At 42.3% G+C, this 487,587-nt stretch overlaps 6 protein-coding genes and 1 long non-coding RNA gene across 18 annotated transcripts; 4 read left to right on the top strand and 3 right to left on the bottom strand.

The window, feature by feature from the left end:
* Positions 1-2,073: 2,073 nt before the first annotated feature.
* LOC104644183 (synaptotagmin-like protein 2) lies at positions 2,074-40,506 on the top strand. 3 transcript variants are annotated; one of them, XM_075763594.1, is made up of 18 exons: positions 2,074-2,129; positions 8,363-8,501; positions 15,087-15,665; positions 18,030-18,181; positions 23,065-23,158; positions 24,681-24,774; positions 24,949-25,042; positions 25,686-26,807; positions 28,143-28,241; positions 30,217-30,308; positions 30,774-30,875; positions 32,801-32,970; positions 33,787-33,889; positions 34,536-34,697; positions 35,439-35,517; positions 36,111-36,210; positions 37,184-37,389; positions 39,088-40,506. In XM_075763594.1, the coding sequence occupies exons 3-18, from the start codon at positions 15,565-15,567 to the stop codon at positions 39,231-39,233; spliced, it is 2,916 nt and encodes a 971-aa protein (XP_075619709.1). In that variant the 5' UTR covers positions 2,074-2,129; positions 8,363-8,501; positions 15,087-15,564; the 3' UTR covers positions 39,234-40,506. The 3 variants fall into 3 exon arrangements, with proteins under 3 accessions (XP_075619709.1, XP_075619711.1, XP_075619710.1); XM_075763596.1 differs by lacking the exon at positions 8,363-8,501; XM_075763595.1 differs by lacking the exons at positions 2,074-2,129; positions 8,363-8,501 and adding an exon at positions 10,289-10,475.
* A 9,306-nt stretch (positions 40,507-49,812) lies between these two features.
* Positions 49,813-58,760, top strand: RAB39B (RAB39B, member RAS oncogene family). Its single transcript, XM_075763610.1, has 2 exons — positions 49,813-50,691; positions 55,096-58,760. Exons 1-2 carry the CDS (start codon positions 50,477-50,479, stop codon positions 55,520-55,522), a joined length of 642 nt encoding a protein of 213 aa, XP_075619725.1. The 5' UTR covers positions 49,813-50,476; the 3' UTR covers positions 55,523-58,760.
* Positions 58,761-60,055: 1,295 nt separating this feature from the next.
* Positions 60,056-70,472, bottom strand: VBP1 (VHL binding protein 1). Its single transcript, XM_075763611.1, has 6 exons — positions 70,372-70,472; positions 65,800-65,924; positions 64,649-64,715; positions 64,087-64,185; positions 62,193-62,331; positions 60,056-61,262 (listed from the first exon to the last, which is right to left on the bottom strand). The coding sequence occupies exons 1-6, from the start codon at positions 70,462-70,464 to the stop codon at positions 61,192-61,194; spliced, it is 594 nt and encodes a 197-aa protein (XP_075619726.1). The 5' UTR covers positions 70,465-70,472; the 3' UTR covers positions 60,056-61,191.
* Positions 70,473-70,942: 470 nt separating this feature from the next.
* On the bottom strand, positions 70,943-103,848 carry LOC104630190 (phosphatidylinositol-binding clathrin assembly protein). Of its 4 annotated transcripts, XM_075763598.1 has the most exons (22): positions 103,318-103,848; positions 95,285-95,427; positions 92,400-92,475; positions 92,198-92,300; positions 91,921-92,014; positions 91,705-91,816; positions 90,589-90,695; positions 89,937-89,978; positions 85,495-85,580; positions 84,274-84,397; positions 82,445-82,581; positions 82,043-82,146; positions 80,991-81,137; positions 80,483-80,542; positions 80,274-80,384; positions 79,299-79,415; positions 79,155-79,185; positions 78,539-78,659; positions 76,384-76,440; positions 75,947-76,054; positions 75,308-75,362; positions 70,943-72,374 (listed from the first exon to the last, which is right to left on the bottom strand). In XM_075763598.1, exons 1-21 carry the CDS (start codon positions 103,445-103,447, stop codon positions 75,348-75,350), a joined length of 2,025 nt encoding a protein of 674 aa, XP_075619713.1. In that variant the 5' UTR covers positions 103,448-103,848; the 3' UTR covers positions 70,943-72,374; positions 75,308-75,347. The 4 variants fall into 4 exon arrangements, with proteins under 4 accessions (XP_075619713.1, XP_075619712.1, XP_075619714.1 ...); XM_075763597.1 differs by having other exon boundaries at positions 70,943-75,362; XM_075763599.1 differs by lacking the exon at positions 80,483-80,542 and having other exon boundaries at positions 70,943-75,362.
* A 22,986-nt stretch (positions 103,849-126,834) lies between these two features.
* On the bottom strand, positions 126,835-209,448 carry GAB3 (GRB2 associated binding protein 3). 7 transcript variants are annotated; one of them, XR_012837302.1, is made up of 11 exons: positions 193,866-194,307; positions 148,848-149,151; positions 141,505-141,721; positions 140,574-141,052; positions 137,982-138,037; positions 136,586-136,841; positions 135,341-135,422; positions 133,809-133,911; positions 132,451-132,564; positions 130,062-131,440; positions 126,835-128,422 (listed from the first exon to the last, which is right to left on the bottom strand). XR_012837302.1 is itself a non-coding variant. In XM_075763604.1 (11 exons), the coding sequence occupies exons 3-11, from the start codon at positions 149,110-149,112 to the stop codon at positions 131,324-131,326; spliced, it is 1,689 nt and encodes a 562-aa protein (XP_075619719.1). In that variant the 5' UTR covers positions 149,113-149,151; positions 206,943-207,007; positions 208,842-209,448; the 3' UTR covers positions 126,835-131,323. The 7 variants fall into 7 exon arrangements, 6 of the variants coding, with proteins under 6 accessions (XP_075619719.1, XP_010301088.2, XP_075619716.1 ...); XM_075763604.1 differs by lacking the exon at positions 193,866-194,307 and adding exons at positions 206,943-207,007; positions 208,842-209,448 and having other exon boundaries at positions 126,835-131,440; XM_010302786.2 differs by having other exon boundaries at positions 126,835-131,440.
* LOC142603384 (uncharacterized) lies at positions 162,002-168,831 on the top strand. Its single transcript, XR_012837306.1, has 3 exons — positions 162,002-162,349; positions 162,754-168,256; positions 168,392-168,831. It is a non-coding gene; the product is annotated as an uncharacterized LOC142603384 (long non-coding RNA).
* Positions 209,449-209,550: 102 nt separating the features above from the next.
* Positions 209,551-243,985, top strand: SMARCA1 (SNF2 related chromatin remodeling ATPase 1). Its single transcript, XM_075763592.1, has 24 exons — positions 209,551-209,720; positions 214,092-214,178; positions 216,766-216,932; positions 217,858-217,958; positions 218,074-218,174; positions 218,463-218,642; positions 219,091-219,246; positions 219,497-219,628; positions 220,385-220,453; positions 221,218-221,327; positions 222,017-222,243; positions 222,810-222,931; positions 223,343-223,495; positions 224,862-224,994; positions 225,963-226,111; positions 226,730-226,849; positions 228,038-228,148; positions 228,345-228,458; positions 230,567-230,689; positions 232,267-232,399; positions 233,371-233,489; positions 233,676-233,888; positions 239,067-239,177; positions 239,852-243,985. Exons 1-24 carry the CDS (start codon positions 209,625-209,627, stop codon positions 239,921-239,923), a joined length of 3,099 nt encoding a protein of 1,032 aa, XP_075619707.1. The 5' UTR covers positions 209,551-209,624; the 3' UTR covers positions 239,924-243,985.
* Positions 243,986-487,587: the final 243,602 nt, after the last annotated feature.

The following is a 487,587-nucleotide window of genomic DNA, read 5'->3' as shown; positions in this document are numbered from 1 at the left end:
GCAGTAATAAAATGCATTTCTTCACTGATTTTACAGGCTGATGTAAAGTTGTCCCCATGTGACTGTATTTACTTACTTCCATGTCACATTTTTCTCTATCACTGACCAGGACTTGCCAGAAATAAAACTTTTACTAAGCTGCTGTTCCTTCTTCCACTTGATGCAGAAGCATTGAATCTCCAGCACCCGGAACAGAGATGTTTGCACACTTTGTATGTCTATCACTTCTGAAGTTTACTGCATGCTGTAGGGTTGTTATTTTTACATCTGTTATTAGGCATAGGCTATAATGGCTTGAGTTTAAAGTACCTGGATAAAAACATGAAAGCACAGGCTGTAAATCCAAGCAATATTGTACCTATTGAATCCTCATATCAAAATTCTTCCTGCAGTTGCAGAATCCAGTTTGCACTGATTAATTTGATGCTGAAGCCCTAAAATGGATTCTGAGCATCCAAGCCAAGTTACAGTAATAAGTTCTCTTACTGATCTCAGTGGGCTTTAGTGTTATTGCCATTGGCTGGAGCAGAGATGCAGAAGAGTAAAGTAATTTCTGCGGCATTACGTGAAGTTAATGGGAGGGTCAGGAGTAAGACTCTGGCTATTTGCCTTCAAAGCCAGTGCTCCATTTTATAGCCTAAAGGCACCATTGAAAAGAATAAGCGAAGGAGCTGAAGGCCGCCGGCAGAGCTCTCTGTTTCCGCAGTTGTTGGTTTACCGGAGCTGGAGGAAATGCACCGCTGCCACGAGACTTCCCTCACCTAACTGAGATCGTTAGGGTGACTCTGGTTTGCTGCAGCTGGAAATCAGCATTTACAGTAGGAAAGCGAATACTCCAATGCAAATATTCCCATGTCCTGAACTCTTAATATCTCTCTTTTCAAAAACGATACGTTAATCCCATTGCATAGAGGCTCCGGCTTGCAGAGGCATTTGAGGATTGCCCAGGAACAGCGTGTCGTTGGGCAGCCCAACGGGTTTTGGCTCAAGGCCGGAACTTGGGAACAAGTTTGTGGTGCTGTTGGGGACAAACTGGACTTTGGGGCAAGGTGCTTCACTTTGGGTCCTTCATCCCTCCACCTGTACAATCGGGACAGTCACCTCATAGAGTTTGCACGTAGCAGGCAAACACTTTGCCGAAACTGAGTGCACGTGTCAAAGCGTGACTGGTCTGGCTTCAGCCCGATCTGTTGCAGCAGATGAAAACGGGACAGCACGTACTGCGAAGGGTTGTGTGCGGCTCTCCGTGCCCTTGTCTCACCTGGGCGTTAAATCTTTTCGGGGCTGCACTGGGTTTTTTCCCAACGTGGCACTGGTGCATTGTAGACCACCATGGCCCAAATTAGCAAGGTAGGCACGTTCCCCAGGCCTGCCGGAGCCTCTTGACTTCTCCTGCCCGCCTAAGATGCACTACTGCACCTTGTGTCTCTCTTCCTGGTGGCCCTGCGAGACCGGGGGGGCACTGAGGGGGATGGAGGGCAGTGACCCAGGCAATCCTGGGTCTCGATTTCGTTGTAAACAGCAGGGATGTAGGAATCCAAATAAATGAGAGTTGCTGGGAATTTACTTTCAAATCCTAACTCGGAGTTTAATTTTTGCTGGCTCCGGTTTGAACAGGGGCTTGGGGGGGGGGGTGTTCGCTCTTCGTTATCTGCCCGGGTTGCAGCCTGGAAGAGCCCTTGGCCCCCGGCATCCCCCCGGTACCCCTCAGGCACCCACCGAGGGGAGGAGGACGGGTTCTGTTCCAGAAGCAGGCAGCTCTGCCATGCCGAGAGGGGATGCCAGGCAGCCATGAGCAGCCCGGCGGCTCCCCGGGCGCTGCTCTGCGGGGCCGCTCCGCGCCACAGGGCTGCCTAACGCAACTGGGAAAACTGAAAGGATCCCCAATCTCCCTCCCAAACCCAAACTGTCCCCCGCCCCACCTGCCCCCCGCTAACCTGCCTGAACCCCACCCGCCCCGGCTCCTCCTCTCGCTGCTCCCAACTCCGGACCGGGTTTTCCGCGCTGCTGCCGCCCGGGACTGGCACGGCCCCGCCCTGCCGTGGCTCCGCCCCCAAAGGGGCAGATAACCCCGCCCCAGCCCGGCCCCGGCCCCGCCCCGGCCGGCCGCCCCACGCCGCCGAGGGCAGGTAAGGGTCCCCGGGGGCTCCCTCGGTCCCGGGTCCCGGCTCGGGGTCTGCGGGGGGCGGGAGTGCAGCCCCCGGGCCAGGCCTGGCAGCGGTCGGCGGGTGCGAGCGCCCCGGGTCCAGGCGCTCGGCGTGTCCCGGGCTCGGCAGCGGGACGGGCCCCCCCCCCCCCCGGCACCTCTCGGTGGGGCGGCCCCGGGTACCGGTGCCTGCCGGCGGTGCCGGCCAGACCTCTCCCGCCGTCCGGGCGGGGAGAGCGTCCGCAGCGGCAGGCGAGAAAATCCCGGCTGAGGTACCGCTCTCCTCGCTGCCTCCTGCCGCGGCGGCCGCGCTCCGGGGCGTTGGGAGCCGCAGGGCTGGTAGCGAAGGGAGCAGCCGCCGGAGCCAGCTGTGCCCCGGGTGCCCACGGTTCCCTGGACTGGTCCGGGGCCTCCCCAGAGGCCTGTCCTCGGTGGGACCAGCTCGGCCTCACGCCGGGCTCGCGTGGTCCCGCAGCAGTGTCGGCGGCGTGTTGGGAGTGTGAGGTTTAACCGCCGGTGTCAGAGCCGCGTGCAGCCACCCGGCCCGGCACACGGCGCAGGCCTCGACGCCTCGACGCTCGTTGCGGGGAACGGACGTGCTGGTAGGGAGCATCGCTGCAGGTGCAAGCATGCTGTAGCAGTAGCTGTCCGCGTGAGGAAAGCGTCTCGCACAGCGGCTGTGCGACGTCAGCCCCGACCGACGGCACCGCAGCGAGCAGGGGGTGTCTGTGCTGTTCGGTGCCCTTCGGGTCGGGGCTCGGGACCGGCTCCGTGGCCCCGTGCTGCACCAGGCGTGGGGCACCACGCTCGTGAGCCTGGTCAGGACTTCAAGCTGTTACCTAAATAAAAGCCTGTTTTATCTTGCATTGATGAATTGTGTTATGGAGGCCTTTTGCAATTAGTCATAGAGTGGTTTTGTGGCCTCTATTAAAGATAAGTTTGTGAGGCGGCTGCTGGTTTTCAGAGGAGAGGTGTCAGACCAAAGATGCAGATATGTTGTAGAAAAAATCTGACTTGGTAAACTTTTGAAAAAAGAGGAAAATCCTCCAAAATAAGGGGTACTTTTGATGCTTTGTAGTGTACTTTTTGTTATTACTTCCCCACTCTGTATTGTACTCGTGTAAGTCTGGAACGTGAAGTGTCACTTCCCGATGATTTCTCCTGCTGTTTCATCAGTATTTCCATAGCCCCCCCCTTCCATCCTGGTTTTATTTATTTCCTTATTCATGCTTCATTGTTGTAAATAGTTGGCATGGCAACAAGAGCAGCATTTAGTAATTTCTGTTCCCTTTACAGCCAGCTTTCTGGTGTGATTGATGCTGTTGTATAAGCTATGGTAACCTGTGGCCACTGCTATTTGGTTTATTATGTCGTTCTTGGATTTCTTTGGCGGTGAATAATTTTTAAATAAAATAGTTTGCAATGGCGCTTATCCTCCCCAGCACAGTTACAGACCATTCTGTACCCTCTGCATCTCAACCCTCAGGGAACACCACAGGGTATGGTCAGGACACGGGGAAGATCTACTGTCCGACCACTGTGAAACTTCCGTGAGGGTGTCAGCAGGCGAGCACCAGTTGGTTATGAGGGCTGAACCCATCTCCTTTACCCCCCGCCCTGCCCCTTTCCCTCCCTGTTCCACCTTTGGCAGAATATCTGAGAAGCTCCACGTGGGGATTCAAGTTTCTGCTCTCCTGCACAATGCTGTAATTGAAGCACAAACTTGTTTTTTCCTCCTGAACTCATAAATCATGTCCCTTTAATGGGCCTCCATTGCTGGGAAAGAGGCAGCCCTTGCCACAGTATGGCACAACATGGACAAAGTGTTCATTGTACGGCAGGCTCGCTTTGATTGCATTTGAATCAATATTGTTATCTACACTTCAGAGATGTAGGGGGGCAGAAAGAACAATAATAAATGTTTGCAACAAAGTTGAAAGGAGTACAGAGCTGTTTTGGGGGGCTCAACAGGCAGCAAAGCTGCACTGAGAAATAAGCGCCTATTAGTGACTCTTGAATCAAACTCAAGTTACCTTTTGCAAGTTAAACCTAATGGTATGGTTCATCTTGGAGGGGGGAAAAGAGGTGGGCCAGCAGTTCAGCAAAGCTCACCCACAGAGGATGTTGCGTGCTGCCGGCGAGTGCTCGGGGTGTCTGCTGGACTAAGCTTGCCTCGCTTCGGCAGGTTCAGCCCAGGCTGTTGCCTTCTCGCAGTCATGCAGCTCGCCGGGCTGAATGTAGCACTCCGGAGCAGGGCAGTCAGTAGCATGGAGTGTCACTGGGCAGGTGCCTTAACCCTCTGCAGTGTAACGTGCATTTAACACGACAGCGTCGTCGTACAGTTGTGTCTGGGCAGAAATGTAGTTGTCACTGCTCATATAAAAGCTCCAAATCTTATTCGGCTTGAGCACCTAGAAATGAAACTACGTTGTTCAACAGTACAGGTGATCTTGCTATTCTTACCCAAAAAGTCTGTCTTCCCCACCACCCTGCAAGATTTGCTAAGTGTTCGTGGAGCTGCACAGATGGAAGAAACACCTTGTTTGCACAAGAAAATGGTACCAGATGATCATCTGAAACTGATTTTATTTTTAGTGATTTAATTAAATTGGTGCAATCTGTTTGGATTTCTCACTTGAGTTTAGGTAAACTTTATTTTGAGCTAAACTAAGTGACAGTCCATGTCCACATGCAGATTTGTGCTAGTTTAAGCACTTCTGTTTATAGCCCTGCCTGTAGTTAATTAACCTACTGTAACTTTCTCCTGTAGAGAAAACCTGATTTGAGAACTGTGATGAAATTAGTGTGGCACTGATTTATTTAAATAATTAATTTCCTTTTGAATTCAGACTGCCCATCTCTGGTAGCATTAGCCTCCTCGTGTCTGTGGGTGTTGTACATCACCCTTTATTGGGAAAACTTAAATACAAGAGCTCTCACCTAACTCTGAGCACTGCAGAGAGTGGAAGCGGGTGGGTTTTTTTCCTTATTGTAGGCAACAAGTGCTGCCGGAGATACCTTCTGTCCTACTCAAGTCATCCAGCTCCTAGAGCACATACGTGGCTCCAATAAGTGAATTCATGACCGAGTCTGTGTTTGCATTGGAAAACTGTGTTATTCCTGAAAAAAATGGTCAGTTGATTAAAAAAAAATTCCCATATATGAATTTGTTTGCTCATGGAACAGTGACAGAAGGTGAAGTTGCAGCTTCAGTAATGGGAATATTTTCCCTTGAGTTCCCTTTCACTGTATCTCAGGGTGACAGAGTAAAACAGATTTAAAATTGTAGCGTAGTGCACTTCTGCACTCAAACCAGGTGCAGGACAGACCAGTCCAGGCCTCAGTGCATGCTTGGAAATTGGAAGAGAAGAAGTTGGAGATCCCAAATCAGGCAGGGACTTGAGCTTCATTTTTCTCCCCTTTCATAATGTGGGGGCTGACTCCGGACTGTGAACGTAGCCCCCTTTGGCATCACAAACCCGAAACTGCAGGTCAGGAGATGATTACTTCTTAGAACATTGTTTCCAAAACTTTCCTTTTCCCAGATGCTGGAGGGAATTCGACCTTCCAAATGTACCTCATTTTAAGCAATGATGAGATGCACCCCACTGTTTTGCAGTTACCTGCATTCTATTTTTGAGTTATTTCAGAATCATCCAGGCGTGACTGAGGCTTAAAAACAATTGTTGACCCAGAAGGAAGGATCCCTCAGTACGCAAAGTTTCCTAAACAAACAGCACTGGATTCCCGTGAGTTTTAGCACCGTGCTCTGCCTCATGCCATCGAGCTCAGCAGACAAAGGAGTACAAAGGAATTGGGCCGCACATATTTTTGACTTCTGAGCTCCCACTGTGTTACAAAACCAGTTTTTTGTTGTATTTTTGTTGTTTGTTTTTTTTTTCAACAAAATGGCTTCTGATTCTAAGGGCTCCTAACCCGCTCCAGACAGCCAGACAGGTGTTGCAAGCTCAGTGTTACTGGGGCATAACAAGCAGGGTCAGGAAAACAATTTATAACATGTCACCACTGGAGGCAAACATGGAGAAATTACATTTGGAAGGAAGCAAAGTTGAGGTCAGCAAATATTTTTCAAGATCAAAAATAAAAGCCAGAAGTTCTCATGGGTGGTTATTTTTTTCTTCATCTGTCAGTCCTGCAGTTTCTTTGTTTGAACTCGGCCAAACCTTATCTTCCATCTCCCCTTTTCACGTTGAAAATATCCAGGTTCTGAGGATGAGTGAGTGACAAGTGGGGACAGGGAGATGATTAGTCTAAATACATAACGTTCACCTGCAGTGGTCTAGCTGTACGCTGCTAACTTCTCACTTATAGCTGCCATATATTTATTTGTTGCTGCTTTTCCAAGCATGACAGCTGAGAAGATGCTTTTAGGAGTAACCTTCATACACGTGGCATCGAAAAAGACAGCTAGCAGGACAGCTGGGTTCTTTAAAGCTGATATAATGTGACTTGTCTCCCTTGGCTGAGAAGGATGCCTGGACACCAGGATAGTTCACCTCCACCAAAACTCCCTGCGCACGTTGGGGCTGGACGGAGGCAGAGTGGGGCTAGCTGGGTGACAGGCGTAGCAAGGTCTCTGAAATACTGGCACCTTCTCTTGCAGCTAGGACACAGCCATCCTTGTTCCATGGGATGTTAGAGGATTTCTCCGTGTCCCGGGCGGCTCTGCTTGTTTATTTGTGTTCTGGCAATCTTCAGAATTACAATGAACTACATCCTGCAAGATCTGCAAATAGTTCCCGCCTATGAAATAAACAGAAGTCTCAAATATTTAAACTAAAGCGTTGGATTATCAGTTTATTACCAGTAAAAGGCCTTATCGACCTTAAGGAGACTGAGTCACACTTCTCCTCTGATGGGTTTTTTTTTTTTTTTGGTGATGTAGGCTCTAGGAAATAATGGTTAGGACTGTGAAGCCTAGTCTTTTGTTTGCCCTAGGTGGTAACCATAGGATAGTTCATTTAATTAAAAATGGATAAAAGGAAGTAAATTGTATGTAATGCAAATTCCACCCATGCACTTCTTTACTAGAATGAGATGGATAGAGTTCGGTGTAGATAATTACTCATGTGACAGTTACATTGCATTGGGTAGAAGTGCATAAGGGAGAAAAATCCTTATCCATCATTTTTTACAAAAAGAAACTGAGCCTTAACAAAATCTTCTGTAATATTGTGGGTCTCATACCTTCTTTGGAAGCAGTGGTATTTCTGAGGCTGAGTGCAAATAAGCAGAGTTCACCTGCTTCTAATGTGGTCAGTGGAGCATTTCTTCAATTATGCATTCCCCACCTGCACTGAATAGGGGAGTTTACTCATTTTTTTGGCTTAGCATTGTATTGTTGTTCTAAAATATCTTCTACTGGCTGCTCTCAAGGGGCTGGGCTAGAGACCTTATTGCTCTGATAAATTCCTGCAATTCCTGTGTGCCTAAGAGCATCTCAGGGCCGTTCTTGATCAATGGATGTCCTTCACTAAAGCTGCCCAGAGGGAGGAGGAGGAAAAAGATTTTAATAAAACAGCTGAGATTCTCCATCGTGCTGGACGTTATTGGAAAGTGTAATGTGAGACAAGGACTGAAACTGAGAGAAACCATACAAAGCTGGGCTCACAATGAACTGAGCAGTATTTTGTGTTCTGGGATGCACGTTGGAGTGAAAAGCCATCGCTGGAGTCAGAGCTGCTGTCTTCCAGCCTGCCCCTCGAGGCCTGCCAAAGCTGCCCTCGGTGGTGGTTGTCATCGTGTCTGAGGTGGGAATGGCACATCGTGTCATGTACAGCCCTCGCTGAACAGAGAAAAATCTGTGGAAAGTCTGTAATCAGTTAGGCTCGAGTAATTTTAGCATTTGGAGATGGGTGAGACTAAACCAGCCTGGTATTGCCAGAATTTGGCTTTGACATTCCCTATGTAGTGGTAACGGATTTATTTATTTATACGTGGCCTGCTCTGGGAGACCACAAGTGCCCGCTTTGTTTGAAGTTATTCTTTATCTTATCAGCTGTCTCTCCTCCGAAGGCCATTTCTATGTGACGTTTTTGCTTAGGAGTGTTTTGGGTAGGACCAGTAGACCTCTATTCTCTCCTTTCACTGGGACAAGTCAGACAAAATATCATTGCAGAAAGTGCAGCCACAGCATTTTTTGTAGAATAACTTTTCAGAAAACAATTATATTAAATATATTCTCTGTTCTCCTAGCTCACAGCTGCTCTTGGTCTGCGAAGGACTAGGCGGTTCATAGCTACAAGTGACATATTGCAAATTAAGAGAAAATGGTGCACCTTGGAAGAGCTCTCATGATGCTGTGGAGCTTCGCTTTGCAATGGCTAACCAAAAGGCAGGTATTTCATATATTTATTTCATGACAGTTAGAGGGGAGATGTGAGCACAGAGAGGGAGAAAGAGAGTTAGTGGTGTGACTGTGATCACAGGCAGAATACACCTGGGTGGGGAGGTCTGCTGTTCAGCCATGCGCCGTTTCTTTTGGTGTCTGCAACTGGTGCGGGCTGCAACCGACGGCAAGCTCCTGTGCTGAGTAGAAACTGGGATTGTACCGCTCCCTCTCTGGCTACAGCTGCAGCGCTGGACTCAGGGCAGGGAGACACAGTCCAGCCCCCATGGACAGGAGGTTTTATGCTGATTTTCAACCCATCCCTCCCAAAAAGAAAGACCATCCTACAGTTTGCTTTTTATTTCTTCTCTGCCTGTAAAGGAGGTCAATCAAATGTTATAATATGATGCCTATGAGCATTATAATGGCTGTCAGTGTTTTGCCTGTAAAATAGCGATGACAATACCTCTGCATATTTCATGATAGTGACAGCAGAAGAAATAAGATGGGAGGAAGAGTGGGCCTGGATCCTCCAGCATGAGACAGGGAGAGGCACAAGGCTGACTACGGGCTCTGTACAGGTCTGGCAGTTTTGGCACTAAGTCTTTCTGGTACTGTTAACTACAGGATATATTGGGAACTGCAGTATGATTGTGAGTGCCAGGACCACATCCATCATTCTCAATACAATGCTATTCTTGGCTTTGACCTGCCCTACAAGAGCTGTCTTGACTAATAAGAGTATTGGGAAGTGTCCACACATTGTAAAGCAAGAGGAGGTTATTTCCTTACATTGTGACAGGATACGTGATAAAGAGGTATGGACAGAGGCAAGCAGCCTTTCCAGCTTGCTACTATTTTCATCTGGCTATGAATAGCCTGGTGGAACAGATAATACTGATCTCGAGTTTTGTTATGTTTTGGGTAGAGATGTTTTCGTATCTTTATTACATGAACCTATGTGCAGCTCCAGGTCTCAAAGGGTGAGGTGAGTCTGGATGGTCCTACACTGATGTGTGTGATGAAATTGGGGTGTTAAATACTGTCATCATTCATTGATCCTCACTATCACATTGGCAGGTTAAAGTTCCTAAATTTATCCTCTTACTCTGCATGCAGAGCAGCATCTAGTCAATTAAATCTGCTTGGCCTGTGGTGTATATTATTAATCTGTGCACATCCCGGCGCTGAGGAAGACGTGTAGCATTGGGAAGGAGAGGTGCACACTGAGAAATCAGAACTGAGACTGGAGTGTCCCGCAGATGGTCTATAGATAATTCTTGTCTGTAGGCAGATGACAGCAAGAGCACTGAGCAGTCTGTGCTCGGGTTAGTTATGAAGAGCATTAACATAGTTCTGTTTTGAGCTGGAGCTGAGTTAAGCCTCCCAGAAATAAAATGAAAATTCAGCACAAAGGCAGCGGCAGCCCCTTCAGCATCTGCCTTTCCAAAAGGGACTGTTTCATGCCTGCCAGGCTAAGCAAGCATTTAATTTTCACGTGATAAAACTATTTGAAGGAGGGTTACTTAAAAAACCCAAACAACTCCCTGAACAACACCCTTCTCCACTGTAATAAAAAGAAAAAACTTGAAGAGAGAATATATTAATTCAGGCGAGAGGTCTGTAACATACCTCCTTTCATAAATAGCTCTTACTGCTGCAGGAATCCTGCATGGGATTAGTCAAACTATTTATTTTGGAAAGCACTCCAGAACTACACCTTCTTGAGCTTTTCCTTGAGGGCGCAGCTGCATGCCCATGACCTGTGCGGCCAGCAGGCTCCGAGTGAGAGGAGGCAGGACCGTCGGCACAGGTAATTCAGTTGGTTTTGATTGTGTGCGTGGGAACATGCTGCAAAGCGCCAAGGAACGAGGAAATGAGCATTGTCCAGGCTGCAGGCTGTCTGAACGCGCTTTCACTCGGTGTGCCCCGATGCAGGTATGGTCCCTGCAAGAGGATGTTGCGCTCTGCTGAGGAAAGGTTGGTGTTGATTTGCCCCTTCACTTTTAGGGGTTGGGTATTGGGTTGGTGCTAGGGGAATGTGTGTCGTACTGCCACATGATGTTTTGCTGAAGGGAAAGGGACACTTTTGGACAGGTCAGAAATTTCCACGTGTTGGCTGGTGTAAATGGGAGTCTTCCCGGACCCGTGCTCGGCACCTGGCCTTTCTCTGGCTGTCAGCTCCAAAACGTGGGACTACTGTTCTCCCTGAGCGGCACTGCTCTTTGCTTGTGCACAGTCCAAGCAGCTGACAAAGGGAAGGTTTATTCCTTTTGTTAGTATCCCTCTTAGCTTTTCTGCAGGTGACCAGATCTCTCCTCTCTCCAAGGGGTTGGCAGAGCTGTTAGCTGTGCCCCACGTGAAGGCTGGCATTGCCCATCTCCCTCCTGGCTGCAGAGCTGCAGCCGGGCACAGCTTACACCACCCGTCCTGGCACTGCAAAACCAGTCTCGCAGGCGAAGATCCCAGGGCTTGCAGCTGTTGGGAAAAGCCTTTATGCACCTAGACAATGTTCAGCAGTTCTGTAGTAAGCTAGATAGGAGGCAGAGAAGGGTGCGAGGAATGATCGAAGTTCCCTGAGTAACACCTGGAATGAGCAAACAACAAACTTCCTTCCTCTGGAAGAGAAAGTGGCTGTGACACAGGTCTGCAAAATGAGCAACGTGGAGTAGGTGACTGCAGGGTAATCCTTAGTGGGTGTTCTAGTAAAATGCTTGGGGATATGAAATGAAGCATGCAAGTGGCAGGTCAAGACAAAGCAATAGCAGATACTTTTTCATTTAAAGTATAGCGAGGCTGTGGGACCATGGGGATTTGAGGATATTGCAAATGCTTAAAATTAATGTTAGTTCACAAAGTCATTAGAAAAATCTGTGAAATGCAGAGACATTGCTCATGCTTCGGGGGGTCCCTGCCCTGTACCTCACAGGAAGCTGAAGCGCAGGATGGCTCGCTGTACGCTCTCTAGCCCTGGGCTGTTAGCCCTTGGTGAAGATAAACTGGTGCATTACAGGGACCTTCAGTCTAGCCATGTATGGCCTGTCCTGTATTTTTAAAGTGGACACTGGAAATATGTTGGGAGACAAGATGCACAGATCCCAGTAAGCTGTTTTAACAGAACAGGCCTCGCTTCTCTGCTGGTGCTTGGGCTCTGGCTTTGACAAGCTGCACAGCGGCGTAACACACTCATAGATCTTCTCCAGTGACCAGAGCATTTGCTGCTTCTTGGGGTGGCAGCCACAAGACATCAAAAGCTATCACAGTAAGAGATGCAGCCAGGTATGCCATATGACAGGTCATGCTTCTGCTTGTCTCCACACCCCCTCCACACCCAGCATTTGTCAACACGGCTGGGCGTGCGAGTCGATCTCTGTGATCTTCTTGTCGCCAGAAAAGCAGTTAGAGGGAAGAAAGTCCTTTAAATGTCCAGTGTGCTCCTCTGCTCAGATTTCTGGTCTTTCCTGTATCCATGATAATCCATTTTGCCCACCCGCTTTGTCGTGACAAGTGGCAGGATCCGGCGGGGCTGCTCTTCCTGCACTGGGGCATCATGGTGCTGCAGCACCTGAGAGCAACTTGAGTTTGCTCTGCACGGTGTGCATCGGTCTCTAAGCAGATGCTGCTAATCTGGACAGAAACAATTTGCTCTTTCACAATTCCATTTTACTCCTGCTGCCAGAGAGCAATCCAGCCTAGAAGGGGTCTCCATCTGGCAAGGGGGAAGGAGAGCGCAACTTTCTTTCTTGCTTGTCACAGTTTGTCCAAAACCGATTTACATCAGCGGGTTAATAAAGGCTCTTGCACTTAAGAGGTCTCAGTCTAGGGTAAAATCTGCCCCAGCGCTGCCTGATGACTCGCATCGTTGCCCTACAAACTTGCAAGGCCTTTGTGTTTCCCTTCCCTGCTGTCTGCAGAGCTGGGAGGCGAGGGCTGGGCAGGACACGCACAAAGTGGCCCCGTCTGTGTGAGACCCACGGGGGTCTTGGCTTTCTTGCGGATCGGCCGATTTAGGTGTTTGTACTGCATCATCCCTCTGGTCTCCGACCTGTTTATTAAAAAGGCTTTGAGAAGGGAGAGGATTATGTGCAATCTAACAAAGCAAATCAGAGCTGTGTGGTGCTGCTTAAGGAGTGTAAGCGTGAACTCTAGGATTAAGGAATCTGGGGGAGCGGATGATGGTTGGGTACAGTGCAGTGTGCCTGCCTGATAACATACTGTACATATCAGTTGATTTTTATCCTTAATCTATTGCTCTTGCAGACCCAAGTAAACAAATAACACGCTCTCCCTTATCGCTGTGTACCTGAGCGCTTAATGGTGGGGTTCTCCTGTTTCAAGCCTCTGCAGCATCCAAGAAATGGCAGCACGGTGCAGAAGCTGCAAAAGCTCGGGTCACAGCAGGGACAGCCCCGTGGCCATGGCATGGCTGGAGATCGTTTCCCAGCCTTGTTTATTCCTGCGGGTCTGGGTCAACAGTTTTGCAGCTCCTGAGACTGCCAGCAAAACCTCCAGGTGGAGCGGTCTTCTGGACCAGCTCGCTTTCCCACAGCGAGTGCATTAAGTGGTTTGATTTTTAACTATTTAAAACAAAAGGAGGAGTTGGCTGTTTGGTTTCTGTTAACCTTAACCTTTTCCTTCTAATGTAACTATTCCAGTAAGATAAAACATTCTTGGGGGGGGGGGGGGGGGGGGGGGGAAGGCTATTTACAAAGAAGTAGCCTTTATTCTTTTTCTAATTGACTGCCATACTGATGAATAAATATGAGTCTTTGCTGAAAATGTTTTCTGAAGTACTTTCAGCCCACATGTCATGGGTTTGTTAAAAATAAATAAAATTTCTAGAGAAGCAAATACTGTGAAAACTGTGTCCCTAGATACTTTTTTTAAAAATAAAATCTGTCCCAGAAATTTCTGTAAATGTCTTTGTGGAAGTAGGATTGTGCCTGAGAGCCAGAGAGGTTATATGGTTGGAACCAAGTGTGGAAGAGCTGTGCCAAGCTGAGTGAAATGTGGGTTTGAACAGTAGAGATTCATCAGGGCTGTTTCTTTTTTAACTGTTTAGAGTGGTATTGATAGTTTCTCAGATGATAAAGGCTACAATTGTAGTGTGACAAGCACAACGATACTTGCCTCAAAGAAAGGTGAAATGTTAAGTTTCCTTCCTTCCAGAAATTATTTTCAAATAATTACAGAGTTTTAATGACAATGCCCATTCCTTTTACGAGCCTTTTTATGCGGTGTTCTGTGGTATTTCTCTGTAAGCGTTAAGGTGAGATACCTATTCTTTCTTCTGACATGTTACACTATCATGAAAAAGGCAAACATTTGGGAATGTATCACCCGCAAAATAATGTAAATCTGTGAAATGATGTCAAATAAGCAAAGTTCAGCTGAAATACTTGCGCTCGACTTTGGATATGCCAGTTGAAGGGAGAGGTGCACCGTGTGGAGACAGTCCAAAGAAGAGTGACAAGATGATGAAGACCCCAGCTCTGAGGAACCTGAAGGAGCTGGGGTTGGTTAATGTGAAGGTTGAAATGTAAAATCGTGGGAGGACAGCTGCAAAGGGAGCATCCCCATGGCGGGTCGGATGGGCTGACATCTGTCAGGGACTTCTGGGGTAGGCAATAGGAAGAAGTTGTTTGCTGCCAGCTAGCTAAGCACTGACATAGGTGGCCCGGGATGGTTGCAGCACCATCCTCAGAGGGGTGGATTAGACGGACAGAGACTAGGGGTGATACAGGCCTTGGGGTTAGGGAGTGGGCCTGATGACCTTCACATCATGTTTGCCATGAGAGCGGGGATTTACTCATTTTAGTGACCTGACTCCCAAGGCCATGGCTTTGGGAGAAAAAGCCAAGTATGATGAAACCCACAGTCACCTGACAGGCTTGGAAACGGTGGAAAAATCCCATCTGGTGAGGTAGCAGCTGCCTACACAGACACGAGCAGAACTTGTGCTCCCTCGGCGACGTGCCTTATTGCCCTCAAGTTGGCCAGGAGAGAGGAAAAGGAATAAGTAGCAAAGCAACACATGATTTACTCTTCTTCCACTCCCTGCAGGCTCTGGCCATTTTCAGTGTCTGTTGAAACACTAAGTGAGCTGCGCTCGTACTGTTTGAATAGCAAATATCAGTGCAGCATAAAGCAAAGTGCACACATATTAGAAAATGAGCAGCCTCTGGTATTTTTATTGCATAACATGGAGCAATAATACTCGCAGGTTGCTGTTCTGTCATTCTCCAATTGCTTTACAAAGGTTAGCTGCTTTCCTCGGTCTCATTTCAGGCAGAAAGAAGTGAGGAAAAGAAGAATGGAGGTAAAAAGCAAGCAAGCAATTTGGTAATTTATATGCATATTTTGCTTGTAGCATGCTGAGTCAACTGTTTACCTGTTAGTAGGAAAGCGGCTAAAATAAAACATTGTCTTGGTTAGGTTAATACAGCGTGAGAAGCTGTAGGACAGGGAGGAAAATAGGGCAGCTTGTTTTGGAACTTGTGCTGAAGAACAAATAAAAACCCCCAATGTACACATTCGGTTACCATATGTCGCGCTTATCATAAAAGGGATCTCGGTGTTATTTCTTTGCAGGGATGCTTGAGCTTCACGGAGGCAGACTTCCCCATTGAAGAAAGCGCATGCCAGAGGTGCTGGGGTTGCTGGTGGTGAGACGAGCTTTCGTGCCTGTTGAGGCAGCTAAGGCGGGCGGCGAGCTCGCTCCTTCCCGTGCTTGCCTGTTTGATTGACGTTGGCTTCCCAGTCGCTGTGACTGTGCCTGAAGAAAAGCGAAGGAGCATAATTTTGCTGAGAGAATTTTCCTGGCAGGGGAAGGCATGCAGTGCAGAGAAACGTGCCAACAAAGAGCCTGGAAGTGCAAGTCCAGGTGCTAACGCAACTTCCACCCAAGCCATGCTGTTGTGAAGTCCTTTTTCTCCAGCCGCGTCTTGCCGAGCGCACCAGGGCGGGCTGCACAGGGGCTGCCCATGGCATTGCGGCAGTCTGGGCTGGATTAGTTCCTGGTGTGTCATTGCTTCGGCTGTCTGAAGAACTGAAGTAGATTGCAGGCAAGATGTTGGACTTGAGCTTCCTGACCGAGGAGGAGTATGAGAAGCTGATGAAGGTTCTGCAGAGAGATGCAGAGCTGAAGAAGAAGGATGGGGATCGCATCAGGTGAGAGAGCTGCAATAACAGCAGGACGTGAGCTTCCCCTGGGGGGATTTTTTTACTGCTTTTGGAAAGGAGAGAGAGAGTGTGTGTGTATGTCTGTGTGTGTACACAACAAGGAGAGATGCAGGCTGCAGCAGTGCTGTCCCTTCTTGTTCAGATCCTGACGGATCTTTTCATTGCACCTCTTGCTTTCTCAGCTATCATGCTGTCGCTGCTGTCCTCTCTGCAGGATTGCAGGGCTGGACTCTTGAGTTAATCAGCAGCCCCCAGAGATGCCAGGGGAAATCATCCCTTTCCTGCTCTGGGGAGGAAGATGCTGATTTCTTGGTGTCAGAGGTCTGAGCAGGGGAGTAGCTGCTACCTTGTTTTCCTCACTCAGTAGCACAGAAATTCCACAGAATATTTTAAAATGAGACTTTACATCCCCATCTCTGCTTTGTGTCCCTCCGGTGTTCTTTGAGGTGGGTGTGTGCACAGCATCCATCGTGCAGGCAGAGAGGGGCAGTGAGAAGCTATGCGATCTACCAAGGATTTGTGAGGAGCTGTTTCAGAGCCAGGAATCACTCTCAGTTCAGCTCACTTGCCACTGGCTGTCCTGGAACTCGGGTCTGGCTGATCGAGATTGCTTGTTGCTGCTGTCACTTTTTAAATGCCAGCCATTAGACCATCTGGGTTGACAGTATGCACCAAGCTCAGGAAGCTGGCACCAAACTCTCCATGGCAAGAAATGAGTAGCTCAGTGAGTGTGGGTGGCGCTGTGCCAGTTTATCCCATTAAGGATGTGAGTTTTTGACTTGCTGTTGAGCCAAAAACCAGTAAGCCCCATGTAGGAGGGATGCTCAAGGCTTGAAGGGGGAGTGGGTAGCTCTGCAGCAGGCTCTGGGGAGCCTACGTGCCCTAACCTCTGCTCGTGGGTGAGAGCTGGGGAAATTTGGTGGCACACAAGCAGATTGGGCTTGAGATGTATTTGTCTGCATGCTCTTGTATTTCCCCTGAACTGAAACAAGGTTTCAGAAAGGTTTTCTCTTTTTTTTTCTTCTTTTTTTTTCCTTCTTTTTTCTTTTTCTGAAATGCAGTAGAATTTCTGCTGTGCAGTGGAGATTTGGAGAAAGGAGTGTTTGGATTATTTCAGTTTTGTTTCACTTGTCTTTGGAAGCTGTTGCACAGAAGGCTTTCGTTTGGGAGCAGAGTCAGTTAGATCCTGAGCGGGGTGGTGCCGAGTGCCCCTTGTGTCAGTATGGCTGTACGCCGTAAGACCTTTGGTGCAAGTGTGGACATGTTTGGCTCCAACACAACCTGCCTGCTGGTTGAAATGAAGTCAATGGAATTACACTGATCTGGCATCAACAAGATTAAAATATATTCCTACATCTCCTCCGGCCCAGCACCTTGAGACCCTCCTGGGGGCAGACGCAGCCCTGATCTAGATGGGAGCTGTGCAATTCCCTGGCTGTCAGTCCTGCTGGGCCCCCCAGCACTGCCTGCGAGGCTTGAGCCTGGTTATCCCGTACCTGCTCCCTTCTGGCCTTTAGGCAGCCAAACGTGACCCTTCAAGGCTCCACGGGTATCTGGGGTTTTGCCCCTTCTTCGTGCGAAGAATTGGACTGAGGTGGGAGATTCCTCTGGCCCCTCAGGTCCCACAGGGCCCCTGAATTGCCGTGAGCTGTGGGAGGCAGTGCCAGCTGAAAGGCAGCTAATTCAGCAAGCCATGGTGTAAAAACAAAATAACCGGAGGAGGATTAAAAGTACAGGCTAGCAAACGGAGCACTGACGGGTTTAGGTGCCAAAAACCAGCCCTGGGTGTGCCCGAGCTAGTTACAGTAGGAGAAGCTGTGCTCAGGAAGCAGAGCTAACTGTTTGAGTGCCAAAATGGGCATGGCAGGAGGAGCAGGGAGAGGAGCAGTGTCTGGGGAGAATGCTGCAGGGACAGGTTGCACCCCTAAATAACATGATTTATTTCCATGGTTTGGATCAGATTTGATCCAAAAAGTTTTGCCGCTCATAAAGAGATTAATAGACGAATGAAACGGAGAAGTACGAGACCTGCAAACAGCCCCGTCCCTTCCCAAACCCTCAGGGTGGCAAAGCATACGGACACATCTCCTTGCCAGGTGACTCTGATTTGGATCTGTAACGTTTGGAAGAGGTGAAAGCCTGTGTTTACAAGGTGCTGTTCCCATTTCAGATAACGAATAAGTCAGCTTTTTTTTTAATGCTGGTTTGGCCCTTGTGCTTGCAGAGAATAATCTCTGGATCCTTTGTAGTATATCAGACAGGTGAACCATACGGACAATTGCTATGAAGGTAGCTCGGGAAGTCGAAACCTTGGAGATCTTTTTGATGTGTGATGTTCTCATTGATTTTCAGGCGAATACAAGGCTCCATCAAGGATGAAAAGAAGAAGAAGTTTGTGACAGGTGAATGGTTTTCAGAAGTGAAGGCAAAACGGTTTCAGGAGGACTTAGAGGGGCCAGATCTACTTCGGGCATCGATTAGAAGAAAAAAGGGCAAACTAGAAAGTAAGTATGTTAGTGTGCATCTTAAGAAAACAAATTGATGGACCAGAAAAAAGTGGTCAAGTGTGGGGGTCTCCCTGTACTGGGAGGCTGTCGGGACCAGCCTTTGTGTTCTGATAAGGGCATTCTCAGCTAAGCTTTCAGTACTAAAAAAAAATACCTGATTATTAAAATCAGGGCCCAAAGAAAAAAATAGTGTGACAGAGGACCACGGCAAAATCTATTTACCAGCTACGTGCAGTAAATGCCTTTTCCCCACTTAAGCTTCTTTCTTCCAAAATGTCTGTCAGAGGACACTGGTATCATTTCTTGCCATAGGAGCGAAAAGGGAAGGAGATGATGTAGGGAAATTTCTGGCATCAAACTGATATGTGTGGGTCAAACACACACACCCTCCCCAGTTCCCAGAGTGGTCTGACAAAACCAGACAGCCAGCTGCTCTCGCGGGCCTCGGGGTGGTGGGGTCAGTCACATCTTTGCAAAGGGAGGGGGCGCCTCTTTTCCTGGCAAATATTTGCCCACTTGAGGGGGTCCTTACCTAGCTTTTTACATGGGAGTAATTTCAAGGCACAATGTAGTTTTCAAAGTAAAAAGGGCTTTGGGGTCAACCGAAGGTGTGTCTGGGACCACGTGCGAATTTGAAGATATATTGTGTGTTGCTTGACATGCAGATGAACCTTATGTAAAACAGATCGAATGAGCTTTATCGGCTCAGGGCAGAGAAGAGATCAGCCCCATGTGAAACGAGGAGGACTGTGCTTTGAGTCCAAATGTAACCAGCCTGGAGCTGGCGCTTCGTGCTGAACATTTGTGCAAAGCAGTACTGGGGATGATCCACATCCAGTCCTCAACATGACGACAGGCCAACTGACTCCGCAGTGGGGCTGTGGGACCGCAGCCCAGTCTCACACAACCTCCTTGATTATTTGTCAAGGTGGGGAATCACAGATACTCAGACATGGCTGGTGAGTTACTGGCTGCTGCTGCTGCTCTGGGGAAGCCGTGGCCCTGATAGACAAGTCTACCACAGTCCCTAATACAAGGACCCTATAAACTGGGCTCTGTTCTTTTGCAATAAAGGCTATTCATAGATAAAGAGTTGTCTCCCATCTGTCCAAAATTCAAATGTCATCTCCAACAGTTCAGTTCAGCCCCCTTTCCTGGGCCCAGCTGCCCATTGCTGCTGCGGAATAGGAGCAAGATAGATCACTCCTTCGTTTGGTGGGCGTCATTGGCCAGGGTATCTCTGTAACATTAATTGCCTGGGTTTAGTATGCCCCTCTGAGCTCCACACTACTTAGACACATTCTCAAAGCTGAACACTGGTTGGGGGCTTCACTGAGAGCCTCATTTTCTTTTTGCTTTTTACTTATCCCTGACAGCTCTCGTAACTTAGCATAGATTCATTGGAGCCTCTGATGCAGAACTGGCCCGTCATATTTCATATGAAGTTGCTTTTATCCTTGGTATTAAGGATTCATGATGTCATCAAAGTTACTATTTTATCACCTTTTCCAGCTTGACAGAGTTGCCTGGCCATTTCTGCAGAGCTCGCTCTCTGCTTTTTGAGGATGTGCATTTGTGCTTGTACCCTCTTTGCATGAAGAGACAGACGCTTCAGCAGCCCCTCTGCTGGGGCCCAGGTCAGACAAGTGCTGTGTCACCTGCGGCCCAGCTAGTAGCCAGCCATAAATTGGATTCAACTGCCTGTTGCCTTGCCAGAGGCATCAGCACTCATAGCTTGCAGCCCATTTCAGGAAAGCAAAATTTGAAGTACTGTTGGTTTTAGATTTAACTTTTACTGCTGATGTGCACATATGAGATGTAGTCGCAGGTTATCATCTAAAATAATGTCCTTATTAATATAGCAGTAATATGCAAGTTATGTCTTTGCATGTGCATCACTTGTCTAATGCTGTTTTAAGAACGAAGATGCAAATGTTACTAAATTACTATAGTAATTCTGTTTAGATTTAGCTCTCTTTCAACTTTTTTTCTTCCCTTTCTTTCTCTTTTTCTATTCTCAGACTTCTTTTAGTAAAGCACGGGTATAACACGACTTTATTCCTTCCTCTTACTTTTCCCACTGCCATTTTACAGCACTGGTTGAGGATCAAGATTCTGCAGCTAATATTTTCACCTTGCTGTTGCCTGTTGCGTGCTCAGCTCCTGCTGTGGTTACTGTATAGATTGCCTCCCTTCACACGTGAGGGCAAGCTCTGCTCTCACTGACTTGTCAGCAAGAGTATTGCACTGGTGAGAGCATCGCTTGGCTCATCAGGGAACAAGGATGAGGCCCCTTTACAAATGGTTTGGCCGTACAGCTCATGTTCAATCTGCAGTAGATGAGATAAAGGCCTTTGCTTGCCATCTTGACACCATTTTTTTCTTCTCCTGGAAAGATCATTCACCTTCTGTCAGCTTTCAAGGTGATGAAGGGGTGTGTGTTCATTTAGCCAAATCAATGTAACATGTTCATGACTCCAGGGCTGCTAATCCTGATTTAAGTCTTTGATGACTGTGTTAGGGAGTGAAATGAGAAAATTCCTCCATGGAAAAGCCCCGCTGAGATAATTGCTGGCATTCCCTTTGCATGGTAAACAGGCTGAGGAGGGGTGGAAATTCGTGCCTGCAGAGGAAAATGCCCAGTGACCTGTTCTGGAGGAGGGCTTCAACCTTCAGAAGGGAGGGTTGCGTGGATCCCTAAGAGTCTTCACAGTTGGTATTGATTATAATAGAAAACACTAGTAATTGGCAGTAATATAAATCTATAAAATAGATACCCTATATTTAAACTACAGCCTTCAGAGCAGCACAAATGGATGAATTTGGTGGTAACTTCTTGAGCTTGTGTGTGATGGACAAGAGCTAAAAACCATCTAGGAGAGAGACCATTTTATCCACCTGCCGAGGCAAGGCAGCCCTGATGGCACGGTTAGCCGTGCTTTCCCCAAGCCTTGAGTGTCTTTGTTTTAGAATGGTAGGAAATGAGTAAAGCAGCTAAAGTGTTAGAGCAGGAGTGGCTGTATACATATATATGTAAATATATGTATGGACAAGTTAAACTGGTCAGGCCACTGCTAATTTCTGTTGGAATTTGCTTCTTATTCTGTCTCATCCTAAAGTTAGCAAGGGCATTTTGCTTGTCTTGATGGATTATAATGTACAAATAACCTGTTTGTGGTTATAGAAGCCAGGTATAGCTGTGTCAGTGGCTGAGACGTTTTGAAGGGCAGTGATTTGGATGGAGGAAGCAAACACCTCCCGCTGCCTCTGCCAGCCAGGAGGAGGGAGCTCTGTCTGAGGGGGAAGTGTCAGTGGAAAGCAAATATGATGCAGTGCCTTTGGAAGTGGAAGTGAGGTGGGAAATGAATGCAGTCGTTGTTTGTCAAGGTCTTTCCAACCATGACAGGCAGAGGGAAAACGTGGGAGCTCTGCGTTTGGTTCCTCTACTTCCAGAGCAGCAATCTGCTGGCATCTCCCTCCCTTGGGTCTGGGGCAGAAGAGGAAGATGAGGCTCACTATATAAATAAACACCCTCAGTGTGCCTTCACATGCCTGCACGTGACGTGGCCTGCGCATGCCACCAGCGATGCCACAGCTTATCTCTTCCAAAATGATGTTCAGTGATGCTTTTTACACATCAACATTTCCATAGACAAAACACAGTCTTTCTCTCAGAAACGTGCTCTCTAAAGCTGTCTCGTTCTTACACACCCAGACTCCTGTCCTCCAGCAGGAGCGACTCCCCAGCTTCCCACTGCTGCGGAAACCACGGGGCCACCCAGCTGCCGTCGTGTCCAGCAGACACGTGGTCCTAACACAGATGGCCCTGAGCAACGCCTGCCGTGGTCCCCTGTGCTGGGTGAGGAGGAAGAGTTGGGACTGCAGTGTTTTCCTCCATGGGGATGCACAGGCAAGAGGGAACCAAGCTCCATCTTGGGATATCCCTGCTACCTGCAGGCTGACTGTGCTGATGTTGGATGTCACCACACGGGCAGCACCGGCGTGACGTTGGTATCACAGCCCATCCATAGAACTGGTCTGCTCTTGGGCTTAGTGCAGTTTTCTAACCAGATAACAAGCAAGGCTATATTATTTAATGTCACGTATGAATCCTTTGAGCCTCTGATTTTGTTGTGTTGTGTAATGAAATATATCCTAAAGAGATTTGGCAGTTTTTGTAACAGATAGATTTACTCTTTGAAATAGACCTAGCTGCATGTGAATAAATATGTGAAGATCTTGTTGACCAGACTAGTTTTTCATTGCTGTTTGAGAGTTTAATCCTTTTGGTTTTGCAGTAGCAAAGAAAGCCTGTTTGCCAGCAAAATGTCTAATGCAACTTTATACCCTGGCAGGCTGCTCTAAAGGTTACCGTCTTCTATTGTTTTTTCTTTAGGGTCTTTGAGAGCTTAGAAGACATAGCTGAGCCTTGTGCCAGTGAAAATAGCAGGGATCTCCTCCTTAACTGTATTGGCCTGCTTTGTTTGCCAAGATCGGATGACTTTGAGTCAAAACAGGAAATGGCTGAATTTAAATCCTGGAACGGATTAACTTATTGACAGCCACCGCAGCGTCCTGCGAAGGTTTCCAACGATGCGACAGGTCCTGGCGCGAGTCAGGCCTTGGGCAGCTCCCTTTGGCCTCTCGTACCTGTGGGTCTGGAGGTGCCTTTGCCACGTAGGGAGCGCAGGCGATGCTGCCCCGGGGCTTCCCCCATCGGGAGAGCAGGCAGAGCCCCCCGTCAGCCATCTCCTGTTAAATCCCCAGGGTTTGTGCTGGTGGGAATCATTTAACAAGCCTTTGCTTTCCACAAATAAAACACACCGACTGTTACAAGTTTACATAAATGTCATTTCTCAATTGTCTCTGTTGTATTACAGATGAGGCCAACGAGCACATCTGGACGGGTCTGGAAAGCAAAGCTGCCCCGAGTTCTCCCTTCCCCGAGCACGCTGCTGGCGCAGGAAAGGAGAGGTAACCGCCGCTGCTCGTGCAGTGCTTTGGCGGCTGCTCTTACTTCTAATGAAAATTGAATGCTACTCATTAAATCCTGGTCTTTAACTGAGTTTCCGAGACTGTATAAGTAATAGGTTATATAGGATATTTTTTAAATTCTTTTTCCAGGAATTGTCAGAATATCAATCCTCCCCTAATAACTAAGTGCTAATGTGCTTATCCCAGAAAGGTCTTTTCCTGCATGATTTGATAAGGGGTCAGTAAAATGGAAGCTGTCTCTAATGTCAGGATATTCTGGTTAGTTTTCAAAGTAATTATGGTTTTATTTGTTTAATTTTTGCCATGGAGCAACACTAACAAAATGAACTGTTTGAGGAAACTGCTCATTTCCTGCTGGTGCCAACCTCTGTGTCCAGTGCTCAGCACTCTCCATCAAGGCTTGGTAGGATTTCACGTTGTGCTGACTGAGCAAAAACACCCACTAAAAGCACTTCAATGAGCAAATCGGTGGCCTCACTCAATATTCATGGACTATGGAGTAGCCATTAAAATATTCACATATGCATTTATTGTTGCTCCCATCTCATATGCACTTTTTTGTCAGCAGAATGAGGAATCGTTCTTCACAGGTGGCGATTGCTCCAGTTAAATATTAAATATGGGCCTTGACAACACTTCCAGACCTTCTGCAGCTGATCATTGGGTATTGCTTAATGAAGGTTCCAGAGTCAACAAGCCTGAGATGCTCCTGTTTTACCAGCACAGCAATGGTCCTAATGTTTTTTATGGGGGATTGATTAAATCCTGAAAAGTTTGCTTTCTTTTTCTCGTTCAGGCCTAAGCGCAAAGCATTCCTATCTGAAATCTCACCAGCTTGAGTGCTGTTATCCATCTGGAGAGCAGCCACCACTAGACACTCCCAAAGATGGTAGAAACTGTCAAGTAATTTGTTTCTTCTACTTATTTACCAGGCAGTTAGTAATTAACTTATATTCCAAGTATGAAGATTTATATCCTGTACTATAGTTTCGCCCTAACTATTATTGTCATAATCATTTGTGTAATTTCTAAGTTCCCCCTCAATCTGGTTATGCCTTTGGCCTGAACTGGGAGATGTGGCCTTTTTCTTCCTGGGCCATAGCATGGAAAGGCATCTCCCTCCTGCATGGCTTTTGGGCTCTTCAGCACTGCGGCTTCCTGTGTTTTTCCCTATGGTTTTCTCCCAGAAGGGGAAAGTCTAGATAAACCCAGAAGTTGACATCATTGTTTTTATTGAGCAAGTTCTGTACCAACTGCAGTGGGAGACTCATCCTTACTCCAAGTTCAGGCCGTTTAACAAGTTCCCCAGTCCTTCCAAGCATTAACAGAGAAAATAAACGAAGGCACCAGCTCTGGGCAGCCTTTTATTGGGCTGGGTCAGTAGATAAAAGTGGCAAAGTCACTGAGCAGAACTGAGATGATGTTGAAGATTGCCTGATCGCCCCACCAGACACATCACTACCACTGGTCTCCTTGCTCAGACGTTTCCCCTCTCCCACAGATCCAGCACACCAGCTCTTGATACTGCAGAGGACCGTAAGATCTTGCCAAAACCGAAGCCGAGACTTCTTGTCCCGCTATCTGCATCGCACAAGGTAGTATAGGCACAGCCTCTGTGCTTTGTTTCGTTACTCCTTGGACCTTCACACAGTCTGTACCTACTGGCAGGGGCTCCGCAGACTGCTAGCCCTGGTGTCTGTGCTCAAATAAAATACATTTTTCCAGTCTTGCCAGTTTATATACACTGATAGGGTTTGTTTTCCATTCAGAGATCCAGTATACGTGATGTCTCTTCCTCAGAAAGTGACACTGGAACAAGTCCATTTGTGGCTGCAACAAACAGCTTGCATTTGTCTAGAAAAGGTAAGTTTTTGTTCAGTGAGCCATTGGTGTTTCTGTTATTCAACATCAAACACCAAGAGACAAGATGCTTTTTTGTGTGTGTGTGTGTGTGTGTGTGTGTACAAATGAATAACAAAGCGTATTTCTTACCTTGGCATGTAAGAACGGACTGCCAACATTTCTGTGAATTATGCCCAAGGCAGCAGGGACCAAGAAAAAAATAATCCAATGACTAAAACTTCTCCTGGCTCTCAGTACGTTTTAAACCGAGTGCTTGGCTCACAACTCCTTAATCCACAGATTCAAGTTACCTTCTTTTTCTTGCCTTGAATGTATAGTATATTTTTGGTACATAGCAAATAGCCAGTAGGAAAGCTGTCAAACTAAAAGCAAAGCTGCAAACAAATCCCCAACTCACAGCAACAATTTAGACCTCAGTGGATTTTTTCCGCGTCCTGTTGCAGGGAAAAGGGCTGGGGTTTTCAGGGCTTTCTTCAGATGGAAGGAGGCTTCCTGGAGTCTCAAAATGGGGAAGAATTAGGAACGTATTGGTAGGTTCTGGAAACTCCCTCTGGCTTCCCTTTGAGAAGCTGCAGCTTGGGCCTTCCAGGGAAATACGATGTGACGTGGTGGGACAGACTGTGAGCATTTGTTGTCGTTGTAGGTCATGGAGCATCTCCATTGCCCACCAAGCTTTCGGAGGATGCTGTGCCTCAGCCCAGCAGTGCAGCTGGAGGAGAAGCTGTTGATGGGGCCACTGGCGCCACGGCGGGGGCAAAAACTCCACCCGAAGAAACTTACGCTCCCAGCAAGATACCAGTTAAGAGGAAACCAAGCAGAACTTTCCCCAGGTCCGAGCAGTTTGTCAGTCACGTGGGGCCAGCAGAGAACAGCCTCACAAACAGAAAGCTGCTGGCAAGCCCCAAACCACTGACCGCAGAGGGGGAAAGCAGCCAGGCTGTGAAGCAAGGCGTGAACTATACAATCTCATCGATGAGTAACAAAGAGGAGGATATCGGCCTCGATCGTGAACACTTCAAGAACTTGAAGAACTTCTGGGAGAAGGGAGCAGACTCTGTGACAGTGGGGAACATGTCGGGGGACCCGAGCTGGGTGGAGGCGGACGGTAGGCAGTTCAAGCTGTGCCGCTCACTCTCTGTGCAGTCTGGGCAAGGCCAGAACAGCGAAGAAAAACCTGGTGTCTTCACCAAAACAAGAACCCCCTACAAAAGGACAATAACCTTGTCTTCTAGCGAGGAAGAACCGAGCTATGTAGCTCCTGCAAGGAAGGGCTCGGTTTCCGTCATTCCTAGATCCACGTACGCCAAGAGCAAAGGCGGCCTGGTTACAAGAAATAACTCGCTGAGTGAAAGCAATGGGAAGCTGCCAGTGCCAGAGGAAGAGAAGGCGGCACAGTGCTGCTCCAAGAAATCCAGATTGCCTGTGCGAGCGCCTTCCATCAAAATCGAGTCGCCTACCAAAGAAGTGTCTGGCAGCACGTTTGAGCCAGAGACGCCTACAGATGAGTTTATCGTGGCAGCAGAGCGCAAGCACGCAGCGAATTCCCTGGCGAGCAAGGTGCAGATACTGATTGAGCCTGTGCTTACAGATGGTGAAACTGATGATGAGAAAAAGGAACGATCTGATTTGGGCACTCATGACAACATGGAAATAAATGGAGAGCTACCTGAGGAAAAAATGTGTGAGTCTTCAGACAAGCCAACACCCGGTGAACCAGCCGGAGAGAGAGAGGCCATTCAGGGAACAGACTCAGCTGTTTACTCAGGTACTAAGGGCTGTAACTGCACCCTGTGAAATCCCAACAGGGAGTCATCCCTAAGCCTGTTTTCTTCCCTAGCCCTTCTGCATTTTGCACATTTTTTTTCATTTGTCCATTTATCCTATATTGCAATTTGTGCAGAGTTAGCATGCGTGGAACGTGTTTAGCAAACAGCTCTGGAAGCAAATCTTGTGTAGCGTCACGCGAATGTAAAAGGGGGCAGTGCCCTGTTCCCTTGCCTTCCTCCCCGCTGCCAGCCCTCATGCCTTACCTGCAAGCACCTCAGCTCGGGACAACCCTCCCATTTCGTTAGCGCTACCTACAACAGGTCACGGGAACTTATTTCACTCACTGGGAAGACTGTATTTTCTTCAGATGTGGGGCTGGAGGAATTCTTTGTGGTGGTAGAGATAAGTCTGACACAAATAGCAGAAATAAAACGTGAAGCAAAATGTTTAATCAATACATGGGCTGTTAGGCTACCTTGATTTAGCAGCTGGCTGTCAGTGTTTAAATGACATTTTGGGTCTTTTGGGAATCCACAAGTGAATTGGGATATTAAACTGCAACCAAAGTGGACTGAACAAGGAGTCTGATCTTTCTGGGTTCCGATAACCATGTTCTCAACCATGATGGTGTCAATAGTATCACCACTTTATCGGCCTCTTCCTCCAGTTTGATGGGCTTTTGTAGTGGCTGTTACTATGAGCAGAAGTTATTGTTAATTGCAATTCATTTTACACATGAGCTCTGCCCACAGCTCTCCTCTCTGTCGAGCAAAGACTTAGGAAGAGAGCACGCCTTATCTCCTTTTTCCAAATTTCCTGTCCTCATGTACCTGGGTAAGAACTGTTTGAGAGGATTTCCATAGACTCATCTGATTTTGATTTTTAACTGTGTAATTTCTTGGCTTATTCCCTACCTTGTGTAACATTTCTATGAAAATCCTGAGTTGCACTTCAGATAAACACAAACATTTCCTTTATATACCAGATCATTCTTATTTTTCTCAGGTTTTTTGCCTTATTATTACATTCATTTCAGGATGATATTAGCAGATATCTGTTTTGCACTGGAAGCTCTTTGCAAGTGCTGGTCTGTTTTAGGGACTGGGTTAATCCAGTGTTTACATTTCCCATCACAGTGTGAAGAATTTTTCTCAGGGAGAGACATTAAAGTGCATTGATGATTTAAAAGCAGCCCTGTGTAATGTAACTGCAGTGTGCTCTAAGGAGAGGGAACAAGCCAGGAGAGGCACGCACGCACACGTGTGCTTGTTGACACACTGCCCATTTGTGTTTATTTATTTACCGTGCTGATTTGGCTTTTCATGTATTCCAGAGGAAGATGGGGATCATTCTCCCGCCGCTCAGGCATTGGCCCGGGCAAATAGCATTAATCTTGCAAAGAGCATGGTGAACATTTACACAACCACAGAGAGTGAGTAACATCTTTCTTTCTCCTTTTTGGTTTACGTTCCCTGAAGGTAATATATTATATTATGCCTGAGCTCTGCATCCCTGGTGCTTTTCTGTTCATGTACCGGGCAAGGAAAATGACATATTGTTTCATCATCAAATTAGAGAGTTTACAGTGCCTAAAATTTAATTCAGAGCCAGGAAATTGCAGCTAGATTGATGGTATGTTACTCAGTGTCTTCAGCAAAAAACACAAGAGCTTCAAAGGGTTGGCAAGAAGCTTGTGCCCATCCCTCCTCTTCCCCCATGGAGTACTGTGGGAGCTGCACGGCAGCCTGCGCGGTGTAATCAGAGATGCCAGAGCTTGTGTGCAGCCTGCGAGTCGTGCTGCAGACTCCTGTCACACCCTCACTGGGCTTGCACTGCCCAGCCTGGGCCTCTCGTCTCACCCAGAGCAGACCCCGTTTGCTGGGCTGATCTCCCCAGCTACCAGGCGGGCCATCCTTTATGGATGAGAAGCTAAGGAGAAGGCAACCAAGAAAGCAGCAGCAAACCTGAAGAAGCTTGTCTGTGCCACCAAGAAGCCCAAGAAAGCAGCAGCCAAGGAAGGGGGCCCGAAGGAAGGCAGCAGCAGCCTCTGCAGCCAAGAAAGTCAATGAAAGTTGCCAAAAGATGAACACTGGCAGCTAAGAGCTTGTGTAAACGCAAAGCATTAAGGCCAAGGCTGCCAGGACTGAGGTGAGAAGGCTGGGAAGGCGATGCCTGAGGAAGGGGAAAGCCGCTGAGAGGTTGTTTAAGTAAGCCCACCCCCTGGTTGGGAGAGGGAGAAGGCAGCCTGCGGGTGGGACGCGCTGCATCGCCCCGCGACTGTGCCCACCCCGTCCGGCAGCCTGGTGCCAAGTGCATGCGCTGTCGTATGGTGCAGCAACATATCTCACACAGCACGGTGGCTCCAATCTTCAGGTCCCACGCGCATTGCTGTTCAGTGACGTGGTCTTCACGCAGATGGCCAAGACTTTAGCCTCCCTTCATTAAAGCTTACGTAGAGCCACAAACTCCATGCTCAGAAACCCTCCTCTACAGTTACACTTACTTGTTTGCATATAACAAGTAGTCGTAGTCTGTGGAGAGGGCTAGACTTTATGCTTGGCTCATGTTTGGAAATAAAAATAGTAAATATCAAATGAATGGTAAATCATATAAAAGGTAAATCACATAAAAGGAAAATACCAAAGAAGCTCTTGGGCATTTTGAGCACTGAAGAATGTATCATCATGGCTAACTTGCTAAACAAGTGTGTATATGCATGTGCATATTTATGCACATATATCTTCTAAAAACAAGTTCTTCTGGGATGAAGATAGTCATCTTCAAGGAGGTTGTTGAGAAAAGATAAAGATAGAACAAATAGGTTTTATTTAGACATTTAAGCAGTCCATTAACCATCTTTCTAAATTGATATGAAGCTTCCTGACTTTTTTCTTTTAGGTATCAGGCTATTGTCCACCTCTTTGTCTAGCAGAGTATTTGAGAGGTATATGCAATGGTGAAATTGTAGGTATAAATATTTTACAGCTCTTCTGCACAGAGCAATATACTATGAGATGAAAATGTGAGCGTGTTTGGTTTTTTTGACAAGGAGGCAGATCTGTATGGTTTTAGTCTAAATTAAATCTACACAGAGAAAGTGGTGCGAACAAAATACACATCGTTAGGCTAATGAGTGAATTAAATTAGCCACTAGAGGGAGTTTGTACACTCCCACACATTGAACGAAAACACACTGAAAACAGCTTTAAGATGTTAGCTAGCAGTTTTTGACCTGGGGAGGGCCAGCTTCAATGACAGATGACAGAGGTGGGGGCAAGTGGGTGGTACTCCAGTGCCTCCCACAAGCTTGTCCTCCTTCCTTGTGCCCTTAAGCAAGAATGTGGCTTTCTTGTATTTTCCTGACTCTGACAAGATATCTTGATGCCTTTTTTTGTTTGTACCTACAGCATACAATAAACCTCATTTGATACCCCATCAGTTTCTTGAGCCTGAAAGAGTCAAAGAGCTGAGCAGATCCTCTCCTCTCCTGTTGTCTGAGGTAGGCTAGGTGCCAGAAATGGCTGGAATAAGGTTCACAGCATCCCCTGAATGGCAGTCGGTTTCATGAGAATGTTCCTCCTGCACACTGACGGTACTTGCTTTAGAGCATGCCTTAGTTATGTCATAAATAAGTGAGAAAAGCCTTAAGAAAAAAGCCCCCTATAACCTAGACCAACCCTTCTATCCTGGAGGAGTTTTAGTGCTTCCCCCTGTCTCAAACCACACTATTCTGTGCCCTTCCCAAGAACCCAGGCGGTTGCATGCAGCTCTGTTTGGAGGCAGTTAATGATGACGTTCACTGCCGGTCGGAGGGAATGCCTCTGGGGAGACTCCCGGCACTCTCCTCCGCTCTCCTAACCTGATCGCCGCTTAATGGGACTCTGCTGAGCTATTGGTTTTTCCCTGTAGTGTTGCAAAGTGCTCATACAGCAGAGCTTAAAGATGCTTGTTATTTTCTGAGCAGACTGAATCAGACACAGCTTCGGAAATCAGCTTCCAGTTTAACAAGCACAAAAAGACGCCTAGCATTGGCAGCCACTCGTCCGACATGGCATCTGTCTCCTCGGTAGGTATTTAACGCGTACATCTTGCTAGAGTTTCTCACTCGGATGCAGTGACACTGCATTTAGGCTGATACTGGTGATGTGGCCTCCGGAGTATCCTGTTGGTTTCTGCGTGGTACATTATTAAAAGAATGGTGATGGTTAATTACTTACTTGCGTTAAAGGAGTGTCTCCAGGTACAATTTCAAATTAGAGACCCACTGGGTCGTTGTTAGACAAATTCACAGTAAGCGATAGCCCCCACTCTGAAGTGCGGATGCTCTGAAGCCTGGCAGCGTGCAGGAGAGGTGGGGGGAGCTTTTTCTAGGTGGGGAAATGAGGCACAGAGCTATTAAGTGACATGTTTGTGGTCCAGCTCCAAGAGACCTGGGACTGCAGACAGGTGCCCTCTGCAAGCTCATCCTTCACTTTATCGGCAAATTCGAGGGAAATCAGAGTTGGACAGCAAAAGCATGATTTAGAGCTTCAACTTATAAGGAAAGCTGAAAAGAGCTGAGTGTGTTTAGTGGAGTATTTTTAAAAGATTCCTTAGAGATAATGTTTTTGGGGGGGGGCCTGCTTAAAAGTGCTTGAATTTGCTGCATTACTGTTATAGGTATCTCCAAGGTATATATGTGAGATGTAAAGAATATATGTGAAGCAAAGCTGGTAGGGACAGGTCATGAATGTAGATAAATAGGTTAAAAAAAACATTGAACTTTGGGGCACATGAGTCTTTCTCCTAGTCTGGAGAGCCTGGGAGCCATAAATGAGCCTTTTGTCTCCAAGTCACACAGGTGTTCTTGAAAATCTCACTCAGGATTCTCTGCTGGGGTGAGTATCCTGATGGGATGGTAAATGCAGCTCCAAAGACTGAGAGGAGATGTTCAGCAGGTTCGTGGAGGTTATAATAGAATGACATTCAGAACCAAAGGAAGTAGGGGAAGACAGAGAAGAATTGAGTTAATTACTAGGGAAGTTTTATGATAAATGTTCATGACTGTACCACAGAAAAGTGCCAAGAGGGTTAATTATTTGCTTTGTCAACGGCATTAGCTTTTATGTTATCCCATCAGGAATCATGAGTGATTGGTGCAATAGAAAATTTGCTCATCTTTCTGGAGCTGTGTTTTGCTTCTGCTTCATCACTTTCTACAAGTGAAAGACAAAGCCTTGAAAAAAGAACCCCAAGGACTATGGGCAAATGCAGTTTGTTCTGGGAAAGTGACTCTTGGGTGCCTAGCTCCCGATTTATACCTGTAGAAACATCATTTTGCTGTGCCTTTGTAGCAAGTAGATGCACACAGGCTGTCTCTGGTGGGACAGTAGCTCTTTAGGAAAGGGGTTATATCTGTTTCTGTTTTGTACAGCTCCATGCACATTGTGAGCAAGCAACAAGATAGTAATAGTTTTTCCCATATTTCTAGTCTGATATGGTTCTTACTAGCCTATTTTAAAAATTGATTGACGATTGTGTAACTATATCTACCAGAAATAATAAGTTTGTATACAGATGGTTGAAGTTCTCTCAATATATTTCTTAGTCATGAGACTGGTCAGGATAGCAGATGTTTGCACTGTAAGCATAAGGGAAGGGAAGAGACTTGTGTGCCCCCCCCCCAGTAATATTTGGCTGCATTTCCTAAAGTTTTGGGATGTAGGGGTGAAGAATTTTCTGCATTTACTGAGCATTCAGGAGAATAGTGCTTCTAAGTCCTGGTCTAGGGTAGCACATCCTTGTGAGACCCTCATTCAGGTTCCCCAGCCCTTGTTTGAGCTCAGCTGCAGATGTGTACTATTTCTGTGTCAAGGACACAATGCTACATAAGGACAGAAATTGCAGATTATTTCTCTGGGAATGCACTTTTCAGACAATCGTCTTTGTCCAGAAACCAAGTCAGGAGGGTGCCTGTTTCATTGGCACTGACCTTGCTCTTCCACCTGGCAGGTGAGTGGCAGTGTGCTCAGTGTCTACAGTGGTGATTTTGGGAGCGTGGATGCCCAAGGTACCGTGGAGTTTGCTCTAGACTATGACGAGAAGAACCGGGAGTTCCAGGTTCATGTGTCCCAGTGCAAGGACTTGGCTGTCGTGGATGAGAAGAAAGGCAGATCTGACCCGTGAGTGACACTTTGGTGCCTTGTGACTTTTACATTGCTGAATTTTGTGTTCTGGAGGGTTTTTTTCCTTGTTTTCTTTTTTAAAATGTCATGGTTTCTTCCTTTTTTCCTTCTGACTTCTGGTGCATGCCTACTGCTGGGACTTTCCTAGCTGATGGTTCTGGAGCCATTGGCATCAGTAAATATGTTGCCACAGACTTAAATTTGAACAGATTGAGAAAGCTTTGATCACTATGAAGACAGTTCCTGTTATCACTGGAATACGTTCTCTCTGCATCCATGTGAACCTCTGCCTCCCCATGGTGAATACACTTTGGTAATAATTCCGGTGATGCAGACACGTATCTATATGAAAAGTCTGTAAAGAAGTGCTGCCAGAGGCACAGTGGTAGTTGTACAGAGGTTAGTGATCTCAGGTTTGAAAGGTGATGAAAAGCAGCTTGGATTTGAACCCTGAGAGAGAGACTTAAAGACATTCCACCTCTTTCCTCCTCTCTAGTTTCACCCTGATTTTGAATGCACAGAGATGCTATAGTTACGGGCATTTCAGAAAATGGATGTATGGCCTTGCTGGCTTCCCATATTGCCTAGACAGCTGCCTGTTCTGAATGTTGGTGGCACCCACCCATCTCCAGTGAGATTTATAACTTCACGTGCAAGCCAAGTTAAAATCTTGGCAGATCTCTTAATTAGTTTTGCCTTCAAAGAGTCAACTCTAGGTCTGTTGTTTCTATGTCACCGTTCACAAGTGTTACCCTCTTGTTAGAGCTTAGGAATACAGAACAATATCCAGCTGGAGTTTGTTTTCTTGTATAGGTATGTCAAAACTTACCTGCTCCCAGACAAAGCTAGAATGGGTAAGAGGAAAACTTCAGTGAAGAAGAGGACAGTGAATCCCATTTACAACGAGGTGTTACGGGTAAGAACAAATACATGCTCTGCAAACCTGTGTTGCAGCAGGCACTCGTACCAGGTCAGATCTGGAAGGATCCTGCCTTCTTGGCCAGGCGTCTTTGCCTGCCTCCCACCAACGCTGCACTGCTCTTCCCTTGGGTTTGTAAAGGTTTCTCTGCACCCATCTTTGTGGCACCCAAGTGGTTCTCTGTCAAACCATGTACTGATCTTTGGATGAGATAAGGACCTGCAGCCTGTGCCGTCTTCAGCCAGAGCAAGGGGTGTTCTTCTTCCCTTCCCTGGCACACAGTCACGAGGCGTGGGACTAGTAAGAAAGGTTTTCGTTATGTGATCTTACTCATCAAAGCCTAGAGGTTTATTTAACAATGCCTGGGCCTGTGTTAATAATTCTTGAAAGAATATTGGTTTTGCCCTGTGACAAACGGAGCGCTAGATTCGCCTGTGCTCGGCAGAAAAGCTTTGTCAGGGTAGTAGTATTGCTGCAGGACAAAAAAAGAGATGTTCAGAGTGGGGCCGGTCTGGTAGTGCATGTGTGGAGTGGGTCTGATCGTCTCAGCCAGAGCTTATTCAAGCTTTTGAGTAGTTTATTTCCAGTTGTGAAAGAAACAGAAGAAAATTTTGAACAACCTGACTTCTCTTTCTTCCTCTAGTATAAAATAGAGAAAATGGTATTGCTGATCCAAAAATTAAATCTCTCTGTTTGGCACAATGATCCACTGGGACGTAACAGTTTCTTGGGAGAGATTGAAGTAGACTTGGCCAGCTGGGACTGGAGCAACAGGAAACTCAACTGGTACCCGCTGAAGCCCCGAGTAAGTGCATCTCAGCTGCAATCCCGCTTCCTAGCCCAACCCTTTAGAGCCTTTAGGGATGGTAGAAGTCCTTCCTGACTCCTCTGAGGTGTGTGAGTGGTGTGGTGGAGCAGGACAACCTGAATGGTACCTAGGGAAGCTAGTAAAACACCCACAAGCCCTGGACACGTTAGTGCAGTATTCAGTGCTCTGAACACAGGCCTTCTCACGTCTTACTCGGCGACTGATCTGTAGGGACACCTTCATAAATGTGATCTGACACTAATCAACAGAAACTTTGACGTGACTTTGCCTCTCTCTCTCCTCACGTAAAGACCATCCCTTAAAAACAGACAGCAGAGTACTGGGTGATGCAGTTGAACGTACCTTCAGAGATAAATATTCAGGTGCCACTTTTTGTAAAGCCCGTACAGCTTCCTGAATGCTTCTGGGTTCAGAGGTCTGATTTGAGGTCTTTTTTCAGAAAGTAAAGGACATTTGTCTTTCAGAACTAAGATGCTTAATTATGTCCAGCTGGACAAGTCCGGAAGGGTGGCCTTGTTCTGAATCCTCAGGCTTTTGGTTCTGAGGGACTGAGTTCGAGAACAAGGCACAAAGAAAGGAGCTGCCCTGCGAACAGGCTGCCCCAGCCATGCAAAATCAGTTTGTCCATTTGTGCCCCTCCATTGAACTCAAAAGCTGTTTGCCTTGCTATGTTTATACAATGCTTCATTTAGTCAATCATAACTCTTTCTGTTTCAGAGCCTTTCTGCTGTTAATGGTGTGGATCATCGAGGAGTGATGAACCTGTCTATTAAGTATGTCCCCCCAGGAAGCCTAGGTAAAATGTGTTTCATGCATTAAGCTGTATTGCCTGTATGTAGACATGCAACTTGAAATGCCTCATCTGTTTAAGGGCTGGTTAAAGACTAATCTCATTAGAGCAAGATCTTAGAGATCAGCACAAAGGCACAACCAGCAGTGCTTAATAGCACTGTCTGCAGTCTACATCTGATTTTCACATCTGGATTTATTGGGAAAGTGTTGGGGAGAGAGGAAGGGCTCAACAGCCTCAAACTCACCAGCTGTTAGGAGCGCTGTGAGCACCGTAGGGTGCTGTGATGTGGTAGCAGCAACACACAGCCCCTCTTACTGTGGGACAGGCACAAGGTTGGGTTTGCCCAGCAGTTCCTTCTCCTTTCCTGTTTCAAAGCAGCACAAGCACATTGTGCCAGGAGTCCTTTGCAGCTGCAAGCATGACAGGGCTGGTAGTAGTGCTGTGGCACCCAGGCAGAGGGGTGCAGAGTTCACGAGGGAGTGAGTACACAGAGAAGTCATGTTGCTGCTCCCCCAGGTCCCTGGAGAGGAAGCCTGTCATTTTGCTAGCTATCGTAAGGACTGGCGTGACAGCTTTTCTCTTCTTCTAAATGACAGGTCCCAGGAATCCTCCCTCTGGTGAAGTTCACATTTGGGTCAAAGACGTCAAGGACCTGCTGCAGTTGCGTCCTTCTGGAGTTGACTCCTTTGTGAAATGGTAAGTGCATGAGTACAGTAGTGGCTTTGATCCTGGGTCTCTGCCTCCACAAAGGGGTATGTTTTCTTCTCTTCTCAGGTTCACCTAGCTGTCCTGTAAAGCCTTTGTGTTGCATTGGGCTCTGCAGGAGAGAATTGCCCTTGTTACTCACTTGTGGACAAATTAGGAAAATCCTCGCTGTGATAAAGCTCTTGGTCAATCACTGTCTGTGACTCACTCAGTGATTTGCCTCAATAACATCTGAGTGAGAAGAATACATGGGCCCTGCACATCGCCCCAGTGTGTTCACATGAAGTTGTGAATTTTGCCTTGGTACGGGCTCGCATGCAAAGTTTGGGAATTTGTTAGGGACTTGCCAGAACTGACATACGGATGGTTGGATCCTGCTTTGGTCTTCTCCAGAATTTTGTGTGTGCATGTTTTCTGCAGCCTGCAACATCAGTTCTTCCTGTTATATGGGAGAAGGTGCGGCAGATATTCCAGAAAATTAAAAAAATTTTAAGGGGATTTTAAGATTTTTTCAGCGCTTTGAAGTGCTCACCATGTTTTTTGTATATATTTTAAATCCTTACAGAGTTCTCCTGCAGAAAGGTTTGCTGCTCAAGAAGCCTGAGCATTTTGAGATGCTCTCTTAGGCATCTAAGGGATGCAAAGTTATGAAAATAGAAATATGGGAAAGTAATATCCATTTTTTAATGTAAAATGTCAGTTTGCAATAAAAAAATGCCAAAAGCAGGAAATTTTTAGCAAGTACTCTCCTTTCTGAAAAGTCTGCTTTTAAAATGGATTTTCTTAGGAAAAAAAAAAAGTTTCATCCAGGAATTTTGAACATTTCCTATTAAATCTAAAGAGATTTCTTATGTTGAAACCCAATTCCTCCTTTCTTCTTGTTTAGACCAAGGAACTTTGTAGGAACATTCCAAATCTCAGGTGATACTCAATACTACATGATGTATTTTTTCTCCTCTCATAGCTATGTGCTTCCAGACACCAGTAAGAAGAGTTACCAAAAGACCCGAGTCATAAAAAGAGACACAAACCCTGTTTTCAATCACACTATTGTCTATGATGGCTTTCATACAGAGGATCTAAAGGATGCTTGTGTTGAACTGACTGTATGGGATCATGAAAAACTTACCAACCATTTCCTTGGAGGAATCAGATTGGGCCTCGGGACAGGTGGGTGATTTCCTTTACATTAAACAAATACGGTTACCGTATTGCTGAACAACAAGATATAATGGAAAGTTGCAGAGCGTTTTCCTGGTGGGGAGAAACCAGGGATGGGGAGTCTCAGTAACCGGTGAGAGTCTTGGTACTTGCACTGTGTCTTGGATGGAGGAGGCCCTGGAACCATGATAGCAACCCTCTATTCCCACATTTTCAGCCAACATCAGCTCTGAGGTCTGGCAAACCTCAAGAATCTTTTTGGGTCCATCAGAGGGTTTTCCTGCAGTTACAGGAAATCGGGCTGCATTACAAATCAACGTTATATTGCTGCTCCTCCCAGGGAAGAGTGCTCAGAGATGAACATGAATGTCATGTGGGACAGCACCACCTGGTGACCCTGTCCACATCACCTCCTCCCTTGAAAAGGAATAACTAATATTTGAAAAACAGGGCGAGCTACACTAGTTGCTCTGGTAGGTAATCAGTACTTAGAGTACATCAGCTGGAAATAAATCACAAGTTGTCTGGGTGTAGACTAAGGTGTTATTGTTGGGGTTTTGGTTTTGTTCCATTTTTATTTAGATGACATCATAGTGCTGAAAGACCTCAGGAGAGGTGCCATTTGCTCCACTGGGAGATAGTCATTGTCTCCGGGAGTTGATGGCATGAGGTTCCACTTCAGAGAAGGGCTTAGACGTGCGCTTAGCTGGAAGTGTTTTACTTCATTGGGGTTACTCATCCTTGAAGTTAGGAAAATTCCAATATTTTTAAGCCACAGTTGTAAAGAGCGGATGGGACCATCTTCTGTTGTCCAGGTGTCCATCATGGAGGTTCATCCCTCTCTAAACATCCTATCCTAGCTTTCAGTGTATCCCATACCTAGGCTTTAACAGGTAGCGTGTTCATCTTTGCATTTTTGTAAGTGGGATATCTAAGGTTTTCTAAACTATTTATTGTTAAGCAAGAGGGCGCTCTGAGAGATGAAAGGCAAACAGAAGATTCCAGAATGTTGCAATAAAGGATAACTGTTCCTTGAGGGTATCGGGAAGAGGCTCATAGTAGCTGGAAGGTCTGTCTTGCAGGTGCACCGATGTTTATTGGATTTGCTTGTGTGTTTTCTGTTTTCAGTCTCTAACACGTCACCAGGAGGGTTGTGAACTATCCAGTGGAAAGGGGCAGCAAGAATAAGCTCATAAGCAAGATACAAAAAATATCAATCCCAAGATAAGCTGTGATCCAAATTTAGACTTTATCTCATTGACAAGTAGCTGGCATGTGAAAATTTGGTTGAATAATCGACTTGGAATTAATGTACACACTTTTCCGCTATCATATGTTTGATTCCTGTACAAATGAAGTGTAGAGCAAGAGAATTTTAACAAACACCACACCCCCACAAGGGGAAATTCAAGTCTTTTAGACCTTCTTTACTATTCCAAAAGAGGCAGAAAGGGCTGCTTATTTTCTCTGTCAGGTTACATTTATGGTTTTTGTGGCTTTTACATTGACTTCATTCTGAACTCTAGTGTAAAATGTGGGTCATTAGCAGAAGAACAGGAGGTGCTTAGGGTGCAGCTTGCTGAGGGGAAGTCAGCACCTTTTATATTAAGACACTGCCTGCAACAGTTACGTCCCATTGGGTATTTTTTCATGGAATAGAAACTCTTTGTGTAGCTCCCAATGTTGTGGTTTTCTTGTTCTTTTCAGGCTTGAGCTATGGCATCTCTGTGGACTGGATGGACTCCACGCAAGAGGAGGTGGCCTTCTGGCAGGAGATGATGTCGGCTGCTAATGAATGGATTGAGGGATTGCTGCCACTGCGCTCACTGGCAGGGAGGAAAAAACTGAAATAACCTACCATTCGTGCCATAAAAAGGCTGAATGAGTTCATTAGGATTAGGAAACTTCCTGCACCGAGGTGATAGAAACCATCCGTGGCACTGGCAAGTGCCAGGTTAATGAGGCAATTGATGGACAGCACTTTGGAGATGTTAAATGTTAAGTACCAATTCCCTGACAGAGGACATGGAAGATGCCAAACTGATGCTATACTTGATTTTGACCAAGAAGAAACTTAATTTGCCTTTTTATTTAATCATTTGTATTCAGTATCTTTGAATTCCATTAAGCTCTGGGAACATTGGCAGAAGGAAAAGGCAATATAGATATTTTTATTTTTTTACTGTTTCTTGTGCCTTTTTTTTTTTTTTTCTGTGCAGAGATGTAGTTGTACTAAAGCAGCAGCATGGTATTATTCATATTCCCCTGCAAGTGGTACACTTTGTACTTGATGTAGAATTGCTCCAAGTCACCAGCAGCACAGTCTGAGAATGGGAGCTTTGCATTTGTCGCTGGTGAAAACACGTCTGTAACGTCAGGAAAATTGAGATCCAAGGTGAATCTAAAGAAAGGAGAGGACTATTTGAAGCAGAAAATGAAGCAACCCGAGGAGGATTACAATGAGGAATTCAATATATTAATTTCTTTCTGGTTTAATATGAAAGAGAGAAGTGATGGTCCTGCAGCTAGTGGGATTTTGCACCCAGGGGCTGTTTTCCTAGCGTTCCCACAGGCTTCCTCAGTGACCTCACACAAGTTTCTCTATGAAAGGACAGTTTCAGTGCAATATAAACTAAAGTGCTTGCCCAAGTGTAAAATATGGTTACATTGCTGATGGGCCTAATTGCACCTTTTGAAATGCTTTGTGTGCAAAATATTTCAATATGAAATACTGATGTAGGAAACAGTCTCGTGTTAGCCTGGCACGACGGGTCAGGAAAGAAAGGTCAGAAACCACACTGGAACGCAGGAGATGTGGGGAGCCGGTGGGAGAGGTAAGTAGGGAGTGAATGAATGCAAAGGGTAGCTGCAGAGCTGCTGTTGCCTGGGGCGGTCTCCTGCCTCTGCATACCCTGCTGCCCTTCCAGTTCTCCTTTCTCCTGATGCCTGTCGGCAAGTTGTCCGTGGCTGCAATTTTCTTTTTGCCAGCAGCTTGCAAGAGCTTTGCATCTGGCACATTGACTGTGGCAGAGTGGCGTTGTGAATGCATTTTGAAATGCAGCTTTGTAATTTCTATTTTGGATGTACATATTGTGATTAAATAGATTGTTTTTCTTTAGTCATCAACTGGTCTCCTTGTACCTATTTTTAGCATGGATTGAGTAATGAAAAAGCAAGCGAAAGAGGTGTTAAATTTTGCCATGTCGAAATGAACTGTTTCTGCCCAAGGGCAAGTGAAATGTCATGGAGAAATATTTTTTGAAGCTATCCTGCCCTAGATTTTGGCTCTGTGAATATTTTTATTATTCTTCTTTAACATGTTGATTTTATTTAACTCAAGCTCAGCCTAAATTTTCAACTTAGAAAAGATGGTTGTAAATAAATGAATGGAAAAATGTACACTGAAAATAACAAGAGTTTTTCATGAAATGAAGACATTTAGGACATAATCAGAAGCTTTCATGGGAAAAAAAAATAAAGACGATGGGTTTGCAATTGGAAAAAGATAATACTTGGAAATGTACCAGTCATAGTACTGAAAGCACTAAGAGAGAACCTGTAGAGCAGCAGAATTAAATAATGGCTGTCTAACGAAGGACCTGACATATATAGAGAGCATGTTAGCCCAAAGAGACTTTGTATGGGCTCCAGCCTGGCATGCGTTGTTCACCAAGGCTGCCCATTTGTGGGATAAAATAGCAATATTGGGCCTAAGATGAGACTTTTTAAAATTATTATCTTTACGTGTTTAGGTGCTGAACGTGGGAATATTTATGCATACATATAACTTACCTACTACAAGGAGCCCTGCTCATCGGAGCGATGGCTTGTTGCAGTGAAGTTACCCACAGGACTGCTGCTCTCACCTCGAGCGCATCCTTATCCCGCAGTGTGCTCCCGGGGGCGGGAATTTCTGCTGTGCCTGCCAACGCCGTTGGTAACGCTGCGAGCTTCAGCTCAGGCAGGTCGGGGTCTCTCCCTGGAGGGTTCAACTGACTTCTCTCCATCGCAAAAATGGAGTCATCCTGCCGCCTCCTCCGCTTCCTCCTCCTCCTCACGTGCCGTATTAGCACATGCGGTTGTGACGATGTTGCCAAAACTGCTGTTTGCGTCAATGGCGCTGGAAATGTGGGTGCTACAGAAAATTAACATCTTTTTCATGGTGCCAATAAGAGGAGGAAAAGGGGGTGAGTGGGCCAGTTTCATCCCAGCGCAGTTACTTTTATGAACTTGGGCCAGGACTTTGTGAATAGCCTATTTTTGCATTCAGATTCCATTGAGGATTTTTGTTAATCTTTTGGTGGCTTGTTTATTTAAATTAAGTCCTGATTAACTTAAGAAGCTTTCTTTGGCATTTAATAGTTTATCAGAGTAGAATATTGCACTGCCAAACCACACTCAGGTTTGTAACACAGCTGGATCTGAGGTAGTAAAATTTGCCATGCCCTATCTGTTTCATTCCTGCACAGAAAGCATTTTATCAGAAAAAAACCACTTTTATTGTCAGTGTTGTATGGAGGAGTGGAGGAGCTTGTGGGTATACGGTTAACGGCCTGTTTGCATGTGGCTTACGGTGTCGACATTCGTTGTCTGTGAATGCTACACGTAAAAGAGACTTGGGCCCATAGGCATGTGACGATGATGACATGAGTCGGGGAGTAACTGGCAAGAAAAAAAGAAAAAAACAGGTGGAAAGTTTTCTGACTGTATTTGCTAGTTCATTGTAGAATGGGTTAAGCAAAGTTCCCTAAGGAGGTAAGACATCGCACGTATAGTAAATGTGGTTTATGTGTCTCATGTCCCTGAGTAGGAGCATGCAGGTGGCAGTGACACAGCGGGAGCTGGCTGCTGTCACTGAGCTCTTGCCGGGTACAGGAGTGACCCCAGGGACCGAGCAGACCTAAGAAATGGCAAGGGGGAAAAAACGGAAAGAAAGCAAGCGTCTAGAAAGTATTTCTGCCCCATCAGGCAAATAGAATCTGTGGCCTATGTCCATTCAAAACTGTTCATACTGCAGGTATCAGAAACTATTGAAAATTATATAGAAGCTAACTAAAGAAGAGAAGGAAAGGTTGAACAACATTCAGTGAATGACTGTCTCAGAGGAGACGGAAAACAAGTGGTTGAATTAATTATCCATTACTAAATATTTGCTCAGCTTTATCCTTCACTGAGGGAAAAAAAAACCTGAAGTACTATGGAGATTCGGGGAGAAAATTACGCTGGCTAAATAAACCCATGTAATAACGTGATTGACTGTAATAAGAAATGCTGTATTTTTGCAGACTTGTTAATTTAAGTCAAGAAATGTATCGAATAGACCAGTGTATCAAAAACTGAATAAATAAACACACTTCAGTTCTTGATAACTAAGAGTGAGCATATTCAGCACTGGGTTTGGATGTTTGTTTTGTTTGGCTGTTTTGTACTTTAATCTTTCATGGCTTAATCCTTTTTCTTTTCCACCTGCCTACTTTCCACCCCTCAGGTGTCCTGGTCGTCTGCTGTTACTGTTAAAACGGATGCCTGGGAGGAGATGTCCCTCTGAGCGCTGTCGCAAAGGTTGTTGGAAGACATCGGGAAGCTCACTGTAAAGCACCACGCAAAGGCATGTTTGCAAAGACGCTGCAAGGTATGTGTTACTGGAGCTCTGCTGCTCTCAGCAGCATCGTTACTGCACAAAATCCCACTGACCTGTGGAAAGCTCTTGAAATAGAAATCCCTTCCTATGGGGTCAGCCAGGAGCAGCCACTTTTTCCCCAGGAGCTGCACTTTTTGGGAGGCTCCTTGTACTGATGGCTGTGCCAGGAGGAGCAGCTCTCCCAGTGAGGGTCAGGATGAAGTTCGTGGGGCTACAGGAGGACTCCGAGCGTGTTTTGGTGTTTTGCAGAACCAGCTCCTGGCCCGTCGTGAGCAGGAGATGGCTCATTTGTAGCAATGAGGTTTGAGCAAGAGCAGGCAACTCTGGGGTGGCTGTTCCCACTTTTGGGGTGTTTGCCAGCTTCTCCCACCCTTCTGAACACCTTGGTTGGTTGGAGGGTGCTGAGTCAGCTCACAGCAGCACAAAAACTGAGCATCGGCCTCCAGGAGGCCCATGGAGAAATTACTACTAATGGCTTGTGTGACATCCCTCTCTCTCTTCTGAGAGGGATGGGTGTGGTGGAAAGCTGGAAATGTCTCCTCCAGGGGTCCTGCAGGAGTTCAGCAGCCCTAGACCAAGCTCCTTTTGGCTTTGCATTAATTTCCCATTCACTCAGCTGAAATGCCTCACGTCGGACAGTAAAATCTGAATGAAGTTGGGTGAAGATGTCGGCAGGCAGCGGCATCCTAGGAGGAGTGGGAAAACACAAACAGGAGCAGGGTCTGAGCTTGCCAGGTTTGCTGGTCACACCAGGTTCACACCGGAGGGCTCCAGTTAGCATTCCTGCTGGAGAGGGGCCGGTGGTGGTACAGTCATTTCCCTGCAAGCGACCTGAAATAGGTGCTCGCTTAGGCAGGCCGATACTTGCTTTTCAAAATGCTGTAAAATCATGTTATGGCTGCGCTGGTCTCTGGGTTGTGGCAATCCAGCCTCTGTTGTAGTCCTGAACTAGCTAAACCAGCCCTGCTTTAATAGATCGTTTTAGGAGGAAAGGAAGGAGTCCTGAGCATGAAGGCAGTTCTCCTCATCCGGTTTCCTTTTTTTCCCAGGACTGCAGTGGCGGTTTAGCAAATTACTTGGCATTCTGTATTTTACAAAATGGAAAATACACAACCGTGCGGAGCCACAGTCCTAACCCCTGCAGCACTTTAATGACCCCCACAATTAGTCCTCAACAGGCGTTGCAGCTTCTGATAAAAAGGCATGTGTTTGGCGGTGTTGAACAGAGCAAATGCAAGTACATTTTGCCTTTTCTCACTCTACAGACCTACCTGTGCTGCTGCTAAACTTGAGACGCTACCAGTAGGAACAGAAATCAGATTTCATGCATCTAACAACCCGTAATGCCATCCTGCTAGTTATTAACAATCCAAAGTAGCTCTTGAGCTGTAAGCAAGCAGTCTGAGCTTTGGCTCAGGGAGGAAGCCAGGGAGCTGTTTTCTGGCAATGTAAGTAGCTCAGACACCCGCTCTGTAGGAAGAAAAATCACAATAACCTCTTTTCCTCTCCTCCTCTCTCTCCCACCCACCATTACTAATTTATCCTGAGTGTAATGGCTTCTATTTGTTCTAAGCAGATCCTGTTCCCTTCCTGGGAAGACTTGAACAGCTACAAGGACATAATATTCCCAGAGGAGGATCTGTTCTTGGGTTCAGGCAGACTCAGGCAGATACAATGATCTCTTGATGGGAGCTCCCCCTTTTTTGACCAGCCATCCCATGACCATTTTAATGTGATCATAATCTGAAATAAGACACTGGGACCTGCATCTGGAGCAAGCTATCCCATGGTAATGAGCTGACATTTAATTTATTTTCACAGGGAAACCTTTCACAAATGTTTTATGTCTCTTCAAAAACCCAGCTGACTTGCTCACGTGCACAAGCCATTGGGGCTGGAGGCTACATCATGTGGGTGCTGTGTGGCACCCGAGGGTGGCTCTGCCACTTGCAGGGATGCAGGAACAAGCTTATCCTCTGTGCATCTCCACCCGTGTGGATCACACTTCCCTGTCCGTTCAGGTTGCAAAGCAAATCCCCACACTGCCCTGGAGCACTGCTATTGACTCAAGAGGCTTCTCTGGTTATTTCTGAAATTCCTCTGAGTTTGTGTCTCTCCCACACTCTCCCACTGGCACGGATCCTGGCTGGCTTTGTGGCCCCGTCTCTGTGGCATTGTTAAGCTCCTTGGGAGGAGGCAGAGCCTCCTGCTCAGGGGATGGGGCAATTCAAGCTGTCTGAGGTCAGGCAGCTGCTCTGTGCTAGGCCCCTTGTTCCTCTACGGCCAAGGGAGAGAGCAGTGGTGGTGGAGAACGATTCAACCCATCAAGCTGAGTGGGCTAAATAGCTCTCAAGATGTTCCTGCCTGTCTCTATTGGCTACAGAAGGAGCCTGTACACCTGGTGTAGGAGAGACATTTAGGTAATTTATCAAGCCTGTATCTGCCCTACTGCTTTTGATTTGATCCAGTGTGACACTGGGGGACTGGTGGTACCTCTGCAGCATGCCACCCCTGGAACCCCAACCAGGATGCTTGGAGCTGCCTTGGTGTGCAGTACTCCGTTGCTCACTAGAAGCATTTTGCTGACAGGTTGGCATTTGGGGAGGGAAGCTAGACCTGGGGACGGAGGCTGCCAGTCTGCCACAGAAATCCACCACTACAAAAGGCACCTGAGCCCAGCCAAAAGCCAAGGTGGGACAGAAGCTTCACCGTGTGCCTCCTGGCATTCAGCCTTGCCTGTGCTTCCCTGCTGCTACTGCTGTTGGAGGCTCCAAGGCTGTCACCTCCTCACAAAGTCCTAAATTACGCTCCCAGTGCCTGCTGTCAGCTGGGCTGTCAGTTCCTGAGCACCGTGTGGTGCCCTTGGCTTTACGCTTGTCTGCACCACCCTGACTAACTGTGGGCATCATATAAATAATAAACATTAATTTGCTTAGTACCTTCCCTCTCTCCTGGGTTTTACAGTGGCATGCACCAGCTAGCGGGTCACGGGTGCAATCATGTCCTTGTCAATGGTGTAATCTGTCTCCATGTCACATCTCCTGGACAGGCCTAATTTAACAGGGATGTTTTTTGGAACTAGCTAATAAATTGTTTGCTGCGTGCAGTTAGCCAGCCCCGTTCTCAGCACTCCCATCACCCTGGTGCGTGGCCCATAACTTTTTTCAGTAAAAAACTGGTCTCTGGCCAGTTTGGTAGCATACACTTGCAGGGCTCCACTTGGGTGCGGTTTATCTCTGCAGTGATGAGCAGCTCCATTGCGAGTGGGGCTGGGATATAAAACCTGCGAGGGCCGGGGACGTCAGCTTGTGCGTTCGGGCGCTCCGGTTCACCAGTGTGTTGGGATTGCCGCACCTTCCCAGGCTGGGGCACAGGCAGCTCCCGTGCAGCCAGCCCTGCAGCGAGGGATTGTGTCTGATTGATTGTTTTTTGTATCCTTGGAAACTGAAAGGGCATTAAAATTGCATGGTGCGTGCAGTGCTGATGCACTCTCCTCCTCGTAGTGCTGCCACGGGCTTGGAGATGGCTTCTGCCTCCAGCTGCCAGCTACGGGGTGCAGAGGACACTAGCTGGTTTTTCTACAGAGAACCAGTCAGAACTACAACTGAACGGCAAACTATTTGGAGGGAAGGACCTCTGTGAATCACAGTGCTGATGTCCAGGGGGGTATATCTGACTCCTAGCCATCCCGGACCGTGGCTCAGTACCTTCGCCGTTTGTGGCCCAGCCACAGCGAGCCTGGGCCTCACGGCACAGGGCTCCTGCCCCAAAGGAGCTGCCTGCCTTGAAACCATCCCGCCCCAGCCACGGGGACTGCTACGGCTGGCACTGGGCTCCTAACATGGGCTGCATGGCAGCGATTCCTGCCTTTTGGAGCACACGTGGCAGTCACCACCCACCAGCCTGAAATGGTTGGAACTGGGCTCCCAAAAACCCCTCCTACGTATCTGCTGAGGGCTTCACCGTCTAACACTAAAAGGAAGTTGATATAATCGCTCTGGGACAGAGACTACAGGCAGCACAGGGTAATGAGGCAGTCGTTCTCCAGCCCTCGTCCTCTTCTGTCCTGGCTTTCCTGCCTTAAAACAGGTTTACTAAACAAGAAATACCCACTCCAGCGGCTGATGCGTGGATGTTTTTCACCTTGTGCCGGAGCCGTGCACAGAAGTGTGCATAGGTGGCCCTCGGGAAGGGCTTTAACCCACGTTTGGCTGTACGCAATGCGGGGCTGTATGGCGGTGCTGCCTGCACGGCAGCTGCCCTCGGCCTCTTCAGGCAGCGCCAGCAGCTGGGTAGGACCCTGCTTGTGGCGTCCCATGGGTGCTGCCAGCAGATGAAAGAGCTCGACCCCTGTGTGCCAGCATGGGGTCAGCCGTGCCCTCATCTGTGCTGAGGTTGGTTCAGGCAGCTCTCCCGGCACTAGCAGTTGCGAGGAGAAAGGGGCTCCTTTGGAATCGTCCCAGATCTCACGGAAAGGAGCGCTGAAGGGTTGCCCGTAGTCTGGGGCTGCCGACAGCCCACAGAGGCAGCTCCGAGCACTGCCATCAGTATGCATGCTCCTGTGGCTTCTCACCAGCACCCGCTGTCCTGTCCCCAGCCAACAAGCCTGCTTTGGCATCAAATCTGGGTTAGTCTCTGTCTCTCTGTTTCAGACACCAGATTTTCCATTTTCTAAAATGGTACCAGAACAAAGGCTCTCCCAGGATCTCATTTTCTCCTACCTTCTCGGTTGCTGCTAATTAATATCGTGGCTGCCTAGTCACGCAGCATGTGTTCATCTATATGCATGTGTTCAGAGAAGATGAAAATAATATCTGCATCACAGGATCCTGCGGGTTTATTTGCCAGGGAAAACAGGTCCCTGATGCTCCAGGAATTCCTCTAGCTACAACAGCATCTGTGGAGCACCTTGGTGCTCTCCTTGGCTCCTCGCAGCCCTGCAAGTCAGGGTGCTCCGGCTGCTCCCTGTCATAGCTCACGCTGCTGCCGTGAAACATCCACCAGCACCTTGAGATTCCTCCTGGACACGCCGCTGATGGTTGACTTGCAGAGCGTGTTACCGAGCGCCTTGTGCATGCTTGAGTGCAGTCGAACTCATGGAAGAAGGAATGGGTCATGGCCAGGAGAGAAAACCAGTTAAGAGAAACCACAATTTGTTGCAGGCTTGAACTAATGGGCATCGAGTACTCGGAAATCATACAGTAAAGTGCAACGGATCCCCACAAAGCGTCGCCGGCAATGAGTCACTGGTTAATGTACTGCTAACTCAGATTTATAGGTTTAATATTTTTCTGCTGCACCGCTTCTGTTGCTGTGCAGATTGGTTCATCAGTTTTCTTTCCTGTCCTGAGGTATGTTAAAATAAGATCTTTTGGGGTTGTTATTTCTTTAATAAATATATCTCAAAGGATATTGAATAAATTCCTTGCCATTCATTCGTCAAGACTTGAAATGGTCTCTCTAATGCCCTAGTCCAATTTGCATCTGGCTAACTCTTTCATGACTATATAAATGCCCTGGTTTTGAGGCTCTAATGACTATAATAGCCACTGTGACTGTGTTTTTTTCAATAGTAGTCATGCAGGAGCAGTGCTTAATGAAACCATCTTTATTTAAAAAAAAAACACCGATGCTTTAATAAATTTAAAAAAAAATGTCAATAGTCTTTTTTTTTTTAATAGGATTGACTTGATGATACACACATTTTAATCACTGTTTTTAATAATATACATGCTCATTTTCCCTTCCAGAGATCAAAACGCTGCTCTGGCAAGTGCTGAACAAGCAGGTGCTGGAGCTGAGCCGTATCCCACAGAGCCACGCGAGTGCGGCCGGGTGCTGCTATGGTGGTGCTGACCCGTTTGGGACTTACAATCCGAGGTATCGATATGTTTGCTGCCGCTCGGGTTCCTGAGCACCGTGCTTCACCCTGTGGTGGCAAGAACCCGCTTGAGCAGAGCGAGGGAAAAAACAGGTTACGTGAGAGTTGTGGTATTTAAGTTGCTGGGTATGTAATGTCTGTAAGGATTCATTTTTGAGACTGTACACACATCATATATATATATACACACATACATATGTGTGCGTGTGGGTATGCTGGGTTGCATGCATCTGTCAGTAGACACCGCACTGTTGCATTGTCCCTTTCCAGACACAGTGCAGGTGACCCGGGGCAGCGGTGCAGGGACCCTCCGGGCGGGGCGATGTGGATGAGCGGAGCTGGGACTCCCAGCCAGAGGCCAGCACCCTTCTCAGAAGTGCAGGAGCACCGGGGCTCCCCCCGTTAGGTTTCAGTGGGAACGCAGCCCCTGATGCAGCTGTGAGGAGCTTGAATCTCTCCAGAAACGACACTCGGGTTGAAAACACGGAAAGGTGTCCCACGCCCTGCTCGATCCCCTTCATCCTGGGGCAGAGCTGAGAGAGGTGAGCCTTGGCCTGTGCCCCCTTAGCTTGGGGGTCTGCCTGGCCCCCCAGCTCCCCCTTGGGCCTGCGCTCAGTGGGGCTCCCCTCAGCCCCATGCTCCCCTCAGCCCCGGGCTCCCCTCAGTTCTGTGTGCCCCTCAGCTCCGGGGCTCCCCTCAGCCCCATGTTCCCCTCAGCCCCGGGCTCCCCTCAGCTCCGGGGCTCCCCTCAGCCCCATGTTCCCCTCAGCCCCGGGCTCCCCTCAGCTCCGGGGCTCCCCTCAGCCCCATGTTCCCCTCAGCTCCGGGGCTCCCCTTAGCCCCGTGTCCCCCTCAGCCCCGGGCTCCCCCCGGCCACCCCCGCCGCCCCGCACGGTCCCGCCCCGCCCCGCCCCCGCACGGCTCCCGCAGCGGCCGCGTTTCGGGGGTGGCGGCTCCTCCCGGCAGTGCGGTAGAGCGCGGCCGCCATTGCATCACGGCGCGCCCCGCGCTCGGCCGTGCCTCCATCCCGCAACCCGGCACCGGTACCGGCTCCAGCACCGGCTCCGACTCCGGCACCGGCGGGGGGCGGGGGCGCTGCAGCCGCAGGGAACGGCCGCCGCGGCGCTGCGGGGAGAGCGGGCACCGCGGCAGCGGGGGAACGACCCTCGGCCGGGCCCCGCGCCGACAGGGCTGAGGCGGCGGCCGGCGCCCGCCCGGCCCCGCAGTCCGCGCAGCACTTCAGCGGCGGGGCCGGGGCTCGGCGGGATGCGCCGGCGGTGACGGGGCAGCGGGGTGCCGGGCGAGGGGCCTGCGCCGGCCGCCATGGGGCCCGCCTGAGCGGCGCGGCCGCGGCGCAGACAGCGGAGCCGGTCTGCCCGCGCCCCGGCGGCGGGGGCCAGGCCCGGGCCTCCGCCGGTCCCCGGAGCGCCGCGGTCCCGGCCTAGCGGCGCGGCGCCTCCCGGCCGGCGCGCCTCCTGCTGGCGAGCGGAGCGGCGGCGCAGGCCGCCCCCGGGCCCGCGGGCCGGGCATGGGCGGCGCGGTGGCGGGCGGGCGCTGAGGCGGGCGGCGGCAGCATGGAGGCCATCTGGCTCTACCAGTTCCGCCTGATCGTCATCGGCGACTCCACCGTGGGCAAGTCCTGCCTCATCCGCCGCTTCACCGAGGGGCGCTTCGCCCAGATCTCCGACCCCACGGTGGGCGTGGATTTCTTCTCCAGGCTGGTGGAGATCGAGCCGGGCAAGAGGATCAAGCTGCAGATCTGGGACACGGCCGGGCAGGAGCGGTTCCGGTGAGACCGGCGGCGGCGGGGGCCGGGAGCGGCGGGGCTGGGGCCGGCGGGGGCCGGGCTGCGGCTTGTGCGGGGGGTCCCGCACGGCGGGGCGAGACGTTTGGCGGATGAGACAAAGAACAGTCAAACTGCACCCTTTGCGCTTTTCTTTCTTTCTTTTTTTTTTTTATTTTTTTGCTCACCGCGCTGCCCCCAAACGCACCGGGGAAGCGTACGGCTTTGTGTACCCGGGATATGTGCCCACCCCCAAATGGCCGCGTGTAGGATGTGTGGGATGTGTAGGATGTGTGGGATGTGTAGGATGTGTGGGACGTGTAGGATACGTAGGAAGTGTAGGAGGTGTGGGATGTGCCGCTGGGGAGGGGGCCGGAGCCCGAAGGCAGCGCTGGGGTTTGGGGATGTTTACCAGCCGTGAGCGAGGAGTTGTGCACCGGAGGATGCAGCTCGGCAGGGAAAGCACCTGCTCCCCGTTGGTGCAAAGAGGCAGTAACCAGGGTGTTTCATAGCTGAACTCAATTGCGTTTAGGTTCGCTAAATGCGATGGAATATGTGGGTTAGAATCTCTGCAGTGACAGCGGGGATCAGCTGTCCGTAGGACAGAGAAAGGCCGGGACAAACCCTTGGTTGTGGCTGCGCAGGGATGGCAGGTGCTTTCTGGAGAGTACCACGCTGAGCGCTGCGTGGGCACAAACAATCTGAGAGGTTAAGCAATAGTAACGAAGACTGGATGAGGAAAAATAAAGGTGGCATGTTGGGTCGGTGCCAAGAGTTTCCCACAGAACTGTTTGGTAAAAACAGCAGTCGCGGTTGGAGCAGGCTCGGCCCTGGCTAAACAGGGGTCTGATGTTGTCATGGGACGCGTGCTGCTCGGACAGTGCTCATTTGGAAGGGATGCAAGTGTACCCTCAGCTCCCTGCCTCCTGTTTACTTATGTTTTTTATGCATCTTCAACCCTCATCCGCTCTTTCATCCTGCTCCCTCTGGGAGTACTTTCCTTGCTCCACATCTCTGCGCAGCTTCACATAGCTTCTACTTCTGTGCTGTAACAACTTGCCTGAGGAGTGTTTTGGTTTCATTCAATAGATGAGATCTCACCTACCCTCACCCCTCTCACCGCCTTCCTTCGCATCTGTGGCACTGGCGCCTGGCCCAGGATGTGCAGTAGTCGGTCCTTATCCACTGACAGGTTTTTCTTCTGCTCCCTTGCAGCCCTTCGGGGCGAGGAGCCGGTGCTTTATTCTGCTGAGAGAGGAGGTGCTTTAGCTTGCAGTTGCATCAGCTTCCAGCTTTGGATCTCTGGCTGAGCTCTGTAGAAGACACGCCTGGGTGCCAGCCCCTGCGTCTGCCTTTGCTGTGAAGAGCAAAAGCTGTTGGATGGCTTCAATTTCCTTTCTTTTACACGTTAGGAAGTTCGGGGCCCTGGAGGCTGCTTACCCTCAGTGCTGGTGGTTGACCTGGCCCCGCGCTCGGGTTGTAAGCATGATGAGCAGGTGACCTTCAGCGCAAGGGCAGGCAGCGCTGCCGCGATGGGCAGCAGCATTCAAAGGCAGGAAGAGTGTAAGGGGCAGGAACAGTGAGCAACATTAAAAAAAACACATTGTGCAACTTTGAAATGCTCTTGCTGAAGCACAGACATATTCCTGATGTGAAAAGCTAGAGGGACGTGAGCAAACCCAGGTGCCTTTATGGTGAAGTGTGAAAAAAATCAGGAAAAAAAATCTGTTTTGTGTTTATCCCTTTCAAATCACCATTAGCCTTGTGACAAATTGTGCCCCATAAAGACAGCAGCTCTTGGGCTCCTCCTGCAAGGGATTTTTCTTGGCAAAAGGCACGATGTAGCTATTACTGGAATAAGCTGAAGCCTCTGAGACTTGTGGGCACAGACAAGCAGCAGAATGGTGCAGGTGCTCTCCAGAACCCGTAAAGTTTTTTGTCATAGCACAGGGAATTTCTTAAGGAAATTTGTAAGAATGAGCTCCGCTTTTTGACAGAGTGCTCTGGTTTGAGCATTTCCAGTCTGCTTCGCGTCATTTAGGAAGAAGGAAGAAACCACTGTAGTTATTTTGCAGACACCTTGTTGGCATTCCCCTCGTCTGCAGCTGTGCTGCATTTCTGCTTTTCCAGACCCCCGTTGTGAGCTCTTTCGCTCTCTATAAATTAGAAGCAATTTCCGTGCAGTCAAGGCTTAAATTACAGTTAAGCATGTGCCGTTCTATTTTGCCAGATCAAGCCCCAAAACATGCTGCTTGGGGGAGCATCGAGGCACTGTACTACTACTTTGGCACTGTAAAAGAGCAGGGTCCAATTCTTCCTGGATCCAGCAAGTTTTGCCCATCTCTGGTTGCTCAAACACTGTGATTTCCTTCTCTGAAACGCTATATTGTGTAATGCTAACAAAAGCAAACGCATGTGCAGCCCTCACTCCCTGGAACCATGTACCACCACCTACAGAAGAGCTGTTTCCTTCCAGCCGGCAGCTCTCCCTCGAGAAAGACTCAAACAAACAGCCGCGGACCCCAAGTACAAGAGCCCCCCACCACGGGTACAGAACAGGGGAGAGTTCCCAGACAGAGGCAATACCTTTATGTTAAAACTTGGCCAAAATAGATGCGAATCCCCACGCTGCTCTGCATGAGCATGGTGGGAGGAGGGAAGGTAGGAGTCTTGGAAGGGAATTGGGGAGGGACGTGCGGCGTGAAGGCAATATAGTTTGCATCCTACGGCTCAGTAAGGAAAACAGTCTGTGGAAAAGGCTTTAAGAAAAGGCACTGAGACCTTCACCTAGTTTTACCTCAAAGCGGCGTTCAGCTTAGATCGTGTCATGTCTTTCAGAAGTACCTGAGGCATCGTTGATGTTGGCAGGAGGAGCCAGGGCGGATGCACTGAATGCAAGGGAGAAGCAGAAATGCCTGTGACAGTGTGGGGGTGAACTCAAAGCGCCAATATCTGTTTGCAGATGGCTAGATAGCAAAAGGCAGATCTAATTCCCTCAGAGCCAAATGTGCAGAGCTACTGTTGTCCGGTATACTATTGCCAGATAACTGGGAGAGGAGAAATTATCCAAACACATCCAACTATCTTTTTTTTTGCCCCTCTTCTGGCTTTCTTCAGTTCTGGCTGTGGATTTTCACCCATCACTGCATGTCTGTTGATAAAGCAGTCCTTGAAAACTCCAGTGTGTCCTTTCTCGGGGCAGTATTGTTAGATACGCACACTACAGGACCAAATAACTCCTAACGACAGTCTTGTATGTCCAAACCAGGACTTGGCCCAAGGTAAAAATGCAGCAGTGCTTACCTTTTCTGGGCAAGGAAAGTTCAGGCCCGAGTGTGAATTCCTCCGGGGACTGAAATCGATCATTGCTTCTGGATTTAGAACGAATCCATGACTTTGCAGAAACACCACAGTTTTACGGTGGCTTGGTTTCCCCATGTGTAGTAGTCATTGAACTGTAGCTCTGCTCAGCCTCATGGTCTCCGCTTTGCTCCGTAGTCCTGTGCTAGCTGATTTCTTCTGGCTGCGTTGAAGTCTGCCCTTGCTTGTGGAAGACGCGCTCCGTTTCTCCGCTCGGGGGTCTTTTTGGTACTGTTTAATGTTGTCAGTATTTGGCAGGAGCGAGACCAATAGTAATGCAGACTCCCCTAGGAAGCTGTCGTATCATTTTGCTGTTACTCAGGAGGTCAGACCGGCTGCTCCTGTTAGTGCATTAGCTGTAGCTGTGCGTGCCGTCATTCTGACCAGTGGTGTAGTGGGAGGAAGTGTAGGGGTTGGTGGATGTCCCTGCGCCAAGAGACAGTCCTCCTGGGTGTGTGGAGAGGAGCTACAACCCCATGGTCTGCCTTCCATATCTGTAGCCTCCTTTTACGTGTCTGTCAGGGAGTGGGTGTTTGGTTTCAAATAAATCCTTTAATTTCTTACAGTGCTTTTAAACCAGGGGATTAGACAAGGTATTCAGAGACCTTCAATGGCAGGGGGTGGGACTCTTGAGGCTAACAGCAAAGGGCATACAGAAATCCATGAAAGGAAATAGAGACCAAAAAATGGTGGTGAGGATTTTGAACAGAGATGTGGTAAATTGGTGGGGCAGTTAGTTACCCAAGGATGAAGTCTTTAAGCCAAGATCAGTTGTCTTTTTGAATGACAAGCTCTACAGAGCACATTAAAAGCAGTAAGACATTGCCTGAATGGCCTTCTCTGCCTAGCTTTCTGCAGGGTAGACAGGGTGGTGGCAATGCTGCTTTCTTAAACAAAGCCGTATGTTCAGAAGGGCTACGTTTGGCTTAAGAAAAAAAAAAATCAGAGGAAACAAGCAAACAAACAAAGAAAAACCCACATGAAACTTGCTCTGCCCTTCTTCCCAAACAGCTGTAACTTACACTTTTGTTGTGGCTCGTTCATTTGCAGGTCCATCACCAGAGCCTACTACAGGAACTCGGTTGGCGGACTCCTCCTCTTTGACATTACAAACCGCAGATCCTTCCAGAATGTCCACGAGTGGCTAGAAGAGACCAAGGTGCACGTCCAGCCATACCAGATCGTCTTTGTTTTGGTAGGTCACAAGTGTGACCTTGACACACAGCGGCAAGTCACCAGGCACGAGGCTGAGAAACTGGCTGCTGCGTATGGTATGAAGTACATTGAGACCTCAGCTCGGGATGCCATTAACGTGGAGAAGGCCTTCACTGATCTGACTCGAGATATATATGAGCTTGTTAAAAGGGGGGAAATTTCAATCCAGGAGGGATGGGAAGGGGTAAAGAGCGGGTTTGTCCCAAACGTAGTGCACTCTTCAGAAGAAGTGGTGAAGTCAGATAGGCGATGCTTGTGCTGAGCTCTTCTAGTGAGGCAAGTGGTGATGAACTCTACTAACCAAACATACTTTTACTAAGTGAACTCAGTGTGACAGAAGGGAGAGCAACACTCCTGTTGTGAACAGCCTCCCACGTTGTTTTGGACACCAGAACAGAGCCCGGAAAGAAATGTTCTGTTCCAAATAACCTTTCAGAACTGGGGGCTACAAACCTAAAGGAGAGTGAGTGAGGGTGCATGTAGATGTTGTAAGGAGACAGCAGAAATGAGGGGCTGCACGAGACAGGGGAGAGCAGAGAGCTGAATGGGTGGGCACGTGCCAGGGTACCGTACATGTCCTCTTTTAAGTAAATCTGTAGCTCCATGCTGGGTACTGATGCCGCAGTATGGCTGCTTTAGCAGTGTGACAAATGGGCAGACAGAGAGGAAGGAAGAGGACATCTTCATTTGCGGCAGCGGTTTAGTACCAGGGAGGTATAAAGGCACCACAGGTACCCTTTCCTCATAAGGCCAACTCCACAGGAAGAGTTTATTGACGTGGTGTGCACACTTCTGAATTTTCTTATGTTCTTGAACCTAGTTCGATAGCAAAGAATATTCTGTGGGATTTAAAGAGGAAAACAGTAGTTATTTGATTGGTATTTAAAATTTAAATTATTTCCCCCCTCCAATAGTGCTTTTTTTTGCTGTGCTGAACTGGGATTCTAAGTGGCAACTCCTGCTCCAGTAGTAATTCTTCAATGCATTTTTACGCATTTACTGCCTAGGTGAGTACCTTGAAAGTACCCTGAGTTCAGGGCTTTCCAATAGAATTAATGCTCAAGAGCGTAAAGAGAGAACTATGTCCTCGTATCTTAAGGCTGGGGTGTTGCAGCCAGGTGGGACACACCAACATTTCTGTGCTGACATTTGGGGTGTCTTACCAGCCAGGTCACAAGGAGGAATGGAAAGGAGGGGAAAAAAACCCCACCCAACAAAATAATAAAAAAAACCCCAAACCCCAACAACAAACCAACCTTGAAAATCTTAACTCAGGTGCATCAGACATCCTAAAAGGTGAGATTTGTTTTTAAAGAAGTTAAATAGCACGGAAAGCAATGGCTTCCATCAGTGCTTGCTGCTGTTAAAGTGTCATTTTCTTTCTTGGCCTCTGTGGAAGAAGAGAACTAGCACTGGGAAGGAGGAGCACACAACAGAAGTGTCTGAGCAGGGGGAAGGAAAGCCACAAGACAAGCTCAAGAGTAACATTTATTTTCTTCCATGTTATAATTTGACAAAAGAGGATCCATCTCAGGTTGGTCACGATGGGATAGTAGCTGTGCTACAGAAGCTGTATGTAGGTGGATGTTTTCTGGGAATGCCATTCACCACTTAGAAGCTTTGCTTCTGCTGAGTTTTAACTTAAGCTTTTGAAGTGCAGCAGGGTAACAGTGTTCCTGCAGCAGACTAGGGAAGTTCAGCCTATTAAAAGCAAACAAACGAAACTGTAGTGACTTTTTTAAAAAAAAAAAAAACAAAAACCAAACTCGCATTTGCAAGCTTTAGTCACCAAACTGCTAATGGGCAGGAGGGAGGGATTAGGTAAAAACCACAGGAAGCATCTAGTGGTTGATTTTAGGCCTCTAAGTAGAGAAGAATAAAAGATTTGTTGCAGCTTTTTAAGTTGTCCCAGCTATAAAAGTCTGGGTCTTGATTGCTGTTGAGTTCAGACTATTTCTCCCCTTGAACCTGTCCTCACAGTTTGTAGACCATGGACAGGTCTGTGTGAAGAAGAAAAAAAAACAAAAAAAAACCCCAAACAAAACCCAAAACCACCCTGTGGTTTCCATATTAAAACCAAACACAACAAACCCAACCCAACAACGACAACCCTGAAAACAAATATTATTTTTATTTTCAGTGTTCTGGGAACAATCTCGGTTCCTGGGCTCCGCAGGGGACCAGCAGTGTTGCACCTGCTGGGAGGGGCGGCAACGGTCTAGCACCTTTCCGTAAGCCTGTCACTGCTAACCCCTCACTGCTCGAGGCTGTAAACCTATGGAAAAAAACTTGTGCTAAAGCCTGGTGAATGCCAGGCAGAGTCAGTTGTGGTTGCGTTGAGTGCCCTGAAGATTGAAAGCAATCAATCAATCCCTTTAAAAAATTTCTTTCTAGGTAAGCAAAGCTGGAGAAGATTGATGCAGCGAGCGCCACAGGAGCTTGGCTGCCATGGGCTCTCAGGGGCTGCCACCAGTGGAGAGTACACGGTTTGCTCGGAGCAGGTCTGTTAGTCATATTGTCACACAGGCAAAGGCGAGCAAGTGCAAAAGGGGCCATTTCTTCAGCCTTAGGCTGGAGATCCGCCAAGCAACTGCTTGGTCCTTCAGGGCCCGGCTGGTCACCGGGTGTCTTGGGTTGCCTGGCTGAGGGGAGCAGCTCTCTGCAGGCAGAGCTGGAGTGCTACAGGAACAGCAGTTAGAAATTGGCTGAAACAGCATTTTAGCAATAGTAAAATTCTATAATTCTCTGTGCAGGAACCTGGCCAGCAGGTGGGGGAGGGCGGGCTCATTTTTCATGAGACAACCAAATATTTTATGTAATGGGTTTTGGACAGTCCCCTTTACTGCTCCCAGAGAGAAATTCCAGAAAGCCTAAATAAGTAATTACATTCAGGCCTTCAGAGTAACTCTTCAATTCAAAAATACAAGTGTCATAATTCTGAAGAAAATGTACGCAGTCTTAAATACTTAGAGGTAATAAATGGTTATATTAAATGATAGAGAAATCATTATATACATCTTTTTCTAATGCCTTGCATTTTCTAGACAGCTTATTAAAATATAGGAAATGTAGATTCATCTGTACAAAATTTGGAATGTTTTTTCTAAGATGAACTTATAGGATATGCTAAGAATTCTTTTCTAACAACTGGTTTTAATGCTTTGACTTCTAGTGCAAGAGGGATTTAGAGACATCAGAAGGTGATACCTTTCACAGGATAAAGGTCAGGAGCTCTTTTACTCTAGGAAAAAAAAGGAAAAAAAAAAAGCTAACTTTCTGTGGTCTCTACCACGTTAAAAACAATCTGCATGTTAGATTGAAATTGCTCAGAACCTCCAGAATAAAAGCATACTATATACTTTCCTCGCTTTCTGTTATGCACTGTAACAAAATGTGAAAATAATGCTGTATTTAGCTGTCTGTATGTGACTGAAAAATATGCTTGTATTTAGCAAAATGGTTACTATGTGATAATGTGAAATTCAAAACTTGTAAAGAAACTTCGGTGGTTTATTTTTCTTTCCCCCTCCCCATTCTTAACCAGTCAGCCATCTACTACCCGTCCTGCTCCTAAACCGCAGCCATAACTGAAAGTCAAACCTGGGCTGGCCCAGCAAGGAACAGGCACTCTGTGCAGCCGTATCTGCTCTGTTTTTCTCCGAAGGCCCACTGCTTGGTACCTTGCTGGAAAAAACGGTGCAACTACAGAAGCACTGACCCTTCTAAACCAAAACTAAACCCCCAACCCAAAAGCCCCGCTCTCTGCAGCAGTAGCCAGAACCAGCCGTAGCCCCCGCTCTGGGCGGCCTTTCCCAGCAGCAGGTAAAACCGCTCCGGCAGGCTGACCACCTGTTCTTGCTCAAAGTAGCAAAGATTCAACAGCGAAGGACAGAGCAAGGATCAGTCATAGGGAAGCTCGAGTTCTTCTCTATTTTTTCTGTTTTCTTATATATTTCCTATCAACCAACCAACCACCCAAAACAAGAGTTCTGGTGGCCACAGCCCTCTCCCATCTACACCCCCCCCTCCAAGCCAGACACCTTTTGAACCTGCTGAGCGATTCCAGCTCTGATGCTGCCCCCGACTCCCCTCCCCGCCCCCGATGCTCAGCAGCAGGTCCCTGGCAGTTGCCCACAGTATGTGTTTTGCTCGTGCAGAAACGCTTAACTCGGCATTTCATTGTGCACAACAAAAAGGCAACTGCTGCCTTTGGACCAGCCAGAGGGAGGGGTGGGGAGCACGCTTCAGCCTGTTGGGATCTCATTAATCCAAATTGTAGGGAAAATTGCAGGAGGAATCGGGACGTGTTTGCGGCTGCCCTTCCCAAAGTGCTGATGCTCTTAGCGAAGAAAGGGAGAAGCAGCCTGCGGTGGGAGCAGCATTCAACCCCGCACTCAACCTCACCTCACAGTGGGCCGCTACCTCTCAGCTACATCAGATCTAAACATTTCTCTGCAACAGCCAGAGAAGTGGAACAAACTGCATCGCCCCGCAGGAACCACGGTACGTAGTGTGACTGGTGGTCAGGGGTTGCCTGTTCCCTGCCCATCCCTGCGGCTCGTACACTTTTACAGCCACAGTGCTGTCAAATCAGTTGCCTGTACTCACAAATTCCGACGTGCTGACTCACGCTGCCCACCTCACTCAGCCAGTATTCAGCAGCTACACTGCTCACCGCTGCTGCTTCAACTGCATTTTTTCAGTCCCCTTCCCCCAATTTAGGAGAGAAAGGTTATAAAAGATCACACATCAAGTTCCTGACTCTCCCATAAAGAAAGATGCATAAAAACAGGTGTTTGCCACAACTGTTTAGTTTTACTATTTTTAATATCATGAAATAAAAGTACAAAAAATTTACAGGTATATTGTTTCTTACATGAAGATCAAACAGTTAACATTTGCATTTATTTTTGCAGCAAAACCTGTATTCTCAGTCACAGAATGTGAATATTAGCCACTGACATCACCACTGAGCATTTCATTTTTGAAAGAAACTGCAGAGGTAAAAGGCAACAATCTTGCAAGGCTTCATTAGAACCAAAAAACCATTCCAACACCAGAAGTCATGCTTCAGTGAGCCATCCTTCTCATACAGGTTTCACCACCTGGGAGGCTGAGGGTGTTAAGACATTTAACTGGACATCTTGTCTAAGGGATGGTAAATAGGGGGTTTCTCGTTTACAGGCTATCAGCGTTTTGGTGTCCTTGTTCAATGCATTTGCAAAAAATAAGCAATGTCTGCACACGTAGGAAAAAGAAGGGGGTGAGATCACCTGCAGCCTTGACAAAGCTTGTGCTGTTTACTCCATTTACCGCTCTTCTCTGAAGACAAGTCACAGGTTGTATGTAAAGTGCTGAGAGTTCAGTAACGGGCAGTTAACTAACCAGTAACTATGAAAAACTTTATCCAAAGCGGATATCCGGGAATGCTCGCAGGTTGATGCTGCCAATTAACTGACTGAAACAAAATCCGAGACTTTGCTGTATTTTTTCCTGTTTCCTAGATCATTACAGCTGCGTGTCTTCCCAGCCCAGGTTGACTTTAACTTCATCAGCTGTACACAGAGACAAAAAAGTAAACCCCTGTGCTCGTTACCGTAACCCGCTAAAACGTCAGACTCCATGTCATATGTGCCCCTCAACTTTTCAGACAAGCTTTCAGGTGGAAATTTATTTATGACAGACTGGTCTGATCAAAATACTATGTCCTTTGCTGGACTGGGTGGTGCCTTTTCAAATAATTCATTTCATGAAGCATGCATGAAACCAAATTTTGAGTTTACAAATAAATAAAATGGTGCTCACCATTAGTTTTTATATATTTTACCATTTACCGAAATGCTTAAAGTAACTCAGTCCCTTAAGAATGAACTTGGGGGTGTTTAAATAAAAAATATTTGGAAATTGAAACCACATTTAAAATTGGCAAAACTATGCTTTGTTTTTGGAAGGGTCTTGCTTGTTTCTTCTCTTTACATCCCAATTATAAACTCTAGCCATATCTGAGGGTGTGGAATTAAGGAAATAGCTCATGGATTCAGAAAAGAAAAAAAAAAAAGGGGGAAAAACAGGTTAGAGAGTTGGCCACACTTCACTTACTTGTGGCAGTCAATATAGAAACCATTTAATGAAAGAGCTGACTTGGTGCAAAGCCTTAACATACAGGAATACCGATAACTGTTAATAACTGTGGCATTCATACCATTTACTTAAAAACCTCCAAAAAGATATTACAGAAAAACACACCTTTAGTCTTACAGCTGCTCCTCCCTGATGTCAGCTAGCCTGCCTGTATCAGCTGCATTTGCCTATTTCAGGTATTCGTAGCTTCCTGCAGCACTAAGGTATCTTAACTATCAACTTGAAAAAACAAGTAGTTGTGCCTTCACTTGCTAAATCTAATGCCTCAGTTGATGGCTACCCTCATCATTAAAACAGTTTTTAAGTAGAAAGTATAAAAAAAAACCAAACCAACAAACCCACACCCCTGGAGGTGGTTCACGGTAGTGTAAAGAAATAAAAAAAGGTGAAGCAATGCCTAAGCCAGCACCAAGCTTGCAGCAGCAGGGTTTGCGTTCCTTGGAGGACATTGCAATGGCAGCAGAACGATATTCATACGCTCTAGCGACAAAGGAAGAGTCACTTTGCTTTGAAACGGCCACCGGGCCGGCAATCCACAGCACCCATCCACGCTGCCAACTCACTCCAACCACCGCAGGAGGTTTCACAGGGACCCAAGCACAAACACAAGCTTTGCTACCGCTGAGGCACCAACCTTCAGCTCAGCGCTGGAAACACAACATCCCGTTTCGCTGCTACAGAATTTTAAGGGCAGCTGGTCTAAGATCAAACCACATCAGGAGACTGGTAATTACCTGTATGTTAGCTTTGACACACACCTCTTCCCCTGCAAATAAATAAATAAAGGATACTGACTTCTGTAGTGGTGAACTGATCTCTAAGAAAATCCAGGTCTTCCTCTAGAAGATCAAGGTTTCTTGTGGCTGTTGACAAATTCTTCTCTAACAGAGCCTGAGCTTCATCAATATCATATTCAAGCATCACATTGGCCTAAAAAAAAAAAAAAAAAAAGATAAAAAGATTGATAGAAGCTTTTACTCCTGAGGTAATAAGCCATAGCAGGCTTGTTTCAGGCTGTTGCTTATAACTTATCACATTAACAAAAGGGCAAGGCAACAAGATTGAGGTTGAGCAATGCCAGAATCCACTTGAGGCCTCCACCACTTCAGTAACTGAGTAATAATCCCTCTAGTGACTTAATAAAGTTCTTCCTCTAGCTAAGCAACAAGGGATTTCTCTCCCTGTGATTACATTCAGCTTTTCAGTACCAGCATCTCATCTTCACCATATCTGAAAAGAGAGAGACCTCACATTTCCTAGCAGCACCTTTCAAGTGCCACACAACTCTAGAAATGATTTTTGCTGCATTCAAGATTAACCTTAGGATCTCTCTGTGCGGACCACCAACAAACAGCCTAATGGCATTGGTTATTAGAAGAACTACTACAGGTACTTAAGATACAACAGGTGTAAAAGTTCTATCCTGTACCAAGGTGGGTTTTAATCTACAAATCTTTATTTCAGTAAGGAGCTATCGCATGAAGAGATAAAAGAGCAGTATCGAGTGAAGATGCACCAACGAAGCTTTGGACCACTCAAGAACTGTGTGCTGAGCAGAGCCACGTACTACTACCTAGACACGATCCCAGGGAGCGTGCGCAGAGCTGCAAGAGCGAGATAAGCCATTCTTCTTTTGAAATAACCAGAAGACACAATTTCCCCAATAACAGTAATACGCACAGCCCAGCATGCTGACTGTGAGCAACAAGAAGGATAAAGGCAGAAGGCCAAGAACGCCGAAACGTAACAAATTGCTTGTGGCATTTCATTACAGCTTTTCTGTATGAACCATCAACAGGATGAACTTTCTCTGAGATTCTGTTACAAAATAAACCTGGGATGCTCCATGAAAGTCAATGTTTGTGAATTCTGAAAATAGTCTCCTGAAAGCAACAGGTATCAGAAAGATCTTCTCTTTTTATGATAGAAAAGAAATGGGAGAGGTTGGGAGTAACGGCCCAATCGGTCCGGACGCTGCACATGTCAACAACGTTTCTGTCCTACCCAAGTGGTTTTGTTTGGCAGCCAACACAGGGATTTGGGAACATCCGGGATTTACAAGTCTCGAAATAAACATTAGCAGGTTATCTCCACACAGAGGGAAGCCTCTGAATACAAAATATTCCAACCTGATAGCGCTTAAATACTTAAAAATCTGTGTTTTGAGCTCTGATCCCACCAGTCTTTAGCACAAATTCTACTCTAAGTGCTGGCAGGTACCTGCGAGTAACAGAAATCCCATCTTTCCCTAAACACATGCATGAAAAAGGGGAAGAAAGGTGCTAAATACAAGTAACGCAGAAAAGATGGGAAGCTCATTGCCAAACTAAGTTATTTTGCTGGGCACATTCCAATCCCAGGCAATGTTGGAGGGTAATTTCAACCACAAAGTGATAGAAGCGCTAAGGAAACATTCGTGAACATGCTTTTTGGAAAGAACAATCCAACAAAATTACAATTCTCTGAAGTCTCACTGTTCAGGCACCAATTAAAATCGAACACGAAACCTTCACTAACGTGTTGAAATTGTCTTGTTGGGTTTGCCCTGCTGACAGGACACAGCTCCACTGTGCACACATGAACAGAATTATGCCCATAGCCCCCAGGAGTACAGAGGAGACAGCAAGGAAAACTGTCTTTTATAGGTTATTTAAACAGTTTCAGAGAAAGTTCCATTTTACTTACCCCCAACCACAAACAAACTTTATCTGTAGGAGGAACTGAAGCTTTGCAGTAGAGATTATCTGCCAATAAAAATCTGGTTTCCATTGGATTTGTGGAATCCTTAAGACAAATGATAAAACTTAAAATTGCTATTTTCACTGGAAACTTAAGTCAAAGGCATAAAACTTACAGTAAAGAGCACACTTTTCTGCTTTTTGTCATTGATACAGTATTAACTTTGGTGGAACTCTATGTAATTTTACTTCAACATTAAAGTTAGAGCTCCAAGACTAAAGCACTTTAAAAAGATATATTTAAAAACAATACAGAAATCTCTATAAAGAATAGAGATTAAGTCAAAGCTTAGCTGCGATCTATACATCATTAAAAGTGAAGTTTGCATTACAAACATTAACTTTTTTTGAACTAGCTTTCAAAAAGTACTACATACCTTTAAAAACAATTCTGTTATTTATAAAGGCATATTAAGTGTGCTCTCCAAAACAATTCTTGCAATGTGTTCTGTTAGGGTGGAAAGGCAGTTAGCTTTTCTCATACTCATTAGATATTCAAAATAGTTTACCTTTTTCTTCTGCATGTGTTTTAAAATTTCTAATGTCTGTTTAATTTCAGGAATCTGACTTTTTAGCCTGTGAATTAACAACAGTCATAATTTATTATTTTACAGAGACACAAAGTTTCCTAAACAAGTGATCAGTTTTATTATACAATCCAACCTCCATTTTAAAAATTGAAACTCTTAGCAGCTTTCCAGGCTTACAAATGCAGATTTGAAAGATACGGCATGTAACGACATCTCTGCTACAGCTTCACCTGCCTCTTACCGCACTGAGGCTCGCTGGTTTTCTGAAGCAGAGCAATACACACAGCTTTCAAACTGCAACAAACACGTAGTAACAGTAACAGATACCTATTTGCTACACCGGCATATTTTTGCCTACTTCTGATCTCTTCAGAGGAGAGGGAAACCTCAGCAAAAATACAGATAAAAACCACTGTAGGTAAAACAAACCAAGCATGTTTCTCCTGAGGTCCCCAAACTATTCTAACAAACACTTTAGCGCTACAAGACTCGGCCGTGTGGAAACGGAAGCTCTCTCCGGAGTTCCAGGCGTCCCCCCTCTCCTTGGAGCAGCGCAGCAGAGATGCTGGGATCCCCGCTGGCTTCAGGCTGGCCCCTCTGCAACCAGCAGGCTGGGACAGCAGTGACTGCCAAAGCAGGCCGCCGGGTGGAAATCAGGAGGGATATTTGCCCATGAAAGAAGTTTAATCTAAATAAAATATTACTTGAAGCTTTGATTTTAGCTTTTAAAAATTTTCTTCTTGCCCAGCCTCAGATGATGACTGAAGCTACTGAAGAGAGACGAGATTACTAAACCAAAAGTTACAAGCTTGATACAGTAGTCACTTAACAAAACCATATTCTTATTTAGACTAGGCTGACAAAATTAAGAGACTATTACAGTACTTTTTGGCCTTAAAGACTAAGGACCAATTCAGCAGTACTGTAAATTCTTTTGCATTAATTCTCAGGAAGAAGAAAGAAAAAAAGCTGGACTTTCCTGAAAGTACTGCAAATATTAGCTCTCCTAACATCAACTTTTTACTTCTTGGGATATTTTTAAAAACTAGACTTATTTAAAAAAAAACAAAAACAAAACAACAAAAAACCTGTGCTAAACATTTCCCAATTCTGCAAAAATTATGACTTACCTCCTTTTCTTTTGAGCAAGATTAAGTTCCAAAAATTTATACTTCTGATACTGCTCATCCAACTTCTTAAGAACTACATCTGCTGTCTCATTTCCAGGCTGTTTCATAAAAGAATCTACATCTTCCTTTAGGGGAGAAAGAAACCCTCAGTGTTAGAAGAGTTTTACAGAAATCCTAGATACAGTCATGCTATCATCTTGCTGCAGATAAGTCTAGAGGGGTTTTTATAGGTAAACACACTTCTTTTTTTTCTGAAGTACAAAATCATTTGTTTCCTTTCTTAGTTATCTTTTCACTTCCCCCTCCCTGCTTTTTTTTTTTTGTTTGTTTTTTGGTAGGGAACTACAGAATAGGTGCAAGGATTATTTCATAACCATATTTACTAGTACCTCATTAATGGTGCTTTCAGTCCTGGCTGATGTCAAATGACACCTAATGGGGATGGATATCCTCACACCACGGATGAACTTTGGTTTCCTATCTGTAAAGTGGGGATAATGCTTCTCTGTGGCTGATCAGATTATGAACTATTTAGGATAAGACTGATGAAGGCAAAGAATCACAGCCCGATCAAGCACACTGCAGCAGAGAAAGAGGCAAAGGGGGGGGCAACTGTGGTATGTGCTCAGGCAGGCTTTAGGGTAGTAAATAGCTTGTCTTCAAAAGCTCCTTCTACAGTCAGCAGGAAGCCACGGAAACCTCTAGAGAACAATTCCAGCCAGTCCTACCATTGCCTGGAAAAGCAGCCAGAGAAGACAGGCCTGAGCAGGCAAGGATGCTGACCTCTGCAAGCGCCTCCTTCAGATTCCCGGGAAGCAGTTCATCTGCCTGCAGGCAACGCTCTCACCTCATGAAAGGCACGTCAGGCCAGAGATCAACCGCACGTTTCTGACCTTGACATTTACCTGTGTATAACTCAAGATGACCACACTCGTCCACTGCGGTAATTCTGCCCGTATTTGTCTATAATAGCTCTGTAAAATCTGATGGAGCCTACCACAGGCCTCTTCAGCTTCTCCTTTTTAACTAGGTGTTTCCATTCCAGTAGTTTCACATAAAAACCCCCCTGTAATACACTACTAAAGTAATATCGGACATACAGCTGGTTCCCCTCATTGTGACTCCTAAGCTCTCTTGGCTAAAGAAACTTACTATGAAATTACTGAACAGGGTAAGAAATCACCCACTTTCCTTATCATTGGGGAAATCTGCAGCAGAAATAGGAACTCTCCACAACAGACTTCAGCAGGCAGCATGATCTGGGTGGTACAACAGAACTCAAGGGACTAACTGCCTGAGGAACACCTTGAGCTATCTCACTGACACTAGAAAAAGCAGCATTCCTGCCTCCCGATGAAGCCTGTAGAGAAGCTTTAACCAAAAAACCCCTAAGGATTATATTCAGGCAAGTGTTGTAGAAGTGAAGCCTGAGGATGTTCTGAAATGAAACTCCCTCTTGTGGAAACTATTCTGCTCATGTAAATCACTCAAGACAGAAAGAAAAAGCAGGTGGGCAACAGCTCACCCAGCATACTGCCCGGCACTCCACCTCTCCCTCAGGTAACGTCGGTTTGGACAGACAGACAAGACGGGCTCAGATTTACCACCCAGGTTTTCCAACTGCAACTCCCAAGTCCTGCTGGTTGGGGCTTTGGCCCATCTTCCCCAACTGCAAGGCTGAGACACGGTCACTTCTTTGAGCTTGAACAGAACAGCTTTGCGGCAGAGCTGAGCGTCAATGCTATCCGGATCCCTGCTTCGTGACGTGTCATGCAGCATCTCAACTGCAGAATTACCTTACGGATTCTGCAAGGACCTGTCAAAACTCATCTCTATCTTTTTAAGAAGAAAGTTAATTGGCAAAACACCATTGTTGTATACCATAAAGGTAACATAGTCTTTGCAAACTTCAAGCCAAGCCACACAGACACTCTATAAAAGCCCTGAAACAGAGCAGGACTGCCCATTCCCATATAGGCTCATGTTTATCTTTTGAGTGATGACCCAAATAAAGAGCTACAGGCACTCGCTCTGCTTCTGTGGAAAGCTATCATTGCCTATGGGCATACACAGAGAACATGACAAAAGAAGGGCGTTTTCAGCTCTGCATCCCCTGTCCTCCCACTCACACGCACGCTAAGGAAGGCAGAATAAGGAAGGCATTTTATTTGGAAACATCTGGACAGCAGCTCAAAAGAAAACAGAGTTGAAAGTTCTGTTTGGAGTGTTTTTTAAACTCCAGTGAATCCTTGAGTTAGTGTTTAATGTCACGTGAAATCTGGAAAGGCACAAGAATACCCAGAGCAATGCCTAAGAAAAGACATCCACCGTAAACTGAAGAGCCTCTGCTGAATCAAGATGCACTTAAAGAAAACATCTTTGAAGACAAGATTCACAGTAAGACTGCCCATGTAGCATGTGGGGGGGAACGTCAAGCAAGTGATCAGCAGGTCTTTATCATCATGATAGTGTACACTCTTTTTGAAACAGAAACCTATTTTCTGAAGAAAAAACCTGTAATAAAACCCACCCTCAAGACACAAACATTTTCACTTTGTGTAGCAGAATACAATTTAAAACTTCTTAGCATATGCTTATTTTGAATAAAAGAAAGTCTATCTGAACACCTACATCGAAGTACCCTAAGATCATCACTGAGGATCTCTTCTGCAGAGACATCTGTATTTGATTAGAGCACCTCTCAAAACTGAGAATTAGGAAACTTCAACGGGTTTTAGACCCAGACACAAGGTTATGAACACCTGAACAGGAGCACAGAACTAAGCCACAATCCCCAGAACTCTCCCAGGTGGCCTGGTTCAGCACGTGAAATTCTTCAGACACAAGTATCAAAAGGGAACAACACGGAACCGAACAGGAACCGCATTGACAGCTACCAGCACGAAAATGAGTGTTTGCTGAGGCTGGTTATCTCCTGTTCCCTGCCAGGGTGGCCACCCCCACTGTAGAGTCAGCACAGACCACAAGTTCTTCTCTGTCGCGATGACTGAGGTCTCTAGGGCAGCTGAAGTCATGGCCCTTTCCTTTCGCTTGCGTCCGCCTTAGTCTCCCATAAGGGGGCGGAAGGAAGTTAGCTGCAGGCAGCAATGGTTTCACACCCCAGAAAGATTTGCCAGACCCCAATAATTGTTAAAGAACCTTAAAGGAACAGTAGGATCTGGATGCACTGGAAACAAGCATACTGCACCCCTTTGTTCAGGACCTACGCCCTAGCAAGGCACATAGGTAATACAAGCGCTACACCTAGAAACACCAAAACACAAGTCAAATCCATTTATTTCTGTAAGAGCGGTCACACCTGGTCAGTCCGAACAACTCTGGTAAAGATATCAAGACAGATCTGAGAAATACAGATTTTCAAAGTCCAAGAAAATCTCAGTAATAAAGCAGCACAATAAACAAAGACATCCAGCGTTTCAAGATGACACCAAGGCCACCAGGTACAGCCAGTCTGATCAATACTTATTGATCAAATGAAATAAAGTAGCAATCAAGACAGCGCACCAAGAGCTAGCTTATAGCAGAAAGCGAACAACAGATGATTTTGACTTTATGCCACTCCGTAAGTCGATGAATTCTTCTTTTCAACCAGCCAAAAGAATTATTAAATGCTTGCTAAATCACTTTCTAAAAGTCAGATAAACAAGTCTGGCCTGTTTTCAAAAAGACACACATTTCTTGGTTTTTGAGAACTCAGGAAACCTAGCCGGACACCGCAGTCGCTTCTGAAGAGTGATTCTGCTCAAAAGCCAAGAACTAGATTATGAGAGGAAGATGCAGGGAGAGGTGCTAGGAGTGCGGTATGACATTAACTGACACGAAAGAGAAGCAATAACACCGTGCTCCGTGCAGGAGGAACCACTCTAAGGAACCGTGGCTTAGTATGTACGACAGGGGGGTTCACTCATAACATGGTCTCCGTTGGCATATGAGTTGGCCAGTGAAATAACACGATAATGCTTAAAACGGGGACCTGAGCTTGCTGTGAAGTGTATTAATAACGCCAAGGCAGAAGCCAAACAAAGCAAATCACTCCGTGAAAACCCTCAGGGCTAAGGCACCCCCCGCCCCCCCCCCCCCGGGGCACAGGACCCTGCCCGCTTTGGAGGGAAGAGAAGCGCTCCGGTACGGGGCTGTCTCAGGCCGAGACCGCAGGACGGCCGCCGGCAGGGCAGGGCAGGGCAGGGCAGGGCCGGGCCGGGCCGGGCAGGGCCGGGCCCGCCGGACAAACCCGCGGCGCTGGGCGCGGGCGGCCCCGGGGAGGGGACGGGACGGGACGGGAGGGCACCGCAGCTCCCCCACCTCAGCGGGGCCGGGCCGGCAGGTCCCGCTCAGCCCCCCAGCCCAGCGGGGCGGGCCGTGAGGGGCAGCCCCGCCGCCTTCCCCGCCGCCCGCGCTCCCTCAGGCACCGCCCGCCCGCCAGGCCGCGGCCCCGCCGCAGGTGCCGCCTCACAGGGGACGGGCCCGGCTGCCGGAGCGCAGCCCCCTCCCTTCCCCCCCCAAGCCCCCGCCGGGGCGCGGGGCGGCCCAGCCGGCGGAGCCGCCGCTCACCACGAAGACCGCCTCGGGGATGCCGAGGGGGCCGCGCTTCTCGCCCGCTGCCGCCTCGCCGCACCCCGTCTCGCTGCTGGTGGCCGCCGCCATCTTGAGGAACGACGGTGCGTGCGCGGCCTTCGCCGGGACGCCGCAGATGTGCGTCATCACGTTAGCGCCGAGAGCGACCCATCCATTGGCTGTCATGCTTAGAGTGACACGATGACGGAGGGGAGCGGGGTAGGCGGGGCGGTGGCCGCCCTAAAGCGTCGCCCATTGGCGGACTGGGGCAGGGGGCGGGGCCCCACAATTCAACGTTATTCCCACGCGGGTGCGGCGAGAGCCCTGAGAGGAGAGCGTGAGGTGAGGTCACCGCTGTGTGACACTTCCCCTCGCTGCCCCCCACCGAGCCCGGGGACCCTGCTCCCCGGAGGAAAAGGTTCATTCGAGTGAGGCGTCAGCCCACACGGACCAGAAAGGCAGAAGAGCAATAAACTACTGCAGCGCCCCAACGCAGCTGCTGCTCTCAGTGTCACAGGAAGCCTTCAGCCTGAGCACGCAATGAAGAGTGATGACGTACACGCACACCTTGCATGTGCCAAAGTTTATTTTTTTCCAAAACTTGTTTCATCAAATAATTGGATATGAGCAGTTTTTAAAAAACAAACAGTTTGTGTATTAACAAATTGTGAAGTTCCACAATTAAAATATCAACACAGCCAGTCTTGTGCTTAGGCTTCTTTTTAAAAAATTATTAATTCATAGAACATAAACCCTCAAAATTTTTTTCCAGTTTGTGGCTAGTATATTCTCCACACATTCTGTGTTCTTATAAAATGAAGGAACTTATGTAAAGGAACAGCTGTACAAGAATACATCTGGAAAAAAAAAAAGCCTGAACAACCTAAATTATAGTAGCTCCTTTTAAATAAATATCCAATAAAAGGCACAAACCTGTTATGGGGAAAAACATAACATACAAAACAAGACCTATTAAATAAATAATGCAAAGTGTGGGGTTGGGGTGAGGGAAATCTGTTCCAGCACCTATTGTGTCATTGCTCCAAGATGAAATTCCAGCCAAACATTTGGTAAGAGGATTAAACGTAATCACAAGAATACACATTTGAGATGTAACATCAAAAGATTTGATGTTACAATTCCTGCGGTAACTGCACCAGTTACTACAATCTCTTTAAATAAATGATCATGAAAATCTGCGTAAAGTAGCAATGTATATATCAATGACAAGTCAAATACATCTTCAGAGTAATAGCGACACATTTTCTCTATTCCTAGCTATCAGCAATGTATAAACGATAACATGTACAGTTTCCATTGCTCAAAAATATAATCTTTTACATGGAAATAAATGACTGATACACAGTGCCTTTAAATGTTGTCCTTACAATACAAACTACCCAAAACAAAGTTTTCCTTTTTATGTACAAATTAAGCACCGATCCACAGTGCGTACTATTCTACTTGTAACCCCGCCCTCCCTCCACACATCAAAAAACCCAGATGGGGATACACCCTGTATTCTATCTTGTAGTCAGGAGGTTTTTTGTTGGTGGTTTTTAGGTGTGTGGGTTTTTTTAAACTAAAGTCCATTTGTTATTTTTACCTACAAGTATTCCACCACTATGCACACAGAACTGAGAATCCTCTAGTACATGTGTCCAAAATTAAAAAAAAAAAAATCAATTCAGTAACTTCTTGGAGACAAAGTCAAACTATATCTTGAGAACATTAGAAACCCCCAGTTATTTAAAAAGAGGTACGCTTTCAAGTCCAACAGGCCTACCACAACCAACCCTTCCAAATTCCCCCAGAAGTTCTCTTATGGTACGTCCATGACGGACAGCCTCCCTGTAGCAGCACAGTCCCGACAGTTAGGCTTGAATGACCCACTGAAGTACAACAATGCATAGCACACAGCATACTTCGAGTCTTCCTCCTTGGTCAGACAAACATGGAGTGACATCTTATCTGCTTTCTGAAGCATTCAGAACAGGATTCTGATCAAACGCGTTGGAAGGAAACAAAAGGGAAAGTCACATTTATATACATCTCTCTTCAGTGTTTTACTCGTCACAACTACTATTCGCAGCCCTCGCGGGCTGTTAGTTACCCTCAAGAACAACCTTTGTCTTCAAAGTGGGGTTTTTTGGAGAACAAGTTCTGAGCCATAAAAGCCTTGACAGCATCCTGAGTCCTTGGGTTTTACTTCTAATGTATAAACCATGTTATTTAAACACAATACTCCGCCATTTTATGCGTTCCAATATGCGCATAAGGGAGAGGCTGGCAAAAAGCAGTCCTGTGCGCTGTTGTGCAGAGAAGTGTGTAAAGCAATCTTTTCTTCGTAAGGATAAATCTGAAAGTCGTGTTTTAATGTATCAAACATTCCAAATGAGACTAAAAAGAAGGTAGCTTATAAAGTTTTTAGAGTGTACTTTGTGGCTGTTTCTCCTTTTTTAATACTAAATAGACTGGTATCAGACAGCTTTGCTACAAGAAAGCATACCAAAGAATCATTAAAAAAAATCCAGAGCAAATCAGAAGTAGTGCAAACTATACCTAGTACTAGATCAATTTCTGAGTGAAGTACATTCCAGATAATCAGAATGCTCTGCAATGAAGTTATAACAAATATATACTGCTTGCCAGGCATTTATTTGCATATTTTATTAAAATAACTGATTGTTACTTATACAACTCAGTATGAGAAAGAGACCTAACAGCTTACAGTGCTAGAAACTGCCTGCTTGTAGCGCTCTTAGCTCGGTCATTAATGCCCAGCCATTTGTGTACTGGTCTAATTTGAACTGAAGACTTTTCAATGCTGAATAAAAATATCAATGGAATTCACCATTTCTTAAATAAACAGTCCCCTCAACACAATGACGCATTCTAAATGGCATCTATTCCCTCGTCACGTGAAGGGTAACTATAGGCACTGAAGAACTCATTGGCTTAAAATTGTACAATTGTTCAACCCAATAAAAGTGGATTAAAGCTTGAAGCCCTTTGTAATTCAAACTTGAACATTAAATTGCTATATACCAGTCCAAATTCTTTTAAAATCAGTACATATTGAGAAACCTCGAGTTTTACATTTCTGCAAGGTTGCATTTCCCAGGAAGTTAGTGGTTAGAGAGTCCAAGGGTCAGGGAGCGGGGTTTTTTTATTTTCCTGCTTTTGTGTTGTTTCACTTGGCAAATATATTCCCATAGAGTTAAGAAATACTATTTTTGCACTCTTTGGACAGAATTAAACATTTCGAAAAAGAGAAGGCTTGTTCTAACTATGAGGAAAGTGCTGTATTTTAGAAGTTCTCTACAGGACAGTTTGACAAGATTCTCAGGCCTATTGGGATTTATAGTGAGAGTCAGAGGCATTTCTGCAATTATAGACTCCCCAAAAGATAACAGACATGCTACTATGGAGGTCTATTTATCCTAACAGTAGAAAACTATTCATTTTTTGAAAACCCAGCTTTAATATTAATCATTAGCAGTCATTTTACAGGAGAGATTTCCATTGTATTCTGCCACAAAACTTCTGAAAGAAAGGTTGCTCCCAATTCCATTTACTTGTTATTAACAACTTTTTTTTTAATAATGCTATCAATTTTTATCAGTCATTGAAAAATACAAGATAAGGCATTTTCATAGCCAATTTCAGTTTTGGAGAAAGATTAAGTACAAAAGACGTGCCAGAAGTCTGTACGCATCTGACCTATCATGATTAGCATACTTCATAAATTAATTGATTTAAAAGATTCTCCTCTTAAAAAGAGTTTAAACACAGCATTTTTACCTTGAAATTACTACAGAAGAAAAAGATTACTGCAGCATTAAAGAAAAGATTATCTAAAAATTTGCACATATTTACACATTTAAAAATAATTACTTTTATATGGTTTACAACTAGGTTCTTATTTCAGAAAAGCAGCACAAGCTATTCTCTACAGCTGGATAATTTCAATATAGTTGCCAGTTCACAAGTGTCAGCACTATTGCAAGGTTTGCTTCTTTTGACCTAATGGACTTTTTAAAAAAACAAAACTGGCTCTCTTGCCTCGTCTGCAGTTAGCAACAAGATTTTAAATTGCTCCCATTTGCTGCTATCGGGGATACCTACATTCACTGGCTCCCAAAGCTACTCCGCCTTGAGCTATGAAAAACGCTATCTGCAGAGAAGATACTCGATGGAAGCGCAGCTGCTCTCACCTGTTGGAGACTGCACATGCTCCTCTGTAACACACTTGTTTCCCCTACTCCATCACAGACTTTCAGAGCCTGGCTCTTTCAACTTGCCACATAACACTGACATACCAATGGAGCAATTTATTATTTTTACTATATATATATATATATATAATGTAATATGTATATATCTTGTTGATTCACAGCATTTCAAACTCACATTATAAAGTTTGCAAATTACTATAAGCTATTCTAATGTGAAAAAGCTGTCTGATTTCACACAATATTGGCCTTATGATAATGCAAGCATTGCTCTATCAGAGTATTTATTAGAGCACATAAAAATTTTATTGCTCAACTTCATTTGTGTTGTGTCTTGGTTACAACAGCCACAGAATTTATGGAGAAAATAAATAGCTCTGAAATCTTCAGTTAACTTCCTAAGGTAATCCATTGATGAATAAGGTTGTAGAGCCATCATGTAATCCCTCTTCTCAGCTTTCAAGATGATAATCCAGCTGGCACCTTCCAAGTCAACCACAATAAAATAGAGTTTTCTGCTGAGCAGTTTAAAAATCAGTGATCAAACATGACTTCACACTGCAGTGACTGTTATAAACAAGAATCTCTAAAGCACTGCGATTCAAAATAATATCATATTATACAGGGAAGAAATGGTTGCCCTGTTCAGGAATACATCATGGAAAGATTGAAATTCAGTCTTTTTTTTTTTTTTTTACCAGTATTTGGTTGCTCTCACATCTTGCTGCTTTGGCGGCTCTACATAAACTGTATCTGTGAAGTAGAGATTACATATTAATGCACTTATTAATACATGGTTTCTCAGCGTTTTAAAATTAGGAATCTATTCGACTGCCTCATTACTTGCAAGTTAGGACTACAGGTTTTGGCACTTTAAAAATCCCCAAAGAACATTAAGACCAACATATTTGGATGACAGGAGTACACAGTTTCTCCAGCTCCAATGATCTCTTGCCTGTGCCTTTTCTACTTCCCCACCACCTGATCCTCCAGAAAGCTTTCACCACTGCTCTAGTCAGCCTGACTAAACCAAGTAGCCAGCTAATGTCATAGGACGTCTAAAGTCTACATATCTTCACCACTCCCATTTTCTTAATATTGGCACAGGAAGGAGTTAGCCACTAATCTGTAATTTTTTACCTTCTTCCTTGCCTCCTACGTTTACACTGTCTCACCATCTGAATTTGCTTCCTCGCCAGCCAAAGCTGTTGCCCTTGACTGAGGAACCCTTCGCCTTCAAATTCAGAAACACAGAAGTAGCCCTTCATGAAACATTTGGTTGATTTTACCAAGACTAAAGTTTCAATGTGATCTCAAGATGAAAGATAACAGTTCACCTGAGTTTCAGAAACAGGTGCAAAAGGATTTGTCGGCCTTAGACCAGGCTGCGTATACATCATTGACTGGGGTGCCATCAAAGGAGCAGCTCCAATCTGAGGAGGTACCTGTTATTAAAACAAAAACCCCACAAAACAGGTATGTAAGATTCAAACTTATTCTAGAAGATACATCTTTTCACATTGTAAGTATAGTAGAAAATAAGCATGTAGACATACACGTAGTAAAGTCAGAACTTTTAAAAAACTTGCTGTATAAAACTTAGAGTAATCTTTTCCAATGCACAGTGTGAAAGAGCTATCGGACTTCACACACAAATGACCTTACGAAACAATATATATAAGTTGCAGGATTATTTGAGCATAACAACGCCCGCCATGAAACTCACTGGAGGAAATTGGGTTTTTCAGGAACACAAGGCAATCACATTTCTTACCATTCCAAATACAGGCACTTGAGGTGTGGTCACTGGGTACGTGATAGGAGCAGGTACCTTCAAGAAAATTTTAATATGTTTTAGATAAGCTCATGCATACTAGCAATATATAAAAAAAACTGTGAAAAATACATATTTTTCATCACTTAAAATAACCAATGTATTTACAAGAAATTGACTTACATATCCAGGATAGTGTACTCCATTCTGGCACAGCAAAAGGAGTAAGGACAGAAAATTATTTAAGAGGTATTTGAACTGGCAATTCTAACCAAGGGATGGATTCAAGCCCAGTACCATAACTGTCTGAACTATGCTCTACTCATTAAAACAATTAAAGCAGGAGGAAAACGGTGCAAGGACAGTAACTATCCTTGTTCACTTGAATAGGCTCCCTGCCTAGAAACCTATCACTAGGAAGACTTAGAGCAAAACCAGAAATATTACTAAATCTAGTCAGATTTGAGTATATTGCTTGCACAAACATTTGTGTGAGAAGCTTTCAGAGGGTATGGCATGCAATATTCCTTCTTCCTTCCATTATGTGTGAGAAGGGCATAGAAAAAAACAAACAAGGAAGCCAGTGACCATTCAGCTTAAGAAACAAATAGCAAGAGATGTTTAATCAGGTAAATGTTGCTCACATACTCATTTCTGATGTCTGCAACATATCACAATATGAAAAAATAAAAAAGAGCAGCATCTTAAGCTGGTAATACCTTACATCGGGTTATGTTCACAGGCACAGTGATGCATGCACTTCATATTGCCATGCATTGTTAAGTACTGCTAATTATATTAAAAATCTAATGTTAGTTAAAACACTTCCCTATGAAAGGGTATGCAGACTATACATGAATTGGAGGGTTAGTACTCTGAATGCCACAGACGAAGCCAGGACAGTTAGACCTTTCCAATACTGGGGCACTGATTTTAAAGATGCTCATAGCCGAGCTAGTTCTTTGCATCATTAATTGTCAGAATTCCAAGCAAATGAGTGAGCAGACACCAGGCATAATGCACTCAAATGCTTAGACCAGAAAGTATTAAACATGAAGACATGAAATAAAACCCACACAAAACCCAAATCCACAGTGATCAGTGTGTGCTAAGGTGCCCTCTATCTTTCAAAAATAAGAATGCATCAGCACTCTAACAACCCATTCTAGAGCACCAGAGGGGATAAAAAGATTTTTATGGTCTTAGAAGTCTCACATAAAGTGCTATACAACTGAGACATCCTCTCATCTGAATTTTTGAGTTTAATTTTTGAGTCCAACAGTGGATTTAATATTCTATTCAACTTTGATAATTTTGAATGAGAACACTTACGCAAGATGAGGAAAATGAGCATTACAGGCAAAGCTATTCTTATTGGAAAATAAAGCCAGACAGCAGTCCAAAATTCATAGCAAATGTGGCAACTACTTTAGTTGTACATATAACCAAGAGGAATATTCTGTTTCCCTCTAAGGCAGCTATATTTCACAAGTGATTTGTATAATATATATGAATAGAAAACACTTGAAAAAGTTGCCTACAAATATCCCTCCAAGACATGAAAATTCTTCAATAACTAAAACTTCTACTTCGTATTTTGTGCTGTGTTAAAAATATGAAGTTGCTGTTGAGCATTATCAAAAGTCCAAAGCACTGGTTGACCTGATAATTAAGGTGCCTTCCAGGGGTTGCAGCAGTGTTTCATGTGATAAAACCGGAAAAGGAGCGAAAACTGGAAGGAACAGCAATTTTGTCCTTGAAACACATTCTTAGGATTCTTTAAGGGGCGGGGGGTGAGAGAGAGAGGAGAGAGAAAGAAAGGAGCAGGGGGGGCTGTGTGGGAGCATCTCAAACATGCACATCAGAAATTTTCTGGTTTGGGGTCATTTGTTTCAATTAAAAATAACTTTATGAACTGAGATATATCTCAAGTGAAAGGTTCATTATTTATGTTTTTAATGGACAAGTTTTACAGTGAGAGGAAATAAAGCATACTAAAGTCTCTGCCTCATTCTGTTTGAGAAACATTCCTACAACCACTCTCCCCTGCCCCCAGTCTTGTCCCAAACAGCCTTTGCTATTCTTTTTGACTTAATTCAAGCAGGGAAGTAGCATTTGCTAGAATGAAGCATGAATTCAATAGTACAAAAATTACCATATGTGGAATAGCGGGTAAGGGAGTAGGGTTCCATGTGGTCGATGTGCTTGTTTTTGCTTGCCAGTTTGTTCCACCAGTAAGTTTTTTCTCTGTAGGCTGGGTCCACTGCATATCTGACCTAAAAGGAAACTGTGCTATTAGTTTTCACAGAGGGTCAACAGCTAGAGTAACAACATCATGATGGAAAACCAAAACATGCCTTAATACATGCATACAGCTGAAATCTATGGGTGGAAGAAACACTCAGGATTTCAGTAACTACTTATGTATTTCTGTTCAAGTAAGTATGAAGTCTGGGGGTTCTGTTTTGTGTTAACACTGTACAGCATAATGATTAACTGGAGTTTTATGTAACTGCAAGAACTTTTATGGTGCTTCATAAAAATTGTTAAATAAAAATACAGAAATTGCAAAACTAACTAAAAATGAATTACTTCCAATGTTAACACTGACCGTGTTATGGTGACTGATCACAAACTCACGGTTTCAGTGCTGCTCTTGGTACCAGACCACTTTCAAGAGTTGAAAGTCATGCCATGTTAGTGCTGATAAACTGTGCCAGAGAGTAACAAACAGTCATGTGAGAATATTACAAGTACATATATGCACTTACTTTTTGGATGGAGTTCCTCCAAAGCCAAGATCTGGAGGGGGGGGAGAAACAGACAAATCCCTAAGTATTTTTCAATTTTGAGGGGAAAAAAAAAGCTTGTTTTATTTTCAGTGGGAAAGTTAAATTTAAAAGCTTCACACTTACTTCCCACTAGATTAGCAAGTGAAGAATCAAGGTCATTTGCCAAAATTTTTCCGCTCTGCTGGTTGGCTAAAGTGGCTCTTTGACTTTGTGGTGGTACTGTGGGTTGCAATACATCATCTAGAAAGTTAAAAGCTAAAGAAAAAAACAAACATAAAAGCAACTGTTAACAAAACAGTTACATTGCATTTAATAAAAGACATTCATAAGCCAGGCAGGTATATTCTTTATGGAACACTAAGCTTATATGTGGAGGTTAAACATATACATTGGAAGTGTTTAAGGCTTAAGATGGCAGCACAGTTTAACCTCCTATTTTTTTATGGAATACTATATTGTAGCTACTAATCTAGTAGTAACTGACACTATTTTTAAATTAAGAGAATCTCCCCTAAAACTGAAGAAGAAAGAAGGTTCTTAAAGACAGTTTCAAAGTGTTTTTATAACACAATATAGCAATAATTTCATCATACTGCTAGTATCCTGCATGTACCCAAGAGTTCCTTTGCTATATGTTCATAAGGACTTTGAATATAGAGCAAAATAGCACCAACCAAGAGAAAGATCGTAACTCGGCTATTCTTCAAGCAACACATACAGTTGTTTTGCATTTCTCTAAGTACACCACCTCTCAATGAAGTTAGGGGGAGCTCATTATCATGTATCAAGAGAAAACATCAAAGTCATAAGCAGTGAAAACAGATTAAACATGAGCTTACCCGTTAAGAGATATCCAGTGGGCCACGCGCAAAGTTCATTCCCCAGAAAGAGAGGAAACCGTTATTACACAATATATGAGATTAGTCAAAGCTAATTTTAAAGTAAATAACTACAATTGAACTGGCTGTTATCTTATCAGCCCTATAATCAGCTTGCAAGTGTATTAAGCTATAAATTTTGAACGACAATAGCAATTACGCTAAATTGTTAAGTAACCGTTGCCTGTAGGGTGTAAATTACTCATAAACTAGTTTTTACCACTTGTAGTCCTGTACTCTGGTGCTGTAGATTTTCCTCCAAAAACAGCATCGAAGTCCACATTAATTGTTGAAGATGTGGTACTTGGAGGAGCTGAATGAAGAGGAAAACCTATGAAAAAAAAAAGTTTAATCAAATACACCCATGGAGCAATGCCACTCATTACAGTGAAACCAGAAAGTTAAAAAAAAAAAGAAAAATCAAATTACCATCAACAGTCAGAGGATGATACACAGAAGCATATGTAGGTTTATGACCACTAAAGTCATCTTCATAAAAAGAGAAGAAAATAAGATCAGTTTAAAAGAGGTAAGGAGGAGGGGACCCAAAAAATTAAGTCTGCAGTTTAAAATCAGGAATTTTTTGTACTTAGAAAGGATATTTTTATTTAACAAGTTTGAAAAGCTCAAGTAACTCCTGCATTCTCTAAAAGAGAAAGGAGGTTGCAGATTGAAAGAAATCAGCAAAAATTCCAACAACATTGTGAGTCTTAGGATGCCTAGGTTGGGCTAGCTGAATAATGAGTTATTTCAACTGTAGAAATAAAACTTTAAGGAAACATAATTTACTACATCTGGAATTAATGCACCATTTCGATTTGTTAATAAAAAGTGAAGATTGGTCCAAACCACAAAAAGATTACATGGCCCAGTTTATTAGCATGATTAGCTCCAGTTGCAAAGAAATTACATGGGGTTTGTTTGTTTGGGTTTTTACCACTAAACAGTTCCACCGTTTGTTTGGAGGAAAAAGTAGAATTGATGAAAGGGGTGGTAGATTTTACAGCTTCTTCAACTGGCTTCATGTCAAAGATGTCCAGATGAGGTGGAGAACCAACACAACCATTTGAGGACGAGAAAGGACCTTTCAGATGCAGAAGTGAAGGAAAGAATAGAGTACAAATAATGGAAAAGAAAAACAGACTGAAATGATTGACTATGAGAATCTCTAGACAAAGTCAAACTGTAAATATTCCACCTAGTGATCAGTCCATTAAAGATACAAATTCTTAGTTTCAGATAAAAATCCTAGCAGCTCTCTATTTAGGGAAAATAATTCTAGTATTGCCATTGGTGGGGGCGGGGGGGAAGGGGAGAATGACAGAACATTTACCAATCAAAAAAGTTAGATACTACATTTTGGCCTTCAAGAATCTACCTTTCAAACAGCACATAAGGGTATCAATTTCATCTATTAAAACACCAACACTTACACTGGTGTTAACACTGCCTTATTTCAGCATTTAAGACATTTCTTTAATATCTATTCTGATTATTCTTTGGAGGGATGAGTGAGGACAGAGAGAATGCTGTGCCTGAGAAACTGGGAACGACAGCTTTGTTTTAAGAACTTTGAAGTCACCAACACCTTTTAAATGAAAAGTATATTAAATATCACTTAATGGAATGGAAATACTAGTCCAGCATCTTTTCAGTACTATCTGCTTAGTTTATATTTCCCAGCATTTTATAACTTTGATTTTTAGTTACATTTCTTCTACCTGTGCCCTTTATTGAATAGCTCCTTCATTTATCTACTACACATTGATACTACTGCCAAGTTTAAAAAAAAAAAAAAAGTAGTAACTTTTCTGTAACAGTTTGCCAGAGTTTTCAGATGACTTCGTATTCTATCAAGGATAGAAATGTTTGGATGCAAAGTAGCTAAGGTTTAAGATGTAGATTCAATTAAGTCTAAATCTGTATTTTATTCTGGTATTCCAAGAATTCACTGGTCATTTAGACAATCAAACCATCGTATCAGCTCACCTCCCCAAGCACTGCTTGCTGATGTTGATATAGCTGGAGTACTCTGCACAGTTGGAACAAATGCAGGCTGAAGATCAAAAAGATCACTAGAAAGGTTGGGCATGCTGAATAAGAAAAGAGAGAGAGAAATACGAAGACATGTAATAGGCATGGTATTCTTGTGTCATACGAGCACTCATACCAATCTCACTGTTTGTACAAAACAAAACTAGTAATTAAGCACTGCTTACTGACTGATACTAAAACTCCTGTGAATACACCAGGAAAACATCAGCAAAAAGCATCAACTTTATTCTTGGAAAGTACTGAGAAGTAACTAGGATCAGTGCTTTGCAGTTGATTGTGGAGCTACAAGCCAATGCAGTAATTTCTGCTTGCTTCAGAAAGCAAAGTATTTCTCACCTATTTGTTGTGGGTGCTGGTACTGCAAAAAGATCAACAGCTACAGTGGTATTCACACTTTTTCCTGATAAGGTGCTTGGGGATGCTGATGTGGAAGTGGAATTTGACACTACAGAAATTTCTCGTAATCGCTGCTCCTGAAAGATGAGATATACAGTTTGCATTTTAGTTCTATTAGTTTATTAACCCTTCAGTCCTGAAGAGCTTTTCCAAGAAGAAATTTTAATTATGGTCTTAATAAATAAAAGAGTTATTCGTCTGTAAAGTCTTGAAAACAGAAAGATGATTGCAGTTAGAGATAAGAGTACAGGTCAGTGGACCTTTGTTCAGGAAGACGCATCTCCCTCTACCGTTAGGATCTCTTCACAGCTCAATTTAGACGTTCAGAAGTCAGACTGACAATGTGCATCCTAGTAATATCCATGTGGTGTTTATCTTAAACTAGCAAAATAAAAATCTAGTTTACATTGTCAATTTTAGGTTTACATCCCTCATTACTTCTAGATCTGTCCTCTCCATTCATACAGCACAGGTCAAAACACAGGCGTATGTTTCATACTGCTCACATTCCTCAAGTAAAATGTTGAGTGAGCTTGCTAGCTTCCCAGCCCCCTAAATAAAAATTTCTGTCAACCTATTTAAATACTCAGTTACAGCAGCTACAAGTCCTATTACAATAGAAATGGGACGGTGAAGAGAGGAGACATCTGATGCAACTCCTGAAAATAAACAAAACAACCCCACCACAACACTTTGAGATTCAAGTGAAGCTGTTCAGCAGCAGGCAAAGCACACTGAAACTGTAGTCTAATAGCAAAAAAAACTTGCTTCACACTGATTTGAAAAATATGCCTTACACCAAGTGTAAGGAAAGTGGAGAATCTCCACTAGACCTCTCTAACTCCAGAGATGAAACTCAACTCTGCATTACCAAAGTTTACTTTCACACTCCAAATAGTTTTAAGGCTCTCATAAGGTGGCCTCCAGGTGACAGGAGCAGAGTTGCTTCATCGTTTAGGTGTGTCTAGAGATGTTAAAGCAACACAAGAAAAATTCCCAACTGTCCCAGGCACATGCAAGTGGGGCACGACATATCTAGCTTTCAGCAAGAGAACCATCTTGCCTTGTTTGAGATTTTATACTGTGTACGTTCTCAGGAAACAATGTTATAAAAATGTTAAAAGGACCTGAGGGACCAGGATTGAGGCCTTAAGACAGGGATGTTACTAACAGGACTACTCAACAAGTACCAATTGGCAAAAAAGCATGTTAAGGAACCAAGAGAGAACATATTGATTTTCTTTCAAATGTATTATTACTGAAAGTCCATAAATTATACCTAAATACATATGATTGCAAACAGTTGTCCAAACAAGAGCAGTTAAACATGGACAGAACTATAGCATATATTCTTATTATGAGCAACATGACTGAAGAATCACGCTAAAACCATATTCCATATATCACGGGAAAAAATAATTCCCTCCTACCAATAATCATTCTTACAATAGCAATGCAGTATATTCAGCTGCCGAGTGTAACCTAGAACTGCTGTATACTCATTTTACAAATCTTTGAGGTAAATAACAATCTCTTGTAAGGAAGAATACAAATAATTTATATCAGGTGTCCGCTATTCAAATCCTGGTAGAAGGGTCACCATGTATTAGGCAGCCATCACACCTGCATCCTACAGAATTATGCCTTGGCCTCTCCTAAGAGGAGAGCTCCCCTATCATACACTATTTTAAACCAACTCTGATTTTCACCTGTATCCAGTTAAAAAAAATAAATAATCTCAGAATACAAATTTATAAAAACTATAGTACCTTAAGTGCCTGCAGTCTAGCTTGTTCCTCCTCCAATGCCTGCTGCTTTTCTTTCTCATCCATCCTGCTAAATGACATGCCTGTATTGGCAAGTGTGGAAACAGCACTGGATAGGGCACTAGCTCTAAAACCAAAAATAATTAAACAAAGTTTTATTAAGAAAAAACAGTCAGATATACATCACTTACAGTTTAATCATCACGTGCATCTAGCTGAGTGTCATTCCCCCTCCACTCCAGTCTTTTTCCCCTTACTGTCTGGTACAGAAAAGCAGACACCCCATTAATGAGGGAGTTTGGTGAAAAAGCAGCATGAGTACACAGGATTACTCCCTCACATTTCAGTGGGCAGGAACTGCAAAGTACAGAACATACCAGTTTTTTTTCTTTAAGGTCATATAGACTGGACTGGAAATCTATTCCATTCAAGTGGCAGAGGCACAGAAAGCTTGTTTGTACATGTTATACATGTTATACATGTAACAGTAAACAAAGCACAGAAGTTATTCCCTATATAGTATACTGTTTAGCAGAACACTGTCATGATTCCTCAGATACTTGCAAAAAAACCCCCAAAAATCTGAGGAGCAAAACAGCAACTCAGGAACGTAACTTACACCGATACATTTATCAAAATTTACCAAGTTTCTGTGGGAGAATGCCTATGCCAAGAGATCTCTCTCTCTTCAGTCAGAAATACCGTTCATACATATTGCTACTGTACTTGACAGAAAGAACAACGCAATTCGTGTCAGCACAAAGCATCTAAGCTAATTTGGCTGTTCTGAGAAGGGACCAAAGAATTTTTAAGTAGGTGAAGACAAATTCATGGTCTGAGAGGTACATAATTGACAATAAAGATAAATATTGTTCAAGCTTGGGTAAAAAGAGCCTCAAACCCCAAATACCTTAGAAGGCTTATAAGCCAAAGGACTTCAAACAAGTAAAAGCTAAAAAGAATAATATACAAGGTCTCAGCTCAGTGGTTTATTACAGCATAATAAGAAGTCCAGCAGAGACACAGGCAGACATACCTAGATTTCAAATGTGACTAAGCTATCAGACTACTACTCACTAGATGCTTCTTTTATACTCCTAGGAAAATATATTTGGAAGTGAGTAAAATTCAAGAAGAACCCCAAATGACTGAATCCTGAAAATTCTTAGTATGAAGATGACAAATCCCAAGTATATGCATCACTGCAATTCATTGGGTGCTCACCTGCTGGCAGCAGAGACTTCTTTTGTTTTCTTTCCCTCCACAGAAGCCAAATGCTGTTCCAGTGCTTCAAGCAAACTGCTAGGTGCCTAAAGTTAAAGTACTTATAAAACACCACTTCTAGACAACACAGCATTGTTTACTACACAGATTAGTTTTCTCATCCACTGAAAACAAACAAAGCCCCACACATCAACAAATAATCATGCCTTTGGGTTTTGCTGCCATTCTGCACACCTGAATGCTCTCTACCCAGTTGTGGTTCTTGAAAAGGAGTGGCACCACAGAGACACGAAGCAAGGATTCCCCTAGAGTAAGTCTGCTTCTGTGTACGCAAGTTGCATTCTTGGTTTTGGCCACAGTATTAGCTATGTTACGATTAATCTAGTAATCACAGCTGATTAAACAGTGCTCCCTTAAACTTGCAGAAGTACCAAAATGAAGCCTTGGCATTTTTGATCCTCATTCCCCCATAACAACAAAAAAAACAATCACTTTCCATTCAAATATTTACAAAGGCTTGCATTAGAAACACTTGACCACAGCAGAACATCAGGTTTGATAAAACAAGCTATCAAATTCAACATGATGCCAACAATACTATTGCAGACCAAGTAGGTATTCAACATATGACTACACAATAAACTAACTCAATTACTCCAAAGCCTTTGGTAGCCTAAAACATTAGAAACTAGCAACATCGCTTCAAATAAAGTTGGATTTTGGTGGATCCCACTCCCCAGGAAAAGTGTTACCCATGAGAAGTTTTTAAACACGAAGCTGTTTTTTGAACCAATGAAGATTAAAAAAAAAAAAAAGTGGCTTCTCGCCACTTAAATCCAGCAGGAAGACAGGCACTAGACACCTCAGCTAAGACTTCAGACACCTAAATGAGGTTTAGGTGACCAATACTCCTAAGTTTACCAAGATGTTTGAGAGCACAGCCATGACATTAATCAGTACTCGAGACAAAGATTTTAACTGATACGTAAAAGAAAAGAGCAAGTTTAAAAGATACAGACTAAGGCATGAGCTGCTTTGGTTCCTACAGAAAACAAGAACAAAGTGCCAATCATAACCTGCCTTCTTTCTGTCATGCACTTGTATCCACTACAGAAACACTTCTTTATACCAAAGGAAACAGCTTCAAAACTCAGAATAAATTTAAACTCATCTTGATTACACAGTCTTAGTAGGAAGCAAGATTTCTCCAAATCACTCTATAAAACCACCTCCAGCAAGCAAAATTATTAGGCTGGCACTTCTGGAAGAGTTCATTGCCTTGCTATTCTAGTCACTTTGCTCTCTTGGCTTTTAACTACATGGTCCATACTCCATGAAACAAATGAAATAAATCCTACTGCAGATTCTGATGAAGGGAATAGACCTCTAAAGTTTTAATCTACTTGCCAGCTCAGTCGTCCTCATCTAGCAGGGTTTCAGAGACATTAAGCCTCTCTTACTACTTGCCAACTTTCCATAGGTAGAACAGATATGATAGGCATTGTTTGGAAGAAAAAACAAGCTTGCCCTAGCTAGCCCTTCTGTACCAAAAGCTAGACCAAAGTATTTCCTGGAAAGAGGAAAAATACTAAATCACACAAGGCTTTGGCAAGTTCCTATCTGAAATACTGAGCACAATTCTAAATTCCCACATTCAATGAAGGCCAATTCAAGCTACAAGAGGTGCAAAGAAAAGCAATTAGAATAATCCTATAAAACTGCTTGGCTTAAAGTTAAGGCCCAAGTTGATATTTCTTTCTATAAATAGAGCTAGCTAAGCTAGGACAGTGTAGTTACCTCAACAACTGGTCATGAATAAATTCGGCATTCAAAATAGACAGCTAAACTCCATAGCTTGAAATACCTTTTGGGAAGGTATCAGCAACAAAAAACCCCGCCAAACCCTCATACTTTTACCTTTCAGGAGGGACAATAGTTTGCAAAAGGCATTGCATGACACAGACAGATAGATAACCTTGATAACAGAGGACTAAACTCCAGAGAGTTCTTTCTAGGTCTTCATGTTTTTTCCCAAGGCCACTCTAAAACTTATCTACATGGAAAAGCATATCCTATACTTAAGTTTCTAAAACTCTCTAAAAAAAAAAAAAACAGCCCTCAATCATAAAACCTAAAACCAACAAACTAGTAACTTCTCTGAACTTTACTATTGCTGCAGACATACAACAAAACATCAGAGATGAAATTTTGAGTGAACAGATCTCAGTTTTACATCAGAATAGGTGCCTGGGCTAATACGGACACGATGACTTGAAAAAGGCTGTATTTTATGACTCAGCCTCCCTCCCCCCACCCAAAGACATCTGACAGACTAACATCCACAGAGAGAAAAGTGACCCAGTTGCATTCATGAAATATTGTAACAGCTATAAACAGAAAGCAAGCAACATGATTGTGAAACGAGGCACCTAAAGAGGAAAATATTTTCTTTAGAGGAACTGCCCAAAGTGGCAGTAGCGTAAACATTAGAATCAAGGAAGAAAAACGCTTATAGAGCAACAGTAATACTAAACCTCTAAAGAGATAAAACCATTGTTGTCAGGAACAGCTTAAGGAAACTCTGAAATACGCATATCCCAGAACAGAACATACACCAGAAACGTGAACAAAGTATTTGGCAAAAAAATTAAATATGGTAGACCAGAATAGAAACAAAAAGACATGATCCTGTCAGAACTTATTTCAGAAACACAAGCACACTGAAAATTATAATTTTTGTGAAAGCCTAGTATTAAGAAGTTTTTTTTAATTAATTCTTTTAATGTGGCACTAAATTGATGTACAATTATTCAACTCTTATTAAATGCCATGAAATCGACTACAGAAGTGGAATGCTTAACAGTGGCACTGAAAGTGCTAAAATACACAGGATGCTGACATCCATACAGTTCAGACTCGCCTTTCACATCTAAGTGCACTTCAGACAAAATAGCTGAGCTACTAGAAAAAATACCATGAGAACAGTAAATAAAAAGGGGTTTGCTCACTGAAAGTTTCAGATATAAAAAGCAGCAAAATGAAGTTAAATCCTCTATTCTCAGTAAATAAAACAACCCCACTTTGAAGAGCCTTATAATGACCCAATTAACTGGACAAGTGCACACAAACTCAGTGAAGAATAACTTCAGACTTGAGTATAATTTGATTAGCATAATACAGCCCAGCTGAATACTGCAGTACTAATCAAAAGACAGAGTAAGATGCTAAGATCAAAGAGCAATAGAAAACATCAAACTCCTGTTTTCACTCATTACCTGCTGGTTACAGTCATATTTCTTTCCTATCACAAAGGCCTAAAAGTTCTTAAAGGGACTAATATTAATTGCTAGGAGCAAGTAGCAGATATTTGTACTTTGAAACATACATGATTTCAGATGGAAATCATACTGTAGGCAGTAATGAACAACACTGACAATGGAACTTTGTGGTTTAGATTCAATTTTCATATTAAGACATCGATGTTTAGGCAAGTTTTTCACAGTAGATATATTTTTTACATGATTAACTCATCAAATTTAATTTCATGAAGGCAGTGTAGGATCAGATGTGACTGTTCAAAGTTTACGCATTAGATTTTAACTGTTTCACACTGACTCCACGTAAACAGCTTGAGTACTCTAGACGTCTACTAAGACACCCCAGTTTATTGCCCAAGTCTCCTGACAGATTGCCATTTATTTTACCCATCTGGTTACTCTGCGCTACAGAAAGAACATCAAATACTTCTGTCCCATTGGGTTGGTCCTAAGTTAGAAATACAACATGCCTATGAACCGAATGAACTTGCAAAGAGTAACTTTGTGCACTTCTCTGGACTATCAGTGTTTTCTGTTCATCAGGTAAAATCAGCTTTCTCACCTTTCTGCCCCTCAATTTATCATCACTAGAAGGTGTTCCCATGCATTCCAGTTTTTAGACTAATGTTCCAGCGCAAAACCTGTATTGCACATGTCCCTCCTACTACTCTGTAATATCAAAGCCAGCAGTAAGTGCTTATATAGAAACATCAAATCTCTTCAGACCCCGGGGGAAAGAAAAAAATTCTTGACTGAACTAGCTAACTGTAATGTTTAAGTGTGTCGGAAGACATTAAATTACAGTGAAATAGAAGGTTTTCCTCAAGGCATGGCAAGATGCTTGTGGTTTACATGCCAGTGAATCCTCTGTGATAAACACCAGAAGTTCTTGAAAAATATTTTCTGTGAGTTTTATTACTTCAAACAATTAAAAAAAATCATCTTATAAAAGCTGCAAATTGCAAGTACTGAGTACATTTAATCCATGGAAAAAGTCACCATACGTATCTCCCATATATAAATATATAGAAGAGAATACATCCTTGAGACAAATGATTACTGTGATACACACCAACCTTTCAAAATGCAAAGAATAATTAGGGTAATCAATATACGTACACTGACCTGAGTAAGATCTGGAATGTCACCCTGATCAATTCCAACTTGCTGGGTTTACAAAAAAAAAAGAGAAAGAAAAAAGTACATTACTGCATGCAGTGGCAATGAAAATAAAACAGTGACGACTGAATGTTACATAGAAACTAACATATTAAAATGGCATACTCATAATTTTCTGACCTGGTACCAGTTTCACTAGGAACACACCTTAGAAATCATAAGTGCATTGAACTGCACCTCAAAGCAAACCAAACTTTTCACCTAGCCTGACTTTTTCATGCAGAAAAGCTTACGGGGAGCATTAGAAACAGCCACATTGCTTACTGGAACAACTACTCCATTTTGAGCAGTTACAGTAAAGGAGAGCACTGTAAATAGGCTGCAACATTCAGTTCATACACTTTGGACCATTCATGAAATTTACAACACCACTTCAGAAAGTTTACTATGTTGTCTGACTAATAAAAAGGATACCCAAGAACCTCACTTCATGTTAATGTGCATATAGAATCTTTAAAATACCTAATCTATAGACTACTTCCTTGTATAGCGAAATTAAGCAAGCATTAATCTGTTTGTGAAGCTGTTATGAATGTAGACTACTATACCACCACAGACAGCTAAATGATGTCCTTTCCATAGATGTACATTTATTTACCTCTGCTACCTTGAGGAATTCTGACAATTTGGTCATTCTGGCTAGAAATTTTTTGTAAATATCCAAGCCTTCTTTGCACTGGTTCTTCTTCATATCAAAATATCTTTCTGAGGATGCAAAGAAAACTCTTGTAAGATAACACACTCCCCAGCAGAAATCTGACATAGCATTATAAAAGTTAATTTGAGACAAGCTTCAGGGAGAGGACACAAGTAACTCAAAGCTATTCAGATTTTAAAGTTTACATGAATACCTGACATCCTTTCTAATGTCACTCAATAGAAAAACATTGATTTTTCTATTACAGTACATTAGAATACAATGCAAATCTTTATTAAGCATGGATATGAATCACGCTAATTGTTAAATTAGGTATTTAGGGGAATATTTTCAAGAAGTCAGTTTATTATCTGGCAATGAGGCAAATTATTTTATCATGTGAAAAAATTCCTGGGATATATTTACATTTTTAGACCCCGTATCAATAAGTTTTGATGTTTGTAAATATGGCCAATATCCAAAGGCATCAGAATGGCTACTGAAGTGATACATATACTGACCTACTAAGAAGAGTATCAACCACATCCTTCACTTTTTACAGTTTTGCCCTATATACTTACAGATATTTCATTGAGTAAAAACTAATGGATCAACAGAACAAACCAGATGTTTTCATTCAGAAATGTGCTTGAATAGTCATTATAAGGCTTTGCTAAGAGCTTATAACTCTTGCACAAAACACCCCTACGTGTCATCTACTAGTCTCACATAGATTCAGGTACCAGGTAAAGATGAATAGTCAAGCTATAAAGAAAGTATGGGAAACCAGAAGTCAGTCATACTGTGACTATACTAAATACTTTTACAGTCCAATTGCAAAGGTTATCCACTGCACCGTTAAGATATCTTTGTTTTAGTCTCACCAGTCACCCTCTCATCTCGATTTTCTGTTTCAAGATTTATTATTCTTGCCACGGAAACTAAGACAGGCTTAATTTAATGGTAATGAAGCAGAGACAATTTATTAGGAAATTACAATCAGAAATTGTCTATATTCTTTAGTTCTCTCAGTATCTTTCACAAAAGTTCAAAAGCTAAAAAAAAATTCTCACATACCTAAAAGATTAATAATCCCTTCATTGTATGCCGCAAAAAGTCTAATGGAATCTTTAAAGAGAAGCATAAAAGCAGCATTTATAACACCATTTGTTAGTTCATTTGGATTTGCCTGTGTAAAAAGCAACAAGAAAGTAAATTAGTATTTAATAAAACAATGAAACTCTCACTTCAAAATGAGAGAGCATTACCTAACATCGAGCTTAAAGTACTTACATCAAAATCAAGGAGTGCATCAAGCTGATTCTGTATGATTGGAAGGGTTTTCAGAAGCTTTTCAGCGTTCATAGTTCTCATCACTCCATCTATCCTACACAGTAGAAGACACATGTTTACCAGTTAACAAGAGACCTCAGCATATTATGTGGTTTCAACAAAACTATGTTGCTTTAAAGGGCCAAAAGGAACACCAATCTATGATAAGTTTAAGAACAACTGCTATTTCACCCCCCCAACATGAAAGACCAAACAAAAGCAGCAGTAACAGTCTTACCCTCTCTTCATTTTGGTGAAGTCAACTGCTACAAGTCTATATGAAAGTGCTTTTTCATTCAAGTATCTGCTATATCGTCTAATGAAGGTAGACATATCGTAGCCTAAAAGTTAAGCATTTATAAGTTAGACATTTTGAAGGGGTACGCAAACACTGTCACGGAACAAAAAAGCAATAATCTCCTTTAGTGAAAGATCCTTACCCTGCATGGCACTTTTGTCCAGGTAGTTATTTAAATTGAACAAGGTGTTTCGGGATGCAAGATACTGGATAAAGCGCTGTTGGTGAAGAAAGAGTTGAGAATATCATTGTTGAGAGTCAAAATATTTAAGCACATTACAAGAAAACTACACTTACCTTGAAACTGTTTCTAGTAACCTCTATCAACAATAGAAATTACTTAAAAGGGAAAAATTTAAAGGAAAACTTGGAAATTATTGATTAGCAAAGCCTCTGAAATCCAAAACTATTTGGCAAAAATACGAGTTTAAACTAAATAAAAAGACGTCACTGCCTGTGAATAAAAGACTAATAATCCTAGAGGAAGCTGCTAAGTTAACTTTGTAGCTTAGAACAGACAAGCTGGAAATCACAAAACAAAAATACCACTCGCATTCTCCAAGCTCCCACTATTTGCATAGCTCTACTGCTGCTGTAGAAGTGGGGGATAGCCTTAGTTACAAAGTTTAGAAGTAATTAGTAACAACAGTGCTTCTGGAACTGTGGTGAGCAGCAGCACTGGGGTTATAATTATCTATATATATTATACAGACATTTATATATATTTATATAAACTATAATGCAGTGATGTGACTAAACAACATTTTTGATAAATAATAACTACCTCCAGAAATAACTCAAAAGAGACAAAACACATCCAGATAGCAAGGTAGTTTTAAAGGTTTCTCTGCCACCGTTCCACACAGATCTATGATTGTGACTCCTTGACTTCCATGCTTCTTTGTATGCATTTTAGTCCGTAAGAGAGGATTATGATCAGTATGGCTTAAGAGACTTGTTACATCTTTGATCTGCTGCCACAGAACGTTTGCTCCTTCACCCTTCCTGGTGGAAATCCACCTGCCTGTCAGGTTTGGACTATTGCACTCTGCAAAACTTGCATTTTTTCCCAGTCAGGCTCAGTATAGCACCTGGTCTTTGGGAATTGTAACAAAGGCTTAGCACAGCAACAAGAAAACTCACTTCACATGTACTATTTAAACTGAAAGTAGTACTTTCACCTTCTATGGGGCCCAAACGATTCCCCAACTTGTCACGTACCACCTCAGCGGTAACTCCGTATGTGTTCTCAGCCTATAGCTACAGAGTTCACACAAGTCTACCACAAGCAGCTTGCCTACCAACAGTTCTAGCACTGTTTCAACTTCTTATTCTGTTTTCCAGTCTGTTTATCTGGTCTTTGTACATCTTAGTACTGCATTTAAAGAGACACAGAAGAAAAACAGTTGTAGCATGATCAGGAACAGAACAGTGATATTCAAAAGGTGTCTATACACATTTCAAAATTAACTACTATTCTGCATCTTATTTTAAAAGGGCCATGGCTAACTCTCACTCTCCAGTTGTCAGGGCTCTTGCATTGCACAGCACACAGGTGAGGGGACTTTTAACCTGTTTCACCCAAAATTTAATCACAAGAAACAGGTAGTCACATTGAACAAGAAACTGCAAGACAGTGATTGCTCAAACAACATTTTGACCTTCTGCTCTATTTTAAGTACAAGTAAATATAAGTCAAACAGATAAAAATTATCAGATGTTGAAGAAAAAGGCCTCTTAATGTATTAGAAGAGTGAGGAATACATTCATGTCCCACCTGAAATTACAGAACTAGTGTTCCAGCCACATTATCTCAGCAGGTATAAAGGAACTCTTTTGCAAGTTTCAAATGCACCCATTCAAAGCTGAGGAGTTTTGGTACAGACATAAAAATTCAACTCTTCTGCTGCTACAAAATGCTGTACAGGAAGCAGACACTGACTTGTAGCCCACAACTCTTAAGTTTTGATATTTTTTTTCCTATGGTTCAGTTGTCTGCTTTTTGTTTGTTTCAAGTTTCACTGTGTAGATATGAACTACACTGGAAGAAGAAAGGAAAAAAAATATACAAATTGATTTACAGCATTCAGTTTAGCTTTGTATTTGGAATAAGTAGCGAGTTCCAAGCAATGAATTTTACTTCATATTATCCTCTAATTTCAGCCTACTATCTGTTGAAACAACAACTTAAGCACATAAATAACTTGGAGGTAACAGAGTACACTATGTTTTGCAGGTCATTTCAATTAAGTTCACAGAGCTTTGGAGAGACGGCAACACTAGGTTTTCAGAGCACTTTAATGGCTGGAAGCAGTACATTTAAGAATCACCATTTCAATATTACCAGTTGTCAACAGTCATTTATTAGGAGAATGACTACACACAAGTTCAGGACTAAACTGTCACCTGACCAAGACAAAGGTTAGTTTTTAATGGGAGGACTGTGTAAGAGAAGCTACATTTCTAATGTCATGTTATTGTCTGGGAAGCTCTTCATAAATAGTGTTGAAACAATTTAAATGAACTAAATGCGATAGAAACCTGTTTCAGAGAAATGTTAATGGCAACAACATACGAAGATTTAGTCCATTAGATAATGATTTGCAAGATTGAATATTCTAGTCATTATATTCCTCCTCCCTTTAGTAAGTATTCTTATTTGTTAATAGGTTGGCTGCACATTTATGGAGTGCTAACAAGACGCTTTTGCCGTGTTCTTACTGATAAGCACTAGCCTAATGAAGTAAAGCTCATCAGAAGTTTTTCAAGTCTTACTCTAGAATAAAATCACTCATTATTCCCTCACAGCCCAACCCAGATACCTGCAGGTCAATCACAAACACTGATATATTTCAGTATTGAAATAATGAAGGAATATTTTCTTCTCTGGAGAAGTACTTTATAGCCATCAGCAGAGCAAAAACAGAGACCTTTGAAAAATTGAAGTACATATCTAATGCTTTATAGATTGAGACAATTTTTTAGAACACTGTCAAGGAGGCTTTAACAGAACTAATCATGTCTTACCTCGTTTCCATACATCATGAGGTGGTGTGTTGTAATTAGAGCTTTGAACACTACAACCCAGCTACTATTTGCAGTTCTCTCAAAGAGTGTGTCTGCCAACTGTGGAATATTCACATTCATTTCATTTGTGCACTGTATTAGATCTAAATTAAAGAAAAAAAAAATCAAAGCATTACAATAAGTTATATGCTCAAAGAGGATCATCATATTATTTTGTGTTTGTACACTGACAATTCATACTGGAAGCATTAACTTCAGTTCTTTGTTTAAAGAGTCCCTGTATCTCATCAATAAATAACCTGCTCCAGTAGAAACTCCTCACCCAAATTATCATCCAAAAGTCAGTGTAGATCTTCTGGATGCTCAATGCCTGAAGCCACTCAATCTAACCAAAACAACGAAAGTCAGAAAAGCAAGGAAGAGCTGAGACTTCTATACTTCATGAGATCAACAGGCAGCAAGTACCCTGCAACTCCACCCTAAGCCTGAGTATCAACACACATGACAGCAAATGAGATGCTACAAACCTGTAATAAGCCTCTCTTCTCTAAGAATTAAGAGCAAGAATTTGCATCCCCACACCTTTCTACTTAGCTAAAATAACCTAACCACCCACCTACTGAGTATTTTGTGGTGGATCATGGCAAGTCTCAGGCTTTTGTATAAAAAGAGTTCTTTGTGTCCAAGACTGACTACAAACTCAACAGTGGAACATTAACTTAGGAGGTCAGAGACAGAGAACTTCAAGGCTCGGCCCGAGTATTGATACAAAACCAGAACAGGCTCCAGCAGGTACATGGGAAAAAAGCCTGCCTGAGAATGCTAGTGAAGGCATTAGCTGAGAATAGGGCAAAGAATTGAATCCAGAACTATTATAAACCCCTCAAGACAGGCACATTAGACATTTACTCTCTGAGCTAAATTTGGCCCAGGTGTGATCAAAGTACACCTTAAGGACTGGGCAAGGCCAGTAAAACAAACATTTAGTTTGAAAAGCTTCCTTTGTGGCCTCTTATTTAAGCCAAGTCTGTGAGCAGCCTGTTGGTTGCAGAGCAGCATTGCTGTTTACGTGGTTTGTCTGTGTAAGTACTTGAAGAAGGGTAGGTGTTTGGGATGTTGGGCAACAACTGAATACTGAGGTATCGGCACCACTGAAATGGCCAACTTATTTGTCTTACTAGCAGTATGTAGAGGACAGACTACGTTATCATAAGCAATTTAAACATGAACTTAGAGATCACACATTGATAGTTTAGGACGAAATACTTCATAGAAATATTGCACTTAAAATTTATATCTGTCCTAGTCACAGAATATATTACAGATGTATCTTAATTAAAGATCTGTTTATTAAGAACATAAAGTCCTTTGATTTAGGATCACTGTTTAGAATAATTTAATAACTAGAGTAATTTTAACAGAGTAAAGAGCTTTAGATAGTACATTGTTGAGGTAGAAAGCTGTAAAATGCAAATTCTAGTGAGTTACTAATTTCATTCTGATGTCAAAGGTTTCCAAACATGCAAGTTGGGATGAAAATTGTCATTTTATTATGTAACACACAAAAACACTGAAATAACTGCACAAAGAACCCTGAAAATAAGTTTTAAGCAAGTTATACGTCAAAACCTTCTTGTTGAATAGTATTAAAATATTTCCATATTTACTAACGTGAAGATTCTCAAAAAACGAGTCATTTGATAGATGCTGCTCACCACTCATGGCTGTATCCTTGTCAGATGCTGTGTCAAATTAAGAAGTACATAAAAATTTCTAGAAGTCCAAACAGTCCATAGACAATTATTGCCTATATAAAGCAACTCCCAATTCCAAAATTTATACATAGAGAAAACCTGACTTTGAATTCAACAGCCTCATCTACCGAATGAGAACTTTGTTATGACATCTCTAAATAATTCTCCCAAAACACATGAAGGCAAACAAGTCTTCCTAAATCCAATCAGTTTCTAAGCAAGCATTATAAAAACACTGCTGTTAGATCTTGCTCAGTATTTTTCATGTAACTGAAGTGTCTATAACCAGTACAGAACTGTTATAAGTCCTATTCTCAGTTTATTAAAAAAACCCCAAACAATCAAATAAAAAACCCAAACACACCAACAAACCCCCCACAAACTCTATACAGAGCAATATCTACAACATTACTATTAGGCAACAGCTAAAGAAATTTCATTGATCTGCTGAGGTCAAAGACCACATAGCCTATCGAAAATATTCTTTCTGCACCAAGTCCTTTTCCTTCACGTGACCACTAAGCAAGTAAAATTTTTCACTGAGGATTTTCAATATTAAGAGTGCTTATTAAATAATAGATGAAACTAGGAGGGAAGATCCAAGTTAAAAAAGCTTGCTGCTCTCATGTCAAATTAGCCAAGCTAATTTTGTTCATATTTTCCCAGCACTCTCCAGAGAGATCTCAATCTTGTCACCTTCCCTAAGCTAAGTTCTACCAGCAGATGTTCCAGTGGACCCTAAGATGATGCTGAACACCTGGGGGATCCCTTGCATATACTTAGTGTCTAAGACTGATACCAAACATGTTCTTGTAGTGCTGCTTGGGCATAATACAACAGAAACCCTACTGTTAGCAATGATATCAAATGCTGTAACTGATCACCTCTCCTTAAGCCACATATCCATAAAAAAAGCTTTGGCTTATGCCACCATAAATGTCTACTACCACAAAAAGCCATCCAGATGTCTTACCTTCAGAAGGGAGCAACTGCCTTCTGCTTTGGTACACAAGACTAAAAGCAGTCTTCTGTCAAGCAACAGTAACAGAGCGAAGCTGATAAACCTCTGGTGCATTTGAGAGGTTCCTATGTTATTGTTCCATTCCACAAGCGTGGTTCCACGTGATTGAAAACTGCAGTTCCAGCAATTCTGCAAAAGTGCTTGTAAGGTCTTCCAGCATGTGCTATTTGCTTCTGTAAGGTGTGAGCCTGACCATTTTAAAAGGCAACCAGGAGGAGATATTTCACATATGCAGGGCTACTCAGAGTCTAACTCAAGCTATGCTTGAGGTTAGAGGACCTGAGTGAGCTGCAAGTCGCATGCATAGACACATGCTGAAGATGACACATACTGGCTCCCCTGAAGACAATTTTTTTGGTTTTTTTTTTAATCGAGGGCACATAGCACAACTGCAATCTTTGGTTTCGAAATCTCCTTGAACGCACGAACACATAAACCACAGTTGCCAATACCAAAGAACACATGCTTAAGCAAACAACACATCTCTAAAAATACTAAACTAAGAATGAACAGTAGAAAAAATCTCAGTGCATTTGATAGGCCAAAACTGGACTTTGCCAAGAGCATATTGCACAAATATAAATTTTAAAAGACTCTTTAATAAGGCTACCTAGGGCAATTTTTTAATTATTATTTTACAAGTAGTAATAATAAAACTAGCATGACATTTGAATTCTAACAATTGAGATACAGAACAAAAAAGCAAGTGTCATTTCTCTAACATGAATTCTTCTAAGTCTGCAATAGGAATATCTAACAGAAACAACTGTATGGATCTATTACAGCTGGCAACAAAGGAGGGAAAGGCTATTAACACCATATATCTGGAAGTATAAAGGAACACATGCACCTGAGACTGACAGCTGGGCAACTGTAATATGGATGTTGCCAGTAAAAAACTGGAATAAAACGTGCAGGGCAAGTGATGCTCATTTTCTTATCACACTACTTACCTAACACTTTACAACTCAAAGCATTTTGCCAATTACCCAGAGGAATCATTTCAACTGCAAGTGAAACTGTGGTGTTATTTCTAGAATGGAATTTAGAAACATGTTAACATCACACAGGAGAAAAAAAAAAGAAAAGGAAAAAAAAAAATCAAACAGCTTTAAACCAGAAGAGTACCATAGGGGTGTTCAAGCAGCCTGTAAGAGCTGTGGAAATCTTGCTGCCTAGAAAAGTACTGAGTATTTCTTTTCCACAGTTCATCTGAAATACTGGCACATCATCTATGAAACCATACAGCTCTTCAGAGAGCAGCATGCATAAATCCAGATAAAAAAAAAATATACATGTACTGGGTTTTTGGAAAATTCTCAGCCAGGCACTGACAAAAACTGACACTTTTCAACTTTCAAGTAACATAATAATTTTCTTGATTCAGGAATATTTTCCTCAAGAGCTTGTAAATACATAAGTTAAAAGACAACTGTAATGGTTTAATATTCCCATATTTCTTCCATTTTGTCACAGGACTGAAGCTGCTCTAAGACAGATGTAAGAATTAAGACCACTTTCTTTAACTCCAGCAGTTTTGAAAAAGATAATTACATTTTCTTTTTGGAAGTCGTGCCGTAAACTATAGATCACAAAAACATAAAACAGAAGAGCCACTTCAGCAAACTTTCTCAATGTAGCCTAAGGAATGCAACAATTCTTGCTGGAAGACTTAATGAAAAGATAACACCTGATTGATACAAATATTTTTATGCCCATGTGCTCTTATAGCGCAGATTTGATAGCAACCTTTAAATTTCTTTTATATAATAGCTAAATCTGAACTCAGAGTTACTTTATCAGAAGGAAAGCAATCCAGCTATTCTGTCCCACTCCCCCACTAAACAAGGACATATGAAGGCCCATAAAGTGTTTTTTAAAAACTTTAAGCAATTTAACTAAAAACCACATTTATAGATTACAAAAACATTAACTATTTTTTGTTCAAGCCAAACTTCATCAATCACTGTATTAAAAAGCTTCAGGGATTACTAAAGAGCTTCAAATTAAAGACAGCCACCTTACTGCCTGCGATACTCGAACTCTTCCACAACTTACGCATCTCCGCAAGAACCACCACACTGTATCAGCATTCACCGGACAGTCAAAAGTAAGAGAGGGCAGATACAAAAACAACTGGAAACTGTGATAGTCACAATGTGACTTTACTGGCAAAACCTAAAGTTTGCAATGATTTGGTGGAGACCTGAACCTTCTCCTAAAGAGGCTTAAGAGCCTAATTGTGTTACATAATACAATTTTACAGCACCTGAATTATCACTTCTTACAAGCTTTGGAAATCTTGTATATGTATAGGAGTTTTAAGTTTTGATGAGTAACATTAAGAAGCACAAGGGAGGAGAAAGTAGTTAAGTGGGCTGTATAGAAGTTAAACAGGAGTTGCCTTCTCCTTTATTACTGTATTAATTTAAAAGTTTAAGATGCAATTAATTTAGGGATTTGCATTTTTCTAAATTTTGGTCTATACACAAGTCTACTCTGCCAGTTACCAACTTGGCTACAGCTTTAGCATTTGTTTGTTTGTTTTTTTAATGGCTTTTCAATAGCTAGCCAAGAAGAGATATCACCAAAAGTATAACCTAGCCCCACTCCACTGCAACCCAAACTCAGGAGGCTGAGGGAAAGCGAGAGAAACCACAGTGGGGGAGAAGAGACAAGACCTTCAGGTGCTCCACTAAGAGAAAAGATCAGCCTCTGTATAACATGTTATGTTATCCTGAAATATTACAAAATACTACAGAAATAGATCTGCTGACTTATTTAGGACACAATGACCTACTTTAAAAGGAAAAAACCCCAAGTATTCCCATTGACATTGCTTAGGTTTTGGGGGGTTTTGTGTGTGTATTATTCTCTCTTCAAGAAAAATATGAGTATACTACTCAGCAGTTAGTAGCCAGACAAAACCCAAGACTCTTAAATACTAATCCACACACTGCACGTGTAAAATCTTACTGTAAATACCCATATTGTAATATTATATTTTTTCTTGCTGTGGAAACATAGCAATAAGGGGAGTTGAAGAATTAATCTGAATAGAGTGCACAAACCAATATTGCTCCACGATCCCTGATACAACTGCAGCAACTCTCAAAAACATGTTCTTGGTGAAGCTTTTTCTTGAGCAGCAATTACAAGTAATACCAGATGGTGTAGCATTTTGAATGACATACACATGTAGCAACCAAGGTGCAACTAGCAGTGTTTCGCATTAAATCCAAGCTATGTTTTCCTTCATCATTTACTTAAATTGGAAAGTACTTGCACTGCATCTTGGAAAACACATGGTGTGATTTCCCCCCACCCCCCCCCACCCCCCCCCCCCAGAGATTACAATATTTCAACTAGTATCTTACCTGCTTACATTTAATACAGGTAATTTTTGTGTACAAGTGAAAAAGTAATAAGTGCCACTCAAACGCTTACAGATGTTTGAAAAGCAGCACCTGGGTATACTCAATGAAGACTGGAGAGTGTTCACAGGGATACGGAGATTTTTGTGGTACCACATTTCACATCTTTTTCTTCCCACCTCACCAAAGTGTTCCTCTATTTCAGATGCCAAGTCAGAACAACAAGCTTTTTATTTGTCTTTGACCAAAGTCTGAGAAGGTGAATAACACCAAAACAGAAGGGGACCTTCAGGAGACTGACAGCTCTAAACAGGTTTGTATCAAAGGATACTCAATAGAATTTGATAGTCAAAAGACAATCTCGCTTCATGCTATTCTCAAGTTAAAGATTTTTTCCAGGTTTCCATTTTCTTATTTTGTGAGGGTAACTTATAGTAGATGACATTATTTTAAGGATATTTTCAAACAATACGCTACATCTTTTAAACTTCAGAAGCTTTCAAACTATTGAGCAAACTGTTACCACTTTCTGGCTTCCTGTTATGTTGCCATTTCTGGACTCAAGGGTTACTTCATTAAGTTGTTCTACCACTGGCAGAACACAAGCGAAGATAAAATAAGGTAACTTTAAAAAAAAAAAAAGAAATTCTCAGTTACACACTTTTAAGGCTTTTAATTTCAACACAGTAGTTGCAATATTCACTACTGTAGCTGGATTCCACTCATTCCGATCAGTAACAAATGATATATTTGGTTGTTTTTAACTATTTAATCCACATCAAAAGCTCTCACACAAGAAGTCTGTTATTAACACGAGTGTCATAGCATCAGAGCACCAAACTATCCTCAAACAATATAACTGAATAAGCTTCTTCCGAAAGCTTCAACAGCAGACCCTCCTTAGTACCACCAACTTGAACATGTCCTGCAAAACTACCAGCCTTAACTTTGAAGAGACCAGCATAAAGCCTCATGTCTTCTTTCCTCTCTAATGAAAACACACACGCTTACTTCACTTTTAATAGGTGGTGAACAGGTATACTGCGCAATGTACAAGGTTTGAAGTGGTCAGTGCTGTTCTGAGAAGTCAAATGGTAACTCCAATTGCTATCCGGTTACTAAAACCTGAAGCAAAGTAACACCACTGATACTTTTGTGGATATCAAGGGTAGCTTTCTGCATCTTTTAGTATACAGAAAGGAGTTTTAACATATTAAGTTCAAATATATCAGTGGCAACATACTCTCATTCTGGAGAGATGTATTGGTCCACCTTCACCCTTGCCTTTACCTCACTTCAAGTCTTTTTGCTTTGTTTCAAAAGCTGCAAGACAGAAAGCTATGGTATTTCAGGAAATGTTAGAACTATTTAAATGGCTGCACTCCACCAGATGCACAGAAGAACAGAAGAGCGCTTAAAAATTTAACTTCTCACTCACAACAGTAAAACCACACCACTTAACCCACCTTTTCCCCAGCTGCCAGATTAATAAGCACTACTGTATCCAGAGCACACAAGCTAAGAAGCTCTGACCGGGAAGAGTTCACAAGGTTGGAATATTTTTGTTCCCCGGTCGCGACAGGGCGTTACAAAGCTCACTCTCTCCGCGGGTAAAATAAGTTTCGACGAGCAAACCAGTCAGGTTCACCCAGCTTTACGCGACACCCCCACCCTCCCAGGTACAAGCTGCCGCGCTCGGTTCTCACCTTTCCTCTGCCCCCCACCGCCCGCAGCAGGAGGGGACAGGCCACACCGGCTGCCCCGGGGCTCAAAGCCGCTGCCCGGCGGGCGAACCGCGGGCCTGCCCCGGCCACCCCCACGCCCCCCCCCCCCCCCCAACCCCGGGGAGCAGGCCGCAGGCGGCCACCGCGGAGTCCTACTCACAGTCTAGGTGCTTCTTCTTGGGGCCCATCACCTCGTGGGTCGTCGCCTTGCAGACGGCTTTGGCGACGGCCGAGCCGGTGACACTGTGCTGCGCCGCCGTGATGCGGTCGGTGATCGACTGCCCCGACATCGTCGGCGCGGCCCTGGCGGCGGCTCCCCACCACCGCGGACCCGCCGCGGCGGGCAGCAAGGCCGGGGCACCGGCTCCTCCGCGGGCGGGGGCGGGGGCGAGCGCAGCCTCCCCGGAGGAAGGGCGCCGGCAGACTCCCTCCGACGCGGCGAGGGCGACCGGGGAGTCCTCGCCGGGCTCCGCCTCGCCGGCTCCTCTCGACCGCCGCGGCGACGGAGGCTCTTCGCGCTGCTCTGCGGTGAGGCGGCGACCCCTCGCCTCCCGGCCCCGCCGGCTCGGCTGGCCGCGCCCGGCGCCGCTCCGCTCTGCCTCCTCCCGCGGGCTGCGCTCCGGCTTTCCCTTTCACATTTACACTCCCAGACAAAATGGCGGCGGCCGCGGCGGCGGCGGCGTCAGGTGACCGCGCGCCTCGCGCCCGCCCCGCTCCGGAGGGTCGGGCGGTGCCGTGCGGCGCGCGCTGTGTCCCCCTCCCTCCCCGGGGCGGGCGCGCGCAGCCTGTGGCGGGAACTCGCGTTCGCTGCGACCGCGTGCCCCGTGGGGCTCCTCCGTCACAGGCGACGTCAGCGAGCGTTTGGCAGGTTGGGAGCGGGCGCCCTCCCTCCCCCCCCGCCAGCAGCGCAGGGGGCTCTCAGCCAAAGGGCGCGAGCCTCCTCCTCCACCGGCTCCTTGTTCTTTGGGTGGATTTAAAAGAAAAAAATAAAAACTTGTCAGTCGTCATGGCGTTTCCTGTGGTAAGAGAAGTACCGCCGGGGGGTACCGGGGCACCAGCGCGGCCGTGCGCTGCCGGAGCGGTGCAGGAAATGATCTAAGGACCTGCCATCAGTTTTGCCACGGAGCCTCGTGCAGCGACATCGGCGTCTGCAGGGTTGCGGAGGTGTGCAATGACGTCATAGCGTTGCTGCGCGCTGTAGGGAAACTCTCTCTTGCAGGTAGCCGAGAAAGAATACGATTTCCCTGGAAGACTTGTCTCTTGCAGACTTCATCTGCAGAAGCAACGTCGATGGAAAGAGAGCGCCCGACCTCCTTTGCTGAGCCCGTCGCGCGTTCTGCGTACCTAACCCAGCCCTGGGGCGCGCGCCTGCTCCGCTGCAGGGCTGCTGAAGGAGCTGCTCCGGAGGGGAGCGGATTGCGTCGGGGGGTGTGAAAACCTGTTAAACTGCGGCGGCTGCCTGGCGCTCACCTGGCGCTGAGGAGATGGGTCTTGTGTGTTTAAAATTACACCGAAGAACCGGGCAGGACAGGAACCGGGTGATGGGTCCAGCCAAAAATGAGGGGAGGAATGGGGGTTCAGTGCACGTGTGCGTTCACTTGTTTGCCGTTTTCCAGGGAGCGCGCAGGAGGGCAGGCGCAGCTTTTGTCAGGTGTGACAGCGGTTTCTGTCATACGGACACCGGCCCGTTGCAGCTGGACCGTTACTGGGGAAACATTTCAAACCACCGTCAATCACACGTTAACGGTACCGCGCGAGCCGGGTTGAACGAACAGCCTGGAAATGATGGGCTCTGCAACGCCCCCGCTCCTCCTAGCCCGGCTGTCATCGTGCCAGCTTATGACATAGCTAAAAATACAGAAGAGGTTTTGTAGTGGGTTAACCTTGGCCGGACCACCAGGTGCCCACCGAGCTGCTCTATCCCTGCCCTCCTCAGCAGGACGCGGAGGGAGAAAATAAGAGGGAAAAGAACTCGTGGGTCAAGAAAAAAGGCAGTTAAATAAAGCAAAAGCAAAGGCCACGTGTGGAAGCAAAGGAAAAGAAAAGATTTATTCTCTGCTTCCCATCAGCAGGTGATGTCCGGCCGCTTCCCGGGAAGCAGGACTTCAGTACGTGTAGCGGTTGCTCCGGAAGACAAACATCATAATGACGAATGTCCCCACTTCCTCCTCCTTTCTCTCAGCTTTTTATTGCTCAGCAGACGTCACATGGCATGGAACATCCCTTTGGTCAGTTTGGGTCAGCTGTCCTGGCCGTGTCCCCTCCCAAGATCTCGCCCACCCCCAGCCTGCTGGCCCTTGGGGTCGAGGGGGGCTGCTGGGGAGACAGCCTTGATGCTGCGGAGCGCTGCTCAGCGGTCACCAGAACACCCGTGTGTTACCAGCACCTTGCTGCTCCCAAGACACAGCGCGGCACCGTGAGGGCTGCTCTGCGGAAAATTAACATCATCCCAGCCATACCCGGTACAGGGAGGAAAAAAATACAGTGTCGCTCCTACTCAATCAGAACACTCCGTTTTCCCGTACCATTTCATGGAGAGTATTTTTTTCACTTCTGCATTTGAAGTACATTAATATAAGTGTGAACGCTCATGGAAATAGAAGATCTGCGAATACGGCAATAGTTATTTTAGGTTACAACTTCGAAGTAAACCCTCAAAAAGTAAGGAGAGTAATAAGGAGGCAGTTGAATACGAGTGTTATAAACAAAAATCTAGCGGCTTCTGACAGTCAACTCGTGTTTCAGGGTGCTGATTAAAGCTTTATTGCTTACATTATCCCTCAAGTGAGATGCTCCATAAATACGTGCGCTAGACTGCGAAACACCCAACCGTCTGTTATTGCGTTACACATATTTAAAGCAATAAAGCAGGAAACATTTGCATCCGCGGTACTGTACATTTCACTAATAGATAAAAATTTTGCATCTTTTCATAATAGTTGTAGAACACAGAGGGCATTTATTAAGTGCTTCAGCACATTCCTTACGGGCAACTGGGTGACCACAGGGAATGAGGACTACTGATATGTCTTCTTACCAACACTTACAACTTATACTACATGCTTAAGCCATCTTTATACCCAACATACAGATTTATATATTCTCATTAATGACTATTCCAACCTTTAATAGAGATTATTCTCCCATTCTGTGAGTTTCCTCCACTCCTCCAAATGTTCATAAGAACAGGCTATGACTTGGGCCCCATCTGTCAAGATGCGTGCTCAGGAGAAGCAGCATGTTCAATTGTTGGGCACTGACGCCGGTTTGGTTTGGGTCATCATTGCATTCACCCGGTTCCTTGCGAAACTCACTCTTTGTCAGTTCTGGTTGTTCCTGTTACATCATTTCCTACCACATACAACTCACGTCACAGATTATTTTTCCCCCAAGGTTAAATCTTGAGGCACACACTGGGTCTCCCCATCCTTCTGCATTGCCACCAAGTATACCCAGGTCCTTGAGCAAAGACAATCCCCCGAGTGGGTTTGCCTTTTCCCATGGTAGGAGCAACCCACACCGCCTTCCCCAGCCGCTTCCCCTTGTGCACTATGGGGACCTTATCTCCTCCAACAGTATGTAGGGGCTTTGTCTGGGCAGGACCAGGACAGTTGGCAGATGCTCTGGTGTTAACCAGCCAAGTGGCTTCTGCTGAATTTGTATCCCATTGCTTCCATGCCCCATTGACCAATGCTCTCAACGTAGTCTTTAGCAGTCCTTTCTGTCTCTCAGTCTTTCCAGAGGCTTGTGGGTGGCAGGGGATGCGATACACCCACTTAATGCCATGTTTCTTAGCCCAAGAGTTTATGAGGTTATTTCGGAAATGAGTCCCATGGTCTGATTCAATTCTTTCTGGGGTATCATGTTGCCACAAAATTTGCCTTTCAAGACCTAGGATGGTGTTTCAGGCAGTGGCATGCTTTACAGGGTATGTTTCTAGCCAACCAGTAGTTGCTTCCACCATGGTGAGTATGTAGCGCTTGCTTTCGCGTGTTCATGGCAGTGGCCCAATATAGTTAATCTGCCAGGCCTCACCATATTGAAAATCCAGCCACCGCCCTCTGTTCCAGGGAGACTTTACTCATGTGGCTCGCTTGATTGTGGCACATGTTTCACATTCAAGAGAGACCTGTATGATGGCCTCCACGGTCAGGCCCACCCCTCAATCACAAGGCCATCGGTATGTTCCATCTCTCCCTAGATGTCCCGATGTTTCATGGGCCCATCAAGCAACAAATAGCTCACCTTTACGCTCCCAGTCCAGGTCCACCTGAGCTACTTCAATTTTGACCACCTTGTCTACCTGTTCATGGTTTCCATGCTCTTCAGTGGCATGGCTTTTGGGCACGTGAGCATATACATGGCGTACCTTTCGAGTGATATTTTCTACCCTGCCACAATGCAGCAGCCCAGATGGGTTTACCCCTGCGCTGCCAATTGATCTTCCACTGCTGTAGCCACCTCTGTAGGGCATTAGCCACCATCCAGGAGTCAGTACAGAGATAGAGTATGGGCCACTTTTCCCATTCAGCAATCTCTAGGGCTAGTTGGATGGCTTTCAATTCTGCAAACTGACTTGACTCACCTTCTCCTTCAGTGGCTTTGATGACTTGTCCTGTAGGACTCCACACTGCAGGTTTTCACTTCCGATGGTTTCCTACAATACGGCAGGATCCATCAGTAAACAAAGCATAACGCCTTTCATCTTCTGATAACTCATTATATGGTGGTGCCTCTTCGCCACGAGCCACCTCTTCAGGCAATGCTCTGAAATCTCTGCCTTCTGGTCTCTTGCAGGATTCCTGGGCTGTTGGGTTCCCCTAGTCGAGCTCATTCCCAAGCTCAGCAAAATAAAGAGATAAGCAGTGCAGCCACCAAACTCCGTGACCCGCACAGAAGCTTGCCACTTCACAACTGCTGTAACTATAGCACGCTTAATACAAAACTGCGGTTGTCTCGTGCCCCACATTGGGCGCCAGAAAGGACTGTGGTGGGTTGACCTTGGCTGGACACCAGGTGCCCACCAAGCCTCTCTATCACTCCCCTCCTCTCCTCAGCAGGACGCAGGGGGAGAAAATAAGATGGAAAAGAAATTTTGGGTTAAGATAAAGGCAGTTTAGTAAAACTGAGGGCTGAGGGGGGCTGCTGGGGAGACAGCCTTGATGCTGCGGAGCGCTGCTCAGCGGTTACCAGAACACCCGTGTGTTACCAGCACCTTGCTACTCCCAAGACACAGCGCGGCACCGTGAGGGCTACTCTGCGGGAAATTAACTCCATCCCGCCAGACCCGGTACAGGTTTAAACAGAACAGCAAAGGCGAGCAGGGACGGCTCCCAAGTGGAGCTGTCTGTTTTTTGATATTGTTGAAAAGCACGATGGCACTGTACCAATATGAGCAGTCCTACGATCCGGGGTGGGTAATGTTGTGAACAAAGGATTTCTATAACCCTAACAGCATAAATGCATTAAAACACGGTCACTGCTATTAAAATACTGAACGTATCCTGCGCTGGAAAAAGTTACAAACTCTTTAGTCCAACTGGCAGCGGGCAATTTCTAGCTGCCTTATTTTTGCCTTAAGACTTGTAGTTTTTAGGAAAAAAAAAGATCTTAAATCTTCAAAGCCTGAGGAAACATCAAAACAGTAAGAAAAGAAGAGATGGAAAGATTAAATACACATTATAAATGTCTACATCTCTTAGGGCCTGTCTAAACAGGGAAGCTATTTCGCAATAAGTGCGGGTGTGAGCTGAAGCACAGCAGTTATTCCATGCTACCTCCACCCCCAGCAGGGACTCTCTCATTTTATTCTGTTTCAGAAAGCCTAAATTTCCAATAAAAGTGCCTGAGTTGAGTGTTTCCCATTGCTATGGCTCTGTCTTTACTCAACGTGCTAGTCAGGCCCAAATACGAGTTCAAACATCCCTCTTCCGTCAGCGCGTTGACTTGCTCCAGGTTGAAGCCGTCCTGTGCGCAGCCTGGATGGCTGCAGATCGTGCTCTTCATCGCCGACGTCTGCCCAGGCGAAGGCAGCAAACCGAGCACAGTCTATACAGCCTGAACGCCAACGGGTAGGAAACGCACGTCAGTTTTTGCTTGGCGCTCAGGCCATCTCAGTGGAGTGCTCTGTACATGTGCCTTTTCCGGTTTAATTCATTAATTAGAGAGGGACTGCGTAATTCCTGTTCCAGACAACAAATTATGCGGGGATGGGACATTCAAAAGAATTATTCCAAATCCTAAAACGTACCATAGGGGCATTTGCCATGGTCATAGAAGCATAGGAAAATGTATTTTGGGGAAGGACCGCTGGAGGCCACGTGGTACAGCTGGACCTCGAAGCAGGGCTGGCCTCAGCCGTGAATCGGGTTGCCCAGGTCCCCGTTCAGAACAGCACCAGAGACCTCCAAGGAAGGAGATTCCCCAACCTCTCTGGGCAACCCCTATGTTGATACCCATTGTCAGTGTGGTGGTGGTCACGTTTTTCAAGACTCATGCAGAAACGAGACTATTGAGACCTCTGGTGTCTTACGAATCTGTTAGTGAAGGAAAAGGAATTCTTGTCAGTGCAGAGAGGAGGAAATCAGTGAGAAGCCAGTCTGGGCCATCATCTATCCACCTTGAGAGACACGTCTGCATTTCTGATGCAATGCAGAACTTAATTTTGTTAGCAAAAGAGTGTGTCTGGGTGAAATTCTGCACTTTTGGAAGCAGATAAGGACAAAGAAGTACAAGCTACCACCCCCTAGGGTGGAGCGGCAAGGTGCGTTCATCATCCTAAATTAAAGCTGTATTTACAGAGGGTTGTGCCACGACACCACGAAAGATGCACAATTAGCTACGCAAATTGTTGCATAGAAATTTAATTGAGAGGTATGTAAACAGCTTCTAGGGAGTGATGGAGCGATACCTTACCCACCTCTCCCTCAGCTCCCCGCTGCCAAACGCGTCGTTGGTCCCAAGGAGACAAGGAAGCGTCGACGTTTTTGGGGCTGGCGTTTCTCCCTGCAGCACGGCCGAGCGAGCCGAGGGTTGGCGTGTTTCTGCAGGAGCTATCCGAGCCCGTCTGCTGGGCGCTGCCTCTGTGGTGCAGACTACAGCCAGAAGGACAGCACATCTTACGCGAGGTAGCTGGCAGGTCTTGCGTTCACACCGCATCGGTACCTCTTTGTAATACTCCTTACAGTCTCCCTCTCCTTCATCCCTTTCACGTGAAAGCAGCACGTTATACAACGCAGCTCAGGTCGCTCCATTAGCGAGTCTTGCTCTAAGCCACCCTCCTGCACCTCTGGACTTTAGTTTGTGTTTGTAAGGATGAAAAACTGGACACGATACGTACAATTTACGCTTCATTCGTCTTGCTGCCCTGTGTTTACTGCAGGGTGAGGTGATGAGGGCTTCAGAAAGGAGACGGGAAACATATCCCAGGCACGGACGCGTATAAATAGTGCTGGGGAGGTGGTGGCGGAGGGACGTTTCTGGGCTTCTGCCATGACTGACACAGATGGTTTTCCAGGGAAATGAGTATTTTAGTAATGAGTAGCGAGCAGGCTGGCTGCACCTACGGCCCCGGGAATGCAAACAGTTTAGCAGCAGGTTTGTCAATAAATACCATCTGCTCAACAGCGCCGAATCCAAAATATTGCCGAACCTACCTTACCGGTGGCTGTTGTTTTGCTAGTTAGAGGTGAGATAAAAATCACTACTAATTTTTTTTTTTTTTCTAAATACTGTGATTGTTATATAAAAGTTATAAACCTCCAAATTTAATCAGACTTATTCAATCCCAGTTTAAACCTGGGAGAGTTAAACTGTAGTCGTTAGCTTTTTTCCCTGGTGGACGGTCAGGTGTCTCTACGGAGGGGTGAGCTGTAAGCGAAGCTGCTTCTCACGCAGGCCAGGACACTGAGGTGTCTGAGAAACACGTCGCTTCCGCGGCTGCCCGCAAGGGAAGGAAACGCAGCTCTGCGAGCGGCGGCGGCGGAGCCAGGTTTCCCGGGTGCTGCGACGGGGGGGCTGGGGGCTGATTTCCTGCACCCCAGTCCCCGAGAAGAGGTGAACCCCAGCCCCAGGCTTTCTCCCTGCAGGGACACCGAGAGCCCTTTCTGCCTGGCTCCCCGTTTTCCATCCCTTTTGCCAAAGCAGAGTGTCTTGGGGAGCTTTGCTGCTCTCAGATGTGGCTCAAATTGGCTACTGGATGCGAAGGTTTTTGGGAGAGAAATGAGACATGAGCATCATCTAAAAAGCCTAAAACTGGAACGATTTTCAGTGCTAATTCTTACCTCAGCAGAGCTAAGCCCAATTTTTAACTCAGCAGAGACATGAGAGAAACCCCCCACACTGTTGTGCAACTTGGATTTACGGGTACCGTGTTCTGCCAGGCTCTTCTAAAGATCTGTACGTCTCCAAGTTGTCTGAGCTGTAAAATGTGGATAAGAAATATAGCTCCAGAACTGGGACTCTCTACAGCTAAATTCATCCAAACCTTAGATAACCGCAAAATACAGAAAAATCAGATCATGAGTCTGGCATTGGAGACTGCTGGGCTGAAACTCGGACTCGGCGTAAGGTCTGAGTTGGGTTTTTAGGGCAGGATCAGAGAGAATTCCAGGGAGACACAGGCCTGAATAAGCAGCTCTTTAAAAGAATAAGAGAAAACTAGTGTAAAAATAATGAAACAAGGAAAAAAAGTGAAGATGCAAAGGAAGATGAGTACCGAGGAGTGGAGTTCACGGCTCACGTTCTGTTGGAAGGACAGAAGAGACATACAGAGAAGAATCACGAAAGAGATGGGGGAAGAAGAAAAGTTTGCTGGGAGAATAAACTATAAAGGATCCTTTTTTAAATGGAGCTTGCTTATTTTTGTGTGAATCTGGAACAGATTCTTACCTTTATGGTTCATTGACATCAGTAAAGTTTCTGAAATGTAGAGAGTGACAAATCTGGCCTGAAAAGGGCAAGAGAGAAAGCGGTCGGAGGAAATTTAGAAAAAATCACATCTGCAGCTGCCTGCCTGTGTATTGTGCTTAACACAAAAATTGTGCCTAACACAAAAATTGTGCCATTTGTTGTTCCGAGAAGTTTTATGACTGATATTATGCATCATAAGGAACAAGTAAGAAATAAAAAAACCCGCTGTAAAAATATTTAATGAACTTTATCAGCACTTTCTTATTACATTTTCTCCGTGTAGTCTAGTGTCTGGTGTGGTCTGTGGGATAAAGGAGGGGGGATTTCTGCTTCCAGAAATCAGGCCGATGCTCAGAAAGCCGAGACTTCGCTCCATGGAAAAGCTTGGCACCAGAAGACACTGCACGGCCGGAGAGGCAATGCCGAGAGGACCTTGCAGCTCTTCCAGAACGGTCTCTGTGCCACCCCAGCCCGCTCCCGCACCCAGGAACGACATTCAGCTCCGCGCGGGGGTGCAGCGCGAGGGGCTGCGAACGCCGTAAGCCCGGCTAGACTCATCCTCTATTGCTCCCAGATAAAGCCCTTTCCTCCAGGACGATCAAGAGACCCCGAGCTGCGATCAGGTTTGCTTCGGGGCTGGGTTTGGAGCTCACGAGATGCACAAAATCAGACACAATCCCCCGGGGCTTTTAAGCCGCTTTTCCAAGTGCCCTGCAGACATGAAATCTCTATATTTGTATGTCTGACGCGCAAGGGTATGACCGGTGAAAGTGGGGAGCCCTCTGCCTCCCAGCCGTCTCCAGCTTCTGCCTCTCAAACCGCTGGCGAAGGGTGAACTTTTAAAATGCTGACTCTATAGAGAAGGGAGAAAAGAAAGAGGAAAAGAAAGAAGGGGAAGGAAGAAACAATCTGGAGTTATGCCACAGCTGCAAAAGGGCCGGGAGGCAGAAAGGCAGGAGCCCCGCAGATCCCGCGGCGAGCAGCTGGCTGCCGTTCCTGCCCTTAGACCGACCGTATTCCCTGCAGGTGTACTGCTGTCAGTGATGACATATTTGAGAATATTTCTGTATTATTTCTGAAGTACTTCCTTGTGAAAGAGTTTCGGTCTGATTCTTACTGCTGAGCATTTAACCAGGGTTCATGAAAGTCCCCTTTCTTTGACTTCTCCGCTTGACGGTACATTTCAGTATTTTTTTGAAGGAGAAAACAAAATAAATACTACAATATGATGTAATTGGTGTAATATAATTACCTTAACCTGTCTCAGTTTGGTCTGTTACTTTATGAGTTTAAGAAGGGTTTTGAAAAGCAGGAGCTGGCTGAGGAATCTCATACGAGTTCAGGATCTGAAGTTTAGGCTTGGAAAATTAGTCTTGGTTTAAGGAGGGCGGGGGGGGGCAGAGCTCTGTTTCGGCTTTGGGACTATCCCAGGACGAGTCTCGTTTATTTGCCAGAACCCTGTACGTGCGCGTGCGTGTCTGTACATACACGTGAGCGGTTTCGATACGGACAGTCACTGCCGGCGTTAGCAGACACTTAACGAAGCGTAGTTGTCATCTGAGAAAAGGACACGGCCAGGCCTGCCCCAAACCGTTCAGAGGGTTTGCGCGGACAGCTGACCAATGTCTTAACCCGTTCTGTTTCCATCACCTCGGCACTCATTTCAGGGTGCCTCTGTGCAAGGGGCTTTTTGGGGTGCTAAGACAAGGGTGTCGTGCAGGTGCTGCAGCCTGGGACTCATTTGGCTGTGCTGGCCATCACCAGGGATGTTCTGGAAACCTCTCCGAGCAGGAGAGCAGAGCCTGGAGCGTGTCCAGAGAAGGACAACGAAGCTGGTGAAGGGTCTGGAGCACAAGTCTGATGAGGAGCGGCTGAGGGAACTGGGGGTGTTTAGCCTGGAGAAGAGGAGGCTGAGGGGAGACCTGATCGCTCTCTACAGCTACCTGAAAGGAGGTTGTGGTGAGATGGGTGTTGGTCTCTTCTCCCAAGTAACTAGCGAAAGGACAAGAGGAAATGGCCTCAATTTGTGTCAGGGGAGATTTAGATTGGATATTAGGAAAAATTTCTTCGCCAAAGGAGTGGTCAGGCATTGGAACAGGCTGCCCAGGGAAGTGGTGGAGTCACCATCCCTGGAGGTGTTCAGAAAACATGTAGACGTGGCACTTTGGGACATGGTTTAGTACACGTGGTGGTGGTGGGTTGACGGTTGGACTTGATGATCTTGGAGGTCTTTTCCAACCTTAAAGATTCTATGATTCTATGGTTCTATGGTTTGTCTGCGAACCACGCTTGGCCACCCGGTTTGAAAAAGTCCAGTTTTCAGAGCAGAGCAATCCACGTTGCCCCTCAGAGCAGGAGAGAAAGGGGCAGAAATGCAATTTGTGCTTTAAAGCAATCTGTAGATGGAGGATTTTTATTTTGGCCAGTGATGGCAGCATTTTGGGTGCCTGTTTGCTTTCTGGCTGTGCTTAGAGGTTGGATTTGAAGCTTGGAGGACCCTCGGTCAGGACCAGGAGAGCCGTTCCCTGCTCTAACGCTGATCATTTTAATCACGGACTCAATAACCCTGGAGAACCAAGAAAGCTAAAATCATCAGCCTAATCAAATTATACAAATTGTGGACTGAAGAGGATCCGTGATGTTTCCGCCCCCGCCAAGGAAGAGGAGCTTACCTGGTTTTTGGAAGAAGGATTTGGGGTGGGGGCTGCGCCGTGGCAGTGGGGAAGGAGCCAGCACCGCAGCCTCCACAAACGTATAACTATCTCATATTAAAATTGGCTTTCAAGCAGTCCTGGAAATTACAGCCCAGGGGGCATTAGTTTCATACCCAGTAAATGAATGGGAACAAAAAGTGACAATAAACACGAGACATTTGGCTAAGCATGAATTAATAAAGCCGCAGAAGTCTATAAAGGAAAATCTTCTGTCTCAAAACATATAAAATTCCTTGAGTGCATCAGTGAAACAGAAGAGAAGGGCAAACCAGCACATACCTTTTATCTAGACTTGCAAAATAAAATTAAAAAAAACCTAAAAGATGTAGACAAACGAGCTAAGGCACTTGTGAAATGCCCTCGAGGCATCTCACGGTGTTACTAGGTGCTCACAAACCTCTGAAAAGCTGATCCTGAAAGGAGAAATGGAAGTAGATGTAAATGGTAAAGAGTTACATATGTTTTGAAACTGAAATGCTTATTTGAATTCCCTGTTGTTGCTGCTGGAACAAGCACTAAATCAATGCCATTGAAACACAGTGGAGTCAAAACCATCCAGGAGATGGAATTTTTTATACAAGATTAATTTTTTAATACAGGCTGAAATGAACCCAATCAAGATACAGGCAATAGTAAGAATTTAACCAATACTGGGGTGTTCACAGAGGTAGCTGAGAACATCTAGAGACAGATGAGGGGCTGGTCATGGCGTGGGAAGGAGCCCAAGGTGGTGCCGCATGGGTGCTGTGGGATGGGATGGCATGGGATGGCACAGGATGGGATGGCATGGCATGGCATGGCATGGCATGGGATGGGATGGGATGGCATGGCGTGGCATGGGATGGCACAGGATGGGATGGGATGGGATGGGATGGCATGGGATGGGATGGGATGGCATGGCGTGGGATGGCATGGTGTGGCATGGGATGGCATGGCATGGCACGGGAGGGCTCCTGCCATTACACAGCCTGCCTTTCGCTCTTGTCCTTTTGTCTGTTTTTACAGGAAAATGCTGGATCTGACAAGCAGCTCCATGTGTCACAGAACTAAGACAAACTAGTAAATAACTTTCTGTGGTTTGTGCCTGGGGACTGACAGACCGAGTTCTCCAAGGCTGCAGCACAACTCTGTTGCTTATAAGACATCAGAGAAGCCACACATTGTGACTGTCCTAACCACAGGAAAAGCTTTAATGCGAGTTCACGCGTCATTAAACACCAGCAAATCCACATGAGAGAGAAACCTTAGCTAAAGAGTGGATTTTCTGCTGTCTAATAAGGCGCGGACTCCCATTAAGGTTTTTCCCAGGGTTTAATTCATTCTGTTGCCTCTCTCTTTTCTCAGCCTCATTACCTGTTCTCACAAAATTTGCAAGACCTTAATATTTTCCAGACATTCACTCCTTTGAGAGTAAGGTAGGCAGCGGGTTCAAGAATTACTGAGGAGGGGTCAGACGGAGCGTGACCTTACAGGAGAACAAGTTGAAAAATCAGATCCCATCAGCCCGGCAGGGACGGGAGACGCTGCCATGCCTACCGTGCAGATGACAGAGCCGTGCACGGTATTTTTAGAAAGTCGGCCAAGCAGACAGTGCCACATTCCTTTCTGGGCTCTTGCCTTCTTTTTGTTGTCATCCCGGAGGTCAGAATGGGCGTACAAAACATCAGCAGTAAAATAGCTGGTTTCGCTAACTAGCATCGCTATGGAGGTGATGCTTTGCTTTGCCTGGGAGGAAAAAAATATTGGCAAATAACCTGCACGAACCCCTCTGGGGGTTTTTTGTGGGTCCTTGTTGTAGGGGCGGGGGGAGCGGAGGCTGCCTGGGGTGCGTGGCCGTGCAGAACAGAGGGGTACTGCCACTCGTCTGCGTGCTGGAGACGAGATGAGGTCACTGGAGAGCGCGTGCTGTCAGCCTCGGGAGCGTCACCCGGCCGGGCGATAACGGCGTCAGGCGGGCCGGGGCTCAGGAAGCCGGGTCCTGCTTTTGATTGCGCTGGAGAAAAGCCAAGGAGAGCAACAACAAATTAATTAGACAGCTGACGATGGCAAGGCCTCGGGGCCGGCGCAGGGGAGAGAGGAGCTGTTTGCTCCTCTGTGAGGTGGTTTTAGGGGATTACAGAGCGACGCTTCTTCCACCACATCTGTTCTTTTCTACCGGATGGGAGCGTTTTGGGGGGGTTAGCCCAGCGCCCCGTGCTCCCTAGGCAGCCGGCACACGGTTGCTCTGGCTGCTGAAGGCCCCGCGGTTGATTTTTACACGCACTTCCAAAGTGTGAAACATGTGCATGTTAACAGCACGAGCCCACGCGCACGTCTCGCTCTCAGCAAGCCTGGGTTTATTTTACCTTTCGCTGTGATAAGTTAAAACTAAAGCTTTCATTCGCTGTTCACAATGCTACTACTTTACCTCTTAACTACGGCCAGTTACGCCTCAGCTTTTGCAGTACAATCAGGTGCTTTGGCTCCGGTTTTATTTTGACATATTAAAATTGTGCAGGCTAAAGGAGTGTGCAGGCAATGACAGAGATTGGTGTGCTGAAAAGCCGCTTGCTGTTTTCTCCAGCTACAGCATCGTGCCTGTTAAACACCGTCACGTCTTACTATACATCTCAGCACCCCTATGCCGTTAAACGTCACACCGCAGTTGCAGTCCTGTTTTTGCAAGAGTTCCCCTTCTGTCTATAAAATTAATCAGCGCGAATGGAAATGGAACGGTAATGCATCCCCACTTCTGACAGCATTTTTATCCGCTGAACGCATGTATGTGATTTTATACGCAAGCACACCCAGTTGCGAACTGCTGGATGAAGTCCCTGCTCCTCACACGGCGGTGGGGTCGGTGTGACAGGGCGACGCTCTCGTAGGTGCTGCAGGGAACTGGGCTCCGCGGTGCTGTGCAAAGGGGGGATGCTCATCTGCAGGCGTCCCTGCGGCCGGCAGAACATGCGCCAGAGGAGGTGATGGAAAACTCCGGCTGGTTGAGTCTCGTGGTCCCTAAGGCCCCTCTTTCACTCCCAGGAAAGCCGCGGTGTCCCCGCGTTGCGGGGAGCAGCAAAACCCCGCTCGAGAGCAGCCGGCACGGGCACAGCCGCAGCAGGGTCGCCTGTGGGTTGAAGCTCCCGAGCTCACAAAGCAAACAGCATGGCTTTCTGCCCCGCGTGGCGGCTGAGAAGGCCGTGGGGCTGCAGGAGGACTGCAGAGGCTGCCGGGCAGCCGTGGGTGGGTGCTTATCGCAGGCACCGTCGGTCGAGCCGTCCTTCACGGCGGTGACGCTCGCCGCTGGACCGGGGCAGGTCGAGGGCCGGCTCCAACAGGCAGCGGGTCACGGGCCGGGAGTCGGGGGCAACGGACCAACCTCGGCCTGCGACGAGATTAGCTGCAACGGGCGCTGCGTTCCCGGGGTGATGGGTATCGCTGTGTCTGGCGCCCGGGAACACCACCCTCCCGGGTGACTGGGGAACCCGCCAACGACCACAGAAGTCCACGCGGCACAGGGTGACAACAGCTGCATTAACATGGACGGCTGTCTGCCCGCTGCAGAAGGTACAAAGAGGTAAAAATAACAAGAATAGGGAGTGCAAAGCCTCTTGCGTGCAAAAGTGATAGTGCTGGGAAGCAGAGCCCAGGAGCAGACGGCCGCGGCGTGGCCCAGAGCCCCTCTGCCCTATAGCTGCTGGGTGTCGGCGGGGTCGCACCGTGCGGTTCCTGCACCCACGAGCAGAGCAGCCCTGCGCCTGGGCACAGCCAGATACCGCGGGCTGCGTTATCTCCCGGGGACAAGAGTCTGGGGCACCGGAGGGGAGGTACTCGTAGCGAGGCCAACCTGTGTTTCCAGCTCATCCGGCGCTCGCACCTCCGTGCCACCACACGCCCGAGCGCTGGGATGGCGGCACCCGCGCTGCCCGCGGTAAGGAGCCGCAGGGTCAGTGCCGTCGCTCCCATCCCAGCGCAGCAGCGACCGGTACATTGGGACCCACTTCTGGCAAACCAGAACTGACGACCAATATTGCAGTAAATCCCACGGGCAACGTGTGAGCGGGTATGAGTGAAGTCTGGCCGCTGTCATCTACTGACCCGGTTAGGGAACAGAAGTAAAATTGTTATGGGTGGCACGACTGCCGACGTCTGTAACCCATAGCTCACCTTAATCTGCCAAAGAAGTGATATGGGTCTACATAAAGGGTCTGCAGAGAGCGGGGCCGATTCTGCCCTTGGGGACCCACCTGTGGCACCGGGGATTTCGGCAGGGCTGTAGTGACGCGGCTGGAGGCCGCACTGCCAGCTTTGAACCGGCTGTTGAACCCCAACGCCCGGAGTCGCAACACGGGCTCAGACCTGCAAGACACTGAGAGCGCGCGAGGCCACGTTCCCAATAGCAAAACCCTCAAAATATCAAAATAGAAAGTTGTTTTTTGTCCCTCCCTGTGCAGCTGAAAACAGAAGTCACCACGGCCGGGGGTGTTTTGCAGCATCCCCGTCACAGCCCACGCTGCCGGTGGAGGTCACATCTGCCACCGAGCAGCCCTGCCTGGGCTGTCACCCTGGAGGTGACAGGGAAAACAAGCCTTTTCCTCTCCCCTTCCCCAGCCCGCCCGTGCTGTCAGCACGGAGCCGCTGCTGTGCGCAGCCTCCCGGGTTCGGGCGCACACAGACGCAGCGGAACAGGCACCGGCCGGCGAGGCGGAAACCAAAATAGAAACTCCCGTCTCCCTGCAGGAACGGGGCAGCTCCAGGCCGGCCCCCGCACACCTCTGAGTCCCAGTGCGAGAGACAGCTGCCTTGTGCTTCTCAAGAACATATACATATATAGGTCCTCAAGCTATATATACACACACACTGTATAGATATAAATAGTTTTTATACAGATATAGGTGTGTTTTTTTCTTAATTCCAGTACATCCTATTTCACTGGCAGCCCCTCGGGGTTGGAAGTTTTTTTCTGATGGGTTGTGAAGTGAAGAACAAGCACGTGGGGAAGGCGCCCGGCAGCACGAGGCACGGGGCAGCGTCCCGGGGAGGAGGAGGAGGGCCCTGCCCAGCGGCCGGCCTTGAGCTCTCTCCTACGTGTCCAACTTGGTGTTAGAGAAGAACCACCCACATCAGAAATCCCCAGTTACTTTGGTAAATCCAAGAGCCGGGTTATTCGGTGTTGGCAGAAGCGGGCCGGACCTCGTGGACCTCGGCAGAGGACACTGCCGGGGCTGGGAATGGGCAACTACGGGCAGCGACTTCTTGTCAATTTAGCATCAGCCAAAACAGCACTTGGACTGGTTTCATTAGCCATGAGTTGATGAAAAATGCCCTTTTGCGAAAAGAAATCCAAGTGAATTGCTTTGACGTGAGGGTCTGAGCCCTGGCTTTCCCCCCTGCTTTGCGCTAGGCTGCGGGAGTTACTGCTGGGCTCGGGTCCCTCTGCCGCAGGCGGGTGCAAAAGTGAGCAAAAGGGAGTGGGAGGAATCCAGCTGAACTTCATCCACTTTCTGTACCATCCTCGACAAAATGGGGTCTGTGGCAACAGCATCTTGTTTACGTTTCTAAAAAATGTCCTCTTCAGCACTAAGGCGTAGCAGCTATTTGGAGATTTCCATGAAAATGACTCCAAACAACATCTCGAGATCAACCACTTCCCCTTGAAAGGTTTCACAAGTCGAGGTGGAAGATCAGCCTTTAAGGAGGCAGCGATGGTGGTTCCTCCTCTCTCCTCTCCTCTCCTCTCCTCTCCTCTCCTCTCCTCTCCTCTCCTCTCCTCTCCTCTCCTCTCCTCTCCTCTCCTCTCCTCTCCTCTCCTCTCCTCTCCTCTCCTCTCCTCTCCTCTCCTCTCCTCTCCTCTCCTCTCCTCTCCTCTCCTCTCCTCTCCTCTCCTCTCGTTACCTGTGGCCCCCAGATCTTGGCTCTCCCCTCTGGCTTTGCCTTGTGATATTTCCTGAGGCTGGTTAGTAAAAAAAAAGAAAAAAGCAATCACGGCACAAAGTAGATCCCATGACAACTGAAAGTCTTTATGGGGGCTGTTCGCCAGTGCTGAGCGCCTTCTTTCACCAAAGTAGTTTCCCTTTTTTCCTCCTTCCTGTTTGGGGCCGTGGGGCCACGCTCGATGTGACCAGCAGATCAGAAGAGGTTCTGGACCTTTTGAAGGACAGCTATTTGCATGCTTTCCAAGCCAAAATAAAAGGTCATGTTTTGGGATGTGGCAGCTGTATTCCCCTGAGCTCCCACCTACTCAGCTACACACATCTTTGGGTGCCTCGTGCACGTCCCAGAGCTTCTGCCGACCTCCTGCAAAAGTGTGCTTCAACGTGCTGGAGGCTCCCGGGCTGTGATTTCCCTGTGGAAGCAGCAGCTGGGTGTTGGGCACAGCAGGGTAGGGCTTGCTTTTGCCCAACACCGTCTCCCCCTGTGCCTAGTGGCTTTTCTCGCTGGGTTTCTCCCCGCCTCGCCCTGACTTTGGCCCTTTGTACCGTGATGGCTGGGGCGGAGGGGAAGCAAGCACCAACCGGGAAGTAGTTAGAGATCGTGGTTTGGCAAACAGGTTGCTCAACCCTGGGTTGGAGTTACTGATCCCATCTCACGCTGACCGCTGCTCCGCAGCACCGGGAAGCCTTTGCGTCAATGTTTTCCAGGCAGAGGACTCCGCTTGGCTGCGGTACAAGCGTCAGAGTTATCAGGGAAATCCGACTTTTACGTCTTTTCTGACCGTTCCTAATTGCATGGAGGATATTGAGAAAGCACGCCCCGACTGCTGCTAAGATACACTATTTGTAGGCAAAACTTCCAGCTGAGCGTGATTTTTTCTGCCTCCTCCTGAGGCTGCAGGTTTCCCTCCCCCAGGTATGAGGCTGAGACTCTCCCCTGGGTACTTAGGAAAGGAGAAGGTGCAAGCAGCTGGGTGTGTTTTCCTCTTGATCCATGCAGCAAAAGGAGCTTGCACAGGGCTTTTGAGCTACGGTGATAGCTTACAAACAAAGCCAATGCTCCGTACCGAGAGCTGGTGGGCACACAGAGCTGTCCCAACAGCCGGGCACGGGCTCCGTGCTGCCGCACGGTTGGATCTGCTGAGCCTTTCCCCAGCAGAAGGACCTCGAGGGTTTCCTGGTGCCACGGAGCCCCTTGGACCTGCTGCTTCCCTGGGAAGTGGGATCAAAGGCACCCGTAGGAAAAATAACCCCGATAAACATGAGACACGATTCGGAGCCGTTTCCTCTGTGTGCTCGTAGACCCTTTGGGTACGGTATCTGCAGGGCTGGGACGCATCTGCTTTTCTGCCCGTGAAGGTTATTCTCCTTATCTGGCTTGCAGCGGTTTGGGGACGTGCGGGCGCGGGTCGGGCTCTGCTCGCTGGGACGCTGAAGAGGGTGAGCCTGACTGCGTCTGCCTCCTCCGCAGAAGCACAGGCCGGAGAGCTGACGAGCGATGTGGAGAGCTAAGGAAGGGCGCTTTGCCTTACCCGGCGTGTTTTCCTCACTGCTATAGAAGGATGCAACAGAGATATACTGTTCTGAGCAGGAACAGCTCTTTCTAGAAAAGATGTGGACTTTGTACTTGCCTCTAAAACTGAATTTCGGGTTGTTCACCGTATCCTTTTCTATGCAGTGCCTCATCTGCAGGATTGAAACAAACCTCACGGATACAGCTGCTCTTTTTGCTCCAAACTCCCGCACGTGTCTCTCTCTCGCCTCCTCCCAGTACAGACCAGCCATTCTGGCTCCTCCCTCTACTTTTTCAAGGAACAACTGTGGTGAGCAGAGTTAGCAAGAGTTCATTAGGAGGATTAACATTACACTGCCAACAGAAAAAAAAAAAAAGGTGCTTTCCCTTAGTTGTCTCCATTTTTGCAGCCACAAGTGTATAGGTCACCATACCTGATGGAGTCACACCAAACCATCCCTTTCCCCCAACTCGATCCAGAGAGGCTGGAGGGAAATAACGGCATTCAAACGCTTTTTGAGCCAGCCCAGCTGCAGGTTGCGGAGGGAGTACCGGTGTGGTCACTGGTGAGGGGAGCAGGGGGGAACGGGCAAGCCTGCAATAGAAATAAAGCTATTTGATGAGCCTCGTGCATCACTTAACAGTCAGAGCTGTTCAGAGAAAAGCAAAGTCTGAAGAGGTGAACGGCTGGTAAAAGATGCCTTTGTGGTGTATATAAACATGGAAAAACCGTTACTGACATTTCTGGAGTTATTTCAAATTTTCATTTTGTGCAGAAGTCAGATTCTGGATGTGCTGATTGTGCAAATCCGTCTTTATTTTGTCTCCCTGTCATTTTTACTTTACATGTCACGGAAGTTTGCTCCCGAGCTCTCTCTGCTGCGCCGCTCGGCTCTGGCTGGGGGGGAGCCAGGCCCCCCCGTCGTTCTCCTCTGCGTGCACACATTCCTTGTGCTGACCAGGCAGAACAGGACGGATTTCCTTCGGTGGCATTTCCTGATGATTTCTGACTAGCTGTGGAGGAAGTCAAACCCTAAGAAATGATGAATCTTCCATTTTTTATTTCCAAAAACCCTTTAAAAATGACATCTTTTCCTTCGGTGGCATTTCCTGATGATTTCTGACTAGCTGTGGAGGAAGTCAAACCCTAAGAAATGATGAATCTTCCATTTTTTATTTCCAAAAACCCTTTAAAAATGACATCTTTTATTTTTGAACAGTAAACAGCCTGCCTACTGTCCTGCTGACCACCTCGTCTTCATGGATAAAATATACACCAAAGGCCAGATACATTTTCCGCTGGGAAGCCCTTACCCTTTGCAGGGAGCTTCATTTGCCAGTGTCAGTACATCGGGCTTGCTCAGTGCTTTGAAATAAATAGTTCATGGTCTGAAAGAACAGACCCCAAGATGTGAATGACGGAGGGCTGCCTGCTCCCGTGACCAAGGACAAATCTCTCGGCCTCTGCCAGCCCGGATTTTTGGGGCCCCAAGGGGCCTGGGCGCAGCGCTGTGGGGTTTGGTGGGATGTCAGGCTGCTTGGCAGGAGAAGCAGCAGTGGAAGAAGGTGGAGGGGGCTGGTCCATCCCTGCAGCCCTCCCGGGGCTGCCCGCACCAGGGCGCAGCGCGGTGGGATAACGTAGCCCTGGTCGGGCACGTCCTAAGGCACTTCAGTGGTGAAGGGGAGCAGCTCAGCGTCTCTGAAACCCCGGCTGGTGAAGGGGATCTCATCTCTTTGAACACCCCAAACCCCACTTGGACTCCCGTTTGAAACCTTGGCTCCCTTTGCCTGGCAGGCCTGGCTGCTTCCCAAAAGCTGCGTTAATACTAAACGGGGAGACCAAAGAGTTACCGAGACCTCAGAGATTTTATGAGTCTTTATTGCTCAATCCTCCACTTCTCTCTGTAGAGAAATTGTCTCTCTCGGGCTGTACAAAAGGTCGCAGTGAAAGCTCGTCCTGAACTTTGATCTGGAGACCTAAAGGCGAAAGCTATGTTTGCCTTTTGACATCTCCTCCAGCGCTGGCAGAAACCCGCCGGCGCTGCCTTCATTTGATGTTTTGCCTTTTCCGTCATCCCGTAACGCTACAAACCCCTCTGTGCCTTCCCAGGGAACGCCGAGGCGCTCGCAGAGCGGCATCTTCCCGGGGTGGGTGGCAGAACTGCTGCTTTCATGTGAGGGATCGGTGGGTTTTTTCCTTGTGGGGAGAAATAGAGTAGGTCTTCAACATTGCTCTGTGCTGTTCATGTGGGCAAAGAAGCTAAGAAATAACAGCAGCAGTAGCAAAACCCAGCGTCTCTAGATAGCGGCATAAGTCAGAGGCACTTCCAAGTAGCTGAGCTCCCGGACAAAGCACGGAACATTTCTGAATGAAGAAGCAAACCAAACTGCAACAAGAACCACCCGCAAATTGCGTTAAGCTTTAACGCCCTCGGTGGGAGCCCACCAGCAGAGCAAGAGCTTTTCAGGCTCTTACAGTGATGGATTTGCCAAGGCTGAGATCCCCGAGCTGCCAGAGCAGGGCATGTTGGGGCTGGATAACAACGAGCTTATGCTAAAATCGGATGTGAAAGGAAAATCAAATATCAAAGTAGAACAAAACAGGACAATGAATGAAAGGTTGGGTTGCTGCCTGCTCGCTCCTGCATGACAACAGGGCTCGGGATCAGGTCCCCAGGTGGGAAGGGGCTGAGGCTCCTCCAAGACGCATCCTTTGTGTTTAAGCGCTGGACGTGGTGCTGCTGACACCCAGCGTGCTCCTATAAATATGTATAACCGGTAGAGCAAAGTCCCTCTGCACTCTCTGCCCTGAACAACTGGAAGAGGAACTTTAGATGCTGTTTGATGGGGAAACGCAGATCTTAAGACCTGTCAAAACGCAGCGGGCAGCCTGCATTAGTTGCTGGCGAAAGGGCAGGACTAAGACTCCGCAGACCGAGGTGTCGTCTCTGCTGCTGCCACCGGCCCCGGGGGAGTCACAGTCCCTCAAAACGCACATGAAAAATCAGAAATAAAGTACAGGTCCCTTCGCCAAAGCTCTTGGAGATCTGTTGGAGAGAAATGAGATATGACCACAGTGGCCCACGACCTGTATCCTCACGTTGATACAGTCCCCAGCGCGGACACGGTTCCACAGGAACGCCTGCTTTTAAGGTAGTGCTCTGTTGAGCTACTCAGGCCAAAAAAGACCAAAGCAATTGCGCTCTTAACCAAACGAGTCAGAGAGGCAAAAAGCGCTGGGGCGATAGGGAATTTCTGCCTTTTTGGAGGGGTTTGTGTTCGATGCCCTGTGAAGATGACCTGGGTTTGGTAACTTGCTGGCTGCTCTGCAGCTTTTTGCTTCTGGGAAGCGTTTTACGTGGTTTGAAACTGCGGATGTGATTAGAGGGGCTAACCTCTACCAAGTGCTTACACAGTCATACTTTTTGCTATCAGGTTTTTTCCCCTTATTATTATCTAATCACTAAAGTACTTTGCACAGAGGCGCGAGAAGCTTCCTGACTATTGCGCAGCCACGTACTGCTCCCTGTCAGCACAGTTTACTCGCAGAGCCCAATTTCTTGATCGCAAGCTCCGAGGGTGCTGGCTCCCACGAGCCGGGCTGTCCCTGCCTGCGGGGATGCTCTGGGTGCCGGGACCCTCCGTCACAACCACCTCTGCTGCTTTCTTCCCTCCGAGGGTCTGGGAGCTGGTGCAGGAGAGGGAGGTCACTTTGCCGAAAGGGCCGTTCCCATCTCTGCTCGCCAGAGGAGATGGAAGCAGCCTGTGAACCGGCAGCCAGACTTTATCTGACCTTTTATTTATCTGACCTGCCCTCCCTATAAGACTGAACACAAAATGTCACACAGCTCCCTTGTATCAAGCCCCCAGGCGTAGGCTTATCGAAATTACACGTGTCTGTGCTGCTTGAGTCGCGCAGCCAAGTTTCCATCAATGGCTCTCTAAGCGCTACAAGTCCCTCGATTCACGCGGCGGGTAGCCAGCCAGGATTACAAAGCATGCAGATCCAAAAGTGACACTTGCCCGAAGCAATAAATAAACTATTTCCCAAACTACCTTGCTTGTTAGCAGCCAGGCTTGCTCAGCTCTGCTCCCATGGACTGCCTCGTTTCATCTTCGAAACCCCGAGACGCGCGTATTGAAAGGATCCCACGTCCCCAGCTCGCCGCGTGTGGAAATTACATTAACAGCAACCACGCTCCTCAGCGCAGAGCAATTAAAGGATGAGGTTAAATAACAATTAGTCTTTGTATCCAAGCCCGGAGCATATGCTGAACAAATTTGGGCTCGTGGACAACGTCTTCGGTCAGTAAGCGCGGCCCCTTCCTGCCCCTTGGTTACAGCTCGGGGGGGGCTGCGACTTGCCCAGGCCCCCGGAGGATGCAGGCACGAGCCCAGGTCGCAACGTCATCGTTCTTTGTTTCTCAAGTCACCTGCAAGTAATTTTCCTGATACAAAAGCGTATGAAATTTGCTTGCAAATTTGTTTGAATTTGCATCCAAATAATCTATATGAACAAGTCACAGCCTAATAGGAGATTAAAAACTGGAAAAAGCATGAAAGGAAAAATGTGGACGTTTTCCCCATGAGCACTTCCGCTTATCAAAATAATTAAACATCACAGCTACATTTTATATTAATTTATTAAAAAAAAGATACACAGTCTAATGTGCAAATATATACAACAAACATTACAATGAAACATCAGGAAGGCAAGCCCCTTCCCTCTATCAGTGACTTACTCCTTCGTAACAGAGATGACTGTTTAATGCTTCCCCATAGATTTACAAATACAAAAAAAGGTATAATGCTTCATTTGCACAAGACCAAAGTTTCTTTTTATTTGAACAAAACAACATTCTGGCTTTGACATGGCAAAAGTCTGCTATTTTGGTGGCTTTTTTTTTTTTTTTTTTTTTTTTTTAAAACCTGAGCAATTTTTGCAGAACAGGGGAACAAAGGAAAGGCATTGCCCTGTGCTTCGTTCTCATCACAGCATCTGATGGTCTTTGATTACTAAACCACTGACTCACTTCAAGGAATGCAACTCCAAAATTAACACCTATGATGTAATTAGTGACATGGAAGAGAACGGGTGCTATCGTTGGCGAAAGTTAACTGGTCGAAAACACTGGGCTCGAGTGAAACGGCTGTTGACATTTCTCAGGTAAAGTGTTCCTATCTGCCAGTAAGGAATTTAATGCTGCCTCCTGTAATAAAGGAATTATAAATGGAAAATACAGTTTAGACCAAAAAGCAAACAAGTCTTGGATCCTGCTACACCTTGCTCAAATGCGTGCTCAGTGAAAGTCTGCAGAATGAGGCCAAACTGAGTACAGACCTTGGGAATGCGTGTAACTCCCAGCGAGTACTGAAATCCCGCTCGCTCCAGGAAAGAACTTCAGGTCAGACTGATTTCTTTACGATCCTTTAGGATGTATTTCAAGCAGGCATTTGACGCAGGCTATTTGTGCATTCAGTGGCCACAGACAATTTCAGTAAGAGACCCCGATGAGCTCCCTCCCGTCTGGGGGGAATCCAGCTGACAGCCCTAACAATAACCACAGGACCGAAACCATTTAGCTTGTTCGTTTTCCACATCGTCCTGCAACCGAGCGTCATCTGGCTACTCCACATAGCGACATTTCCAATTAAGCAAAAACTCTTCTGCTCATTTAGCATTCCTCTCCATTTTAACCAAGAAAGCCCAGCAGCGCTAGAGAAGGCACTACGAGTCCTGAGCCGGGCAATGCCAGCTCCCCCAGGAGACGAGAGTTTCCTAAGGGACCGCTGGCCACCCCGTGCTCATTTAGGTGCAGAGCCTCTCCCTCTGCATCAGCTCTCATGATACTTTTTTAAAGAAATCCATATGAATAACAACATAACAGACCCGCAGCAAAAAGATGCCGCCACCGGGAGCGTGCCTGGCTGACCTCGCAGCCAGCACTCACCAAGGGCTCTTTGCCCGGGCTGCATTTTCAGACGTGACGTTGTCAAAAGCTGACACAGTTTTCAGGTGCTTTCGCAGGTTTTCTTTCCTCTTTGGCCAAGCGATCAGTATTTAAGAACAGACTTAATTAAAGAGTGACTCACAGGGGCTGCTGTGGTTCCGTTCACACCAAAATCCTGAAGGATGGGGTGGCCACAGCAAATTCGGCCTTTGCTGTCCTCCCACCATCCTCCTCCTCATTACCCTCTTTGGAGTATTGTGGAATTTGACTAAAACAAACAAAAAGCCTTGGGGGAGGACTGCTCTGCTTTTAAAACTTTTTTTGTTTGTTTTTTAATTGCTCCTGTTTCGTGTGTTGTGCTTCCACAAGAATGCACGGCACGGACCCTGGAGCAGCGGGTAAAAACAGACCTTAAATGAAAAATTTGAGTAAACCCTCAAAGTAGCTCTTAGTTAAAAAGTGAAAGTTAGAAACCAGTGAGCAGCATTTGATCAAGATAAGAGAGCAGTGGGGACAAGCAGGGGACACGTGGAAGTTGAAAGGGGGCCCTTCTCACCCAAGGACAGCCCCTGCCAACCTGTACGTTTATGTCCTTTTAGGGGGAAAAAAAATACCAACAGAGCTCTTTCTTTTCTAAACTTCTAAATGATCCATTAGCCAGGATTGTCAAAGTTGAAATATTTTTTACAATAAACTAGAACAACAAGCAAGCCAGTTGTCTCCAATAATGTGGTGCTTTTCAGAAGAGTCTGACAGCGTGAAAAGAAACACTCCAGCCCGACATGAGCTGATTTGTATGCTATCGCAATCTGCATCGGAGGCTGCCATGCCGTCGCTCTGCAATTTGGGATCTGCAGCAGCATAGCATAATTTTACCTGCCCCATGTTTTCTGTCCCCTATTGTAATACATGTCTTAGCTGGGCTTTTCACTCTTTCAGCACTGCAGCACACACCAAAAGCTTTCAGTGCCATGTATTATTTGTACACCTTGAAAGAAAGGCAATTCTTTTGATCAGAAAAGGCAAATGTCTCTGTAACTGTGGCCCTTTCTTGCTTACCTCTCTCTAACGCCTCTGTGGAGGCGCAGATCTGCACCGCCTCTCCCCAAACCCACTTCCCCTGCAGCAACACCACACCCAGGGCACAGTTGCTCAGAGCGCTCCTACATCAGTTTTAGGACAAAACAGTTGGGTTTTCAACAAACCAAATTTCACACCAGACAGACAAGATTTATACGGAAAAGTCTGAATTCTTTTCAAAACTTTTTTGAACATTAACTTTCATTTTAGAGCTTGTGGGGAGGAACAGAGTAGGAGGAAACAGCAGGTCAGCTATCTGCAGTATAAATCCCGCTTTTCCAAGCAGCTCTAGTCCAGGACACTTTAAGCCCGAAGGGCTGGGTGCCCAGTTTGCCCCAGAGTCAATAAAGGCGCTGGTGAACCTCGTTGTTCTCGCAGGGTAAGCCACTAAGAGCCCGGTCGCCACGGATTCCCCAGCTTTGTATTTGCTCTAAAGAAGCAGCGAGATTTGCAAGCGCTTCGGCTCTCTTGAGGTAGGAGAAAAACGGTGTTTCTGTTAGCTGCGCTGCCTCTTCCAGCAGGACGCGCGACTCGGCCGCGTCTCTCAGCCTCCCAGAGTGCCCAAATGGCTGAAGCAGAATGCGTGCACGGGGAACAGTAAGTAGGAGCCTTGAAACGCCAGTGGTTCTGCAATAACATTTCTACGACCTCTGTTTGGTAAATCAGCATTTTTGGGATGTCAGATTACAGTAATACAACATGGTAGCAACAGGCACGTGAAGGGAGGCCACTGACTTGGCACTGTCAAAGAGGAAATGTTCCGTTAAGTGTCCTGGCTGGCTGTCCTCGCGGGCAGGATCAGACCTCTTACGGCTAGTGGGACTTACCTGCACGAGCAGAGCCGGCAAGATCAAATCCAGTGTGGGTCACTCAGCGGTACTATGTACTTCCACGATTCAAGTGGCTGTATGCCACCTTAAGATAAAGATTGCAGCCAAGCTTTTAAAGTTAAATATGTTATAAACTATACACATATGTGATCCTGAGATAGTGCCTGTAACAAGTCCCAAGGTAGATAAGCTTCCTGAACCCAGAGGTCCTCACGCCGCGTAAGCGTATTGTTGTTTTATTTTGGCAGGCCTGCTAGCCTCTCTCAGAGCACGCTGCACTTCCTAATTCGCTTTTTTTTTGGGGGTGGGTCTAGTGAAACAATCAGTTTGAGGACTGCTACCAGCAATTCCAATGGTATTTCTTCTGCAGTTCAGATGAAAGCATTCTTGATCCTTTGCCAGTTCTCCCAAGACTTGCAGAAACAGGCTCACAGCTTCCCTTTCTATTTTTTGGCCAGCCAAGAGCTGCGTGCCTGCAGCCTCCTGCTAGAGGAGCAGCTGTGCTGCGCCGAAGACACTCCTCAAGACAGGAGAGAAAACATCAGTAGGAATCAGACAGAAAGGCGACAAGTATAAGCCACAACGGAGAGAAGAAGCTTAATACGATGACCGTCGTCCACAGGGTCAGACCACGCGTTCCAGTCCCATTGGTACACAGTCTTGCTTTGAGTTTCTGACAGCAATAGCTCAGTCAGACCTTTTAAACCCAGGGGAAAAATATTTTCCAAAATTCTCTTTGCTTAAGCACTATATATTCAAAAAGTTCTTTTTATTGTTTCAGTATTTTAGCCCTTAGTTGATTAGTCACCAATACCTGTCAGATGCCCGTTGCCATGAAAGCACTCTGAGCACCTGCAGTATTTGAAAGAATATCAAAAAGTAGCTTTAGCAACTAGGAATTATGCAACAGAGGAAGAAGGCAGGACTAACTAGATTAATGCAACATGTAGTGGATTTGTTAACATTAAGTGTATGACTCGTTGCAGAATCATGCCAGAAAATGGTACCATGTAGCTTACTGGTAAGGGCAGTAAAAAGGGTAATGCATTACTTTTAATCATCAGTGAACCACTCACTCATTCAACATACTATTTCCAGCCGAAATCAAAGGTTTCCATTAAAATGCCATTCCTCTACAGACCGTAAGCATCTTACAACTCTCTCTCTGCCTTTGAACTCTACTGTGATAGCTGCTTCATTAACATTGTGGTTCCAGTGCAAAACCAAAAAAAATCCTCCGGATCTCAAGTCTTCTTCCTTTAGACTTTCGATTGCCTCTCATCTGTCCATTCCTGCTTAGTGTTCTGTAAAGCCTGAGTCTTCTGTTCATCTACCTGGACATAGTCCACTCTCTGCTCCTCAGAGAGAAAAGGTTTCTGTGGGAGAGAGAGGAAAAAACCAACGCATTAATTTTAGGGTTGAAAAGGGATGCTAGTGAATCTCGGCTTGATTTTCTGTTTTCCCTTTCCCTTGTTCCTTGATTGCTTCGCTTCACCTTGAAGCTCACAGTGACATCCGCTGACAAAAGCATTGCTTTACAGCCTGCTTTAGCTATAATTATCCATCTGTCACCCTGTCACTCAGCCCAGCACAGCGAGCGAGGGAAACGTGCTGTTCTGGCTATTTCCATGCAGATAATCATTCTCTTCTCATCCGAGTGATCCTGCTGCAGGGATAACCTAACTGCATTGTAACTACAGGGAGGTTTTAAATAAGAAATCTTAGGAAATTTGAGTCTTTTGCATCCAGAAGTATTAGCTGATGGGGAAAGATAATACACAAGACATAAACCGGCCCAAATCGACAACAATTCATTGCTTTGCAGTGGTACCTACCCACACCTGGGCAGGTTATAAGCTCTTTGGAACAAGGACTGTATTTTCTCAGCATCGCTAAGGAAATGGAAATGCTTTTGGTGATGCAAGAATAAAGATGCACATTTTGCCACGTTACAAGAGATGGTACAGCTTTACCCCGTGAATTTATCACGGGCTGTAAACTTGTTACTGGAAAGAGATTTGGGGAAAAACTAGCAGGAAAGGGTTTGTGGAGACTTGAGGAAAGTGAAAGAGCATGCAGAGATCCTGCAAGCACCAACAAGCTTGCCCACAAGTCCTCATGGCTGCACATCCCAGCGCAGTCTTGTGCCCTCTGCCGAGCTCGTGTTAATGGCATCCCTATAGGTCACGCTAAGGACACCTTGTCAGCACCCTAACAGCGCTTTTATTATATTAATCTTGAGCCTGCCACAAGCGCAGTCTGCTGGAAACACGACTGGCTTCATCACGATACTTGGGGCAGCTAGCAGAGTGGTAACTCTCGGTCTTGGTTTCCTCCCAGCAGACAAAAAGAGAGGAGGCTGTGGGGTTTTTCAAATGACTCATACCTTCTGTACAGGGGATGGGGAAGCAGAATTAAAATCCAATGCTAAGTAATCAAGGTTAGATTTCCTTGTCCATGGAAAAGCACCACTGTATGGAGATGTTGCCTGTCTGTGTTCCTGTCGGGAAAGAAGAGAAACTTTTAATGCTCTTAAAACATGATCCTAAAAGGAAGCAGGACTACAACTGTGAGGTGGGAGACATCTGGCAGAATGCGAGTGAGGAGGGTCAGCACCCACGTAATTTTCTCTGCCAAGGGTGTTTGGTGACTAACCATAGTATAACACTGATTAATTGCGGGATGACATAAAGAAACTGTGAGAACCTTTTTCTCCTGGTAATTATGGCAAAAGAAGCAAACCAGGCTGATTTTCATTCAACGTTATCAGGAAGGACTTGTGTCCAGCTTCTCATCCCAGGCCCTTGGAAGGCTCGGATCTGCAGGGGTGCCCTCTTAACCATCATCGTTCTATGAATTTTAAGAAATGGCAATAATTGTTCAAATCTAGCAACTGAAAATTAATCTCAGGAAAATCACAGATGACCACAAATGTAGGGAAGGTTTTATTTGACTAGAAAAATCAGCTGGGGAGTAGTTACAAATGGAACCGCCCTCCTGAGCAGATTTTGATCTAGTAGAGGTGTGGGTTAAAATTCAAGACTATGGCTCATGGAGATTGTGGTCAGTTTTGCAATATATTTCTATAGCCATTGCTGTTGGGCTTTGGCTATCGAGCCAAATCTGTAGACATTGGTGCAGATCAAGGGATTTGCGATCCATTTCCACCTAAAATTCAGAGGAAACTGAGATTCTGGTCTTTTGCAAGATATGGCTAAAGAGTGAATGAAGAAAAGGAAGCCACAAAGCCAGATGTTCTTCTTTCATGGGATGGGAAGTGGGGTTAGTGCCACCAGCCAAAGCAGAAGCAATAAGAGACTTTAATGGGAGTTCTGTTTCTGCACAATATTTGGTGTGTTTCTTTAGGAAGTGCACTAACGGCTTTCTGTCATTTCCTAGGAGATTTTGCAGGGCACACTTTTAAAAGGTGAAAAGATTTAATTTTCCTTTGCGTTAATGAGTTCTCATGTAAATATGGCTGATCCCTGTGATCTCTTGGAACTGCTCAGCAACATTCGTGGGCGAACAGCTGAGTTCTGCAGAGCAGAAGAAGGGCTTCCCTTATCTCTCTGTAAATTGGTCCCAGTGTCTTTGGTTTAAAACCGTTTCATCATTTTTTTAAAAAACAGAAGGCAAAGGACAAACCTCCTCAACATTTTTTCTTAGAAAACAAACTTCTGCATTCTCCATCAATGTGACAGAGCAGAATAAAGCAAAGGATGGCTGTGTGAAAATGAAGATTACCATATGAATGTAACTTTCTTCCTCTTCTCCGGAAACTGAATTGGCAAATATTCTTGCTGAATTAATACCGTCTCTTTCTGGTGAGATAAAGCTCATTCGATTGCTATGAAGAAAAACACAGGAGAGGTTAAGGAAGCATCTTACAGATGCTCTGAAATGAAGCCAAAGCCTGACACAGTCCATATGGTGAATAAACTCACACTAACGCTGCAGCCTTTATGGAGAGGATGTCAAAAACCACTCCTTAGTTCTAGAAAAAGTGTGCTATATTGCTATGAGTGGTTTTGTTGATTTTTTTTCCCCCTGAAATTTATGAAAGTTTACCATCTCTGGTATGACAGAAAGCATAAAACATTGGAGCAATTCTCCAACAAGGGGCACAGAGACAGATATCATTCATCCGGGTAATACGTGCTGATGGGGCAGTTACTTAGTTGTGCGGGTATCCTCATTTTGGAGATTGATGTGAATTAATTGGCTACTGGATGTGCATGCAGAGGAACTTGTCTGGCTTTGAACGCAGGGTAAACACATGCTATCTGTGCTGCGGAGATGGCTGCGGCTCAGCCCTCGTACAAGGAAATCTCTTCCACTAACATAACTGTCAGAGGTAAATCGTGAGTAAATTATTGCAGGCTAGCACAATGGGGTTAGTTATTAGGAAATTAGATGGCCACTTTGTGTGGCATGAACAGTATAACTCCTTTTGCTTTATTAGTTCTGGTCATACTTCTTTTTTAGTTTTGTTAATGTAAAACATGCAAACTCCCTCTGAGCTCGTTATCCTTCAGGACTCTGCACTGTGTCAGCACTAATTAACCACAGCACTCTGGCAGGGATGCTTGGGAGGCAGGCTACTGGGTTTCCCTAACAGGCAGCACTGAAGGGCTTAACCAGCTTTGGAGTGTACAGCTGAGGGAGGGGTCTGCCATTGAGAAACTGCCCATTTCATGTCCCTTTTGCCCTCCAAATTACCTGAGGCAGGGGAGTGGAACTACTACCTGGGCTTTGGGACCGAAAGCATTTGTTTTACCCCACAACTAATTTCCAGGGACAAAAGGTCACACCAGCAGATCAAGTCTGAATTGCTGTGTGGCAGCCCAGAAGTCTACACCCAGGCTACAACTCAGGCAGATCTTTATCTTATCTGGTTCTCCTTTGCTATACTAATTTTCAGGAACAAAAATAGCTCTATCACTTTAAAAAAAATAATTAAGGCATGCGAAGCTTTTAGCCTTCGCAGCAGCTGCACCAGAGTGCAGAGCAGCATCAGGCTTTTCAAAAGGAACCTTCAGAACAGACCAAGCATCACTGCATGATGCTGAACGCACTGGAGCTGCCCATCGTGAAAGGGAGCCTTGCTTTTTAGAGACAGCAAAGGCCTGGGGGATGCTGGAAGGAGCCCTGGGGAATTTTTGTTTGTGGACTTTGCCAGGAAACTGTTTCTTGTGGGATGTGATAAGATATTTTTAACTCCATTCCACAATGTTAATGTTTAAAAGATTGGAACGGCAGGTTTCTTGTTGACTTACTAAGGCACAGTCCACATCCTGGTCACAGCAGCATGCTCCCGGATTGTGGAGAGGTTCCTCAAGTCCAGAGGAGGTGGCCGTGCTGCAAGTAGATACAAAAGGAACTACATTTCCAATAGCAGAGCTAATGAAAAGTACAGACTGTTTAGAAAAATGCGGTTTTGTATTAACAGCAAGAAACTAACAGAGTATTTCACAGAACATAACTGATATAACCAAGACATAAATCAGTAACAAATGATCACTTCAGTCAGCACTGGAAAGTTAAGTCCCTCATTTACCCTAGAATAACAGAATAAATACAATGGGCATAAGGAGAGCAAATGCCCCACCAGGTCCACGTGCTTGCCTCAAATCTGCTCTGCGTATGCTGCCTTCAAGAGGAGAGGCCAGTTCAGCCTACAGGTCTAAACAGGTTTTGGGCTGTCTTCTAAACAAAAAGGTCCTACAAGTGGAGATCAAGATCATTCCACTCACCAGTCAATGTACATTTTCCACTCTGTTCTCAAAACCCTCAAAGAAAGGGCCTGAGCTTGCTTTGCTTCCTGGCAATGGTCTAAATTCCTGTCCGCACGTCACAGTAGCATTTCCTGAACCAATTTCTGAGTAGCCCTGTGCTCTGCAGCCCAAAGAGCTTTAATGTAGGCTCGGTTTAGGCAATTTTTCCACTGCAAAGCTGAATTTTGTCCCCAGTATATCCTCTGGAAGTGCAACCCAGATTTTGGAGATGCCATGGAAAGGAGGAGTGGAAAATTACCATCAGTAAAAGCATCTGCAGGAAATTCCTAATTAAACCAAGACAGCTGCATCTACCCAACAAAGGTTTAACCAACAGCCCACACATCAAGTTTGAGTGTTTGAATGTCCTGTTCCTGGAAGGTCAGGGAGCTGGTGAGACAGCAGTACACGTACTTCAGAGCTGCAGGACTTAGTGTGCTGTCTCTCCAAGGCTACGTCCATTTGGTCATTTGCAGTCAGAGTGGATCTGAAGCCACGCACCATGCTAATGCAGCCACCTGGTCTTCGACTGCAAAAGTACGGACGGAAGCTCTTTCTCTGCTCACAAATGACCCTGCAAATGCATCCTATGTTACAGTACTATAAGCCATTTACACAACAATTCAATCCCTCTTCTAGAGCAGAAAGTGCTTTAAAATGTGCCAAGGACACTATCAAAGCAGGTCACCCGTGTCCCCCCCCATCAGGACCCCCTGACTGCCCACTGCACTTCAGGTCTGGGCTTACATTTCCTACGAGGCTTGAGGTCTCGGTTCACCGGAGGGGGCTCCAGGTCTGAGGGAAGTTCAGGTAATGGGCTGGTGAGTTTTTCAGTGCTGACGACAGGGAAGGTAAATGTGGCTGAGCCGGGGCTCATGGGGATGTAGCCATCGGGTGAACAGTCGGAGCCGGGCGCAGAGGGAGAGGTGCTGGGGCGCATGGGTACGTAGCTGTCCTCTGTGCTGTCCGAAGCAGTTGAGTAGAGCGGGGAGAACCGGCAGGGCTTCAAAAGCAAAGGAAGAAAAGAAAGAGAAACAGGTCGATAAATGAACAGTTAACCCCCTGCAAGCTGGGAGGTGCTGTGAGCTGGCAACAGATCTGAGCCGAGTCCCAGGCCCAGAGAGTCCTGACATGACCTGAGATGCGCAAGTTGGAAAGACACGAGACAAAGGCATGGGTTCAGATGCACGTTCCAGCTTTGGGGAAGTCCACTTCTGAGCTTCGCAAGTCACTGCTGGAAACTAGGACCAAACTTATGGGTGACTTAAGTGGGTTAAATCCTCCAACTTCAGTGAGGCTGCACTTGCCTCTCCCAGCAGTAATTCTGACCTATAAAACGAAAGAGGCTCCTTCCTACAAAACAACATCTGAAAGGAGAACATCTAATGAACTAGATTTTTCCAAATGTGGAAGCTGAGAGAACAGACACACAGACCTACAAGTTGCTCCTGATAGCTGAGAATAAACATTGGAAATTCATTTCATGTAGGTTAGTGCTGGCTAAGTGGTAAGAGGGACTGATTACAAACCTTGCAAGCTTTCAAAGGGGAGAAAAATGTAAGTTGCCCACCACCAGAACTTACATGCAAGCAGCAAAGGGTCTCCCACACAGAAGGCAGTATCCAGCACCAGGCAAAAGACCAGCTATGTGATGTGTGATGGTGCTACATCTAACCCTGTCTGTCAACTGCAGAGCCAGGAAGCTTTGGAGTGACAGAGCCCTGAATCACAGGCGCTTTGAGAGCAAAGACTTTCCTATGTCCTAAAGAGGAGATATCCCTCAGGATCATGAATCGATAGGCTTCTCTAGACCCTTTTTTCAAGAGATAAGCGGTTTTCTCAGGTGCTCTTGGCCAACAGTTTAATTCTTGAGGCTACTGGTATCCCTTTTCACAACAGACCTGGCTTCATCTGCTTTAAAAACTGGTCAGTGTTGTGACCTCCTCCTCCCTCCTCTCTCAAAGGCTTCCTGCAGCTGCGAAGAAGCGGCACAGAAGTTGCCCAAAGCCAACTGCTTCTTCTATTTTTTAATTCTTCTGCTGAACACAGGAGAGGAATGATTCAATATCAGGATGTGAAATGATTTACTTTCTGAAGTTTGTCATGTGCCAGTGTTTTAAATTTATGCAAGCTGAGTACTTACCAAATTCAAGCTAAGCCTCTTATCCCGACTTCTTAAGGAACTGCCTTCCATGTCTGCTGCAAGGAAAAAAAAGTGATTAAAAATGTGATAAGGCACTGCAACCTTACGGACATAATTCTGGAGTAAAGCATACGGCTCTATAATAATTAGAACTTTATAAAGATTCCATAACTCCTAGTATTTATCCTAAAAGAGGAAATCCCATGATGATTAAGACCAGAACCAACTGAGTAGCATTTCAAGAGTGATTACATCTATTTTAAGTACGATGAAACCAAGGAACATGTTCATGTATAATCCAGCTGTAACTTATGCTTCCTGTAACACAAGTAGTTGGGAGAAAGACTGGTATGGTGAGCAAGCAACCAAGCAAAAATTTAAACCCAGCTCCCGCTCTAGTCCCAACTCTGTTTTCCCATCTGTCAAAGTGGGGAAATTATATGAAAAGGGACTCCAGGGAATATAAATTCATACGGTTTGGAAAGTTATTTAGAAGCCTCATATGTAAGGTGCCAGGGAAACACATGTTATTGTACAGGGCGGGGTACACGGGGGAACTTAATGGTAGGAGAGAAATTCTTCTCTTTGTCACCCAGAAATGCTGATGGGGAGCAAACAGCCAGAGAAAAGGTCACCAGTCACAGTGTCCCCTCATGCAGGCTGGCCTTTGTCTTGGTGTAGGTTAATTTTAATTTTGAAGCAAAAGGCAAAAAACCTGAAACCCAGCATTCAGTGCGCAGATCAGCAGTGGGAGATGCTTACAACTACGATCCTTTTCTGGACAATGGCTTTTCTGTGGGAACGCCTTAAAACCCTGCAACCGCGTTAATCCAGTCCCTGCTCTAATGGTGGAGGTATCAATGCTGCACTGCAACTAGGGGGTCTTTGTGGTGGTATCAGCATACAAGGCAAAAGTGCTAAACAAGAGCAAAGCAATACCGTTAGTGCGGATATATATTCAGACAGACACAGTCACTGTCCTGGTACAGCTACATTTATTTATTATTTTGGCAAAAAGACATTCAGGCACAACGCTCTGGCAGATGCCAGGATACAGGTGCCTTACACGTGCACAGCTCATTCCCCTTCACGGCACTGCAACCAGCACACGCTGCCTTTGCACTGGGTTAATTACATCTCTTCAGCTTTTACAGGTTGCCAAGGGCAAAAAAAATGAAGTAAATAACTCGAGTGGGCTCACTCTGGGAGCTGGTGAGGAACAGCTGCTTTCTCCCTGTTTCTTTTTCTGATCTTTCTTGTTAAACACATTTTAATTCTGACTTTAACCTTTCAAATAGTTTCAGCTGCACTTAGGGTAAGAAAAAATAGCAGCACTTATTAATTCATTGCTGCCCCCTGTCAGGCAGAGATAACCTTGCAGCACAGTAGCAGAACATGACATTTGGCCACTTAATCCTCTTAAAAACATTTTGGCATAAACTGGGTTGGAGGAACATTAACTGTCTCAGGCACATTGGCGGTGTTAGAGCTGCACACGTGCAGAAGCAAGAACAGCACCTTTCAGGGGGCAACCAAATGTAACTGATAATTAAGAATTATCAATTCTACTGATGGGTGTTTCTCCACAAACCTTCCAAGAATTCTTTGTACACTGATAAACAGGCTGGACAGAGGTCTCCTTGCTTTAGCTTCTGAGCTTTAAGAGCAAGATCTAACAGACCTAAACACTGGTTGGCCATTCAAACTACAGGAGTCTGAAGGACGCTCATCCTTAAAAACCTACATTTTCTTCCTCATCAAAAATGACACATCGCTGCAAAATACTTGATGATTTCCAGCCGCCTCCCTCTGTTCTGTGGCTCCACAAAATAAAACCTTCTCATACTGGATACACTGTTTTTTGACACCTTGATGTTCTGGGTTTCTGACTGTTATTTGTGTTTGTGATGATGATGTTTCAAAAACAACTGGAAAAATCACCCCAGCTCACAGCAGAACTTGTTCTGCAGCAGAGCCTTGCTGTGTGGCGGGTTTTCAGGCTACCCCGACTGAAGTGCAAGGACAGAGTGGGATTTGCTCAAGGACACACAAAGTCCCTGGTTCAGCTGGGATTACATCCCATCCCCAGCGTCTCCCTGGCTTCCCGTTCTTTAAGCTGCGAAAAGACGTGCTGCTGCTATGGAAAGGTCTGGCTCTAGCGAAGCAGCACAGCTACAAAGACAATTCCTATGTGCAAGCCCACATCCTCACCTGCATAAATAGAGAGTTTGGCATTGCCTGATTCAGTGAGCTAGCTTTTAATTTTTGTTTTTCTACTGCTTTCTTTTTTTGAGAGGGAGGGGGCATAGAAAACTTGCAAGTCATGAGGCACCCTGAAGAGATCACAGCCAAATTGCTGCCCACGTGTACACACTGAGGGCCTTTTACAGAGCAGGAGCTGAATGTGAGGGACAAGTCTGAATCCTGCTCATAATTAATTTGAAACAAGCATTTCAGGTTGCTTTGGATGGTGAAGATTTCGCAGGGGGGGAGGACAGAGAGGCACAGCTGGAGGTGAGCACCCGCTCTGCTTGTGCACAGTTCTATCCCTCACACCGGTCCTGCTTCACTGGCTCTCTGAAATGCACTCACCTTTCCAGTTCCTCACATTGTCTAAGCTGGACAAGGAGATCCTCCTGGGCACCAGAGCAACCTGAGCCCGGCTGATCCCTGCATGCCCGTTCTGGAGGGTGCCACTGCCCACTTCATCCCCTCTCCTGTCTGAGAAGTGGGTTGGCTTGGGTGGCCGCGGCGGGGGCGTGTTGGACAGGATGTCCAGCTGGGTTACACCATAGGGCAGCGCGTTTTGGCTCTTGTCAATCTGAAAGGTTGGTGTCAGTGGCGTCCCCAGCAGTGGAGAAGAGGAGGAAAAGTCACTGGGTGACCCACTAATGTCTATGTTCCTGGACACGGTGCTGGGATTTGCCAATGGAGCCCCGTCCTGGTGCACAGTGCCAGCACTGGACAGCTGCACAAGGTACAAGGAGGGCTGGGACTGCAAGGAGTCGACAAAAACATCATCTGATGAGGTTTGCTCCAGAGATCTGTCCGAATTTGACCAGCTGTCACACCTGCACAGAGACAGAGGTTAAGACCTGTGCTTTCTTTTTCATCTGGTTGCAACTGAGCAAGAGCAGAGTAAAAAAAACCCAAACCACCCCACGGTTGGGACAAACATCTATCCCTTCCCTGTGGCTGTGGAAGGTCCCCTTAGAGCTGGACAGGGGCACTTTGTGGAGCACCTTGGGCAGCAGTAGGCAGAAAGGGTGCCTGGACAGATGCCGTATGTGAGATCCCCAGCCACCCTCCCTGGAAAGGGACAGGACCAACATGATGCTTGACCACTAATCTGTGCAATGAAAAGCCTCGTGTAAATTGGATTAGGCTGATGGTCCCCCGTTGTGCTTGGGAGCCTACCCTGAGTTGCAGGGCTCAAGGACCAGTTTGCCCCAGTTTCCCAGGGCACCACTGGGCAGGCAGAGTGTGGCTCCAGCCTGATGCATCTGGCAGACCCCAGACCTACCTGTTATGGCTGAGCTTGCCCGACTCGCAGTTGGAGAGGAAGAGGTAATCAGGGAGGAAGACTGACTCCGACTCGCTGGGGGTCTCCTCTGCGGCAGACGCGTCAGCAGCAGTGTGGTCGACCGAGAAGGAGGGATCGGCGATGCGGGAGGCGTGGGTGGAGGCGGCTGGTGATGGCTGCGGGGACGAGGTCGTGTGAGAAAGGCTCTCCACCGAACCTGCAATGGGAATGGATGGCCCCAGCTGAGGGACAGCTCTGACTCAGCCTGGTCCACCGCGCTCCTGGCCATCACCACTTTTTGCACCAGGGATGCTTTATGCCAGAGCAGCAGCGGGTCAAGGCAAAAACTGATTCTGGGGACAGGGAAGCCTGATTTTGCAGCTGCTACCCTTGCCCAGGCTGGGCAAGCCAGCTGCCAAATCAAGGGGCTGCAGGAGGCACAGACCTCCCTTGCTCTGGGGTCCCCCACTCCTGCAGGGCTGTAGCATCCCTCCTGCAGACACCCTCTGCTGAGGAGAGTGCTGAGGCAGAGCAGTTTGTTTTATCAAATATTTTTTAGGACCTAGCACAAATAATTATTAACCTCCAACACTTCGAATTAATGGTGACAAGGAAAGGGATTGATTTCTTCCCACCTTCTAGAGCTCATTGGACAAAATTGAACTTTGCGGCTCATGGAGTAGCCGGATTTGTTGCACATCTGAACTTGTCTGCAAACTCCTTAGGCCTCTCTAGGCTGGACATCGAAGCCATGAGAGCTGTGGTGTAGCTGTTACTGCCCATCTGGAGGCTTGTTGGCTCTGCTGAGGAAAGCAACACTACTTTTCTGGAGGATACAAGACACAGGGGAATCCTGTGCTCAGAGACACCTTCCCTGGGCATAACACTCCCATCCCCCTGACACAGAGAGGGGGGGTGGTGGGGAGAGGAACAGGTTTGGGCTGCAGGCAGTAGGGCTCGCCCAGGCTGCACAGAGCTGGCCACCTCCTCAGCTCCGGGTTCACCTCCAGCCACCAAGGCCACCCTTCACTGGCAGCACTTGGCCAAGGCATTCGTACAAATCCGGCCCGAGCATTGCCAGGCAGCAGAGACAAGTCTGGTTCTGCTGCTCTCCCAGCCGCTGTCCCTGCTAGAGAGCTGGAGACACTGCGCAGGAGAGATGGAGTGATGGCTGAGCCACACAGAGGTAAGGCTAAGCACAGTCTCTGGCCCAGCTTTTCAGGCATTTTGACTCAAAGATAGAGTCCCCAGTGCAAGCTGGATTTCTCACCATGGGTAGCAGTGGAGTGGGAATGGCCTGGGGTGTCTTTGCAGAGCAGCTCCCCAAAGGCATCTACTCCTGGCAGCAAGCTCAGACAGCGGCACCAGGAGCACAAGCCCTCAATTGGAGAATATGATTTTTCTAATGAAGATTCAGTTTGCTGCGTGGCAGTTTCCTCACCAGGGCTGCATGGGGACCAGGCAGTGCTCACTGGGCACCCCAGCTGTCCCCGACATCTGCAGGGCTCAGCAGTGGGTACCCATCTCTCTGGCTGAAGCTCGGACACTGCCTGAGTCAAAGCTGCAAAATCCTTCTTCAAAATGAAAAACTCCACAGCAAAAACACACACAAGAAACCAGCTACTGCTGATAAAACCAAACCAAGCATAAACACGCCTTCAAAGTGTAGTAAGGTGGCAGACTTTAACACTGATATCCAGAATTTGCTGGAAATGCTGCAGGCCAGATCCTGCACTATGCAGTGAGGTCCTGAGATCCTCTAGCAGGTTCTAGCTAGTCCTCAGCTCAACACAGCAACAAGCCTTGGCGCTGTACTGGGTTGTTGTAGTCACTTCTCAACCCTGGGAGGTGCTAGGTATATGTGCAAGCAGGTCAGGAGGGACAGAGAGAGCTGCCAAGACTTGGGTGGTTAGACAGCGACATTGCTAAACACAAACCCCTCCAGTGACCCAGACTTCCACACCAGCTGCAGCGGGCTTCACCCCGTCATCTTTCTGATCTCAGTCAGAAGATTAAAACAGCTGATCTTTTCTCCCTGCACTACCCCACACCTCATCCCTTTAAACTGGGGAAGGAGCCACCTCTACTAGTACTGACTTCTAGTTGCTTCTGACTTCTAGTTGCTTCCTCCTGTTAGCTTTGGAGGTCTGGTACAGTGGTGGACCCCAGGTCAGCAAAGCACATAAGCATGTGCTTAAATTCCAGCTTAAGCAAAGCATTTGCTTAATTTTGAGCAGGTGCTTATAGCAGCAGGATTTCAGCAGTGAGCATCTGGAAGGAATGGCTTTTACGGGGTTTCACATTTGCAAAGCAGAGCTGAGGGCTGCGGCCTTCCCATCTGAAAAATACCTTTTCTCTTGTTCATTGTGCTGGCTCAGATGGTAACTCTGCTTTCAAACCTTGGACTCTGAGAGCTGTCTTGCAAGCTGAGGATGATCAAATATGCACGGGGCTAACTCCATAGGGATCTCAGAAAAGCATGTTCACATCACCATCTGACCACTTTTTTTTTCTTAAAACCCCAACAACTAAAACCCACCACAATGCATAAGAAAAAGGAATGACATTCTGGATTATTAACACAGAGAACGAACAGGCCTGAACTCCATCTGGTACTCACAGGGTTTAGCCATGGATTATCCCATCAGGAAAGGCTGCAAGCTGCAGACCACATGGCAACCGTTGCAAGCAGGAGGGAGGGATGGGGACAGTGCAGACCTGCCCTTTTCTAACCTTCAGGGGCTCAGGGACCTGTAGCCAGCTCCTAACAGACTGGCCCTGGCCCTGCCAGCTCTGCTGGTAACCGAATCAGCATGCATTAAAGTTGTACTGCGGCAGCAGCTGGGTAGAATAAATTATGCATGGCCATTTTCAACAGCAAGAAGGCAGGGAATAGGTTTGGTGCCTGCCCTCCCCTTTGCCAGAGAGACAGTGGGCAGCTTCGGCTGCCAAAATAACTGCTTCAGTCAGTACTAACCCAAAAAGTCTCTGCCCTGCATTGATGGGGAAAGTGACCAAGGAAAATGTGGAGCATCCTCTGCTGTGACTTTTCCCACCAATGCAGGGTCATTGCTTGGAGAAACAGAGGGCTTCTCCCTCCTGCTACAGAATTCCCCAAAAAATCCCCAAGAATTGTTATGCTGCCACAGCAGTGCAGGGACACAGTGGAATAATGGGATCCTGCTCACAGCAACCCCCCACCAGGCTGTGTGGCCATACCAAGGAGGTAGAAATGCCACCCACCCCTCCTGGCCAGGGACCAGAGCCTGACAGAGCAGCTTTGAGTACATGCAGCCAAGAAGGGATTTCGTCCCACTGAGAAGGGAGCATGGAGAGAGTAGCCCCAGTGCCTGTCCTCCAGCATAAGCTGAGAGAAGCCCTCACCCCTGCCCTGACCTGTGCAAGGGCCAGGTGCTGCCGTGAGCAAGCCTGCCGGGATGCTGCCTGCCCCACTTTATGTGGGAACAGAGAGGGAAAACAAAGATGCTCAGGAGAAAGCATCTCTGCAAGGAGAGCACAGTCCCTCCTGGTAGCCCCTCCGTTCAATGCTTCTGGTTTTCCTTGCCCCAGCACACTGCCCTGGCTGGGGGAGATGCTCCCCAGGGTGGTGGCCGCAAGGTCCTGGAGAATCAAACCATTCCCATGCCATGGCAGGGTCTGTGCACATTGGCAAAAGAAAAAAAAAGAGAAACATTTAAGGAGGCAAAGAAACCATCAGAAGAGCAGACAGAAAGGGAGAAGGTCCCAGGCATGGGGTGAGCATGGGTGTGAAAAGAGTAACCAGAGGCAAGGGAGAGGTAGAGGAGCAGAAATGCTCTAATCCAATCTTGCTGACAACCAAGAGGGACCCGAGGGTCACCTGTCACATAGGGTGACCCTGCCAATGTCCTGGTCCATGCACTGTGCAGGGAGGGCACCAGCAAGGGGGCCTCCTCGGGGACATCAGGCTCCACTGTGGCCCTGGCTGCTGTGGGGGACAGTAGAGCAACAGGGGAGCAAATGGAGATCAGCAGGGACCTTCGAATAAGGGCTGCATCCGGAAGGAGCAAGGCGTTCACATGGGATGTTGAACAATACCTGGAGCCTGTGGAAGAAGCGAAGAGGGAACCAAAGATGAAAGGTGCTTCTTGGGCTGAGGAGCTGCCTGCCAAGGCACGGCCTGGGGGAGCATTCAGTGCACAGCTACAGCCTTTAAAAGTAAGGCTTCCTAATGAAAAAGGCTAAACAACTTTCACAGCAGTTCCTCCAATGAAAAGCTGCTATATTGCATTGTGTCAATTAATCATAGTTTCAGCTTACACATGGATGAAACGTGCCCATGATGTCACACAGCCACCTCATTTCATCCTCTCCCCTGCCCAGCCACTTGGGCCCATGCTTCCTCTCAGTCCCCTGTGTGGCCACATGTCCCATGGGATTGGGGAATGTCTGCTCCACTGGGAGACTTCACCAGAGGTGGAAGGAAGATTTTACATAGGAATGGTAGGAAAATAGGGAGGGAGGCCTGTTCTCTCCTCCAGCTGACTCCCTTGAAGGTACCAGCTCCCCCATCATTTTCAGCACAGCCAGCAGCACAGTTTCTTGTGGCAGTCGAGTGTCACAGCACAATGGTTGCTGTTGGCAAGTCCTTCCCAACAGCCATCCTCCCAGGTGCTTCCTGACATCTGTCTGGAGCTTGCACTTCGCCTCCATCTCTCAGCCATCCCCTCTTGTTGACTAAAAAACTGTCCTCGCAGGGTCACACGTGGTTTTGCTAACTTCGGCCTGTGTCTGGCTGATTACATGTCAGACCAGAGGCCGCTGGCGACTAGGACCTGGCTGTTCATCCAACATCTTTGCTACTGGAAGGGACTAACTGGGAACAATGGGACAGTGTTTACAGCTGAGTCACCGTGTAAATCTGTGGCTGTACTTTCTGTGCATTAAGCAGAGAGAAGCAGATTTGGTTTTGGCCTCAAAGTCACAGCAAATTTTCAGACATGCAAGGATTAAGAATGATTGATTTCACAATATAATATTGGTTTTGAGATTCATTTTAATACACAGAGCAGCTTATTAAAGTTTCCTGCAATTGATGTGTCTTTCTTTTGATGATTCATTTCAGGGACTATTTTTTTTTTTTTAAGAGTAGCATTCAAGTTAAAAAAGCATATGGCATTTAATAGAGCTTTTCTCTTCTTATGTTAATTTTTAAGGGTAATTTGTTTAAACCTACAGGCTCTTGGGGGATTTACGTGCTTCCAAAAAGCTGAAGCAATTAGCAACTGTTTGAAATGTGATGTGCAACCTGTGAAACCATGCAGATTTAAATCAGAGGATCTGAATGTGCCCTGCAGCCTGACCTGAATGCAGTCTAGACCTGACCAGCATGAACTGCAGGATAAATGGAAGATCTTAGGAGCTATTTGCCATTAGAGATACAATAAGTGCATGTCTGGAAGCTTAGCTTACACTGTCTGTAATGAGAGCTGTAAGTTCAGGTGCCAGACTTCATACTGAACCAAGGCAAATGCTCTGCACTGTTGAATTTCTTGGGGGATAATATCCACTTTGAATGGAGCGGAAAGCTGGGATGTCAGCTTTCCCAACTGCCGCACCAAGAGCTGTCAGTTCTCGTCCATCAGTGTCTACACTGGCAATCTTTGCTGGGAGAGAAATACCACTGTGTAATACTCTGAGCATTGCCCATGTGTAAGTCTTACAAGCAATGCAGCGCTGTACCAGCATAACAGAACAGACATTTCCCAGTATAAATGCATTTATCCTGGGGACAGCCGCTGCATTAGCTCCTCTGCCATGGATCACATCTCCCTGTGCACATACTCAGCACAGTGTCAGCAGAAGTCTGCATACACATTTGAGACAAAAAATATTTTTCTCTTTTCTGTTTTGCATGGAAAGACTTACCCTCATTTCAGAGTAATTGGTAAAATTCTATCTAAAATAATACTGCACCAGAAGTAGCAGTGCAAGAGCAACATCTCAGTGTCAACAAGGGCAGATCAGTAGGTGGGGGGTTACTAAATATCCCTAATTACATCCTAGCTCCAAAGGGCTATTGTCTCCAATCCCTCAAAGCTACCAGCTCTAGTTCGCGAGTTGCATTCATGGGAAGTTTGTACTGGCACATAAAAACATGCCAGCACATTTTCCTGGTGGTCTCTAAAATGAATGGAAAGAGGGCAGACATCACATTTCTAACAGGACCACTGCAGTACTCCTTCCACTCCTATTTCCCCTCAGAAGAAACTACTGAAGAGAAGATTAAAGAAGGCGAGGAACCACAATAGATTAAAATAAGACACCTCACCATAGCCTTTTGTTTCAAGGTACAAGGTAACGGTGTGGCTATGGGGCAGTTGCAGACACCAGTAGCAGTCTGAGTGCAGCAGCACAGGGACCACAGCAGGATAATCTGCCTTGCCACATGATGATACCCCCAAACATGTAACTGTCCTTGGGGTCCAGTCCCTCCATCACCACCCTTTTCTGCTCTTGCACTGCCTTTTATCACAGCAAAGGACTTCGTTCTGACTCACTTCCTATGAAGCTCTCAAATTGCTGCTGTATCTGCCCCTTGGAAATGTCAAGGGAAAGACAGATTGCTGTTATCTGATCCCGATTGTCTCATTTGAAAGGTAAGTTAATGATGATACAGGTCCCGACTTTAATTACTGGCTACATCCATCCTGGAGTGGTTACTTCTTGGAAGCTTTCCAAGAAATTCACCCTACTGAGTATATGCAGGTGTAGGTCCTGGCAAAACAGGCTGACTTTATGCTTCACTGGCAGGACCATCTCTTAAGTCTAGACACACACTTCTAACACTCTCCTATCCTCTGCCTTTTCTTTATTTTTCTTCTCATTAATAGACTAAGACAGCTCAGTATTTTTGTCATTGATTTATGTATGTGCATATACACCCAAGTCTGTGCACATTCCATATCCAGCAAAGCCTGAGAAAATGCGAGTTTTGCAGGACACTTTCCTGGAACAGGTGTCTTACATTAAGCCAAACTAAATAAATATGGGACATGTAATGAAATAAACGGCCCCAAAAGATAACAGTCAGTCAGCTTTTCACATAAACAGTACCTTTTCTTATTAAGGATTTGCTGTTTATTCTAGCAGGAATCGCTTCATCGAAGTGAGACCAAGCAGCCAGCTATTATTTCTACCCTGATAACTTTCAAATCAGGGTCTAACAGTGTTTCAGAAACAAATTCCCATACCACCTGCCCAGACCAGCCAGCAAGGTCCATGCTCCCTCTCACCCCGGGTGTTGCTGTGGAGGACCCCAGACGCAGACCCAATCCCCAAGATGAGCATAAGCAGGATCCTACCTGTGCCATCTTCTAGATGTCCAAAGTTACAGATCTGGCTAATGTTGTGCACCCAGATCTGCATCTCCTCCTCGGTTTTGGCTACCAGGTAGAAGGTGCGGTAGGTGGTTCTCACAATGAAGACAAAGTTGTTCTGAAATTCTTTCTTGATGAAGTTGGGCCCCGAGTGCTTCAGCACTTCGCATTCGTTGAGGTCGATGATCCGAATGGGCTTTTTGGAGTGGTTGTTCCTGTAGTACTCCAGCACGTCCGGGTTCCCGCTCATACGGCCTCTGCGCAGCACGAACCAGCGCTTCCGCCATGCCTGCAAATGGCACAAACAGTGCCAACCACATAATATATCAATCAGCCCACACATGCTTATTTTCTTTTAGGTTTTATAGTTGTTTTGATAAGCTGGCCAAATTGGGACTTTGATTTGAAGTGCTCTCTATCAGGTTGCATTTGTGATAGGAAAAAAGGCTGAGGGTGGTCCCTTTGGAAGTCAAGAGGAACAAGATTTCTCCCCTCATCTTGCTCTCAGCCTGCCAGCACAGTGTAATTGAAATGATCTGATACTTCACTTCATCTATGAAGAGATTATGACACGTTTTTCTTTGTGAAATGAAAACACCTAGGACTGCACCCTGTGTACATGAGCTAATATCTGGCAACAAGCACCTTTTGCCCAGCAAAACCAAGGGCTCCAGATGACCCGGGCAGCTTCCCTCCAATGGTTTTCAGTGCTAATAAAAAGCTGTTAATGAGCTGCCACTTTTGAAAGCCCAGAACAAACCTTGTGGGAGTTGTAGTCCTAAAAAGTTAAACAGGAAACTTCCAAACCTTACAGAGGACATCTGTTTGCATGGACACTGCTTCAAGTGACCACCAACCCAAACCAAACCTGGTAAGCACTGATGTCTTTTAGACCCTTGTGACTGAAGATATGGGTCCCATTCATGCTTCAATGAAGCCCTGGCAGGACTAAGATGCATCATCACTTTATAAAGCTATATGCAAGTTTCTAGGAACAAAAGAACATATTTTCCCTTTTTTTTCCAGCAGCTGCTTTTGTTCATCAACAGCCTCTGTGTTGATTACAGCTGTCACCAACGCACTTACTCTGAGGGCCAGAAGAAATCCACCTTGAGCTGAAATAAGACATTAGGAGATTCCCACTTACTAAACTCCATAAAAACAGTGTTGGATAAAGTCATGCCCAAACCAGCAAGGCCTGGGCAGCTGCCGGGGAGCAGCCAAAACTAAGGCTGCAGCTGCCCCAGTGCTGATAGCAGCCTGAGAAAGGTGCAGGGGCTCAGCACTGCCCAGGTACCTCCAACAGCAATACAGCCACTGGCTATTTTAATTGCCTTTATAAGAGTTAAAAGTTCATTAACGAAACATCTGAACAACCACCCCCCTACCTGAAGCTTATTCAAATGCTCTTTGCAAAATGATCTATCACAACAATGTAAACCTGGGGACAGCTTATGCCCAAGTTAAAAATCATACTCATTTTGCACAGAGCAGACCTATCTGTCAGTTTAAAGACAGCCAACCATTTAGCCTTAAGGCAAAATAACAGATCAGGATGTTTTCACGAAGATGTAAGAGTCCTTACTGGCAGGGTTTAGGATCAATACAAGCACTACGGATTTCGCTGACACTGAGTTCCCATGGGCATGGTGATAGTTAAAGTGATCAACAAAAAAATAGCAACAATCATTTGTCAAGAAAAAGCATTTTTTTCCTACTCAAGAGATACTTCCTTGTAGTACATCAAGGTTTTCACAGTATGTTGATATTAATCCAAAAATTTATCTAGAACTAAGTCTGTTCAGCCTGTCAGTACCTTAATCTATTCTGAAAGCAAAAGATTCTTCAGAAACAACATACTGGGACCAGAGAATGAAATATCATAGAGGGAGCTCTTGCAAGGCTGAACAAGCACGTATCAGCCTGTGTAAAGGAAGGGTTTACATCAGGAATAAGCAGGAAGTAGAGATGAGGTACAAATTGTATCACATAAAGAAAATTAAGTCTTGAACCTGTTGAGGTTCAAAAATGATTTGGTCTCTACTGAAAGTAGCTAGAGGTAACAGATTACTAAGATCTCAGACAAGTCCAATTTTGTGACAATCAAGAAGAGACACACCCCCCCAAACATAAAATAGAAACACAGGAAAATTGTTTAATGGAGAAAAACACTTTCTCAACTAGCAAGCTTCAGCTGTGGAAAACAGCCCAGCAGGTATCTCAGATGTATAGTCCCCAAAAGAATCCACACCTCTGCCACTGCAATCCAAGTGCTGCACAGGGTTAATGCACACCCCACAGATGCATCAGGACAGAAGGATCACCCCCTAAAGCACTCTCAGCCCTACACCACAAATAAGAAAGGCTTCAGAAGGTCTAAGCCAAACAGGACCTGCTCCTTTGCCTCCAAGAGGAGCAGGGCACTAAAGCAGAGAAGGGAAGAGACCACCAAACTGAAAAACTACACCTCACTCCTCCTCCCAAGGCTGCCAGCCCTGCAGCTTAAATACACTTGGCTCCTTCTGATGGAAATTGGGTGGAAATCACCCGCATGTGAGCAAGCCGAGGGGATGGGATGGGGAGCAGCTGGGGACACTAGCTAGTACCCACGCAGCTGTGGGGAGGTGGGAGCTCAGCCCCGAGACCAGGGCAGGATTACCTAGTACCTGTCACCATTTCTTTAGCATTTTAATTTTCATGAGTCTAAAGGGGTCCATAGTTTCAGCACAACCTGGGCAGCCAGTGAGAGGAAAGAGAAAACTGCAGCTGTGCTTTGTGGAAAAGCTGATGGTCCCTCTGTTTGGAGATATGAACGCTGGCTTTGGCATGGCATGAGCGGCTGTGGCTCTGCTGGCTTTGGTTTTGTCCTAGCCGAGAAACTGCCTGATAACCTGTTTCCCTGCAGATACGCAATCGCATCAGGCTTATCGTCTGGCTGACGCTGTGAGACTGGAGATGGAGAGGTGCCCTGTCAGTGCTGCTCATGATGGGAGAGGAGAGCAGGGCCGAGGCTGTGTCAGAAAACACTGGCTATCATAGCTGGGCAGCCATGAAAACAGGGCTGAGGGGAAATAATGCCAGATAGCTGCCCAAATCCGCACTGCCCTTGGGAAGGGTGGGCCTCTCCTCTCCACCTCATGCATAGCTGCCCTCACTGCCTTCCCCAGGCTCAAGGGGGGGGGGGGGGGCGGTGCAGCCAGCCAGCCCCCCTGTCCAGCTGAAAACAGTCGGGTTTTTTTGTGGGGGTAACACATGAGCTGTAGGAAACATGCAGGAAGGTGAGGGGCAGAAAGGGCCAGAGGAACTGCAAGCTCGGACAAGCTCACAGCCCTTGGCTGCTGCCGTTCATTGCCCCAAATATTCATGTGCTCTGAAACCGATGGTGGTATCTCGCTGTGAGCTGCAGGAACAAGAGCAAATGCCCTGCCCATGCCACTGACGCGCCACTGGACGGCAGCCTTTAAATAGGCACAGCCTGAGTCAGCAGCGCAGGTGAATCAGGCCTTGCCGGTTCAGACATTTAAGCACCCAACCCCCCTTGAAACCAGTGCGGGTGCCACAGCAGGGTGGCAGCGGCGCAGGGCCATGGATGGTGCAGCTTGGCCAATGGGGAGATTGCCGGTACCTCCCAGTGGGCTTACCCGCTGCCCCGTGCCAGGGCTGCTCCTTGCTTGCCACCAAAGGGAGCAAAACTAGTGAAAACACCTCATTCCACACTGGGAAATGGGGAGCACTGACAGCGTGGTACCCCAGCGCTCAGCCTTGCCCGGGCACAGGCAGGCCAGCACCAGGAAAGGGGTAGGAGAGTGGGAGAGGACGGGACCAGCTCTTCTCTGGGTGCTCGCTGTTAACATCAACTTCATTGTACCATCAAACTGCATCCACACACACAATGCACTTGCACGTTGCCTCCCTGGGCTCCATTTTTTTTCCCCTCCGCTCTCCAGGAGGAAAGTGGCATCGGCTACTGACATAGCTACCTGCGTGGGTAGGGCTGAAAGACCATCTTCTGCACCTCTTCTCCCATTTGACACATCCAGTCCCATCACTGTCTCCACTCAATGGCTGATTCCCATTCTGAAATCTTCACTGATACGCCTTTACTTGCAAAATGTTGTACTCCAAAACATTTTTGCTTATCCTACAACGCGCCGAGTTTCTGAGACACCCGCAGCTCGCCTGCAAATGGACACTCGCAGGTTTGTCATTGCCAACACGCAGGACTCACCCCGCTCCGTGGCATAGGCAAAGCAGGGGGTTTGACACACCTTTCAGCATGAGGCTTTTATCTCTGAAAATCAAATATCCTCTCCTCATTTTCCTGGCATTTGCTTGCAATGAGCTACCTGCCTCCTTTCCCCAGGGGACGGGGATGCAGCACACTGGAGTCACTGGGAGCCCAGCCGTGGCAGGCCTTGGCCAGACAAGACAGCGGCAGCAGCTTTTAGCTCGCAGGGACCCAGGCAGCTCGTGTACTACCCAGTCCACTCTCTGGAGCAGAAGCTGGAGCTCCTCAGCCCCGGGCCAGAGATGCAGAGGGTCCCTGGCACCTCCCAGCCCCTGTCAAGTTCAAGGTGAAAAATTACGCTCCCATGGTTGAGATGAAGTAAGCTATATCCTTAAATAGGAACCAATTCCTGGGATTCAGCCTAGGCTCCTCACTTACACTGTGGAAAGGATCTATGCATCCAGAAGAATTATTACAGTTATTTGGGGACCTCTTGAATTTAGTTCTTTCTTGAAGGAATGATGCGATGATGATGCGTTTACATGTCCTCCAAAGCTTTGCTGGCATCAGAGAGAAGGCTTTATCAGAAAAGCACAACTACAATCAGAGCCAACATAAATCGAGAACAATTTTCATCTGCCCTTCGTAAGTGGAATAGCTTGGTGCCAAAATGAAGAAAGAATTTGCAGCAGCGTTGGTCGGACGCCAGCACGTTGCTTTGTGCAACACAAGCTATCAGTGTTTTCATCTTGCTGCTGAATTTTTCACTTTGGGAATTCCAGAGCCACTTGTGAAGGGAAGAGGAATAGCTCTGTTTCCATTTCAGTAGGGTTTCTAAGAAAGCGATCGCTACTTCCACAATCTGACCTCTCTGCTTCTGCTGAATAAGTGGTGCGAGGTTTAAAAAGGGCTGCTATTACATGCAAACGTTTGCTCTGCCGTGGCAATGTCAGCTAAAACAGGCCACGAGCAAACCTATTATGTGCTGAAAAAACAGCTAGCTGTTAAACAAGGTCAGAATGAGTGCTGAGCGCCTGCCTTGAAAGGTTTAGCCAAGGACCTTTATCGCTCACCTTCTGTCTGAGGACCATGTTTTCATTTGTATGTACAAAATATCCAGTATCTGTAATCTAAATAATTAATGAGAGCACATACAAGCTAAATGAGGTAAATTGGCCTGAAATATAATTTGTCCTGTGGGGTTTGAATTTTTTCTGGTTTTAATAACAAAACACAGAAGAGCCAACAAACTCGAAATTCTTTACCAGCTAATTTAATGCTCACAACTCCCCCATGAGGGTAATCTTCATTTTACAGAATGCAGCAAAGGGGATGGCAAGGAGAAGCAGAATGTACAGTGGATATCTACAGATTCCTGTGCTTCTGGGCAAAGGACATGTCCTTGTCCTCATCCCCAGGCCTGCCCTGGGGAGGTCTGACACTGAAAGAAGAGTTTAAGAGCTCAGTGATGGGGAAGACTGGGAAAGGTTGGAACATTTTGGGGTTGCTCTCATCCTGCAAACTCCCCTGGAAAGAGAAAACAGGAAATCCCACAAGAGAAGGGTCTGGCATGCCTTCCCTCCTGCAGCTGGCTGAGGGCTGGCAGCGCCTGTGTGCACAGTGCTTCTCCCGCTACTCACTGCAGTTCTGCCACCTTGAGCTGCAAGGCATCCCTGGGGCCACAAAACTAGCAGAGCTGCAGGATAACAGTCCCACAGGAGTGCCAGCACTTGACACACAAGTTTTCAAAGCTTTTTTTAAAGAATAATTTTAAAATATTTTTTTTGGGGGAAAAAAAATTAGGCGGAACTTTATAACATTTCCTATAAATGACCTAAAAGAGGAAGTTAAAATTCATATGTAGACAGGTTTGTAAGCAGCTGATGTTCAAGCCCATTAAGACCATCTAAGTTAAGAGAGTCTCCCCGGCCTGCACAGAGCAGGAGGTGTTGGGACTGCAGACTACGGTTCCTGCAAGAGGGACCTATGTGTTGGGAAGGAGTCCAGGACCAGCTCCCAGCAAGCATCCTTGTGTTCAAAGAGCTGAGGACGTTGTTGGGAGCTCTTTACGCCACTCTATCGAGAGAAAAGGGCCAGCCCTGTGCAGCTGGTGCTCCTTGGACTGTAAGACCCTCGCAGAAGGGCTCATGCCTTCTGCTCTGCAGCCTGCATTGCTCGGTAATAGCGCTCAATAACTCACTCGCAGAAATCTGAGATGAAAAAGACCTCTTAAACCACCCAGCCTGCCTCCCAGCTGGAGTTATGGTTTTGCTATTTCAGTTGTGGCTGTTGGTTTGCAGCTCCCATCAGCTCAGCATAATAAACCTCTCCCTAATAAGGCTGCCTGCTTGTCCCTTCCAGTGTGTCCCCATGCAGGGCTCTGGGAGCAGCTGAGCTCATTGCCCATCACACACTGGTTTAATGCTTCTCTTGGATTTTTTTCTCCCTTGCTGTCTGATTTCCCTTATTTTCTACTCAGATATCACAAACTTCTTTGCTGGTGAGAGGCTGAAACTCATGGTTTATGGTCGGGAAAGAAAAATCAATAAATATTCAATTTCAAAGAGGAATACTTCTCCCTTAGGGCCTTCCTCTGCCTCCACAGCCATGCAATTCTATTTAACCTAGAGAATAGAAGGAGAAATTTTCTGCAGCAGTTTTTCTCCCTTTGCTTGGGTGCCTGGAAGCTGAGGTGCATTCTTCTGGGTGCTGGAAAGGCATCAGCTCTCCCTTCCCCTGCCTGTTCATGCCCACTACAGCTTTGTTTTCTTAAGGTTAGGGCTCAGCTATAGTGGGAAAAAGCTCTGAGCCAACCAGTGTTCCCATACAAAACAACTTTCAACACAGACCAGCACAAATGGTCGGGCTCATCCTGTGCAAAGGACCATCACACAACAGTTCAGGACAGACTACAGTGTAACACTGTATTTCCATCTGCTAAGTCGTGAGTCATTTATTGAGTCACTTGTCTTTCTGACTGTGGTAGTTTCAGTATGACTCTAAATGAATCTTGTTTCAAGAAAGTCAGCACGAGTCTTCCTTGGAGGAGATGCAACGGGTACATGGTGGAAGGGGAAATACCTTCTTCCTTTCAAGGTGATACAGATACATTAATTGACTAAAAATACTAACCAAAAAATTTCCTGCGCTATAAGTACAATGCAAGCTTTGTAATAAAGCATCTAGGATGACGTGCTGTAGAAGGAGAGAGGTTTCCTTTGTTTCTGTTTCTCACAAAAAGAAGCTTGTGGTTTGTGAAGAAAAAATTACACACACTGAAAAAAGGAGAAAAGGTCCCAGAGCTGTGTGTTGCCTGCTAACCTACACACATTCCCATTGCCTGGTCTACTCCTAATCCATAATATTTATGGTGCTTTACATATACAAACATCTGCAACAGAATGAGTCATTACTATTTCATAAACACGCAGATTCTTTGTAAACCTAATGGGTTCGTTTGGGCATGAAGGGTCAAAGTCATAGTGACCCAAAAACTTGGGAGTTCTAAATTCTTAAAAACCTTGTGGAAGATAAGAAAACAAATTCTGGAAGTAAAATTAATAACACCACTACTGCATTTTGCGGAGGGCGGAAGGAGGCAGATGCTTGGATAAAGAAATGCCATTTCGCTCATGTCCCCCAACCTTTAGTAAGAGCAGCAAAGAAACGAGAACTGTGCTTCTCACAAACATTTTGATTAGAGGTTTCCCCTGAGGACACTGGCAAGTTGACAGAGCATCTCCTTGCTGCTCATGCAAGTAGGAATTGCTTGACAAGATGCTGCTGGCTGGAGCGGAGCAGCACTGCTGTCCTCTTGTCGCTTTCTCCGTGGCTCCTGGCAGGTGGGTGTCAAGGGGCTCTTCCACAGGAAAGAAATGCCAGTGCTGCAGTCATGCCCGCTGGATGGGTCCCTGAGCTTTGCAGGGAAAGATGCTGATGGGGCATCTCATCCCACAAGATCTTGCTGTGGGGAAGAATTCCCTGGCTTTGCAACAAACCCTGCCACACCAGAAAAACACCATGGCTCCATGTTGCCTGGGGTGGGACTGAAATGCGTCAAATGGCTTCACGGCGCTGCCTGCCTGCCCTGCCCTGGGGCACGGGGTGCAGGCAGGACCGGACTGTCCCTGCCAACGCTTCACAGAGCTCTCTGCTTCCTAGTGTCCTGCAGCTACAGAAATGCCTCTGGGCCGATAAAGCTTTACCTTGAAATCCATAGCAACAAAACACAGAAGAAGAGACAGCAGGATAGCAGTCCTAGTTCAGTGGATTCATCTAACAGTGAAATCCTGACACAGGCATGAAGTAAATAAGCTACCCTCCCCACTGTCAGCCCAGGGCACGACTTCTCTATTCTTCCTCCTATTTTGACAGCAGTGGTGCTGAAAGCTTGGAGCTTTTCTTGTTAACAGCTGCCCTGCAAGTATGTGCAGGTCCCTTTGAGTTCATTTATAGAAAGCATAAGGATCAGCCATTCTGAAATTACAGCTAACTGCCACCACAGGGCAGACACCGAGCCGTGTCCTGGAGGGCTGCACCTCCCAGGGAGAGACTTGTGCCCAAGTGGGGTTTGTCAGGAGCACCAAGCGACCAGGGCCAGCCAGCAATCTCGACAGATCTGCAGGGCGCCAGTAAAGAGACACTAGTTGATATTAATAAATAAATATAAATAAATAAATAAATAAACTCCCCCACTGCGCTTGGCTGTGTTTCATTGGGACTACCAAGACGGTAAAGACAGTCTCACGTGCTTTCAGGAAGCAACCGAAATATTTGTGACTCGGCATCATTATAAAGCAGTGCCCAAAGAGATCTGGAGAACCGATGAAAAATCAAGCTAAAGGAAAAGAAAGCCAGCTGCGGTGCGAGATCCACACGAGCTCGGGAAGCCTCCAGGTGGGGCAGAGCCTGGGCAGCCACAATGCCCTTAGCACGGCCGCAGTCCCGGGCTGGCCACCTGCAACCGGGCTGCCAGCGCTTCCACCGGGCCACCACCTCTCTCAAAATAATCCTGCGATGGGTGAGCAAAAGCCTCGGGTGGAGGGAGGCTGATTTTGGCCTTGCCCCTGCCCGGGGCAGGCAGGCGGACCCCGTCCCACCTGGATCCCTGCATGCTGCAGCCCGAGCAGCCGTGACGCCGGGTGGGGGGTATCAAACTGCTGGGGCGGCCAGGGGTGGACATTGCCTCACATCGTGAGCATCCTCGTACTCTCTGTTTCATTTTGTCTTTTTCATTTTTAACAGGGATGTAAAGTATGTGGCAGCTCAGAGTAGAGGTCCCAGCAAAGGCAGCATTGAAATGATCTCCTCCCACCAAGAGCCCTCCTCTCCTCTGGCACATGTTTTCCTTCCTGAGGGCAGGCACAGTGAAACATTAATTCCTTTAAACTGACCCCCAAATTACACCTTCTGACTGCTGCTACATTTTTTCAGGCATTTAAGCTCCCTGACAGTGAAGACTTACAGGCAGGACTCTTTACATGAGGATGTTTACAGCCTCGCCAGCTAGCCAAGAGTTTTAGTTCCATATTCCCTCAAAGCAAGTTTATGTGTAATATCTAAAATGACATTATTATTATCATCCTGAACGCAGCTTAAATTTCTGGAGTGGTTTTTTTCATCTTTAAATTCTAAAGCACTTGACAACTGTTACCTGCTCATTACATGCCACATATGTTGTGATTCATTCACCTGCCACAGGGATACACCTGCCTCTGAAGTAACGCTGCGTTCCTGATAATCAGGATGCTTATCCGTACGCCCACAGGTATGCAGTCACATCCGTGCGTTTGGCTTCGACCAAGCTGTGGTGCAACTTCTCCATCTGAAATCCTTATTTACCTGTTTAACGTGGCAGAGGTCGATGGACAGAAAAACCGCTGGTCTGGCTTAGTGCCACTCCTCTGGTCAGTCAGAAAATAAAATTCTGATTTCTCAGGATGCAGGATTGGGCTCTTCACAGAAACGAGTTGAGAACAGGGAGAAAGGAGAAACACATGTCTTCCTGGATTTAACAACAAAACTTTGTTTTCTGTTAGTGGGAAAGGTGCCACTGAAACCAACCTCATGCCGCAGGATAGGGATTCCTACTGTTACATGAAAACTACTTGTGTAAAATGGCCTGGAAACCCAGGGCGGGCAGCGCTGTGAAGCCATTTGACACATTTCAATCCCCCCCAGGTTGTTTAAGGAACAACAGTTCTGACATGCAAATGCTGGGTATAATCATCTGCTAGATGACTGAAGCTATTTAAGTCTCAGGCGTTTTCAGTAATTTCTGGAAGCAAGTGTAGGAAAATGTATATACCAAAGGGACTTAAGTTTGGACAAATTTTGAGCAAATTTGCTAAACTAATAGCTTTTATGGAAGGACTCCAAACCTGCTTTGCTAAGGAAAGAAACAGAGTCAGGGCTAATCCCCTTTCTTCTAACTCGCATGCACGATGTAAATACAGATGTGCAAAGCAGTTAAAGACCAGAAAGAACTGCCTGGCGATTGCGCCCTGCCTTGGGCTATCGGGAGTCCCTCTCCCCCTGTTTTACTCGGAACTGGCAGTTTTCTCAGTATTCTTTACACAAACAGAACAAATTTTGCTGTTTCACCTTGTTAACTGAACATGTGGTGTGAGGTCAGCAACAGTCACGCAGCCTATCTATAACTGTCTGTGCTCACATGATGCGACGGCTCTGAAGAGAAGGAACATAAACAGGAAATTGGGCAAAGTGACTCTTTTAGTAGGGGACCACAACACCATTTTTCTTAATTTTATTTTTTTTTAAACTAAAGCCTTCAACAACACCCTGTCAGATCCCATGAAGAAAACCAGAGTAGCCCACAGGATCAGAATAAAAGCCGCAAATGTTTACGCTGTAACACTTTTGCCTGATCATAACAATGTGGTTCAATGTAGGGAAATAAACCCGCGTTCAGGGTTTTGCTCAGCAGCTCAGCTGATCTCTCAGCTCGGTGCACGCAGGAATAAAAAGATGTATGCTCCACATCCATTTCTTTCCAGATCTGGATTGTTCTTTGTTACATCCTTGTTGAATTGACAGCTACACGCTGCAAAGGCTTTGACCTTTGCACTTCATTTCACTCCTAAAATTGCCTGGAGAAAGGAAGTGTGCAGGAGGCACGGAGAAAAACAGGGAGGAGGCGCACATGTGTGGGAGGACTTGTCTTAGAGAACAGGTCACAGTTGTTGAAGAAGCAACCTTTGTGGACATACGTACAAAGACAGAAAGAAAAATAGAAATAGGTCCAATATCCTAACAGCAATTATCTAGTATGCAGATGAGCTCTGGACTTAAGCATGTGGAGGGAGGCACTGATTTCACTGCATGCTCCTAGCTATAAAGACTCTGAAGATCTCTGCTGGGATCTGCACGTACTGGCTTGAAATCAGTCCCACGGGAACCACCCGGACTCTGCGGTGACATTTAAACTCCACTGATGCAAATGGCAAAGCTCCCATTTGCTCTGAGGGGGCCAGGTCCTCCTCTTGATAGGAAGCTCTGAGAAATGCAGAGATTCCCAAAAATGGAAACACGATATGAAGAAATTATCTGAATAAAGAATATCTGCCTCTGGACTGACGAGGAGCCTTTCTATCAACCACATCAGAAGATGAACTCTCCCTTCATGGTTCTAGCCTGGTTTTTGTGGGTTACACATAGGCTGCCCTCAACACCGCATTTTCTCCAGCCAGAGAGCAAGCATCTCCTGGTGGCTTCAGGCATGGTAAAAGACCCTGTTTGGGGGGAAGGCAGGCTCCCCCCATAGCTGTCAACCTGGCTGGGCCTGGACAGGGCAGGTGGCATGCAGCACAAACACCGACCGGCTCTTACAGCAGAGCCAGTGGGGCATTTCGGCTGCCAGCAGCGCCGCTGGCTTCAGAGGACTGGACCGTACCCCCCGAGGCTGGGCACCGTGGGCAGGCTGCCCGGTCTCCGGCGGGAGCAGAGAGTGTCTGGCACATTGCGAGGGCTGTCAGAATATGACCAGTAAATGAATTATGATGAAATAAGCTGGAATTTGGAAAGGTCTGTAATCATCACAGAAATGCAATTCAAGAAATTGGGTCTCTCCAGTCTGAAACTGGAAACAGTCCTGGGTGATTCAGATGCTCAGCTGAAGCCAGTCATCACCGGCCAGATTCCCTCACTGAATATTTACAGAAAACAAACCAGATTATAAACTATGAGTTATTTGTCAGGCCTATTTTGTAAATATTATAATTGCATTAAAGAGTACACTAAGAGTGTGGGTAAGACACAAACCAAAACACATGGTGAAATGCATTGGATGAAGTCTGTCCCTATATTGCATATATGTAAGCCTGAATGCATCTTACTGGTAGGTATATTAGGTGGCCCACGCTAGCTCTAGAGGGGTTGAGCTGAACCTCAGCAACACTGAAGGAGGCTAGAAGTGCTCAATATCTCGTTTTACACCCATTTGCTCATTTCAAAGTACAATATTAGAAAACCAGCTACGCTAAGGAATTAAAACAATCTATTTTGATTGCAGTTCTGCTGTTTTCAGCTGTCTTCTCATCAACTAAATTGTGTTGGTTTACCCTTAAGTATTCTGCTAGGCAGTGTTACATTTCCAGAACTGGGTTTTCTTCTTTAAAAGCTGTCTTAAATTAATCTCTGCTTTACACTTAACAGGAGGCTGAGCTGGCTTTTAAACATTTTTAGAATTATTTTTTCATTTGCCTTAGTTTGTGGAAAAGTGGTCATCACTCATATGGCTCGTAATATACAGCATCCACTGCCTGTCATTTTTTATTTTAAAATACATAAATGTTAGGAAAAATATAAACAATGCTCCCTGTGCCAGGTTTTCTTTTGTTTGTTTAAGAATTCTCTCTGACTTGTCAGAATTCTTTTTTTTTTTTGTTGCCGTTGTGCCTTCAGTCTTGTCCGAGAAAACAGGGTTTTCAGAGCTAAGGATTTGAAGAAATAACACCCTGTGAGCGCCGCTTTCCTTCACATCTTAGGTGCATTTCACAAAGTCAGCTGGTTAAAGTCAGCTCGAGTATCCAAACATTCATCATGTAAACTTCCCATGCTTAGGAGATAACTGCGCATTTCTCCGCTCCGCTGTGGGAAGGCGATGCTGCCTGTGAAATTCTGCAGATCTGCGCTTTTTTTCTCAGTGTATCGTTTCATGCTCTGCCTACCTCACACCGACCTGTGGAGCACAATGCTCAGACCTTTTTCTTTTCACCTTCTGGGACTGATCTTTCCAATCGTGAGTCACATATACGTTAAGTTTTTTCAGTTCCCTGTTACTGCTACAACTTTTGTCGCAACGTAAAGACATCTATGTGCCCTGGGCTGGCATACCCTGTATAGCGCTGCTATAGAAAAAACTCAGCCTGGCAAATAACGTACTAACAGCATATTTAATGTTTATCTTAATTTGCATGACTTCTCAAACTTCCCTTGCTGAACCAAACGATGAAATCACAACATGTTCAGAAATATTAAATCATTTCCTCAACATCTGAATATAACGGGCTGCAAAAGGAAAACAATTACATTTGGCACATTGCACGCTTTATCCTTAACACTCCGAATCCTGGTATCCCTTCGTATTTACGGGCTGATCACAGCGGCATTAAAAACAACTATGTGCCATGATTTATTTCTTAGGAAATCCCCTGGACTTGCCAAACACCAGCTTTGCCTGGACAGCCTGGGTTTCAGGTGGCCACAGCAGTGCACAACCCAGACAGCAAGAAAAGAAGTGCTCATTTCTGCAGAACCCCAAGGATTTCACATCCAGAGCGGTTCATTGCTGTGAGGTGACCGATGGCACGATGACATGTCTGTGATATCAATGTCGTGACAGACTAGAGTCCCGGAGCAGCCCAGGCTGGAGGGAGCTGGCAAGCCTGCCCTTGCATGCTGTCTGGCTCCTCAGCCACGGCCAAAATGTCCAGGTTCCTCTGTGAAGCTGCAGCTTGCAAAAGGATGGGCAGGCTTTCCTGAGCAGGTGCCTTCTCTTTGGGGTTACGTTCGGCCAGTTGTCAGTATTTTGTAATGCAGATTTTTTTTGCGAGTACAGCAGGAGTAAAACTCTCTGCCAAACTCCACAAATAGTGGAACAATTTGGGAGTAAAAACAGATTTCAGAAATAAAAGTTCAGCTTGATCTATTGGGAACAATGTGCAATTAATGTGCTCAGCAATATCTTAAATATGAGCAATGTGGGAGAAGGGTAATAGCTCCCTTTCTATCATTTTTCAACCTGTCAGCACACTAATCTATGAAACAGCAAAAGCCAGATTCTTAGTAAATGTAAACTGGTAAATGCGGTTGAAGGCAGTGGTGTTGTGCAGCTTATCCGGATCTTATTCTTTTTTAAACCATAAAACTATCAGAAGAGTATGTGCTTGTGGGATGGTGAAATAGGATCAATGTTACTGTTACAAAAGTGAGGATAATGAGCCAGCTGGGTTTTTCCACAGTCATTTTCAAAACTACAGAGTTTATTTCTGCTTTTCTGCAACTTCTTCTCTATCTCTTCTCCTCCCTTCCCTATCCCCTTTTTTGTGTTTTTTTTTTTTTGTACTCTGAGCTACACCCAGAAAATGAGGTCACCAAGGAGCAGTAAGGATGTGGATGCAGCGTGTGACTGCATCATTTTCTGCGTGTGTGCTGCCGGCTGCCTCCCCGCTGCACGCCCCGGTCAGGGCGGGAGCACCAGGGCTCTAGGGAGGTGGCGAGGGAAAGGACCGGGGAGGAGGAGAAGGCATCCAGACTGGACTGCTGCTGCGTGGGGATGTCCACTGCCTCTGCTGCTGGCGCTGAATGAACTGGCATTGGAGAAACACATGGCATCGGTGCTCCCCAGAGGTGAACGGGGTGCTGCTGCAGGGAGGGGTGCCTCCCAGTGCCCTCCGGGTGTCTGCAGCTAAAGAAATGAGGGATCCTTCGGACCCAGGCTGCTATGCCTTCACAGCCCCCTGCGCCTTGGGCAGCCCCTCATAGCCAGTCACGGCAGGTCAGTGCCACCAGCTCTGTGCAACGGCCACCTACGTGTCTTCTGCCCTGGTCTACATATCTGTACGTTTGCTCCCCCTGTGCCCTGAAATGGTGGGAGCATCTGAAGTACATCTGGGCCACCTGAAGCACATCTGGCTCTAGCCCTGGTGAGGCTGCAGGGACGACGCAATCCCAACCAGCTGGAGAGGCCACGCGCTGCGTCGGGGTGAAGGGCCCCCTCTTGACCTTGGTAATGACCACAAAGTCTGCATTCTGCTTTCCTCTGATGGGAAGGGTTTGTTAATTGGTCTTAAAACCATACCTCGCCCAGCCCAAACTTCATAAATCTTCAAAATTGAAAGTTTACAGTCCTCTGCATAGTCTGCAGTGCTTGCATATGCTTCAGAAGGAAGCGAATGTGCTAACATGACGCTGTCAACTTCAACTGCAAAACAGGAGCTGAAGTGAAATTCAGGCAGGCTTGGAGTTCCTCTGCTGATTTTTGAAATCATGTAACCTCATTTTCAGTTTTTAAGTGGGTTTTATTGCTTCTAATCCCATAGGAGAGATCCATGAGGACAGAAAAACTAACAGCAGAAATGCCAGGGCAGCCTTTTACACTGCAATCTACTCAAACCACAAAGTAGACACATCATAAAAACTCCAAATTCTCCATAGATAGAAACATTTCCTGATCAGCTGAATGTGCAAGAGAGTTAATCCACAGGGCTCTCCTGCCTGTGTGGAGGGCACTGTGCTCCCCAGCCAAGGACAAATTTTCCTCCTCCTCCCACCAGTGATGCTGCCGCCGCAGAATAGTTAAGTAACTGAAGGTTTGTGCCTAAAAACTTGCTTTCAGCTTGCATGAAAGAGTGCAGATCCTTGACAGTTGATACCGTCACATGGCAAAGAAACCACTGCTCAGAGCATTTGTCTTTGAGGGTGTGGAGACAGATTTACACCAAAGAAACTGTATGAAACATCCTCGGCTCTGGGCCGAACCCACAGTGTTCAGTCTATCAGAGAAAAACAAGTAAGACTTTCCCTGTTGCTGCCCTCACTTGAAACGTGGTGTTCGGGAGCTGTGCAGATCAGCTCAGCACTTTTCATAAAGAATGCAGTATCCTGGAGGAGAGTAAGCTGTCTGGCATTGGTGGGGAGTAGAGCTTCGAGGTTTTTCAGCAAGTGATTAAAACACATTTCCAGTCCAAGCGAGGTACCTGGGTGCCAGCAGGTGACAGTGTGCCACACCAGCGAGGACAGCACAGCTCACGGCTGTGTTGGCACCAAGGCAGACCTTAGCCACCATTGGTTTTAAGTGCTGTTCTCTATGGCTCTGCACACGCGCACAGGAGCTGTAGGTCACTGCAGGTCTCTTTTTTTAACAGGTCTCAAATCCACTTCTATTTTGGCAGGCAATGTTTTACCCCCTGGTTCTGCTATTTAAGACTCCTGCCTGGTTAATTTAGGAGCGACAGCATGTGGGTATCACAGGCCTGTTAGCGCTTGTAGGTAGTGATGGGAGAAAGGATGAGGGCTGTGTTTAAACAGCGGTCGTTTCAAGAGTGTTTATGTCCTAGGAGCAAAGCAAAAGTAGAGCAATAATAAGTGCTTTCAAAGGGAGAGTTAAAGTGAGAGCTACAAAGGGAGAGTAGGGGAGCCCCAAATGGGCAAGAAAATTGGAAGGACAGGAATGGGAGGAGCAGGAAAACTGAAGGAAGAAGGACAAATAAAAAACGAACTGCAGGGATCATACAGAGAAAGGACTGGGCTCTTCAGCTCAGTGGGAAGAACCTTGGTAAGGAGCAGCTCGGTCCCCAGTGGGTCACACAACCACAACCTGCAGAGTGCTGATAGCAAACCCCTGCCCCAGGGATGAGGGAGGTACAGCCGGCACTGGCACAGCAATCCTCCCAGCTCCTCAGGCAAGGGTTTCTTAAAATCACACCCAAGTTTTTACTATGGGTGGAGTAGCCCCATCATGCTCTGAATCATCAGGCCATGGGCTGGCCATTGTATGCATTGTTATGAGGTATCTTCTTTGCTAAAGCCAAGCAGAAGAGCCAGGGAAGCAACAGGAGGGAAGAGGCCGTTACTGAAATCCTATGAGAACAGTGAGGAATGATGAAAGGCTATGCCTCATGTCCCTGCTTTGATTGCAGGAGCAGCCACTGCAACAGCAAAGTGGCCAAGTGCTGTGTGGTGGGAATGGCCAGGCCAGGGCAGCTCAGAGAGCTGGCTCTGGAGCACCTGGCTGCTGCTGAAGAATTGCAGAGAGCCCTAGAAACCTCCTGTTTTGCCAGTACACTGCAAGCAGAGGGCAAGAGCTAATCAGAACTTGTGCTAATTAATTATTGCTGGGAGAGGATGGGGATGTGGCTGGACGCCAACAGTAATATGGTAGGCGGGATCAGAGGACTCTGCTGACTCCCAGACAAAGTCTGCTTTGGTAACCTGCTAGTTATGCTTTCCTTCTTCCTTCTCCTGGGGTTTCTTGCGGACTGACACAGCCTGTGAAGCCCTTTCGGAGCCCCAGGCACCTCCACCTCCTCCTGGAGACGTGTGGGCAGGAGCCACCAGGCCTGCCAGGAGGGCAGAGCCCTGGTGGGACGCAGCCGCTGGGCTGTCGCTCCCCTCCGCTCAGCCCCGCCGAGGCGCTGCAATGGCTAGGGCTGCTATTGCTGGCAGAGCTACAGCCTGGTGTTTTTTGACCTTTTACTCTTCCAGAGATAGAAATGGGATTTGTCTGAGGCTTGGAATAACTTCCTGCGATTGTGCTGGAGAGGGCTAGTCTGGCTTGCTAGATAGCTGTGTCTGTCGGCCTGGCTTAGGAACGGAGAAAGCCTCTGTGCTGTGACTAAGCCGAAGACAGATTTAAAGATGCCAAAGACACCACATGTGCCTTAGAGAAAAATAAGCTGATAGCACCCTACATTGTCTCCAGTAGCACAACTGGGCCTGGGCTGCTTCTGAGTTTCGGCATTAGCCATTACTGGAGAACCGCTAACAACCCCTAAAGCAAATGGTGTCTGTATATTGATAGTTATTCCTCAGATGCTAACTTATAAATCCTCTCCAGATCAGTGGAGTATGTGTGTCTGCATGTGTGGGAAAGTAGGTAATGGTCTGGAAATTGATCCTTTGGGATGATGAGAGCAAGTAATAGTTGTGCAAGCTTCCCCCTCCTCCTCCTCCGGTTTTCCTCTGCTTCTGGAGCCAGCACAGTCAGTAATGCTGGGCAGATGCCGAGGCTGAGGTGAGGGAGGACTGCTCTGCTTTCCCTGCATCTTTAACAGTCTCCTGCATCTTTTTTGTTACATCTTTAACTGACTTTTAACAGCCTTTGAAAGTGACATTGCCAGGTCAGATGTTTTCAGCACAACTGTTTGGCTGAAGAGGAAGAGGAGCCTCATAACCTTTGCTAGGCTGGTGGGGGGACACCTGGAGAAAGGCACTAGACCGCTCTCTTGCCAACCATGAAAGAAGTTATTACCTACAGTCTGACAAACCCCTGCATCCCTGGGAATCCAAAACCGGGCTAGATGCAGGTATGGTATTGTAATACTTGTTGATGGCCTTCGTCCATGACCCTGTTGCACTAGACAAAAATACTAAAACAAAAAAAAGATGGGTTTTGATCCAAGGAGTTTACAGTCACTACTAGTGCACTGGAATTTGTAATGGTGCTTGCAAGAGCTCCAGTTGCTCCCAGGTAAGTAAAAGCCATCCTGTGCAACCAGGACACGCTCCATCTTAAGCCCTAGATAAAGCTTTTACCTAACTGTTTGGCACTTTAGCTGTCATTACTGTTCTTCCACACACCAGCTCTGACACATGGTGCTACTGCTGGTAAAGGCAAGGAAGGACCTAACCTAGATGGTCTCTTGTCCTTCAGCAAATCCGTTGGGAGCTCCCAAAGAATTAAGGAAATGTGTTCGCAAACAAAGGCTTTTCAAAACAAGCTTTTAGTTGTTTCTTGTATTTTACTCATCAGTAGGCAAAATCACTACGTACAAGTCGTGTGTGCTACTGTTTTCCTGTGTGACTCTCCCGCAGAGTGGCTGCTTTCTTAAAATTTGGAGTAGGAATGATCTTGGCCTTGTACTGATATTCATTTGAACAACTGAACATATATCACCTGGTCGGCAGGATCCTTGGCTGAAAAAAGGTAATTTTGTACTCTTCTGTCCAACAAACTCCAGGCAGTGCCAGCTGGGGATCCCCTGGCACTGGGGAATGCTCAGGCCATAGCCAGGCCAGCCCAGCTATAAGCTCCGTCTCCTCCCCGGTCGTCTCTCTGCAGGTATTTGCTGCTGGCATCAGCCCTCCCTGCTTGGCACTGCTTGGACAGGACTGCAACAACAGCTCTCCCCACCTCGGCAGTTGGTGGTTGTATCTGTGCTGTTTCTGATCATGAGCGTGTTTCATGGTGGGTAAGAAATTAAAGGTTTGGCTCTTCCTGCCCAGCAAAAGTAGAGCTGTCCCAAAGCCAAGTCATGCTCCTGTTGCAAATAAGCACTAACACACAGGTTCAACGTACTTAACACTTCTATCCACGGTCACTATTCACAGGTTTTCAGCTTCAAGGGAATTCAGGTCTGTTATTGATATGTAACAACATATGTGATTTATAATATAATTGCATAATATGGTAAGAAGGGTAACATCATGCCTTTGAGCTTCAGTGCACAGCAGTTCTCTTAAATAGCAGAAGGAAGCGGTACTGGACTGTGCAGTTTATCAGTTTGCATTAAAGTTCTCACTCCTACACGTGTTTCACTTACTGCTTTCTAAATTGATAGTGTTGAAGAAACTGGAATTTTGTATTTGAAAATGTTTTTACAAAAAAAAAAAACCAGCAATCAAAACAGGGTGAAAAATTTAACACAGAAAAAACCCCATCTAGCTTATTTATAGGCAATTTCACATAATTAATTTTAAATACTTTTTTAAAGTTTTTAAATGCTTTTGTGCATTTTTACTGAATTCCCATTCCATTCAAATGCAGCTTGTTTCAAATCACGTAAAATAATCCCTGCTGGGGGAAAGAAAGCTTTCCACAATGGTACCTCCTTAATATCAAAAATATAACATAAAGAACATGAGTAATTGTATATTAAGCTACACAAATGCCTAGATATCTATGGATGGATATAGAGTATTCCTGTTAGCAAAAATAAGTGCCACGTTTATTCTACAAACTCCATTTAGCGGTAAATCATTACACAGCAACTAATGAAAGTGTATTTCAAGGAAATAAATGAAAAAGTATCTGTGGAGAAAACTGAGATTAAGAAATTATCATTTAATTCAAAGATTTCTACCTTCCCATTTAAATTATTATACAAATCAGTGATATCACTGTTCTACATGAATTAATGCTCTATATTGGAGAACTTTCTCAAGGTGATTGAACTAGTTTAGGGAAGTATCATGAAGGGAGCTGTTGAAATTAAAAATAAAACTACTACTATTGCCAGACTGAAAAAACCTTGTAGCCTGTGCTCAATGGTGTTGCACACCATGCTCTTTTTGCATCCTCAATCATGTACATCAAAACTGCAGTGACGGACCGTCACAGCATGGGGCATCTATTCGCCCACACTTTAAAAGGTATCTGAGGGCTGAGTAATTAGTCTTTCTCACCACACCTTAATTCCAACGATTCGACCCAATAATTTTGCTTGCTCTACAGTAAGAAGCCACCATACATCTTCACAAGGACCGTGAGAATAATGCAGGGTAACAGATTCTTTTGAGCTTCTCATATGCGTGGGTTTTGCCCTCTGCTCTCAATCTTAGCAGACTCTGAGCTGGTGACTACAGTTACAATTCAGACACATCTAGAATTTTATTTAAGAACAAATATGCAAATATGCCTGACATAACTTTATCATTAAAAAAAACAGGTCATAGTATATATGTAAGAGTTCACACTTTGGTGAGCAAGAGTAAACTAGGCCAGTGATAAGGGTGTCTATCTAGGCATAACATAATTCAGTGTGTAGGTGTGAGAGCAGTCTTACCAAAACCAACAACAAATCCCCAAAATAAACAACACCAAAAAAAGGATGTAAAACACTGCAGCTCAGCTCTCTGTAGGCTTTGGCTGTTTCTCTACTGTACCAGAAAAACAAAGCCCCAGAAGAGAGAGCCTGTTACTCAGACTTGCTTCAGACTTTACCTCTTTTTCTGCATGGTTTTGCTGCTCATCACGAAGCATCCCAGGCTTGTTTATTTTTCCATCCAGAGCTCTTCGTCCTCTGACACAAATGCAGATATGCACGCTACACTGCAATAGAAACCCAGATAGGCATCCCACACCATGGCACTGTGCAGTCCTTCCACATCAAGATGCTCTCTCATGGTAACAGACAAATTTCATGTCAGCAAAGATGTTAGATTATTCTGTATTTCTATGTGTATTCTCATGAAGTTCCTGGAATTCTTTGCAAAAAATGGTCTGCAGGTTGGCTACAGAGCTGAGAGCCCCCTGTCCCATTCCTGCAGATACACATCTTCTAATACTTCAACAATTATTTGCTTTTGTTGTTTGACCTAGTTCTAGGCTTGCCCACAGAGCAGGAAGCCATGCCACTGTAATGCCACTCTATCTTCACGTTGACGACAAACTCAACACGATCTGCTCTGTCTTCAGAGCAATCATCGTGGCAGGAGCTGTAAGCAGAAGCGTGAAATTCACAGTCGCTGGTTTTGCTAACTGAATCCCACAAAAAGTGATGTGAGATAAGGGCTGTTTGAGTACAGAGCAAACCAACAAACACCCTAGAGTGCTTTGATCCTGAGACTTCAGCACAATTAGAAAAGACTCTATCTCTCAAAAAGGATAAGTGCAGTAATTAACCTCCGAAATTCAACCTGACAGAAACTCTTCTGTTGCAGGCTGTTTCCTGAGGGTACCAAAAAAAAAGCCAAATCATTTATAACCAAATCATTTGCCCTCCAAGTTTAGATCCCAGTTCCAGAAGGTACTTAAGCACACGACTCGCAGCAAGCTCAGGAATAGTCTTTGACCTCATTTAAACTAAAATACTTTAAGGAATTGAACCCACGTTTTTGGGGGGCTATAGTCCGAGTTTTCCCTGGCATTTTCACTGCCCAAAGTCTGAGCAGTGCCTGGGAAGATAAAGTGAGAATCTTAACTCCAACTAATTGACGTGCTCCTATTTAACCATCTTCTCACTTCAAAGACAGTGAAGGTTTTCTTTCTGAAAAATGCTATTTCACAGTATGTATTTGAAACATACACATTGTGTATGGTACGAAACTGAGAGGACACTTCCTCTTCTAATGCAAAAGCCATGCACCACAGAGAGGCAAGTAAGCACCATACATCAATGTGTGCACGAGAGGTACATGGGAATCTTGGGTGTTGAACGTTGGATGCACGCTAATTTTGATTTGCAAGTGGGCCATGCAAAACCAGCAGGCATGATTAACCTCTCCCTGTCTGGGAGCTGTCTGGGACGAAGTGTCCCCGCGGTTCAGCAGCGAACACGAGGCAGGGTTTGCTGCTGCAAGTATTTCTTTGGAAGTGGTTGAGTCACCATCCCTGGAGGTATTTAAAAGACGTGTAGGTGTGGAGCTCAGGGACATGGGTTAGTGGTGGACTTGGCAGTAATGATTGGACTCGGTGGTCTTAAAGGTCTTTTCCAACCTAAACGATTCTATGATTCTATGATACAGGGATCTTGGAGTATGGGAGCTTGGACTGTATAAATAGAAGAGCTGTTTGTGCTCTGAGTAAGGAAGTTTAAATTTGACCTGCAACGAGCGTGTAAGGCTGAACAGAGGAAGGGCTTTCTCCACTGCTGTACTCAGAGCAATCTCTCTTTTGTCTCAAAGGCCACTGTGGCTATGACTCACACACAGCCATCAGACTATTAACACTTTTATTCCAACTAGTTATTTCTGGCTTTCGGCAGTCAAAATACCTAAATGCCCAGAGTGCTTCCAGTGTAACTATAGAAATTACAACAACAAACAACAGCAGCTCGACCCATGGGTCAGCTGAAGCCAAACTCTGAATCACACACTTATTTTTTACCTATAGTTATAAAAAGGAATTTAAGTCTGGACAACAAGGCAGTACATTTCCCAGGTAGCCAGAAGATGCTCAGCCAGACGAGCTCAGCGCAGATGCTGTTAAATGCTCACCCCTTGTACAGGAGATGCTGGCTGAGGGGTGGGCTCTGCACAGCTCCCTTGAATAACAGGCAGCCCCCAACCAGAATATCATCAGCCACGCTTTGTAAATCCACTTGAGGCTAATGGACTGTATGAATGTTGTGAACTGATCTTTCTTCTTCTATGTTTTCATAATCCATATGTTTCAGATAACTCTTTATAAGGTTTCTCACTATTCTTTTCTTAAGTTAGGAGAAAGATTTTGTTCAAGCTCTAGACGTCCTTTACACTTTCAGTCTTTCTATGCCTGTAGCAGCAGTCAGTTCATTATTAGCAGTGTCAGCAATTAGAAATTTCAAGTTGGAAGGGGTAGGCTCTTCTAGAAGAAGCCAGAATGCAGTCAAATTAATCACCTTGTGTCTTAAAAAGTTGACATTTTATTTTTAACCAAGATACATTTCCTTACGCAAGACTGCGTTGTGCGGCTGCTTCAGCACAATGGGTTTCTTCAACTGTTCTCCTCCTCTAAAAATAGTTAAAATTTACCACATATTTTGGTTTTTTATGGTATTATAAAGAAAGGCAGCTCACTAACCAAACACTTGCCAAGTACATAAACCAAAGGCTGTAGTGCAATGTGAGAAACCAGATCAATCACAAATGAAGAACAAATTGGTTTGAACTTTAGAATGCTTAACTCTTAATTATATAAATGTCTGACCCAATCTCTGGAGACCTGTAAAAGTGCAAAGAATGCCTAACAACTCTGAACATATATATTTTAAACAAAGAGAACCGTCATTGATCTTTCAGTTGTGTTCCTGTTTTATTTATTCTCTATAAAAACAATTTTGCTAAACTAGAGAGCCATGAAATATGTGTCAACAGTAAATAAAATAGATCAGAATACAGTGGAGCAAGACCTTTATGATTCACTAATAAACCATGAGAGAAAAACACCAGTCTGGAAGCATCAAACCTTCCAGCAGAGCAAGGACCAAGAAAATGTCTAACAAACAGGAGCAGCAAAGCTAACTTGGTGAGAGCTCGCAGTTCGCTAAAGCCATGTGCCTCATCTTAACTGAAAACTATCTAAGCTAAATTAAATCCAAAAGCTCAAAGTTGATCAAAAAATACACTAAACAGGAAAAGTTTTTGTTTTCTTCTGGCTTTCATTAAAACATACCAATGAAAGTGCTGTCTACAGACTTGAAGCCAGAGTTGCACAAAGGGAGAAATTCTGTCCTGCAAAGGTTGAGATAATTCTTGCACATGATACCCAAGAGAGTGGCCCTGAATCAGAAGAAAGATTTTCTTTTAAGGTGTTGCCCTTGTTGTCTGGGTGTTGCACACAGCAACAGTGCAGAGAGCAGCGCGTAGGAAGGACGTCTGTAAAACAACGGACGTTGTCAGGGGAATTCAGGGATGGGCACTGCGTTTGAAACCTTTACCGCTTTCTTCTATGGAATAACTGACATTTTGAATAACAAATCTTCCGTGTTCTGTAGGGAACGACAGGGTTCATCCTTGTGCCATTCCCCAGGTCCTTGCTGGTTTCCAGGGGAGGGATACTGCAGGACTTGCCTTCAAGGAGAAAACCAAACTAGTAAAATCCCTTCCTCTGATCCCTCCTACCCCAACCACACAGAATATTTTTGAGTAAAAATGGAGCCATAGTGACAGGCATTCAGAGGTACAAAAGAGACATCTGAAAGCAGTGGTTGTACACAGAAAGCAGTAACTGCTTTCCTCTTTTAGGCTTCATGGCTTATTTGTTTAAACCACAAAGAGACATTTGCATGCTACCCATTTCTGGTCAGATATGAAAAAATAAAGTAGAAATAAATGCAGAGCAAGTAACACCTCCTGCTAACTTTCAAGGCTAATTTTAACTCATGAAACACTTTAGCAAAGGTCCATCACTTGAATTTACATTTTTAAAGGGGTAAAGGGTATGATCAAAAATGACTTTCCAAAGAGGTGGAAAGAAACAACAGAACCCCAACTATTATCTTTTCTTATTTTAAACTTCATCCCACACTTGATACAAATTTAGATCTGAATGTGGAATTACTCCTACTCTTCTCCTTCGCTTATGACTCTTTCTTACCATGCTTTTCAGAGAAGCAGTTTGTAAATGTGACTGGTTAGGATGCAGTGTAAAAAGTAACACGTATGCTGCAGCCAGTAGCCCAGCCAGGTTGTGTGTTGCTGATGTTGTTACTAAAATGTTAAATCTAACTGCTAGATTCAAATGAAGCCAACTGGGAGGTAAAATACCCCACTGGTCAGGATAAAGATTTGTGTTACAAAAGCACTCGTTGCTAAATCAGCCAGAACTAAGTGGATTCTAAAATACAAGTTTATGGATGTTTTTCAGCCAAAGAGTAAGTGTGGCTGTAGCATAGATGCGGGTCATTCAGAGGACATTGGCATGGTGCTGATGGTTTTTGGAGGCTTTTAAAAGACAGGCTGAGAGAGATGGGAAAAGACAAGCAAACATGTGAACTTATGAGAAAGTTTAATGATTGATCTAATCCTTCTGCAGATAGAAAAGCCTTTCCTAAGTAGGAAAAAAAATAATTAATAGTTTACAAAGCCCAGGAAGAATCATATGGTGATGCTGTCTTGATGTTTGTGTTAGAAGTCATTGAAAATTACTTTGGGCAACCTGGCCTAGTGGAGGGTGTCCCTGCCCATGGCAGGGGGGTTGGCACTAGATGATCTTTGAGGTGTCTTCCAACCCAAACCAGTCTACGATTCTATGAAAATACCAGGGAGCCGTTTCCCAGGTGTATGCCAAGGCAAGCGCCTCTTCTGTTCCCGAAGACTCTCATTTAGGTGGGAGACTGTAGAGGGAGAAGACAGTGTCCCACTGGAAGATGATGAATGGCATCCTGGGCTTAGTGAAACAAGGGGAAAAATTCCTCTTCTGATTCCAGCAGGTTGCAAGAATAATCAGTCACATACAAAACCCACAGGTACTGTGCATAATAAAAATAAGCGATACAATGTAATGTCTCAAACTATGGAAGTATGCTGAAAACTAGTCTTTCCAGAGAACTGATAGATTGACTGTTAAGATGTGGAGGAAAACTGAAAAAGCTTCCAAAGAAGGCAAGGGAGATTTTTACAACATGACTCCTTGCCCAGCAAACTGTATTTTGTTGGGGAAATTTCAAAGATTGCAACAGACTGAAAAGCCTCAGCCACTTTCTGGTTTTGCACTCAACGCTGCCTGAAATTTGTGGTTTCTGATGGTCTTGGTCTATACCAGGTACAACTCACAGAATTTTGCTTTGACTTTGATCCTTCCTGTGGCACTGCCATAGCTATTTTTGTGTGTAATCAGAGCAGAAATGGGACAGATGAGGACCTGAGGTGGAACATGAAGCATAACTATTGCCAGCAGGCAGATCCAAAAGTTACAGTATTTGCTCAGCTGGGTTCCAGGAGATTTTATGGAAAAAGTAACCTTACTGATTCTTACGGCATCCCAATGTGCTTCTTGTTTTAGATGAAACAGTCCTAGTGCCATTATTTAATGTTCATATCAACAAAAGAAAATCGAGTGCTGCCGATTTTCATTCACCCTGTCAGCATGGATTCTCAGTCTATATTTGATATACCGATTTACTTTTTATTGTGGGATTAAAACAACACCAAAGAGCTAACATAGGAAACAAAATGGATTTAGATGCTTAACTAACTTATACAGTCTTACAAATCTTAGAATCCGGGGCCTGGGAGCAAAGGGATATTTGTACCTTTATTACTCAAAAGGGCATCTCTAAACCAATAATGCAGCAAACTAATGATGCCATGCTCTTCTGCGTATTTCTACCCTGCTTTGCAAAAATAAGAATTTGGATTACTTTTTTTAACTTCTGAAAAAAAGAGCTTGAAATGTATCTTCCAATAATTTATTCATGCAGCGTAATCTAGCACAGAATCTGACCCATCTTAGCAGAGGCATGATTTCCAGCTCTGTGGTTTTCACCTCTGAGAGTATTTACTATTTGCTTGCCAGTAATTACCACAACCATCTCCTGCTTTGAATTCTACTACAGAGAAAGGTTTCCAGTTTGTTTCTTTAAACTTGAAGGAGACTTCACTTTAAAACTCAGGTGAATGGAGAACTTCCGTGAATTAGGTGATAAAACCGTTTGCAAGGATTTTCTTCTTGCTTGTTCACCAAGTTAGGCGTTATTGGCTTCTGTCTAAAATGCCCTGGCCAACAATTCTTTTCTGTCCATGAAGTATTTTTTGTTGTTGTTGTTTAATACACCCTGTGCCCAAAGGGACAAATGCTTGGAAGTGTTTACATTTTTCACTCGTTTCTTGGAAATCATGACCCGTAGATAAAAAGAATACTTCTGCAACAATAATTTGGCACTTACAGAGCTTCTGGTCTTACTGATTGTTTGAATTCATTTTTTTACACCCATCACATATGTTCATGTTTTATTCTGTGCCTTTCTTATTACTTAATGAAAGTTGAGAATTACAGTGCTTACTAATATTATTGCGTTGCTACTGTCATGAAGTTACAATATACATAATTTACACAATGATTATTTAAAAAAATGAAGACAGATTTTTAAGCCTATCTAGGAATTTGGGGATGTTTGGGTACTCATCTTTCAATAAATCCAGTAGAAGACTATCCTGCTGGTATTTTAAATATGCCATAGGACATCTATGCTAATTTTGCTCCTGTAACCTGAATCTCCTGTCCATTATAGTTTATTTCAATTCTTACTAAAATCAAGCAGAATGACCCAATTGTCTTGAAAGAGAGCTGGATTAGGACTTTGTATTTGTTTAAACCAAGAGTCCTTCTCCATGGCTGAGTCTGTGTTCATTCCTATTTGACAGCTAAAAGGGGAACTCAGGATTTTCTTATGTGCAAAATCAGACCCATGACCTACAACTGAAGTTGAAGATGAATGAAGCACTAAAATAATCCCATGCCCCTTCCCCATACCATTTCTTACATCCAATGCGAAATCTTTCTTTTTCCAGAGCCAGAGATACAGTACTCTTTGTTTTATTGTTTTTCAGGATATTTTCACTTTCATTCTTTTGCTGTAAAGACTCAACGTCTTTAGAACTGGACTGTTGCTATACATACTTTCTAATCCACATTTAAATCAAAACCCATGACATGTACGTATGATTAAGGTCACTTTGCAAATTGCTTCAGCTCTGTGTTAGAAACACTGTTTTGTCATGGCGTTATGTGATAGATGTCATGTGCTCTGTGTTAGAAACACCTTCCAATAAAAGCAGCTCTGCTCGTCTAGAGCTCCAGGACCACAGCCCTACTCGCGGCAAAATGACCCCGCTCCACAATCCAGTTTGCAACATATGATTAAAGAAGCTGCAGTTCAAGGGAGAGAACCAGCAACGAGACAGCTTTCTGATGTTTGTAATTTCCTAAGCTTGTGGCTACTTTGCTTTTCTGTGGGCTAGCGGGGGTCATAGCCACCCAAGGAGGCCAGGGAAGCACTTCTATGGATGCTGAGGGTTAGCCATGAAAACCACCAGAAGGAAGAAAGCGGGCGAGGTGGGGCTGGCTGGCTGTAGTCAAAAGCAGCAAAGCCAAAAGCTTCTAAGGAGACCTTCAAGTCTTGGGCAGCACTGAGCATAAGAATTTGTGTGTATGTGCATGTGTATGTCTTGCATTCCCTCACCACAAACCTGCTCCAGAGTTTCATGTGTCAGACACAGCTGAGCGCAGATCCGTGACTCATTTGGTGGCTGTGCCTCATCTTTGTGCAGGAAAAACACAGCAGCACTGCATTTGCAGCCAGAGGAATGTGTAACTGGAAGGCAAGTTCCCCAGTCATGGCCAGGCACCATTTCCACAGAGGTTTACTGTCAGTGACTTTCAATACCTAAGAATCTTCTCCACAGTGCTCTGCTTTTGGTTTGGTCCTTGATTCATTAATGGCTTGACAGTGTGAAACTAAGACATTTCCCACCAGCATCATATTCAGGAAAGAGCAATTACAAGCTAAGGATTGAAACCACTAAATGCACTACGCATACACAGTTGGACTCTCTCTTACTCTACTGAAATAAATTAGTAATCAATGACATTTTCACCAAAAAGCTGAGCAAATCCAGGAATAATAGTAAGCCAAATATATAACATAGTCAGACATGGATTTCAAAATGGGGTCAAAGCTGCCAAGGCCTTGTGTAGTTAGATAACTATCTGGATAGCTCAGCTCTTCTTTCCACCCAGCTGAGATGTCCCCAGCCGTATTACAGTTATACCCCTGACCTTAGGAGCAGAGCGTTAGAAGAGTCCCCTTCTGACAGAACAGGTTTTGGTTAGAAGTTCATCAAGTCAACATTTATTTTTAATAACTGGATTATCAACAGGCGTTGGATGTGTCTCCCCCTCCCCATTCCCTGTTGGTGACTCCCTGCCCTGGGGCTCTGGTATTTGCTGACTAAGGAGAGCGGCTTAGCCCATTCCCAGAACAGACCTCGTCTGCGGCTCAGCGTTTTTACTGGGAAGAGAAGAGGCAACACCCTGCACTAGCAGAGTGATAACTGGCTGTTTCAGCCACAGTTTTTAAAAGAAGTTGCTGTGCTACAATTAATAAGTGCTACAGGCATACAGGGTATCTGCAATGGCAGAGCACCTTTCAGAAGTGGTCAGTACATCCTACGAGATCTTCCTACAAAAGGTTAAGGTTTTTTCCAGCACTTGGGCATTTCTCTTTGCTGCTCTGGAGGCTCCTGCAGTGCCTTTACTAGAAACGCGCCAGGCCTGTTGCCACCACTCCTATGCGAGGACAGTCCCTGGACAAGTCAGGTGGCTGCGGGGTCGGTCCATGAGCAGCGTTAGCACCCCGGTGCTGACTGACACCATGTCCAAGGAGGAATGGTGGCAAACAAGATTTTATGTCACCTTACCCAAACACATAAAACTAATTTTAGTTTCCTTGGAGGTGACTTCCTCGCTCAAGCCAATTCACTGAATATAGGCAGTGTGCAGTTTTCCAGATGGCCACTAATGTTCAAGCATGGAAAAAACATAGTTTGCTTATTGCATTCTGACTGCTCTATTGCACAAGTATGTTATGAAAGAAAAAGTTATGTAAAAATCATACTGGATTTCACTATTTCCTATTTAACTGTTTTACTGTAAGCATGTACAATGCCCAAAAATTCATTTATGTAGAAAAAAATGTGAGCCAGCCTAAGATAGTTTTTAACATCCTTCTGCTTCTTTACAATAAGATGATGATGCTTAATTTTTCCTTTACTAACATAAAACCTTCCACTTTGACTCAAAATCCTTACGCTGAGAGACACTTCAGAGAGTTTTATTTTACAAACAATGCCTGTAGACCTGGATTTCTTTGTTATTGTTTGGCTGCTGTACATACAAAATTTAATTATGGAAGTTCAAAACATTCTCCTTGCTAAACACACTTTGAAGGTCCAATAGTGAAATATCCTCAACCATGTCTCCTAATCCACCACCTGGTCCAAACAACCTCCATTGGGGGCTCACAGAATTGCTCTTGTCCCAACGACTGGCCAACCCACGATGGAAATGATGGTCTACCCTTGGATGAGCTCAGTGCTCGTGGTAGGCTTCGTGCTGGCTCCAGGGGACCATAACAAAAATAGGAGGGATTAAATAATCTCTTTGTTTGCAATTCAAGTAAATATACCAAGGGCAAAGGAGACAAAAAACCTGAACTATGCTCTTAAGACTGCAAAATGATAAAAGGAATCAGACAGGATAGCGTGTGGGAAAGCAGGGATTACCACTGCTTGTGTCGTTGCAGCTTGAATCTAAGGGTTTGTCTGCAGTTTTACCAGCACAGCCGAGCTGCCGTGGATCTGCTGGCATAAGTATGCCATGGGAACACGCTGATACTGGAAAAGAAGAACATTTCCCCAGTTTAGTTTATATTGCTTCAGAAGCAGTTTAAGATAAAGAAAAAAGATGTCACTCATCCCAAGAACATCTGAGAAGATGTTTATCAGCATAATTATAGTGATTTTAATTCATGCATCATTATACATCTATGTCATTCTCCTGTAGATTGCATTGGAAATGGAGCTTCTTGAAAAAACTTAGTCATAGTCGTTTCATCAATGTTGCATGTAAACTGGTTAGTGAGACAGATTTACTTTGGATTACTGGAATTTCCAATATGAATATATTGCCCTGGATTGACAGACATTGGTTAGAAAACCACTGGAAAAAGCAAAGCTCCTAACTCCATTACACTGAGCGGCAGTGCAATGTGGCCATGAGGTGGCAATGGCTACTCTAAGCTGTTAGTGGCAAAGATGCTTTTTCCAGGATCTAACTCTAAGTGCATACGTGATTTGCAAATGGAGCCCAAAAGTCTTACAAACAGTAAGCAACAAAACAGATCCCCTGGAGAAAATCAGATGCAAACTGGTCAGTTCTTAAACAAAGATTGGATTTTAGAGATTTTCTGAAGGTTTTCCCTAAAATTCGCAAAGAGTTGCAGTTATCAGGGAAGGTAACAATCACATAGGATGCATGTGAAACCTCTCTGGCCACTGGACTTCACTGCTGGAGGAATTGGAATCATAGGAAATAAACCCAAAACATCTCAGTGAGGCTGTTCTACGGCCTGAAGCAGGAGGTCTTCCAGGCCGAGAGACATCCCAGCTCAGCCTGAGAGCTGCAGCCTAAGGTAGAGGAGGAGTTAGTGATGTACCATCGGCGTTGGTGTGACTGGCAAGGACCTACGCTGCTAGGGATGGCTCGTGCGTTGTTTGGAGAGGGAAGGCAAAGCACAGGGCAGGAAATTGCTGTAACGCAGAACAGCAATATGAAATAATGTTGTGGAAAGCTCAGTGTGCAAGCCAACAAAGCACCCCGATGGGGGACGGAGGGCCCAGCTGGCGTAAGAAACACGCCATCTGATGTTACCCCATACCATGCACAGGGCAGGGCTACGTTTCTGCACGGAGACTCGCCATTACTCTCATGTTCTCACACGTACCGTGGTGCATAGCAACTCATCTGCTGGGCCATCTGCTGAGCTGCCTGCGTACTCGAATTAGGACTGCGACTCTTCATTCCTACGTGCAGACTTTCAAATTTTACACCCTCCCATTTGAAAACTTTCTCCTCCTGCTTGATCCATTACATCACCCATCCTCACCAGCTGGGACTGACTGCTACAATAAATAGTAGGTGTTTAGCAGCCTTCACGCTGTCTCTCACCCTTCAGATTAATAACCTCACCTAGGGGAGAAACATCATATGCACTTGCCTCTTACTCCGTGCATTGCCCCATCAAACAGGATCATCATTTCAAAGATGGTACGGGAATTCCCCAGCCAGTGGCCAGCAGCCAGTGTCTGCTTTTGTATTATGTATTTCTAGGTCCTCAGCATGCTGCTGGCTGTGAGTCATGCAAATCTTATGCCAGGCAAAGCAAAAATGGCTGCACCATGCGTAGATTTTATCTCTCAAACAGAAAGTGAGATTTTTCAGTGACAGTTTACTCTTTTTAAGAAGTTACCAATTTCTCTGCAACTCTGCTTTTATTTTTCACCATAATTCTATATGGCTGTAATCTCTTTGAGCGGAAAGTTTTGTGTGAAAGATGTTACACAAAATAAAGTGAAATTGTGCATTTTATCTTATCCATTCATTGTTTTTCCAATTACAAGCTGGTAAACACTGCAGTTCCCATACTACGTACCACCTCTCAGAGTTACACCGGAGCTACCAGGAGCTCTGATAATGGCAGATCAGCAGGAGTTTCCACCAGGAGACAAAATCCTCCTATCTGCTTTTTTCTTCCCATTCCCTTGTTGCTGAGGACGATGGCTCTATGCTTGATCTCTGTCCAGTCAATTGATACAAAAGCTAAAGAGAAAAGCCTAAAGCTTGACTCTGATATGCAAATTAAGTGTTTAATGAATACAAGAGATCACCAGTCATAAAGTACTATTGTTAGTAGTAAGGAATATGTAGGGGAAACAGCTCAGATTATTTAAATGTTCCCCATAAATATGGACATAATGAGTTAGAATTTGAGACTGCTTTTTTTTTTTTTTTTTTTGGCTTCTGGTTTCTCCTTAAGTTCCTATATTGCTAGAGAACATGAGGTACCATTTCTATTTCAGGATATTTTTTTCTGATGAGTCTAAATACTTTATATCTGAAATCTTTTCAGAGAGGACAAAGCAGATTTGTGCAAACTGATAAATGCAAATGAAAGCTTCAGATCTAACCTTCCAGCTTGGCTGCACACCTGCCCAATTCCAGCAGCTTATTAAAGCCAATGTTTACTTGGCCTTTCTGTCCATTATGGGTGCATTTTACTTTGGAAGGGAAAAGTTTCGTGCTTGATGGTATAGACTCAGCTGTGCTACATCACCATACTTGCTGCTGTTGCTGTGTAGGGTCATATGTCTTTTCTTGTCAGTCCTAGTAAGGAACCATGAAGATTGTGCTCTAAACTGGCACCATTAACTAGATCTGGAGTGATTCTGCATGACTATGTTTCCACTCAGAGCAGGTACCTTGACCACAGCAACCCTAGGTGCAAGCCAGAAGTGACCAGCTGCCCTGCAACAAAATGACCCTAGGCCTTACGAACATTAATAGGACAAGGTCTTATATCTGAGTGCTTTCCTCTGCTCCTTATCTTTTATTCCTATGCATAGATGGCACATAAAACAGTTGCTTTCTTAAAAAAACCTCCAGTCTCTGAACTAAAATCTACCATGATATGCTCATTTAGAGATCCCAGTTCAATTTCCAAATCCAGTAAACCCGAGGAACGAGTCAAACTGAAACCTGCCTGTGGGTGCAAAGTTCTGAGCATATGAGAATTAGGGTCACTGCTGCTGAAATCTTCACACAGCTCAGGTTGCTAAACTACATGCAAATCATTTTCTTGTTCCTGAGACATATCACTCAGTGCATCTCCATGACTATCCCTCTCCATCACTGTATTCTGGAAAGGACTGCACAGCTACCACTTTGCGCAAGCTTGCTCTGGCTCTTCACCTCCCAAACTTGTGTCGCCCGCTCTCGAATGAAAGCATCTCTGAACTCAGGTAAGTGCTACAGTGAGGGGAGTCCTTAGGAATTTAAAGCAGCAGCGTAAAGATACTTAATCTTCACCTAGCTAACTATAGCTTCTCTGAAACCTGGCCGTGTCTGCCATCTTCTGCCTCAACAAAATTTCATTCAGTTTTAACAATCAAGCTGTTCGCCCCAACAAAGAGCACAGGCAAACGTCATTACAGCCCACTGTGAATACTCTAATGGGTAAATAGCTTTAATTTACCAGCCAGCAAACCAAGTTTACTTGTAAAGTTTAGAAGATCATTTCAAGCATAAAGGACCTGGAAATACAATGAAAGACAAATAGGTCCTTTAGGAGGATAACATAACAGAACTGCAGAGGGTATAATTCATCCTCCTTTCCATTTAGCAACGCTGCTGCTGCTGGTTAAATCTGGGCAATTTGCTGAGCATGGGCAACAAAGCCCTGGAAAGGACAGGCTGTAGGTTGCACTTCTCCCGGCTGGAGATTTCTGTGTAGAAAATGCCTGGTAAAATCTTATTCACTCCGAAGACAGATAAATCATAATAATTGCTCTTTAGGGTCTGAGATAAATGCAGTCTCTGGCAAGAGTAAAGGGTTTGACAGAGCCCAACCAAGGGTTTGAACTCCACAGGGGACAAGAAAGCCTCTAACACCCTCTCCTTCAGTCTGAGACTGAATACTGGTTGTGCTAGAAAACAAGAAATGTCTTCAATTGCAGCAACAGCAAACTCCTAATGGAAGTAAATAAACCACCCTAAAGTACTCGTTTGTTTTCTGACACAGAACCTCAGACATTCTGCGGACATGTCTCAAGGTCTAAGGCACTAGGGGCTTGTGGCTGAAAATTAGGAAAGTTTCTTATTAAACCAGCTATGCACATCCATTGTGTTAGGAAATACTACTAGCCATTCAAATTCCAGCCCCCCATTCAAGGACTGTTAACAAATAAAAAGAAAATTTTAAACCCCCTGCAATTTAGGAAGGAGAATAACTGTATTTAGCATCATCGGCTCTTGTATCCTCTAATTTAATCCTCCTCTATAAGTTTTATGGTAAATGTGGGATTTTCTGGAATGCCTCAGATCCAAAGGTCTCTTGGGCATGGGGTACATTTACATTGTTTCTGTGTAAGAAAGTAACATTTGTGGAACTAGAAAAATACCACAAAGAAATCTCTAATGGGATTGAATGCACTGAACTGGTTTAGGTTATGGCTATGGGCTTCTTCCCTAATTCACAAGAAAATTAGATGCCTCATATTGTGTCACATTAATAATTTGTTTATAACTAAACATATATATTTAAAGAGAAGATCTTCTGGATGAATTACAAATCTGCTAAATTAACTTACACATGAGCGAGCTTGGTCGGCGTTCCTGTGTCCCACGTCCTGCTAGCAGGAAGGTCTGACAGCTCACAGCTGCTTTGCTCTGCGCCCAGGGCTGCCAGTGCTCACGCGAGAGCAGTGGGGCCAAGGGCAAGGCAGGACCGGAGCATCGGGATGCCCTGCCCGCCCGCAGCGATGCCCACAAGGGGCTGGGAGGGGGCTGAGGAGCTTTGTGGCTAGGGGAACACAGACCAGAGCATCCAGCATCTGCGATAACATTTTGGAAATAAAGTCAAAGGCTGCTGTCTACCAGTAACAAGGCTGCAGTGCTCATTCCTAGGATAAGGGCTGCTTCTACTCCAGCTGACACGAATGGAGAGAGGACTGGGCTCTAGTTTTCACATTAGTGGCTTGCAGTTCCCACCATTTACTGAATCAGCTGCTGGAGCTTAAGTGAGAGCTCCTCGTTGTGCTAAGGTCTTTACATGAGCAGCATATGCAGGCAGCAGAGGAGGGATAAAAATGACCCTGCTGTGCAAACGAGGCACTCATGCACATTCACAAGCCAGGTTTGCAAAGATGTTTAGGCAGCTGAAGGTGCAAGCAGGTACGTAGGGCTACTCGCACAAGAGCCTAAGCACGTTTTTATATATCTGGTCCTTGGTAACCTGCCAGACTATCCCAAAAAGGACAATGGACTCAAATTTCCTGTTTCTGGCTTCACAGGAGCACATTTTCTCAAAGCTTGTTCACTCTGCCAGATTTTCCCTTCTGAGCACACCTTTGCAGAGTGAATTTTCAACAGTTCCCCATGCCCTTTAATACCTCGAAGCAGCTATTCAATTCACAAGTGAGTGAGGTGCCACAGTTTCACCAGTTTCCCTTGCAAATTTGATCTTGCAAAAAACAAAGCCAAAAGACTTAGCAGAACTCCAGAGGTGTCAATTTTTAGTACTCTCACAGGTCCAGAAATTCTGTTGTAATTTCCTTCTAAGTAGTCTGGGGTTAATGAGACTGAAGAGAATGATAGGAAGGAAAGAAATAATTATATATTCTTTTTTTTTTCTCAACATGTCCCAAATGTCACCTCTGACCTGGCTTTCTATTTCTGGCATGGACTAAACTCCCTCTATTTATTTAGCAGCCTACACACCATTACAGTAACATAGCAACAGTACTTTCAGTTGTGAATTTGAAAAAAAGAAAAGAAAAAAAGAGAACATATTTTTCATAAGAAAACTGTTAAAGCATTGCAGTCTAGTAACACTTCAATAAATGCTTCTATTTTTCTTTTTAGAAGCCAGTATTATTAGGTTTCCAGTCTGCAAACCCAATGCAGAGGGATGCACAGGGGAACCAAAGCAGTGTCACCATCACGAAGCCTGTTCTTCCTATGCTGATCAGACTGTCCCCTAACCTTTTTGTTTGTTTGTCTTAATGATGTTTCAGCTTGAATATTTCTTAGGCTCAGCACAGACAAAAGCAGGAGTTTGGGGAGGACACTGAAATAATGATGGCATTTATCTGGTGGTTTTCCCTCACTTTTCAAAACCTTTAGTTTATAATCCATAGCTCAAGGGTGATGCGATGCTCAGAGTTATCTGTCAAAAAGGAACACTTTAAAAAGCACAAAGTGAAGTTGGGGTAAAACAGTCCCATTTGCAGTTGACTGTCCAAATCCCAGTTTTACAGGGAAAGTCAGCCAGTGAGGACCTGTAAAAACAGCCCTGGAGTCAGAGGAGTACCCAGTGAAAACCTTTTGCAAATCCTATTGCAGTGGGAGCAGTGCGCCCAAGTATCTCAAAAAAGCAATTCCCTGAGATACTTAAGTGCTTCTTATTTTTAAACCTAAGGCCTCACTGAGAACTCAATAATTTTCTTAGGATGGGTTCAAAATGTTGAACTTATTAAAAATAAAACTTCTTAAGCTTGCAAAGCTTCCACTATAAATATTAGTAAACAATACAGATGTAGTAGCTGGAATAGCAGTGAGCACTTCATGAAGCAGTGTATGACTTCTGAAACTGTTTCTTCATCACTACTGTAAACTCAGCTGGCATCTCTTCAGATGCTTTTTGTCATCTCACAGCGATTTGATCAGCACACAGTCACCTCTCAATGCCCATGGCTTTTCTGTGGAATCAGCAACAGATCTTGGAAGCGCAGCTTTACAGCAGGCATACACGTTCAGCTTTCCAGCGTTTATAAACGCAGGACTTCTGTAAACTTAGTGGCTTTACTGCACAGTTTGTAAAGTCTGCAAGTAAAACATAGTTCACGCTTGTTCTGAACTATTGGCTTCGCCTTGGCACGACCAGTTCATGTCAGCTTGAAAAAAATGGCTTCACAACTGTAAAATCCTTGAACTTCTACAAACAGTTTCCAAGTCTGGTATGTAAAAACAGATTGTTCACAAACTATGCAGTCTGCTGAGATCACAACAGTTGCTAATTTAGAAAGAGTCCTGTTATGGCCATTATTCTGTCCAAAAGAAATATGGATACGTAACCCACGGTCCCTGAGACTTGGGAGTCACAGGATTAATAATATTTGTCACTAACATCATAGAAACTATTGTCTTTTAAAAAGCGTTGTCAAAAATGAGCCAGAAACTTTCAGATGACAATCTAAGTGCCATTTAAATTAACACCTTCACTTAAGTAATTTTAATTTCATACTAAAAATGACATTTTACCGCTTTTCTGCAAAACGAACTATATGGAAGGATATTGAATAACTGAAATGCACTGTTCGAGGCTTTTGTGGGAAGCTACAAAGCAGTTTTGACTGCAGGGGTCAGGTGGGGTTTCTGGCATCGGAAGGGAAGGGAATAACAAAATCTCTAAGAACAGTTGTCTCATTCTAACAATTACAAAGCTACTAATGAGTTAGCCTCAAAAAGGGAGTATTTTTCTGCTGCAAAGACTAGACATCAGTTTTGGTTTATTTCTAACAAATACCCAGTTGCAGCAGATGTTAAAACTGAGTTTTGCATGGCTATATGTTGGTTGGTTGGTTGGTTGTTTTTTTCTGATGCAACACAAACTGAAACAAGTCAAGGACATTTTAAAGCAGAAAAAATTAAAAGTTGAAGTATTGCATTTTATTCAACAATTAAATGAAAGAGAGGAAAATGTATTTTATCTGGCTGGATGTAATGTTTTGACATGCAAATTTCATTTCAAGGATGGCATTTTTTCCTTGTCTTATCACATTACTAATTCATTTCCAACTCAAATGAAAAGGATAAGAAAGCAAATAAAACGACCGTTTCTCTACTGAGTAACATTCTAGGAGTAAACTTGTTCCTTTCTCTAAAAACCTATCAAAATGGCATAATACAGATTCATAGCATTTTAATGCATTATTGGTAGAAGAAATGTGTTTATCCATATTATAGTTTTCATGCTACAACAAAGAGTTCACCAAAGTACTACTTCTAATGCTTTTTCCTCTAATACACGTTTGATTGCATCACTAGTTTAATTACCCCTCAAGTTAACATTTCCTTCTCTATTTCAAACTAGCATGGTTTTTTTTTAAGTCTTTATTTTTGAATGCAAAGACCTGATAACTTGCGGGTTTCTGTTTTGAATAGAAACCAATAGCTGGACATTCCTGTGCACTGAAAACATGCAGTCTAAGATTACACTGGGACTTCAGAGCTATTGCAGCTCCACCCAAACAAATAGTCCAAGGGAAATTATTCTGCTTAACATTCTGATACACAGGTTGCCAAGAACAGCAGTGTTTTTTAGAAATTATTTTTGTTCTTAGAAGTCAGCCTATCTCATTAAACATTGCATTTAAACTACCAAAACATGGTTAAAATGGAAGAAAATGGTCTAGAATAAACATTGCACTTAACCTACCAAAACAAGGTTGTGGTAGAAGATGGTCTGATTTGCACTTAGCTAATTACAAATCTTTAACACCAGTGATGGAAACTCCTCCCTAAAATAAATTTTCTGCTGTTATTTTACCAGTGAGATCAATTTGTTCACGATTTCACATAGAAGGGAACATGTAGTCTGCAGCACAGAAGCTTCTATATGAAAGTCTTCATTTTCTCAGAATTGAGTTCTTCCTTAATGTACAAACCAGATAGAATATGTGCTGGATTTGAAAATGAAGTAACAGCAGGAAAAACATAGGTACAACTAGAACCAGCTAAAAGGCTCTGTCAACTTTCTCCATCATGTGGGTCTCCTATTCCCAGTTACAAAACCTGCACAAATTGGTTGAATAAACTCAGTTATTTCAATGAGAGCTCGGGATGTTGATTCCAGCAGGGTATGAAAGGTGGCCCTAACTCTCTATTCAGAAGGGATGGAGCTCAGGAGGTGAGGCTTTGTAGGAAGCGTTTGGAAATAAAAAGGCTTACGGACAAAAATTAAGTTCAGATTTCTCTTTGATAGTTATTTTTTTGGAAACTTCCCCCAAATCCCAAACCAGCAGAAGTATTTGACCTCACTTGGGGATTTCTTTTAGGTGAGGGTGGCAGTGTCCTCTGCTGACACCAGCCCAATGCTAGATCAGAGAGCAGCCACTCTGCATTCCACCCACCCTTAGCAGCGCTGTGGGACTCTTACTTGAACTTGTGGTTCCTATTACTTGAGCAAACTCTTCCATAATTCTACTTTACTTTTTCTTCTTAGCAGCCAGTAACTTCCCATTTGTTCTCCTGATAAATACCAGAACTTCAGCTAAAAATGGAGAAGTCGTCTAGATTCTCTTATCTTGTAAAACCCTGGCAATGGGGTGCTGTGGTCAAGTTCTGGTAGATCCCCCAACAGCCAGAGACGTCCGTCTGCAGGAACTCACTGCTGTGCCTTTCTGGGGGTGCTTACTGCCCCTTGCACAGAGACGGCAGGAACGGACACTGCTTTAGTATCTTTTTGCAGTCTGGTACATTAATTTACACCTGTAATTGTCTTCCCAGGCCAGACACTTCAAGGAGCATGGTAAAAAGTGCACGGCTAAATTTTCTAACGCAGGGTCCATTTTGGACTCTTGATCTAGAGATGCTGACAAGGTATTTTGATTTTCAATAATGTTTGAAGGATCCAGTCACTCAAGTAAAGTGGGAAACTTGCCTTTTTTTTTGAGCAAGTGGTCTTCCCTCATCAATTTGTATAGTACTGAAGATTAAAAATAGCTCTTCAGCTGGGGTACAGCTGTGCAGCATTGACTTAAAAGGAGCTGCACTGACTCAGAACAAGCAAGCATCTGTACATAGTCCTTTACTATTGCAAACCACGCAAATTAACACGAACAGTAAGTAAATACTGGCGTGGCATTCACCGGAGCCGGTGGGCAGGCTGGCTAACTACCGCTGCTGCTCCTCAAAGGTGTGACAAACTACAGGTCAGTGATTTGAGGACAGGTTGAAATTAGTTGCCTGTTAAAAATCCCATCTTCTTCTCAGTACATGAACAACGTGTCTTCTCAGTGGCACTAGTCTCTTATTTCATTAGACATCCTCTGTACCTTCTTCCAGGTCTTTTTTCCCCTCATAGTGACTTTTTCAACTGGCTGCAGTAATTCCTTTGTTTTCTAGGCCATTAAACCATTCTTCCCCCTCTCCAATAAACAAAAAACAAATATTACCAATCAGTGAGCAGATATATTTCCATATGAAAAGTATCAAAAGCCAGCTGCTCCAGGCTGATATTACAGAATTGGGATACGTGAACAACACCATCCTGAGCCTTCTGATTTAAAAAAAAAAAATTAACAAACATAAACTCTTTTTTCCCTTGTGGCTCTGAATGCCTAATCTAAATCCCTGGTTGGATGTGTTCAGCACTAATATCAGGCACTGTGAAACCCATCAAACCTGAAGCAGATTCTCCCATGACATTTAATTTCCTACAGAGGCTGGTACTCATGATCCACTAATATCAATACCAAAAATCTCCAGTGGGACCATGTTTTCCTCCCATGGGACTGAATGTCAAGCTGTGCTTGAAATTTAACATTTTTGGTCTAGAGCATGATGGACTTCACCTCCACCAGAACCACTTCCTAGTTTTTGGTAGCAGCTTCTTCCTCTCTCGTGCCTGCCCCATAGTCAGCTCCCCCAGAGCTCCTGGGGTTCCCCGGCACCCCTCAGACCCACACAGCCCCGATTGGTGAGAAAAGCTGGAACCAAGTGGGGAAATGAGAGCAGCACAGCTTTCGGGTCACGCTTACGGGACAAAGAACTGCAACACACACCAAATGCTCTCCCCGGAGACTCCTTGCACAACTGCGTCTTTAGATAGGCTGACGTGGTGGACTCAGGGTTCAAGTATCAGACAGAGAGGGAAAAGCACTGTACATACTATTAAACCACTATTAGAGTATTTGCCTGCTGAAGTGAAGCTCCCTGTGCTTTCTAATGAATTCTCTGCATTTAGCATTAAGCTCTCTGTTTTTACAGCAAGTTACACTTGGGTAATTAATCTCATGTTCGTTTCCTGCACGTGTAAGAGAGCAGCCTTTGTTAGGGAATGATAAGACACTTCTAAGAATAGTGCTACTAAGAGCATCAGCTTTGTAAGACATTACAGGAAAAATATAGACTCTTAACACCTGCTTTTTGCTTTTCAAAGTTTTGAAAATAACGTTCTGCTTACCTAGAGCCAAATTCTGGGTTGTTTATGTGTAGAAAAACCCAACTGCTTTCATCAGAGCAGTTGCAGTAATGAGCATAAATGAAGGTATACTTTGGTCTTTAGGGTCCAATCTTGCAAAGATGTATTTCTTTAATTTTATAAACACTGTAAATATTCTCAGTGGCTTCAGTGGGACTATCTGCAGTTCCCAGTCTCGCAACCTGAATTCATCACTTTGGTCTCTTAACTACAGATTCCACTGAAATTAATTGGATCTTCTTAGCGATTGTAATAAATTGAGGATTAAGAATTTATCTGTGTGTAAAACAAGAGACCCTCAAGCCGGACCTTACAAAGGCGGGATGCTGAACTCAGGAAAATGTAAAATGGGGGACAAACCAGTGAGAACAACCGAGTCTCTCTGGTATAAGAGGTCCCAATGCGCAGCAGACCAAGCCGGTGTTTGAAGCTCCCTGGAAGCTTCAGCTCAGACCCTGGGTTTTGCCAGCTGAACACAAAGGGTGGCGTAAAGCTTGGGGATTTGTGTATGTTGTCAGTTCAGAACCAGAGCCAACACCATTCTCCCGAAAGCGGTTGACACTTGACACCTACTGAAGTCAGTTTAAACAGTCATTGTTTTAAAGCTTGGCTTGTTTTTAAGCAGTCACTGGTTCAGCCTGAGCTATCTACCACCCCAATGCAAGATGCACAAGCCACTATGCTGGTGAAACTATGTAAAAAGTGGGGGAAAAAATTAGTTTACAGCAAGTAAAGGACAATTTCCATTTGGTTTGTAGCATCCAGCGTGTAACCAGTCATATGAGAAAGGACATTAATCTTTGCTGTACATGCAGCAGATTTCTTTCTGCTTTATTATGGACAAAGGAGTAGTTTATCCTCCTAACCCGAAAACAAAGCCTAATCTGCAGAGATCTGGCTAATCTAGTGGTTGATGTCTGAAGAATAACATAGACCCAATTTCCCTCGGTTTTGTAGTGCAAAATCTGAGCAGACCAGACTGCAACTAGTCTTGTGAGCTGATCAGAACCCCTGTTGTGACTATTATCTTGACTGTATAAAGGGGGCTTTCAAATCCCAGCTTTATCACATTCTGTTTTCTCTACTTTGCCCTTTTATGAATATTGAGTCATCAAAAATAGCTTCACTGACAGAGTTACTAATGATACCAGCTGGGTGAATCAGTGGCTCTTACATTGTCTAGTGTCTGCTATACAGTGCTATTAGTACATGCATTACAAAATAAAACAAAAATTAGATATCCATATTTTATTTGCAGCTCCCTTGAGACACATCATAGTGGTTTTTTTAGAATTGGAAAATGCTAACTGAACAAAGCAAATATTCAGCCATTTAAATGCAATACTTTGATCTAAAAGAAGAAACTCTGGCTTAGAGTAAGTGAAAAGTAAATTCTAACATCAGTAAATTATCCTTCCTCCTAGTTTTTAGTGCAAAGAAAAAATACACTACCAAATGATATATCTACCGCATTCTTCACAAGACAGTTATTCCTCATATTACTAGAAAAAGCTAACATCAGCAGTCCAGAAAAAATGCTGATAAACAGAAGCGAATACGACAAATGATGTAAGCTATGTATATGGCTTGAGTGCGATAGACACATATGGTGGCATCCTTGTAGTACAGTGCAGTGCTCTGGGGTAAGTTAGGTTAGAAGTGCGTGACTCAAACGAGTATTACCGATTCCAAAAGTGTAAAAACAGTCACAACATGCCTGATGAAGAACCATCACAAATGAGTATGCAAAATGGCCCACGATGGGCTTACATTTTGAATGCTGTCCCAAGCAATTTTTAAGGGTCATTTACTTCTACCCGGAATGCCTTCCTCACAGCCCCGCAATGATACAGTTTCCTATGTTTGTAACACACACCCTTTTTTTTTTTTTTTTTTTTTTTTTTTTTCTTTCAGAAAAACAGGCAGGCAGATACAGAACGAAACAAGGGGCCCCTTTACACATAATGCAGTTGCGGCTCTCCATGCAGGCAGTGCTCGCTTCTTCTCACCAGCTCCCTTCACCTTTCAGCTATCAGGAACTTTACAGCGTGGCATCTCCTAGCACCTCTTTATCGCAGACAAGAAGTAAAGCTTTCTGCTTGCAACTGCATCTGGGATACTAAATTGGTAAATATAACTATTGCAGATGTCGTCTTTAGCAAGTGTCATAGAAATTACAGAGCATCTTAACAAAGCAGAGCCTCAGAATTTGAAGTATTAGTTTTTTTCGGGAGGTTCTTGCCCTTCCCTGGAAAAGTGACATCTGAAATTCTGTTACAACAATTCTGTTAGTTACGGCAACATTAACTGAAACCGAAATGCGGTTTTTAAACTAAGATATGTTGCATAACAACTGAAGTACTATAATCTTACGAGCCGGGAAAGGTTAATTCCAAAGGGCATAAGAATATCGGTGAAAACTAAAACGCTCCATAAGCGCACGGACTTGGAAATCTTTTTGTTTTGGTCCAAGGCGAAGCCGAAAGAGGCGAGACGTTTCAAAGGAAGAGTAAGACACCGAGCACATGCCGAAATCCCTGTAGCGAGAAAAAACATCGGCAGAACCTCTGCACTTACGTATCTCTTGAGTTTCTTCTCGGGGGGTGATTTAATGAGCCATCCAGTGCAAACGACGTCCCCTGAGCTCATCTTCCCCCCCGGCGCGGAGCGGCGACGCGGGAGCCAGGGTGCGGGCTGCGTGTGCGTGTGTGTGCGTGTGCGTGTGTGTGTGTGTGTGTATTGTTCCCAGCCAATTTGAAACCAGCAGTAATCAGCTTCCTTCAGCTGTGCTCTGATACTGCTCCAGCCCGAGGAGGAAGTCATGACATTGATCACTGACACGGCCAGCCCTCCCTCCGCCGCAAACACAATGCAACACACCGAGCACGTGATGGGCGCCGGGGCTCGCCTCCACGCAGCCGGCGGCTGCGACACCCACCGCCACCGCCACCGCCACCGCCACCGCCGGCGGGCGGCTCCCGCGCACGGCCCCGCCGGCCGCCGCAGCACCCCGGGGAGCTCCGCTCCGCGTCCCGGTTTGGGGCGGGGGGGGGTGTGTGTGTGTGGGGGAGAAGCCCGGAGCCCCGGGGATGCTGACAGCCCCCCTCCCCGGTGGGGGGGGGGGGGGGGGGGGGAGCGAGCACCGCGGCGGAGCTCTGGGAGCTCCGGGAGGAGCGGTGGCTGCGCCGGCCCCGATGAAGTACTGTGTCGGCGCGGTGCCCCGGGCGGCGGGAGAAGGGCTTTGGCCTGGCGGTGGAGGCGCGGGCAGCGCCGGCGGAGCGGCTGCGGGGCCGGCCCGCACATCTGCTGCGCTCTGTCTGCACCGCAACGTCCACTTCAGCTGCCACCATCTGCCCGGTCCACTACTTCCAAACTTCAGTTTGTGGATTTAAAGGTTTGTTTTTTTTTTTTTTTTTTCAGTGGTATTTGGTCCCCTGTATGAATTTACTACAAATAAACTTGATTTTTCTGGTCACATCATTGTAGATTTTTTAGAAACAGACTTTTTCAGAAGTGACTTCAGGGACACAGGTTGCCATTCCACTGTCACAACTACAAAATATGACCACAGAGTACATAACATTGCTGATATCCTTGGAGTTAGTGCCCCTCTCCAGGATGGGAAACTCCTGGCTTTTCAAGGACAGGGCAGCTTGTGTTCATTTTTAAGAAGTCGCTTATAACTTTGACTTAGATTTAAAGTGGATGCAGTGATTCTTCACTGGGTTTTATGAGTCTGTAATTTCTGAGAAGTCTCATATGCCTCTGCCTTGGCACAGGACACGTGGTGGAGGTTCCTCTGCAAGGTGTGGTTACTGGTATCTGGCCTGGCTGAGAGTTTCACAGTTTCACAGAATTTTTCAGAGCTGCCCTGGAGCTCTTCAGCAGGGCAGGCTGACAACAGCTTGCAGTGTCACTGCTGGAATCTGACAAACTGGAAACCATGCTTGTTTTTTTTTTTCCCAAGATTTTAAGCAAAAATGTTGTGGCAATATGTATTTATTGTATTTAATATCATATGTGCTATAAATGGCATATAATATATAAACATGTGCTCTATGTATCTTTACGTAACCATAAAAATAAATCTTTGTAAACTCATAGCATCCCTGTTGCTAGCACTTTACATTATCACTGGTATGAAAAGAATCTTACCATGAATGAAAACTGTCATGAATAAACTATAAACAATCTATTTCAAATGTGCTCTGACTAGATAGGTTTTTGTTTGAGTGTGAGTTTCATGCAGCCTTGCCACATTATTTCATTCCCAACCTGACATTCTAGTACCACCTTCACCCAGCTCCATGTATCCTTTAGCCACAGTGATGTTTTAACAACTTCACATGTTTAATAGCAGGTTTGTGAACTAGGCTGTCCCGGTTTCAGCTGAGAGGATTGATTTTTCTTCATAGTAGCTAGTGTAAAACCACGACATAGGCTTTGTAACACTTCTGCTTGGAGAGATGCATCCAGCCATGGAACTTATTTAGGGGAGGAAAGTCACACTTTCCTTCCACATGTGACTCGACTATGTCACTCTGTCAGATTTGATAGCCTTAAACCTGAAGACATTAAAACATTAGTCTACCAAAATAAAATGAATTGTGATATACTCCATGTATTATCCCTGCAGTATCATAACAATACCCATTTTTTACTGGATCGTTCTTCAGGCAGATGGGTTCCCCTGTGCAGCTGCATAACCACTTGCAACAAGGCAGCAGAGGAGATAGGGAGGGGGCAGGACAGGGTGCCAAGGAACCAGGACTGCCAAATGGATCTAAACACTGAATCCCAAACCACAGCCTTAAAGAGAGCTCCGGCTCCATCTTTGCTTGCGCTCAGTGATAACGCTGCTTAAATCACCACTAGTCTCCATCTCTTAAGTCACTTGTCCCTGCCCTTCTGCCATGTCCTCCGTTACACAGGATATTTGTGTGGCTACAGGAGGAATTGAATCAGAAAACTGACTGTTTGGAAAAGAATGAGTCAAAAAAAAGAGATTATTTTCCAGCTGGATCAGGACTAGTTCCTGATCTGATAAATGCTGTGGCCTACTACACACTCGTACCTGACCAACGGAGGGCGAGATGCAGGGGCAGTAGTAAGAAATCAGCAGTTGCTTAAATTGGCGCTTCTACCCAAAAAATGCCTGCTGAGTGGTAGCCATGGTGATGGGGAGGGGTACACTGATTTTGTTCCCTGCTAGATACGTTGCTCCTCTGTCAGACGGCTCCTGTCCTCACTGCTGGAACAGCTCAGTTGGTTGTGAAGCACCTGCCGAACTACTTGCATGTAGCAGCTCAGCATAGTCAGAATAAATAAAACCTGTGCCAGTTTACTTATGGTGCCAGTAGCCCCAGGGAAAATACAGGAAGCCAGAAATCATCATTAAGCAGAGCATGTGGGGGTTAACATGTTTGTTATGAAAGCTGCCATGCCTTCTTGGTATTAGTGCTCCAAACATTAAAAGAGCAAATAAAGTTATTTTCTTACCCTAATGATTTTCATTGTGCCGATAATGTGTCACTCACGTATGCGTTTGACAATAGCAGGCTTAAAAATGAATGGTATCTAGCTCTGATGGAAGAAGTGGGATCTCACTTTTGTCCTGCTCCATGCAGAAATTTTTCAACCACTTTTACATTATAAAATTCTTTACTTAAATCCTTCATCATGATGGTGAATGACATGGTCTTTGTTTCAAAAATCTTACAGTTGAAGACGTATGTAGAGAGTGAGCTGAGGTTGGAAACAGAATGGAAAGTGAAGGGAAAGAAGAGCAAAGAAAGATTGATTTTGGCTGAACATTTCCGCGAAACCCTTGGGGTGTTCTATTTTAGTTCCAGCTTTTGCATTTATCCATTAGCATTTAGTTTCGGACTTCAAGTATGACTTTAATATATATGCTGAAATCACTGGCAAAACAAAAATTATTTGCTTAATATTATTGCAATGCTGAAAGGTTTGAAAGTGTAGAATTACCTATGTTTGCTTAGGTTTATTTGTCTCGCTTTTTAAGCTTTTACTGTATACATATTGCAGTTACCTTGAAAGAGATCAGGTTTTGTTTGGTAACAATAACATCAGCCAGTGGTGCCAGCCTCTCCAAATCTGCTGTAGGGAGAGTGACTGGAATGTTCTCAAGAATGACCGACCGCTGAAAATACCCAAACCAAAATGACTCGCAGTTAGGATAAAATTTTCTTTCTTTCTATATGAGATCAGAGCCAGTCTTAGCAAACCTTCAAAGTCTGACAAGAGATATTCTTTTCTTGATGTGATGCTTCCTAGAATAAAGTAATAAGCTGAGAATCCTTCGTGGATATGAACTGTAGACATGATTACAGAGAAAGTAAAAGTAAATAAAACGTAAAACATAAAATTGAAAACTCAGAAGGTAAAATCATTCTCTATTCTACACAAATTGTACAGGTCACTCATGTTCTGATATGTCTCAATCAGATTTCAAGAATCTGTCTTTATTTGGATCATGCCAGAGAGTTTGTCCTCACCAGACTAATCTCATATGTGCCACTGGCAAAGATGAGAGTAAGCACGATTGGTTTGACCCTGACTGTGTGTGCAATTCACGTCAGCCAGGTACCTAAGAGGAATTCTCTGCTCGTCATGAAAGTACAGGTCTACTCCTCTCCTTTCCTAACTTAGGAATGTTTCAGAGAAAAACAACACTTGACTACTAATAAAACAGAAGAGAACACATTGGCTAATTGCATTTGATGAGAAATTCCTTCATCACCCTACAAGCAACTGATTTAAAGAAGTAAGTGCGCTATTTAAGCTTGCCCATTTCCATGTTGCAGAGCAGCTGGTGTTGTTGTTATTAATACTGAGAGCAGTGAAAGTCGTCTTCTGTGGACAGAAGAATAATCAGGATGGAGAGGATGGGAAGAATCAGGAGGATTTATTTTGTTCACAAATTTATAGGTATCAAAGCAGGAAGAGACACCAGAGTTATCTAGACTGACATTCCCACAAGCATATATTTTCCCCAGAATCTAGCCCAACAGTTAATTTGCAAAACCCTGCAGGGGTTATGAAGGTTGGGGTGCATGCAAGAGACAGCCACAGCCCTGGGAGAACAGCCCTTTTCCCTCATCTACTGACTGATCCCTGTTTACATATGGAGCTCGCACCACACTTACTCAGCAAAATGCTAACGTGCCTCTGCAGCATTCCCACAGCAAGCAGAAAAGCCCAGTACCACAAAAAGACATGACACAGTATATATGTTCCAGCTGTTCCTGACAGTTACCACTCTGCTCCCCCCTGCAGACAAATATTTCACTCTCTTTCCATTCACAAGGACAAATTCAGCAAAGTCACAGGGGATAATTCAGCCCCTTCTCTTCCTTTCAGTAGCCTGTCCTCACCATACAAATCAGGTCTAATAGAGGAACGCACACATCATCAGAGCAACATGATCTGTTGTTGTTTAAACAATTAACTACAAAAATTGGAGCCTGACCACTGGCGTAGAACGATGCCGACCCTGTCTGCACTACGCTGCTTAACTGACGAGTATATTCTGCCTGAACCGTGCTGTGTACTCAGTCACCCACAAGCTCTCAGCGGCAGTGGGACCCAACGGCCAGATACCTGCTTTCGAAGCAGGAGCCATTGTGAAAATAAAAAAAGAAAACAGACAGTTGAACGTTGCTGTGGTTTTGCTCCAGGAAGTATATGAACTATGTAAGCTGCATGTGGGTATGGCCTTTATTGTTATGGACAGGGCAGAATCTAATTTTACCAAAAGCTCTCATGACACATAGGGAGAACTCAATTCGTTTCAGAAAACAGACCAACGCCCTCTGGCACTAATCTCCTCTGGGAAACAGCAGCAGACATGCAGCATCTCATAGGAAAGTCTCCCATTCAGACTCACTGGTGGCGTTCTGCTGAATAGCGTGTTTATTTGCAAATGTACAACTGCTTTTTTCTGAAGTGGAGGTGGTAACAGACAGAGGCTCACTTTGGTACAAACCTCTGGCCTGGCGCTTTTGCCAGAAGAAAGGTTTCTCTCTTCTCTGTCATCCACGGAAGCACACATTAAAAATTGTGCTTTTGCTACTTTTTGGCTTCTGTTTGCAGACTAGAAAACAATCTTATGATGTCTCCATAGCTCGTCAAGCAAGTTGTGGCTCTTACTGTCTACATATGCACTGGTATCGACCCTTTTCTGAGGATTTCCTTGTGGAGTCATTTTATCAATGGCCCCTCAAGGTCAGCAAATAATCTGTGGCTGATGGAGGAGATACAGAAGCAGAGAAAATGGCTTTTTTTAAAGAGCCAAAATTTCTTTTTTAATTGTTTTAATTACTTTTAGAAACTAAGAAAAATCTACATCCTTTTTCATTTATAGCAATGATGAATACTACTCACCCCACATGTGAGAGGGTCTACTGATTATAGGGCAATTTGGAGGAATTTACCTGTGCACAGCTGATGGATTCTGGCGATATGACACAGTCAAATCTGTAAGAGCCAGAAATCCAAAATAATCTATTTGACATTAAGATTATGATATGCCTCTTCCAGATCAGAAATACCAAATTATTATTAAATTTTGTTTTTAATCTCCTGAAAGTGAGGATTTGCTGAAACCAGTTACTCCAAACTATCCAGAGCAGCCTGAAATTTGGACGTGAAGCTTAAAGAAAGGTCTCAGGAAGGCCTGCAGAAACAGATGGAAAAAGAAGTCTGTAGTTTTATGTTTAAGTGAAAAAAATCTACCTAGCTATTTTCAGACTCACAAATGTAGAAGACTTGTCATGAAGTGCAGGATGGGTCTCGGCTTCCCTAAAATATCCTTACTGAAACCAGAGAACACTCCAGAGTGATGAGAAAATGAACACAGGAAAATTAACAGGGGACACTGTCTGCCTCTGTTCTCTATGTTGCCCAAAAACTCATTACTGAGAGTTATAGAAACCCTACCTCTTCTATTGTGATTTGTGAGAAATTTTCATGCAGATGGCAAAACAGTGGGTGAAACGGATACCCTCCCCTTCTAGGTAATTGAAGGAAAAATTAAATACTACTTTATTTAATTATGATTGAGTTGAGGGTATTACAGCAAACAGATTTCTGAACTACATGTGTAAAAGGTTGCCCTGTGTGAAGACTGTAAATGCAGGAAAGGAAGAATTGTTTCGATGGCAGCTGTGTGTTTGAGACTGTTACAAAAAAGGAAGAATCATTACAGGATGAGGAAGAAAGAAGGCCCAGGCAGTCAGGGAAGCAAAATAGCAAAAAAAAAATGGGGGAACGAGGAGAAAGGCAGAAACAGATTCTATGTGGACTAGGATAAACTAAAACCAGCTACTCTAGTTTAACAGATCCTTCAGCAGAAATGGATAATACTCTGGAAAATATAACAGGCTCGGTCTAGTTTTCCACAGTGAGTGGATATTGGCAAGTAAAAATGGATAAAAAGGACAGGATTGAAAGTATTTTCACAGCAGGATAAAGCCTGTGGCAGCTGAAGTGATGGGTTTTGGCTTATGCAATGCATCTGCCATGTTTGCAAAGCTAATGGAGGCAGTACTTTACAGCATCCTTCTGCGCATTTCCTGTATTTAAAAGTGCATGCTAAAACCTTTGAACAAGAACTGTTACATTTACAAATAGTCTGTGATCAGTTTAGGAATATCAGTGCAAAATCAAACCCACAGAAAAAGGCTTTTGCTTAAGAAAGAGGTAATTTATTTTGGGCAGAGAATTTGTGAAGAAAGAATTTAAACCATCATTAAAGAGAGTTAAAGGCTATAGTGCCCTGGTCTGCTTGCTGGATACTCATGAATATTCCAATTTTTCTAAGATTCTTTTATCTCTTTTATGGGCAGGTTATTTACAGGTTTTCAGTACTGCAAAACCACTGCATAGGTTAGGGGAAAAAAGGATGCCATTGTAGTGAGCAGCAAAGTATGCTTCAGATTATTTCAGTTGGAAAAACCTTTTTTGACAGCTTTTGCTTTGGTTTAAAATCACTTTTAAAATACCTTTCGTTTTCAACAAAACTAGTCTCTTCTGGCCAAGGGCTCTCTTGACACAGCGCTGCAGGTTTTGGCAAAGTTGCAGTTTATTACATCAGGAATTATTGTACAATCTCCAAAGGAACCCCTGATCATTGTTAAATCCGCATGACATCATTATTTGTAGGTGGGCAAAATTTGGAGTTTACGACAGAATACACAGTTGTAACGTTGTTTATTAAAGTCTGGTTTATGGTAGCTTAAACCGCTACAAATTAGTGTGGCTGCAATCCCACCCTCCATCCTGCCATGGATCTGTTTTGCTGCTGTATTGGCACTGGCCCTTGTGTGTGTGGGCAGTCGAGTTGTTTTGCTGTGCTGATCTGAGAAAAAAACTAGTAACTCTCTTTGTTGGGCTTATTGTTTTGCTTTTGACAACCTTGAGCTAACCCCCTGCTCCTGTGCAGAAACACCAGTAACAGTGCAAATGGTCAGGAACACAGAAACATGGTGTGGGGGGAAGGAGCCACTATGTTTAACTTCAAAGTTGCAAAGGCCTAAAGGTATCCATGTAGGCAATTATGGTATCTGCAATAAGTTCCTGATAAGGCTCAGTAAATTAACAGATGCTAATGTGATCACATAAACCTGGCTCATCACGTCCATGAAGAGATGACAGTCTTCTCACTTTCATAATTTACCAAACTGTGAGAGTTCCTGGCTCTCCCACTGAGAAAACGAACACACGGCCAAAAAAAAGTGGATACCAAGTGAAAAAATGTTTAGCAATACACTTGTGTGGTTGGGAAATACAGCCATAGTAGAAGCCTTTGCAGTGTCACAATGAAGCCTTGGTTGCTAAAACCTGGAATTAAAAATGCAATATTGCATATAAGATGGGAAAAACCAATGAGTATTTGTACAGCTATTGGCTCTTTGAACAGATACAAAGGATACATTAGCTATTTTGTTATAGTTTTCAATGCTGAATGAGGTCTTGTATTTGCAAACCCTACGGGCAACTCCAGAGATTGACTGTTGGGTAAAATGAACGCTTGGTACAGAAAACTGCTGCATGAACATGAAGCCTGCACCAAAAAAGAAAAAAAAATTCCTTTCTACAATACTTAATGTCAAGCCTATTAGAGTACATTGCTTGGATGTGCTTGTGCCTGTACCGGAGGCAGAATCAGGTAATCACTTGTTTGTAGCCATGAACTACATCATGCAGGAGCTGGACTGCTCTTATCTGCTCAACTGCTGCTCTGCAGCAATGGACATCCTCGGAAAAGACATCTTCAGCAAAACCTGGGTTACAAATGAGGGATGCATAAACCAAGAGCTCAATTTAGGAGTAGTTTCTATATTGTGAGCTCTAGAGGTGGAGGCCTAGGTTTCTTTCTAATCCTATGAGGAAGGAAAAAATCTAGGACCCTAAAGTGGATAAATTTTGGAAGGGAACCTATAAAATAAGGATCTGAATGAAACAGGGCTGCACAAGTAAGCACAAGAATGCATAGAACTGTGCTGCTGGACATAACGAAAGTTACTTGTAAGGACGTAACCACTGACGTACAAACGGAGGCGGCATTTCTGAATTCTCAGCAACAGAAGATGTAATAATGGAATCTGGCAGAGATGGTTTCTCTGCCAAACAAGCCACTCCAGCCAAACAGCAGACTTCACAGAAACAACAGTCATTTTTTCACTGAAGGAAGTCCTTCCTAGGAGATTTGGAAAACAGTTTCTCCATACAATGTTCTTAGCTTAGGCCAAATGAGGGAGCAGGTAAATGGTTAAAACAACTTAAACAATAGGAGGTGCATATTAAACCACAGGCCATAAATAAAACTGCGCAAGAGATGTGTGGTAGAAGGCTTTCACCCTGTGAGTTGACTTGAAAACCAAGAGACAGAGATAGTGGTGGTAGATGGAGTTTGATAACGTGCCAGGGTGTGAACTTAGTCCAGGTTTACTCACACCCAGCAGCCAGCTGCTGCTGGAAGGGAGGCCTTGCTCTCCTTCCTGTCCGTAGCTGTGAACTCCTCCCACCGCTTTCCTTGTATCACTTCTGGCATTTTTATGACTATATAACAAGTCTGTTTGGAGCATTAAACCAGTAGGAAAATGTGGTGGGTTGACCCTGGCTGAGGGCCAGGTGCCCACCAGAGCCGCTCTATCACTCCCCTCTTTCATTAGACAGGGGAGAAAAGGTACAATGAAAAAAAAAACTTACGGGTCGAGATAAGGACAGGGAGAGATCATTCTCTAATTATCATCACGAGCAAAACAGACCGAACTTAGAGAGGGAATTCATCTTATTTATTACTAAGCAAAAACAGAGCAGAGGAATGAGAAATAAAACCAAAATCTTAAAACACCTCCCCCCACCCCTCCCATATTCCCGGGCTCAACTTCACTCCCGGCTTCAACCTCCGCCCCCCTCAGCGGCACAGGGGGACGGGGAGTGGGGGTTACGGTCAGTTCCTCACGCGGTGTTTCTGCCGCTTCTTCATCCTCAGGGGGAGGACTCATTGTTCCCCCGCTCCAGCGTGGGGTCCCTCTCACGGGAGACAGTCCTTCACGGCCTTCTCCAACGTGAGTCTCCTCCACGGGGTGCAGACCTTCGGGAGCAAACTGCTCCAGCGTGGGTCCCCCACGGGGTCACAAGTCCTGCCAGCAAACCTGCTCTGGCGTGGGCTCCTCTCTCCACGGATCCACAGGTCCTGCCAGGAGCTTGCTCCAGCGCGGGCTTCCCACGGGGCCACAGCCTCCTTCAGGTGTCTCCACCTGCTCCGGCGTGGGGTCCTCCACGGGCTGCAGGTGGAATCGCTACACCCCCTCATCCTCCCTCCATGGGCTGCAGGGGGACAGCCTGCTTCACCATGGTCTTCACCACGGGCTGCAGGGGAATCTTGCTCCGGCGCCTGGAGCACCTCCTCCCCCTCCTTCTTCACTGACCTTGGTGTCTGCAGATGTTCTTACATCTTCTCACTCCTCTCTCTGGCTGCAAAAGTGCTCTCTAACTGTTTTTCTCTTTCTTAAATATGTTATCACACAGGCGCTGATTGGCTTGGCCTTGGCCAGCGGCGGGTCCGTCTTGGAGCCGGCTGGCATTGGCTCTATCAGACACAGGGGAAGCTTCTAGCAGCTTCTCACAGAAGCCACCCCTGTAGCCCCCCCGCTACCAAAACCTTGCCACGCAAAACCAACACAGAAAATTATAAAAGATGGGAAATAGTTTTCTGCTGGGTCAGCCTTGCTGATGTTGCTCACCTTATGTTGAGATAAATAGCATAAGACAGGACGGAGTGAGATCCCACCTGGAGCAGGGTAGTGAGACCACCGTTTTCAGACTGCTGTTAGAGTGGTTGTGTTGTAAACTACATTTTGGAAGAGATGTAAGAGGCAGAAACACCATGTAACAAGACAAAGAAGAGACAATGAAACCCCTGACATTCACAGGAGCCCGCAGGAACACCAGAAAAAGCCTAGGGAGAGCTGTTTGAGAACAGTACTGTCTGGAAGATGGTTGCAATACAGACAAGGAAAATATTCCCTACTTTCTGCTGTTAAGAGACCTATGATTTTGTTAGCAGCCTGAGTGCACTAATAGGCCTTTATAATCCCAGCCAGCCTTCCCTGGGGCCTTCGCTCACACTCCCTGCCCATAGGCCCAGGACCCCCATTTGGGCTCAGCCCTGGACCTTCAGTCCCTGCCCGAGTTGTGCTGTAGAGGGACTGATCTCCAGCTCAGCTTGATCTTGGACCTGCCTGCTGATTGCTGTGGCTGAGCCTGGTTGCCCTTACCACCTGTGGAGTGGCTTGACCTTGGATCTGCTTTGTTACCACAAATTCATCTGGACTGTCGCTGGAGCCTGGCTATCATTTCCAGACCTGCCCTCCTTGCTCAGGTGCTGTGGGTCAGGACACTAGCTGGTGAGGCCCCTGCCTTGTTGGCCATGCTACTGTACTTGGCTCCTCATCCTTCAGCGAGCAGTTGACCTTCGCTGTACCCTGAGACTTAGCTCAGACGGGCCCTGAAGGGCAAGGTCTGTGCTTAAAGGGAGCTCCTGGCCCCCGTGGGCAGGAAGGGTGGCCAAGGTCTAATGCCCCTGGGCCTTGAACACTTGGTTCCTCAGCCCCGTCACCCATGACCTTATAACCAAGGCAACCATGAAACTCTGAAACAGTTAATATCTGAGGTGAAAAGAGAAATATTTAATATAATATTTAAATAGCAACACTTGACATAAGCATTTTAAGCAGGATCGTAACACTGCGGTCAGGGTAACGCGTGGTTAGTGCACTGTGGTTGCTGATACGTGGGCTAGGCTAATGTAGGTATAGAGATAAAGGCGGCAACTATGGAAGTCAACTCGCAAACACCACAGAGATAGTACTTTTGTTACTCCCAGGTGCTGTTTCAAAGCTATAAAGCTGTTTATTGCTTACCGCTAACATGTTTTACACATTTGTGGTTTAAGTTCATGGCTAGTACATTTAAGCTAGAAATGACTAGCATAGTAGATGTGAATTTTGGACTATGGCACTTAATGGAAAGCCTCCTGAATATGCACAAAGGAGTTAAGAGATCCCAAAGTCAGAGGATACTACCCAGCCAAGGCCTTCCTTAACAAGATACTTTAGCTGTTTTGAGGGAAGGTACTGAATGTACGATACAGTTCCAGAAATAATTAAACAACAGCAGGTATGAGATGGTTTACAAATCTAATGTATATATTTTTTTCCCTATTCTTAATCAAATCAGCTTTACGACTGAGCAGCATTCATATTAAATAGTACGTAGGCTGCCCGATCACCTTGAAGTCCGGACTCCCGCAGTACAGCTCGGTGTGGCCACCTAGAGGCATCTGACAGCGGTACTGTCCCTTGTAAATTGGATTTTCATGTAGGGAAGATACAAATCGCAAACGATATTTAAGACACCTTTTATTAGTTAAGCTGTTCTTACCCATAGATTCAAGTTTTTACTGCCAACAGCAGATAACTATCCACTCAGTGCATTCACGTGGTTCAATTACACATACACATGCTAAGTCACTTGGTTTGTGCAACAGCTGGGAGGCCAACCCATCTGCTTACTAAAGTGCTCAGAAAGTCTTTGAAAGGCTCCTCTTTTTTTCAGCAGGCATATATATATAGTCCTATCGGCTTCATTTGTATTTAGCAGCCATAGCCACCACTTTCTGTGACACAGAGTGACACAACCTGTTGATGCTTGTGTGCGCTGGTGGCCTTGTACGGGTTTGGCAAACTCTCGGTATACTGAGTTTAACTGTTCTTGTGAATTCGACAGGTCTGCTGGTCTCTAAAGCTTATCAGTTCTTGGGGGATTTTCACACGCTATCTCTCAGCATGTACTATTTCTTTTTCAGTCTGCTTTTGGTAACATTCATCCATCCACACCCATAGGTAGGTACCTATACGACTCATCCACACAAACTCACATAAAAGGGGCTTTTATAGTAACCTAGCCTATGAAGTAATTCCACAAAATATTAAGATTTATTTTAAAAAGTTACCCAAACCCAATATATCTGTGCTAGAGAAATTAAGATCACTACAATCAGTCCCCTGTTTGGGAAACGTTGAGCAGTCACAGTCCAAGAATTAAAAAATCTTATGGTCTTACCTAGATAGTAACGAAAATGTCCCTGGATCCATATCTCATCAACTCTTTACATATTTCAGCAGTGTCTGAAACATAAAAGTTGTTAACAGCGAGTCTAAGTATATGCAATTTCTCTTTTTGTGTCTGACAAGAAAACGTAATTCTCACACAATATGTCAAGTGCCATCTTTCTGAGTTGGACAGAGGCGGCCTTCTTAATTGCTGTGAAACCTTAATGTGGAGATTATACATTCAGCCCTGGTGATTGTATCTGGCAGAGTGTAAAATAAGGACTAATAAACCTGGGAAAACAAAGAGCTAATACCTAAATCTACAACTTTAACATGACAATCAGCCCCCTGCCTCCGAACTACAGAAAGATAAACCAAACAATTGGAGAAATTCTGTGGAATTTTGAAAGAAAATATATGAGTACAAAAAAATAGTACATAAAGTAAGTACAAAAAAGCACTTCACTACTTTTTTATAATTAATTAGATTATTACATGATAATACTGTTGTATGACAAAGTTTCTTTTTTCTGTCTGTAGATTCACAGGAGTACACAAAACAGTCTAAAAGAAGCAACTAAGAACATCTATGCAAAATGCCAAATGCAAATGTTAAGCACACAAGCAAAAAATATCCAAAGGGGATCTTTCATGAAAGCAGCAACTCGATTGTTTTGTACAGCATGTAATGTTCCTGTGAATTTCAAGCAAAAAGCAAGCTGTGACAAACACTTGAGAGTGTTTTGCATAAAGAGAAGCTACAGGCATTTGAAACTGAAGTAGGAAAGTCAAATATTAAAACTGGTTAGCAAGCTATTTTCTGTAAAGGCTAAGAACAAACACACTGTAGACTGGAATTTTCCCACCTTAGAGACTTTTTGCATAGCTAACGGTGAGCTTCATTTTCTAGATCGCCCTGCTTGGAAAAGCTATTTGGAGTACTCTTTCAAAACCAGTTATGTCACTCTGCTCAATTGTGCTATGAAAAATGTACTTCCCAAAGCTTTTAAAAATAAATCATGTGGAAGGGCTACTGCAGACACTGTGGGCTTTGCTTTGTTGCAAACTATGCAACAGACGCAGAAAGCAATAGGGTGCTAAATAATTTGGAACAGGACTGTTATTGTTTTGCAGCTGTTTCACAACACGGAAAAGGGGAGTTTAGAGCTTAAATCTTATATATTGGACCGTAATTTAGATACTGAATTTCAGAGTAATCAAGCAGTCATGGAAACAGTTTAGACGTACAGTTACTCTTCACAAAATGGCACCTTATTGGAGTCAATATATGGATGGAGGTCAGAGGTCTTTCTAAATGCGGTGTACGTGAGCTGCAGCTTAGTTGTTGAGTTGTGCAAAAAAAATCCTGATAACGGCTACTGAGTTTTTTATTGGGACGAAAAAGCTTTGGTTGCTCATTCTGCCTACAAAGCTAGGGTTTCATCTATTTCTCTGGACAAAATGCTCAATATTGCCTTTGTAAGTAATTACCAGGTAAAATGGCTGATTTGGAGCTTTCAGCTTTTTAAGCCTGCCATCTCAAGGATTGTTTTGGAATCCTTTAGCAGTATAAGCAAAGCTACCGCTCAGCAGCTGAGAATCAGAACATCTTGCATGGACAGTCAGAAACGCGTGCATTGACAGTAACTGAATTGAGCGGCTTCGTTAGTGCAATTTTCAATATGAAATACATAAACACTGCTGAATTTGAGATGGCTTAAGGAAAAAAAAAAATCCCATAAACTGCTCGTGCTGTGGAAGCTCCACTGGTACCTCTTAGCCCTGCAGATGTTGAGATGATTTTCTCTCTCAAATACAGGCTGGGGCATTTAGGAAAACACTTGCTATTTGCAACAGGGTTTGGAACCAAGGAAAATGAACTGCAAGTAGAAAGTTTTCTGACCCATACCATTCTGGTTGTTTTAGTATCTGGCTCCTGCAACACCTCATGCTTTTGTCAGCTCTCCATGTCAGCACCCATGCTTCCTTCTTCCAGAACAGGTGCTCTGCGTGGCTGCCAGGGACTCTTGTCTGGGAAGACACGGGAAGGAGAGCGCATCTTGCCCCTTGATTACAGAGGCGGCAGGTGGGACATGGAAGGGACCTCAGCAATGGTTGCACCAATTCAGGCCCCTCGAGTCCAGCGTTGTCTCTGAAATACAGTGGATGCCCGGGAGGCCCTAAGACAGCACAGTACATCGTAACACTGCCCCTGGGCATCTCCAGAGCTGTCGCTTATGTATGTAGCGTCCCTGACCGCTTTCTCTTCCGTGAGCTGTGGGGTCACTCTAGAGGACAGGAGGCAGCGAGGCCACTGACGGCTGCAGGCAGCCCTTTGTGCAGCACCCGGTGGGGAATGGCCAGGAATCGGTCCCGGGAGCCTTCCCAGTGGCTCCGCTGACTCCGCAAGGGGAGGCCTTACTTCCTTCCCCCGCCTGTGGCGCAGCCGGCGCCCCGCCATCGCGTCCCGCCATTAGACCCCGGGCCGCCTCAGGCAGCACGCGCCCCACCACCGCTCGACGGGCACGGCGCGGCGCCGACCACCTCTCGCAGAAATATCGCGAGATGCGCGCGGGACCGGGCGGGCCAGCGGGAGGGGCGGGGCCGCGCGGTGTTTGGGGCGGAGGGGCCGCCCCCGGCCGCCCCCTGCCCCCCCCCCACCCCCGTGGCTCCGGTACCCGCCGCGCACAAAATGGACACCGGGCCGGGCGGCGCCGTTCGTGCGGATGGTGAGGTGCCTTCCACCTCCGCCGCGGCGGCCTCTGCGCAGGAGTCCGGCGCTGAGGAGGTACTGCTCCGGGGTCGGGGGGGGGGGGGGGGAGAAGTCCTGCGGGCGGCGGAGCCTCCTAGGACGAGCGCGTCTGGCCCCGCTGCCCCCCTCCTACAGCCGCCGCTCGGCCCGCGCCGCCCCGGCCCTGAGGCGGCGGCTGGCAGCGCACCGGCCCCTCTACCGCAGTCCGTGAGGGCCTGGCCAGGCCGGGCCGGAGCCGCGGCCCTGCAGGCCGGCCCCCGCCCGGACACACCCCCCCCGGCCCCGCCGTGCAGGCCGGCTCCCCGGTCTGTCCTTCAGCATCCCTGTGGCAGCTGCCGCCATCCGTTCGGTTCTGGTGCCCCCTTCCCAGCCGCGTAGCCCGGGCACGCCGGCACTGGCCGTTTAGGCTGTCCTGCCGTGCCGTGAGCCCGCTGTGCCCCGTATCGCCCCGCAGCCTGTGCCCTGCTGCAGGGCCCGCTCCTGTATTGCTCCCCGCCCTGTTGTTTCCCTCCCGCTGTCCCGGAGCGGGATGGCGGCCCTGGGCCGGGGGTGTCGCGGCGGCGGCCCGGAGAGTTCGGGGCTGAACCGGTCCGTCCCAGCCCTCAGGGCTTCAGCCTTCCGTCTGCCCGGCTAAAATGCAGCCGGGATGCAGAGTAAACCCTTCGGAAGAGGAGGTATGGCTGCCAGCCTCCTCCCTTTAGCTTTTTTTTGGGAAAAACAGATTACAGGCCAAGACCCAAGGAATGTAAAAAGTGACGTGTTTAGGTATCCTTGGAAACAGAACAAGATTTTGCCTGAAGAACAAATATTATAAGAACTTAGTGATAATGATGACTGTGTGTTGTATTTTTATGATACTTGAGAAAACGGCGGAAATATTGATATCAGTGCAATCAGAATTTTAATTCCAATCGATGAAAGTGCATTCTTGCTTGAAAAGAATGCTTGATTCTTTATTTCATTACTTATGTATAGAAACAGCTATGAGATATGGTACAGTGTAATTCTGAACATTACCTGATTGTTAAGGAGAAAAAGTTTAAGGGCTATTGCTGTATTGGCTGCAATTTACTCTGCAAAATTTTATGTATGTCAAGTGATAAAAAAGTCGATACTAAATGTTTAGACAATGCCTGTCTAGAGAAATTGTATGAAAGCAGTGAATGATTTCAAATATTATCAGCATTGTGTTACTGTGCCATACTAGTCAATATGTTTCTTAAAAAGAAAAAAAGCTTTCGCTCTTGAGTTTTTATTCAGACTGGAATTTCACTTCACGTTGGGCCACAGGTCTGTTATGTAGGTACACAGTTAGTTACACCATTGGCATAGTAATGGCATATAATACAACCTGTTGTACTCTGTTCCCCTCTCACTGTTTTACTTCACTATAAAGTCTTTCTTGTAGTAGTAGTACCAAAACAGGGTCTTAGTGGCTGTTTGGAATGTATTTCCACTTTGTATATGTGAATTAAACACAAAAGGGATCCTTCTAATTCTTAATGCATCTGTTTAAGGTTCTCAGTAGCACAGTTTATAAGAGTAAAGTCAGCTAAAGCAGCAGCAGTTCTTATTCCCAGTCATTTATTTAGGTGTTCGGATGACCTACCCACTGTAGGACTAACTATTGCACTTGCCAGATAGCAATCTTTCTCTCAGCCTGAACTTAGTAGCTCTCTTTAGTTAGTAGAGATTTCAAGGAGAAGTATTTTGAATCTTTGGAACACTCAAGGTCTGTTGTTTTTGAAACTGGTCCTGTTTCTTGTAAGGTGTTTAAATGACACCAGTTTTCAGGGGACTCTCTTATCTAGGGTTTGCTCTTGAATGGAAAACTTTTCTCTAGGGTAGAGGCAGATTGTTACCAGCTAGCTCCCTGAGTTGAAAACAAGTACTTTTTTGCTGGTTAATTAATCGTTTGTAGTGAGGCTTCTGCTGATCCTCCTGGTTCCTGTTAAATCAGCCCTCTAGATGCATTGTGTAAAGTTTCTAGGGTAAAACTTGATGAAATATTTTGTGGTTCTGTGTTGTATTAGGTACGTGATCCAGCTGATAGTAAGAGAGAAGTATTATTATTCAAATCAAAATTTAATAATTGATAAGATCTAGGTTTTTAGAACTCAGAACATTATGCATAAGTAAGTTTGGATATGATTTGTCCTTACTACCCATCTATCTCTACCAGCACAGAATAGTATTGTAGTGAACCTACAGCGTATTCTTTTTCCTTGTAAGTTGTGAGGAAGAGAAAGGGTGTTGGGATGCATGTGTCTTAAGTTGTTTGTCTCCTTCATCAGCTTTTGACAGTCTCCTGTTTGTTACTTCTAATATTTGGGGGCCATCAATGTTCATTATGCAGAAACACTACAATGAGGAGTGGGGGGACAGGGAAACTGTATTTTGCCTTGAAAGGTAAGGTGTAAGATGTAAAGTTACTGCAGTCACAGCACTATAAAAATCACATGTCACGCTCTGTTTACTTCTTTAACTCAGTGTGTTATTCACAAATACTTCGTTCTGAATAAATTTGATTTTTATGTGATGTAAGTTATCTTCTGGGGAAATCTGAGTAACAACAGAACTGGCATTAGAGCTGTCTGCCTTGGGGCTTAGGAAGATAATATTGCATTACATTTTACTTGGAAAACTTGCAGTTAAAAGGCATTCTCATAATACTGAGGAGTTCTGCTTTGTCCAGGAGAAACTTTAGACAGACAGCTTCTTACCAGTAGCATGTATCTATGTAATTTATTTCTAGGGGAAGTGACGGAGACATCTGAAATGGCCTACTGTCAATTCTGTTTTCCTCTAAGGAGTATTTTGTCACTTGAATAACAAGGATTGGGCCTGGTATTAGCACTGGCAGTCTCTCTTCTTGGGATGTATGTTATATAGTATAATGTAATGGCGGTGTTAATATACAAATGTACCTGACCTGCTCTTTGGCATGTTGGTGTAACAGCCTGCTCCTAACGCTGCGTTCTGAGATGGGCTGATTGTTAATGTGATTGAAGAAGCTGTAAGTTAATAGAACATTTCTAATGCTACCTATTTGCAACATAATCACTTGGCCTTGCCAAGCTGAATCATGCACTTAAAATCATTAAATTGTCCAACAACTTCATTATGTACTTAGTAGTGTACACCTTTGCAGATAATTATGCCTTCGGGCCAAAACTTGAAAAGGTGATCTTTGACTGCAGAAAACATGCCTTCCATTTGCATGATTGTGCTTAAAGTTAGAGTAGGTTGGCATATATATTCGTCAGTAACAGTTCTGAAATTTTAAGTGTAATGTTGCTTGATGGACTTTTACATATTTAGTCCGAGTTTGGTCTGGTTTTGCTACTTGACCCTGAATAGTTTAGAGTAATTATTTCATTTTAATGTATTTACAGTAGGCTGATACTTACAGTGCTTGTCAGATTAAGACTATATACTCTGTTACATTTTATACAAACATGCACTTTGGCAGTTCCTTTCAGATTATTCAGTGCTTTTCAAAAACTTTTTTATAACTTAATGCATCTCAAAAATTATTTAATACTACTTTTACTTGCAGGAGGTATGTAAAAAGGCATACTTCAAAGGCTGAATTAGGGGAAAAAATCCACTAAATATTTCTCCCATAGTTCTTTTCTTAAAAAAGATATTTTGTCAATATCATGGCTTTTGCCAGTTCTTTTTTCTTTTTTTTTTTTAACATAGCAATGTAGTGGTTGAAGTTGTGGAAACCAGCTTTGAGCTTCCCAACAGAACACAGAAATGAATCTCTTAAGCTACAGAAGTCAGCCATTTTTGTTACAGTTTCTTAAATTTTTCATTTATAGTAAACAAGGTCGTTCTTTTTTAACTAAGAGCATACCATGCAGTTGTTGCATGGTTGTTTGATTTGGTTGTTTAATTTGTGTTAATTTTGTAGTTACACCTATATTTCCAAATGAACTCTGACTATTCATCTAGAAGTGGAAACAAACAAAACCCAACCAAGATGCAAGTGCCAGAAATTTGCAGTTAGGAATTTTACATTTAGAAATCACATCTAATTTTTTAAAATATCTTTTCAAGATATTAAATTCAATTATGCATTTAAAGCAAGATCTCTGTGAAAGATTAAATTTCATCCTCTTTCAGTAGTTTCAATGCTTTCAACTTGGATCCTATTTGTAGAGATAAACATGAGGATGAGACAGATCTTCAGCTTACATTTTATCTGGTCATACCTCCTCTTTAGTTTCATCATGGATATCAGGTTCTGCTTTGGGTGAAATAATATGATTAATGCAGTCACTTCATTTTGAAATAAATATTTTTAAAAAGTAGTGTGCTTATCTTGTTCAGTTTGATGTCTTTTTGCTTTAGTAAATAAAGAAGCTGATATTTATAAAGTATTTAAAATTTGAATTCCAGAAAAATGATCCCCCGTTTCAACTCAAACTTCCTCCAAAGGCAGCTAGACCTGAAAAAGAAGTTGACCCAGAATATGAAGAGAAGATGGTAAGTGTTTTCATGACAAAACATACTGTATGTTTGTTGGTTTGTTTACTTGAACTAGAACAACAGTTACAAGGAATTATTGCAGACCGGATGTGTCAGAAAAGAAAAGATTCATTTAAATGTCTAGTACGGTGTGGTGTTTTCCACAATGGCTAACAGTAGGTATTTAATGAAGAATATGAGAGCAGAGGAAGCAGATGGTGATAGTTCTGTTAAATACTGTTCCACTCTTCCAAGTATTTTTGTCTGCTTGATTTCTGGAGTTGGAGGCTGTGGTTTTTAAACTCAGTAGTTGTCAGTGGGTTTTTTAGTGTTTTTTTCTTCCTATGAATTTGTTTGCTTGTGTGTTTTGTGTGTTTTTTTTTTTTTCCTCTCATGTACGTTTAGTTACCCACACTCCAGTGGTAAGGAGTTTCTATTCAATTTAATATTTAGAACTTTCCCCATTTGGTTTTGAATCCATCTCTGCTAGTTTTATTTCATGACCCCTTGAATCATGTCAGAGGCATCCTTAAGGTACTTCTTAAATGAGAGAAATATTGAAGCTGCTGGTTTCTCATCATATAAAAACGTAAAGGTTTTAAATGTTGATATGCCCCATAATATACATGCCATAACAATGTGAAAGGGGATCTGTGACACAAATGAAGGAAGCTTGTAGTGCTGGAGAGGAGAGAGAACAGGGTAACTCCTGTACTACAGAGAAGAAGCAGAAACAAGGAGGATATTGTAAGACTTGTTCTTGAATCACACATGTAGTAAGTTCTTGGTTGAAGCTGGTATCTCTATCTTGCTGCTTTTTTCTTAAAAGCTTTAACATTAAATAGATGCCTAAAAATTACAGTAGAGTCTGAAAATAATTGGATACCATAGAAGCCAGGGAAGAGTATCACTGTTAGACATAGATAAATTGATACCTACTTGTAGGAATATTTAATTTTTAGCCAGTGAGAAGACACACAAGTAAATCTGTTAATTGAGAATGAGTTGAGTAAATAACTAAACTTGATTTCACAGTAATACATGGTGAATTTGCATCTTTCCTAAATCAGAGTGTTAATTCAGTTATTCTAAGAGGCAAAGGGACTAGGTTTCAAAAATATCTACCTTTCATCAATTGTGCAGTTGTGAGCTAAACCTTTAGTATTTATCAAAGCCTGCTGCTTACACCCAGCCAGTAATATTGCAGGCAAAAATGTATATCATGAAATTCAATATAGAACCTTACCAGTTATGGCTAGCTTGCCAAAACCATCGTGCATTATTAGTTTAATATAAATCCTCTGAATGAATTTGTTCTTATCTTGTATGTGCATTTACTCCTATTTTGGATTTTTTTCCTAAAAGTTTTACTTGATAATTACAGTTTATATGGTTTTCCAGTTATTTACACAAATGATCCAATAATGAATGCAAGGGAAAAATAGTAGTAATATTTTTCCAGGATGTTAGATGTTTATTTGCTGGTAAGTGGTGTGCTATTAAAAGAAATGCATTGCCCTCATGTGGCAAGATCATGCATTGCATGTCAGGTTTTTTATTGCCCTTTTCTTTGGTTTGTGTTATTGCTGTTAGAGCACTTTTTTTGCATATAAGTTACCTGCAAAAAAGCTTTCTGTTTTGCATATTTCTTAGAAAGGTTATGGTACAGAAATGCAATTTTACTTCTGTAGTTTATATTGGGATATATAAATGAGGTCCCATGAAAATTGCTTTAAGTGGTACAGTGTTATGTGATGCTTAGAAATGGCATAGAGAAACATCTAACAGCTGCAATGTCAGATAGTGTTTGCATTTTATTGTATTTTTCTTAAATCTGTAACGTGTTGTCTTTTAAATGTAGAGGACATGTTTTACTGTGTTTGTATAGTGAAGTGCATATGCCTCATTGATACAGCAAATCCGAAATGATTGAAATTTGAAATCTCACAGCAAAATTCACAAACTTCAGTGAAAGCAGTATTGAGCTGGTGCATCCACTACTTTAGTCGTACTAAAGTCATAAAAGCAGAGCTACCACATTGTTTTCTTGGATCAAATCCAGATAGCCTTGAAGCTGATGGAAGTTTTGCCTGACTTGACCAAGGTTAGGATTTCATTCCTAACTATAAGTCAGAACCTTAGTTTTTTCTTCATCTTTTGTAGACAGTTCTTTAAGGCATTCCTTCAGTTGCCTGTGTGCTGTGCAGACTTAAGCAATCTATACAACTAAACTGGTTTTAGGTTGTTTTACTAATCTTTGGGTTTTGAATGGGGATGAGTTACTGCAATGAGGTTATCAAGTCCTGCTGTGTCTCCCAGATTGCTGTGGTGTTCATGAAGGATCGTTTGAACTACCATGCGTTACAATTGGGTGCTCTAAAGCAATCCATGCTTAGCTGTAAGCTGAAGCAGCTCAAGAGCTATTTCATGATGCTTGTAGCCCTCTGAGTTGGCTAACAGTAGGCAGACGGTCTTGTCAATCTTTCCTCATGTAAGTTGTTCTCACGAGTGTCTGAATTCTGTTTCTTAACTTTTCATCATAAAAAATGTATTTTTATTATTGATTTTTCTTTTTTTTTTTAATTCTCCCCACTTTGGAAACTAGAAAGCAGATCGAGCAAAAAGGTTTGAATTCCTCCTGAAGCAGACAGAACTTTTTGCACATTTTATTCAGCCTGCAGCACAAAAATCACCGACATCTCCATTGAAAGTCAAGCTGGGACGGCCACGGATGAAGAAAGATGAAAAACAGTGTTTGATTTCAGCTGGGGAGTATGTTTTATTTTTATTTCTGACTTTTTACACTTTTAAACGAATTAATATATTTTAACATATTTAGTTAGTTGCATAGAGATTGTGCTTTCAGTAGGTCCAGAACTTCTCCTATTTATGATGTATCATAATTTCTTTAAAAGCTGGTTGGTGTATGCGTGCTTATCTATCAACTTTAGTATGACCTTGGATCACGAATACATTTTTAAAGTAAATTGCCTGATTCTTGCCACTTATCATGCTTTGGTCCATATTGTGGAGTGATTTTTGGAGCACATGAATTTCTTTTGCATGACACTGAACTAGATTATGCACTCCAGAAATGCACCTAATGTGCTCCAGCTGCTAGTGGATGTGCCAGTGGGACCAGAGTGGAGCTAGACCAAGTTGAAACAAGACAACGTGCTTGTAGCGGTGGATCTTGGATACTCTGCACCCGTTGTCTTGCTCCAGCAGTCTGTCTGTATTAGTCGGTAATGCAGGCATAGCCTGCATCTACTGTTTCTCAGGGGTCTTGTAATAGCAAGCAACTGTTTTTTGGAACACTTACAAAATGGCATTTTCTATTTTATAAGTCTTTTTTTTAATTGAACGTGTGATTCTTCTGAATGGTTTAGTTATCAAGTAGTTGATTCTAAGGCCGCCGCTGATATGTGTCTTGTATTTCTGTGTTGCTCATTAAAAAGTACCTTAGAGAACTTATGATACTTGTCAGAGTATAGTTACGGCTCTGGAGGACAGGGCTTCATATCAGCTTTTCTAATTAAAGGAATAACTTATCAGCAGGATATGATTTTGGTCAGGGTACCAAAACGCACACGTTGTAGATTAATGATTGTTTCTGTTATAATTTGTCTCTTTTGATTTTATGGTCAGTGTTTTGAAATTATTTCACATAAACATAAATCTTGAATTCCTTCTTTAGTTACCGTCACAGGCGCACAGAACAGGAAGAAGATGAAGAGCTGTTGTCAGAGAGTCGAAAAACGTCTAATGTGTGTATTCGATTTGAGGAGTCTCCTTCATGTAAGTATTGTATTGACAGTTTTCTGATTGCTGTGATGTAATTAAAATCTGAGCAGATTGCAATTAAAGTTTTCTACTCAGTATTTTTCTACTTCGAGGAATCTTACATTTACAGATGTGAAAGGAGGAACACTAAGAGATTATCAGGTTAGAGGTTTGAATTGGATGATCTCGTTGTATGAAAACGGTGTTAATGGCATTCTGGCAGATGAAATGGTAAGCAGTAATCTTTTGTAATTTTTGTGGTAATTATTGAGCAAAATTCGACATTAAAGTGCCTTATAGTATTTAATGTATATGCAGCAGTGTGCATCATTCTACAACAGATTTTTCGCAACTGGAATTGTAATGTAATGAAAGAAATTGTATTGCAAGCATTTGCTGTGCAGTTTGCTTTAAACAACTTAAGTGGCAGAATTATATAGTAAGAAAATTGTTTGAAACTACTTCAGCATGGTATTTCATTTCAGCAGGTTTCTTTCCCCCTCCTCTTTGTCAATGCAGGGTCTTGGTAAGACTCTACAAACAATAGCATTATTAGGCTATCTGAAGCATTACCGAAACATTCCTGGGCCACACATGGTCCTGGTTCCAAAATCAACTTTGCATAATTGGATGAATGAATTCAAACGCTGGGTTCCATCGTTACGTGCTGTTTGCCTTATTGGAGATAAAGACGCCAGAGTAAGTGCTGTACATTTCAAAGATGTGTGTGTTATTTGTCAAAGCTAGCATTTGGGAATGTGGAATTCTCGCTAAGCTACTTCCTTAATTACAGTGGGTCTTAAGTAATTACAGTGGGGTTTTTTTACACATGGTGTAGTGGGGGACTTGGCAGTTCTAGGTTAACGATTGGACTGGTTGATCTTAAAGGTCTCTTCCAACTTAAATGATTCTATGATTCTATATTTAATTTTGAATAGGAGAAAATTTTTGTTTTGCTTAACTCCAGCTGGTGATCTGTCTGTGCCTAAAGTACAAAGGATTGAAGGGTTTTGTTACAGTAAACATGTTTCAGTCCTTTGTGTGCTAACTTAGTGCATCAGTAATGTTGGTGGAAGTAGGTTTCACGGAATTCCATATGAACTGTTCATATTTATAAACATTTACAAATTCAATTGTTCTGCTTCAGGCTGCTTTTATCCGTGATGTAATGATGCCTGGTGAATGGGATGTTTGTGTTACATCATATGAAATGGTAATTAAAGAAAAATCAGTCTTCAAAAAGTTTAACTGGAGATACCTGGTAATTGATGAAGCCCACAGAATAAAGAATGAGAAGTCTAAGGTAAACTCAAAATTATTTGATACTTTGAAGATAGTTTGACAAAAAAGATTGCATCTGATTTTAGCAAATTTAAAGTATTAGGTGTGGTGTGGGTTTTTTTTAAATATAAGCCATAAGCTATTTAGTGGTAAATATGAATTTCATAGGTAGCTCACTGTCTTTAAATCTAGTTGACACTGTTTCAGAAACTGATCAAAATTCATTATGCTTAAGTGTATATGATGACGATAACTATTGGTTGTATTTCTAGCTGTCAGAGATTGTACGTGAGTTCAAGACGACAAATCGCTTGCTGCTTACAGGAACTCCTTTACAGAATAACCTCCATGAGTTGTGGGCATTACTCAACTTTCTTTTACCTGATGTCTTCAATTCTGCAGATGTAAGTTGGGGTTTGGAAGTACAGTCTTGTTCCTGTTATTTTGATTCCCAGACTGCTATCTGCAGAAGACAGGAATGACCAGCCTAATAAGAGATATATGATGTGGAAGACCTGGATGCAGTAGAAGCTCTGTGGCTTACCTAACTGTAGACTACTTTTTTTTTGCTCTACCTAGTTAAAAGAGTGCATTCTGTTAGTACAGATAAGGCCTCAGGCCAGTAATAGCAAATGTAATACTTAAATAGTTCAAGAATTATGCAAAGTGGAACAAAATTTGAGAAGGCAATGAAGAATATGAAGCATCCAAATAGGCATAAGTCTTTTTTTCACTTAGAATTTGAGTCATCTTCTCTTTTAGTGTTAGTATTTCCTTGTACTTCTATTTCTTGCTTCCATTGTTTTTGCTCTGTTGTCCATCTCATCTGCTTAAGGATTCTGGCTTCTTTTTCTTACCTTCTCGCTCCATTATTACACAAGCACTAAGGGGAAGAACTCTGACACTGCAGTGACGAGCATGGAAAACCATTGTAAGTTAAGCAGAGTAGTCGTAGTTTGTGGAGTTACTCAGTTGACTTGAATATTATAACATACTGGAGAGCTTGCACAGAATTGTAGACTAATTTTTCTTTTGCTCATAGAAGTAATTTGTCTCAAGATTTATGCCACTCCCAACTGGAGTGGAAGAAAGTCAATATGTGTTTGTTAAAACTACAGATGATGAACTGTTCATACCAATTGTGCTGTTTCTCACCACAGGATTTCGACTCATGGTTCGACACTAAAAATTGTCTTGGTGATCAGAAACTTGTAGAAAGACTTCATGCTGTAAGTAATTAAAGCTGTAATCGCATGTCATTGTTAGCATACACAGTGTAAAAAAGAAAAACAGATTATTTTTCCCCTTCATCTCGAAGGTGAGGAGATGACCGTGATGGTATTTGGCTGCAGAATTGCCCAGCAGAATTTTCATGAATTAAATATTGGAACTGACTATTATAAATACTGCTTTTTGTAACATTACTGTTTGAAGGCAGACAAAATCTATACATAAAATATGTAAATGATGGATTTTGAGATCTTTTTTGAAACCATTTATTATTGTGAACAGTATACTCATACACATCATGCTAGCCTGAATAAAGGCATGCCTTTGCCTTTGTTTTACTGTGCATGAGATAAAAGACGCTTTTCATCATACAGTAACAAAACAAATTAGAAGGAAGTACAACATACATTGCTTATCTTTTGAAATGTTGGTGTATTTTGTATATGCTGCTAGTGGAAATGGAACAGCTTATGTTAAAAGGTAATAAATAGATTTTTATGAGCTTATGGGTTTGGCCCTTGCTTAGGATAACTGGGATGAATACGGTAATCTTTATGTAGTGTTACATATTTATGTGTGAACCGAGCTTGTTAGTGGACAGCTTCGTTTGGCAGACTAGCAGAATTTTTCTGAAGGAATCACTGTGTCAGCAATAGATATTGATTAGTTCTGAATAAATATCAGATAATTGAATCTGTTAATTTTGTATTTGAGGCAATCAATTTCATAAATATGTCTGTGGACAAACTCTTAATTTGTGTAGGTTTTGAAGCCATTTTTATTACGTCGCATAAAAGCTGAAGTAGAAAAGAGTTTGCCTCCAAAGAAGGAAGTAAAAATTTATCTTGGGCTCAGCAAAATGCAGAGGGAATGGTGAGTTATTTCCATCAAAGTAAGATATTTTTTTTCCTGATAGACACTACAGCTCTTCACACTGATTTTTTTTTTCCCCCTTGTAGTTGCATGTTAAGACAGTCAGATGGAGCAGCCTATTTATAGCTCTCTGTGGGGCTTTTTTAAAAGATTCACAAGTCACAAAGAGCTCAGGAAGGGTAATGAAAAGAGTTGGGAGGAAGAAAGCAGAAACTTCTTTACTTTCCTTCCTTAATTTTTCTTGAACGTAGGCCTACTAAGTTTCCTCCTTTTGATCCAAGTGTATATGCACAGGTAAAAGTCTGAGCTGAAATTAAAATAAAACCTTGAGGAGCCACATACCCAGAAGAGATGTGAGAAAAGGAGCCAGGTCAGTGTAGCAGCTTCAGTCAAATAAATGATAATTTAATCTGCTTTGTAGTGCTAAAATGGAAGTATAAGATAACCCAGTAAATGACAGATCATTGTCACTCACAGACAAATTGCCTTTCGTGTTTTGGTATGGATTTATAAATCCTTATTGTAAGTCAGATGTTTTTGTCAAGTATCATAATAATATAGCTCATTATTTTATAAACAAAGCAAGCTCCCACATCCAGAAATAAGTAATTGGGATATTGCAGGGTTTCATTCATGTTTTAAATATCAAATAAAAACTGAGTTGTTCAAAACTGCCTGTAAAACTTCAGGTATACAAGGATCCTGATGAAAGATATTGATATCCTGAATTCAGCTGGGAAAATGGATAAGATGCGTCTGCTGAATATTCTGATGCAGCTGCGGAAATGCTGTAACCATCCTTACCTATTTGATGGTGCTGAGCCAGGCCCTCCTTACACCACTGACACACATCTCATCACTAACAGTGGTAAAATGTTAGTTCTGGATAAACTGCTAGCAAAACTCAGAGAGCAAGGTGGGTACCGTTTATGAACAGGAGTGATCTGAATGCTTGTTCTAAGTAAAACTACTTTCAATAAATTGCATAGATTCATTCTTGTCTTTCCTCCAGTGAAGGTGTTCATTACTTCCAGTGAAGTTTTTGTTGAAAATAACTTTTCTGTAGATCTTAACACATAGAGGGAAGGAAGTCTTACAGGAATGATGAGGAAGACTAATAATATGGAGAAGTAGAAAGAAAGGAAGAGCAGAGCCTCCCTTCTGGTGTCTTTAAGAAAATTTCTGATGAGAGGATTAGTTTGTCTGTTAATGTCAGTTGTCATCTAATTATCCTACCATGGTTTTAAGTGTGTTGTTGCTTCAGCTGTGTATTTCTTCTGTATAAATTATCAAATAATCTGTCTTTAGAAGTTAAATCAATACCAAAAAAGTAACTTCAGAAGAAAGGCGTATTTGAGTAAGTTAGGCATAATACAGAATATTTCGCACGAATTCTTACTCGTGCTCTATAGTAGGCTCTGTGATAAGATTAATGTGAAAACATAAAACCAACAACAAAAACCTTCTGTGTTACTCTGTCAGGTTCCAGAGTTCTACTTTTTAGTCAGATGACTCGCTTACTGGATATTTTGGAAGACTATTGCATGTGGCGTGGTTATGAGTACTGCCGGCTTGATGGACAGACACCACACGAAGAGAGAGAGGTGAGAAAGTTGTATATAAGCAAGAAATGTCTTTTTTTTTTTTTTTAAATATATATGTAAGTAATAACTTGTAATCTAATATCTAAAAGTAGCTACATCATTGCTTAAAGTAAAGCAAAAATGCTACAGTTTAAAAAGTCTGCTAAGAGTATACACTTTTCCTAACCAAAGTCCACAGTAAAGTAGGTTTCATTTGTTCTTCAACTAAAGGAAAAATGTCCTATTTTGTGGACTCAGAATGGATTTTTTTCTACCTATGCAAATCTACAGTTTCTTAATGTCTATAAAAAAAAATTGATTTTGATATGAAAATTCCGTAAATTTCAAAGAAATTTCATTGAAAGGCCACCAGCATGTTGGAAGCTTGTTTGAAAACTCTGATACTTTAACTACTCTTTTTTTGTCTTTTAGGAAGCAATAGACACATTTAATGCTCCCAACAGCAGTAAATTCATTTTCATGCTGAGTACCAGGGCTGGAGGTCTTGGAATTAATTTGGCAACTGCTGATGTGGTCATTCTCTATGATTCAGATTGGAACCCTCAAGTAGATCTGCAAGCCATGGTGAGTTAACTCCCTAATACACATTCATTTAAAGTTGTCATTGTTATATTTTGTATAAGTGTTTCTAGAACTTGCATTCTTCTTTATTTTTTTTTTACTTTTTCTGTTTAATACTAAGAAACTAACGAATTGAATAAGAAGGACATGAACAGAATTGTGGAAGAAACTGTAGATTTTTCTCTGTAAATATTGGTCTTAATTATTTTTATAATAAGATTACTTCTGTCAAAATACTGTATCAATACTGTTTATCCATAGAATTATCCTTAATTCTGTCTTTCTGCAAGACATCAGTAAACAAATAACAGAGGGCGGTTTCCAAAATAATAGCAAAGAATTAAAAGCATGCAGCTTTAGATTCTTCCCTTTTGGGAAGCTTATGCTTTTGCAACCCACCTTGTTTCTGCATGAGTGTAAAATCATTTCGTGGTGACACCAGGGAAAAACCCCTTATCTTTGGGTTAAACATACTAAAATCCTCTGAGTGCTGAATATCAAAAAATCAAGTCTAGTTTTTCATGTGGAATAAAAATCACGTGATTGTTCTTGCATGATTGGGGAGATGGAGAATTTGTTCTGTGGTTTGTGGGGTTTTTTATTTGCTTTTTTAAATGAACTTAAACACATCAAATGGTTACTGTAAATAACTCATCCTTTCAATGTGCATGCTGGCCCAATAATAGACCGACTTTCTGGAAAGTGCTGAGTGTGATTTGTGAGCTTTAGTAGGATTTTCAGGAAAAAATGAATATTATGCAAGAGAGTAAAAGCTTTAACAACTCATGTTTAAAGGCTAGTCAGAAAATCCTGGTACTGACAGCTTAAAGGCCAGTTGTTTAACTTTTTTATTTAAGAGGACAAAATATTAATTTTTATTCATGTTTTCCAGAGAGAATAAACACAAGTTTTGTTACAAATAAGTATAGTATGTTAGTCATATAACCTCATTTTCTGTGTATTGTACCTGTAGTACGTGAGCTGCATATGGAATTAATATATTCAAGCCAGGGATGCCAAAGCTTCAATACTTAACTCAAATGAGAGAATTAGTTTGAAAGCAGTGCAGATGTGCATACGTATATACTGCTGTATCTCCACTTCCCTATTGCAGTCTGGACAGACATTCAGTTACCTTAATTTACAGTGAGGTAGATGCATTTATTTCTATAGAATGACCCAACCTTAAAAGGTATAATAGCTAGATATAAGTAAATATTACTATACTGGTTTTACAGTTTTGTATACTCTTGATTAAGCAAGGAACCAAGAAATATATGCTAGTTTCAGTCTGCTGTTTCTGCAAGCTAACTGTCTCTATTGCTTGTGAGTTTTTGTTGCTGAACACTCATTGATTTGTGTTTGTTAGGATCGTGCGCATCGTATTGGTCAAAAGAAACCAGTACGGGTGTTTCGACTAATCACTGATAATACTGTTGAAGAGAGGATTGTAGAAAGAGCTGAAATAAAACTGAGACTGGACTCTATAGTTATACAACAAGGTATCAACTGCTATATATGTTTGTCTGCAACAGAACTGTTCAGTCCCTTAAAGTATGGGTTAAATAACTGTACAAATGTACAGTATGAGAGAAAGCAGGCCTTGTGTATAATAGCAGTACACTATATCAACCTAAGAAACCATAATGTATAAGTTATTCACTTGTTCAGCTGAAACTTTTGAAAAAAAATTTGTTTTCCTAAATAACGTGGGCATAGATCAATACTAAGACTCTAAATGAGGAAAGCAAACTAGACCTGAATAGATGTTACTTGTTTTTTGTGATATGTTAAAAAGGAAAAAAAGAAAGATGTGTTACATGACAGATAAAAATATAATTATATAGATATGCTTCTTACCACATATGAATCTACCGAACATGAAAACTGCTTTGTGTCTTTGTTTAGAAGCTCTTGGAAGAATAATTTGTCAAAAACTAAGGTTTTTCAGGCTAAATTTTGAAGGTTGTTTGTATTTCCAAAAGGGTGGGCTACTGAAAGGATGATGGTCTGTGAAGAGATGAGATGGGATAAGTGAAATTTTGGGACAGAAATTAGAATTTTGGGGAAAATATTCAGAGATTTGAGTTGAAATCAGTGAAATGAGTGTTAAAAAATTAAGTACTTAATAGTCATTACAGGATATTTTGTCATTTTTCATCTTGAAATAGGATTTTGGTCTTAAGAGTTCAGCTAACTTTTGTAAGAATAAAATCTTAAATACAAAATTTGGATTATCTGAATATAAAGTATTCTTTGTTACGGCTTGATCCAAAGCTGTTATTTTTTTATTTTCCCTGAAGTTCCTGATTTCTGTTTGTCTTCAGCTCAAGTGAAATGCAGTTTTTTCTGTACGGTTCTTCGGTTTTTCTTTTCTTGTTCTGCCAGTGAACTGAAAAAAATCCACTGTTTGCATGGTCTTACTAGAACTTTTGTATGATAACTTTCAATGTGTTTCTTCTAATTTTAGGAAGGCTCATAGACCAACAGTCTAACAAACTGGCAAAAGATGAAATGCTGCAGATGATCCGGCATGGAGCCACACATGTTTTTGCTTCCAAAGATAGTGAGCTGACAGAAGAAGATATAACCACTATTTTAGAAAGAGGTGAAAAGAAGGTTAGAGAACAGTTCTGTACAGATTTCGAAATGTGTCAAACATTAAATATATATGCACAAAATATAAATTAAATCTGATTATGTAAATCTATTTTTATGCCCAACTACTACTTTACTCTTCGTAAATATTTTAAAGCTTGTGAAAGTTTTGAGGAGTTATTTTCAAAGTTCAGACTGTGTACGTTGTATCTTAGGCACTGTTTATTTTGTGAGCTTTGAGAGATGTAAATTTTGTGCCAACAGTTCTAATAAACACAAAACCTTTATGGAATTGTGTTAGGGAATGAGTAGCTCTGGAAAAATGACCTATCATTTCAGCTCCAAAGAGTTGGGCATAAATTTCATTTAATTTTTAAAGTTAAATCATACAGTTGTAGGGCTACATTCCAGCATAATAAATTCAGTTTAATGGAAAGTCTTGGAGTCAGATTGTTCAAAAGTGAAAAGTACTGTGGGTGTCTCTCCTTACAAGAAAAATTGAAATAGAAGTCTAACACACACACAAAAAAACCATAGAGAATGTTTTAATAATGATCAAAGTTGTTTTTTGGTTTTGGTTTTTTTTTTTTCAAAAAAGGTAAACCAGCTTGAGCCTAAAAGTATCTTCCTGTATTTTAGACAGCTGAAATGAATGAACGATTGCAGAAGATGGGGGAGAGCTCCTTACGAAACTTCACTATGGACACAGAGATGAGCTTATACAACTTTGAAGGTGAAGATTATAGAGAAAAACAGAAGGTAATTTTTCTTAAAGTCTTTAAGACTTTAGGTTAGAGGTGCAGGCATAAAGGCCATACAAGAAATGTTGTGGCTGTAAAGGTTATGCTAGAGAAGTAAGAAGCCACTGAAAAATTGACTTAGCTCTGCAGAAGAATCAATATTCTGAATCTTTGCTAAATTAGCTTTCTGTTTTTCTTCATGGTAAAATCTGATAATATCACTCAAGTTTTATCCTTTCTGCAGCAAAAATACTGTGGGGCGTCCTACTATACTGCTGCAGTCAGTATTATTTTGCTGCTACATAACTGAGAGGAGAAAACAGGCCTGATGATGATTTTATATGTAGAACTTGGACTTATGTCTTTTTTTCAGTGAAGGTTTTAGTCACAAGCATTAATGTGAACTGTTTGTACAATGATTTACCTAATTACAGAAGGATCATCCAAGCAAAGAGGTATTACTCTGGGTCCCACAACATTACCTCTGTCTGTTTTGTACAGGACGTATAGTCAAGATATCCTTAAGGTCTTATCTGGAATCAGATATGTGAATGCTTGTTAATTACAGAATGCCCTTTTAACCCAGGTTTCTTATGAATTTTGAAGAAACATGTAGAAAAATAAAATATGTAATGAGAATAGAATGGAGTCTATATATATACATAAGATTCTTTTTTCATATTGATAATTATATTAGAAGAAGTTAGCTAAATAAAGCATAGTCTTGAAATATACTTTATTAAGTTTAATTTAGTTAAGATTAATTTGCTGCTAATGGCTTCTTTTGCCAATGTTGTAGCCTCTGTAGAGGTTATTCATTTTTATATTTAGAAGCAATTAATTCATTTCACAAGACATTATAGAATTCAGACCCCAAGTCCCCGGTCCTTCCATTGTGTTTTGGTAGATGGAATCATAACCTTAGTCAGGTGTATGAAGTGAGTAGAATACTGTAAGGGGATTTATCCATGCCACTGTACTCCCTTACTTGTGTATTATCTTTTATGTGTTCAAATACATGCTATAATCAGCTATAATTTCTAGCTTATTTTTAAGCTCTTTTGTAGTATCTAAATTGTTAAGGGCAACCATTAGATTTGCTGTGCAAAAATACGTTCCTGTGTTGCAGTGCCACATTAGTCATTATTTTTGCATCTTCAGGAAAGCATAGTTACTTTACTATCTTTTTATTCTATTCTGCATGTAGCTGAGCATGATGGAGTGGATAGAGCCTCCAAAACGAGAACGCAAAGCTAATTATGCAGTTGATGCTTATTTCAGAGAAGCTCTTCGTGTTAGCGAACCAAAAGTCCCAAAGGTAAGAAGCTGGCGAGTACGAAGGATTCTTTATGTTGCTCTCTTCTTCTTCTCTCCCATGTTGCATCCCCTGATCCTACCCTATACTGATAATAAAATGAATGTATTTACAAAGTGATACGTTGCCACTGTTACGGCAGTTTAATTGCACAGAAGTCAAGCTTATATAATGATAATGTATCTGTGTATTTTTGAAGGCTCCACGACCTCCAAAACAACCAAATATTCAGGATTTCCAGTTCTTTCCCCCACGGTTATTTGAACTTCTGGAAAAAGAAATTCTGTATTATCGTAAGACTATCGGATATAAGGTAATGCTTTTTTCCTTTTCAAATTAGTGAAACGTATGTGTATTCCTCTCTGCAGATGTAATGCAACCTTGACGATGGCTCAATGAAGTAAATGAGACAGCAACTAAAAATATATCATTCTGGTCTTATTTTTTGCAAAGTGCTTCTCATTGTGAAGGAAAATGGCTTAAATCCTCTATTCCCCTGTTACTGTTCTACTGCAGAACATGTAATTCCTTCCTTCATTAAAAATTTTGTATCTGTAGCTTTGTGTTTTGTAGTGGGTTCATAAAAATAAAATAGAGTAGAAAAAAGAAAGACAGTTCTTGTGCTTCATGTACTTCTCAAAAACAAAAGTGTGATATGTGGTCTAAGGTAAGAAAATAATTCTGGGCTAATACAAGATCACCTTCCCAGGGTATGATTATTTTTCATTATAGCTCTTGTATATCTTGTGCAGAAAGTAACTTCAGGTGATATTGAAGTTCATTTTGTGTTGATATGATGGTAAGCAAAATGACATCAATTTTCCTTGCATTTTGCTGGGATATAAAATGTTTTAAAGGTGTGGAGAAGTCTGAATGTATTACTACTACAAAAAAGAAAACCAGTCAGCAGACTTACCTTTTTTTTTTCCCCTACTATGCCTTAGCTGAATTCTCCTTCTTCCCTGCTGACATGACTGGAGAAGCAGTGAACTCGGATTCTATTTTGATGTTGATTTTCATTACTTGTGCCAGTGTTGGCTGAGTAAATCAAATGGATCCCCTACTTCCAGACATGTAACTTATTTTAAAAAGCCCCATGTTTCATGGCAAGTTGCAGCAAGAAGAAATCACATATAAAATGTGTTGGAGAATATAAACTTGTCATACAAAGTAACGGATAGGAAATTGGTTTTGCAAAAGACCAAGATTTAATCTTAGCAAAATATATTTTTTTAAGAAAAAGCAGAAAGTGTCTTAGAATCTAGTTTGAAGCAAAAAGAATTTTATGTGGATGGCAGGATAGAATTAAGAATTAAAGGAAGTATAACTAGTTTAGGAAAGAAATTACTCAATGCACCAACAAATAAGGATGAGAGAATTGCTAATGTCAACAATATGCACGTAAAAAAAATTGTCAGACTGGACAGGTCAAACATGAATAGTTGTTATGTTAAAAACAGTATGACAGTTTACTGATGGTGAAAGTGATAATTATGATTAAGTTTGTTCTGCTTTGAAATGGAAGCATAACTTTCCCTGTAAAGAGAGTTCACTATTAAAACTGAAGACTACCATAGTCAGTATCAGAAGGTATCACATAGGTAGAGACTGAGCTTTGTGTCAATCTTAAGCTGCCAAAGCCAAGAAGATTTCTTAGCCAGATGTTAAAAAACAGCTGTTAAGTTCCTTTGCCTTTTGATGCAGAAATATGTGAGGTCTACAGAATCTTTACTGGATACTGGTTTCTGACTTGTTTGCTGCTGTGTGGTGTGGAATTGCAATACACAGTTTAAAGGTCACAAATATTAAATTGGTGTCAAGGTGGAGAGGGGTAGATAAAATATTGCTAGGCCTTGTCTACATAATGTTCTCTGTCTGGTGTTTACTTTGGCAGTAAGGTAAAACATATTTGGTAGCTGTTGTACAGATCAATGCTTTAATAGCTGGAAAAAATGTAGAATATAAGTAAATGGTAAAATACAGTGTTTTCCCCTGGAATTTCTTAAAGAAAAAATGAATAGGATGCTCTTGTTACTTGTAGGTGAGGATAAACTTTACATTAAGAGCTTGTGAGACAAGAAGGAACAAGCATAGATACGTGACAGTATTTGATAAATCACCTTGCCTTGGAGGATAATATTTTCAGTTTTGCAGATACTGATGAATATATTTGGTACTTATTTTTAACATATTTTAATTGTAGTTTGGTTTCTTCAGGGTAGCCAAGGTGTGGGGTGGTGGGTGTTTTTGTTTTGGTTTTTTTGTTGTTCTGTGACAAGAAATGCTTAGTGACTGTGGACTGTATCAGTCCTGTGAGATCTAACATGTGCTTATAAATTGTAAAGCAAGGTTGGTAGAGAAGTGTACAGTCTGTTTAATAACACTGCTGCACCAGGGCTTATTGAAACACCTGATTTTTAGGTCCCCAGGAATCCTGACCTCCCAAATGCAGCTCAGGTACAAAAAGAGGAACAAAAGAAGATAGATGAGTCTATGCCTCTGAATACTGAAGAAACTGAAGAGAAAGAAAAGCTTCTAACACAGGTAAAATAAAAGCAGCTGAACCATTTCATCATATATTTTTTACTAGTATGGAATATAAAAACTGATAATGATAAATATGCACAAGAAAGCTACATTGTTTACAGAAAGAAGGAAGCGCACAACATGTAATGATTTTGGTTTTGCTTTGAGGAACCTTTCCTGGCCTTGAAAAAGTTTGTCTTAGTCACCTATTATTTCCTTGAACGTCTGCAATGTTTCTGAGGCAAGGACTTGTCTAGTAGGTGCACTACCCAGCAATACATGCAGAAACCCAGTCAGTGGGTTTTTCGTATATGCGCCTACCTTGAGTGCTTTTTATCAAAAAAGGTTTGAATCGCAGGACAAGCCTCTATCAACATATATGGTATTTACACAGATGTGTAAGACATCATGTCGCATTCATTAATTTTGTTCCAGCTGGGTGGTTAGGTCTGTTCCTTTTATACTGGGACTGTATCCCTGTCACTGGCTAGGTTTTGACTTTTTGGATTGATAACCTGCTGAGTAAGACTATTAAAAGCTAATTGTTAAGGAGAAGGGGGTGTCTCAAAAAGTAACAGGATTTTTTGATACAGAAAATTTTCTGTAAAAGAATTGGGGGTAGTGTACCTTGACAGGAAATTTGCAAGGTCACAGTTTGACTATTAATTTGACCTGTTTATAACAGAGGAAATACTTAAGCTGGTGCTAATATGCATGTCAGTACTACTGTTAATGATTAAGAAAGAAATATTTGTGTTGTTTATATTAGACTTCTTGTAAAGATGCTATCTAGTTGTGCAGTGAGCTCACTCAGCTGTAGAACTGACAGAGTTGCTTGTAAATGTATTTCTGTGATGAAAGAAACTCAATGCAGTACAAATTGCTGTTCAGGCATGTGATTTTCTTGTTTGTTCGTTCTTGAGGTTTTCTCCTTTCCCTGTCTTTAAATTGTAATGTCTCATTCTTGGATGATGTTTTTGTGCATTGCACCTCACTTAACTGTACAGTTTTGGATTCATTTCTTTGGTACATAACAAATTTTCTGTTTGACAGTGCTATAGAGTTTCCATTTGATTGCATCTTGTTGGACTAGAGATTATTTCTTGACATATTTACGCTTTCATCCAGCTGTTTGGTTCAAGGTTTGTAAATGTCTGAAGTAGGAGCCCTTGCTTTAGATAATTACACTACTGTAAGATCGCGTAGTGATGCTTGCACTTGATCACCCTATACTCCTAATACATTTGTTGCTTAATTTCTGCTGATGGGTGATGTAAATAAAATTACAGTAACTTGTCATTGAGATTATTTTCTTTTTAAACTTTTTGCATAGTATTTCTCCAAAGAAACAGAGTAAAAAGCTCTTATTAATGCATGTGGATTCATGCACAAAAATAACTCTTTAGACTTGTAATGATTCAGTAATAAACCCTGGATAATACAAGTTTATGGAAATCCTGAAAGACCATTAACCACTGTAATTACATGACATTGCAGAGGCATTGCCAACTGGAGCAAATGATATATAAGACAAAATTTTGCAAAATGCTTCACTTCTACCTAGTAATGCCTTCTTGGTCTCTTGCTGCTTACAGGGTTTTACAAACTGGAATAAAAGAGATTTTAACCAATTTATTAAAGCTAATGAGAAATATGGTCGTGATGATATAGACAATATTGCCCGTGAGGTGGAGGGAAAGTCACCTGAGGAGGTCATTGAGTATTCAGGTTTGTGATATTTTGAAATTTATTTCTTAATCACGTGGTATCACCATCACTTTTGCTACATATTGTTTTAAAGTTACAAGGTGTAGAATTTAGATGTCTTAAGGATATTTTTTTAAAACGTGCATGATGGTTCTTTTCAGAACTCTTAATTCTGTTAAAAAGCTTGAATTTGCAGCATATAAAGATGCCTTCAGCTGCCTTTATCCCTCCTTAGTCAAAATTTATTGGCATAGTTAATTTACATTGACAACATGGTCTTGTGGAATCATGAAGCTGCCTTATAGTGGCAACATGATTCTTTATGCTGTGAGTACATATGCTATTTTAGCTAGTACGTTGTATCTTTGTCTTTTGTATTTACATAGTATTTTTTAGTTTGTACAGAATTTTTCCCTTTTCATCATTGGATTTAATTTTACTAAACATCTTCATAAAATTTAACTTTGCAATGTCCTTGCTATAGCTTAAGGAAGAGCTCCACAAGAGTTCCCTTCAAAGTGTTGAATTTATCTTGGTTTTGCTAAAAGGTGTCACTGGAGAAGACTCATATCACTGGGTTTTACAACAGCTAGACTAAGTAGTCTCTAAGGTTAGAGATAGCTACTGAAAACTGAAATACGAATGTTTCACTGCTAGACTAGCAGCTCTAACCTGTTTCACCATTGTTATGAAAAGCTATCCTTAAAATTTTTTTCAGTTTTACATGACTATAGTTAATTGACTGTAAACTTTGTTACAGTTGTTTCTAAACCTTTGCTCATAGTTAACTTTTAAAGACATTGAATAAAGAGTCTGTGCAACTTTATATCTTGGATAGCATAGTAAAAGGGAGAGTATTAGCAATCTTGAAGATTTAACGAAACCACAAACTGTGTTCCTTTTTTTTTTTTTTGCTGGAGTGCCTCAACTGAGTAAAGTAGTAAGAGTAGAGGAAAAGATTTTATTTTATAAATTACATTTTGCATTTTTAGCTGTCTTCTGGGAACGTTGTAATGAACTACAGGACATTGAGAGGATTATGGCTCAGATTGAACGAGGAGAGGCAAGAATTCAACGGAGGATCAGTATCAAGAAAGCCCTCGATGCCAAAGTAATCATTGCAGGTTTTTTGTTTTCTGTAACTGATTTCTTCCAAATTCCTTCAGAAAAGGAGTCGTTGGGGATGGAAGTTCTGTCTTTTTATATAGCACATATGATGTACCACATATCAGTAATGTACACTAGTATGTAATAAATCCTGTATGTTTAATAGTCCTTATTTTTGTTTTGAATTCAGATTGCAAGGTACAAAGCACCTTTTCATCAGTTGCGTATTCAGTATGGAACAAACAAAGGGAAAAATTACACAGAAGAAGAAGACAGATTTTTGATATGCATGTTACACAAGATGGGCTTTGACAAAGAAAATGTGTACGAGGAACTAAGGCAGTGTGTGCGCAATGCTCCTCAGTTCAGATTTGACTGGTTTATCAAATCTAGAACTGCAATGGTAGGTACTGGTTACATGGACCAAGGGACTATATGAAACATCTTGTCCCTTTTTTAAGCACCATCACATACAGTTTGGATTTGTGCCAGAATATTGGAGTCTAGGAAATGAAGTGCTGAAAAAAATAACTTATTTCTAGTTTTTAATAAAATAACCTTTTCCCATAGTATAGCAAACACAATACAGGTGAAACAGATTAGAAAACCTGCCAGGCTCAAGTCCCATGTTACCCAAAGGGATTAATGCAGAGGTAGACTATCCTTGCAAATATCCTTGTTATTTTTGTTGCAAACCACAAGTTTTACTAAACACTGTCACTTAAAATATGCCTGCTTTTCAGAATTGTTGGACAATGTCAAAGACTGAAAACTTCTGAATTATATACTGGGAGGAAAGAACAGCTATTCTGATATTGGTACTTAATCTCTAAAACCATGAGGGAATTTAGTGATTCATATAAGAATTAATCATTGAAGCAATTGGTTTGAAATGCACTTTGTCATTGTGAATAAGGATTTTCACATGCGAGTGCTTAAATTTTTTTGGTTATACTGTTCTGAAGATTTTGTTCATACTTAGAGAACATAATAGAAGTTTGATAGCAAGTAGATTAGTAAGCTGAATTTTAGCTGTATTTTGTTTTCCTTTCTCTGTCTGAAGAGCAGAGCTGTCCTTTTTTAATTCAGTTATTAAGTGGTAAGTGATAACACTAACAGAAACTACTGTGGTTGCAAATAATAAGCTATGTAGGTACCAACCTCAGAATATGGGACTCTTAGTGACAAAAAGCTGTTAGCTCTGCCCTGGAATTTTTGCTCAGATTTTCCCTGATTCAGTTTTTTTCTTAGAAGAAAAAATTGTAAGTCTGTGCACCTTACATAAGAAACACACACGTGTGTTTTCATGTGAATGTATTATGTGGGGGAAAAATGTACTTCCAGATTTTTTTTATAGTACCGGAAATAACTTTGTCTTACTCACTTGTGATGAGTGAGAGCTGGAACATGTTTTTTGTCTGCTTGAGTTACAAAACTGTATTGGTCATGGCTGATACAAAAGAGCACACTGTCCCTTATACAGCTCTCATAGATTGTCCCCATTGTCTTGTAAGCAAATTTCTAATTAAATGCTGTGCTGCAGTGATGTAATTTTGTATACAAATCTGGATATTTTATTTTAGCAGTGTAGTCTAGCAATTGTAGAACCACTGTGCACTATTGTTCACTCTTAATTTCCTGGCCTCAGGATTTGTTTATAAAAATGTTCTTTCAGACTTCTGGGTACTGTACTATAAGAATAAATAAAACATAAGATAAAATATTTAAAATGTGTATTTGAACAGGTGGGAATATTTGCTTTTCCCACTGCTACTTATAATTATGCAATACAATTTCTACTTGGTATTTCAGCAATTAAAGTGTTTCTGGATAGTGTAGCAGTTATCCCTTAATTAAAAAGAATTAACAAGCTTTACTTGCTAAAATGTCTGTCTGAAGAAATACTGGATTTTAAAATTATGTCTATAAAGAGAAAAGAAAGGTCCAGTATTTAGTCCGTTATGAAGTTTCCTTTAAGTTGTCTATGGAGGAATACATTTGAGTAAATCACAGAAACGGGTACTAGAAATTAAAAATGTAGCTCAACATTTAATATTAGTTGACATATAGTGAAATCAGGTAGAGTTAAATATTCAATTTAAATCTTGTAGATCTTTGTCTTCAGTATAATTTTGTTTTTAAAGGGGAGGGGAATCATTTGCTAAAGTGTAGAAATATGTTCTATGGTGTCTAAAGCTGAAATTGAGGCAGTGGGAATATAGTGAATCTTTTGGCTTATGTTTTCTCTTAAAATGCTATCCATTAATATTTTTAGGTTTTCTGCTGTTAGACAATTGAAAATAGTATGAAAATGCAAAGATAAAGTAATCTTTCAGTGTGCATTTAATTTTCTTAAATGTTTTAACTGTCATATGTATGGTTTAGTAGTTTATAACTGCCAATCACTGATATATTTTATGTATTCAAATATCCTGACATTAGTGGAAGTTAATTTCTGTGGGTCTATTTTGCACTAGCTTGGTAACTTTTATGAAGAAATGTGCTGGAAAGTCACTTGATACCAAGAAAAACGAACCAAGTATAAACACCTTTATAAACCAAGTATAAACCAAGTATAAACACCTTTATAAAGGGCTAAATAGTAAGTTTGGTCAAAGTGGATAAAACTTCTTAAAATACTGAAATTCACATGTGATCTCAAAATTACCCTTTATTACATTCAAACTAATATGAAACAAGATAGAAAGGGCAGTGTAATTCTGAAAAGGACTTACCAGGCTCTCTGAGAAAACTTTGTTTTCTACTAACCACTAGATGTCTCTTGAATTCCACGTAAATAGCTAATTTATCTTCCATCTTATTTCTGCTACTTCTACTTCTGAAGATTTCTCTTTGGAAAACAAAAATTCTGCTTCATTTATTTATTCCAAAACTAGATGGTTTACTCAAAATGTAAGTTTTCAGAGATTGGGAGTGCCTAAAATTGTATATTTTTTTTTTAACTGGGCACAGAGGCTTAAAAAATTAAGTTTAGTTGTTGTTCTTTTATTTCTGTCCATGCTGGAAGAATGTAAAATATCATGGCAGTAGTGACTCATGTATCTGTTTTCTGAAGTCATAAATCGTGCGTATTCTTTTACCTTTCTGCAAACCCTACTCAGTGTAAGAGAAATGACTCCTTTGTAAAAACAGGAACATACGGGCCTGTTGACAGAGTGTAGGACTACTTTCACTCCCAAGTCAGCATCTCTGCCTTCAGTCATGCAGAAGGTGATGGTTCAGTGCTCCCATCTTATTTATTGCAATACTAGTCTTTATAGCTATGAAGGGGAGAGCAAAGTACATCTTATCTCTTTCCATCCTAAAGAGAAAAGTATCAGGCCACACTGAATAAAATCTCTAAAGGTGCAAGGCATTTAAAACCCTTTAACTATATTTTTATAGTAATAAAATGGAATGGATCAGTCCACCTTGAAATTTCAGTAGCTCAGTGGAGGATTTAGGTATAAAGAAACCTGTGTGCATGCCGCATCTTACTGTCAACTGCTTGTGTGATTCTCCAGAGAAGATTGGTTTTGAGTCCATCCTCTGTCCACAGCATGTTGTTCTGGAGAACTTCATCAAGAAGTCTAACCATAAGGCTGTACACTTAAATACATACATTAATAACTGTATGTATTTTTCCCCAGGAAAGAGGAGGATTTTTCTTTGTACCTTAAGGAAATAGATCAAGGTTATTTCTTAGTCCATTCTGATTAATTCCTTGTCTTGAATCTAACACAAACCAGTTTCTCATATACTAGAAAAGATCTGGCTGATAGTTATTATGGAGCAGCTTGTAATTGGTCTTTACCCACAGCTCCGAAGTCTTTGAGTGCAATGTACACAAATTTAAATGACGTAAAATGCTTCTGACATACTGACAATCATCTTTCTGCTTCTGTCTTTTCCTTTTTAATTATCTCTGTTCATCTATAGAGTGTAGGTTTTTGGGACAGAGGCTCTCTTTTGTTCTATGTTTGGGGATGCAATGTATGTTGGAATGGCTTGCACTTAAATTTTCTCAGGCTTGTTGCCTTTTTATCTAAAAACTGTTCCATGGGTGGAATTTGAGGGTTTTTATTGGTTAAAGTGAGAGTATTGTAGTTCCAGCAGGACTGTCACATCCCAGGGCACAAGCATGGGGCCCTAATTTATGGTTGAACCTGTACTGGGGAGTGTGGGATTACTTTTACATGGACATGGTAGAAATGACTTGTTATAATACTCTGTTTGCAAAACTACATGTATGAGACTGGAACATTTCCAGTAGGGACTTGTAAAGAAAAATGTCCTGAATTTTTTTGCGGTAAAAAAAATAAATCACGTGGCAGCAGGATGCTGCGTGCCCATTCTGAATTACATAGCTTTAACCTGAGGCCATGGAGCCCCCTTTTGTAGAGGAGTCTGTAGAAACTATAGAACTTAAGGAACGTGGTTAAGCTCAAGGGTATAAATGTCTCAAAGATGAGTCATATGCTTGACTGTTTCAGAATGTTCAGGATCAAGAAAGCGTGCAGGCTGCATCGTTTTCCATCATGTAACATGATGGCTGAGGCAATATACAGATTATAGATGCTGAGAAAATAGAGACTAATTCCTGGGCAAAAAGGTCACCTGTTCACTTCATTGCAGATAGACCAGGTGCAGGTTAAGATTTATGCTAGTAGGTAATTCTAGGGTAGCTTGTGGTTCAAAAATTGCTTCATTGAATTTAAGAGATAAGACACATTTTTCTGGCTTTTTTTTTCCTCAAAAGAAAGCTTTCTGCTTTGAGTTGGCAAGAAAAGCCCATGGAATCACAGTTCTCAATATACATAGAACATACTGAAAAATTATAATTAAAATGAATACTATTATGTATTTGGTATGAAAGAGATGTATTTTTTGAGATGGGATACAAGAAACTGCCCAAGTCAAATGAGTTGTATTAACCAAGCCAGCTGTTATTAATTGCAATGCAGATACTTCTAGAGTTGGAAATATTTTTAATGTAGAAATGATGTTATGGCATTTAATCTTGATCACTTTCAGATGGCTTGGAAGCCTTGATGCTAAAAGCCTTTAGGGCCTGCTACCTACAACAGTGAGTTCGCAATTTAAGACTGGATAAGTTTTTGGCAGTTTGGAGCTCTACAGTGTCTTATCACAAAAAACCTAGTCCGTGTGCCACAGAAAAGTATTTCTTAAGATAGCTTTGATTCCTTTTCTCTCTGCTCTAAAGATATATTTGAAGGCCTCTTTTCCTAAAATCTGGCATAGTATGCTGGCAGGCTGTAATTTACATCAGCTAAAAGAGATGAAAGATCAAATCAGTCTTTTGGGGTGTCAGTTTGGAAGATACAGACAATCCTGAGAACTCCTTGTCAGGCAGTTGACTATTTCAGTAAATCTGTCTATAAAGAAAATTACATTAAGGTAAAGGCAGGTGAACAATAACTAAGCTCATCGTTAGTACATGAATATTGAATGTTTTTAGAAAACCTAGGAATTTTGGAATTCAAGAATTTTGAACATATTTATGTAAATGAGAGACTTTGTATTATTAATTTAGATAATTTGATGTTTTCTGTTTCCTTAGGAGTTTCAGAGACGCTGCAATACTCTCATATCATTAATAGAAAAAGAAAATATGGAAATTGAGGAAAAAGAGCGAGCTGAAAAGAAGAAAAGAGGAGCAAAAGTTACAGCAGTATGTTTAGCAGCACTTACTTTACTTCTACTGTGGCAAAATTCAATTATATTTTGTTAGAAAATGAAAAAGATAATTATAGCCACTGATTCTTTAACCCATTAGTTGAGCAATTAAACTGTAATATCTGTCTCTTCACAGCTCTCCTAGATTTTACATAGGCATTCCCAATTCATAGTATTTTGGGGCTTTTTTGAGAAGAATCTTTTTTGTTTAAGTAGCAGAAGACAACTCTTTTTCAAGAAAATGTAGCACTGCCCTCTTTTTTAGATACATATTAACATCATATGTTTGCTTTAATCTCAGATTGTTATTCTTCCCTTACATAGTAGTTCCTGGAAGAAGAAATAAGTGCTTCTTTTATTTCGAAGAGTTGTCATCTTTAGAAAAGAGCTGTGTATAAGTCAAGGTCCTGAGCTTTTCATCCAATTCATGGTCTGTGTGGTACCTGTACCATTGAGACCATGTAATGTTTTCAAGAAGATGAAAAGGGTAGCAGAATTCAGTGTCTAAATCTGGGATTCTTGTTGGCACTTCCATGATATCCTACAAAGCCGAATTGAAATATATAATACATTAGGGTCACTTATCTTCTTTTTTGAATAGTTAGTCACATACTTTTTTTTATAATGCCACCATTTAATTGAATTTATAAAATTTTTTTTCCTTTTTAGTCACAGAAGAGAAAAGCAGATTTGGCTACTGACAACTCTGGAAAAAAAGATGCTAAGAAAGTGAAGTCGTGAACCTGAAAACTGAATGCTAAATTTAAAGAGGCCACTTTCTTCTCTCCACTTACAAGTATTAATTGCCAACTTCTTTGTATTCATGGTACTCTCCCCCAAATCCCGTGGTTTAATTTTGCAAATTTTGTACACTTTACAATGTCTTTCTTTACCTAAAATGTGTAGCTTTATATCTTATGCATTCCAGTATTTTTGTGTACTGTATTTTGTGAGTTTCATGTCTCTGGCAAAATTCACTCAGTCCTTGTTTTTTTTGAAGCTTGTGCTGAGGTTTTAGCTTTTATATGTTTTATAAGCTGCTGCTTTGAAAGAAAACCTAGATTCTATAGCTGTATTATTGTTGTTTCATATTTTAAATTTATATGGCTGTTGGAAAATAAACTGACTTAATTATTTGAAGAGAAATATACTTCACCTTTGTTTTCCCTACCCTCTCACCCTTTTTTGCATAGCTACATTTAGAGTAAATGTTAAGGTTTGTATAATTGTGCCTTCATCGATCAGATTTTTTTTTTTCAGAGGAGTACTTAGATAGGATCAGGAGCATGACAGAACAAAAAAAATCTAATTAGACTGACATCCTTGTTTGCTGTCAGCATTAAATTGACATTTTTCACTGAAATGTTTGGAAGGAAAGCCAGCAAATACTTAAACTTTTTTTTGTTGTCTTCATCACTGATTTCTGCTGGGCTTCTTACATGCTTTAAACACAGTGTGATATGTTTTTCAGAATGACCTCTAGATTAAAACTTTTCTATACCTAATAAACTGAAGAGTCAACTAAGAGCTTCTTTTTTTAAGAGGCAAACAAAAGAATTCATCTGCTGGTTGGTAGGCTGCTCAGCTATGCTACCTTGTGCTAAAGATCTTTGTTGCTCTAATTATCTCTGCTAACTTTCTGCTTTTACCTTTGGTTCAATGTGTCAGTCAGAAGCAATGGGGATATGTTATGGAGTGCTCCTTTTTAGTATTTCTATTTTAATGAAGGGATGAAAGTGTTGGATGTATGATTTTTTTGACTTTGCAAGAATGGCCTTTATTAAGGAGGTTCATAGTTTCTCCTCGCCTTGGAGTCTCTGCCTTTCCCGGATCAGTAGAACAGTGACTGTGACATCTAGTGTTTTACTTTAATCCTCTGTCTCTGATCTGGTGTTTAGTATGGACCTTGCTACAGTGAGACATGCCCTCATAATGTCAAGTCTAGATTAATGCAGTGTGCTTTACATGGTACTTCCCCTTGAAGACTACTTGTAAATTTTTTTTTCTAGTGCAGTTCGTTTCCTTCTGTGGTTTGAGGTGTTTTGAGATGAAAAAAACTCTAAACTCTTTGTATTTCATGCTTCGGGTTGGCTACCTTCTGTATTTGTAAAATTTGGGACTTTTTATAAAGTTCTTGAGTCTTAGGACAGAGTTCTGCTCATATTCTTTTATGTCATTTAAAATATATTGGAATGTCTTTGAAGTTTTCTGGGATTAATCTCTGTAAGCTTGATGAATCACTTCCAGCCTTTCTTGATAGTCTGTGTTTAAGATTTGGGGCAAAATGGATGTGATGACTTGATTGAGCATTTTGAAAGATTAATATTTTAATTTCATATTTTGGAATGGAGCTTTTGTTTGGGGACCAAGTTACTAATTATTTAACTGGGCTTCTATTTGTAAGACTTGTGTAAAAAAGGGTATTCATCTGTTGGGATTCATCTGATGAGTTGAGAGCTACATCTAATAATGATGGGGCACAACTTTCAGACAGAAGGTTAGTGACGGGTGTCAGTGCATGCTTTTAAATGAGTATGCAATCCAGATGGGATAGGTCTCTTCAGGAAGGAAGGATGTCTTTTTCAAATAATATTTTTGGCATTGGAGTAGTTGACATCCTGCTTTACCCTTGGGAGAAGGACATCCCATGTAATTATGGGCTGGAAAAAGGCTGTGCAGCTACATACATACATAATCAAAAATCCCTGGAGCATTGCTATTAATAGAGGAAGATGCCTTATTTACATTTGCTTTTCGGGTCCTGTGTCACTCAGTAAGTTTATGGTCTGCAATTGTAAAGAAAACAAGTAAAAAGAGGAGGGAAATAAAGGCTGGAAGAGCCAGTTGAATTTTTATTGAATTATGTGACTAGATCTTATTCCATTGCTTCTATTTAGCATTGGGTGAATATTTTAATGTTTTTAAGTCTTGAAATAAGTGTATTCTGGTTTTGTTTATTGTAAATTAGCTTTGTTTGACTTGCATGTTTTGTGTATCCAGTTTCTCTGTGTTGCAAAGTGTGTGGAAAGTCTTTAAATGGTAATATCTCAACTTATTCTTTTATGCAGATTTCTTGGTTTGAGTTAACACTTGAGTTAACACTTTCTCTTCCTTCAATGACATACTAGCTATATAGCAAAAGATCATGCAATTGTTCTTCTGGATATTATCCTCTTGATCGGACAGCTTCTCTGAAGAAGGATAGATGCTCCCAGAACTACCTGTTATCTCTTACTGTCTGTAGTTCTTGGTTAAACTGAATGTGCTGTTGAACAACAGTTCTTGAGAGCACTTGTACACTACATACTGGTTCCTCAGCATATTGAGTCTTCCCATCCATCATGTCCCACAGTGATAACTAAAGAAAATTGCTAACAGCTGCTGGTCAGGATTAAAGTAAAATGCATCTTTCTTTTCCTTTTTCGTTCTTCTGGTTGCAGATACACGCACAGTATGTGCCTAGCAGTATCTAAACGATATGCTGCTGTGACTCAAAATTAGATGGACTGAAATAAAGGAATCCTCCTACTCTTAACTACTATTTTCTTAGGTGAGGAATACTCTTTGTAAGAAATTTGTAAGCATTGAGTGTAATGTGATACAAAACTTCTGTAAAGTCTGGGCCTTTCAGCAGTTTGATAGTTGCCAAAAAAATTACATGATATAAAATTTAAAAAATTTGTTTCCTTTTGAGTAGGCAACTAAAATTAGCATTAGGCTTGAAGAAGGAAAAAGTACTCATCTAGCACCCCTCACACATCAAGCAGGACACGTAACAGCCTGGGAGAGGTCACAACAGTTGTGTTCTTTTTCTTTTCACGTATTCATTGCTTTCAAATTATCAGGCCTTTTATTTTTGAGTTCTGTTAGTGATGGCAATAGAAACAGTCACACAGCTGACCATCTTCATTATAATGAATTTCAGTTTAGTGTAATGACACAGAAAAGAATGAAGCTTTCTTCCTGCTGGTAATATTAGACCATCTTCAGATACTGTTTGCACAAGTAGCATTACTATACTAAAATATCCAGTAAGATTTTTTTTTTGTAGATTAACATTGCATGTTTCATTTAGTGTGAATGCTGGTTATGGTTTAAAAACCCCCAGCTTTCATTCTGAGATCACAATCAAGGGGTACAGCATACAGAAATTAATCAGAGTCTTTCTAAATGCCTGGCGGAAGTAACTTCCATTATGCAGCTCCTGCCACACACTGCTACGATGCAGGTGCTCTCTGTGCATGCCGCTTCCCCAGGTTCAGTGGAGGGATTAAGTACTTTCAGTTATCACAAATTAATGCCAAAGCTAAAAAATGTGGGCCTTAACAGGTTGAAAAAGCATATGGGATTTTGCAGTCAGCAGCGGTTTATGTGAATGTAAAACGGCGTGGTTGGTGCAGACATTAGCACTGGTGGTGTTGGAAGGGATTGATCACTGACTGTAGTTCTGATCTGGTTAAGATAGCTTGACAGTTGTTACGTTTTACTTAAGTTTATTTAGCCTGTGTACTTAGCTTCAAGCATGTTATGTAAATGCTTTGGTGGGTCACAGTTACAATGTTTATGTTCTTTTTCTGAAAGAGTTAAAGTTGAACTTTGTTTGCATATTTTGAACTGTAATGTACTCTTTAATTGCATTTGCATGATAGCCATCCTTTCATAAGAGCCTTAATAGGAGTAACATTTGTTGCCTCAAAGGTATGTCTACATTGTGCTGTTGAAAGACAACTTCTGAACTTTTTCAAATTGAGATTCGTTTCTTAAGTTGTACATATATGAAAATAAAAATTAATATGAACCTGATGTCTTCTGGTAATCATACTTCTGGTACAGATGGACCCATGCACTTGGAGTCTGTTCAAAATACCTTGATTTGTTTTCGTTGCTCTTGTACCACTCATAACCTTCAGGCTGTGGTAGCTGAATGTAAGGGTGGTGTGTGTGTGTGTGTGTGGCTGTTCTGCATCTGCTTTCAAGCTTTCTTATTTCCTGTAAGCTGAAATAAAATAACTAGTAGTGCCTGTATTTTTGTGACAGCCTTGCCTGTGGTGTCTCTTAGTACCCTATGATACAATGTATGTTGATCCTGTATTAAAGTTAATATATTACTGTTCTTCTGTTACTCCATACCTCTGGTGTGTTACTAAAAGAAAATACTTGGGAGCTTAGGTCATAAAGACTTAAGACATAAAATGGTAGGGATCAGGAATTTTGTCATTGCAGCTGTTGATCACTAGTAGACGTGCTAGATATTTTGCTTGGAGAGGTGCACGCTCTAACTGAATGCTCAGTTTTCCACTTTTTTCTCAGAAAAAAAGGAGAGACCGTAAGGAGCTCCGGAAGACCAGTTTATCCTGGTACTGGCTGGTAGGTGGAAGCAGTCTGCTTCACAGTGACTGTTGATAGACCTCACTCTTTTTCAGGTGAGGTATTTCAAATTATTAAAATAATCCTAAGGATGACAGTCCATAAACTCATCAAATTGTCGTTGAGGTTTTGTGAAGATAGTGCAAACTGTGTTGCACACTGGTGGTTTATGAATTTCATGGAACCTTTTACAAAATTCCAAGGATATTTCCATGCTTTTAGCGGTCAGTCCTCACTTGTAATAAATATAATAGTAGTAGGAATGAGTTACAGTTTAGGTTCTTGACTGTTGCAAATTTTTAATCATTCACCTTGAGGAACTGGCTATAAAATATTATCATCTTACAGTAAAGTCAGCAATACAGTAAATAGTCATATTAGTAAACCATAAACTTTATTTTCATATTTATCTGTGTCAATAATTGCTTCCTTTATGTACCTATGGATAAAGTGTTGACAGCTTTGCTAATTACTCTTATTTTTTCTGCCCAAAATATATTTTCATTGACTAATGTTTTGTTAAATGAACTCATATTCCATGGTAGTATACACGATAACAGCATAGAAAAAAAGTTCGTATCAGTGAAGGGCTGAAAATTGAGTCTTAGCTTTTATTTAGTCAAAATATCTGACTAGGTAGCGTGAATGAAGTGCTCTTTTCATCTTCTGAAATAACAGCTGCTCACTATAGATTTAGACACCTTTTGTAGACACACACTTTCCTAGTTGAGTGCTTCAGTATCAACTAACTGGAGGCCTAACACAATGCATTGGTAAATACTAGTATCTTTGACGCCGCAGTATCAAACTAGAGCACTGGTTACCTGATTCAGGTGATTCCACTGAACAGTTACATATTTCCAGCTATGTTTTCTGGGTGTTTGACTTGGAAGGCTGTTTCAGCTGGGTGTGGTGTAACCTGGGCAGACGTGTGGGATGATGTCTGCTTCAACAGCCCTGACGCTGCAGGGACCTTTTAGCCTGGCTGTTGATTCCCTTGCCTACTCTGCACCATCTCCTCTCTCTTTCAGTCACCACTTCTCAAAAAAACCCCTGATATGGCTTGTGCCTGCCTAGTTCCTGCTCTGGGTGGCAGGAGAAGCCCTCTGGGCTGGTGGCTGCCCCTTGGTCTTGAGGTGACTCTTGTTTTTGGTCATGAAGCTGAAGAAGGCCATTCATGGGCTTGGAAACCTTGAGTGTCCTGTAGGATTTCAATTATGTGTATTAGTATTTTCATTCAGTACTTTGTACCCTGGCACAAAGGAGGCTGTGGCTTGTCTGGTCTCTTGCCCTGCAGCCTGTGTGAGGCCACCATTGGTTGTGCATGTCTCTGGCTGGAGGTTACAAACCCTCCTCAGTGGCACTTGCCACTCCTGTGTGGAGTCTGCTGTGCCACTGCATGCTGAACTGTGCTTGCGAGCCTGGGAAACGGAGAAGAGACAAGTTGCAAGTTATTACTGTAACCTGCTTTAAATATTGGTTGGTATTTGGACAGGAGGGTGGTCAGGTCCCTGAGGTACGTAGTGGAAAGGTGCCCAGGTATGTGTCATGCGCTTAATAAAAACACAGCTCTTGGTTGAGAGGAAGCCTTTGCTTCCAGGCCTTACTTCAAATCCTGCTGGGTCAGTTGACATGGATGTTTTCATGAGGAGGCTCCTTGGAAACCTGTCCAAATTAACAGATTGGGTGTCCTGGCACGATTCCCAGTTATTGTGCAAATGCTGCTCTCGTAGCAGGCTCCTCTTCTGACATTTGAAACTCAGAGGGAAAAGGTTGAATCTTGGAAACAATTGCCCATGCCAAGCTGGGGTGAGAGCTGGGCTGGGAAACTGTAATTAGCTGGAGATTGATGGCTAAATCTATCTATTTTTATTGGTAGTAAACCGAAATTTAAAATAAAGCCACTGTAATTTCCTGCCGAGTGAGTGGCGTTAACACCGAAGGCACTGGAGCTGTGCGTGTGCCTCAGGATGGAGCGTAGCTTGTGGAGGCGGTGTTAGGCTTTCCTCCTCTCTTGCTCTCCCTGTTGCAGCTGCTTGTGCTTTGTCCTGTTCAGAGCCCAGGTGTCGGTGGATCCAAAAGGAGGAAATGTGAGGATGGAGCTGCTCCTTCGCCTGTGGGTGAGGCCGGTGGCGTGGCAATGCTGAGGTGCTTTCTGCAATTGCTTAGACTTTTGTCTCCACAGGGCTATAGTCCTGCTGTCTCCTCAGAGTTTGCCAGTCCTTACCAAACTACCTGCAGAGCGCTTAGCTGACTGGTTACCACACAAGAGGTGATTTGAGTAGGTCTTCCTGTCCAAAAATTGCATTATGTTCAACTTAAGGCCTCTATGAATGTTTAAACTAAGTTATTAGCTGATTGTGGCACTCAATGCAATACTCAGAGCTGGCCCGGAAGAACTGTGCTGACTCCACATTCCCCTACATTCGATTGCTGCTTGAAAGCAGGTACCTCTGCACCACAAAAAGCAACATCACTTTGTGCTACAGGATTTTGCTTCAGTGACTTACTAACAAAATTATGTTGCTGGAATTTAAAATAAATACTACCCTTTCAAAACAAAATGTTTCAGCATTAATTTATAGCTTCTGTAGGTACATATCTCTGAAATTATTTTACTTATTTACATTACAAAGTGATTTCAGTATATGCTGAAATTCACCTTTCTGTGATTCACATGGCTTGAATGTATGTGTGGAAGAGGTACAAGAAATGTCTTTTGCTTAAACATCAGCACTGGAGATGTAATATTTTCCTTCCATATTCAAAAATAAATTTAATTTTAGCTTTTCGTGATACTCATTGATAATTAACTGCTCTGTGCACTGCATTTTATTATTTTACGGGCCTGAAGACTTTCTGTTGGAAATAAAAGGAAAATCAATTTCAACAAATTCAGTTGTTGCTGCCTTATTAGGTTACGGTACTCAGTGTAAATTAATGTTTTGAATTTATGTCATTGATCAATAGGTGCAATTATTGATTTGGGATGTATGAGGTAAAAAGTAAATAAATAAGTTTTTGTCTTTGTTTTTATAACATGAAAACATGTCACAGTTTTTATTGAGCTGCAAGTTACTTTGTAGTGAACCTGAGGCGGAATCAGAAACACAAGAATAATGTTAGTCTATTTATTTCTCGGATGCTAATAGGATTTTCTTAAAATGCTGACTGACAGGCATCCCATTTTAGAATTTATTTAGAAACCTGGGCTGTAGGGGTTTGCTGTCTGATGACAGGTCCTGATGCCCATCCGATCTTCTCTGGGACTGGTTGAAAAGTGGGAAGTTCTCTTCTGTACAATCCTTTTAACTGTGGTTTTGTGCCTTTTGTGTAAATTTGCTTAGTTACAGGTGCTGGTAGAGCCATGACCATGCTGTGCTGATTCAGTAGTTCAGGGCTGATTTCAGGCTCTTGCTCACCTTGTGGACAATGATATCTCGACTTGATATTGGCTGAAGGAGATAACTATTTTCACAATACCTTAAATTGCTGTAGCTGTGAGACCGGGAAAGTCAAGTAGCAGTGAAGACTGTTTAAGGTAAGCTGTTGACCTCACTCTGAGGTGCAGATACCTTTCTGCTGATAGTGTTGGAGAGCAACTGACTGCCCATCAGAAGTATGAGGGTATCCTTACCATCACCTGGGGCTCCTACCAGGTGGAGGGAATGTCCCAACAGGTGAGCATGGCTATTTTTTTCCATGGATCCTTGCAAATAGTGGTTTGATGGTTGAGTAAGAAATCAGCTAAACCCAACTGAAAAACAGAACACGGTTGCATAATCATTTTTTCTGATACTAAAAGCACCATGTCCTGTACACTGTGCAGAGCTTGTTCTCTTCTGATGCTCAGTCTTTCATTTAAATAATAGAGCTGATCTGAATTGGCAAGACAGGTATAATGGTTCTATATGGAGACTGAATCTCTGGCAGGAGGTAGAACGTGAACATCAGCTTGATTGCTGTAAGGTGGCTTATGGTATTCTGTGTGCTGGTAATTTTTTAATTTTCCTGCTGTAGAGCTACCTCCAACCCTAATGGTCTTTCTGTATTGACCAATTGCCACAGTTGCTTTATGTTTAAAACTAACAATGTTGATTCTACTTCTCTGATAATGTGTACTAAATGTGTCTACTAATGACTCTCTAGAGTCAGATATTACCTAAAGCAGGGTGCTGTCTCCATTTTTGTACCGATTCCCGTAGTTCTGCATCAGATGCTTTGCTCCATGTTGCCCACCATTTCATTTTTACCTTTTGCAGAGCCCCATGAGCATTTGTGTGCTTTGTATACAAAATGAGGCTTACCTTAATCTTAGGTGCAAAGGCAGACAACAGGCATTATGGGCAATAATTCACTGTAAACAGGAGCACAATGCTACCGAGTTGTAGTAGATGGAAAAATAAATTAATAGCATCTTCTGCATGGTTATTTTCTGAGTTACGTGATTTTTCCAAAGAGTTTTGTATGGTGATACTCAAGTGGCCTAAAGTTCACCCAATCTACTTAAATATTTACCTTTAGGTCACTCAATGTATCTGGCTTTTGAATATTGTACATAGGCTGACTGCATCACTTTTCAGAAATCAGCATCTTTTCTGCACAAAGGGCTCCATGAAGTGTTGGATATAGGCTATCTTAAAATGATCAGAAAGCCTTCATCAGTGGAGGAAACTAAAATTAATACGGAGCTAATAACACCTATTAACATACCACATAGAAATTAGTCCTATCTTTTTCCTGGATTGGAATTAAACCATTTCACTCTTAAGTTATTCTAAGAGTTTTGAGTGGATGTGGTATTCCTTGCTCAAAACCAGATGTTCATGGTCTGGACTAGATGAAGCAATGTGAGTCACCTGTCATTCAGAGCCTGCCTGTGTGAGCCAAGGCGCAGGAGAGCTGAGCAGAGAGTCTGCTTTGTAATTAGTGCAGCAGGATGAGTTTGTGTTAAAGTACAGCTTTGCTAAGACTGTGTTAGTGGATTACATACCTGGTTCTTCTGTGTTGTTTTTGTATGAAGGAAGGTGCCTACAACCTGCGATCAGCAGCCTTGCCAGCTTGTCTACGTACATAATTATTTTGGATTTAAAGAGCTTTGAGACCTTCATTTGAGAGTTGCTATAGAAATTATTGTTCTCAATGGGAATTAGCTATAGTAATAAGTTGAGAAAATACAATATTTTTACTGCTTTCATGGATTTGGGCAACTGCTTGTAAAAAATAGAGGGGGAAAAAAACCCCAACCCCAAAACCTGAGGAGAAGGGTTGATTGAGGACATAGTACCCTTGATCAAATGGAGGAGCAGAGCCCAGCTTGCAGGAAACCTGTTAAAATGAAAGACAAAATAAGATAGTCAGTTTTGTCAGATGAGGACCACTTTCCTGTTGGGGATCAGAGGATTCACATCAATTGCAGCAGCAGTAACTGCAGGTTGTACGTGGTAGGGCCTGTGCAAAGACTGTAGTTTGTGTGTCTACTTCTATAGATAGAAATAAATACAGATATCCTGTCAACGAGTCAGTGGTATAAGAAGAAAAAAGTGTATGTGAACTGATCTATAAAAGCTTGGTAGATGTTTTACCTGTTGAAGCAAAGTTGAGGAGGTATCTCTAAGGTTTGCTATATCTTCCAAATGAAAAATAAAGACAATGTCCTCTTCCAGTTTACTAGTCACCTAATAATCATCAAAAGAAAAAGACTACGCTTAACTTTTCTTGTATGGGGTTTTTTCCCCTGCAGTTTCACTGCAACAAAACTGACATCTGTTCACTCAGAGCCATTTGTTCTTTCTGAAGGGACTGTTGGCCTTCTCTAGAAGGCTTGCAGTACTGCTTGACCTCCGTCTCCTTCATTGTACAGTTTTGTGGCTGGGACTGTCTTTTGTTCCTTCTGGGCAGTGTCTACTGCCCTTGACCAGGATCTGGACTGGTTCCTTCATCGTATTTCAGAACGCCCCCAAAACTGAACAATTCTTCTGTATTGCAAGTGCTGCTCCTTTAATGGAGGTGTTCTGTCTGTCATTTGTATTTGCTGGACTCAGAATTTTGTACTCTGGGTACCACTGTACCTCAATGGGTTTTTTTGCTGTCAAAAGCAGGAAAAGTTGATAAAATTAAGTGGAGTTTGTCAAGGGGCTTCACAGGTGTTCCTAGGATGCCCTTGTTTTGCATATTCATATAACTCCAATTATGCAAAGAAGCTAATGTTTGTGCTTGTGTAGCTCTTTGATCTGTGTGTTTTGCAGAATCTCCTCTGCCAACCCTCAGAAATTGAATTATTGTAGCCTGCGGCACAAAGCTGTGGCTTTCTAATCTCAAACAATAGGGGCCTATGTTCCTAGTTATGGGGCAGTCAGATTTCTGGTTGGATTCTGTGCTGCACAAAAAGCAGGTATCGCCTCTGCTCCTCAGTATTAATGGCTGGCAATCATTTCTTGTTGATTTCATCAGAATGAAATAAAAATCAATGTTTTGCAATTAAGTGATTCTTAAAACCCAAGAGCCCCCCTGGGGAAGTCCTAGGCCGCTGTGGCAGGTCTTTGTTATCCTACCACTGCCAGCGGTGGTTGCGTGCAGTCTCCTGCCACTGGAACTACTCTTAACTAACTCAAGAGTATCGAGCAGAACTCAACAGTGAACCCAAGAGTTAATTTTACTTTTAAATACAATGACACAATCCAGCCTACTTTGCCTGTGCTCACTGCTGATGGACTTGTACCTAGATTCTGTAAAAGTGTGGATACAGATAGACACCAACAGTGGATTGGATTTTCTGTTCTTTTTAATAGTGTCTTTGATCAAATATAGCAGAATTTCTCTGGTGATGCCTGTAGACAATCAAGCTTGTGTCTAGATATTATTTCAAGACTGATGTAGAACTGATAGCTCCTTCCAAGTGTGAGGTCTCACGTACACCTGAGTTGGATAAAACCACACCGAAACAGCAGATTTGTATGGTCTTTGTGCCCAGGCAGGGCTGGAGAGTGGTGTGGACCTTAGGACTGGGATGCTGCCGTGCATTCCTAGCTCTCCTCTGTGATGGCAACAAGGTCCTTCCTCTGCAGACTCTGCTCTGTCTCTCCCCTGCTAGGGTCTGTTTATGCCGTGTATTCCCTTTAGGGTTAGGCTGGCTCTTCAGCTCCGTGTTACAGTAGCGCTGAGCGAAGTGGGCTACGATCTTGGCTAGGGTCTCTTGGTGCTGCTGTAATATTAATAAGAGCCTTGTAATAAGATTCAGTGTTTGCAGTTCTTCCCAATTCGTGTCTGTTCTGAGCAGTTCACAGTATCAGGGCCTTAGCTACATATAAAAATAAGTAATTGATTTGTTTCCTATTGAATAAATGACATGCCGGTGGAATGATTAATGAATAAGAAATCAGGAGCGTCACTGGCACACAAATGGGAATCATCATTCCCTTAACAAATTTTTTTCTAGTTGGGTTTAGCTTTCCATTGGGAATTACAGTTTTGCTAATTTAACAAAACTGCCCCATAAATAACTCATCATTTTTTATAAATGTCGGTTAAAGAAATCTGTATTGAAGTACTGGGAAATGACACTTGTAGAAGAAACACTGCTGCAAATAATGGGAAAATTGCAGATGTATTTTATACCTCTTCTGAAAAATCAAAAGGTCTCGTAAATATAGTCTGTAAAAATGTCTGTGGAAGAGTTAACATAACTGTACAAGCAATAAGCCTGACCTTTCAGTGTAATTTATTTTAGATTTGCTCAATCCTTTTTTATTAAAACTAGCACATCTGAAGCAGAATTAAATCCTATTATACCAGCTCTGTGATTGTATCAATTTTTCTCTGCCATGGCACACTTTATTAAAAGTTACTTTGTTTCATATTGGCTAATGCAATCAGGGGAGTAAATGAGGTTTTGTGGTCTTTGGTAAAGAAAGAAGCATGTGGCTTCTATCCTTGATAGCAGCATAAAATTACCAAGAGGCACTGCTGAGTTTCAGCCCTATGACAATCAGTTCGGGTATTTCCCTTTTGCTGGGAGGTGGCAAGACGCAGGTCCCCATCCTGTCCCAGTGTCTGCACCGGTCCACAGCTGGGTTACTCAGGGGCAGCTGTATTACATGTTTGTGCCTTCCTGTTAGCAAAAATCTTCCTATGAACTCGATAACAATTCCTTAGAGAACCTATTTATATCAGATGGGAAGCCTTGAAATGAAAAATTTACTCCAGTTCCATGTGGCAGATACAACGTACATCTCAATCTCAGAAAAGCAAAGGCATGCTTAAGTCAGGGTAAAACAGCACTGAGACTATTATATCTTGGTTAGTCGGCTTGAGGCTGTTCTCATGGGCTGGAACTTAAAATCCAAGTAAACTAACTTTTCACTAGTTACGCAGGAGTTAAAAGTAGTGATGGGGCTTTGTGCGGCTGTTAAGACTGTTTGGAGGTCCATCAGCTCCCAGAAATACGGAGCTGGCAGTCTGGTGTCCTTTTTAGCGCTGCGGATACATGCAGGAGGGATCAGCTGCGCTGTTTATGTTCATAGCAGGTTTGCAGTTCTGTTTTGCACCTATCCTGAGCTCAACACCTCTCAGATGTGAGCGTTGTTCGTACTCCTTTCGATAGCCAAAGAAATCGAGGTTTTATGGGTTTATATCCATTCAAATGTGAAATGGGTGGTGGGAGAAGAGTTATGTAGTGCTGCTTTGAGCCTCCTTCTGGCAGCCCAGAAGCTCTTCAAATGCTCCTGCTCTCTTTCTGGCTCTTTACTCAGGATCATCTGTTGATGTTTCTGTGTATGTTGGACTTTCTTCCTCTTTTCCCGTTATCTTGCTGGCTTGTCTTCATTTCTGCCTCCTATATCGTCAGGTGTTCCAATGCAAAGTCACCGGTTACCACCAGTGGAGCCTTCTGTTTGATGTTTCTACTCCCTGAACGGACTTGGATACACCTTTGTTCTGAATAAGGATGTGTGCTCATAGGTATCCTCTGCCTGCGTTTCATCCCTCTCTTGTCTTTTAGTGGAGCCTGTTTTTCATGCTGACTGTTGATGTTTGCTCTAGAAGCCGGTAGTTATTGAAGTGCTAGTGTATTTGCTGCCCTTGTGTGGATTTTACCTGGTTGTTTTTCCCCTCTTTTTTTTTTTTTTTTTTTTTGCAATACAGAGTCAGGTTGGATTGCAAGAAGAGGATTTAGATGGAGCCAAGTAATTTTTCTTCAGTTTTAAAGCCTGTACAGTGCTTTTTAACTGACCGAGATCTACAGCACTCTAGACTATTTACTGCTTCTATTTAATGGGCTGTTTACAATTTCAGTACCAGCCTCAGTGGCCTTGCTGGGCATATTTCCATGCTTATGGCATGTTTACAGTGAATAATAAGAACTGACACATTTTGCGTGTACAGGTTAATGTCCCCAAATCAGGTGCTATAAATTGTTTTGGGTGGGTAGCTGGGGCAAGAACCTTTTCCCCATTTGTTTTATAGAGCATTAATAGAAGATCTGGCAAATATGTGAGTTCATTTTTTGCTTTCTCCTCTTATTGTTGGCAAAGGTGCCTTTCTCTTCCCCTCTCCCATGTAGTGTGCATAGATTGGGGGAAGAGGTATGGCTGGAGCTACCCTGAAAGGATGCACTTTGGAGAAGATAAGAACAGTCTTAGAGCAGCTCTTGGTTCTTGGAGGATCATGTTGGTATCTGCTGCTTGGGTTTAGACTCCCAAAGCTGGGAGCATGCAGCAACCCCTCTGCCTTCCCTCTCCAGTGTCTTCCCTTCCCCGCAGAGCACTGTGTTCAGCACAGCTGTTCTCAGCGTCTGGCTGCAATGCTTTTATTGGTGCTGTGATTTTGCCAAGGTCCTCAGAGCAGCCTTCATGAGAGCGGTAGTCTTCTCCCTAAGACAAAGTGTCTCAAGTTCTGGCCTTAAAAAACAGTTTTCCAATTTGGAAAATCTCAAGTAGCCTTCTGCCTTTAAAATACAGTAAGTGTGTTACCTCGCAGGAGTAAAAGTAGCTTAATATGCATATCAGGTACAGAATGAGGCCTCTGGGCAGTGTTATTGGTGGTGAGAGACTACATAAAGGAAAAATGGCTTATTGCTTATTTCCATCTGCCCACAGCTGACCTTTCCAGGTGCAATGTGTTTCGTCTGGTACATCTGGAAATGCTCCAAAACTGCAGTCTCCTAGGCTTTGGGACTGTATATATTTCTTTAGAGAAATGCAAATATCTGCAAAGAGGAAGAAAGGAGAAACTTTTAGAGGGGAATAGCCTATTCACCACCAAATCAGATCTTGGTTTTTAACAGGTGCCGTTGGGTTATAAATGCTTCCTTGAACATTCACTTAAAACAAATTTAATTCTGTGATGAGTAATGAGCTGATAAGCCCTGATGCCATGAAATCCTCTGTCTTGTTACTGAAAACTATTTTACAGCCAGCTCAAGAGCAGAATTTCCATTATCGAAAGGAAATTCTCAGCAAGTGTGAGGGTTTGCTGCTCACTACACTTGCCCAGCCCTTGGCCTCACTGCTAAGACACTCAGTGGTGTTACTTGGAGTGAAGGCACAACCACAAAACTCATTCCACATGGACCATTGAACAACCATTAGATATTAAATATTTTCAGTCCCTACCCCCAGACAGAATTTGAACCAGTGACCTGGAGGTGAAATGCACTGCTGGATACTCTGGAGCCTGCAGAGTGTTTGTGTTCATCCCGCAGAGCACTTTTTCTGTATCAAAAAGCAAATTAATCTGTCACTGAGACTAATCCTGCTTGTCTCAGAAGTAAACACAATTTTCAAATGTAGAGGGGCTATTTGAGACTTTTTTACATTCAGAGTTTCAAATGTCAGAAAATATTTTTGTATCTATTTGGTTTTGCTTTTCTGTATGGGAAGTCAAGCGGGTACTTCTGACCTAGATGACTTACGTGAGTAAAAAGGTGAACAACAGTAATTCCCTCTAATGTAGGAGTTTTTCCCTTCCAACAAGTAACTTTTTCTAATTTAGAGGTGGAGCAGACAGAAGACAATTAGGCCCATAAATGCCACACACCCCTTGACATTTTTGAAGTTACTGATAGTTATGGCAGCAGGTGGACCCAGCTGACATCCTCATCACTATGGGCTTTGCTTCTCTTTGAGAATCTTGTGTCTCCTTTCAGGCCAGGGAATACTTGGAGAGGCAGACAATTAGAGAAGCAGCTGCAAAACTGCAAAAGTCTTTTTTTATTATGCCAAAAATCCTGACAGTTTCCAGCTTTTTTGAACTGTTAGAATTCCAGTAAGGGAAAAGTAGACACATTGGTTTATTACATTAGTAGATTTGGTCTTATACTGGTACAGACTCCACAAATGATTCGCTTGCACACCTTGTCTGGTACAGGGTCTGTGGCTGAGGAACCTGATCTTGTGAGCACAGCCCAGTTTCAATGCACATTTCTGAGTGGAATAGTGACTCGCTGCTAAGGGAGTCCATCTTCTGCTGTCTCTGGGCGATATAGGATAGAGAAGTTGTGTATTCCTGTAGTTTATATCAAATGCCAGTGATGAAAAGTTCATAAAAATAATTAGTTAAATAAATACTCAGGTGCTGATGCTCTGGCAGGAGACAGCCAAGGGAATTATCTGTATGTAAAAGGACAATTCAAGTGGAGAGCATCTACAGGGATAATCAATGCCAAATCTACCATTATGATTGATTCAGGCATAATTAGTTTGGATGCAGACAAAAGACAGACATCAAAAATAATAAATTGAAGCATAGCAGCTAATTCAACAGGCAGAAACCTCCATCAAAGATATTTGAGGAAGGTGCTTTGATCCTCCTGCACTGATTATGTGACTTGATGCATTGGCTCTGGCTGGTTTGCACTGCAGCTGGGTACAGACACTGTGCTATCAAAAGCCTTGGGGAAACCCAGATAGACAATGTCCACCACTCACCCCACAACAACGGAGCAGGTTACTTTGTCATAGAAGGCAAAGACCGTGATTTTGTCTAGACAGAGCTTCTGCCAAGGAAGGTTGGACCAGATGATCCTTGAGGTCCCTTCCAACCTGATATTCTATGGTTCTTCCAGGACAGCATTAACCAGCTTGTTTGTTGTGTAATATTTGGAGAGCTCTGTGTTGAAACAACCTTTCTGACCTGTTACTATGTTGAGGATTTCATGTGTTTCCTTTACAACTTGCTTTAAGATTGGCTTTGATTTTTGGATCTGCTACTACTTTTTCAAGTCTCATATAGCCACTCCTTGTTCTGAGCTTTTGTTACTCGCTCAGAACTAACCTCAATTTCTTGCTATTGCCCTTGCCTTGGTACATAGTTTGAAACTTCTTCCCGTTACCCAATGGACCAGGTTTTCTTTGAACTCTGTTCCCCACTTGCCCTGCAGCTTGCTTGTCATCTGTGAAGCCCCATGTAGTCATGTGGTCCCCTAATTCCCTGGAGAATGTGTGGGGCAGGTCCAGGTTCACAGATGATGCTTGTTATATACTCAGCTACAGTGAAATTCCAGACTTTATTCTTTTTCATGCTATAGCAGCTTATTATGTTTAGTAACAGAGATCTCTAGTTCATAACTTCTGCATTAGCTGCAGTGCTGGTTATCCCGCTAGTGTTTTGCTTGTCTGTTGAGCATCCAGTGTAGGTACCACATGGTAGCTGGCTCTGTAGGATACTAAGTAACCTTACAGCTGGTAAATCAGCACCTAGTCTCTTATTTCGCAGGGCGCTCGTTTTGGCCGGTTCAGGGGACAGGCCAACTACCTGCAGGTTGGCTGACTTGGGAGGTTCAGGAGCCCCCACCTAGGGGCAGATCCAGCATTCGAGCAGCAACAGGGCAATGGGATGCACAGTGTGGGTGATCTGCACTTTCACCACCAGCCTACAAATGTGTTAGGTGAGTAACAGCATATTGAAAAAGTGTCCTTGAATACAGTGGCAGGATGACTTTCTGCTAGAGTCCTCTGGGGACAGCACAGTGGACACTGTGGAAAATGGTAAATGGGGGTGGAAATTGGCCAGAGGTGTGAGAGCACAGTCCAACTGGACAGCCTTGGCTCCCCAGGCAACCCAGCTCTGTGCATGAACGGAAGGAAGCAAGTAGTTTCTGCACTTTCTACTGAGGTTATTTCTTCACATAATAGAAGGTCACCAATCGATTTCTGGCTGATCAGCAGAACTGCTTCCAGGCCGCATAAATTTAATGCGGCCTTTTATTCGTTTGTGTGGCTCCTTCTTCCAAGGGACACCTCTTTATTGCTGGAGAATACCATGGGGACACCACTGCTCCAAGCAAAGGGGAGGAGGAGTACATGCACAGATAATCTGCCTGGGATTTAGATAGCAAGAGAGCAGAGAAGGTTGTTTAGAGTCTGGCATATTAAATGAATTTAATCTCTATAAACTCTTGATGAGGAGCTGGTTCCTCAGACACCAAGAGTCAATGTAATTTGCTGGTACCAGGATGGATTTATGCTGATAGAGGAACTGGCTCATATATATTTCCTTTTTTAATTTCCATTTTGCTTTCTTCCATTTCTGGGAAATGAATTAAGCAGAACTAAGGCCACTTAGGGAAAGTGTCTGTATGAGGCTGGAGGAAAATCTAGCTGGACAAATCTGCTAGTTCAAATTCATAGATGTACTGAATTGGGTCTTTCAAATGTCTTTGTTTAAACAAGCTGTGGGGGTAGCAGGGCAGAGGGAACTGGGTTGTGTCCTATCTGCTGGCATCTCTCTTTGTACTGTGCACGTGGCCACAACCAGGCACTGGGTGGTAGTGCTGGATTTACTGGGAAATCATCCATCCCTGAGCGAAAAGGAAAGAAGGGGTTAATGCTGTCCTTGCACGTGGGTCAAGGTTTTCTAAATCGGTATTAAAAGAAGACCAGTCATAGCTGTGAGAGGAAAAGAAAACATGTGAGTGTGAATTTGCTTCCCAGGGCCTGGGAAACATTTTGATTCAGTCTGAGGAAGGCTGTGTATGGTGCTATTGCTCTGCCTTTCCTTATGTATTGCAGCTGGGACCATATTCCCATAAAGCCATTACTTCTGAGGGGAGCAAAGAGTTAAAGATTTAAAAAGCAAAGATTCTAGGAAGTGCAAACAATGTGGTTTATAATAAGCAAGTATAAATTAACTAAGGAGAAGAAAATAGCATGTTGAAAACAGATTAGTAAGGAGCGTGCCTGTGGATGCCTGGATAGCTTTACCAACTAGTCAATTAGAGCCAATTATCATCCTTAAACTCCTAGCACTGTGTTTAGTATGCTTGCAGTGTGTCCAATTTAGCTTGCACTGTTTCATAGGTTTACAATTTTCTCTCTGTGTCTGAAATTATCTAGCTGGAGACACCAGGAAAGTGCCAAGCATTAAGTATATAACAATTGTAATTCTTTTGACTGAAACCTGATTTGATTCAGTTGAAAATGACTTTAGTGTATTGGATTTACGGTTCATTTAACAAGTGCTGTAGATGTCAATACATTAGTGTAAACCTGATGCAGGTAGTAATTTGGTTTCTAATGAGGTTCCCCAGTAGTATCCAACTATGAAAAATGGGACATTCTTCAGTGGAGCACAAAGTGCACCTGCCTGATGGCAGATGTTGTCTGGGGCCCTGCCACTTAACTTCCTGGGAATGGTGTGGCATCACCTCTTGCAATGGGCTTTAAAAATGCCTCGAACTGATAAAAAGTTAGAAGCACAGATTGGGAAGAATAAAAGATTGCTCTTTAGAAGTTTTGTTGTAATTATAGATTTAAATTACAACTTTATCTCCTGTAGTCTTAATTGTGCAGTTGTTACAGATGCAAAATTTCACCCAGATTTAATGGAACTGCAGCAGCTCAGATCAAAACCTTTTATTTTTATGGGTCCACGTGATCAGACCTTCTCCCTAACTCCCCACTGTCTTCAAAATGTTTTACTGAATGATCCTTCTGCTGCAGGATCAGTTTTGTATACTCATGGGCTATGATGGAAACAGGAGCAGTGCAGATAGGCCGGGAGAGAGAAGACAGTGATGTCCCCCTTGTCCCTTGACCCACCTCTTCCTTTTCTGGCCATGTTCTAGAAAAGCAGCTGTGGAAGATGTAAGCGAGTGGAAGATGGGATACTGAGTGGAGAACAATATGGTATAGAGGACACAGTACTTGTACGGGTATTTGTTTCACCTGAGAAGCAGCATGTGGTTTTGCAGAGGCGCTTGCCCATGGCATGTTTGTTTTCTTAGGCTTTAGCTCTGGCGCTGGGGTGGCTGTGGGGTCCCTCCTCAGGTACCAATGCTTGGCTTTGCTGCCATGCCCAGGGAGTTTCCAGAGATGCGGGGCTCCACGGAGGTGCCCTTCCAGGTCATTGTCATCTTCTAAGGCAATGCGTGTGGCCAAAAGTGTGTCAGGTCCCTTGGTAGCTCTCGGTGGCCTTTTCCCTGTGGGAAAGGCCCTTCTAGGCAGCTCACAGGGCCACTGCCCTTCAATGCAGCTTTTGTGCTCACGAAATATTTTTAAATTTTTATATGCTGCAGCCCAGCAGGTAGCTTTTGTTTCAGCGTTAAGCTGATTTCCATGGGTTGAGATGTTACTGATCAATATGAGGGTAGAGGAGAGCCTGACCCCAGCAGAGTGTGTTGGTGTGATTAAGGGTACAGAAGATATGTTCAATCCTACGTAAAGCAGCCTTGCGCTGTCTCTCGATTCACTTCACGTCTCAGCTGGAAATACAACTCCTTTCTCTCCTCTATACTTCTTAATTTCCTTCCTTTGCTGTTATTTAGCTGCGAAGTGCTACGTGCTGCAGTAGGTAATGGAAGAAGCTGTTCAGAATGAAATGGCGTGGCATTTTATGCCCTTTTGTAAACTATATAAAATAAAGATGAACTTCTCTGCTTGTTCCAGACAAGGCACACCTTACTGTTGCGTGTTGGCTCTTGCATTTTCGACTGGATCAGTGGAACTGATCTGGACTCCAGACAGCAGCGAGTTAGGAGCACTGTTCATAGCCTGTACGAAGAGATCAGCATCTGTGGGGCTGCTTGCCCACAGTCACCCTTAAAAGTGTCTTTTTGGAGTTTACTATCTCCAGAGGAAGGAAAAAACATAGTACACTGAATTCACTTGCTGCACAGAGGTGACTCTGGGGTAATGGGAGAGCTCAGTACTGCAGTCTCTGTAAAGACACTGCAGCCTGCAAATGCTGCTCTAGTTGGGAGCCCTTAAGAAAATTATTCCAAAGTAGCTTTTAAACCAAATGATCAAATTCTGGGTATGCTTGTTTCTTCAGAATTTAAGTGACTAAAATTTTGGTAAACTTAGTTTTCCCTTGAACTAAGGGTGCTTTAATTCTGAGTGAGAGTGTCCATACAAGGACAACGCAGTTTAACCAAGCCTTTCAATTGGTGGTTTTAGATCTGATTAGCTTCCTTAAGAGTGCCCTGGTCAAGGCAAGTCCCCAGTTTTGTGTTCCTCTGTTTCAGAAGAGACCTGGAGGGTGGCAGAAAATAGCTGCACCATACTTTCTGCAATAGGAGCTCAACCTTTAGGTTTGCCAGGGAGAGTAAGATGCTGGACAACATGTTTTAAGCAACTGTTCAGTCTTAAATGTAGAATACACAAAAGCACAGAACTGCTTTCACGGTGTATTAAATATTAACATATCAGAACTGCTTAATACACTTAGATACTACGAAATAGCGTACATATTTATTGATTGCCCAAGTCAGCCCAACCCAACAGTCTGTTTTCACTCTGGTGTCTCAGTTGAACAATTGCACTATCTACATCTATTTCCAAGCAAATCAATTAAAAGCTCCTGCAAAAGTCACTGGGAGACCATCATCGTTATAGGGAGAGGGATGCACCGTATAATAATTCCTATGCAAATTTCTGTTCCTGTGCCTAGTGCCATTAACAGCTAGTGACATTTAATGCCAGAACGTGATTCATTTCATTTAAGCAAGAAGCTCTGTCTATGCCCACATTCATTTGGGATTTATTGTTCTAGTTGGTGGAAACCACTGTAAGCTGCTAGAAGGGACTTCTCACTGTTGTCTTTGTCTTGAGCCAGGAGAAGGTACAGACTAGGTCCTGACTTGCAGTGTGCTTGTGTGGATGGAGGTCATCTGTTGGTCATGTTACTGCAGAAGACTAAAATGCAGCTGTTGGCAGGCAGGACTTTGGTAGTGAATTTTACAAATTCTTTGGTTTCACTTTGGAATAACTTGGTCAAATTCTTCCCAGAATTTACAGGCAGGTCGAGTATGTTAGTTTTTATTAAGGAATCTAGATGTAGTTAATAGTATGGGAATACCCAACTGCTAAACTAAAATAAGAAAAACTTACCTGTTGGAGGTTTAAAAGGTAGAGTTAACATCTTAGCACCTTTCTCAGCTCACCACTCCTGCCTGGGATGGAACGAGCCACAACCCTGCAACAGAAGACTACTCTGCCTAAGTAATGGTTTCCTTCAGGATTTGCACCAAACAGCACCTTCGATCACTCTGTGGCCACCAGATAACAGTAACACCTGCACAATGTCTTGTAGCAGCCAGGACCCCTCTGCCTGTGGTGATTTTGTGCCCTCATCCCTTTTTTCTAGATCTGAGCTTGCAGTACTGCGAAGATATGACAGAGCAGAAGTATGAGCACAGTCATCTCCTAATGGTCCGAAATCAACAGGGAGGTCAAAACAGCCACAGAATTACAGTATATAAATTCAGGTGAAGTTATTTTTCTTGTCTTCATCTTTTTATTTTTGTAATTCCTGTTTTCTAGGCTTTTAGGAAGCTACAAATGAATTGAATGTTTTGGTCCGTCTGCTTTAATGACAGTGTGGGTCTGACACAACCTCAGGTTTCCAAGCACTGGAAATTTGGAATAAAGAGCCTTGTTCATATCTGAGAGCTGGCAATACTGCTTCTTTCCCCCGGTCCCTTTTATTATGCAGCTTGACAGAAATATTTTGTTTGTTATTTAAAAAAATGTGTTTGTTAAAAGTTAGTATTTTTTTCTTGTAAAGTCTTATCCATCCTGGTATTACATTAGCAATTCTACTTTGTTCTTCTGTGAAGCAAGTTTCAGTTTACAGGTACATCTGCTTTCCATCCCATGGCTTAAAGAAAGTCGTCATGAAAATCTTAAAACCTACTTAATGAAGCCTTTTAAATGCTCATCCTGCACTTTTGAGTGAAGTGCAATTTATATTTCATAGAAGTAGAAGCTGAGCTGCAAGCTGTAAGTAATTATCATATAATTAAATGTCTACTATGAAAGAAATGAAAACTCAGGCTTCTTGCAAGGCTTCCGTGACTGGTTTATGCAATCACAAATTAAATTACATTTCTTTACCTTATGAATGTTCTGGAGGTACGTTAACCTAGTTTGGAGATGCACCTCTGAGACTGCTAAGCTGCTTTGAAAGGGGAAGGAAGCTGATCAAACCACTGAATTCCATGGGCCAAGAACAACACGTAAATATCTGTGATGGGTTCTGCAAATGTGACTGTGCTGCTCTTGTCTGGAAACATTTGCAGCTAATAACAAAGAAATCAACCCCTATGTGAGCAGTAGCTTAAGCAAACTGCCGTGGCATTAGATTACTGACTGATGGATGGGTTCCAGTGGACATAGTCTTTCCCTGCAGAAGAGAAAAATATTGTCAGTTTGTTGGGAGTGGGATGGGGGATGTTGGATATCTGGAAATCTGGACAGAGATCCAGATTTTCAACTCCTTGTGTATTTTGACTTCCTGCATGCTTAGCTAGGAATCTCCTTCCACTACCCAAGGACGTCAGGGAATTCATGGTCAGCATATCTGCTGGAGCATGCTCAGCTCTGGATCTGAACACTTCCTTTTGTTTCACAGGGGACTAACTCTACTTCTGTCAATAATTATTTGTATGATGGCATTCAATGAAGAAAATTTCATGGCAAAACCAGAGATGAAGTAGTAGCATATCAATGTGTGCACTTTGTATTCTTGCTACTGGTGTTGTTGGCATTTCAGTTTTATCTGAATGTGCGAAAAGATGAATTATTTAAAGACAGGAAGCCCTGAGTTGGAGCTGTTCTAACTTAAGGAGCTGCTGCAATAACAGTCTATTATGGCTTTATGCAAATGATGAATGAAATATTTTCATGTGCTGATGGAATTAAACAGCAGGTTCTTTATGACTTACCTTGAAGAACAGGAAGAGTGAACGTTTCATCGTATTTGTGCCCAAGTGTATTGGGCTTGCATGAAACTCTTTACTACAAAAAGGAGAGTTTTAGTCCTGGCTCTGAGAAGCTCTGGTACTGTGGTGCTAAAGGGGCTTCTCTGAAGTCAAGTGTTTCTAGACCACAAGAGCATCATTTTTATCTCCTCAAATGCAGATAAAACTCCTGGTGCCTCCAGTGTACAGTGTAGTGATAGTTAAAAATATCAGTTCACGACTGCATACAGTGAGGTGATGACAATGTAATGGTATCCTTTATGGCACATCAAGGGGACATATAATTGGTGTTGGCTTTTCTTTTCCCCCTCACTTTTTTCCTAAGGTTAACTACTTAACCTTGACTTCGGGCTGTATTTTTTTCTCATTACATTTCTCCATTATACATTATTTGGTTTGGTTACAGTCACTAGACTTTAACTGCTCTGACATATTAATTTTTAAGGGCAGAAATGACTTCATTAAAATAATGTCCTTCAGATAAGTGCACTTGGCACTGTGATTGGAAGTGGACAAAAAGAAATACAAAGCATCGGCTCCTCTACATTAATAATATATTATGAGAACCAAAACCAGTACGATATGTATTTAAAAAGCTTCATATTTAACTTTTAGAAATTCAGTCTGTAGCCTACATCCTTGAATCGGTTATGTTCAATCATTTGTACAACTGTCAGGATTTTCTTTTGTAATGTGCTTTTAGTCAAAGCTTTGTTTTATGTTTGGAGTCTTCCTTCATTTAAATGCAACATTGGTTTCTTAGTATCCGTGCTTATTCTGTGTTATTTCTTTGCAATAAATACCTGCTTGTTACGAGTCTGAAACAAAGAGGAGCACTGTCTGTTGGATCCTGATATGAAATGTTTATTGCAAGTATATTAGAGTAGGTGATTGGGAACCCCAGCTGCTCTCCTGTTCCCACTTCTGGACTCCTTTCTTCTCTGTTGCTAGCACAGAGCAAGCCATGTTAAATATATTCTGTTCAAAGGCGGACGTGGTCTCTGTTGGTGCATTGTGCTAAGAGGAGTGGGGACGGCAGGTAGCTACTCCAAATCAAGCATTATTCTTTCTGTAATGGTCCTGCTGTACCCCTTGCCAAGAAGTGTATTGTAAATACTAATGCATCTTACAGCAAACTTTGGAGTAGGATAATGGGCTGAGATGTGCAGTACAGTAGTTAGTGACTTAAAACTTCAGTCCTAGTTCTCTTAACTTTTCCTTTCTGGTTTCCCTTCTCTTCCCTCCCCCCCGCCCCCGCTGTCTGTGAGTGCTCCCAGAGCCCTGATGCCATCTCACCTGCAGCTGGAGGGGGATCACGTAAAGCTGCTGTGTGGACTCCTTGCTCACCTGAGACTCCTGTGGCATCTCATCAGCTTGTTTTGAGGTGACCCAAATTGAACAAGTTATTTCAGATGTGTACTAGTGCAACTGAAAGCTTTTAACTGAGTGATGATTTCTCCTTACCCTTCTCCAGGGATGTCCTTAGTTCTTGGATGGGCTTTTAGCTTTCTTCATTCATCAGCAAGTTCATATAAGTAAAATCCTTTGAGATAGTAACTGGTCCAATGGGCCTATGGACATGCATGTGCTAGAGAGCATGTCCTAAAATCCAGCATTACCGAGCAGTATTTGTGCCTCATGCTGGAGGCTGAGGAGTGCTTGAGCTGAAATTACCACCTATTTGCCCTGTCTCCCCTAGAGCCTCACAGCATGTTCGATGAACGTGGCCGGCTGCTCTGCGGTGATGGGGCCTCGGCCACTTCCTTCATTCCTTCAAGAGCAGCACTGTAAAATGAGGTATATGAACGCTGGGCTGCTGCAGATTAAAAACATTTCCTAAAAAATAAAGTTAAAATTGAAGCTGACCCAAGTTAAAAAGCAATTTTCTGAGAATGTAAAGGCATAAAGGAAAGCGCCTGAACATGATTTTAAGTGGGCCTGTGAATGCGGAAGATAGGCAGCAGGAATAAAAGGACGCACGCGTCAATGGGGTGCTGCAGATGGAGAGAGCCCTAGAGTCACATGCTAGGAGCAAATTTCAATTAAATGAGCATACTTCATGTAACTATTGAATTCTGTCTGGATAAATGGATTTTAGAAGAATATATGTATTTTTTGAAACCATGAAGTCACTTGATAAGGTAGTAATAAATCTGTCAGAATTTCTACTTTGACCAAAGCCGAGCTGTAATACGGGATTCATTTCAATACCTAAAGCCATTTTGGGGTAGGAAGAGACTTTCCCAGCTTTGGAATTAGATTTCTCTGCAATGGGTATTATGTTCTTGACCCCATATCATTGCCTTTGAGGAGCAGCAGTATTTAAAATCCACTGTAATGCGATAAGCCTGAGCTCCAGCTAAGTGTGTGCTGTGCTGTTATAATGCAGCACTGATGGTGGCTGTTGTTAAGGCATTCAACACATGTGAGGTAAACATAGGGCTTTCTTCAGGAGTAATTAATAATTTAATCTCTGTGAAGTAGAGGTTGCACTTCATTTATCCCAACTATTCTTTGATTTTTTTTTTTTCTCTTCAGCCCATTTTAGCTGGCGTCTCTCCCTTTCTCCCCTCCTCACCCACAGAGGTTGCCTTTGTAATAAGCTCTTTTGGCAAAGACCAGCTTTATTTCTTTCAGATTGCACTAAGCTTTTATTTCCTGTAAAAAAATAATTGTGACTTACAGCAAAAGACATTCTCTGATTGAACAGACCACCTTTAAGAAAATGGCATGATGAAGAGCTGCAGTCCCTGCTGTGGCTGGTAGGAAGCGATACCCGCTTTGCTATAACCATCGTTCCCAGGCCAGGCTGTAGAGACTTGGGCTAATGCGTCAGTACGTCTGTGTATGTGTGCGAAGCTGCAGAGAATCACAGTAAATTAATTTGCTGTTTGCTTCTGCTCCCTGCTTTCAAGTCTGTCACAAAGCCTTGGACCTGGCTGACACTAGGAGACACTCGCCCGTACCCCCCTGTGTGCTGACCTATTGCAATTCACCAATCTAATGTCTTTATGCTGGACAAAGTCTCTCTGGTGGCATAGCTTGTCTAGACCTGCCCCAAACCAAGATAAACCAAATCAGCAAAGCACTTGGGCATTTCTTAACTGAGTCTAAAATGGGGCTTTCACTACTATAACCAATATTTTCCATAAACAGCAGTATTCACGAAGCCTTGTTTTCTGTAAATTTGTATTTTGTGCTTGAATTTCCCCTGTATATAGGTAAACTTGAAGATCTTTTCTCCTGCAGTTTGGATATCTCTAATGTCTCTCCCTTGTGTGGATTTTCTGGTGTCTGAAAGGCAAAGTCCATGGTACCCTTGAAGCTATCAGAGTCTCTCTCTTCACAGCCACTTGGGTTCAAACCCTTTGTGTTATTTGAGTAAAACTGGACAATGGGGCTCAAAACTGTTAGTGGAGGATAAACAGGAAGACACACAGAATGATTAAATAGGACTAATTGTTCAGAATAATCATGACTATAAAATAACCATGAAGAAATCTCATTCCAAAGTACTGGAAAAGTGTATCTAGAAAGAATGTTGCTTCCTTCCTTCTGCATGCGTTCTTTAATAGGAGCAATCATAGACAATGAATCACTGGTTTTAGGTAATCCTTTCACTGGATTTTCACTGCTTCTTGTTTTGTCAGCGGAAGATGTGGTTTATGAAAATCTCCTTTTTACAAGTACAACTTTTTTTTTTTACCCTTTCAACTTATTGCAGTTGGGTGCAATGGCTGATGGGCAATGGCTCAAAAATTGCATCCATGGCCTTTGGATCTCTGCTGTTCCAGGTGTGAATAAGCAGAGAATAACATGGAGTGTACTGCCTGGCAGTCTACTGCTGCCCTTTCTGATGTCAGCAACTGGTCAAATATGGAGTTGTGTGGGTTGTTTCCATTAGTAGAATTTGATGAAAGGACTCATTTATTTTTGATGCACTTTTTTATTTAAAAAGAATGCATAAGGTTCCATTTTATTAATCATGGCAGGAGCTGAACAGTGGGAGACAGACATTTTCTCTCTCACTTGTGCATTTTTTAAAGTCCCTTTTAGCAAAACCAAAAAAGCCTCTAAGTAGGTGTTGGTGTTCATCCAGGAAGGATTCAGGTTTCCTTGTGCTTTGTCCCCACTGTCCTGGTCTCTGCTGTCTCCCCTTCTTGGGCACACAAGTCATTATAAAGCAGTAGCTAACAGAAATCTCTCCAACAATGGGCTTTGTGTATGATACCTGATTTCTCTCTAGAGTGTTACTGTTGTTTCTGATGCCTAAATCCATACATAATAATTTCTAAAGAATGACCCAGTACCTCAGAGCTAATAAACATTCCTTGTCTCAGAATGAACTCTCTAATATACGCCCCAAACATGTTTTAATATATTTATTTTAAAACTAACATAATGCTAAAGGTTATTTAACTTTTTTTAGCATTTTCTGTAATGTTTACTCATTAGTAACAAAGAAATCTATATTCAATGCTAAGCGTTGCTGACATTTAAAAGGGCTTGAGTGTTGTTTTGCTGATGGCTTGTTGCATGTTGTTGTGGTTTAACCTCAGCTGGCAATCGAGCACCGCTCAGCTGCTTGTTCGCTCCCCCCGGCAGGATGGAGGAGAGAATCAGCAGAGTAAAAGTGAGAAAACTCGTGGGTTGAGATCAAGGCACTTTAAGAGGTAAAGCAAAAGCTGTGCACGCAAGCAAAGCAGAACAAGGAATTCATTCATTGCTTCCCATGGGCAGGCAGGTGTTCAGCCATCTCCAGGAAAGCAGGGCTCCATCATGTGTAATGGTGACTTGGGAAGACAAACACCATCACTCTGAAGGTCTCCCTCCTTCCCCCAGCTTTATATGCTGAGCATGACATTGTATGGTATGGAATATCCCTTTGGTCAGCTGGGGTCAGCTGTCCCCGCTGTGTCGTCTCCCAGCTCCTTGTGCACCCCCAGCTACTCACTGGTGGAGATTTGCCCGAGCACAGTGTGAGGGGTACCTGTGATGGTTGGAGAGATGGAATGCAAGGAGACGTTGGGTTTTTGTCATCTTTACTGATTGTTAATTCATCCACAGGGATGACCATCGGCAGGAGCTGCTGGCTGTGCCGCTGCCAAGAGCGAGCGGAGGTCTGTGCCAGATACCCCTTGTCCTGCCTGGAGCACAGCTGGAGATCATGCCAGATGCTTCCACCTGGATTTTGTGCACCCAGGTGTTCGAGGTACACGCAGCCCTGTGAGTGCAGCCTGCACCGAGTGGATATCACTGGAATTGAATTTTGAGGCAAATTGTGACAGTAATTCAGCATAACACTGGGGAGTCCAGGTAGGGAAATATGTCTCTAGTTGACTTTTATCCTTCAACACGCAAACAATTTAACAGTTCTAGCAGATTCTGATTTCAGAGTGACTGACAAATATTTTCAATATATATTTTCAGAGTATTTTCTTCCCCAAATTTAATTTTAGCTAACAATTCTTTAAGTGATCCAAACTAAATTGGTTGTGGCACTGTCAGGTTGACTTTAAGTATTGCCTTTCCCACTCCTGGTAGCTGGAACAGTTGTGCTTTTGTTTTACAATTAATATTTTGATGAAAACTTGTAAGGTACTGCAGGCATAAATATTTAATATCTTCCCTCCATGTTACTTTATTGCTGAACTTGGTGATAAGTTAGTAATTCAGACTGAAATGCAGATAAAACAGTAATGTGAACAGTTTAAATCTGCATTTTTCCAAAGCTCCTGTGGTCAAGATGACTGCGTTTTAGAAAGACTATTGCTATTTAAAAGTGTTTACCTCTACACTTCAGCTGAATGCTGCTGTACATGATAAATGAGGTAAATAAAGGTGCCTTTCGGGTCCCAATAACTGCACAAGAAACCTAATCATTCTCACTAACATAAAATAATTTAACAAATGGAACAGTGCTGTAGCAGCCTAATAAGAAATTTCGGAATAGTGCACCACATATGGCCAAAGCCTTTTCAGGAATAACTCAACCTTTTTTTTTTTTTTCTTCCCCATTTGTAGTAGGTTTGTTTCTTCTTTAATGTGGGATAAAACTTTCCATGCAGCATTCCACATTTTGCTTTTTCAGCGTTTAATTTTTGATCTGGTCGTGAAACATTATTATATACCTTTTTCCTATGATAACTGGTACTACTTCACCTTATGGATAGAAAATGTTGGAATTCATGGCACTGTTCCTTAGGAAAAGGCAAGCTTGAGCCTTTAGGCTCAGATTTTCTCCTTTTTAGAGGCACAACTATGTCACTTAAGTCAAATAGAACAAGGCAAATGTTAAAGCATCCGTCCCACTTTATCTTCCTCCTCCTCCTTCTCCTCCTTTTTTCCCTTCCTCCTCTGGCTCCCCCCAGAAGAAAGTAATTTCTGAGCAGATGGAGATATTGCTATTTAATAAGAGTAATCTTTGCACAACACTGGGCTTTTGCTAGCCAAGACAGTGTCTTTTGACTTTGTCTTTTTAAATGCTGTTATTCTGAACAGCATTACCATTTGAGGAAAAAGAAGTTAATCCAAGGCTTTGTTAGTGTAATCTGGGTTATCTCATGTGGAAATGCGCTTGGGAGACTTTGGTCTGAGAGAATTTGTCTGGAATTTAACTGCCTCTACTGCTTGCTTAAGCTGGATAAAAATCTTGGGTCTCTGTCTAGAGTACACACTGGCAGAGTGCACCAAACAGATTTAATAAAATTTCAATTTTCTCTCCAAAGCACAGTTTAGTTTCAGGTTTTGTATGTTTATCTGAAGAGTCAACTTGTGCCCTAATCCTACACTTTGATCCACTTTGTAAGCCTTTCTGTCTTGTCTTGCAGATGCCAAGGTACCTCATGTAGCAATGCAAATAAAAAGAGAGCTGAGGGGAAATGCAACTTTATTAGAGCCTTGGGATCCCGAAGAAATGTTTATCTCAGTCTGCTGGTTAAAACAAACATAAGAACCATCTGTGAGAGTGCGTCTCAATTCCAGCTGTTTGAATCCAGCCATTACTTGAAATCTATGGATACTAAAATCTCCTTGGCCTCACTACGTCCCATTTGTAAAAGAGACTGGATGTTGCTGGTGGGTTTTGCACAACCTTCTCCAGAAAGCTCCTGGCAGCTGTGCAGATGAGCTGTCCTGGGCGGAAGGGTGGCAGTCGGATACACCGTCACCTCGCAATACTCCAGCTTCCCGTGAGTGTACGTACAGTTGCAGCTGCAACTGCTGGGTTCAGCTTCCTGGATACAAGTGTGTTGAAAATCACTTTTGTGCCTTAAAAAAACCCAAGAGCTGTGTTTCATTAACACATCATGGTGGAAACACAGATGGTGCATTTTAAAAACAAACTAGGAAACACTTTAAAGTAAATGAGGAGCTGTTATTCTCTCCTTTGGTGCCTGTTATAACCAAATGTTAATGGGGTTGGGCAGAGGCTGTGTACAGGCTAGATATTTCTGTCTTTGGTGTGATGGGACCAAATGAAGACAAAGTGGGAAGTAATCTAACTATCTCTATCCATCCCAAGCACAAATACTTCCATCTATGCAGAAGGGGTCTGAGCTTTCCTGATGAGCAGCTCTGCTAGGAGGGCAGAGTGGGGCAGCGGCTGTAAATCCTGACTGTGAGCAACACTGATGAACTGACCATGAAAAAGGATGTCTGGGAATCCCTGGGGAGTTAGGCACCACGGAAATGTTTGGAGAATTAGAAATATCCTGTCATTAAGGGGTCCCACAGTTCAGAATGGAGCTGATGGGTATGTTTTATGCTGACACTTTTCTGTCAAAGCCTGTCTGTTTATGGGAAAATTGTTAGTTTCAGTGAATTTCCCATTTTGAAAAGGTGTTTTGAAATGTATTTTCAGTTCAAAGTGCATTTACAATTTCACACTTAAGTTATAATACAAAACAAACCTCCAGATTTAACTGAAAATAAAAAGCCCCTCTAAGGTAGTTTTAAAACGATTGAAGCAAATTTTTTCAATAAGACCATTTCTTTTTTTTTCCTTAGATTTTTTTTTTTCATTCAGTAGCAATTTTTTAGACTTTGGACTTCTTGTCTAATTGCGTATTAATTTTTATTTCCTTTTTAATTATCAAAATTTATTTTAGAACAGCAGAGCAGTTGCTTTGAGTGCAGCTGCCCTTGTCCCGGTAGGGTCCAAACGTCAGTATGCTCCAGCCGGCTGGCACCGTTGGGTCCCTCGCTTCGAGTGGCGCGTGCAGGACACTGCTGCTGGTATGAATTCTGGATTGTGACACCATGCAGGATGGGGACAGCTCTGAAATCTTGCCTGGTCACTCTTCTCTTAAAAATAGCTTCAGGATAGGCACACTTCCTCTGCAGAGTGATCACAGGTAAGCTTTCCTAAACTGAAAAACCCCATCCATTTGTTGAGATCCTATTGCAAGTACCTCACAGAACGCCTGTTGTTGTTTAGCTGGGCAGTTTATAGCAAAATTAACAAGCATCTCTGTCTGAAGTTTTGGGGTTGTATTTTTTTTGCAATTCCCAGATAAAATGCTGTTTGGAAGTCACACAGGCCTGAGTCTGGCTCCGTGTGCAGTTGTAATCATGTGGCTCCAAATGGGATTGCTGTTGATTTCTCTCTGTGTGAGTAAGTGTGGGTCAAGGCTGGTTTGCCTAATGGCTCACTCTGCAAATGCAGCCTGGTGAGTGGATGTCCAGGATGAACTTTGTGCCCTTCAAGAGACTCAAGGAACAAGTCTGAGCTCCCAGTTGAGGTGTCAGTGGAAGGGAGGAGGTGGGGAGCTTGGTTTGGGTAGTGGTCCAAGTGCTGTTAGCACTAATTGTACGAAAACATGCCTTTCTCATTAGAGTCAACATCCGAGTATCCTAAAAAATGTGGGAGCATGCCTGTTAACAAGAAATCATTTTCTGATGGCTAATTTTGTTGCTGTACTGTTTTTCCTGCCCTTCTAGCAGGTTGTTGCCGTAAAGTTATTTGCTTTTCATATGGATCTCTTGCTGTTTGTCAGTGCATTGTCATCCTGCCCTCTGTGTGCTCCTTTCCCCATGAAGTCCCATATAACCTGGTAAAGTTAAACTGCTGGGATTTCCCTCGACTGTAAACAGTTTCTTTCACTCGTATTAGTTTGTTTGGAAAGTTGAAAAGCTGGAGTAATAAAAAATAATAATTTGTGTCAAAACAATTATGAATTATTAAAAGGAGCACAGCAATGGGAGCTACAGATAATTCCTCATTCTGAAAATGAGCACGTCTTATATTATTGCTGCAGTAATTACCTAAAAATACTTAATACTTAATTACTTCCAAGGTGTCAATCTTCATAACAGTTTATTAGAAAATTCTAATGGATGGAGCAGCTGCTTCCAGAAGCAAATCTATTTGTGACTGAACCTGACATTCTGCTCTAAATATTATTCCACCTTGATCAACATTATTTCTCCACATATATCTTGTTACAGCTGCAACAGATTGGGAAGGGAAGGTTTATCCAGCTGCAGTGGGAATTGCTCTGCTCACTCATGACTTCCAACTTTGTGTTGCTAAAGCAAGAAGAAATGTTTGCAACCAATTTCTAATGAGGAAGAATGATTGGTTCATGACCCTGGTCTCAGCTTCTTGGCATTTCAGCTGTACAAATGCCCGGTTGAGAATTTGAATTCCCAATTTTGGGAATTGTCAACTGTATGAGACTGGTGTGAGGGGACAATACTCACCTGTCTCTGCAGAGAGAGAGAGCGAGCCTTAGGGAAAGGGGTACGGACAGGGCTGCTCTGAGTTGTGGTGGTACTGGAGGCAGGGCTGTTCCCTGGGGGTTAGAAGTACATAATGTCTTTAGTTACAAATGCAGAGTCCCTGTTTGTGCGTTATTATTGGTGTTGATTGCCAAAAGCACGCTTGGCATTTTGAACAGACAGCTTCAGGAGTGCTCACAAGTTTAGCCTACGTGCAGCTCAGTGGAAATAGTGAGTAAAGTAGGACAGAGTATAGTTCAAAAGTCTAAAATCAATCTCTTGTTTTGTACAGAAAATGTTTTAGAAGCCCCAAATTAATAAATACACCAACAGAAGCAACCTGAAAGTAATAGTCTCTAATAGCAAGCCCTACCTTAACTTGATTAATATTGAATTCTATAAAGCCATGACTTCAAACCCTGTTGTGTTTCTGCATTGCTGTTTTCTGTGCTTTTCTATCTTTTGAAAAAATTGTTGGATCAGATATTACTAAGAACTCCAGGAGGGTCCCTTCTTCATTTCAGCAGTAGGAGTTTCATTTCATGCCTTTGAAGCACAAGGGGTTGACTTTTATCCTCCTCCTTCTGCAATTTCTTTGGAGACCAAGACCGTGTTACAATTTACTTCTTTAGACCTCGCACTGTCTTACTTAGCGTCACATCAGTGACTGAGCCACTTAATGTCCTTTATCCTCTTCTGAGCTGTCCTTCAAACATCCCTACACCTTGGGCAAGTTCAGGTTGGATCCAGGTTTTGCTGCACTGCCTGGCTTTCTCCCACTGTCTGAATTTGGGACAGCAACAGTCTTAGCACAGCCAGTGGTCTGCTTTGCCAAAGGTGCTAAAGAGAGTAAGAAATAAGAACAGGCATTCTCATTAGGTTGGTTTTTATTTCTGGTAGTTTTCCATTAATTCTGAGAGTAAATAACAGGTGTGTTGAGACATAAGGTTTGTATTTTGAAAACCGGTATTTTTCATTTAACACTATGGATGCTTCTCTGTGTAGTCTTACTAAACCTTCAGAGCTGCTACACTGTATTATGCATGTGTTGCATTGTAGTTAGCAGATACTAATTTAACCAAGTGTTCTAAAAAATGCATTGCAAATCTTGTTATAGCAGGTGCCTTGCTATACAAAATTGGAGTGGTGTCAGCAAACTGACTTTGTGCAAGTTTTTCTGGTAGCTAACCCTTGTATTTGCAGAATATAACTAAACCAGCACAGTAGTATCTCGTCGGAGGGAAGCTGAGGGTTGTGAATTTTTTTTTTTTCCCCAAATATGTATATAAAATTCAAACTGGCTCACCCTGAGAAAAAGGCTGATATCAAATGATGGTAAACAGTCAGCTTAATTCAGCCGTAGCAGGTGAGCATAAGTAGTCCCACTGACCTTCATGAGTTGTTTCAGCCATATATGCAAATACTCAGGGTATGGACAGATGCGTAAGGAATGAGGTTTCAGGCATTAATATACATCTTTTTAAGATAAACCACGTATTTCAGTGGACTACCTATGATACTTGTTGGGAAGACAAGTAGAAGCAAAGCTTATGTATGACTGTAAAGTGAACACAAGCCACAGACTGGTATCAGCCCATGCCCTTGGCATGGCTATGTGAAAAGTAACATTTTGTGATGGATTCTGTCATGAAGGACCAAGACCTTTGGGCTTTTATCCTGACTGAAAACTGTGACTAGCAACTACTCATAGGAATGGCTGCTTACTAATAAGCAATCGTTGTGGCTCCTTGGTGAGCAGTGGAAGCGTAGGGAGCACGGAAGTTGATGGCAGCTGTCCTAACCCCTCGAGCCAGGTCGTGCAGCTTTGCCTCAAGGGATGCTGTGGGACTGAGCACCCCTCGGGACCCAGCCGTGACTGCCGCCTCAGCAAAACCTGGCTATTTGCCACCTTGCCGAGGGGTCACTTGCTTGTCCACCTCCCAAAAATGAGATCTGGATTGCCCATTTTGATAGCTCCTTGTGGATAGTTGCTAATACTTATCTTCTGGCGGTTTCCTCCTCACACCTCATCGTGGTTCTGACACCAGCAACCGCCTCGGCAACTAAGGTGGCCGTGCTCTCAGTGCTGCCCCGTACCACCCTGCTTCCCTTCACCTGTTTTATTTGCTTGTGCCTCCAGTACTGCACTCAGATGCTAAATTCTTGGTCCTTTGTAAGTTTTCTGAATTCCTATTGCTATGGTACAAATAAAAATAGGAATAGCCATTAACATTGATGTCCATGAAATCAGTAACTTGAAGGCAGGGGTGCAGCTAAAGTTCTCTCTGGCTATTGACCACTTAAGTAGTGGAGTTTTTTCTCCCTTGAATGGCTTTGGCTGAATTAGGCTTTAAGATTGGTGTCAGAATTACATTTGTGACCTTCTCGTGGATTTTTTTTTTCGGCAGTTCAGATGTTACATAGGCTGTGACTGCTCTTCAGAACAGTCCAGGCAGGAGGAAAAATCTCACCAGAAAATGTTCTCTCTTGGTCTGTAACAAATGATTAAAAATGGAGATATGCCTTTTTAAATTGGTTCCTGTTCTAAAGGATAAATCTGCAACTGAATTACCTCCTCGTATCCTGATCTGCATGAAAAAGGTTTGGCTATTTTTTTAAAACTTGGAAAATATTAACATAAGGAAGAAGCTGAATTCCAAGCAAAGAGATATAAACAGAGAAGCTTACAGCTTAGTTACAGCTTCCTAAAAGTTAAATAAAGAAAATATATTGTGGTGGTTCATTGGCTTGTATCTTATCTTGCAAAGGGTAGCTACCACGAGCAGGGCAGTACATTTTGCAGAAGATCCAGTTTATTCTCTCTGTTACTGTGGATAATGAATATTCTTCAGAAGAGAATGCAAATGTTTTTTCTTATTTCCTGTCTCTAAAATTGGGACAGAGAGTTTGTTTAAAAGGTAACAAAAGGATTAAAATGGGATGGAAAGCTTGCAATTATCTGTGATAAACAATGCATTATGTTTTGGTTTGCGGGCTGTGAGTCTGTCACTGAAATGTTCCTCATCTCGTGTAATATTTTGTGCTACTGCATTGCTTTTCAATTATACAGCTCAAAGGAAAGTTTCCACTGACAAAAGCAGTGAAAGCACATTGCTTTTAGTATTGGTTTTGGGGTTTTTTTCTTTCTTTTATAGGTCTCAAGTGTCTCTTCAAATATAAGTCCAAATGACAGGAGTCCAGGAGTTTGAAAGTTATTAGAGAGATATGGATATATGCAGCTAATGAAATATGCTCGCTTACGGTATATCAAGACATGCAGAACACTGAGGAAAACTCAGCAATTTCAATATTTAATATAAGCTGGAGTTAAAGTATTATTTTTTTTGCAAATGCAGCATATGTTAATCTATTGCTGAGCATTCGTCTAGCAGATTCAATTTCCACTCATAATTTTTCATTTATTAGTTTCTCTTTCACATAAACACAGCTGTGTATTCTGGTCTACGCTGTTGAGATCTGATGCTGTGCAGTTTATGGGGAACCCAAGTGAGTTATTGTGGAGACCTGGGGAGTAGATTGAGGGGACTGCAGAACAATCTCAGAATAAATATTGGTTCTGATTTAAATTCATCTTTGCAAAGTTTTTACCCCAGTTTTTCCACCGGTTGCTTGTATTGAAGGTGCACCCATAAATGATGGATAGAGGGACAGTTTGAGCTGTGTTGCAGCTCAGGAACAGCTAGCAGTTTCTGCTGTATTTGGCCCCAAATATCCATGGTATGCAAATTCATTTGCAGTGCTGATATATTGATGAAGATCATATGATGCTGATAACAATCCAGCTGCTGCTTTTTCTCTGGCTGGCAGCAATGTACCTCTTAATTTGAGGTTTTCTGAGACTGGGGGTTTGTAATCGTGAACCTTTATAATTTCGAAGGTGCAATGAGAAGCAAATAATTGTTTTATTTAAAATGTAATACTGGGTCTCCCATTTGACATGTGGCAGCTTGTTTTGGAGTGGTGGTTCTTGTAAAATATTTTTAAAAACAAAACAAAACCCCAAACAACAAAACAAGGCTCTCCATCATTTCCAGTGGTTTCCTTGCTGTAATGTATGCCTGGAAATCAATATGTATTTTATTTAAAATTTCACACTAGGCTACCTTCTTCAGGTACAACAGCTGATTTGCTATTGCACAGCTGAGTAGGAAGGGCTTTTGGAGTTTAAGCCAAAACCTGTCTGAAGTTATTGAATAAGTTATTTTTCTTTGACTTGAGTGTGCTGCGGTTCGACCCCCTGCGAATGGCTGTGTGTGTGTGCTATCAGGGATGTGCTGCACAGAATAAAAGTATCTCTTGTAGGTGTGAGGGAAATGAGTTCAGCCTTATCCCCTTGGGTTTTTACCCATCTCCGTACCACGTACCTGTGCTCAATTCTCATCTCGCCAATGATTCCACCTACTGTCTTCACTCCGCCGTTTCCACTCTATTGTCTGAAACATGGTAAGACACACAGACTCATTTAATAGATTGCACTTTGACTTGACCCCTCCTTGTCCCGCCAAGGGAATATTTTTCCCATTGCTGTTAAAAGCACTTTCATTCCTGGGTCTTGCTTGACACGTGAGCCCCATCCTTTCTCTGGCTGCTGCGAGGCAGAGAGCAGGGGCGGTGGCTTTCCAGGAGGCACTTAGCCGACCTGGTCCCTGCTGTTGTCGCTCCGTGCACCTCTCAGTGAAGGAAAGTCTCTGGGGAGAGATGATACAGTTTAATAGAAGAGCTGATAGAACTGGGAAGACGACTTGTGTCCTGATAAGCTTGTCTTTATTTTTAATCTCTGTTGGTTGGTTTAATGAAATCCAATGCTTATCTACAAGTCTTCTCTTGATTGCATCCTTTGGCTATCATGGCGAAATGCTGCAGTGACAGTATTTTTTAAAGCTATGGAAAATCACTAGAGTATGGTATATTTATTACCTGGCTGTTGTGAAAGCTGTCTCAGTTGTGAGCTCTTTTTTTCCAGCAAACTACCACACTCAGCACTTGGCTAATGGGGTGTTCCAGCCCTGTGCTGTTTTGAGTTCCTGCAGTGATGCTGAGGGAAGGATTGTATCTCAAATAAGCACAGAAATAGCGCTACATGCAGTACTTGCCTGTATCCTCTGAGATTTGGCCTTTGAGGCTCAGGCAGTGATGCTCTGCAGAGCAAAAGGAGAATTTGTGGGTGCTGCTGGGTGACAGCTGCTCAGCTACACAGCCGTGGCAGGACTGCACTAAGCCCTCGGGTACCTTTCCACTGGAGTCACGGCTTATGCAGATTCCAAGGCCTGTTCTGGTGAGAGATCCACTTGGGTTACTGAATGTCTGGAGGGTGTATCTGGCTCGGGAAATTCCTGAGCTTGAGTCGTTGGAGGCTGGAAAGAGTATTCAGGGAAAGCATTGCTTGATGCCTGCCTTGCTCGATGCCTGCCTTGCTCTTGAGTACGTATTTCTAGGCATTTGCTGCTGACAGTTGTTGGAAATGGGACAGTGGGTTAGCTAAATCTTTGGGCTGATCCAGCACATCACTTGTGTGTTCATAAATAATTGGCATGCTAAAAACTACTGTTAATTGCACTGGAACTTGCAATGATTAATTCTAATTACTATTCATTATTTCTGTAGCGTGTCAAATGTACTAGAAACAATATCTGGTAGGTACTAAGCATTAAGATAGGGTTACAGTAAGAGATAACTACTGATTTTTGTCTATTCTGTGCAGTGGTGGGTATTTTAGCCTACGTGTGTTGGGATGTTTGCCTGTGCCACATGATGCAACATTTGCTGGGTGCTGAGGCTGGGTCCTCAACTACTTGTAAATCACTATATTTTCTGTCTGGTGGAGCTTCGACTGGTTTAATCTCAATTTAAATGTGATCTCTGGGTTTTGGATGGCTGCTCATAGCACTGTTATTACCAGGTTTGGTGACAAGTCACCTTCGCTTTGGCGCGGCAGGCTAAGAGGTAAGGATTCCCCCTCCTCAGAGAGATGGCTGGTAGCAGGAGGTTCTACCAGTTGCCTCAGTAGATCAGAGATGTGTGTTTGGATAAACAGACAGGCCATGCTTCATTCTTTTTCCCTTCTCATGCAATCATTTTCTTGGGAAACACAGGTGCCCGCCTCAAAATAGGAATTCCACATTGAGATGCTTGGTAAATTTTACCTATTACAGTTACATTTAGTTCACCTTTTTTATAACTGAGAGTGCTGGAAAGATGAGGTGTGGGGTTTTGAACCAGCAATGGCAGGGAAGGCATGGCTGTATCCGCTGCATTACGGTAAACGTGGGGTAAATTACCGCTTCAGTGCTTTAAATTACTTTCAGTTTACTCCAGGATTAGCATATGCATGACAGCTCCTGCAGAGAAGCTGATGTGCTGGAAGTATGTGCTTTGTGGTAGCTAACAATAACTTACTTGTGTACCTATTCTTGATTATTTTCATTTCTAAAGATCATTTTTAATGAGTCTCTGATGGCCTATGTAAGGGCTTCTGACTTACTCCCAAGATGAGTATGAGTCAGAGCTGGAAGTTTCCTGGGGCATTGCGGGTGGTTTCTGGGGCCGCACCGGTATTTAGCCGCACACTGATACGCTGAGCATGGTGCTTTGCAGCAGAAGAAATGGGGGAGAGAGTTGATTAGGCTGATACAGCTTTCAGGCAGCTTATTTCAGCTGATAATTTTAAGGCCCTTAACAGGCAATCCATAAGCAAAATTTTAGTCCTCATGGAGATGTTTTATTTCTCTTTATATTTCCTCTAGCAATCTTGTCTGAATTAATATATAGCTGAATAGCTACTGACCGTGGCCACATAGACATTGCTTACAACATAATACTTGGCCTTTAGGTAGACCTGCAGCAATTTTTAAACATTAGCTTGGCGATGGGGTAGTGATACACATATTACAACTCTTCACTTAAAGGGAACATCTGATTTAAGCAGAATTAAAAGGGTGGATGGGGTAAGGAATGTTTTCCAATTCAGTCTTGCTGAACAGACAATTAGCAAGATCATTAAACTGCGTCATTATTACCATGATAATTACAGGATTAACACACTTCAATATCTCTAATTTGTTTTGTAATATAAGCAAGATGGGGAGATGATTCTGCTGTACTTGAGACTTCTGGACAGCCAGCATCAGAAATGAGGGCTTCTTGGTAGTTAAAGAACAACAGATCCAGATGGCTGGAGGAGGGGGCAGTGTGGGGCAGCCAGAGCTGCCAACCCCCGAGGAACGCCATAGGTAGTCCTTAGGTTTCGGATTAAATCTAGTTAGTGTGCTTGGTGCTGTTCTGGGTCAGGGAGGAGATTTCAGATGAGTTCCCTGTGGGCAAATCACTGCATCAACGGGAAAGAAAAATCACCCTGTGTAGCATGTTTTGATAGCTCCAGTGACAAAGTTGAGGAAATGCATGGTCTGGAGTAACTTAGTGAAACTCTAAGTCAGGTCACTGAATGCACCAGGAAATCAGTAACTACAGCTCTTCCAGTGCCTGTGGGAACAGGCACCTTCTCCTGCGACCCACGGGCTGGAGCTGTCGGCTGCAGGGCAGTGGGAGTGCCTGGAAAGGTGTATTGCAGACACTTGAGCTGCGGATGATGCCCCGGTGGGACGGGGGCTGCAGGTTCTAGGGCTGACACCTTTTGAGTCTGCTGGATGTGCTCATTAAATAAACAAGGCCAATTTCTACCTTTCCTTACATCTGCAGCAAAAATAATGGGAGATTGGCAACAAAACTTCTCTTTTCTATTCTGCACAACAGCTGAAGCCTGAAGGTGAAGTGCAGTGGGATGCACGGCAGCATGTCAGGATGAGTTCAGGTGTCCTAGTGAGGAAGAAGGCTGTTATACCCGGGGCTAGTGGCACCTGCTAGAAATGCTAACGCTGGTGTCTCGGTATTTTCATTGAAGAACTCACTTCTCGTGTTCAGTCAAAAGCGTGCTGCCAACCGGTGCAGGCATGTTCCCAGCCAGCTGTTCAGCCAAGCATTTGCAGCTGGCGTGGTACGTGCTTCAGGTCACCACACTGTTGCATTCAGTTGTTACGACAGAGATTGTGGGGCCAGACGGGCATAATTTCAAACCACAAGGAAGATAATGTGGCTTACAGGGAGCCTGGGATAAAAACCTCAAAAGTAGGAGGCATGCCCTTACCAGTGAGGTAGCAAATGTTTCAGGAGCCCGGTGCTTCTCATGCTGCCCAGGAGACGTGAGCTGGGGAAATAACGCAGGGAGCTGTGTTTAGGTGTGGATTGTACATCACCATATTCAGGTTGGTATCCACTGGGAACCTCATTTTTAAGAGAAAGAAGGTGGCTTGAGATTCATGGAAGAAAGGTGTCCAAATATAAGAGCTCGCCATGGTGTGTGTACGTTCTGCCAATGGATTTAAAGGAAAACTTCCATGTTTTATGTTTGTTAATTTATCTGTCAGAAGTGAAAAAGGAAAATGGCAGTCTGTGTAAGTGGCTAGCAGGAGTCACCTAATGCTTTGGTAGAGTGACGAGCTGTTCAGAGTAACTGCCGTGGCTCTGTACAAAACAGAAAAGTACCGTCCTTGAGGCCAACCTAGTAGGAATTTGCCTGAGAATCCCCTTGGATATCAAAAGAGGCAGAGGAATAGGTAGCTGCGTATCCATATACAACTAAACAGTCATACATATCAAATAGATATAAAAAAGCTACATATGCTAATGTGTGATATGTATGTGAGCTCCAAAGATCATTTACTCCAGAGATAAAGTAGTAGGTGCCGAGTTTGATCAGGATATCAAAGGTACTCTAGGACCCATCAAGTGCGACTCCTCCATGTTCTTCTGAAAATTCTAACATGAAAAGACAAGGCAGAAACGGGTCTGACTTTATTAACAATGACAAGATCCTTCCCCAGCACTCCTTGCTTATTTTCCCTTAATGAGCTTTGGTGGGACAGATTCTCTGACGAGGTGCTGTCGCTGCTCTGCAGCTCGTCGTGATGCTGAGACGTGAGGCTGGTCCCTGCCTGTTCAATATACCCACGGGCTCGTTAGTGGTGGGACAGAACTTGGGCAGCTGTTTGCCGGGGGCATGGAAACCCAAGTGCAAGCTCCAGTTTGTCAGCAAACAAACATAACGCAAGCGCATCGCCTGTCAGAACGGAAAGCAATTGAGGCCCATTAATGCGAGTTCAAACAGTCTGGCAGGATTGGAAAGGTTGGGAGAAAAGAGTGCAGGGAGGCAGATGTAAAATTAAAATGTTTTCTCTTTAAATTAAACTATTCACCGCAATTATTGCATGACAGGACAATAATCCTGTCGGGATGTAACCCTGACGTTATTTGGGCAAAAATGAAGCCCTGTGAAGGTCGATCTTCTGTGCCATGTGCTAATTTCTATATTGCAGCTCTGGTGCATTTCAGCCATATGGTCAGGGCTGGATTGCAGCGTGAGGAGGTTGGAAACCTCTCACAAGTGACTGTGTCACAACAGCACAGTGGGTACAGCTCGTTATGGGCTGAGTATGACAGAAAAAGCCTGGTATGGTCTCAGCTTGACTAGGAAAAATACTGTTATCAGCTGTGGATGTGAAGGATGATTTATTGTATCCATAGAGTAAAAAGGAGACCAGTCAGAAAGGGACAGGTGTTTCTCAGGGCAGTTTTCTAGGATCATTGCTCATTGGGAAAGATCTCTTGCAAAAACCATTATTTCTCTCACTAGGCAGATCAGGTTGTGACTGCACCTTTCTGGCAGCCTCCCTCTCTGATGCTGTTTGGTTTGACTGCAGGCTGTACTAGCTGTAATGCTATCATTATAACTCAAACTTGACAACACTGACAGCAACTAATGTGTCATTTGACTGGGAGATGGGGCATCTCACTTGGTTTTTTTAGACAAGGCAGGACTAGAAGTTCAGTTGCTTGATGGCACAGTGGAGTGCTTTTGTCCTGAGAGCCGTGTCAGTAGGAAGCTGCGGTGCATTTATTGAGCACTGAATAAAACATTTTTCCCTCCTCTTCCCCTGTGTTGCCTGCTAAGAAATGCAAAGCTATCAAAATCAGCAATTAGTAGGGAGAGAGACTGGTAGCAAAACCATGGTGTTTTTTTTCTTTTTTTTCCCCTTCCTGCTTATTCTGACATAGTTTTAGTTATGTTTTAGTTATGTATTCGTTATTGTCCAAATCCTTATGCCCCTTCGACAGTACTGCCAAATGAAGGAGGAGGCAAAGCCCTGCTGCATCAACTTCCATCTTCTATTGTGCATTGTAACTTTGGTGTTTTGCTCTTTTATTGTTCCCTTTGTGCTTACACCTAAGTATTCCTGCATTATTATTTAGCTGGAGCTGCAATTGCAAAGTTTATCTACAAATGGAACAAAGCAGTCAATCATCACAGCCATTTGTTCCTGCACAGCTGCTAGAGCTTTTACTTCTATAGTTTATAAATCTGGCGCTTGACTTGGATCCTCATTTTCTTCTCTTGCTATTATTTATTACAGTGATTTATTGTCTGGTATCCATTTATATCTAGTTTCACACAAGAACTCTGTTATTTTTAGCCTGAGTAGAGGAGAATTGTTGGGCGCATGGGTCCAGTTTTCTTGAGGTATGCCCACTGGTTTCTGTGTAAGATGGATCAGGCCAGCGATGCATGAGGCTGACTAAATTTTAACAGCCTTTCATGCAGGAGAAGCATATATGCACAAAAATGTAGCTAAAATTCATCTGTGTTGTATGTTCCTGTTAAACAGAAAAGCAGTAAATGTTCAGAGCTGCTTCTTCCTCTGAAGACCAAAGCAACATCTCCAAGCTTTTCTTCAGGAAGAATGAAATTGGTTTGCACAAACCACTGTGAACCAAAAGTCCAGAAGTCAGAGGGTGCTGTGGGACGCGGCTCTGAGCAGCAGCTCTCGGCCCATTCTAGTGCCCCTTTTCTGGAAGATCTCTTCCCCGCTCCCAGCAGCAAGTCCCTCCTGGTTCTGTCACCACCAGCAGATACCTTAAATCTAAAAAAGGCAAAATTCTTTTGACGAAGGTTCACTCCTCTCTTGCTGCTGCACAGACCAGCGTCTTACTAATTTTAATGCAGGGCTGAGTTTTGCAGGACAGGGCAAGGGCTAAACAGTTCAGCAAATACCCCGAGGTCCTGTTCCCCATGACAGAAACCATCCCAGCAGAGGCACTGATGCGGGGACATCATCCCCTGCGATGCCAGTGGGGCGGTCTGTGGGGTTTTTCTTTTGCCCAGACCCAGAGTCGGGTCTGGGCAGCTCCTGAAGTGCAGGGTGTCAGGAGGAGGAGGAAGGGGCTGATCCCACCCCGGCAGCACCCAGCCCTGTGAGGGCACCCGTCTCCACCAGCCGTCGTGGTGCAGACCCAGCGTGGGAGGGCGGTGGGCAGTGGGGCTGAACCCCTGCTCTGCTCATCCCCGGAGATGGTGGCCGTCCTGCTCGTATGTACGTGGAATAATCCCCCAAAACAGAAAAGTTTCCCCCTTTCTCAAAGATTTTTAATTTTCTTTGGTTTTGGATTTGGTGGGTTTGTTTTGTTTTGGGTTTTTTTTGTCCAAATGAAAGTGAAGCTAAATCTTGAATACCTGAAATCCTCTGCAAAGCATCTTGCTTTTATTTCAGATTGGTAATGCAAGTGAACTCTGCAGTAGTTCTGCTTTAGCCCAGGGGCTCTGCCTTTTTTCATGTTTAATATTTGAGCAGCAGATGGAGCAAAGGACCAGATAAATGCTTGCTGGATCAATGTGCTTAAAGGAGGTGGAAGGACTTGAGGGAAAGAGGAAATTAGAACTGCTGCTGTGTAGTCCCTTGTAGCGAAGGGAACAACGAAAACAAGAGCTGGGTGGCCAGGGGTGTGAGGGGTGCTGCGGGGCGCCTGTTTCCCAGAGACACCTTTCCTTGGCCTGCTCCAGCAAAGTCCCACCGAAGGCTCTGCAAAGGGCAGCATTTGTACGAGGTTTTGGGCACTGGGAGGTTAAAGGGCAATGGATTATTATTCCCTCCACCCTGGCTGCAGGAAACTAAATGAATAGTGCCAGTGCTTGGAAGAAGTGTATATTTTTCTTCCCGTGTTCCAGCATCTAGACTCAGGTGATTATGAAAAGCTAGAAATTTCTGTTAAAAAATAAATTGTATTTCAGAAAGACTGGGAAATATGAACTTTCAGGGTTCAAAAACTAAAGTGGAAAGTGAAAGAACTCAAACTTTTTGTTTGGTTTGGGTTTTTTTGGTTGGTTTTTTTTTTTAAGCTAGTGATTTTTGAGCCTGACACAAGACTTCTCAGTGTTTCAATTTGGCAAGTTGAGGTGGAGTTGTTGGTGCAGCATTGGAACAGGTTACTTAGGTAGGGAGTCTACATGCTGAAGGATTTTTTTTTTAGGATAATAATTTAGGCAAAGATGAGTCAGGAATGATGATGTTCTAGTTGGTTGTCTGCTAAGGATGGAGGGTTACACATGACTGATTTCTTGTGTATTCTCCCAGCCTTACTGCCTCTTGTGTCTCTCCTGGTTTGAAGCAACTTCTCTGTCCCAAGATCTTCTGCCAAAGAAAAAAAGTATTGCTTTGATTTTTTTCAGGTATGTTTCTAATGATTTACATAATTTAGATGTAAAATTTTACTCAAAATGAGAGAAAACAATTGCTGGTGTGTCGAAGGCCAATCTGGCCTTTTACATGCACACTTTTGCTCATTAGATAACTAAGTGGCATGACAGACTCTGATTTATTTAGGATAATGAGTCAGAAATAAATGTGAAATTTCTCTGAGCCTACACAAAATACTGGCTGTCAGGTATATTAAAAAAAAAAACAAACCCTGTGACATACTTCCAAACAACTGCAAAGCTCTATATTTTTAAATTATCTCCTAAACAGTGACGGCTTTGACTTATCGGTTCATATCACACTTATTGTGTTATCACAATAAGTAATTTTTTTTAAGCACCTAGATGTTTCAATTGTAGACCTGATTGCAATGCTGCTTCAACTCATTTATATTCCTATTAAGTTTGGCTGAAAGGTGTCACATTTTTTGCTTTGCTTGGATTCAGTGCTGACAGTTATACCAATGAATTGAAGCAGCTATTCCATCTGCAGTCAGACACCCATGATACCATTCCGTGCTAGTCAATAAATTAAAAATGCTAAAATCTCTGCTTTTCTTTTGCCTGGTGCCTGTACTTTGGAGATGTTTCTTGCCATCTCCTACCTGAAGATCGCGTAGTGGTTTGCATTTGATAATTCTCCTAATGCATTGGAAAGGTAGATAAGTAGTCATCTCAGTAATATTACAGATGTAGAACCAGATCAAAAAGATAGACTTTCATAGAAATATGGGTATGGAGGGTCCTTATGGATCTTGTCTTCTCAGAAAGCTTGTGTGTCACATTCATGTCTGTGCCAAGTCCTTGTCTTCAGGACCTGATATATTGATTAAAAGGCCAGCCTAACCCTTTCTCTATGTATCTCCTGATGCTCATCTTTCATATGTGACACTTTTTCTCTTAAATCTTATGCTGAATTGTAAGACACTTAAGCAGCCCTTAACCTTTTCATGGCTGTTTTAATCATGGCAGGGCTCCCGTTTATGGGTTTGATTTGATCTGGCCATCAAACAACAAAGTTAATCATGAAAAGGGGAAGAGTTCTCAACACTCATTCTTTTGCCAGATCTTCTGCCTTGACAGTGACTTCATCCATTTTTAATGTGGCCAGTTTGCTTGTTGAGTGTCATCAAGTGCCATCAGACCAGTTAATAATATTCTGTGAATTTAGCTCTTTTCATTAGTTATAGCCTCTTTACAAATCATTTATTAGTTGATGAGATTATTTGCAGAAACCTATTTAAGAGTTGATGAATAAAGGATTTCCTTAGACTATTCATAACGCATTAGTACTGGTACTACAGTTCTGCTAGGAGACCACTAGACTGCTCTGCCTGGTATCACAGGATTTCCTTCTTCAGCAAGATCAGCATTTAAAAAAAAGAAAAGGATTTTTAAGAAAAAAAAAAAGGTGAATTTTAATGAGACTGTGCCATTATGCTTATGAAACAGCTGATCCTCCATGGCAGCTGTCTATCATCATAGATATAATGGTTGCATTTACGTTGTACCCCTCTTTGATCTGCTCCAATCGCTCATCGTGTCTCACCGTGCGGCGTAGAGCGCGTGGTACCTGGCGTGGGTACCCTCGCTGTCACGGTTGTGTAGCCCTGGCACCACATCCTGATGGAGTAGCTGCATCTGTGTGTCTCTCCGTCTGTCTGCAGTTTCCTACTTAGCGATAATAGGTGCTGATGAGCTGCAGAGTCTCTGATCTGTGCATAATATTGTCTTGTTTTCATTCAAATGTGTCTGAAGAACAACTATTCCCCAGACATCTATGCGCATACAAAGCTGCTTGTGGAAATGTTTGCAGGTTGCAGATAAAACAGGAAGATAAGACAGTCAGACTGAACGGTCTGAATTCAAATGAACGTGAAGAGATAGTATATTTTAGGGTCTTGCCCTCTGTCTGGTCATCTTTCCACTGCTCTCCCTGGGAAGGGATGGACTTAAAAAGAAACTGCCCAGCTGGTGTTAAGCTCTAGTGAAATGTGAGACCTGTTCAGGAGAGTAACTGTGCCTTTGGAGGAAGCCTGCTGAAGGAGCAGCCTTTTACTTTATCTATTTATTTATTTTCCCAGCAGAGACCTTGGTGTCCAACCTGGGCTGGCCCATGGGGGCAGATCTTTAGAAGATTTAGAGACCTAAATGAGCAGGCAGGAACTTAGTGGATTTGAAGGCAGCAAGAGTTAATTTCCAGTTCCTATCTTTTGGTAACAAATCCCTGTTATAAATTTGCCCATGGATTGTAAGCTAGTACCTGCACCTGCCACAAGAAGAAAAGCTATTCCTGCCCACACAGGGCTTTGAAAAGGAAATAGCCCTGGAGAGTAAATATGACACAGCTGAAGGACAACAATTTCTCAGCCTTTCTGGTGGGCAGATTTCATTAACTTTCCAAAGTACATCATGGATGCTCATATCTGAAGCTACTGATCGTATTAAGAGAATTCTTGGTTCAGAAAATACTGTACGTAGTGATTGTGTTGTAGGAAGCGTGGGCACATGCAGGGGGAAAGGATGAATGAGGATTGGTATTTTGTTCCTATTCTGGGCCAGCTGGACCTTTCATGCACCTCCAGGTGGACAGATATTTTGGGGTGACAGTTCCTTGAAAAGGAAGGTTTGTTTTTCTTCCTTTCTGTAAGTCCCTTGTGCGAGCCATGCTGGGACTGGCTTTTTATCAGCACGGGCTGATTAAGCTTCTTGGAAGTTCAGGACCTCCCTTGGTTGTTTAGAGAAGGACACTGGAGAGAGACCAAAATGTGCCTAAGGATGTCCTCGGGGGTGTTTATATGGGTATTATTCCCACCATGTCATTGAATGCACTGGGTTGATTACTTCAGATATCTGAATGCTGTAATACAAATGTACAGCACTTAATTCTGCTGCTTGGCACGTTTTCTTTAAAGAAGACTCAGAGTTAATTTCCCAGTGTCATTGGGGGCCGTAAATGATATGGAATGTGTCAGAAATAATTAAGAGAAATGATGGCGAACACTACAACCTCAGAAAGAGACATTATTTGCAAATAACTTCTGGCTAAATTCACGAGTATCTCCATCAGGATTGAGAATTTGTTGTAAGTGGATGAGCTGTCATTTAGTTTTCTTAGCAGTGCTTGCTATTCCCTTGTCTTTAGTGTTGTGGGGGATCAAGAGCAATTTCACATGATCCTTTTGAAAGAACAGGAAGAATATCCAGAAATTTTATCTTCCAAAACAATTTACTGCACTTTCCTGGGTAATAATTGCCAAAACTCAGACCAGAACACTAGACAATATTGAGTTTTGTTTGTAATGGGGAAAAGCCACTTTTTTATTTACCGAAATTACAAGATTTTCTTGTTGGTTTTGTGCAAAGTTGAATCTGAAGCCCTAAAGGCAGCACTGGTGGGACTAGACAGTGCTGTGCCTGCAGTCTCAGCGGGGGAGCGGTTTGGTCTGCTCCGCTCTTCCGTGCCAGCCTCGGTACTGAACGCTGCCGCTGTTTCATGGGTGTGCTGTTGGGTCAGCACGGTCAGGGTGAGATTGTGGGTTACCGTGTCTCACCCTGAGTTTGGCACGATGGGCCTTGAGACTTCATCAGCTCAGGCAGCTTATGGCGACTTGAATTTCATGCTGCTTTAATCTTAGAGGTGAAGTATCTAGTTTGTAGCACAGCTGTCAAAGATGAAAGATAAAGCAAACCCTCTTTCCCAGTTTCTGGTAAATCCAGCCGCTCCGTGCAGCCAGTGCTATTGCTGGCCCTGCCGCAGGCGGTGCTCAGGGCTCCTGACATCACGTTCCAGCGCTGCCGCTCACACACACACGGTGAAGTCTGGCAAGTCATTGCTGCTGGTGCTTTCCAATCACGATCCTTACGTTGATGCTTCTGAATAAGAACAGCATTAGCGATGTTTTCACTGCTGGAAAAGGTGTTTGTGTGGCTCGTGCTTGCCGTCAGTGCAGTGCGAGCACGGCTGCCATGGCTTCCTGCCATAGGGACTCTGTTTTGGCAATAGAGGAGGGTCCTTATAAGAACAGGGTGCTATGGGAGGATTGGGATTTTACAGGGTTTGGGTAGGGAGTCTCTCTTCCCTTCTTCCCACATTGGGGTTCCCCTTTCTTCCTGCATCTCATCCTGGGACTTGCAGAAACCCTGCTGTGCATTCCCCTGTCTCCAGTTTTCCATCTCCAGCAGAAGCAGCATTCTTCCCTATTCCCCTCTGGTGTTTCCAGCTTGCTGGAGAAGGGACCGCAGCTTCGAAAGAAAGGAGGAGAAGGGAAGGAAAACAAGTGGTGTAGGGCTGGCACAGAAAAGTGGAGTCAGACCCTTGTGAGAAGGGTCCCAGGGCCGGGGGTAGGATGCTGCGGCTGTAACAGGGCAGAGCTGTCCCCCTGCACGTCTCGCCCTCTTCTCACGGAGCAGTGGGCTGTACGGGCTTGAAATGATCCATCTCAGTCTCTTCTGGTACATGCAAAGCAAACATGCCGTCCTTTCCTACCGGCAGCATCCTGGCAGCTGCCGCCTCCTTCACCTGTGCCCTGTGCAAACTCCGTGCGCGTCAGCTGTTCTGCTGTAAAATCCTAATGGAGACACGGTGGGGCTGGTCCTCGCTGGGAGAGGTCAGCGCTGTATTCGCCTCCCTGCAGCTTTCCTCATGACAAAATGACAGCGCCGGGTCTCCTCCAGAGCGGAGTTATACTGCATTAAAGCAGCGCTGGGTTTTGGCAGTGAAGGTAAAGCCCCAATTGGCACAGAGACCCGCAGCTCTCGGTGACTTTGCAGAGAGCACATAGTGCAAGACGGAGCATCTGCTGCTGTCTAGGAAATAGCTCTGTGGGATGGAAAGTCTTTTATCACTGGGAAAAAATAAAAAAACATAGAAATAACAGATGACACTAAGGAAACTCGAGATGGTAAGGTAGAGCAATTAAAGCAAAACAGAAAGCTGGTGTTAGGACTACACAGTCTTGGTCTTTCTAGATATTTGCATTCCAAAGTCACGTATTGCATTTTTTTTCTGCCTTGATTTAGAGCAGTTCTTAGTACACAAAGTGTCTAAACTATGTGACTCACTTATTACAGGAGCTGGACGGCATATAGTGCATAAGAGGAGCAGCACAGAAATAATCATAGTCAAAGTGGACTGGTTGCTGTATTCACTTGCATGAACTCAAGATAAAGTTGATTTTTTTTGGAAATCTTGTGTGTGATGATGTAACTAGCGGCATCCTGACATAGCTGGGCTACAGGGATGTTTTCAGCAGGACATTTCTGCATCTGAGAACTGCACCCAGCAGGTTTGTGGCTTTTTAATTGTGGTTGTCTGCATAGGACTTAATTCCTGAGGATCTGGAGAGCTGCTTTTATTTTTAGCAGTGATTACTGAATAATAGGACAGATATGGAGAACAATAAAACTAAGCAAGAGAAACAGAGTTTTTGTTGAATAATTAAGAAAATGATCTAAAATTGTTAAAAAAATTCCTATAGTATCTTCCCTGAAATTCATTGTTTTTTCATCGAAATATGAAGATTCAGGCAGTACTAACTAGCAGCAGGCAGCAAAACAATGTTGTGGAGGAAGGGCTCGCTGACCTTGTTCTCCTATAAAAGTGCAGGAGACTTGGCACGAGGCAGTTCTGGGTTAAGCAGAAGATAAAAGGGGGGTTACCAACATGATTAGATTCTCTTTCATATTTGTTTACTGAAAATCAGGCTTTCAGAAATGCCTGGAAATTCTTCACCATGGAAATAAAGAGATTTTTCTTAGTTGGAGGAGTGGAATGCAACTTTTTTTGCTTTCCTCCCAAACCTTGTCTGTCTTGCTCAGTCCTCTTGGCAGTTACAGACTTTTATTCACCTGTTAGCAGAAAAAAATCATTATCTGTCCGTTCTTAGGTTTCCTGAGGTAATTTTTCTGCCTTGACCATCATGATGGTGTAACTCAGTGGTGTATGTGGTGAGTTCCTGCTAACAGGAGAGTGTCACTAATGAGAGTCTATGGTGACTGGAAGTCAGAGGGATACAGATTTCATTGTTTCGCACAAAATAGAGAGTCAAGCTTCTGGATTTAAATAGGTATCCAGAAATCTTGTCCCAGTTTTTATTCCAATGTTATAGATCTTTGGGGATCCATCCAAAGCCTCTCCTATAGGTTTCCACTGTGTTTTTGGTATGAAGGGGATGAGTTGTGAAATATTGGTAGGAAATTAGGACTGAGAAATTCCACTTGATTTCGTGGTTCAGAATCTTTCCATTGAATAGCTGAAATGTGTTAAAACTAGGACTTTTAAGAAGTGGACATTTAAACTGGATGTTAAGGTGTTAAGAGGTATTGAAACAACCTTGGATTCATTGCCTTTTGGTGGAGTGGCTGTGAATCATTTAAACATTAAGGTTCTTTACTTGATGTGTTTTTCCGACGGATCACAGAGGGCTTTTAAACAAGGGCATAGTCATGCTAGGAACAAACTAATTTTCCATGGTCTCTTGTTGAAGTTTCTCAGCGCTGCTGAAAGGTGCTGTATTTACACTGGCCCAAATACTCATTCAGCAGGGAGAGGGAAATGAAAAGGATTTATTGTATAGTAGTTTATCAAAGGTCAAGTATATAAAACAAATTCCTTTTTATTTCAAGTAGACAGAAATAATCTGGCAGTAGTCTGAACTTTCTTGTACAGAAGACACTTTTTCTTCAAGTAAAAGAAATAAAGATGTCAAGCTGAGGCAGGTGAAGAGGTTTTGGGTTTTTTTTGGAACCCCCTCCCTGTACATCAGCCTAGTATCTAAACAAGTTTGATTGTTAATTTTCTTTAATATAATCTTATTTACTTCTATCTTGTTGTGCAGATCAGGGAAAAGACTAAAGTGCGCGACTCCTGTATTAATGCTCCAGTGAAACATTTCATTGGCACATAGCTGTTGCACTACATTTCCATTCCCTCTTGACAATCCAGAACAGGAGTGAAGACCTTCCTTTGGAAGACAAAATTAAACATTAACATCAAATATAGGAAGGACCACCGGCTAATGGTAAAACTGATCTCCCAGACTTGTTTTGGCCATGTTAGTCTGCGTGTCCTGGGACCAGCTGATGAATTACTTCTGCCTTGGGCTCCACCATGTGTAGCCAGCCAGTTCATCAAAAAGCTAACACTGATCATGGCTTGAGATTTGAAATGTGCAAAAGTGCAAACTCTTCTGTTCATTGGCACCTGCACGCAGATGTTGCCAGTCTGGAATAAGAATAGAATTTCTCTTTAAAGACTGGCTAATCTTCTGAGAGTATTGTTGGTAACTGTGTGTGCTCAAGGTATAAGGACTCAAATCTAATGTTTTAAAGAGAAAACTAGTCGCATATAGCCAGGTAAGATTATTCAGCCCAAAGTGTGGCATTGTAGCATTGTGTTACTATGTTGGAACATAGACAAAGGAAACAGAACTTCAAATTCTCCTAAAAATCCACTAAAATGCATTATGATGATGAAAGGTTTATCTGACATTTATTCACGTACATGCTAATGGTGCGCACAGTCCGTGAGTAGGTTACCTGGTACCTGTATGTGAAAAGATGGCTTCGTTCCCATGCTCTGATGTCAGAGTGAGTTCAGACTCTGCACCCACCAGCTCTTGCAATCCTTCATCATCCGTGAAGATCACCCAGCTGAATATGTGTGTTGACTTATTTTCCTTCAGACTGTGCAGATAAGCAAAATATTAACAGCACAAACATATCCAAACTCTCAGCCTGACATTCCCTCTCTTATAGTAGGGGAAAGCTTGGGATTTTGTGGGCATGTTAAAGCTTACCATGATTGAATGTCTCTAAAAAATATAAAAGGCACACGTTTGGATGTAAGAGGCTGCCTTGCCATGTGAGAATGTTGCTTGGTTTGGGGCTGGGTGAAGTTTTAAAATTTATTTTCTTGCTTCCACCTTCTTTGCTGGCATGGGTTTCTTTTCTCATTGTATGTATGATGTTCAGTGCCTTTGTAGTGAAAACCTCAAAAGACAGAAGTTGGCTGAGGAAACTAGGGAGCTTAAATGAAATAACAATCCCCAGGACTTTTCACAGTAATAGTTTGAGGGGAAGGAGTGCACGTGGGCTATTGAAGCCGACCTGACTTTCTGTTCCCTGATTAATTTTCTTCTTGGTTTACATGTGTTAAAGCTGCTTATGGTCAGTATTCTCTGTGTCTTCCAGCTCGGAAAGCAATTACTCCTTTCATTTTGTTTGGGATCTCCCTGCTGCTGGCAGGGAATGAAGTTCAGAGTGGTTTTGTCCAACCTCCTTACTGGTACTGGACGGCGGGAATTAGTGGGAGGGGTTGGCATCCTGCTCCTGGTGCTGAGCCGTGGTGCGATGCCTGCCCCGAACTGTGGGGCGGCAGGGGGGGAAGGCAGCAGCTCCTGGGTAGACCCTAGCCTCTGCATCTCCACAGGAACAGCTTTTAAAACAGTCTCTGGAAAGTGAGAGCGTGTATTGCAGCTCGGTGTTTGCTGCAAGAAACGTGGGTGACTAGTTCTTCGCGTGAGAAGTTTTGATGCTGACTTGTATCCACTGCAGGGGAATACGCAGGAGCCTGGCACGGGTGGATTGACAGCTATTTATTCCAGGAGCTAAAATATGAATCTTGAATGTTTGTCAGATGTTTTGCCCCATTCTTGGTGAAGACATATTGTTTAATCAGTAAAAATGAATAATTTAAATTCAATATCTTCCTGCCACTATCAATAATACTTTTGTGAGTGATGTATTACTATCGTAATTCAATTTGTCAGACACCACCAGTTTTACATGACAGTTTGTTAAAATTTTAAACTTAATTTACTATAGGCAGTTGACTCAGGCTGTTTGAATTACATTGATGTTTTATCTTAAAAACATTGATTTTCCTTAAAGTATCTTTTCTGCCTTTGTGTTTATTGCATTAATAACCAGCGAGAGGGAAAACTTTAGTGGGAAGGCCTGGGCAGAGCTGGAGTCTCATCTCCCACCACCCAAGCTGGTTCTGGTGAAGCAAGTGGAGTTTTATAAATTCCCCGGCGGTGACCGTGCTCGCCAGGCTGTGACGAGTGCGCTGGTTCTCTGCTGGCGGGCCCCTTCCTGCGGGTCGTCCTTACCTTTGCGCCCGTGTCCAGACTGTTCAGGGCCCTGTCCTGGGTCATGGCCTCAGTCTTTCCAGCTGCAAAATGGTTGTGCGGAGCGAAGCAGAATGGCCTGGCCTAACTGGAGCCCCATTCGCATCCACCAGCGCTGCATCACTGGACACTTTACGGCTACAGAAATTACCTTAAGAGACAAAGACACAGTTCCTCTCTTAGGCACATGATTGCTTTATTGCTTTGTTAATTCACAGGCGTAATTACTTCACACAGACATGTTTGGCCTTATGGGTTTCCTTCGTTTCTTCTCTCTCCATTTGCAGTATTTTACCTTTTTCTGGTGCCTGGCTTTCAGCTGCTGCTCTCTGCTCTTCTCCACCTCTGTTGTTGATATATTACTGGATTTGAGGAGACTACGCTTGCTCAGTAAATCAGGTTCATTGTATATGGATCCCTCGTATTTTACAGAGCTCCTTGCCCACCATGTGTATAAAAAAAATAAAATGGGTGAACACAGAAGATGAAAGAGCTCTCAACTTGTGTTTGGGCATTTGGGGAAAACAGATTCTATTTAAAGCCATTATGAATAATAACATATTTCATGGAAATAGCCACCTTTTGAAAGCTAAACTTAACTTCCTAAAACATTTGGTTAAAATGATTGATGTTTTTGTCCACTGCATAGAAAGGAATAATCAAACGATTATAGTAATCCTGATAAGAAGGTGGGAGGGACAGAAAACATGGTAGTTGGCAGTTAGCTCCTCCTAAGAACGGAAAAGGCACAGCGTGACTGACAAGGGCGTCTTTTGAGGATTTACAGCATGCGGTAGCTCCTGTTGACTTCTTTTCCCCTCACTTTGTTCTGGAGCCATAATGCAATCTGAGTAATTGCATCCTGGAAAAGGAAAGTAGAGAATAGCAATTTGATGGCTGCAGTGATGCTCTGGGGCAGGCACTTTGATAGCAACATGCTTTGTATCTTTGCGTGGGAATGGGCACGCTGGGAGAAATTCAGCCCCTGCTGAGGGCCAGCACAAGGTCTGCGCACCACTTACATTGCTCTGGGCTAATTTTTTTCCCCCACGTAGGTGGTTCTTGCTCCCTCTATGCTGGGGAAAATTTCCTCGGCCGCGTTCTTGCAGAAATAACATTCTCCCTGGGAAGTTGAATGCTCCAGCTCTACGCTAGAAACATTTTTGTGTATTAGTTTTTCACAAGGAAAAATGACTGGACTGAGTCCCATAGATCTTATTTTACCATAAACATAATTTCATTGTTTGGCTTGATGTTTAGGGATTAAAGGCCAGCAAAAACAGTGGGAGATGAGCGAAATGAGCATATGCCTGTGCTTTTCATATTTCATCCTTGCTTATTATTTATGTGCACTGTTTCTGGTGCCAGAGCAAACTGGAGTGTTGTTCATGCACCAGAATCCCAGTGGACAAAAAGATGGTGACTGCCCAAAAGAAGACACCGTCCAGGGCAAGAAACAACTGACGGATACAGTCCTGAGAGCGCAGGGGAAACACGGGGTGGTATCAGCCAGCGACTTGCTTGTTGTGAGGCTCTTTTTACTGTCACTGAGGAATTAAAAAAGGGGGCTGGGATGAGTGAATGAGGCTCTGGGATGGTTTTACAGGTGGTGCCTTCAGAGGGTGAGAGTGTGAGAGAAAGGTGTTTGCAGAGGTACCAGGTGGCCTGTGGCACAGAGCGGCCAGAATCAGCCACTTCTGCAGAATAAAAAGCAATGGGTTATAAAAATGCTCTTTGCACGGGTCTCCCAAATGGGTTTGGACAGAGCAGGGGTGCTGGAGGAAAGGTGCTGCATTGGCCGTCTCTCATGCCTGTGATGGTGCCTGCTTGTGTCTGACTCGGGACTGGCATCTCCAGAGACTCGCGATCTGTGCCGTCCCTGTGAGTGAAGGGGCAGAGGGTATCTTACTCCAGGTCGCGTGTGACACCGCGGAGAGGGGTGCGCTGCACTCCTGCAGACATTGCAGCCCGGCTTACAGCCGTGAGCGCTGACAGGCAGAGAACTGCTACTGAGGGTGACAAAATTTTAGATGTTGGCAGCTGCCCATTTGGTTTCGTTGATTACCAGGGGCAACGCTGGCACCCAGCCTTCCTCCTGAGAACTCAGCAGCAGCTCCATTTTCTTCTCTTCGCTGATACTGCAGTCATTTTCACAGCATCCTGCTGTAGCTACACAGAGAGGATTATGAGTTCAAGTGCAGAGAAAAAAAAACAACAGCAGCAGCAGGAGTGGATGAACTTTTTGAAGAAGGAAGATGCTATTTTTCATGCAAATGTTGTTAGTAATGAAGAGCGAGGGAAAAGGAAAAACAGCACATACATCAAGCAGAGGCAAAACTGTTTCAAAATAGGACATTTTTTCACAGGTTGCCAGGAGGTGTCGGCTGCTCTTTAAAAGTGGCGTGGTGATGTACTGGGAGCCACTGCGCTGAGCGCAAGCACAGGATTGAGCAATACCACTGGCTACCATAGGATATCTAATTGCTGCATCCCAGTTTCTGAGGAGGACACATAACTACTGCCAGGTGACCGACATGAAAAGCAATGGAATAATAAAATCTACTGAATGTGTAATGAAAACTTGAGTTTAATGTCAGTGTATCAGCTGTAGTAGATGCTTTACTCTGAAATAGGATGAAAACTGTTCACCAGCTGCACTGAGAGTATATTAAGGCAAGGATGACTAAAGGCTTGACTTGCCCTATAACTCAGGGATAGTAATGAGTATTTCACTATTGTCTTGTCAGGTTTTATAGGAGTGAATTCATTTTCTTGCTTGTTGTTTCAGCACTAATGACAGATTCTGGCCTGGAAGATTTTGGGGAATTGAGATTTTCTTTTTGTAAGGCACAGTGGAAGTAGGAGGTCGGGCCCTTGAAGAATACATGTACAGCAGCACTAAGGGCTACACCTGGTTTTCTTTTTGTTGTTTGAATTGACCCTGGATGGAGGCGGGACTGAGAGATGAAAAAATTGAGGTGCCAATAAGCAGTTTAAATAGTACTGTTCCATGCTCTGCAAAAACTTAATTAGATAAAGGTGCCCATTTTGGTGTGTTTTTGTAGAATGGACTTTAAGTGTATGATTATTTCACTAACAGGTATCAGTGGAATTAGGGATCTACGCAAGCAAGGAACTTTTAGAAAGCCTTAGGAAGAGCGTGCTGCACACTTAGGTATCTAAATACCTTTGTATGTCCAGCCCTGCTGGAAAAAGCAGGGCTTCATGTTGGGAGTAGTTGAAGAAACACTACAGAGGCTGCTTTGGATGCACCTTTAATCAGAATATTTTCTGAAGTTGTTAGTGAATTTGAAATGTAAATACCATACCAGTTTTAATTACTTTGCAATTTAATATGGGCAGGATTTATTGCTGTGTTTTGTGACCTGTGATTTATTTGGTTTACTGCAGCATGCCTAATAGAAGATCTCATGGTGTAGTGCAAGAAAGAGCACATGTTGCTATAGTAATTATATGCCCAAATCTCTAAATCTCCCTGTCTTATTCATTAACTTCTAAGGTTTCTACTACAGGTCTTATTGGTACATACATGAAAGGCACCGAGTCCAATTCATTGCAAAATTAAAGCTGCTGAAGCCCCAAGGCATTCTCATCTCTTCAGAGTTCTGATAAAGTGCCAGAAATGCTGGCATCTGAGAGATTTCTTGCTAAGGGCTCACACTAGTATTTGGAATAGGCCCTTCAAGCACCTCTTTAGATCAACGAACCTCTCTGGCAAACGGTGCATCTCAAAAGAGCCTTAACAGCACTTTAGCTTCTGCCCAAGGAGAACAAGATTTGGTCTTTACACATGACTCCAGCCAAGCCCCACACAAACAGAAGCACTAATGTCCAAAGCTCCTTCACTGCAAGCCCTGTAACTGGCATTTGGGTTCTCCATTGCTCTTCTGTGCACCATGATGAACGCACCGGAGCACCACAGATGTGGCGAAGGACGCTGTAACTTTACAGCAGCAAAGCCGGGTACCGTCAGGCGTTTCCTTCCAGCAGCTGATGGCCACCCTGCGTTGTTGAGCCCCCGGGGTCTCGCTGAGCGGTCTGTCCTCCCTCCTCTCTGCTTGTACTCCCCAAATCGCAGTAGCTGTGTTCAGACTGGAGTGATACGAGCTCTGAACTGTTATTAGGATTTCTGTAGGAGTGAGTGGTTATAATTTAGGTGAGAAGCAGCCTATTGACCCTCTGCACTCTGTGAGGGTTTATAATCATTGGCTGTGATTACCTGTTTATAGAACCAGCTGTTAAGCATGTATTAATCTTGCTTTTAAATAACACTGGGAGAATCCTAGTATAAAGTGAGGATGACAATGTTATAAAGCCTTTTTTGGTGGACTGTTTGAGCTCTGAAATGGTGAGGCACCAAAGAAGCTGACTTTCTTGATTTTGAGGTCAAAAAGGAAAGGGCTTGCTATCTTGGAGTCATGAAAGAATCATCCTGAATTCATGAACTGGAGGTCTGTGGTTCCAGTTGCTGATTTTATGTTCTTTCTGTAGAAATGAAACTACTCCGGAAAATGTCTGTCCAAGTGATGGCTGAATATATATGCGAATCTTCCGTCTCCATGTGTTAGCAGGCCTTCTGTTTTCTTCTAACTCTTCACGATAAGAATACAGACAGATAGCCTCTTTCCCTCTGAGCTTTCCCCCAAGTAGCTTCTGAATGCGAGGAATTCTCAGCTAACGACACCTTTCAAAAAGACAAAAGCATTAACTGTGGGATGCACTAACCTGTAGTGTGCTTCACTGAATGGTAGTACCCGGGGAGTAAACAGGATCCAAACTCTTCTTGGAGAACCAGTATCAGTGCTGGGTGTGTTAGGTTGTTCTGGCTATTCTCTAAAATTTTCACAATTATTTCCATGAATAATCATCATTTTTGCACTGTTCTAATTTTCTTTTTAAACCAGTTTTGGTGGTCCATGACTTTGCCCCTTTTCTGCATTTTTCTTCATTTAGAAAACGTGAGAGAATGCCACTGTTGTGTTGTCCACCTCGTGCGGTGTGAGCCACGGTGCTTACAAGCTGTTCGCCCAGATGCTTCTCTGGTGTAGCCATGCCAAGGGGATTATAATGACACATGGAGGGGAAGGGCATGGAGCCTTACCAACTGATAGCGATGCAACCTAAAATATGCTTCTGTTTCCTTACCTCTAGGGCTGTCTTGGTGTGCCCATCCCCAGCGCACGGGAGGTCCCAACATTACACGGCTGGAGTCTGGGCTGTTGAGAAGGCCAAGATACGGACACGTGAACTCTATTTCATAATTCCCTTTTCAGATTCAGATCTAACACCAACCCGAAGACCTAGATTTCATTTTGTTTTGACTTCTTTCATTGTGCATAGGACGTGTATTAGAGAGTCCTTCACGGTTATAAAGGTCTCCTGTGCTGAAATGAATGCTTTTCAAGTGCGTTACCTTTCCTTCAGCAACTGTGGAGTAAGAATGAGTATACTGATCTACCTGCCTCCCCCCATGTGTATGAACAATGCTTTGCAGAGGAGATAAGGCAGAAAGCCTTTAAGAGCCACATAAACCTAAAACTGGCCTCTGCTTTATTGTGCTCCTTGTACTTTTATGTAGCCAATTTTAAAAATTTTACAACCTTTGTGTTTGAAGCGATACAGTAAAAGAGTGTGGTTTGGGGAATCCAGATGGAAGTTTATTTGTCAGGCTGCAAAGGCCAAAGAGAATTAGGAATTAGATGTACCATCACTTTTCCCCCTTATTGGAATTTTTACAGGATGTTAAACCAAAAGGCGCACTCAATGTGTGAGAGACAGTGATGCGAGGAAAAGCTTTCTCTGACACCTTTTCCTTAACTCCCATCGTGCCCCTCTTTTTATTTGGAAGGAACAATGCCAACTGATAATGAACTACTTTCTATTCAAGGCTGCAAGTCAAATATTCGTTTCTCATTAATAATTCAATGTGACAAATTTATTACCTTGAAGGTGCTGTGAGGCAATTAGACAATGGGAAATTGTGTCTTCCTTTCAGCCCACTTAATTGGCTTTCAAGTGTGACATTCATCAAAACCTTGACTTTTCATGTAAACTTTCCCTTATGCAAGGCATGGTTCTGAGATTGGAACTACGAGCATTTGGCGAAATTCACCTGAGGGGTAACTTCACTTTTCTTTTTTAATAACAAAGAGTGAGAAGGAGAGTGTATGAGAGAGTCTCCAAGAAGCTTAATTAAAGTCAGTGGAGAAATTATCATCACTTGGTATTCTTCATGTGATAAAATGGCCTGTGGTTACAATGTAATTTTGGAGTTATGGCTGTTTGCTCTCTCACAAGGAGTGTTACAAAATTGTCACTAAAATTAACATCTTTATCCTGTTCTTTCCAGTTTTTTTTATGTATTGTTTGGGATGGAGTAGAATGAATTGGTTTTAAATATCATCTTTTGTACTCCAGATATTTTAAAGCGCTTCACAAAGTAATGATATGTTATTAAACAGTCATAGAATGGAGATTACCTTTCTAATAAGGACCCCTGAGCACAGAAATCATTTGCACACTGGATTTCATACTCTTGGACTTCTTTTCCAATGTGACTGACTTCAGCGTTGACCTTTAAAAAACTGCCGTATGAGCTTTTGAGTCTGAGGAGCAGCTTTGACTATAGTAATTTATTTTGCAGCTGTTGCATGTATGTTTTCAATTGCTGACATTCACCCTGAGATTTTTTTTGTTATTTACCTGGCTTTCTTTTGTATCCTGTAACTTATTTGTATATGGCTGCAGTCTTTCAAGGACACCCTTAAAAATGAAATCTAGTTTCAAAGGTCTGATTTTGTCCTTGTAAACTTAAACATAATTGAAAACAGCACAAGAAGTAGCTTTAAGGATGTGCAAGGTTCAACAATTTTTTGATTCCTTTACTTGATGATAATGAATTTGGTTTATTGAAAATAAACGTCACTAGCATCTTCTCTTGCTTACAATGTGCTTTTGAACATAAGTTGAAAAACTTTCATTTGTTGTCTTGTATATTCTTTCTCTGTTAGTGACGCTACAATGTGTTTTTCCAAGTATGAATTGAATGTTCTTGCATTCACTCTGCTAGCGTTTTCCATGTAGTCACATGGCGTAACGTTGTGGCAAACAGTGGATACAAGGGGGTCACATTAAAATACGCTTATGCACGATACGCTGCCGAATTTATGAATGCAGGCAGTGGAAATGTTAGAGTTTACACATATGCTGAGGTCTTCTGTTGACCAAGTAAGTTCATTGCCTTTACTGAGATTTATTGATTTATATAAATTGGCACTCGGTCCAACTTTATGTATGTTCCACGCTATAAAGTTTCATCCCTCATTGTTAAATTCAAGAAATATTTCATATATGAATATGGCTGTAGTGAGTGAGTTTGATCTTGGGTGAACTTAGAAACAAAGCAGATCAGGTCCACCAGCCAGATCAGATGAAAATCTCTGTTATTGTGCACTTTGAAAGGGTTGCGGCTCAATGGCTGATCACCATTTGGCCAGAAAAGATGAGTGGGTTGGAGGACGAGAGAGAGCTGGACTCACCAACAGAGGCTGTGTCACGTTGCTATTGCCCCAGGCTTTGCCTTGTTGAAGTCAGTGGTCCTTCTCGCCCTCCACATTTCCATTAGCAAATTTGGTTTTGGAGTGTTTGTTGTTTGGCATGGTAAAGTAGAGAATGCAGTTGAGTATGTGTGTTTGCTCCCAGTTAGGCTCACTGGCCTGCAAGGCACCAACAGTCTGGATGAAGAACCAGTTAAATTAAGTTCCATTTTATCTTAGGACAATGGCAAACTCTGTCTCAGAGAAAAGCAGAGAAAGAAAGGAACTGAGAACACTTGTGAGGTTTGATCCAACATCCAATAGCATAAATGAGCTCATGCCAAACAGTCATAGAAAACAAAGTAGACACAGCCAATTATGAAGACAATCCTGTTATATGACATAACTTCTCCAGGGAATAAGGCCACTGAAATGTCCTGTTTACAACCTTGGAGTTGCAATTACTTGCTATGAATAGAGTTTCATTAAAATGAGGTGTGCTTCCTACAATAGATTTACAGACCATGTAAGTTTTTCTGGCCTCACGTGCTTTCTGCATCTAAACTGTCCAAAGTCAGTACAACCTGTTATTGTTTAGCCTTTTTGATCTTTACAGAGACCTCACCACATGTGCAATTTTTTTGGTGAGCATCAAAAATCATGGAAATAAGCAGTCCTAGAATACATTTGTTCTTACCATACATAATGTTATTCATACAAGGAAAATGATTAGTCCCAGGAACATGGAGATAATAGGACTTGATAATTGAACGACACAAGATTTGCTCATTTTTAGGGCATTTTTCTTTTTGGATTGCAAGTAGGTGATGACTAGAAGAGAGATTGTGCTGTGTTAAAATTACGAATTAATTAAAAAAAATACAACTGCCTGAAACAAAGTGGTCCATAAGGACAGTGTTGACTTTGGGTGTAGCTTGACATTTAAGACATATGTTATTCTGCTTGGAAATATAATTTAGGCTCCAGTCCAGAATAGTTAAGCATATCTTCAGCTTTCACTACTTCTATGGTGATATTGAATGTTTGGAGGATCAGAACCTTAGTGAGATAATGGCCTAATTTAATTTGTATTCTAAGAGAATACAAAAATAATCTTTAGCATATGGAGCTAGTACACTTGTGTATCTGGCAGATATATAAGTAACACGTGAATTACTGGACCCCTGAGTACTTGCTGCTGTTATATTCCACTGGAGTGAAACCAAGGTAGTGCATTCCCAAGAGAAAAGCTGCATATTTATTACCAGTGTTGTTACACAGAATTTTCTTGATATGGAGTAAATTTTTTTTCTTACTCATGCCAGTGAAAATCTGGAGCAACTGCATTGTCTTCAAAGAAGATACTACATGTCCAGAGACATTAAACAATCACCATAACAGAGAAGATGACAAAAATATGGACACATTCAGTGGTAACTGCCACAGCCCAGCGTGGCTGGTAGGTTACTATGTAGTATTTTGCTGTTTGGAAGGTGGATGGAGCCAGTAATGTTAATAGTGTGAGAGCAGCTTTCTGACCTGGCAAAGCTGAAGTTTAAAGCACTGTTTCAAAAGTCAGCATATTGAGAAATGCTGAACAGAAACTTTTAGATAGTGCAAGCAGACTGAGGAGAGCAGCTGCTTGAAGTGTGTGTTTATATGCTCTGCGAAAATGTTGTGGGCTTTGGTGACTGTGATACCCATTCCTCCTTGTGAACCTTGATAATCGGCCTTACATCTCTGACATTGAAAGTAGCCGTTGGCTTAACATCTGGCTGGATCTGACCCCAGATGATTTCTTTAACAATGATTTGTGCTACATACTTTAAGTAGTACTGCCAAAGATGACTTCTAGTATCTAAAAAGTTATCTTCATACCTTGTCTTTCCATAGCACTTTTCACCTGGAGACCTCAAAATGTTTCTTGAAGAGGCAGGTGTTATCTACCTTACTCTGTTTAACACTCAGCCTTAGAGAGGTAAGACAGCATCTATTATTGACTCCAGATGTTAAGAACTTAAATGTTAATTAATATTTATGCCTTGATGAGGTCTTGTATTGCTTTGGCAGCAGGTTTAAGGCATCTCTGGGTTGGACTGGACTGGAGCTAGGTCTTTGACTGGGTTGTGTTTCCTGGGGAGCCCAAGTCATTTGCTCACAATGATACAAAAGGTCTCTACGAGAAACAGGGTCTTTGTCTCCCATGGTCTGTTTCAGATTATCCTTTCCTATGTTTGTCAGAGCTTTTCCATTTATTCTTATTGCTTAGCAAACCTATTATGGAGTTGATGAAGAATTATTCAGGCAGTCAGAACGTTTGTGAAATAAAAATAAATATAACTCAGTTTTTAAATAGGAGCATGAAATTTGGCCTAATAGAGAATGAAAATGACAATAAAAATATTTATAATAATTCTTGTACTTACAACAGCTTATTTTTCTTTTGTTAAAAAACATGTCTTACTAAACACTCATTTTCTAAAGCTTTTGTTGCATTAAACCATCATTAACATGTCAAAATCAATCTTCTTCCTTTTTTTTTTTCCTTTCAAGTCAATCAAAAATGTTCTATTGTCAACAAGAGAAGGGGGAAAAAATGAAGGTCAACATTGCATCAGTCTTTCCAAAAAGCTCTGCGTTGTAAATTATTTAGGTACTTGAATCAATCCATTTTTTTCTTTTCAGTGGTTGGACAATAAAAGCAAGATTTACTGCAGCAAGTGAATAATAAAAAAAGAATTAACAGAAAACAAACAAAAAGCTGCTCGCTTGGCAACCTCCTGCGTTAATCAAAACCTGAAGACTAGACTGAAAGATCAATATTTGGCTTCAAGATGAAACATAGCAAAGCTTCCATTAAAAAAAAAATTCTGAATAAAAAGGAACATAGGCTGTGCTAATCGAAAAGAGGCAAATACAAAAATCCATACAGTCTTTTGGTTATCTGTGATAAAATGGCCCCATTGGAGCTTGACAAATTACAGTATTTTTATGCACATATCAAAGTTCAACTTGATTGTCTCATATGGGGGAAAAGACCATCTGTCTGTATTCTAGAAATAATCTGCATAATTGACTTTCAAACAAGCCTCAAAGAAACAGGCATTTATCACCTTAATTGTGACAGGCAGAATGTGTGTCCCTGCTATTTTATCAAGATAATAGTAATAGCACTGTGGATACCTGGTATCTTGTCTTGCCCTAAATTTTTTTCAGTTTGTGTGGGTGGGAACTGGATCCTTTGAGTTACAACTACTTTGACAAATTACATAGCAGGCAGAATCACCTAGGACAAAAATAGCAGAGTGAGACACCACCAAGGGTTGGGCTTGCTGTGTGGGACTTAATATAATGACTTGCTGGAATTTGGTGAGAGGAGCGCGGGCTTAGGTGGGATTCTGCAGTGCAGGGAGTGAAGGGGAAGACAAATCATGGATTAAACTAAATAAAGTTACATTATACTTTTCAAACAAAGTAAGAGTTTCACTCTTTGCAATGACTTATTGCATTTAACTGTTCTTGGTAGTGAAATGAGTTCATGTAAATCTGTATGGCCTTCTCATTTTAAGTTATACTCCAGTGATTTAAGCTAAACTGAAAAAAAAGTGGGTTTAACCTGAAATACGTACAAATTCACAAATTTAGTTAGGATTCATTTGTTGTTGCCTTGACATTTTGGTAACTTAACAATGAGGTCTACATATATATTTTGAACTGCTGTATTTTGTTGTTTCAGATTTTCATTTTAAGAGTAGATTACTGTCTTTATAATCTGACCTTTTAGACATTGCACAGTCTGTAAAGGTTTCTTTTGTCATTCTACTCTAACTTCTACCCTCATTTCTCCAAAACAGAGGTTCAAAGTCAAATTCAGTGCTACGGCATGCCAACAGTGAGCTTTGGCCTCCAAACTGAAACATCCTGGTGAGTCTTATTTGGATCTTTCTACGGCTGGACCATTTTGCTTTTATAAGCCAGCAGCACATGTAACTCTAGAATTTGAAACCAAGGGGTCGAGAGTAACTGAAAATATTTAAAATTGACCAGTAGGTAGAAATCTAGACACCAGTACCTGGAAACGTGAGGGCGCCGTGGGCTGTTTATTACCTCTCTCCCGCATGAGCATCTAAGCGCCTCACTCTATAAAATTTTGTAATAACAACCTCTTTATGACTTACACCTGGTTATAACATAAATGATTGATTAGGTCTTGAATCTTACAAGGAGGGTAGACAGCATTTAAAATATATAGCCTGACAATGTATTTTCACAAGATGAGCCAACATATTCTCCTGTAAAGTCAAGCTGGCAATCATGGCCAGGACTCAGGGCAGCAAATAAGGGGACTCTGGCCACGGATGTGCACACTCGTGTCCTCCAGGCTGTGTGTCTCCTCTTTGGAGCCAGGGGTGAAATACAAGAACTAATAGTAACTCTTCCTACCATGCTTGATTTTTATTTATTCTTTTGGTCTCCTGTGGAAGGATCGCCAAGGCAAATAGCCCACTCTCCCCCCTGCCCGCCATTTGGCAAGTTTATGTTAATGTGTCCTGGTATTTACAAGTGGGGCATAAACAACTGACAGTTTTATGTTACTAATAAACAAGCTTTTTTTTGTAAGCAAAATGTTCTTGTGTGATATTCAGAAATTCAATTTGGAGAAATACACTTGCATGTAGGAAACAGCAGAGGTGGTGTGTAAATCTGAGCTGCAATAGTGGATACTATACACACACACAACATTAAAGAAATTACTGAGAGAAATAAAATCAGCACCCGTAAGCGTGGCTGGAGGTAATGTTTCCAGTAGTATGGATTAGTTAATGCGGGCTGCTGGGGAGAAGAGAATCATAATGAGGTAGACTCAAGTATGATGATACCATAAAAATTGGTAAGAAGGCCTGAAAGCTGGTCTTCTCCATATCAATAAGCTTTGTCTGAGGGGATTTTTTTTCCCCTACACTAAATGCTGAGTTTAATTGCGTACATCACATTTCTTTGGAAAGATTTAATGTTTTAATTATTTTTTATGTATCGCACTTCCGTAAACGTAAATAATTTCTTTGCGCATTGTGTTTTAGTGCTAAGGTGATAGGAAAAATAGGTACAGGGAACGAGCTCCTGTGCTGGCATTAAGTCTGTGGAGCGGGACATTAAAGGAACCGCGCTGATTCACAGTGTCTGCCCAAGGAGTCTGTGTTACATGCCAGCTCGAGGGGAAAATCAAAACTCACTTTGGCTCCTGTAGCTGTGGACCCAAGTGAAAACTGATATGGTGGCTGCCACTGATGGAACGAGTCTTTTAGTAAAGTAACTCTAAAAATCACCGAGGAAGGTAGACTTCAATCTGAGCAGCCCAGAGTCACCACGATTGGAAGAGGAGGGATCCCAACTGATGTTAATCTTGCCCGTTTACCTGCCAAGTGTACGTGCACATTTTGGGCTGATGGTCCAACTTTTAGCAATTGTACATGCTGCTCATTAGGTGAATACTTCCACATTTTTTTTAACTGTGGAAGTGAGCTTTATTGCGAATTCTTGATTGGTCTGCTTGTATTTCTGCCCTTAGCGTTCAGAAAGGCTGCACAAAATAACCTGAGGCAAATTCCTTCCTTGGTGCTGTTTCATTCAGCTCTAGCACAGCCAGTGAAAGAGAAGTGAGTTTTCTGAGTCATACTAATAATACTCCATAACAAACTTCTGGGAATTAAAAAAATGTGGTTTTGATTTAACATAGGAACATAATTTTGGGTGGTTGCATTCAGCTGTTTTATGGACATTTCTGTTGAGCTATGGTGCTCAATTAAACGCTGTCACTATATCTGCATCCATTCTCTCTGTCATCAGAGAAAACCCATTAACTGCCATTGGTGTATGCATCGAGCTTATTTTCTAGTTTGTTTGGTCTTGTAAATTTGATAATTAGAATATTTTGTTTCGTCTAGAAGGTACTGTCAGAGATTACAGTTGGAAAAATATTGAGAAAAATGGATGCATCACAGAAGAAGAATGTTTTAGTGTGTCATTTTTGGGTTTTATGTATTTATGCATGTGTGTGCACCTTTATGCTATATGTATATGTCACACAGATCTAGAAAGGTATGCCATGTTTGTAATTGCACCAAACTTTGTCCTTAGAAGTCCATGTCCCTTGTTTCTTCCAGTAAAACTGTAACGCTTCTGTCCATTCTGCATTTCCTTTACATCTTCCTATGCCCTGGGCTATCAGAAATTAGTTTTTGTGTATTTGGAAGGTCGTCAGATATTTCCCATGACAGATGGAGATTTTGGCTTTTTGCATAATTTTTAACTTTGTTTGTTTGTTTGTTTTTAAAGAGTTTGATCCATCTGCTTGCAACAAAATCTGCTTGCAATGCAGGCAAGAAGACCAGCTTTATTGTGTCAGGCTCACTTGAAGTCTTACCTGATATTTGAGCAGTTAAGTGCCCTTGCATATGCTTTTCTAGTTTCAACACATAACACTTCAGAGATCTCCAGCCCCCAAACCCCACTGCTGCCATCTGGTCCCTCCCTCCACGAGGCTGGATGCCCTCCTGTCATCCCCTTGAGCGCAACGCTCCTTAGGGGGTGCAGCAGGCATGGGGGGCACCCCCCCGGGGTTGATCCCACCGGGTTTGTGATGAGGAGCAGCCTCAAACTGTGTTTAGAGACTCCCTGGAAGCAGCAACCTGGTGCTCGGTCAGTGGCCCAGGGCCAAGGACAGGGCAGACGGGTCTCGTTCACAGGTATGAGCCAGGCGCTACCCTGAGAAAAACCCAGGCTGGATTTGACACTTTTTGTAGCAATAACTGACATGCGGTTAATAAAATACTCTGTGTTAGTTTAACGACAGGGGATCATCTGAGACCTGCCTTACCTTTGAAACTCTGTCTCACTCCACGTGAGCTCCTCTGAAATATATATAGTGCACTGTTGGCACCCAACAAATGAGATCTGAGGTTTCTTTTGGTTTATGGTGCTGCTTTTTGTTTTATATTTGCTTGGTAGAATTAGAGAGACTCCTGTTTGTAGCTTCAGCTGTGTTAGTGGAGGAGCCCATCTGAAACCAGACTGCTGCTTGATCTGTAATAAAATGAAAAAAATTTAAATTAGCCTTTTGCTTCGTAACCAAAACCTTTGAAACATGTTTTTTGTTGTGACATTTTTTCCTCACTGTAAAAACTTGAAAGTTATTATCCGTTGATTCTCCCACTTCAGATTGTATGTTTTTCAGGGAAGGGATCTGTCAGTTTTTTATTTGTTTTTAGAGCGCTGTGTACACCTTAAGTCTAGCTTAAATAATGCTAATAATAAATAGAAATATGCCATTTGACCCAGGTGACTTTTCTTTATTACTATTGCTACCTAAAGGGCCGTATATCCATTTCTTACATTGAGCATATGGGAAATGATGTTATTTTTTTCCTCATTGTTTTGTGGTTTAATGTTGGTTTTGTTTTGCAATAAATCTGCAGAGCCCCTGTAGGCTTTTTTTCAGATTGCTTTAAAATAATTTCCAAGCATGTAGTCATTTGTTACAGAATAATGTTTGTTTAATTTGTAAATGTGGGTGCCTGAGGATTCCTATTTCTGTATATTGGTGGAAAAGTGAGACTGAGGCACAAACATCCACTTCAGTGCCACTGGAGTGTTCAGATGGGGACAGAATAATTTATGTACTCACATTTGGAAGACAACTTGCACGGGGCTAAATCTGTCCTAACTCTTGTCTGGCAACACCACTGTAATGGATGGCATGCTGAGCGATGTAGGTCAAGATGATGTTTTATTTCCTTTGTATTATATAACTCTTGTATAAGGGCCTGGATCCATAGCTCCACACTGTGCTTTCAGACTTCCATTTGTTTTTTCTAGCCCATTTCAATCTGTTCCATGGATGTCACTGCATTAGTGATGCAGTACTTTGCTTCTGTCTCTCTTGATTTTGCTTTACCTTCCCAACCCAGCTGGAGTTATCATCTCCCTTGCTTCTTCAGGAAACGTACATCCTCAGCTGGCCTCTAAATTATACTGTGTGCAGGTAAGATGCATACTCATTCTCCTCTATAGGGAATCGTATTTAATGAAGTTTGTGATTAAGATTCAGCAAGCCATACAAGCAACACGTAACATACAACTGCAGTGCTAAGTAAGTGCTACAGGTCTTTTTTGAAAGGCTATTTCAATGCTCATTTCATCAAGTTGTCCTAATCCTGCCAAACGCTGAGTGTTTTTTGAAGCTTACATATATCTCATTGATATTAATGAGAGATGGTGGCATGCTGTGTGGTGAAAAACTGGTTCATAATGCCTAGAGACACTGTAAATCAACTACAATGAAATTAGAACAAAAATATATGTGATAACTAAGAACAAACATCTCTATCAAGCACCATGTTGTCTTCAGAGATCTTTCCAAAGCATCTGAAACACAGAAAATATAATTTCTTATGACCTGAGTAAGACTTAAGCTTCATTAAGGCAACCCTTTTTTTTTTTTTTAGCAGTGCTTTGACTCAAGTTGATCCCTGCAAGTAAATGCTGGGGTCCCTAATGACAGGCAATCTATTCCATTCTATTTTCATCCACTATAGATTCTTCACCTGGTCTCTGTGCAGTTCACCCTCTGACATTATGGTAATTTACTACTGAGTCCAGAATATGCTATCGAGACCTGCAGGATGTAGGTTAGAAAGCAAGTGTTTATACAATTCTATGTGTCAAATTATATGATAGGATCATATAATTAGAAATATTAGCATTGTCTGGATTCAGTGTTGGACTCCTGCTCTCATTTTTTACCAGGACCAAAAACTTAAAGAGAACAGGATTAAAATGTTTCTGTGGCCCCAGTAGCATTGCTTATGCATGTGTTGACTCATGGCTCGGGAAACCTGCACACTGCAAGGTTCCTTTTTCCATTGGTGGAAGTCCTCTCATGGCCACCTACCCAAAGTCCCTCTTCCCAGCTGTTTACTTGCCATGCCAGTCGTACAAGTCCCGTTACAACCATTGTTCATTGCTGGCAACAGAATTAACCGTATTAGCTTCTATGTATCTATTGTAAGAACTACTTCTCTCTCCCTTGTTTCACTAACTTTGCTAGCAGATGCCACTCTGTTTTGGATGGATATCCTAGTTAACACTGAACATTTTTGATCTCTAAAGCTTTTCAATTCTGTAGCAATTCTGGAATTTCAGTGGCAGGCAATGAGAGTTCAGAGCCCTATTATTTCAAGCTTATATCCAGTAGTACGTGCTTTTAATGTTTGAAAAGCTGTAGGATCTTGGATGTGAAGTGAACAAAATAATTCACAATGCTTGGCTGGGGGTGTTCACAAAATGTCAAAGCCACCTTACAAATCCATCCCAAGCTGCAGGAAGCACACTTTCAAACGTACAGGCTCGGAGACATGTGTAGGTTCTTCCTTAACCTGCATTTTCAAAACCCAAGTTGTTTTCCAATTTCTTTGCTGTGACAGGTCAATTGTGTTGCGTTCTTGTACTTCAGTAACATAAAACAAAGCAATGTGGCTCTGGGAACAATACGTAATGCTTCAGCATTGTGAGGTGCCAGCGTGGGTATTTAGAGACCAGCGAGTCCTGACAAGCACTGTTATTGCCCCTGCAGTTAAAAATGGCAAAACTTTATGCTTATAAAACAAGGTTTTATAAACTATTGCAGAAAATAGAACTTGAATTGTATTATTAAGTTGTGAGTGCAGTGTATTGAAGTCTATGAATTTGGATGAGGTTGGTCACTGCACTCTTCTCAGAAGTTTCCAGAGGATGTTTCACCTACCACAGAGGGAGCTGGATATTGAAATCCACGGGCTCAAATTTTAGATTAGTTCTGTTTCTCCTTAACAATATGTCAGTGATTAATTAAAAATGCAATAAAACCAGAATGAAAGTCTTGATGTAAGATGGTAATGGCTACTTGTCAGCTGGCTTTGTAAGAAGCACTTAGACATGGGTATTATACTTTCAAATGCAGTAAGACTTTCCCCCTATCGACTAAATACTATGTGGCATCATAGAAAGCTGTCAAAGGGGCTACCTGTAAAAGTGGGGGAGAATTACAGGATAAACTCCTTGGATGGTTATACTCAGGTAATAAAGGTAGATGGAGGTAGTTATGGTGTTGATCAAATTTCCATAGTGCTGCTCTTCTCCCAAGCTCAGAATCTGAAAGCTGCAGCTGGACTTCTCGGCAGTTTGGTTTTACATAGTGGTTGTGCCCTGCTCCCAGCTAGAGCAGAGTGTCAAATTGTAGCCCTGCATATGTCTTTAGTCGCAACATTCATTCAAACTGTTGTTATTCTCAGTAGGAGTTTTTTATGGAGTGCAGGCCACGGACTGTGTTGCATGGCTGTGCCCAGACCAAGTATTTTGGGGAGAGGGCAGTTCTTCCCGCTGGCAGCTGTACGTTACTGTGGGAAGGCAGCGGGGAGAAAGCTGATACCCAGAAGTGTTTGCTGCAGGTCACTGGTTGATCCCTCCTCATGTAAATGTGATGGTTCATCTGATGGACTGCCATAAGATGCATCCATCATGGATTTAATATTATGGGACAAATTGTGACTGAATTTAGGCAGGGGCTAGAGAGAGAATCTTCCCTGCCTCTGTTCCTTGCATAATGCCTGGGCAAGTGGAGCTCTGAGCTGCCCTTGTGCTGTTTCACCCTGGTGTGCCAGAGGGAAACGTGTTGTTTTACCAATTCTGCATGTGTCTTTCTCCCAAGACACATGTACAGCAAATTTGTGCCATGCTAACCCAACTCCAGCTCAAGTAAGGGAGAACTAAAATGGCTCTGCAATGCAAAAGGTCAACCTCATTACTAATTCACCCTCCTTTGGCAAAAATTGAGCCCAAGTTGGAGGTGAAACCGGTGGATGTCTAGGTAAATAACCACCCAATTGTAGGTGAAGATATATGATGACCTTTTGAAAACATAAAGTAGCAGGAGCAGTGTCCGGCAGTTGACTTCATGCTGTCACATCTGGTATGTTCTACTGGGTCGTTATTGCTCCTGACTGTTTATGTTCTTGCAAATAGAATATAGATACCGCAGCCTTATGATCTGGCAGTAGAACAGTTTTTGCTTGGTTTCTCCACAAATCTTAATGACATTGAGAAAATGTTAATTGGTGTCACCAATGAAAAATATATTTGATCTGATTCCATATACTTCCTGTATGCATTAATATAAAGTTTGAGACTTTTCAGAATGGAGGTAATTGCAGAACAGGTTTTCTTTGGTTCAGCTGACAAGCAATGTGTGAAAATGATAAATTATTACATGATGCTTAGAAGGCATAGGCACAGATCAAGCATTTCAAAGAGTTCTCTTGTTTAAACAGCTTATTAAATTGTTAATGACTCTGGAAGTTTTGCATATTATTATTTAAAAGGAAAAACCTGTATGTGTACAGTGTATTTAATGATGAATTAAAACTTTAAATTACTTACTGCATGCAACTGCTATAACACGGCTTGGGATTATGTGAACATATTTGTTTTGTCCTAGATTGAAACTTGGATAAAATTGTTAAACACATTATGTCAGCTACATACCATAAATTTTGCACACATTGAGCAAGCGGTATATTTTCCTTTGTCTGTTCACATCAGTTAAGTAAATATGATCCCGGTTAGCTGAGGAGAATTACTCAATTCATGAGCCTATTTGCATTTGGGATGGGAGAGCTGTATTTTGTGGAATACCAAAAGCATTTGATCTTGAAAAAGTCTTTCCTACAGGTTTTGAATATAGATGTATTTAAAAAATGAATCCAAGACTGGATTAATTCCAGGGGCCTCAGTGTCTGAATCTGCAGAAGATACCAAAAAGGCGATGGCAAAGGTACGTGCCCTGATTTCAGGTGAGTACCTGGGGTATATATGCAGCGTTCCCACTGCTGTCAAGCACGCATCAGCATATGCGTAAATTTAAGCATGCACTTCAATGTCTGCTGAAAAGGAGTGCTTGAAGTCAAGGGAATGCTTAAGTGTGGGCTTAGCGCTGGCTCTGCAGCCGTCCAGCACCACCGGGACCTTCCTGTGCCAGGAATTCTTCTCTGCTTCATTAGGACAGCCACGGAGACAGACGGCCAAGGATCAGTCTTGACAAATACATTCAAGTTCACTTTGTGAAGCACTCGGGATGTGGAAAAGGTCCTAACATAGTGAATAACGACTCGGTCAAAGGTAATTTTACCAACTAGAGTAAAAATAATGTCTTTCAACTCACAACGGAATGCATCTTATTTTCATTTACATCATCGTTAAATGGATTTCTTAATTTCAAGTAGATTATTTTGCAGTCATTAGAGAAAGCTACCTGGCACTCTCCCGCTGTCACTCCACCCGCATGTAAGAGGTATGTGCGTACCAAATGTAGGCTGAATGGCAATGAGGGGTATTTTAGAGCCTTGGTATTAATATTTCAAATGTTTTTGTTTTGCTGTCTTACTTAATATTTTATTATCAGATTTCTACTCATTATGCGTATGGCCCTATTCCCTATGTGGATTGATGAAGTTATGTTGCAGTAAATTGAAAAAGAGAACTATACATACAGAATGATTTATTGTTAATGTGAAATTCAGCATAAACCTGCAAATGCACTAGGAGAAATCCCTAGCTATTTCAAAATTCATATTATGAGACAGACAATCAGATGCCCAACAAACAGAACATCTTGTACTCTATTAATCCTGCAGTGACAGATCCCTTGCATGCATTTAGCTTTCCAAATAATACAAACATATGTCACCATTTTGTTTTTATTGATTTTGGACTTTCAAAGTACAGCTACAGCACAAGGCATTATGAAGACATTTATTGCAGAGTTTGCTTTGATTTGTTGTAGTCAATTGAAATTGTGTCAAAGTAAAGTCTTTAATATTAAATATGATGAATTCCCTTAGGTTTTAATCCTGCAGCATCATCCAGCTCAAGGTGACTCCTGCCACTGGGGCACAGGAGCACTGGGCTGGGGAGGGCTTCCCAGGGCTTTGTCCAGCAGCCTGCTAGGGCAGGAAATTACAATTCCGTTCATTTCATATGAAATATTCTCATTCGCAAATATATTAAATCCAGACTACCTCCTTTTCTACTGTTTCCATTATTTGAAGACTGTTCCAGAATCTTTTGATACTTTTTTCCTTTCCTCTCTAGTTTTTGTCTTTAATCAGTTTTTGGTCAATGTATAGCCATTCATTTTGGGGGCAAAAAATAACATTTAGCTTCAAGAGATTTTCTTTAATGACAAATTTTAAGACAATAACCATTGCCATTCTCAGGCTTGAATTTTCTCCTGTGCTTGGGGAGTTGCGTTAGTACATTTGGGTCCCTGCTGGAGTTGGCTGGCTGATGCACGCTAGCACTGTTTGTTGTTTCCATAGCCAAGCACTCAAGTCTTTTTCTTCCTCGTTCCTCTTTCGAGTTTCCACTTTCCAGCAAAATTCTTGTAGTTCTTAAATGCTTGATGTTCAGCTTTGATCTTGTAGTTCTTCTTGTGTGATACTCCATTCCTCCTTTGCGTATTGATCAGGTCTCCTAACCTGATATAATCAGCTAATGATTTTTCATTAGCACACTCTTACTGGTAGCCTGACTCATGAATAAATATATCAAATAAGGAAAAACACTCAGGGTTATTCTTGCAAAATTGCTCTAGTTCCTTCTCTTCACCTTAACTGTCCGATCTTCTTTTCCCTACATTAGTTTCTCACTCTTAATTATTTTCCCTATAGCATTAAGTTGACAGAGGTGCAAACTGCATTCTCCTCTACTGGCAGAGAGTTCTGCTCCCTAGGGGGAAGACAGAATTTATACTATACTTTTTTTTTTTGTTGAGATTTCTGTAAGAGAGGTGGCTTTATCTGCATTGTCTGCCAAGATGGAAAGATGGAGGGATGCTGCACTTTCTTAATTCTGCGCTACATCATGGGATGTGGGAACTATTTTCAAAAGGCAACTATTTTCAAAATGTAATTGGTTGCTTCAATTTTCAGCTTGTCATTCAGCTTGGCAAGTGAAACCAGACAAATCAGTTTTGGGTTGGTTCCCAGTGGTCTCATGTACTAGCCCAACTGTTTGGTCACAAATGTTAAAGCAGAATATTGTAATCTTTAAAATGTTCTTTTTTAGAAGAAAGTTTCATGTAAAACTGTTTATGTAAAAGTATATAATTGGGACTAGGAAGTCTGGTGATGTTTCTTTAGAGTAATCTTAGTGTTTGGAAACTGAGATAGATGCAAGTTTGGGGGCATTTCTTGCAATCCCGTTGTGCAAAGTCATGGTAGTACAGCAGCAACTGTGGGGCTGCTTGTGTGGAATGGGCTGTATGGAGCTGTCCCTGCACACTCCTGCTTTATCAATGCACAATAAAGGAAAATTTTCAATAAAGGAAATATTTTACTGCCTAGCTTTGATTTCTATGTAGCCTATAGTGCAGATAGGGAGTAGCAAGGGAAAAAAGGAATTGGAGATCTTGGCATGGGAAAAATAGACAGTAGAATGAGTTCAAATAACATTTTATCAGCAGAAAATTAATGGAGTTTATCCCTTTAACTCTCAAACCCCAGCCAATGCCAAGCTAAATTTTACTGTAGCTTGTGTTAGTGAATAAGGAGGTATAAAATGTTGGTTTCCACTTTTAGAAATCACTCTGAGAGCTATGTTCTTTAACAGAACTGTTTATCTAGTGACCTGGACTGTGGCAATATTCATTAAAGTTTATTTGTGTCCTTTCAGTGACTACAGTGAGAACAAACCTCTGCTCTTGCCCGTAAACATGTATTTAAGTGGAGTGAGGTGAGAATGACAGTGGCTTTTGATACTGATCTCATTCTCCTTGCCCTGGCAGCCTGGTGGCAAATTTCAATGGGAATGAGCTTGGAGCGAGGAATGCACTGCTGAACCCTTCATTTCTGGCTAACAAAAGCCAGTTTGATCCATACACTGCCAACGCAGTTATATATAACCTTATTGCTCGTTGTCATTGGGCTATGCTGAACCTGAGTGCTCTTTGGGAACAGCGTGGAAGGAAGAGGACCTCTCCTTGTGCCTGTGTTGAGGAAAAGGACAGTAGGGCATCTTGTGCTTCAGGCTTACAACGATTTTGCAGATGTGCTCTCACTCCTACCTCCTGCAGGAAGCCGCTGCCGTCCTCTCTCGAGGCAGTGGGCAATTCCTGTCATTTCCCTGCGTTTCTCTGCAGCTCCTGCATCACCTTTCCCAGCATCGTACTGCAGAGCTGTTCCCCTCGGGAAAGGCCGCACGGACACTGAGCGAGTTGGCTCGTCCCCTTTGCTCTCTGCAGCAGTGGGCAGGATGTTTGCCCCCTGCTCTGGCATGCTGTGACAGACAGCAATTTATTCTGAAGTACGGAGTGACAGGGGATATTGTCTGTGCTGCTGCCCTCACTATTTCGCTTTCATGGAGGGTGGGCGTAGGAAGCAGAGACCTGGTCTAGCAGCCAGTCTGCTTTCATGTCTGTTCGTGTCTGTGGGTGTCAGCCTGTGCAAAGTGCAGGTCTGTTTTTCGGAATTTTTTTTTTTTTTCTCCAAGCTGCCCCTGATTCCTGACATGTGTGAACTAACAAATTTCAGCATTATTATTTCAGCATTCATTATTATTTTCCTTTGAGATGTCTTATGGCACTTTCAGGCAATATGCACGAGTGGTACCTTGAGGATTACATGGTGGTTTTGGGAATTTCCTGGGATCTTGAAGGGAGATGATTGTTTTTGGCAGAGAACCCTCATTCCCCCTTCCGCAAACTCTCTCTCTCTTTCTCATACCTTTTATAGCTAGTGAATCACGCCTTGATCAGATAAAATACCCATCTGTTGCCGGGCACACCAATTCTGATTATACCCATCAGAAAATGAGAGACTCTTTTGGGCAGCACATAGTGGCTTTTCCAAGAGCTCTCCATGCTTCTATCCAATCGCTGGGTAAAAGACACAAAAATTGGGGGAAAAAAAGCTTTATCTGTTATTTCTTAAAAAGTATATTTCCAGGTCAGTTGGAAAAATATATGATTTTTGTGATTCCTAATCTCTTTTTCTGTCCTTTTTAGAAATGCACGAGAGAGACTAATGAAAGGAGTTTACCTTAATGTTATCCAAGAGGCTTAGGTTAATAACCAGTGTGTGAGCGTTTTTATGACAGATTTCAGGGTGGAGTAAAGTGACAGAAAAAACGTCATTATTCACCTGGGACTGATTTCTTCCATCTCAATGTTGGTTTGACATTTAATCTAGGCATCCCCAATTTTTCCACAGCTCCAAAGGGGGAAAAAAATACCAAACCCACCTAACCCTCCCCCTAATACTCTAACAGAAGATATTTAGAAAATCCTGCTGTCAGTTTTCATTTGCTTTTACAGAAGAATAAAGATGTTGTTATTTTCCAATTACAAGTTACCTTCCTGACCTAAAGAATGGCTGTAACTTAATGCCTTTTTTTTTTTTTTAACCGAGATCCTGCAGTGTAAGTATTAATGGAAGATCTTTCTGAATTGTCCTGTTGGGATGCTGAAACTGTCATGATTTGAACACCATTTTGAAAGATGTCAGTAAAAAGATGGATTTCTTATTTTGATTATTGGATACAACATCAAAGTAGAAATCAAAGGCATACGAATAGAAAGTAAAGTGAAAATAGAAATGAAAATTTGTGACGGATCACTTGAAAAGGCCAACATTGTTTTCACCTCCCTAGCTGGAGGGACAGGACTGTAAGATGCTCAGCAGGTATAAAGCATTCAGGTTGGTTTAGTGTGAGTGCCAGAAGTATTTCTGGTGTCTGAAGTGTCAGCAATCACAGAGAAAATCAGCTGGCAATTCAGGACTGGCTGATATATAAAGAGGATAGTAGTGTGATTTTTTTAAAAAAATCCATCTTCTAATTTATTAACAGTGGTGAGAGCAGTAAAGGGACTGAATCTATTCAAGTAAGTATAACCAGAGGAATATCAACTAAATTAAGTAATCAGACAGGCAAAGGCTTTTGTGGGGTGTCAGGTAACAGCAATTGTAACACAGATGAGCAGGAAACCCAGAGTTTCACAGAGTGTGTTACGGGGTACTGGGTTGACTTTTCCAGCTGCCAGCTGCCCACCCAGCCACTCGCTCTCTCCCCTGTCTTCAGCAGGACAGGAGGAGGAAATAAGATGATAAAGACAGAGACTGCTTATCAATTACTGTCACAGGCAAAACAGACTTGACTTAGGGCAAATTAATTTATAGCCAATTAAAAATAGATTTGGATGGTGAGAAAAGCAGATGAAAACTAGAGCGGCTTCCTCCCAGGCTCGACTTCAGTCCTTCGCTGCCCGGCGCAGGGCGGGAGGCTGGGGTCAGTCCATAACGGCTCCTCCTTGCCGCCTCTTCCTCCTCAGCACTCCCCTGCTCCAGCGTGGGTCCTCCATGACTGCAGTTCCTGTCAGGAAAACCAGCTCCCACACACTTTTCCCCTCACCCCTTGCTGCCTGGCAGCGTTTGGCCTGTCCTGAAACACCTTTTCCCTGAGGCGCTCCCAGCCTGGCTGAGGGGCTCAGCTCTGCCCTGCTGTGGGGCTGCTGGAACCGGCTGGAACCGGATGTGCCCGCCATGGGGGGTAGCCCCTCAGCCCTCCTCAGAGGGGACCCTGCAGCCCCACAGCCAGTGACTGGCCATGGGCACCCAGTGTGGGCAGGTAGATACACCTGGATTTACTTTAATAACCAAGTGTAATGGTTGTTACACAAGCAGAGTCTGATTGTCCCAGATGGTACCTCACAGGCACTTCCCTAGAGTTTTCCATTTTCAAGCACCATGTCCTATAATTGTCTTCGGTTAGGCTGTTTCTGTGATCAGCTCCACAGATACGCAAGTGTGTGTGAGATGTTGCTGAAAATCTGGCTGCATCTCCTTTTTGGAGAAAAAGGGTAAAAAAAATCAAGTCTGTGGTAGTGGTGGGATTAATTTTACCTATTTTTATCTCTTTAACGCATAGATGGAGCCCTCCAGCCTCTCTGGATTCTGTGGAGAGGGACAGGCCCTTCTGGGGTACAGACTCCTATCAGATGTCTGCTTTAGGACAAAATGAATCCCATCCTCAGCGCTTTAACTGCTGCAAGATCAGTCTATGATGGACTGATCAGCTGCTTTTTCGTGGAAAGCAGTGTTTTTGAAAGTCATGTGGGTTTTTTTTTTGGGGGGGGTTGTTGGTTTTTTTTTGGGGGGGGCAGGGGGAGTATATCAACACTGTTGAATTTCTTATCTCTTTTGCAGAAATATATACTTTTCAAAATTCATGTATTTCCTTAACGAACACTAGATTTTGACAAGGCAAAATGTCACTACTGATTTTAGTGATGGTTAGGGGAAAATATTGAGGAAAAAAGGGGAAAACCTCATAGAGAGAGACGAATTTTAAATACTCTGAAAAATAAACAACTTTAAGTCCCTTTTTATGAAACCTCAGTTTTAGTTACATGAATATGATATGAGTACCAGTCTGGCACTCATTTTGGTTCCCTTTTGGATGGGGATCTCATGCTTAGAGAATGGTTAGATGGGTCAGGTGGAGTATAGCAGAAAACTGTTGGAGGCTTTTGGTGAAAGCCCAGCAGGACAGAGTCCCTTGACTTTGCAGCTTTCCTTCTCCTCGCTTGCCATGTTCTTAAAATTTTTTTATGAACACAGATCTTACGCTACTAGTTTGTTCCATCTGGACCTGTGAGGTATGCGATGTGCAGATGAGCCTTGCTTGGTGCATTATGTTTATCATCTTCAAAGTGGTGCTTGATTGTGATAGAACAGAAAAGCAAGGTAGAAATTTTTAAAAAAAACAACCTACTTTGATTATCTGTAAATGAACAAAATGCAACAGTGGCTTAGATGCATCAGAAGTGTGTTTTAGAGGAGCTGTTCGGTGATGGAGCCACATGGCTCATTGCTCGAGTCAGGCAGCTGAAGCCTGAGGAAGCCCTTTGTAACAATTAGCAGAGGAATATCTGCATGGAATATACATATGGGTTTGTTGTCCGCTAGATCTGTGTTGCACGAGCCAGACTCTTTTTAGAGATGTTAATCCTTTAAAGATGTTTAACTTGTTCATGCCAATGTCATGACAAGTACTGTTGTAGTTTAACCCCAGCTGGCAACTAAGCCCCATGCAGCCGCCTCACTCTCCCCCGCTGGGAAGGGGGAGAGGACTGGAAGGGTAAAAGTGAGAAAACTCGTGGGTTGAGATAAAGACTGTTTAAGAGGAAAAGCAAAAGCTGCGTGCGCAAGCAAAGCAAAACAAGGAATTCTTTCCCCACTTCCCATCGGCAGGCAGGTGTTCAGCCATCTCCAGGAAAGCAGCGCTCCATCGTGTGTAATGGTGACTTGGGAAGACAAACGCCATCACTCCGAACATCTCCCCCTTCATCCTCTTTCCTTCAGTTTTACTGCTGATCATGACGTCATATGGTATGGAATATCCCCTTGGTCAGTTGGAGTCAGCCGTCCCAGCTGTGTCCCCTCCCAACTCCTTATGCACCCCCAGCCTACTCGCTGGTTATGTGAGAAGCAGAAAAGGCCTTGACTCTGTGTAAGCACTGCTCAGCAGTAAGTAAAAGATATCTGTATTATCAATGCTGTTTTCAGCACAAATCCAAAATATAGCCCCATACCACTTACTATGGAGAAAATTAACTCTATCCCAGCCAAAACCAGCACAGGTACAAACCTGCATGTTTACCAGACTTGCACTAGGAGTCCAAATGTTTGCACAAAAATAACTCAAAAGGGTGAGCAGATGCTCATGCACAACTCTCAATACTAAAGCATGTCCGTCGCTTTCAATGGGACCAGAATAATTTGAGAGTTGGGTATGTCCTTTTTTATTCCTTGAATCTAAATTGTCTCTATTTGAAAGATGCAAGTGCTTTTCCACTGACGTGTGTAGAAGGGCAGTGGAAGATAGCCTGTTGTGGCTTTTATATTTCTTCTTTAACGTTGTAAGCTTTCAGGGTATTTATGCATGGTGTTCTAATACCCTGGGGAAGCATTCAGATTTACGATTTTAAACCACTGCTCATCCAAATTTTGGCATTCAGTCAAACAGAAATTTGTCATAGTTTATAATGCTTGTTAACGAGGAACATCAAAAATTAATGCTCATTAGGGTGCTCATTAATATGCATGGTAGTCTCAGTTTTGACTTAATTAAGTGAAGCACCACTTCATAGTGGTATTGTGTCACTGCAGTAAAGAAAAGTTCAAAACCATGCTGCAGTAACAGGAAGGAGCAATGCTCCCTTTGGACAGCATTACCCCATATTTTGTTGTGGGGCATTGCTCATCCGCTGCTCTCTAGCTTCCTGACAGCTAACGAGAGCAGCTGCTGTAGAGCTACTGTTGATATTTGTTATTCAATGTTGTTGCTACTTGCATTCCTCAGAGTTTTCTGAATACAGTGCACCATGCAGAAGTAGTTACTAGATAGATTTGTTGGTGTATGTGCCTGCCCTTACATAACTTTGATAAAGATTATTTCTGGGGAGGCCACGGGGGTTTCTCTTCTTTACAAAGGTCTTACAGGTCCCTGAAATCAATAACACGGGTTTAAATCAGCATTGTCAAAAGTATAGTTGTGAATATTGATCTGACTGGCACGTGTGAGGAAATGTGCACTAAGCAGCTGCCGGTAGCCCTACGTGACTGCTGCTCTCCTGAGCTCAGCTGAGTACAGGAGTTTGAAACAGCCTGTATCAAGTCCACTGGGCTCTTGCTCAGTTCTGCTGCATGACTGGACCGGGGTCAACATATCTAAATGCAGTTCAGAGCATGCCAGGACTTCTGCTTCCTTGGAGTATTAATTAATTAAACAACTGCCATTAATGCCTTACCACTCCAGCCATGGGAAATTCCACAGTAATTAAAAAAAAAAAAAAAAGGAAAACGTCGACTTGGGGATGTGAACTTGTCAAGAAGGTTTAGCACTCACTCAGCACACCAGCCGAGAGTTTCTTAGGGCCGTGTCCCCTTCTCTGCCTGCCTGCCTACCTACCCCGTGGCCTGTCTCCTGCCATGGTAGCACCTGGCCTGGAAAGGGCCATGGCTCTTGCCCAGCTCTCCTGGCGCAGGCATTGCTGCCCAGAGCAGGGTACCCTGCTACAGCAGGGGAGGGATGGCTGAGAGGAGTCAGGGTGTGAGCTGGCAAGATGTGAGGAACGCATAAAACTCGTACTGAGGCAGAACTGAGACTGACACTTGTGCACAAAGGACTGATTTGGACAAAGAGATCCAGAGTTAATGGGGCAAGGGCAGAGCTCTGGATTAGCAAATAGTGCCCCATCCCACCAAGCTCCAGAGCAGGTTCCCCATTCCTCTAAGAAACACCTAGTCTGGTGACAACTGCTGGGTAGACAACAGGCTCTGATTTTTCAGCTTTGTTGGCTCACCTTCCTTAAAAGAATTTAATAAAAATGTAGTACGACATGGGAAACGTGAATAACAAAGCTCATTTAACCCTCCACTCACTTCATCTGCATATGTGCCATAGGCTCGATCTCTACTTTTCACGTGCTTTGGAGTTTAGACTGTTGGTGAGGCAGAGCGGGGATGTCTGTGTGAACAGGGCACCAGTTCATACAGGATTCTTTGGGCATCATCTGTTGATAAAATTCTTACTCGTTTCAGTGGGATTTGGAAAAGGTATGTATCCAAATCAAACTTCATGGGTCTTCATGGGAAGAATTTAATGGCTTCAATTGTTGCTGTAGCATTTAATTGCAAGAACCTCTTGTTTTCTTGAGCTGCTAAGTGCAGAAAGTTAATACAAAATGAACATCTCGGTATTGCCCTCTTCTTGGTGTTTCCCCTTAGGGGATGGACTCTTTACAGGCCAGTTCTGAGTGAGTGTAAAATGCTCCAACAGAGAGAAGAGTTTTTTCTGGAAGTGTTTCATACTTGTTTTGCAGGCAGGGTGTTTATTGTATAACAGACAAGACTACAAGGAATTACTACTGACATCCAAGGAACTATTTCTAACTTAATGCTCATACTAAATCAGATCAAGAAGAGGAGAGCTTTCCAAACCCCATAGAGTCCCAGGGCCATACTGCTGGGGAAAGAGTAAGATGCGATGGTGGGTATTTAGATAGGCTGGATTCAAACCCCAGCTTCCCTTTGGGGACTTCTCAAGTTTTTGAGTGTGTCTGGTGGCTGAAGGGCCACACACAGAGAGAGGTCGCCTACTTGAGCATCAGAGCATAACATTACAGCATGTAATCGTGTTCTACCAAATAGAGGGGGGAAAAAACCCAAACAAACCAGATATGCCTCAAACCTGGATGACAGCTGTCAGTTAGTGAGTGTGGGTGACCACAGACCTAATTGCTTTCCCATGACACCCTGGCTTTTTTTTGGATGTTACTTCATCACCTTTGTAATTCGATTCAAAGGCAAAAGGTACTTTTCATACCAGCCCACTCTAGGTGATAAACAGGCTGAGCGAAGAGCAGAGACTGTCTCTGCATTTTCAGAGCACATCAGCACAAAGTTATTTAGCACAGGGGATTGTGTGATTTTGATTCACTGAGAGAGCTCATGAGGTTCTCAAGCTCTGATTCCACCAGTGCGGTGCATTGGCCCATTTTTAATAGTCAGGACTATAATAAAACAACACGCATGCAGGCACACTAACTAATTCTGGCTTTGACATTGGGATATTCTCCTCCTTTATTCATCCAGGTACTTTCACTTGCTTCTAGATTCCCTTTCATTGCGTTTCAGGAAGGGATTAAACAACACTGGCATTAAAGGTGCTGGTGGAAATTACATGCTTCTGCAGAACCTACGGAAAGGCTGGCTAGAAAAAATAGCTTAAAATGGCCCTGCAACCTCGGGGGAACTAAAGGTAGAATTTGATCTTTCAAACAGAGGTGATCAAATACCCCTCACTATCTGGCCAACTGCAAAGCCAACAAACTGCACAGCTCAGGTGAAAATGTTATAGAGGATAGATTGCAACTTCAACACAGAGTGTGCACATCCTATGAAGTTTAGGAATACATGTGATCTGTAGAATTCAGTGCTTTTTATTTTTACTGCCTGTCCTTTAAACTAAAATCAGTCGATGTCAAAGGAAGAGCATGGAGGGGTTGGGGGAGGGATCAGTGTCAGGTGGCCCGAATGCTTCCAAGCAGGAATAGCATTCCTGCAAAAAGAGCAAGTAGATATGAGGTGGATGAAGAATCAGTGTCTTTTGCATCCATTGACCTGGATGAGCATGGCCTTTCTCCACCGGGATCCTTTCAGTATGACACAGCTCAGCTTTTGTCCATTAGCAAGTGGTAAACTGTGACTCTGTCTGGAAAATGCTGCAATTATGCTCCTTTAAAATTTAGTCACTTTACTAGAGCAGATACAGAACAAGCATCCCTTGACATTCTCTAAGCAACATTTTTTTTTCTGCTTTTCCATTTCAAAGTGACTAATGAGGAAAGAGGGATGCAAAGAACTCTGTGTAGGACTGTAGAACAGATCTTGCCTGTGTCTCGCTGTACCAACTACGAGGTGTGTGGCTGTTCCCGTCTGCTGGGTCTCTACTTTCCTAGTTCAGCAGGCTTGTGCCCCACTGACCAGCTCTCTGATGGAGGATCCCAAAGGAGAATAGAGCCCATGGAGCTCTATAGCAGCTCTGCAGCTCACGTTTCCAGCTAATCACCAGGATGCTGCTTAGAAACTTAGTGCTGGGATTCAGATTAGCATGGGATTCAGTCCTTCTCAGAGGGTGCAGTGCACACATGTTCCTCCCTACGTGTGCCACGGGGCTCAGTGCATGGAGACTGATATGTTAACAGGAAAAAATTGAGACATCTAAGAAGCAGGATCTGGAAACTTGGAAATTTTTGCAGTTTTCTGAAAGGACCCATATCCTCAAACCAATATGACCTTAATGGTACACTACCTGACCAGTTTTTCCCAATTCATGCAGTCTGGGCAGATCAGAGAAGCAGTAAAATTTTCATCTCTTTCTTTCGATCGGATCAGTTTTTGTCAGAAGAACTTGTCTTTAGGTATTTGTGATGGTTTCCGTTCTGACCTCTAGTTCTGACATCCTGGGGTGCCCCCCTAAGGTAACAGGGCATCCCCTTTCAGGAGCTACATATATTGGGCACATACATAAGGAATTGCATGTCAATAGGTTGACACAATTTATGCAGGCAGTTGTGATCTGGAGATTGCAGTTTACTGCAGAAACTGAAAGTGCTGTTTTGCATTACTTTCATGGCTCTCCAGGTTCAGATGGAAGATATGTGGCCATTACCACCTCCTCCCAATCCACCCCTGCACAAAAATGCTAAGAGCAGACATCCAAGTTCTTTGTTTTTCTGCCGATATAGGGAAGCTCTTATTAGTTTTTCTCCCAGTGAAGGCATATGCAACAGCTTTGCATGCAAACAGCAATTACTGGCAGGATAAAGGACTTTAGTTTAGTATTGATTTTAAGTCAGGGAATTTTCTTCAGCTGAGCACTTGTAGGATTTTCTGAATACAATAATATAAAAGGAATCGCATCAACTCTTGACATCTGATGCTGTCAGAATTCCCTTTCAGCCCTTTTTCATTAAATGTAATCCTTCTAACAGGGTTTTTCTTCCACTAAGAAAACAAAGGCATAGTCGTAAGGAGTATGGAGGTGGCAAAAGAAGGGAGACTTGCATTTTCTTGAAACCATATCACCTGCTTGCAGTATCAAATTGAAGAACTCTGGCTTTTTAAAGTCCTGAACTATGAAGATAATTCTCAAAATACTCCTGAATACTGGTCTGTAAATGTTTGTATCTGTATGTGTGTGTTTCCCTGTTTATTTTTAGGTCTTTCTATAATACTGGTTTATGTTAGTCCTTTGTCTGCCTTCAGGGATCTTTACTCAGCTGAGCTTGTCAAAATGTCTCCTAGGGTTTTCCAATTTCTGTCTCCATTTCCATTAGCACTTTTGGATGAGTGTCACCTGGACTTGGTGCCTTGTCAATTGGAAGGATCTCTGACCTTTTAATAACCATTTTGAACTGTTGGCTGCACTGGAGATATGCTGAACAGGGGAGTGAGTTGATACTCACTTTACATCCGCCTGCCACTTTTATTTAGGGAAGCAGGTATTGATACAGCCCCTGGGAAATTCAGGGAAAGGAAATACTTCTGATGAAGTTAACAGACAATTTGATGTCAGTACTGATGTATACAGATGTAGCCAAAAGAGGAAATGTGTGGATTAATTAATTAGAAAATGGTTGCTACTTGTGACTACCCAAGGGTATCCCTGTGTGCTCAGCATATAGAAATATCAATTCAGAGGAGCCACGTTTCCTTATTAGTAAACCAGTACTTTTGGCACTAAAATTCTGTCATTGGAGAAACCTGTCTGAAGAGATCAGTGAGTTGAATGACATGATACAGCATGTCTCCTGAGAAGGAGCAGCAGGGACAGATAAGCAATTTATTCTCCGCTCAGCACCTGCAGGCTGATGGGTTGCTGCCCGGTTTCTAAAGCCATTGCTGTTAAAAAGCCAACACTTGCCAACAATTATTATATAATGCCCTCTAAACTACTTCATGTCTTTCTCTTTCCATGTGTCTGCCTACATTAGCACATGGATGCATTCCTTTCCTACTGATGTGCTGCTGAAATGTAAAGTGCAGCCTCATTTTGTCAGCTTTCTAAGTGTTGATGGAGTATGCCAGGTGGTGATTACCATTTTTAAGATACAGCCTTAGTAATAGGGAGAACTGTTTTGTAATACTTAGCAAAAGCTGACTTTTAAAACTCTTTGTCTGTATAAAGCATTACAGTTCTTGATCTGTCTCACCCTTGACATTCCACAACTGTTGCCTAGTGAGGGCAAGGTAATTTCTAAACATACCAAATTGAGCTAGGAGCCGCAGTTTCAGTGTTGACCTGGTAACGTGTTTATTAAAAAAAAAAAAAAGAGAAAAATAAAAAGGATTTTGTAGAAATTCCTCTTCACCTGTGTTACCACAAAGAATGCATCAAGGAAAGCTAAAAAGCTGTCAGATGACATCTGATCATTCAAAATTGCAAATTACTCATCATGTTAGAGTCTTCCAACTGTATTCCTCATGTGGAGAATCAGGTGGTGGTCCTCAGTCAAATTCCATGCTGACTTCAGGCAGCTCCTTTACACTCCAGCAGTCCTTTCTGCTGTGAAACTTTGATGAAACTAATGAACGACACGCAGGTAACAGGATGGGCTGGGTTGATCCTCACATTCATTTCAGTGTAAGTGGTTTTATGCTTCTGTGTGAGCTTTGTGATAATATGAAATATGGAGAACTCTTACATTCTGTAACAGTATTTCTGTTACCTTGCAGGGAAGCTCATCCTTTGTGTTTTCCTTTGTCTTCCCTCTCCCGTGAGAGTATTAAACTTTGCGTTTTAGCCTTACACAGAGTTACTTCCCTCTGAGGCTTCCTTCGTCTCTTCTCTTTCCTTTGTTAAGGAAAGAGATGTGCTACAACACAAGATTGAGAAGTGCCATTATCACTTATCATACTTTGAGATGCACTAAAAGGTTTAGGGAAAACATGGATTTCTTGGGGCTGGGGGGACTCCCCAGGCAGTCACCTAGGAGAAGGGCTGTTTAGCTGCATAACCTGGCTGAAACACATCACGTTAAAAAACATTTTGGGCTCTTGGTGCAAAGAACACTTATAGGTAGCCCTTGTGTGGACTTCTTGTTGGATTTCTCAGTTGCAAAGGGGTTGGAGGAAGCACACAAGAACAGAAGATCCCAGCAAGAATCTTCTTTTGCATTAGAAGCTGTTTTAAAATATATTTTCAAACCTCTATTTCTAAGAAGTCTTATCTGATGTCAATATGGCTTCCAGTTTTTGTAGAAGGTGGATCTGTCATCCACAGCAAAGGATGATAGGTCTCCAGATAGTGAGTACCTGATGCAGTGTGGCTCTGCTTTTCATTTGGGCAACCATGTTGATACTTGTAGGAATTATGAGTGAATTGGAGAGGGACGCAGGTTATTTCTGCACTCCTTTCCAGTGGGCTGGCATCCTTGCTTTTGCGATTACATCTCTAGAGATGCTCTTCCAACCTTGCTGTTGGAAGGATAGATATTAAGGCACATTTTTGCCTTCGGTGGAACTGTAGGTTCAGGAGTCAGTGAGGACTCACAGGTCAGGCATTCTCTTTGAGGTTTTTTTGAGTGTTTCTCTTTGCACTTGAACTAGGTGTACTCCACGTGGTTACCTTGACTTCAGAAAGGTTATTCCTGGCTGATGGCAGAGTACTCCAGCAAAGAGCCTGATTCACATTACCTATGTGGGGCAGGAGTGGTGGGCGGCCAGTTGGTAGTATAGAGTTATTTATAGTTGGAATTTGACGTTAGCCTCAGGTTTGTTGTGGTTGTGTTTTACAAAGCTAATAGACATGGCTGCAGAGCACGCTATCCTATGGCAGCTCTGCATAAAGGAATAGGTAAAATACTACTGAGCAGCTGAATAAAGGGAGCTTTTATCACTGAATTAAGTTCAGAAGAGTAATTGAGATTTTCAAGGCACGCAGGAGGTTTATCTTTCATTCATTTTGATGGAACATGTGTATCTAAATCCCTTTGAGTAGCTCAGCATCATTTCTGCAACCCATGTGCTCCCGCAGCTCCCACTGACTTGAAAGAAAGATCATCTGTGCAGGAAGATGGGGTTGGCTCTAGGTTAGTCTCAAAGAAACTGGGAAACTATACTGTACACCGCAGAAAATATTTTAAATTACAGTAAATAATAGATGATTTTTATGATGGATAGCTATCTAGTCATAGACAAAAGAAAGGTCAGTGTATTTTTTGAACAAAAAGAAACTATGTTCTGCTTCCTTCTCCCCCTGCTCCCCCCCCTTTTATGGTGCTCTGATTTTAAAGCAACACTCTTATTGTCCTAAATTGGTCATTTACTCTGCGTCTTCCACAGGATTCAGTATTGCTCATGTATTTTAACAAGATTTTAAAATACCTTTATTCAGGTAATAAATATATGTTAATTATTGCCTCAGGGAGTATATTTTGATTTGTAATGTCTATTGATTATTGGTGTTGCAAAAAACATCTCAAGAGGATTTCGCACTATTTGGCCTGGGCAACCTCTAGTTTTAGAGAACTAGTTGTAATATTCATAACTGAAAGCAAACATCATCCATATTAAAACCCAGCTGAAGCATATGTGTCTAATTAAACAGGGAAGTGAGCTTTGGCATGTGTCTGCAGCTGAAGCTGTTTCTTAGAGAGACTTATACTCTGAATTTATCTTTATTAAGGCCTTGTCCAAATGATAAATATATGCTGCCTGCTTGGTATCTGCCACTTGGAAATAAATCACTTCAGGATTGATTTGCTAACAGCTTTCTTCACTCTGTGTCCTGCCGCCCAGGAGGACATGCTGGAGTTCTTTGCAGAGGCACACAAATAAGTTGAGCTGCTGAGAGAAGAAAGCTAACAGCGTGACAGAGCACCGCGTATTCACTGACACAGATGTCATCGTGACTGCCATGATTTAAAACTTGTGGCAATGCACACATTACTAGAATTTTGCATAGGGTCTATGCAACCTTGTTTCAATCTTGTTCTGCTCAAGCGCAGAGCTGGAATACGGATGTGTACAGCTCTACTTCCTCCTTTCCCATTTCCTAAATTATAAGAATGCATATGCAGAGGAGCCCAGTTTTGCAATTTTAGTTGTGATAAACCACTGTGCTATAAAACGGGCAAATCTGGAGCCTGGATTGCTTGCTAATTTTGGGGCAGCTTAAACAAAAGATTTTACACTATGAAGCTTATTCAAGGCAGAGCCTGCTTTGGTGAAGGGATGAAGTAAAATCTGAAATATTAATGCTTCCAAACGTTAGGAGCTATACTATTTGCTCCTAAACTCAGGTTCATTTTTACTGCTGTGGCTCATCTATTCTAGATGCAGAAAGGCAGACACAGAAAGATGCAGCTGCAGCCTGAGTACCTTGGTAAGGGAAAGGGCTAGCGCAGCAGCACCGAGGCTCACAGAGACAGTGCTGGGCAGCAGGAGAGAGCAGCCGTTCCTCACCCGGTCTGGCACAAATCCACCCTCTCCGGCAGTTTTAGCCAGGGGCTGAACTGGGACTTTAAGGAGCCTCTGCAGGTTTCACAGTGTCTGCCACCTAACACCTATGGGGATTTTCATTTTCTTTTGAGAGGGAGCAGTACGGCTGTATTGCTGTGTTAGTATAAATATAGTCCAAGTGCTTTGAAAGAAGAAAAAGGACCCATTGCCAAAGACCTTACAACTCTTGCTGGCATTGACACAAGTGAGCCTTAAGCGTGTGCTTAAAATTAACACATGCTGAAGTGCCCAGTGGAACCGGGGTGGTACAAGTCATACGTTTAAACTCGGGTCCTTGATTGAGTTTTTGGCTGACTCTGGGCCTAAAAAGGGTTTTATGGAAGTGATTCTGAAAGCTGATAGAATTTAATAGAGTTTGAGAACACTTTTTGAAATTTTTGAACTGTATAGTACTAGTTAACAGAAAAATATTCTTGCTCTAAACCATTGGTTTTAAAAAGCCTATTATGTTTTATGAAATTCCTTAGAGGTTTTCCATAATGGTATTTAAACTGGTGTATACTGTAGTGCTTGATGGGCCTGTGCTACAGCCTGACTTTCATGTTAGTACCAGCCCTGCATTAGTGACATTGTATTTTGGAGAAGCAAGAATTACACTAAAGTGCAGCAATTTTCTATTATATACAAACAGAACTTCAGAAATCACCTCTTTAACCTGACAAGCCCCAGGAGCCTGATCTTGGAGTAAATCAAATAAAATGCTTTTGCAATTTTGGTCTTCTACCTGGTACACAGAGCTGATCTAAAAAAACTCTCTGGTGTTTTTGAGGACAGCTATGCTGTTTAACTGTGTAATAACTGAAGCTGAAAATTTTGTTTCATCCAAAGTGTGCGGATACTTTGAGCGAGATGTAGCTAAAAGCCTTTGTGAAAGAGTCCAGGTTGTACACATTAGCTTCTTTCTGAGTTGGATTCGTCACAGGTGATTTCCAGGTTTAGGAGTCCAGTGATGAGTACCACTGACATTACCTGGAAAGGAACAACTTCTTCTCATGTTTCACATTAATCCAAAAGCAACAGGAAAAAAAATACAAGTTTGCAAAATAATTTTTTTACAGACACTTTTAAGACATGAGGAACACCATTTAAAATTTGTTTTTCAGAAAAAGGCTTTTATGCCCTGTATAATCAATGCTATGACTTGCATCTCTCTCATTTACAGAGAAATTTCTAGTTAAAGGAGGCTGATTAGTAGAACTATAATTTTGAAACTGAGAAGCATTTGACTTTTAAGTGCTTTATCAACTTAACAGTGTATGAGCAAGGCCATGACAGGTGAACATGAAGACTGAAATAATCTTTTATATGTTGTGTGGTTCCTATTTTTCCACTGGGGTACTGACTAGAGCATACCAGTAGCAGTGCAAGTAATGCTTCTTGGTGGGAGCGGAATGTTTCTACCCAGTGCAGCTGGTAAAAACCGATCTGATTTGACCAGCAACGAAATAAGTATAATTGTAGAATTTTTTTTTCCTACATGTTTGCTTAAGAGCAGTGTCAATATTGAAATGGTATTTCCAGATTGTGGCTGAATCTAGACAGTTGTAACAAATGAACAGTGATGGGCAATTGTCTCCAGCATGTTTATGGGAAAGCATATGTGTTTCTTTCTAATTTCATTAAGTATTGGTTCCTGTAATAGATGCCTCCCTTAAAGACAGCAGCAAAATCAATGATAATGATTGTTACGATGGATTGTGGATGTGTACGTCTTTTCCTAACTTTTCCCCCTTCCCGTTTTCCTTTGCTTATTTGCATATACCGGAGGCTTCCTTGCAGCCAGGCCACTGCCTCTGGGGAGAGGCCCAATGTATTTTCGATTTGGCAGTTTACTATCAGATTGTCCCTTCAGTCTTTATTGCTGCACACGAGCTGTGTGCCATCTCTATGGCTGTTTTCTCAGAGCTGCCTTTGTCTGAAAGGCCATTTACAAAGAACAGCTGACGTTTCACGCAAAGATCTGGAAGCATTTCTGCCAAGTGGCTGTTTTACCCAAGAAGTTGATGCCTTTTTCCTGGTTAATTCTCTTCTAACTGCTCTTAATTACACAGAAGAGGCTGAGGAAAAAGGAGAAGAGGGAGTGGAAAAGTTTGTTTGGGAAAAAACCACCCCTTCAATCTATTTTGCTCAGGGTTTTTAATCTCCTGAAGCAGGGAGCTGCTGTTCCTCTGTCAGCGCAGCAGCTGCGGTCCCACAGCTGAGTTGCGCTGCTGGGCTCTGCGGAGGGCTGTGCCAGGGCCATGTGGGGGGCTGCAGAGGGCACCCTGCCACAGCCGCCACTGAGGGCGAAGCACTCTGTCAGCGTCCCTGCTGCACTAGCAAACAGGATTAGTGGCTAAAAGAAGATAATTCTTTTGCAAACTCACTTCCCAAGAGAGAAGTGGCTGTGGCTCTTGCATAGTGCAAAATCATTGCTGATGTGGGTTAGTGATGGCCACGTAACTGGCACGGCAAAAACCGACAGGGAGCTGAATGTTCTTGAGAGCTCACGGAAATTCTGCAGAGCTCAACATCTCCACGGAAAGGGCTTCCGGGGGTCAGTACACTGATAAGAGTCTGTTGCTCTTCAGGGCCTTGCACCCATACCCGGCAATAGCACATGAAGTAGCATGGCTCTGGAGGAGAAATGGCTCCCAGGTATTTTTCTGACGTCTCAGAAACGGGTGGCTTGGAGCAATCTGAGGTTTTCCAAGGGTGCAGTTATGTGAGCTGTTCAGGAGCTTCCCCAAATGGCCCCAGCTCTCCTTCCACTGCCAGCCATTTCTAGCATCACTAAACTAACCTTACCTAAACTTGTTCAATCTTCAGCTGAATCGATGAACTAAATGGGCCACGTATGACATAGTGGGGGAAATGGGATGTGTATGCAGGGATAGATGGAAAGAAGACGGAGTCCATTCCTTCTGATTACAGCAGAGTCTTAGCTTGAGGAACCACATCCCAGACACATCAAAGCAGCTACTGCCAGCTTGGGACTGCTCTGCTCGCTCCTTGGCCAATCCCAACACACCTCTTACATTGAGGCAGTTTTCTGGCTTCTTTGTTCTGCCTGAATTGATGATAATTAGGTATCGGCATATATATTGTGCCATACTGTATGGCTCGGGTAATTCCCCTATGGATTTAATTAATTAAGACAAGTGCAAATGTGTAAATTCTGTATTTGTAAAAGTAAAGTGCTGGATTCCATTTTCGGAGAGGTTTTATTCTCTGAAACTGTTAATGTATTTCCACTGCTATCACACGTTAAATGAACTCATGAGTTAAGAACAGTGACAGAGAATAAATTATCATACAGCTGGTAGGAGTGAGATAAATAAAAGGATATACATAAAAAATAAATGGATTCTGTCCCTGTGTGCAGAAGAGCCAGTCCTTGATGATGAAAGGCTATTAACTAGCTTAGTGTAATTAACTGTTTTAGTGCTGCTTCAGGAAGAGGGGCTTGCAGTTCTTCTTTTGAAGTCAAGTGTCGCAAGCATGTGCAGAGTGCAATAACAGCTCTTCTGCACTGAGAAACTACTTAGGAGATGCACAGAGGAAGAAGGTAGGGAAATCTGGGATAGTCATTTCAATCTTTTAACTTTTATGTTTCTTCCCCCCTCCAAAAAAAAAAACCAAACCACCAAAAACCTGCAGTCAGCTGAAAGAAATTGCCAGTGAAACAGAGAATTTGAAACTGAATTTGAGGCTCTGAGCATCATCTTGCAATAATCTCCAGGCCAGTGGGAAGGTCCCTCTGTGTGTCTCATCCTAGGGTCAGTCAGGAAACATCCAATATAAGGAGCACATTTCATCCCAAGTTGAAGGCAGAAGAAAAGACAAGGCTAGCTCATGATTCTCTGCCGTGTGATTCATGGCATGTCTAGGAAAATCTGCTTATTGAAGTCAAAGGAGGGATGTTAGAAAGTCTGAGTTGTCGTCATGGTGTGTCGCACAGCTCATTTCTTTCTCCCTCTGTCCTGTTGGTCACAACTGAAGACTGCAGGAGACAGATGTGACGGGAGATGCTATGGCGGCTTGACACCATGTACAGTGCCCTTGCCCAGGCAGCCTCCTGTTCTTTTTTTGCTCTTCTGTCAGTATAAATTGGCTAAAAAAGGTGAAAGAATGGCCCATCTTGCTTCAGTGGCTGGGTGTATCTACACCTAATGATAACAAGATTTGCAATTCAAGAATACAGCTGTTTTTACTGATGAATCAACACCAGTTTTCACTTAAGAAAAGGAAGCATATGGGGATGATAGTGTTTGCCTGCACGCCTGCTTCTTATCTGTGACAAAAACTGTCACACATATAGGCTGTATGAACTGGTTGTGACACAGGAATAATATTTCAGAGATAACTAAGATCCTACAAGCTTCGTGAGCGGAGGAGGAGTAAACCAGTTGGTGCCTCAATGTGGGAAAACTCTTCTGCTGGGCCCACTCCTAGCTGGCTGGCTCAGGCAGCACCCAGACAGGTCAGGAGCAGCCAACGCACTTGAGCCCACACTTGAGGCAGTCCTGCCATGTCTGCTGCTGCAGCTGCTGATTCCTGCTGCCTCCCTGGCCCCAGGACTAATACTCATAGGGCTGCACAGCCCAATCAGCTCACCTACCCAGCTGAAATGTAAACCCATAACAATAAGCAAACAGTTTAAAAAAAAAATAAATTCAAAGGCCAATGATCTTGTCATGCAGGCTGGGACACAGCCATGAGAGTGGGATGGCTCTTTTCAGTGGCCTTGCAGGCTTAATCTGAGTTTCCCATGAAACTGCACCCTAACATACATTGATCTCATGGCTAAAATGATGTGTTGAGGCAATGAGGTTTTGTTCCTAACCCTTTTTCTGAGGGTCCATATATGTTTTGTTCTGCAGTGAAGGTGGTGTAGGAGGTTCCCATCCTCTGCTGGTCACTGGTTATTGTCTCTGTGCTGCTGTTTGCTGCTTCCTTTGTCATGTGAAGAGAAAGGAGCTGTGGACTGTAATGACTCAAGTTAAAATGAGTATCCTAGAATCATAGAATGGTTTGGGTTGGAAGGGATCTTGAAAATCATCTAGTTCCAACCCCCCTGCTGCAGGCAGGGACACTGTCCACTAGACCACATTGCCCAAAGCCTCATCCAACCTGGTCTTAAACACTTCCAATCTAATATTCTAAATAACATTGGTTCTGGTTTGTTTGGTTTTTTACCTGAATGATTTCTGTGCTCCAGTTTCAGCAAAGCCTCCCAAGACAAGGAGGCATTTCTGCAGGTACCTTAGCCTCTGCTCCCAAAGGAGGGCAAGCCCTGCTCTCCCTCTGCTCCTCTTCCTTGCCCCTCTCTGCTCTCAGCTGAATGCAGCACTCGTGAACCGCTGCGTATCTCTGGGTGGGCAGTGGTAGTGAGTGGGCAAAAGAGCCGTACAGCATTTTGAGATGCTTGTGCTACACTTGGCTTTCTGCTGTGTTCTGGCAGGCTTGGGTGTCTTGCATCATGGGGCTTTTGCTTTCTTTTTAAGATGTGTATCACCATGGAATATGTCTGTGCTATTCCAGGAGTCACGGGCTCAATGAGATGGCAGGAGATGTGAGTTTGGCTTACCTGAGGAAGAGTGGGGCCAAACCTGCCTCTCACCTAGGAATAGGGGTGCCAATCCAGGCTGTTTAAGCTGTGGTGCAGGGCAGGTAGAGATATAAGATTCAGGTTGCAGAAAAAGAGAATAGGAGGAACAATAGTCTTGCACAAAAGACCTGAAACTACTATGTTATTCTGCCTTTCACACAAAAGGAAAAAAAAAAAAGGATCTGGCCCCAGAACTTTATGTGCTTTTTTTTAATCCAGAAAATGTGCACACATGTATCATTTCATTAGTGAAGCTTAATAAATGGATACTTGAAAGTACTTCCAGATTTTCTACTGAAAAGCCCTACAGAAATGAAAAGCATTATTGTTATTAGTCAGTGTCATTCTTAGTGTGGGCTCTAAGCTTGGCATTGTGCTGAGATTTTCCTACTGAACAAGTCACCGATCTTATCTTTCCTTCTACCGGCTTCCCTGCACTGGTAATTCCTCTGCAGGGAAAGGATGGACTCAGGATTTCATGGGATAAATTGAGAGTTAAATTTCATGTATCCAAACCAGCTCCTTGTGGTTAATTTCCAGGTTAATGTGTTTCTCTGAATATACATTTCTTGTATCACTTGAATTTCTTTTTATTCTACATCTTGAACTCCTTAAGAGCAAATGATTTATCTCACTGATGTTTACTCCTGTCACTTTTCTTTCCAATGCTCTCAAAAAAAAAAAAAAAAAAAAAAAAGAAAAAAAAAAAGGTTGTGCAAAAGGGCACAAAATCCATACATAGAAAAGAGAAGTGTTGGTCTTTGCCTACAAGGTGATGCTATTGTCAGTAAACGTGAATAATCCTTTTTTCTTTTCTCTAAAGGTCTGATCTTTCTTCCCCCATCTAAGATAAAACAGTCTGTCTGTCCTATAAATGCACAGTGAAGTGTAATTTCACCTCAAATCTTTGTCCCATGGTCAGGTAATGTGATGTTCACCTAAAGGATAAGAGAGCTTGACAAGCTTCAGCTCACCAAAATGGTAATGTTCATCACTGCCTGAATCTAATTTGAGCTTCCTTTCTAGTTCACTTTCCAGGGAAGGAGACCTGAGAGACTGAATATGTAGAGGACAGGCTGTCGAGGGATGTTGTTACAAGGAACTGGAGAAAGAGAGCTACCCTCTGAGAGATGGGGCATTTTTAGTCTCTTTCTCCTGTTATAAGAAAATCAGATGAGCCTTGGGACTCTATAAAAAGTACTAAAGTAATCTGATTCTTGGGTTGTTTGGGTTTTGTTTGTTTGATTGTTTTGGGGTTTTTTCATTTGTTTGTTTGGGGATTTTTTTGAGTTGAAAGACCCTTGCTACTGTATGTGTTTTGTATTTTTCTGTTGCCCTTTGGAGTACCAGAGTGGTGGTGTTAATCAGCTGTTTCTTCTGTGCTAGCAGGTTCATTAGTATGCCTACTACATTGTTCATGCTTGATTTTTCTGATATATAGATCAAACACTTTTTTTTTTTTCATTTTCACTCTGAAAATTTGTATGGATCAATCTTATTGACCTTCTTACACTTTGACAAACTTTAATTAAGTCTCCTACAGAAAAATCTCATGTAAAAGGAGAAAAGCTCAATATCATGGGTATTTTTATTTATATTGCTCTGGGTCAAGGACACCCAAATGTTGCCAAGATCTTATTGATCATTTATGAGTCATTTGTTCAAAGGTCATATCTGTCACAGATTGTGGATATCTTTTTCTGGGGCCTGCAAAGACAGTAAGTTTCCATTTTCTGTTTAGGTCAAGATGTGACAGCGTCTTCTGACTATGGTAGTCTGAGAACGATGTGCTTCTTATTAAAGATGAAACCGGATTGAAGAAGTCAGCAGGGTTCTGCTCATGATGCTTTCTGAAGGTAATGGGCTGAATCTTCCATACACTGGCAAAGGTTTATTAGCTTCAGTGCAGCAACTTGTATTGGCTGGGGATCTGATGTTTACCCTATGCCTCATTTAGGGATATAATAATAAAAAAAAAAAAACCACAAAAAAACCCCACATAAACCCTTGAAAAAAAAATAGAGAGAAAGTACTCAGTAGGCAGCACACTTGAAAGCTGTTTTATCGGGCATCTGTGCAGCGCAGGTGTAAAACCTATGGTGATCGTGTTATCTCAGAATACATTCAATAAACTTATGTGACACACAGAGATGTTCACTCACTAATTCTCCTTTCAGAGGGAAAGGCAGTATTTGACTTATTGCTTATAATTCCTTAAAGTACATGGAGGCCTGTGAGCAAAGCCCTGTCTATAAATTAAACAATTATAGTAATTCATGTGGAGCTTGGCAGTCAGGCTGTGATTGAAGGCTGCTGTCTGATGTGCTCTCAGCACATGAACCTTTGGTCCTTGCCAATCAGATTAGGAGCACCTTTTAAAACAGTCACATAGCAGGATTGCCACAAAGGTTTATAATAATGATTAGGGAGCACATAATTAAAGCCACTCCCAAACTGGAAAAGCATTCTCAGCAGACTTCAGAAACTCTAAAATGCTTGTTTATTCAATAATTATGGAGCATAATTATGGTAATGAGGTTAGTTCAGATTTACATATTAGCAATGCATTTTAATGATCTGATTATACAAAAGTGAGATACAATAGATTAGATTAAATTTTATATGGAAAATTTGTTGCCAGACTGGAATCATAAGACAACCCCCCCCCCCCCCCCCCAAACAGATTTATAAGAGCTCAGGGAATTACCATGTAATAAATCCTATGGCTGTAATGAAATAACTAGAGCAGAAAAAATTTCAAACCATTGTATGAACAGAAATCCCCAGCTGCTGGACTACTGCTAAGTGACATTAAAGAATATAGTTTTTTCCCTTCAAACTATTTTTTAAAAATATCACCAAATGGGCTGCGGAGTCCTTGGAGACAATTTTGTGAAGAACAGTCACTGCCTTTGTTTCTGAACAGTGAAGTTAGCAAGTCTAGATAAAGGAAATGACCCTCCTGTTTTCTCACCCGGCTCTCATCTTTTCTTTCATCTGTCTCTTCCTTTCTTCCTTTCATCCAGCTTTTGCTTCTCTTGCTTTCATTCAGTGGTGTTCTCTCAAAAAGCCCTGCTATGTTTTCTACCAGTAACATTTGTATTTCTGTGGTTACAGTAATTGTATTTCCTTCATATGTGGCTTTTTTGCTTTCTTGGGCTCTGTAAAGCTTTCAAATTTTATTTTAAAGGAACAATTTAGTTCCTTTAATCTTTGCTTTGGTAATACAATATTGTCTTTGACTCATTAAATGTCCTCCTTTTGTTGTTTTATGGGGTTAGTGATTTATTTTGTGCAGCATTGCAGCAAATTGGATGATCCTCAAGTCAGGGAAATCAAAGCAAGGCTGCATGTGTTGCACTAACTGCCAAAGGAGGATAACATGCCAAAATATTCTGCTTGTATTTGAGGGGCTTCATCTTTGTTGGTTTTTTTTGTTGGAAATAATGACAAGATTAAGTGGAATAGTGTGAATAATAGTGAAATTAAAATGTGAGAATTAAACTGTCCTGGGGATGCTGAGACTGAAACAGTGATATTCTCTGTCCATGTGGCAGAGTGATACATGCTGGTTTTCTCATCAGGATTCAGTCTGTGCACCAGTTTAACTCTGCTGGAAATACCCTCTGCTCCAGCCCATCACTCTGGGTTCAACCATCACCCAACTGCAGGGGCTCCTGCAGTGAACAGAAACCACTAAGTGGACAGGGATGGGAAGATTTGGCACTGTAAGCAGCAGCATCTTTGGGAACAGTAACACTAGTTACTGTCAGGTCCCAGTAGCACCCTGGGACACCCAGCTCTGCCCAGAGTTTGTCACAGCAGCTGTTAGAAACTCCCATTTGCATTATACAACAGCAAATGCCAATGTAAACCATCACATCCAAAACTGTTTGCTCTAAAGTTTAGTGCCTAAGTCTGCAAATGTGAATCCTTATGCTAGGTACATCTTTGGTTTTTTACTTAAGAAAAAGAACATCTTTGTAAAATCCAGGGTGCATTCAGTTATAACGGGCTGACTCCTGGGACAAAGACGGAGAACCGCCAAACACCTTGGAAGAGGGGGAAGATAAAGAATTTTGCCCAGGTTTGGGTTAATCTTATTTTTAAGCATCCAGATTGTCAGTGCTCATTCTTTCAAGTAGTACATGGATACCATGGAACTGGTTTTTACTCTTACTTGATTCCATACAATTCTAAGCACACAACCGAAACCCGTGTTTTATGTGCATCTTTAAAATTGCATGAAAAAGCAGATTCCCCAGAGGCTGCATTTCCAAGCTCGTCCTTAGCCAAACCCTCATTGCATTATTGTTCATTTATATATATATATTTTAGGTGACATTGACAATATCATTATTTGCTCTTTTAGACACCAGCCTTTGAAAATCTAGTCTGAAGTCTGTAGTCAAGAAAACTTAGGCTGTAGTATTAAATGTAAGATTTTGTCATCTCTTTTTGCTTGTTTTCTTGCAGTGTGGGTCATTTCATCCTTGCGTATCAGCACATGAGGGACACGCTGGACTTTGCCAGATCTTGTGTTTTCTTCTTCCCAGAGAGGCAGATACATGCCTGCACTCTCTTTGTTTATTTGCGTACAGGTGTTCTGGAGCAAACCTAATCCCACTGCTCGCTGGGATTGTTTGCCTGTGTTTTAGGGTTTGCTTGCTGTTCGACATGTGCCAAGGAAGAAGACTGAATTGCGCTGTTTACACTGTTCTCTGACTGTGCCGGACAAGGGCATCTCTCAAATACAAGCCACAGTATTTTGATTGGCATATTTTTGCAGGGGACTCTATTAAACAAGGAAGTATCTGTCTTAACTCTTAGCAGCAGCAGCAGCACTTGTGAGAACTAAACCCGCTCTGCTCCAAAGGCCCATTATTTTTCATGGTTTATAATATTTTATTCACCTGACAATAGCCCCATAAGTTTCTACACGAACATCTCCTCCTTTCCTCAGTATTGTTAATTTTAAGAATTGACTACCTTTGGATTTAGCATTGGATGTTGCCCTTGATAAAACAGGATAAGAAGTATTATTTGCATTTAAGGTTTTGAGCTTCCTACTGAAATCAGTAAGAGATGAGTCACAAAAGTGCAAAGATGGCAAAAAGCCAGTGTTTGTGAAGAGCGAGCTCTTTATCTTCCTTCTCCAGAGCTCCTTGCAGGAACATCTCTGGTGGTTGTCCTGGAAGCAGTTTTATTGTCACGCGTTCAATACAACCTTCCCTTTTAACAAAAGAAGATAGGTTTATCTCTCTAATTAAAGCTTAGACTTCAAAACATTATGTATTGTCTGTGGCTCCAACCATTTTCTAAAAGAAGAAGAATAACCCTTTCTTTAGGGGGAAAAGATCTCAGTGCCATCTATACTCATGGATTTTGAAGTCAGCACGTGAGCATTGTGAATTGCATAAATCCGATGGATGTTCAGTGCTTTAGCACAGAAACACGTCACCCAGGACATCATTGCCTGAGGCTTGGAATAGAGAAGCTGCAAGTCCCTGCCAGACACACTACAGACATACTGATATATCTCTGCAATGTATTCTTACTGTCCAAATACTAGCTTGATAAGTTCATGTAAAAGTCAAGCAATAAAAGTATCTCCACACCAGGCTGAGGATAGTCATATCCTTGCTTTTCGAAGTCAAATATAAATGATCCTGCTCATTTAAAAATCTCCCTGCTGTGTTGCCCTAGCCAATTTCTCTTATCCTGTGACTCTAACTGTGCTCATTGTTCTGGCCTGTATTTGCCATTTTGAGGACACTGAGGGAGGAGGAGAGCTTTCTGGTTTTTTTGTCCTTGTGCCCTGCCTGGGAATGCTCCATTACATGTTTTTCTTGAGCCAGCTTGGCTCACAGCTTTCCTTTCAAGCCATCTTTGTTGAGCCCTTCAGCTTTCGGATCCTTCTTCCTGGGAAGGATATGGTTAGAAGGAAGGTGATGGGAATTCTGTCCGTGAAAAGTAATTGAGCTTTGAGATCTTTCATCTGCCCATGAACTTCTGAGCTTGTGTGAGTCCAGTGTTAGCTCTGCTGCCTTTGACTGGTTAACCGTAATTGGCAGTGAAACATTTTTGTAATCTTTTTGGTATGAAAGATGCTAGACAAGCAATAAATTACACCATGTTCTACTTTATGAAACACATGAAAAGCTTAGTGAAAATAAAACAACTCTATAAATCCAGCTCCTCAATATCCAAAGCATGTGATTTCTTGCAAGGTGACTGGTGAAACCCCTGTGCCTCTCGGCATTATTTGTAGGGGGAATTGTTTCATAATAACTCAAATATATATGACAAATCTATACATACACATATATGTATGCATATCTACAATATATATACAAATATATTACTTCTCTGCACCAGAAAAGGTTACTCTTTTCTCCTCCCTGAGATTTTAGGTACTGTTCGAAGGGCATACCAGAGAAGAGGAAGATTTCTTGAGGTGAAAATGGGCAGAAGGGGCTCTGCAGCCATAAGTAGTGGTGCCTGGCCGTGTCTCAGGCTGGAAGCTCTGCCCCCAGGGAAACCGTGCCTCCCCCTAGGGGCTCCCACCTGGGCATCGGCCCCAGCTGAGCTGCTGTAGTGGGGGTTCTCTAGAGACAGGGGTGTCAAACACCGACTACCTCAGGACTGCTGTGCTGGTCCTCGTCCAGACAGACTGAGGCATGGAGTTGCCTGTCCTGCCAAAGAAGGGACAGGAGGGCCTCATGGACACGTGATGTTGAAAACCAGGATGTCCTGGTTTCGGCAGGGATAGAGTTAATTTTCTTCCTAGCAGCTGGTATAGTGCTGTGTTTTGGATTTAGGAGGAGAATAATGTTGATAACACACTGATGTTTTAGTTGTTGCCAAGCAGTCAAGGACTTTTCAGCTTTTTATACTGCCCTGCTGATGAGAAGGCAGGGGTGCCCAAGAAGCTGGGAGGGGACACGGCCAGGACAGCTGACCCGAACTGGCCAAAGGGATATTCCATACCAAATGACATCATACTTAGTATATAACTGGCGTTATCTTCCTTTTCAGTCCTTATTAAACTGTCTTTATCTCAACCCACGAGTTTTACTTTTTTTTTTTTTTTTCATTTTCAATTCTTTCCCTCATCCTACTGGGGGTGGGGGTGAGCGAATGGCTGTGTGGTTGTTTTAGTTGCCAGCTGGGTTAATCCATGACACAGGGCCATGTAGTTTGTTGGGTTTAAATGAACAATAATAAAAAATTCAACAAGGAGAGGTGTATAGGAATTTTCAATTGATTTTTGTTACTTGATATACACATCTCTCAAAACCCCAGAGCACCAGCAAAGAGAGGAAGATTTCAGCCAGCCTTCATCAGATATACTCCAATTGTGGATTATAAATTTTTTTCCGAGTTTCTGCTAGTTCCATTTCAGGTGTGTAATTTATCTGTCCCTTGTGTGACAGAGGCTGTCCTGGCCACCCTGTCCCCTCCCTTCCAGGAGCACACCCCAGTGACTCTCTTGGAGCCAATGATTGACCTGGCCAAGCTACTAGGTTTTGGAGGCTTTTTTTTTTTTTTTTTTTTTTTCCTCCTTCTTTCTTCTTCTCTTTGCCAGATTTCCTTTCCTCAGGACTGGTGTGTGTCAGTAGTTGGTGGAAGGCCCTTGCAGTGAGTGTGAGTTCAGAGGCAGGATCTGGCCGGTGGAGGTGAGGGATCTGGGCTACTGTGGTCATTGAGCTTTTGGTCTGACTCATTGCATACTATAACCCTGGCACTAAGTGTGTGGTCACAGCTTTGGTGACTTCAGCTCATGCTGGCAGTGGTGAGGACTGGTTCCAGTAGTTTGATCCTACCAGGGAGGAGGGAGACTGGAAACTTCCCTGCTGAAAATGAATAAAATTGCACAATGATGGTCAGTTAGCCCTTCCTATCCTGAGATCTCACACAGCTGAGATTTAACCTTAATCCTGTCATTAGTAGGCTATCACACTGCATACCAGTATCTCCGGTTTCTGTAGAATACTGCTGAGCTGCAGGAGAGAAACAAGCTGCTGAAGGTCTTGCAGTAGATCTGGGAAGGGAATCTGGACCCCATTCCCCCATTTCTACTGTAATGTTTCATATTCAAATCCTCTCTTTTGTCTCACTTGCTGCAGGAAAGGTACAGAGTGGTAAACAACTGCTGGGAATAAAGGAGCTTGTCATGCTAAGTGTATTCCTAGAGGGGTGCTGTGCTGGCTCTTTTTTCTTTATAAAAAACAGCTGGCCCACAGTGGCTATAGTATCTAATCCTATGATAAAAGTAGGATTCAAGTCCCCCAGTCCTAACAGAGCAACTTGTGCTGCCTCATTGCCTGAGAGCACCTGTGGCTCTGCTGCAAACAGCACACAACCTGCTCCTTGAGATCTTTTCCATCAGCAGCTTTTGCTACATAGGCAGGAGGTGTCTCCAATCAGTGCCTTGGGGCCTGCTTTATGTTCTCTCCTGTTAACTCAGGTACAGCGTAGGCAGAATAATGCCACGAGCACAGCCTGGAAGCCCAGATAGAGCCAGCCGATCTGGGTAGTAACAGAGTGATCCCTATGGCAGGAATTCAGAGAAAGGAATTTTAATCCTGATTAACTCATTATTTGTTTTTTTCTTTCTGCAGAAGATATCTGTGAAGAATGAGGCAGTAGCAGTAAGTGATTGTGTGAAGAGTGAAATAATGAAAGATGCTGCTCATTCAGAAAAGAATTTTTGTTTGCTGAGTGAGTAGTTTGTGGCTTTTTGAATACTGTAGTTTTTGAATACTATTACATTAATAATGGTTAATTGGAGTAATAGTAGTTGTATTGCATCTTGAAGCAAACCATTATTAAAAAGAATTAGTCTTAAATTTTATATATTGCTGCACAGAGAGATTCTAACATTGTAAAACAGAAATAATTTTAACCATCAGGCTACTCTATATCTAAGCCAACACAACCTTTTTCTATGCTAATATTCAATTTGTTGGAATCCAGGACTTCATGGGTATTTATGACTGATGCTCTTTCAATATCTTAGCACTGTCCCCACAGCCTCCCACAAAACAGGCAAATGCTGTTCACTCTCTTTCGCAGACAAAGAATTGAGATCGGAGCCCAAGCTAAGGATAGGTACTTAGTGAGGATTTGGGTGCCCCATCCAAAATGATGATCCTGAAAGCCTGCTTAGCTGTCACCAGCTGAAGATGGTTAAAGTCTTAGGGTTGACTAAAGTCTTTATTTTAATTTTGTTTTCTAGCACTAAGAGTTCTGCTTTGGCCCAGAGTGTCTCTATCTTCACAGAGCTGAGATAGTGGGATCCCAGCTTTCTTCTAAGTGAAATAAGAGTCTCTAAGGTAGGTGTTCTCCTATTTGTGACTTCTCATGCACTCTTGGCACATGCAAAGTACACACTGAATGAAAACTTTCTGTTGCAAAATTCATGCTGGCCTGGTCTTTTCCCTGGGTATTGCACAGGCAATGTGGAAAAAAAGGCAGGATTCAGTCCCACAGCAAGACCTCAATGCATGAGGTTGCAGTACCTGATTTTAGCTACAAATTCATTTGTGGCTGTGCTTGTAAGGGACCTGCCTGGAGTCAAAAGGAAAGTCTTTAGAATTGCAATGAGCTTCCTGGGTCACCAACAAGGTGAGTTAAACAGTAGATCCATTTGTTTTCTACTTCTACATCGTAGTGCTTTGCTTCTCGTGAATTCTGGCTCCAGAAGTGTTGTTAGAACCCTAAAGCAGGGCATGTGTGTGGAAAGTGTTTTAAGAGGGACTTTTTTTTTTTAAGTCCCACCTTTAAAAAGGGCAGAGGTTTCTTATTTGTAGTAGTGTCTTCCACAATATAGTACAAAAGAAGACTTTATTCTTGCAGTACCTACAGGCCCTAGTCTGCATCTCATTCCCAGGTAAAACTGAAAGATCATCAGTATCAGGCGCTGTGTGCCCAGCAACATGGGCTGTACCTCACTGGATCACGTCACTAAGAGCAGCCTCTTTTCCTTTTAACTTTGCTTCCCCTCTGTGGAGGGAAAGCGTGAGAAGGCCTCCTTCTAAGGAGGGGATTGAAAAAATGGTCACCCAGCAGGACTTCAGGTGTGCATGTCTTGCCCAGCAGCCCTTCTTGCTGCGCGACCAGGTCTCTGCAGTATGCTCATTGCACACCTTATAGAGAAAAACCTACAATGCCTCTTCCCATCAGGTGAGACACTGCTGGTTGCACAGGTGGATACCCCTTACTGCACCTATCTGTCCATCCCTTCATTTTTAGAGCACTTTCTGACTGCCTGAAGTAAAAGTTGAGTTAGACATTTAATCAGCTGCTGCACATACAATTTAAAAAGTTAAAAACCGCATATTTCTGTCAGTAGAATAAAGTCTTCTGCTAGATAGAATATGATGTTATGTACTTCGACATGTTTTGCTTCCTCAAATACCTGACAATATGCAAAATTCTAGTATAGCTCAACAGAAAAGCTGGTAATACAGATTGCAAAGGGAATGTGTAAAAGATAACTCTAAGCTAGTCAGTTCTACTGTCTCCCATCTTTCAGCTCTGTTCTCCCTTAGCTTTGGTATTTTCACTACTGTTCTGATGTCTACCTTAGAAAATAATTTGAACTGAATGAATTTGGATAACGGTAGTTCCATCATTCTGGAGGACCTCAGTGTGGAGGCTTAATGCCTTTATTGCACAAAGGAATGTGTTATGGGGAGAAATAGCCAGCCACAGATACACACATGCACTTTCTATTTCTTGTAGGCATTAGGATGCACACTACATTTCCTACAGTGATGCAAAAGCTCGCATCAGTGTGGAAAAAAAATCTTATTGATTAATAGAGATAATTGGTAATGTGAGTGGTAAGATGACTTTCTGGGATACAGACCTATGTTCACTTTGTGCTGTAACTCTCTGAACTTTAAGCAGACTGTGTTAAGTTCTTTACCAGAGAGGTATATCCTGTTATTACTCTTTTGCTGATATTTAGCCATATGACATCTTGTATTGCATTGTCTTGTTCTAATGCTGCTGCAATAAGGTCCGTGTTTGCATGAAATCATTCCCTTATTTAAAAAAGTTGATTTTTGTTCTTCCTGTGTGTATGTGTCTTTGGGCTTTTTCTTACTCCCCACTCCCTTGAGGCTGGTATCGTTTGCTCCATTTGTGTGCTACTGAAATACTTGGGTTTCTTCTCTGTTTCGAAAATGCAGAAGAAACAGTGAAGGAGATTTGCTGCAAAAGCTGTGCAAATATTCAAGTAAATCAGCCAGCTTTCTTGGCAAATAGATTCTTGGTATTACGCATTCCTTTTTACTAAAATATAATGACTGAAATGTTAAAAAAGACTCCTTTCTGTGACATTCTAAAAGATTTTTCGGAGAATGAGCCTAGTGATGTTGAAATGTGGTACAGTAGTTATTTGAGAACGCAGCCTTAAGAAAGGGCACATCCTGGCATTGCAACATGTTTGAGATAAGACTGAAGCCTCATGTCTTTAGCAAACAGAGCCTGTGCTTAGTTGGAACAAACGCCATGTGCATCTTCTTTAAGAAACCACTAATTACACACCATTAGAAAATAAGGATGGGACTGCTAATCAGCTGCCGTTCCATATTCTACAGTGTGTCGTCTTTGCAACTCGTGGAATTATTCTTTCAGCTATTTTCAGTGTTTTTCATTAACAAGATTGTCTATTCTCCCAGTTTGTTTACTTGAATAAAAAATAGTTTTGACTTCCATCTTATTTCACGAAGCTCCTGGGAAAACAGTTTATTTTGCAGTGATTTAAATAGTCACAATTAAATTGGGACCTACATCTCGCTGTATTTTTGCCATCAATAGAGACTGGAGTGCCTCTTCTCCAGGGCAGAACTTGGCTCAAGTCTCATGAGCAGAGCCAGAAAGGGAAATGGTCTCAATGGAAGGCTTATCTTTTGTTACCTTCACAGGCCGAATTAAACCTGTAAAGCTAAATCCCCCGTCAAATTAAGTAGTTTGGGTGAAAAAAACCTAAGAGAATAGCACAGTACCCTTGGTTACAGACTATTTAACAGCAGAGGTGGTTTGTTTCTAATTTGTAGAAGACTTTCTTTCTTTCTTTCTTTCTTTCTTTCTTTCTTTTCTTCTTCTTAATGTTCTCCTCTTCTAAATATTTGTTCTTCCCTTATAAATATTTAGTTGCCTAGTCTCAAAAGGCAGCATAATGTGAAGAATAAACTGCTGGAGCAGAGGGGTGAGTCACTAAGCCACTGGCTGCTGCTTGGATCTGTGCAACAGTCACAAAGCAGTCTTTTTTTCCCTCAGCTTCCCAGTCACTAAGTTAGAGAGAATTATGTTTTTCCATCTTTCTCTTTTGGGGTCCACGAATAGAGAATACTTTCTTGGTGTTTTTTACAGTTTTCATATAAAATGGTAATATCTGGCAGCTCTGGTTCATCCTGGTTTGTTTGTGTCTTTTAGAAGTAGAAGAGGTTTACTCGAAAAATTACTGTAATTTTATCATGACTCTAAGACCCTTGTGGTCAAGGATGGCAGTGCTTGAACTGCACAGGTCGGTTGTCTGAACAGGATTATAAGCACTAATGATCTTTTATTGGACAATTTGCTGGACCACTCAACTATACCTGTGTAATGGAGTTAATGTTTCTCTGCCTCTTAACGTGGCTCTGCCTTTATGAATGACAGATGTATTTGGCAAAGGGTCATCTTACAAAGCATGAAAGTCCTGCTTATCACAACAGAGTTGTTACTACTTTCTCCATATGCTCTCATTTGTCACACAACCTTGAAGTATATGATCACTGAGAATTAACTAGTTGCTTCTGCTGGTTTAATTTTACTACTGGTTATCAAAAATCCATTATGGAGAATTCATGCTTTTGCCAGAAATCCAGGCGCTTGCCGGCTGCCATACAGAGGTGGTCTGTGATTGCTACAGTTTTTGATTTGCTTCAGTGATATCAGACCAGTATTTGTGAAGATTGGAGTAAGAGGTGCAGCGTTAGCTCAAGCAGGTGTGTTTATTCATCAGCAGCACTGATGTTACCAGTGCCTGACTAAATGTCACTAGATGCTATAGCATGTTTATTGAACGACATCATCGTAAGCATGTTGAGCTTTGCAATCTGTATGTTATTTTACTCAAATATGACTCTGACTAGGCATATCTGCTTGGAAATATGGAAATGGGGCCAGCCATTTTATACTGTTTGCAAATACAATTGAGAATTGCATCGCCAGTTACCATCTCATTTTTTGACACTTTCAATCTGTAGTACCATTCTTTCTGAGCAGACTAATGAGAGAATGAATTTAATTGTTCAGCTTTCCTTTCCATTGCTGTAGGCCTATGGAAGGGTTGCTCATACACCCACCAGCCTTGTTGCTCCCCTTGTTACTCTTCCCCCACTCCTACCTCACACTCTGGATTTGGACTCACCCCTCTGCCTGATGTGACTTCTGTACGACATTGTATCTGCAACTTGCACGACCACCCTGAGGATTAGCTGACCTAAGCAGAAAGTAAAGGGCAGCTAATTCCCTCTTTTTGACTTGTTAGAGAGCACAGTTACACTAAATATCTAGGCTCATTTGGAGGGGTAGGATGGCAAACAGAAATGCCATGCAGAGATTGTTATGGAGGAGTATAAAGTGGCAGAAGGCCAAGCAAGCTTGCCACAATTAATCTCTTTAGGGAAGATGCCAGCCTGAATGCTCATGTACTATCTTCTGTTTGCTGATTCATGGCTGGAATAAGTATCAGCCTTTTTTTTCTTCTTCTGGCTGAAGGTAGTAATGAGAAGGAAAGGAGAGTGGCACTATCAAGAAAATAAAATGGAGCGAGATTGAATCAACAGTATAGAACCCCACGTGGGTTAACCCCGACACTTGCAAGATAAACTATTTGGCTCTGATTTTCAGTTGTTCCTTTCCCTGCTTGGAGTATGTAAATAGATAAAGATTATCTGTAATTTATTTTTGAGATTGACTGCATATCTGTGCATTAGCATGTAAAAATATGTGCTTGAGACAAGGAGTTAGTTACTTGCTATGCGGTGGAGTGGGGCACCACACAGGCCTGTGCTGGTGGGTAGAGTTGAACCCAGAATCTCTTGAAAATTAAATTAAGTATGGTAAATGGTACAGGTGGGATGAAGAGGGCTGTACATTTTAGTCACTTGTGGATTGCTGAAGAGGAGACTGTTGGAGGCAGTATTCCAGAGAAAGAGTGAATCCTTAACAAACATCCCAAAACATATGAGGCAAACAAATTTTGGAGGAGGCAAGGGGAGGAGGAAAAACCCCACAAGAGCACTTTGCAGATTAGGACATGACAAAGGACTTTTAATAAAAAAAAAAAAAATCATGTTAACTCATTTGAAGAAAGAGGACAGATTGCTTCACCAAAACTGTGGGCAGTGGGAGCCACTGACTACAGTGGAACAGCAGAGATGATGTGGGCTCCCTCACTCCAAGGGCAGGCAATGGAGAACAAGAAGCTCCAGCCACCTCTTTAAAGAGGATTTTTCACCTTTATTCCATTCCTCTAAGGTGTAAAATTAAGAATAATAAAAGCCCTTCAAAACGTAAATAAGCAAGGTAGAGCCTCTTGGCTTCCCATGATCTGCAGAGGGGTGAGAGCCTGCCCTGTCCTGCCACATCTGCTTCCTCCCTCCTTAACTGGGCCTCAGATGACGTGGCAATGGCAGGGCAGGATGAAGCAGTTTCTTAAATTGCCAAACACTGCACCACCCAAAGGTACTTCACATCTGCCCAGGTACCTACTGGATTTTATGAACACATAATGAGCTATTTTTAAACCAAAGAAAAAGAAGTCCCATTTAACTTATGTTCTTAAGGATTCAGAAGAGCATTTAGTACAATTATTACTAATACATTGCCAATCAGGTCTGAGATAGTTGGATAAAAATGGCTGCAGTGGTTTCAGTCAATGTAAGAGATTAAGATGATAAATCCAACAAGGCCTGCATAGCAAATCTAGCACTGAACTAACATATTTTCTCTCCCTTAAGAATTGCTTCCATTGATGGATAATCTTTGCAGAACAGGAAGCTTTTAAATCTCCAGACAGTGGATAATAGATGCAAATTTGTGACCGTCATATGCAGCGAACTAATAAGCTCGGCTGATCAGGGAACACGACAAGTGTGACACTTTATCAGGCAGTAAAAGCTGATTACTTTGTGCATGTTTAGCTGTCCATATGCCTCGTTATTGCAAAGGTTTTAGATAGTAGTAATAATTGGAATGGATGTGGCTTCATTTCCTTCAATAGAGAAAAGGGAGGAAAGAAAAGAAAAAATAAAGTGAATGCAAAGCATTCATTCTTCACCCTTGGAGTGAAACAGATTGAGCAAAGTAATCCTGGAGGATTCAGAGTAACTGGATCTCTGGCTGCATCTGTAAGCTGAGTGACAGAGCTATTTCCCCATGTTGCAGTTCGGTGTGGATCTACGAGGAAAAGATAAAGATGGGGTTACTGCAGAAGTTCCTGCACAGGTCAGCTGTGGTAGATGAATGGGTCAAGTGAGTGCGATAGCAGCATAAGCCATCAGGAGGGGAAAAAACCACAAACGGCATTGATGTTATTTATAGATAAATACTTACAGAGACAGAAATAAGTCATTTTCTAGTGAACACCTCAGCCAATTCATGCAGCTTATCATTATGCCTGAAATGGAGTCCTTTCCATTTCCTGTCCTGTGCCATAAAATATCACTTGAGTACAATCAAGGTTGTGCTGTCCTTGTCTGTCCTGGGCTGATTGAGGTTGTTGCTTTTTGTGTGTGTTTGGTGGTTTTGGGGTTTTTTTTATGCTGTCCTATGGTGGAAAGATGTTTGAGCACAAGACAGTAAATAAGGTCATCTCAACCCACTGAACAATGTGTATGGTCCCACAAGGTTTTATCAGTAAAAAAGATGCAAGAAGTTCTGAAAAATCCAGTTGAGGCATTGGAGAAGGATGCTCAAGCATAGCAGGACTGGGGCACCTGGTGGTACACAGAATAGTCCTGGAGAATCTCTCAGCAGCAGCGATGGTTAGCAGGGGAGTGAAAAGCTTCCTCATAGTTCATATAATAACTTTGGTCAGGAAATCTCAGATGAGACTCCAAAGATGAGTCAAAGCTCACAATCAACTGCCCATAATAATTTAGAGCAAACATCTTGTCTAGCTCCTTTGTTATATTTTCATTTTTTGCTTGGTCTGTTATAGATCAGTATGCTATAAGGGAAGTATGAACTCTAACAGAGGTTTCGAACAGCAGCCTATAATCAAGTTGTACAATATGGCTTTACTTGAGCTGACCCAGTAATGCCAGTACAAGAAACTGAAGAATGGTGGTTTGCTGCGATTCAAGCAGCAACCCTTGCATTTTTTCTGTGGAGAATTTTTAATTTTGGCGTCCCTTTTTACGGACTTTAGCTTGGAACTACTGAATTCAGCTCCATATGTAGAATGGAAATTACAGCATAGTTAGAGAGAGAAGCTGGTCTCACCATGTGAGGCTTGAGAAACCTGCAGGAGGGTGTGGGATGAACCTGGATTCCAACCTGGGTTAGTCCACTCTGCCTCCAGATAAATGGAACAGAAAGTAATTTTATGCTTTGTGAGTTTTGCCGTGAAAGTTTGCTTACTACACAGATAGGAACCTGGTTTGCTCTATGAAAATTTATAAAGTCCTTGCCTGAGGCCACGTCCTAAGTAAAAGTGGTGCCTCAAAACCTGTTCTGTAATCACGGGACATTCTTAAAGGTGTTTCTTTTTCTGAAATCAGCTTTGTCTGATTTGGTAGGCTCTTTCTCTGAGCCTCTGTGACACTGAAGCCAATAATGCACTCACCCCAGAGTATGTCTCTGCACCTGCATGCTATTTAGGCATCTTTCACTTCTAATAATAGGTGTGATTTGAACATGAGAACAGTCTTTTTCCTTCTGAGGCAAGCTGAGAAGTGTTGCATCATGGATGATGAGGCTGGCTCATCAGTGGTACAAATAGTAAATGTTCTCCACCTCCCCACAGCCCTACAGTGAAAGGGGACAAATTGGCTATCCAGTAATGCTTTACTTTTGTTCAAAGCAGTGGATTATCCAGTGAGCTATACCAAGGGCCCGGGGTTATGCCCTGATCATCCATTTTGTACCTTGCTCATATTCCTGATTCTGTTGGATCTTCCTCCTGCAGCTTTGACTGTGTGGCTGTGGTGGTGCAGGAGAGCTGGCCAGTATCTGTATAGAGGAATAAATTCGTGGGCCTGTTATGGTTTTTAATTCAGTGTTTGAAATGTGATGGGTTCACAGCTCTGGCTAGTTAATGTTCCCTGTGTGTTCAGCAGAAAGGGAGAAAGAACAGCTCTTACTGTCCAACTGCATCTTTTGTCTTTCTGCCTCTCATTGTGAGCCTTCATCACTCCTCTGTAATTCTTCAGAAACACTGTCAGCAAGGACATCAGAAAGCCACTTAGTTTGCTTGAAGGGGTCTGGTTTTTTGTGGATCCGATTACTTGTTCAATATGTACTGCACTAAATCAGATCACTTGATTGTACAGATATCAGATGATAAAAATTGTGTGCTCTACCAGCAAAGATGAGATTTGACTAGAATTCAGATGTGTTTGGTGTTGGTTTAAAAACATGCTGCTACTGTCTGCAAACATTACTACACCTTTTCTATCAAAGTTTTATTTCAGTGGAAAGGAACTTTCTGATTATTTCCTTTTTATTTCCATAATGTTAAGATTGTTTTGTTGAGAGAAATGAAAATTTTTCAGTTTAGCTTTTTGACAAAAATGCTGAAGTCTTCAAGAGAAAATTATATATATATATATAAAAAAAAGATATAAAGGTTTTTATGGAAAGTTTGTGAGTCCTGCAGTGTAAGGCCAGTATGGGTCATTTTGCTTTTCTGGTCTGCCACACCCACTGTTTTCCTCAATAACTTCTGCTGAGACCTTTGCAGTTTTGAAATGATCGCATCACGTGTTCTGGGAAGACAGATGGATATATAGAACGTTTTTAGGGCAAGTACACAAGCTACTGGTATGCAGTAGGACCCAAAAGCACTGATAGTATCTCATTTGTTATTTACCAAACATTATCATAACTGTTTGGAAATCTATCTTATTTGTGCTGTTAATCTCTAAATCATTGATACTGCACTGATAGAGAATATTGAAATATGCTGTTATAATAAAAAAGTTTTAAAATGCATATGACTGAATGGCAGCTTAAATTTCAGGAAAAAAAATCACACAAAATTACATATGTGAAACAATGCCAACTGCCCCAACGATGAGAAAAATATTACACGTTGCATGGGTCTGATACCACGGTCGTGCATAGTACCTGTACTATGCACGAACTATTTGATGGATGGCCTCCCTGGGAAAGTTCTCCAAGCCAAACACTTCACAGTCATGCTTTAATTTCTGCTTTATTTTTTACCTTTGGTTAGATGCGAAATTTCTGTACACCTGCGAGCTGCCATTACTCAGTCTGTAGGTTTTTGTATTGCCTGTGAAACGTAGTCATTTGTCTGGGATAATTCAAGCCTTTAAGCTTGTAGCCTTTTCAAACTGCACAGGTCCTCAAGTTTTTAAAAGCCCTTGGATTGTTTAAAATATGGGTTTCTTTACAACTTCGCATTTGCCTCAAAATTAGCAGGTAGGTGTTTTTTTTCTGTGTTTTGTCACACGGTTTTTCCCTTGTTGCTAGGCATAACCTCAGTTATAGGTTGCAGACTGTTAGAAAGTACAGCTTTTCCTCTTGGGTCAGACCTGAGGTATCTGGATCACCATGAAAAGAAGGAAACAGCGCTTTTCTGCATCACCACCCACGACCTGTGAATCTGTGGTGATGTGTGTGCAAGTCTAATCTAGAGTTATAGGTGGGTTTGGACAGGTAGAACTGGGCCATGATGGGAAAGACAAGCGTTTCTGCAGGCAGAACGGGAAGAAATGGTGTATGGTGAGCCTGGCATTTCTGGGCATTTTTTTCCTTTAGGTTCCTTCTGGAGATCCATTTTGGCTTTGTGTTACTCATGCTAATGGAGTGACAACACACCACTGTACACCCTGCTGAGACTGAGTTTCCTAGCATCTTTATTTGTTCATGAAGTTTTTCACACAACATAGAATACTCTAAAGAGGAAACAAGATGAGAAGTTATGCTCAGAGTAATTAAAAACACACTGGTAGTTATGAACACATTAGATTAATTATGGAAAAGAATGGTCACAGAGAGTGATGTGTTATAAAGCAAGGACTGAAAATAGAAAAGACCTATAAAGATAGAAAGGAGTCATAAAATGAAGTATTTTAAAAGAACCAAGGTGGCTCAGGGCAGCAGCAGTGTAGGACACACAGCTTGCTTTTTTAGATGACTGAGATGAATTTGACTTGGGTATGAAAAGTGATTAAGAATTGTGTGGTAGCTCAATGAATCACAATGGGGATTTTATACTCTTATTTGTAGTGACTTGTCATACTGTGTTGTTTGGGAGATTTGGGGGGTAATTAAAGGAATGAAAATGAAGACTGAATAAGCAATTGGGAGTGAGCACAGTGCTGACTTCGCCTAGACTTGCTAGGAGTGGGTTTGCAAAGGTTAGCTACAGGAGCTTTTAATGCTACCTCATGTTTTAGTTTTCTGTGAAATGAAAGGGAGTCTTTGGGTTATTCCATGCCAATTCTCCCTTCAAACTAGAACACAGTCCCCCAAGGACTTAAAACCTATGGTAGGATTGGAAGTCTCTGGCAGTAGCATATAGAGGGGAACCCTGGCAGTCCCTCACCCCCACAAAAGTGTGTAGGTTAGGTGCTAATCTAAGGTTCTTGCTAATAATGTATCTCCTTTTTTCTGAAAGATCCTTCAGTTCAGGGCAGTGTTAGGGAATGGAGGATTGTAGTCAGTCTCCCCGTGGAGTCTCTGAAATCCATTAGCTGCAGAAAATGTCACAATTTTGGAGGTCTCCAGTACAAGTGTAAAAATGTCCACTGACAAAATAAAGCGAGTCCCACAGCCCACTCAAGGCTTGCAGACTGCAATGAGTGCTAAGTGATAGCTTTCATGTGTATGCTTCTCATTTGAACCTGATTTTCCAAAACGTCCCTTGTTTCAGCTGAAAAATTTCTTTAGTCTCTAAATTGTCCTTGACTCAATAGTGACATTTTCAAATCAGATAAAATTCAAATCTAAAGGAGGACATTTACAGTTTTCTAAATATTTAACCTCCCCTTTCAGTTTCATGTTCTCAGTTTAGGCCATTTGTCGCTGATCATTTATTTTATCCTTATTTCTGTATCATAAAGTTCAAGGCATGTGTGGGGAAAAAAGGGAGTCCCAGAATGGCACTGAATGGTGCGTTTATTACAGACCATCACTGCAGTTGTTTAAGTCATTGTATTTTAGGGAGCAATGATCAGGCACTTTTATCACCCTCTTTCCTTATACATAAATGTACCCTGCAGGGATACCGTCTGTCATATGCTATTGGATTGTGTGTAAAGATTCCCTCTGACTACCTTACTTGGGGAGCTGCACTGGTTGCCCTTGGGTCTCTCAGTGGAGCTCAAGAAGCTGGTTATGATCTCTGAAGCAGTAAATAGGCTGGCACTTCTCTGCCCGCATGATAGTGCTGCAGCTGTTGGTCAGCCGAGGGTGCTTAAGCCAAGAGCCAATTGTCGTAAAAGGAAAAAGCTCGTTGCTAGGACTGTCTCTGCCATTCGGGAATGCGCCTTCCCTCTTCTGGGCCCAAATTACCAGATTTAATAAAAGGTCTCATTGGATGTGGGATGTCTTTTCCAAATAATAAAGGATGAAGAAGGAGGGTCTGTAAGGGACTGCTGGAGACCTCCTTGAGCAGTTGTTTCAGGGCTGGTGAATAATGCCAGCCAACTTTTGGGTGTTTTTGTTATGTCAGCAGTATATCATAGCTATTCTCATCTGTCAATGCCTCCCCATCAGAGGCCATGGGCTGAGCTTGCGGGGAGCTCTACTTACCCCTAAGGAAAAGCTCACTGGGATTGCGGGGCTTGAGAACAGGCAGCGAAGCAAAGGCAAGAAGGCGTCTTCTGTCTCTCCCTACAAGTCACTTGAAAAGAGTGCCATTTGCCACCCACAAAACAAAGGCAAGAAGGTGTCTTCTGTCTCTCCCTACAAGTCACTTGACAAGAGTGCCATTTGCCACCCACAAAACAAAGACGACAGCAAAATGAGCTAGGTGGAGGCATGGGATGCAGCGTGGGCAAGCAAGAGCTGCCACAGGAATCCTGGGTGCTTGTTGTGCATAGGTGTGGGGTGTTTGCGTGCCCCTGGCCCCGTGGTGCCATCCCTGCCTCTTGCACCGCTGGCACTGCAAGGTGATGTGTCCTCCCACTGTCCTGAGTGGATCAATAAATCGGGGTCTGAGGGGAAGAAAAGAAAACAGATAGTGTCAGCCACCCAGTTCCCTGAGGACAGCAGTGGGGTGCAGAGGGAAACTAAGATTTTTGGAAAAGGAGGAGAACACTCTGCAGGGTTACTAGCCAGCCTCTTTGTCTCTGCATAAGAGTTGAAAAGGAAAGTTTGCTGCAGTTCAGCAGCTTTCCTCTGAGAATCTCAGAGCATTTAACAAGAGTGGCCACTGTAAGTATTGTCCCACTCTTCTCCTTGGGGGAAATGCAAACCCTGCGAGCGTTACAATTGCTTGCTCAAGGTCAATATGGAATAAAAATCTGAAATCCCCATTCCTTAATTGTTGCTGCGTCTCTGGGAATTTGCTACATGCACTAAGAGAGCTCACTAAGAGAGTCCGTCATGGTAATGGAATAGATGCTCAATGGGAAGAAAATAATTAGCATTTGCAGACAATCATGTCACTCTGATTTATACATGAGAGTCTGACTGCAAAAATGTGTAAAAAGAAAGCCCTAACCTTTTATCAAATGACACTGTGTGATTTATAATTAGATAATAGCTGTTGTCTCCTAGGGGTACTGACAACCTGAGATGATTTTCACCAGATTATTGTGGGATCAATACTAGCTGAATAATTAAAATTCAATACTGCTATGTCTCTATCAATAACATTGTAGGAATGATGTATGACAGATTTAATTGAATTTGTCAGACACTATGGCTACATGCATAGATCACGGGGATATTTTGAGAGTTTTGTATTTCATTTCCTGATTATACTTGCCTTGTACCTTTTAACATTCATGGTTACTTCCAAGCAATAAGACTGCTTGCTCAGGGAGCACTGCAAACAGTGACCCTGAGTTTATGCCGAACTTTTAGTCTAAATGTTAACAGTCTTAATGGAGACTTCCAGTAATTAATTCATGGTAAATGTTAAATTAAAAAACAGTGACAAAGTAGAAGAAACAAAGTATTTTGTTTCTTAGTGATTGGGTTGTTAACTCCTTCATTACTAGCCCAGCACTAGCTGGGCAGTTTGTATTTCATTAATCTACACCAGAAATCTAAGATGTGAAATAATAAAGGATGGTGGAATGTTATATGCATCCATTGGGCATGCAAGATTAATGCTTTCAGAGGAGTGGGTTGCATTTTACATTTGCTAGCTGTACGAAGCATGAATAGTAGGTAATGTTTTGGTTCTGACCAGCCAAAATAACTATTGTATTCTTCAGGAGTATTTGAACATTAGCATCCAGTTATCACTCTCTGAAAAGGGGACAATTACCAGGATAAAATAGCAAGGCAGGTGCCTTTTCATGTCACAGTGCTAAAATACCCCAGAGAATGAGAGAGGTAGCAATTCCACATAGTGGTCATCATTTCCTAGGACCAAGATGTGTCTCTCTTGCTGCTTACCTTGGACTGATAAACTGTACTGTGCTGTGAATTCTAACACCAGGTTTCAATAATTAGCAGCATGATGGCACAGAGCAGCTGCTGCCACAAAGAAGCTACCTCCCTATTGCCAAGGTTCACACACCACTCAGTATGTGACACTGTGGTTCAGATTTATTTAAAAAATTGATGGTTATCTTTCACTGTGGAAAAAGGAAAAGAAAATTAAGCTTAGGTGCACCTGAGTATTAATAATTTTCCCACTGGTTAATGTCAGTTGCAGTTTTAGATTTCATTATTGATCTTGTTAATATTCATGCTGTTAATTAATCAATTTCTACTCATCTGCTCTCCCTGGTTTCATACCTGTGAATGTGATTTGTTTCTTGCTGCACCCCACCAGCGGTGATGTGTGCTTTACACTGGCACAGTGTAAAGTGTGCTTTAGTCTGGCACAGTGTTACCTGTGCCAAGCTTTCAGACAGAGTAATCAAACATACATTTTCCTGTTTTTTTTAAAAGTGAATTTTTTCAGACTTACTTTCTATATTGAGATCCTTTTAGTTACAGTTGCATCAATCTTTCTCCTGCCAGCTCAAGGGCTGATGATTTAATTTATAAATTAAAGTTTATAAATTAAAGTTGATGTTTTCATGAAATACTAAATGTTGAAACTTTAGGGAAAGCCCCTGCTGCAGCTTCCAAGTACTGAAGTCTCTGAAAGATGGCAAGCAATTCTGTGAAACAGTTTTGAGTTGGTCCACAAGGAGATGGGTTGAAGATAGGATATTCAGGTTTGAATGCTCCTTCTTTTGCAGCTATTCTAGACAAGATTTTACTCCTCCAAAATTTTAATGGGAAAAAACCCCAAAACTCAACCCAAACACCTGGAAAGTAGACGAAGAAAATTATGAAGAATAATTCTATTTACTTACAGGCTTCCTGATGTTGTATGTATGACAGTGACATCATCTTGTGGGCTAGAGACCCAGCTTCAGCATGTGTGCTTGTGCCAAGCCCATCTTTTGCCACTTCTTCTCTGCCTCTTGCTGTGATTCCTGGGTTGAGACTTGTACCCTGGAAGTTAATGGGGACATTCTCTCTCTCTTTCTTCCAGAAGTACTCAGCATTTATTTCCCCTTGAGCAGAAGGCTTTCATCCTCACAAATGTATGGCTTTTATCTTTCCTGGTCTGTGTTTTCTTGCAAATATTCCACACCAAATAGGATAATCTTGTCTGGCTATATAACCCCCAGGTTTACACAGAACATCTTTCCTTCATATAAACACTGGGCTGCTAAGGATCTTCTTGATCACCAGGACCATGTCTAATCCCCTGCTATTACAAGTGTATACCATATAGATTTTTCCTTAAGCTGATCAAGCCCAATTTTAAAAGAGAAAAAAAAAGTTTGCATCCTTAGTGCTCCCATGTTTCTCTGTTGATTCAGAACCGTTTAGTAACTTTTAAAGTGAATGCTTTTACTTCTCAGTTCTGGATTTTAATGTATATGATTTTACTTCTGTTCTGATGTCTGTCTCAATGATATACTGATGGAGATTTTTTTATGTCCTTAATCAGGTAAACAAGCCAAATTCTTTAATTTTCCTTTTATAATCAGCCTTTGCTGTTAAATCTCCTTCTTTCCTTGTTAGACATAGCCACCAAAAACTGTAGACAGGTCTCTTCAAATCCTTTCACTCACTCGCTTGTCTCAGAGCTGGAAATAGCATTTCTGGTATGTGAAAGATTTTTGTTGCATTGGTGGTTTACGGTCAGGTCTTGTTTCTAGCTTGTTTCCACTTGACAAGCATATCGCTTCAGGTGATGTCAGTCAAAAGGGGACACTTTTTGTTTTAACGAAGCAATCAAGAAGTAAATGATGGAAGAGAGAGGCAAGGTTAGATCAGAAAATGGAAAGAGTAATTTTAAATAGTTTTAAGGCCATTTATGAGAAGCAAATGGATGCTTATTATTCTGTAACCTGGAGGAAGAAATGAGTTTTAGAACACAGCAGTAAATATGGGGAGAGAGAGACAAAATGTTAATATATCTAACGTGATGATATAAAAAGTGTGTTTCTAAGAGGAGAAGTACCTCAAGTGACATTCAGTGGTCAGAAAAAAACCCCAAACCTGCAAGCAACATTCAAATCACTTTACAGCCATTTGACCTGGGGTCAGTACCTGCTATATGTGGTATCACTATGGAAAGTAAAAGGTCCTGCAGAGCCCTGAGATGAAATGAAGCATGAGCTGGAGTGGAAACACTTTTAAAAAAAAAATATAAAAAAATTACATGAGCATTCACATTTACTGAAAATGTTATTAATTTGGTTCATTAAAGTTGTACCCTATCTATCAGAAGGGAGAAATTGAAAGACGCTGTTGTCTCTCTAGGCTGGACGTCATTACAATGATTTTAGTTAAGTACAGGCTCTGCTGAAATAACTGAAATGGGACCAGTTGGAAATTAGGAAAAGAAATCAAGGCTATCTCAAAAAAACAGTCAGTGATAATATCAAGAGGAATCACTGCGACATGTACAGCTGTATTCCAAAGTGGTTTGTATCTGTGGCTTCACTTCTTATCTGAAGGCTATTCTTATGCATGCTGAGATTTAAGGCCTTAAAGTGATTCTTACAAGACCAGTGCTTAGTTCAAGTCTCTGTTATGTTAGCTTTGCTCAGGGTCAGGCAGTTCATGTGTAAATATTTAAACAAAACAAATTGAGGGACAGAAGAAAGGAGGAGGGAAGTTTAGTCTTGTATCAAAATGATCGCTGGTGATGTTCATAGGTTCTTTGTGTATCCTTGGAGAACTGCTGAATAATCTATGAAAGCTGTTGTCTGGTTACAGTAGTTTCATATCAGTCCACACTGCATCAGTGAAAACATCTGTCGGTACGGTCAAAAGATTTACTATTCCTTTATATCTCATCATAAGGGTTCCTGATGGCCCAGCCTCCAGCTGAGGTGACCCAGAAGGTATCCTCTCCCTTGCAGGATTATGCATGTTTATGTATGGAAGTTTAAATATCCCTTTCATTATAAAGCATGTAGATAAACCATGTGCTAACGAGATTGCCTTTAAACACTTTGCACATTTTGTTTTCAGCTAAAACGAAGTTTTGTGGTCAGCTGTTCATTTTTGTTTCCTACTGTTACCCATTCTTATGTGTGATACAGTCTCACCAAGACCTGACGAATGCCATGTTGTGCTACATACTGCACAAGCACCTTAATTTCTTCCTTGTTCTTGAAAAAAAAAAACCCAACAAAGAAGCCTAAGGAACAGAACAGGACTGATTTCTGCCATGCTTCAGATTTCTGTTTTGGTCACTTAGCTCAGTGAACTAGTAAATAATGCAGTATTTACACTGCTATAATAGGAACAACAACAACAAAAGTCACTTGTTCATCCCTTTTGGATGAGGGTTAGCCAACATAAAACATATTCAAGTGCCCACTCCTGAGGTTTTTATCATATAAGTAACTCTGAAGCTTAATACTACAGGGTAACAGTCACTAGACACTTGGCATTGTGTGAAATGTAAGTGAAAATATTGCCGTGATGTCTGTGAACACAAGCGGCTGTCATGGAGCCTGTCAGATGGCAAAGGTGCTCTCTTAAATGTTATATAAAAAATCAAAACCAAGGAGAACAAGTTGAGACCAATAATTTATGTGAGATAGTAACTAACTTAACTTGAGGTCAAGCATCAGCCTTGAAGGCATTCAGATATGGACTTTTCACAATTGTTTTTGTTTACAGCCGTACTTGAAATGTAAAATGTGACAACAATAATGTATTTCATTTGGATATGTAGGGGTAAAGTTGATAATCAGATTTAAATAGAAAAGGAAGGATTAAAAGGATGGGAAAATGGTTGATTTGTATTTCCAGGGCTTATAAACACAGATTTTGATGGACCATATGGTCTCTTGTCTCTTTGATACTGCACTTAATGCTTCTACCATGCTAATATCCCTAATCTTTATTTTAATTGTTTTTAAATGTTCTTGTTTATAGAACAGAGAAAATATTCAGTACACACAGGACTGGAAAAGGCCTATCTGCCATGCAGAACACTTTGCGTGCAGATGGGAGCTTTATGGCAGGCAGCCTGGATAGCCCATAGGGTGGTTTATGCGCCAAAACTCTCTTGTGTAGATGGGGTGCTAGAGCCCGTTTCCTTTTATCGTATGTACAGTCAATGCTTTTCATTTTGCAGTTCAATACATCTTAATTCTCTTCCTTCTTATATCCAATCCTGGGCCGTATGTTTCAATATAAAGTAGATTTTCAATTCAGTGACGAATTTCCTCTTTATAGTATTATCGCTGGAGACTGACATTTAAAAGCAGTCTTGGTTCATAAAGGGTACAATGCAGGAGGGGAATGATTTAAAAAATTTTGCCATGAGTCCTTGAGGATGCAAGGTTGAATACTGTTTGCAGAAGTCAATAGGGTTGCTGTACGCAGGCTTTGTGTGTGCGAGCACAGGAGGCTGAAACAAATCAATTTCCATTGACTTGTCTAGCAAAGGAGCCATTATTTAGAACTGAATAGCCATTGCTCCTGTAATATAATGTGAAAACTTATTGTAGTTTTACCGAGAAGTAGGTTATGATGAAATTATTTGTTTAAAAGTAAAGTGAAGATGTCTTCTGAATATAAATTTTGGACGTATTGATTGAAACTTGTTGATGAATGAACTGTGTTTATTTTTTAAAGCTGTTATCAAAAGTAATATCAATTTGACATTGAAAATGGAGTTTATTGGTAAAAAAGAATTTGCTGGCAGTTATTCAAACAGAAGAAGCAATTACAGTCCTAGGGAAAGTGACACTATTTAAAGAAATGCAGTGGTAATGGTTGAAGCACCAGCTCCTTCACCTTTAAAAAGTAGCTGGACTCATAAATTCAGTTCATGAGCAGATCCCCTTATAAGAGTGCCTGCCTTGAGCTCTGTGCTTTACATTAGCTCTCCTTCTTGGTATATTACCAGTAAATTGTTGAAATTCCCTGTAGTAGTAACATTTAAGGCCTGTATCACTGAAGTTTTTATGCTTCCCTTTGTGCATGGTTTATGTTAACAGAGGAAGATGTTTGAAGTCTGAAAAGGATTTATGCAGTAAAATTGGCTGATCACATCTTTTCTGTATTCTCCATGCCTCTCTGCATCTTTTCCCAACCCATGCTAGAGCTCAGGAGTATAAGCAGTAATTCAATGGAGTCCACTTAAGGGAAATCCTGTGAAAAGAGTAACTATATCAGCAAAGCCAGTTTCTGCACAGCAAATCACTCTAACAGGAAAAAAAGAATTTTTTTCAAGTCTATAAAAATTAGCACTTGCAATAGGAAAACTTGGTTAAAAGGACTAAGTGCCACTTTAAGAAGCACATTGTAAATATAATGTAAATAAATGCAAAAGGACAGTGACCTGCCTGCCTGCTACATTTCTGCTTGTAATTCATCCTTCTTTGGAGGAAAAAACCCCAAAAAGCCCCAAACCAAAAACCTCCAAAACATACTATTTTTGCACTGAATTCATGCATTTCTGCTGTTGGATGGCGCAGAACACGCCCAGCTTCAGCAGAGCAAGATTTCCCCATAGCATTCATACAAAAATGCTAATCCATCCATTTTCATTTACTCCCAGAATGAATGGGCAGTAAAGAGAATTGCCTTCAACATGTGTCTGTTTGTGGCTGACATGCCGCACGTGCCATCACATCTGTGACTTTCCGCTATAAACTGTTATCAATGGGAATCACATTTGTGACATACAGCTCTGCGGCTGCACAGTAATGACATCAACAAATTCTCATTTGGGTTTAAGCCTCTTTTAATCTGAGATTTCTTTGTCATTCTGGGTTTACTGGAAAAAGTGAACAAACAAAAAATACCCACCCCAAAACCAACAAATGAATGTAAACTGAAACCAGAAGTAGCTATGAACGGCATTCATAATCAACTGTTTGTTTCTTTTTTTTTTTTTTTTTTTTTTTTTAAGAGTAAAGCATTTTACAACTAGGAAAAGCTCTTTTGTGTTTTCATTTTATAAAGCAAAATGGGTCTTCGGTGATCAATTGCCTTTAACTGCAAGTAAGCAATGACCTAAGTGTTAGAAATATGGCAAAGGACATGCAAACCTAGAACCTATTTCTTTCTTGAATGGGAGAAACTGAATTCAAGTTGGAAACAAAAATTCAGTCTTAATTGCTGTAGGTGAAAGGAAGAATCCTAAATTATTGCAACTAAGAATAAAGTCCTTAGAAATCAATACGTATTTTAATTCCTGTTGTTTTCTGGCAAAGCAACAGAGGAGAGGGATAAGAAATGAATTGTCATTAATGACGAGTCAGGTCAGTTAAGTAAGTGGAATTGATCGTCTAACTTTTAATGTTTTTTGTCTTCTGATTTTGGGGTTTATTCTCTGAGAGGGACTGAAAGAATCGTTTTCACCAAGTGAAAGCCAGGCACTGTACCTGCAACTAGGTTTTACTGCGTGCAAGAGGCTGCATACTATGTATGGTTTGGTTTCTGAGGGGGGAGGAAGCGAGTATGCAAAGCCTGGCTATTTTGAAGGCTGCTCTGGACATTTTTTGGTAAGCTCTGTGTGGAGTTGTAGCTCATGGGCAGCGAGTTCATTTCCTCCTTGTTCATTCGTAGCCTGGGGTTACAATTTGAATGTCCTAGTTCTGGCAACATCCTACGGTTAAACAAAATTCAAAGGTTTACATTGCTTTCTGAATTATAGCATGAATCCACTAGAATATGAGAAGTGCATGAGTTTGAAGAGTAAACGTCTATACTTTCTTTGATGTATTTGGATAAATCCTCTGTGGTTACAAGGAGCCAGAGTAACTCCGCTATTGGCAACTTCCCCAGCTTTGCACCATCACAGCTAAGAGCTGATCAAGCTGGCTTACTCTTACTTGTACTTGATTAACATATTCTTTTGACATTCTGTGTATGCAGCATGTGTTTTAAATTTTAATAATACACAGACCTTATGCTGCTTGTTTGTCAGCATTCTCCTTAAGAATTCTCTATGCGGAAGAAAAATTGAGTGAAATGTATTGCAAATCAAACAATGCCATTTGTAAGCCTCTGCTTTCAGAAGTTAATTATTATTTATACACTGGAGCGTCTGTAACAGCCTCAAAAGTTATAGCAAGGAAAGCGGGTGAACTTCACACTGGTAAGAGACCATATAAACAAGCAGTCAAAGCAATGTTGGTGGAAATGAGCTACAAGCGTTCTTGTCTCTCAGGTTGCTATTAGTACACTGAATCTATGCTTGAAAGGCCTATGTTGGGCCTGATTTTGTTCTAATTTAAAGTACTTTTGCCCTTGATTTTTAGTCATTTGCTTTGGCAATGCAGCTGAATTACTGTAATGATCGGTTGTTTCTCTCTTTCCCTGTTTGCTCATGCCTGCTACTTCCTTGCTCCAGCACTAGTGCTTGTTGATACCTTGAACTACATTGTGGAAAAAAATGTATCTTGGAGGAGAAGAAAAAAAAAAAGTGAGTTGTCTCCTGTTAGTTCAACTCCCTGAACACAACCTCTGCAGAATCAGACAGTGCACGGGGGAGGAGGCAGGGATACCTGGCTAACAGCTTGGCAAGAGCAGGAATGGGGCGCAGAATTAACTCTTCTTGCAGCTGGCAATTAAATTTGTCTAACTTTAGGCTAGAATTACAGTTTGGATTTATAGTAACTCCTTAAAGGCTAGCTAAAATTAGGCTTCAAACTCTTTTGCCACTTTATGCACCCAAATCTGATTGTGATTGAATATTTAATTACCTAATACGTAAATACCCTTCTACAGTACACACATATGAAGGAGCACAAGAACTGCCCAGGTGAAATTGTACTGCAGTTGTAAAAGTCAGATCTGAAAATGTTTAGGGATGAGATACGGAAGTGAAAAGCACTGTTTAATGTAGAAAGTCTACAGGAAAAGGGAGGGCAGGAAGTTATCTGTGTGCTTTAAATTAATGAGGGCACATGCTCTTAATTTGGCTGTGCCAGTTTCAAATACTAATAGATTAATGAGATAACCTTCAGTCTGCTCACTAATTCCGAGTTTGAAAGGACTGCCTTGTGGTAGAGTGTTCACAGATCTGGGCTCAGGCTTGGCTCAAACTCTGCTGAGCTACCAACGTCCCATCTGACAGGGCATGCTCCCCCCCTCTAAGGAAAGGCATTCTTTCCAGTCCTACCTTTGCTAGTTTAATGTCTCTGTGTTGTGCGTAAATGCAGGATGCAGCCCAAGAGCACAGTGCCTGCCGTGGGCTCTGCTGCTTGGGTCAGTGCCTTGGCTTGAGGATCCGGGGGTCTGCAGGGCCTGGGGAGCCGAGCTCTCCCACATTTCTGTGCCTGAACTTGGTAACAGGGAAGCATGAGATGGCACCATGCTCTATTCACCATGCACATCAAAATCTGAAAACCAAAAATGAACAATCCTGCTTTTACTTGTGTCAAAGATGAATACGACAGCATGAATGACCAGTCACAATGAAATGAATAGAAAAAGATTTTATATTGTCGCTCTTTGTGACTTTTTCCATATATCAGCTTGTGTACTTACTCTGTGGACAAAGACAGGTTTTCCTTTCTGATGGTGTCAAGTGTCAGCGTAAGTACAAAGGAAGGAAATAAAATGGAGGCTTGAGTGCTGAAGGATGCCAGTGAGTTCCCTGGAATGCAATGGGAATTAGGTGGCTTCTGTGAGAGCTGATAAATGACTCTCATGTGTATAGTCAATGAAGACACATAGACACAGTTCTAACTCTAGCCCTAAATTCATATGCATCTGTCCAGTTTAAGGCATATTGTAACACAAAGGTAGTTTTCACTGGCTTGTGGTGTTGCCAAGTTACCTACCATGTAGATGTTCTGAAATTGCTATCTTGGTGGTAGTAAGCAGACAGGAGTACAAAGTACACAACAGCAAAGCAAAGCTGACGACACAGCCATGGCCCAGAGGAAGCATAAAAGCTTTTTTTCCTGGATCATATAATCAGATCTGTGTTAGTTGATCATTGAAGCTGTATCACAGTGACTTTCTACGGTTATTTAATACAAAGCCCAGGACACCACAGAGTGTGCAGAACCCATTAACAGCAACATTTGGAAAAATGAGTGTAGTACTGTACAGCCTTTGAAATTGCTTTCCATAAGTTATCTCTCACTAATCAAATAGAACCTGCAAGGGAATAAAAAGAACCAAGCAGGATGTGACAGGTACTTAGGTTAAGAAGAAAATGGGCATATCTGTGTTATTGTTTTCTACTACAGTAATAATCAGAATACTCTTACAAGTGATTTTTCTGTACTCTACATTCAAGGGGGAAATCTGTAGTTTACCATTTTAAGACATTCCACACACATAAATTAACATCAGGTGCAGCTGCCTCCTTTTATCTACTGGCTATTACATTGTAGCATATGTTTATGGATTTTTGTTTTGTGGGGATGATACTTTGCTTTATGCACACAGAGAGATATGAGGCTGCATTGTGGCCTTGGACCAGAAATGTCCAGGGATACGTGCAAAGGCACCAGTAGCTTTTGTGACCGTTTCTCTGGGTGCAGACACAGCGTTCAACCAATATGTCTGGTGCTTTTCTGTTTTCTCCCAGCATTGTAGAATCTTCCAGAGAGATTTGCAGGAAGGTGGTGTAATAAGGTAAGGTGTAGCTGTAGTGCTGAGCAGCCACGAGGCAGATGATTGCATCTTTCTTCTGTAGGAATAAGTAATCTGGCCAGTGAAATCATTACCCAGTCTCCGGGTGCCTATATCGCAAGATGAAGTAGACAGGCAGGCAGGTAGCCATGTCCACTGAAATGCATGCAGACCCTGAATTTTGCCTGCCCAGAGAGGACCGTGCAGAGCATAATTAGTCTCTTTACTGAGTTTGTAGTCAGAATTAAAATCCAATTTAGTGATCATATGGTCACTGTTTCTCTTCACCCGGAAGATGTTATATCTCAAATACGAGCAGAGTGATGCTGAGAGCATGCCTCGTATGACTAAGATGAAAAGCTCTGCAACAGAAAAGCAACCTTAGCTCCCTATATAATATATATATAAAAAAGTCTAAACAAAACTTTATAGATGACATATTGGCAAAACACTGCCAGAATAAATTTTTATGTGGGTATAAAAATATGCTCAGTGGGTGTAAATTTTATATGCATTTCAAAATCTAAACTTGACAAATTGATGGGTTTGCAGGGCATATCTATATTCTTTTTTTTTTTAAGGTGATAAAAAATTCAAGAGGTGTAGGCTCAGATAAAAATAAATGTGATCACATAATGTATTTGATTTAATTTATGAAGCACTACCTGTCCTCCTTTAACAGGCTACTCAAGACATGTTAAAATGTTCTAATGCTATGAGTGTACGAGCTTATCGCCTGAGAATGTTAATGCATTCGTTAACATTAAGTGCTGTCCTTGGTTATAAGTGTAGATGGCACTTTTGTACCACTATTTACCTGTGCTTGCTGTTATTCGCTATTCTTTTGCTTCCTTCTCAGCTTTGATGCTGTCCAGTCACAGTTTCTTTACCTTGACAGTTCCTGTTAGCAGCTGCTATTGTACACCTGTGGTGGGATTGTAAAGAGAGAGCCTTCCCGCATCCTTTCCCTGATCTTTCCACACCTTTTTGCATAGCGCTTTGCTTGTCTTTCCGTTAAAACCTCGATTCTGTAAGAAACATGTTGGAGTACTTATCTTCATTAACGCCTAGTGGTCTTTCTACACATTTTTGTTATGCTTGTCTGACTGGGCTAAAACATGTCTACCTGACTAAGCTTCATAATTTGGACTGTCCTAGGAGAGGTTTCACTGCAAGCCAAAAGCTCCCAAAATCATACAAGCTTTCTTGGTCTGCTTAAGTTTATGAATTTTTAACTTTCAGATGTCAAAAGTACATGAAATCTGCATTCACCATGCAGTGCCCCCAGTATCAGGTATATTAGCAGGCTCCCCAGGTGCTGTATCAGCCTCTTGTCTTCCCTGACACATCAGAGCTCCATGGCAGGAGGTGTGGAGCCAAGGCTTTTTTTTTTTTTTTTTTGTCACCAGATGAAGCACTGGTACTTAAATTACAGTCTCAGTAATCAAAATGGTCTTGGATCCCGGTAAGGTCTTGTGACCAATGTCAGCATCTGTAGTATGGTCTCTAAAGTGTTCTGGAAATTGATATCAAGTGCTTGCTTCTGGCTGTAAACACCTCTTTTCTTATCTGCCACTGAAAAATCAGAAGAGGAGACTGTACTAATGGAAGAGTGTACTTCACTGCCAGAACTGCAGATGCAGTATTAAGTGGACACACGATATTTGTAGAATTTCATAGTAATTAATAATGTCTCTTTTACACTCTTGTGCTCTGACTTCTTACTGTTTCACTGCTCTAAGTCTTCCGCATCAAAAACGTTAGTGATCATGTTGTCTGTAATAGTGTATAGGAAATAATTATGGTTGTTTGGATGGGAGTTGACTGATGGCTGAGCAAACTTCAGACTAGTAGCTGCGCACCTGCAGCCTGACAAGGCTTAGCTTTGATCTGGGGCGGGGGGACGGGACACAGAAAAACATCAGGCTGTGCCTTGAACAGCAAAAGGGGTTTGGAAATTGCAACTGTGTTTGCAGAAAGCCCCCAGAGTATACAGCCTGCGTGGCTGCAAGAGAGTCTCACTGTTGAAAAGACTGGCAGTGAGAAATTGCAAACAGGGTGAACACATCGTTCATACCCTCCAGCTAGTACATATCTTGGGACAGATGTTTGATGGAAAACATTTGCAGGAAAGAAGCTGAAATAAACAAACATTATTCATTTGGAAGGCGATGAAGAGAATTATGAAGCTGGTGGAGGGAGCAAGGGTCAGTAAAAGTTAATTTGGAAAACTTATCTTTGCCAAAATGAAACAATTAGAGTATCTAGAGAAAGCATGGCTATGTTGAAACTAGGAAATATTCTTGGCAGACACATGATCATATTCTGCGCACTTCTATTTATGAGCAAACGCAGAATCTTGCTCTTGGCCTAAAGTGATGTTGAATTACAGAATCTTCTTAGTTAATTTGTTTTTAAACAATCTATAAAGTCTAAAAAACCTGATTGGATAGAGTTTAATTTTGCATAGAGTCTGTTCTGAGCAGTTCAGTTGTTTATGTCTGAAGTGTGACTTTTTTAAAACATATTTTCTTTATGATCCCCATCTTAAGCAATTGACATCAGCGGGAATCGTGTAACTGATTTAAGGGTATTAGATCAGGTCTTATATATTTCTCTTCAAGACACATCTGTAGACTTTGTTAATAAATTACTTTGCACTTGGGTAATCTTAACACTGCAAACTCAATATAGCTTTGGGAGAGGGAGGTGAATTCTGTTCTGCTTCATGTACAAATGAAACCATGAGTTAAGTACTAATTCTTTATTATTGATTACTCAATACTCATTGGTAGTGATTTTTGTGAAATAGGGTAGAAATACCACTTCATTTTCAGTTCCCAGGTTGCTTTTATAGTTGATAGTTAAAGCAAAAGTAAAACAACCACAACAAAAGACTTGCAAACTGAACACCTTTTATGTGCAAGTCAAAGAAAGGATTCTACCAACACTAGCTCATGAAATGTTCCAGTATTTTAAGAAAGGGATTTACTTAGTTTTAGTTAGTTTGGAGAAAGCAGATTTGGTGCAAGAATGTGATCTTGTTATCATACTTGTCTCTGAAATGAAGCATTGCATGCCCAATTCTTTTGTGACATCACCACGGTCTCTAACGATATGCTTGCAGATCGGCCCCCGTTATTTTCCGTGTGTGTAAAGAACAAAGATGTCTTAACTGCTTATGGGAGTACTTGGCTAGTTTGATGATATCATTTGCAATCACGAGCTACATATATTAACAATTTCTTGTTATTTTTACATTTTGCTCTGTGCATTCTGGACTGTAAACTGATCTGGAGAATGCCTCAGGATATGGAAATCTTAGAATAATAACAAAGCTCATTACAGGCTAGAAAGACAATGTGTATGAGAAAAGATTCCACCTTTTCCCTTTTTTTTTGGTCTGGGTTCACTTTTTTGAGAGAGGGAGGGAGGAATAAAATAATATGATTAGGCTAAAATATCAAGGTCAGTAAGTCACCACGTTAGATCAATACATGCTAAATTTAGAGTTTTAGTGGAAGTGGAAAAGAACCAGCAGAAACATTTCTATTTTGTCTGTGACTGTAAAAGGAAAGAAGTGTTGGAACCTATAGAATAAACCCTGCTTGTAGGCATCTGCTGAGAGGAATATTGAATTTTTGAATGCTGCGGTATTTAATGGGAAACATAATCTGAAGACACTAGAATAAGGTAGACCGCGTTGCAACACAGAGGTGTTGAAGAGCAGGGAAGGAGGCATGTAGAATATGAATGACATGACCAGTGTGTTCCTTAGATATCTGATATATTGTAGGCTGTTAAAAAGGAGGAGGAGACAGATCTCAACAGTGGAGGAAATGAGAGCTGCTTTCAAGACTTCACAATAAGTTATTTTTGGCATCAGGCTGCAGAAAGTGAAATTTTCTGAAAGGTAAAACTTCGAGCTTGGTTGAGAAAACTGATCAAAGGAGATGGACACATATTTAAAACTGGGACATGGAAATTATTAGTCAGAAGGGCAAGAATGTGTTTTCCCTCCTTTTGACCCTGTACCACAGAATAAAGCTCCCAGTAATGTGCAGAGGTGGCTTGTCTACCGTACCTCCAAGAGAGCAGGATTTCAAAAGACTGCTTGCTTCGGCTTAAAGTGCATTTTTCTTTGTGCATTGAGTTCAAAGCAAGCCTGAAATTGCAAGCAGAACTCAAAGCCATTGTGGTTTCACCTCATTTTTACACAGAGCCCATTGAGGTTTGAGTGATTTAATCCTAAAGCTGTAAATCTGGGTAGGTTCACACAGAACTTAGTAAAAGGTTATTTGAAAGAATTGCAAACTCCAAAAGATGTCAGAGAACTTTGGCTGAGCTTGTTACTTGGAAGTAATGGAACAGGAGGTCAGGGGACTTTTCCAGAATTTTTAAAGTTGCTGGGAAAATTTTTCTTAGCTCTGCTTCTATTAAGACTGTGGCTAGCTGTATCATAGGTTCCTGCACAGGATCAAAATACTTATGTTGAATTTATAGTAGGGGACATTCATGAATCTTGTTATCTAAAAGTGCCCTTGATTTCAAAGAGGAGAATAAAAACCAGGCAAAAATGCTAAGCATAGAGTTGTGCTTATAATGGTGGTTGTAAACTGAAAAAAAGGAGAGAGTGAGGGGAGTGAAGCGAGTAATTGCACACAAAGTAGTGGAGTAAGAGTTTACTAAGAGGCAGTATCCTTGGTTTCTGGCTGAGGCTGTAACGTCAGTACCTTGACGCATTTCCTTGAGCTATCTTTTTCTGCTATGACCACCCATATAGTGGCAGCTGCTTGTTTCCTAGTTTATATCATGCGCTCTGTGAAATATTTTTACATGCCTGCAATGTGGTGCTCATGTTTAGCTCATATTCTGATTAAGCGAAACTTTTTCTCATGTTCCATGGTAGTCATGACAATTCCTGCATTTTCCTCTAGCAAAAAAGAAACTGTTAGATGATTAAGTCCCTCTTGGGGTTCAACGCATTTCCTCTAACAAGCTCCCCTTCTCCTTCCCCTCCTTCTTAGATCTCTTCAGTCCCAAACCAAACAGCCAGCCCTGAATTGTGCTGTTTGATTTGGGAACGTGCTGTTCCACGTTCCTTAAGAAACATTGAGAGCATCAGCCCAAGCAAGTGTGGAGAGTGTCATTCCCTGCCTCCATCCTAGAGGATTCAATGTTGTCTCTCTTAACTACTTGATAATTTATGGTTACGGAGTATTTCAAAGTTGAAATAGATGTTTCCTTACTTAATAGGTGCATGGATGTACTGAGACCGTGTGGGAAAATGCTTGTTTTGGACAATGACTGCATTTTTCTCCCTCATCCACAGAAAAATATGGAGAAAATAATTTTGAAAAAAAAAAATTTTATCTTAGAATTATTTTTTTTCCTTTAGAACAAGAATAACAGTGTTAAATACATGTTTAATATTCTGTGTCAAGGTGGAAGTAATTTATACAGCTTACTCAATTTTAATAAATATATTTACCTCTTACCTTAATAGCACTATTGTGGCTTTAAGTAGTTGGTGTAAAACACCTGTAAAAGGGGTACATCTGTTGGAAAACCAGGATAAATCTTAAGGAAACAGGCACAAAGCTGAGGTGTCAGAATCTCTTACTGTTTCTGAAAATCTTGGTCAAACCTGTCCCTGACTATAGACGTGGAGCTGAGCCACAAAGTGTATGTTTCTTGGGGATAATTTTTGCCTTTAATGACTAAAATAGCTGTTCCAGAAATAGTCATACATTTTGGATCATTATCTTTTAATCAAGCTTGTGTGCTACATCTCCAGAAAATTACCACCTACTGAAACAGAGGTACAGAAATATCTTGAGTGTCTTACTAAGTTCTTTCAGCCTTTAAAAAAACCCCAACCTTTTAAAAGATTGAGATTTTGCTCCAAGTCATGCTGTTAACAATCTTGGATAACAATACTGATGTCGATACAATTACATCAGCTTCACACCAGTGTCAATGAAAACAAAATCTAGTTTAATATCCAAGACTTTCTACCTCAAAAGCCAAATAGATTGTTTCAAAATCTCAGTCATAACTGCTGAATTCTACTTTCTACAGAAAATCTTTCATTACCTTTTAAAATCTATGGAACCTTGTTATAGTAATGGCAAGAGCCTTTCCTTTGCACTTATAATCAGTATTGATTATCATGTGAGATGAAGAGTCCTCTGGCAGAATAACATTACTAAGATTTAATAAGATAATTGCTATCTTTATTCATAAATATTGTGTTTTATTGCTTTCTGTTAGTGTGGCACATGTGGGATTCATAATTTATTTCAATTAGACCAGTCATCAGAGAAGCCAGTGAAATGTGATATTAGCAATGCTGCTTTTACTGTACCACCACAGATTTTCTGGAAATGGACAGGCCCACCCCCTATGGGACAAAAGCCCTTTTCCTATCTTTAAAAAGCACCTGGAATATGTGCTGATCAGGTCTAAATAATAAAGGAAAATTAATCTAGATGGCTTAGGACATTTTCAACCTGAGTACCAGGGATTTGAGCTAAAAGGAAGAAGGGAAGGATGAAGGAGGGAGAGAGAAATGGGGAATTGAAAGAGAGTAGGCAGGAGAGAGGAAGGAAGGCGAGAGGCATCTCAGAGGTGGTGAAGAGCACGAAGGCTAAGAACAAGAGAGGGTGTGAAGTGCTACAGAAGCAGTAGGAGAATTACAAATGCATTTTCTATGCACAAAACACTCTTGGCTGGACAAAAGGACTGGAAGGCAATAAACAGATGAGAAGAAAAAGCTGGTTTTCCTCTGATTTCTACATTTATGGGCTCACTGAAAAATCCCCCTAATTCACACTTCTCAAGAAATGCAACGCTCCTAAGCTTTATACAGCTTTATTTCACACCCTTATATCACAGCCCATAGTCTCTGAGTCATATTCTCCCTTTCACCAAACCTTAGAGCTCGTGTGAAAATCAGACTGAATAATAATGCACTTGCTGGTGCCTTTCAGATCTATTTTGGGGTCCTCTGGATTCTGTACCTGGATTTTGCTGGGACGCAGACTCAAGTCCTTCCCTTTGACTTGGTTTTGTGGCAGGATCAAAAGTGGCAGTTACGGATCCAAGGTTAATTAGCGGTGACTGTGGGAAGAGGTCAAGTATTGAGCACCCAGAGTTTGCAGGAGACTTCTTTAGGGGCTACTCTTGGAAGGAAATTAGAGGAAAATGAGAATAATTTCAAGCAGGAAAGAGTGATTTGTTAGAAATGGTGTTTCTAACATGTGCTTAGGGGATGTTGCAGAGAACTAGCCACTCCAGCACTCCCCTCCCCTCCCTCCCTTCTTCTGAAGGGCAAAACCTCTTGGACTCTGTGTCTGGGTTTTGGTGGAACATCTCATGAGACTCTTCCTTCTGTTTTTTCTTGCATTCAGCTTGGCAACTCTCCTTCTTAGTCCTGACATAGAGTTTTTTAATGGCAATGCAGCAGTAACAGGAATATGTGCTTCTGCCCATGCTCTCCAGAGCTCCTGATTAACAGCACCTCAGAGCACCAACAGGGGAGAACTTGTGGAAACTCTTGTAACTTTTTGTGACGCTATAACAGATTATACTGTTAAAAACATGTTTTCCAGGTGGAATGTGATGCTTTCTTAGCATTATACAGCTTTCAAGCAGCCTAATGTAATGCCCACTATCTTTTATTATTTATAAAAGAGATTTGTTTTTTTATTGTGCTGGAAAAGACCGCTTTGTTACTCTCTGAAGTTCAGGCAGGTCAGGAGAGAATATTGGAAATTGAACTTTTCAACCTGGTGGCCCCTGCTGTCATGACAGGCAGCAGTCTGACAGGAACACAAGTTCAGCAATACAGAGTAGTAATGAAAAATGTGGCTTTGCAACTTTTCTCTGTCAATAACAAAGCTCATCTTTTTGTGCCAGCAAGACATTGCATACAGCACACATTTCAAATTCAGTTAATCTCAAAATAATTCAAAAATCAAAGAGCTTATTCAACCATCAAGACATACTGGATTGACTCACTGTGTATTCATGGAGGGGATAGCAGAGAGAAAAAGAATTCAATATCAGAATCAGTAAAAGCAACGCTAGTTTTTGTTTGGTCTAAATTGTTTTTAGACCACACAGGCACACTATGAATACTAAAAAGGGTACTGAAAGAGTATTTTATGATTCCATTGTTTGCATTACTCATCTAGGAATAAAATTCACAAAGGTGGCAGTTGTACATATGTGCACATGCTCTTTCTGCCTCACTGCAAGAACTTGTGTATTTTTAACATTATTTCAAGGCTGCATATGCATCTGCTGTCACCACACACCTCACATTCAAATCCAGTGTCAGCATATGCACACGCAGCTGACGGGCTAAGAGATTTTGCTGTGGTATTAGTATTTGCTTACCCAGTTTCAGTGTTTCCTATTTTGAATGTTGCATGGAGAATACTTCAGACACCATTAGAAATAGAATCGCTGCTGCCAAATTAATACATATTTATGACAGGGCACCTGCTAAAGATAGACAATGCCTGTAGTGGGTAAAGGTATATGAATGGCAGTTTCTTGTTAAGTAAAAGAATGTATTTACCTGTAGAGCGTGTCAGGATGCAGGACTGCACCTCGGATTAACACCATGGTCCGGTGGACACCAGTGCTGCTCTGTGCCACTCAGCAGGGAGTGAGGGGGCCAGCATGTGGTTCAGGTCACTGGGATTAGGGCCAAGAGCTATGGGAATTGGGAGGCGACAAAGTAGAGGAGCCTGTCCTTGCAGCTGAGCACAGGGAATACCTGGGAGCCCATGGGGCACCCTTGGTTGTGCTACTTGCTTAATGCTCTGCTTAGGCTAAGCTGTTGTAGGATATTTGAATCAAAGGCTCCCCTCACTGCTCCACCTAACACTTCTTCTGAACAAGAATACATTATTTGGCGATAAATTGCTCTCATCTCTTAGGCTTTAAATTTATGTCATTCCCATTTTATCTTTTATATGCATCTTAGAAGTTTTCCAGACACTGAGCACTGAATTGCTGCAGACACGCAACCTAGTTCCACCATTCTCCTGCATGAAGTGTGAAGGGCTTTTATTCTTGAAACTTGCAGACAGCTGAATAAACTAATTTCCTTCACCTGTTAGTTATCAAGGCTTTGTTTGCCTTTGCACAGCAGAGTGTAATCCAATATATGTCAATTACAGACCTCTCTTTTAATTGTCAGTCAAACAGTGAAGATGGTAACAGTCGTGAAACACTTACCTTTATTCAATAGCGCAGTGTGCCAGCACCAAGGTAAAAGGCATGATGTGACATGAGATGACTTCAATTTCCATGGAGACTTCACCAGGGTGATGCTTGCAGAATTGGGGTCACATGATAAGCATTTAACCAGCTAACAGCCAAATAATGAAAAAAAACCCACAAACCCTGTATCATTTCTGCATAATCTGGAAGGATGATTCTTTTTTCCTTCACGTATTTCATGCAGTATTTCATTACTGAATGGCAGGGCTGCTGAGGGATAAAGATTCTAAGCTTCTGCCTGGAGTAGGAGTTCTTGGGTCACACGACCGTTTGAATAAAGTATTTCACTAGCTTCTAGCCCACTCAGTAATGGAGGGAAAAAAGTTTGGGAATACCATTTAATTGTACTTTTAAAGAGGAATAGTGTTTTAAGAATGGGTAGATTGGCTCATACAGGGGAAGCTACTTCTCTGTCCTGTCTCTGGCAGTGACCAAATATCAAGTTACAGGGAAAATATTTTCTCCCGCTCTCCAACAGTCAGACATTTTCACTAGTCTGCAGGTATCTGGAAACTGCTCTGGGAGTATAACACTCCTTGCACATATCTGTATTATGTATTTCCACTACTTGTGAGATCTTTAGTTCCTCTCTGAAATGAGGTTGGCAATTGAATGTCATGGCAGAGGGAGCCTGGAGGTAGGGCTAATAAACCATTTTGGTGTGTGTAACTGTCCCATAAATCTGGCTTTGGTGCATTTTGGCAAGATTTATTCAGTATCCCCTCCTGAAAGACTTTTTCTACCTTATAATACATAAAATCACCTAAAATGTCATCAGACTTGTGCTGTCTTCCCAGGCAGCTCTGCTGCAGATTTCTCAACTCGCTCCCAGTCCGTGGAGTCGTGATAAACTGGGTCACACCCATGAGAGAGAACAAAAGATAAAAGGAGATTACAAGAGCATATTTGCTGTTGAACTCGTGCTTTAGTTGTTCCCTGTTGACATGAGTGCTGCTATATGTTCTTTATGTTAACGTCAATTATTTATCTTCCTTTGGCAGCGTGCCACTCTTCCACCCGCTTTCAAGTGACTGATGTGGTGAAGTAATGAGAGATGGCACACCATGCACCAGCACTCCTCAGCTTAACTAGGAGGGCACGAGTGAACAATGTATGCTCTAGCTTTCACACATACATTTTTTTCAGCAACATAGATGGGGTCACTTACTTTCCTTCCTTGTTTGTAAAGGGTCTGGCCCACAGAACTCGTTAGTCCACTTGTCTGTCCTACGTGGGCTGCATGTGACATGGAGAAGGTTAACCAAGCAAGGGCTGATGTCTCCACTAGCTCCATTTTCTCTCTTTTCACTGTTTGAAAAGAATTCATCAGCATAGCAGGGGTAGGCTGGCTTCTAGACTGCTTGCTCACACAGTAACAGGAGCTCCAGGAAGTATTGTCAGGTCCCTGCCCCCCTGCCTACTAATAAAATAAAAGCCAGTAAAACTCTTAACAGCCTTTTGTGCTGTATGTGGGCATTGATTATGGAGGATTACTGTTGTTGCTATTGACAACCTGAGTCAAGTTAAAAACTGCTACTGACTGTTCCAGCTCTTAGAATGGCTTGAGTTGAAAGGGACCTTAAAGATCATCTAGTTTCACTCTTTAGCGAGTGAAGAGGACAAAGGGTGGTGCTTCTCTTGCTTTCCAAAAGTAACGTGGAGGAATAACCCCCAAAATCAGGACAAAGCATTATGCAATGGAAAACAGCTCAGGGTTCATTCTCTAGTGATCAGCTCTGCAAAGTTGCATCTTTCTTTTCTGCTTTAAGCTCAAAGTTATAGACTTTTTCTGTTTGATACTGTCAACTACAATTGCTTGCAATCAAACCTTTTAGCTGTCTAGCTGGAACCATTTATTTTTAATGTAAAAGACATAGGCAATTTACAGCAAATAGTAATGGAAATGTATTATAAATGTTAGAGGTTCTGAACAGGCAATATGTTATAAAACTTTATGTACCCATTTTACACATGCACAGCTCTCTTCAGTTGTAATGAAAAGGCCTAGTTAACATTATTTCTTACATCTTCATTCTCATTAATGCTTTTTCACATCTGAGCACACTCTAGTTCATCAACTGCCACATTAGAAATACATACAGTCTTACATAAGATAGGGAGATATCTATAGGTTCTGTAACGCTTTCATATTCTGAAAGGATACTGATTACCTTGCAGAAGTTTGGTGTGCCAGCTTACAAAAGTGTTGGGGAAGAGACGATTCCTACTGAAGCCTTGAGCATTTATCTAAGTATTTTATTTTGTGCCATCCAGAAAGCATTATATTATACCTCTAACTATATTAGTAAAAATGCATTAAAAATTTCTACATTTTAGGGTTGATAATTTGTTTTGGTTTGGAACATATTGGTATTGGTCTTTCTGAAACATTAGATGAAATATATGAATATTTTAAATTTCATATGGCTCTGTACCAAATTCCCAACTAGTGTAAGGACCAAAGCAGGTTTTACATTAGTGCAAATCCAGTCTTTCGTGCCTACAACAGGGAATATAGTGTGCTTTCTTCTGAAAGAAGTCTTAGCTCAGATTTGTTGCTGTAGGTTCTGCTAAAAGTTTAAAGTTTGTAACAAAATCCATCATCTGCTCCTTGCTGCTGAGTGTGGTGGAAATCCCTTCCCTTCTGTAATGACCTGTGTAATTTGGAGTGCACAGGTGCACGTGATGCTCTTTATTGCCTGCATGGAAAGAGCAGACTGGAAGGACCCACTAATGTTGCTCTTCAAACACATTGTCCTTTGAGATAGGTGGTTGGAGGTCTAGGTATTTGACTAGAATTATGTGCAGATCTGAAGAATATGGATTTATTATATTGCTTATGGTGTTTTAATATCTCTGTTTCTCATACTTTCAGAAAAAATACCTCCCATTACTTGTGCCAGGCAGGCCCCGGTGAATGACCTGGGCAGCTCTAGTTCTGGTGTTCCAGCCATGCTGGACCTTTGTGAACCCAAGTTTGGGCTGAGAAGCAGCCCAATGTGAAAATGAACTTGTGGAAAAACTGATAATGGAGGATGTCCAAAGCAGATACATTTTCTCTGACGTGTATTTCCCAGTTTCCCTCTGCTCATTCTCCAGCAGACATCGGCAGGAGTTGGTTGTTGCAGTATAAAGAGGTTCACTGAAGAAGAAAAGTTTCTAGTATGGCTGGGCTATTTAAATAAAATCACTCATTTTTATCCTATTTAGGTATCTAAACATGTTTGCCCTCTTTCTTGAGCAGGGATCTATAACTGGAGCTATGTTGGCTAATCTCAAAGACTGGAATGTGAGTTCTTGAAAACTAAGAGCACGAATCCTCACAGCTTACATGAGAGCTTAGCAGAAATTATTTCTGATACTTCTGAATGAATTGGCAGCTGTGGCCCACTGACTTGCAACAAGATTTAAGTACATGATGTTCAGATAGACGCATCTGAAAATTCTGATCTTAGTGCCGTTAGCAAAAAGATGCTTGGCGCTTTTTGTGTACAGCTAACCTAAATTTGCATCTGTTGATCTTTGTATTGGGTTTACGTGGCCAGGTTTTGGTAGCTGGGGGGGCTGCAGAGGTAGCTTCTGTGAGAAGCTTCCAGAAGCTTCCCCCACGTCCGATAGAGCCAATGCCAGCCGGCTCCACGACGCACCCACCACTGGCCAAGGATGAGCCCAGCAGTGATGGTGGTAGCCCCTCTGGGATAGTGTAGTTAAGGGAGGCATTTGTTAGTATGACGTTTGTCTTCCAGAGCAACTGCTACACATACTGAAGCCTTACTTCCCGGGAAGTAGCTGGACGTTGCCTGCTGATGCGAAGTAGAAAATCAATCATTTGTTTTCCTTTTCTTCCACACAAAGCCTTTATTTTTGCTTTATTAAACTGCCTTTATCTTGACCTGTGAGTTTTTTCCAGCTTACTTTCTTCCCACCCCATCCTGCTGAGGAGGAGAGTGATACAGCGGCTTATTGGGCACCTCGTGTCCTGCCAAGATCAACCCACCACAACCTTTTGGAATGAACGATAATTTACATGCTGTTAGCACTGATGACAATTACAATGCAAAAACCTTTTTTTTTTTTTTTTTTTAAAGGATGAAATTTCTTTCTTATTTGAAATAACTCTTTTGGGATAGAACCTGTTGCTTTCCATTACCACTGTTGGGAGGAAGTTTAAAAGGAAAAAGGAAAAAAAAAAGAAAAAGTGAAGGGCAGAATAATTTCTTCAGAAATGGGAAATAGGAAGTGAGGCAGAGGCTTTGTTTGTGTTTATGAAGACCAGCAATTGCAATGAATATCTGTGAATCCTTTTGCATTTAGAAACCATTCTAACATATATAAATCCCCTTGGAGGTGATTTTCTAATTAAAACTGACTGAGTTTGTAATCGATAACTTATTTGATCAAATCCACTTTTTCATTCACCAATTCACCATAAACAAATTATTCACCAGATGAGTAAGATAAATAATTCTCCATGTGTTTTTTGGTTGTGAGCAGTTTGCTATAAACCACTTTCACTGAAAACTAGATGATTTATTTGTTTTTGAGTTAATGGACAAACCCCATAATATTTTGTTGCTACTCTTAGACTGCATCTAGTTACGGGGTCACACTTCCGTATGCAAGTGTTTGTCCTGATTTTACCAGAATTTTCAAGGGTATTGAGGCCAAGGAAATCACAGAAATCTGCTGAATCTTTTAGCAACTACACAGTTAAGCATAGAATGTCTCCAATGTGACAGACAATTAAATGATAAAATACCTTTCTAGTAACTACTGAAGATAGGAAATATTATGTGAAAGGGGCAGGAAGTGTTTCAAAGGGCACTTGATAATAAAGGGTCTGCAAGTGTTACTTGTAAGTGATTTATTGATTTGTTCAGTGTAGCATGTGAGACTGTACTGATTTATACAGAGCATACACAAGAGCCATGTCATTACAAACTGCAAACCAATCTTTAAAATTAGTTACTGTCCAATAGGTTTTGGAAATACATACCTGTCCTGCTGCCACCTAGCTCGGAGAACAATGATTAGTGGAAGATGAAAGTTGATGTGAGTAGATCAAAGCTCAGTATATTGGGTCAAGCATTTTTAACATAGATTTATGAACCAGGATCCTGGTCCATTTTGTGTTCTCTTGGGAAAGAAAAATTGACATACTCCAAGGATTTTCCTCTTCAATATCTGGAACTTTCTTGCACTTTTCTAATGGCATTTCCCTTTCTCTTTGCTTTCTCTAGTCTATCCAATCTCCTCTTTTCTTTTTGCATCTACTCTTGGGATGCCGGTACACTATAAGCTATATATCTTAATAGTGACTTCACCAGTCCCCTGGCATGAGTATTAGTCTTTACTGCAAGATGCAAAACTTGCTTTTTGGTTCTTGATGTCCCATGTTCAGTCCTAACTGATAACCAAGATCAGCATTACTATAGATACATCTAGTTTTCTAATGATAAAATTCCATGTGAATGGTATGGTGTACATATAATAAACTACCGGAGCATCTATCACTTGCAAAGGATGAGAAATTGAGACCTCTTGATTCTGCAAGACGCAAAGACCTTCAACTTTAGAAGAAAGTCTGTTACCCTGGAAATAGTTGCTAGGGCAGAGAAGTGCCTTTTGGCACAGATTTCTGATCTTTAAAAGCAAAACTCTCATGACATGAAATGAAATGAAATCTTGTGGCTTATATGTTTCTTAAAAGAAGCCCAAGACCTGTGCTGTTTCACATTTCTCCAATATAAAAGCTTTTACTTGTCAATACTTGATGATCTGAAAATCCTTTGAGCCTTTAGCACTCACCAAGGAAATTACAGGAACCTGGACTGCACTAGTAAACACATGGCGCTCTCAGATGTACACACCATGATCTGTGCAACCCGCGCAGCGCTGGAGCCCAGCTTCCAAATGAGACTGTTCAGCGAGCAGCAGCACAGCCCAGTGCAGAGGACAGACAGCAGTTCTGTTCATTATTATTTGCATTCCCACAGTGCCCAGAAGCCCAGACTTGGGCTGTGAAGGATAGCAGTGTGCTGTGCACTGCACTAACACCGAACAGACAACGTGGTGTTGTAAGATGAGACAAAAGTGGTTACTAAAGACAGAGGAACACAAAGCAATAGCGTGATGACAGTAGATGGCACGCTAGGTCTCAGCATACAGCTGTCCAAGCCTCGTCGTTCCCTAGCTGTAACAGCAAGGAAATCTTTATGGAGAGAGTTGAGGGACTGTAATAAGTAACTTTGGAGATGTTCAAAGTGAGTTGCTTCCTAGCATGAAGGACACAGCAGCAGAGAGGATGAAGGTGCTTTTGTGTTTCTGTAGCACGTGGATGCTGAAGGTGGAAGTTGCTGGTTGAAGGGAAGCGACAGCCTGTTTCACAGTGCAGAATGAGAGATGACAAGGCAGGGACAGGCAAGGAAAAGCTTAGAAAATGAAGATGCTTTTTGTTTGATAGAACATAAAAGAAGGAGCTAAAAGAGGACTGATAGGAGGGCTGATGTGGTCAAAGTGACAGGGTAGGAAAATCATCTTGTCAGAAGTATTGCAAATGGATGTAAGCAAGGACAGGATTACATTTGTCAAACCTGGAAAAAAAGATGATGTTTTAATAGAGACAAAAGGTGTTGGGAGCCCGTAGAAAGCTTTTCCAGTGTGATCTGATAAGAAAAGCCATATCTGAATTTGTTATGTAGAGAGCATCTGCAGGATTTACACATAAGCTGGATTTGGGGACAGAGAGAAGAATCTGAGTTGAAGGTTATCCCAGGTTATGGATTGCAGCAAGTGGCACTGTACTGTCAGCAGTGACTGGGGAAAGAAAGGGAAAAAGATTTGAGAAGTCTTGCTATGTTAAGCTTAAACTAATGACTAGATATCTGTGAAAAGATTTTAATTCAGACAGGGTATGTTGGAGCAGAGAGATCCTTTTGTGAGTTGCTAGGATAAAAATATAAATTGAATTTATGTTTTCAAATCAGCTCTGGGCAGCTAAAGTTGACAGTTCCTCTCTCAAAGGAGAAAGGAGAGTAAAGCATTTGGTATTCACTAGTGGAAAAATTGAGCTGGAAAACATGCCACAGTCCATGTCATTCATGGCAGGTCACCAGGTATAGAGTGGTTTGATGGGGCTCACGTAATATAGAGAATGATGACTGTGGAGCAGCTGTGGATACCTCCATGCTTTTGCAGTTGCAAAGGGTAGTTAGTTGGTTGGTTGCTGCCTTAGTGAATATAGATGCTGGTTGTAGAAGCAATTCAAAGTCCTGTTTTATCCTTGGGGAGAGGAGAAGGCTTATGTGGCAGTATATTTTTTCTCGCTGTATCAATTTTTCATCTGCCTGTTGAATATAATTGCTGAGCCCTATGTGTATGTTATTTCCTCTTTGGCTTTGTATATGTAATTTTAATTTGTGTCATAGACTCAGACTGTTATCCTTTCTTTGTTTTCCAACATATTAATGAGAAACAGGAGGGCAGAGAAAACCAGAATATTTTAGGTCTAGTGCCTTCAATTTAGTATTCTGTGTGCACTTCATTAGCTGAAGCTGTTTAACAAAGTGTGGGGTTTTTAACACAGCCTGAATTCTGGAAAATGCATGCTATACGCCCACTAGGTAAAATACATGCTGTTCTTCTGTGGTGCTGGCTTCTGCACTGAAAAATTCCTATTGCCTCCACTGGAATAGTGCTCCTAGGTTGTACGAGACAGATTGGTGCCCATGTTGGTGCAGCAGCTGATCACAGCTGTGGCATTCAGCAGGGAGAGCGGGTTAAATTTTCAAAGCAGGTACCGGGATGGAGTGTAGCCGGTACAGTGCTCTCTGAGGCCAGTGGCGAGCTCAAGGGAAGGGGCTGCTGTGCCTGCTGTTAAGCTACCTAAGGTTGGAGTCACTGTTGATCATGAACTATCATTTGATTATCATTTTAGTTGCCTTACAGAACCCTTATTTGTTGTTTTCTGGGATACTGGAAAGCTATGACCAGTGCCATTGCAGGAGGATGCCATGCTGTCAATGCATTTCTCTGTTATGTGCCAGCTGGGCTACTGGAATCTGGGGCTTCTTAACTTTTCATGTTAGAGTTCACCTGCAACCCTGCTCCTGGCATTCAAACTGTAACACCTTATTGCACTGTTTGGAAGCTGTTCATATTGCTTTGCAGTATGTTGGGATAATTCTAAGATGCCACTAGGCACGCTGAAGTTCCCAGGCTGGCTTTTGCCGCAGTGAAAGTGTGATTGTGTATTGCAAAGATGCATCTACATTAGAGTTGTAGTTCAGATCAGGAGCTGGCTTCTGAAATGAGTCTCCAATAATCAATAATCCCCAGTTACTGCATGCTTTGATTTGCTTCACAGAACAGTCTTGGAGAGCAAAGAGGCTGCATTATTTTGTGATACCATTGGACTGGGAGATGTGCTTCTGGAGCAAGGTGTACTCCAGCTGCTGCACGTACCCTATCCACTGGATCAGACTAGAGATGATCCAAGCCACTTCCCCTCTCATCCCCAAATGCACACAGTGTCATGCTGTCCATCAAAACAAGCTGTTTTCTTTAGAAATCCCCTCTGCTGTGCTGCATTACTTGCTAATGCACACGTAGCCCAAGGTGACCATAATTCTGTGCCACTTGTGTGGTTTGGTGGGTGTCATTGCCAAAATAAGTGCTCCTGTGGGCTTTTTTTTTTTTTTTTTTTTTTTTAGTGCATGCAGACTTCATGCAATATTATCTTAGCTGCACAGTGTTATTTAGGGACAAGTTACCTTTACTAGTTTTGTATTCTATTACTGGCAGTAGTTTGTCCCATCTCTACACAGTCAGCTGGAAACATAATTTGGCTGTGTTTATAAGTGGTCTCCTAGTTCATGCATAGACTCCATGCTAGATTTCAGCCAGAAGAAGATATCACCTTTGAAAGCATTAGAAGATGAAAGCAGATAATGAACAAAGACTGCCTGCCACGTTAGGTCCCACTGGGTATGAAAGTTATGGTCCATATCACTGTAGTACTGGAACATCTGACATGTGTGAGGAAGGAATGGAGATAACCCATTCTATCTCATGGAGAACAGGTACAGGGAGTCTGTATGACTTGTCCAGGATCACAGAGGCAGAGTGTCAACATAGGGAATTAAGTCTGAGCCTAAGATAGTGCCCTAATCATTAGGTTGTAGGTTCATTTTTCTTATTTTCTCAATGGGAATGAATAAGGAGAAAAATGGGGGGTAAACCAGACACAAATCACTGGCTTTGCCCTTATGTCACTGCGTTTCTATCTGCAATTGCTTGTGTTGTCTTTCTTTGCCTGTGTCTTAGCAATTTGCAAAGTATTTGATTATGTAATTTAAAGGGCCTTTGCCCCATATTAGGCTAAATTAAAATGCCACGGCACCCAAGCGGTCTGCTTGCTGTACCTCCTTATGAGACAGTTTTCCCTAGGGAAAAAGTTCTCTGTTGCAGTAAACGCTTTCTGAAACACACTTACTGCTGTTTCTTAAATTGGAGTGGTAACAACAGCATTACCTTAATGTATAGCAAAACAACAGCAGCAGAATTTTGGAAAGAAAAGCCTTCCATGTTAGAGTTGCTGGAACTTCTGTTGTGTTTGGATACAATTGGTGTAAAGCTGACCACCTCCAAGTTACTTGCCACATGCTTTGATGTTTTTATCGTTCATGGAATGAGATGTGTCCTATGTGACCAGTCAGTGTGTTTGCTCTCGTGCATAACTTTCAGATTTAAAATATGTGAAAAATAAAGTAACTAACACAAATTTGCAGAGAAATAATTTTTTTCACCTGTGCAGCTTCTAGTGTCAAGGATCAACCCATCCATTTAGGATTTATATTTATACACCAATCAGTTATAATGCTAAAATTAACAGAAATTGATAGGCTCCCAGTTATCTGCTCCCTATGAAAAAAAACCCCAACCAAACCAACCAAATACAGTCTCACAATGTATTATTGCAATCAGTAAGAATCAAACATTGCGATGTAGGGAAAAGTCCACTCCTCAGCATTTTCTGACCAGCTTCTCTTTGCAAATAGGCTAATGCTTTCAGATTTGTTATGAAGCTTATTTATGTATTTCCCTTTTCTCTGCATGAATTCAAAAAACAGATAAGAAAAAAAATCCTAATTTAAAGGATAACTTATGATAAATTTTTGGCACTGCAAAGGTTGATCACAGAAAAATTTAAATATTGGAGCTTCATTTCATACTTATGATGTCTGCTGTGGCAAGGGAGTTTAACTGCAGGACTTCTCTTCCTTCTGAAAATGCTAATTGGATTTTCAACAGGATGTTCATGAGTAAAAAATGGTGCTACACAGTGAGACTTTTTTTCTTTAAGTAGTTCTGCTTAATGAAATGTATAAAAATCTTCTATTGTTCTGTCAAAATAGAAATAATGTGCTTACTCTATTTCCTGCTGTGATCAACCAATCTGGTAATTTAAATCTAAATGTGCCATAATCTTGAACACTGGGAGGATTAGAAAAAATCATAAGGAAAACACCCACATTTACATTTAATAGATGGCCTTTTGAGCTCATTTTCAATTTAGTGCTGTCCTTTCTTGCTGAAAACAAAAACAAGTTTCCTGAAAATAATATCAAAACAGCAAAAGTGCATCAATTAAGCCACAAGATTCAACAGGGCATATTTTAATAGGCCATTAAGCCTGGGGTGTATTGTGAAGTACCAAGGTAAAGGGCGGATTACTTAAAGTACCCACAAAATATATTAATGATTCATTAAAACATGCCATGTAAACAAATGGTCATATTATAACTAAGTGGCCTGATTGTACAATCATTTTTAGTGGTATATTAAAGGAGGAAATCTATAAACAGCGTGTTAAAATTGGGTCCAACCTGTTAAAATGAAGCCTAAAGTTATTTTAAAAACCTGAAATACATAATATGTACAATTTTCCTAGTGATTTTCCTCTATGATTGAGGGAAACAAATGTGTTGAGTGAATAATTTTCAAAAACAGTAATTTGATTAAATGCCTAGTAATGTGGCTTTTTCAAAGCATTTGGGTCTGAAGAGGCAGGTCCTGATCTGAAGTATGTGGACTTTAAGAATAAGAAGAACCCTATGACTCCTGTGTCTGACTTCATACAGTTGTGAAGGACACTTTCCATGGATCTGCTCCTCAGACTGTGAGCCCGGGTAACTCCCTGCAGCTTGTTTTCAAGCCTGCTCTATGTATGTGAGTATTTCCAAATATATTCTCTTGACTGTTTTCTTTAACCAGAAAACTAAATGCCCTTTTTGATTTGAATAAAAGACCAAATCAGCAAGGCTCTTGAGCACGTTCGTAAGACCCTTTTCAGTGAGAGACATTACTAAAGTACCCAGGAGGACATCTGGTAGAAATCCAGTCATTAACCACAGTGAGCTTTGGGTCAAGCTTGAAACACTTGAACACAACTTAAATGTGTGTTGCAGCACCTTTTTTTGAGTTATGCTTTGTGTTGCTACAGTTAGATTGCTCATTTGGCTTTTTTACTGTGTCCTGGTTTCGGCAGGGATAGAGTTAATTTTCTTCTGAGCAGCTGGTATAGTGCTGTGTTTTGGATTTAGGAGGAGAATAATGTTGATAACACACTGATGTTTTAGTTGTTGCCAAGCAGTCAAGGACTTTTCAGCTTCTCATACTGCCCTGCTGATGAGAAGGCGGGGGTGCCCAAGAAGCTGGGAGGGGACACGGCCAGGACAGCTGACCCGAACTGGCCAAAGGGATATTCTGTACCGTACGATGTCATGCTTAGTGTATAACTGAGGGGTTGGCGAGGAGGCAGTGCAGCTCAGGAACTAGCTGAGTTTCGGGTGAGAAATTGTGCTGTGCATCACTTGTTTTGTATATTCTTATAGAATTATAATTATTGTAAAATTATTATTTATTATTATAATAATAACTTTTATTTTCTGTCCTATTAAACTGTCTTTATCGCAACCTGCAAATTTTACCTTTTCTTTATTTTTTTTCCACCTCCACCTTCCAATTCTCTCCCCCATCCCACTGGGGAGGGCAGCAGTGAGGGAAGGGCTGTGTTGTTGTTTTAGCTGCTGGCCAGGTTAAACCATGACGTACTGGTGTTGAGTGCCTGCTCAACTGAGGCTCTTCCCATTAAAAACATTAAGTGAATCCCCCATGAACCAAGGAGATTTCTGGAAAAATGCAGTTCCACAGAAGGTATTTCTTCCTTCTTAGTTCACAGCAAGTGCAAGAGCAGTAGTCTATGAGAAGTAATCACTGTTTGTAGGGGAGTCTAGATTTAAGTTTTTCAAGGGATGGGTTTTATTTATCTTTTACAGACATCGTTCAAATCGTACAAAACCTGACTCCTAGGTGGGGAGACGGGGAAGCAAAATTTCTGCCCCCACTTGGTGAATTAGCTCAGGTGCAAGTGTCTAAGACAACCTAAACTCCAGCATGTATAATTGAGTGAAGAGTGGTTTCTGATTAGTTTTTCTTATGAAAGGACTTGTAATAAACTTTTTCTTTTCTTTTCTTTTCTTTTTTTTTTTTTTTTTTTTTGGCTGCATCAATTCACAGCAAATGAATGGCAGTGAAATTTAACATTGCAGCAGTTTCCTGCATAACACCATCCCTTACACACTGGGACCCAACAGCATAAAATGGGCATTATACCCCTGTCTCCCAGTAAACCATTTTCACTCTATAGTTGGTCCATCATTTATATGGATCAGGGTAAAAAAGAGAAAATAAAAAAAACACATTGAAAACAATGTGGTCTGCATGTAATTTCTTCTTGGTGGCTTTTAATGTATTACTGATCTTACCATATGGTAAATAGTGCAGGTTCTTTCTTTTTAATAGTGCTGCCTCTGGTAAGGCATTTTTACCCTGTCTTTAAGCAGTGTGTGTTCTTAAGCCTACACCTACTGAACATCTATAATAGGGAGGTATAAAGAGAGCTATTTAATGTGTGGTACTTACTGTGCATGCTTCGGCTCCTCTAGAGCACAGAGAGATTTGTGAAACTGTTGTTTGTAAAAACAAACTGTGTAAAAAGTTTATTTTAAAAACAATGGACACCACCAAGAATAATTGAAGGTGCTGGTGCCTGGACTATAGAAATGCATTGCTGGTAAATGTTGGTGCTGATAAGTGAGGTGGCCTTTTATTTGGTCACCTTTAAAATGTAAGATCCTAATGAAAAGGAGCTGTGTGTATTCAGTCCCAGTTTCCTTTTGCAAAACCAGAAATTAGCCAGTACATTTTTATTAAAGCATAACTCCCTTCTCAACTGGTATTTGCTTTTGTATAGATGGCTTTAATTTTATTTTTTTTTCTATTGGGGATGGAAAGTAATCTCTAAAAAGTTCATTCTGTTTTTCCATACAGTTCTTCCATTTCCTCCTGGCAGTTCTATTTCCCCTGAAAACCTGCATTTACAGCCTTCTCCTAAGTACTTTGTGTCTCAGGAGCTCTCTACCAGTCATTTTTTTCTGTCCTGTACTTCTGCTGCTCCTTCCCTTTTAGAGAGCTGTGTTACTATTCCTTATGCTTTTGTCTTTCCCTTCTCACTGAATTCAGTAGCAAAACTCCCAATAACTCCTCTTAGAGCCAGGCTGACCCTGCTGCCTGGGACACCGCGCTCTCCCTTTAAAGGGCTGTGAGCTTGCTGCAGACTTCCCTGCTCTGAGCAGCCTCTTCTTTGACCTTCTAACACGTGTTAAAGGTTGCATAGAGCATATAACATAAAATCTCACCTGCAAAGTAAGCTGAGTCATTATTATCCAACCCTGGTGCTCTGCAGGGTCAGCAAGAGGCAGCTGTTACTGTCAGTGTGTGAAGGTGATACTGGAGTGCTCTCAGTTACCTCTATAAAATAGTAGGAAAATAAACACTTCGGGCAACAGCAGTGTTTCCCTTTTAAAACAGGGAAATATTTGTATACTAGAGAAAAGTACAGCACCACAGTGAAAGCGTTATCCAGCTTTTACAAACAACTTATTTTGACGCGATCACCTAATGCTGGGAGGCTGTTGAATTGCTGCGTGGGGTTTCTGGGGTGGAAAACCACTCTACTGGCAACCTCGCTGATGGCTTGGGCTCAAGTGACTGAGTGTTCTTCAACAACATTTAGTCCTTTAACCTCCTTTGTAAATGTAAGTGACTGAAGTTTTATAACCATCTGGGCTACTAGACTTACTGGTTTTTTAGAAAGCTTTTTCCTCACTTCATCAGAAAATATTTGAAGTGGTAAAACATAAGGTGTTCTTCAGGAGGGACAGGAAAGAGTGGAAGTCAGAGAGCACCTCTAGGATGAATCTGGTTTATGTGTTTTCAATTAGATGGCAATAACTTTGTTGGATCCAAGTGTCTGCAAAGTTTTGTTATGGTTCTGACCTGAGAAATGCCACCCAGCCTGTGTCTCTAATTCAGCATCTGTCTATATTCCCCTCTTCTGAAACTGGTAAAAACTGCTTCAAGCAGGTAATGGGCCAACGTACACAGACTGTGCATCTTTCTTAACTTCTTTGAGAAGAATGAACTCATTCCATTCTTGTTCATCATTCTCTTTTTGCAGGGCATACAGCCTGCTGCTCCTCTGAATCCAGGGCTGCATATAGTGCACGGCTAACCGTGCTCCAGCCGTCTCCCTGTATACTATCAGGCACACGATAGGCAACAGCTGAGCCTCTCAGCCATATAGCACCTGCAGTAGCCCTGAAAAATATGATTTTATACCTCCCACCACCAACAATTAATCCAAGCCAGTTTCTGCTTCTAGCATGCATAAACATTCCTCTTCAAAAATAGCTTTTAGGCAAGCCTTTCAGCTTAGAAGCTACTCAAATGATTCAATGATTTGGTTTTTTTAAGACTGATGATGATAGGAATACAGGAGATGATGGTCTGAGTATCATCTTGTCATCTCAAATATGAAGCTTGTACCTGTATTGTTAGAAGTATTGGGAAACTATGGAAGCTTTAACAGCTTTTTTTCCTGCTCCTCTAGTTCCCCGAGCCAGATAAGCCTGTGAGGCTTTTTAAGTCTCAGACAGCTGCTGGTGTTATAAGTACTTCTTAATTGCATATTTTGGAGAGGCTATAATGGTCCAGCGATTTCCTAGATTTGCAGGCCAGAAGGCATCACTGTGATCGTCTGCTCTGACCTCCTCCAGAGATGTAGGAATCACTGGGTGAAATCCCATTAAATGGATTAAACAGTAAGTGTAAAATTAAAAAGATAATAAAATTTAATATTTCTTCTTGGTGCTGGTCCAGGACTTAAGGTAGTGAGGTACCGCAGTGCAAATATACCTGATTTCCAAGTTTTCTCCCTATGCGGTGCTGCAGAAAAGAAACCCTCTCTTACCATTTAGCAAGTGCTTTTTTTTTTTTCTTCCTTGAATGCTTCTACTTTAATACAGTAATATAGTCTTGTTGGTGGATATCATCCCTGTCATGGCTCTGCTTGTAGCCTGAGACCTCATACATATGGGACGCATCACTTAGCAAAGATGATGGAGAGTACATGTATGATGTCCTCAGGATCCAGAAGTAGATCTGGCGCCTACATTTTTTCTGCCAGCTTGTGTAAAACTGAACACACCCAGAATCCTGCATTGGAGAGCCGGGATCACTTATGCATCCCGCGCATTGCCAAAACTGAGCACAGTCCTGGAGGCACCTTGTCACATGCCATAGTACAGACTACCTTTTCTGAGCTCTCTGCTTCTTTTCAATTACTGCTTACTCTGGAAAGGATCAGATATCACTTTTTCTATTATTTTTATCTTTGTTTTTTAGCAGTACAATAGGTTATGCACAGCACCTCCTGTGCAGCTGTTAAGCTGGTTGGTTTAAAGAAATTGGCACCAATCCTGTATTGCAATAGTCACAGTAACGAGGTAAAAGTAACTCTCAGCCTGACATAGTCTGAATTCCAGTAAAAGGGAAGTCAGTACCAAGGCAACTTAAAGTGTAGTATTTGCTTTTCCTGCAATTGATCGTGCGCTGCCCGTTCCTCCCGACTTAATGTAGGTAATTTACAGTCAATAGTGTGTGTATGTGTAAGGATCCAGTATAATTCAGCAAGGAGATTCTTCAGCAAAGATCTGACATACTTGGTTTTGTGTATTCCTCTGAAATCACCTGGGAGAAATAAGATTCCTGATGTTACTAATCTGTGGATTCAAAGAAAGTCCAGAAACATGTATCCACCTATCCCCAGTGGTGTAGCCACGGGAGGGTGCAACTGAAATGTAAAGGCTCCATGTTTCTGTGCCGGTTCTGGTGCATCCCATGTGAAATTTCCCATGGCACTGGCAGGCACAGATGACCCTGCCTCCTTCCTGCTGATAGAGAAGGTGGGGGTTCCTTCGCAGCAATCTTTTCCTTAGTGTCAGCCAGAAAGATTATTGGTCTTGTTCTGATTCTCTGCAGAGGAGAAAAAAATCTTCAGGGCACAGGAAATCTCCTTGGTGTGTAAAAAGCATGCTGTGTCATTCGTTACTTAAATGAAGGCTAGTTTGTGCTTAATCGAGTGGTAAGACTAAAGGAAAATATATCTCAATTGATTTAATTCCCATACCACCCTACTGAAAACCAGAGATGTCTTGCTAAGTAAGAAAGACACTTTGGATATTTCCAATCTAGAAAACTTGATGTCTGTAGTGCAGGGGGGGAAAAACAAAAGGGGAGAGAAAAAAAAAGGGGGGGACAGTGACTGTGGATGAATAGTCGATCAGCAAAGTGCCTTGCCAGGTGGATAAAGAAGAGTTTGGTTTTGCACTGGCTGATGGAGTAGGTGGCCTGATGTAGGAGGTGTTTGTGCTTCACTGGCTTCTCCTCAGGTGGCCACTTCTCAAGTACTCTTGGACTTCCTGAATTGCTTGGAGTTGTCTGACGTAATACGTTTCCTTCAGCAACACCAATACCAGAACTATCTGCTTAGAGATGTGAAACATGCTGGAATTGCAAGAGCTGCTCACTTGAATAATCATTTTGGGTAATGCAAAAGGGGTTATGAATTAACAGGCTGGAAGAGTAAACAAGATTAGAGCTAAGTGTTTTTGTGGACTGTGTGGAAAAATAGTCAAAGGCTAATTGCAAAGGAGTGGGTGAGGCAAGCCCATAAATTAGAAGGGGTGAGAATGGAAAATGGAGAGGTCAGGTAGTAAGGTGGTCAAGTAAAACAAGCAGTGAAGGAAATGAGAGGTCAAGAAAGATGGTGGGTGTTTCTTTAAGCAGAAAGCTCACAAAAACATAAAGTAGTGATTAAATTGTGGGTACAGTGAAGAACATCTCATAAGACAGAATATAAAAGTAGATAAAGTGGCATATAGGATGAAAGAGTTTAGAATAAAAGATTAGACTGAGTAGGCAAGAGAGATCAAAAAGGCAAGAAATTGAAAACACAATATCTGAAGCTGAGAATTAATATCTACTGTAATATTTAAGGAAGAACAGGGGAGAAAGTTAAAGTGGAAGATACTTGTGAATGAGTGAAAAAAACAAAAGAAAATATGAGAGAAAAATTAGTATGCTCCTGTAGAAAATAAAGGAAAGAAAAAGATTTTGTGTTTTACAGGGGCTGAAGCATCCAACAAGCAGGAAGGGTAACAAATCTCCTTTCATAGTCCTTAAACAGTTTGAAAGACCCCTATGAAAATCACTGTTCCTAAGATGCAAACTGTAAGGTGAAAGATTTTTTTCAAAAACAGCCAGAGCATAATTTCTTATGCATCTGCGTTGTCCAACGTTGAGCATAAGTCACTGCTACTGTCACTTTTGTAGCCTCCATTGTGCTAGAACACTGTTAAGTCACGAGATAGCAAGCCACAACACAATAGGAACTCTGCATGGAAATACACACGTTACATTGTACAGTGCATGTTATCCTGTTCTATCTAACTACCTTTCTGATAATAATTAGTTCAGCATCATCACATCTCCTGAAAAAAAGGAGATGAAAGCCAAGGAACATGAAGACTAAAGATCCTGAAGCTATTGGCTTCAGTGTAGACACTTACTTGGAAAGCTTTGATTTTGGAATGCCCTGTAAGGTTTATAGGGTCTCATTTTTGAAGATTTCAAAACTAAACCAGTTCTTCCAAATGAAGATCATGGTCACCTGCAGTTCCTCAGTACATTTGTGAAGCAGATCCTAAATCTGTAGGTGCAGTATTCCAAATTTGAAGAAGCTAACAAGAGAAGTCAAGCATTTGTATGTAATTTGACCAAGAAGTCCAGCCACAGTGTCTTCTGAAGAACCTCAACCCCACTTTTTTTTTTTTTTTTTTTTTTAAACACTAGTTTCTGGACTTAACTGATAACAACTTATTTTTCTTAGTGACTTATTACTGAGATGAACAGGGATTGGTGAATGAATGAAATATGTCATGAAAACTAGAGTGGGAGAAAATAAATCTTATGAGTCTGCAACAGCTAAAACAGAGACGTGATCAAGGTTCAGGGGGATCTTGCTTCTGTCTTCTGATGGCTTTGAGTCACATCCCCAAGTCCTGCATGTGGCCTTGTTCATTATGAGAGAAGCAGTATTATTTTGTGGCTTGTTTCTACTGAAGAAGTATAGAATAGCTCTTCTGAGCTAACTCGGAACAAAAATGGTTCAAAAGTAGTAGAACTGCAATTCTCACCTCTAAATCTCCACTAATTTCCCCTCCAGTTCCCCCTGCCTTTTATTTTTCTCCCTCCTCTTCTCCTCTTCTGCCCTTCTCCCCTGTGCTCTGGAGCATTCAGCCTGAATCTGAACAAATGTTAAGAGTTATGTATGGAGTATAAATACATGTTTCTCTTGTAACTTTGGCTATAGGTGGTAAATGCATGAGCCTGAACAGCTACAAATTTTAATAGTGGACATTATGCAAGCACACAGGAACTATTGTTGACTGCGCAAGTATCAAAACCTATTGATTAGCTGCTACATGGGCCGTAATAAAACTATCATTATTAACTATAATGGAAAAGTATACATGTGTCCAGGTAGCAAGTTACCTTTTTAAATTTTTTCTCAATTTATTGCTGAGGCAGATAATTTGTAAGTCACCTTTCTGTCTGAGAGAGAAAAGAATCTAACGTTTTTGCATTATTTCAGACTAAAGGACACATCTTATTGTCTTCCCAATTTCTACTGCAAGAAATCGTTACTAATATTTGTGAGCTGTTCCACACAGAAATCAGTGATTTTATAACCTCTATAATATAGGAGAGCAGTAATCTGTTTTTCAATATTAGGTCAAGTTGCTCTCATCTAATCTTGTGTGTTCCTTTCTTAGAGTTTCTGTGGTAGAAATTGTAAAAGGAAGTGCTCTTATAAAAGATACATTTATTGAGGGAAGATTAGTTGTTCGTCATTATTGACAGTGCTAAGGATATGAAACGTGTTTTCTAAAGCCATTGGTTAGAGCTACCTCTTTCTTTACGGCTACAGGTATAAAATACAAAATATGTACAAAAAATATTATATTTTCTACAGTATGAAAAAGATAATGTGTGTTTAATCCTGAACTTCTAACAGTCATTCTCTGTGAGGTGAACTGTATATATGGTTTCTGTTATAATAAACCCATAGGCTTAGGCTGCTTTTCTCTATATTGCATAATTTAGCTAAAGCACTGGTTTGTGAATAAAATAAGTACTGGCACAAAATAAAATATTGGGGGGGAAAAGTATTATTTCTACTTAAAATGGATAAACTCCAATACTCCTCTGTAAGGTACATACAAGCCTTTTTGTTCATGTATCATATATATACAAGAGAGCTTCCAAATGAATTCTCTTGTCCTCTGTGTCCTCAAACAGTGCCAAAGGAGCTATTATTGTATAAGGAGATTAAACTACCTTTTAAACTCAGAGCTTGAGATTCAGGATCTTACTTTACTCTTCTGCTTATTTTTCTCTTCCCTTCCTCTGTCCTCTCTCAAAAGAGATGATGCTGTAAGTACTCATTATCTCAAATGAACGAAATGGATTAATTTCTGTGAGAAAATTACAATTAATTTCTGTGAGAAAATTAATTTCTGTGAGAAAATTGTGAGGAACTACAAAGACATTCTTCTCAGTAAGCGTGTGGTACAAAAGTACTGACATCAATGTATATTCTTTAAGCTCATTAATTTTCTTTGCATTTGGGAGAGGTCCTTAGCTGGAATAAATCTGAAAAATTGATTTGCAGAGAGGGTAGTTATGTCAGCTTGGACCAAGAGATTCTCCCTGTTGCATAGGTGTGATCTACAGATCTGGTTACTACTAATTGCTGCTGAACAGTGACTGGCATTTGACACTGGACTTTTTTTTAGTAAGAATTTTAGCCCTCTGGAAACAGGGCAACTTATGTGTTGAATTACAGCACTAGCATGTCACAGATACCCTGAATGGTCTTATTACAATATCTTTATGCAGAAGTACAGGTTCTAAAGCCTCATTTGTTGTGCTTCTCTACTTTTGCCTCCAAGTGTTGCCTATGGATAGAGGGGGAAGAAACAGCTGTGGAGGCAACTGCAGTACTTTTTCTTTATGTTCAGAGCTTAAATTCAAGCTCAGAGCCTGAATTAAGTGTATAGTTGCAGCTAGGCTTATTTTAAGACAAACTGTTTAGGTAGTTTGAAATCAGGATAACTACTACTCATGCTCCACAGAGATGCTTATTCCTAAAGGCCTGAACGTGCTGCTCTGACCTAGAGAAGTACAGATAGGAGCAGTGATAGTGTAGTTACAATTTTTTTTCTGTCCTGTGAATTTTGCAGAGGAAAAAAAAAGTGGAAATTGATGATTTTGGAGCCTTGTACTCTCCTTTTTAATATTGACCTACACTAATATGGCAATTAAATAAGTGATGTTTTGCACCTTTTCTTTAGAGCATGGGTTATAATAATGATAAGAAAATTCAAAGAAACTGTGTATGAGCTTAACTCTCTTCCTAGATTTTATTTCTTTTCTGAAGTCTACCTGCAGATGATTTACCTGCCGTATATTCACAGTGGAGTCTAATAAGCTGCATTTACTGCAGTGACTTGCAGTAACACTCTCCACATTTCTGCTAACTATAAGAATGGTGGCTTCTTGGCTTTCTCTTTTTCTCTCTTTCTTGCTGCATCTATTCTTCCCATTCTCCACATGTGCTCTGTTGCATTTTTAATTTAGATCATTCCAACTACTTTAGAAATGGGTATCCTTCCAAACCATATTCTTCAAATTATTTTTAATTGAATCTTTGGTAAATAGTAACATCAGATGATTAGAGTAGAGAATAGAGGTGGCTTAATGGAAGGTGGCTGAAGATTAATTCTGTGTTTTATTCCTTCACTGTATTTCAATTATAGTAATAATTTTACAAATCAATGCTTGCTTGCGTACTCTGAGTGCTCCTTTATACCTTTGGCCAGTACTACTTCTATGGTTTTGTTGCAAGCTTCTTGTTTCAGCTGTGCATTAAGTGACTTTGAAAAGCTAGCTCGAATGATAAGTCTAGATAATCAAAGCCATGCTAAGACAGGCTTGATTTGCTCTTGCAGGGATCAGTGACTTGGTGTGGTGCACTTCTGCTGAGCCCTGGTCACGTTGTCACTTCAGGCAGGTTATCTTCAGCTGCAGTGCACCAGGCTGAGCCTTGCTGAGCCTCCTGTCCTCCAGACATTTTTGCTCACCCTGGTTTTTGTTCAGATGTGGCTTGTTTTGCACTGCCCATTCAGATGAGAGTGGCGGAGTCCTAGAGCTGCTGGAATAAGGGAAAGGAAGGTGAATACAAGCTGTAATATTCTATTGCATTTTGGGGGGGAAAGTGCCTTATTATTCTCTCAGATATTAGTGCTGGAGTAGAAATTCACCATACTGACACAGTACCCTACGCACCTGACAGCTGTAGCAAGGCATGTGCTGGAGAATGTGCTGCTTGTGATGCTGAAGGTGTCTCTGACAATTAGACTTTTTTTAAAAAAAAAAAAAAAAGGAGAAGAAAGCATTCATTTTTTTGTTCTCATCTTAAGTAGACTCCAAGCCCCCGATTCCATATCTGCTTTACATTCCTTTCATCATGTCCCCCCTTAGTGATCTTTTTTTAAGGTAAACAATCTTAGTCTTTTCCATCTCCATTTATGAGAGAGCTCTGCTTCTCTCTCTAGAGCTTTCTTGGGGGCATAGATAAGAACCATAGTGGGCAACTGCAGGGTGTGAAGGAAAGATGTTATTCTGGTGAGTAACCGATGCTTTGTTAGTGATGGAGGTTTTCCGTGAGCTTTTAGGGCATAGTTATATCTTTGCAGTAGGACCCTTCTGTTAGGATTGCTTATGTGGGCAAAGGATTTTAAAAATTATTCCTTAATAGAAACATTTTCAATAGAGAAAATGGATTTGTCTGTGTATTTGAGATATGCGTGTAATACCATTTGTGTATATGCAGATGTATTCACTAAAGTTATACATTAAATATACAACTCTCAATTGCAAGGTCAAGAATTGGAGAACTGGGAAAATCTAAATTTATAGTTCTTTGTGCAATCTTAATTCTATGCATGCTGGATTTTTTCCAACACTTATCTTCCAACACTGAGCTCTTATCTTGCTCAAAGCCCAGTGTTTGGAAAAGTAGTTCAGATGATGGAATTTGAAAAACATGTCATAATCCTGAAAGGGCAAAATAAAGACTGTGTGGCAGCATAAAAATCTGCCATTTCCAAAGCTTAAGTGTGTGATTTGCAATCTAAACATTTTAATGCAGTTTATTGTATGTCATTTCCTAGTTATTTTCTTAAAGACAAAAACAATTCTGTTATAAGTCATTGCAGAAGCTCTCACACAGCGTATCATTAGGATCTGAGAGCCTTCCCTTCAGCACTGCCATGTCACCCGTGGCAGCAGCTGGCAGCGTTAACGGGGTGCCTGCTAGCAGACTCTGAAATGGTGGAAGAAAAGTCATCCTCAATGGTGACTTCTGGAGTTTTGAGAACTCTAGAAGGGAACAAACTGCCTGTCCTTCTCATCACTGTATCTGTTTTTTATTGACATACATTGAGGAAGTATGAGATCATTAGTGGAGAGGACATTGATTTTTATATTTGTTGTTTATTTTTTCTTATAAAAGTGTACGCTATCACTGTTTGTTTCATATAGCAACATTTCTTTGATATAATAAAGAAATTAGTTTCCCAGAATTCAAGGTATTTACATTTGCTTGTGGCCACAGACAAAATACCACTTTTTGAATAAAATGTTATTCAGGCTCCTATCATGTCACTGATAATTGTTATTAATGGAATATGTGTTATTCTTCCTGGTAGACCTGCCAAGCCAAAGAATAAAAGTAGTCCAAGGAAGTAGAATTAATAACTCTGTTGCAATGCATCATATAGATAAGCCAGTAATTGTGAGGTCAGATGAGCATACATAGATAGATGGTTAACTGGTTATGCTGTAATGAAAGCTCAGACCTTTTACATATGTTTATGAATAATGTTTCTCATAACGACACTAGATTGATTGTCTACAAAGACATCTTCTGAACCAGAAATGATCAACAATCATGGTAATGAAATATTAAAGATAAATTTGTGAATCCATATTAGAAGTAAATTTCAAGACCTTATAACTTGCTGCTCAGTCATTTCTTATTCCAGCAATGAGATAAATGAAAAATTCTGATAAAAGAATGTTCCATCTTCTTTTCTGTTAACATATTTACCAATATCTTTATAACTGATGTGCCTTTTCTTTAGCCTAAATGAATGGAAAGAAAGCTTCAAATCGCTCACAAAAGGGGGAGTTGAAAAATACATAACGTGAGTTTCTCTGAAAGAATCGGTATATAATTATATTTTTGTGTTATAAGAAACACAGGAATTAGATTTGTTGGTTTCCTAGCAACTAAGGGTCTCAGGATTTTAAAGCTGCAGATCAAACTTCTATCACCTGCTTAGAAGTACAGACAGATCTGTATTAATAAAAACAGTTTCTGAAATAATTTCAACATAAGCCACTGAAGTACTTTATAGTAGTCTAAAGAGAATAATATCTAGCTTTCTAGATCAATATCAACCCTAATCACAGGCTGGCAATAACTAACATCTTTCTCATGTTATTCAAGATATTTATCAAATTCTGTTAAATACGTCCTTTGAGCATTTTCAGGGGAAAAATATGATCAACTATTGGGAGAAGGGAAGTTGGAACTTCAGAAGGAATAAATTTTTCATATTTGTATGCATCTGGTTGTGTTGTTTTAAACTCCAGTTTTTAGTCCTTTCTCATGCTAGTACTTTTTTATACATTGAAATTCCAGTTTGGCTTTTTTTGCTAAAATACTTTGCAGTATTAGCACATACAGCTTCTGTGTAGTAGGTTCCCAACTAGTGTGTTTCACTGGTTAAATGCAGAATGCTGTTCAGGATGAAAAGATGGTCTACAATCACTGCTCCTGTAATTACGATAGTCTGAACATACAGCATTCATCTCACACATCCCCTTGCAGGCACTTGAGCTCAGGGCAGTACAGGTGCTTCCAGCTGTTCCTTGCAATGACCCTGGTTCCTGGGCATGGATCAGTGATGTTTTCCTTGGTGCATGTAGTGCTTTGCAGAACATGCCCTAATTCACGCAAGCGAGCGTAGCAGCTTACCAGCAAACTCCGATTTCAAGATGGCAAATACAAACTTAGTGGATAGCGTTTTCATGAGTTGAGTTCTGGGTTGATAAAGGTGGACGCTTGTGCTTGATGCTTTATTCTAGCAGTTTGAAATATAAATTGCAGTATCCTCAAATGAGAAGTAGCTAACAATAGGCAGGCTGAAAAAATTCACAGGAAATAATGCCACATATGGAAGAGACAGTTAAATTTGATGAGTAGAATTTTGGCCATAAATAAGTAGTTTTGAAATCTACTTGTGAGGTAGAACACTTCTTACTTAAGATATGTAATGTTTCTTACAGTCTCCCTGGACCCTTGACTAGTTTTTAGGAAGTATCAAAAGGGCCAGGACATTTTGCCTGAACAATAGTTATATCTAGAGGTAAATAACTAGTCCCAATATGTTTTAGGATCAATACCGAACCATGTTAGCAATTGGTTTAAGCTTTCAAAGTACTATAGACTGGGGCAAATGGTTCCATAGTTATAGCAGATTTATTGTCTCTTTTACTTCTGGAAACAGATGTAGGATATGGAACACGGGACATAAAACCTGATCTGTCTGAAGTACCTTTCTGTTCTTGGTGGTACAGCTCATACTCCTTTTTATGGTTGTTGATTTTTATATTGCGTCTTTTCATCTGAATCTGAACTTCTTTCCAGCCTGATCAAAGCCACTTTCCCTACCCTGAGAATACACCCAGTTTTTGCTTTTGGCACAGTTGCTTATGACTCCTGGGCTGTGGGGAAGGAGTTAGGAGCCTGAGGTAAGGTAAGCAGGGTGCTCCTTTCCTTGCAAGTTGAAATTACACTGTAGTGTCTTTGTACTGTATCACGAAACCTTTCATACTATGTAAAGTGTTTTATGGTGTCCCACAACGTTGTATGGACAAGGCAAACAATTGATTATTTTCACAGATTTTGTGATAGCAGCTTCAGTGTGATTTAAGGAATCTAAGAAATCACCAAATGTGGTAAGCACCAAGGAAGCATAAACATTCACTGACCATTACTGGTGGTTCTGTCTACTGCAGTGGGGTCCTGGAAACATGGGAAATTCTACAGTATTTCAGAATACTGTGCTTAAATACATGCTCTGCTACACAGGGAGCAACAAGTAGCTGCCTGTCACCTGGACTTTCCTTGCCCTTCCTCCTGTCATAGCAAAGATACTCAGGAGTGTGCTATCAGGTCTTGGCCTCCAGTGCAGCCTCCCTTCTCTCTGCACCGCTCTTTCCAGCTAGGAATCACGAAGGGTCAGGCCCACCTACTGCTGCAGTCAGGTCCCCTTTGGTTTGGATTGTACTCCGGTAAGCTGATAGCATCTCACTTGTCACCACTACATTGATCCACTTTAGACTCAGCTCCTCTGTTCAGTAGTTTTCTTCTGTTCCTTGCAATTCAGCACATTCATTTATGATTTTTTTTGTTGACAGCTAATATCATTGAAAGCTCTTGCAGAAAATACAACACAAGGATGGCAAAGTCCACGTCTTAAATTTCTGTAATGCTAGCAGTATGAACACAGTATTAATAAAGGCTGTTTTCATTAGGAAACATGGGTACTTTGTGGCAACATTTACCTCTGCCCATGCATAAATACAGCTGAGAATTTTTTTTTACTTCAGTGTAGCTGAGAAACCATAATTTTGCCCAGACAATAAGGTTTTTACCATGAAGAAGCTGCTGTTATGGTGCCCTTGAAACTTTTAACAAACTGGGTGCCAGGAACTTGGCCTAAGGATGCAACACTCCCTACACAGTAATGTGAACTATTAAGCAAATGGCACAGAGTAATGTTCTTTCGCTGAGCAAAAATGCTCTCATTTAGGTAAAATTTCAGCCTGCTGTTGGCTATTACAAGCCAGAATGGCAAAGAGAAATAAAATGTAAAAGCAATATGAGTTTGAATCAAATTATGATGAGTCAGATGGTGCCATTACCCAGATATCCCCATAGGCAAACATTAGTAAAATTTGCCGTAATGGTATGTTGAAATAGAATTCTCTGGTGGGAAGGACACTGAGATTCTAAAATCAACATTTAACTCTTTCACAAACCTCAGAAAATCAAAGCTGGACACTTAAGCACAGAGGAACCCCACTGAAACCAGTGCGTGTGTGCTCTGCTGGGCTGGAGCTATGAACTGAACTGGCCACGTTTCCGCAGTGAATCGGTTGCATTGGAACTAAAAGTGTTTTGCCTAGACATGCTACAGGCAGTGTTATTGTACAAGTGACCAAGAGAAACACGGGTGACAGAACAAAGCCCTGCCAAAAGGAACGAGTGAACCACTTATGCTACTGATGCAAACAACCCCATCAAAAGCAATCAGATTTCTTTTGTGAGCGTCTTGAAAAGTGAGGAGTTTGCAGTCTGAACCATAAACATAAGTACCACTTTGTACTGCAGGAATAAGTAGAGTTAAATGAGTGTAACTAACTCAAGTATTTTGAAGTAGGATGTGTTTTTGCTTGAGTTGGGTGTTGGTTTTAACTGTTTAAAAGAATTTAGGCATGCATGCATTCTACATCTGAGTGTTCTACTTAGAGCAGGAATGTTTGGTCGAATTAGATGAGTTTTCAGAATGATGAAATTCCATAGATTTATGCAAGGAATAATATATCCCAGTGCAGTCCTACAGGCATTTGCATGTCACTTTGCAGCAGGACAAGAACTTGAGGAAGCAATGAAATCTGAAGCACTAGTCACCAGGCAAATATTTGAGAGGTTTGACTCCTGAGCTGCATAGCTGCTCCGTGAGCCATCGGCTGCCTTTGAGCCTCTGTTCCTGCGTTTGCCATCTGTCTTCTCTAAATACGGCCTAACCTCCCTGGGGCAAATGCCATTTTTCTCTTCTGTTTGCACAGTGCCTTGCACAGTGAGACCTCATTCCTAGCTACATTAGTAGTATAAAAAAATATTTAAAAGGCACCTATGTTGGATGTGATAAAGGCACTGGCTTTGCACAAGTCACAAACCTTACTCGGGATAACTACTTCTTAAGCTATTTGTTCTTTTTTTTGATATTTTATTTCATTGGTTTGTATTTTTGCATCACTTACGTTTCTCAGGGGAATCATTGAAAAATGCTTTTTTCCCCTATTTTAAAGTTATGGTTATTCATCACTTGCTAGCAAATTGTCTGGGAGCTTCTGCAACTCTTTACATTGTCTATTGAACTTTATTTAACAGGGAGAGAAAAGATTTAGAGAGATGAGTAGTGTTTTCTACAGAAAATGGTGAACCCCATAAAATAAACTGGAAGACTGTCTACCTATAGAAAACATACCCTTTAGTTCTTATGCCCTTGACAGCTTCTGTCATCTCATCACTTTTTAGTGAGAGACTGTTCAGACCTTATTAGAGACTGAAACATTTTATTCTTCATGTTATTTCTTGCCTCCAGCCTAGGGTGGTTTACAGACTGACTGTGAGTGGTGCACCTGGACTGTGTCAGCCTGGGAGGATTTTGTTCGCCTTACCTTTGTTTGGTTGTCCCTTTTGCTTTTAACAACAGGCCAAATGGTCTTTCCTGATTCTGTGTTGCTTGAGGAGCCACCTCACATGGTACTGTGGTGGGTTGACCCTGGCTGAGGGCCAGGTGCCCACCAGAGCCGCTCTATCACTCCCCTCTTTCATTAGACAGGGGAGAAAAGGTACAATGAAAAAAAACTTACGGGTCGAGATAAGGACAGGGAGAGATCATTCTCTAATTATCATCACGAGCAAAACAGACCGAACTTAGAGAGGGAATTCATCTTATTTATTACTAAGCAAAACAGAGTAGAGGAATGAGAAATAAAACCAAATCTTAAAAACACCTCCCCCCACCCCTCCCATCTTCCCGGGCTCAACTTCACTCCCGGCTTCAACCTCCGCCCCCCCCAGCGGCACAGGGGGACGGGGAGTGGGGGTTACGGTCAGTTCATCACACGGTGTTTCTGCCGCTTCTTCATCCTCAGGGGGAGGACTCATTGTTCCCCCGCTCCAGCGTGGGGTCCCTCTCACGGGAGACAGTCCTTCACGGCCTTCTCCAACGTGAGTCTCCTCCACGGGGTGCAGACCTTCGGGAGCAAACTGCTCCAGCGTGGGTCCCCCACGGGGTCACAAGTCCTGCCAGCAAACCTGCTCTGGCATGGGCTCCTCTCTCCACGGATCCACAGGTCCTGCCAGGAGCTTGCTCCAGCGCGGGCTTCCCACGGGGCCACAGCCTCCTTCAGGTGTCTCCACCTGCTCCGGCGTGGGGTCCTCCACGGGCTGCAGGTGGAATCGCTACACCCCCTCATCCTCCCTCCATGGGCTGCAGGGGGACAGCCTGCTTCACCATGGTCCTCACCACGGGCTGCAGGGGAATCTTGCTCCGGCGCCTGGAGCACCTCCTCCCCCTCCTTCTTCACTGACCTTGGTGTCTGCAGATGTTCTTACATCTTCTCCCTCCTCTCTCTGGCTGCAAAAGCTCTCTCTAACTGTTTTTGTCTTTCTTAAATATGTTATCACAGAGGCGCTGATTGGCTTGGCCTTGGCCAGCGGCGGGTCCGTCTTGGAGCCGGCTGGCATTGGCTCTGTCAGACACAGGGGTAGCTTCTAGCAGCTTCTCACAGAAGCCACCCCTGTAGCCCCCCCGCTACCAAAACCTTGCCACGCAAAACCAACACAGGTACACAAGCAAAGCAGTCTATTAAGTTGTTTTTATTAATAAGATATGTCTGAGAAATTCAGAATAGCTGGAGTGAGAAGTGTTACGGTTGGCCCTGACTCTGTTAGTTCTTCTCAGCCTGTCTCAGGCTCCACAGGTCATCCTCCCTCCCAGCAGGAGCTGGTTGTTGAGCATCCTGGACAAAATGCTATTGACTGTAATTCTGATATGCCAGGAAGGGCTGAATTACCCAATATGAAGGGGGGGCCAGAAAGGATGTGAAAAAGTTTCACAAGAGCAGTATGTTCTGGTTTCTTTCCAGAAACAGGAGACCATCTCCCTGCTCCACTGCATAACTTTCACACATGCGTGATTCCCATGAGCTTTATCTCTGTCTTTTGATTTGAAGCATCCCATCAAGTGTGCCAGGCTCCCTACGCTTCTGCCAGAGGAGAGAGAGAGTGTCCATTAATCTGCAGTATCTGACGTGGTAATAGGACTCGGAGGATTTGCCTGTTTCCCATGCTTCAGACAGGTGCTTTTGGAAATGCTTCTTTTTTGTTGACCTTGCCAAAGTATCACTTTTAAGAGTTACATGAGAGAATTTGAAAAGGCGTAGCAGGGTTCCCATGAACAGCATGCAAGTGCAGATGCCCTGTGTGGGTGACTTGGAAAACCCTGTATTAGGTGCTGAGGTCACCTTGAAAGGAGGAAGTCAAATTCTATCTTTAATCTTTGTGTGTTTTGATATTCTGTTTGAGCTGTGTAACTATCACAGCTATGTCACTTGCACATGTTCTCTCAAGAATTTGTGCAAAGTCATTAAGGAAAAACACATATTTCAGGGTGAGAGTTGTGAAAAAGCACGTTGACTGAGGCTTACTGTTCTGTGAGACAACAGGGGGTCTAGGGGAAAGCATCTGAGGAAAAGTTTTTTCTATCTTTGGGCACCTTAATCCACATATTACTTCACCTTGAAGATACACATAGGTGTGTGAGCAACCCTCTATCTAACCAAGCCTGGGTGGCCTCCTGACCAGAATAATTCATGTTAACTGTGCAAAAAAATAAGCTTATTAGGAGTGTTAATAGCAACAGAATGATGGAGGCCTACATTGAAATACAGCCTGCATTAATAAAGGTATGGGCATTCACTGGTGTCAAACTAAATGCCTCTTGTTTTTTATGGAATGCTTATTCTGAAACACAAGGAAAGCAATTTCCTATTGTAATTTTTTTCAGAGTATCTATCAAATTACATTGTTGAATATTTGCAGAGCAATAACTCAGGATTGACTGGTGGAAATCTTATAATCCAGGAACGTGACCCAGCACAATATCATCCTAATTTCCTCTGTGAGGATTAATTCTGCTGTTTTCTTCCTCCATGACAGTGAATCGAGCATGTGGCACATAGCACACAGTAAACGCATCCTGATGTCCCCTAATCTTTGCAAACACTTCCAAGTGACCTTTTTGTTGAATGTCCTTTAAAAGCTTCTAGGATATTATCAGAAATAGCCAAAGAAATTAATGACAAAGCAAGCAGGACTCCATTTCTTCTCAAGCTTTGCTGTACAGCTTACATCTTTGCTATGGAAAGTTTGTCTTCTTCACTGACTCATCTTGGTTTTGTTTTCTCTGGATTAATCAACCGTTTTTTTTTATTTTTAACTAAACTCAAGTTGAATGAATGCTAAAGGAGGAATTCCTAAACGTGTAATGAAGGAGCCTTTTTGCTGGCTTGTACGTTGGAGTGCCTGTACACCAGCATGACCCGATTGTAAACCACTGTGGCACAGTGTTTCACACCTGCACCCTGCACACCTTGTGCTGCAGACAAAGACCCATCAGGTATGGCCAGGGAGGACCAGGGTGGTAGAGATGTCAGTGGCAAACTGTCTGGATCACCAACTCTAATGTTATGCTCCAAGTACGAGCTACAGTACTGCTCCTCCTGCCTCCCTTACTACACCTTCCAAAAGGCACTGTTTCTGATATGGACACTTCATTGGCCTTTTCACCTGTGTAAATGGACTTTACTTTTGCCTGACTAGACATAATTTTCATTTTTGGCCAGGCAGGCCATTTACCAGAGTGCCCCAGATGCTTTCAGCATGTCAAACACATTGGGTCACTCTGTTGTACACGTGAGGCTCTCACAGCATCTGCATGTGCAACTAGAACACTTGTGTCAAGAAAATACTTCATCGAGTTCTTAAACACCTGTGATTCTGCCTAATAAAGTCTCTGTAGCACATAGCTTTTATACTAAAGTTAATGATGCTTTAAGGCAGCGTGGTAGGTCTGCGCTCTGGCTGAAACAGCTGCCATCAATTTCCCATTGTGCTGTCGGTTTGTATGTTTGACAATCTATCCATTTGTTTCCTTGGTCTCATCCATCATTTGCTCATGGTGCTTTCCAACAGTTGTTGTCTTCCTACCAGCCTCTAATTTCACCTCCTTAAATTCATCACACAGGTTGTATTTATCCTAATTGAGAATTCATCACAATTACTCCTGCAATGGAGAACAGGTTTTAAGAAAAGTAAGTCTCATGTGCTGTAGCTTCTCTGAGAACTATCATCCCTGTTGGAAAGCAAAGGAAACCCAGAGAAAATGGGACTTTGTCACAGGTCCTACAGTTCAGTCCTTCCAAAAACTTTGTCAAAACACAGTGTAATACTTATTACCCTGGAAGGAGCTCAGTTTGCTCAGAGTTTGAGCCATGCTGTCACCTGCTGGCTCCTGCTTTACTCATGCTTACATGAATCAAGTGCTCATCTAGCCAATTTCTTGAGCTTTTATCACCGTGACAGTTGAATACCACTGTCCTTGATCTTGTCTAACCTTCTTCTTTCAACATATAGAACTTGAGATGCTATATGGAAAAATTGTACAATGTAACTCCCTGTTATCTGCAGATAACAGATGGGGCGGGGGCTGGGTGAGCTGCCTCTTGCACCAGCCCATCTTTGCCCACCAGTTCCATCCTGGCTTGGCACACCGATGTGCAAGAAATGTATCTGGGATTTTTTTGCACTTCATTAGTCATGTGGCTCTCCCAAGGGGCTGCAGAGCAGGGCTGAGCCTTTTTGGTGGTTGTCACAGTTTGGACATCTCTACGCTGGTCACTGCCTGCGTTTGCTGAAGACATTTCTCAGTGAGCAAATCCGTGTTGGGGTGGAGAAGCAAAAAGTGATGTGATCTGAAAGAATGGATAGAGAAGGGTTTGTAGATCTGTCTCCTTCATCTGTCACCTCCTGGCAGACCTGAAGGAGCTGCTGAGCTCAGTGCAGTTGGCCCACTTCTGCCTGGCCTGGGGATGCTTTTCCCCTGTCTCCCATGACTGTCTCTTATTGTGACTTCTGCACCCTGGGCCCACACTCCCAGTCCTGCTCAGGTTCATGGAGGCAGGAAGCAGGAACCTTCCCTCCCAAATATTCCTTCTTACCCATTTCCTATGTCTGGAAATACTATAATACAATTGTGGACAACTCCCACCCCAACAAATTACCATCATTTGTTGGAAAGGCATTTGCTCCCACCAGAAAAATGAGCTGAAATCACAAAGGATTAAAATTTATTTGTATTACAGCAATGCTGTCAAGCTGCACCGGAGACTCATTGCAGTAAATGCCACACTCACCCGTGTTACCAGATAATCATAGCTCCAAATTGTTTGCACCTAAGTAAAAAATCCAAAGCCTCAATGAATTTGTTGCCTCTCTTATATGGGTGAGAAACTTGAAGAACGAGAGGATAAAGGGACTTACCAAAGTTTCCATGAGTAACCTGTGCCAGAAACAAGGCTGCTCTGAGATCCTCCAGATTTATTTCCTGTCTTACTGGAGTAGCTTTCTTCCCCTTGCCTTTCATAAGCAGTTTTTAAAGTGTAGTCTTTGCTTTGGTTTTCTTGATGAGATTATTGCAGTGTTCAAGATACCTGCTGTTCTGGATCTTGTCTGGGCAAGCAGGATAACCTACTGGGGATTTTTCAAAGGGTTGCAAATGAGTTATGTCTCTGTCAAAAGTATAAACTGATTCTATGTGGTTAAAATACGCAGAAGGGTCTGTTCCTTATAGAGTCATTATACAGTGACTTGTATTACGTAAATGTGTAGAGCACTTTTCTGAAATCATGGTTTAAAAAGGCACTGTTTTACAGTGTCCGATCTAAAGTCTGTCCTTTGTCCTAAGCAAATCCCAGAAACTTGCAGGGAGGTTTCCCTGACTTTGGCTTTTCTTTCTTTTCTGTCTGTTCACTTTGAGAGAGAAAGGAGGACACATCTTTCACATTTTTCTTGGTCACTTCAAATGCCATCAATACCTTTCTGCCAAGCAGGGGTTTGAGGTGGTCCAGAACAATTTTCTATTCATCTTCCTTTCCTGTCCGAGCAGTTACTGACCTTCTTTCAATCCTTCTCTTTGATGATACTTAACCTTGTCCCTTGCATGTTTCTCTGTCTGATTTCTGGCTTTTTAATAGGCACTTAGTTCTACAGTTTCTCAAGTGTGAGTTTGGCACTTCATTGGTGCAGCTTTCATCTTCTTTCTGATTGCAGACTGTAATAACTTCCCATTTTGAAAGCAGAAATATTCTCTGATTTTACTGTGCTAAACTTCTGTGCTTTACAGTTCTTGTAGACAGTCCCGATTCTTCATTTGTAGAAGTATTTTCCTTTTTCCTTAGGCCTCCTCCTTTCTCTGCATTCTGCAATAGGACTCTGTTGTTGTGGGGATTTTCCTCACATCCTTAAATAGAACTGAAGTTTTCTGAAATTACTGTAAGCTGTCAATAAACCTGCTTCCAAAAGAGGAAGGATAACAAAAACGTGCTTATATGAACCAGAATCTCCAATGTTTCCTTAGTATTTTGCATAGTCTCTTACCCACACCAACTGATTTTTAAGTAGTGTAGGGTTGGTGAGTAACACCCAGTTTTGAGTTTCATCAGAGATTTCTTTTCAGCTAAGAGGTGAGCCATAACCATGATACGTTTGTGCCTGTTGAAGTTGGTTGAATAAAATGGGGCATTTTTCTGCAGGTAAGGGAGGAAGCCACTGGGCATCAGCTGTTTAAGACTCAAGGGAGCTGCTAAGGGAGCAGAGACTGCCAAGGAGAGGTGCACCCAGGTACCTGCTGCCACCGCATCTCTGCCGTGACTTCCAGCTCAGTATCGCTTGTAGTGTCACATCTCTTAAATGGCTTCCAGAGGTTTCCAGATTTTGTTCTGTGTTACTTAAGAGCAAACCCATTTCCAGACCCTCAGCCCTATTTCCACCTGAGCAATGACTTAATTTCTAAAGTTCCTTTTTTTCTAAAGCTCATTTCTTTATATAGCGGCAACTTTTCTTTTAATTCCAGTGCTTCCCATAAAGCTCAGGAGTGCAAAGAGAGAGCTGCAGGCTATGGCAGAAATGCTGCCATTTTGTTTGAGTTAATCTATAGACCTGTCTCCTTTAATGAAGACTAACACAGTGGGCATCCTACAGAGCTACTTTGTTACGTACTTCCAAAATACAAAAGGCTCGTTATCATGCAAAGTGAAAATCACTCTTGTGTGCAGGGCAGAGTGTGTTGCTCCTTGTGTGCCACAGAGACCCACCAGTCCTAGAGTAATTTGCACTCATCAGGGAAAATCTTGTAACTGCTGTGATGATGTACTCCAGAGTTAAAAGTTTCCTTGGCAGGTCACTTTTAACTACCTTGCCTATTTATCTAGCAGAAAGATAATAGCAGATTGACGTTTTATAGAAAGGAGTCAGGGTGAAGAGTGCAGTCCAAACAACTGGTAATGAATATTTTTGTACCTTTGGTTTTTTACCTTTTTATTTCCACATGCTACACTTGGATGATTATAAAAGAAGTCACCAACCGCAAGACACTCACTGAAGCACCCTCACTGGACTTTATTCTTGTTTTCTGAAAATATCTTTGTAAGCAAGGCATGCCAGAAAGCCAGGGTATACTCCTAGTATAACTAAGGCTCCTTTCTACCCATAGGTAAATAGTTGGTTTCCTCTCTCCTGTTGATAAGAGTGGGCTTCATCCTGCAAAACCAGGTCACCTGCTCCACTACTAAGTGTTCTTTTTAAAAATAGCATCTATATTGCAAGTTTCATGGAATGGGCACTGTAGCATCACCTGAGATGCCTACACCTCCACTCCTCAGGAGAGAACAGGGATTTTAATAATGCAGGTCTTTTATGAAAATTTAATGAGGCTGTCTATCAAGAGTAAGGAAATACATTTGTTTACTCACTGAAACAATTTTCACAATTCAACTCTCAAAGGTGGTTTGCTGTCCCTTTATAATGGTTTAGCTTCCAAGAATGTATCACAGATAGATAGAACTGAGGGACATCTGTGGGGAAACCCACCTGGTGCGTAGGCTTCTTCCAAGTTTCCTAAGCATGTGCCATGCTTATAAATGTTGTGAGATTAAAATAAGATAGAAAAGCTCTGGAATTTGCACAACACAAGAGCAGAAATGGATGCATTTTTAAAGTTGCAGAACTAAAGAAAATCTTGTTCTTCACAGCTGACTAAAGTTCCGCTTTGCCCATACTGTCTTCTACTAACCTTTGTTAAAAGCTTGAACCTCCATGACCTGATTTATAAATAGATCCCTCCTTCAGCTGTACCTGTTTCAGGCCCATGACAGATTTTCCTAAAGCTCCTGGTTTTTTGGCACACAGGTATTAGGCCATTCAGAGGGACCTGTTGATATGGCAGCTTTAAAACCAATTGAAATATGATGCCATATGCCAGATGAGAATGTTACCTCTTTGGCTCAAGTTTTTAGAAACGTAAGTCTGTTTTGGTTGACTTCCAAAATATTGTCAATGGGCCTCAATGTGGGAGCTGGCTGAAGCACAAAGCAAGTGTCTTGTCACAGAACAGGTCTTGTCACAGTCTCTGATCATCCTCTTGGAGACAAAATTGTTCATAGCGTTTCAGCAGTTGAGTTTTGCCATGTGAAATATTTTTTTTAATGCTTAAAGCCAACTTGTTCAGTTTTCCAGTGGACAAAGGTCTGACTAAGCCAACCCAAATGCTAGATACAGGACTATATGATGTGGCTCCGTACTGGATCTAGTGATCAGGAATCAGTCATAATTTGAAAATACAACCTCATGTGATGAGGTATTCCTTCCAGGTTACAGGATACACTTGTTCTTCAGCTGTTTCGAAGGTTTTCCGGCATTCCCAGAGGACCAATGGCACTGTGACCTATTTTACATTGTCAGCATAGGTTTTTGCCTGAGGAGTATGATTGCCAATGAATACAGATGGCAAAGTCACAACAGAAGTCTAAATATTTTTCCAAATATACGTAAATTCCACACTGCTTGTCTGTGGAGGGAACTGTTCCCGTGTAAATCTCTCAACAAGTATAACTAATTACTGTCACGCTATCTTCTTTGGGGATAAGAGATTGACTTTCAAAAGAAGGGAACTGCAGAACATTCAAGAGAGATTTTTGAGATTTTTAAACATTTGGACTGTTTGGCTGCTAACAGATCTTAGATTCGAAGCGCTGAGTGAGTTACAGAGGGTTGCAGTCTGTGCGGGGAACTCGGCTGCAGTGTAAACACACTGTTAACATAACCTCGCGGGAGAGATCCGGTGCCTCTCTTTTTCAGGGGACTTGTAGATCATTTCTCTAACTTAGTTTAGAAACACAATTCAGGGAGCAGGTATCCCACGAGGACGGTGAGACACTGAGTAACACTTGCAGACTCAGACAGCTGTCATCATAGTTATTTGTTAGGCACAGCAGCATAATCCCATCAAATGCAATTGGAATAGCATAGGTCAAACTACCAAGGTAAAAAAGTGCCTGCTTTTAGAAGTTTAGATTCAGCTCCAATCACCGCTGTAGTGTTTCTCTAAAGTGAAGTTGGTCTAAGGCCTTTGAAAAAACACCAAAAGCACCAACAATGCTGATAAATTCCCACACACCCCCCTCCCCCCCTGAAAATCAATATGAGAAAGAGTTAGCTTGAAATGTTTGACTTCCATAGGAGGTACCTACAGAGTTCTTCATCTCAGCAAACAGCACCATGCACACTGGGAATGTAGAAAATATAGCCCCTCTCTCCCATCACCTTTCTTTTTAAGAATTAATAAATACCACCATTTAGTACTTTCAATTTTGTGCCATCACCATTTAAAATTCAGCAGACTGAAATTCACAGCAGGGTTGGTGTAAGCCTTTAATCTTAATAATGATCCCTTGATCTACTATGGTCCGTCCAACTTGGAGGTTGTTAGAGGTCCCTTCTGGGAACTTTCCAGCTGTTTCTGTTTAGTTCATGTATATTTATTTACATGACTTTTTAACCCCATTTGATAACAGAAAAGTGTGATGTGATTTAGCTGCAACTATTGTTGATCATTTTCCAGAGAACTAAGTACAGCAAGGGAAAAGCAACATATGGCACCATTTTCTTTACTGATCGTTTATTATGTACTGTTGTGACCTCATAAGTGCCTTCGGCTGTACTGCTATAGGTTAAAGAAAAAGGCTTGTGTATTTTTCCCCTTAAGCTTTCAGATAAAAGCAAATGTGACCCGAAGGTAATTTGTGCATACAGCATACCACAGTGAAAAGAGCATAATTTTTTGTCTGGGAAAATTAAATAGACTTTTTAGTATTGTGTTTCTAATTAGATTTTAAATTTTGATTTTTATCAAGTTGGAACTCATCTTTCTGCATTGCTGTTACATTTGTGATGAGAGCTCACATTTTCATCATAACAAAACCCCCTGAATTCAGCTAACAGCCTTTGAGTTTAATACTAATATTTTGCCTCTAACACCCTACTAGGATCTTATGCAATTTCTAAGGTTGTAAACGTTATTAGAATAGTTCTGCCATTCTGATATAGAATGGAATGATATAGAACAGAAGAAAGCAAATAAATACAGTCTAAAACTTGCAAAATTGCTTTGTGAAATTGCAGTCAAAGTAGCCGTATAGTTGTCAGCAGAGGATGGCTCAATGTGAGCTTGAATGGATAATTCTAAGAAAAGACCAATGAAAAATCATAAATTCTAATAATTTACACCAAAAGCCAAAGGAAATGAGGGGAGATTTCAGGGAAGAAGGTGCACAGGATACGAGGCAAACACTCCTCTCAGTTATGGCAGAGTTGCTTTGTTGTCTCCCTAGTCCATCAGTGCCACACTTCTGAGCTGCCGGTGGTAATTTGTCCCATGAAGATTAATGACCTGGGGAGAAGAGAAGAAATTAGTTGGGTTTGATTTTTCAGACTGCCTAATTCAACTTATTCCTGTGCAGAATTTTGAAAGCACTAGACCAGCACTTTGAAATGCACTGTCATGGGCATTTGAGGTAATTAGTGACTGTATGTATGAAATTTTTAAAATGCTCTGATATGATAAACACATTAATTTCTGTGCTATTGATCACAAAAGCATTATGTAGCCAAAAGGTCAAGGCCCTGTTATGTCATCACATCCTGAGTTGTTCCAGGAAAAACCTGTTAGTTGTAAGGCAACATTAACTCTGGTAGCATGAAAAGAACAAATTATGGAATTTAGCTCCTTGTGTTCAACAGCCTGGAGAGGGGGCGGCTTGTGCGGCTGTTAGCCCTGCCTTCCACCTTTCCCACCTGGACTGACAATGCAATTTCTAATTGAATTATTGGGAACCATCTACTTTTCAGGTAAAGACTGTGTTACATACCTGATCCCTACAGTGTTTTTTATGCACTGACATATGAGCAGTGATGTATATACACACATGCTTACTCTCATTTGATGAGAAAAAATTTATTTTTTTATTTATTATTTTTTTTCTGGCATACCCTGAAAATAATAAAACCCAAACCTATTGTTGGCATATAATGAATCAGAAAAAAACCCCAAAGAATATCTATGAAATCTACACAGAGAAAAAGATTCATAATTCTTCGATATTCGACTTGATATTCTGTGGGCTGCTGACCTTTCTTGCATTATTAAAGATGCCTTGACTAATATTGCACAGTGTCTCTGGCAGATGTTGATGGTAATATGCTCTGGAGAGTCTTCCAATCTTCCACAAGCAAAAATTGCTAGCAGCACGAGGACAGGGGAGATTCAAAAGCCTGAGTTTTGAAATATGTCACTAGAATTATATATTCTATGTACTCAGGTGTAAGCGCGGGGAGTAATTTAATTGAGGAGTAAAAAAAAATTAAAAATCTTGTAAAAAGACCCCCAGAGTGTACAGAGGGTTATGGAAATAACACTAAAGAAAAAATGATACTATGCTAATTACTTCAGTGGTGTTAGCCCCACATTCAATACCCTTACAGAAATAAACAGATCTGGATAAAATGAAAATACACAATTCTTTTTCTTGTGACTGAGGATACCGTATTACATGTGGCAATATAAAATAATATGGATACATAGAACACAAAAAATTGGGATACAAGTCCAAACTGAAGATGAGATTTTAAGGTTTGGATTTAATTGTATTCAAATCTTAGAAGCTGTCTTCTTGATGTTTCTGAGTGAAATAGTTTTTTGTGATTTTTCTGCTAATTGTAAAATGAAGAGAAGAATGTGTTTTGTAGTTGCGGATACAATCCAGAACCTACTTTTGGGGAGTAGATTTAGAGATGGGATAGTAAATGCCCTGAAGTGTCTGAGATTTGAGCTTGAGATTCTTTGTCCTAAAAAGCCCTGTTGGAGAGAAAGTCATTGTACGGGTAGTTGCAGTGCTGCTGTCACACTATTTCCAACCTGGCAAAAGAGACTGATGCTAAAACAAGTCTGTTGAAACATGGAAGAATAAACATGGCGAATAGCTCTGTCTGATGTATAGAAAGAGTTGTTTAAAAAGCCTGACTACAGTTGTTTATCTAGAGAATCTAGCGTACGGGCAGACCCCAAAGGATCTGGTAAAGAATAACCTCTCTATAGATGCTGGAAAACGTGCTAGAGAGGCAATGTGTTTGGACTTGAAAAAGCACCAAGAACTACAGCAATGTAAGTCCTGCAATAAGGTGCGTGTAGCGGAGGGATTAAAGCTATGCTGCAGAGGCCTGGGAATAAAAGGCTCTGCAGGTGAGCAGCTTAACGGGACGTTAATTGGATAGTGGGTGAACGTAAATGGGAAATGCAGAGAGTATGGGTTAGGGATTTTGTTGCTAAAGGAACAGTGTGAATGCTATTGCTGAGCTCTGTAATAAAGACTAGCTGAACTTTATGGTTCCCTCTCGTAGATGCGGTTGCCAGTTTCTTCTGTGATATATATAATTTTATAGATGAAAATGTGAGTGTGGGTGGATAAGTAGTCTGTTAGTATTCCACCCCAAATCATGCAAATGAGCACCAAAAACCTGAACTTTATCAATTTAAATCTTGGATAATTAATAATAAATTTGATTAACTGTGGGAGAGTGGTGAATCTATTCTCTAGCATGCTTACAAAACATTTTAGACTGTTTATCTGAGATTATTACAGTGACATGGTGCTGTGTTTGTTTGGGGAATGCAAAGCACTACAGCATGAGGGAAATTATAATCCCTTATTTATACTCTGGCAGATCCTGCCGCAAGTGTCCGTTGTTGTTTGAGGCAATAGCCCTGGCTAACTTAGCAGGTGCACTCACCATATGTCCGAGCCCTGTAACTGATCACAGACATATGTGCAAAAATTAGCAATAAAGCAATGCGAAGGCTGTAGTTTGATATCCTAACAGTGACTATAGCTGAGATTTAATCCTCTGCTGTGCTGGGTTTATTGTCTCTGCTGTGCCAAAGCATCTAAACGCATGTTTAGCTTCAAGCCTGTCATCAGTCCTAAAGAACTCAATGCAAAACTCGAGCCTTAAATACCCTGGACAGTAAACATTAAGCACTGAGAAGAAAAAAAAATATATTGACAATAGGATTTTTTTAACCTAATGTATTTGGCCACCTTCTTTGCCCTAGGTACTGTTCTTTAGGTACTGTTCTTTAGGTACTGCCCCTGTTCTTTACATCACACAGGGACACAAAGGCATTTATCTTCATTGTGCTGAGCAAAGTATAAAGAAGAAAGAGGAATCCTTACTCTGAAGTACTTAAGTCTAAAAAAAAAAATAATTAAACTAGCAGATCCACCTCCCTTTTATCTCTGTTGGCTGAACTGGCTGCAAGCACCACACGTGGGCCTTGCAACCTTATCCTCCCTTCTTATTTTGGGGACTTTTTGAAATTTCCTGTCATGTCCTCTGCCACAGGAGCAGAGGAGCTCAGCCTCTTTTTGCTCTTCTTCCCCCATTTCCATACCACAGCTTTCTGCTTTCTGGACTTTCACATTTCATTGCTTCTTCCACTCCATACAGGCCCAGAGCAAGGATTCGCCATGTTTTTTATCTTTCCCCATGACTTCTTTCTGGTTTGGAGATAACCATTTTGAGTGTCCAGAGTTGAAGATTTACAAGGAAGATGGGCAAAGATGAGATGGGACTCTTGTTACGTTGGTTATACTAAGCACTCCTCTGATGTGTAGGGTGTTACTAACTTGCTTGTAGTCATGGCTCCAGATGAAATGGTGTTTGCAGGGTTTTCCGTTTCATTTGTTTGTTTTCCTGAGTTTTCTGTAAAATGAAATAGATTTTTCTCCACCATGCTTACAACATTCCCAGAAATATGGGGTTTCAGCAGGCGCCAGGTATAAAGTTTCTACACTACATTTAAGCAGAGAAATATAGTAGAAGCGAGCAGTATTAATGCACCAGTTACGTGACTGGTGACAAGCATATGGGCCATTTGTGTTGGTCCTTCACTTAATCTCCTTCCAGAGCTCTCCTGAAATGTCTGAAGGAAAAAAGGAGAAAATCAAAGTGAAGCCAGTTTTTACTGTTCCTCAGCAAAGATTGTAAAACTTGCTGAGTTTCTAGGTAAGGCTACTGTGATTTCTACTGGGTAGAAATTTAAATTGGAGTTGATGAGTAAAGGCTTGGTTTTGTTCCCTTGCTAGTAGAAGACTCAATCTACGTAAGGCAAGGAAAGTCTGTCCACTTAAATTCAAGGGATTTTGCATTGAGCCCATAACTCATAATTGACTGAACCAATTAAGAGTCTTTTTAAGCAAACCAACCGAAAAAGATCTTATGGCTAAAGTCCAACATTAGCTATATTAATCTGAATTTCAACCAATGAAAATGACAAGCAGAAAGAAGTAGTGGGAATGAAAGCCACATTTCTCACTGTTACAGCAAGCAGATATTTTGGAGGAGTGTGTAAGTCTGAGCTGGAGAGACTCGTTGTGAAAGAACTTCAACAGGCACTGAATGTTTCTGTCAATGGGAATGATATTTTTTTCTAAAGGTGGCTCTTAGTTATTTGATCATTTTTCAGACCAGATGACAGACTGCCAGAGTGCATTGTTAAAAGCTTGCACAATTATAGATGCTAAAATGCATTGTCAGATCATTGTCCTCATAATTAAACATGTATGCTGGCAATCAATGAGTAATGATAATGTGTAAAAGCCAATAGGACTATTATTAGGACTTTTTAATTTGCTGTTTGTATGTGTGTGTGTGTGTGTTATGGGACTTTCTATTAAGAAGAATGGAGTCTTATTATTTAAGCTATTTTACTGGATCATCCCTATTTGATGTTAATTGCACTTGGAAAACCAGTATTGTGCTGTTAGATGATGGATTAATTTTTTAGTTCAAAGATACATTGGTACTTCTGTTTTCAATTTAATGCAAATCTAGAGATGATATTGTCTCCCCAGGTTACCAATTTTCATGTTATTACTTAGCATCCGATGACATGAAAACCTTGAAATCAAAATATTTTTCAAAATTGGTGTTCTCAGTGCTATTACCTCTGCTCTTCTCCAACCTGTGTACTTTCATTTCTTTTTTAAGTCTATGTCAGGAATGCTTGACTCCTAAAGGCTTTGGATGAGAACAGAAACTCTTCTTTGAGTCTACAAAATTTGTGATGCCATACTCGTTTGAAAAGGCTTTTTGGCACATGGACAATGTTACTATTAGTGTATGTCCACCTCTACGGCACTGAAGCCAGTGGCAAATGTGCCATAGAACTTCCATGGGTGCCGGAACGAGCTTTGCATCCTTGCTTCCAGGTGCAGTACATAAATTTGTAACTCCCTTTTGGGCATTTGGTGAACTGTGTAGACCCTCTCTCTAGAAAGAGCCCCAGCATGTGGAGGCAGTGAGGCACTGCTGCTTGGCATATCATTAGTAAAGATGCTTAGTTGAAACTAAGCTTTGTGCAGTTTCACTGGAACTTTCAGGTGTATTAAAAAGTAAGTAAAATGCACATATCAATTTATGCACTTGTGTGTTATGATAGAAAGAAATGAGTGCAAATTATTTGGTGTCGTTGACTTTCTCGATAAGGTTTTGCTAGGGAAATCATATCTGAGTAATGAACACGATTAAATTGATAATGTGTGTGATATTCCAGCTGTGGACTGAAAGTGCCTGGCTATACTGTTTCTTATCTCCTATCATGTAAGGAAAGACCTATTTAGTCATTGGATTGTGGGGTTTTTAATATTTAAAGACTACAATAATAATAATAATGAAAAAAGACTAAATGGAACAGAACATGAAAACCTGTGTCGATAAAACATTTTGTGAATGTGATGAGGAGGCTAGTCTGTGCATTCAGTAACTCATCATTTGAAAGCTATTTCTTACGGGTTAGTCATCTTGTAAACCAGGAAAATGGGAACATAATTTTGTAGAATGGCCATCAGTCAGATACTGAAAGTGAAAGGGTCAAATTGCAGCTCCTCCTCCTCTATAATTTGAGAGCTGGTGCACATGAAACATCAGAATGTATCTCTTCTGTCTTGTAACATTGATTTTGAGTGTGGGATGCAAACAGTACATCAATCAACTTGTGTCAAGAACAGTGAAAATTCTTACAAGGACAAAATTTTCCCCTTTGGGAGGTAAGCTGCTCTAGAGGCTGAGTTTCCAACCCAAAACTGGAATGGTGAATTTGGGACTTCTGATTTTCTGTTCATCTTTGGATGCCCCAGGGGCCATCATTTATGAGACAAGAATACTGAGCAGATTTAGGCAAATCACAAGAAATTCTCCCTTCTCTTTCATTGGAGTTTCGTATGGATTAATTATTTAGGGGATGGCATACAGTGGACCCCCTATGCTGATTTCCATGATCCTTTGCCGACTGTACTTCCTGGGCACGTGACCTGATGTTTTTATAGCATTTTGAAAATACGAAATTTGATCGGTGTGCAAGTAATTTTTAAATTTTCATTATGATCTCCAGATAGCGTACTGTTATTGAGATTTTCTTTTAATGGGTTGTTTGAAGGAAAAAAGGATTATTTGGGTAGAGGTAAGGAGGATGGGAACCCATGGGGTACAGGTAGGATGAATCGGAAGTAAAATGCAGAGCAGAAGTCAAGAGAGATGTCTGGCTTTCTGCGGTCTGCTGCAAACTCCTTGGATTGTTTGCTGCAGACAGTCGGTATTTTATGTTTCAATGAGTGCAAATGTCTGTTTTTCAAAATGAGCACATTGCAGGAAATCTAGAAGCCCAGAGTTGTCTTGGCGCCAAGATAGTTTCATAACATAAAAAACTGGGAATCCGAAAGCCAGAACAGCTCAACTGAAAAAGCTGGGACTCTCTTCGTGTTTCTTTTTCTGTGTCCAGTACACAGGCGGTTTGTAGGAACTGCGAGACTGACAAAACAACACAGACTTCAGCAGCAGTCCTCCTGGTATCAGGAAGTATTTTGGAACCATAGTGTTTTCTGGAGCAAGAGAATTTCTATTAAATGTTCCTTGTAGGAGGAAAAAAGGTCGATTTAACCTGTTTATGAGCTAAACAAATTCTACAATGTCAACATTTCAAGCCAATTGAAATTCTAAGTTTTGACCAGATCTACTTTGCATGTTACGTCTTTTGCCCACGAGAAAAGCTGCTTTTCAGGGCACTATGAGAAATACACAATTCTTCTAAAAATCTTTTAATATTCTTGGATGAGAGATTCTCACTAACAGGAAAGCAGAAGAAATACTTATTTTTCTTGATTCCTTCCAGAATATTTGCCTCTTCTCCTCTTGTTCAGGACTACAGCTGGTCAAAAAAGAAATATTCCCCTTTTTTTATGTGATGTAACTCTTATTTTTTCCCCTTTAATTCTATAGGAAGTGTAGATAGCTGTTTTTTTTCGAGGGAGAAATACTATTTTTAAAGCAAGTGCCGGAAAGTTTTATTTTGAAAATATTGAAATGAAATGTTTTGACAAACTTTCTCTTGTTGTCAAAATATTTAAGCAGTTTTAATCACAGCTTATCCTTAGTAGCAAAACTACTATTGGAGATTCACTCTACACCTGATCTGCAGCTAAAGAGGGGACTTTCTCTGCAATATTTCTCAAGTATTTGCATGGTACCAGCTGCTCAGGAACAATATGCCTATCTACCACACCTTCAGACTGAACCCAGAAATCTGTCCTAAGTATCTTGCATTTCTTCAAGGGAAAATGAAACTTTCTCACGCTACCTGAAGAAATAGCAGAAAATCTGCTGGAGCAGGTAACTGATATTTGAAGGGATATTGTTAGCTAAAGTGCTTGAGATCCAGTTTTGGGATAAATAGACTTTCCTCAGAAGAATAAAAAGCGATCAGTCAAGGAGAAGGTTAAACTACAACAGTAAAATGAAAAGTGAGATGAAAGGGGATAGTGGAATTTTTGAAGTGTTAAGTGAATGTCTTAGTGGTTTTACCAAAAAATATACTAACAATGTACAGGCTGTCACCTGCCATTTACACATCATCATACATGACTTCAAAGTCAGTGAGGCAATCGGTTTATGTAAACTAAGGAGACTGAAAGCAACAATCTCTGGGACCAGCTGGCATTAATCCTCAATTCCCATGCAAGGCCACCAACACATTTATGAGACCGTGCCAAATGCTGTGTTATGTGAAGTAGCAATACTTTTTGGATATGTGCCGCTTCCATGCATGTGTCATCTAGAAATTGCCTGTCTGGAAAATAGCAAATGCAATAGGAACAGTATGACTGGGATAAAATAAATCACAACCAGAGAAGGCTACCTCTTTAAATTGTATTAAATAAATTTCCACATGATGGGTTGATGGAAATGCAAGAAGTGGCAGGAGTTATGGGAGAGTGGGAGAAGAAGAGAGGGAGAGAAACTTCCTGGGGATTAATAGAGAAAAGTAGAAGAAAAAAAAAAGCCAGAAAGATACAGGAGATGTGTGTGACGAGAAAGGCAGCAGGGTAAAAATCACACAAGGTGGGGACTTTTCTTGATTTTAGGGCAGTGCTCAAAGCCATGAATTATGTAAATGTCCTACACTGGGCAAGTAACTTCGGACTGGTTAAAATGTTTGGCGATGACAAATCTGGAAGGCAGAATGGAAAGGTGGCATGCCAAACGCAAGATACCACAGCTCTTAGTTCTGCAGTATACACTGATTGGATTATATTGGCACAAGGTGAATGAAATGGTGTCAGACAAATACAAGGTAGTATGTGCTGGCTACGGGCATTCATGAGCAACCCTACAGAGACAGGCAAGTTAGACCAGGCAAGTATGGGGAAACTTTCCTGTGCTAATTCTCAGCATCAGCACTAAAATGGGGACAACACGAAAGAGCAATAATACAAAGGAGGCAGAGGTCCTGGGCTGCTACTGCTCACAGGCTGTTGGAACAACACGGAAGGGTGTCAGTGCTGCCGTCACCTGCCGGAGGTTAGATCATAGCTAAGGTTTTCTGCCTGGAACTGAGGAGATGTCTTAACAGTGAAAAGCCAAAGCAAAAGTTAGTACTAGCGTTTAATTTAAACAGCTATATAAACAAGTTAAAAAAGAATAGCCAGCCTTGCTACTGTACAGACATGCCAGTTTTTATCTGTACAGCTTGCTTTTGCATTCTCATTGGTATGGAGAACTGTTAAAGTGAGAAATGCAAAAATAAGATACATGACAAATACCAGAGGAGACTGACTAGTACTAACTCTGCCTGAGGGAGATTTCCACAGGGCTTGCCAGGGAGAGGTCTGCCTCCAGCTGCTCGGATTTTCAAATTTAAGTCTTGACTGCAACGAGGTACAAAGTATCTAGGCCAAATGAAACAGCGGGACAGCATTCCCAGGGATGAATACATCAAAGTGGGGGCATCTGTGCTGTCATTTTGTAATAGTTCCTGCTCCAGTGTGAGGTCCTTACTGTCTATACCTTTAATGTGTCACTTTGCTGCATAGCATGCAGCTCTAGCAGCAAACTGCCTGCTCTCCAGATGAGACCATGCTACAGGTCAAACGCAGTCATGGCAGGCCATGAGAACGGGGTAGCTCATGTCCCTCTACCCCCTTCAACTCCCACTGCTTCCAGGCATCCTGTATGCCTGAAGCCCTCAAACCTCAGCAGAAACAGGCAGCATGGTGGAAAGTCACAACTTTTGCAAATTATTCATTTCAATATTGGGTCTTCAGCCCTGTTGAGCATTTTGGTGTTACACCTTTCTATTTTTCCTTTTCCACCCTGCAATTCTGTCTTTTCAAGAGACCAAAAGGAGGCTGTTCTGTGCTTACACACTATGTGGCGCACTAAAACCATTGGTGCTCTGATTTTTTAATTATTGTTTTTAAGCAGACTTCATTATACCTCCAACCAGCTTTGCTCCTTGAGAAATATCTGGGCCTCTTGCTCTGTAATTAGTCTATGGGCAGCTGCCTCAAAAGGGAGACCTTGGGATACCCATAAACTATTCCATATTCACTGTGGTCATCCCAGATGCCAGTCCTGATGAGTTAGTGCTAGTCTCTACATCTTGTTGCAAACCTCCTTGACTCAGGACACTGAGATAACCCCAGCATCCAGCCGGTTCATTTCTTTTCCTGACCTCCGGGCAGCACCTACTCTTTATTTCACTCTCCAGCCATAGTACAGCTGTCCATATAGACAGCTATTCTTAGGCAGTATGGAGGGGAAAAAAAACAAAACAGTTGTCAGATGTAGCAATAGATGGTTTCAGAAGGTGAGTGGAGTAGCAAGTTAGGAGAGCTTGTAGAGTAAAACTCTTACACAGCAGGCGCTGGGCGGTGTGTGGGGGGTAAGTGTTCATATGAGGCAGATGACTGGGAGTGTGGTTTGTGGTAGGGCATACCGCAGCGTGGATGCGAAGACTTGCAGGGTAGCAGGTCAGCGAGTCTTCCTGCTGCAGGGATTTGGACACTACACAGTAGATGGTATTTCAGAGCGTGGTGAATACGCATTATGAACATTTCAGCAAATTATGAACGTTTCAGCAATAGCAGTCTCAGACCATGGGTTTGATTTACAGCCTGAAACGATGTTATAGCATAGATGCAGCCCGATGATTTCTGACTCCCTTTTGTCAGCTGTATCATGGGATACCAAAAGGAAAGACAGAAGCTATAGAAAACAAGGTAGAAGTAATAGTTCATTAAAAAGGCATAGGGGGGATAGTGTGGGGTTAGTTTTCTTTTCTTGTTTAGGTGGCTTTAGATGGCTGAGTGAAAGCGTGGAGGTGCTGGAAATTTGTCCTTAAGAGTCTGCCAGATTTTGGCAGTAGAAATACCAGTTTGTACAGAACTGGGCTGATATCCTGTAATATTTAATTTACAGAATGCATCTTTCTGGAGATAGGCACATTCCTTATATGTATAATTCTGTTCTAGCTTCTGGCTAGAAGACCCTCTATTTAGCAACCGTGATAATGAATGCAAATATCACTTCTCCTGAACTGTGGGCAGAATAACTATACACTCGCTCTCTGAGAGGTGTACTCAGAGTTTTATCTGCTAACTAATTTGTATTAATGTTGCATTCAACCCTGGAGTCAGCAAACTAGGAGCCCAAGCCTTCATTTTTATGTACAAGCAGGAACAGAGAAGTAGAGAATAGTCTTCATACAAGTAAGAAAATAAAGAGAATGCCACAGTGAGAAAATGCTGCAGGAGCTGGGATGGCTGTGTCATTGAAGCTAGCATTGATCTAACCCTTTTTTTCTTCTTTTTTTTTTTTTTTTTTTTTTTTTTTAAAGCACTAACTGAAAGTGAGTTGCAAAAGAAAATCAATTCTGAGAATCATTAGGGTTGGAAGGAGCCTCTCTTGGGTCACACAGTCCATCACTCCTATGATTGTTCCTAAACCAGCTCTAACAACTGGGTATCTACTCGTATTTTTTATGATGGCTCTACATTTTTCTTTGGCTGGTTGCAACAATAATGTTAAAACAAACATTCTTTAAAAAAGAAACATTGCAAAGCAAGCCCTTGGGTACATTTTAGCTGACAGATAATCTTCAAGGCTCATTTACTTTTAAAAAGTTACAGTACTCAGATGTCAATGTGTATTCATCTTTGCAGGTGCCAGGAAAATTAGAAAAATTACTGCCCCTTTTCTTTGTTGTGAGTGGGTCTTTCTTAGGTACTTCTACCGATCTGATTTTTACATGAATGTCTAAATGTCCAGTGTTCTTGAAAGAGCTTACAAGGCAGATGTTTATGGTTCTTGTCAAGGACGGGGAAACCTTGCTTTGAGGCAGAATTGCAAGCTGATACAACAGATATGTACTAACACGAAGGGGATAGTTCCAGGATTCCAGGTGTCACTAGTCTTGTTTTGTGGGAGATCTAGTTTAAATCTCGTAGAAGACGCAGGGTAATTGTTGTAGCATAATGTCACCCTGATCTCCTGGGTAGTTGGCAAATGGTATTAAAATGCCTCTCTAGTGCCAATTGAGAGGATGCTTTACTTGAAAGCTCAGATACGGGAAATCCACCTATCTAGCTTTTGTCTTGCTTCAGTTGTATGCCTTTCTTTGAATACCATGTAGATATAATGCTGTAATAGCATAATGGTACAACAGCATAACTTCTACTGCTCCTTTCCAAAGTAAGACCTCTTCTGAACATAGATGAGATGATCATGTTGCTAAGATACATGAACTATGACTTTTAGTTGATGGATATCACACCAACCAAAGTGCTTTGCCAAGAAGTCAGCCTAGTTTCCCCCTTTTTAAAGTGGGAATATCTAAAATTTTCACATGCTAGGTTTGGTTTTGGGTTTTTGTTTTGTTTTAAACAAAGGAGACGCTATATATTTCAAAATGATGTTTTAATGGCTGTGATGTAAAATCAATTCAGTTGAGAAGAATTTCATTTGGAGAAATACTGCTTTCTAGCTGGAAAACTTCTCTTCAGTACCTTGTAATCCAGTGAGGCTGACTCCAAGACTTTCTTTAGGTTTCTCATGTGTGGCTCAATATTGTGGGTTACGGGAGATGTTGTCTACAAGATTGTGGGTTTCCTGCATGGCAGATAAGAAGCACCTATTAAATTTTTTAATAATAGTTTGTTTGACTAATCCTGTCCATTGGTGCAGGAATTACATCCTTACAAGTGGTCTTATTTGTGGGGGCAACAAGTCAGAGAGAGAGACTGATTGGCATTCCTTTTCCCATTCTGGACTTCACCATTTTAGAGCGGTGGAAGAGTGAACTCAGAGAGGACTTTGTGGGGTATGGCGTGAACACTGCTCACTGCACTATGGATTCATCCTTTTGCTTCTCAGAGGCTACTTCCAGAGATAAAACATGAAATAATTCAGTAATAACCTAATGCTTTGCCCTAATCTAGCATCTCACACTTTTATGATTTAGAAAAGAGGCAGTTAAATTATAATATCAAGCAAGCTGTAGCATAAAGCTTTACTTTAGTTGCATAATTTTGCAACAGCAATTACCTCAGCTACAAATTTAATTTAAAAACTCTTTGAAAGCACAGTCTGTGTTATCACAGAATATACTTGAAATCAATGAAGGATGATTTCATTCCAAGTCTGAAGATACTATTTAATAGCCAGGAAAGAAACCTGCACACAGACACACGCTCTTACTTATTAATAAATTCTGCTATAGCAATTACAAATCTTGACTTCCACAAATTCATTTACTCTTGGCAAAATATGAATTATAAACAATGTTTGCCGACTTAATGCAGTTGCATTCTTGCACCTAGCTGGAAAATAGACAGGAACTCTTGAAAATGATCCTAATCACGATGCTATTAAGAAAGATGTAGAGAACATACTCTGATAAACATCACAGTGTCTGCCTACCATTATCTTATATTTTCCTTCATGATTCAAGGTATCTTAGCAACCATATAGGCCTGATAACCTTTAATGGCTCTAAAAATGATGCACTTGGAATCTATCACTTAAGGCCTGGTGCTCAAGTAATGACACTCCGTTCTTTGATGGCAGATCTCAAGCCAAATAAATACACAGGAACTGGAACAACTTTCTTTGTCTGGGTATTCATATTTTGCACAGTTATTCAGACTGAGCAAGGAAAGGGCTCTGTAATCCAGGCTTAATCAGTATAGATTTTGGATATACATACATACCTTAATTAACTATATGGATTCAAAAGAATGCCCAAAGAGCACTGGGTTATTGATTGATAGAGAGTGGTGCTTGTGTGTTACCTGGGGGGATGAAAAGGGCAGTATCCTATCAGACCGAGAGAAAATTTACAGATTTATCAACAGTGCAGGAGAATCTGGACATTGCTGGGTTGGCAGCGGAGCTGTTAACTGCTTGATTGCTACTGACCCGTCCTGGAATGCTCTGATTGAAGCTGTTGGACATTAAGAGATAACGTATTGACTGTATTAATGCCCCTGTGTCATCAAGAGCTCAGGCTAGAAATGAACAGTACACCAGCTAGTGTGAGGCAAGGTGGCACTGTTAGTCAGCGGGGTTCAAACTTCTGCCAGTAACCCACTTGTTCTTAAAATGGGAGAAATTAGAGTTAGGTAGGAGTAGTTCCTGTTTCCCTCTGGATTTTTGGTATTTGCAGAGTTAGGTACCATTGCATGAATTAAGTTAGAGCTAAACCATAAACTTGAAGTCTTTCTGCTTTGAACTTCAGACAGGGCATCTCTGTTCCAGGGGACTGCGATAAGGGCTCGGGCAGTGAGGACAGGGCTTGTGGCTGTGCAGGCGCTGTGTGCTTGTCACAATATAGAAGTTAGCACGAGAGGACTCCAGAAGCCAGGCAGCATGAAACTATCCATTTCCTGGCTGGAAAGAAAACTGGTGAGAGTAAAAGCACTGGATACATGTATGTGAAGATGTGGGATTTTCAGCCTGCGGTATATCTACTGCCAGCAGTTCACTTAAGATATTTTCAGTAGACATACTGTGGTCTGCTACATTGTTCTCAGAGTAGAGGAGGACTGGTTGATGGGGTGGGAGTGCTGCTGAGCTCAATCTGAATTGCCACTTTCAGGAGAAGATGGAGCTGGAGACATGCGCACACGTGCGCAGGCTACCAGTGCTATGCTGCAACTGCCAGGGAACCCCATCACCCACTGTCAAAGACTTTAGCATCAGGGGGAATTATGTCCAAAATCCCCAAGTCTGAGAAACAGAACCTACTGTGTTTTGGACTCGTTTGCTGTTCGCATGAGGAATATTATCCCAATAAAAACTGCAGAATCAGAGGTATTATAAAGCTTCAGAACAGAGAATTGAATGTCAGTGATGTTTACTAGCTGTTACTGGCATTATTCTATCAGATACTGAGCAGACCACATTTTCATTTAAAAATACAAGTAATCAATGTATATTAATGTATGCCCTTCATGCGTTCTGCACCAAAGCATTTTACCAGCCACTTTAAAGGGCAGTGCTATTGCAGGAAAAAAACCTTTCAGAAACTTAGCAACAACATAGGCTTTCAGGTTTAGCAAGTTAAAAAAAAAACCCCAATAGATTTTTATAAAGTATTTTCTATGCTAGCTCCCAGCATCCACGTAGCACTAGTGTCATGTCTGTGTGGTGGAAACCTCTTTAACTTTGCACTTAAAAATGCTTTAGCCTCCTTTTGTAAGGTGTATATCAACAGTGTGTGTATAGGAAAAGGCACAAGAGTGGAGTGCACAAAAGCACAGCGTGCCGCACGCCACGCAGCCATGCAGGTATTCCCTAAGGGGGCTGTTCCTATACTTGTCTTTAAGCCTTGCGAACGCTAACACTTTGCAAATATGATTAGCAAAATGCTGATGAAGAACTCACTGCCATAATTCCAAATTAAAGTGACACCTGCCATGATCCTGTTAGTAAAATTTGACATATGTCTGTGTTACTTTCAGGTACATGGGTAAATGATTACATTACTGCAGGAGAGCGTAGGAAGTGAATTCGTGAGAACTCATAGCAGCTGTTTATGTGCAGGCGTTTACCTCATTGTGAGTGCAAAGTAAATGAAGAGCACTAAAATGATTGCTCTAGGAAGGATGTATCACCTATGTCACATTTACCCTGGGGTGGGTTGGGTAACAGCGTGCACCTGGAGATGGTGTGTAGGTGCTCTCATCTGTTTGTGCCACAACTTATTCTGCAGCCTCTCTGTGAGCTGTAATTCCACTCAAAATTCTGTCAATGTACGGCAAGCAACATTTTGCTACAGGCTTTTTTCGGGTCCATTGTTGTCTCCAAATGATTCCCAGTATCTCAGTTGTTTTTATCCTTTCCAGAGCTTACCAGCATAATGGATATTCCCTCATTCTGCCTTGAGTAGAAACACACAGGCCCTTTCAGGAAGAAATCGTTGGGAGTTTGAACCTGAGGCCAAAGCCTGCTTTGTTACAAAATGCTGATCCCATATGGATGCTGATCCCAGCTAACATGGTGTTTGGTTGTTCCTTGGCCAGTGACAGTACCTCTCGTTTACATCTCAGTCCATGTGGAGCAGAACTGACTAATCTTTGCATTAGTTTGGATTTTTATTTTTTGAAAAATTCACAAAAGACAGATTTTTTTTATAAAACATTTAAAAAAAAAATTCCCCTATTTCAATCAGCTCCAGTACAGTCTTCACACTCTTACAACCCTGTAAATGGGTGCTGAGCCTTGCTTACAAAATCCCAGAAAAGACTTTGACTTAGCCCTTCATGACTGGATTTATACAATTTGGTGAGACCTCCTACTGTTTTATTCTCAACAACTCTGCTGACAAAACCACCTTTATTTGAGCAGTTATGTATTGACAGCCAGAGCATGTTTTGGATTGTACATGAAAGAAGCCTAATTTTGCACATGATTTTTGGAATATTTGAGCTATCATGCACATATGATAGAAAGTTTGGAGACTGTTTCAAGGTGCCTTTAAAAAAAAAAAAGAAAACAGACATACTGTCAAAAATTCATCAACAGTTCCTCCTGTGTAATGTACTTTTCAAGAGACAAGTGAAAAAATGTCAAAACCAAATAAAGAATATTTAGTTACAACAACTATTCAAGATCCAATTTAGCCTTTCTTATACATTTCCCTTCCCGTAAACCACTCTTCTCATGTTTTCTTCCAGTAAATGAGATGTGCATAATTCAGTCTTATTAGAGAATTGATCCCTTTCAGAAAAATAAAAAACTTTTAAATGCTAGGGGAGGAAAAACCCAATTGTACCGATTTCATACTACTTTGGCTCACATTCATAGCTTTCCCAGCTTTCCCTTTCCAGGACCTGCTGGGTTACATTGATAGGAACGCAGGTCACATCAGATTTCTAATAACGCTCTAGGTTAAATGCATCCATACATTCATATTTCTGTACACTAGATGCAAATCCCAGATTTAAAAGCTCCAGATCCCCTATTTTTCATTTCTAAGTAAGTAATTTGGGGCGATTTTCCTCTTTCTTACACCGGTATATGTCAGGAGTAACTTTCTTCAAGCAAATAGTATTACGCTGGCAATTATTATGCTGGCAACCGCAGAAATAGAGCAGAGACTGAGTTATATGATACATTATATTTTAAAATGACACATTTGTCTGGTATGGGGTGACTGAAATGCAGATTAGAGACTCAACAGAAATATCTTTTTAATAAAAACTTAAGTATTTCTGCAACAAATCTTTTGTTGGTATAAGTAGATGAAGCAGTCCTGATTTCAACAGCCCCTGGAGGTGCTGACCTGAGGTTTTTATTTCTAATCCATTTAGGGCTTTGTGACCTTGCTTGACTTGTTTACCTGGTACATGTATTCCTTGCAGACTGGAGATTTTACAGTCAGTGTGAGGCCAAGCTTAGGAAAGCCAGCAAATGTGCTGTGAATGAGCGCATTTTACCTTCGGGAAAAGAAAAAAAACCCACACAGTTTGTGTATGATATGGTCCACCACCATTTCCCCTGGGGTTAAGAGGGCAAGTACAGCCAAAGTCATGTAACTTTGGAAACCTAACGTATTTGTGGGGACCTCTAAGTGTTATGATAGAGTTCAGCTTGAATGGCATAGTGAAAACCGCGAGGGATCAGGAAGAATGAGGAGAGGAATTAAGGATTCGGTTGTGTATTCTAAGCTGCTTTAGGAATCTGACAGCATTTTGGTTGGTATCAAATATTTATAGTATAGAAGATTAATATTTGCACCACTGAGCTCTTTAATTTCATTTACCTTAGGAACAGGGATTTTGGCATTAAGAAGAACCAAAAATGTAGTGGTGGGTGTACGGCTTCATACAAACAGCGTTAACACAAAAGTCTCAGTGAAATAGGAGGTTTCACAGAAAGCAATTGAGTTTTTTTGTTGTTTTTTTTGTTTGTTTGTTTGTTTGTTTTTAATCCATACTGATGTTGTAGGAATGGCAAATAATGCAAAGTGCCATCCTGCCATTTTGTGGGGAAGAGGAGGTGGCAGCGGATGCACTTTCTGGGCTGAAGCACACCAACAGATTGGGGTAGAGCTGCCCAAAGCAGCACGAAGTGCTGGCAATGTGAGGGCTGGGAGAGGCAGTGGGACTGGTGACGGCTCTGCAGGAGCTCTGAAAGCCTAATGGTCACCTTGGTCTGGCAGACCTGGCAACCCTACCCTTTAGAAAGAGTTTGCCACTCTGATCCTTCAAAACAGGGAATAAGACTCAGAAGTTTCCTGGTTAGTTCTTTGGAAGGACACTGGTATTTAGTGAGGTTCCTAAGAGCTGGCTGTCACTACTACATAGAATCATAGAATCATTTAGTTGGAAAAGACTCTTAAGGTCATCAAGTCCAACCGTTAACCCAGCACTGCAAAGTCCACCACTAAACCATGTCCCTAAGCACCACATCTACACATCTTTTAAATCCCTCCAGGGATGGTGACTCCACCACTTCCCTGGGCAGCCTGTTCCAATGCTTGACACCCCTTTCGGTGAAGAAATTTTTCCCAATATCCAATCTAAACCTCCCCTGGCACAACTTGAGGCCATTTCCTCTCATTCTATTGCTTGTTACTTGGGAGAAGAGACCAACATCCACCTGGCTACAACCTCCTTCCAGGTAGTTGTAGAGAGGGATAAGGTCTTCCCTTCAGCCGCCTTCTGGTTGCTGCTGCTTCTCGCAGTCTGCTGGACCTATTTTAGAAAAAGCACTTTTCTGATTGCATCAGGCGCTGCAAGCTCATGATGACATTCATGTAAGCTTTGCCTTAGGGAGATCCGTGGTGGTGGAGTCTCTAATGAAAAAAATAACAGAAACTGTAACAACAGAAACAAGGAAAATGAAGTTTTTCACAAAACACGTCTTTTCTTTGTGCTGCTGCTGGGCTAGACATATGCTTTCATTCTGACCATTTTTTTTAGCTGAAGTCACAGCTATATGTACAAGGGATTGGTGGGAAACTATTCTAATTAAAACTGGCTTTTATGGAATTCAGGACGCTAGGAGGAAGCTGTCCTGGATGATTAAAATACTAGCTGAATGATGACACAAATTAATTTAAGAGATCCATTAGTGAGTCTTTTCCAGGGTATGATATTGTCTATGGTTTTTGTCAGCTGTTTTTTTGCAGGGTTTCTTTTTTCTCCAGCTTTGGAAATGACATTACCTGAATATTTCATCCTTAGCAAAAAAATGAGATTGACCATTTCAGGTGATTCAATACCTGGTGGTTGCCAACAGTTTTTCTTTATTTTTCTAGAAAGAAGCTAACATCATCCCTGAACTTTCTGCCTGGTTGTGTGTAATTCTGTAGCAATTAATTTCTTTATGAGTAGAAAGAAGAAATATAATAAGAAATGTTAGAATTAGGTTAATTTCTTTCTTGTTTTCAAAAATGTTTTCCTGTGTCACGTGCGTAGTTTGAGTTTTTCTCAGGCTTCTTCTAGTCCATCAGAATTACAAGTTTAGGTGGCAGCCTTGATGTCCTCAGCCTGTCTGGGTGGGACTCTACGATAACCTCTTGCCTTCTCCTGCCTCACCCTCACTAACCTGTGGCCTTCCTCTTCCTTTTTCCTTCATTTTATAGCATTGTTGATTTTTAAGGTACCATTTCCTCTGGAGTATAGCTTGGAAACTACACAGAGTTCATTTCCCTTCTGACGTGTTACTTCCTCCCATCCATCACCTCTCAATTATTTCCTTGGAGAGCCTCATTTTTGCCCTTTCTCTGTATCCTATGCTGTTCCTCCACTGCACCTTGTATTTAATTACTGGTGTTCAGGCGGCTTAATATCACATGGATATCCTGAAGGGCAAATAGGTACAATACCACATCTGCTATATAAGTCAGTAGAGGCTAAAGCTGGAGTTCAGCAGTACAATTCAGTATTGTCTCAAAGATCAAATTCTAAATTAAAAAGCTAAATAATTGTTTAGTACAAAGGCAAGAGAGATTGTATTTGCTATGACTACTCACTTTTGGAAAATTTAGTTTGTCTCTGATATAAGAGGACGTGTTCACTTTTATCAACAGCAGGTCAGTAGATATTTATACAGCAAGAGGCACAAAGTGGTCTTAGGCTCCACGTTTTTGAAAATGGTAGATTTTTTACTGATATGCGTGAAATTTTTTGGTTGCCAAGCTGTCATTGGATTTCTGCTCCATTAAAGTTTCCACCTAGAATTTGAAAACTCCTGTGTTTAAACAAAACTTAGACTTTTCATGAATTACAGCTACTTCATGTAATAAGTGCTGCATTTTGTTGTAAACGCTTCCCTAACTATAGCCACTTTCTTGCAGGTAAGTTACTTTAGGAAATTTCTGCTCTTTCCCCTTCATTCCAGCCCCTTGATGCACATTTTAGTCCCAGTTGTTTCGTCGTTGCAAGATTTTGCAGGACCATTGAAATGATCTGGATTAAAAAAAACAACCCCAAACTCCAACCCAACAAAACCTCTAAAAGTTTTTATTTTTATGTTGTTATTATGTCATTTGCTGATGAGGGATTCTCACATCACTGTGGGATGCTGACTTTTTTCATACTTGCCATTCATTTTGACCAGGCTTGGCCAAAAATGAGGTTAGCCTCTTAATTTTTGCTGGCTCCTCCTCTCTTTCTCTCTTCCCAGGGAAAGATCACGTCAACAGTAAACTCACCAAACTTCATGTTCAGCTTTGATGGTTTATGGTGCATGAAATTTTGCATGAATTCTTCGGCAGAGCAGCACAGAGACAGCCAGAACCCATGGGGAGAAGTGTGTTTGGAGTCATAGGAAATAAACATATTTAGTTATGCCAAGCAAGGGCGTTCAAGCAAATATATAACACATACACCTGCATACAAAGGTGTAAAAGCAGAAATTTACTGAACTAGTGTTAGAGTCAATACTCCCTGTGAAGGATCCTCAAAAAATACAGCTGTTATCCACTTGGCTGGAGCGAATCAGTGCCAGATAGCGAGCTTGCAAAACAGCTCAGTTCAAGAAGTGTTTTTAATCCCTTAATAAATTTCACAGCTAGATTGCTTCTTCCTTTGTACGTCATAGGTAGTCTCAGTTACACACCCCTTGCTTTACTGTTGGCTTATTCAGGAATTCCCAAGGAACAACAAATATATTCCAGTATTTTTATTTTGGAAGAAATTTGGATGAAATTCATTGAGGAGCCCAGAAACCTCTGGAAACACTAAGTTTTTTTCATTATTTGGAAGGTTTCCTGTTACTTTTTACTAGCCTAGCATAAACAGTGTACATTAAGTATGCTACAGCTACAATGCTGAGAGAAATCTCTTTCCATCTCACTCACGAGGTTTCGTTTCTGATACTTCCTCCCTCTCTGCATTTTTATTCAGACCCATCTCTCTCTCATCTTAGCAACTGGGACAAATTTGGGAGCATCCTACAGCAGCTTCCTCTGGACATAAATGTACATTCCTGCCTTGAGATCAGATTAAGTGAGAATAACAAGCAGAAACTGGTGTAAATAAATGGTCTAATTGAATCTATTTCCTCATGGTGGTGGGCCTCATCCCAGAAAACTTCCTTTTGCTTGCGTTAGTGGAATGAGACGGTTGGAGACAGCAATTAACAGAAGATGATAAATGAAATCACGTCTACCACTTGGGAGAGAACATTTCCTGAATAATGATCCTTTCCTTCAGGAAGGTTTGCAAAATTATATCACATAGGTGGATTTGAAATATGCTTGGCAATGATCTTCACTTGGCTTATTGCTGCAGAAAGTGTCCCGGACAGGTGAAGCTGGCATTGGTGCTCTTTGCTCTCCTGCTTAAAGCAAGGGGACTTGCTAATTAACTCTTTTTAATTTACTAGGATTTCGTGAGCATAGCAAGAAAACTTAACTGGCTTAAATGTGACCTTAGTTTTAATAGTGCCTGTTAGTGCTGCGACCCTGATGTCTTATGGATTTATTATGGTCTGCAGGGCCATGAAGCTGCTGGAAATTGGAGCTAAGTATGCATGGACATGGCTGACTCGAGTGACTTTAGCAAACATGGGGAAACATTTATTTTTTGCTCTTATTTGCAGGAACCTCTCCCTTGCTTTTTATTCTCACTGGATATATATTTTTTTAAAGTGATGTAACGTAAAGCACACAGCATTTAATTTGCCATCCGCTTAGTCCTCAAACAATGGTATTTTTTAGTGCTGTTACTATGTAAATGGTTACCAAGTGAATAACTACTCTCATAAATAGTCACAGGGAGAAACTGTTTTAGCTTCATATGCTAATAGATAGTGGGTCTTATTAGTAGGGCTTATTAATTGGTTTGGTGTCTTAATTAAATTGGTGTGCTGGTGAGTGGAAAAATAAATCCTTGTTAGGGCAGTGGATTCCTTATTATTTGTCCTAGTACTTTTCATGTTCAGAAAACTTTAGAAACAGTGACTGAGGCTCCAATACTGCTGAGAGATTTCTCACATACTCTCAGATGCTTTACAGAGGGAAATAAAGAACCAAACTTGGAGTTTGGTTTCAAATTTGGGTGATAAGTGACTCTCAGTCTGGTATGTAAATAATATATTTCAGTCATCTTTGATAATAGGGCCCTACTGTCCACTTCAAAATCCTTGTGTTTCCTGGGCTGAGTGTTCTACGTGCAGGGGAAGCACAATGAGCACATTTGAACCACGTGCCACTGGCAGAAGCTTGTGGGTCATCAGTGTTAGCTGTAAGTGTGCTGTGATGGTGGGTTATTTCCAAGCAACATTGAATTCCTGGGAAAATATTAAAATAATTTCATGCCAGTAGTAACTTTTCAAGAATAAAAAGTGTTATGTATGTATCTGATAATACATATCTTCCCTGTGAGTTAAGATGTCCCTCGTGTCTGGAGTTATCTGCATCTCTGATAAGTTGGTTTTGACATGTAATTATATATTTTTTTCTTTCTCTCTTCCCGTCCTTAAAAGAAAAAAAAAAAAAAGGCAAAGGCAAAATGTGCACTTTTGCTGCAATTTAAGCCAAAAGCATAATTCATGTTGCACACATATAATTTGGTTTCAAAATATTATCTCTAGTACTGGCAAAACATCAGTAAGCCAGGCTGCACTGAGGTACAAAAATCATATGTTAAAATATCTGGGTTGTTTGGGTGAAGTCAGCACCTACCTTTTCATGCCAGTTCTCATTTGTTTGTTTTGTCCTTTTTTTCTTAATGTAAAAATTAGTATTTTGCCCTTAATTTTCATCTTAGCATTAACTTTTTTTTACCTTCCTCTTAACCTTAGTAATGGGGTATGTGGGATCATTTAATGCCTGTACTGCTGCACCCAGAACCTTTCATACCTGCAAGAGAGGACACTGAAGACAGAATATAATAGATGGATAATAAAGGGAATAGACTTTCTTATCAGGACTGTATAAAGGTAGGGAAATCTCTGTGCTGAAGGGTTTGCAGTCTCACTAAGGTGTTTGTTAACTGCTTATTCCTATGTGAGGAAACACACGAACTGGTTGAACTTCTAGCAAAAGACTCGATGAGATATACAGTCTGGACAATTTCTCACAGTCTGCACTTGATTCCTGATTAAAATGAAGTACTGGGATTCTAATGGATATGTAATTCTCAATCTCTTTCACTCTCTGCCATTCACTTCATGTTGGAGTTTGAAAGAAATCTTGTTTGTCAGTTTTCGAATCTGCGGCTTGCAGCTGTAGCAAAACATTTGGATAGAAAACCTATTTTCTAAAATCTACTTAGGGTAAAATGGCCTTTTTTATTGTTTACTTCCTGCGTTTGAAAGAACTTTTGTTAAAGCCCAGCTTCTGCACCTGCGTTCCTCCAGAAAACTGTCTCTTCAAATTCTCTAGACTGATTTGTCATTTTCTTACGTGCCAGAACCAGTTGTATCTCTTATTGCATTACATCGCTGACATAACATAATGCCTCATGACAGATGCAGCTGCACATCACTGTGGCTGAGAAACCAGAAGAGAAACAGAGGCCCAGGTCTAGGGAAGGCTTCATATCTCCTGTGCACAAGTTTTACTTACAGGACTTTAAGTCTAGCTGGCAGTTGTGTTGGTTATCTTTTTTTTTTGCAAGTGTGAAGGAAGGTCAAAGTCTGGGGAAGGCTGAGTGATAGGAATCTTTCTTTCTTTTCTGTCTGTGCACGTATCTACCTCATATCTCAGCTTCCTACTGGGGAGGGTTGAACAGAAGGTCTCCTTGAAATCTGCTTTGCGTGTTGACCAGAAGCAATCTTATGAATTCATTCAGAGTCCCTCTTGGCCCTTACTATCCTGATTTAATAAAATCAAACAGCTCCTACTAGTCCTGTCAGATGAGAGATTTAGACAGAAAAGTTATTCTGGATAAAAGGGTTTATGTGTCATCCAAAATTCTCTCACTTTATATTTTTGGACTTGTGCTTTCAAAACTGAAGGGTGAAGTGATAGTTCTGCTTTATGATCTGGTCTGATTCTGCTGCACAAGAGAAGGGCTATGGTTTCACGTAGGGTTGTCACACCAAATACAGTGTTCCTGAAGCCACACCAAAATAAGCGTGGTTCAATGGAAAAACATTCTTTGCAGAAATATTGGTATTCATTTAAATACTCCATGTGATGGAAAATTTGCAATATCATTGTCTCTTTATAAGTTAGTCAGTGGATTAATTCCCTCTTAGTTAACAGTTCTTTAGTTCTGCTTTGGCCTTAACAATTTCAATTTTCACCTTTCGGACCTAGTGTCTGTAAAAAGCACTTAGCAAAAATTGCCTTTTTAGACATTATAAGCCAAATTCTGGATTACATGGACTGTGTTACTGTTCACATTGCTGTTTTTCTGTCTTCTGCATCATGAATAAAACAAGGTGCGAAAGATGTGTGTCTTCTCAAATTTAGAAATGCATATGTCCATCATGCCTTTCATAGTCTGTTAGCTAAATCCCAAAGTCATTGGAATTGAAGGTAGATTCCTCTCCTGTACGTGGGCTTATTCTGCGTCTGTGCCTTGGGCACTACTGAACCTCTGCCAGGTGAAGTCAAGTAGGACTTTTCTTTTAAATGTTACACACCAATCGATATGAGCTTTTCCAACTTGAACAATTCTTTGCAATCTAACATTTGCCATTCTGTTTTGCTGGAGCCCTTGGCACTTTGAGCTGAAGAAGGGTCTCTGCGTGGATTAGTCACAGCCACAGGAGGTCCGAGACGGTGTGGGCCCACACGTATTACTGCAAAGGGAGAGAAAATTTCCCTTGCAGTCTAGATTGTTTTAATTTTTCAACTCGTATGAAAGTGATTTTAACACTATGTGGAATGGGCCTGCCATTTCCTGGTAAAATTTGGCACGAAGGAAGACTATAGGTAGTGACGATAAACAACAGCATGGGAGGGAAATAGAAAACTCAATGCTACCACCACAGTTAGAAGCCCTAGGATCGAGGGCTTGGCTGTTTGTTTAATAAGTTCTTTGCTTTAGGGCATAACCTAGAAAGCATCTGTTGTTGAAGTGAATAAATCGGTGCATTTTAGGACAAAATCTTGCCAAAATTCTCTTGAAGATCTCCACGGCAGTCACCGCCCGCTGCTTACCTCACCTGGCTGCCGTGCAGGTGGCGGTGCGGTGCCACGAGGTGCCTCGCAGCTTGTTTTCCTGCGGTTGGAGCATGTCCCTGGCCGAGCAGTGAAGACTAGAACAAAGCTAATGATGAATAAGAGGAGCTGGGGATGGTCTGTGCTGTGCAGGGCTTGTAGCCTCCAGCTTGCGCTGTGCCAGCCCTGAGCCCAAGCTGGTGCTGTGGTCGGCATAGCACCATGTCAGAGCTACGCAGCCTGCCTGCGTTGGGCACCATGCTACGACAGTGCGACCATGCAACTTTGGGTCAGAGCAAGTTCATGTCCTGCTGAGTTAAAGGAGGAGTAGAGCTTTCTTGCATCCTGCTGTGGCAAGTCGGGGAGAGCAGAGCCATTTGTAGAGTCCTGAAACGCCCATTGCGCTAATTTTCAAGCTCGGCAAAAAGTGGAACTTGTAGTCACCTAGCCTTTGTCTTGTGAAAAAGCTTATTGTTTCTTTACAGTAAATAAACGCCCTAAAATTGACATATTCAGACAGAGTTGGTAGAAGATCCTGAGTAAGTTCAGGGGTGGCCATTCACCTTGTTCTCCAACTATTTTTTATTAATAACAATTCATCCTTCAGTAACTCTACCTGCGTATGGTATGGCACTGTTCAGACAGCTCAGAGCTCATCCCCATCCTTCCTGACCCTACAATTACCCTTGTGTTTCAGCTTCTTTTCCCTCCAACTTTGTGTCTGTCTCTGTTCTTCATTCCACGATACATAAAGTAACTTTAATAGCTTGACACACTAGCGCTGACTTAGCTTTTGTCATTTCTCATCCTCGTTTGAATATGCAATGCCCCAGAAGGATAATTGTTGTTGTTTCCATTTCTTACATTGTTGTCTTTTCCTAATTTATTTCCCTCCTATTGCTGCAGCGGTATTCCTTGCTGGTTCCTAGCTTAGAAAATGATCTATAATTGCTTTGATTTCAGAGCACATAAGGGATACTAGAGTGCTCAGGCACCTCCCCTCCTCCCTGCTGAATTCTCTCCAGACATACACACCTATTTACCTTCCCAGGCAGTTTATTATGCTTACAAAAGCTTGGAGGGAGTCTTACAGAGCTCAGTTTGGCATGGCTAACAGGAAGCTCAGGCAGACTTAGAGGGATAGTTTAAGCTGAGCAACATATCATACTTGGGTTTTATTATGTTGTAGTCCACAACACACAGTTCTCTTAGCTGAAAATTGTTTTGAGATTTGATGAGAGCTGAAGTAGCTTTCTGTTTTTCTGTAGAGCCTCAAGTTTGTATCAGAGAGGAAGAGAGAGAGAACTGAGAACAAAATGCTTGTTTGTATCCTTTTGCCTAACAGATATGTCTGAGCAACATCTACAATAACATTATAAGTAGGTATTTGCTTGGACTTTCTTCCTTTCATGTTTCAGATGCATTTCTTCTTTTGCATTTGATTTTCCTGAGTTGTTAAGTGGCAGCAACGCTGTGTGAGAGAGAGAAGAATGTTTTTGCAAACTGTCTTATAATGAATTGGTGGAAATGCTGCTCATCGGATAGGTGGTCAATCTCACACCTTCTCTCTTCTTCTCTCCCAGTGGGGTCTAATCACTGTAAAAAATAAATTAGTATACTGAGTTCAGGAACACTAACTCAATAAATGCATTAATGTCAGAGCAAATGGCAGTCTTGCCTACCCTGCTGGTAAAAGTAATTATTCTATTTATGCCTAAATATACTGTGCTGTTATTGCTTCCAGAGAACCTATTATGGCCTTCTTCAAAAACTGTAAACATCTTTAACTGTCAGCATCCTGCTTTTCTCTTAGCTTTCCAAAACATGCAAGTCGCAAGGCAACTTATGTGCTGTAGTAATTAAGATTGAGACTTGTCCAAGGTAAAATCTGGAGCCTTAGGATGGAGCCAAAAAAGACTCTAGCAAAATGTTGAGTACTTGAGCAGCGTGTATGCATTACCAGGACAAGCTGGTACTCTGTAGCTTTCAACCTCTATCTTTTTAATAGCCTTATTTTTGTATTTCAGTGCTGCTGGGGTATATATTAATCTATATTCACCTATGAGCTGGACGGCTGGATTGCAGTAGTGTGCAAAAGCAAAGTAGTAGCTGTCACTTCTGATGTGGGAGACAACTGCACCTAAGCCCCTGTTTTGGGCTGAATTTTTGGGAAAGTGTTAAAAGACACTACTAGTTTTAGTTATGTAAAATGAGAGAGGTCTGTCTTAAAACACCAGAAAGAACATAGTTTGTCACCATTTTTAAATACCCCACTTTTATTTACATGTGTACTTGTTTGTTTGCAGCAATAGGCACAAATCAGTGGTCTGCATGCATGGTTTCTGTGCCTTATCCCCAGAATGAAATAAAACAACCTTTTTCACCCTTTCACATAAAGCCAACAGATAAAATATTGGCTCCATTATACCTGGAAGGGCAGAAACAGGCATCCTATTTCTTGAAGACAGCAGAGCAAATGAATATTTAGGAAAATAGACTCCCCTGGCAACCTTCTGTGCCTTGCTGCAGATGTAGCCGGATGAGCAGAGTGCATCAGTACATTACTTGTGGGCACAGAGAAGAGCTCTGGACACTTGGACCGTGATGAAGATTGAGAAGCTGATGATCCTCATTACAGAGGTCTCTGGGCTGCGTGGTGTCACTACACTCTCGGTCCCTTGTGAGCAGTGTTTAGCTGGGCATTAAGCAAGCCTGGTGCTAAAGATCAGAGCGTACCAGTTTCTCATCTGGGCTTTTAGAGTTCTGCCAAGTTTCTTGTCTTATTTACCAACACAGCACATGTGTCTGCCTTTAGCAAGCAGCCTTCATGGTGATGGTGATGGGTAACACCTGCAGAATCACTGCAATTAGCTCCACAGGTACAAGTGCAAAATGACAGCTGGGAGGATCTGGAGTTTCCAAGCAAACAGGAGCAGGAATGCTGATGTTTTTGTAGACCTTGGACCCTGAAAGGAAAGACAAGATGTGATGAAAACATGGGGAGCTGGTGAGCACCAGATGGGGTTTGTGGGGAGGACAGATCCCAGGGCTTTGCTCTGCCTTCACCATCCTCAGAGCAGAGATGAATAACAAGAGCTTGGCTTTGAGTAGTTCTGTAAAAAATGGATAAGGGAGGAAAGAGAGCAGCACATCTTGTCAGTATGTGTTAGTGGTCTGTAGTGTGTTTATGCTTAATGGGAGCCTTGTTCCTTATGTAATCCTCTTTGGCCCTCGCTGGGGGTGGCATCTCCACTGCGATGAAATCTGTGAATAAAAAGCGCTTTCTGCTTCTATCTGAGCTCAGGTGAATGGGTTTCTTGTGGGATCTGTTTAATTTTGTTTTGGCTCATGTATTTTACTGTTTAGACTGCTGAACTGTCTAAAAATTTACCTTGCAGGAGTACTTTCAAACACTTGCTGTGTACAACTGTGTCTGAAACAAAGTTTAATTTAAATTTCCAAGTCTAATCATAAAAGTTGATGGTACACCTTTAGGGCTGAGGGTGGTTATTCAGAAAGCTGAGTAGTTCACAAGGTTATGTGCAAAGCAGGGCTAAAAGATGCTGAGAAATAAGTCTCATGTGGGATTGGTTTCAGGTTGTAGAGCATACAGCAGAGAGATTTAATGCAGTTTAGATGTACTTGAAAATTATGCCTGTTTTCTTTGTTGTTTTTTTTCAGACAGTATTTTCCTGACCTTGAAAATACCTTATGGGTGGTTTGCAAATAAAAATCTAAACATCACTGTAATCAGAGAAAATACATGTGGATGTTCTATTTTTCATTATTTTCCACTTATCTTTACCCTTATTTGAAGCCTTATATGATTTCAATGATAGGCATATAGGCTAGCATCAGCACAGCAGATTTTTAAAAGAGATTAGCTGAGAATTGGGTTGCCTTCTATAGAGGATTTTGCTTCACTTCCCCCCCCCCCCCCCCCCGCCCTTTCTTCTTTTTTTAAGATATCTTTTTATCAAGTGTGAATACTAACAATGTTGATATGGGGTGACAGTTTGACCAAACAACCATAGCAACAGTAACTGTTTTCCTTGTGATAACAGCTAAGTTAAAGGTTATGCGTATTGCTGCATCTCTCAATCTATTTGCTCCACAGCACAGTGCCAGACAAAAGTAAGAATATAGAAAGCTACAGCCAAAATATGCATTTGTTTAGAGGAAGCATAAGCTACAGAACTCTGGTTAAAGGATAAATGTGGATAATGTTTCTCTTCTAATGCATTATCTCAAAAGATATATTATGAAATTTATGTTAAATAATATTTTGCTGCACAAACATTTAATTTAAAGACTTATTAAATAATATGTACTTAATCATGCTCCCTTAGGAAAGGGAATAAAAATAAAAGCCCAAAGGCTGTTTTAAGAAAAGCATTTGTTTATTTGTTCTTTTCAGGAACCATGTTGGACTTGTACAGTTGACCTAGACAATATTTAGCATTGACCTCAAGTCTTCAATGTGTATCCCCAAAGCTCAGATGGCTTGAAGGACACAAACAAATGAATCTTTGGACTGTGGAAGCTCCTCATTTTTTCCCAACACAGAATCGAATGAAGTAAGTGTCTTAGTTCCACAAGCAGTATTCATACTGAGTTGAAGCTATAACTTTCACAATACTGCCTCGCACCTGATAATCTATGGTATTTTCATATTTTCTAGTCTTTGTCTATTAGGATAATTATATTCAGAATTATTGACATTTTCATAAATAGGAAGATAATCTTATCTCCTCGACAGTAAGGTCTGTCTGTCTGAATGATCCCTGCTCTAACAGTTGCCATGCTGTGGGTCATTTAATAACTAAGGTTTCTCAATGCAACAAATAATATATAGTGATAATAATTCAGTAAAGCAGGTTGGATTTTAGGCTGGAGAGAAACGTTGCACTGGGTTTCTCCAGTGCTGAATCAAACTAAATGTCTTGTATTTGGTGTTGGAATAAGCTTCCTGTTAGAGGAATTAATATTTTAGAGTGACTTAGTCCTTGTTTTGGAAAACTTTCATTTTTATTATTAAACTTGCTTAGGTTTTTCTGTCACCAGATTGAATCTTTGCAGTTTTGATGAAAGAGGAAAAACAGCCTCTGGTGAGTCCTGAGCTGTGTGGGTAAAGAAAAAGAGACTATGGCATAAGTCTGCCTTATGACATACTGATTTTGAGACTAAATGACTGGCATTGGAAAATCATGGTAACAAGTCAAAATTTTTCCTAGAGATCCATTTGCTAGAAACAAATAAAAAAAATCAACAGAATAGTGAAAAATTTTACCTCCCTTGTGGCTATGGGGTTGATTTTCCATTTCTAATTAATAGTCAGGCATGTGGTCTTAAATGTTTTATTTTTTTCAGAATAAAAGCAAAATATGTAGACCCTTCAAAGGACCTTCATTATTTAACTTAGGGCTGTTATTCTATTTAATAGCACAACAGTTATGTCAAAATCAAAATAACTGTGCCACTTTCATATTCCCAGAATGATTAGCTATTTTTTTTTGCCTTATGATGTAAAATTGCCTTTGGAGTTTAAAGGGCCTGCTGTGCTCTTTTGCAAAGTGTTCTCCATGTTGTGTGATGGTTGGAGGGCAGGCTATGTTCATTAACGCCCATTATTTAAAGCATTTAATGAGAATACTCATTCTGTATTTCCACGTGAAGCTGCTAGTATGGTTTGCTTCCAGAGCATGGATTTAGGTCAAATAAGGATATGTCCACATTGTTGCTGGAAACGTTTAGTACGTGTTGCAGTGCATTGCAATCCGAGGCTTATTTTTCATCCAGTCTGTCATGCGCGAGGTCAGATGAGTAGGCATATCTCTGTCAATGAGTTTGTTTTCTGTTTGTTATTAAACCCAATCTAAACAAGTTATTTTAGCAGAAGACAAAATCCCACTCACACTTGCACCTTTTCTCCTCTTCAGAATTTGATGATGTTTAGCAAATATGATTGTGGTCTGTGTTTTCTTCTGCTGTCTTCTGTATATTCTGGGTAACGTGCTTCACATTACCATCAGTATTGTAGTGATGGGAAATAACTGTAGCGTGTACCTGCAGGTAAATTGTGGGCGTGTATATTTTGGGGGAAGAGTTCATTGTGTAGGATTAATTCTTGCAATAGCAAAATGGCAACCCAAGTTCTGATTTGTACAGATGCAACTCGAGCACAACTGAGGTCAGGACTTACCGTGGTTTAAAATAGCAAATGGTTTCTGTCTGAGGTTTCTAAAAATCTGTCTTTATGTCTTTTTGTCTTTTTTTCTTTTAAATTTGAATAACAAAGAGCCACTTCCAGCATTTCATAACTCTCTGTAATTACAGTAGTGATTATGAGAATGATAGATATCTAATTAAAATCTGTGAAAACTGGAGTCAGTGAGAAATGGGAATTAGTTCCCCAAATTACAATTTTCTTCTGCGTTTAAGCACATTTCAGAGCTACTTTTTGACAATGTGGCTATTTCTCTTGTCTGTCACAATGACTCACCTCAATAGGTCATGGCTAATTTTAACAGGTATCTGAAAGAACATGGGACAATTTTGGTTTGAGATGAAGGAGGGGAAAGAATTTTTTTTTTATTAGTCTTTTTTTTGCCTTAATGATACTGGTGTTAAGTGTCTTTCATTGGTTTCAACTGATTTCAAACAGCAAACCAACAAACAACCAGGGGCTACTAAATTTTTGGCTGACTTTAGATTTCCTGTCAAAGATAGTCTGGAAAATTTTGTAGGGTGAAATCGATGCATCCTTAACTGTCGCCGATTAGGGCTTTGGGTTTTTTTATCCTCATTCGTTTCCTCTCCCTATTTACCTAACCCGTGCCAGTGCTGTACATGTGTTAGCTCAGTAGCTAATTACATCAGGCTCCCCATGACAGTGAGTAACAATTTTGATCCCTGTTACAGATGGCTTCATGCCAACAGAGACACCCAGGAGTCTAATACTCAAATCTATTAGCTCTTCTGCAGTGGGACGGCCCTGCAAGCTTTTTCAGCCACCGGTCAGAACAACATATTGTTTCCAGCACCAAGCAACTATCTACGACATGCTGATTTTATTCTGCTGGAGACAACGAGCATTTTAAACTCCAAGTGCCCAAAAAGTCTGAACATCTGCTAGGCTTTCTACCCGCTACTGCACCAGACGGCTGTTGCTGGGGCAGCGCGGCCGAGGCTGCGGAGCCCTTTGGCCGTGTGCTAGGCAGGGGTGAAGGGCTTGCAGGCAGTCCACCCCCCAGCAAGGAAAAGGATGAAACCATGGTTCTATCTTGCTCTGACATATTTTATTCCTAGCAGGCAAAGGTATCATTTCCTGAACTCATTGGCTCGTTAGTTCTCGGCACAAAGCCTTTTCTGTTCTGATTATTTGGGATTTGGGATTGAGGGAAGATACTATTTAAAGGAAAAAAAACCTCAGACGTGCGGTAATCTAATCACGAGAAATGACACAAACAATATCACCATCAATATCCAGCTTTGGCAGACATCTGATCCTGGTGCTTCAGAGGTTATTATACAGCGTTCTCGGGGGGATTTTGTCTTCCAGCTCCTGTGGTGATCACCTGTCACCCAGAGCCGATACGTGATTACCTGCTCCTCTTGAGAGTCTGCAAATGTTGCTGAGGGGAACATTAGCTATCACCTCTTGCCTTTCCCATGGGTGACCGTGCCCTGCTCTGTGAATGCCACATGCTGGTTATACGCTGTGTGAAGAAATACTTCCTTACACTTTTTTATTTTTCTGCTGTAATTATAGCCTGCTCTTATAACGATGCAAAAAGAAGGGTCTCCCTTAATCTTAATTACTGTCACTAGAGCCCATATAACTTTTATTCTTTTAAGGACAGGTTAACCAGGTTTTAGTAGCCTTTTCTTAAATGGAAACTTCACTGCCGACATAACCCATTTTATTTCCTTTTTCAATTATTCTGTTACTTGTCTTTGAAACCCTCTAAGTGGCTATTATGTACGGGTAGAATGAAACAGAACAAAAGGATATTTGTTATGTATGAGCACTGGAGTCAAGTGGTGAGCCTTTGAACAATCCTTTGGACCCCTGTTTACAGTCCAAATGTATTTGCTTTTTGAAGATGTGTTTATTTTTTGCTTCCTGTAATGAAACTGCTGTCTTCCTGGGAAACATTTTACTTATCATTTGTGGCATCCACTTTCATGTCTTCCCATTATTTGAAAGCCATTTCACACTGTGATAGAGACATCCCATTTCAGCCTGTTATTTCACTTAAAGTGTGGAGGGGGGGGGTGGAAAGCTGCTTTAACTTTTTTTTTTCCCCCTCCATAATTTTTATTTCTTATGGGGACAGAAAGTCTGAGCACAAGTTTAAGCTTTCCAGCCATTGTGTGAAGACTACAGTTGTTTGATTGTTCATAAGGAGAGAATAGCACTCGAGGCCTGAAGCCCTATACTTATTCACCACCTAATCATAGCAATAACTGGAACTCTGCAAGTGGGAGTGAAACACAGGTTATTTCATAGATATCAGCCTAAGCAGGGAGCACAATTACTGATTCTGGATGGGAAAGCTCAGATACACAAAAAAAGTGCAGGTGACTTCTGGCATTATTTTGTTTGGGGAAATGTCAGTACTTCTCTTTGGATAAACAGGCAGAAATAACGCTTCTTGCTGTATTTCTTGGGTGTTAAAAGTGAGGCTGGCGGGGGTGTGTGTCTTGGCTGTGGTTTGCGAGCTCTCTTTTGCCTGGGATGTCTACCAGAGAGAGCTGAAGCTGTCCAAACTTCAGAGTATTTTGTTACAATTAGGCCAAATGTTGATGGCAGTTTCAAGATCAATTCATAATATAACTTGTATTAACAGGTCCCACTTTCTAACTTGTAGCTCAGAAAATATCTGAGTGAACAACTTGATAGGGGTTTGTTAACATTTTCTTTCTTCTTTATCCTATTTATTTTCAGCTTTAACTGAGAACACAAATCCAAATTTGCTTTTTCTTTGAAGAAGCTGAGTATGACTATCATGTCTTGAATTCGTCTCTACTGATTCAAAGACATTTTAAATTTCAGAGTCCGGGTATAAAGTTTTATCATGACTGCAACTCCTTAGTTAAATTGAGGGTAACACAAGTGCCATGGCCGTGATTCTGGCATTATACCATGTTCATCTTTTCAAGGCTTTCTTATCACTTCCACTTCCATGCATTTGTTCCTGGTTTGTACATACATAAGCAGGATCAATTGGGACATAGAGACACTGAAAAATTGTTATTATTTGTAACTGCTCCTTTATTCTAAAAGGTCTTCAAGTTACAGTGAGAGCTAGGAGGTACGGTAACATTGCAAAGATCCATCCAGAGCATAACTATGTTACAGTGATGAAAACTTCCTCATAACTGGAGGACAGGTTATTAATTTTGAATATGTTATATTACCTTTACCAGTCTCACACTGACATCAGAATTTCAATAGATATTTCACCAATGGTGAGGACATAAAGATAAGAACTGAGAAACCCCCAGATTTTTGTTGTCATTTGTATAACTTGTAGATTACATAGTTTGGACTCCCCTGCTCCCCTCTTGCAGTTTATGTGAGTCAGTTGGTAATCAAAGGTTTTCTTAATTAGTCTGTTTAATCTGGACTCCGTCTCTGGGACTTGAGCAACTGCCCTCCATGGACACCCACAGCCTGAGTGAGTACAAGAGCTCTGATCCTCCTGGGGGACATCCCAAGTGGGGTGTCCAAGGCTGTTATGGCTCATACACAGAAACTCCCATCTACTACAATTTTGAAGGGCAGTCGGTCTAGGTGTTAGTATTCCTTGAGGTTCCATCAAAGCTTCCCATAAGCAAGGGGCCCTAGGCCAGCAGGTATTCATTAATCAAAGTCTAACGCTGCAAGGCAAAGAGGGTGCATTTTACAGTGTAGATACAGCACATTGGAAATGCTTGATTCTTCCACCAGTATAGCCCCATTAATAAATAATATGGGAAAATTTCTCCTAACTAGTCAGATAAGACCCAGCTACGGAACAGTTAACTTTTTGTAGAGCTCAGCATCAATTTCTGGAAGCTTTTAACAGAGACTTGACATTTCTAATTAGGAAATTTTACATACAGGCAAGTGAATTTACCCCCAGCTGGGAAAACATGGCTTAGCAAGAGTTTTACATCCGCCCTCATTGATCTACAGATTATCTCACATTTGAGACTGTGGAGCCACTGGGATTTGCAAAGATGAGAAACAAATGTGGGAAAGTGCGTATAATTTCTTTCACTTCAGGGTTAGATAACAAAAACCTGATAAGTTAGAAATGAAGAGGTAAGTTTATTTTCTTTCTCTTTCATGCATTATTGTTGCAGAGGTCAAAAAAAATCCACAGAAGCCTGTAACTTGTTGGCACTGGTAAACAGCTGTCATCTTGGTCAAATTCTCAAAGCAACATATTGGAAATTAGTGTCTTAGGATAGCAAAGAACTACAGATTTTTATTTTTTTTTGTAAACTGTCCTAACAGTTAAACAGTTGAGGAACAAAATGTCTGAATGTGAGCTCACTTAGACAGAGATGTATCGTGTGTCTGATGCTGCAATGTCTGACTCTTAAGAATCCCTCAGGCTTTTTGCATTTTTAGCTATATAGTTTATGTTTTTGAGCCCATTTTGTCTCTAGATGGAAATAGCTACAAACGTACAAAATATCAATGACTTGGATGTTATGCTAGTTGAAAATGCCATATCGATGGAAGGTGGCTGTACTTTTGTGCAGTGGAAATGAGACTCAAAGGCAGATGTAGCAGAGCTCGCAAGTAGAGCTTTTACTGATTTCTTTTGATACAGAACTGCTGTACAGCTCATTTCACTTTTGTGTTCAGATGGATTTTATTGTGAAGACATACAACTGACTCTATGCTGCAGACTTCTACGAATATGGTTTAAATGAAATAAAAATGAAATAGGTTTTTTTCTGTATATGTTTTCCTACATTCGAAATTATTCTAATGAAGCAGAAGTTACTTCTGTGTTGGCAGAAAAACAGATAAGCAAACAAACCATGAAATGTAGCCTATAAGGTATTATAAAAATACAGATGTGCATATTGCTTGCTGTAGTTATGTTACTGGTATTCATTCTTGGGAAGGTATATATATCACTGTTATGTGATAAAGAATGATCAAAATAAACACAGGAGTACAAACCATGTACAGCTAAAAGCTGGCCCAATAAAATGAGTTTAAAGAAGTTCCAGCTGATCCATAACAAGGCCATACATTTTAATGACTTGGATATTAGTAAGAGGCGATGGAAAAATTTCAATAATATCATTGAGTCCCCTTCTCTTTTAGTGCAGAGCATTGTCTCCTGGGAGAAGGCATCTCAGGTATTGAAGTGATACTGCCCTTGATCTTAGCTCAAGGGCTGGGTATGATCAAAGAAAACAGAAGTACGGTTTAGGCTTCTTTTATAACTGTGTGGGTGTCCAAAAATACTGCCAGAACTTACAGTTTTGGACTTAGTCATAGAAAATGGTGTAAAACAAAATTCCAGATATTAGATTAGATGTGCTACTTAGAATGTGACTGGATCAGAGGATCTGTATAAAAACGCAGCTCGCCATGTGATATACTCTTGCCACCTACTTGGTTTACAAGCAAATTGTAGAAGAAGCTTATGTATTTGGTAGTATACATTTCAGAGCTATTTGCTGTATAGCTACTGCAGATACTTGAGCGTCATTGTGTACTTGAAGCTTGTATAGTTTATTTAAGGAATAACCCACAAAGCCAGAAAAAATCTCTAAGTTTCAATTTTCTTTTATCTCTGCTTCATTCAGAGTGTAAACACTCAGAACCTGTAAATTCCTTGGGTTAAGATAATGTGAAGACCTTAACCTATTGTTCTAGCTGGAATTAATTCAGTTTGAAAGCTATACTTCAAAATAGAGAAAGTTAGAGAGGTCTTTTTAAAAAAAAAAGACATTTTACTTCATCTAAACCAGCTTTCATTTTCTTTATGTGCTGACCTCCCTTTTTTTATTTCTACCTTTATTTTTTTTCTAACTGTGGAGTTAGAACTAGGTAAGAAAGGCCTACAATCTGTCTTTCACCAGTGTTAAGTATTTGTTGCTTCACTGAGTAGTCCAGTATGTATCTAAACTCTTTGGTCACTTACTTTCGTAATGGCTTTGATAGAGAGTCAATGATGCAGAGTCCTTCTGTTTCAGAGGAATACATTTAATAGACTTTAAGACAAATACTAGCAAAATATGACAGACTGACCTTTTTTCTCTTGGTCACTTTTGAGAATAGCTATTTTTCCATATGCTGAGCAGAGTATTTATTCTATATATATACTGTACATGTCGTAGTATTGCTGAACTTGGAAGGTTGTTGTTATGAATGATCTTTGAGGTGAGTGGTTCTATAACTTACGATCTGAAAATGTTTAAATGCTGATGGTGCCCTGTTTCCATTCTTAGTGAAGACATAAAAAGGTCACTTTTCCTTTGTCGTTTCACTGCGTTGTTGCTGACTAGTGTTAATCATTTAATTAAAAAGATCACTCATCCTCTTCTTTTTATACCTAGTGTGACTTTAATTATTTTCTTTGCAAATGAACTGATTTAATATTATTTAATAATACTTGGTTTAAATAATAATCCTCAGAAGAAGTGGAAATTCTCTTTGAAGGCATGCAAGCTTTGAAGGTTAGAATAAATTGAAAATAGCTGGATATTTTAATACTATTTTCTCCATTATATATTGTTAAAATCATAGGAAGTTTTTAATGAGAGCATCTAGGGGCTTGCCTGTCATGTCTTTTGCTGATTGGTTAGCAGGACTGCTGGGAAGCAGGAGTTAAAGTTCTACTAATCACTAAAGCCAGCAAACCCCACGCTTATTTCATTAATGTATGGGGATTTACAGTACTCCCACTGCCTGGAAAACAGGGTGGCAGCTGGGGCTGGAAACAGCGCAGGCTAACTCTGCTGCTCTAGGCATCTGCTGAACGAAGCGGAGATTGTCTTTACACAGCTCTCCGAGCTGCCGAACACCCCCGGTCACCTCAAGAGACTCCTGCTGCAGGGCTGCAGAGATTCTGTTTCCTGTCCTCCAAAAGTGGCCATGTGCTCTGTAAATGAAGCAGTGGTCTGGCGTGCTGTTCCTTACACCTCCCCGCAGGATACAGGCATTCCTGTGAAGAGATTTTGCTCGTCTGCTCCAGTTACTTTCTGAGCAACCTTACTTTCATCTCACAGCCATGACATTCTACCTGGTTTAAATTTTTAATGGAAAATATCTTCCACTCATTCATACCTCTGAAAAGCAGGGAGACAGAGTAATATTTTACAGCACAGCTATAATGTTATATTTGAGTCAAGGTGACTCTGAATTATGCGGCACTATGGAAGCTTGGATTGAGCGATGTTTGCAGAAGAAAGTGTGATGGTAGTCTGAGCTTTGATTAGCCTTGTGTTCAGTCTGCCTTCTGTTCTGAAAACAACTTCAACAGTTGACAGTAATACTTAACTCTTAGATCCTGTCCAAACAAAATAAATAATTAGGTCTGTAATTTTAGCTAATAAATCTAATCAAGATGCTTCATAAACTGAGAACATTCTCAACAGCAGAGAGGCATTTATTGATCTTATGCATGGGTGGCTAAATTCTGGGGTACTATTTTTAAGTGATGTGTCCAAAAACTAGCATCAGAAAACAAGACACATTCCCTGATCTATCTTTATAACACTGTGGTGCTTCTCAAGCCATACCCAGATTGCAAATACAAGTTTTAACCCAAGATGTTGTTCACTATCCAGGTAACTTGCAGAAAGCATGTGAGTTCTCAGAAACTTTGTATGTCAAATTATGACACTGTTTTTAATGAATAATGATGTATTTGTAGAAAGCAGCATCAAGTTGAGGAACAAGCTGTGATCTGGGTTATTTGAATACTAGGTTATACTGAACTTTACCAGAATCCCCAAATGTAATACTGTCTGGGGTTAGCTGAAAGACCTGATGTGATTAAGTGCAGGGTTGTGATTAGCTGGACTTTGGCAAGATGTATTTGATTGTGTCAGACTGGGCTTTCTGGAGGAATTGCCTCTGTCTCTGAACAGAACCACAACCTGACATGTCAGGGAACATGGGATTTTCAAGCTGTGAATCTTAAAGAATTAATTTTAATTGGCAAAAATTAAGAACTGGGAAATGCAGAGCATGATCACAAAGAACCAGAGCTGGTACATTAGGTTATTTTTCAATAGCAGCCTCTAATTTTGATCATATGAACTGGGTCCATGTTATTTCCCAGGCATTTTACAAGCTTACATCAGTGCAGAGCAGGTGAGAAATGCCAGGCAATCTGAGCTATCAAGGGCTGAACACCGAGATGAACTGGTTATTAGTCGAGCATCCCTAAACGGATGCTCACCAAGCATCTAGTGGCAAGGAAGGTCAAGGGTAAACTTGCTATTTACTGAGCATTCAGCTAATTATTCATTTCACTAAATACAGGAATACTGTATCCTTCATGCAATGCAAAAAAAAATAATCTCTCGGTCCTGAAGTTAGAGTTCAGTAAGTACTTAATAACCGCAAAATTACATCGTATTAGGTGCTCCCATGTTTTAATTTAGCATAATTTTACATGTGGCCTGTGTTGTAAATTATCATTTCTTTTTTGTTGCGACAGGAGGAATACCAAATGTATTTCTTGTCTTTAAAAACTATACTGAAAGAAGAACTAGACTCAGGACCTGTGTTTTTGCACCTTTTGTTTTTTTCCTAACTCCATTTTAGAAATGAAAAGCTAGAGAGGGACTGTTTACAACAGCATGTGATGATAGGACAAGGGGTAATGGTTTTAAACTGAAATAGGGTAGATTTAGATTAGATATAAGGAAAAAAATTCTTTATTGTGTGGGTGGTGAGGCACTGGCACAGGTTGCCCAGAGGGGCTGTGGATGTCCCATCCCTGGCAGTGTTGAAGGCCAGGTTGGATGGGGCTTTGGGCAACCTGGGCTAGTGGAGGGTGTCCCTGCCCATGGCAGGGGGTTGGAACTAGTTGGGCTTTAAGGTCCCTTCCAACCCCAAACCAGTCTATGGTTCTATGATTTTTGTAACTGGGGGAGCTGTATTATGCCTATAGCCCGTGATGGTTGCCTTGAATTGCATCCGCCAGTGATGAAGTGGGAGTGTCGTTTGGGGGAAATGGAAACTTCTTCCTGATTTGCCTCTGTGTATTCAGAGATTTACAGCAGTACCTTGTTTCCACTGGTTCTCATCCTGTTAGCATTATTGAAACAGTAAGTAGACAGACTTTATTCTTTCTTTTCCATAATCAAGACTGGTTGTTAAGAACCTTTAATTTGTGACAAAGAAACTTTGAACGCACTCATTATAACAACAGGTTGACTCCAGAATCTGCCAGGGCAAGGTAAGAGAAGTTGAATTCTCAATTACGCCACAGTACAGCTGAATTGTAGTGATAGAGGTGTACACCTATGCATTCAAGCCTGATGTAGAAAAATACTCCTTTCTTGAGTATTTAACTTACGGAACGCAATCCATAAAGAACAATCATCATTCACCCTTTTATGGGTAGTGCATTTGAATAATAGCCTGGGACTGCTGCATTCAGTAACTTCAACATTTCAGCCATTCAGAAAAAAACATGTTTCTGTTCTCCTAATTTTTCAAGTTTCCTTTCTCATTCGTTCTGTTCCAAAGGGTATGTTTGTCAGTGCTAAACTGAAGAGAGAGTGATATTTGCTATTTTTCCATGCTTTTGGTAAGTCCACAGCAAGTCCTCTGACTCACCTCTACGAATTGCTTGGAGTTTTATCTACTTTTCACTTATCTCAAAGAAAATCCTGTCGGAAACGTGCCATTTCTATAGAGAACTTGCCTCTCGTGCCACTTAATGTGAAGTCCCTTTCATTACCTTGACCTCTCCAGCAGCACCTGAGGCAGGGCGGGGGCTGCGGGGTTTATCCAGGTGTCGTACAGCACTTTCCACGGCCCTTCTGCAATGCTGCTTCTTGCTGTTCCTCCTGTGAGTGCTGGCAGCCTTGATGCATGTCTGCAGGTGACTTTGCTGGTGATTGCTCATCGTTAGCTCCTTTCTTCTGAGGGGTTGTCTTCTCATTTTTCTCCCTTTGGTGAAGCGGTCACTTCTTGCCAGCCACTGGGCCCTGTTCTCATACTTATTGCTGCTTTTTACTTATTACAATTCAGGTTCCAGAGAAAAGTTCTACATTAAAATGAAGGGAAATTTTAAAAATGAGCTGGTAATGACAGCAATTAATCAGAGCAGTCTGCAGCCTCAGCAGTACAACTGAGTTTGCTGGTGTGAGGGGGACAGAGTGAGAGGGCTGATGAGGAATGAGAAACGTGAATTATTCGGGGCCCTGATGTGGCAACCTTTGGCGTGAGGCACAGAAGAAAGGTGTTAAGAGACACTCCCACTCCTTTCAGTGGCATAAAAGGGGTTGTCCTGTGGGAATCCTGACTTGCTCATGCATACAGCAATTACTCCCTGCTAGCAGTGCAGGGCAGTTTTAGTGACCCTGAAAGTGTCTCAGTTTCTGCGGGAAGCAAGCTTATTTGCACATCCTAAGTCGCTGCATTATTAGTTGCACAATCCCTGGGTTGGTCCCTACAGCGTGACAGGTCTTACTGCTCCTTGCGGTTGTCTCAGATCCGCGCTGTCACTGGCCCTGTATCCGGAATTAAAGAGCGGTGAGAACCACGTGCTCTGGTCTGATCCAAGCCTTTGTTTTTCCAAGCCATATTCAGGTTTTGCAAATAGCCAGAGCCAGACTCTAAACAGACTGACTTTTACATTCTTTTTTGTATTTTTTGAAAGCTGAATAGTTTTGGTTTGTTTTTTTGTGGGTGATTTTTTTTGTTGTGTTTTTTTTTCCCCTGAATATATGCAGTAATTTTTTTTTTTTTTTTTAGTATACCTTCATACTAAATGAACTGATCTTCTGAGTTCCCAAATAGCTCAGATGTCCTTTGTTTGTATACCCAAATAAGAGAAAAAACTGCTTGAACTCCATAGTATACTACAGTATTTTAGTCAAGCATCTACAACACGTGCTGTTTTTTGAGAGCACTGAGCTGGTCCCATCCTCTGAATGAAATGCTGTCAGATGTTCCCAAAGCAAATTTTTTAAATGCTGTCTCTCTGAGCTCTCCTCCAAATTGTAAGGCAGAGCCAAATCTGTCAGGCCAGGCTCTCCTCTCTGTGAATTAGTAGCAGCCAAGATTAATTAGCACCCAAAGCGTTTCCAGCTGTACCACTTGTGCGATGCTGCTGCCGTGATGCATGTAGTCACCACTCCCCAGGTCTGTGATTCATTGCTCTGTCAGTGGTTTGAGATACAGTGTATGAAAATGCCATATAAATGCAAATATAAATACAAACGCTGAATTCCCCCTGTTGGCTAGTGATAAGGTGCTCATCCAGATGACACACTGTGATCTAAAAGTGGAAAGTAATGTTTGGAAGGAGGGGGAAACTCAATGATTATTCTTAAACTCTGTTTTCTTTTTCTTAAATAAGCTTTAACTGAAAAAGAAAAAGGCAGCTTTGGCCTCCTCCTTGGCTACCTTTGTGGCACACCGAGATGATATCTTTCTGATTAATTAAATTAGAATGAGGATAAACTTTGAAATGGGTTTGGGAAATGGTGTGATTGGCTGTACGTGGGAGTGTGCGTTCCCAGGGACTGAACCGAATGAGGTCTGGTCGTGGTCTGAATTCGTACGGGCTTCAGCTCTGGAACGAGGACGGCAGGATGTTGCTCTTGTGTTATTCCCTGATCACCTGCGCCGTCTCACAATGTGGGAGATACGTCCTGCCCCAGGGACCTGGGATGGCTTAGGGTGCACTTGCCTGGCCACCAAAAGGGGAAGGGGTCTGCAGGGAAAGGAGGCGTGTGGGAAGAGGCGGCTGCTCCTGTCATGCTATGGCAGATACGTTAATTTGAATTGCTTACTCTTATCTTTAAGTACATGTACTTAATGGAAAAATAGTTCTTCTTTTCTAAAAGAATTTTGTCCTGAAGGTACCTACGTAAGCAACTCAATCCTATTTACGTCCCTAATATTATAAGGATCGGTGGCACAGACTTTTTGATTTTCTATATTACTGTGCTAGTGCTGGTGTGTGTATAAAGTTCTCATCCAAATACTGAGATCAGCCTTCCATGCAGGTAATGCAAAAGGAAAGTTTGGTGTGTTTTTTTTTTTTTTTTTTTTTTTTTGTCCTGGTGTTTTGCCAATGCAGGCGTACAGGTGGAAATGTGGAGTTTTTCACCTTGGTGTGGGAATATTTTATTCACTGAGTTTTGTGTGGACTTGGGAACTGGAAATCTGAACGCAATCAGCGTGTGTTGCTGTAGCTCCAGAAGCAGCAGGACTCGTGACAAATCACCTCTACTTTAAGCTCTGAGTTTCCCGACTAGTTTAATAATTGATAGAAGTCTCTACTAGTAGTTACATTCAATAGCTTTTCCTTGAGTGCTCTTGCTGACATGAAGTATGAGGCTGCCATATTTCATTCATGATTGCAAGAGCCAGTTCTTTAAATGTGTATAACTACTACTATAATTTTAAATATTAACTCACTTTTACATGCTTAGCACCTACTGTACACTAATTGCATTAAAAAGACTGTGTCATTTTCCTGAAATGCATCCAGTCTGTGTAATCCAAAGATGTTGGAAAGCCAACAAACTCAGTGAAGGACGCTAGAATTCTTGCTACTTTTCCTGTCTTATGGTAAGGTTTCTTTTTTATGACTTTTAGGAAGAGAAATTGGAAATTCTGAGACACCTTTCTAGTTGAGCTAGAGCATTAGAGGGCTTTGCTCATCATTACAAACTCTTTTCTGAAAAAAGAATTAGGCTGCTTGTATCTGTTGTAAGTTGTTGTTAAGGAGGGAAGACTGGAAAAAGAGGGGTTGGGTGATGAATGGTGTTGTGAAGGTAGAGGATTTAATGGGAAAAAGTAAGGAGCAATGGCAGCAGGGAGAGAAGGGAGTAGTAGAAGAGAGACAAGAAGTTAGGAGTGAATAGAAAGACGCAGAACCACTTTGTAGGTGGGAAATGGGCAGGGTAAGGTTCAGGAGATAACAAGAACAAGGAGTTAGATTGTGCTGAGCATTGTCAAAGCAGCAGGAGATGCTTTTATTGGTAACATTTTTAATATACTATTGTAAGAAAAATAGGTCATTAGTTGATGCAAACAGTAATAACGACTTTTGCATGGGTCTTGGCATCAGCAATGTGCATAGTATACCTTATTTTGTGTGGCAGAAACACGTCCAGACCATGTGGAAAACTGAGTATTTCTTCATTGTTGTCAGGTTCATGACATGCAGATTGGTGGTGTCTGTCTTGCCATTTCTGAACTGATTACCTTCCTTCCTGGTTTAATTGAGCTGTTCCCTCATTCTCAATGCTATCCACTGTCAAATTTAACTTGGGACAAAACCCAATGCTCCATCATCACTACCTGCCCTGTTTCTTATGTTACATGTACTTAATTTCTCTGGCTGGATAGCTCTGTTACTATGTTCCCCCAGCAATCTTATGGCAGGTCTGCCATGACTGAAGCTTTGACTTCATACTGAGAATATGTGCCAAATATTCCCTCATTATCTGCTTCTTCTCCTGCTCTTCCTCTCTCTCTCTCTTTTCTTTTTCTTTTCTTTTCTTTTTTCTTTTCTTTTTTTTTAAAAAAATAAAAATTAAAGCTTGGGTTGGTGTTTGTGACTAGACTGCACGAACCCTGAAGTTCAAGGGTGTTTATCTCCTCAGCAACCCAACGGGGGGAAAATTTTAAATGCAATTATCTTCAGGTGTATTATAGTATAATATTTGCATGCTCTCTTTATAAAACAGGCTTTTAGGGTATTTTCATAACTGCTTTCCCTCTCTCTCCATTTGCCCTACAGCTTATTTATGTTGATGTTTTCTTCTCTGAGTTTCTGGTTTTATTACATAGCCTGTTGTTACAGTAAAATGTGATACTGTAAGATAACATGTAGAGACACCAGAGATGGTGAATACATGGTGATTGCAGCAATTGACTCCATAATAAACTAGGGCATTTGTTAGCTGTGTAATCTGATTATAAAGATTAACTTGGAGAACTGAAACTGGACAGCAAAATTTCAGTGCTGAATCAGTTCATAACTAAGACTATCAGCACTAGAAATGTAAGGTTCTGCTTTGAGTTCACTAGTTTTAGATTGTTACAAATTCACCACTTTTAAATGAATCATAATTTACCCTAGCTTGTATTGGAAAAATATTGTGTCTGCAGTGCGTATGTGAATGGAAGAGAGGTGTTCAGAAAAGGAAATAGGACTCCCTTGGCAGAATAAACATTGGTTGTGTTGCATTTTTAGACTAAGATAAACAACATTGTCTCTGGCATTACTTGTGCCCTGAAAAATGCCATCTGGCTGAAAAACTCTGTCTCGTTTGGTGACACAGAGTATTCAGAAGTGAAAAGTCTAAAAATGAGAATTGCTAAAATTGACTGGAATCAAGACTACACTGTGGTGGATGTGCCCTCTGATCCATCGTTCACTGGCACCAACTGAGTATTGTCATTGAGATTTCCTCTCTGGAGGGAGGGAGCTACAATAGGTTATGGCTAGTTGACCTGACCCTAAGTTAATATTTAGCAGCGTACGTAAAAGATGGGATTTTGGACAGTGTTTAATTCTGTTTTAGCTTTACTCCCACTGAAACAGCCTCCTTTAGAGGGTATATAGGTGCTTTGGCTGCTGCTATAACCCTTGCAACTCATTAGTAGCACTGGGATGCCAGACTGAGGGGAGGATTCCTTTCCCTTTATCTTCGTTAGACTCCCAATGTGAGAGCAATTTATTGTGCCCTTGGACAGGATAGCAGGGATTTGAAGCCATATTTCACCATGAATCCTTGCTTACTCAAAATTCCCATTCAAACTTGAGAGGGTTCCTCGAGTAAAAAACCTGCAGGATCAAGTCTGTTATCTTTAGTGGCAGAAATGCAGGAAGCTGCAGGCTTGAACTTTGTTTTTGACAGGTTAAATGCCCGTGTTTCATCTTTAAAATGAACTTTATAATTGTATTACAAAAAAAAAAAAATTCTCCAAGCTTAGTGAGGCTGCAAATCAAGGGTATATTATACAGTGTTAATGAGGAAAGAAATCTAGCAACTCAGTTGGAGGGAGGAAAAGAAGTTTATTTTATTAACTTTGTCTTTACTGTAAGGCTATGGAAGAATTAGGTTGAAAAGCTATAGACTGTATAAAAGGATTTTGCTGTGAGTATTTGCCTATCGATTAGATATGTCAGGAGTCACAAAGACCTTGGGAAAACAAATGAGAAAATACAGGAGAGAAATCTGAATATGTCCTCCAGGGACAGATGATAGTCTGTTCAACCCTACTGAATGGCAAAGAAATTCCTCAAGACTTCAGCCATCTTCCTCTGAGAGACCTCCACTGACCTGCTTGTGCTCAGTCACTGAGAGGTCCTGCAGTGCACGATATGACAGATCCTGGTTAAAATTCCCAAGACCTGGAGATAGGAAGAGGCCTTCTGAGCAAGGGACAGGTGTGTATTTTACATCGTGGTTAGCTAGCACTGAGCTAGCTGTATGAGTCTCGTCTCCCACCTCATTGGAAACCAGCCCAAACGCACAAACTTGCTTATATTGGGCTTTACGTGACAGGAATGACAACACATCAATACATTTGTGGGGAAATGAATCAAACCAGCCAGACTTTAGCAGGACTAAAATTACTCCTAGCAAAATTACTTCAGGAGTGCATACCTGTAGAGTGTGAACCTTTTTTCCTTGCAGAAAAGGAATGCTTCACATTCAGATTTTGACAAAATTTGTTCAGTGCTCACCTGGCAAGTGAACTCAGCTACTCCCTCTCTTCAGTCTCCTTCTCCCAACCGTGGCTCACGCAGGTTTCTGAATGGAGCATTTCCCTGAACCTTTCTCTACCTCTCCTCCTGGCCCTTAGGAGCCTCTTGAGTCCCTTCCTTGTCATTTGAGAAATGCTTTGTTAGGGTTGTCTGCAGTGCAGCACTGGTGTGCATCTCCATATAGCAAGATACAAGTTCAGGTGTAGGCAGGAGTCTAGCTTGGTGCAGAGCCATTTACCACGCTGCTCTAAGCAGCCTTCTAACACTGTTGAAGACAGTTCAGGAATCACTACATGGCAATCTCAGAAATGAGGACAGATCTTTCAAGGTTGGGAGACTTCAATCATTTGTATATGAAAATGCAGACTACTGAAAACCAAAACAACTATTTATCAGTCCATGTACTGGAACCCAAGCTGCTTATTCTTTAGTAATTTGACTCAGATGAGAATAAAACGGATTTCTGCAAACTAAATGTAAATGAAGAGAAAAATGCTGATTAGTTCGGGCAAGCTGCATATGAAGAATGAATGTATCTTCTTTTCCTTTAATATGATCTACTTGACTTCTTGTCTCTTCTATCTCAGTATCTTTTTTTCCCCTACTTATCAAAGCATGTAATCCAATGCTGTATTGAGGGTCCTGCTACTTTACATGTGCAGCTTCCAGCTCCTATTTTCCAGCTCCTCTGCTGTGTATAAGGGTGGCCTCAGGCTTTCTGCGTGCTGAACTGTAACAAACTCCTGTTCAGCAGGTGATAAGGATGCAGAGATCTTGTTTGTAGGGTATGGAGCAGTCTCTTGCCAGGTTGGTGAACATGAGTGTCCACCAGAAGCACGTGGATTGAGCCTAACAGGAACCTGGAAGCTGTCCCTCTGCTCCAAGCCCACCAGTCAGTGCGCAATTCCATCTAACTCCCGAGGATCTGGGTTCAAAATAAGTGTTGTATGCATCAATGAAGAAAAAGATTGGCTGGCTGCGGTACAGCATACAGATGGCTGTAGTAAAGAAGCCACCTGCTGAGACAGGCTGGACTGACTAAAGGCTGCCTCCTTCCTCACCAGCAAGATCAAAGAGTCAAGTGTGGGAGAGAAAGAAGCAGCTATCAAGAAGTGGGTGTAATGCACAGTGAGAGTTCAGTGGGAGGCAGGACTTCCCTGGGGAAAATGTGTGTTTTGAGGGAAACGTGCTTTGGAAGAACCTGCCTTGATATTTTAATGAATCCATTCTCAGTATATTTTAAAATCTACTCTTGGCTGCTTTTGACTACAGATTTCAGGAAACCGAGGATTTGGTTCTGGACCAGTAAAACACTATCTACATTCTCTTATTAGTAGAAGGAAATTGTTGTAGAACATAAAAATTATTAAAATCTATGCAGCAACAATGATTTGCATCTACTGAGTGTTAGAGTAACAAGATATGAGGCAAGAATATGCTTTGAAGTCTCCGGGCTGAACAAGGATGTGACCCACAGATAAGAAAGAACAGTCATGAAATAGAAATGAATAATTCCAGGATATGGAGAGAAGAAGGTTTTAGGGGTAAACTACTGCTGTCACCAAGAATGCCAACACTGAACCATAGGTTCTACTGCAAAGAGGGATTGAATATTAAAGAAATATTATTTATGAAGGAAATAATTTAGTTTCAGAGACTGCAGTTTTCATCTTCATTGAAGTCTGTTAAGAGCATTTTGAGGTGACAGAAGAACATAAGAAAATTCAAAAGGAATGGCCTCAAAGGGCCAGAGACTGTGTCAGAGAAAGACAGATGTGTCGAGATGTGCAAAGTATGACTTTTTGGAAGCTCCTTGTCCTTTCCTGTCAATAGCTATGGGAAAAGATGGAGAATGCCTGAGACAATGACTGCAGCCTAAAGCAGTGAATCAGGAAAAGTTGAGAAGGTGCACGATGGTTTTTCTGCTGGAGCTGACAGTACAGAGAGAAAAGAATTTCTTTAGAGAGTGACAAAACCCACTGTCTACTCTGTGCTGTTCTTTTTTAGGCTCCTTTCTCGTGTAAGTTCTTGCTATGTGGAGGGGGAAATGGAGTACGTGAATATTTGTGTGAGGCAGCTAGATGGAAAAACGTTGTGACAGGCTACCCATGGTGGGTTTGATGTACTTTCTCTAGTGATAATTTTTTTTCACTAAATGGGGTGAGGTGAGTGATTTCTCCTTCCCTTTCCATAGATGCTGCTATATAACCTCCTGACACAGAGGCAATTTTTCCTGCAAGTTTGAGTAATACTCCTGAAGAGCACCAGTGGATGTTCCAGGAAATACTCCAAAATCTGTAAAACTTTCAGACGCCTGTCTTGTCCAGAGAACTCTCCTTTGTGATCCACGGTGTGTCAGCTCAGCGGGAAACCGCCAGTGGCTTTGCTCTCTACATCCAGAGAAAACCCAGTTGTTCCTGTCAAATGTTTTAAGATTTCTGTGACAGAGATCACAACTGGCTGTGGTGGAAGTTGTGGTAGAAGTGGATGGGCAACTGCTTGTCCCTTGTGTCTTAACCAGAGAAGCAACAGATCCCCTGACACCAGTCAAGTGGGACTTCTTTTGCCAGTTCTACTAAAAGATTGGGTAAGAATGCTTTGTGACCTGGTAGAGAGTCTAGGATCAAAAGGAGCGCTGTATTTTGTGCTCTAAATGTGAAAGCTGTTTGGAAAGAAAAAATTTAAAAAAAAAAAAAAATTAGAGATGACCTCAGGACAGGAAAACATACTCCAGTAGGATCGTGATACTCAGCCAGGCTGAATTTGCCTAAGCAGACTGCAGGAAGAGTGAGTGAGCCTTAAATATGTACAAGGCTGCTTGTCATAATAAATTAATGTCCTCCGTTGTCAGATGGATACAAGAGACAAGCAGCACACCCCAACATGCCATTCCTGAAACAGAAATGGAATGTTTTCCAGACAAAATCATTGTGGCATATATCCATATAGCTGGTTGAAAATTGTACTGAAATAAGTCATTGATGTCATGTCAGGGACATATATTAAGTGAACTCTGACTGTTGGGCTGGTTCACTTCTGTATTTTCATCAAGGTCTTGGCTGCTGGAATTGAGTTTATTTTATAGATTTTGTAGGTTGTAACAACTAGAAGGCACTGTAGATGCTTTGCAGAAAAGGATCAGAATTCTTGGTAAATTCAGGAACTGTTTGACGATTAATAAGGTCAAGTCTTCAAATACTCATGCAAGAGCACACTTTCGATGAAAAAATCCAAAAGTACGATGTTTAAACAGAGAATAATTAGTTTGTTATTAGGCACTATTAGTTGCCCAAGCCCACAGGTTTTCCGTCACAAACTAAATATGACTTGACGTTACCTTACTATGGCAAAGAAACTCTGGGGAGAATCCAAGAACTGTGTTCAAGACACAGGATTCGTTCATTCCATCTTCTGTGGTGCTGTGGGGGCCTTATCACAGTTTTCTAAGACAAGTAATAGATCTCAACCAGGGAGTTCAGATAAGAATGACAAGAAGTTTTCTTTGTTGTTGTTGTTTTCTTGCTTACAAAATGTTAAATATTAGAAGAACTAGCGTAGTTTAGCTTAGGAAAGAGGAAACTGAGAGTTTACAACATCTTTGAATATGTAGAAAGGTTCCACAGAGAAAAATACTCTTTATGCTCACTGGGCTGTGAAAAGATGTAATAGACTTAAAGTTTATATGTATGCCTGCAGCCAGAGATACTTACATTGCACCTCAGAAAACTTTTCTAATAGTAAGCGTAGTTAAGTACTATGCTTGCCTAGAGAAGCTAACTGCTGCACTTTAAGGACAGCTTAGATACCTGTTAAAAGTAGTTTACGTATAGCTCACCCTGCTTCAGGATGAACCAAGTAACTTCTTGGGCTCCTTGCCAAACAGATCGTTTAAGTGATCAGGAGAAAAAAACAGCCTTGTCCTGTGAAGGCTTGTAATTAGGAGAGCCCAAAGATATCTAAGGCACGATCTGCTCTACAGCCACGTCACCTTGTTTGCATGGCTGGAGACAATCGCTTTAATGAAACATGCTCATGTGACCATGCTTGTGACACATGACGGGAGTGGAAAGGAAGAAGAATAGAAAAGGGAATGAATAGGGAGGCTTCAAAAATAATATGAAGTGATGGCAGAGTTCCCTCCACAGGTGACTAAATATTGTAGAATTAAAATTAAGTAAGCCAGTAACATGTGTGGATGCATAGCTAAGGGCCATAGATTGATGCTTGAGGAAGTGGGGGAAGAAATGAGGTGCCTAACTTTCAAACCAGTGCGTGGGAGGGACTTTCATAAATCCTGTGAACAAATAATAGGATTTGAAATTGTGTGGCTGAATCTCCTGAGCCCTACTTTAAAACCCCCTTCTGTAGTCTCTTATGGAGAAACTTAGGGAACCTGCATAAAGCTTAAGTATGTGGCTTGCATGCACTAGGGTTGGGGTGATTAAATAAATACAGGCTCCCACAGTCCTCCTCTCTGGGGAGAGGATCTTTGCTACGTGTCAATATTTTTAGAAGCACCCAGATAAGAAACCAAAGAGAAAATCCGGTCTTTGAGAGCTGTACAAGGACTCCCAGGTCTGAAGTAAACTATTATTTGAACTTGTGGGCTGGTGCATATTATATTTCTGTTGCTCACAATATTTATTAAAATACCTGTAGACACTGTATACCCTACAAATGTCCTCCCTGGAGTAATGGAATTAGATAATATCATGCTCTTGGGTAAATAACTGCTCTTGCTGAATGAGGCTCATTCTTCCAGGAAGAGCAAGGATGTCCCTTCTGCAGCCCAGCCCTGTGGACCTGTACCAGCACTGCTGTGCAAGGGACTGGCAGGAAGGATCAAGGAGGTTCTTCCATCTAGTCTTCATCCCCAAACTTTAAGGTTTTGTACGTTTGGGTTTTCAGCTTTGCTTACAGAGACTGGGCAATTTCTTTTGAATCATCCTCCTGTCACAATTTATACCTTTATACCCTCTTTCTAACATTCATCTTACCAACTCAAGTCTCCTCAGTTAGGTCAACAGCAGTTACTCTATGTTACAGAGAAGGAGAAAAAGATTTTCCAGGTGTGGCTGGGATGCTAGAGTTACTGAGTCATCCTAAGGCAGCCCCTTTCGTTCCTGTAAATATATAGAGCTTATTGAATAGCAGTTGGATGTGTGAAATTAGCTGGATGAAGCTGATCCTCTGCTTACACAAAAAGATGCTGCAGAGAAACAGGTAGAAGTTCTAAAAATTAGAGAGAAAAAAACCCCAAAACCCAACCCCCAAAACTTGGCTCTGTTGAAACCAGTAGAAATTGTCATTAACTTTGATGGGGGTCATAATTTCACAATAATCCTTACGTTTTGGCACAAATTAGTAAAGATGCATTAACTTCACTGGAGCCGTGTTGGTGTACAAGAGAATGGTTTTATAAATCTGAAGATTCATGAAATGATGTGTTTCAATATGTGGGTTGCTAAGTTGGTAACTGAAATGTACTGCGAGCACAATCTGTAAAGCTAATCTAAAGTAATAAAGCTAATGTGCTCTTAGAGCAACCTGAGGATTTGAAGTCAATGCAGTTCTTGAATGATGAACATAATTTTGATAGATATAAAATAGTTTTTAAAAGCTCACTGCAGCCTGCTGTAGAGGAGCATCTTACTACTTTTTTCAGTGGAAATGAAATCTTTGCTGTGGCATGAACTTTGGGTTGATCAAGCTTCAATGTATTCACAAATACAACTTACTGTTATTACTACAGTTTATTATTTTTATAGCACTAGCAATGTTCTTAGTAATTTGCAGGTAGGTATTAATACAAAAGCCATTCCTCAAAGGAAGTGTAATATACACCTTTTGTTAGATTGAAGAACATCATATACGTTGTGTAGCATACAGCAGCCTGAGCAGGTACATGCTCTAGTAATGAACTTAGATCCTGCATGGATACCAAAGGGCGCAAATCATTACTGTTTCCTCTGCTGCTGTATTGTTTGGACTTCCTAGTGTGTGTTTTCCTAGCGGTTTCACTGTACTAGCTCCTCTATATCACATAGGACCTTCTTTTTCCATGAGCAAAGGTAACTGAATCAGTTGTATTATTCGAGGAGAGCGATCGCCTTGTCTGCAATGGCAGACAGGCCAACAGGAGCCCTGCGTCTTATCCCTGTGCTGGATTCTGACAGCGGTTACCAAGCCGATTCTTCAGGAAAGGTGTCAGCCACGTGCATTAGCATGTTTAGCTTTATGGTACTATGTTGTGGTATGAGCTGTGAGGGTATAGCCCAGAGGCTGTCCTTGGTGCTGGGAGTACTGGAAGACCTCTGGCCCCTTGTGGTCCTTTGGGGACTTCGGTTTGGGGAAAGAAGGAAAAATCATGGGTTTGCATCTTAAGTCAAACTGCACAAAGTTGGCTGAAGTGTTTCTGTAAATGGACTTCAGTAGAAGTTATTTAACTAACAATGTGGTGACAAGCACTTTTGTCTTATCTTCAGAAAAACTTTGGCCCAAGTAATGGACACGTTCCAGTGGCAATGCAAGTAAAGGGAACAGAGACATTCATGCTGTTTGAGATGACATCTAATAGATTTAATGCATAGAAACAGTAAGTCGTGTATTGCCCCCTCTTCTGGAAAACCAAACCAAGTTCTGATAATGGCATTCCTAGAAATCGGGCTCAGCTTATCTGCTCTTTTCATGTACACCCCACACAGCCCCCAGCAAGCCGGGGATAATGGCTTTATCATCATATTTACTGCTGTGCATAGGTGGATATGAAGCCTCAAAAAATTAGAAGGGTGATAAACCATTAGTAAACCTTTATACCACTTAAATATTTTTTTCTTCATCATCATTGTCCTCCTTTTCAAGTCAGACAACATTGCTGAGTGAAATAGACCTTGGAAACAAAACCTGAGTGCTTGTTGTCGCAAGAGTCAAGGCAGGCTCTGTTGCTGTGGCAGGTGAAAATTGTTTCTGAGGGTGACTTGAATTGTCATGTCTAACCAGCTCCTTTTTTCTTGTGTTGGTTTTTCTTGGCCTCTTTCTATTCTATTTGGATTTTGTTTTCATTTTGTTTTACTCGCTGTCTGCAATCCACATCTGTTTATAGGGACAGCTAAAATGAAAGAAAGTAAATTAATGGGTTGGTTTGCAGCAGAAGATAGAATATGATGCTTAGATAGACATGTCCTCAGGTCTTTCTTTTTTGACTAGCTGTGAAAGCTCCTGCATTCTTTTCCATTCTAGAGATGCTGAATTAGCCTATAAATTGAATTGAGCCTGTTTCTGTAAAATCTGTGACAAAAGTTTAGACTTCTAAACAAATTCAGTCAGCCTACATTCACATCTGTGGGTTTTTTGGGTTTTTTTTCTCTCTATGTGTTCAGTGGACAATCCTTTGGGAAAGAATGCTTGCTATGATATCTAATTTGACAAGAAAATTTTAGAGTGAGCACATAAAGCAAATTTTGCATTTAAAATTGTGAAGTACTAGAAACAGAAATTCAGTTATGAAAGTTTTCTTTGGGAAAACAGGAAATTACCATGTAAGCAATAGATCATCCTGTTATTATTTATGGATAAATTTTTGCATTTACTAGAAGCTCAATAAGCACTATTTAGTAAGTAAATACAGGATGAGTAGTTAAGATGTGGAATTGTTAATGTTTGAACAAGAAGAAAGATATTTGACAAATTATTCACAGACTAGGTAAGAGGGATTTGATTTATTTTTTTATCATTGTGATCTTTTAGTCTGACCTCCTTTATAACACAGAAGAGGGGACTTGGATTAATTAATTCTTAACTGAAGCAGAGTAGAGCTTTTGGAAAGATGTCACGTCCTGCTTTAAAAATGAACGTGATGGAGGTCCCAGCATAAAATGCGACAAAGGACTCTGGTGGTTGTTTGTCATCTTTATTAGATTTGTGCCTTATTTCTAACCTGATTTTCTCTAGCTTTGGTACTATGCCGTTGCATTTCATTTTATAATTTGTTACATTGAAGAACCTATTATCAGTAGTTTTTCCTTCATGTAGGTATTCCAATTATTTCATTCCATGTTTTGCTGTACCTTTATTTTGCAAAGGGAGCAGATGCCAGCATGACTCACATTCTGATAAATTATTTCTATATTCATTGGTTAAGCTATTTTATTAGAGAAGAATCTTTATAATAATTTGTAATTGCTTAATACATAGTACATCTTTGTGTTTACAACTTAAGGAATAAAGACATTAGAACTCACAAACAGAAGTCCAATGATAAAAGGAAAAGACAGCGTAAAGGCACAAATTTGGTCTAACATATAGTGAGTAGTTATGATGAAAACACATAAAATAAGTAATCAGTTGAACAGCACTGAACTGAAGAAGAAAGAAGGTAGCACAAGATGCACTTGGAGCAAAGATAAACCCGGAATAAGACACCAGCTTTCAGAAGTCAGTCACACTTTTGCTTTATTTCCCCCAACAAAGGGTCTTTCTTCCTCAAGTATGGTTTTCTCTCTGAATTATGTCTTCATGAATCCAAGGCTTCCCCTGTGGCCCGGCCCGGGCAGGGGGTCCTCAGTGCCCTGGTGCCTCCCAGCAGCCATCCAGCTGCCCCAGGCAGGAGCTGGAGGACTCTCTCAGCTAGTTGACTATAACAGCCCTAACTTAGTATCTGAGTTAGAGATCTAAAGATAGACAGTGAATGCCCCACTGAGTGGCCAGATGGAGATTTCTACACCTATAGCCCATTGGTGAGCTGTATTAGCTTTCCAAGTTGATTAATTAGGTGATTCGTTGTCCTACCAAATTGTCATTATGATGAATCCAAGCCTTTAGTTTTTATTCTGGATAGGCATTGACAACTCCCCCTGCCTCCCCACAAAGTGCATATTAGTTTATTTTTTAAAAAAACAGTATAATCTCTTTTCAATAATTTCAGTCTTTTGTAGGCCACCACATGCCACACCTTTTCCGTTAGTTTGGAACTTAGTGGAGGAAAAAGCCTTCCCTGTTTCTTATTTCTGCACAAGAGTATTAGGCTCAATTTGAAAGCCACACCTGGTAAGTTACCTTATAAAGTTCTGATTTTTTTTCCCTAGTAAGTTTAACCAATGTTTTTTCTAAGTCATGTGAGAAGTAAAATATGATTTTTTGTCTCTCTTGAGTTGAAATATTCTGACATAGATCTCCAACACAGTGAAAAGATTTCACCATTGTTTACAGATTGTATGCTGCCTTTAGGTGATTCCCATTTTCTTCCCTTAGATGGTGCTAATAAGGTACAAAAAGCCCAACCAGACCGCAGTGTTTCAGAAAGAACATGAAGTACAGTGAAGGTTTGTTTGGATTCTATGAGCAATTTCTTTCCTCCTCTCTGTGCTACAGTTCTGCCTTATTTGCTCTTATTCAAGCTCCAGAATGACACTATATAAAAGTATCAAATTTGGTAAACAATTACATCTGATGACTATATGTTCATTTTGGAAAAATAAAGGAACAAATGTTGTCTGTATCTGAGCTGCAAAATGATCAGACTTTTCATCAGCTTTGTACTCTCACAGGGAAGGCTTACTGCTAGTATCTGAACTCTGGGAAAATGGACTCATTTTACTGGTATCCAGTGTTATTTGCCATTAATTAGGAGCCCCTGCAAACAACTTTTCCTTTAGTGTATAAGTTATCCCTGTGCACAGAAGCATAGAGGAATTTGCTTTGTAGAAAATGAGGGAAAAGAGAATCTCTAGCAAATTTTTCCTCTCGGTGCAAGTGTCAAGGATGTGTGGACCATCTTGGATAATCATATTTATATTTTTTCCCCTGAATGCAATCCTGAGTATCAAGCAGCAAAAGAGCACTTGTTCTACCAAATTTCAATGTAGGGTGGGGTGAAGGCCGGGAACAAAATTTTCCCACCTGAGGATTTTACCCTGTCTCAGGGGAATTTAAAATACAAGCCATATGTCTTACTGCTTTGCATGTCCAATGTAAAGGTTAAGGCTTTCAGAAGTGCATTTATGCCCTAGGGACTGGCACCAGCAACCCCCGTAAGACAAGCGGCAGTTCATCACAGGCAACTCAGCCTGCCCATGCATTTGACAGCAGAATTATCCTTTCCTTATTTTCCCCCCACCTTCACCCCTCCCGGTTCACCATGTCTTTGCTCTTACAGGCAATGAGAGTTCTCAGTCTGCCTGGTCTGTTGGGATGTCTGTTCAGCACGTAATTGATTGTGACTGCCCATCACTGTGGAGGAAGAGACACAGGGCTTGGGAGGGCAGGAATGCCATGGGTCCAGATCACAGCACCCTGGAAAGCTGAGTGCCCAGAGGAAACATGCACAGTGTTGACCCTGTTACGCCTAGGGATTCTGCCAGGATGTAATTAGCACTTCGCTCTCAGGAGCAGTATAATTAACTAAGTTCACCTAAAATACGGGGATGAGAGACACTTCACTGTTTATCCAATCTGGTTAGTTTGATTTTAAACCCTCTAGGTTAGCCCAGTAGTGGATCTCTTTCTTTCTTGACCCTTCACTCATATTCATTATTGATTTTTCCTGAAGGACATCAAGGCAATTACCGCATGCCACTTTATTTTATCCTTTCCAGAAGAACCTTGAATGAAGTTTTAGGACGGTATGAAATCAAGGAATGCTCACTCCAATCACACAGCCTACACTTTTTGTTGCCTTTAAGATAAAAGTTTAAAGTGCAGTTGTGATTAGAGTGCCTCTGTGATTGCTAATGTATGGTGAGTCCCGCATTTCTACAGCCCATCTACCTCACATGGCTCACTTTGACAGACCAAAGTACACTTATATTGGTTTCTTCGAGTTTAGCCATCTTGTTCAGGGATGAATCCATTGTCTGTCTTCACCTTTTTCTATTGAAGAACCAATTTACAGTGCTTGTAGCAACCAGACCTAAAATCTAAACATCAAAGCTTTACTTTACCCTTCCATTACCTAATCTTAGCTCTTAGATGAAATCAGTGACATGGATGGTTTTATAGAAAGATGTAAAATTAGGGTTTTTTTTTCTAGTGAAGGTTGTGACATTCAAGCTTTGTGAAGATTCATTTTTGCTACTTTCCCATCTCAGGCCTCCTACTGCAGCACAAGGCTTTGTGTATAATAATTACACACTGAAGTATATTAGAAGAACTTTACTAGTTTCCAAAGACAAGACCACGAGTTGTTTTTTTTTTTTTTTTAAAAAAAAGAGAGAATCAGGGGTGCTTGTGCAATGTTGTGTCTCTGATGATGAGATTTTAATTAAATAAGCATATTCTATTTTGACACTGAGCCCCGGCCTCATTCAGTGCCCACGATGGACAGGGATCAGTTAATGAACAGATGTTCAATTTTGGTTTTCCTCAGCATGTGGCATTGGGCCCTGTTTGTCAGGTTTCCCACACTGATGTCTGCTGAAAATGTCTAATTTTCTCTTGAGTTATTATGTGGCACTTGTCATTAACATTAGGGCAAATCCCAGTTACATGTCCAGCAAGAAAACTCCTGAGGTCCTTGTTCAGTTTGTTGGACCGTAGCGTGTTTAATTCAGAAATGCTTGGAATTATACCTAATTCCTAATGTTGCCCTTTATTCATCAACTGTTTCGTCAAAATCTTTTTTTCAGAAATTGCATTAAATTCTTTTATTTTTGTTCCTTGTGCAATTATAAGTCAATGTTCTTTGATAAACCATATTAGCTTTTTCTCAAGTTCTCATTTAACAGAACAGCCTATATACTGCAGAGTTGTCTGGGTTTATGTCTTGCTTTTAGGTCATAATTTGAGTGATGAAGATGTTAAAATTTAACTGAAAAGGTTATTGTTATCCACTGTAAATACTTGTTAAGTGGCTGCTTTCACATTCATTCAGCCATTCAGAGAAGCTGTATTTTGCTGGAGTGTTGAATTTCATGGTTGTGTTTTGGCTGTAAGACTCAGAGGAAAAATTCCCTCTGGGAGCCCATGTCCTGGTCAAGGGAACATCAACACTGACATCCTCTTCACAGTGCATATTTCCCATTGTTGCACATTCTGGCTAGCATTTTTTGATATAAATTAGCTGAGCTGATGGTACTAGGTAATTATAAATGAGATCAGCATTAGCACTGTTTGATGTTACCAGGTGCATCCTAGTCCAAGTTTCCATTTTGAGTTTTTAAGTGTAATCAGTTTTTTTGTTTGACAAATCATTGAGCGAATATTGCAGACAGATCAGGCAGGAGGGCTTTAGCGAGGAATCAATAGCAAGCTCAGTGGCATTTCCAGCTTTTGGGTGCTTGATTTGCAATCTTCATTTTAATAATGTAGAGTTCTTAATGTAACTCATATTTTGCATAGTTCCTTGACCAATCCTCTTCATGTAAAAGGAGAACACAAAATTAAGATCAACAAGGTGGATAGGTTACACCAAGAAGGTTCAGTTCAAAACCAGAACTTGTCATAGTTTCAAGATCTGTATGATAGCTGTGCAAGTCACACTTGAAACCCAGATACTCTTAAGAAATAGTTTCCTTTTAACAGTTTTAATTCCTAGTAGTGTTAATGTAGAGACTATGTACAAAAAAAAAAAACTTTTGAGCATTTTCAGTTGCTTACTTCACAAGGTTTAACAGCATTGTTGTTAAATTATGCAAGATGGCAATCCTCTTGTGAAGCTGTTGTAATAACCAGTCAAGAAGAGCTATTTCTGCAAAGACTCATTAGCGTATTTCTAAGTGCTCTGAACTATTACCAAATTCTGCTTTCTACCTAAATTTTCTTAGCATTTGAAACAATAGCTGCCACACTTAAAAGAATGTTATATGATGTCTGGCACTGTAGATTTTTAAACAATACTTAAAGGCAGTGGCTTGAGAATATTTTTATGAACAAAAATGACTTTGTTCATTATGATTTGTGAGGCTATACTAATTACAACTTGTTAATTCTTGGACTCCTACCATCTCCAAGTCAAGAATTTTGACAGAAGTGTTTTTTTGCTTCATAATTGTCACTTGGATTCTTTATTCTTTATGCTCTTCTTGTTAGGATTCATTGTTGTTCTCTTTAAAACAGTTGTTGTCCAATAAAAATGCAGAAACAATAACATATAGCCCTGGCGACCAGTCTTACAACGTCAATAATGAATAGCGAATATTCATAGCTATCAATTGTTTACAACTAACAGGTTGAAAATTATTCATTGAAACTAATTGGGGAATATTCATGAACAATAAATAAAATCATAGTAATCAGGGTTGATTCACAAATGACTTGCCAACCCAAAAAGGGGGTATAGTTCTCAAGAATACAGTTCTGTGCAATTTGTTGTACTGTTATTAGCTGTAAACATACCTTTGAAACATGTCATTGGAATAGACTATAAGCATTCTGCATTAAGCATCATTTTCTGTACCTTTGTTAGGCTGGTAAGGCATGAAATTCAGTGCAAGCATCATGCCGGGTGCACTGTCCAGGGCTACAAAATGGAAACTGACCTTTTTTAATGTGGCAAGCTAGGATGAATCAGGGTTTCTCAGGCTTTTGAATACTAAGAATAAAATGAAGGTCAATCTCTAATTAAGTGGGACCTGGCGTGAATACAAATAATTCAGTCTGCACGTGCAGTAGTGGGACCTTCTAGGGAGAAACAAGCACACAAAGGTGTTTTTGTGTCTTAGCTGCATCCCCGGCTCAAGTTGGTCCCAAGATGGTTCAGCTCCTTTGAAGGAAGAGCAGCTTCAGAACCATTTTAATTCTGCCTGAGTGGGGCCATTAGCAAAAGAGCAACAAAACTCCTTCCTCAAAACCCTTCCATGCTGGATCTATCCCCTCCCCCATCAACTGTTTTCAACCAGCTAGTTATGTTGTTCCCATCAATATTTGACTCTGCTAGAAAAATGCAAGTAGCACAGTGCCAAAAATAGATGTCTGCCAACTGATTTATTGTCTCAGGCAAAAAGGCAGATTCTCCTTGAGTCCCTGTAAAAACACCAGACCAAATGCATGAAGTAGCAAACTCATTCCAGGTTTTGTCCAGTAAAGTAGGCCTAAAAACCCCCAAAACAATTCTATGCTATCATTTTTTCAGTTGATTCACAAAATGTATTCAGACTCAGGAAAATAACAAGCCTGTCCTATGGAAAGAATAAACCTGGAAAAGGTAAAACACATTCAAAATCACAGCTATGGAAACTCTGGCTGCCTTCTTTAATGGGAAAAGGCTGGTAGGAGGGACACGTCCTGAAAGGGTAGACTTTGGCTCTGCACTCTTGAGTTCATGGGTTTCCTCTTGAAACTTGTAGAGATTTCATGTTACTGACATGAATCAGGTGATTCTCCTTAATGTTCTTTTGAAACCAGGGCAACGAATCTCGGCAGTTTCAAGAGGGTAAAGCACCTGGATCAGAGATCACTGCTTCAGGGAGCAGCGTTAGCTGGGGACCCAGAGACCACAGTAGCCCAGAGCTCTCATTTCTGTAGCACCAGAGAGGAAAGAGAAGTTGTCCCATATCACAAAGTTCTGGTGCCAAATGGCAGTGCGTGTGACCAATTTGCTATAATCTCTTTCTCTCGTATAAGGTACCGCTGATGGTAATTGTGGGTCTGGCCACTGAGAGAAAAACGTCTCACAAAGTTTATGAATATCTCAATAGCCACAGTCTACCAGAATCTACCAGTCTCCAGTGGCAGCTTGTGGGAGCTAAGCTCTTCTGAAACTTTGCTCAAGCTCTCTACTATTGCACCTCAATTTTAAAGGTTTTGGGACCTCTGCAATTTCTGGCTGTAAAGATTGTATAGGAGGTGATACTGATTTTCCTTTATATAGAAAAGTAGAAAAAAATACTGAGAAATTAGGTGAAAAGCAAATCTGCTGTGGTGTAAGCTTTATGGCAGAAAATATCAAAATAGGAAGATACTGCAGGTCAAGCAGCATCTTTAGCAGAGGTGGGCAAAGCTCTGAGATTCAGCAACACTCGCGTCGTTGAGCAGTTCTGAAGAGCAACAGCCATTGAAAGGACTGATCCGTGGGTGATGAGCAATCGGTGAGATGTTCTTAGATAGAAATGGCTAAAAGTCTCACTTAAAATCAACCTTTCTTCCATTTGGGTGAGGAAGAGCAGCAGGTTTGTGTTTTTTTCTGTAGCTGACAGACTTCAATTTGTTACTCAAGAAAAGTTTTACAAATGCCTTTTTGTTGGCTAATGTGTAAATGTGAATTGCCAAAGACCAAGTAATAATGTCAAGGGACCATCAGCCAGCCAGAGTAGCTACACCTTTGGATGAACACACAGGATGGGGTCAAACAGCCAGATTTTTAATTTGATGCTTTCCCAGTGAGAAAAATATCTCCCCTGCTAATGTGAGGGGAGCGGGGGGGAAATGCACAGCAAGTGGAAGCAACCGCAGGGGTCCCTGAAAGTAGCTGTATAATGATTATTTGACAAGGTTTCCTGGATGCTAACAATCCCATTAAAAATAAGTTGGCAAAAACATTAGGATCCTGAACTGACTGGAAATGAAACAAGAGAAATGAGGAGGGATTAAAGTAAAGCTCAGAAATAAAGAACAACCACTGAGTGTGTCCACGGTGGGAGTCTGTCAGCCTGATGGGAAGCTCTTGGTAATTAGCCAGATTCGACTTTCTTATATTCTAAAAGGCTTTCTTCCCCCCTCCCCACCCTCCGCACCATTTTCTTGTATTTTGTAAAGCATGAATGCTTGGAGGTCACAGTCTACACTGGGACGCCCAGCTTTAGGCATTGTATGCACATATCATTAGAGACAATTCTTGCCGAAAGAACTTTAAATCTGCATTTACCAGGCAGAGAAGGGAAACGGTAGTATCGCAAGTTTACAAATGAGCAGCTGAGGCACAGAAAGGTGAAGAGGTGGTTTCAGAGATGTTCATTTTCTACTTGGATTCCCGTGGCAGTTGAGCTCTTCCAAAAATCCTGACTGCTCTAGTGTCATTCGGAGGAGGGAGGGGTATGCAGAGACACGTGGGACACTGTCGCTACCTCCCGTGCACTGCCTTACCCTTACCGTTTGCAGCCCTGGGCTCACTCCACGTAACCAGTCCTGCTCCCAAAGAGCTGGTCGGCGCGCAGCTGCACGCCTGCATGGCACTGGGCCAGGGCAACAGCGTCTTCCCTCATCATCTGGTATTTTATAATTACCCTTCAATGGTCCTCTTCTAAATGCACAGACAGGCATGTGATGTACACAGCTCCCTCCTGGTCTAATTGATAGAAAATGTAAGAACAACCTTTGTGGCGACTGCAACAAAAATAATTGGAGATGGGGATTGTTATATAATACAAATACAGCTATGTGTTAAAAATAAACCACTTTCACTTACATAACAACCTTGATTGAGAGATCTGGGAGCAGTTTTAGGTTTGGGTTGCCTTCCCAACAGTGGCTGCTAGTGAACAGCAAGCAAGGGCTGCGCCTGGAGAGGGCAGCTGGCTGCTGTGGGCGACCTCCATGCTGAGGACCTGTGCCGTGGCACCCAGCCCAGTGTCCCACCCCACCGAGGGTGAGCCTGGTGACCGACCTGCGGCTTCAGGGCCAGCTGCAGCTCTCACTGGAGCTTCCCTTCCCATGATGGACCAGTCTGTGCACGCGAATGTGCTGGTAGAGCTTTGCAATCGCCATTGCTTGGAGGAGTGGTTTGTTTCCCCCTGAAAATAGTCATGAGAATAAACTATTTTATATGAGGAGAGAAAAAGATTTACTTTATCGAGGAAAACCCTTGTGATGTACTGAAAGACAACAGTGGCTAGCCTTAAGTTAGCTGATAAGTCCATGCTAACATGCATCTTTTTTCTTTAGTAAGAAAAAATTAGATCTTGAATGCACTGTTACAAATGATTTCCATCAAGTGACATAACTTCAGCTTCAAGGTAAAAAGGACCAGATTCTGGCCTTCTGTCTCTGCTTATTTTATCTCTAGCTCCAAATTTTTTTCTGGTATTTCTTGAACACTGAATCTTGTGGAATATTTGCATAATTATTAAAAAAAACCCCAAAACCCTAAGCTTGTCATGTTGATAATATTTTCTAATTAGACATTGTGATAGAGCCTTCTAAGTAGCCTTTATATATCTACTTTTCAATTTGCTATTGTACATGTTCACTACAAAAAGTCACTTGAAAAAAATGTACAAACCAGACCAGCTGTTTTGCAAAGCTGTGTGACAAGGCTCTGAGTAAGGTTTGACAAGGCCCTGGTGAAAGTTGGCTTGCTTTCAGAAGAGGGGTTGCATGAGATAACCTCCACAGGTCCCTACCAACATAAATTTTTCTACAATTCTATGATTAACTGTAGTTTTGTTCCCAAAAATCACAGTCCTGAAATATTGCAGTTTTTTATTCAAAATTTATGACTCATGGAAAAAAAGGCTTTTCATCTTAACCATCATCACGTTTCTCACATGACTAACTGCAAAAGAAAAATAGTCAGTGGCGTCTGATTTGTTACTTCATGCAATATCAAAGGGTTGTTTTGTAGAAAACCAGAAGGGGTTCTTTAATGAAAGAGCAGCAGAGTGTTTTAGGAGCTATTAATGCAATGAGAGATAATTCAAATGGTCACAGTTGCTGGGCAGACAACTACTGCTGTTGGCAGGCTCAGTGGCTGCATGGCATGATACAGAGGGGGTCTGCTCCCGGGCAGGGGGCTGCAGCCCCCTTGCTTCCTCAGTGATGCCTTGCTCAGCAGATGGGCTTCTCTGGCCACTCTCACTTATGCGTAACCCATCCAAGGTCTTAGCACGTGTTGGGTTTGCAGAGCTGGGATGGAAGCTGATGCCCCACTATGGAGTTTTACTGTCAGGAGAAATACAGGGTACTTAGTTTATTTTGTGTCAATGGTGAATCGGACCACGAATTTGGCTATAAAAAAAAAAAAAAAAATCTTTGGGAAAGAAAGAGAAGGGAAGGTGTTTTGGTTTTGCTCCCTGATGTATTTGAAAGGTTGGCAGTGCAGGTACCTGTTGTGGCACCACTGCAGAGTGGTGTGACACAGCCAGCAACTGGGAATGGGGGCAGCAACGAACAATGGTGGCTTTCATTGCTCTTGCCACCAAGCCGTGGGATGAGAGAGTAACTACAAAGTCGCTTCCTACAGTAAAACCAAAATCTTGCTAAGAATGATCTTAGCAAAATGAAGATTTAGCAGCAGTATTAATTACTCATCATGTCCTGCCAACTCTTGTGTGAATTTTTCATTGGTATCAGGCCCTAAAATAAACCAAGCAATGCTACCTCCCTTTGGAAAATGGAAATCAAAGACCAGTGTTCACAGTGTCAAGAAGAAACAGAATAAAATAGATACATCTTAGTTATGCTTATCAGTCCAGCCAAAGTGCTGAGGAGGAGCAGAGATTCATACCCATTTCATCATGAGATGTTAAATGAGTGAATAACAGCAAGAGAAACAGGTAGATACAGGGCCAAAGTCAGGTCTGAGCTTCTGCGGTGTAACCCCAGCAAAGTGCATTGGAGTTGAACAGAACAAATAATTGTGAAATTCGGTATTTGGTCTCTAGATGCCTATTGCCTGACAGAAAATGCTCTCCATAGCCATTTTCCCATTAGACAAGTAAAATAAAAACAGTAATGAAGGGGAACAATGTGGCTTATTAGAAAGAGCATTGCACTAAGAATCAGAATAGCAAATTCTGGTTCTTGTTCTGTCTCTAATTTCCTGTGCCACCTTGGGACCCACTGTGCCATTTCTCTATACCTAATTTCTGAACTGGAAGATGGATAATTATCCACCAATATGAGAGTGTTACGCTGAGGGGTGGTTAATAAGCAAACTCCTTTATAGACCAACCTTGCCTCATTTTTGAGGCCTTTCCCATGTGTGTAAACACAAATTCCCTGTTTTTATAAATCTTCTGGCTTAATAAAAGCAGAACTTTCTTCTAATTGAAGTCACATTAAAGTTAGTGATTCATTTCACAGCAGTGTTTGCATCATACTCATGTGGTCAGGACACTGGTGCTGCTTACAGCTATTGGTATTTACTAGGGCAGGTGAGTGGGGAACAGTGATTCCCCCAGTCAAATAACAGAGTTTCTCTAGGATCAGGAGTAGGAGAAGGTGATATACTTGTTTGTGTCTCGAGTTATGTAGCCATTAAATCTCTCTTCTCATCTCTTTCACCCTACTCCCTCCAGAAATCTGTTATTGAAAGGAAGGAAAAGGGAAAATGTTTTTAAATGGGCAAATTGAGAAATTCACAGTGTTGCAAATAGTCTGTGAGCAGGATAGAGTTGCCTAGGGCTCTTTTATGACTCTCACATGGGGCTGTAAATCAATTTAGAATCGTAGAAGTAAGGCATAAACCAGAAAACTCTGTGTGTGTGTCAGCTGTGTTCTGTACAAATGGCTGATATTGTATATAGTGTTTATTGCAAATCCTGTTGTGACCCATTTTCTAATGTAACTTGGTTAATTTTTCTTGTGACACAAAAAATAAGGTCCAGTGTTTGCTGCTATATATAAAGTGTCAGTTCTTCGTTGTTTTGAACGCTGAATGCATTACTGAGTCCCTCCAAACAGAACTACTTTTAATCAAAAACAATTTAAAACCAGGACCATTTTTTTTGCTTAATAAAATCCCAGTAATTTAAAGAACTTCTGCTATTTCTCCTGTACAAATGACTGCAAAGTACTGAGGCTTATGCCTTTGTTTTTCCAACATACCAGACTATACATTAGAAAACATTTTTCCAAGGCATTTTTAGGTAAATACAGGACTTTTGACCACCTCTACTTTGGAGAGGATTTGGGCTGCTGCCTGTTGGAGAATCGAAATAGAACTGTGCCTTCTAGAGGGTCTTCTTTCATTTTACCATTTTCTATTTCAATCAGAAAACCTGGGGCAATTGCTATGTTTAATCTAACAGCATAAACTTAGACCAGAATATTATTTGTATGAGTATCTTCTGGTAAGAAGACAGATTCAGAGTGATCTTCCCTGAAACAGGTCTGAAGAACAACATCCCTGAGCACAGTGGGAGCATGGATCTGGTAGCTCAATTTCCCTTTGGTCTTCTCCTTCAGAGCAGTTCAGGCTGTGGGTAAACTGGACTATTCAACGCATCCTAAATGTACAGTACATAACCAGGCTTGTGGACCAGTCTAGGTCCACAGGAGTAAAGAGAAGTCTGTGGGGCAGCAGTGCAAAAAAGTAGAATTTGGGAATGTGAAATTCCAGAAGCAGTTTGTGGCACTTTGAACAGTTTTAAGATATTTTGATGCAATAGGTAGATGTCTCATCTGCAGAGACCAAAGTCAGGAAACTCCGAATGAGGAGAATTCATTGATGTCGCAAGTTTTTTTTCTTCTCGGTGCAGATTTTGACCAAATCGGGAATTCTGACATAAAATCAAACTGAAATCGTGTCTGTAATAGTACAGCCTACTCAGGGTGTTTCTTGCCACAGGACTGGGGAGAAGGAACAAAATTGCAGTCTGTGCATCACGGAGCCATCCTCAGCGGCCTCTCCGAGTGGAGCAGGCAGCAGCTCTCCCCATGATGAAGACGGGGAGCCCAGTCCCAACGTGCCAGGGTTCAAGAGGGACTAAGGTTCCTCCCATAGGGAGGGAATGATCTGTTACAGCAGTGGAGGTTCATGACAGAAGGGGATTCGCAGCACACCCATCGCCATGACCAGCTTCTGGTGGTGTTGACCACAGATCTGTGAGCGCAGTCATGCCTGCGTGAATCATACTTTGCACTGAAAGTTTAATGTAATGGGCTTTGAAGCAAAATATTTCGAATTGTTCTATGTGTTTCCCTTTCTAGGCAAAAAGTTTGAGCGCACTTCTTCCCCTCATGGAGAGCGCTTTCTCTTCTCCAGCTGTCAGAACACAAGGGTCATTTGAGTATTCTTGTCAAGTTTTCCAGATGCTTGTTTTGAATTGATGGGTTTGAACAGGAGCAATTTGTTATGCTGGCACTTCCCCCCTCCAACCGCACAAAGAGTCAGCCCTTGCAGATACATTATCATCTCTTTCCCTGAAGAAGCTGCTCTTCTTAAGATAGAATGAATGGGTTGGAAGATTTTAGGTCTGAACCAAAGGTCAAACCTGACTGATAGCTGCAAAAGGGAATGGGGATGTGTAGACTGTTGCCTGGGTGGTAGATATTTCTTGTGTGCAAATGTGTGCAGATAAGGCTAGATTATTTGGCAGACTTTGAAGTCTATTTCTTTCTCTGGTTTGGAAATATTTTTTTAATGATTGAAAGGAAGCTTTAATATCAAAAGTGTAAGCAATATAGTGAAGTATAAAAGTGTTTGTTCAAGTTTCCTATTATTTTTTGTTACAATTTGCAAAAATCCTGGCTTGTAAAATTCAAGCTGTAAATCTGTATTCCACATATGCTTTTATTCGGCATCTTACAGTACCAGTCCCTAGTATGCATATACTCACTGAGTTTAAATATGCGACTCCTGGAGAAGAGAGGCAAATGGTGTGCCAGGCACTGCTGGCCAGGCGTGCCCAGGGTGGAGGAATGACCATGGTGGCTCAGCAGGAGAAGAGGTGGTGGGAAGCGAGGAGATGACATCTACTGAAATGTGTCTTTCATGTCGATCTTGTCTGGCCAAGGGGATTTCCACATGGAGAGAAAAATTAGCTCCATTAGTATAGAAACCTGTATACTGATATAAAAAGATATATAGCTGCACCAAAGCAACTATTTAGATCCAAAGGAAAATAAACATGAAAAATAAATTAGGCCTACTTTGAAAGAGTCATACCGGGTATGTGGTGTGCGTCTGGACCAAACCTTACAACTCGTACAAGTAATGCATTAACTAGCTGAGAAGGAATCTGCAAACTCCTGCTGAGAAACCTGGTGTCAGATTTGTTGGGTGATTATACAGATAATTAAACCATTACGCGAATGTTTCAAGCAATTATCAGGTCAGCTACACTGCAAGAAGGTTCTTGGCAGCTGAGGGTAAAACTGAATGTTGTATATGGCATTTCCATCCTGCTTCACCTTTGTTTGACCAGAGATTTATGATTAATGTCAAGTATGTTCAAGTGGAAACAATTTTACTGACATAACAGTAGGATAAAAACTTGGAAATTAATCTTATACTTTTATTCCAAAAATCGTTACAGGTCACATCACTTAAGGAGGAGTCAGAGCCTCTGTCACTCAGAGAAGTGACAAATTCAATTGTATCTATAGCTTCATATTAAGGCTCATGCTTGCTGGTTAGCAGGATTAAATGTGATTTTGATCTGTTCCTGGCATTTCATCAGTTTGTGATATTTTCCATGAGGGACAGTGTATTTGTGTGTTTACAAATACATAAATAAATATAGGTAGAAAGGTTGAAGTAGATTGTCCAGAAGTTTTGAATTCAGTCAGTTAGCTCTTCAGAGAGCCTGCAAAGCCAAAATATGAAGGAACTGTCCCAGCAGTTTTTGATCCTGATCCATGATCTGTTTTCATGAGGCCTCCTGTGGTCACTGCCATTAAAACACTGTCAAACGCACCAGGACGAGCTGTGCCAAGACCTGCAGTCAAACAAGAACGCAGCCACTGAACAGCAACCACAGGGCAGATTTCCAGTTGCCTGCAAAGTGGAACCAAAAGTTTCCAGCTTCACTGTGAGGCAACCTCTGCATTTTTCTTCTGTTTTCCTCCGTTCTTATGCTTAATTCCATCTCTCAGAGTGCGTCTGATTCAAAGCCTATGGTAAGCTTTCTGCTACTTGTGGTGACCTTAGATT

The sequence above is a fragment of the Balearica regulorum genome, chromosome 11 (genome assembly GCF_011004875.1).
Source record: "Balearica regulorum gibbericeps isolate bBalReg1 chromosome 11, bBalReg1.pri, whole genome shotgun sequence".
NCBI classification, from domain to species: domain Eukaryota; kingdom Metazoa; phylum Chordata; class Aves; order Gruiformes; family Gruidae; genus Balearica; species Balearica regulorum.
This window is presented reverse-complemented; position numbering and strand designations above follow the sequence as displayed.

Excerpts from the sequence above, each read along its gene's own strand:
- GAB3 (XM_010302786.2), bottom strand. The coding sequence starts at position 194,111 with ATGACTTCCTCCTCGGGCTGGAGCAGTATCAGAGCACAGCTGAAGGAA. Across the intron at positions 149,152-193,865 it reads AGAAGAAACTCAAGAGATAC|GCATGGCGGAAGCGCTGGTT; the intron begins GTAAGTGCAGAG and ends TGCCATTTGCAG. Across the intron at positions 132,565-133,808 it reads AAGAAAGTTACATTCATATG|GAACACAGACAGGCAACATC; the intron begins GTAATCTTCATT and ends CTTTCCCGACAG.
- RAB39B (XM_075763610.1), top strand. The coding sequence starts at position 50,477 with ATGGAGGCCATCTGGCTCTACCAGTTCCGCCTGATCGTCATCGGCGAC. Across the intron at positions 50,692-55,095 it reads GCCGGGCAGGAGCGGTTCCG|GTCCATCACCAGAGCCTACT; the intron begins GTGAGACCGGCG and ends GTTCATTTGCAG.
- LOC104630190 (XM_075763597.1), bottom strand. The coding sequence starts at position 103,447 with ATGTCGGGGCAGTCGATCACCGACCGCATCACGGCGGCGCAGCACAGT. Across the intron at positions 91,817-91,920 it reads ATGCACTCCTTGATTTTGAT|GCAAATCCAAATGAACTAAC; the intron begins GTAAGTACTTTA and ends CTTTTTACACAG. Across the intron at positions 80,543-80,990 it reads AACGGTGGAACTGTTTAGTG|ATGACTTTAGTGGTCATAAA; the intron begins GTAAAAACCCAA and ends CTTTTTATGAAG.
- LOC104644183 (XM_075763596.1), top strand. The coding sequence starts at position 15,565 with ATGTTGGACTTGAGCTTCCTGACCGAGGAGGAGTATGAGAAGCTGATG. Across the intron at positions 26,808-28,142 it reads AGACTCAGCTGTTTACTCAG|AGGAAGATGGGGATCATTCT; the intron begins GTACTAAGGGCT and ends CATGTATTCCAG. Across the intron at positions 32,971-33,786 it reads AAGAAAGGCAGATCTGACCC|GTATGTCAAAACTTACCTGC; the intron begins GTGAGTGACACT and ends TTTCTTGTATAG.
- SMARCA1 (XM_075763592.1), top strand. The coding sequence starts at position 209,625 with ATGGACACCGGGCCGGGCGGCGCCGTTCGTGCGGATGGTGAGGTGCCT. Across the intron at positions 228,459-230,566 it reads GTAAGACTATCGGATATAAG|GTCCCCAGGAATCCTGACCT; the intron begins GTAATGCTTTTT and ends CCTGATTTTTAG. Across the intron at positions 233,889-239,066 it reads TCAAATCTAGAACTGCAATG|GAGTTTCAGAGACGCTGCAA; the intron begins GTAGGTACTGGT and ends CTGTTTCCTTAG.
- VBP1 (XM_075763611.1), bottom strand. The coding sequence starts at position 70,464 with ATGGCGGCGGCCACCAGCAGCGAGACGGGGTGCGGCGAGGCGGCAGCG. Across the intron at positions 65,925-70,371 it reads TCCCCGAGGCGGTCTTCGTG|GAAGATGTAGATTCTTTTAT; the intron begins GTGAGCGGCGGC and ends TCTCCCCTAAAG. Across the intron at positions 62,332-64,086 it reads AAGTTTGTTTGTGGTTGGGG|GCCAATGTGATGCTTGAATA; the intron begins GTAAGTAAAATG and ends TTTTTTTTTTAG.